We start from the raw sequence: 535,345 nt of genomic DNA, 5'->3' as shown, positions 1-535,345 counted from the left end.
AATCGAATATAGTAATTTTTCGCCATTTAAACATGTGCTGGTATGGTAAAACGGTACATAATTTTATTGTAAAATTGAATATTCCAATGACAGATTGGCTCATGGAAGTGATACACTATGGACTTTAAAGAAAATCTGGCATAACCTAAACAGAGCTGGAAAAGAGGACAATTAAAACAATACTAAAACTGTTATGTAACAGTCTTGACTTGTGATTTTATTGCTGCATTCCATATGAGCTCAATCGTAAATTGTCAGGATTTCCCAGATTAGAGTTTGAGTTGTATTTTCTAATTGGAAAGTTGGGAGAGCTTCATCAGCCCTAAGTTCAGAATCCATAATGGCTTACACAGTTTATTATCAATTATTGTTCTGTCCAACTTCTACTGTATCTGTGGACAGGTTTCCAGGTGTTAAGATATGCAAAGTTCTGCTGTGGAATCTGTGCTAAGCTAAAAGTTAAAATTCAAGGCAGTTGGATTTCAGTACCTCCTCTCTTTAGTGTCCATTCTATTGAAAACAAATTAGACTACATTAGCTGACTACTAAACTGAAACTGAACATGCCTCAGAAGGGAAATCAGGGCTTATTATTTTACTTTTGAAATGTGACAAAACCAAATAAAGGGAAGTGACCAGGGATCAATGAAACCAAAGGGTTGTTCTTAAAAGCTTAAATTTATAAAAGCAGGTAAAAAGTGCTTTTAAGCAGGTTTTAATCGGGCTTATTCATGTCTAGAAGCAATAGAAAGACTTATATCAGATCTGGTTAGGCTTATAATATTGCATATGACCACTTTTACCCCAACCAAAGGCACATATTTATTATTTACTGTATGCATCCAAGGACAACCTAAAATACTCAATATATACATTCTTTGGCACCACTTAAGATGTTTTGTGGCATATAAACCCCAAGTGTTTCTCTAAATTGTTGGTAAGTGTTAAACTGTGGTTCCACTTTTGAGACATGTTATATTTGTATATGTGCTCTGCAGATGCACCCATCTCTCAGCTTAGTCTCACTTCCTTCCAACACGACAAACAACACAAACAACTCCGCCAGCTTCTTCAGAAGGGAACATACTTAGCGTCTGAAATGCCAGTGACATTGATGCACAGATCATGCCCCGCCAACTCAGTTGCTACTAGCCAAGCATTAATATCTTGCGCTTAATTCCGCCGCATGTCAAAATGCTGACTAGCCAGTGAGAGATGAGCTTGGTACGAATTCAAGATTATTTTCCGTTGCCATACACCCTCGCCAAGCCAAAAAAAAAAAAGAAAAACTAGTTATAATTACTCATCTTGTTCTCACTTAATGAGATTCGTGCTTCAGATGCTCGACAGATCATTTGCTATTTTCCAAATAATTTGAATAATCATTATCAAATGTAATGATGTGACAGAAAACTTTGCTTTGTGCAGACTTTTTAATGAACTAAATTAATCTATCACTTAGAGGCAAGCCGATTAGAAATGATCATCATGTCTCTTCTCCTATCCCCTGCTAGAGAGTTTTCTTCACACCATCCGACTGATGTGCGTGTTAGGTGTGGAGTACTAAAGTTTGTTACTTCTGTCGTTACTCTGGAGTTTCATCTTTTCCAGGATTGGGTCCAAATGAGTCCTGGCTGTCGTACTGGAGATACACTTTGTTCTTTGCAAGTACGACAGTTGAACAGTTGTCAGATCCAGGAAATGTTTTTGAGCTTGTTCTGGAGTCCAGAAATTATAGTCAACACATTGGACATCCTTTTCTTTTGATTTTGTTTTTTTGGCTTTCACTTTTTAGTATCAAGTAACCCAACAAGCTGCCAATTACACTTCTACTGAACCATATTTCATGTGACTAGAGCTGCTAACTAGAGGATCTAGGATAGAGGATACTCGATGACAAAAAAATACCCCCCAGATAGTGTTTGAGATTGATATATGAGTTCAGATGTGGTGTGATTAGACACAAGAGGGCATATAATTGCCTCTGACATTGCCTTATACAATAATACAGTTTTCAGAGCACCTCTTGGTTAGTGTTTGCTGACTGTATACATGGCCCTATGATGTTCTTAAAGACATTTTACCCAGTTGGCCAGTTGACTTTGAGAGGGGGCATGACATCTAGGCTATTAAACAGCCACTTTCATCTTCAATTAAGGTATAAAAAAAACAGCCAAATACCCAATCCACTTATTAGGACTCCCACTATCACTAGTGATGCCCCAACACTAGAAGTGTGAAGACTAGCACATGCCTCCTCCGATACATGTGAAGTTGCCAGCGAACTCGGAAGAAAGTGCAACAACTCGGTTCTGATACATCGGCTCACAGATGCCTTATGCTGATCGACATCACCCTTTGGAGTGATGTGGGGAGAGAGCGCCATCTACCCTCCCAGAGAGAGCAAGACCAATTGTGCTCTCTCAGGGCTCCAGTAGCTGATGGCAAGATAAATGAACAGGATTTGAACCGGCCGGACCCCTCAGAGCCCCAAACCTGGACTTCTAAAGACTGGAACCATATTTTCTTTAGCTATAAATCCTCCAAATCATGTTTAGATTAAGACCTTTAACGAATTCAAGTATGGATGCTTTGTAGTGAGCGCTTCAATCCAGCCTTGGCTCTAGACAGACCACCTGCCCCAACTGCTGGTGTGGTGATCTAGGGAGCTATTGCAGATGATAAGATGGACATGTGGAGGACATCCTTCGGCCACACTTGTTGCCACTCATTTAATCATGCTTCCAACTCATGATCTTTTTCAGCAGTAGAGTGCTCACCAACACACAGCACACAAGAATTTTCCAGGTTTATCGCCAATCAGGCATTTATGAGGCCAGCTGGAGCGCCAGCTTTAGCAACCTACAAGTGTGCAGCCTTTTTCTAACCAACCCACTTTAGATCAGACAGGCATTTTTTTAATTTATTTGCTGATTAGTTGGATCAGGTGTGTGGTTTCCTTGCTCTTCTCTACTTGCAGGACATGGAACTCCACTATTGGGTTTGGGGAACCATTGGCAAGGATTTCAAATAAATGCTAGTTGCTCATTAATAGGCTTTAGTGGGAAGTCTCACTGGTTCAACAGCATGCCGGAGGGCAAATCTGTGGCCCTGACACACAGGGATATGCCAAAACGCCTGTTCAAACATGCCTACAAGTCCAGTATCTGTCAGTTTGTTTCTTCCAATACGGCGGGCGCTTTGGGATTTATGAAAGCACTACGTTTATAAAGACACTGCGGGAGCCACTGCGTGCCTGTAAATTAGACCGTTACGGGCATCTGTTTCACATTAGGGATTTTATTGCAGCCTTTCTGTTCACCATGAGCCCACACTGCGAGGAATGATAACAGAGGCAGCTCAGTTGTGCGGCACAGTATGGCCATACCGCAAATCTCTGAAGTAAAGTAACTTCCTTTGTGGTAAAGTGAATGCTGGTGCCTGCTGAGAGGTTATAATGTATAAATAGCAGTCGATGGGAGAACACTAATCATTAGCCTGTTATTTGCTAATTAGATTTGCGTCAAGGTATATCAAACAAGACCACTACAGTATATCTACATCTGAGTGTGTAATTAGCTCAGTGGAAGCCAAGTCATATAAGGAAGGAAGGGAGGTAGGAAGCTTGTACATAGATCTTTGGATGATTTCTTAATTAGAAGACCTTATGCACCAGGTTATAGGCTGTGGCTCATGTTTGAAATACTTTATAACTATATACATTGCATGGGCTTTAAATATTTTATGTATTTATGTAATTATGAAAAATATGACTTTTAATGGTTTTACACATTAGTATCTTTTCTACTTTGGTATTGTCCCCAATTCAGATATCCTCTGCCAAAAACCATGATCAGTTCATGAAGAATCATATCCTTATAGTAACTTCAGAAGGCACAGAATGTATCATTTAATTTCATGTCTTTCCTTTTTCTGCATTATTTAACAAATTATTTTGTAAATGAAAAGTTAACTTCAGTAATAAAGAGCCGTTGAATTCTGTTAGCATTTTTGTTTATTTCTTAAAACCTTATGTTTTAAACAAAAAATGAAGGTTGAAAGGGATCACATGTCTGAAAGTGAGTAATTTAATAATTATCATATAATTTCACGCCAATATTTTGTACAAAACATGACATTCTTCTTATTTGTGTCTATTTATGTCTAAGCGAATTTTATTCTAGCTTTTTAGTAGTGTCCATAAACTCCTGATCTAGGGTCTCTTTCTCTGAAACAAAGACAAACTAACTTTTTTTTTACTGTTCAGAACAATAGGTGCATCACTTTATAATAGAAAGAAAAACAATTTTTTTTTTCAGTCAATGTGACTGTGTATGCCTTTCTATGGTACTTTGTAGCTCACAGGATGAGCTCCCATCATGCTCTGTGGTTGCCTTTTTATCCTAGTTTTGGTTATTGGGGGGGGGGGATGTGGTTGTGTTTGTTTGTGTTATTTTTTTTTTAGTTTAGTTGTGGTAGTTACACTGCTGGAGTGTTGGGTTCTGGTTTTGGGTTTGCGGGTGGAAAAGGTCCCTGGTTCTGTTCGTCTATACAAAGCGTTTACCTAGATTGTATATTGTTTTTTTTGTGTTTTGTCCATTCTCCATTTTTATAATCTTTTACTACGGTTTTGCATTGCCCTTCTATACTGCCTAGATTGTTTTTGACCTGAAATGTCTCATTTTTTAGACATTCTCTAACCATTGGTATTTTTTAGTTTTATTTTTTTACAATGTTTTTGCATTGCCTGTATTGAGTAAAGTCATTTTATTGCATCCTTTCTTGTCTAATCCCTGCCTGGTCCCAAAAGTCTGGTCCAATATATATTTTAAGTGTTACATTCTGCTTTTAACTAAGAGTCTTTTTAGGTTATATATTAAAGTTAGACATGCAAAAACAGCAGACATTCTGACCTAGAGCAGAGAGACACACATATTTCTCTATGAATAAGGTCTACACTGGTAGGATACCATTTTTTATATATTATATATACCCCTGCACTTCACTCACTTAGTGCCGAGTATTAGATCTGGTTCTGTCATTCTGTACAGAGCAATTATCTTGTTGTGCATTGTTTATTCTGTGTTTTATCCATTCTCAATTATTGTATTACTTTCACTTTTTTGCCTTGCCCTTCTATACTGCCTACCTTGTTTTTGACCAGGATTGTCTCACCATTTTTCCTATATTCTCTGTCTTTCGTGTTTGTTTTTTATTTTATTTTCATCTTGCCTTTATTTAATAAAGCCCTTTTACTGTATCCTCGCTTGTCTAATCGCTGCCTGGACCTGCCAGTGTGGTCCAATAAATATTTCAAATATTATATTCAGCTTTTAACTAAGAGTCTTTGTAGGTTATGTAAGTTAGACATGCAAAAACAGCAGAATTCTTTGACCTAGAGCAGAGATATTCACATATTTCTCTTTGAACTGATTATAACTGGACAGGTTAGGCAGCGCATAGCAGTCTTATCCCGCCTAGACATTTTTTTTTTTTTTGCTCGAATTCAATTAAAGGCCACATGCTGTTCTCAGACGTCACTTGATTTGAACGGAAGCAATCACAGTTCCCAACAGACCAGCAAGCACGCTGGGTTCGTACATGACTCGCACAGCATAAACGGAGGAGGTGGTCGTGTGTAATTGAAACGACAGTTTACTGAATGATCCCCAGGTCTCGAGGAATGTGGTGAGGAAAAGAGGAGGCAAGTTTATCAGAATTAGAAGCAGACGAAAGCTTTAGAAAAAACACGAACACACACATATACACACATATATATATATACGTACACACAAAGCTTGTGAGTAAACTCATAACATATATGTGTGTATGTGAGCAAAGCTTCCATTGCAATATGTCTCACAGAGCTGGGCTCCTGAAAGACCTGCCCGTTTATCAACATCCTCATCAGTGGTGTCTCTTACTGGCGAGAATTAATTTAGCTGATAATGGCGGTCTCTCCTGAGGCTTCCCTCCATTTATGCGCGAAAGGTGGAATGCAGATACTGGCACCCTCCTGTTCTTCATTTTCTCTGTCTCGCTTTCTTCTGCGGTGAACACACTGAATGTGTCATGAGCAGCTGCTTTAACTGGAATGTGAAGTAGCAAACATCGCAAACCGGAATGTGAAGTAGCCAATATTATACAAATGCTAGGAATGTAAGTAACGTCTAAGCAACTAAAGCCCTGCATTCCAGCATAAGACATTACACCATCTGCGAAACATGGTGGTGGTAGTATCGTGATTTGGGCCTGTTTTGGGTCAAAACACCTTGCCATCATTGATGGAATAATGATTTCTGAATTATACCAAAGCGGTACTGGGATTTTAACTGGTACCGTGTCCTTTGGTCAGAGGAGACCAAGATAGAGCTTTTTGGTAACAAACACCCTACAATAAGTGGGTCTGGCGTAACACTAAGGAGGAGTGCACAGAATGACACCTCACGCCCACTGTTAAGTATTGGGGATGCCCGAAAGCTGAAGATGGGTCGTCACTGGGTCTTTCAGCAAGATAATGACCCTAAAATGTGGCCAAATCTACTCAAAAATGGTTGAGAAGATACAAAATCAAGCTCCTTTTATGGCCTTCTCAATCCCCAGACCTCAACCCAATAGAAAAGTTGTGGGGTGAGCTGAAGAGGAGAGGACATAAGAGAAGATCCAGGACTCTGGATGATTCAGAGAGTTTGTGTAAAGAGGAATGATTGAAAATCACTCTTTCTGTATTCTCCCATCTTGTAAAGAGTTCTAGGAGATGATTAAGTCAAGACTTGTTGGCAAAAGGATGTTGTATAAAGTACTAACAACAGGGGTGCCAATAAAATTGTGCCACACATGATTTAATTTAAAAGATTTAATTTAAAAGATTTAAATAAAGGCACTTGAATTAACGCTTTGATTTTTCTCTTTTTTGCATTGATGTCCTATATTGTATTTTTGAAAACACTTCTTAACCAGGGGCATGGCTGGATTACTGACTGGGCTAGTGGGGCCACCACCCAGGGGCCCTTGATGTTAGGGGGCCCTGGCCCAAAACATTATGCGATGCCTATCAACATTTATGATACAATATATATTTTTATTTCCGAGGGCGCTCATTTTAAGGATCCTCTGACTATTAGGTACTTTCACCACAGAGCCTCTTGGGGGCCCTAGCCATGCTTTTGGGGGTCCTAGTCATGCTTTTAGGCCCCTTATGAAAATGGATGAGGCATTGTGGCACTGCTCCGACTTAGACTTCTGGGTATTAGGGGTCCTAGGAAAGAAGGGGGCATATTTTTAGAGGACCCTGTTTATAAGTGGCCCTACAAGGGGCCCTGGAGAAGAGAAGGGCATACTATTAGAGAGCCATTGATCACGAGGGCCCCTGCTATGGGTCCCTTGACTTCATAGAAGTCGTTTACCATGGCTCCTTAACTTTCTAGGGACCTATATATTGCCACCATATTGGCAAAGCTACCATGTTTCATAACAGGCGTTTTGTTGCAAATATTTTTTTTTATATGTTTCAAAATTATTACATTCAATTTCTCACAAATTAATTTTAGCAATTTTGGAAGCTCTGGGCAACTCTTGATCAGGGGTGCCAATATATATGGAGGATGCTGTAAAACTTTACTCTTATATCTGCATTACTGTCAAAATGAGCTATTCATAGTAAGAAAAATGTTGACAAAGTGTGCCCAAACGTTTGCTAGCCATAATTTCTGTCATATTTTATTTATACAGTGTCAGGCCAAGGTTGGCTTAGGTTTGCATCGCATTGCGTTCCCTTTTTCCAGAAACCTCAACCACAGTTACAAGCTGAAATCTCGCTACATGATGTTCTGAAGACCACCGGATCAGACCACAGTCGAGAGCTGAAATTGTAGCTCTGCTTGTGGTCTTGTGTGAAGTCTGGCTAGAACTGCTTTAGAGCCCCCCTGGAGACGCAGAGCTTTTGAAGCAGGTTGAGCAGCGAAACCCGGCTCAAAACCGCACAGCGTCCCCCAGAGGGATCGCTGACGTTAGATGAAGATTGGCTAATTCCGCCAGTCCGCTCGGCTGCTATCTGAACGAGCTGCCTGTTTATATTTAAGCAACCTGAGGATCCAGAAGAGGCCTAGGCTAACTTGAAGAACAGAAGCCAGTGTTTCAGGGAAGTCCTGATTTTGTGCAGTTGAAGCAAGTTCTGTTCCAATCACAAAGCAGCTGTAGAGTGAAGGTACATCGCAAACAAGTCCAAGCTGGTTTGCTCTGATTATTTTTGTGACAGTTAGAAGGAACATCGGCAGCCCAAAGAAGAAGTAAGAACTTTTAGTTCCTCTTTCTTAGGGACAGATCATTCAAATAACAAATTTAATGGGTAAACATGCCGTCTGGGAGAGGCGGTGCTGACTGGGCCATTTCTGAAGAGCGCCAAAAAAAAAAAAAAAAAAAAAAAAAAAAAAACTGATGATACAGTGAATTCTACCTGTATTGGGGAACTGTCTCAAATAATCTCACATGGAGGGATGTTATTTCATTTTGTCCAGTCTGCACTTACAGAGTGCGCGGAAATTACAGCCTTCACAATTTTTCGCTGTTACATGGAGATTAAAAACATGCATAATGTTTTACAAATGGAAATTCTGGAGCTGTAACATATGCTCACTAGAAACATTAGCAATTACCATTAGGAAGCTGTGTGTTCTAGAAGGAGATTTCTGAATGTAACTAATGTAGTGGAACTAATGTAGTGGAACACTCTGTGATAAGATGCACAATAACTTCCTTTTTCAAGCAAACAAGGGAAATGTTTTAAAATGTAAACTTAAGTAAAGTTGTAATATACAGCACTGGAGCCCACCTAAAAATGAGGAGTTTCATTGATTTTACCAAATTGAAAAAATAATCCAGAATATAATTAAGAGGAAGATGGATGATCACAAGTCACCAAACCAAGCTGAACTGCTTGAATTTTTGCACCAGGAATGGAATAAAGTTATCCAAAAGCAGTGTGCAAGACTGGTGGAGGAGAACATGCCAAGATGCATGAAAACTGTGATTAAAAACAGGGTTATTGCATCAAATATTTATTTCTAAACTCTCAACTTTTTTATACATTACATTTTCTGAAAGACAGGGTCTATCTGGGTCTCTAAAAATAGCTGGGAAAAGGAAACAAATCACAGATATGCATCTGTATGATATTCATCTTTCCTTAGAAAGCTCAGGTAATTTTGGGGAAGTGTACTCTTCCTCAGTTTGTTGAATTTGATGTTTCCGTTGGGTTGGAATTCTCCGTGTTTCATTTTTATTACTTTTGGGATTTTTCTAAAATTCTAACCAGAATCCCCAATTATTCAATCTTATTAAAATACTTTATTTTCTTTGGTTTTTATTTACTCATGTTACTCATTCTTTGCAGTTGCAACAATGGTTCATTGTTATCTACTGAAAAAAGTATCCCTTGACACAATGGGTTAAAAAAAAATAATTAAAAAACAAATTCATATACTGATTAAGAACTTCATTAAAAAAATTAATTCTGTTCAAAAGAATCACTCAAAAAAAAAAAAAACTTCATAAAGCAAAACAAATTAATCAGCCTTTATTTGAACTTTAAGTATATTGAGGGTGAGCTAAAACATAGAATATCAAATGTCAGGCTAGAAATCTAATGTAAGGTAATTATTAATATAATAAAATGATACAAAAACAGTGTAATTTATAAATGAAACAATGGAAATATAAATGAAGAAAGCAGTAAAATAGTTTATTAAAATAGTTTATAAACAAAGGAAATGTAGAAGAGCTAGCTGACTAGATTTTAATACAGAACAAACTGAGGGGCATTTATACTGGAGAGACCAGGTGGAAACAATCAGCAACCCGGGGGAGCAAGAACACTGTAGTGTCACATGATCAGCAGAGTCTGGTATGAGTGCATGCTGGGAATTGAAGTCTGAGTAGTCCAGAGCAGGCAGACTGACAGCATCAGGAACACATATGCAATAAAAAATAAAATAAAAAAAAGGTTAGTTAAGTTAGTTAAGTTAAGAAAAAGGAAAAAATAAATAAGACTTGAGTTAGCCAAAAGTGACAGTGCAAAGAAAAATATCATTTAGACTAAAAGGAAGAAACCTTAAGAGGAACCAAGACTCAAAAGAGGAACCCACCTTCCTCTGATCGACGCAGAACAAGCACAACACAAATAACTGCACAGAAAAAGTGAGAAAATAAAGAGCTAAGGCTAGTGTGAGAGCAGACATGCTCAGTGTTGATTAAACAAGTTAAACCACCACCACCAGCATTCAAACAGTTATTTTAGTCACTGTGGTTCCTATAAAGCCCTTGACTTTAGTAAAAAAAAAAAACAAAAAAAAAACAAACTTGAAGATTCCCCCTTTTAAAGCATCTTTGAGCAAGAATTGCACTGCAGCATTCATTTTATTATTGGTCAGTGGAGAATCCCCTGCACCCTGCCAACAGTCTATTTTAACACATTCATCTGCATGGTTTAAATAGCAAAAATGTTTGTTAACACATCTACACTGATATGATGTGCATGATGGTCTAGAATCGAGGTGCGTTCAGGTAAGTTTCTGGCGTATATTGCTAGCTTGGCAGCGGAAACTACGGGTGCACCACTGACTGAAAACAACAGACGCCAACAGTAGATGTACATTGCTATGACAGCTTAAACAAGCAGGTCAGTTTCCTGCTGTGAAGGTAGCTACGCCATTGAAATAGCAATACACCAGAGTGCACCTGGCTCACACTGATTGGGCTTATTGCACATTATGCCCAAATTACCCCATACCTGTCAAATTTTAGATTAAAAAATAAGGGATATTTTCCTCTGTCCGCTTAAAGTTGTCCCACCAGCCCAACGTAGGTTCAGTATCCCTTACATTTTAAGACAGGTTTACAAAAAAAATCTAAAATAACGACATGTGAACCACTTACACACAATTAGATGATCAGAATTTGAAATGTTGCGGACATTCCTACATATGTCATTCTTTTAATACAGCCAAATTAAAAACACTTTTCCAAATATTTTTTTAAAAGTTAAGATTTCATGTCTTTTTGGCATAAATGCACTCTTTTTTATAATATATTTTTTATTTATTTAATGGATTTAAAATTGAACAAAGGGTGCACAAATTCTGCAAACTGAATCTTTTGATCACTCCACCCCTGATCAGTTTAGTTAATTTTTAACATTTCTAGTTCAAGCTGTATTTTTTTTTTTAAGGTTTAATCTGTGTGTTTTATTTCAGAGACGAGTATTTTTAAGCAGCTATCAGAAAAATCTCATCACAGTTTACATGATTAGCCTACCGTTCCCTTTCTTTTAGAAAAATCGCTGTATATCCAGATATGTTTTAACATCAGCTGCTCCGACTAGCTACCTGTGGCTTCCCCACACTGACCCTCCTTTGCAAGCTGATTGGCTGTTTCTTCTGAAAGGCGGGACTTTCTCCTTGAACCGGCTGCACGATTGGTTAAGAGACACAGAGCAGTCAGCTCCCTGTCTCCTCAATAATATATATATATATTTTTTTAATATAATACGGGAAATTTACGGGAAAATACTAATACGGGAGGACAGCGGGAAAGAGGAGTAAAATACGGTAGTTTCCCGGCCAAAACGGGAGACTTGACAGGTATGAATTACCCCCATGATTCGTTAAGAGAAGTCGTTTTGATAGCAAAGACCAACTAAAACACCTTAAACAAAGCTGTGCAGTCCACAGTTAACAGCTTTCCTACAAAGGTCACTAAATAAGGGCCATAACCTCTAAATTATAAAGCTGTATCCTATTCTATTCTATTCCATTCCATTCTGCACAATTGTGACACACTTTAGTTACCTTAACATCACTTTGGCAGCATGCACAATATTTAATTTAATCTTAGTATTTTACCAAGGGGACTTGATAATAGTTGACATAAAATTTCTAATTGCAAATTAATTCAAAAGTCCTTTAATAGCTGGTTTACTTTTTGGTGGCTGTGACGGAGCTATTCTCTGCCATTATATCTAAATAAGGACATTGTGCTTTAAAAAAAATACATTTTACATACATATTTTAGTTGGATAAAATAAGTATTAATTAACAGAAACTGTCTTGTGGCTTTGGGGGTCAACCACTAACATCTACACAAAAATAAAACTGTAATTAGAAGTATTACAATGCTTAATGTTTGCATATTTGATATTGGTACTGAATACAACTTTGTTTAGATACACTTCAGCAAACTATATATTAACTAATCAATCTTTGAATTAAGACAAACATACTTATCTGTGGTTGTTTGTTGTGGCAGGTGCTGTCCATGTCTTAACTCAGTGGGGAAACTATTGTGTTTGTTTGGGGGGACTTTTATTGTCCGGTTTCCCTCCAAAATGCCAGGAGGTGACATCACTACACTTCCTGTTTGGTGCTATTTAAGGCTGTGCAAGCCATACGGTTACGTTTTGTTTTAGAGCTGTTTGGGCCCATGGAATTATTGCGGTGTCATTTGTTTTGTTAAGCAACTTACAAATAGTAAATGTATGTGAAATACTATATATGTTTGATAGTGGAAAATAGTGATGGTTTGATGAAGCTTTAAAGCTTTTCAGCCAAGTGATTTAAGAAAAGGTTCATTTCTCAAGGCTCCATGTGCAGGCAAAACCCCCCCGGTTTGCCAAAACCTTTAGTTATTTCAACTGTTTGTGATAGTCTCCTGGAGGTTTTGCAACAGTGCCAGGATGTGAATAATCACTGCCAAGAAAATAAATAAAAATCCTGTAATTTGAGTTTGTGTTGTTCATTCGTTCGTCTAATCAGTTTGTGATGTGTGAATAATGATAGTAAAGGTCTCTTAGTACATTAAAACTTGTCAGTCTGTTTCAATAAATATAACAGGACATAAAATTTTAATGTTAAAACTGCTAGTGTTTTTGAAAGATAGAATAGTGATGAATATACAGCGCTGGAAAAAAATTAAAAGACCACTTCAGTTTCTCTGATTTTGCTATTTATAGGTATCAATTTGAGTACAATGAACATTGTTGATTTGTTCTATAAACAATGGACAACATTTCTCCCAAATTCCAAAAAAAATGTCATTTAGAGTGTTTATTTTGAAAAATAACAAAAAAGATGCAGAGCTTTTAGACCTCAAATAATGCAAAAAAAAACAAGTTCTTATTCATAAAGCTTTAAGAGTTCAGAAATCAACATTTGGTGGAATAATCCTTGGCATGTTCTCCTCCACCAGTCTTTCCCACTGTTTTTGGATAACTTTATGCCACTCCTGGTGCAAAAATTCAAGCAGTTCAGCTTGGTGACATCATCCCCCCCCTCCTTAAAAACATAAGCCTTGATATGTGCTTCGTTAAGCACTTCTGGATTTCTGGACACATGCCCCGACAATCCATCACTAGTGGAAAACAGCTAACACATTTAGTTATTATTATTTGTATATTTATTCATTTATATTTTGCACTTGAAAAAAAATGGACTTTCCCACCGGCAGGGGCTGCAGCATTCAAGGCAGAACGGAAAAATAAAGTAAAATAAAATCTAATCAAAGCTAATTTCAGCTCCACATCACAGAGAAATGAAGAAATGGACAATTAGAATTAATAATTTCTGAACCATCTCCCCTCTTTCTGAAGACATACAAACAATAAAGCCCTAAAGTTAACTAGTTAACCAGCAGCAGCTAGGTTACTGAACTTTTTAGAGCTCCTGATTACGTTTCTGGTGCTTGAAGGGTTGTCTCAATTCTTGGGGTGGAGGATTTCACCCCTTCCCCTTGGAACAGACTTAGGGTTTACCCCCAAAAACAAGGGGTAGGGGTAAGTGGTAGGGCCAAGGGCCAATGTGACATTCAGTGTTGGGCACTTTACTTTCTGCTTAGGCGGTTATCTCATACTCCCCTCCCTTGTGACTCACACACACATCACACACACACACCTGTGCCTTTGTCTGTATGCGCGAAGTAAAAAAAGTTAATTGAGCGGCTAAAAAATAACGTGCAGTAACGGGGTGTCGGAAATGGTAACGGCGTTATAGTGACAGTCAGAGTAATTAGTTAGATTACTCGTTACTGAAAAAAGTAACAGCGTTAGTAATGCTGTTATTCCCATCACTGGTGACATATTTGTGACATTAGCTGTAAAAAGTGCTGTACAAATCAATTTAATTTGATTTAATTTCCACTGGACCATCACTGTAAAGTTTTTGGTTTATGCATCAAACCTCACGGTCATTAAGAAACATGTCGCAGAATCAAACTTGAACTGAAATAAAATAAAATCCCATCTTCTCGAGGAGCGATGCACCTGTATGTTTAACTTGCAGGAGCAGACTTTTGACCTTATAAAAATGAAAAATTGATTCTTCATCGCTTGCAATTCGCGCCTGTCCGGACAAGCGTTTCTGAGATTAAACACGAACTGAATCCTGACTACTCTGTCAATTAAGCCCGTCGAGTCTGATCGACTCTGCGAGATATCCATCACGATGACAGTGGGGACATGCGGATTGGAGTGCCTAGGATGTCATCTCTGTGACTGTGGGTGGCACAGTTGTATCGTTTTGACTCTAACGGGCGGAAGAAAAAAAACCCTGTTAAACTCCTTCAGTTTCGCAGCGAAGCTTACGCCTGATGTCGCCGAGTCCCGGCTCCACCTCAAGATGGGAATTAATTGAGCGATTCTCATGGACGCCTTAGACTCGCCCAAGCTCCAGGTGGAAGAATCGATACCTGGAAAGCTCAAGCCTTTGAGTCGGTGACAGCTTGAGTCAACTGTTTCGTTGTTTCGTTTTTTTTTCCCTCTCTCTCTTTCTTTTCGTCTGTTTCTCTCTCTTGGCTTTCTCTTTCTCTCTGGTGACTGAGGGCCCTCTTTCAACTGCATTGACAGGGCAGAAACCCCTGTGATTTTAACAAGGTGGGAGCGCTCGCACCGAGACGAGTTGCGGGACTACTGGGTAGATGTGTTCAGGGAACACAGGCAGCAGGTGGGAAGAGAGAAAGAGAGAGAGAGAGTGAGAGAGAGAGAGTAAACGAGGGGGAGGAAGAAAGAGAGAGAGAGAGAGAGAATGCATTGGCCAGAAGTCTATTTCCTGACAGGCCAAGTTCTGCTGGGATGGCGTGCAGCCTGACAGCTTGTGCACACAGAGAGATACACTGTGTTTTTCTTGCCTCTCTCTTTCTTTAGACCCTCTCGCCATTCTCCATGTGCACTTGAATTCTAGTTTCTGGCAATGGCAGTTTATTTACTCAAGGTTGGAGAAGCCAAAAAAATATACAGTATAGTTGACTGAACTGATCTACTAATAAAAGTGGTGGTAGTTTTGGTCAGAAATTAAGCAGATTTGGTGTTTCATGTAATCAGATGTACAGTATACTGTATGAATAGTATATACTCCTAAAATGAACTTAAAAAAAAGATTCTGCACATGGTTGTTTGAGTGATGCCTCAAAAGAAACAAGGAAGTTTGGTACTCGAAAGATCCATGCTTGTATCAGAGATTAGAGATATCCCCTTTGATTTTGAGAAGAATCTTTACATGATGTGAAGGTTTTGCATGGCTTTAAAATGTCAGGTCAGTTCATTTCACACACATTTTTGGACAAGCTGGGAAATTCAAAACTGATACCTAAAGTGAAATAGGAATTTGATCTATTGTGAGAGTAATATTACAACATTTTACTCTTTACTATTTATTCTTGCAAACTTTTTTAGAATTGACTGCTTTTAGGTTTGAAGGTAGGTTTGAACATTTCCATAACATTGGTATTTTTTTTCTTTGCAATGCAAATAATTGTTTTGTCACCTATTTTAAGTTGACAAATATTTTAACTATGTCCTGGAACCTTTTAAAAACCTTGCTGAAACCCGCTAAACCCTAAACCAGGAGTCAGCAGTAGGCGGAGGTTGTTTAAACTGTAATGAATGATAATAAAAAAAATATATATATATTAAATAAAATGCTTCTCTGGCAAGCTTTTGTTCACATTTCTCCCTTTCGCGCTCGGCGTTTCCACCCATTCTTGGGCTCTCTATCTCCTTAAAAGTTTTTTTTTTACCGGCTGTGTCCCAATTCACTGTCCGGGGCAGCGATAAGGTATTGTACCGCGACCCTGACAACAAGGGTTTGATCCGATTCGTGAGGAGCGGTGTGTTTCTTTCTTTCTTTCTTTCTTTCTTTCTTTCTTTCTTTCTTTCTTTCTTGGGTTTACCTGCTTTGAGGTCAACTGTTCTGAATCGGGTTCAACAACCCTCAGGGCTGGGGAGCTACTAGTCTGTAGCACTCCATCCCATTACACTACAGAATTGTTTTTTTGTGGCCCGTCATGTAATGGCGTAAAAAATATCTTGCCCGCAGCTAAACTTAATTGCTGACCCCTGCCCTTAACCTTTTTTTTTCATGAATTGCTTCCATTAATTACTTTTCCATAAATGTGTTCATTTGAAGGAATGAAACGTACCAGTGCTGCTTAAAATGTTTCTATTTTTAAATGTTTCTGCCTCTTTCAGTGCCCACACAGGTTTAACTTTGCTATAGGCGAGGATTGTGATGGTACGCAGACACATCATAATATCAGCTCACATCAGCTCTCCTTTCTGCCCCACCTCTAAACCCATACATCACCCAGTGCCCCTCCCAAACTATTCCTACCATATAAGATTATATAAGATGCTTTATTTGCTAGGAAGGCACTCAGTTTGAAAGACGCTTCTTGGTAGGTCTACTAATCTTATTTACTGCATTTTCCTTGGGCAAACTAGCTTTCCTGGAGCTAAATTCTCGTCTACATTTTATCCATCTTTACTGTATTTTCCTTCGGATGACACTTTGGAATCCTCCAGCCAGGAAACAGTAAGCCAGTTAGACATCATGACCTCCCACCTAAAGCATTTCAGTGTAAAAGACTTTAACAGCAATATTCGATTCATTCTACTTTACGGCGCCAGTACAGAATGGAAGCAATTGCCTCGCTATTGTTTCAACAGTAATGTTTTTTTTATTTCCACGTATTCTCCAGTACAGGTCGCTGCACGTGTTTGTCTGTGGCCTGTTCATGTGACAAAGATGGCACCATCACCCAGAAGGCTAAGACGGTTTCTGCCTTGGCAGTGCTCAGCAGAAGTAGCACAGCATATCCCTTTCTGATCCATTTTCCATAACTGGCGAAATGTCAACACTGGGCTCTGCCATGCATCGGCGCCGAATGCTGAACACTGCTTCTCATCTGGCCTGGATAATGTTAACTCTGCAAAGCCTCTGTTTTCACCTTTTTACGATTGATTCCCAATTTTTGGGGGGGATTATTAGGAAAAAAAATTAATTACAGCAAATCTACCTTTTCATTGAATTGGCAGGTTGTCTTCATCCCTGCTCCTGGAGAACTATCTTCAAGCAGACTTTGGATCCAAAAGTAATGTGCACAATATGTGGTGAGCACAAGTTCCTAATAGTGAGCCCCAGATACTAAGTAGCAAGCACCAGGTACCAAGTGGAAGCCCTAGATCCTATGTGGGACAAGATATTAGGTGGTAAGCACCATTATCTACTGTATGTGCTGAGCACCAGATACTAAGTATTGAGCACAATATAGTCAATCTAGCAAGTGGGAATCACTAGATACTATGTGATGGGCATCAGTTTCTAGGAGGTGACCACTACATAAGATGTGGTGACCATCTTTTGATACCACATGATACTAAGTGGTCAGCACCAGATACTATGTGTTGAGCATAAAATAGAATTGGATTTAGTTGTTTGTGGACTTTTGTTCTGGCCTTCATTGTACTTCAGAAAAATGGGCACAATGTTATTTCTTTTAAGGTAAAAAAAAGGTACAAGATAATAAATAAAATGGTGAGCACTAGTTAATACGTGACCCAGTGAACAGTGTTTTCTTCCCTATTTTGTATCCAGCTACTGCCTGATAGAATCTGCTGCTCACCACTTACTATGTGTTACTCACCACAAATGATGTGGTGCTCACCACTTATTATCTGGTGCTACACATTTAGTGTGTGGTTTACATTACATAGTTCCCATATAGACACTGGTGCTCACCACTTACTATCTGGTATTTACCATGTGATCACAACATTTGTATCTCATGCTCAACACTTAAAAACTGGTGCTGGCTACTTAGTATGTAGGTCACACTATTACAAACTGGTGCTCACAACATAGTATCAGATAGTCACCACATGTATTCTGGTGCTCATCAAATATTCTCACCATTTAGTATCTGATTGAATAGTCCATTAAATTGAGGTGGTCTTCATCCCTGCTCCTGCAGAACTACCTTTAAGCAGACTTTGGATCCAAAAGTCATTTGCACATTATGTGGTGAGCACCAGTTCCTAATAGAAAGCCCCATAAACTAAGTAGCAGGCACCACCAGATACTATGTGGTTAGCACCAGATACTAAGTGAAAGCATTAGATACTATTTGGAAGCACTACATAGTGTGTGGTGAGCATCAGTCTCTAAGTGCTGACCACTGAATATGATGTGGTGGCCATCTTTTGATACTACATGACACTAAGTGGTTAGCACCAGATGCTAGTGGCCACCACTTAAAAACTGATGATCACTGCATAGTATTTGGTGCTTACCACTTACTATGATGTGCTCACCACTTAGTGTCTATCGGATCAACATGTAGTTTCTGGTGTTCATGACTTGGTATCTTGTGCTCCCCATTTAGTATATTGTGCTTCCACTTAGTATCTGGTGGTCACCACATATTATCTGTTGCTCTACACATAGTAGCTAATGCTCACAACATAATATCTAGTGCTTCCCATATAGACACTGGTGCTCACCACTTACTATCTGGTATTGATCATTTAGTATCTAATGATCACCACATCGTATCTCGTACTCACCATTTAGATACTGGTGGCCACAATATATTATCTGCTGCTCACCACATATTATCTGGTGCTCAACAAATACTATCTAGTGCTTCCACTTTTTTGTATTTGGTGCTAACTACTTAGTATCTCGTGCTTGGTACATAATAAATGGGTCACACTATTAGAAACTAGTGCTCACCCCATAGTATCTGGTGGTCACCACATATTATCTGGTGCTCAACACATAGTAGCTCATGCTCACCGCAAAAAGTATCTAGTGCTTCCACATAGTATCTGGTGCTAAACCATTAATATCTGGAGCTTGCTACTTGGTAGCTTGGGCTCACTATTAGACTCTAGTGGTCACAAAATAAAATAAAACAACTATTTATGTTATATTTTTTCTTATAAATAACAAATCATTACTAAGAAGTCTTAATTAATAGAGGAATATGCAGTTAAATGAGTTAATGTTTGGTGGGTAATTAAGTGGGGGCTTTAGATGAGAGAAAATATTAAAATCTGCAGAGAGAGAGAGAGAGAGAGAGATCCTCCAGGACCAGGATGCAGTAATCCTTGCTCAGCAGGCTCTGGAAAATGGCCGATTTTTCTGTCTATGCAAACTAAACCTCAGGCAGTCTATAGGAGGCTGAAATAAAACAAGGTTAGAAAAGCACATAATTCAGAGTATTGTGACTGCAGATGAAATGCAATAGCGTCGCAGTAGTAATTAACACTGTGCACAGCGTGTAACTGGAGGGTGGGTGTAGGCTAATGGCACCTCAGTGGCTGGGGACGAGGTCCCTGGGCAGGGAGGAGAGCGAGGAGCAGTAATTAAAACCAAGGGCCCCTCACAGTTCACTCCAGTCCTGTGTAAGGGTCTCTGACGGCTTCCATATGAAATGGTTTACGAGCGCGGGGGAGCGCGATTAATGACAGCCGGCGGGGGGGTGGGGGGGGCGATGACCGTCGGGAGAGGTACCTGTCAGGACCCCGCCGAGCGTTGCCCATTACACAAGAGCAACAACCCCCGGGTGGACGTCAGCACTGAGGAATGAGAGGAGGGGCTGGATGGGAGGAGGTGAAGTGGGAAAAGTATTATGATCCAGATCAGATTTATTGTTTCGGGTATTTATTTTATATTTTTGACTACAACCCTAAAATAGAAAAAAGTTTGGACAGTATGGAAAATACCAATAACTAAAACTGAAAACTAAAAGCACAGTGTTTCTTCCATTTCCTTTGATTTGATATGTATTTGATTGCAGACAGTAACAGACATCCCAAGTTGCAAAAAATAATTTTAGGGAGGTACCCTTGGACCTGGATGGATGGATGGACGGACGGATTGATGGATGGATGATGGATAAATATCAAATCAAATCAAATTTATTTGTATAGCGCTTTTTACAACTGGTGTTGGCACAAAGCAGCTTTACAGAAACATGATTACAGGACAAAGAATTAGGCAAAACATTAAACATAGATGATACATAATACAGAACCCCCAGTGAGCGCGGAGGCAAGGAAAAACTCCCCCAGAGCTGCAGGAGGAGGAAGAAACCTTGGGAGGACCAAGACTCACATTAAAGGGGGGACCATCCTACCACTGGTCAAATGGCTTTTAAATTAATTTTAAAAAGTCTTAAATACCTCAACATGCCTTTTGCAATCATTTAGTCTCCTGTGGGCAATGCTGAAATCACTATTACAAACTGTACAGAAGGCAAGACTTTCATTGTTTTGTTACTTTTAGCAGACATGGATATACTTTAGAGTAGTCAGATGAGAAATTAGTTTTAATAGGAGCCATGATGCTCCTTCTCTTGCTCACTGAAGCCCATTTAGAAGGGGGAAAAAAACACTGCCTGCCCACACTAAAAACTGATTGGCTGACTGATTGGGTTTGCAGAGAACAGGCCATCAGAACCCTCTCTGTTTTGCATGAGCTTCATAAATATGCACACAAGCGGAGCTCCTTTCTCTCTCTAATGGGAGCCGTTATTGATATGCGGTAGACTCCCGGGACTTACGGGAGACATGAGACGTCTGCAGTATGAACACAAGATGAGTCATTTTTTTTGACTGGTAAACTTAATTTTATGCTGTACATCCATTCCTTTAAATGTCAGGACTTACAACACACTTCAAAAAAGTTGGTCAGTTTATTGGTGATTATAATAAAGATTTGGTGTAAATCAAATCTATGCAAACATCCACAAAAGATTTATAGGTCCAGGGACATTTATGCGATTTTCAACAAAACAATGCAAAACTACTTGCTGCACACAAGCATGACTTTAAGCTCAATCGTACTTGGGATCTGCAACAGGACAATGATCTAACTGGCAAGACAACCTCAGAATGGCTCAAAAAAACTAAACTTAAAGAAAGAGACTGATAAGTGAAAAATAGAATGTAGCATAGGGGATCTTAAACTGGGTGAAGCAATGGAGTGCTAGATCTGAAGATCTGCCCAAAAGGGCATGGACAACTCATCCAGGAGGTCCAAAAAGAATGTAGAACAAGGTCAAAAGAACTGCATGTCTCACTTGCCTCAGTTAGGGTCAGTTTTCATAATTTAATAATAAGATTAATAAGATTAAATTAAAAGACTGAGAGGTTACATTACTCACAAATGGAGATAACATGGAATAGTGTTGAACCTGCGAAGGAGTGACCGATCTACCAAAATTACACTGAAAGGGCATGGTCAACTCATCCAGAAGGTCCCAAAAGAACCTGGAACAATGCCTCTGTTAGGGTCAATTTTCATAACTCAAAAGTAAGAAAAGGACTGGGTGAAAAAGGTATCCTTGGGGGTTTTTCAAGGCACAAATTACTGCTGTTTAAGACAAACACTTTTCACATAGGGTTAGGCTGGTTTCTATAGTTTTTTTTGTTTCCCTTAATAAATAAAAAGAGAATGTAGAATGCTGGATCTTTTAAAAAACATGAGGTGCAATGGGGTGCTGGGGGGGGGCCACAATAAATGATAGAACAATATAATGGCTAGCCCCACAATACTCTACATACAGTAGTTGCATAGTTGTCTGATATACAAAGTTTTGATGGAGGGTTGGATACCATGTTTATGAAACAGCGCAGGCTGGACCGAGGCCCTAAATAATTCAAACGCCTTCCACACTTCAGAAAAGGTGCCCCTCATGCCCAGCCAGTTTTCAAAGTGAGGGAAGCAGCCTTGTCAGCAGGGCCCATGGGTCGTCAGCTTACACCGCTGCCCGGTTCTCTCCTCTCAGCTGCTGCTTTCAAGCTCGGTTAGCGTGGCTCAGGCAACGGCAGGACTATCGCACCCTACAGATGACAGTCCGGCCTCACTTTGATCTGGAAACGCTGTGATAATCCGCGATTTGCGCCCCGTCCGCAACAGCAAGCCCGGTTCCATTTGAGCTACAGTCAGAGATGTTGGGATAGCAGGATAATAAAACACTGAAGGGAGGCTGCTGTGAAGTTTTGCAGGAAGAAAAGCCAGAAAACAACACTGTAATTGTCTAAATGTTTAGATTTCTTTTAGACATTTTTTCTTCTTTATAAGCACTGTACAAAAGTGCAGCACCATTAAGTTTGGCTCTGGTTAGGGTGTGATGGTGTTACTTGGGATATGGGCCACATAAAAGCGCCCATCTTTGAGAATGAAGGCGTATAAACAATAAACGAGATGTAAACAAGCCCGATTGTACAAATCCGAAGATAAACAGTGAGGGCTTTTCTTGTGTTCTTGGGAAATAAAATTGTAGACACAGTCTCGAAATGGGAATGTGCATTAGCTTAGCAAATAAATACAGAAGAAACTGTACAAAATAACGGTTGTTTTTCCATTTGGCCAGAGGTATGTAGACCCCTCACAGTCAAACACTACAGGTATGTTCTGTTCTTTGGTCATCCTAGCGTCAGGAGCTTCATGAAATGGGTTTCCATGGTCAAACAGCTGCACATGGATGAACACCAGGTAAAAAAAAAGCTACATGCAACTCTGCATAGTGCCAACAGTACATTTTGGAAGAGGGGAAATATTTGGGCTATTGCTTTTCATAGATTTTGTGTTTTGTAGCTTTGAACCTATGACATTGCTGTAAAAAAAACCTTGGGAGTTTGTGTAATAACAAAGTATGTGTATTACAGCGTAGATGACAAATCAGCATAGCAATAGAAAATATAGTGATCTTCAAAAAATAAGTTCATATTCATAATATGTTAAGAGTTCAGAAATCAGTATTTGGTGGAATAACCCTGGTTTTTAATCACAGTTTTCATGCACCTTGGCATGTTCTCCTCCACCAGTCTTACACACTGCTTTTGGATAATTTTATGCCACTCCTGGTGCAAAAATTCAATCAGTTCAGCTTGGTTTGATGGCTTGTGATCATCAATTTTCCTCTTGATTATATTCCAGAGGGTTTTCAATTTGGGAAAATCAAAGAAAATCATGACTTTTATGTGGTCTCTCATTTTTTTCCAGAGCTGTATTTGCCACAGTAGGACATAAGTTTAATTTGATATCTCCTATCTGACCATGTTTTTGAACATGAGGGTGGGAATCCCAGTCAATAGTTTCTACAGCCAATCCAGATAGAAACAAGGGCCAGGTGCATTTGTTGTCATCCAATTTTATGTTTGTCACTAGTTTATTTACTTACTCTAGAAAACTGAAGCTTAGATTTTGGACTAATTGGGTCCTGCTTATCACAAAAATGGCAATGGACATTTTTTTCATTTTTTTAAATGTTAAAATAAACTTCTGTCCCCATATGAGGACATTGATTTTAAATAGCAAAGAGGAATAAAAAAGGCACACCAAGCCAAATTCCAGGTCTCAGAAGGTTAAGGGTCAGTATTTAAGGATGATGCTTTGACCTTGAAGTAGTGTTGGTCCATTGGTGCTCAGCTAAACATAGTAACTGCCACTACTGGCCACATTTCATTGATGCCATTGCAGAACAAAGCGGACGTTTGCAATATTCCCTGTGAACTTTCCTGCCACTCCGTGTGATGTGCGAAGAAACCCGAGGGCACCAAGCATGTAAGGAGACGAGGCTTTGATGTTAAAGGTATGTGGTGGAAGCATAAAAAAAAGAAAAGAAGAAGAAGAAGAAGAGGCAGTCTTAAAGGAGGTGCACACGTTCACAAAAGCTGTTTCAAAGGATCTTCATCAGCCCGTGACGGAAGATGATGTACGTGGCTGATGTAAATCGATTTTTCTATTTACATGCAATTCTCCATGAATAATAAGCAGCGGCGGCGCACGCTCGGTGCCATGACCTTCCGTGTGTAGGTGGGCGTGTGCGCGAGTGTCCCTGCCGCCGCCTTCCCACACCTCCCAAACAAGCAGCAATAGCACAAGACATTAAGGGCCAAATCAAGCGTCGGCGGTGCTGTTTTAGTGCAAGCTTATTGAAGACACGCACTTGGAGCCGCTCGCTGATGATTTGCCGCTAGAAAAGGCAAGGACATGCATACATTAAACGCTGGTGACTCACTGAAGGTCATGAAGTTGACTGGGAGGATTTCATTTATGTTCCCTCGTTCTTTTTATTCTTCTCTGCTAATTTCTAATATGAATTTATTGTAGCTCCTCATATTAGACACAGCCCCAGCTTACCAAAAAAAAAAAAAGAAAATGAGTTGCACCCAGAAGAATCAACCAACAGTAATGAAACTTGGTGGGTAGTCATGCCAGACAGTTTTGGAATAGTGGTGGATCTATAGGATTACTGTATAAGTAAGGGGCCATCATCATGGGGGCCACAATATTTAAAGAGGGGCCAAGTTTTTGTCTAAAATTGTGTCTACAATGTATACATTTCGCCATTGAAACCATGTTCAAACACCTGATTGTGATTAAAAAAATATATATATATATATATATATATAAATATAATTAGCATTACTTTTTTAACATTTTAGCTTTTAATGTGTAAACCTAACTATGCACAATTTCTTTACCCCTATCCGGATGGGATTCGTTTCTTAGGGGGACTTCTGTAAAAAAAAATATTTCACACTTCTATTGAGTGATAAAAGTCTTGCATCCGGACTGCAACTGAAAAAAACAGGAGGACCAGTGAGTTTTCAGGCTTTCTCTATCACATGACCTCACGTTCAGTAGCTCCTCCATTTCCACTCGCTGTTGTGTTTTTACATGGATGTAATTACAGTGTGTTGCAGTGGACAAATAGTTATTTTATTAAACGTGAGGTGATGAAACTCAGAGATATGAGTCCGGACGGGACTAAAATTACCGGGGAACCACGGAGTTTAGCGAAAAACAGTAGGTAATTTAGCCTGTAATTTTCTCATTAACATGTTCAATCCGGATGGGAATTAAATCACAACAGGGGACCCCCTCATAAAAGAAAAATTACCCCAGGACCCTCTGAGAAACGAATCCCATCCGGATAGGGCTATGGTATGAAGTGAATTTTTTATTGGCAAAACTTTTGCACAAAAAAATAAAATCTGTAATCAAAATGTTAAGAACCAAAAGGACAAAAGGAAAAATTGCATGTTGCAAATTCAAAAGAGAAAAAATATATAGCATATTTATATTTTTAAATACACATGGTTATTTAAACATGGTTATTTGTCCTTTGCAGTTATTTAAAAAACATTTCAGTTTGGATTTTGTGTTTTTGTGAATTTTCCTGTTGAAGACTTTTGCTTCTAGAATATCTTGTTTGCTTCTACTTCAGAATTTTTGCTTCTGAGTTTCGGCACAGTTTTTATGGGTGGGCGGGGCTTAGAAGAAGGCGTTCCCCTTGGTCCAATCTTCATTGGTCAGCTGTGTTTTAGAAAATTTACAAAAACACAAAAATAAAAGCAAAGACTGGCAAAATCTAAACTGAAATCATTTTTTTTAAATAACCGCAAAGGATAATAAAGTAACCAAGTATATTTAAAAATTTATATTTGATATATATATATATATATATATATATATATATATATATATATATATATATATATATATATATGTTTACTTTTGAATTTTCAACATACAGTTTTTGTTCTTTTGATTCTTAGCATTTTGATTGCGATTTTTTTTTTTTTTTTTGTGTAAAACTTTTGACACAAACAAAATGTTTTCCATACTATGGCTGTTCTGGACAGGAATAAAATAACAGAGGACCCCCCCTCATTATAGCCATAAAAGAAAAAAAAATTACCCCAGGACCCCCTGAGAAACTAATCCCGTCTGGATTGGGTTTTTAGTGTACTTTTTTTAGGATAGTACTTTGTAGATTAAAAAATTAAATAAAATCTTTCCATGTTCTATCTACTCCACTTAATGTGCCTGCTTTTACCCTCTTCTCATCACTAAGACATTACAGCAGATGGTGACATCAATAAGCAAATGGTTAGCATAGCCGCGCTAGTGTCGTCCTTGCGCAAACATTAAAAACAAGCTAAATAATGAAGTGCAGAGACCACTGGAGGTTATATTTTTCGCTCAGCGAGGGGCTGAAGGTCAGTACTGCGTGATAGCTCTCGTGAATCTGCACTAGCTCACTAGCTTGCCTGTTCCGTTTCTGCTAGGGTTAAACCGGACGAGCGGAGAACTGCCCTGAGCTTGGCCCCAGGCCAACAAAACAGCCTTTTCACTGCTTGGCTTTACACCAACTCCACATGCCTCTGCCCCAAATATGCCGCTCACCGCTGAGCATCTATTATTGACAAACTCTGAAAGCTGCTTGTGTGGAAAGGGGATCTGTCCCTGGAGACGTGAACAGGAAATGATATCGCTCTATGATGCATGGAGCTTTGGAAATAAGGCTGTCTTGCACAAACACACACACACACACACCTTGGAAGGCTCATCTTAACCACTTGACTTTGCACAGTTTACTTTACCAGCATTGCTTTGCTTGTCTTTTTCAACCCCCCGAGCAAGAACTCAAAGTGTACACTTTCCATGGTCGAGAAACTCTTTCAACTCTTTGGTTGAAATTTGATATTTGGAACGATAGATATTCCCCGAACTAGTACTTTTGGTTTTCATTGTCTTGGTTTTCCATGCTATCTCAGCTTTTATGTGTTTTAAGGAAAGTAACACAAACCTTTTTTTTTGGTGAAAAAAACAAAACTTTTTGTGTACTGGAGAAAAAAAAATAAGAGCAGTGGGACAGGTCAGTACAGTCAGGAGCTGATTTTACCACTACGCAAACTGCGCAATTGCTTGGGGCCCCAGGTATCATGGGGCCACCTTCTGGCCAAAAGGTTGGCAAAAAAAAATAATAATAATAAAAGAAAAAAAAAATGAAGTTAAGCTAGGCGAGTTAGACTAAGGAAGCTTCGGCACAACCATAAAACGGCCTTATCCCAGCGGTGCCCAAAAAAGAAAGAAAATTAAGGAAAGAAAGTCCAGCACGGAAAGCTTGACAAAGCTCATCAATTTTTTCGCAGCAGCAAGAAATGAAAAGTCTGACGAGGTTGAGATACCTGAGTCAGCTAGGTTGTCAGAGTCAATATTGCATTTTGCTATACAAAAGAATCCATTTGATCAGTGCCCCCGGAAAAAAAAAAAAAAAAAAAAAAAACATTTCTTGCGGCCCCAGAACTTCCAAATCCGCCCCTGAGTACAGTGGATAATGTGAAACACAAATATAGACCATATACACAGTATTATAGACAGCAGAAAAATAAACACAATTACGCTGAACTGAGAACTAATATAGGAAAAAGAAAGAAAAAAATATACAAAAACTAACATACAGTGTAATTGTATTTTTCTTTTTTTTTTAAGAAGAAGCTAAAGTGTCATCGTTCATTTGGTAGCGCTTCAGTACCACAAACCTCAATATTGAATTGATATTAATAAAAATAATAAATATTAAAGTTCCATTCAACCTTCAAAAGTTAAATTTGGCATTTGTTTTTTTTTTTTTGCCTTGAGTTGAAGGTCTTGGGTTGCCTTTACAGTATGTTTTGAACTGATATTTAAATCAACACTGTATCTATAAACACAAGTGAAACACTGCATTCAAAAGTGCAGTCATACACTGCATGTCCATTCCATGATACTACCTCCACCATGCTTGAGAGATGATGCAGTATTTATAAAGCCCTTTATTTTCTTCTCCATACTCAAGAACATCTTGCTTTCTTTTATCAGTCTTTCAAAGAATCTTATGGATTTCAAGATGTTCTCTAGCCTTGCTGTTCTTGAGTGTTTCTAATGGTCTGCACTTGATGTAAAGCCTCTGAATTTACATTCGTGAATGCGGCTTCTGATTGGAGACTTTGACAATGATACTCTTATCTTCTGAGGAGTGCGCTTGATGAGAGCTCTTGATGTTGTGAAGAGGCTTTTTTTATACCCCAAAACAACGTATTTGCTTTAGTTAATTCCCTTGATCAACTCAAGCCATTTAAATCTGTTTTGTCCTATTTTCTGTTAAGTTTTTAATTGAAAAACCATCTACCAGACACCATTTAACCCTCTATTATTTTGCCTTTAGTGATGCTTTTTTCTCTTTCCTCCTTTGTTCCTCCTGTTTTTTTTTTTTTATTCCTGCTTTTGTTCTTCCAAATATCATGATGCCCTGATGTTGCCCCAACCCAGCTCTCCATACATACTGCTTTTTACTTTTTTATTTTTCTTTATTTGCTGTGCTATCTATTGTTGACCAGAGTTGGCAAGAATATATAGTAAAACATGCACATATATGACTAAAAAGCACCAAGAACATTTATTATTTGCACAAATGATGAGGTATTTTTAGTACAATTGGTACATTGGACTTCTGAGATGGTCTTTTCACAAAATAGCTGAATTTTGCTCCTTTTAAATTAAATTAAATTAAATTGAAGATGAGCTCATTGTCAATTATAATATACAGTACCAGTAAAGATATTTACAAAATAATGTAAATAATAATTACACATGCTTTTCTTCATAGTTTGAATGACTTTAGTATTAATCTACAATGCATATTTCTTTTATACCTGATGTCTGTACATTTTGGGATTTGGGGGAATTGGGGCCCTCTCTGGTGAGAATGGGTAATTGCACCAAAGCTTGCAGACGAATCATTTTAAACTGGGCGGGTGTGATGCGGTCTTCTTTCAGAGCGGATGAATTCGATTCCAGGTTATGTTCAGTCAGAGAGAAGAGAGAGAGAGAGCATACTCAGAAGTCAGAAACTTCACTCCTTTCTTTCTTTGTTTTTTTTTACTATGAGTGAAAGAGCTACTGAGCTCTGAGTTTCCTCTTCTGAAGTCCCCATTGCTCCACCAGCCACTCGTGTTCAGAAAAAAAACTGAGCCGGATCCTCTTTTAGAGGCTATATGTGTGACGTAAGTATGTAAAGAAGCGTGACGTGGCCAGAAGAACTCCCACGAAAAGTGACCCAACACCCCAGAATTTTTAGAATAAATATATTAGGCGTAGCAGGAAGGGTCATTTCAGAACACTGGTAGCATTAAACACAATATTTTGTCTCTTTTCCACTCAGAAATGCTTCTGCTTTCAGCTTAGAAACTAAATAATCTGGACTGCCACTTTAAATAGTAAAAAAAAAACTATTAGTTTAAGGTGTGCACCAGTGATGTCAATAACGCGTTAATTAGTCTGGCCTATGCAACTGTAGGGGAGGCGACAACAGGCCTATGCCTTGTCCTCCTAATGCGTATTCCGTCTTTCCGGTACTTTAGACTTAGGTGAGATACTAAAATAAACTAATCTGACTCCATTTTATAAATACCAACTAGGTAAATTACCAGTTAACTATTATCAGTAACAAACTTACTTGAGAAGTAGAATCAGTCTAATAAAACCAGGTCTGGATAAATAGTTCAGTGATAGGAGATATGGGCATAAAAGCTAGACAACAATACTACATAACACGTGAGAACAGCCTGGTACCTGGGTTGAGATGTTCAGCGGTTCAACTTAATCTAAATTAATAATTACAGAACATAACCCTCAAACTTCTTGTTCCCCTCAGCGGTTAAGAGCTTGGTACAGCACCCAGTGAAACTCACTATATAACTATGAAAGTCCAGAAACTCAAAGAATCTCAGACTACAGACCTCTTTGGCTCCTAGGCCTACTAGGAAAAAGACTCAACAAAGTAATTACTACAGATTAACAGTTAATGGTTTATTGTGACCTTAATTAACATATGTAACAATATAACAATATTCCTAAAGTAATCTAAAGACAGATCTAAAGATAACAGTTAAGAATAGTGCACAGTACATTTGAAATACAATGTTGTATGGTATATTTGAAGTGGTGGTTACATGCAGAGCATGGGAGGTCTCTTAGTTACAGACAAACTCCGAGACTATGTCTTTGTGCTTTCCTTAAATATCCAACCAGAACAATACACTTCATATTCACATGGAAATTAGAATTTGACACTATTTACCAACTATCACGACCATTTGTTCATCGTGGCCTTTGATCATCACGGGGCAATCCTAAACCCATCAGGAGCAGGAAGGGGAGTGTCTCTTCAGAATGGAGACATTTCTCCCAAAGTTCAGAGATGTTCTATTAAGGTTATCTTTAACATTTCTTCACTGAGACCATTGTACTTCTCGCACTGAGACCATTAAAATGATACCAAACATGAAGACATTAACATTTCATATTAACAAGATACATTTCAGATCCAGCATTTAGAAGATTCTTCACCTCAGTAGACATCTTCGAGCAAGAGGTGTCAACCGCCTTTTGGAAAGGCTTCAGACTTAACACAATGCCAAAGGTGAGGAGCGGAGGTGTGCAAAGACAATTAGGGTATCCCATGGAATAGCCTTACACAACACACACACACACCACACAGCGACACAAACGAATCCATGGAGGCAGGAAATATAGGCACTATTTTGAGCTAGTATCAGCTAAAGGTTCCAATACACTCTGTGCTGGCAACAAAGTGCCTAGAAGAAACAGAAGCTTCTGTTAATGAGGTACAACCATTGGTTTAGTCACCCCACTCCACTGTTTCACTCCTTAACATGTAAAAATTAAATATACACGATTTTGTTTGGTTTTGTAAAACCACTCCTTGCTGCCCTGCTGAGAACAACAGCTTCAATGTTCAGCTTTACAGTGTTAAATATGTCAGGTCAAGAAAGACTTTCTTTATTTTGTATTTTTTATAAAAAACAAGTATTTATGTTAAGTGAAATCAAGAAAGACCTTTTTTTTCAGGAAATACTTCAACTTTAAATGTCTAGAGATACATTGTTGCTGTTAAAAATGCATTTTCCAATAAAGGGAGTTTTGGCAAAACTGGTTATAATGTTTATGTTAAGGCGGCGGGAGGTGGTGTCTGCAGCTGCTGAAAGTAACTAATAAAGTAACTTGTAAAGTTAGTTACTTTTTAAAGGAGTAATCAGTAATCGGATAACTTTTTCAAAGTAACTATACCATCACTGGTGTGCACAAACATTTGACTGGTACTGTATGTTCGAAATGTATGTCAAAAAAAAGTATCACTTTTCACTGTTCTTGGTGGGAAGGCCGAGAGTTTGAGTGGGATGTTTGAACATTGGAGTTAGCATAACTCACTGCACTGACAGCAGGTGGTGAAGATGATCCAAGTCGTCTAAAATAAAAATTAATTACTGAATAAACATTAATGGCAAGTTTCCCAGATAGCTCCCACTTTGTCTGCGTATCTAATATCTACTTTTTGACACTGATTAATATCAGTCCTGAAATAAATTGCACTGTTTATCATGACTGCCCAGTGAACACTGTGTTCTAATACGAGTACAGCCTCAGTTCATGACTAAACAACAGACTCAAGAAACTCAATTAAAAGTGGAAGCTATGTATATACATTGTGTTATGCAAATCCAAGTTTACGTAATTTGAATGTTCTAAATAATTCTTGCACTTGTTCCACATTGTTCGAACGAACATAGAGCTGACATTAAATTCCAGAAGCAAAACGGAAAATGTGTTAAAAAAACTAATATAAAATCTTAATTAAATTGCCTAAAGCATTGCCTAAAGAGCTCTGCCGAACTCTTTGATTTATTAGTTTTTTGGGTCATGATTGGTTTGAGGGCAGGCTACATGTGCTAAGAGGCTATGTCCCATTACTCACATTTAGACCCTACTTACCAATCCCTACTTATAAATGTATGAGCTTTTGATGCATCCATATCAAATCCCAATTATCCATTCTCCACTGTGATTTTGACTTTACTTGCGTAAATTGAGGCATATATATATATATATATATATATATATATATATATATATATATATATATATATATATATATATATATATATACAGTGAGTCCAAGAAGTATTTGATCCCTTGCTGATTTTCTTTGTTTGCCCACTAATAAAGACACTATCCTTCTGCTCTTTTAATGGTAGATATATTCTAACATGGAGAGACAGAATATCAAGACAAAAATCCAGAATATAATTTTAAAGAATATATTTTAATTAATTTGTATTTCAATGAGGAAAATAAGTATTTGATCCCTCTTGCCAAACACACTCAATACTTAGTGGCAAAGCCTTTGTTTGCAAGCACAGCGGTGAGACGTTTGTTGTAGTTAACCACAAGTTTAGCACACACACCAGGGGGAATTTTAGCCCACTCTTCTTTGCAGATCCTCTCTAAATCATGAAGGTTGGTGGGCTGTCGCTTGGCAACTCTGACCTTCAGCTCCCTCCATAGATTTTCGATCGGATTGAGGTCTGGCGACTGGCTGGGCCACTCCATGACCTTAATGTGATTTTTCTTGAGCCAATCCTTTGTTGCCTTTGCTATATGTTTAGGGTCGTTATCATGTTGGAAGACCCTACCACGGCCCATTTTCAGATCCCTGGCAGAGGGGAGGAGGTTGTCCCTCAGGATTGTGCGGTACATGGCTCCATCCATCTTCCCAGTGATGCGGTGAAGTAGCCCTGTACCCTTGGCAGAGAAACACCCCCAAAACATTATGCTTCCACCTCCATGCTTGACGGTGGGCACAGTGTTCTTGGGGTCATAGGCAGCATTTTTCTTCCTCCACACATGGCGGGTGGAGTTGAGGCCAACCAAAAGGTCTGACCACAAAACCTTCTCCCAATAACTTGGTTCATCTTTCAAATGATCATTGGCATACTTGAGGCGCACCTCCACATGTGCTCTCTTCAGCAGGGGTACCTTTCGGGCACTGCAGGATGTGAATCCATTGTTGCGCAAAGTGTTGCCAATTGTTTCCTTGCAAACTGTGTATATATATATATATATATATATATATATATATATATATATATTTTTTTACATTTTACTGAGAGAGTTGGGATGGCAGGTTAATACAAAATTCAGAATTGAATTAAGAGTGACCCTAGATTCCAATTTAAATTCAAATTGCAATAGTAGAATTTGAATTCCAAGAAATAAAAAAAACATAATACATAATTAAAGTGTATTTAGAAATGAAGCACACTAAAACAAAAATTGCAATAACTTTTTAATTGTTGAAAATGATAGGACAGCACTTCATTTCCCAGAATGCATTGTTTCATTCAAATCCTCAAAATGGTTGTCCAGACATTTAGGCCATATTCAGTGTTGCAGGCAATATATTTACACCACCAACTGTTGACCATTAGATGCAGCAACGTTACACCTGTTCTTTGGAATTACATTTACCAAAACATCCTTTCTTTTGATTACTTTGAAATAAAGATATTGCTAATTATTCAACATGAAAATTGACACAAAAAAATATTTCCAGGTCTTTATAATGTTACAATATTATTTCAATTGTGTTGTCACATGTTATTATGTGAAATGTTATTACTGTTCTGTCACTACAACTTTATTGCCATGTTATTACAATGTTATTACATTTGTAGTGTTATTGTAATGTTAAGATTGAATGAGATTGTGGAGACTAGTAGTACAGGTTACAGATTAACAGAGGTGGACAAAGGGATAGGAAGGCTAAACTTGTTCCAAGTTGTTGTTTGAGATCAAGCACTGCAAGTCTGCTTGAAGTACCTAAAGTTAGTAAATAAATCAGTAAATAAATAAGTTAATTATTACATTACCTGATTTAATTGTATTTGCCATTTTTGCAATTTTACATTGCATTTCTTTATATTTTGAAATGTTTTATTATTTTGTTATTTATTTTTTTTTATTGCGTCTTATACTAATTTTTAATTGTACTTACTTACTTACACTCACACTTATATAGTGCCTTTTTGGCATCCAAGGCATATAAGGACGCTTACAATTACATTCAACACACATTTCACACACTGGTGAGAAGTTGCAGCCAATCTCACACAGCGTACTCTCAACCGAAAACAACCGTCAACTTGGAAAACTGCATCGAGCACTGAAGATATGGCCCAGAACCAGGGCCATTTTTTTAGGGTATCCATTTTTTCTGTGCAACTTAGAATGTCCAATTTACCTGATCTCTAAAGTTTCTTTAACTGTCTAAGGAAACCACATAGACATAGGTAGAACATGGAAACTCCAACCAGATAGGGACTTGAACCCAGAACCCCAGCACTGGGAGGTGAATGTGTGATTTTACATTTTTTATTTTATTTTTTTTATTTCTTTTCTAAATTTTACTGTTTTTTTTTTCAGTTCACCTGTCTGTATGTACAGCACATAGGTAAAATGTATTATATAAATACAAATATAAAACATTTAAAAAAATATGAAACGCCCATTGAGCAAGCCAAAGTGACAATAGGAAGAATAGTTTCCTAAGTAATAGAGAAAGAACCAAGGCTCCCAGGGGGACCCATCCTCCTTTGTGTCAGGGATTGCAGCTTGGAGGACGCAAGACGGACGTAAACGCAGGGTAATTTATTAACAAGAAAACAAATAATAAATTAAAACTTAACTCAAAACAAGATACATGAACAAACGGGACTACTAGAACAAACACAGAATAAACTACAAAACAGAAAACAATTAAACAGCAACCTATTGGAGTAGAACAGGTACAAGACCAGCCAACCACAAAATGAAACAGTGGGACTTTAAATATACAGATGGGGGAAAGAAAAAACACCTGGGATAGCTAATGGGAGCAGGAAGGACAGAAGTGGAGGAAAATATCGGCATGGACAGCCATGTGCTCAATAGGAAAACAAACAAAAGATGGGGAAAAAAACATGGAGGAAGCACAGAATAACAGAACATGCAACTATACAGTAGATCAGAAATTCTGAAATTAATTTATGATGTTTCTTTTCCCTCTGAAGATGTTAAATTACTCAGAACACACCGATTTTGGTTTGAATCCATACCTTCTTCCAAGTGAACAAAAAATACCAGAACCTGTGGCTGACAGGGGTTTCCTGTTGCCGAGACGTGGCATCATATTGATTGTATAAACATTTAATAGCTGGAATTTTTTGTCTGTAAAGGTTGCATTTGTTTTCAAAGGAATAATAAAACACACAGGTCAGAGAGCTAAGACTTTTAAAGACTTTAAAATATATATATATAAAGGCCATTCCACCGGTTGCAATCTTCTAACCAGCAGTAAGAGTTTGAAGGCCAGATTGAAATTCACAAATCTAAAAAAAAAAGAGCTACAAAGGACGTCCTCAGGGTAAAACATAAAAGATTTTAGACTGGCCAGATCAATCACCAGATCTTAACCCAATTAAACATGTTTCTTTCACTCCCTGAAAAAGAGACTGAGAGAAACTCCCTTAAGAGAAATCCCTCAAAAAAACAACAGCTCAAAGAATTTGTGCTGAAAAGCTGGAGAAACAAAACAACAAAAAATAAGCAACAGTTTGTAAATGTCAGTGGATCACCATGCATTGTTTTACTATGCAGTTTTTACTATGCATTAAGATTTAGGTTAAGATACTGTAAGCTTGTGATTGGCTTTAACTGTAAATTAAGGTGTAGTTTAAAGTTAAGGTGGAGGTTCAGTGAAGGTGGTGATTAGTTTATGATATTGGTTATGTTTAGGGTTATGAATAGTTTAAGGTGGAGCGACAGTTTTAGGTTTAGGTGTAGATTAAGGTGTAGAGTAAGATACAATTTAGGTGGAGATTAAGGTACAGTTTTAGGTAATGACATGGTTAGATTTTAATGTAGATTAAAGTATAGGTTAAGAATAGGTTTAGGTGTAGATTAAGGTGTAGAGTAAGATTAAATTTAGGTGGAGATTAAGGTATAGTTTCAGATGACTTTATGGTTTGTTGTGTGTAGATTAAGCAGTAGGTTAATTTAGGTGGAGATTAAGGTATAGTTCTAAATGACCTTATGGATTAGTTGTGTGTAGATTAAGGGGTAGGCTAAGATTAAGTTTTGGTTTAACATAATGTGAAGTTAAGATTAGGTTTTGGTTTAGTTTAAAGTGTAGGCTAAGATTAGGTTTTGGTTTAGTTTAAAGTGTAGGCTAAGATTGGGTTTTGGTTTAGTTTTAGGTGTAAGTTAAGGTGTATGTTAATATTAGGTTTTGGTTTAGTTTAAAGTGTAGGCTAAGATTAGGTTTTGGTTTAGTTTTAGGTGTAAGTTAAGGTGTATGTTAATATTAGGTTTTGGTTTAGTTTAAAGTGTAGGCTAAGATTGGGTTTTGGTTTAGTTTAAAGTGTAGGCTAAGATTAAAAAAAAATGGTTTAATATAATGTGAAGGTTAAGATTAAGTTTAATTGTAGATTAAGATGTAGACTAAGATTGAATTTAGCTGTAGATTAAGGTATATTTTCAGATGATCTTTTATTTAGGTTTTAGTGTAGATTAAGGTGTGGGTGAAGGTGATGGTAAACATTTGGTTAAGGTTTAGTTTAAGGTGTTGGCTGAGATTAGGCTAAGGTTTAGTTTAAGGTAAAGGTTAAAATTAGCTTCAGGTGTAGATTAAGGTGAGGAATAAGATTGAATTCAGCTGTAGATTAAAGTATATTTTCAGATGATGTTATTTTAACATTTTAGTGTAGATTATGGTGTGGGTTAAGATTATGTTTAGGTCTAGTTTAAGGTGTTTGTACGGTTAGGTTTTAAGGTGTGGGTTGAGATTATGTTTAGGTCTAGTTTAAGGTGTTTGTACAGTTAGGTTTTAAGGTGTGGGGTAAGATTGACTTAGATGTAGATTAAAGTATTATTTCAGATGATGTTATTTTTACATTTTAGTGTAGATTAAGGTGTGGGTTAAGATTATATTTAGGTCTAGTTTAAGGTGTTTGTACGGTTAGGTTTTTAGGTGTGGGGTAAGATTGAATGATGCAGAGTAAGGTATAATTTCAGATCTTGTTGAGTTTAGATTTATGTGTAAATTAAGGTATAGATTAAAGTGTAGTTTAAGGTTGAGTTTAGGTGTTGATTAGGGTGTCAGTTGACCTGTGGACTTATTTATTAGGACATTAAGATGGTTTCATAAGACTGTTATCAGACAATTACATTATTTATTAAGTGAATTTGTATGTAATTACTTTTTTAAACTGGGAATTCACTAAATAAAGAGTTGTCACTGACTGTTTTACCCCGATATGGAGGTGCCAGGACGTCTCAATAATCTAGATGTCATTCAGTCATTTCTCCACAGCATCATGAAGTGCCTGAAGGAGAGCCGCACTGCAGTAAACATAGATTAGCTGAGACAGTGCATGCAGTGACAGCTGTATACACAGACAGCGCCTTTGGCTGTACATTATAATTCACTACTCCATCCACCAGTGTGAGAGTAGCTGCTGCTATAGCTGCACTTAAATTATAGATCTGTAAAAAAAAAGAAGAAACCTGGAATGATACAATACAGATGCAAACTTCCCCTCGTGTTATTGGTGGTTGAGTAGAGACTGTAAACATGAAGACCTGTTCATCTTTAGAAGCAGCATGTAGCAAAGTATGTAGCAAAGTCCATATGAATTATGTAATACTTGTAAGAGAGAACAAGCCTGAAAGAAAAGGAGAAAAATCTGTAGTTTAGAATTTAAAATCTATACTTTGAATCTATACTACACAACACAGGAAACAACTGCAGGAAAAAAAGGATAAAGTTGGGCCATTGTAAAATGATGAAGTACTTGGTTACCGAGTTTTTTTGGGAGGTATGATTCGTTAATTCGTTCAAATTTGAGTTGACTCAAACTAAATATTATCAAGAATTCACACTGTTTATTAATGCTTCTTTATTGTTATCCAATGTTACATTTAAACTTGAGTCTGTATTGTACATTGTTGGGTTTTGATGTCCAACTAATTGAAATCCAGAGCCTCCTGCATTATGATCTGCTGTCTCTTAGCAAGGAGGCAGTTAGATTGTTGCACCACCCAAGAGCTGTGAAATAATGTTTAATTCTGTGTCTAAGAAAGAGCCAAAAAAGGTAAATTTACTCAGAGCTCAGTTTATAATGAACATTGTTGTTTTATTCTATAAACTACGGACAACATTTCTCCCAAATTTCGAATAAAAATGTTGTTATTTAGAGCATTTATTTACAGAAAATGGGAAAGAGTTTTTAGACCTCAAATTATGCAAAGAAAACAAGTTCATATCAATATTTAGTGGAGTAGCCCTGTTTTTTTTTATCACAGTTTTCATGCATCTTATCATGTTCTCCTCCACCAGTCTTACACACTGCTTTTGGATAACTTTATGCCACTCCTGGTGCACAAAAGTTCAAGCAGTTCAACTTGATTTGGTTTGATGGATTGTGATCAACCTTCTTCCTCTTGAATATATTCCAGAGGTTTTCATTTGGTAAAATCGAAGAAACTCATACTCAGAACAGATAAAACAAACTCACAAAATATATTAACAGCACTACAGCACATTTACTAAACATTTGACTTATTATGAGAGGGCAAAACACTTCTTAATTTCTTATAGAAGTAAGTAATTAAAGATATTATTTGATTCATCCATTTATCGTGAAATTGTAACATAATGTGACATTATTAAACAATGTATAACATTTACATAATGTCAAAAAATGTTAAAAACTGTAAAAATGAAAATACAAGGTTTTTGCGTTTTGCGTCATCAATGGATGATGGTATTTTATTTGTGTTGTTTTCTATGATACAGAGACTTAATATGCAGTAAGTCAATTTCTCACATCTAGGACTAGTACCTTGCTCTACATTACTGGTGATCTGAGACTTGAAATGCTACACTTCTTAACTAATGATGAGGCAAACAGGGATTTCTGCTTTCATATTTTATTAACCTTAAATTACACTCCACACAGTCCACAACAAGAGTCTTAACAGAGCAGTTTCTGAGAATTCTGGATTCCTAATCACTTATCCAATTTAGTTTTAGGACCACACAGACTTTAATAGCATCACATATTGTACAGTATTAAAAAAATCCCTGAAGTAAAACAATGAGAACAAGAGAACAAGATGAGACTACTGTACATACTGAAATAAATAAAAAAGCTCATGTTTAATATTATGAGTATTGACACAACGGTTGTAGTACTTGGGAGGTAACTCTGTTCTTTTTGTGCGCCATGAATTACTTACAAAAGAAAACAAATTCTCTATTTAAACCTAACAAATACAATTGTTATATATATATACAGTATATATATATATATATATATATATATATATATATATATATATATATATATATATATATATATATATAATTTTTTTTCCCACATATATAAGTGGTATGAAAAGTATTTTCCCCCTTTACAGATTTCTTGTGTTTTTGCATTTTTGTCATACTTACATTTTTCAGATTATCAAACTTTAATATCAGATAATATAACCTGAATAAATAATAAAAAAACACAATTTAAATTATAATTTCATTTATTAAGGGAAAAAAAATTCAAACCAATCTAGCCCCTTGTGAAGAAGTGTTTGCCCCCATGAATTAATTGTGATTAATCAGACTTTTTGGAAAGATGAGTTTAACTACAATCAGTCCTGATTACTGCCAGAGTTGAGTGAGTAGAAAGAGAAATGATACTTTAAAGGCTTGAGATTTAAGATGAAACATTCTTGTCACCATAAAATATAACCCAAAATCAGGTGTACATTAGACAACAAGCAGACATATTAGCATTAGCGCAACATTGACAGACATAACATAATTAAAGAAAAAAAACAGTTTTAGCATTATTACTGGTAGACATGAGGAAGCAGAAAGAAAAAAATTACGTATAGCCAAGACTCAGCTGCCAGAGCCCTGAGAGAGCACAATTGGTCTTGCTCTCTCTGGGTGGGTAGACAGCACTCTCTACCTTCATCAATCCTAGAGTGATGTTGATCAGCACAAGGCGTCTGTGAGCTGATGTATCAGAACCGAACTGCTGCACTTTCCTCCGAGTGCGCTGTGATGCTGCTCGGCAATGCTACATCAGCAGCAGTTTAAAAAGAGATGATGGCTGACTTCACATGTATCGGACGAGGCATGTGCTAGTCTTCACTCTCCTGGTGTTTTGGCATCACTAGTAATATAGGATATACAGCTGAGTATCAGCTAAAAGAAAAAAAAAAAACTTTATGCTCTCAAAACATAGATGTTGTATTTGTATGAATACAGATAAGTATAGACTGAAGGACATGAGGAGGCTTTTGGCATTCAGCCAGAAAGATGCAAAAATGCTGAGGTCTTCATGGAAGACCTTAATGAAAGGGTCATCAATCAAAACAATTAAAAACATTTTCAAAGAAACATCAAATCAAGCCTAATGCAGTTTGGAAACAATTAATTTACTTAAAAAATATAAAGGTAAATATCTGTTTCTATCTTGGCGTCGGAAAATACCCTGACAACAGTCAACAGCCAAAACTCAAATCAGTATTAAAGTGATTAAAAAACTAAACACAAAATAAGATCTACAGTATCTACACTAGAATAATGATCTTAAACACACATCAAAACCCAGAATGGACTAAGGCAAAAGGCACAAGCTGAAGGTTTTTCCATGGCTCCTATTCTAAAGACTTTATGAGCATTATTGAAAATCTGTTGATACATTTTAAAAGAAGAGTGCATGCAAGCTGACCCAGCAATTTTGAATGACTTTTTATTTTTTTGTTATTTTACCAAACATAAAACAGTTGGAAATTAAAACTTGCATGAAATGTGAAAAGGAAAAGTTAATCAGACATGTTTTATTGATTATCTCCTCAAGCTAAGACAGTAACAAACTTTTACAAGCCCCTGTACATTGACATGCAATATGTAAACTGATCATTAAGAGTTACCTTAAATGACGGCTTGGGAATGCTCACACCTGTATAAGTTGTGAGGTAGTATCTTGTAAGTCAAGTTGAACACTGGCCAGAATGCTAATGACAAAGTGTATTGTTGTGTATACACAGATCTGTTACTTACAGCATGTTGGCATATTGTTGGCATACCTGAAATTGCAGTAAGAATAAGGAAAAAGCAGTGTGTGTGTGTGGAGTGGGAAATAAAATCCACTTTTACAGAATACTTTCAGAGAAGAGTGGAAATTACTGCTGCTCCACTCTACTCACACACTCTGATTGAAACAAGCTGTCGAAAGTGCAAAGTCTCAACTTTAAATCAATACCACAGATGGGTTCATGGAAGTGGATATATTTGATTTTGAACATGGTCGTGTTTTTGCTTTTCAGGGAAGAAAATACATTCTTACCATTTGCGTAACATCAAAACAAACAGAAGCAGTCTGAATTTCAGATTTTACAAAGTAAAATCAAGATATAATGATTTTATAACACTTGAGTAAATAGCGTAGCCAAATGGATGTTCACTAAGCCTATGATTTAAAACATGGTAGCACTTAAAATATATATATATGCCATACACTCCAAAAGTGTTACTAGGGAAATACCCCACTTATCACCTCACACATAACTTCAATAGGATTGGAGAATAAAGTTGTTTAAATCAGAGATGTTCACAAGTTTTTTTTTGCTAGTCCGAGTCATTTTCCAAGTCTTTGAGGGATGAGACTTGGTCAAGTCTCAAGTCTTTAGGTACAAGTCCGAGTTCATTCTCAAGCCTTTGGTCACAAGTACAAGTCAAGTTTCAAGTCTTTGAGCGATGACACTTGGTCAAGTCTCAAGTCTTTATTCACGAATTCAAGTCAAGTTTCATGTCTTTGGTCACAAGTCCAAGACAAGTTTCAAGTCTTTGGTCACGAGTCTAAGGGAAGTCTCAAGTCTTTGGTCACAAGTCCAAGTCAATTCTCGAGTCTTTGGTCATGAGTCCAAGCCAATTCTCAAATCTTTAGTTACAAGTCCAAGTAATTTCTCAAGTCTTTGGGGGTTGAGACTTGGGCAACTGTCAAGTCTTTGGTCAAAAATCCAAATAAATTCTCAAGTCTTAGAGGGATGAACCTTGGTCAAGTTTGAGATCTTTGGTCCTGAGTCCAATCAAGTCTCAAATCTTTGGTCACAAGTCCAAGTCAGGTCTCAAGCCTTTGAGGGATGAGACATGGTCAAGACTCAAGTATGTGGTCAAGAGACTAAATCAAATCGCAAGTCTTTGGTCACAAGTCCAAGTCAATTCTAAAGACTTTGAGAGATAAAACTTGGTCAAGTCTCAAGTCTTTATTCGTGAGCCCAAGGCAAGTCTCAAGTCTTCGGTCATGAGTCCAAGTCAATTATCAAGTCTTTGGTCACAAGTCCAAGTCAATTTTAAAGCCTTTGAGAGATAAAATTGGTCAAGCCTTAAGTCTTTATTCATGAGCCCAAGGCAAGTCTCAAGTCTTTGGTCACAAGCCCAAGTCAACTCTCAAGTCTTTGTGGGGTAAGACTTGATCAAGTCTAAAGTCTTTGGTCACAAGTCCAAGTCAGGTCTCACGTCTTTGAGGGATGAGACTTGGTCAAATCTCAAGTCTTTGGTCACGAGTGCAAATCACATCTCAAGTCTTTGGTCACAAGTCTAAGTCAAGTCTCAAGTCTTTGGTCACAAGTCCAAGTCTGGTCTCAAGTCTTTTGTCACAAGACCAAGCCAATTCTTTGTTTAAAAATTGATTCTATAACTAAATGGTAAAAGGGAAAATGTGCTAACCAACTGTATGTAATGCCAAGATAACATACTTATTCTCACATATCCTCATTTCATTATAGAGCCTCGTCCCTCTTACTCATGAACATCCTCAGCTTTTAAGAGCCAGCAGAGGGTTGAAAAACAGCGCTGCATCTTCTCTCAAAGCAAGGACAGATCTTATGTAATGTGCTGCATGCCAGATGGGTCTTCGTGTACTGTAAGTTAATGAAAATTCCACAAATAGGTTTATTGCTCAGCAAGGGTTCTGATCGCGTCAGGTGTTGTAATTATTTTTCTGCCATATTGAAACAAGCCTTTCGTCCCGGGGAGAAATGTGGCCGTGGAAAAAGTGATGATACTTGCTGAAACATGGCGTGATTTAATTTTCGGCATCACTCAGGCTAGTCCTCTGGTGGCATGGCCTAATATATCATAATACCGTATATATATGTGGCATAATCAAATGTTGTCCCTTGAATGGTGAAGCTGTTTGGAGAAGGAAGCTGTTAAGTGTCAAGGACTGAAGCAATAACTTGAATGCATTGTGCACTATACTCTATATGAACTGTGAGAAGTCACACCAAGATATCCAAAGAGGATAACAGAGCTTAATAACACTAGAGAGGAAGTTTCAGACACATTGAATTTATTTTATTCAATAGTGAGTGCAATAGTATCTATGTGGCTTATCCTACACTCAAAGGCTGATAGTATGATAGAATTTGCACGTATTTGTCGATGTCCAGTGGAAAAAAAAACAAGTATCTTTATCTGTGTTGATTTTTATTTTACTACATCATTTCAACACACCAACTTTTTCTTAAACTGCCTCAAAATGTCTTGGTAAAAAGACCAATAGAAATTTCCAAAATCACCTAAAAATGAACTCTGTCACATTTCTTTCTGTCTCCCAAACTGATCCAGAATCCATTTTCCATGATGCAGTCATCACATAGCTATCACTTGCTCCCCGTCACCTGACTATAGATTGTTTTCACATGTTTGTCTGCCTATACATACCCTCTCCTTTGTTCAGTTAATTGCAGAGTTTTGACTAGCCGCCTTGCATTACTAGGATTTTTGCTGTTCTTGTTTGGTTTTTCATCAATTTTCACTCTGATTTTTGTCCTTGCCCTTGTTTGCTTAGTTGTACAGTCTTATATCTTTTAGTATGCATCTATTTTACATTTGTCCTAGTCTTGTATTAAAGCCTCTTTCATTTTTCTTTTTTAAATCTGCATGTGTCTGACTTCTGTTCAGCACTGACACTCTATTACATTGTCTCTCTCTATCCTGTGAAGTTGCTGATTTGGAGATACAGTACTTGTTTTACGTTAAACAGTAACTATTGTATTTAGGGGGAAAACAAATCATAACTTTTACACAAATATATTTTATATACTTTAAGTCAAACTACACGTTCTGTCCACTGGTGGGCAAGTTTTGCTAAATACACACAACCTGTCTGCCATGTACTCAAAGAAGAATTGAAAAAACAGTGTCACTACTGGTACCGTTCATCCTGCTTTTCTCTGTTATGGTGCTTTTAAGAAAAGGAATTATTGGGCAAAATTTTATACAATAAAAATTAAGTATTAAATATTCTACCATGGAAAGGTTTACATTTAGGTTAGGTAAGGTTAGGTTAGGTTAAAATAAGTATAGAATTAGATTTAGGTGTAAAAAACCTGAAACACTTACATTTGAAAAAAAAACAACAACAACTAAATAATTTGAAAAGGTTTTTTTGTTCTATAACAAGGTGAAATGTTAGAATGTCACTAGAGCCAAACTGCAAGAAAAAGTGGTGGACCTAATTATTATGCACTCCAATACCTGTCTGGTGTGTTTAATCCCCTAGATCTTTGGTAGATGTTGTTTTATTGGGGGCACTGTTTGACTACCCCCCCCCCCCCCCCCCCCCAATTGCTTTGGCCAAAAGGATAAAAATCTTACCTATTCTCCTCTGCATGGGAGAAGTTATGGATTTTAAACTTTGTATTCCAACAATCAAGTAATGCCAATTCAAAGAACTTAACATTTCCCAACGTTTTCCACTCAGATAAGACTCATTTACACTGCATTTTGTCACACTTCAATTTCTCCTGTACCTGTGTCTACCAGAAGCAATCTCCCATCTCTGGACTCCGTTGCCCAGAATGCACCACACATTGACATTACTATTTCACACTCTTACATGACGCATCCACTTACATGTCACAGATCACTATCACCTGAATATTGATCACATTCACCTGATACAGCCACTATAAATACCCCTTCACCACATACACACACTATGCCGAATATTTGTTCTGGTTCCGTCTGTCACTTACAAAGTGTATCTCTTGCCCCTGTTTTATGTAAGTTTTTTGCCTTGTTCTTTAATACTGGACTGCATTGACCTGGACTGTCTCACTGCCCTTGGCCCATGTTTTGACCCTCTGTATTTTTTTATCTGCGCTTGTCTCATCCATGCCTGATCCTGATACATTTCATTTTGAATTTAGCACTTTCAACATAAATGCATATTTATCTATTGGTTTATCATTATTAGTCTACTTAAACTTATCCTAATACTTCCATGCTTTTTTCATAAAACAAAAAAACGATTAAAGTACAGTTACTTTAAGACTGGTCCGCATGCATTTTGGTCAATTTAGTAGTAACTTTCTAAGTAAGTTTCTTAGCTGCCAACTTTCTGGGATCTGCTGCTTGCATCCAAGTTGCATCATGCAACACCAGCCTTACTGCTTTTCATTTGATCTCTCCGCTGACCCATTGTGTCTTCTCAAAACATATAAAAAACGGTTATGCAGCTGGGACAGCTTGAATACAAACCTGTGATTTCCTATGCATGAGACAGTGTGACCAAGAGTAGTGGTGCCACACAGCGTCTGGAAGATCTTAAAAATTCACTGCACAGAGCAGCTCAATTGCTGAAAATTATGGAATATAAAGATAGTTGCCCATCTGGCTTGTAAAACATGATGCTTTCAGTAGGACCAGGGAATGTAAGAGAGTCGTGGATATAAGTTAAATGCTGAAATCTAGATATTTTATTGCCAGTGTCAGGAACCAACATGTGGTGAAATGTTAATTCTGGCAGAATAGAATAAGAGATTTTTTTTAATTTAAAATATTAGTTTTGACATTGATAAATAGCAAAATCAAAGAAACTGATTCAGAAATGGAAGTGGTCTCTAATTTTTTTCCTGAGCTTTATATTGACAACATGTATGATAGATGAAAACCGGTGGAGTTGGGCCCAGAAGGACTACAAGACAGATGTCAAGCTAGATATTTTATTGCCAGTGTCAGGAACCAACATGTGGTGAATTTTTTTTTACTGTTTTCACCTGTTCACCTGCCTATATATATACCCTCTCCTTTGTTCAGTTCATTGCAGAGTTTTGACATGCCATCCTATCATCACTAGCATTTTTGTTGTTCTTGTTTGGTTTATCATGTATGACCTGCTACTCAATCTATTTTGCCTTTTTGTCCTAGTTTATTACATTGTCTGTCTATCCTGTAAAGTTGCTGTTTTGGAGATACAGTATTTGTTTTACGTTGAACCGCAATGCATACAAATATCTCCAAAACAGCAACTTTACAGGAGAAAGAAAAAAAATCTGAAATGGAAGCCAATGTAAAAAGAGTTAATTTTATTTTGAGTAAGTAAGTATTTCTATTGGTGTGTTCATTAAGAAATTTTGGCACAGTGTAAGGGACAGTTTTCAGTTCAAATCAAAGACTGTGTATAGCTGGACAGAGCATCGTCTCTCAAAAGTGAAGCCGCCACAGGTCGGGCGCCCCCTGCTGTTCGGTTTCAGAAGCTGTGTAACCCCACCCATCCCCATAGGTTTTAATGGCAAAACAGACAACTTTCAATCACATTTTTTTCCAATATACTGTAATTCTACCTCCATTATTTAAATGCAACAGCTAGTGTAACCTCTGCTTATATTGTTACATTTTTATATCCCCACAGAATTCATAGACTGTGTGAGCTCTGTGGAGGCAGGCCTCAGGGGTGGGTTTATTCAAATGAGTAGGCTGTCTCTGCACAGTCTTTCTCCCTCCTCTGGTCTCTACTGCGCAGACTCGGGTTTCAGGATCGCCAACATGGTGGAAGATTTTGGCTTCATTTCCATTGAATGAATGGGAACGGCGACACGGCGTCCATCTTTTTTTACACTCTCTGGTTCAAATATGTGGTAAACAAAAAAAATCAACAAAAATAGAGATACTTGTTTTTCTTTGGACAGCGAAGATATGAATGTCGGTTGGGTTCATTAAGAACACAATACCTGCTTTATTTTATCAATGGATTGGCTTGGAGCCACAGAAGTAGCAGAACAACACAGTGATCCTTATAGAGCTGAGCCTCAGCAGTTCTCCCACTTGCAGCCTGTTGTAGGACATTCAAACCGCTCTGTAGTTGAGCTCAGCAGCAGAATCCCACAGCACAACGAGATACTAGCACAGTTCAGGGATTAAAGCTCCCTTCTGGAGCCAGTTCCTCAAGAGTTATCCGATCAGCACTGCAGCTCACAGAGTTGCGGTTTCTGCTCTCCGATCCAGCTATTGCACTTGAAACGGGAACTTGGGTGTTTAATTGAATTCTACTGTCAAAATCCAACCGGGTAACCTTTGGCAAATTGGTCTTGGGAGAGTCAAAACATGTAGGCCTTCAGCTACATATATGCAGTACTGGGAGAGTAATTATAGTGGAAGGGCTTGAATACACTTAGGATACATGACGAATCGTATTGGGGATAGCCAGTGGTAGCTAGTTTATTGCAGTGTAGAAAAAGAGAGAGGAAGTTTCAAAGATTTATGGCCCAAATTTAGCCTATGAAAGTCACCCTTATGGCTGGCAATAACAAAAGCGTAGTACTGTATATAAAACAATATTACACCGTGGAAAATCAATGTTCAGAAATGTCCAAGGAATAAAGAAATGTACAACATAAAAAAAACGTATTCAGTGACTGAGCATTGCTGAGTTCAGACTTGACTATTGCTTTAGTCTGTGAGGCAGCACAGAGTCAAGACCAAGAATAGAACATTTAAACAGGACCTAGACTTTGCAGCAGTCAAGTCCAAGTCAAAACAGAGTGCAGGTAAATAGGTCATTACCCAACGTAAGCCTCTCTTTATTGGGATTTCTTCTGGAAGAAAATAGCATAGCATAAGATATTTATTTGACTCTTCTGCCTTATCTTTAAGAACCAGTGTGTATTATATATTTTACACATGAATTAAATCATTAGGATGTGTCATTCTTTCACCTGGGTAGATGGATGATCACAAGCCATCAACCCAAGCTGAGCTGCTTGAATTTTAAAGAAATAAGAAAAATAAAAATAAGAGACCTCTCAAAAATGATGAGTTTCTTTGATTTTACCAAATTAAAAACCTCTGGAATATAATCAAGAGGAAGATGGATGAACACAAGCCATCAAACATTTTTTGCACCAGGAGTGGCATAAAATTATCCAAAAGTAATGTGTAAGACTGTTGGAGGAGAACATGCCAAGTGGCATGAAAACTTGCTAAACATAAAACATACAAATAAAAACAGGGTTATTCCTCCAAATTTTGACTTCTGAACTCTTAAAATGTAATGAATATAAACTTGTTTTACATTATTTGAGGTCTGAAAACTCTAATTGGCTATTTTTATTTGGAATTTGGGAGAAATGTTGTCCGTAGTTTATAGAATAAAACAACAGTGTTCATTTTACTCAATCCTATACCTATAAATAGCAAAATCAAAGAAACTGATTCACAAATGAAAGTGAGCTGTATATTGACAACATGTATGATAGATGAAAACGGGTAGAGTTGGGCCCAGAAGGACTACAAGACAGCTGCCAAGCTGGCTTAGCCTTTACTAATACAGAATTTGCTGTGTTTCTTCCATGTGTAGATATGTTACCTAAGCCCTCTCATCCCACCTCTTATAAAAAAATGGGGGAGTCTCCCACATATGGATAGTGGCAACCTGACACAAATGATTTACAACACCCCTCAATTTTGGAGATGGAGTGAGTGAGTGTGTGAGAAAGAAGAAAAAAAGGGGTGAAGGATTAATTTAAAAGGGACACAGAAAGCATCATGATAGGTCTGAATTTGTGCTGAGTAGCTAAATAGATTGATTATGGGTCTCATTTGAGAATCCCGATTGGGTCCCACTGACAACGTTAAGAGCTAAAAGCTAACGGCTAACTGCTGTAACTCCCGAAGAAAGTATATGGCTAGAGCTGAGCTAAGCTAAGCTGCGGCCGTAAACGTGTTGCTGATGTGTTGCATCAGCATTCCCTCAACATCTTCTTTTTTTTTTTAAAGCATTTTTGCAGACTAGTCATTAAGAACAGCAGATCCAAGCCTGACCAATCCTTATTTGGACTTCAAACGCTGCGTTAGCACGCTGCAAGTGATCCGTTCTGTCATTTCAGGCATTAATGATAATGTTTAACACGGCTTAATACTGTACTATTGTGCAGTTCTGTTATGCACTTCAGATTTAAAAAAGAAAAATCAACACAATTTTACATCCACTAAAAATAATAAATCACTGTGGTGCATGAAACACGGCTCCTGGGTTCCTGTTTACCAAGCATAGGCCTTGAGCACCTAAGCTCCAGCACCAGGCAATCGGACCACATAAACGATAGCTCCTGCTGCGAGCAGTTTCTCCTGAAAAGAAGCGGGGTGGGAGGAAAGATGGATAATGTCTGGATTTTGGTGTTTGGAGGAAATCTGCCACTCCAGGAAAGCTCATAAGATTGGAATGGGCTTTTTTGGCAGTGGAGGAGCGCTTGTGACTATGATGGAACTCGAGCCCAGAGGCTTTGACTGACTTTTGCTGCCGTAGATCTTCTCTAAAAAAAAAAAATGTTTTGAAGCTTTTATTAGCGGTTCAGTGTTGTAATTATCATTAGATTTAAGCAGTTATATCTAAGAAATGTACGAGTCTTGTGCTGCCAAGAAAAATATGTAAGCCATTTATCTCAGCGGTAAGTATAAGCCATATCCATATACACAGATAGATCAAGAACAACATTATTATTACGGCACAATCATTTTTCTTTCTTTCTTTTTTTTTTCTTTTTTAAATCTCCACTGAGCCCATACAGTAGGAACACACTGCAGTCATATAATTACAGACTAGAGTCTGTAGAATCTGTTTCTCTGCAAATATTCACAAATATTTTTACAGGATCCAGCAACCACAGTGTGTGTTTTTGGGTTTTTTTTTTTTTGTTAGTAAAGTTTCTGTTGATTTGTAGGATTTCGCGGGAAGCTTTGGAAATGCTTCCAGAACAATCACAATGGACTGTTTATTTATATGGATTCAAAATTTTAGTGTTTTTGTTTGAGAAAAAAAAAAAAGGCTTACCGCCCAGATAAACAGCTTTACATATCAGTTTCTCGGATGACTAAGGCTTTTGCACATTGCGGTACATAAAAAAAGTATTGCCTGTTGTGGAAAGTGTAGAGATTAGGCAAGTAACTTCAATAAAACATAGCAAATTGTAAGCAACCAGGCTGTGGCTGGCTAACCTGCTAGGCCACTCCAGGCCACCAGATGGAGAGGTAGAGTCACCACAGCCTACAGCCTAATTAGGAGTAATCTGCAACACCTGGTCTCCTCCTATTTAAAGGAGGCCAACTCCTTTAGACCAACACTTTTCTCAGTCTTGAGTTTTCTCTATTGATTGCTAGCAAAATATCTCTGAAGTCTTCTACTCTTCTCTCCAAACTCTTATGGTTCCTCTGGTACCTCTACGTTTTGTAGTAAAGGAAAACAACAATCTTTTCCTAAGTATTTTGAGTTCATACCTCTCTGTGGTTATTATTTATAATTCCTGCCCCTTTGTTCCTTTTCCCACCCTTTCCTTTGTTTTGGGAAGCTCTCCCCTTCTGAAGTCTCCATTGCTCCACCAGCCATTCGCATCCAGTAAAACTAAGCCGGATCCTCTTTTAGAGGCTGTAAATGTGACGTAGTGATGTAAGTACATAAAGACACATGACGTGGTCAGAAGAACTCCCTCAAAAAGCTTCCCGACACCCAAGTTTTTAGAATGAATATATTAGACTTAACAGGGATGGTCGTTCCAGCACACTGGCACCATTAAACACAATATTGTATCCCTTCTCCACTCAGAAATGCTTCTGCTTTCAGTTTAGAAACAAAATTATACAGACTGCCACTTTAAACAAATTGCTCTTCTGTTCCTTAGTATTATTCATCCTCTCATTCTCGGTCAGTACTTCCAGACTGCCTTTATATATTTTAGCTTGATCTTTGTTCAGTTTAGTTTGTTCTCAATATATATCAGACTTGCTCGAGTGGCTGGATCACCTGTCGGGTATCGAGAGTTTTTAACTAACTGGGAAAATCTGCTTTTAGCTACAGTGCACCAGTGAGCTGGAATTCTCCACAGAAACTCTCTACCCTGAAGCTCAGCTGGGATCACTGAATCATTTTAAACTTTTAGTTTCTAATCACCATCAGAATGCCTCTGACTGTTTTAACTGAGTTTATCTTTTCTGTTGTTTTTTTATTTTGATTATTCTGATTTTTTATTTTGATTCTTATGATCTTTGTTCATTATTTATTTTATCATTTCTTATCACTCTTCTATTTTATCATTTACTTTTACTATTAATTTGTTCTTTATTTTTAACTTTACTTAAAAATTTAATTCAAATATTACTACTTGTGTGTTCATCTATATTAAGTGTATTTTTTTAAAAGGTGTATTTCTTTTATTTATTATTATATATGTTTTTTATTTCTAGTTTCTTATCTAATGTTTTCAATCCCTTTTATACTATAAATGATCGGCTGAGTTGTAAATCAGGGTCACCCTCAATGTAATCCTGAATAAAAATAAAGGATGATTGATTGATTCATTGACTGTTTTGTTTGTAACCCTGCACTTGGGTCCCATTCATTACAACTTAGCTTGTAGCTTGTTCAGTTTACATGAGTTACCATGTTACAAAATATTCTGTCTATATGGTAAATATGTTCTAAAGTGATTAATTAGTAGTGACTGAAGTGTATATATCTCTAAACTTTACAATGATTTGAAACAGTTCAGGGATTTTTTTTAAATTTCAAATTTTAAATGCAGTCGTTGTAATTCCCGCCCTTTTTTCAATGCATTTTCCATGATAGGTGTCACTAAAATGGGTTACCAAGTTTAAAGTTCCCTGCTAAGTTAGGCTAGTTTGAAAATCCAATATTAGGAAGAAATAACGTACCTGTTACGAAAACTACCCCTATCATTTGCAATTCTTCTAACACTAGGAAGATAAGGACTAGTGAATGCCTCCTTTGATACATATGAAGCCAGACACTGACTGATTTTGACCTGCTGCCAGTGCAGCTTCGCTAGATAGCCAATGGGGACCAAAGCGGACCAAAGAACTGGATCCCCAGCAATAATGTTTTGGTCAGCTGACAGCTGTGCAAACCAGCATCACAATAGGGGGTGAGGAAGTAAGAGTACGTAAGTGCCATATATGTAACCATGGAGAGATTAGACAATTCTGCTGTCTCGGACTCTGGCTGCTGATGGTCATTCTTGGCCCATAGAGCCAGTATTCTAATCTGTTGAACAGATCAGAGACCACCATAGAAGAGGACTCACAGTGCAGCAGGTTGGCAGCACCACAGATCTGACTCCCGTGGTAGCTCTTCAATAGGTGAATACCGCAAAGATGCTTCTGCAGTTGGCTGAGGAAGATTGTTATAACACTCTATTGCAACCTGAAGAGCCACAGGCTTTCCAAGCACTTATGAACAAAGTAAAAAAGGCCATTATAAAGGAAACGGTAGCCAAGAAAATCCCTTTGCCAGTGAAACACTCGGGAAATGAACAAAGGACCCTTAACAGTTGCACAAAAAGGATGAATAATAAATACTAACTGGTTAGTGCATTAGAGCTGATTAAAATGAAGGAAATTCTATCTGATTATGGATAGCTAACTACGTCTACTAAAGAGCATTAATACCAGCCCTCTTCAGAGAAGCTACTGTTATGTGGTAATAGATAGAGAGAAGAAAGAACATAGATAAAGAGAGAGATTTGTGGGAATGTTTTGCGAAAGCTAAGTGGCGTTCACTGGAAAAGTGTATTGGCCAGGTGGTGAAAAAAGCCTTTAATAAGTTGGTAAGAAAATTGAAGTCCCTCTTAACTCATATCACCAAATAAGCAGTTCTATCCAGATTTTCTTGGAGACCCACCACCCAAATAGTACCTGCTTTTTGGTGGTCCTGTTGGGTCCTGACCATTGAAGAACGTAGTGAAAGTAGGTGGCCATAATGTTATGCTTGCTCAGTGTATATTGTAGGGACACCTGAAGAGAAACAGGCAAGGAACCTCAGCCAGTAAGGAGAGTAAGGAGAAAGTCTTGGCTAGAGAGCAGAGAGTGAGGCTGCTGTGTTCGTAAGCCAAAGTAAATTTTATTTGAGTTGTTGGTTTGCTTTTGTTCAGTTCTGTTTGAACATAGCTCCACACCGCACCTGCACTCTGTGTGTGTGTGTGTGTGTTCTTGGCTTTGTGTTCGGTTTCTAAGCAATTGTGGCTCAGCCAGGTCCCCAGGGCTGACATTGCCATAGTCACTGTCATCTGCTTTGTAATGATTTCTTAACTACAAACAAGTCATTAATAATGTCACTGATTAAGTTCCATAAACATGTTTGACTAATATTGTTAAATGCTGATGAATGCGTCTTCTGCATTCTGTGTATTACAAGCATATGCAATTTTCTTACATCACTGTGGACTGCTGATCTGTGATGAGTTCCCCCAAATTAGTCAGTAACACTTTACTGCAGGGCTACATAAGGGCATTATAACTTAACACACTTAAACATTATAAATGCTTATTCCTGTATTTATGTGTGAGCTGTCAACTGTTAAAAAACAACATCTTTGATGTGTTTAAATAGCTGTTATGTTAAGTGAAACATAGTTTTGATGACATGTTAGGATGTTATTACAACTGACTTTGCAGATACCTGTGTCTGGGCTGAAGCTGTTGGGTGGGAAAGAGCCTGTGAATGATGCCTGTGAATGGGCTGAAGCCTGTGTCTGCGCAGAAGCCTGTGGATGGGCAGAAACCTGTGAATGGGCTGAAGCCTGTGTCTGCGCAGAACCCTGTGGATGGGCAGAAGCCTATGTCTGGGCAGAAGCTTGTGAATGGGTAGAAGCCTGTGAATGGGCAGAAGCCTGTGAATGGGCAGAAGCCTGTGGATGGGCAGAATAAGCATGTGGATAGGCAGAGACCTTTACTTGGGCAGAAGCTTGTGAATGGGCAGAAGCCTGTGTCTGAGCAGAATCCTGTGTCTGGGCAGAAGCTTGTGAATGGGCAGAAACCTGTGGATGGGTAGAATGGGCCTGTGAATGGGCAGAAGCCTGTGAATGGGCAGAAGCCTGTGTCTGGGCAGAAGCTTGTGAATGGGCAGAGGCCTGTGGATGGGCAGGAGCCTGTGTCTGGGCAGAAGCCTGTGTCTGGGCAGAAGCTTGTGAATGGGCAGAAGCCTGTGTCTGGGCAGAAGCCTGTGTCTGGGCAGAAGCTTGTGAATGGGCAGAAGCCTGTGGATGGGCAGAAGCCTGTGGATGGGCAGAAGCCTGTTGATTGGTTTGAAGCCTGTAGATGGGTAGAATTGGCCTGTGAATGGGCAGAAGCCTCCTGGTGAGTCGAAACCTGTGAATGGGTAGAAGTGTAATAAAAAAAAAAATCAAAAAGTCGTTTTTTAGGAACTGATAACTAATTCACAAACATTATAGTTAGAACTAGTTAATAATGTACTTAGTTATTAAACCTTTATGAAATGTATCCATGCTGTCTATACAGGAAATTACAATTACAAGACATACATACACTCACTTATTTACTGCAATATATTTGTATCACTATATTGCATAGTGTTAGCAAAACCAAGAATTTACATTCAGACCCTGACTGAGATAAATATGTTATAAACAGTTATAAACACAGATATGAAGATTCATGAACACTGTTTAGCCTGACTTGCACCATACTGCATAGTGGTAGCAAAACCAAGAATTTGTATTGAGACCCTAAATGTAAAACACTGTTATAAACAGTCATAAACTGTGTAAACACAGATATAAACATTTATAAACACCATACAACCTGAATGGCACCATATTGCACAGTGTGCAGTGTTAATATATCATTATTAATCTAGTCCAACTATGAAAGTCTGTCACTTTACTTGAATACAGGGTGTATTTATAAGTTAGAAACTTTTTTAGTCATAATGCATCTTGGTATTGATGTATAATATGTTATAAACACAGCTACTAATGCATTATGATCACAATTTATAATGCATAATAAACATGGCTAAGATGGGTCACACATTTATATAAATACGTAAAACTATGTGCATTATGATTGCATGTTCACAGACTGAGATGACATTCATAGAAAGCGTTATCGAACTCTGAATGTAATAAACATGGTTATAAACAGTTATAAACAGCTTACAACATATATGAACATTGTAAAACATTGTAAAGCCTAAATTGTTCCGTATTGAATCTGAATTAACACCCAGATTGGAAAGAAAGTTTTTTTTTTTTTTTTTTTTTTTTTTTAAAGATAGAAAGCAGTAACTTCAAACACACAGACTTTTATAAAGTACTGTAACAATTTATTACTAAACTCAATCAGCCCATTGTACATAATGATTTGGCTAACCTTAAAATGCTTCATAACAGAATTGATGTACTACCCTAAAAGAGTGATGTATTCAAGAGACCAAAGCTTTTTTTTTTTTAGGACTTTGGATTCAATCAAACTCTGCCCCCTAATGGTTACCCTCCTAGAGATGTAAAATTTGCATGAAGTTCTACTTCATCCAAAACATTATATATTTGTATATATACAGTGGTGTAAAAAAGGTTTTTTTTTATGTTTATCATACTTACATTTTTATGATTATTAAACAAACATTTTTTAAATGATGATTTAATTTATTCAGGGAAAAAAAGAAACAATCCAAACCAATCTAGCCATTTGTGAGGAAGTGTACACCTATATACAATTATAGTATACCAATTTAAAATAATCAGTTTCTCTGATTTTACTATTTATAGGTATATGTTTGAGTAAAATGAACATTGTGGTCTGTTTTATTTATTTATTTATTTATTTTCTTAAAACAATATATATTGTCAATTAGAGCATCTATTATCAGAAAATGAGAAAAAGTCAAAATAATGAATAAGGTAATGCAAAGAAAAAAAAGTACATGTTCATTTAGAAACAACAATGTGAAACTTTTAAGAGTTGAGAAATCAATATTTGGTGGAATTACCCTGTTTTTTACCCTGGTAAGAGCTTTCATGTGTCTTGGCATAAGGTCAACCAAAAGCAGTGTGAAAGACTGGTGGAGGGCATGCAGAGACACATAAAAGCTTTTGTTGCATCTTCACTGCATTTTTTTCTCATTTTCTGCAAATAAATGCTCTAATTTACAATATTTTTACTTAAAAAAATGGGAGAAATGTATTCTGTAGTTTATAGAATAAAACCACAATGTTAATTTTACTCAAACATATACCTATAAATAGTTAAATTAGAGAAACTGATTATTTTGAAGTGGTCTAATATTTTTTTTCCAGAGCTGTATATACTGTACATTGATGTCAGAATTTATAAGACTACATTCTGCTGCAAGACTAAATGCTTAAAAAAACTGCTTATGCTACGACATCTTTATGCTCATATTCATGTTAAAGATCTGAAAAAATGCATGAATGCATGTTTGAGGTTGATGCTTCTGTAGCTCAACGCATGAAGCTGCCAGTTATGACTGTCTCAAATAGCACTTTGTTAAACAACTATTAGTTTGGGTTTGTTTTAAGTGTAATTAAACAAAATAATAAAATATAATAAAGTAAAAAAAGTGAACTATTTCACACATAATAATTAGAACTTGTAACAATGTATTTAGTTAATAAACTTTTATGGAATCTATCCATGCTGTTTATACAGTAAATTACATTTACAAGACATACATACACTCACTAATTTACTGCAATGTATTTTTATCACTATATTGCACAGTAATGCAAAGAAAACAAGTTCATATTCATATAGAAAGAACAATGCTGACCTTTCAAGAGTTTAGAAATCAATACTTGGTGGAATGACCCTGATTTTTAAGCACAGCTTTCAGTTTATCTCAGCATAAGGTCACTCAAAAGCAGTGTGAAAGACTGGTGGAGAGCAGGCCGAGACACATGAAAGCTGCATCTTCACTGCAATTTGTTTTTTTTTTTTTCGTTAATTTGACCATTTCTCATTTTCTGCAAATAAATGCTCTATATTACAATATTTTTATATACAATTTGGGAGAAAAATCATCAGTACTTAGAGAAGAAAACCATAATGTTCATTTTACACAAACATAAATGTATAAATAGTTAAATTAGAGAAACTGATTCAAAAAAGTGGTCTAATAATTTTTCCATTGATTTCAGAATATAAACACTATATTCTGCTGCAAGACTAAATGCTTTAAAAAAACTGCTTATGCCAAAGCTTTTTTTTCTGCTCATATTCATGTGGACACGATAAAGGTCTAAAAAAAAAGCATGAAGAACAATGGTGGTGTTTGAGGTTGATGCTTCTGTAGCTCAACGCTTGAAGCTGCCAGTTAAGACTGTGTCTGAGATGATGAGCATTTTTAAAAGCCTGCTGTCTGTTCCTCCTGAATCATTTGGCTCTCAGCATGAAAAAAGAGCTACAAAAAGATCACGTGAAGCTTTCAGCAAGGCCGCCCTTGGTAATACACGGCCTCTGAGCCACCTCCCTCCTCAATTACAATCCCTTCTCCAGCACTAATGCACCAATAACACACCGGCCCCTTCTGGAGGCTGCCTGTCCCCTTCCAAATTCGCCTCTAATTACTGCCACTAATTGAGCTGTTAATTCATCCTTTGTCTTGATTAGATGTTTCTCAGCTGCTCCCGACGCCTGCTCTCCTCAGATCCAGGGACAGTTGGCAGGAGATGAGCACGGTTTCTGTCTTCACTCTTCATGATCAAGGCTTCAAACCACCGAGGCCCTCCGCCATCGCAGCTGCTCACAGTCACACCCCTGTGGTACGATTTTACACTTCATGCTCGACTTTAACTGACATTTCAAAAGTAAACTAGAAGTTTTCATACACTTTAAGACTTTTAATGTATTTAAATAGGCTGTAAAAAATGACCTTTAAATCGTAATTATTTTTTGTACTAAAAACTTGTGACAAGTGTTAAATACACTTGTCAGTTGCTTTGCACAATAATTCTACTTTAATTGAAAAATGTTCAGTTCAGTTAAAAATGTGCTCAATAGTTTTTTTTTTTTTTTTTTTTTACTAATTATGAATATTGCATATTGTATATAGTACTGATTAAAAATATTCACATAAAACTTAGAATGGTTAACAGTTAACACAAAGCAAATTTTAAGGTAACATTTAATTGTCACTGAAAAAATATAACTCAACACTGTTAATTTTGTAAACACAATAATATTATCTATATGCTAAATACTAACAGCTTCATTATATTACAATACAAACATATATAATTTTACACTTCATGCTTGACTTGAACTGGCATTACAAAAGTCTAAGTCTGTGAAGTCTAAGGTTTTAGAATAAAAGTGATGACTAAAAATAATATTATAAATAATATAAAGTAAAATAAAGTAGCGTTAAAGTTTAAATAAAATATTACAGTATTTTTCATGGGAATTTCGGATTTTTTTTTTTTTTTTATATATATACAGTATGTTTAGTTCTCCGAAATGTAGCAGAATGGTCATAATGTTGATATAGAATTCAGATACACATGATGATCCACTACAACGCATTCCACAGGCATTATAACAAAAAAACAGTATAATAAAAGTAAGATAACGTGTTGTTGTCTTGCTACTAATGCTGTATTAATGTTAGTTAATATAACCTTAATGTATATCTTTTTCTTTCTTTTTCATGCAAAGAAAAAAGGGTCTGTTGACCTGCAAATATAATACCTGCAGGATTGCTTCAGTTTAATTGGATGGAACTGAGGTGCTGCATTCTTAACTTAACAGTGTGTTCTGGATTGAATAATTCCAATAAAATGAAAAATGAAAAATCAATTCCAAAATTCACTTTACAAATGAGCACAATACTGCATGCTGGTTAGAGGGATGATAAGTGTCTGTTACTTTAATAGAAGTGGTGTAATTACAGCAGCAGGGGTGCTTAATTCTTTTTGATGCTGATCTAATATTTATGTGTATCAGTGTGCCATAAATAATTACATTTCTGATAGGCCTGAATCAGAAATGAATGCATTTTAGATAGCAGTTATGTAAGTGATGTTATTATTCTTTGCATACTTTATACGCTGTGGAGGGGTCTGAGATGACCTGCTTGAAAACTGTGTAGCTTTCCAGGAACTGAAAACAGAAGAGCAGCTTTAAAACTGAATATTCTATTCAAACTGTGTCTGATTTACTTAGTTCTTCAGAACTGAGACTGGAGCAGCATTAGCATTAGCCTCTAACCTAAGCTAAGCGCTAGCTCTTTTGCCGTTCAGATGTGAGTATTATCAGCCTGTAGCCTGCTGCTAACCCTGGCTAGCACTGCTGGAGCAGTATTAGCATTAGCCGCTAACCGTGCTAAGCACTAGCTCTTTCACCGTTCAGTGGTAAGTATTATCGGCCTATATCCTGCTGCTAACCCTGGCTATCACTACCACAGGAGCATTAGCATTAGCCGCTAACCGTGCTAAGTGTTAGCTCTTTCACTGTTCAGAGGTGAGTATTATCAGCCTCTAGTCTGCGTGTTTATTGTGTTTAAACAAATTATATCTAATAAATTAATATTGCCCTGGCTTACTGGAACACTCAAGGTTCCTCAGTATAGCGCTGTCGCTAGCTTTAGTGGAAATCTGGAAACCCAATAATATAATATAATATAATATAATATAGCTAATCATAATACTATAGCTAATCATCATCAGCATCCATCTTTTTTAAAGATTTTTTTCTAATTTTCTCCCCAAATTAGCTAGGCCACCTGTCCCACCTCAGCTGTTACTCACCTGTATATCCCCCATCACAAGTGACGCAACAACACAAGGAGGGTGAAGACTAGCACATGCCTCCTCCGACACATGTGAAGTCAGTCACCACCTCTTTCCAAGCTGCTGCTGATGCAGCATTGCCGAATAGCATCACAGCGCACTCAGAGGAAAGCGCAATAACTTGGTTCTGATACATCAGGTCACAGATGCCTTGTGCTGATCGACATCACCCTAGGAGTGATGAGGGGAAAGAGCACCATCTACCCACCCAGAGAGAGCAAGGCCAATTGTGCTCTCTCAGGGCTCCGGCAGTTGGTGGCAAACTGCATGACCGGGATTCGAACCAGCAAACTTTTTGGCTATTATATTGTGAGCACTACCACTTTAACATTGTTGTCAAATTTTTAGAACTTTATTCTTGAAATTGTTTGACTTTAATCACAAGATTTTATGACATAATTTTAAAATATTTTGACTTTATTCTTATAATATTATGATTTTATTTTTAGTTTTAACAGTGGCTGTAAAAAGCAAAACAACAAAACTTTTAGTGTCTAATGCCAAAAAGTGACATGATTTTAAGGTTCTCCATAAGCGTTATATAAGAAAAAAAAAGAAGCAACAGTGATTAATTCAGCACAGCACAGCTTTTTTCATTTTATATTCTATTATCCTCCAGCAAAAGCCTCTTTTGTTTTCCTTGGCACCAGAAAGCTATACAGGGGGGTCAGGATAGGGTCATTAAATTATCTGACCTTGGCTGCTATCTCTCTGTTTATCTTAAGAAGAATGAGAATAAATGAGGTCTTATAGAATAATTCTAATCAGGCTTTTCTTTCTGTATGGCAGCCTGTAACTCAAAATAGAACGATGTGAAAAAAGAAGACTGCACCAGGGTCAAGGTGAAAGATCATGAAATGACCATAAACGTTATAGTGGTGCATGTATTTCACCAAAAATTAATTTGCATACTGTGATTCAAAGCAGAAGATTTAACCGCTATTTAATAAAGACTGAAAAAAAGCTTTTATGCACTATATTAATGATTCTGGCATGAATGAGTATTACAGTTATTCAGTGTCTTTCTGATATCCAAGGATACTTCACAATTAACAGTCTAGACAATCATTTCACTTGTATTATTATACACTACCGTTCAAAAGTTTGGGGTCACTCAAACAATTTTGTGTTTTCCATGAAAAGTCACACTTATTCACCACCATACGTTGTGAAATGAATAGAAAATAGAGTCAAGACATTGACAAGGTTAGAAATAATGATTTGTATTTGAAATAACATTGTTTTTACATCAAACTTTGCTTTCATCAAAGAATCCTCCATTTGCAGCAATTACAGCATTGCACACCTTTGGCATTCTAGCTGTTAATTTGTTGAGGTAAGCTGGAGAAATTGCACCCCACGCTTCTAGAAGCAGCTCCCACAAGTTGGATTGGTTGGATGGGCACTTCTGGCATACCATACGGTCAAGCTGCTCCCACAACAGCTCAATAGGGTTCAGATCTGGTGACTGCGCTGGCCACTCCATTACCAATAGAATACCAGCTGCCTGCTTCTGCTGTAAATAGTTCTTGCACAATTTGGAGGTGTGTTTAGGGTCATTGTCCTGTTGTAGGACGAAATTGGCTCCGATCAGGCGCTGTCCACTGGGTATGGCGTGGCGTTGCAAAATGGAGTGATAGCCTTCCTTATTCAGAATCCCTTTTACCCTGTACATATCTCCCACCTTACCAGCACCAAAACAACCCCAGACCATCACATTACCTCCACCATGCTTAACAGATGGCGTCAGGCATTCTTCCAGCATCTTTTCATTTGTTCTGCGTCTCACAAACGTTCTTCTTTGTGATCCAAACACCTCAAACTTGGATTCATCCGTCCACAACACTTTTTTCCAGTCTTCCTCTATCCAATGTCTGTGTTCTTTTGCACATCTTAATCTTTTTCTTTTATTAGCCAGTCTCAGATATGGCTTTTTCTTTGCCACTCTGCCCTGAAGCCCAAAATCCCGCAGCCGCCTCTTCACTGTAGATGTTGACACTGGTGTTTTGCGGGTACTATTTAATGAAGATGCCAGTTGGGGACCTGTGAGGCGTCTGTTTCTCAAACTAGAGACTCTAATGTACTTATCTTCTTGCTTAGTTGTGCAACGCAGCCTCCCACTTCTTTTTCTACTCTGGTTAGAGCCTGTTTGTGCTGTCCTCTGAAGGGAGTAGTACACACCGTTGTAGGAAATCTTCAATTTCTTAGCAATTTCTCGCATGGAATAGCCTTCATGTAAGGGCTGGTGGCCGACTGAGGCGTCCTCCGGGGCATCGGAGGGCGTGCCAGGCCAGCGCCGAGGGTTAATTGGCTAATTACCAACACCTGCTATGAACACCTTAAAAGCAGAGCCAACCACCCACTCGGCGCTGGATCTTTGAAGCTCGTGAGAGCGAATCTATGCCCGTTTTTTTTTTCGAGTGAGCCTCGGCTCTTTTCTCTTTCTCTTCCTGCTGTCCCTTTGGAGAGAGTTTTGTTCAGCACCGCTGGCAAAACTCCTCCCGCAAAAGTATCTTCCTCTGTCCCTTTCCTCACTCTCGAGTCTGCTGGAGATTAAGCTGTGTGCTCTCTCCTGTGTGTCTGTGTGTGTGTGTGTGTGTATGTGAAGCAGCCGCGAGGCACGCTCACCTTCTCTCTCCCGCTGTTCCTCCCCTCTCTGGTGGAACAGCATATAATCCACAAGCACCCCAGTTCAGTTTTGTTTTGTTTGGAAGCCCTTTTGTTTAGTTAATCCTTCACCTCATCTCATAAGAGGTAGCCGTAGCTTCCACGGCGAGTCTTGTTTACAATTCTCCCCCTTTCTCTCACTCACGTTTTGTTTTCCGCCTGTTTTCCCTCTCCACCCGTTTTCGTTGCTCCGCCCCTTTCGGCGGAGGCTCTAAGGGCGAATAAAGCGGCCGCGTCCCAATCCGCTCGCTGGTTCAGCGGTTAGAGCATTGGGCTGCGGCCGTGACAGCCTGGGTTCGATCCCCGCGTGAAGCGGGGTTTAATAATAATTATATATACATAATATAATTATATAATATAATATAATATAATAATTATATAATATTATTATATATCCTATATATATATATATATATATATATATATATATATATATATATATATATATATATATATATATATATATATATTAACAATTATATATTTATTATTATTATTATTTTCATTTTTTTCTTGGGTTTACCTGCTTTGAGATCCACTGCTCTGCACTTGGGTTCTAAAACCTTCTGGGCTGGAGAGCTACTGCTCCCATCCCATTACACTTCATTTCTAAGAACAAGAATAGACTGTCGAGTTTCAGATGAAAGTTCTCTTTTTCTGGCCATTTTGAGCGTTTAATTGACCCCACAAATGTGATGCTCCAGAAACTCAATCTGCTCAAAGGAAGGTCAGTTTTGTAGCTTCTGTAATGAGCTAGACTGTTTTCAGGTGTGTGAACATGATTGCACAAGGGTTTTCTAATCATCAATTAGCCTTCTGAGCCAATGAGCAAACACATTGTACCATTAGAACACTGGAGTGATAGTTGCTGGAAATGGGCCTCTATACACCTATGTAGATATTGCACCAAAACCAGACATTTGCAGCTAGAACAGTCATTTACCACATTAGCAATGTACAGAGTGTATTTGTTTAAAGTTAGGACTAGTTTAAAGTTATCTTCATTGAAAAGTACAGTGCTTTTCCTTCAAAAATAAGGACGTTTCAATGTGACCCCAAACTTTTGAACGGTAGTGTATATATATATATATATATATATATATTTTTTTTTTTTTTTGAGTAACCAACTCACGTGGTCTTCATTTCATTTGGACTGCTGAAGGAAACCCATGTGAACACAGAGAGAACTTTAATCTAGGGAGAATTTTACCCAGGTAGGAAGCTGAGAAGTGGCAAAAGTGCCATTTATAGTTCATGCACAGAACATTTTACAATTATGCAATATATAAAATATATACTGTGCACCTTATAGATTTTTCGCACTTTAAGGTGCACAGTATTATAAGGCACACTATCAATGAACGTCTATTTTTTGCTCTATTTTCACACAGAAGTGCAACGGATTATAAGGCACATTTTAAGAGACACTAGTTAAATAAAGCTAAGCTAAGTAAACAAAGCTGTAATAAAAAAAAATACTTACTTAACAAACCCTGTTAATCTACATAGATGTCTCTCCTGAAAACTCTAAACTATTTAGGTGAGTAAAGCGTTTCTGTTTATTTACAGTAAACTTAGATTTCCTAATTTCTTCAGCACTAAAGCTGGAGCATTAGCATTAGCGGCTAACCGCCAGCTAATGCTGCCCCACAGCGCTAGACTGGCCAGAGCTATATTAGCTAGCAGTTTTTCCCACGTAGCTTGTTTTAACACTGTAAACACACAGTAAACACTGTAAACATACAGTCTGATATACTCATATTAGTGCTGGGTGGTATACCGGTTCATTCAGTATACTGCCTTAACACTAGAGGGCGCTGCCCTCTATATGCATTTTTGGCCATACTGCCCAGCACTAACATATATTATGACTTTATTCTTATTCTTTTATTTTATTTTATTTTAGCTTTAACGGTGGCCATAAAAAGTCATCGTAAATTCTGCTTCTTTTTTTTCAAAAAAAAACAACAAAAAACAATTAAATAAAATAAACTGAAAACTTTTAATGTCTGAGGTCAAAAAGTGACATGACTTTAATGTTCTTTGTTAGCATTATATATTTATTTATATATTTAAAAAAAAAAAACATATTTTCTTTCATGCCTGAACAATGTGAAGCACCACTGAACGGCGAAAGACCTGAAAGTGCGGTTAGGAGGTAATGCTTATACTGCTCTAGCAGTGCTAGCCGGGGTTAGCAGCAGGCTTTATGTGTGCCTTATAGTGCAAAAAATACGGCAATGTATAAAAGACATTAATCAACAGAGATGCTTTTATATATTTTTTTTTATGCTTACAATCCTCTAGCATCATTTGGCTCGACTCCAAATGATTAGCATGTACTTCTATTTAGATTTAACCTTTACAGAATTCTCTAGCCTTCAGTCCTTTAGCTCATGTTTTCTCCTCCCACATGTTACCAACTATAGCTCCCACACACTGCTTTATCTAAGAAGGATGTTAGATTTTTATTTATTTATTTTTTATCATAGACTAACTGCAAACAAGTACATATGAAAATCAAGAAAAACAAGGAACAAATCTTGTAGAGATTTCACTATTGATACTTTTTGTTTTTTGGAGGTAGAAATTAATTTGAAACTAAACTTTGTTAGATGGAACCAAAAGTTGTAGAACAACCTTACATCCACCTCCATCTCGACTCCTCCACACTTGTCCTACTTCTTTACTCACTATAGCTCCACAAAAGTGTTCTTATCATTCTGAGCATCAGTTTCCTGCCTTTCCACAAACTAACCGTCTATTCCCTAGCTGGAAGTTACAAGCTGTGCAGGGTTAGGATGGGGATGTTAGCTGAGCTAATTTAGCTTTAGCATTTGTTTGTTCAAAAGACTGACTGCATCTCTTGAATTGTGTGAATTGATTTGACTTGAGTAGCACTGCTGAGCAACACTTATGATTAGAAAAGCACTACTGATGTACAGGATATGTAATAGCTGACTAGAATAGCACTGCTAAAATAAATGCATGATTAGAATAGCACTGCTGAGGTAATTGTGCTTGTGCTTTGTTGGTATGTGTTCAATAAATAATCAGTAAATATTAGTAGTTGTAGTAGTAGTAGTAACTTTGTAATTCTCTTTTCCTTTAAAAAGCAAACAATAATAGATTTTGTTGATTTAATGTATTCAATAGGGAAAAAGTGGCAAAATAAAAACCTACAGCTAACAAATGTCCAGCTGTAAAACGCCCATCACCTACCATAAATATTCTTAGAATTATAAAATTATAATGTGTTCTCTTTAAACATTGAACTTTGTGACAGCAGTAATAGTAGTAGTTTTGTAATTGTTTTTTTTTTTATTTGAAAAACAAGCCAAAATACTTTTTGGTTATTTAACTTATAAAAAAGGGTAAAAAAGTGGAAAATAAAAACCTACAAAAATGTCCATTTGGTTTGGTTGGCTGCAGTTTAGACATCTCTAAAAAAAACTAGAATTCTTAAATCAGTACTCTACTTGTCACGTCTGGTGCTGTTAGCTCCTCTGTCCCTTCCACACCAAGCTCTAACGGAGGTTCTCAGGTTAACAACTACACTACCCAGAATGCACCACCCGCTGACATCACGCACTCACCTGATCACGTGACACCTCACCTGCTTCCACCAGGAAGCCCCGAATACTGATTACTGGCACTATAAAGGTGCACGCCAAACAGACTTCATCGCCGCGTATTGTAGGTTATCCTCATACAAAGCGTTACTTATCTCTTGTCTCAGTTTACTTTGTGTATGACCTTGCTTTTTGTTTCTCGACGCCGATTCTTGCCTCTGCCTTTGATATTGGATTGTTTGTGTATGACCTGGACTGTACTTTCACCACCGCCTCTTGGATTATCTCTGATACTGGATTGCTTGTGTATGAACTCTGGACTGTCTCTCGTTTATGGTATGGTTTTGTCTGCATTGCTCTGTCTACTGGTGATCAACCATATTTCTGTATCGACCCTGATTACATCTGTTTATTATTATAATAAACCTACTTTGTTTTTATCAGTATCTGCGCTTGTCTGCTATTCTGTTCTGACCATGACAGAATACGCGGCCGAACTAAATCAGATAGCAGATACTGAGGCTATTAGATCTGGTTTAGCCAACCAGGGGAGGCTACTCGGTCAGCACCAGCAAACGCTCGCTGGTGTGACCCAAGCTGTTTCTGAGCTAGCCCGCCAGCAAACCACGCAGCAGCAACAACTAGCTGAGCTGCTAGCTCACCTCAGAGGCGTAACTGAGCCTAGCCCTAGCCCGTTAGCTGCCCCCAGTATGCCTAACGCTAACTCTTCTGTGCCTGGATTTTCTGTCTCTAAACCGGAGTTGTTTGATGGGGATCCGGAAAAATGCAGCGGTTTTCTTTTACAATGCTCCGTGTTTTTCAGTAATTCACCGCCTACAACCGATAAAGCTAAGATCGGTTTCATTATCTCACGGCTTTCTGGTAAGGCACTCGAGTGGGCTACAGCTATTTGGGAAGACCTTTCTGGGGCTAGTTACACTGACTTTTTGGTTACTTTCCGCTCAGTTTTTGATCATTCGCGTTATGGACAGTCTAATGGAGAACTTTTGCTGGCTCTTAAGCAAGGTCAGAAGCCGGTGGCTTCCTACGCGCTGGAGTTTCGCACTCTCGCGGCTGGTAGTGGGTGGAATAACGCTGCTTTGTTCAACGTGTTTAGATGCGGACTTAATTCAGATGTACAGAGGGAATTAGCCTGCAGAGATGATTCCCTGACCCTGGATCAGCTCATTTCACTGTCGATCCGGTTGGATCAACTTCTCTCGCGCCGACCCGAGATCAGTCCTCGCACTCAACACACTCCTGTGTCTCTGCCCCGCGCTCCCACTCCAGAGAAAGCTGCGCTGCCTGCCCCAGAGCCCATGGATATCCAGAAAACCCGGCTAACTCCAGAGGAGCGGCAGCGTCGAATCCGGCTTCGCCTATGCCTTTATTGTGGAGAGGCCGGGCATTTCAAGGCTGAGTGTGGTCTCCTGACCCGACCTGTGAAAGCTCCAGCCCTGGGACAGCGCGTGGAGTGCTCTCCACGCGCTAACGTGGTACGTAAGCACAACACAATCCTTCGCTCTAAATGTTTTACTTTGCCTGTTAATATTATGTTACCTACTGGTATGCTCTCTGTCCCAGCGCTTGTAGATTCCGGGTCGGAGGGGAACTTCATCAGCCAGGACCTAGTTAAGGAGCATGGAGTGCCCACCAGAGAACTTCTACGTCCATTGGCCATCCATGCTGTTGATGGAAAGACTGTCCGCTCCAAGCCGGTTACCCTGCAGACTCTGCCCATCACTCTACAAGCCAGCGCCCTTCATTTTGAGGAACTACCACTTTTCGTGCTTCCCTGCACCGAGCATCCAGTTATCCTGGGCATGCCGTGGCTGAAGACTCACGATCCCACTGTCTCCTGGCGCGATGGGGATATCACGGTTTGGTCTGCTCACTGTCATGAACATTGTTTAGCTCTGGATAGTCTAGTTATTCAGTCTACTTCTGTAGAGAGTCCTGAAATTTCTGATCCCGTTGTTGTACCCCCTGAATATTCAGAGTTTTTAGAAGTGTTTAGCAAGGAAAACGCTACTAAATTACCTCCGCATCGATCTTATGATTGTGCCATCGACCTAGTGGAGGGTGCCACCCTACCCAAAGCTAGAGTCTACCCCCTTACACTCGATGAGGAAAAGGCTATGCATGATTATGTCACCGAAGCATTAGCCCAGGGTTTCATTCGGCCGTCGAAGTCCCCTGTCGGGTCTGGGTTTTTCTTTGTTAAGAAAAAGGACGGGGGACTGAGACCTTGTATTGATTATAGAGGTTTGAATGCCATAACAAAGAAATTTGCTTACCCTTTGCCCTTAATTCCTTGTGCTCTCGAGCAACTGCGTACGGCTGCTTACTTTACCAAGCTTGATCTGCGTAGTGCGTACAATTTGGTTCGCATTAGGGAGGGGGACGAGTGGAAAACAGCGTTTACCACCACCAATGGCCACTACGAATATTTAGTTATGAGCTATGGTCTCGCTAACGCCCCCGCAGTGTTTCAGTCATTTATGAATGATGTTTTTAGAGACATGATTGGCAAGTATGTTACGCTTTTTATAGATGACATATTAATCTATTCCTCAGACCTTGATTCCCACGTGCAGCACGTGCGCTCGGTTCTCCAGAGACTTTTGGAGAACAATCTATATGCTAAAGCCGAGAAATGCGAGTTCCACCTTCAGAGAGTCGCATTTCTCGGCTATGTTATCAGCTCCCAGGGAGTCCTTATGGATGACTCGAAGGTAGACGCCGTTACTAGCTGGCCTGTTCCCCAATCTATCAAAGATCTCCAACGTTTCTTAGGATTCGCCAATTTCTACAGGCGTTTCATACGCAACTTCAGTACCATAGCTGCCCCCCTTACAGCATTAACTAAGAATGCTACCAAAATTCTCAAGTGGTCCCCTGAAGCTGACCAAGCTTTCCAAGCGTTAAAAGCCGCCTTTGTCTCTGCCCCCATTCTCACACATCCTAATCCAGATTTACCCTTTGTTGTTGAAGTCGATGCTTCTAATACTGGCATCGGAGCAGTTCTCTCACAACGCAGCGGTTCACCGCCTAAGCTTCACCCCATAGCCTTTTTCTCAAAGAAAATGTCACCAGCGGAGCGTAATTATGGGATAGGGGATAGAGAGCTGCTGGCTGTAAAACTAGCTCTAGAGGAGTGGCGTCACTGGCTGGAAGGTGCTGCACATCCATTCACCGTTCTTACTGATCACAAGAACCTAGAGTATCTCCGTACTGCTAAACGTCTAAACCCCCGTCAAGCTCGTTGGTCATTGTTTTTCTCCCGTTTCAATTTTTCGATCTCGTTTCGTCCAGGTAACCGGAATACTAAAGCTGATGCCTTATCTCGTGTTTTCAGTGCCCCAGACGACACATGCCACGCTTCCGAACCCGAACACATTCTGCCACCCACTGTGAAAGTAGCAGCTATTAGATGGGAACTCGATGACCTTATTCAGCAGAGTCAAGCTAACACACAACCTCCGGAGGGTTGCCCTCCTCACAAGATTTACGTACCTGAGCAGTTTCGCGATCAGCTCATTGGCTGGGCACATGCTGCCCTTACGTCCGGTCATCCAGGCGTTACACGCACGCTACAACTAATCTCAGCTCGGTACTGGTGGGAAACCATGCGAGCTGACGTTCAAACTTTCGTGGTTTCATGTTCTATCTGCGCACAATGCAAAACACCCAAAACCCTTCCAGCCGGTAAGCTATGTCGTCTACCTGTTCCAGAACGACCATGGTCACATATTGCAGTAGATTTTGTTACCGATTTACCTGAATCTGAAGGTTACACTACTGTCCTTACTGTTGTAGACAGATTTTCTAGGGGTGTTAAGTTTATCCCTTTTCCTGCTCTTCCTACTGCTCTTCAGACCGCCCAAGCTATATACACACACATTTTCAGACATTATGGGGTCCCGGAGGACATTTTGTCAGATAGAGGTCCTCAATTTACTTCTAGGGTATGGAAATCGTTTTTTGAACATTTGGGTGTACACGTGAGTCTCACTTCTGGGTTTCATCCCACTAGTAATGGTCAATGTGAGAGGGTTAACCAAGAGTTGGGAAAGTTTTTAAGATTGTACTGTTTTAAGCATGCGTCAGAATGGTCTCAGTATTTAATTTGGGCTGAAATAGCTCAGAATTCCCTGATTAACTCCACGTCTGGTCTCACTCCATTCCAGTGCATTCTGGGTTACCAGCCTCCGTTAGCTCCGTGGACAGCATCATCCACTGAGATCCCCGCTGTCGACGACTGGATGAAGCGGAGTGAGCAGGTGTGGGAGGAGACGCATCAGCAAATCTCGGAGGTTTTACGGAAATATAAGGAGCAGTCCGACAGACACCGTGGTACCACCCCCCAATACCAACCCGGAGACAGGGTGTGGTTGTCGACCCGGGACTTGAGGTTTGAAGGGGCCTGTAGGAAACTGCTGCCTAAGTATATTGGCCCATTTAAAGTGTTGTCTCAGGTTAATGAGGTGACTTATAAGATCGAGTTGCCGGCTCAGTACAGGGTGCATAACTCGTTCCATGTTTCTCTGCTCAAGCCTCTTGTCCCAGGTCCGCTTGCTGAGGGTGTTCCAGATGACGTGCCGCCCGCGGCAGTGGAGGGGGAGGATTCGTCTACCTATGCGGTTCGAGAGGTGTTGGATTCACGCAGGCGTGGCGGTGTGCTCCAGTACCTCATAGACTGGGAGGGTTACGGCCCTGAGGAGCGTTGCTGGGTTGCCGCCGGTGACGTGCTGGATCCTGCTCTACTGGCTGAATTTCATGCCCGTCACCCTAGTAAGCCTGCTCCTCGACCCCGTGGGCGTCCCAAGCGCTCACTCTCTTCTTCGGCTCCGGTGCGTAGGGGTTCCCAGTCTCGCAACCCCCGCCTGCCCGTCACCTCTGAGGCTACGCCTGGTCCTCCCGCCGGTACTCCCTGCCCGTCGGGTGGGCGTCGTCGTGGTCGTCCCCGTTCCGGCTCCGTTCCGACTCCCTTGGGGGGAGGTACTGTCACGTCTGGTGCTGTTAGCTCCTCTGTCCCTTCCACACCAAGCTCTAACGGAGGTTCTCAGGTTAACAACTACACTACCCAGAATGCACCACCCGCTGACATCACGCACTCACCTGATCACGTGACACCTCACCTGCTTCCACCAGGAAGCCCCGAATACTGATTACTGGCACTATAAAGGTGCACGCCAAACAGACTTCATCGCCGCGTATTGTAGGTTATCCTCATACAAAGCGTTACTTATCTCTTGTCTCAGTTTACTTTGTGTATGACCTTGCTTTTTGTTTCTCGACGCCGATTCTTGCCTCTGCCTTTGATATTGGATTGTTTGTGTATGACCTGGACTGTACTTTCACCACCGCCTCTTGGATTATCTCTGATACTGGATTGCTTGTGTATGAACTCTGGACTGTCTCTCGTTTATGGTATGGTTTTGTCTGCATTGCTCTGTCTACTGGTGATCAACCATATTTCTGTATCGACCCTGATTACATCTGTTTATTATTATAATAAACCTACTTTGTTTTTATCAGTATCTGCGCTTGTCTGCTATTCTGTTCTGACCATGACACTACTCCAAAAAGTAAAATGTTATTGGCTATTATTCTCCAGTGAGCAAAGTGAATGCTCTCAGTCTTCAAGAACATTTCTTTCATAATGCAAAGGAGCCATTTAATGGTTCTTTAAAGAACTAAATCAAAGACACTTCTTAAGGAAAATTGCTTCTTCCTCTTTTTTTTTTTTTTTTACAAAAAAATGATTAACACAATCTGTAAGATGAAGTTTCCAGTGAGGAACAGCTTTATTATCTTCAAAAACCAGCTTAAACACTGACAACTATCAAGTCAAATTGTCAAACACTTTTCCAAAATCCAAAAAGAAATGGCAAATGAATTGCTGTCTGACTAACTAACAACTCTGATAAGTTGTATCCTTTGAATTACAGCACTGAAAAAAAATTAAGAGAGCAGTTTCTGAATCAGTTTCTCTGATTTTGCTATTAATAGGTATATGTTTGATTAAAATGAACATTGTTGATTTATAATATAAACTACAGACAATCTTTCCCCCAAATTCCAAACAAAAATTTTGTCATTTAGAGCATTGGCATTTATTAAAAAAAAAAAAGAAAAATGGCTGAAATAACAAAAAAGATGCAGAGCTTTCAGACCTTAAATAATGCAAAGAAAACAAGTTCATATTCATAAAGTTTTAAGAGTTCAGAAATCAATATGTGGTGGAATAACCCTGGTTTTTAATCACAGTTTTTAAGCATCTTGGCGTGTGCTCCTCCATCAGTCTTACACACTGCTTTTGGATAACTTTATGCCTTTACTCCTGGTACAAAAATTCAAGCAGTTCAGTTTGGTTTGATGGCTTGTGATCATCCATCTTCCTCTTGATTGTATTCCAGAGGTTTTCAATTTGGCAAAATCAAGGAAAAACATCATCACCAAGTGGTCTCTTGTTTTTTTCCAGAGCTGTATTATGTAGAATTCCTTAATGTCAGTTTTAGCAAAACATCACTGACTGAGCTGGACACCAATCATAGGCGTCATCATAGAACCTATGGGCGAGTTGTCAACCATGCATGGTGCAGCTTGATTTTAGGGCGTATCAGTGTGTCTTTGGTATTGTGAACATGCAGAAAATACACCTTGTTTGACTCAAAAAGGTCAAACAAAATTCACTTGCCATTACCTTTAGAAGCCAGGTGCGCTCTGACTTTGGCGGATTGCTATTTTTACGGCACAGCGCTTCTGTGCTTCTCAGCACAGGAAACTGTCTTGTGTGTTCATGCTGTGAAGGTATTTACAGAAACAGCAATGCTATTTTATTTTTTATGTTGATGTATAGCTGCATAGCTTGGATAAGTTTGGCTGTATGACAGTTGACTGTTGTCAGGGTTTAAATTAGTCAGTGGTGCACCAACACGCCCAAAATGTACCTGAACACACCTAACTTCCAGACCACCACCCCATCAGTTTAGATTTATTCCTAAACTCTGACACTATTTAAACAGTGCGAGTGTGAAGTAAAAAAAATGACTATTCACAGGGTGTATGGTAGCATCACGATACCACTTGTGCAGGGTGTAAGATAGGACTCTAAATATTGCTCTGTATACTATAAAGCTTAAATCTGTACCCTAAACCATGGGAATCTTTCATTTGATGGTTCCTTAAAGTATTTCATCAAATCCATGTAGTTAAAAGCTTGTGTTACATTGTTAACAATATATATATATATATATATACAGTACAGGCCAAAAGTTTGGACACACCTTCTCTTTCAATGCATTTTCTTTATTTTCATGACTATTTACATTGTAGATTCTCACTGAAGGGATCAAAACTATGAATGAACACATGTGGAGTTTAGCACTTAACAAAAAAGTGACCTGGCCTCCACAGTCACCGGACCTGAACCCAATCTAGATGGTTTGGGGTAAGCTGGACTGCAGAGTGAAGAAGGCAAAGGGGCAACAAGTGCTAAACAAACACCTCTGGGAACTCCTTGAAATCCTTCAAGACTGTTGGAAAAACATTTCAGGTGACCACCCCTTGAAGCTCATTGAGAGAATGATGCCAAGAGTGTACAAAGCAGTTATCAGAGCAAAGGGTGGCTATTTTGAAGAAGCTAGAATATATATATATATATATATATTTGTTAAGTACATAAAACTCCACATGTGTTCATTCATAGTTTTGATGCCTTCAGTGAGAATCTACAATGTAAACAGTCATGAAAATAAAGAAAACGCATTGAAAAAGAGAAGGTGTGTCCAAACTTTTGGCCTGTACTGTATATTTTTTGGATAAAGATCTCCAGTGAAAGTTAAACTAGTCTTTTATCCGAACCACTAAAGATTATACTGTCAAATATTTTAATATCTATTTAAAAGCCAGTAAAAATGGCAAATGTCTTGCTGTAAAATGAACTAACACTAATAACCTCCCATAAATATAACGTAAGCTTGAGTCGGTTTGAACTGCTTTGTGACAGTTTTAGCAGCACAAACAAAGTGTTCTCATAATTAATGCTATATAATGGCAATTAGACACACTGTGGTAATTTCATTAGCGCATAGCACTTTCCCAATAAAACGTGTAGCATTGATGTAGCATTTTTTGTTGACATGGCTGATATTTCTCCAGCTATTTTTTCCTTTTTAATTAGTCTCAAAATGTTCTGTTGTTCAGTACAGAGTGCACTTTTTTCCAAGTCATAATATATATATATATATCATTTTTCAGTCTTAATTTGCCAAAAACCAAACAAGCCACAATACGTTTTAAAGCGGAGTCATTAAAGCAGTGTACCTGGGGAGCACAGCATGGATAAACAGATTCTACTGGAGAAAAAAAAAAGACAGAGATAAACTATTTGTTTACATGCTGTGTGCACATGCACGGGAAAATAAAATGATCTCTGGAGAGCCACCATCAAAACAAAACCGAAAAAAAAGAAAAAAAAAAAGAAGAAACGCTGTAACTCCGGTGCCAGAGAATCAGCTGGGAGCACAGCAAATATTTTCCAGTTCAAAGACAGTTCAATTTGCGCATCCTAATTTGCAGTCCGTTTGGCCGCGGCGCAAATTTATAACCATGCTAAACATTACACTTAACTGCCGGGGTGGCTTTTATAATGAGCATTAAAGCATTGACTTTAAATACACAATTAGCTTTTATTTGTGTAATCGTGTGCAATTAATTTGCTGCATATTAAACAACTCACAAAACAATCAGAGCAAGCCATTAAGTTTAATTAACACTTTAACTCAGCTGTCACTGGGAATGGGAAATTTGTATGGCCCAAGACCAAACTGTAACATAGTTCAAGCATCCAAGCAGGTCATCCAAGATAAAGTTTCTCAAGTAATGAAACTGTAAAGCACACTGTTTAAATTACTACTCCTAAAAACTACGTATGTTATATACATTCCCTGTTCCCAAAAGGTTGTGACACTGTATAAGATGTAATTAAATGTAATTAAATGCAGAATGCAATGGTTTTTGTTCACAATAGAAGATGATAAAACATATATCATTTTGTCACATTCTCGTTCTGTTCCGTTTCTTTCCTTGTCTATCTCTCTGTTTTTCCTCCGTTCCTTTGTGCTCCCTCCCCCTGTGCTTTCCTTATCACATGGCTCTCTGTGTTGTTTTCTTTGTGTCCGACCCTGTGTTCAGTCTCCTCACCTGTGTTCATTTGTAGCTCTGCCCTCTCGTTACCTGTCCTCAGGTGTTTCCTTTTTTTTCCCTGTTACTTCCATGTGTGTATATATAGAGTCCCTTTGTTTCAGTGTCTCTTGTCGGTTCTTGTATGTGTTCTACGTCCGTCAGGTCGCTGTTTCTTTGTTTTTCTATCTGTAATTTATTTTGTGTTTATTCTAGTAGTCATATGTGTTCCTGTATCTTGTTTTGAGTTTAGTTTTGGTTTATTGATTGTTTTCTTGTTAATAAACTGTTCGCAAATTACTCCCTTGCTGTTCCTTTCTGACACATGTCATTTTCTAAAAAAAAAAAAAAAAAGCACTCATTTTTTAAAACTGTGTTCACAGCAGTGAATTCTGGAAGTTACTGAACCCGAGAGTTTCTTGCCTATTTTATATGTAGGACCACCTGAGGACCAGCATCCAGTGTTGATTATTGGCCTTGTTTATTGCCTCTGAATCTTTGGATGATATTATGTTTTGTAAATGGTGAATGATGCAGTTATTTCTCCTGTTGCAGCTGTTTTTATTATTACCACTTTAACTTTCGCCAGCCTTTTATTGGCTTGTCCCAGCTTTTTTAAGATTTGTTGCCGACATCAGGTTCTAAATGGTTATCATGTTTTTTTTATTTTTAAATAGTAAAATATCTCACTTTCAACTTCCATCTGATATGGGTTTTTTGTTCTACTTTGAATCAAATATTGGTCTAAGGCAGGTGTTCCCAACTGGTCTCAGCTTGGAACCCACATTTTCTCATGGTCATTATGTCGCTGCCTACTTTTATAGAATACAAACCAAACAAATTTATTTTTGAAAAAAAAAAAAGCTTTCAAAAACCCATTTTAACAATACATGGATAAAAAAAAAAAATAAGAGCATTTAAAAAAAAAAGAAACTGAAGAGAAACATGGCAACTATGTGTAAAAATTTACAACAATAAAATAAAAAAAAATAAAAGTCTTTTTTTTTTTATTTTAAAGATGAGTACAAGATCAGAATCAGCATTATTATTATTATTTTTTTATCGTATTTATTTTTTACAAGCTCAGAACGTGTCTGCGACCCACTTTTGGGTCCCAACCCACCAGTTGAGAATCAGTGTTCTATGGAATTGACAAAATATTGCATTTTGTTTTTGGTTACATTTTACCACAGACTGGGTAAAGACTTACCAATCAGATCAGGGTTCTGTTATTTCCCCGCTTCTTATTAACCTACATTTTTGTAGTCTACTATGTAGTGCAGGGTTCTTCAGTTCAGGTCCTGTACATATTGTAAAAATGATTTAATACTAAATTTTAATCTTATGCCAGGTGTCATCCGTTGTTGTTCTTGAAAGTCAGAGTCCAGAACATTTGTGCTGATTTAAAGCAAATCCTTAAACAGTATTTTTTTTCAGTGTCAGAACTGAATAATCTTGCCTTAAGGCCTTGTCTACCATGTAAAGCAAAATGCTCACACAGATGGGTAATGTCACTGCCCTCCATATGGCAGAATTAAGGAAGGACATTCTGTTGTACCTGTAGGAGGCTTGGGCAAAACTCTAGAATCCACCTGCTTCAATTACTGGATTAAACTGCAAGTCATTCTGTAAAAAGAATGGCTGCACTTGGCACATGAATAGAAGTCGAAAGACAAAAACTTCATATCTTACAAATGGAAACAAAATATTTTTTGAAAATGTTCTATTTCTACTGTATATAAGAATTCTCAAAAATCAATACAGGCGAAATGATTCTTGCAGTTTTTTTTTGTAATCATTTAGTAAAAATTGAAGCTGATAAAGCACAGGTGTAATTATAAAAGCTGTATATAGTGTGTTCTGAGCTGTTTTGAGGCAAATTGCAATTTGCGTGATACTGGATTTGTCACTAAATAAACTGCCCAAAATGACGCCATCCAAAAGTTTACCTAGCTATAGCCAACAAGTCTACAATACATTTTTAATACATTTTATTTTTGTTCTGTGCATTTTCATTGCATATTACAGACAACTCGTGTTGTCTGTAACCAGACATTCATTTTTTTGAAATCATTTTTATTATTTATTTCTTATTTCTCCCATTTTTCTCCCCAATTTAGCTTTAAGTCAATTGTCCCACCTGTTCATCTGTTAGTGAGCTGTATATCCACTATTACAGGTGCGGCTGCATTGTTTAAATAGCAACTATAGCTTGTTTATATTTTTTCGATATATATATTTATACGTGGTCTCAAAATAAGGTGTGTTCAGGTAAATTTCTGGTGTATTGCTATCTTCGCAATATGGATCACAACTAATAGTACAAAAGTGCAACAGTAATAAACATTGTTAAATGATTTAGAAATGTCTTAACAATTTCTTTTTTTTTTGACATAACTAATGTGAATAATGATTATTGATAATTAAGGTGTGAGGCAAACATTTGAAATGATTAATACCATAAATCTTATCTTAACATTGTTGTTTCTGTAAATGACCTGCTCACGGATCTTCACAGTGTGTGTACAAGCAGCTCAGTTTCCTCTGCTAAGAAACGCAGAAACGCTGCACCATTAGAATAGCAATCTGCCCAAGTCAGAGGACATTTGGCTCTTAAAGGGAATGGCAGGGGACACAATGGGATTCATTTATTGGATGCTATGCCCAAAACACCTCCATGATTAATTAATATAATGAACTAGTACATTCCATTTGTGCCTTTCGAGCTGCACAAGGTGTACTTTTCCCGACGTTATCATAGCAAAGACTTGCTAACACATCCTAAATCAAACTGTGCACCTTAATTCTTCAGCTCAGCACAACATTTCCTGTAACTGCTGGGTCCACTGTCACCACATTTCATCTTTTACCCCTTTTTAAAATCCACACTTGAACCACAAATGATCTTAAATGAACTCAAATGAACTTGGGCTTGGTTTACCTGACAGACACCAACCTATAATATATAATTGAGGTCACAGAACTTAATTTTTTACATTTTTATATATTCTGCAGCACTACTTAGCAGTATCACCCGGACAGCGCTTGTCTATTTAAAATCTATTTTTATACACGTCTATTATTTATTATCCGTTTTATAAAGGATTTTGTTCCCCTTAAGCTTTTTGTGATGGAACTTTTCCTTTCTATCTTTTATAACATGCCATAATATGTTTATAAAACATCTGTATGAACTGTCTCATGTCATGTTGCAATTATTAGCATAAGCTCATTATAAATCTTATTTTATATATTATTTTATTGCATTTTTTGTCAAGATTTATTTATTTTAGGTTTTACCCATTTTTTCCAATTTAGCCAGGCCAATTGTTCCACGCATTTAGCTGATATTCCCCATCACTGTATTTAGCTGTATCCCCATCACTAGATCTGCACATGGTTTACTTTTCCCGACATTATGATAGCAAAGACTTGCTAACACATCCTAAACCAAGCTGTGCACCCCAATTTCTTTAGCTCAGCACATTTCACCTTTCACCCCTTTTTCAAACCCATACTTGAACCACAAATGAGCTTAAATTAACTCAAATGAACTTGGGCTTGGTTTACCTGACAGACACCAACCTATACTATGAGAAAGGTCACAACTCTGCAGTGTGAAAGAACAGTGTTTCAGTGGCATTTCAGCAGCTTCTCCAACAGCCGTTTTAATTGGCCCGGGTTCCGTCCACAGCTGACAACCATTCCAGATTTCTGTGTCACGTTTTCTGCGACGTTCTCGGTTTTAACACTTTGAGGCAGTGGCCCAGTGGCCCAGCTTTTATTAATAAGTTTTTTTATTGATACAGTTTAGATTGCAACTCAGTTTATAAATACAAACTGTATACATAAAGTAGAATAAATGTAATATCGATAGCGGACAGAATTCTTTGCATTATTAAATGCTCTCTACAGTTTTGCATAGAATGTGCGAGGATCCTTTTTCATTCCCACTAGTTTTTAAAAGTAAAACAACAAAAGAATTAACAAAAATGCAGAAAAGGAAATCTCGGACCAGTTACAATGATTTATCTGTCTTCACAAAAACTGTGTCGAACCAGTTTAATATTTCCACAGGTTTTTTTTTTTTTTTTTTGCAGAGGGACATTAAAAAAAAAAAAAAACATCAGCTGAGCAACTCAAGTGGCAAAGTTTAGTCATTAGAACTCATTAGAAAATGTGATATTTATAAAAAAAGGAAAAAAAAAAGAAGAAAATCAACTCCATTAGGTTGAGGCCAGTTTTGCACTGTAATGGTCAACAGAATCAAATGATTATCAGATTATGAAGGATACACATACGTACTTATGTATGCACACAGGTCATGAATTTTGTACTAGATTTACTGTCTCCAATCCAAAGCAAACAAACAAATTCAAATAATAATACTTATTTTTTTGTGCTCCTCGTACATACCTGTATATACACAGCAAACCGAACCCACAATACAGTATGTAACTCCAGCTTTGGAAGCTACTGTGTGGCCACAAATCAAACAAAAACACACACACACACACACACACACACACTCATACCTGCACTCTCAAAATTAAAGGTTCCTACATGGTTCTCAGTTCATTTCTACAAAAAAAAAAATGTTGTAAATGATTTTTGTTTTACAACATTAATTAGACGGGAAGGATTTGTACGCAAAACTGTTTGTTAAAGTCAGCCTGAAAAAAATACATTTATAATAAATATTTTTGCACCAGGAGTGGCATAAAATGATCCAAAAGCAGTGTGTAAGACTGGTGGAGGAGAACACGCTAAGATGCATGAAAACTGTGATTAAAAACCAGGGTTACTCCACCATATATTGATTTCTCACTCTTAAAACTTTATAAATATGAACTTTTTTTTTTTTGCATTATTTGAGGTCTGAAAGAGAAATGTTGTCTGTAGTTTATAAAATAAAACAACAATGTTCATTTTACTCAAACATATACCTATAAATAGCAAAATCAGAGAAACTGATTATTTTTATGTGGTCTCTCTCTCTCTCTCTCTCTCTCTCTCTCTCTCTATATATATATATATATATATATATATATAGTGCAGTAATACTTAGCAGTGTTACCTGGACAGCGCATTTCTATTTAAAACCTATGTTTAAACCCGTCTATTATTTATTATCAGTTTTATGAAAGGTTTTATCTTTTATAATATAACATAATATATTTATAAAACTTCTATATGAACTTCTATATAAACTTAAAAATCTATTTTTTACATATGTATATATTTTTTAATATTTATTTTAATTTTTGTTAACACAGTCTCTTTTCCAACTGCTGTTGATGCAGCCTTACATCGCTCTCGGAGGAAAGCGCTGCGACTCGGTTCTGATACATCAGCTCACAGATGCCTTGTGCTGATCGACATCACTCTTTGGAGTGATGAGGGGAAAGAGGGAAAGAGTGCCATCTATCCACCCAGAGAGAGAGCAAAGCCAATTGTGCTCTCTCAGGGCTCCGGCAGCTGATGGCGAGCTGCATGACCGGGATACGAACCAGCGATCTCCCGATGATAGTAGCAGCACAGCTCATTATAAAAGGTTTCACAATACCTTACTTCTTACCATTAACATTAAATAATGTCACAAAATGAACTGGTACTGAACTTCTGGTTTCTAATTCATGCTGACTTTAAATATCAATGCTCTGAAAGAATCTGAAGAACCAGTTTTTTTTTACACCTTTAATTGAGAGAGTTTAACTGAAATGAAAAAAAGAAAAAACTCTGTCATGCTGAATCCTTTTCTGATCACTCCAAACTCTATTCTGCCTAAACATTTCATTTGCACACAAATTAAATGAATCCAATGCATAAATGCTTAAACACATAAATGAGAAGATAAATAATAGTGATAAAACATTGTGCCACTCTCAGTCATCATACAGCTCTGGAAAATATATATATATACAGTATATATATATACAGTATATATATATATATATATATATATATATATATATATATATATATATATATATATAAGAGATCACTTCAGTTTCTCTAATTTTGCTTTTTATAGGTATATGCTTAAGTAAAATGAACATTGTTGTTTGTATAAAATCTATAAATTACAGACAACATTTTTTCCAAATTCCAAATAAAAATATTGTAATTTAGAGCATTTATTTGCAGAAAATGAGAGGAATGCTGAAATAACAAAAAAAGATGCAGAGCTTTCTTTTTTTAAACACAGGTTTCATGCATCTTGGCATGTTCTCCTCTACCAGTCTTACACACTGATTTTGGATAACTTTTATGCCACTCCTGCTATTATTGTTCAAATGTTTGTAATGAAAGGTGCAATATATTGGATATATATTTGTCGCAGTATATTTTAGAAGAACAGAATATTGAAACTTTATTTTTATAGGTAGCCTATGTGTGAGGTCTTGTTAATCGAAACATGAGACAAAATGTCATAAGCATAATTTCTGGAGACCTCAAAATGGAAAACTGTTAGCAGGTTATTGAGAAATTGTGTTAAGCTTAGCTTAAATTGATTGGTGTCTGACTATGGTGAGTTTAAATGCTACACAAGCAATCATATTCCTAAAGTTTTAAGAGTTCAGAAATCAATATTTGGTGGAATAACCTTGGTTTGTAATCAAATCCTTGTTTTAATGCATTTTGGCATGTTCTTTTCCAGCAGTCTTACACACTGCTTTTGGATAACTTTGTGCCTTCACTCCTGGTGCAACTATTCAAGCAGTTCAGATTGGTTTGATGGCTTGTGATCATCCATCATCCTCTTGAGTATATTCCAGACATTTTCAATTAGGTAAAATCAAAGAAACTCATCAATTTTTAGCGGTCTCTTATTTTTCTTTTTCTTATATTTCCAGAGCTGTACGTTGCGTGTTCTCATCAGCAGGGAGGTAAATAAAGCAACAAAACAATAAAACAACTGCGTTAAAATGTTAGCAATGAAAACCTGATCAGGAAAACCCAGAACAAATGGAAAACACATGAGAATTCCAAATTTTAAACCCGAGAACAGAATCGAGTCACTGGGGCATCCTGTCAGTTCCCAGCTCGGCTTCAATTACCAGCGCTAGCTTCTCGTCTCGTCTCATGCAATAGGACCTCAAAATAATAGGCATAATAACAATAAGGAAACAAAACAGCAATTATCAGGCATTCTCTCTCTCTTTCATTCTCTCTCTCTCTCTTTCTCTCTCTCTCGCACACACTCTTGAACACGCCAGTGTATCAAGTTTTTAATTACTCCTGGAAATCAAAAGAGCAATTGAATTGTATTAAAGCCCTTCTGTGATGTGTTGTTCCCTAAAGATTGCTGTCACCTTGCGCTAGTCGCTACGTTTAGCATGTTAATAGGATGACGGTATTCACTCGGGGCTTCGGCGGCACTCTAACGCCATAATCAGAAGTGCCACTCTTCATTCCTTCATGCTGTTTACTTAGCAGCGCTTGGTAAAGAGAGATACAGTACAGTTCAGTCAGTACGTTGAGTTACGTTACATAAAATTATGTTGATTTAGGTCTTTTTTTTTTTTTTTTCATTTTATCCACAGGGTTCAGAGGGATTCTGTTTTAATTGCAATACAAACATCTCGAAACATGGCCTACTTGTTTGGTTCCTTCCTTATATCCTTATATATTTTAGCAGCTAATTAGTATTAGTATATTTACTGAATGTGAGCGTGCTGCTGTGCACCGTTCCATCTTCTGTATCTTCTGCTGCATGTGCTCCAGGGCTTTCCGCAACCTCCGCTGATACGATGCACATTTTTAGCACATTTTCTGTAGTGGTTACTGGCAGTCTCTAAATTGCCGTGATAAAAGTATACAACTTGTGAAGAGATGCAGGTTGGTGAAGATATTTTTCATATATTTTAATCAAATTATTATTTTCAATTCATTTTCTTTCTTCCAGCATAGAAACCTCAATGTTCTACTACATTTAATTCCATGACCATCATGTTGATGAGCTGAACTGACCATGCTCTGCATACTAATGCATCGTCTTTTGTACCAGCTGTTGGTAGGTTGGATGTGCTCTACTGAATGATGGCAAAAATCCCTTTGAAACTAAAGGAACTGATCTGTTTTAAGCGTATTTTTTTCTTTTATTGTTCATAATTATAACTTACAGCTAATGAAAACCCAAAAATCTGTGTCAAATCTGCAAAAATGTTATTATTATGTTATAAAACCAATTGGTACTTTTGGCAGTGTGGGCAGTCAGTGTGCCAAGTCCTGCTGGAAAATGAAATCTGCATCTGCATTAAAGTTGTCAGCAGAGGGAAGCATGAAGTGCTGTAAGATTTTCCTGGGAAAACAAAACTGCACTGACTTTAGGCTTGATAGAACACAGTGGACCAACACCAGCAGATGACAGACATGTCTCTCCAAACCATCACTGATCATCAGTTGTCTTATTTCTACCTGATCATTTTATTTTACCTCAGTCATTGATAAACAGAGGCAATAATTAAAAATTCTTTATCTTTTAAATATTAGAGATTTCTAGAGATTATATTTCTATGATTAGCCAATCCTGAGTGATGATTCGAATAAATTAGCAAGTTATGAATAACCTCAGCTTCCTGCTGCAGCTCCTTGTTTAACCACTAGAGCATTTTGAATGCAACTGGTTCCAAATGGGAAAGGGCATCTCACAATGCACAGAACATTGCAGAAGCCTTGCACGATAATGCATTATCACATTTGCCGTGCATCCTGCCCTGCCCTCGTTTTTTTTGGTTATTTTTATCTGATTATAAGTGAAGATGCAATATATTGGGCTTTATCGCAATATATTTCAGAACAACAGAATATTGCAATTTTTGTTTTTTTCTATATCAGGAAAATACTTATTATGTGCGAAGACAGGAGACAAAATAATCATAACAAGCATAATTCCTGGAAATCTGAAAATGGTTGACTGTAAGCAAGTTATTTAGAAATTGGGCTAAGCTTCATTTAACCCTTGTGTGGTGTTCATATTTTTTGTTACTCGTTTACTTTGTTACTTGTATTTAATCCAGCAAAATTAAGCAATTTTACATTAAAATGCTTTCCACATGCTTGCTTCACCTAAATTGCAAGCAATATAAACAGCTTACATGGTTAATATTTGCCCTTTACCTTTCTCATGTTACATTTCTTTTAAAAAGTGCTACTCTTTTTTTATTAGTTTTTTAATAAAATGTAAAATAAAATGAATTAAACTCAAGATATGAGTAAAACATTTGTTTAGTTTCAAATTTACAAATGAAGCAATGTTTATTAGCCCTTGGCCAAACATACTGTATATAATATAAATGTTAACCCACACAAGGGTTAAATTGATTGGTGTCTGACCATGCCGAGTGCAAATGGCACGCATGCGAAAAAATCAGCACTTTGGGAAAACTTCTAACAATGGAGAGCGATGGAGTGGTGCGTTTGCATTGTTCAACAAATGCTAAGAGTGTACCTATCACCTATCAAACATTCCAACATTTGTGGGAGAGGGCATGTCCTCTGAAGTCTGATGTATTTATGCGAGACCATTTTGAAGTTGTCATGTGATTTTTGCTACTGAAGTATTTTTGGTTTCTTATTTCACATAATAATATTGCATATTTCTTGTTTTCATCATTTTATTTTTTAATGACTGACATCCAGTAGTGGTCTATGAGAATTCTATGAGAAAATGATCATGTACGTTGATGACCTAGTTGTATACCCACCTATTGGGAATCATCAATGTTTCATACTCATTTAAGCTTAATTTGGTATTAGTAACGCAACTATTACCAAATACAAAATATGGTATTTGGACCAAAACGGATGCAATGTTATCCATTACAATTTCTTTTGACATTAGTTTTTTTTTTTTAAATACAAGATTCCAACCTTGCAAGAGCTGCTACAAAAAAAGGACACGTGTTCAGAGTAGAGCATGGAGAGACCAGACACAAGAAGGAAATGAAGAAACGAACAGCCAAAGAGCTACAAAAACGTTCAGTCATTCGGTGCAAAATATCGCAACCAATGATGCAAATGCGGAAATCGGGATTTTCTTTTTCCTCAGCTGATCTCGGCTCTGGGAACGAACTAAAGTTTGAAATATATATATATATATATATATATATATATATGTTTTCCATATATAAAAAGCCACGTGAAGGAACAAACGGGGTAGATTCTATCAATCAATCTAAAAATGAAAGTGTCGCACATTGTATGAGACATTGCGTGAGAGCTTTGCAGAAAAAAAAAAAAAAAAAGATCTTCTTTTAGGTTTTTAGGAGTTTTAGGATACTGAAAGTCATTCAGGCCCCCAGCTTTTTGGTTCATCGTTCTGGTTTGTTGTTTTATTTGTTTTATTGATTTATCGTAGAAGATCAAATAGATAAAAATACAGAAAACCTTGTGGTAGAACTTTTTTTTTCTTTCTTTTTTTTTTCCAACACACACCCACACTCAGACACACACAAACTTACTTACATACATACACACACACACACACTCTTTCCAAGAAGAATGCAAAGGCCGAATTCCCTCGAACTGACTGCCGCAATCAATGAAAAGCGATTGTGCGCAAAAAAACAAATTGAGACCAAACAACCTTGTTTTTTTTTTAGTCATTTTTTTCTTGTAATAATGATCCTCGTCAAGATTTCCTAACAAAATCTTTTTTTTTTTTGCAGCCGGGTTTGTTCGGGTCCTTTGCATTCTTGTACTTTTCTTGTATACAACTGAAAATTTCCGTCTTGAGGGCCGGAATCACACAGAAACAAAGCGAGTAATTGAAAATAAAAGTCTTCCTTTTTCAAAATAAAAGTCAGTGAGATGTGCTTCTTCTTGCCACGAGTGCATTGACATAAGGCACAGGCACTGTTCTCCTCTTTGAACAGAGTGGGGTGCATTTGGGGGTCAGTCCCGCTTGCGAGCACAGTTTTAAGAGTTCGGGTGATCACCTTCCGTCCGTCGGTCCGCTGTTGTTGGTGTGACATTCAATTATTGTTTCCGCGAGCTAACGGCGCTGTCGCGGGAGGGGGGGGTATGCCAACCAGTCAGTGATACAGGAATTCAGGGATGGGGATGATAAGAAAAAAAAGAGACCTAACGCAAGATACAGACGAGATGAGGCCTGAAAGAAAAACGCTAGAAGTTTAGAGTCTCTTCAGTTTTTTGTTATTTAATCTTGAAAAAAAAAAAAAAAAATCTAAAGAATTAGAATAAAACAGCTGTGGAAATCTGTGGACTGGACGAAAAAAAAAAGCGGTTGAGAAATGCAGGCGAACTGAGGTGTATTTCGAGGTGATCACCCAAAAGTTTCTGCCGTTAAAATGGCCCAGCAAAACAGGCTGCGACACTGAAGTGTCTCTTCACGGATCTCCACAAAGAAAGATTCAGTGATTCAAGTTCTTATCACATTGGGACTCTTCAGAGGATCAGGTTTGCAGTTCGTGTGGGTAAAAAGGGACAGTTGTGTGTGTGTGTGTGTGTGTGTGTGTGTATGTGTTAGTGTGTGTGTATGGCCGTTTGTGTGTGTATGTATGTGTGTGTGTGTGTGTGTTCAGGAGTTAAAGAGTGTCTAGAGGCAGACATTGTTGCTGATCTGGCATGTGGATCCTGTTCCAGCTTGTGATAAGAAGAGTTTCCCATTGGGGCAGACACACACCTCAAAGACAGTCTGTCTGGTTCCTGAGGGCGAGGCTTTCCCCTCGGGCAGACGCAGGAGCTTGATTTTCTTGGCATCCAGAGTGATCTAAAAAGAGAGAGAGCGAGAGAGAGAGAGAGAGAGAGAGCGAGAGAGAGAGAGAGAGAGAGAGAGAGAGAGAGAGAGAGAACGGAGGAGAACGTCAGCCTGAAATAACTCACAAAAATAAAAAATAAAAAAATTGAAGGAAACGTATGCAGTATGCAGCACATGTAACATTATACATACTTATTCCTGCATAGCATAGCATAGCAGCTGCAAAGATATATACTTATATATCTTACAAATACAGCTCTGGAAAAAAAAATACATAAATAAGAGACCACTTAAACATGATGAGTTTCTTACTTGATTTGACCAAATTGAAAAACTCTGGATTATAATAAAGAGAAAGATGGATGATCATCAAACCAAGCTGAACTGCTTGAACTGCTTTTGCACCAGTAGTTAAGGCATAAAGTCATCCAAAAGCAGTGTGCAAGACTGGTGGAGGAGAACATAGATGCCAAGATGCATGACATGACACTGTGATTAAAAAACAGATTTTAAAAATTGTTAATGAAGTTTATGTTTAATGTCTGTAGTTTATAGAATAAAACAACAATGCTCATTTTACTCAAACATATACCTATAAACAGCAAAATCAGAGAAACTGATTCAGAAACTGAAGTGGTCTCTTAACTTTTTCCAGAGCTGTATATTGTGCCGATTTTTTGAAATGCCAGAGAATTATAAAATGCAAAAGCAATGTAGCCCTTTGGATAAGATATTTTTTAATAATATGATTTGACGAAAACTTTTACTTCTTTGTGTATGCAGTAGATGCATTTTCTTTATCTGAAAGATACTGAAATTAAACTACACTTAAGAGTAGAATACTTATAATAAGTCTACTAACGATTATGTTCAAAATGTACATATTTTTTAAAACACTACCAGTCCACTACCACTAAAACACTACCATGTTTTGTAAGCAGCCAAAGAAAAGAAACCACTGAAAAAAAAATGATGAGTTTCTTTGATTTTACCAAATTGAAACCCTCTAGAATATAATCAAGAGGAAGATGGATGATCACAAGCCATCAAACCAAGCTGAACTGCTTGAATTTTTGCACCAGGAGTGAAAGCATAAAGTTATCCAAAAGCAATGTGTAAGACTGGTGGAGGAGAACATAGATGCCAAGATGCATGGCAACTGTGATTAAAAAACAGGAATTGTTTATGAAATTTATGTTTAATGTCTGTAGTTTATAGAATAAAACAACAATTCACTTTTTACTCAAACATATACCTATAAATAGCAAAATCAGAGAAACTCTTATTATTACTCTCTTATTTTTTTTCAGAGCTGTATATTGTGCCGATTTGTTAAAATGCCAGAGAATTATAAAATGCAAAAGCAATGTAGCCCTTTGGATATGATGTTTTTTAATAATATGTTTTTTTTTAGAATACTTATACTAAGTCTACTAACGATTATGTTCAAAATGTACATATTTTTTAAAACAATACCAGTCAATGTTTAGCAGTCAAAGAATACGAAACCACTGAAAAAATGATGAGTTTTACCAAATTAAAACCTCTAGAATATAATTAAGAGAAAAATGGATGATCACAAGCCATCAAACCAAGCTGAACTGTTATCCAAAGTTATCCAAAAGCAGTGTGTAAAACTGGTGGAGGAGAACATGCCAAGATGCATAAAAACTGAATGAATATAAACTTGTTTTCTGTGCATTATTTGTTATGTCAGCCATTTCTCTTTTTTCCTGCAAATAAATGCTCTAAATGACAATAATTGTCTTTGGAATGTGGGAGAAATGTTGTCTGTAGTTTATAGAATAAAACAGCAATGTTCATTTTACTCAAACATACTGTATACCTATAAATAGCAAAATCAGAGAAACTGGTTCTAAAAATGAAGTGCTCTCTTCAATTTTTCCAGAGCTGTATTTGTTTTATTAAGTGTTTATTAAGTATGTGGCTCGTCTTTGTTCAGCAGTCATCGTCGGGTAGCTCTTCTTTGTGTCGTCTAGCCTCTGGAACAGCGTTCGTCTGTCTGTCTGGGGCAAGATACTGTATTATGCACGTTTTGAGGCCGACGCTGCCAACATTGTTCCTCCAGTAGAGCACAAAATCATTCTATCTGACAAAGTCTCCACTCGGCTGGGCCCGAAAAAGTCAAAGCCAGTATATCCAACCAATTGAAACCATTTCGGTGACATAAGCGCCGCAGCCTGTCTCGCTTAGACACACTCTTAGCCCTTCACCCGGACCGTATCAGTCTCATTTCTCACTTCCTCTCCGGCGAGGGACTCCAGAGAGCGGCGTGCATTACGGCGGCCGGGTAGAGAGGACCCGTCAGAATATAAAAAGGTAAGAGGAGCCATTACTGACAGCCTGGGGGAAGCATTCCCATCAAATGACCTGGAACACTTTTTAAGCAGTGGTCTCAGCTGATTCTCCAGACATCTGCTATAGAGCAAATTTGAGTGAGAAAGAGGGAGCAGAGGGCTGGAGGGCTTTCTTTCTTTCTTTTTTTTTTTGGTTGGGGCTAATGTGCAAACCTCCAGACTAATTGTGCCGGAGCCTCTGAGGGACTCTCTCACACCATGCACCATGGTGGCGTCTCCTCCGGCAAATTAAGCACCAAGAGCGCAAATTTCACAGGGATAATGCAAGGAAGTGCAGGTTGTTAAGGGACTATAACCCCAGCCGCAGTGAGCCCTGATGCAAGTGCACTGCTCTAACCTGACCTTGGTCTTTCAGAAGCACTGGGGGCATAATAAACAGTAGATGGTACAGCGAGAACACCAACTCTTTACAGCCAGCCTGATGGTTCTGCTGGTTCTTCGTCAGCAGGATGTTCTGGTTTGTAAGGGCTGGCACCAAAAAAAAAAAAAAATCTTCACCTGGTATTTAACCAAGCAAATGATCTGGGGTTAAGGCTGCAGATTTTTTTTTTTTTACAATGCACTATACAATACACGCAGTACACCAAAAACACCGTACAGTACTCTTTTCACAGTGAAAATGTAGCAAATATGACAAATTAAATCACCCGATTACGTCTATGTGCCCTATTTCACACCTTGCACAAGGTATTGTCGCAATGCTCATTGCTATCTTACTCCCCACCCACAGTCTATTTTCATGAAGCCTTGCACCTGCTTCATTTAAATAGCAACAGTGCTTGTGAGTTTATCAGAGACTGTAAAAAAGATGGACGCCGTGTCGCCATTCCCATTCATTCAATGAAAATGAAGCCAAAATCTTCCGCCATGTTGGCGATCCTGAAACCCGAGTCTGCGCAGTAGAGACCAGAGGAGGGAGAAAGACTGTGGAGAGACAGCCTACTCATTTAACGTTTAAAAAAAAGAATTCTGCGGGGATATAACATTTTAACAATATAAGCAGAGGTTACACTAGCTGCTGCATTTAAATAATGGAGGTAGAATTACAGTATATTGGAAAAAAAATGCGAGTTTAAAGTTGTCTGTTTTGCCATTGAAACCTATGGGGATGGGTGGGGTTACACAGCTTTCTGAAACCGAACAGCAGGGGGCGCCCGACCTGTGGTGGCTTCACTTTTAAGAAACGATGCTCTGTCCAGCTATACACAGTCTATGATATATATCTACGCCGATGGCCGGGGCGGTCTTAAAAAAAGGTGTGTTCAGGTACATTTCTAGCTTGAACCTAGACAGGTGTCAACAGTCAGACGTTTATTGCTATCTTGGCAGTGAATTGTCACAGATGCATGCCCAATGCGCATATACTGTACACTGACTGTTTCGCACACATGGATATGCAATAGTGTATAAACCCATAGCACGTTCCTGTCAAAACAAAATATAGGTATTTTTTTATATTACTTATATTATATCTGCTCACGCACCTTCAAAGCGTAAAAAAACAACAACACACTGATGCCTACGTGTCTTTTATGCATTTGAAGCCAAGCAAAGTGTACTTTTCCCTTCATTACAATAGCAAAAACCCACTGACACTCCCTAAATCAAGCTGCATGGTTGGCTGTTGATGGCTCACGTATAGATTGCTGAAATAGGACCCTGTCTATGTTTGTGTTCACAAGACTCTGTACCTGGATTTCATTTTCCAGCAGGACTTGGCACACTGCACACACTGCCAAAAGCACCAATTGGTCTTATATAATATTCTAATTTTCTGAGAAACTGATTTTTGGGTTTTGATTGGGTGTAAGCTGTAATCATCAACTATAGAAGAAATAAACACTTTAAAAAATAGATCACCCTGTGTGAAAAAAAAAAAAACATCTGTGTAATATATAAGTTTCACACTTAGTAACAAATTAACCCTTTGACCCCTAGGCTGTTTTGGTGTGTTTTGTCTCGGTTTTTGTCAGTTCCTTTTTTTTAGGTTTTATAAAACAGTAATTATATCAGACAGACACATGCCCTGAGCTCTTTTACTCCAGAATCCATACGGCTGCTCAAAATTATAATCATTTAAAATGTAACAGGAAGCAGAATTGTTATATTTTCCTGGAACTGATCATATTTTGGTCAAAATTTCACCAAGCGCCTTTTTTCGGGGGGAAGAAGATCTCACTTTTTTAGGGTGTTTTTCTCAATGGGTTTCTTGTAGATTTAGCTTTAACGCACTGTGATGTTATAGCTATTTTTAGAAAGAATAAGCTCCGCCCTTTCTAACCATATATGGATTGTGTTTATTTGTGAAGGGATTCACAATTCACACAAGGTGCAATTTTGGATGGAAAATTCATCTGTAGGGTTCTAAGGGTTAAGAGTTTAATTGAGTGACCATGGTGGTCCTAATCACAGCATGATGCATGATAACGGCATAGGGAAAAAAACAATTCTACACTGTTTGTTACTGAGATGGACCGTGTTCTAAATAATTAGTCCATATTTTTGGCCCATATGGTGATAATCTTCTGATTTCTCAACTGCTTCAGACTCCGCGCTCCAAACCTGCTTGGTAAAAAGGTTATCAGTGCTTTCTGAAACGTTGGGTCACGGATATCATCTGTAATTGCCATTGATGTAGTGCAGCCTGCACATTAAGCTCAGGGCTGTATCTTCCTCCGCAGAAGAGGAAGGACCATATGGATGTGAGCGTAGCACTTGTCTGGATGGGAACCAGCGGCAGATGGGGATGTCAAAAATGTGGAGCGGATCAGCTCGTCCAACACGCCCATGGCGTCAACAGTATTAGGAGAGTAAATGAGTGTGTGTTTGGTGAGTCGGAAGAGAGAGAGAGAGAGAGAGAGAGAGAGAAAGGGGAGAGGACTGACGCAGAAGCGAGCGAGGGACAGGAGCTTACCTCGCCGTCTTTAGACTCCAGACGCAGGTCGCTTCTGCAGGTGGCCTGGATGTCGCCCGCCTCCGCCTGAATCTGGACGCCTTTAGGAGCCTCCATGTACAGTGCACGGGTGGGAGACTCCAGGCTGCGGAACAGAAGAAGTTCAAGAAAATTTGATCCAGAAAAGAACATCTTGTTCCCTCAGGATTATTTTCGAGGAAGCTTCATTAAAGAACCCTTTTTTTTAATGAATTTTGTGACTACCTGCTCGTTTCTACACTCACTCTCCATTTGGTTCAGCCCCGCTGAGCATATAGGACACTTTGTAGCTCTATAATTGCAGAATCTACTGCTTCTGTTTCTCTGCATACTTTAATATCCTCTTTTTACCTTGTTCTTCAAAGGCCAGGACCCCTCACAGGAGAGACCACCACAGGGCTGAACAGCTATTATTGTAGTGGTAGGGGTCATTCTCAGCAGTGCTGCTGGTGTTTTTAAACATTGTGTTTAAAAGTGTTTAAACACTTACTGTCCACCCATTTAGACAATACTACTACCTAAATGACCCACCTTATAGATAAAAAACGTCTCCTGAGATAGATAGAGCTCATCTGTTGCTGCAGAGATTGTCTTGGTCATCCTCTATAACACAAGAAAATCCATTTTTTTTTTTGTGGAATAAACTCCCTGAGAGTTAATATCAACTCATTTTAAGTGCACAGTATTGGAGTGACCATCGAATACACACAGGAGTTCAGGAGTTGAATCTCAACTGTTGTGTGAGTTAAAATAATTATCTCATCTAGAGTAAAATATGGCTCTCAGCTGAAGTTAATTTTACAATAAACTCCTTCACAGTTTTAACAATGAATACAAAAGAAAAGTGCTATTAAACTAATATATAAAAAAAAAACATTGCAACATTTTAAAACCACTTTTTCAATGCTGTCACTTGACAATGACAGCATTGTCACACTTTACAGTGCAGACGAAGGTAACTTGCTCTTATACACAGCAAAAATTAAAAAATTAACTCCCACAGAGTTGATTTTAACTCTTTTTCAGGGTTTATATAGGTCCACACTCTTTGGAGTTAAATCAGCACTTAAATAGTTAAACATTTAACACCTTGCCAGAGTTCCTTTTTAACTCACATTTGTATTTCTTTAACTTCCTAAGTTGTTACACTGACACTGGAAAATTATAAATGAGAAGAAGATTAGTCACTTAATATGATGTTTTATTATTTAATAATTATTCAGGACAGGTTAGCGTGTAATTTTTTCCATTCTAGTTTTTTAGAGCATTACCAACACTGCATCACAATTTACTGTACAAAGGATGGTAACTTGCTCTTATAGCCTACAATATATTGGCTAGACAAGCTACCATTAAACAAAATATAACACAATACTCAATGGAAGATTTCACACTGATGGTATGTTAGGATCTGGGGGACACACCCATTATGCAAATAATGTGTTTAACTGGGCGGAGTTTAATTAAATCACTGTGGAGTTGTCCAGTATTTATTGGGTTTAGTGGGATTAACACTGAAATATTCAACTCTGTCAAATAACTCCAACACTGAACACCATTTAACACTGAAAGCATTAAAATTACACTTTGAGAGTGAAAATAAACTCTCAGCTGTTTAACACTGAAATTTCAACTCTCCTGTTTTTGCTGTGTCGCCTAGAACATGTTGACTAGGCACATAACCATCATATGAAACATAATAGAATACCCATTGGAAGGCAGCCCCAGTGGGCAAGACTTCACACTGATGGTAAGTTAGGATTGGGGGACACGCCCACTTTTATTCAATGTTTATTCTTTTTTTCACTACATTGTATTATAAACACTCATTTAAAGTCATCCAGTCTATAAAGGTGTTAAACAAGCCAAAATACTCTGTAAAACATTCAGATAGGCTCAGATAGCATCTGAGGTGCTATCAACTTGCAGTTTCTGAGGCTGGTTACTTTGATGAACTTTTCTTGTGCAACAGAGGAAACTCTTGGTCTTGGTCCTCGAGCCTGATGAGAGCCAGTTTCATCATACGTTTTTTTTTTTTTTTAAAGATAATATAAGATAAGATACATAATTTTTGGTCCCCAATGGGACATTTTCCTTGGACTTCGCATAGAGACAACATTCTATGCATCAATTTTACATATCAGAAATATTGCATAAGCCTTGGACCTCGCTTATTTTACACATCCCCTCTAACACAGCACAGACTGTATTACACAACCCTGGACCTTACTTACATTACTTATATTGCACATAAATTTTGCCCTATTATTTAAGAACTTTATAGAAACTGGCACAAATATATTAATTTCTATATCTATTAATCTGTCATCTATGTATGCATCCTGTACCTTCTAGCCGAGGGGAGGAGTTGGTATTCATGGTAAAGCACATTAGATGGATCAGCCACTGTTTTCTGAGATCTTTTGAGCATGGACTGGTTATAGGTAGACTGGAGGGGGTTGTATTCTTTTTTCTCCTTTAACCTTTTTTGATGGTCTTTGCGACTGCACTTGAGGACATTTGAAAGTCTTGAAAGCTTGACCATCATTTTTTTAAATACATTTTTCTCTTTACTTAGTTGACCATTTTGTTTTGCCATATTATGGTTTAGAACATTACTGAAAACAAATTAAGAATCTAAAATATAAAACACATTCTGGTTTGTTTAACACCATAGGTACATTCAGGGGTTGGACAATGAAACTGAAACAACTGTCATTTCAGTGTGGGAGGTTTCATGGCTAAATTGGAGCAGCCTGGTGGCCAATCTTCATTAATTGCACATTATTGCACCAGTAAGAGCAGAGTGTGAAGGTTCAATTAGCAGGGTAGGGGCACAGTTTTGCTCAAAATATTGCAATGCACACAACATTATGGGTGACATACCAGAGTTCAAAAGAGGACAAATTGTTGGTGCACGTCTTGCTGGAGCATCTGTGACCAAGACAGCAAGTCTTTGTGTATCAAGAGCCACGGTATCCAGGGTAATGTTAGCATACCACCAAGAAGGACCAACCACATCCAACAGGATTAACTGTGGACGCTTTCAGAGGAAGCTGTCTGAAAGGGATGTTCGGGTGCTAACCTGGATTGTATCCAAAAAACATAAAACCACGGCAGAACAAATCACGGCAAAATTCAACTTTACTGTTTCCACCAGAACTGTGTGTCAGGACAATACATTTTTGTGGTCTAAAACCAGGCGTTTCAGTTTCATTGTGCAACCCCTTTAAGTAAATTAATAAAAAAAGAAAAAGGAACCAAAAAACCTCCCACATATATATATAAAAAAAATCTTCTTCCACATTTCTTTTCCTTTTTTTATTGTCCTCCAGCAAAAAAGTAAAGTGCTCTTGAAGATCATCTTCAAGTCTAAGTACCGTGTTGGAGTGGTATAAAAAATGGGTAATGGCAAGCGTTCAGCGAGCACTCCCATTTTTCCTGATATGCCAGAAAGATGAAATTAATTGCGCACTACACTATAACAAAAGTAGGACTGATGAGAAATCCTTTTTCCGCGTGCTTGAGGGAGCATGAGACACTGGAAGGAGAATGGTTCCCTGGAGACGATATCATTTACACCACCTTCCTGAGTGTAATTGAAGATGGTACATTTCCGAGCCTAGTTGGAGCATAAGATATTAGGAAAGAGATATTCTCTAATTGTGCCCCTGAACGTTGTGAGTGTCCCAGACAGACGCACACAAAAAAAAAAAAAAAGCTTTGTAAGCTTATTACTTTGTTTGGCAAGGTAGTTGGGGCTAAAGAGGTATTTCCGGTTGGTATTTCATCACTTTATCTTTATAAAGAAGCGGCGCCCTTATATACCCTTGTAGACACAGCGCTCACTTCAAAGTTCAGGAGCATTCTAGGGCAAGGAAACCTCTTACTTGACATTTTTTGTGCTTTTTGTGCTTTAAGGCCCCTCAAAAAAATCCTGTTGTTAACCTGCTTAACAAAGGCTAAATGCAGACTAATACAGTTTCGTTTTATAATGAAATCCCATAACTTCTGAGTCATGAAATAGAAGGATGTATAGTAAATTTCCGGTAACACTTTATAATAACTTTTATTAATATACCATTAACTAATGATTAATAACTGTAATTTTTCACATTTTTAGAAACTAAAAAGTTGCTATCACATTTGAAAAAAAAAAATGTATATGAATAAATGCATTTAATAAACATTTGCCCGGTTTAAAATTCGTATTTACTTTCTGATGAACTAATGATTTGCTAACATTTTTAATATAAATCTCCATGCTGATAAACAAGTGTCATATGTGAGCATTTAATTTAAGTTAATAATCAAATTCTGACAAACTACTGCTTTGTTCACATCTACTGATCATTAGTCAAAACTATATTAATGAAAGTTATTATAGTGTTACCTCAGGGGACAGTTTGGGAACCCCCAAACCTGTATAAGTAGTGAGGGGTTGTCTTGTGAGTGAAGTTAATCACTGGCCAGTGTGCTCATGGCAAGGCAAAGTATTGCAGTTCAAAGCTTAAGATTTCTTAAGATTTGGGCTTTGGGGGATTTAGGGCCCTCTCTGGTGAGAATGGGTGATTGCACCGAGCATGTGGAAGAATAATTTTAAATTAGGCGGGTGTGATGCCGTCTCCTTTCAGAGTGGATGAAATCCTAATCCAGGTTTTTACTATGAGTGTATGAGTACTACTGAGCTCTGAGTTTCCTCTTCTGAAGTCCCCAATGCTCCACCATCCGTTTGCGTTCAGTGAAACTGACCTGGATTCTTTTTTTAGAGGCTGTACATGTGATGTAAGTACGTAAAGATGCGTGACGTGGCCAGAAGAACTCCCGTATAAAAAGCTTCCCGACACCCCAGAGTTTTTAGAATGAATATATTAGGCTTAGCAGGGATGGTCGTGTGGTTCCAGCACACTGGCACCATTATAAACCCAATATTTTGTCCAGTATTGACTTAGAAATGCTTCTGCTTTCAGTTTAGAAACAAAATAATACTAGTAATACACATTTTGGTTTCTCAGTTTTACCAGAATCAAGCTGTCGGTTCTTCTACCCAACATTGTGTGGGCATTTAACATTCCTCCATCTACAGTGGACAGCACAATGGGTGGTAACGATTGTGTCCGTCAGCATCTGGCTTGAATTGTCCATGTGAACAGGCAATGAGTCACTATCAGTAATGTTTCACATTGTTTCCAACATTGTAAAATTACCAAGTTGTGTCAAAGTCATCCAGACTATGAAGGAACAAGGAATCAAGTAGTAAAGTTAAAATGGTTAAACAAACCAAAATACTGATGTTAACTTGTTACCAGTTTCTGAGGCTGGTTACTCTGATTATCTCATCCTGTACAACAAAGCTAACTATTGGGTTTCCTTTCCTAGAGAGTTTCTGATGAGAGTCAGTTTCATCATACTGTTTTTATTTGTTTTTGCAACTGCACTTGAGGATACTTACAAAATTCTTTGAATTTCTTCAGATTGACTGACCTTCATTTCTTAAAGTAAGATTTTTTTTCTGTACTTAGTTGAGTAGATATTGCCATAATATGGATTGCAACATCTGTCAGAAACTGCTGAGAGAAATGTCTTCAGAGGAAGTAAGAGAGTTAATATAAATGGATATATTTGGAGCTTAATTCACTTCTTTGTTTCTTTGGTTTTACTCTGGGCGAATGATCTCCTCAGCTCTGAGGTTCCACTTCTGAAGTCTCCAATGATCCACCAGCTGCTCGCGTTCAGTAAAACCAAGCCGGATCCTCTTTTAGAGGCTGTACATGTGACACAAGTAATTAAAGCGACCCGACACCCCAGTTTTTAGGATAAATATATTAGCCTTAGCAGGGATGTTCTCTTCAGCACACTGGTAGCATTAACCCTTTGAACCCTAGGCTTTAGGTTGTGGTGTGTTTTTTTCTTCTTTTTTGTCAGTTCCTCTTTCAGGTCTTATAACACAGTAATTATATCAGACAGACACATGCCCTGAGCTCTTTCACTCCAGAAGCCATATGGCTGCTCAAAAATATAATCATTTAAAATGTAAAAGGAAGCAGAATTGTTATATTTTTCTGGAACTGATCATGTTTTGGTCAAAATTTTACCAAGCGCTTGTTTATTTTTATTTTTTTTACTTAATTTTGAATGTATAGACTTTAAATATATTCACACCTAAGATATCTTTTCAAAAATGGTTAAACTAGAGTGTTTATGAGATGAAAGTGTAAGAATATTGATGATAGTTCATTACATGGTTTATTATTATTTTGACAAAATACATAGAGAAACAGCATCAGGTGGATTTATTTATCTTGATAATCACACCTCTAGGATACATGTAGATTACAAAAAACCACCTGACCCTCAGAGCAGCCTATGCCTTTTTTAGTATTTTGATCAGGATACACAAAGACAACTATATAATATACACAAATGTAAACTTTTTAGTCTAAATTAATAAAAATGTTTAGTGCAAAATAACTACTTAGTAAAAATGTGCAATAAGTAAAATAAAAACTATATAAAGTAGTGCACACCATACCCAGCTTTAGTTTGAGTAAAGCAGGTAGTTTCAGATTTTTTTTGTGGACACATTTGAGTCTTTATTTACTGATATTATTTGGTTTGAAACGTCATATAAATGTGTTTGAAGCACTAAAGTTAAATAATATTGGTTGGGGAAGGAGATCTCACTTTTTTAGGTGTTTTTTGCACTGGGATGTCATTGCTATTTTTAGAAAGAGTAAGCTCCGCCCTTTCTAACCATATATGGATTATGTTTATGGGTGAAGGGATTCCTGAGTAATAAAGCTGAGAACACAAGGTGCGATGTTAGGATTCTAAGGGTTAAACACAATATTTTGTCTCTTTTCCACTCAGAAATGCTTCTGCTTTCAGTTCAGAAACAAAATATCAATGTGGACTTCCACTTTAAATCATATTACTGTAGATATAGTTAACATATGGATGTAGCTAAAACGTAAGAGCTTGAGAAAAGATGAACATTACATCAACGTTACAGTACAGTCAATTAGATCATGCTACGCAGATCCCTCCTCCCACGCATCCCTAGCCATGCTTAGCCATGTTGCCATGTTGCCATTTTCAGTAGCAGCATTACTTCCAGCCACCCTGGTGCGATAAACAATCCTTTTACAGCCGCTTTTCACAATTATCAGTTTTCCAGACGAATATTTCCACCATATGCCAACATGTTACTCCGCAACCATCCTGCCTTCCGGCAACGTTCACAGTTTGTCGAAACCGAGCAATCTCAGCCTGCTGGCCATCTGAACAAACAACTGTCTTGACCACACTAAAGATTTCACATGATTACATCAGAATTAGATACAAACGGAGCTGACTTATTGATTTATTCATTTATTTTTTGGTTCGCAGCGAGCACAGATTCGCCATCCCATGCTGACAGATTCCATATGGGTGACAACACAGTAAAGCCGGTTCTTTTGGCGCGGTTTTACGACAGCAATTATAAGGAAGTTTGCTGCATTTTCGCGTCCAAAGTGTCTAAGCAGGTGTAGACGGATGTAAAAAAGCTAATAAGCAAGAAATTAACTGGGAAACATCTTGTTTGTACAAGAATTTGCGAAGTATGTGGCAAAAGACCCAGACCCCACAAACCCAGTGCGGCTAATGAGTCATTCAGTGAAGTAGCTGATTAGCATTCATTTTTAGATGAAGAGACTAAGGCGTCATGTAGAGTGTGTGTGTGTGTGTGTGTATGTATGCACGTGTATATGTGTGTGTGTGTGTGTGGTCTGATATACAAACGAGAAAAATAATAGGCAGCACGCAGAGATGTGTGGGAGTTCGTTAGGAAATTCCAACACATACAAAGACATACAAAAGCAACACAGCTGTTTTGTTTTATTTATTTTTTATTTGGAGGGTCAACAACATCAAAATCAGTGAATACATGAATCTGATTGGTTACATAGTCCGGTACCACTTTAAAATAAGACTACCTTTATAAAGGGTTTATAAATGGTTTAGTTTATTAATGGTTACTAAATAGGTTGTAAATGCCTTAAAAATCATTAATAATCAGTTATAACACATACGTAGAAATGTACGTAGACCTGTTGTTCGCCAAATAGTGAACCCACGGCCACATAACTGATTATTAATGATTTTTAAGACATTTACAACCTAATTAGTAACCATTAATAAACTAATTGTAAACCATTTATAAACCCTTTATAAAGGTAGTCTTAGTCTATTTTAAAGTGGTACCGATTGTCCTATGACATTTTTTCTAATAGACTCATTACTACACCCTTCTCAAAATCAGGAGAATGGTCACACAGACACGTGAGCAGAAGCCATTTTTAAAAGCTTTGATTGGTTAGAACAGCTGTCAGTCATATAAGAGTCCTGTAGCAACTGAAAAACACAGGCTAATGCATTAAATTAGTTGCTGTTTTTTATTTTTTAGTTAATTTATAAAATAAACGCTTACACTTACAATAATTATATTATATACTTCCTGATAAAAAAAAATATATATATATTATTTACATGCACTTTTTGTCACCCTTTCTCTGAAGGATAGAAGGGCCTTACTGCACACCACTGTGTTTTAGGTACACTTAAGTATACATAAATATATTTATATATATATATTTTTTTTTACCAGAGGGTGTTAGCGCTAAATAAGCTAAGCGCGCCGACAACTTTCTGCCTCGTCTTACAACAGGAGAGCTATCGCACAGTTTAAGGGATACAAACGGGAGCGAAATTAGCATCATTAGCTTGATCAAACATGAAAGCGGCCTTCATTATCCGAAAATCCGGCGCCCGTCCTTTTGAATTTCAAACGGCGCCGGCATCTGCTAGCTATCTGTATTCAGGGGGGGAAGGCGGAGCAACATTACACAGCGCTGTCAGGCAGTGAAATGAAGCAGATTACGGGGACGCGCTTTACTCCAGCAGCACCTGGGCCTACTTGGGAGAGCTGGGCGTTGACTAATCTGCTGCAGTGGTGGGGAAAAAGCACAATAATAAGTGGATATCAAACTGATCCCTTTTAAAGGTGTGGGACGGAGACGATAAAATCCACATCCTCAGCATCCAACCCCCACCGCATGCCCCCCGCAGCGAAAAACACACTGCACGAGGAACGAGTGTGATACAGAACGGGAGCTGCTGTGAGGCTCATATATATAAAAAGAGCTAGCTTTCAAGGGATTCATCAGTGACAAATGAATAGATACATAAATTCATATATTTTCCTATGTATGTGTGTATGTGAGTGTGTGTGTGTGTCTACCTATAATAGACTCTCCTTTTAGCTGAGATTGCTGCAAAACTGCAGCAACATGCAGCAATGTATGTGGTTTCATCTATTTTAGTGATCTACAAGCTCGATTTAAGGCGTGTCAGTGTATCGTTGCTATCGTAACGACGGGAAAAGTACACCTTGCTCAAATCGAAACACGCAAAAGGCATGCACTAATTCTCTTGATACGTCAAACAATCATGGGTGTGGTTTGGCTTTAGCATAATATAATCAAGAGGAAGATGGATGATCACAAGCCATCAAACCGAACTGAACTGCTTGAACTCAAGCCCCAGGATTAAAGGCATAAAGTTATCCAAAAGCAGTGTGTAAGACTGGTGGAGGAGAACATGCCTAAAACAACACAACAAAACTGTGATTAAAAAACAGGGTTATTCCACCAAATATCGATTTCTGAACTCTTAAAACTTGATGAACATGAACTCATTTTCTTTGAATTCTGAAAAGCTTTGCATGTTTTTTGTTATTTCAGCCATTTTTTTTTAATTTTCTGCAAATAAAAGCTCTAAATGACAATATTTTTATTTGGAATTTGCAAGAAATGTCCAGAGTTTATAGAATAAAACAACAATGTATATTTGGCTCAAACATTTACCTATAAATAGCAAAATCAGAGAAACTGATCCAGAAACTGAAGTGGTCATTTAATTTTCACTTGATTTAGGTTGTGTCACGGTATATTTGCTATCGTAACAACAGGAAAAGTACACTTTGCTCGACTCAAAACGCGCAATCAACATGTGCTAATTCTCTTAATACTTAATCATGGGTGTGTTTGGGGTGTAATGTTTATATATTCAGAATAAGCCAATGGGCGTGTCACTTGCCATTCCCTTTAAGAGCCAGGTGCACTCTGACTTTGGTGTATTGCTATTTTAGGGACGCAGCAAACTGGACGTGTCCAACACTTGACCTGCTTGTTCATTCAGTTTATTGTTGAAGTAAAAGTTTGCATAGCTGGCACATAAAAAGTAAGGGTGTACAGTATATGCGTTGGGGATGCGCCTATTGACAATCGACTGCCAAGATAGCAATGAACGTCTGACTGTTGACGTCAGTCTAGGTTGTATTCATTGACTGGTGCTCCCGTGTTTTCCGTTGCTAACAGCATGCTAAAACTTAAGCCACCATGCCGCCCAATATGTATATGTTAGTTTGTCACTATATCAGTACAGTACAACTAAACTTTTCTCTTTGCATATTGCAGATTAGAGATCAGGGGTCAGAGCACAGGGTCAGCTTCTCAGCGATATCTCAAGAGAAAGCAAGGTTAAGGTTCTTGCTCGAGCCACCAACAGTAGCAGCTTAGTGGGCACAGATATTGAACCCCACAACCTATTGAACCATGAACCAATCAATTGTGGCATCAGTTAAATAGTCACCTTTGAGCATGTCTGGAGGGTTTAAAACACGTAGCTCCTGTCTTACGTATGAAAATTAAAGGCATTAAAATGAGTCACCTGGAACGATGCCATACAAGAACTACTTAAGAACTTTGCAAAAGAAGTGACTGTTTATTTTAATCCACCATCACTCTCTTTTTTAATACTGTGATTACTCAGTGATACTGCCAAATTTATAAATAAGCAAAAAGAAATCAGCGTGAAAAAGTTTCAGTTTCTCAAATTTTTGACCTCTTTGGGCGGGCGAACACGAGTTGGAGGAAATTTCACACTTCAGTTGGCTTTTATTGTTGTTCTGATGAAGAAAATCAGTAATAAGCTCTATGATCTGGACTGTTGTGAATGTGTGCACTTGTCTGCTGAGAAACTATCACAGTGTTTCCTATAATAGGCATGGTGTGTTTTATACAATGATAAAAAGCCTGTAGCACAAAAAGAGCTAATTCCTCAATGTAATCCATTTTAGCACAGCCTACGTGAACATGCGCCGCTACTCTTGTGGCAGATTTTCATTAATTACAGGGTTTTTTGGTTAAGATTTTCCATTAAATTAAAATGTTTAGATGTAAGCAAGTCAATCAGAGTGGTTCGATGTAAAATAGAAGTTTCTTAAATAAAGTTATTACAAGAAACACTCCTGAATATGATGCTTGTGGCCTGATGATATGCCTAAACCCTTCTTAATGTAGGGTACCTCTTGGTGAGAGATGGCTAACTGCTAGACATGACTTTTGAACGAACTCTGAGACATTTTGTCTTTTTGACTAACTTTAAAAAGGGTTGCATCATTGGATTGAATTGAGATGACTTAACATAGCAATGAAAGGTCTGACCAATATATAATATAAATAGCTTACTTAAAATTAAATAATCCATAATGGAACTATGTTAAAATCGGCCCAATTCCTCTTTTAAAATGTACCTGTTAATATAGTTGAGAAACTCTACTTCTGTCTATTTCCTTCCTCCTCCCAAAATATTTTTTTATTTCATAACAACATCTGTGCAATGACTGTAGATGCAGTCTTCTGAGGAAGTTCAGGAGGATTATAAAATACTCCACTAAGCCATACCACTGTCTATTCTTACAGCTGCAGAAGATACAGCAACATGGAGACCAAAACCAGTCAGTTGTGAAACAGCTTCTTCCCTAAGGCTGTCAGGCTGCTGGAAAGTAAATACAAACTGAATTTACACACTGCACTTTAAATTGACTTACTCTACAGCCATATATAACTATATACATTTCTGTAGTTTATATATATGTAGCAGGAGGGGTTTTGTTTACCCCACCTACATTTCTTAATTTAATAATGGTGTGCGGGCGCTTTAAGGTGCTGGGCGGGATTTCTATCCCCTATATATAGATGGGGGACCCTTATTTGGTGTGCGCTTCCTGTCCCCCACTCCTCTCTCTCCCGGAGCGTCTCACTTCCGGTCCAGCGGCATTCAGCTTGGTTGATTTTAGCGCGGTTTTTGGCTCACTTCCAAAGAAGGTATTTGTGGCTACAGTAGTTTGTTATTATCTTACTGTGTGACTTGATTAACTCATTAGCACATTTTACTTGTAGATTTGAAGATTTTCGGCTGTTTTGCCGGCCCAGCAGCGTTGTATTGTGCTCTTGTGGGTCTAGTTTCACTTTCAGTTTTATAAGGTAGGTCTGCTCTGCTTGTTTTGTTAGTTTGAGCGTGATTTTAGAATTACAGCTGACTTGCTCTTTTGGATTGGGGGTAGGGATAGCGGCCGTGTGGCTGTGCTGTTGCCGTGCTGTAGCTGATCGTCTGCTGTGGCCATTTCCTGTGTCTGCCGTGCCATTTTCTGCTAGCTGCTGTTTGCTGCACCAGCTGTGATTGCCAGTGGTGTTGTCTGCTCTCTGCACTCTAACCCTGATTGTTTGGGGAAACTGCATGCTGTATGTAAGTATAATATTTTATTAATTCTCAAATTGGCTATTTTAAATGGTTTAATTAAAATTTGTGTATTTTATAGGTTTTCTCACCCAGACTGTGCTGATTGTGGCTGTTAGCTTCTCACAGTGCTGCTGTTTTGTTTCTCTATTTTAGTTGTTAATTTTCTTTTGTTATTTTCTGTCTTATTCATTCTTTGTTTTGGATTATTATTTCTTTGTTCAAATTTGGTTTCTGTTTTGCCTGAGTTTGTATTCTATTTTTATAATTTTGCTTTGCGTTATCAACCCTAACTATCTGTTGCTTCTTTTTGTTTTGTTTGGAATTGGGGTTGATTTCTTATTGACTGTTTTCATTTATGATTTGGTGTCTTGTCATTTATTAAGTATTTCTCATTTGTTTATATATTTGATTTCTTTATAATTTGAGTTTGAGTGTTGGTTAATTTGGTGGGATTATTTTATTTTGAAGATTAGTGCAGTCAGTCGACTGCACTTTCCTAATTTTTGTATTTTGGGTTTGGATTACTTTAATTTGGGTTAATTTTGGTTATTTGGACTTTCTTCTCTTTCTTCTGTTTAGCAGAACTGTGTGTGTGTGTGTTGTGGTGGTTGTACTGTGGTGTGGTAAAGAGGGGCTGCGAGAGACCAGGACTAAATAAGATAAGTGTTTTTCTCTTTTATATAGTTGTCGTAATTAATTGTGTAGTTTTAATTTGAAATATAGTTCTGGTAAAATTATTAGTGGTCTCTCCCCTCTACCATTTGCCATACTTAATTTTGTTTCTTTTTTTGGCTGGACAGGAGCTGTGGGCCAAAGCGACAGAGCTTGGGGTGTGGAGTACCTTTTCACCATTCTGTAGTGTAGAGCACTTGGTGTTTGAGATATGCAGTGCAGTCACGTGTGGTGTGTGTAGTGTAGGTGACCTCGTATCCTTTTTCTGCTCCTTTCTGCCGCGGTAAGCCCTCAGTCCAGTCCTGGCCTGAGTCTTAATATTAAGTTGTCTGTCCAGTGTTTGTGTGTGTGTGAGAATGTTTTAAAAATAATTGTTAATAAAATTGTGTTTAAATATTTGGAACTCCGTCTCTGGTCTCAAAGTGTTCTAGATCTGCGTGTCTTTAATTTTCTTGGCTTTAAGGGCCAGTTATATTTCCTAGGGGTGAAATTCCCTTAGGTGGCGTAGTCGTGCACTATTTACTATAAATATTTATTAGTATTCTTACTCTCTCTTGCCACATTTGGCGTAGTCGTGCACTATTTACTATAAATATTTATTAGTATTCTTACTCTCTCTTGCCACATTTGGCGTAGTCGGCAGGATTTCACTTTTAGAGATCCGGAGACGTGGTGTCCATTTTTGTAATAATTCTGTTTTGAAAAGTTATTTGTGATTTGGTGTTGAAGGTAGAGACAAAACAGCAGCATTTGTTTGAAGATTTGGATTGTTAACTAATTTGTTTTGAGTTTTGGTGCAGCTCACCCTTTGTTGGGATGGAGGACGAGATACAGCAGCTCAGAGATCTAGTTTTGCAGCTTAAGGCTGATAATGAGCGACTACTGCAGGAAAGGGCTGCTGCTTTACCTGGTCCTAATGTAGCTACTTCAGCTTCTCCTGTTATGGTAAGTAATGTTCCACCTGCCAGTGCTAGTGCTGTTACAGAGCGTTTTGTGGTTATTCCGCGAGATCGAAAGTGCCCGTTCTTTAATGGTAAGACTGGGATGGGTATAGTGGAATGGATAGAGGAGATACAGGCTTGTATGCGGGTCCGTCACCTTTCAATAGCTGATCAGGCTTTCTTTATTTTTGATCATTTGGAAGGGGAAGCAAGGGAAGAGATAAAATATCGCCCTAGTGTAGACCGAGGGGATCCAGCCAGAGTTCTAGCCATTTTAAAAGATCTTTACAGTAGCTCCCAGTCTTATGTTACGTTACAACAGGCCTTTTTCTCAAGAAAACAGCAGGAAGGAGAAACTTTACAGGAGTTTTCCTTGGCCTTAATGGGTTTAATGGAATCTGTACAGCAGCATGCTCCAGAGGGGATGCTCAATGTAAGTATTTTACTTCGGGATCAGTTTGTAGAGCATGTTTTAGATGGGGCTCTTCGTCGGGAGTTAAAGCAGTTTGTTCGCCGGCAGCCTACTGCTACCTTGTTGGAGGTACGTGGGGAAGCTATTCGATGGGAGAGGGAGGGGTTACCAGGAGGTGCTAGAGAGCGTAGTTTTTCTCTGCCATCTGCTTATGGTCTACAGTATGGTGTACAGGGAGGTTCCCGCCCAGCCCCTTCAGGTGTCTCTCAGTCATCCGAGTTTGGGGAGTTAAAGGAAATTTTGAAACGTCAGCAAGAGCAGCTTAACCAGTTAACTAAAACTGTTGCTTCTTTGCAGAGCCCCTCTTGGTCTATTCGTCCTTCTCATCAGGGACGTGTGATTTGCCGACGATGCCAACAGCCTGGTCATTTTGCGAGGGATTGTGATGGGGAACGTGTTTTTCCACAGCCTAGGGGTCCGCCGTCAAACGTGGGTAGGTCCTCTCACCCTTCACAGCAGTCGGAAAACTGAATCCCACTGAACTGCAGAGCCACAGTTCAGAGGGGGTGTCTTTAGGCTCAAGGGCAGGTGCTGTGTCTAGGCTTATATCTTCTTGTCCAGTCATTAATGTTTCGATTGCTGGTGTTATGGTTTCTTGTCTGTTAGATACTGGTTCCATGGTGTCTACAGTAACAGAGAGCTTCTTTTTGAAACAGTTTGAACCTTGGGGGCATGATAGGCTTCAGTCCTGTCATTGGTTACAGCTTCGGGCAGCTAATGGGCTGGATATCCCTTACATAGGTTATTTAGAGTTGGATGTTTTGCTGTGTAACAAGATTATGCCTCGTTGTGGGATCTTAGTCGTGAAGGATCCTCCTGGTGCCTCGTCTGAAGTCCCTGGTGTTTTGGGGATGAACGTCATTAGCCGGTGCTATCAAGAGCTGTTTGGATTACATGGTCCTTCTTTTTTTGAGTTGCCTTCAGTGGTGCAGGCTCCCAGTCCAGTTATTGATGCTTTGCAGCAGTGCCATCAGTCGGCCACCAAAGTTCCTAGAGACCCTGTGGGTACCGTAAAGGTTCGAGGAAGTCGGGTGTTGCGGATACCTGGTGGTGTGATAAAATTGGTTGCTAGCACTTGTCCAGAACTGTCTTTTGGTCGGTCTGCACTTTTTGAGCCTTTTGAGGCTGGCCTCCCTGCAGGTTTGTTGGTTTCTCCCTGTCTTGTTCAGGTTATCAGAGGCACGGTTTACGTTCCGGTAGTTAATGTGGGGACTACTGAAGTTCTTCTCCATCCGCATACCCGTTTGGGTTCTTTAAGTGCAGTCCAGGTTGTCAGCTTACCTTCTGGGGTTACTGAGGTTAGGTCCACCACTGCCACAGTGTCATCCCAAGTAGCTGTTAATTCTGCACAGGCTGGCGTAGAGAGTGTTGATTTGTCTGCTTTGCCTGATCAGGAACAGAAGGAGGTTAGATCCCTCTTACAGAAATATAGTTCCGTTTTCTCAGCTCATGAGGGTGATTTGGGTTGTACAAACCTAATCACACATGAAATCCCTTTGTTGGATAGCGTGCCAGTGCGGCAGAGGTATAGACGCATTCCGCCATCTGAGTACGAACTGGTAAAGGCACACATTGATCAGCTTCTTGAGGCTCAGGTTGTGAGGGAGAGTAGCAGTCCCTACGCGTCCCCTATCGTACTAGTTAAAAAGAAGGATGGTACCTTGCGTATGTGTGTGGATTATCGGTTGCTTAATAGCAAGACACGCAAGGATGCTTTTCCTCTGCCTCGCATTGAGGAGAGTTTGGACGCACTTTCTGGAGCTCGCTGGTTTTCAACCTTGGACCTTGCCAGTGGGTATAATCAGGTCCCAGTAGCAGAACAGGACAAGGCTAAGACTGCTTTTTGTACACCATTTGGCCTATTCGAGTGGAACCGTATGCCCTTTGGACTCTGCAACGCTCCAAGTACTTTCCAAAGGTTGATGCAACGGATGTTTGGGGATCAGCAGTATCAATCACTACTTTTGTATTTGGATGATATTATTGTGTTTTCATCCTCTGTTTCCCAGCATTTGCAGCGGCTGGAGGTTGTGCTTGGGCGCCTCCAAAAGGAGGGCTTGAAAGCTAAGCTAGAGAAATGTGTCTTTTTCCAACAGGAAGTGAGCTACCTGGGACATGTTATTTCCAGTAACGGAGTTTCTACTGATCCTGCTAAGATCGAGGCAGTAGCACAGTGGCAGCGTCCCGGCAACGTGTCAGAGCTGCGCTCCTTTTTAGGGTTTGCCAGTTATTACAGGCGCTTTGTGGAGGGATTTGCTCAATTAGCAGGCCCTTTGCATAAGTTGGTGGCTACACTCGTAGGCACCAAAAGTAAAAAGGGGTTAGGACAGGCTTTGGGGATGGCTTGGACCCCCCAATGTGAAAACAGTTTCGAGGCTTTAAAGGGTAAGTTGGTTTCCGCTCCAGTTCTGGCATATGCAGATTTCTCGCTTCCCTTCATCTTGGAGATCGATGCTAGCCATAGTGGCCTGGGGGCTGTGCTCTCGCAAGAACATGAAGGTGGTGTCCGGCCAGTGGCGTATGCCAGTCGAGGTCTTCGGCCCCCTGAGCGCAACATGGTCAACTATAGTTCCATGAAGTTGGAATTTCTTGCGCTCAAGTGGGCCATGACAGAAAAGTTTCGTGAGTACCTCTTGGGGCACAAGTGTGTGGTGTTTACGGACAATAATCCTTTGAGTTATCTTCAGTCGGCAAAACTAGGAGCGACGGAGCACCGATGGGCCGCGCAACTTGCAGCTTTTGATTTTCAAATAAAATATCGCTCAGGTCGCAGCAACAAGAATGCCGATGCATTGTCCCGCCAGCATCCGCCAGGCCCTGGTCTGGAAGAATACCTCCCAGGTACCTCACTTCCTGTGCCAATCCAACAGGCCTCCCAGGTGGACCCCTTGATATCTGCGACGCAGACCGTGGTCTCGGTGCTCCCAGGTAGTAGTTCTTTAGATATCCGTTCCTTGCAGGACGCAGACTCTGTTCTTAAAGAGGTTTTGTCTTTTTGGGAAAAACAGGTTCAGCCCTCCCCTGCAGAGAGACGTCAGATCTCAAGACCAGCCATGGCACTGTTGCGTCAGTGGGACAGGCTGGTCGAGAAAGGGGGAGTGTTATATCGCCGGATGTTCAGGTCAGATGGTGGGGAGGAAAATCTCCAACTAATTTTGCCTGCAGTCCTTAAGCCAGAAATATTACGAAACTTGCATCAGGAGCATGGCCATCAGGGCATTGAGAGGACAATGGAATTGGTAAGGCAACGTTGCTATTGGCCAGGGATGTCTGCGGACATTAAACAGTGGTGCCAAGAGTGTGAGCGATGCCAAGTCGCCAAGGATTCTGGACGGGTACCCCACAGTTTCATGGGTCATTTGCTAGCATCTAGGCCTAATGAGATCTTGGCCATTGATTTTACCATGTTGGAGCCATCCCGAAATGGGCTGGAAAACATTCTTGTCATGACTGATGTATTCAGTAAATATACCGTAGCAGTCCCCACTCGTGATCAGCGTGCCTCTACCGTGGCACAGGTTCTGCTTAAAGAATGGTTTTTCAAGTTTGGTGTTCCGAGTCGCATCCATTCTGATCAGGGGAGAAGTTTTGAGAGTTCTCTAATGCAGCAGTTCTGCCAATTATATGGGATTGAGAAGTCCCGGACAACCCCATACCATCCGGCTGGTAATGGGCAGTGCGAGCGCTTTAATAGAACATTGCATAATCTTCTACGAACTTTACCGACTTCTCGGAAGCTGGACTGGGCGGCCCATTTGCCACAGGCAATCTTCTGTTACAACACTACTCCTCACCAGGGTACTGGAGAGTCCCCATACTTCCTGATGTTTGGTCAGGAACCTAGACTCCCCATAGATTTCCTGCTGGGTCGGGTACAGGATCCCATACCTGGGGAGATCCAGGACTGGGTGGTGGAACATCAGGCTAGGCTTAAGTTGGCATTTGAGGGGGCCCGTGAGCGACTTTTGATAGCTGCTGGTCGCCGGAAAGAACGGCATGACCAGCATGTTCGCGAGTTGCCCTTACAGGAGGGTCAGTTGGTTTACCTGCGAGATAATACTGTTCGGGGTCGCCACAAAATTCATGACGTATGGAGTTCTGTTGTTTATCAAGTGCTGAGGGCTCCTGTTGGGGAAGGAGCAGTTTATACAGTTGCTCCAGTAAATGACCTATGTAAGGTAAAGCACGTCCATCGTGACATGTTAAAAGCCCAAGTCCAGAAAGAGGCTCCTGTTCCTCCTCCTAGGGTTTCTCCACCACAAGTCCCAGTAGCACCTTTGGATACCTCCAGTGATGAAGACCTTTGGTTATTGGTATCAGAAACCAGATCAACGGCTGTTCCAGTACCTGCCCTTAGTGCTTCAGGTCCTACAGGGCTTCCTATGGTGGTACCTGCAGGAGATGGTCAGATTTCAGATGCTCCTATTGTGCCCGAAAGAGCTCAGCCTTTGGACTCTTTGTTGCCTGTAGTGTCTCAGCCTTGTTCTAGCCAGTCATTGCGTCGTACTTCACGTTCTACGGCTGGTCAGCATTCTAATGTTTATCGTCTTCCACGTTCTGTAGGTGTGGAGAATATGGTTGAATCCCAAGGCCCGGTTTTGAATGCACACTCAGCTTTGTTTAGACCCTGGCGGTAGTCCCTTTTTGTTGCATTAATTTCATCGTCGGGACGACGATGCAAAATGGGGGGGTAGATTGTAGCAGGAGGGGTTTTGTTTACCCCACCTACATTTCTTAATTTAATAATGGTGTGCGGGCGCTTTAAGGTGCTGGGCGGGATTTCTATCCCCTATATATAGATGGGGGACCCTTATTTGGTGTGCGCTTCCTGTCCCCCACTCCTCTCTCTCCCGGAGCGTCTCACTTCCGGTCCAGCGGCATTCAGCTTGGTTGATTTTAGCGCGGTTTTTGGCTCACTTCCAAAGAAGGTATTTGTGGCTACAGTAGTTTGTTATTATCTTACTGTGTGACTTGATTAACTCATTAGCACATTTTACTTGTAGATTTGAAGATTTTCGGCTGTTTTGCCGGCCCAGCAGCGTTGTATTGTGCTCTTGTGGGTCTAGTTTCACTTTCAGTTTTATAAGGTAGGTCTGCTCTGCTTGTTTTGTTAGTTTGAGCGTGATTTTAGAATTACAGCTGACTTGCTCTTTTGGATTGGGGGTAGGGATAGCGGCCGTGTGGCTGTGCTGTTGCCGTGCTGTAGCTGATCGTCTGCTGTGGCCATTTCCTGTGTCTGCCGTGCCATTTTCTGCTAGCTGCTGTTTGCTGCACCAGCTGTGATTGCCAGTGGTGTTGTCTGCTCTCTGCACTCTAACCCTGATTGTTTGGGGAAACTGCATGCTGTATGTAAGTATAATATTTTATTAATTCTCAAATTGGCTATTTTAAATGGTTTAATTAAAATTTGTGTATTTTATAGGTTTTCTCACCCAGACTGTGCTGATTGTGGCTGTTAGCTTCTCACAGTGCTGCTGTTTTGTTTCTCTATTTTAGTTGTTAATTTTCTTTTGTTATTTTCTGTCTTATTCATTCTTTGTTTTGGATTATTATTTCTTTGTTCAAATTTGGTTTCTGTTTTGCCTGAGTTTGTATTCTATTTTTATAATTTTGCTTTGCGTTATCAACCCTAACTATCTGTTGCTTCTTTTTGTTTTGTTTGGAATTGGGGTTGATTTCTTATTGACTGTTTTCATTTATGATTTGGTGTCTTGTCATTTATTAAGTATTTCTCATTTGTTTATATATTTGATTTCTTTATAATTTGAGTTTGAGTGTTGGTTAATTTGGTGGGATTATTTTATTTTGAAGATTAGTGCAGTCAGTCGACTGCACTTTCCTAATTTTTGTATTTTGGGTTTGGATTACTTTAATTTGGGTTAATTTTGGTTATTTGGACTTTCTTCTCTTTCTTCTGTTTAGCAGAACTGTGTGTGTGTGTGTTGTGGTGGTTGTACTGTGGTGTGGTAAAGAGGGGCTGCGAGAGACCAGGACTAAATAAGATAAGTGTTTTTCTCTTTTATATAGTTGTCGTAATTAATTGTGTAGTTTTAATTTGAAATATAGTTCTGGTAAAATTATTAGTGGTCTCTCCCCTCTACCATTTGCCATACTTAATTTTGTTTCTTTTTTTGGCTGGACAGGAGCTGTGGGCCAAAGCGACAGAGCTTGGGGTGTGGAGTACCTTTTCACCATTCTGTAGTGTAGAGCACTTGGTGTTTGAGATATGCAGTGCAGTCACGTGTGGTGTGTGTAGTGTAGGTGACCTCGTATCCTTTTTCTGCTCCTTTCTGCCGCGGTAAGCCCTCAGTCCAGTCCTGGCCTGAGTCTTAATATTAAGTTGTCTGTCCAGTGTTTGTGTGTGTGTGAGAATGTTTTAAAAATAATTGTTAATAAAATTGTGTTTAAATATTTGGAACTCCGTCTCTGGTCTCAAAGTGTTCTAGATCTGCGTGTCTTTAATTTTCTTGGCTTTAAGGGCCAGTTATATTTCCTAGGGGTGAAATTCCCTTAGGTGGCGTAGTCGTGCACTATTTACTATAAATATTTATTAGTATTCTTACTCTCTCTTGCCACATTTGGCGTAGTCGTGCACTATTTACTATAAATATTTATTAGTATTCTTACTCTCTCTTGCCACATATACATGCCTGTGCACTTAACAGGTCAATAGTACACAGTACCAGTAAAGCGTTTTTTTACACACGTTAAATTCAGTATTTTTTTTTTCCGTTATTTTTAAACTATAAAGAAAAACAAAATATGTTATAGATTTTAGGTTCTTCAAAGTAGCACCTCTTGTTTAAATGCCAGCTTTGCACATCTTGGCTGGATTTTCTCAGTCAGTTTTATGAGGTAAAGTCACCTGGAATTTTAGGATTTCAGTTAACAGCTGTGCTAAACTTGTCAAGAGTAAATTTGAATTTGAAAAACTCTATGTGTTTGAGAGCATCAGTTGTGAAGCTGTAGAGTTACAGGTATACAGTGAATAATCTTATTTGAGTAATGTTCTAATTCATATTCTGGCAAGAATTTCTCAAGTACTGAGCAAAGAAAAAATGACTAAGAAATGAAGGTCAGTCAATCCTACAACCCTACAATCCTGAAACTGGCTCTTATCAGGACCGCCCTAAGAAAGGAAGACCAAGGGTTTCTCTGTTGCACATGATGGTAAGTTCATCAGAGATACCAGCATAAGAAACCACAGAGTATTTTGGTTTAATACTTTTAGGTTTACTACATGCTTCCTTATGAGTTTCTTTTTAGTCTGGATGACCTTCATTTATTCATTATTTAAAAAAAAAAAAAAAAAAAAACATTGAATGAGAAGGTGTGTCCAAACTTTGGACTGGTACTGTACTGTACTGGTCTAACTTCTATTAGCGATATATGCTATATGCTAAACTGTTTTTATTCTGATTTATGAAGTTTTTATTTTGATTCATGAAGTTTGTCCGCAGGCCAGATATTTTCCAAGTCATTACGTAATTACTGTCCAATGAAAAACATGTATCTCCAAAACAGCACCTTTACAGGAAAGAGATAAAACCTCCTTAACTTTCAATGCAAGTCAATGCAGGACTTGCAGGAGTATTGATTTCTGAATTCTTACAACTTGATGAACATGAACTCATTTTCTTTGAATTCTGAAAAGTTCTGCTTCTTTTTTGTTATTTTAGCCATTTTCTCATTTTCTGCAAATAAATGCTCTAAATGACAATATTTTTATTTGGAATTTGGGAGAAGTGTTTCCCGTAGTTTATAGAATAAAACCACAATGTATATTTTGCTCAAACATATACCTATGAATAGCAAAATCAGAGAAACTGATTCAGAAACTGAAGTGGTCTCTTAATTTTCACTTGATTTAGGTTGTTTCACGGTATATTTGCTATCGTAACAACGGGAAAAGTATCACCTTTACAGGAAAGAGATAAAACCCCCTTTATTTTTCGATGCAAGTCAATGCAAAATGTAATTTTGGAGAATTTCTATTGGTCCATTCATCAAGACATTCTGACACATTGTAAGGGATAGTTTGGTTGTTCAAGTTATGTAGAAAACTACACATTGACAACAATGGAGATTTAGAATAATTGTTTTTCATTGGACAGCAACGATATATTCATAAAATGTTGTGCAATATATTATCTGTTAATCAATATATTAACAGAAACATCAAGATAGCTAGCCAATCCGTGGAGCCCTGCAGATTAAACAGGACAAATCTCTCTCTCTCTGGAAGTCTCTGAAGGGATTGCCAGCACGATATAATAGATTTGTATAACCATATTCTTTTGTAAGTGAAATGAAGTAAGTGTGGGGAACCTTTTTAATGTTTAAAGAAATCTGAAGCCATGTGATATGAAATATTAATCTCTTTATAAAGGGATGAAGAGGACACGATCTGCATTCTCAATGACACGCCCCCCTATCCCTCACCACCCCCTTCCCTGCAGAGGCAGTTTCCATACGGAATAAGAGCGACTGTGTCGCTGTTACTAATACATAATGTCACAAAAGGAATCAGAGAGAATCAAAACACAAGTACGGGCATCCTCCCGACGTCGGTGCATGCGACAACCCCCGCTGAGATAAAACGTTAATCACATTTCACGCTTTCCCTTCAGAAAACACAGCCGCTACTCAAACACGCTGCAGATAATGGCGTAGGCCTAAGTCACGGCGGGAACAGGAAACGGCAACGGCTGCGAAAATTGCAGCACACTTTTACGGGACTTTATTTTGTCCTACGCCGTGCCTTTCTGACGACTTCTATCTGCATTGCCGATGACCTGAGAGGAGGGCTGGAGTCCGAGAGTGTTGTCAGTTTGACAGCCATGTACTCAATAACCTCAACATTCTCCACTGCCCAGAATATGATTGTATGTATTACCTTATATTATGCTGCAGTAAAATAATGGTGGAAAGTAGAAAGTATGGTTACTGGCTTCTCATAGCTGTAGGCAGGGCAGGTGCCCCCCACCCTATAAATTAAAAATAATAAGTCAATAAATTAAAAATTTAAAAATTTATAATAAGTCAAATTATGGTTTACGCAAAAACAAAGTGGCATTTGTCCTAAGTTTAACCTCCCATTACTCCCATAACTTACTGTTATTGAAAAACAATAAGATTTGCTGGTTCTATAGGACTCCAAAATCTGGTTTATGCAATACCTAATAGACATTTTCCTAGGTTTAACATCCCATTACTCTAAGTTGCTAAGGTAACATCACTTACAATATTCATGATTACTAGTATGGAATGTGTTCTTTGTGGAGTTAATGGTGACATTTAACTCATTTTTTGTTGGTTTTATAGCACTTCAAAATCTGGTTTAACTTCCCATTATTCCAAATTTCTACAGTAAAATAACCTAAAATGTATATCATTTACCATCTGCAGCTGAACATCTCCAAAACCAAGGAGATGTGCATAGACTTCAGGAGGTCCAGGCCCTCTGCTCAGCAGCCAATCTCCATCGAGGGGTCGATGTGGAGGTGGTCAAGTCCTACAGATACCTTGGTGTGCACCTGGACGATAGGCTGGACTGGTCAGTGAACACTGACTACCTCTACAGGAAGGCACAGAGCAGACTGTACTTCTTCAGAAGGCTCAGGTCTTTCAACATCTGCCAGAAACTGCTGCTGATGTTCTACCAGTCTGTGGTAGCCAGCATCCTCTTTTACACTGTAGTGTGTTGGGGAGGCAGCCTCAGCAAGAGGGACGCTGGACGACTGGACAGGCTGGTGAGGAAAGCTGGTTCTGTGCTGGGGTTAGAGCTGGAGTCCTTAACACCACTGGCAGAGAGGAGAGCCCTCAGCAAGCTGCTGAACATCATGGACAATGTCCACCACCCTCTGCACAGCACCATCACCAGGCAGAGGAGCTCATTCAGCGGCAGACTGCTGTCCCAGTCCTGCTCCACAGACAGACTCCGAAAATCTTTTGTCCCTCAGGCCATAAGACTGTTCAACTCCTCTCAGCACAGCAAACTGAAGACTCCTCTACCCTATTTTGCACTAGTAGTTCATTCACTAGTTCATTCATCTACTGTTTACGTATGTTTTGCACTGCTAAATTTAAATTATTATATAACTGTGTATTTGCACTTTCTGTATGGCTGAAATTAGTTATCCTCACTTTATGCACATCAACTGGTGTTCACTGTCTGTTTTGTTCAACTGCACTACCTCCATTCTACATTACACACACACTAAAGACTGTACTTTTACATTGTACATTAATTTTTTTATTTGATTGTATTTATATGTATCTTTATATCTTTATATTTTATATTTTTCATTTTGTAACTTTGTGTATTATACCTGCTGCTGTCTAGGATTTCCCCTCGGGCATCAATAAAATATCTATCTATCTATCTATCTATCTATCTATCTATCTATCTATCTATCTATCTATCTATCTATCCTCTGCAATCTTATATAATTACAATCAATACAAATATATTAACGTAAAATATAAAAAAATCAAGATGAAGGAATACAAGGAATACTATTTATTTCAGATTGCAAAACATGGAAGAAAAAAAACATGTAAAAAATCTTCAAAGAAAGTCCAGCTCCTTTCTCCAGCTGCTTTCCGTGTGGACTAATTCCAGCCTCAGGTAACTCTCTCTTCATGGTGCCAGTGGGCGAGTGAGTTGATTATTCGTGGTGCGTTTGTGCAGAGATAATGAAAGGACCCTAGGGTGAGTGTGACCTGCACACGGCACACAGTGTCCACCCAATTACTCCCATAAATACAGCTCGCAACAGGGCTCGGCGAGACGCGGCTGGCCCGTTTTCAACCTGGACTGGAGCAATGACCCCATTGCGGTGCCACCGGGGGCCGCTTCCAGACCTATTGCAGACGCAGCGTAGCTTTTAATGATTACATATCTCCCCCTGCCTCCGGGCCGGGAAAAGGTAGAGCGGCCATGGCTGTTGAGCAGTAAAGATAAGAGATGCTTCAGAAAGCAGAAAGCGCTCTCTCCAGCCTGCCTCCATTTGTTCTGTAAAACTCATTCTACAGCCAAATGTTTCATCCAGGGGCCTCTTCCCATTCCGCTTTCTCTTTCTTCTTCTCCTCCCTCTCATTTTATGGGCTCCGCTTTTTCAGTGGGTGGGTCAGTAAGTCGGTATCTGTCACACTCCATTGTCTTGGAACTTTAATAGTTTTTTTTTTTTGCTCTCAATTTCCCCTCCCTATTGCACCGAAACGCACTGAATAGAACAAAGGTGATGTTTGATGACAACATAGTATTAGCAAGAAACAGAAAAGTGGTGTGTGCGCTGTTCCAAATTGTTACCTGCCAAGGTTTCCAGCTCTTTTAGAAAAGAAAAAGAAAGAAAAAACAAAGAAATGTAATTTTTGATTCTGCTCGAGTGGAAATAATAGGACAGACAAGGTCGGAATCTCGAGTTCAGCTGTCCGATTGATATGGTCAGGTCTGCACCGAAAGAAAAACAGCATATCTGAGAGACAATTACGCGAGGGCGAGGAAAATGTCATCAGCGAACATTTATTTTCGGCTCCTTTCAAAAAACAATTGTTGATGATGGCAGATGATTCTCAAGCTCATACTGTACCATCAAATTGTCTGAGAGCAAGTCAACTCCAGTCAAGTCAAGTCAAGAATTAAGCTGGAACAAGGCAAGAAAGAGACAAACTCTGAGATAAAAAAAATGTTCTAGCTCATTAATCCAGCAAACATAATTTATAAGGTTCTACCTACCTAGGATAGTACCCAATATTGTCCATTTTAGCTAGCACCATTTCAGCACTGTGTGAATCCTGCAGTATTAAAACAAACACTAAACACTGACTCTGTTATCTTAGAAGTTTAACAGTCATTTTCTCTTTTTCTCTAGTCTTATTTACTCCCTATTATGAAATTCACAGAGACAAAAGGTGAACTATGATGTGAATACCTGGAAATAAAAGCTGGCATATTGATCTTTTGCTTCATATTCATCTTTTTTTTTTATTTCAAACCTAAATGTTTTTAGTCTACACCAGAAATAGTGGAATTGGCCTCACTGTTCGAATACATCTAGAGGGAACTGTATATCAGGTATTACAAATCTGCACTGACGAAAAAAAAAAACAAAAAAAAAAAAAACAGGATATCTGAGAAAATGACTTGAGGATGAGTGAAAAAAAAATCATAAGCAAATATTTTTGGCTCCTTTTAAAAAACATGTTGGAAATTGTTGACATTGACAGATGATTCACAGCTCACACTGTTCCATTAAATCCTCTGGGAGCAAGTCAAGTCCACTTTTTTGGTTGAGGATCTTATTTAGCGCGAAGATTCTTTGTCATTTTTAGGACATCAATACAGCTAACTATCCTTTCCACTGTAATTCTTTTAGAGTTAGATTTTCTTTACAATTCTAACAAAAGAAGAACTAATTCAGCTGAATCTAACTTTTGTCTGAGGCAAAACCCCTTTTTTAAGTCATTAACCCAGCAAACCTAATTGATAAAGTGCTAACTCCCTAGGATAGTACCCAATATTCTCCAGAAACATTAGCTAGCACCATTACAGCACTGTGTGAATCCTGCAGTATTAAAACAAACACTGAACACTCACTCTTTGTATCTTGGAACGTTAATAGTCTTTTTCTCTTTTTTTTCCACTTCCTATTATAAGATTCACAGAGAAGAAAGGTGAGGTATGATGCCAACATAGTATTAGCAAGGAATAAGAAAGTGGCATGTGTGATATTCCAAATTGTTTCCTGTCAAAGTTTTCAGTTTTTTTTAAACAAAAGAACAAGGAAACAGAAATGTAAACTTTGGATAGCAAATAGGATAGCACAAATCGATATCTTGTGTTCAGCAAGTCTGAACCAAAAGAAGAAAACAGCATATCTGAGAAAATGACTTAAAACCCATAAGCAAACATTTTTGGCTCCTTATAGAAAACACTTTGGAAATCGTTGACAATGACAGATGATTCACAGCTCACACTGTTCCATTAAATCCTCTGGGAGCAAGTCAAGTCCACCTTTTTGGTTGAGGATCTTATTTAGCGCGAAGATTCTTTGTCATTTTTAGGACATCAATACAGCTAACTATCCTTTCCACTGTAATTCTTTTAGAGTTAGATTTTCTTTACAATTCTAACAAAAGAAGAACTAATTCAGCTGAATCTAACTTTTGTCTGAGACAAAACCCTTTTTTAACCCATTAATCCGATTGATAAAGTGTTACCTCCCTACACTGAAAAAAATCTATTGGCAAAAACTAGATAGAGTTTATTTAAATTGAGACATAAATGCTTAAATTAAGCAAAAGCCTCAAAATGAGTGCAAAAGTAAGACTGAAATCTAGCAAAAATATTTTATTTTCTAGCTTACATTTCTACACTTGTATCAGAATACTTTGACTGGTGACTTTTTGTGTTAATTATGAGTTCAAATGACTTAAAATATGGTGAAAATTCGAAGTAAGACTGAATAAGATAATTATTTCTAAAATAATTATCTCTCCTGAGAGGAAATGTATTTGGGGCTTTGTTTTGGCGCCCCCTTCTAGTGCAGCGCGCCTATGCATCCCTATGCATACCCCCTTTTTGCGCCACTGATGACAACATAGTATTAGCAAGGAATAAGAAAGTGGCATGTGTGATATTCCAAATTTTTACCTGCCAAAATTGTCAGTTTTTCATTCGGAAATAATAGAACAGTGAGGGTTAAAATCTCACATTCAGATGTTCAATTCTTAGGGCAGGAATGCACCAAAAAAAAGAAAACAACATATTTGAGAAACAAATATTTCTGATTCCTTTAAAAAAAAAAAAAACACTCTGGAAATTGTTGACGATGACAGATCAGCTCATCCTCACCACCAAGTTTGAGCAAGTCAAGTCAACTCATTTAGTACAGAGCTGTTGTATCATATTTAGGACATTGAGACAACTAATAATATCTCTATAATTCTGACAAAAGGTAGTTTTACATGCAGATTTGTAAATTTTGCGATTTTGCCCTGTGATTCCTTGACAATCATTTAAAAAAAAGTATTATCGTAAGAAGGCATTTGTAACAAGTATTTTGTCTTGTTCTTTGGTGCATAAATATTGACTATGACTTTGGTTGGGACAAAAAAAATGCCCAGAAGAACACCTCTATAAAACTACTGTGCCTTGGAATGAAACACATCGATTTTTCTTTTATGGTGGGCTTGAGTAAAAAAAAAAAGAATAGCCCTGCTTTTATTGCCTGGGTTATGGCACCAAGACAGTGCACTCTAGCCCAGCATAGCGGAGCTTGTAAAGACTATAACAAGAAGAACCAGGCTTGGGTTGTAATGAAATACATGTAACAGCTTTCTATAAACAGGATATCAAAACAGGTTACAGTTACAGTGAAAACAAAAGATTAGAATTAGATTACAAGTACAGCAATGATTACATTACAGAAGCAGAAGTATCAAATAGACAGCTTAATTAAGGTTATAATCCAGAAATAAAGTAAATTCCAAATCCGTAATGATCTCAAAAATGATTAAATTGAGTTGAATTTTCTTGTTTAAAACAATTTATATCACTCTACCTAAACCACACTAACGCTGGACTATACAGTATATACAAACTAATATACAGTAAAAAAAAACAAAAAACATAGTAGAACCAATAGAACCTGTATTTCAGCTGAAGGTGAGACAAACTCAAGTCAAATACAGAGACAAAACTGGTCAAAATCTTAGTTTTGGAAACACTTAGTGAAACTAACATCTTAACCAGTTCTTATTTAAAGATTAAACACCAATCCTGCTGCAGGAGGATTAATCATTGACCCAACAGACATAATTTATATAGAGCAACCTCATTAAGACAGAATCCAATACCCTCCAGAAGTGTTAGCTAGCACTGTAGCTTTAAAACAAGCTATGAACAATGTTTTTTTTTTATTTTAACACATTAATTAATTCATCTGGAATAAGGCAACAAACATTTTTCAGTGCAATTGAGCCACTGACCTAGTCTTAGAGTCTCTGTAAAACACAGAATCCACCGGAGATCCTATGTGAACCTATGTGGGTTTTGTGGCTGAGCCGCAGTAGAGCCACTCAGGCAGTTGGAACAAAATCCCCGGGGTTGGATTTTTACTTTTAACTAGTGTAAACAGAACTGTTTTAAACATACACCTTCCAACCTATCTCAATTGTACTTTGCTGGTGGTGTTCCATAGTCTGCACAGATTAAACCCAATTTCGCAACTGAGCATTCAGACAATCAGTACTATTTATTGTTTGAATACTAAATGTTTTAGCACACACCTGGGCAAACAAAACACACTTGAAAATTCGGTACCACTTTAAAATAAGACTACCTTTATAAAGGGTTTATAAATGGTTTACAATTAGTTTATTAATGGTTACTAATTAGGTTGTAAATGCCTTAAAAGTCATTAATAATCAGTTATAACACACACGTAGAAAGGGCAACAATGACCTGTTGTTTGCCAAGTAGTGAACCCACAGCTATCTATATTGTTTCCCTTTCTACGTATGTGTTATAACCGATTATTAATGATTTTTAAGGCATTTACAACCTAATTAGTAACCATTAATAAACTAATTGTAAACTATTTATAAACCCTTTATAAAGGTAGTCTTATTTTAAAGTGGTACCGAAAATTCACATTTTTCCAATACTTTTGCTTGCAAGAAAATTGGGTGGGTTCGGATTAAATGTGCTTTTGGTTCATATACTTCTTTTAATGTCAAACTCACTGTTCCTATACATTTGAAGGGCACTGTGCACTGTATATCAGGGTTTACAATTGATCAAATGCAAGATAAAATAATAATACTTTGAATCTTGTGTTATTCTCTTCCTATGACATGGAATAACACTGAGATGATGAATAAGCAAGGCTGTTAGTCGCTGTGGGATTTATAATGGTCTGCACAGAGATTATACCTGGGTTTTGACGGATGGCTGTCAGTCGGTCGTCCTTGCGCCTCTCGCTGATGTGGATAGCCCGTGTCAAGCTGTCAGACTACTGGTGGCTCTACTTCTACTTGTGTTATCTCTGTCAGCAAAAGCAAGCACAGCGGCAGGGCCGGCATGCTGCGTGCCGCTATGTGTGTGTGTGTGAGTGAGTGTACATAAGCCTGTAGGTGTGTGTGTGTGTGTGTATGTTGGTGCGTGAGTGCGCTTGGTGCGGAGATGCTAATGCCCCCACAGGCCCCCACATTTATAGCTCATTATTCCCCGCTAAATGTGCATTCCCTGCCATATCTGACCCCCTCGCCAGCCTCCCTCCCACCGCTCGCCTATTGGCATCGCACTTCACGTGTTTGTTTTAGTTAATGAGAATCTCCCTTAATTAGATTTTGATGAGCATCCGGGCATTGATCAGGAAGAGAAGAGTGCTTGTCCAAGAGGAGGAGTTGCCAGCTACACAGACATTGATCTTCCCTCGTCTGTATCCACACAGCACTGCTTAATGCTCACATCCAGCTCCGGCCTTAAATGGGCTGTAAACTCTTTTCCTAATCTTTTTTTTTTTTTTTTTTTTTTTGCTGTTAGCTGTATAGAGTCCTGCATGAATTCACCATCAAATAACAAACACTGACCCTAAATCACTTAATCAGTAACTTTACTTTACTTAAAACAAAGTTCTAACTTTGCTAAAACGTGCTGTGATTCATGTTTTAGAGAGCAGAAAAAAAATTAGAGACAACATAAAAATGATGAGTTTCTGTGGTTTTACCAAAATTGAAAACCTCTGGAACATAATCAAGAGGAAATAGAATGATCACAAGCCATCAAACCAAGCTGAACTGATTACATTCCTTTTGCACCAGGAATGGCATAAAGTTATCCAAAAGCAGTGTGTAAGACTGGCGGAGGAGAACATGCCAAGATGCACGAAAATTTTGTGATAAAAAAAAAAAAAAACAGAATTATTCCACCAAATATTACACTGACCCTTAATCACTTAATCACTAACTTTACTTTCCCTAAAACAAAGTTCTAACTTTGCTAAAACGTGCTTTGAATATGTTTTAGAGAGCAGAAAAAAATAAGAGAGCACTTAAAAATTATGAGTCTCTGTGATTTTACCAAATTTGAAAACCTTTGGAACATAATCAAGAGAAACAAGAAGGATCACAAGCCATCAAACCAAGCTGAACTGCTTGAATTATTTATGCAACAAGAGTGGCATAAAGTTACCCAAACGCAGTGGGTAAGACTGGTGGAGGAGAACATGCCAAGATGCACGAAAACAGTGATAAAAAAAAAAAAAACAGAATTATTCCACCAAATATTACACTGACCCTTAATCACTTAATCACTAACTTTACTTTCCTTAAAACAAAGTTTAAACTTTGCTAAAACTTGCTGTGAATATGTTTAAGAGAGCATAAAAAAAATTAGAGACAACATAAAAATGATGAGTTTCTGTGATTTTACCAAAATTGAAAACCTCTGGAACATAATCAAGAGGAACAAGAAGGATCACAAGCCATCAAACCAAGCTGAACTGCTTACATTATTTTTGCACCAGGATTGGCATAAAGTTATCCAAAAGCAGTGGGTAAGACTGGCGGAGGAGAACATGCCAAGATGCATGAAAATTGTGATAAAAAAAAAAAAACAGAATTATTCCATCAAATATTACACTGACCCTTAATCACTTAATCACTAACTTTACTTTCCCTAAAACAAAGTTCTAACTTTGCTAAAATGTGCTGTGAATATGTTTTAGAGAGCAGAAAAAAATAAGAGAGCACTTAAACATTATGAGTTTCTATGATTTTACCAAATTTGAAAACCTCTGGAATATAATCAAGAGAAACATGAATGATCACAAGCCATCAAACCAAGCTGAACTGATTAAATTATTTTTGCACCAGGAGTAAAGGCATAAAGTTATCCAAAAGCAGTGGGTAAGACTGGTGGAGGAGAACATGCCAAGATGCATGAAAACTGTGATAAAAAAAAAACAGGGTTATTCCACCAAATATTGATTTCTGACCTCTTATGAAAACTTTATGAATATGAACTTGTTTTCTTTGCATTATTTGAGGTCTGAAAGCTCTGCATTTTTGTTTGTTATTTCAGCCATTTCTCATTTTCCTGCAAATAAATGCTCTCTAAGTAAATGGCAATATTTATATTTAGAATTTAGGAGAAATGTTGTCTGTAGTTTATAGAATGAAACAACAATGTTAATTTTACTAAAACATATACCTATAAATAGCAAAATCAGAGAAACTGATTCAGAAAATAAAGCAGATTCTTATTTTTTTTCAGAGCTGTATGTGTTACGTTGTAAATAAGTTTAACTTCTCAAATATGTAATACTTAAACATATTTAATCATATTTTAAAAAGCATATAACGCATTCTAAAGCATTATATAAGGTCATTACAGGCTTAAAGTGAGGTATATAATATAGTTTAATGACTGCCCCATAACTCACATATATCTACAGGGACATATATATACATATGCAAACATAGAATTATAGAGTGCAAATATGTGACTTTATAAAGACAGTTTTTTATATATAATTCCTTATAATATCTGTTTATAAGAACATTGCATGTTCTAATACTATAATAATAATAATAATAATAATAATAATAATAATAATAATAATAATAATAATAATAATGCACTGTTTGGTATTTATGAAACATACAAATAGTGTATTAGCCGTAAAACATTATGGCTATGTTTTTTTTTTAATGCATTATAAACAAGGCAATAAACATATAATGTGTTATACACTATCATAAATATTTATAATCATGTTTATAATGGCTTATGAATGCTTTATAATGCATCTTAAATTTTTTTGTTTATATATTATTGTCTATTAAACATGCATGCATTAAACAGCATGTTTGATAGCAATAACACAGGAATATGTAATACCATGGTAATAGCACAGTTGTAATAGCATGGTAATAGCATACGATAACTCCTGAACACACGTGGTACATAGGGAAAAAATGCATGCATATGCAATATATTATTAATATTAATAATATAATTGTACTATTACCATGTTATTACTCCTCTTATTAACATGCTATTACTTATTGTGTGTTTTTACTGCATTATTACTATTGTGCATATTACTGTTATTACTGTGTTATTATGATGCACGGTTACACTTTTATTGCCTTTTTTACAATGTTAACACTATGAAGCCCTTACCATTACTATTACAAATATGCTATTTTTTATGTTATTACTTATTATTATCAGTGTGTATTATTAAAATGTGTTATTACACGTTTATTACTATTATGCTATTATACTTATATATTTCTATGGTGTTAAAACCTGGTGCTTGTGATTATTGTAACTGTGCTATTACTATTACGTTAATGCAAGGTATTACAACTATCCTGTTACAACGATATTACTTATTACTGTATTATGACTGCATTATTACTACAATTTACTACTACTACTATTAATAGTGTGTTATTAATATGTTATAATGATGTGTTATTTACACTTGTATTCAATCTGGTTCTGTCCAACTTTTCTCTGATTGGATAGACAGCTGCCATACTCATTTGCATGAAGTTGCATAAACTCTGCAGAGCGTGTACGGTGTCGCCGTATGGTGAGGTTGCTCTGGGTGCAATGCAAATTGCTATGCACCATTGCATGAGACAGCTCTCTCCACTGAAATGAATGAGTTGTGTCAAGGCAAAATGACAAGTGGACACATGCAGTAAGAATTAAATCCTGCTGTTTTGGGATACAGGTCTTGAAACTGAAGCCCACACTACCCTGCGGCTCTCTGGACTTATCTACCTGCAACGTACTAATTTTCCAATCAGCGGAAAAAGCTCAAATCAGCACAAACGAAGCACAAAAGCTTCGATTTCCTGACGTGCAGCAGAAACAATGCCTCATTATTTACATCTCTTCCTGGCACTTAGATAAATCCCCTCATTCCTCGCTGTATAATACTTGCTAAAATAGCGAAACAGCGTGGCTACATAAATTGGGTGTAATTGGTCAAAGCTTTCAGAACAAATAATGGATGCTATTATCTGTGCCAGTGCACAGATAATACGAGGTGTTTTTTGTTTGTTTTTTTCTGTGGGAGCAGACTGGAGGAAACTGTGAATTTTAAACATTAACGCTATCTTAAAATAACACACTATCTATGTTGTCCAGGGATGTGGGGGAAGAAATTCTGCACCTTTAAAAAGTGCAGGGTTATTTAATAATTCACATTAAACTGTTTCTCTAAGAGTGTTTTAGAATTAAATAAGACAGAACTGACAGAACTGACAGAACTGAACATGTGCTGAGTGAAACATGAAAAGATGGATAACCCTAAAGTTAATCTGACGGACAGTTCTGGTGGAAACAGGAGAGTTGAGGTGCACATTGAATTCTGACGTGATTTGGGCAGCCGTGGTTTTATGTTTTTTTGGATACAATCCGGGTTAGCACCCGAACATCCCTTTCAGACAGCTTCCTCTTACAGTGTCCACAGTTAATCCTGTTGGATGTGGTTAGTCCTTCTTGGTGTTTATGCTGACATTACCCTGGATACCATGGCTCTTGATACATCACAAAGACTTGCTGTCTTGGTCACAGATGCGCCAGCAAGACGTGCACCAACAATTTGTCCTATTTTGAACTCTGGTGTGTCACCCATAATGTTGTGTGCTTTGCAATAATTTGAGCAAAACTGTGCTCTTAATCTGCTAACTGAACCTTCACACTCTGCTCTTACTGGTGCAAAGTGCAATTAATGAAGATTGGCCACCAGGCTGCTCCAATTTAGCCATGAAACCTCCCACACTAAAATGAAAGGTGTTTCAGTTTCATTGTTCAACCCCTGTAGGTAAAAGCTGTTGGGTTGAAGGCAGCTGCTGTCCATGGTGCTGAATTGAGTGCAGGGAGACACAAAGTCACTGGGTTGGTTAACTTAGTGGGTACTGTAGTGTATGACGGAACCATGATGATGCTGGAAGTCCATAAGTCCATATTATTAAAAAAAAATGCAAAACAAAGTCAGAATTAAGAAAATAAGCAAATTATAATATAAACTCAGTACAGTCTTACTGTCAGTCGTGTCACTGTCTGTCTGCTTGTCACGGACTCAAGTTCTCTCGAGAAAAACACCATTTCCCAGGATGCACCTGCGCTCAACCCTGCCGGATCACATGACTCATCGGCGTTCCTGCTCGCCATGCTTTTGAGATTGCTTACACCTGAACTCAGTTGTATAAATAACCCTTAATAATCTTTTTTATAGCTCTTCTACCTCACATTTCCTTTGTGTTTTTAACCATTTCTTTTCTGACCCTTTTTGCCTCCTCGACACCTCTCTTATGCCTAGTCCTTTGTTATTTATTATAGCTGTTTAGTTGCTGAACTATTTTTGTATTTTGGCTACTCCTTTTGCCTTGTTGTGGATTTCTCATGTATGACCACATTGCCTGCTCACTCTGGCATGTGTCATCGTTTATGCTGCCTTTTGGTTATTGACCCTGCCTGTCCCTGACTATTCTAAGGCTAATCGTCCCTGTCTAGTGAAAAACAAGACATCTCCATTTTTGTCGATTTTTAGTTTACTACATAATTTAAACACACAAACTTTCCCCCACACTGTGCCAGAATTTCTTGATAAATGGACCAATAGAAGCTCCTGAAAAATGACCTGAAATAAACTGTTTTTACATTAACTTCCATTAAGTTTTTTTTTTCTCTTTCTCTCCTGTAAAGTTGATGTTTTGGAGATACTTGCTTTTCATTTGTCAGTTTAAAAAAACCCTCATCACTAGTGATGCCACAACACAAGGAGAAGTGGTGAAGACTAGCACATGCCTCCTCCGATACATGTGAAGTCAACCACCATCTCTTTTTCAAACACTGCTGCTGATGCAGCATTACCAAGTAGCATCACAGCGCATTTGGAGGAAAGCGCAGCGATTCTGTTCCGATACATCAGCTCACAGATGCCTTGTGCTGATCAACATCACCCTTTGGAGTGATGAGGGAACAAAGTGCCATCTACCCACCCAGAGAGAGAGAGCAAGGCAACAGCAATTGTGCTCTCTCAGGGCTCCGACAGCTGATAGCAAGCTGCATGACTGGGATTCGAACCAGCAACTATTATGGTGTTATATGGTATTATATTGAGAAATGGGTCTCTAATATCTTCACAAATATCTCCTAAACATAGTAAATAAAGCTTTTTGTGCTATTTTGCATTGAAATTAAATGAATAAAATGAATAAAGACTTTTTGAAAAAACCTTGGTTAAGGGCAGCACTCAAATCACAACCATGTTAGATCTAAGTGCACTTTAAATACACTTCATTTCATTAAGTCAGGTCAATGATAAGTGAAAAGGACAATGTTTGGGCCTTGTTGACCTTTAACAGGGAAATTGCCTGTTCAGAGTGGAAGAGCGCTCTTACTTAATTTATTTTGCAGCTGTTTTACATTTTCTAAAGAAAAGTTCAGGAGTTTTATTGAGTTGAGCACAGCAGCCGTCTTCTGGCTACTTCTTGATTGATTGCGTTAAAAAGACTGGGGTCACTTTCTATAAACGACATCTTTATAAGGCCTTATAAACACATATATATAGCACATTAAAATGCATTTCAGACCTTATTAATGTCATTATAAATACATTTAACAAGATGCATAACACATTAAAGCACTTACCACATTATATTTATGTTTATTACACCTTATTAACTGTGATCATACTGCATTATAAGCTGTTATTACAATGAAACTTAGTCCCAGATAGACAAAGCTTTCAAAATCTGACAAATTCTGAATCGTTTTTGCTATTTTTGCTATTTACAGATATATGTTTGTGTAAAACGAACATTGTTATTTTATTCTATAAACTACATACAAAATTTCTCCCAAATTCCAAACAAAATATTGTCATTTAGAGCATTTATTTGCAGAAAATAAGAAATGGCTGAAATAACAAAAAAGATGCAGAGCTTTCAGACCTCAAATAATGCAAAGAAAACAAGTTCATATTCATAACATATTTGATGGAATAACCCTGGTTTTTAATCACAGTTTTCATGCATCTTGGCATGTTCTCCTCCATCAGTCTTACACACTGCTTTTGGATAACTTTATGCTTTCACTCCTGGTGCAAGAATTCAAGCAGTTCAGCTTGGTTTGATGGCTTGTGATCATCCATCTTCCTCTTGATTATATTGCAGAGGTTTTTAATTTGGTAAAATCAAAGACGCCCAATCTAGCTGATCAACAACTGAATTGCCACTAAATTGCCACTTAAATAGCACTGTTGAAGTAAATATATGACTAACATAGCACTGCTGAGTTAGCTAAATGAGTGACTACAGTAGCTAGCACTACTGAAGTAAATTCCTGATTGGAATAGTGTTGCTTAAAGGAGCACTCCAGTGTAAAATGGACTTTAGGTGGAGTAAAACAAGACAAAATGTACTTACTTTTGATGAACAGCACACCTCCGCTTTCCCACAGAGTTCCGAGATCCAGTTTGTCCAAGCTGTGTTTTTTTTAATAAGCTTCTTGTGCACTTTTTAAGTTATTAATGCCTTGTTTCAAATGTCAGGGCTCTCCGGATGCTAGCAAGAAGGTGTGGAGCTACTTTGGGTCTGGATAACAGTGGAAAAAGAGATTAATCGGGGCAAATTATGCCCCATATAACCCAGTCTGAAGGGTCTTTGGACAAACTGTTAAAATTTCTGGATCTCGGAACGCTGTGGGAGAGCGGAGGTGTGCTATTCATCAAAGGTAAGTACTTTTAATCATGTTTTACTCCACCAAATGTCCATTTTACACCAGAGTTCTCCTTTAAGGTGACTGTGTGATTAAGCAGCACTGTTGAAGTAAATATATGACTAATACAGCACTGCTGATGTAGCAGTAAATAAATGTAAGAAGTGACTACAGTAGCTAGCACTACTGAAGTAAATTCCTGATTGGAATAGTGTTGCTTAAGTAAATATAAATACTTTTTTATTGTTTTTTTTTTTCTGCTGGGATGTAAAAAATGTGTTCAACAAATATTTTAACTACATTGTAGTTTTGTTGAATTTTGTTGTTCAATGGTTACAAAAAAGTGGGAAAACACAAACAAGGCTGTATTTCCTGAAGTTTCCTCCTCCGTACTCCGGCACTCCTGAGCTTTTACCTTGTTTCGCCGAGCAGACAGGAGCTTTTGTGACTTGCCATCAACATGGCTTGCTATACATTTAACAGGCAGTAATCCAAATCATAGCCTCCCGTCCTCTCTGCTGACAGGCAAAGGCTTATGGAAATACTCAGTAATCTGCTGTCAAGTGAACAGCATACAAAAAAAAAGAAAAACTTAAATTTAGGGATGCCTGGAAATATCATGCTTTATTTCCCTTCCTTTGTGAAGCTCTACAGAGTATCGATATTTATGAATCTGATTTTACGCAGGGCATGTACAAAACAGGTGTCTTGTTCCAGTCAAACAGAGCAGCCCCTAGAACGTACAGCAGGTTGCAAATCTGCGCTTGTAGTGCTTTTTAAAAAACATCTTTGGTGGTAAAATTGCTCACTGTTTGAATCTCAACAGCTCAGCAGGCACTAAAAGGGAGTTTTCTTAGAAGAGTTTGGGGTATTGTAACTACTAGCATAAAAAGGAGGTAGAAGTAGCTCAGTTTGCCAGAACACCAGGGGACAAATTGTGATAGTATTCGTAGATTTCCTACTTAACTGATGTGTGCACACATTTCTAGTTTCGTCTGTACGGATATTTCCTGTTAGATTTATGCGAAACCACCCATTTGATGTTTTCCAGCCTAAATCAGAGAGCATTTGAGTGAGTGTAGACACTTACATGATTTACTTGGACCAAAAAAAAAAATTCTGTTGTCTTAACAATCTCAATATTGATGTGAAACTTGATTAATTAAGAGTTAAATTGGAGTTAAAAACATGAACTCGTTTTCCTCAGGCTAAGAAGTAGTTTGGTGTGTGAGATTACTGGAGAACTCTACCTCGCTCTGCCTCCAGTCTTATTATTTCACGTGTGTACAGTCTGTAGTGTAAAGTAGTGTTGTAGTACTCAAGTATGGTCTCAGTCTTGAGACCACTCTCATGACCATAAATATGTGGTCTCTGTCTCATGTCAAACTCAAGCTCATTTGGAATTAGTTTGTCTCTGTGTCAAAGTGAGGTGGACTTGGAATTTGTTGTTGAGACTGACCAAATCTGTGACTCAGACTCAACTACTAAAAGTTTCGGTCTTGTTTTGACTTGGATTCAACTACTAAAATTCTTGGTCTCGACTCAGACTCGAATACTAAAAGTCTTGTCTTTGACTTAGACTCGACTGCTAAATATTTTGGTCCTGACTCAGACTTGACTACTAAAAGTCTTGATCTTGACTTGAACTCGACTACTAATAATCTGGATCTTGACTCTGACTTGACTACTAAAATTCTTGGTCTTGACTCAACATGTCCCAGTCTCATTCTTGATTCGGACTCCATATGTTCCAGTCTCTGTCTTGACTTGGACTCGACTACTAATAGTCTTGGTTTTGGTCTTGACTCAGACTCAACTACTAAAAGTCTTGGTCTTGACTCAGACTCATGTACTAAAAGTCTTGGTCTTGACTCAACATGTCCCAGTCTCATTCTTGATTCGGACTCCATATGTTTCAGTCTCTGTCTTGACTTGGACTCGACTACTAAAAGGCTTGGTTTTGACTCTGACTCAACTAATAAAAGTCTTGGTCTTGACTCGGACTTGACAACTAAAAGGCTTGATCTTTACTCCACATGTCCCAGTCTTGGTCTTGACTCAAATGCTAAAAGTCTTGGTCTTTACTCAGACTTGACATGTCTTGGTATTGGTCTGGACTTGGACTCAGCAGTGGTCTTATCTACAACACTAGCGTAATGCACTCGGGTAATGCAATTTGCGGTTATTCAAACATTTTTGTCGTTAATGTGTAACTACACATGTATTACAGACACAAGTGGGAGCTCATTATCTTACCAGCCATTTTTTTTTCTTCTTCTTCACATCACCGAATCGCACTGTGAAGTTGCTGCCAATCCTCAGCCCTGACAGCCCACTCTCGCACGAATTAGCATTCAGCGCCGTGCAGCAACTGTAAGCATACTTTGGCCGCTATCAGCTGTTTTTCCAATGCTTCAATCACTTAATTCCACGAGGTGCTTAGTGTTAGCATGGCCCTCTGATAAGCTGATTAGAGTAGCGTTACCCTTTAAAGCCCCTTCTCCTTGCACAGTGCCTTTTTTTATATCCCCCCTGAGCGGTGAATAATGAAAGCTCTTACCGCAGCTCTTTGAAGGGCTCCGCTCGGACGTGTGGGGTCTCCACTGAGTTGCTGAACACGGCTCCCTCTGCCCCTGCAACCACAAAGCAGAACACGGAGCCTTAGCTGCGCTCGGCCAATGCACTAAAATCAATGGACATAATCTCTGAAGTTACAGCATCGACCGCAGGCGCCCGGCCTCGTCCCTATGGATCTCCGGCCAAAGTAAAACGATAACCTCACCTCCTCGTGCCAGCCTGCTCAACGGCGCTGAGCACTATTCCAAAATTTCCAGCGCTTGCAGAAGATAGCGTGTCGCAAGTTTATAGATATTTGAATTTACTGTGAAATACAGTATGACAGTATGATACATTGCATTGATGCATTGCATATACTATTTTTGATGGAGAAAAGTAAATGAGAGGTGAAAGTTACTTTACGAAACTTTCAAAATATTGCTAACTTCCCTACTTGTGCTTGAGTAAAAGCCTGGTACCCCTTCATATTTGCATATTGCGCAGCTGAATATAGGCCGTGTCTGTGTGTCTTTGGTATCGTGAGAATGTCGTGAGAATATACGTACAGTAGGGCCCCAAGAATGTAATTTTATTACTGTTTATGCCACACCCATATTTAAATTCTAAGCTAAGATAGAATGATAAGACTATGATTTATAAAAGTGAAAGTACTGTACATGTATCAATTACCATACATAATACCCTTAATATTTAACCATCACATATTTATAATGTATTGGTAAAGTGCTATATGTGGTGATTTGATGGGTTGACACTTATTTTTAAGGGAAATTAACAAAAGGGTTTAAAATGTCTGCAATAAAAGAACATTACGCCCCTCCGGAGTTACACCTTAAGCATCAAATGACAAAATAAACCACAGAAAACATGCGATTTATGACATTTTAAAATACTTGTACTACATTACCCTCCATGGCTGACACTTGGTCCATTCTTTTCGATTCTAAAACCAAAACCAGCACCAACAGTAGAGCTCTTAAGTGTTTTTAATTATCATGAGTTACTGCCTTAACCCGAATCAATGTGCATTAACATGTGCTATAGCTGCTCCAGTAAGAGTCTTAACAATCGAATTTCGCCTTTCCAATGAACAGTTCCTCACTGCAAACCCATTATCATTCCTACGCAGAAAGGAGACAGAAAGCAGTTTCCTTTTTTAATAGAATGCACTCCTCCAGCACCCTGGGGAGGCGCGGCGTAAGTTTTTGATGTATAATTCTTCTTTCCGCCGTGTGCTGCGAACTTTCCAGCGCAAGGTTGTTTTGGGGAGGGTGAAAAGAGGTCCAGCGTTCAATTCAATTAGAGCCCAAACACTGCTCGAGCACTTTCGTCTTGTATTTACAGTGCAGGTGCTTCCTTTAGGGACGCGCTTAAATCACCCACTGTCCGCAGAGCCTGAAATCCATGAGAAAAATATGCTAAGAGGGGCACGGCTGAGCTCAGGAGGGACGGATAAGTCTTGGCGCGATGGCCGGTCCAGGTGGGGCGGGCTCTGCTCTCCAGATGGAAATTTGTGGGGCGTGAGCAGGGATGCGGAACAAGGAGGCGGGTTCAGGCATGGCAGGATGGCTGCAGGGGGTGTGTGGAGGTATGGAGGGAAGACATGGAGGTGTGCAGCCAGGTGTGCTACTTTTACAAAGTTAAGGGTTGGGTTGCCAGATCTACACTGTTAAAAAAGAAACATTCTTGAAGGGCTGTTAGGAGTAAAGAGTTTTATGAATGAATGAATGAATGAAGTTCAACTTATATAGCGTCTTTCTAGAAACCCAAGGACACTTTACAATTTACACATTTTTACGTACAACCATTCACACTCAGCACTCATCCACACACTGGTGTGAAGCGGCAGCCAATAGCTCACAGCTTACTCTCAAACAGAAACAATCGTCCACCAGTAATGCACAGCGACACCAGTCCACCAGTAATCCGTATTAGGGCAAGAATGACTCAACAAGTAAATAAAAAAAATAATGCTTTACTCAATATAGGTCAGTCAATTAGAAAAAAATTGGAACTTTAAAAGCATCCTCAAGCGCAGTCACAAAGACCATGATGAAACTGGCTCTCATCAGGACCAGCCCCTAAAAGGTAAGACCAAGAGTTTTCTCTGTTACACAGAATAAGTTTATAATAGCTACCACTTAACTGCAAGTTAATAGCTTTACCCCAGATAAGAGCACCTAAATAGAGTATTTATATAGTTTCTTGGTTTGTTTAACATTTTTATTTTACTACATGGTTCCTTATGTGCGTCATAGTAGAAGATCCGTAGATACGCAGACCTTTGTACCAGGCCTACCGATACAAACCAGCACAGAAGCTACAGTATGAACACTGCATTTATAAGTCATATCACACTGTGAATTCGCTTTATACCAGAGGCGACAGCTTCCACTGTAAGCGATGTTTTAGCTTTACTAAATAAACAATGAAGACCCATTGTGTTTTAAATAAGCCGGGGACTCTTTGCTAACTAAACGGGAGAGAAAGGGAGCGACGTGAGCCTGGAGAAAGAGGAGCTTTTGTAATAGCAATTACAGTATATGAATAATAATAACCTGAGTGGATCAGTTTTAAAGAAACAATCACTATTTTGTTTTACCTTGTTTATTTCCCTGCATATTTGCACTATTTTTAGTCTGGATAGGATAAGGAAGTGTTGCTACAGTCATATGAAAAAGTTTGGGCACCCCTATTAATCTTAATCATTTTTTGTTCTAAATATTTGGGTGTTTGCAACAACCATTTCAGTTTTATATATCTAATAACTGATGAACAAAGTAATATTTCAGGATTTAAATGAGGTTTATTGTACAAACAGAAAATGTGCAATATGCATTAAACCAAAATTTGACCGGTGCAAAAGTATGGGCACCCTTATCATTTTATTGATTTGAATACTCCTAACTACTTTTTACTGACTTACTGAAGCACAAAATTGGTTTGTTTACCTCATTGAGCTTTGAACTTCATAGCCAGGTGTATCCAATCATGAGAAAAGGTATTTAAGGAGGCCAATTGCAAGTGAGAGTGGCATCATGGGCTCATCAAAACAACTCTCAAATGATCTAAAAACAAAGATTGTTCAACATGGTTGTTCAGGGGAAGGATACAAAAAGTTGTCTCAGAGATTTAACCTGTCAGTTTCCACTGTGAGGAACATAGTAAGGAAATGGAAGACCACAGGGACAGTTCTTGTTAAGCCCAGAAGTGTCAGGCCTAGAAAGATATCAGAAAGGCAGAGAAGAAGAATGGTGAGAACAGTCAAGGACAATCCACAGACCACCTCCAAAGAGCTGCAGCATCATCTTGCTGCAGATGGTGTCAATGTGCATCGGTCAACAATACAGCGCACTTTACACAAAGAGAAGCTGTATGAGAGAGTGATGCAAAAAAAGCCATTTCTGCAAGCACGCCACAAACAGAGTCGCCTGAGATATGCAAAAGCAAAAGCACACCTCAGGCGACTCTGTTTGTGGCGTGCTTGCAGAAATGGCAAATACCTCAAATTTGGACACAAGAATCAGAATAGCTTGATCAGTGTCTTTCTGTACTTATTTTGAGTAGCTAAGTCTCTCTTTTTTTTTTTAATCTGACTTAAGGGAAAGGTTTACTTTTTATCCAATCAGAACAAAGGGATCTAACGGCCACACTGCTACCTAGTGGGCTGGGTTTAAACACAACACCTAAAAAATGAACCACAATCTGACACCAATCTTTACATGTAAACTAAGAATTACAATAAATATATAAGTATAATATGTTTTTAAAAATCGATATAGCTTGCAAAAAATATATAGTGATACGATACAATAGCAATAATTGTTTCCACCCATAGTTGGATCCCAAACAGAACTTGGATTTGGAGTTTTCTTTCACAACAAACAACAAACACTGCAAAAAAAAAAAAAAAATCCACATCCTAAACGGTGGGCAATTTGTTAAAATGACCATCCTTTTTCTCTCAGTCCAATGAAGTCCGTCAATGGGCAAAAATGTCTTTGAGTTTGAGTCATAAATGCAATTCTAGCAGTCAATGATCTCTCACCAAGAGGTGCACTACCCAAAATTACCCTGTATTTAGTTTTTTAAAAATATGCCTGAGACTTAACTGCTTTATTTTGGTATCAACTCCACTTGATGTGTTTGGAGGAAGAAGAAGTTAAAAGTGCAACCCCATCATCTCAACTGTGAAGCATGGGGGCGGAAACATCATACTTTGGCGGGTTGCTTTTCTGCAAAGACAAGACAAGGACCACAACATTGTAGGGAGGATGGATTGGGACATGTATTGCAAGCTTTTGGCCAATAACCTCCTTCCCTCAGTGAGAGCATTGAAGATGGGTCATGGCTGGGTCTTCCAACATGACAATGACCTAAAACACACAGCCAGGCTCCTTAAGAAGCATTTGAAAGTCCTGGAGTGGCCAATAAAAAAATATATATCTTTGGAGGGAGCTGAAACTCAATGTTGCCCAGTGACAGCCCTGAACCTTAAAGATCTGGAGAACATCTAAGTGGAGAAGTGGGTCAAAATCTCCGCTGTAGTTTGTGCAAATGTGGTCAAGAACTACAGGAAATGTCTTCAAATATTAAGTTAATTATTTTATAAAGCATACAATGTGGTTTTCTGGATTTTCTCTCTCTCAAGGTTGAAGTGTACCTATGATAACAACAATTCCAGACCTCTCCATTCTTTAAAGGTGAAAAAAAAAACGTATGAAATACAGCGTATCAAATACATATTTTCACCACTGTAGGTTTTTATCATTCCTTAAACTGCTTCATAGGTTTGTGCACCACAAAAAAAATTGCACCACCACCACGACTAACAATTACCTCTAAGTATTTATTGTGTGGACACATTTGTGGACATGGTCCTAGCAGTAACTCACAACTGCGTGCGCTCTCGGCGGCAGAGTGAGCCAAGACCTTCAGTCAATTCAACAACCCTATCCCAGCCCCACAAACTAAAATCAATACGGTTATTACTAAGACAGTAAACACAAGAAACCAACAAGTCAGCTTTTGCTGGAGCCTCGATAGCGGAGTTAGGGGTTAGGGATTCGTCCACAGATACTCCGACGATACTCCGAGCGAAGCAGGGCTTTTGAGACTGTATATATACAGTTGTGGTCAAAAGTTTACATACACTTGTAAAAAAACATAATGTTATGGCTGTCTTGAGTTTTCAATAAGTTCTACAACTCTTATTTTTCTGTGATGGAGTGATCGGAACACATACATGTTTGTCACAAAAAACAGTCATAAAATTTGGTTCTTTCATAAATTTATTATGGGTCTGCTGAAAATGTCACCAAATCTGCTGGGTCAAAAATATACATACAGCAACATTAGTATTTGGTTACATGTCCCTTGGCCATTTTCACGGCATCTAGGCGCTTTTGGTAGCCATCCACAAGCTCCTGGCAAGCTTCAGGTCGAATGTTTGACCACTCTTCTTGACAGAATTGGTGCAGTTCAGCTAAATGTGATGGTTTTCTTGCATGAACCCGTTTCTTTAGCACTGTCCACATGTTCTCAATGGGGTTTAAGTCAGGACTTTGGGAAGGCCATTCTAAAACCTTAATTCTAGCCTGGTTTAGCCATTCCTTTACCACTTTTGATGTGTGTTTTGGGTCATTGTCTTGTTGGAACACCCAACTGCGCCCAAGACCCAACCTTCGGGCTGATGGTTTTAAGTTTTCCTGCAGAATTTGGAGGTAATCCTCCTTCTTCATTATCCCATTTACTTTCTGCAAAGAACCAGTTCCACTGGCAGCAAAACATCCCCAGAGCATAATACTACCACCACCATGCTTGACAGTAGGCATGGTGTTCCTGGGATTAAAGGCCTCACCTTTTCTCCTCCAAACATATTGCTGGGTGTTGTGGCCAAACAGCTCAATTTTTGTTTCGTCTGACCAGAGAACTTTCCTCCAGAAGGTTTTATCTTTGTCCATGTGATCAGCAGCAAACTTCAGCCGAGTCTTAAGGTGCCTTTTCTGGAGCAAGGGCTTCTTTCTTGCACGGCAGCCTCTCAGTCCATGGCGATGTAAAACACGCTTGACTGTGGAGACTGACACCTGTGTTCCATCAGCTTCCAAATCCTTGCAGACCTGCTTCTTGGTGATTCTTGGTTGACTCTTGACCATCCTGACCAATCTCCTCTCGGCAGCATGTGATAGCTTGCGTTTTCTTCCTGATCGTGGCAGTGACACAACTGTTCCATGCACTTTATACTTGCGTATAATTGTCTGCACAGTTGCTCTTGGGACCTGTAGCTGCTTTGAAATGGCTCCAAGTGACTTCCCTGACTTGTTCAAGTCAATAATTCGCTTTTTCAGATCCACACTGAGTTCCTTTGACTTTCCCATTGTAGCTTTTGTAGCTGAGTCTAATCACTGGGTCAAATGAGCCCTATTTAAATGGGCTCATGAGAAGTCAACAGCTGTAGTCAATCAGAATCACTTACAAGAAGTGAAGAGGCCATGACATGAAGCTAATTTGATTGACACAACTCGCTACATCACCAAAATTGACAAATTTTGTTGCTGTATGTATATTTTTGACCCAGCAGATTTGGTGACATTTTCAGCAGACCCATAATAAAATTATGAAAGAACCAAATTTTATGACTGTTTTTTGTGACAAACATGTATGTGTTCCGATCACTCTATCACAGAAAAATAAGAGTTGTAGAACTTATTGAAAACTCAAGACAGCCATAACATTATGTTTTTTTACAAGTGTATGTAAACTTTTGACCACAACTGTATATATAGAGTGTGTATCTGATACATTGGTGTGAATCTAGCCCGATAGCATCAGTCCTCCATAATAGAGAAAGCAGCAGGTTCTGTTCCATTGCAGATCTCAATCAGCAGTGCACAGTCTATGCTAGCAGCCAGCAATCTCATTCTGTACCCACCTCATCCACTGTAGACACCAGTAGACTACAGAACAGAAGTGATATATGCCCCCCCCACCTCTCCTTCCATCCATCTATCCCTCCCTCCCTTCCCCTTACTTAGAAAGCCCTCAGTCTGCCTTTCCAGGGCCTGGACTGCAAATAAAAGATCTCCAAATGGAAAATTCACAGTACCTTAGACCACCCTCAGACCTACACGGCAGCAAAGAGCCCCCTGGAGTAAATAACAAGCTTCCCTCAGCCAAAATATTTTGCCCTGCTCCAGCCGCACAATCCGAAGGTGAAGCAGCTCTCAGACAAGTTTATACTTATTTTTTTTTTTACTTAATAATTGTTTTTTTCCCGGGCTCGTTCTGTAGTCTTCAGCACTGCCACCTCTCATGAATGGCAAGCAGATTACAAAAAAACAGCCTGGTTTTCTTCTGAAACCACCTTACGAACCTAAAAGCTATACTAGTAGTTGTTCTTTGAGCACAGGCTCTCAACCGCTCTTCCAATCCTTCAGCTGAAGTGACTATTTGATTTGTAGAGCCACGATTCATAGAAGGGGCTCAGAAAGTTGGTGAAAAAAAAAAAAAAAAGAAAACCAGCTTGTTTTCCCGCGTCTGTTCCGAGGCATTGCTGTCAGGCCAAACTGCAAATGCGATATTTACCACGAGCTTAAGATTCCGAGCGAAGCCCCAGTCTCTGCCCAAGGATGAATAAAACAGTGGATCTCCATCTAGGATGCTAAAAAAGATGCTGCTGCATTTTTCCAAAGGTTAAAAGGATAAAATACTGATGGTGCAAGTGGCCTTCGGTGGGTCTTCAAGTGGTGTCTGGGTCTTTGACTTTTTTTCCCAGAGTTATTAAAGAGCAGACTCTGGCGGATGTGATAAAACAGCCTTACTTTACACTGCTAAGGAGAAATCTGGTGTGAAGTGGACTTGTATAAGTGACTAAAACAAGCTTTTGTCCAATAGCCTACCTTCGTTTGTTGCCAGGATTCTGAAATACAGCACTTTTTGCTGATGCTCCCAACAGACTCCCAAATGCTTGCAATAGACCAATGGTGTTGCCCATGGAAAGAAATCATGATTTATGGTTTTTGTACACCATTAACCAATAGCTCAAAGTAGCTCCACACTTCATTGGTCGAAGTCCGAGGGTCCTTTTCAGTCGACTTATCCTTACCATGACTTAATACGTACTGTGTCTAGACTTTCAAAGCTCTCAGTGCCTCGTTTTAAATGTCAGAGCACTCAGAAATCAACCAATGAAGTGTGGAGCTACTTTGAGCTATTTGTTGATGGTGTAAAGATAGTGATTTCTTTGCATGGGCACTGCTATGGCCCAATATACTGTAAGCCTGTACGATAAATCGGATAAATGCTCTGTATTTCAGAATGCTTGCAGGAATCTATTTCACAACAAATTTCTCCTTTAAAATACCAAATCAAACATGATGAAAGGAGAAAGTGGTGATATGTCTGGATGCTGCTTCAATGCTGTGTGTGTTGGTGGTGTTAAATGTTTAAAAATGTTTAAATCTTAACATTTTTCTTAAAGTCTTATGTGTGATGTGTGAAATGTTCAATCTGAGAAACCCCTAAAGTAACAATCTACAACTGATAGAGCTTAATCGTTTAAAAAGCTGTACTGCATTAATTAAGCCCCAGACAAATTTTGGTTGTTGGAACTATCTTCATTCTTTTAAATATTACAGCATATTTACAGGAGACAGTCACACCTTTCAGAAATTGTTACTTTCAGCAGATCCTAGATTACTCAAATATGTCTTCATCTGAGATATACAGCTCTGAAAAAATAAGAGGACACTTAAAATGATAAGCTTATTTAATTTTAGCAAATTGAAAACCTCTGGAATATAATCAATAGGAAGATGGATGATCACAAGCCATCAAACCAAACTGAACTGCTTGAACTTTTCAACCAGGAGCAAAGGCATAAAATCATCCAAAAGCAGTGTGTAAGACTGGTGGAGGAGAACATGCTAAGATGCATGAAAACTGTGATTAAAAACCAGGGTTATTCCATTAAATATTGATTTCTGAACTCTCATGAATATAAACTTGTTCTCTTTGCATTATTTGAGGTCTGAAAGCTCTGCATCTTTTTTGTTATTTCAGCCATTTCTCATTTTCTGCAAATGAATGGTCTAAATGACTATATTTTTATTTGTTGCTTGAAAGAAACATTTCTCACACAATTTTGGACGATTCCATGGGGCTTCAAGACTTTGACATCACCAAATTTTGTTGAATTGTTGAAGGCCACTTCTTGGTCCATCAGTAAAAGAAACAACAGCTCTCTATGTTTAATATTTGAGCTGACAGACACCTCTGCTGACCACAGGATGCCATTAACCCACACTTTAGAGAGTATAGCCAGTTGTAATCTCAGACTCCGGCTGCTGATGCCAAGGGGCCAGTTGTTCAAAGGTAATCTAATCGCATTTTGGTTATCGAATTGGATCAAATCTGGAAAACGGGTTGTTCAAAAGGGAAAGAAGCATTCTGAAATCGGATCAGATTATGTAATCCAATCCCAGTTTGTAAATGGATCAAACCTTCAGTTTCTGTTGTTCAAAATATTTCAGTAGGACTTGGATAACTTTGATCCAAAAAAACAGGATTACCATGATCCCAACAAGGGGTAGGATTTTAAGGTGGATTTCAGGAAGGAAATGTAGTAAAACTTTAAAATTAAAGTTTTAAAGTTAAAACTTTTTCATCCTTTATGAAATACTAATGGTGATGGCTATGACTATTAAACAAGAAACCCAAAGAGCGGAAGCACAGTTTCTCCTGGCAAAGGAACAAATAAATTTGACCAAACTGCAGCAAACCAGGGTGCAACTTTAAATCCGCCTCCTAAAAGCAGGGCTTGAAAATGCAGGTCTCTCTTTCTGAAGAACCCTGAATATCTTGTTAACTATTGGACATTTTTTATTTAATATGCTTTCAATATATCCACAATGTATTTGTTAATGTATATGTTTTTTATTTGTTGTGGCTCAAAAAGGGGGTCATAAAAGTTGTTTTATGTTGTTTATGATTTGTCTCAAAATAAACACTTAAAGTGACCCCATGTTGGTTCTTCTACCTGTTGTTTACATAGCTGGTAATCCAGATTAGGGAATCCTGAAAACTGTGTATCTGGATCAGGGTGATCCAATCCAATGTTGCTTTAAAAAAACGTCTTAAAAGTAAGACAGATCACCTGATCCTGGATAGCAAAAAATGGGATTACCAAATCTGGATAATTTTGATCTGGATTACATTTTTTGAACAACTGTCCCAAGGGAATCAAACAGGTGATCCTCGAATCATCAGCTCGTGTAACTTCATGCCAATAAATGGCTCAAAGTGGCTCAAAGTGCACAAAATTCCACTTCCTAACTGTAGAAGGAGCTCAGGAGCAAGAAATGCTAATTCTTGCATAACGCTGCTTTAACAAATGCTGTGAAATAACGTAATCTGTGAAAAAAACGTCTTGTGCTCTGCAGTTTCTGCTTGGGTTCAATGGATCTGCCAGCTCTGTGAAGCTGGCCCAATCACCCGGAAGATGAATGCAATTGTGGCACATGAATAGTTTAATTAACTCTTTTTTTCCTCTGCATGAAAGAGTTAACTAGGACCTCCTTTTCTGTCATACGCAATATAGCGAGGGTGATGGGGATCTATTGCATTGCTCTTTCATTTCTGGACTGAATATCCTGAATATCTCATATATACTGTATATATATAGTCCATGATGGAGATCTCTCTCTCTCTTTCTCTCTCTTTCTCTCTCTTTTCTTTTCTTCAAGCTCCTAGAGATATAGAAAAGGAGCAAGGGAAAAGGCAAAGCTGTAGCAGCAGGGTCTTCATACTGCCAATCTCTCTCTCTTTCTCTTTCTCCCTCTCTCTCTCTCTCTCTCTCTCCCTCTCTCTCTCATACTGTCTATAAAAGCACTTTGGCACTAGTGCTAGAGTTACAGTTCATAGATGCTAATCGTCGCCCCCGGGAGCGAAATGATTAAAGTGAATTTGTCTGGATTGCAGGATCCAGGGTCCTGGGAACACCGTTAAAGTGAAGGACAAGAATGGAGGCAATAGGGCGGGTTATAGAGGAGCTGGCCGTGTGTAACTGGCCTATTGCGAAACAAGGAGCAACCGCAGACGCTATAATCCACTAGCGCAAAGACCCCTAGCGTATCAATTTTCCGCGAACAATTTCTAATACGTAATAACTCCCACAGCGGCGGCGGCACATTGACGCCTCGCGGAATATTCCAGCGTTCTCCTGTCGGTCACGGATCACTTTACCACACTGTCTCGAGCAACCCCAGGTTTTAATTCCAGCACCAACAGCTCAATAAGCCACCTGTGGAGCGAGCAAATAAATCATTTCTTCCTCGCGCTCCCATTAAAAGCGGGCGCTCGGACCGACTTGTGTATTCCTCGGATAAATCTGACGGCCGATTCGCTCGAACTAAACTCGGCGGCGGCGCTCCCCCGCTGACACCCTGTAATGCGCCTGCGATAAATGTCCATAAACAGATGAACGCGCGATCGATAAAGCCATTGGAGTTTTTAGTTTAACTCGCGTGCGCCGGCCCGCCCTGAAATTATTTCATCAATGTGTTTCCATAACGTCGCCCGCGACCTCTCCCGAGCCGGCGGTCTCCACCTCTGATCAATCGGCCGAGTTATGGGCCGTGCAGCCGTATCTATCACCAGCGTTGCAGAGCCTCATAAAGATTCACCTAATGGCTTTCTCTGGAGGCTGGGCAGAGCCTTGATGGACAACAGTGGCCACCCCATGAATTTAAAAAAAACGGGGCCTACTTCCTCCTCCTGAGATAATGTTATGTTTATCTTTGCATAAACGCAGGGATTACACATACACAGTGCATCGCTGCAATGGCAGATTGCAGCATTCGTTGTGTTTTTTGTTGGCGGTTTCCTGATCCTGAATCTGATTGATGCTCCTGAGGCCTGCCATTGCCATGAATACATGAATGAAGTCAACGGCTAATGACGTCCCAGTCAAATGTCATAAATAAATGAGATACTGGGTCATAAACTAGACTGGGTCATAAGGAACATTGGTTTAAATGGTAATAGGGTAATAGGGTGTGGCGTGTTGGTGTGTGTTGTGTAATATGGTAACATGGGAACAACAAGCGATATGGCTGCTCCCTTCTGACATGCTCCCATGTTTCATGCATTATATATATATAAGACTTGTTGTGTTATAGTCACACACATAGTTATTTCTTTAAAGTGTGTGTGTGTGTGTATATGCAAGAGTCTACAGTACTTAGGAAAATGGTTGTGTATGCTCTTTGTTTCATTGTTTTAATATTAACAATACTAGTGCTTTTCAAAAAAAAATTAAATATCATTGAAAAATTACTTTTATTTCAGTATTTCAGCTCAAAATGTGAAACTCAAAACCCAAAAAATAGTGTCTCAAAAAATTAAAATATTATATAAGACCAGTTGGTACTTTTGGCAGTGTGGGCAGTGTGCCAAGTCCTGCTGGAAAATGAAATCTCCATAAAAGTTATCAGCAGAGAGACCAACACCAGCAGATGACATGGCTTTCCAAACCATCACTGATTGTTGAAACTTCACACTAGACACTGATGATCAGTGATGGTTTGGAGAGACATGTCATCTGCTGGTGTTGGTCCACTGTGTTCTATCAATATATCAAGTTCAAAGTCAGTGCAGTGTTTTCCCACAAAATCTCACAGCACTTCACGCTTCCCTCTGCTGACAACTTTTATGAAGATGCGGATTTCATTTTCCAGCAGGACTTGGCACACTGCCCACACTGCTGAAGGGTCCAACTGGTCTTAGTATATAATATTCTAATTTTTTTTTTTTTTTTTTTAATAGCGGTGGTGAGAAATATCGATATTAATAGTGTAGCTCAGATTACACCAAATAATTAGACACTCCACGTTTTTATGTAAAACAAATAATAAAAACTAAAAAATATTAACAGTCCAAAAAATATCAAAGTGTAGCACAAAATAAAAACAGTCATGGTAAATTTAATCCAATATTGCATGGCGTTGAATTACATAACTAGACACTTATGTTTTACCTTTTCTGAAATAGTAAATATGTAACACGCTAAAAAAATTATAGAACAGTATATTAAAATATATTTTATACCCATCGAAGTATACTAGAAATGTGCTACTTGCAAAAGACAGGAACAAGAAGCATATTTGTACTCTAATGTGAATAGATCACATATATTTAACATTAAATCTTAGTACATTTCTAATATACCTTGCGTAAATAGTGATACAGTTGTGATACTCATTAAATGTATTATAAAGTTACTGTAAGCATATTTAAAACATGGGGTTACATACTGTACATGAATTAGTATGTTTAAATGTTACTTAAGTATAATAACATAGTTCAATTTTAGTACAGTAAAGTACAATTAGCACAATTTAAGTAAGACTTTATGTACTATTTTTATACAATTAAAGTATAATAAGTAAAAAAAAAAGTGGTTCCATTTTAGCACTCTTTAAATATACAAATTAATAATAAAAAGGCTACAAGAACACTTTAGTGTGCTATAGCATGATGCTTAGTATACTTTATTCTACTTTTTTTCACTAGGGAATACCTAGCATCATCTTTTAATTTGAGATCTTCAGATTAAAAATATTATACGCAGCTCCTGCTGCATTTAAAAGTACAGTGTTTATAAAGCTGGCTAGTACTCAGGTTTGCAGCAGAGTTTAACTCGTGTCCAGAAAACAAAGTAATTATCATTATGAAAATGTATTGAGGTAATTTGCTTTAAATTATCATTGATTTTCTCTTGGAAACAATGGCCATCACTGCAATTAAGACACGGCTCCGTCAGTTCATCAGCCCAAGTGTGGATGGAGCTGGAACACGTTTCACTGAAATAAAGCTGGTCATTTTCTAAAGCAAAAGTGTCTGAATTCTAAATTAATTCTGAATACTCAATACTTAAATATTGATTTGATTGCACCTAGTTATAGTGTAATGGACGCGAGCACATTTACTCCAAGTTCTTTACTTGTTTGCCTGTTTGTTGTATTCATTAGTTTACGATCAGCTTGGTGCATATCGTATCTGTGTGAGGGGCATAGAATAAACTTTGTGTTGTTATTTTGCAGCAGTGAATGAACAGAAAACTTGCTTTAAGTGGTTTCTAACTTTCCTTCCTTTTTTATAACTTTCTGCACTCAGTTCAGCCAGTTTTACATCACCTTGCATGTTGTTGCTGAATATTATACCACAGTTAGTTCCAAACACTGCAATGTGATTGGCTGAGAGGCGTTTTTTCAGCCGGTAGCCACATTATCAGCCGGTAATGCACTGTAACCGAAGCTCTCCATGCATTACTCTTCAACATACAGGTAACCTAGCAGTGATGCAGCGCTTTCAAACCCAATACAAACCAAATGCAATGTCATTGTACACCATGCTCTGAAGCTTTTGTGCCTAATGGCATTTATTTCCTTGCATTACATTTATTTTAGACTTTATGTTGTTTTGAAACCAGTGCTTTTACACTTTTACTTAAAGAGTAAAAAGCTTGGGTTGATACTTTAGCTTCTTCAGAAGTATTTTAAACCCTAGTATCTATACTTTTACCTGAGTAATGAATGTCAATACTTATCACAGCTTTGCAAAATTAGCCCAAAAGAAGAACAGCAATGGTAAATGTAAACCAGTATTGTGCAGAACAGACCCCAAGCACCTAAGCATTACCTAACCAGCCTGGCCTAATATTTACCCTGCACTGGTATTGACTAATTTAAATATTTAAAATATTGCCAAAAGCAAGTTACACTAATCCATTTATCTCAGTAATATGTGTGATTTTACCTGAAAAAAGCACCACATATGATTTAAACAGATGCAAATAAACATACATACAGTAAAACGTGCCAAGGAATTCTCATTTTTAACTAAGTGTACTACCCCAAGCTGAAGAACAAAGTGTAGAGATTCCAGATTTCTCCTGGATGATTTCTCTCAGCCAGCATGTGTATATATATTTATATGTTCAGTTCCATCAGCAGCTCACATGATTTACCAAATTAACTTGTTTACCAAACCAGGTGTTGATTATTATGATAAGAACTAGAAAAAAACTCTATTAAACTCAGATGAGGAGGAGAGATTAGGAAATGTTTTAAGGAATCAGGCCTGTAAAAGCTCTACTTTTAGTAAAATTGCTGTTTGTATGTATTGTTATGCTAGTGTTTTACTGAGCTAATAAACACTTACTTTACAGATATATATATGTTTTTTTTTACAGTGTTGTAACAGTAAATTATTTAAAATTATATTTATTTGTTATTTAGTGGCTCATAGTTCACTAAAGGGACCAAGTAAAAGTGCTGTAAGAAGTGCTTCATTAATGGAGACATGCTGTACTTCTGTACGTGCTGAGAGCGTGAGAAAAATGGTGGCTCACGTACGTCCAAATAAAGCTTACAGTGTAGCCCTAGCCCAACATCTTGTTACATTAGATTAATGCCGGAAGACTCCATGTCATCCATTAGCTGCAATACGGGGCTGCTGCGTCAGACATGCGACGCTGCAGGTGGCCAGATGAGGGGAAATTGCAACTATCTGTCAGCAGCCGGCGGCGTGTAATTCCAGGCTAAAATCACAGCAACTTATGGGCGTGTCCCCAGAGAGCCTGTTACTGTGGAAGCGGCTCGACTCCAGCCTCTGTGTGGAAGAGCCTCATTGTCATACATGATGCACCGAGCGTCTAGGCGAGGTCAGTGGAGAGCGCACTCCGGCGAAGTGCATAAAAATAGTCTGTAAAGCGCCTGGGATCACACCGGAGGAAGCTTCTAAGTGGACGGTGAAAGCGGCCGAGGCGCCGAGAGACTTTATTAGCTCGGGTGGATGTGGGCGTGGGTGTAAGCAGTGAAGTAGCAGCATCGCATTAAGTTCTAAGGTGCTGACACCTCCCAACAGGATGCAGCGTTGTACCATCTGGACAGCACGTTCACTGCACTGAAGCCCAACCTAGCTACACACACACAACTACACACACACACACTCGCACATACACAAACGCACACCACGAGATGGAACAGACCATCCGTGGGCGAGATAACATCATCCGCGGCAATGAGACTATTAGTCACCATAACAGTGAGCAGAAAGCACTGACACGCTAACAATTACGGCCAGAGGTGTTTGAATGTGTGTGTTTGTGTGTGTGTGTGTGTGTGTGTGTGTGTGTGTGTGTGTGTGTGTTTATGTGTGTGTGGCGCTGAAAGGGCGTGTCCTTCGTACGACCTTTGCAAAGGAATCACTTCTCACGATCTCTAATGAAGCATGGATAAAGATGGCTTTACGATGTGCTCCGGTTAGTGAAGCAGTCGCACAATCATAGTGTTTGTTTTTGGTTTTTTGTTTTTACAGTTTTTGAAAAAAAATAAATAAAATAAAATACAGCTTTAAAGCAGCTGTCTGTAAGATTTTTTTCATTTTAAATTAAAAGCAGTATTATTCCTGACTTATAGGAGGGGACAAAATGTTCTAATTAACAGTATCAGTGTTCTATAATGACTAGACTAGACTGCAATGTCTTATTTATTCATTTAAAATAAAAAAAATAAAAAAACAGAGTGGTCTGGTAGGTTTGTTTTTGTCCATTTACATTGACAAGCATTGAAAGTGCTCTTTCATAGGATCACTGCAATTACACCCTCTCACCAGAGAGGTCTCCAAATCCTCAAATCTCCACGACTGTTACTTTAAACACACACACACACTATTGTATTATTTTTACCATATTTTTGGAGTATAAGGCGCACTTACATTTTTTTAACCTTCATAAAAATTGACAGGTAATCTTATAATTTGGAGTGCCTTACGTACCAGTAAATGTACCAGTCAGGTATTAAGGACCAGTGAAGCTGCTCCGCTGAAGAACAGCGTTCTAATTATTAGCATTTGCTAATCGCAGCACTAACTTTTTGACTCTTTCAGAGGTGAGTATATTGGACTGTATTCTGCGGGACTGTTTGCCGGGTTAAAACAAACTACGTGGGATGAACTTTTAGCTGATAGTGCCTCAGGTTACATAAACACTAATGTTTTCTCAGTACAGCGCTATTGGGGGCATTTACGTCCTGCTAGTGCTGTGGTTAGTGGCTGATCCTAATGCTGCTGCACCAAGCCTTAGAGCTGAAGAAATTTGAAACTGAAAACTCACTCTTAGACAAAATATTGGACATCTAAGCTCACTGTAAATAAACGGAAGCTCTTTACTCGCCCAAATAAACAGTTTTCAGGAGAGAAATCTGTGTAGATTAACATCCAGCACTCATTTGACTTTAAAATAATTAATTTTTTTTTTACTTAAAAAGAAAACATGGAGACACCCTTGCTCATTTCGATGTAAAAATCCTTACTAGTGTCGCTTAATGCACCTTATAATCCGGTGCACCTTGTGTATAAAAACTAGACTAGAAAAGAGGCATTCATTGATAGTGCGCCTTATAGTCCGAAAATTATGGTACACACAGTATAATTAATAATACTAATGTTATTAAGTGGATGTATGTCCAATTAGGAGTCATGCTGTGATCACCTTCTAAACAATAGAAGAAGAAAAAAGAACTGAAGTGTTGTGCCGAAATCTGACCCCTGACTCTTTCGTGAAGCAGTAAAGACACAGATTACAGATTACACTTCTGATTCCTGTATCTACTGTAACTGTAGATTAGTCAGAACATAATCTGTTGCACTTATTTTGCTGAATGCCACGTGTGCATAAAGGGAAGACAGATATTGATAGGAAGGGAGGAAGGATTTTGCACAGCACCTAAAAAACAACACGCTGGTGTCCAGTGCAAGCCCTTCTATAAACCAATCAGAAACAAGTACAGAGTGACATAGCCCACATAGTTTTGCAATTTCAACAGTAAAAGAAAGTGCACAGATACACTGACTATTGAAATAATATAATTCCTTTCCACATAATTAATTAAGCAATCTGTTCCCCTGTCCTACCTATCCATTCGTGCTTATCAACCGACTTTTCATAATTTATTTCAAGATGATGGTGACCTGAGAACTACCTCAAGGTACTGTACGTGTATGAACAGTTTTTTTTAATAAAATATCTGTGCACTTTTAAAGTTTTCACTGCCTCATTTTAAACATCAGAACTCACAGAATTCTACCAGTGAAATTTGGAGTTACTCTGAGCTTGTTTATGGTGTCAAAATAGAGATTTCTTTGCATGGACAACATTATGCCCCTATCATTTGCATTGTAAGCCTGTTGGGAGCATTAGCTAAAAGCACTGTATTTGGGAATGCTGGATGCGAACAGAGGTTTTGGCTATTGGACAAAAGCTTGTACTCATTATCATGTTTTATTACACCGTAAGTCTAAATTTCACAGCAGATTTCTCCTTTAACTGTGGAACCAAAACTTTAGGACTAAATCTCCTGTATACAATGGCAGAGTAACACCAACTTTAGTTCAGAGTTCTAATAGAGTAATAGATTTCTGTGCCTGTGTTTGTGCATTATATACAGTATTTGTGTTTGTTACCAGCTGTCCACACAAACACTAAGATTGTGAATATTTTACAGAAAGCAGAAAATGCTGTAATATCAGCAAATGATGGATGAAAGATCCACGTGCTTAAGAACGGAGACACCCCTACACTGCACCACCTGCACAGATCAGGTCTTTAGATTTATAAGCAGCTGCATAAGCTTTACATTTTATTCAGATTCAAGAGCTTATTTGGGAGGCTGCTGAACGGCTGTTTCTGCTGACCAGTTCATCATCAGTATTACTGTATATGTGAGGCTAAAGGCAGGGGGAGCGACAGGCCTTTTAAATTGTATTTATTCGACTTTTTGACTGAATACTTTTCTAAGTTTGTATTTTATGTTTCAAGTTTATGTTTGGTGCAATAATGAAAATTATTTGTGTTTTTAAAGATTGCAGTTTATGATCTATACACTGCTATTAAACATCAGAACACATTGTGGTAAATTCAATTAAGTGTGTGATGTCTAAAGCTACATAATTTTACTCATTAAGACCTATGTCATAAAAATAATGTCAGTCCGTCAGTCCTGTCGCTGACTGTCTGCCTGTCCTGGACTCTAAAGACTGAATTTCCCACAATGCAATGTCTCTAACAAAGCCGGATCATGTGACGCTACAGAGTTCCTGCACACCTGACTGTTCCTATTGCCATTTCCTGTTTCCCCTTGTATACATACCCCTCTGTTTCTGTTCCCCTGTCGAGTATTGCACTTTTTCCCTAGCACTTCTTCTCTACGTTTCTTTTGTGTTTTGCTATTTTGTTTCTTGTATACCTTGTATAAACCAAATAATCATCCAAATAATTGTATAAATCAATAATCAGTACAGGGAAACTGATTGAGAGTAAAGGCAGGGGGAGCGACAGGCCTTTTAAATTGTATTTATTTGACTTTTTGACTGAAAACTTTTCTAAGTTTGTATTTTATGTTTCAAGTTTATGTTTGGTGCAATAATAAAAATGATTTGTGTTATTATATTTCTTTTTAAAAAGACTCCAGTTTATGATCTATACACTGCTATTAAAAATTAATAAAATAAATAAAATGAAATTATTAGATGATTTGAAAATGTGAGTCAGAAACCCAGCAATAACATCAGTTACAACCCTCGCCTGACTCTATCTGTTCTGTATGTATGTTTGCGTACCGTATATGTGTGTGTTTGTTCAAGCATGTCCTTGATCTGGCCTTTGCACGGAATGGCTTGCACTTCACCGAATCGACCACAGGGCAGATAAAGATAGCTTTACGATGCCATCTTTACGACCTTCTCTACTACTAGCTTTAGTTAACGGTGCGAAGGCTAGGCTTCTCTAAGCCAGGGCTGATAGTAATCTGTGACTTCGGCATTCTCTGTAAGTCGGTGCAGTGCTTGGCCGGATTTATTTTCGCTCAGTTCTCTTTTTGTTGTAAATCTGCCACTAAACACAATGGTTATTGGTTGAACAATGGTATAAAACGCACTCCACAAATTCTTCCACATTTGACGATCAGCTCAGCTGCCAAGGACGCTGGACGTGGACCAAGCAGGCCCTAAAACAGCGGCGTATCGTTTATCACTTATCACTTTACAGCTTCATATGGTTTTGTCTCGTATAGTCTGTACATAAAGAGACGTAAAACACGGTGGCGGGTGGCTGTGCTCAGCTTGAGAATCTAATCTGGCGGGGGGTGACCAGTGGCCGGGAGATTTATTTCAGCATTGTGGAGAATCTCCAAGGAGAGGGCCTGCAGGTAAAGCAGTGGCTTACGCATAACTCACGGCCTTTTATGGACTCTTTATAATTGACTCGCTGTGGTCACCTGACAGGAAGCCAATGGTCACTCAGCACAGCACGTTCGCCATTCAGCCATGATAAAACCGTGAAATGTGGCATCCTTATTTCCTCCGTTAAGGAAATCTCCTGTTCCACATTTCACAGACTGTTAATCTTCTGAGCTCAAACAAAAGAACCTCAGCCGTGCTGCGCAGGAACAAAAGAGGGTATTAGGATACCACGGCTGGTACTGTATCTTATGGTGTGTTTGGACCTTTGTGCAGTGTTAACTGACTAATTTATACATTAAATAAAATATTATGATGAAATAAATTATAAATGTACAGCTAGAAAAAAGCCATATAGACATAGGTCTGACCATTGGGAGATCAAGTGTTTGTTGCCTGGAAAAAACACAACCCTCTGTGAGTGGGATCAGTCCCACATCACTCCCACATGCAAAGAGAACCAATTCTGCAAAGTAAAACCAGTCCCACAAGGAGATCTTATTCCGCAAGGAAAACTAGTTTCACATGCAAAGAGAACCAATTTTACAAGGAAACCAGTCTAATTTCGGCAAGGAGAACCAATTCTGCAAGAAAAAACAGTCCCACATGCATGAAGAACCAATTCCACAAGATACATTAGTCCCACGTGTGAAGAGAACCAATTTCGCAAGGAAAACCAGTCTCATTTGCAAGGAGAAACAATTCTGCAAGGACAACTAGTCGCAAATTCAAGGAGAACAAATTCCACAAGAAAAAAACAGTTCCACATGCAAGAATAACTAATTCCGCAAAAGAAAACTAGTCTTAAATGCAAGGAGAACCACTTCCGCATGGAAAACTAGTGTCACATGCAGGAGAACCAATTCTTCAAGGAAAACCAGTCCCACATTCAAATAGGACCAATTTCACAGGAAAAACCCATCTCAAGTGCAAGAAGAACCAATTCCACAAGAGAAACCAGTCTCAACTTCAAAAGGAAAACCAGTCTTACATACAAGGAGAACCAATTCCGCAAGGACGACCAGTCCCACATGCAAAGAGAACCAATTCTACATGGAAAACCCATCTCAAATGCGATGAGAACCAATTTCGCAAGTAAAACCAGTTCCACATGCAAGGACTACCAATTCCACAGGGAAAACCAGTCTCAAATACAAGGAGGGAAAACCAGTCCCACTTGCAAAGAGAATCAATTCCGCGATGAAAACTAGTCTCACGTGCAAAGAGAACCATTTCCGCAAGGAAAAACAGTCTCACGTAGAAGGAGAACCAATTTGGCTCAGAAAAACCAGTCCCACATGCAAACAGAACCAATTCTACAGGGAAAAACAGTTTCACATGCAACCTGAACCAATTCTGCACGGAAAACCAGTCTCATATGCAAGGAAAACCAATTCCACAAGAAAAACCAGTCCCACATGCAAAGAGAACTAATTCCACAAGGAAAACCAGTTTAAAATGCAAGAAGAACCAATGCCACAAGGGAAACCCGTCTTAATTCTGAGAGGGGAAACCAGACCCATGTGCAAAAGAATCAATTCCACAAGAAAAAACAGTGCCACATGCAAGGAGAACCAATTCTGCAAGGAAAATATGTTTCACATGCAACCAGAACCAATTCCACAAGAGAAACTAGTCTCAATTCTGCAAGGAAAACCAGTCCCAAATACAAAAAGAACCAATTCCACAAGGAAAACCAGTCTCAAGTTCAAGCAGAACCAATTCCGTACAGATTTTATTTGCACACACTAGAAACCCCAGGTGTAATGACTACCAAGACGCACTGGATTACAATCGAGTTAATGATGGGTAGATGGCTCTCCCTCTTCCTCATTACTCACAATGAGGGTAGCCAGAGCAGAAGTCTGTTAACAGAAGTCTCTTAACAACTGGAACTGGAAAACCACATTTACATGCACCAATATAGAACCAATTCCGCAAAGAAAATCAGTCCTGCATACATTGAGAACTAGAAAAATGATGCAAGTGATTTTGTTTACTTTTACACTAATTAGGAGACATAGCTAGAAAATTGACTAAATTGGGGGAAAACAAAGCTTTTTTTTTTTTTTCAAAAAAGGACGCCATCACTTTTTTAATAAGAAATTTCCGTCAATTTAATCGTCTTCCTCTATGGCTATTCTTGTGTATCAGGGTAGTGGTGGGTCTGGGGCCTACCCAGAATGATTGAAATACCTCTTGTACAGGATGAAACCCCAACCATGTATGTGCTATTTTGCGAATAATTACTTATTGAATACAGACAAAAAAACATACTTCTTGTATGTACACTCATTGGCAAAAGATAATGCAACCTAAATTTTTGCACAACTCAGAGGCTCAGATGCTACCTCTTGTGGGCAGTGTACCTCCTGGTGAGAGATCATTGACTATTAGACATACAATACCTCATATACAACACACTTGTAGACATTTTGCAGAGTCAACCGACTTTAAGAGGGGGTACCATTAGTTTGCAGTGGTGTCATACATGAGAAACCTGGACTGCTACGGATTGGAACTGTAGTGCCAATTAATCCAGGTTCAATTTGGGATGCGATTGCAGTCAGGTTTGAGTTTGGAGGCCTTGTTGTAAGACTTTCAATCCTGCTTTTGCTGTACAAAAGCAGGATTGATAATGCCTCAAGTGCTGGTGTGATAATCTGGAGTGCCATTGCATGCAAAAAGTTACCGCTATCATTTTACTTTCAAACTGTATATCATCTTATGGAGTTTTCATGGCATAAAATTTACCAGATGTGGAAAAAATTAATTGCTTTGACCCTTAGAACCCTACGGATGGATTTTCCGTCCAAAATCGCACCTTGTGTTCTTAGCTTATTTACTCAGGAACCCCTTCACAAATCAACATAATCCATATATGGTTAGAAATGGTGAAACTTACTCTTTCTAAAAATAGCGATGACATCCCAGTGCGGTAAAGCATCTACAAGAAACCCATTGAGAAAAACACCTAAAAAGTGAGATCTCCGTCCCCAACCAATATTATTTACCTTTAGTGCTTCAAACATGTTTATATGATGTTTCAAACCAAATAATATCAGTAAATAAAGACTCAAAAGTCTCCACAGAAAAAGTGTGAAACTACCTGCTTTACTCAAACTAAAGCTAGGTATGGTGTGCGCACTACTTTATATAGTTTTTATTTTACTTGCACATTTTTACTAAGTAGTTACTTTGCACATTATAAACATTTTTATTTATTTATTTAGACTAAAAGGTTATATAGTTACATTTTTGTATGTTATATAGTTTTCTTTGTGTGTCCTGATCAAAATACTGAAAGGTATAGGCTGCTCTGAGTGTCAGGTGTTTTTTAGTAATCTACATTCCTAGAGGTGTGATTATCAAGAAAAATAAATCCGCTCTACGTGTATTTTATCAAAGTGATAATTAATAAGCCATGTAATGAACTATCATCAATATTCTTATGTTTTTAACTCATAAACACTCTAGTCTAACCATTTTTGAAAATATATCTTCGGTGTGAATATATTTAAAGTCTTTACATTCAAAAATAAGTAAAAAAAAAAAACAGGTGTTTAGTAAAATTTTGACCAAACATGGCCAGTTCCAGGAATATAACAATTCCTCTTCCTTTTACATTTTAAATGATTATATTTTTGAGCAGCCGTATGGTTTCTGGAGTAAAAGAGATCAGGGCATGTGTCTGTCTGATATAATTACTGTGTTATAAGACCTGAAAGAGGAACTGACAAAAAAGGAGAAAAAACAGGTTAAATGCATCACGTAATTCCTGCAGACTTTTTTAGAAGTGCATTCATGGTAGGATTTTCCTGTTGCACAACGTCCCAAATGTATCCTATACGATTCAGAACCAGTAATGAAAATAGCTTGAAAATCATAATTTAGTGGAAAAATGCAAATCTGGCAACCATGCAAAAGAAGGAACCAACAATTGAAACAAGTCCAGTGTTTCTAGTTGCTGCTATTTTTGGCAGCAACTAGACTTTCCTTCATTGACTATTTTGACATACAGTAATTTTGGGATGGCTAACAACTCAGTAGCCCCGCCCCCTTCCAGTAGGTGTCCGAGATTTTAGGTATATTCTTAAAACCCTACAGAATCTTCAGTCAAAACGAAACATACCCTAGCAAATCGAGACCAGAAGAAGACCTTAATACAGTTGCACTGTCCATCACAACTCAACACGCTAATGACTATTTGAGTACACTGCCAGGAAAGCTGATGACACACACACTTACACACACTCACACACTCTCACACACACACAAACGAAGTGTAAGTATCAGTAAGCATCATCATTATTATCAAGTGTGGTATTCAGTTCAAATTAGCTTCCACTGCAGCGAGTCAATGGGATATAATTGAGGCTAATCAATGAGCTTTAATTATCATTAGCGCAAAAAAAAAAAAATCCCAACCGATAATTTTATTAGCCTGTAGACTGCTCCTGACTGTGAACATGCAGGAAAGAGAGAAAGAGAGAGAGAGAGGGAGAGAGAGAATGTGTGGAACATCCTCCATCCCATTTCTCCACTTCCCCTGTCACAGGCCATTTTAATTACCACAGTGGAACACTCTCCATTTCACAAATTTCATTAAAGCCCTCAACTGTCTTCCAGTATAATTCATTATATAGTCTCTTCTCAGCCATCTTGATGGGTGGCAGGGATTGGTGGGGGGGTGTAGGGTGGGGAGAATTGATGACTTGACTATGGCATACAAGACCTTCACACATAACGCTCATGAAAGGCATCGTCTTTATCTGCGTTCTACGGTTTTCTGCTACTGTTTCTTCTCAAACTGTGTATTCTTTTAAGCTAAATGAAAAAGCTAAAAGCTCTAAAAGCTGGCATAGATGTTTTATTTTATCATTTATTATTTTCTTGGGTCCCACTTTATAATACGTCTCCAAAAACCTGTGTCGTTACACATTAACAACCATGTAATAACAGTGTAACTACTGGTGAAATACACATTGTTACAGATTTATTACCAGAAGTGTCAAGTAATGAAGATCTAATGCTTTGTTATGTAATGTAAGAAGAAATTTTGGTTATCTATACTTTAATGGAGTAATTATTATTCATTTTTCATACAACTGAAAACACAATACCCAAACACAATACCACATAACATCACCTCTTCACCACAGTGAAAAACACCTCAGGAATCAACTATAAAATTAAATATACTTTAAGAATGTGCAAAGTAACTATAAGTTAGTATTAGTTATTTATTTCTGACACTTAGAAGGATTTATATTTATGTTCAGTACACTGAAAAAAATGATAAGTAAAATGTACTTAAAAGTTTTGCAACTTTCTGCATTTGCTTTTTTTAAGAAAATTTAATTTCATGTAAATTTAAGTAACTTCAACTCGATTTCAAGACTTAAATGTTACATAGAGTAAATAAGTGAACTGAACTTCAGTCAATCCTTTCTTTCAGTAAACTTTACTCAATTTATTTTTTGCTGAATCAATCATTTCTTTTAGTAAACTTTACTTAATTTATTTTTGCTGAATCAATCATTTATTTTAGCAATTCTTTACTTCATTTCTGCATACAATATTACCTAATTACAACTACATAATTTATACAATATTACTCAAATGATTTATTGTACATGATATATTATAATCCCCGAAGTATACTAAAAAGAATGTATTACATGCCATTTATGTGTTAAGACAGTGTAATATGTGTGTTTTAACTGAAAATATTTAAATTTCAGGAATTATAATATATTATGTATCATAAATTATTTGAGTAATATTGCTAATATGCTAACTGATTATTTGACAGATGCTCATTCTCACTCATTCTCTCTCACATCCTGCAGTTTTGTAAATAAAACAAAAATGAAAAAAGAAAAGCACTTTAACTGAACTTACATTTATTTTATTTCACTTCGCTATTATTTAATTGAAATTTACTTTTATATTTTTTAATATATGAAAAAACATCAAAGCATATTGCCACCACACTCTCGCATCTCGCACAACCTGTCAATTAAAAAAAAAAAAAGTGAAATACACAGATCTATAAAGCTATATGTTAGCGTTAAATTCTTATCACCAGGACACATTTATTAAAATATAAAATTGATTAATTCATTCATTAAAATCTCATCCTGCGCTCTAAAATACCACATGTACAGCATGGTGGAGAGCATGGCATTGCCTCGGACTAAAAAAAAAAAAAAAAGGCTACAGCTATAAAACTCAGTTCAGTTGAATACACTTAAGATGAGTAAGGATCTGTAGAGTTAATCAAATACTGTCAAATATAAACGACAGGTTTAGGTTTTTGTGTGCTGTTTCCATGATTTGAAAGTGAAACTAATGTCAGTTATTGGGTTTTTGCAAACCCAACTTTTACATCAATAATAAACAGAATAAAGAAAAAAATAACATTGCTGTTATTCGCCTTTAATGAGCTGCTGGTGTATCTTTACAGTGTGAACATGCAGGTCAGTATCCTCTGCTCTGAGACGCGCAAAAGCATTGCGCTGTTAAGATCCCAACGTGCCAAAGTCAGAGCTCACCTGGCTCTTAAAGAGAATGACGACTGATACTCTGATTGGTTTATTTCACGATTAATAAAGAGACTTACAGTATTTCATGCCTTTTGCACGTTTCAAACTGTGCAAGGCATAGTTTTTGCACCCTTGTGGTACCAAAGACACAGGACACGCCCCCTTAATCAGTCTGCGCAAATGAGTGCAAATGACCAGTGCGCTATAGATCACTAAAATATGGGCCATTGATTCTGATTTTGAATTTGGCATCAATTTTTTTTAAGAAATGGCTCTGGGCTCTAATGGGTTAGGATGCTAGTTGGTTGGCTCCAAGCTTAAAAGAAGCCTACACTTGAGTACACAGGCAAATTAACCCCAGATTGTTAAAATTAATGGAGAATGGAGGAGTGCAGTGCTGCAATATAGCGCTCTCCAGGGACAACATCAGGCAGGATCTCATAGCAGGGATTCAGAAACATCGACTCTTTTTTTTTTAAGGCATTGCTACACTCTCATCTTGTTTCTTTAAGCCGTTTCACAGCACTCGCTATTGCTTTTGTAGTTTTCTCATAAGAGCTTGGCTGGGTTCTCGCTGTTTTACTTCAGCAGCTTAGATAAACTTTTCTCGGTTGTTCTCGGTTGTATTGGAGACACTAATATCGAGCAGCGAGTCGAGGTCACTTCGAGACTTCTAATACAAAATCCGATTTCCCCGAGCTCACAATTACGCTCCTAGGTACCATAAACACGAGGGAGGCTGGTGATAAAATCTGCGGTTAGATTGTGTGTCGTCCAGCAGGTGTGTGTTTTTTTCTCTTTTTTTTTCTTTTTGATTTCATTCTAATTTCCCCCGAAACAACTTCCTACGGAGCGAAGTTGAATTGAAACTCAAATTGTAGCTCGCTGCGTCAGACCCATTCCACTTCCATTTTCCTAAGCTGTCATTTTTTTATATCGCAGCTTTATTGCGGCTATGAGCGGCGGACTGATACGGTAGCGCTTTTCTGATGAAGCTGTACTTATCTTGAAAGAGTTGCAAAACACTGTAATCAAGTGTCTCCAGCTGGGGATGATTCTGTTCCAAGTTGAGAGGAGGCCATAAATATGAGGAGAAAACGAAATATTTCAGCATTAGCTTCTTTTTTTTTTTTTTTTTTTTTTTTTCAACCTGCATATCTCCAGCGCTTCTTGCGGTAATGCGAATGAATAACGATAGATGCAAAAAGACGATACGAGCGGCTCATTCACGCCACTGATTAACCGATAATGGAACTATGGAGCGAGAAATGATTACAGCCTCCGCTGTTATCTCCTGAAGCTAATGCGTTTTCTATTTTTTTTAGGTTAAAAAAAAAAAAGAAAAAAGAAAACTCTAGGAAAAGTACTTCTCATGCAACAATTACCTATTAAATGTGACCCCACCGTGGACTGATCTTCTAGAACAAAGCACTGTAGCTTCCAAAAAAAAAAAATACAGTATTTCCTCCTTTAGTATTTTTTTAATTTAGCTGCTTAGTGAGGAAAACTGCTGGAGTGTGAAGAGTGAAGAGTGACAATCAATAAAAAAAATAATCCACTTGATCAAAACAATATACTGTGATTAACTGCGATGGATCACACTTGTTCTTCTTAAGTTTTTTGTATAGTGGATATTTAAATGTAAATTAAAAAGAATGAATGTAAGAAATTTAAAATGCAATAATATTTATATTAGTGGTGTCAATTAAAATACTAGTATATACTATATTTCCTTATTATAAACATCTCTGCTTGTTTGAAGGGATTGTAATTGGTTTCTATGGTCCGGATCAGTTAATACGTTTGTTTATTTGGAGCATTTTCTCACTCTGTTTGGTTTGGTTTCACACAGGCACAAACCTTAACTCACCAAAATGTGCACCAATAAACCCAATAAAGCACACAGCACATGCATTTCTGGCTTGGGAACAAAGAAAATCAGTATAGCGAGAGATTCTATGTTTCAACTCGTGTATATGTGCAGTGTGAAGCTGCTTAAACACAGAATGCTAAAAAAAATAGCTGCTGCGCTTTTAAACACAGTGTTTTCAATAGGACATGCAGCTCTCAGTGTAAACAGCCTGAAGCAGGAGAAATAGCATTTGTTCATAGCAGTACATTATCTGGGTAATATGTTATTAGATTCAACTGTGCCTTATCAGAAGTTTAGCTCAATAAAAAAAAAAAAGGATATTTGATTGCTGGGTCAGACTAAAACCAAAACAAGCGATCTGCTTCAGAAAAATAAATAAACTTAGTGGCAAAATTAATTAATTTATCATAATTAATCATAATTAATAACGATTCCAAATTAATTGCGTGCCTTAGTGCTTTAATGTGGATTGTTAATGTTAATTATTTGCTTTAAAAGAGGTAGGTAGCTTTAAATGTACAGTATATTGAGTTTCTCAAGTTCTTTTTCATAATACATTTAATCATTTTCTAGTATTTTACACAAAAAGTTCATCTTTCCTATTGGCTCCTTGCATATTTTTTCTTATTTGCATAATGAGTGCATCTCCCAAACTTTGCTCACCCTCAGTGTATAGTCGTGCCCACCAAGGCTACCTTCCCAGCTACAGTATATTCAGCTATATTTTATATTTCATATATAATAGTTGATTGACTGCCTGGCTACAATGTTATAGGCCATATGAGCAAGTTGCCATTTTTTTTTCCTGACTACAAAATGACTGCAAAACTTCTGTCTGACTTCTGGCTGAGAATGACGTGCCCATGTCTTACTGTTAACCTCTGTCCAGGTTAATTTTGATCATTGGCCCACCTGTGTTTTCCATTGCCAAGATAGCAATATGCCAAAAATCTACCTGAGCACATCTCGTTCTGAGAACATCACAACCATTAGTGTATACCATTAGATATATTCACAAGCACTGTTGTGAAAATATTCCAATCACTATGTATTGCATCTGGTCTTAACCATCAAAAAAAAATTATATAAGACTCTTCTTAAGAGTTTTCTGTGGAGACCCAGACTGCCCAGACTTTGACGCTTACTGCATAATACACAGCAAGCTGCCATCTGCTGCCTTCCAGAACAGAGGGACAGTGGTCAAGACTAGTCTACATCTCAGACGTTACCAACCAAACCCCCCCAAACAAACAAAAAAAAAAGGCAGGGAAAAACAGCCAGGATTTCCAAGCAGAGTATTTAGCAACAGCCTGAGAGGCAAAAAAAAAATATATATTTTTTTATGCCAAAAGGGTCAAAATGATGACCTGCCGAGATGCTTAAAGCGAGCTTAAAGCTATTTCAAAATTAAGCTCTTACTGCATATCAGCCAGAAACTGCAGGATATATACATATATATATATTTTTTATTATTATTATTATTTTTTTTTTTCAGTCATGAACTGATGCTTGTTCGGTCAGTTCAGAAACAAATAAAATAAAATATGAGCTAGAAGTGCTTCTGTCAAGCCCTGAACATCCAAAGAACATCTGATTCCCACCAAAACAAGATAAAATACAGTGGTACGAAAAAAGTTTGGACACCCCTGATCATTTTCATGATTTTCCTTTATAAATCATTGGTTGTTTGAATCAACAAATTCAATTAAATACATCATATAGCAGAAGAACACAGTGAATTGAAATGAAGTTTATAGGATTTACAGAAAGTGTGCAACAATTATTTAAACAAAATTAGGCAGGTGCATACATTTGGGCCCCCTTGTCATTTTATTGCTTTGAATATCCTTAGTACTTATTGGAACACAAAATTTGTTTGTTAAGCTTATTAACCCTTGATTTACATTTACACAGGTGAATTCAATTATGAGAAAGGGTTAAAGTGGCCAAATGCAAGTGTTTCTCCTCTTTGCATCTTCTCTGGAAAAAGAGTGGCAACACAAAACACTCTACTCTCAAATTACCTGAAAACAAAGATTGTTCAACATCATGGTTTAGTTTAGAGGAAGGATACAAAAAGCTCAAATCTCAAAGATTTCAACTGTCTGTTTCCACTGTGAGGAACATAGTGAGGAAATGGAAGATCACAGGCACAGTTCTAGTTATAGCTCGAAGTGGCAGAACAAGAAAAAGCTCAGATAATCAGAGGAGAAGGATGGTGAGAACAGTCATAGTCAACCAATAGACCTCCAGAGCTCCAAAGACCTACAACATCATCATCATCTTGGTGCAGATGGAGTCACTGTCACTGTGCATCGTTCAACTATTCACTATTCAGTGCACTTTGCACAAGAAGAGGCTGTATGGGAGAAGAGTAATGCAGAAAACGCCTTTTTGCTGAGCACACGCCACAAACAGAGTCGCTTCAGGTATGCTAAAGCTGAAACACATTTGGACAAGCCAGCTTCATTTTGGAATAAGGTGCTGTGTGTGGACTGATGAAGCTCAAAGTTATTTGGAGGATGGTATGCAAGGAGGAAAAAGAAAACACATCATTCCAAGACAAACACTTTACTGCTACCCACAGTAAAATTTGGTGGCGGTTCCATCACCATGCTGCGGGGCTGTGTGATCAGTGCAGGTACTGGGAATCTTGTTAAAGTTGAGGATTAATCGCATGGATTTCAGTCAATATCAGCAGATTCTTGAGAACAATGTTTAAGAATCAGTGATAAAGTTGAAGTTGAAGGGGCTGGATACTTCAACAAGACAACGACCCTGAACACTAAACGCTGCTCAAAATCTACTAAAGCATTTATACAGAGGAACAAATTTAACATTCTGGAATGATCATCTCAGATCATCTCAGTCCCCAGACCTGAATATTACTGAAAATCTGTGGTGTGGTTTAAAGAGGGCTGTTTATGCTCGTAAACCATCAAACCAGACTGAACTGGAGATGTTTTGTAAAGAAGAATGGTCCAAAATACCTTCAACCAGAAGCCAAACTCTCATTGGAAGCTGCAGTTTAGGAAGCTTTTAGAGGCTATTATTTCTGCAAAATGAGGCTCTACTAAATATTGATGTAATTTTTCTGTCTAATTTACTTTAAAATAAATATTGCACCCTTTCTGTAAATCCTATAAATTTCATTTATTTACTTCTCAAATATGTGTTTATTCACTGTGTTTGTCTGCTATATGATATACAGTATTTAAAGAAGCACTAGGTAGGATTTCCTTGATTTTTGATATTTTTAAAGAAGTAAAATTACAGCTTGAAACTCACTGCAGCGCTGCATTAAGGTGTAATAGGAGGAATAGTGGTGCTCTCGTGTCTGTGCCGGAGCTCCTCTGAGCTCAAACCAGACCAGTTTTCAGAGGCGGTCGCGACCAACGCTCACGAGAACTGCGACCTGCTTTCTGACCTTTAGTTCTAACAGTTCTACAAGGACTACTTGTTCATTCTTTACAAATTAACATACAGACACTCTGGCAGAGGCTGGAACGAGACCGAATATGTCTGTGAAAGCCAGAAAACGAGAAAGAGGAACTAATCCGCCTGAAACATTTATTACACTCTACAACTGTAGGGGGAGCCTACAGTTAATTGCTCTCAATCCTACCTAGGGGAGCTTTAACTGAAGTTGCTGATCTGAACAACCAATGATTTATACAGGCTCTGATGAGTGCCAGTTTCATCATAACTATTTTGATGGTCTTTGCGACTGCACTTGAAGATACTTTCAACATTCTTGATTTTGTTTTTTTCTTTACTTAGTTATTAGTTGAGTAGTCCTTGCCATAATATGGATTAGAACTTTACTGTATACCTGTAACTCTACCTCTTCATAACTTCACAACTGATGCTCTTAAACACATTAAGAAGCAAGAAATTGGAGTAATTAACTCTTGCCGAGTTCAGCACAGCTGTTAACTGAAAGCCGATCTGTTAGCCGATCATTCCTGGTGACTCTATCTCATAAAACTGACTGAGAAAATCCAGCCAAGGTGTGCAAAGCTGTAAGAACTAAATTATTTCATATGTTTTTTTTTTTTTACTTTTTTACTTCATAGTCTGGATGACTTCATCACTTTTAAATAATAAAAAAAAAACATTGATTTTAAGGTTTGTGCAATCTTTGGACATGTACTGTAAACAGAATATATATATATATATAAAAAAAAAATATATATATATATGTATATGTATATATATATATCAGAATGTTCACATGAAGATCCACCCTCAGTCAGCAAATTCATCAGTTATTCATACACACACACACACACACATACACACACACACACTCAAACCTTGTTACATGTTGCTTAGATTGATGGGTCTTTTAATTGCATTTTCCCCCGCGCCAACTCCCTCCACATATACAATAGTCTGCAGGGGTTGTTCCACGTCTTGTTTTGACAGCAATCAAATGTGTGTTTACCTCAATTGACCCAGCAAATTTCAATCTGCATTGCAAACATATTCCTTCCTGATTAACAAATCCACACGCCCCCCCCCCCCCCCCCCCCCCCCGAGATAAAACAGCCGCGTTACGTAAGAACGAACCTCCTATCTCTCTCTCCTAGTTACTTAACTCCAATTGAGGCAGGTTGCTAATAGCATTAGAGTAACAGGATTTGCTCAGCAATCTGGAATTCACATCCACTTTGGGCCGCACGGTCGACGGAAGCGCTTTCGTTTGAATTTCGCACAAAACTCGGCCAAAAAAAAAAAAAGCAAGATAGGGCTCTACTCGAATACTGGAGATGAATCCAAAGAGCAGCGCAGACTTCTAAGCATCTTACAAAGTGCCCGAGCCCATTGGTAAGCCGGAGTGAATGTAAGGTAATGAACTGTGGCTAAGAGCGAATCATCAGGGGGAATAAAAAAAAAAGAAAAATGGATGTAGAACAGGCCCAAGTAATCTTTTTTTAAAGGAAGTTGAGTGCTCCCCTCGAGAGCGGTGCTGTGCCATGATCAAATGCTACACAAAACAACCTTGAAAAGTCAAGGCTTTTTTATTTCCTAAAATAAATGGCTGGGAAAAAAGCCCATATAAATACTCAGAGCATGGGGGATTTTAAACTAATGGAGCTGGAAGCCTCTGCTTCCTGTTGCATGAAATACACTTTCCTCTCTCGGGCCAAAATGTGACAAAAAAAAAATGAAGGTCCTTTGCTCAAGTGGCCGTGCCGGAATTCTTCCGATGAATAAGCCACTCGTAACATTTATCAGCCACAATAGAGGTATTAGTTACGAGCGGATGTTGTGGAGAAGACCGGGAGAGTGGCGTCTACTCAAGAACACGAAGTTCTGAAGATCCTGCGCAACAGAAGAAACTCTTGGTCCTCCTTTCCTGGGGCGGTCCTGATGAGAGCCAGTTTCATCATTACGGTTTTTAATTATGCTTTGCATTGAATACACATGAGGATACTTTCAAAGTTCTTGATTTTTACTGAATTTAAGCCTCTCACAAAAACGATATTTTTGACTATATTGAGTATATAAACTATATTTTTTGATACATTTTTCCAGAAATAACAGTGAAAAAATTAGGTCAATTTTTACTACTGATTTAATAATAATAGCACAATCATGAATTTACATTCATTTAATCCATCCTGCTTCCACATCATTCCAATGTATATTTGTCATATTAAGGTTAAATCAACACTGAATTATGTTTAAACTTTTAATAAAGTATAGAAATAGAAATTACATTCCTATTTCTTTCTACATTCTACACACGTAAAAATGTATTATTCTTCAAAGTTTAAATAAAGGAATTGACTCTATCTAGAACTATGAGCATCTAATAAAACAACTGCATGTTAAAAAAAAATATATATATATATATATATATATATATATATATAAAGACAAGTTTGCTTAAAAACAATTTTCTAATTTGTTGTTGTTTAAAACAGAAACTCAGCTGTTTGGTCTTAAGTTTATTAGACAAAATTAATAAAAAAAACCCTAATTAAATAACATACATATTAGTGCTGACATGGTTAATGTGTTAACGCACACAGTTAATCTAAACATGATTCAGTGTACATATTTTTTTATTTATTTGTATTTATTTCATTTCACATTTTCTCCCATTTTTCTCCCAATTTAGCTAGGCTAATTGTCTCACTTATTCAGCTGCTACTCAGCTGTATACCCCCGTCACTAGTGATGCCACAACACCAGGAGGGTGAAGACTAGCGCATGCCTCCTCCGGTACATGTGAAGTCAGACTCTGACTCTTTTTGAACTGCTGTTGCATCACAGCGCACTCGGAGGAAAGCGCAGCGACTTGGTTCTGATACATCAGCTCACAGATGCCTTGTGCTGATCGACATCACCCTTTGGAGTGATGATGGGAAAAAGAGGCACCATCTACCCGCCCATAGAGAAAACTGTCTGCCTTTTATCTGTAATTGGTGGATTCTGCCTATTCTTTGTGTAATCCCAACTAACCATCTGCATTTTAATCACTTTCCAATGAAAAGCATGTTGCTCCAAAACATCAACTTTACAGAAGAGACAAAACCGTCTTTACTTTCAACGGAAGTAAAAATTAATTTTAGGACATTTAGGACATTTGTTGCCTCCTTAATGCTCACCCTCACACAGCAAGATCTTCCCAGGAATGTCTCAGATTGCAAAACTTTCTTGGCCTGGTTGCCAGATTTATAGACATTTTGCCTTCACTCAAAATGCGTTCTTTCACATGAATCCCATACTGTGTGCTGTATATCATCATTATATCCACATACATATACTGTTTCATTTAATTCCAGCATCTCCTTCTTGCTGTGTTATTTTCAGTTTATTCCTGGTGTGTATTTTCTCCACATTGTGCCGAACGATTCACTTTTACAGACTCATTAAATGTGTTTAAGGCAATAAAACACAAATTATAGCCAATTTAGCTATCGAGGTTTACTCTAATCTGTTCACATTATGAGTTAACTGTTTTTGTAAACTGTACAGATAGAGACCATATGAAAAAGCAAAGTGTGAAGAGGAAAGAAAACGTTATTGACAGCTTAGTGTCAGTGAAACTGTCTCATCGTGTTGCTCATCACACAATTTATCGTTCCGTTCTTCAACCTTTTTAAGCAGTGAGGAAGAAGACCGACAGGGATGTAACAAGCAGGTCTGATGTGTGATCAGGTTCCAGTACATCTGCATGCCTGGTTGCGGTGTTTTATAAACCTTTGGTCGTTGGAAGTGATTTTAATTGGGATTTGATGATTTAGATGGGTGGGCAGAAACTTTTTGGCTCTATACTGTTTATCATCATTTAATTTACACCTTTTAATTGTACACAAACAATAACCTGATTAAATATAAAATCAGTTTTTAAATGACAAATTGCAAAATAGCCTTAGACCATCACACTCTCACTGCCATGTTTAAGTTTCAGTATAACGTTCCTTTTGATGTTTTTGGGTGATTTTGACGTTTTTTTTATGACCTCCTGGATGAGCTGTCCATGCCCTTTTTTTTTTTAAGTAGAGGCACCCACCTGCCATAGTGGCATGAACTCAATAAGCAGATGAGCATAGTTGTTCTTTCAGACAATATGTGTCTTCCAAAGCTTAGAATGCAGTCCAGGTAGGACACATCCTAAATACAAGTAGTGCTGTGCGATATGACAATAAATATCATGGGGACGATAGAAAAGTGTCTATCGTGCTACTTATCTTCTATCGTCCCTATCGTTTCTTCAGTAATTTCATCAATTATTTATGCAGATATTTAAAGTAGGCTACAATAAAATGTGTTGGCGTGGTCACTTTGCATAAACTCGGTTTATATAAGTGATAATAAAGTAATCTTCGCAAAAAAAAAAGGCTTCATAATGTGGTTTTGCGACATGACGCTGCTTTACGTTATTTGACGGACACTTTAAAAAAATTATAATTGAGTTTATTTTGATAACTCAATTTAAATGATAAAAATTTTACATAAAAAAAATAGTTACTGCATCTACCTCATCTGTTTTCATTTGATACATATATATTGCTGCACTAAAAGGTAGTCATTCTCATTTGTGAAAGTTTGGTTTAATGTCACTTTGAAATAAAGTTGGAAAAAAAGTAAGCAATGATGTTATTTTGTCATATTTTTCGAAGAATAACTGAAAACATACTCAAATGTGGTATATCATGATATATATCGTTATCGTGAAAAATTCCATATTGTGATATATGATTGTTCCCATATCACCCAGCACTAGATACAACTGTCCTATGAAGACTCCTACTAAGGGATTATTGATCACACATGTGGAACAGTCTAACAAGGCTTTGTTTGCTTTCATCATTTATTTGAATATGATTTCAACATCTCTCTTTTTCTCTCGCAATGAGTTACCTTTTTAAGTTATTCATTCATTTATTTATTGGTAATTAAGTCAGTGAGTGTATTTTCTTACGTTGTAAAAATTCATTAAATGTTTTAGGAGCCATTTTCAAAAATGGCAGACACTAGATCAGCATACTTTATACACGGCTTTGTACACATAGCCTAGCACAGCAAAGCTAAATCTGGATCCCGAGGGAGCTTCTAAACTGCAAAGTTTATAGTTTTCACTGTCCAAACACATCTTCAACTAAGAACAGCACTTGTTAATTAGTTTACAAGTTGAATCCAGTCTGTTTGAGCAGGGCTGAAACTGCATGTGCAGCACTGAGAGCTCTCACAAACTGCAATAAACAGCAGTTTGGAAAGTCCTTTTGCTCAATAACAGTAATAACGGGACCCAGCTGCAACATTTGCCCAGAAGCTACGGATTTCAGTGCACTCCAAAAAACATGGTGAAGATCCTACAGTACCAGACATTACATTTACGACAATATACAGCACATCAGTTCCACTTGAAACTGGTTCAAGAATAATTTAGACCAATCTTTATTCTTGGAAAAATGTATAAATTAGACATTTTATTTTATTTTTATTGGCTTTATTGGCTTTGCTTAACATTAAAAAAAAAATGACAATCAGTCACAGCATGTTATTTTTCTCCATTGCTTGTAGGTCCTAGTCAGGGTTCAGCAATGGTCCCAAAGGTCTGGTGTCCAACATAGTCTGGTAATTCCTCTGTTTATATCATATCTGACCTTTACCATGCGTTGGTGTAGAAACTGGCTGGTTTGTGAGCATAATATTAACATACTGTACTTGTCTATGTGTTACTGTACATTTTAGCTTTTTTTATCCGATGCACAAGCACGTTTTAATATCAGAGAAAGATTAAAAGTAAATATAAAACCAAAGCAAAGTTTTTAAATGACAAACGGCAAAGCAGTCCCAAACCATCACACTACCATGCATGTGTGTGCCACTATTGGCTTGTTTGACCTTTTAATATGATGTTCCTTTTGATATTTTTGAAGTTTTTGATGATTTTTGTGTGTTTTTTGTGACCTCTTGGGTGAGCTGACCATGCCCTTTTTCATAAGTAGCAAGAACCAAATAAGCAGATGAAGGTAGTTGTTCTTTAAAACAATAGCTGTGTTCCAAAACCTAGAATTCTGATCCTAGATAGAACTTATATAGCTTGTTGGTCACACATGTGAAACAGTCTAGAAAGGCCTTGTTTGTTGGTGATGTCACATGTAACCATCCCATAAAGATATTGAGATGCATAACTGGTGCTTTTTAATTTGTCCACAGAAATAATTCCAATTAGTTTTAAAGAATTTAAAATTGAACTGTGCTGTAAAGGCTCAGTTTTTTTTTTTTTTTTTTTTTGCAGTGCTGTCTATATTTTTCCCTTCATGTAGGGAGTAGGTGTGCAGTGAATTGTGGGTAACTATGGGTCACAAATGAATAAAATTACACAAAGGGCAGCCAATCGCACACAGCATACTCTCAACCAGAAATGACTGTTCATCTGGAGGACTGCACCGGGCTCTGAGGAGATGACCCATCACAGAGTGCCAATCATATCTTGGCATACAGTCATGATACACACATAAACACACATACATCCTTACACCCACACACACACACCAGGACAATTTAGAATATCCAATTTATCCGACTCCAGGAAACTGGAGTCCACGGAGGAATCGCATGCATGCAGACCCATGGATCTCCACCCAGATAGGGGCTTGAACCCAAGACCCAAGCACTAGGAGGTGAATGTTCTAACCACTAAGCTACCATCGAAGATACACATTAGTTGGTGTGTTTTGGCAGGAACTGTTACTGGAACTGTCCTGGACCCTGTCCTATCAGGACTGGAGGCGGCCCAAGTCCTTCGCTTATCTGTTCATTACAACAAATTACACATTTTAATGCTTTTGCCAAATGAAAGCCTTATCACAAACTCTAGTTTCGTAAAGCCAGTGATGCCGCTGTTTCATTTTGACTGGGTCAAGGAGGCTGTGCAGATTAAATCACACTCCCCGAACTCATTTAATGACTTTAATGATCTTATCACTGTGCAGATTTGAACATCGTTGCCAAATCTTTTCGTCTGTAATCTCAGTGACTGATTTTTTTGTCTCATACTCTTGACTTTTCTCCACAGTTTGTCGAAAAAAAATTCATTACAACATCATGGGCCCTATTTGAGCAATCTGCCAGCCAAAATCATTACCACCCACAGTGTACAGTGCAGTGGGTGGTAACGATTTCGGCTGGCAGACTGCCTTCTATGACTTTTAATGCAATTAAATGTCCCATCCATCTACAGCACGCCCACTATCAGGCCTTGCCATGAGCACATTGACCAATGTTCAGTCTCACTGCTGTTCCATTGCTCTGGGAAAGTCTGTGTATTTTGTAGAACGGTTCAATTAGGTTCAGCGTGCAGCATTTCAGAAAGTGCACTTCGGGTCAAGCTGCCTGAATCATATCACATGAGAAATGTTAAAATGATTCACCATCAGATATAATGATGCACAGACCTGTGGCACTAGCCATGACCTTACAGTGAACCTTACATCACTTTGACTTTGTTCTATTGAATCAGGATAGCTGGGATGATGCAAGGTCTGCTTAATATTTTATAAAGAGGGCCAGATAAACAATGCTAGATCTACGTCTGGGTGGTGTGGAAGGTTGTAAGTGGTTGAACACCTGTGTGAGGTTTCAGTCGGAATTGAATTTCTCAATTTGTACATCATTTAGTCTCTTGTGCACATCACAGAAGACATTTCTCATTTTTTATACAAACAGCTAATTATTTTATACAATGTTCTGCTGTTTCCAAAAGTATCAATTGCTTCCCTCCTGCCAATTACAGTATTTTTATACTTAACTCTGTTGAGCTGGCTTACCTATCAGAACAGCCATTAGCCATTAGTTCACTGTACACATCCTTACATTTAAATTAGTTTGACTAGTTCTCTAGAGTCTGTAATTCAGATTGTATACATTTCTATTAGATTTCAATTAGATCCGATGAATTCTGTCCAATTTCCTGCAGTCACTCATAAACAGTAATGTGTAATTTTGAAGTGCTAAAACTTATTCATGATTCACAGCAAAAAGTGCAGAATTTTTAAATAATCATCAATTGGACACCAAAACAACATTATCACTAAGTAAATTCCAATAGAGTAAACCGAAAGACAACATGATTAATCATTTTGACGGACTTGTTCATAATCAATGACACAATAACTTAATGTCTTAATGTTTTAAGTGTGAAACAAAATTATTAAATATTCTTTGTTTGGTTCCTTTATCATATGTAGGAAACCCCCTTCAATACTAATCATTACAAACAAGCCTGGACATTCTTGGTATTATAAACATGGCTATACATACAATATAGGCATGTTTATTATGCATTGTGAATTTTGAGCATAACACATCATAAGCTGGGTTTATAATGTTGTTATGTTTATAAAAGGCCAATACCAAGAACTTAATCAAAGCTGCCTCAAGAAAGCATATTATGATAATAACTTTTAATCACTAATTAATTACACTTATGTTCAATGTTACAATCTTATAGTAATGTATAATGTATTATATTGTGTCGTTGTACACTCTAAGTAAAAAGTGACAGATGTCCATAATGGGACTATATTGTTAATTATAACAGATATATGATCATTTAACTCAGATGTGTAACTTATTACAAGCACAGTGTATTATGCATTATAATTACAATACATAATGTTTTAATTTGAAGCTTTTCCCCTAATTTGAGTCACCAAATTAAGCATCCAACCAAAAGTAATCTACAAAGTAGACAAGGATAAACTGGAAAATGAACTGCAAATCAGCTGAAATAATTACAAAATTATCTGGATCTAAGATACAAGCAAAATGAAACCATGTAATCTGCAAATTACAAAAAAAAAAACAGAATCAAAACATGTATTAATGTAAAAAAAAAAGAGAAAAGAAGATTGGTAATTGATCTGCTTGGTTGTTGAATGAATTCCAGTGGATATTCCTGTAGATAGGTCAATTCCTTACACTGGAAAAATTACACAGATTTAAAAAAGACTTAAACGTTCCAGTAAATGCAGCATTCTCTGCCTCTTGTTCCACTGTGTGTGTTTAAGTGTGTTCCTCCCTCCTTGCCTTTTTCCACTAATAACCATACATTATCATATACTGTGATATACTATGAAAACGAGCATCAGAAAGGAAGTAAAGCGTCATCTATAGGAGCTTCCAGGAGCTCCAGGCAATTCCTTATTCTACTCCGTCCACAAGCCAGTCCTGGAAAGAGTAGACAAAACACTGAAATATGTAGGACCGAGCTACCCCAAGACCAGGACCGAGAAGCGCTGTTCTGTGTTAAATTACCAGAGCAGTATCAGGTCAGACACTGTGTGCAGCGACAATAGAGAAGATGTGCTCGTCCATTCAGAAGCCCGTCTTTTCTTAGAGAGCAGCACAGAAAAGCGCTTTAAAAAGCAGGAGCAGCACCGTCTGTGTGATTAAGTCATAATGAACTCAAATAAAAATGTTCTCTGATAAGTCCGCTAATTTAATCCTATTCACTCACCCATGACTCGTAATCTCTCGGCCCCCACCACCACCTCGTGGTCATCGGCGGAGAACAACAGCTTGCCCGAGCTTGACTTCACCTCGAGCATCTTGCCCCGCGCGTGAACTCCATGGGAACCTGCGGAGAAAAGCCTTTTTAATTGCATTTCAGACTTTATCTCCCAAATATTAAATCCCCCTTTGACACGTTTCACATCTACTGACTCACGCCGATAATGGAAGACTTCTTTATGCGTGATTGAGGAAAAAGAGTTTATTAGAGTAAGAGAGAGAGATAAATAGAGAGAGAGAGCAGGAGAACGAAACAGAAAGCGAGAGAACAAGAAAAATACAGAATGAGAACAAGGGAGAGAGAAAGAACAAGAGATCATGTAAGAGAAAACAAGAGAAAGTGAGGAAACGGAAGTCAGAGCGAGAGAGAAAACAAAACAAAGTGAGAGAACGAGAGAGAGAAAAAGTAAAAACTAGAAAGAGAAAGAGAGAGAACCAGTGAGTGTGAGAAAAAGAGAATGAAGGAGAGAGAAAGAACAAGAGACAGAGTGTAAGAGAAAACAAGAGAAAGTGAGGGAATGGGAGCCCGAGCGAGAGAGCAAACAAGAGAAAGTGAGAGAACGGGAGTCAGAGCGAGAGAAAAAACAAAAGAAAGTGAGAGAACGGGAGTCAGAGCGAGGGAAAAAACAAGAGAAAGTGAGGGAACGGGAGTCAGAGCGAGGGAAAAAACAAGAGAAAGTGAGAGTACAAGAGAAAAAAAGAGAAAAATAGAAAAGAGAACAAGTGAGAAGGAAGAGAGTGAGAACAAGTGAAAATGAGAAAGAAAGAGAATAAGAGAGAACGAGTGAGAAGGAGAAAGAGATAAAGAGAAGAGAGAGACAGAACATGAGAGAGAAAACAAGAGAAAGTGAAAGAACGAGAGGGAGAGAAAGTATGGGAACAAGAGAGAAAACAAGTAAAAACAAGAAAAAGAGAGAGAGATAGGGAAAGAGCAAGAGAACAACTGAGAAAGAGATAGAAAAAAGGGGAGAGAGAGAGAGAGAGAGAGAACACAAGACGGAGTGAGAGAGAAAACAAGAGAAAGTGAGAGAATGCAAGGGAGTGAGAGAATGAGAGAACAAGTGAGAGCAAGAGAAAGAGAGAGAACAAGTGAGAAAGGGATAGTGAGAAGGAGAAAGAGAGAGAGAACAAGTGAGACAGAGCGAGAGAGAATGCAAGAGAAAGTGAGAGAACTGGATAGAGAGAACAAGTGAGAGCAAGAAAGAGAGAAGGTGAAAGAGGAGAGTGCGAGAGAATAAAAGAGATTATGTGAGAGCGAGAGGGGAGAGAGAGAGAGAAAGAGAGAGAATGAGAGAGAGAAAAAACAGCTAAACTTTCAAAACTTTCAAACTTAATTTTTAGTGACCAAAAAATTGCGTTTTCGTGTTAAACGGGAGGCAACACACATTTAAGGCTCTGCTTTTAACCCTCCTATTATCTTTGGGGTCAATTTGACCCCATTCAGTGTTTAAAGTCTCTGAAAAAATGGTTGACATAAGTTTTGTGATTCGTAATTATTGTCTTTTCTTCATTTAATGAGGACAATAAATAACAAAATCAAATGTTTCAAATGTTTAAAACTTTAAAGCCTGTTTTATCAAGGCTGTTTTGTTGGCATAAAACATAAGAAATATTAATATTTGACACACATTTGTGTGGTAATAATGTTGAGATCACTGTGACATTCAGTTTTATTATATTTCTCTAAATGTCCTTTTACTTTAGGCCCTGATTTAACAAAACATTAGTTATAATACTTGTACAATACTAATCAAACACTTACAGTAATGCCAGAACAGCTGATCATTTTCCACATAAACATGTAGTGTTTGTAGTAACTGGTAAGTAAACTTTGCTAACATGTTTAATGATCTGTAATTCTAATAATTTTCTGGAGGTTTAAATTGCTAGGATCGTACTGACCCAGTGAAGAAAGGGTGTTCATAAATTGGAGGATAGCAGGAGGGTTAAATATATCTGGATATTCATGTGTTCAGAAATTAAAGTGACACATGGGAAGTTATTATTAAGCAATAGAACACAGGAGGGAGTGTGTTATCACGAATAACATCCCGAGTGCCGTAGATCATCACAGCCGTGATGTTATTCGTGATAACACACGACCTCGAGTGTTCTATTGCTTTTATACAACAGTTTCTTTTTTTTTTTACAAAATGAATAAAGAAAATAAATCAAAGAACTTTAAGAAATTCAGTTTGAATATGCTTTAATATGGACTGAGCCTTCCGCCAAAAAGTAGTTCCACCACAACTGTAACAGAACTGAAACTTAACTACAAAACGGTGTATGGTTTATACAGACTAACACCAGGAAATTTAGCTTGAAAGCAAAATTGGGAATAAGCGAAGGTGGTAACATTAGGACTGTGAAATAACTCTAATACTCTTCTCTCCTGCTCTGTGGAGTCGTCTTCAGGTGAACGCTGCGCATTTTTGAGCATTTCTGCTTGTTTTGCTGGGTGGTGTTGGTTTTAGCTAGCCGGCTGGTCTGTGGTTAGGTTAGCGTAGCTTGCTTTAGCTCAGCATTAACTTAGCTTAGCTTAGCCTAGCCTGGCTGGTTACCGCTCTGGCTGTCAGACGGCATTAGCCGAGCGATTTTCTTTCCATTTTTTTCCACAAAAGACAGCCAGCGAAGCGGGCGAGCGTGCCGTGGTTAAGCGCTAGCCTGTGCTAAGCTAACGCTGCCGCTGATGCAGTTGATGATTCTAAGCTGTCCTGTGTATATTACTCGGCAACGCGTCGGCGGAGTGATACAAGGTCGGAACTAATTGTTGTATAACATGAAATACAACACTGTGTCCAGAGTGCATATTGAGGTGAGCATTGGATCTAAAACCTAGATAGTGCTGGGCATTCTAAGGTAAAACAACACATAGAGGAATAACTAGTGCAGTTTAATAACTAGTGCAGACCAGAACATTATGCTTGAAATTACTAAAACTGAAAACTAGAGGCTAAAACATTCAGAGAATATGTTTATTGTTATACTTATTATGTAAAAAATAATAAAAATGCAGGTATAATAACACGATGTGCGTGAGACTGCCCGCCGCATTTCAGGAAGGATCATTTCTATTAATATTTGGTGACTTATTGCTGTTAGCAGTGTTGCTAAAGTGGCAGTGATGGGTGCCAACACCTATCATGCCTGATTTCCAGTAATGCTGTTACTTAGGTAACTGTTCTGGACAGCTTAGTTAGGGGGAATAAAATGCTATTTTCTATATTCTGCTATTTTAAAAGGATTTTATGTTCTAATTTGATCACATTGAAAAAATGTGTCATACAATTTCTTTCTAAAATGTACCATAATCAAAGTAAATGTCACATTTTAGGCTATATATTTGCATTGCTAGAAGTAATACTGGCTTGACCAAGCCATTGTCTTCTCCTTTACAATCGCGGTCCAAAGGTAGAGACCCTTTTTCACTATTCACACTAACACCACAGCTAAATTATAACCTAAAAAATGCAAAAATACACAGACATATATACATACACCCAGAGGTGGAAAAAGTACTGAAAAATTGTAATTAAGTAAAAGTACCTTTACTTTGCTAAAATTCTACTCAAGTAAAAGTAAAAGTACCCATCTAAAAATCTACTCGAGTAAAAGTAAAAAGTACTCAATTTAAAATGTACTTTGAGTAAAAGTTACATAGTTACTCTTAATTATTTGATGTAAACAAAGTACAACAAATAATAAATTAAATAGTTTTTAATGAGCTATTAGTCCACATAATAATTTGGACCTTTCCGGCAGTATTTGTTCAGACCAAACCATAAAACAAGTGGCATAGGTTTCTATGATATTTTTTTTTCTTTACTATGAAATGTTTATGGTCATATATGTGACTATAAATTGTCATTTTATAGTTTTACAGTTCATTATTATTTTTTAACTTGCCATTGCTATGCTTTAACTGCTATTTACTTTTTTTTTATTTTCAGGCAGATTGTTTAATGATAAAAGTACTTACACCACATGCTTTCTCAGGTTTGATGTGAAAGTTTTGAAAGCTGACAGCTCTGTCCGGCGGGGCACATTTTGCATTGCATGAGGACGTTACTGAGTGCCTCAGTAATGGGGAATTTTCCAATGTAGCAAAGTAAATTACTTGTGTAAAAATGTACTTGAGTAAAAGTAAAATTACCTATTTTAAAAACTACTTTAAAATTATAAAATCTACTCAATTACAGTAACTTGAGTAAATGTAATTAATTACTTTTCACCTCTGCATACACCCTAAACAACTAAAGATAAACAGAAAAGCCCCTGTACCTTGAAACTCAACCAAACAGTCCACAAAAGTTCCTTTTTTTATCTTTTTTTATTTTTTACCTATTATTTGTCACCTACAGTATGCCCCAGCACTAAAAGAGGATCAAACAAGTCCCTCAGTTGGCCATATTTGACACCACAGCACCTTTTTTCATCAAAATAAAAATAATTCATGTTGTTGAAATGCCATTGACTATTCTATGCAACCAAAAGTAGGCCTGTTTTTACTTGTTTTTCAATCTTGCTGGAATTGACCTGCTCTTAGAATCGTTTGTTCAGAGTCAGAGCGAGAGAGACAACAAGATGAAGTGAGAGTACAAGAGTGAAACAGAGAGAACAAGTGAAAAGGAAGAGAGTGAGAACAAGTGAGAACGAGAAAGAAAGAGAATAAGAGAAGGAGTGAGAATGAGAAAGAGATAGAGAGAAGGAGAGAGAGACAGAGAGAGAGAGAACATGAGAGAGAGAACGAGAGAAAGTGAGACAACGAGAGAAAGAGAGAGAGAATATGAGAACAAGAGAGAAAACAAGTAAGAACAAGAAAGAGAGAGAAAAAGAGAGAGAACAAGTAAAGCGACAGAGAGAGAGAGAGAGAGCGAGAGCGAGAGCAAGAGCAAGAGAACAATTGAGGAAGAGATATAAAGAAGGGGAGAGAGCACAAGACAGTGAAAGAGAAAACGAGAGAAAGTGAGAGAATGCAAGAGAGTGAGAGACTGAGAGAACAAGTGAGAGCAAGAAAAAGAGAGAGAGAGACAGAGAGAGAGAGCAAAAGAACAAGTGAGAAAGAGATAGTGAGAAGGAGAGAGAAAGAATGTGAGACAGAGCGAGAGAGAAAACAAGAGAAAGTGAGAGTACACAAGTGAAAACGAGAAAAATAGAGAGAACAAGTGAGAAGGAAGAGAGTGAGAACAAGTGAGAACGAGAAAGAAAGAGAATAAGAGAAAATGAGTGAGAATGAGAAAGAAAGAGAATTAGAGAGAATGAGTGAGAATGAGAAAGAGATTAAGAGAAGAAGAGAGAGAGAACATGAGAGAGAAAACGAGAGAAAGTGAGAGAACGAGAGAGAGAGAGAGAGTATGAGAACAAGAGAGAGAAAAGTAAGAACAAGAAAGAGAGAAAGAGAGAGAACGAGTAAAGTGACAGAGAGAGAGAGAGATAAAGAGTGAGAGAGAGAACAAGAGAACAATTGAGAAAGAGATAGAAAGAAGGGGAAAGAGAGAGCACAAGACAGAGTGAGAGAGAAAACGAGAGAAAGTGAGAGAACGCAAGAGAGTGAGTGAACGAGAGAACAAGTGAGAGCAAGAAAAAACAGAGAGACAGAAAGAGAGAGCAAGAGAACAAGTGAGAAAGAGATAGTGAGAAGGAGAGAGAGAGAGAACGTGAGACAGAGCGAGAGAGAAAACAAGAGAAAGTGAGAGAACTGGAGAGAGAGAGCAAGTGAGAGCAAGAAAAAGAGAGAGAGAGAGCAAAAGAACAAGTGAGAAAGAGATAGTGAGAAGGAGATAGAAAGAGAACGTGAGACAGAGCGAGAGAGAAAACAAGAGAAAGTGAGAGAACTAGAAAGAGAGAGAACAAGTGAGAGCAAGAGAGAAAGAGAGAAGGTTCGTTTGTTCTCCCAATTGTAATTCTCGTTGTTCCCATTTAGGCACTAATGCACTATTACCTACTCCATACTGACCTGTGATTGGCTTGTTTACTGACCATTCAATTCAAATGCTCTCTTCACATTAAGTCATTTTTCCTGTTTTTCTACGTCTGTGAGCATCTGCTCTATTTGTTTCTGCTTGAGTTAATGGTTCGCCATGATGGAAAGTCCTTTAACTGGAGTAGAAAAGTGTTCACAGATGTATAAAATGTATAATGTATGAAATGATTAACTATTTACAAACTGCCATTTTACACAACTCTCTCAGGAGTGCTCTGTAATGTCTGATCAATGCTGACAATGCTATTTAATGCGAGTTCTCTTATGGTAGTGTAGAAAATCTGAAAAAGAAAAATGTCACTTATGTAAGCCAAGACATATCTGGCAATTTTTTTTTTCTGCACTAAAAAGCAGTGTTGCCAGAGTTTTACACAATACTACCAAAGCTACAGATACATCCAGACAAGAGCAACTCATGAATACTCTGATAATAGCTCAGTGAACATATATACATTCTACCATTACTCGTGTTTTTGGCAACGGTTTATTTGGACAGTACACTGTATATACTAGCATTTCACTTAAATTAAATTCTAAGGGTGTGACAACATCTTGTGGCACAAGATCTTGCAACATTTAAACGGCATGATATTTCTCACCAGGTGTAAATGTATGAAGTGGGACTTATGCAACAGGCAACATAACATGTTAGAAGCGCTGGTCTGCACGATTAAGCCACTTTTTGCAAGCATGCATGCCTACAGAACATTTTTGGGGGGATTGTGACAAGCCCAGGCCAGCTTCTGATGGTCTAGGTTGTTTTTTGATGGTCAAGATGGTTGAAACACTGGTCAGCCAGGAGAAGACATACCCTATACTGGTGGACCAGTTCAAGGTACACATTAGTGGACCAGTGTGGTCAAGCTTGTTAATAAGTTTACTCCTGGGCTAATTGGGTTCTAGGTGAGCATGTGTTCTAAGTGGGTTCCTACATGCGATTTTACTGGGACCACCTGGTCTGGGTTTCCCAAATAGGACCCATCATTACAGCCCACTTTAAACTGACATGGGTCCCACCTAGGCCTCATATCTAGTGTACAAGTAGCAAGCTACTTTATGTCAGTAATTCAGTTCAAAATGTGAAACTCATATATTACATAGACGTATCAAACACAGCTTGATCTATTTTCAACGTGTTTTTCTTTTGTTGTTGATGACTATAGCTTACAGCCAATGAAAAAAACAAAAAACTCTGAAAATTAGAATATTATATAGGACCAATTTCTTGCTTTTGGCAGTGTAAGCAGTCAGTGTGCCAAGTCCTGCTGGAAAATAAAATCCGCATCTCCATAAAAGTTGTCAGCAGAGGGAAGAGTGAAGTGCTGTAAGATTTTCTGGGAAAACAGTGCACTGACTTTAGACTTTAGACTTAAAACACAGTGGATCAACACCAGCAGATGACAGACATGTCTCTCCAAACCATCACTGATTGGTGGAAACTTCAGACTAGACCTCAAACAGTTTGGACTGTGTGTCTCTCCACTCTACCTCCAGACTCTGCTCCCTTGTTTTACAAATGAAATGTAAAATGAACTGATGATCAGTGATAGTTTGGAGAGTCATGTCATCTGCCCAGAAAATCTTACAACACTCGCAGATTCCCTCTGCTGACAACTTTAACTGGAGATGTGGATTTTTCCACATTTTCCAGCAGGATTTGGCACATTGCCCACACTGACAAAAGTACCAATTGGTCTTATATAATATTTTGAACTGAGTTACTAAAATATAGTAACTTTTCAATGATATTCAAACTTTTTGAGATGCAACTATATGCAGGATCCACATGAAAATCATGGACAAAGTTTTCTGGATCCAAGTTGGGCTGCCCATACAGACCCTGAAAAGCCAAGGTATCTGGGGTTTGACCATACTGGTTCTCCAGTTTCAGATTGCTCAGGTTGGTCAAGCTTGTAGACCAGGTAAACCACCAACCTCAACCTCAAACATACCCCAAGAAACATACCCAGGTGAACCAGCTTAATCAATTTGAGGTGTCTCTGCTGTTTTATTCAGCAGGGTAAATGTAGCTCTAAAGAACTATGGCGCAGGGCAATATCTTTCCTATTTCTGATTCATCTCGTCAGTTAATTTCCCAGCCTTTCACTCGCTAAATTGGGTGACCTGACATCGGCGAGCGCTATTGCCCCGCAGCTATTCACTTCTAAAACCCAGCATTAGCATTCAATGACCAACCCCATCCTGCTGGATTTCTTTTTTTCTTCCGTTTGTGATTTGGGTACCTTCTTTTTTAACATGACGTTAAAATTGTGGTCACTTAACTGGCCCATTTCAGGCTAAATTACTTTTCATTGATATACACCTCCGAGCTGGCACCATTACCCGAGACCACATAATACATGCATCCATGCACTTGCAATTAAAGTGCACTAATACTCTGTAATTAATACGTCTGTGGCCGTAGTTATGAGCTGTGATCCCGTGAGATATGAGAGCAAAACTCTGGCCATTCAAGAAGTCCTTCTTTATTAAACAGTAATACTGCCATCTGTCCCATAAAATCTAACATTTGCTGCATGACTTCATTTTCCCTCTTTTAACAGACTGGCCTAAATTGCCTGCCTGAGGTCAATATATATTTCATTCGACTAGATTTCTCGTCCCACAGGTTCAAAGAGCATGTGGCGGCTGTAGCGGTTTCAAAATCTTAAAACTAAAGGGTTCTAAAGGGTTCTAAAGAGTCTCTCAAGCCGTGGTTCTCAAACTCGTCCTCGAGGACCTCCAGATGGTCTATAGTTCTGATCCAACACAAAGAAATGGGGGCCATCTGGGGTTCTCCAGGGACTAGTTTGAGAAGATGAACAGAAGCATGGTATATAATGTACAGATAGTATAATATTTTTTTGGAACCATATATATGAGCAATATTCATGTGTAAAGCTGTAAAAAAAAAAATTGATAATTTAATATTAGTATAAAGTATAAAGTAAGTACTCTAGTAAAGTAGTAATCTAGACAAAATACAGTGCCTTAACTTTACAATTAAATTTAGTTTACTTTGGATTAGGGCTCAGTATTGACAATAATCTGGTGATATGATTTGTAGCACAATACATTGGGTTTTATTTTGCAATGTTTTAAACTAAATTTTAAGAAAAAAATCATACTTATTGAACTTTTCCACACACTCACACACTACAAACTTAAATGTATTTTATCGAGTTTTTTTTTTAGCAATAGACCAACACAAAGTAGCACATAATTGTCAAGTGGAATGAAAATGATATTTGTTTTTTTTTTTTTTTTTTTAATCAAATAAAAATCTGAAATGTGTGATGTGCAAAAGTATTCAGCCCCCTTTTACACTAAAATCCCTAGATAAAATCCAGTGCAAATCAACTGGCTTTAGAAGTCACTTCATAAGTTAAAAGAGTACAGAGTTACAGAGTGTGTAATTTAGTCTCAGTATCAGAAAAAATAATTTTCACACTACAGCAGGGATATTTCATTAGAATTCAGTATGGTCCGGACCGATTTTTAACTTGTGTTATGATTGAGTGCTATGTACTGTCAGGTTGTTTGGACTATAATGAAAAAAAAAAAAAAATATATATATATATATATATATATATATATATATATATATATATAAATGCCTCTCTGGACAGATTTTGTCTACATTACTCGTCTGTCTGTCTGACTTCATTTTCCGCTTGTTCTCGGGCTCCCTATCTCCTTATGAAGGCGTTTTTTACGTCCGCGTCCCAATTCACTAGCCGGAGCAGCGGGACCGCGACCCTGACAAAACGGGTTCGATCCCGCGTGAGGAGCAGTGTGTTTATTTATTTATTTTTTCCTTACCGCGTCTGCACAGATCTGATTGGCTGAAGAGAGCGTTTGGTGATCTTACCCCACACGTGATTGGTCTGTAAGTTTACTGCGCTGCAATAAAGCACGTATACATTTAAATACTTCTCAGTAGGTTTGGGTCCATATTGGACAACGTTTGGGTCCGGACCCGGACCGCGATCCGTCTATTAGTGACCTCTGCACTACAGGATTTATTCAAAGACAAGTCCAGATATTAAACCTGCTAGATATTTGCTGGGGGCTTGTGAAGTTTTTGTCTTTCAGCCATTCACACACAGAAACTGAGCCATTACCAGTTTGACAAACTAAGGTTTTTTGTCAGGAATTTCCTAAAAAGTCTGCAACTTAAAAAAAAGGGTAAAATCATAATGCATGCTACTACTCACAAAATATTCAAAATATAATTATTTCCTACCTTATGTTAAATAAATATTAGACGCTTTGCATGTGTCTGTACTAATAATGCTACTCAGGAAAGGAAAGACCATATGATATCTACATATCTACTCACCTGCAATTAGCTGTGAGACCAGCTGGTTCTTCCCATTGAGGATGTTGACTGAGACATTTTTAGATGACTGCAGGAAAAGTGGACTACCCTGAGGAAACAAGAAGATAATACTGATGATTAACAAATAATATGGTTCAACTTTTATATATAATATATAAAATTAAAAGACCACTTAATGGTGATGTTTTTCCTTGAAAACCTCTGGAATATAATCAAGAGGAAGATGGATGTTCACAAGCCATCAAACCAAACTGAACTGCCTGAATGTTTGCATCAGGAGTGGAAAAGCAGAGAAGTTATCCAAAAGCAGTGTGTAAGACTGGTGGAGGAGAACATGATGCCAAGATGCATAAAAACTGAGATAAAAAAAACAAGGTTATTCCACCAAATATTGATTTTTGACCTCTTAAAACTTAAAACGAATATAAACTTGTTTCTTTTGCTTTATTTAAGCTCTGCATTCTTTTTTGTTATTTCAGACGTTTCTCATTTACTGCAAATAAATGCTCTAAATGACAATATTTTCATTTGGAATTTGGGAGAAATGTTGTCTGTAGTTTATAGAATAAAACAATCATGTTCATTTTACTTCAACATATATCTATAAATAGCAAAATCAGAGAAACTGATTCAGAAACTGAACAGGTTTCTTTTTTGTCAGAGCTGTATAATTTTATATACACAAAAAACATATTATGCATATATATATATATATATATATATATATATATATATATATATATATATATATATATATATATATATATATATACTATATTACTTTAAACTCTACTTCATATATAGTGTATCATTTATCATTGTTTGTACAAAAACAAAAATGTAAAAAAAAAATATTAATTTCATTTCATTTTAAATATCTTTTTGCATCTACACTACCAGCCAAATGTGTAAAATGTGTAAAATGCTTCCAGTATAATTAAAATAATTGCATACACATAGTATATACACAGAACCATGATTTGAACACCAAACTGTGATATGAACACTAAGAATTCCATGATGTTCCAGTAGGTGATGTTCCTTTTCTAAGCAAATCTCAAACCCCACAAACTGTTTGTCATTCATGTTTTCAGATACTTAATTAATAAGTGATTCCAAACTTTTGATTGTGAAAGAAATAAGGACAGCTGATAATGTATAAATATCAATGTTCTTTAACAACTTTTTTTTTTTTACATTATTCATTTTCTGTCATGGTACAACCAGCAGTGGATTCCAGTAAATTCTTTATTTCTGAGTTTGTTAAAAAATTTACTCGAACAAAAGAAGGTCATCAAAGTTGCCAAACTGAGAGCATGAGCTGCATACGCATGACATTCACGTATTCTCTGCAGTTCGCTGATTTTTCCTGATTTTTCCTGGTATCAAGAACAATATCTCATGCCTGGACTGACTGATTCATTACAGACGGTCTTTATGTGTTAAAAACATGAGGTACAGTATCTCCTCCGTAATGTAAATTATACATGGAGACGTGTTGCTCTGGTTCTACTCGAGTGTAAAACTCTTCTTTACTGGGTGCAGCGGATCATTGTGAGAACATCTGGTGTGCCGGAAAATTAGGTCACAACCACAGAAACATGTCTAATGAGATCCGGGTTAGATTTGAAATAGAGAGAGCTAATTAGGTGAATTAAAGACATTTCTGATTCGCAGATGCGGACTCCCACTAGAAGCAGCGGGAGATGGATGCCAGCAAAGAAATGATACGTGTTTTTAGATGCGCAAAGTTTTGCTACATCTCATATTAAATAACTTTTTTTAAAATAAATCAAATCAGAAGTAATTAGCAGTGAAGCTGACTCTGTGTTATGATATTCTTGGACTTATCAAACGTGTGTGATTTTAAATGTGCAATATGGGCGATATGGTACTTGTTTTTCGAATCCTGGTCATGCAGCTTGCCATCAGCTGGAGCCGGAGCCCTGAGAGAGCACAATTGGGCTTGCTCTCTCTCTCTAGGTGGGTAGATGACGCTCTTTCACCTCATCACTTTAAAGGGTGATGTGGGTTAGCAAAAGGCGTCTGTGAGCTGATGTATCAGAACCGAGTCGCTGCGCTTTCCTCCAAACTCAGTAATGCTACATCAGCAGCAGTTCGAAAAAAGAGGTGGTTGCTGACGTTACATGTATCAGAGGAGGCATGTGCTAGTCCTCACCTTCCTTGTGTTGAAACATCACTAGTGATGGGGGATAAACAGCTGATTAGCAGCTAAATTAGAAAAAAGTAAGTAAAATAAAAAGATTATCTTTTGAGTTAATAAATATTCACACTAAAATATTTATACAGTATGTTGAGGTTTGAAGAATAACATAAAATTGTACCAAAAAGTGAATTTAAATGCTACAAAAGTTAGAAGTAAACTGTGAACTTTGGTTTAAAATGTTAAGTGGTAAGTAACTGGTAAGTAGCAATGGAAATTTTAAAAATTTTACATTTCGAAAGCCTCTGTCTGTAGTAAAACAGCATTAGAACAGGTGGTGTTACTGCACTCTTTACTGCAGCATTTACACACTTACACACACAGCACATTCACTCTTTTATCAACTAGAAAAAGACACAGAAACACAGTATTCTTTTACTGAAATTATGTGTTAGTTTTACGCCAGATTTAACGGGACACACACCTTCCAAAAGGTTTCACTTTTGTCACATCAATCCAAAGAATATTTACTCAATCTTACTGTGCTCCACTGAAGTCCCAAAGCCTTACAAACGATTTGTAACATTTTCCAGACTGATAAATGATCAACGATCAATGACTATGTTTTCTAATCTGTTTCTTAATTTCTTCAGATTGCAACATAATGTGTTGCTTTTCGAGATTTTCTTTACCTGCTTCATGTATTATACATGTATAACTTATTTTGCTAAATTCACCACATTCTCCAATTAAACAAAACTATGTTGTTATATATTATATTTAGTCATTTTGATACATTTTGATGTATTTTCTTGCATAAATATGTACTACAAATGACAAAAATGACTGCACATAATATTTAGCTAAATTACTATAAAAAAAACTGATGAATTTTATCTGCTACTGTAATATGGTTTTGGTTTTGCTAAAACATCTTTCATAAACTGAAATTAAATCAGAATGATTTCACAAAAAATGAGATATTCCTCGAGTGATTTCACTCCTGATTTATGCTGGATAACTTTCCTCCCTCTCAAAAGTCTACTTGTATTGCAAGTAAACACTAATAAGTCTTAAGGTGAATATATGAATAAATTAGCCTGCAGTTTAAAGGTTAAGTAAATGTGCAAATGTGGGCAGTGTGAGAAGTGTCAACTGCAGAAGATAGAAAGGTCAATATCCATGAAAAAAAAAAAAAAAACAGAACCTAAAATAAAAGACTATTAAAAAAAAAATAAATAAATCAGGAGCATTTTACTTACAAACCATAATTTGACAATTATGTATTTTTTTTCCCCACAGATTCTTTGCAATATTACATATTTGACTTATTTCTAATTCATACTGCATACGTTTTTTCTTCCGTCTTGGATTAAAAATATAGATTTAATCTTTTCAGACCCTGCGTCCATTGCAATGGACAACATCTGATTTCTTCTTTCTGCTGTATTCTTGTATTTAATACAGATTAAGGCCTAAATCTCTAAAAACAAAATTGACATTTACCAGCCAATCAAACAGCAGCTTAAAAAAATCATGTTAGGAGTTATTTGTGCTGCGTAGGCATGATTTGTGAAATAAAACAAGTAATATGAAAGTTATATAAAATAAAAACTAGCGATGTTAAACAAATGATTATGCTGCAATTAACATAAAAATACAAATATATATTTTTATGTTAATATAATATAATTATAAATATAAATATATAAACAAATATAAAGAAACACTTTTGCACATCACACATTTTAGAAAAAAAAAATATATATATATATAAATATATATTTTAAAAATGCATTACAGACATAAAATAGCTTTCTTCTTATATTTTACATCACTGGAATATAAATCAGGTCTAAAGGGGTTAAATAAAATTGATAAAAAGTTACTTTATTAAACTATAAATAACACCACATTTATACAAATATATATATATATATATATATATATTTTTTTTTTTTTTTTTTCATTTTTCCAAGATCAACTTTATGCAAGGTATTTTTTTATCTATAAAAAAAAGATATATACCAGCATTACATTACATTACAAACAATATATTCAAACAAATATTTCCTCTGTGTAAAAACAACACAATTTTACAAACTTCTGATTCATACTGGATGCATTCCGTGCGATCCAAGTAAACTGAGCGATGAAACAAAACAAAACCCCAAAGAAACCCCACTTTACATACTAATGCAATATGAATTCATAAATATGGGTCATATTTAGAGGTGTCCTGGGGAGCTGTTTACACGTGGTGAGAGCCAGATCACTACACGTGCTAAATTATGAATAACAGCAGCTAGGGATCTATTGCATAAATCATGTTCTTATGACTATAACATGCCTTGCGCTGGGAGAAATCCATGCCAGGAATATTTAATTCACCAAGGACATCAATGCATATGTAAGCTAAGACAATGTAGCAAAACTCAAGCAAACTTTTCTCGTTATCTTTTAATCCCATTTCCCCAGCTGCTTACAGTCCATTTTATATGTTCTCATTGCAGGTAAAAGTGGCTCAAATCTAATTTGTAATGTTTATTTTAGTTGTTTAGTTCTGTTTTGTCTTTTTTTTCCATTATGACTTATACCTGAAATGTATTTGAACAGTTTGCAGCAGAACTTGAAGTGAAATTCTGGTTTCATTTTTTTCCAGAATGATCACAGGATCTATACAGCATTCAAGCTCACTGTAAAAAAAACAGGCATTTTATTTAGCCATGGACCCTTTTTTTTAACCATGTTGAGTGTTTACCACGTTAGTGTTAGTTTGTGCTCAATGGCAAAACACGAACAAGCAGGTTCATTCATTTTCATGCTAGTGAATTCATTTTTTAAAGTTCTTATATCTTCCTAATCTTCTGAGGTGTCATGGACAGTAGGTACCATATCACCCACCCCTAATTATCACATTTTTTTAGCAAACGAAAAATCCACACTGTTCTCATTTCCCAGTATATATCTACTAGAGACAGATTATATCTATCCAGTATTATTAATTTTACATTAATCCTGGATATATGGAGATATTTAGAGTGCATTATTAGTATCATGACATTCTGGATCATTGACTTCTGTTACAAATCTGATAAAATTATTATTTTTTTAATATCTCAGTTAGCCATATCATATTGCATGCAACAATACAATTCTAAATAATTCTTCTAATTCAGTGTTTTGTCATATCGCCAAAAGTAGCGTTATCATGAAAAAAACATGGAATATTGTGATATTATTTTAGAGCCATATCGCCCACCCCTAAACAGTAATAGTTTTATCTAGAATTTAACAAAACGTGTTTAAAAACAAGGCTTGTTTACATTCTCTTTAATTCAGTTTTTTTGGGGGTTTTTTTTACAGAGAAATAAAATTTACTGACAACACAAAAAACATATAGAATGAAATACTCAACTCAATTTTTCACAATGTATGCTTATACTTTTGTCTCTTCTCAAAATATATCCCAAGCCATAACTCACACTATCTCTTTAACAGTGTTTCTAACAAAATGAACAACACATCTTAGAGTTTCTCTATGATGTATAAATTAACTGCTTCGTTTTTAAAACAGATGCATTACAAAGACTAGTACTGGTCACCATTATCTAATTAACCACCCACATTTAAATAAACAAAAGTATTTTTAAATGGCGGCGGTGACCTACTTTACTAACAAACTCAAAGATACACACAAATCACATATGCAAATTTATTAACACACTCTTACCACAAACATATATATTTTCAACTGGAATTTCATCCACATTTGACATAGATTTGTTCTTATGTGGTCCTAAAACAATGCTAGCTACGGCCATTGCACACTAGCTCACTCTGTGAGCAAGTCTGCTCCAGAAATACTTTAACCATTTACTGAGTTAACATTTATTTATAACCATTAAGCTAATATCGTTGACATAATATGGCTTTCCAGTGGCATTTCAAACAATATAAAACCCTATTTTGTTGGTTTCTTACCTGAATATAGGGAGTAAAAAAGACCACAGTAAACAGTGCTGTTTCCTCAGTGATAGTTTTATCTAGAATGAGGAAAACGCTGTGGTTGCCCCCTATTGTCTGAATCAAGGCATAGCCACACAATCACAAATCACTCTAGCAAGTACTATTAGCTGATTTCCAACTTATAAAACAGCTAGACTTAATGTTTATAAATTCTCTTGTTTCTGTAAATACCTTTTTTCTTCAGCATGACACCATAGTTTTTACTCTTTTCCTACATGAATTTGTAAACTAATTAAAATTTTTAGCTCAGCTTCTACCACAGATAATTGTTTTTAACATTCTGTTTTTAAACTAATATGAAACAAATCATGTATTATCGTTCTTTTTTAACTAGCCACATGGTAGTTGATGGTTCTATGCATGTTTCCTTATTGTGACGTCACAACAATAAGGGGTCCACCCCAACAGCTCATAGAAGCATATGATTTTTGACACCAATCTCTTTCAACTGATTCATTATTATTTTTATTTATTTTTTGCACATGGATACGTCCCTGATTTTAGCACTACATATTGAATTGGTCCAAACAGTCTTAGACTACGTTCACATTACAAGCCAAGTTGCTCAAATAAGTTTTTGTGCTCAGATTGGATTTGGCTATCTTGGCAGTTTACTTTTACACATGTAAGTGACCTGTATCTGTGTGTAATGTGAAAGAATCTGTCCCTGAAACGCCTCACATGCGCACATTGATACGTGTATAAATGTCCCCTTCTTCTCCAAAAACAAAAAAACAGCATGTTGTCAGACGATTCGTAGCAGCTCATATTTGGAGCATCTTTTGCTCAAGTGGTCTCAGGTCGAGGAGGTGAAAAAAGGCCAGGTGGCTTGCTTTTGCTGTTTTTACAGCTAAAGCTATAGCACAGCTGCACCAAGAGATGCACAAATTCTGATTTGACCGTTCACATTCATGTCGCATTTCCATGGATTGGATAAGTACCCGATTTAGGATCACATGTATGAAAGTGACTCAAATCTGATTTGAAAAAAAAATCTGATCTGAAACAAATTCAACAAAAAATCAGATTTGAGTCACTTCAGCCTGGTAATGTAAACGTAGCCTAAAAGTCTGTTTTTTTTTTCTTCGTTTCAAGGTTCCAAATCGGGTTTGCCTGAGTTGTTGCTCTTAAAATATCCTAAGAAATCAACGCTATATAAAAGAGCCCACAGAGAGCATCCTACAGGCTTACAGAGGCCCATCACCAGTTGACAGTTGTTTCTAATCTCGGCAGTCCATTGCTATTCCGTCCACTCGCTCTCCCTCCTTCAAGCTTTCACTGGCTCTCAGTGTCTGTGTTTCACTAGTGTTAGACAGATGAGATAAGGCCCGCGCCCCACACATTATCAAGCCATCCATCCGCCTCATGCTCAGCGCTATTATTACGGCTGGCCGGGGTGCGAGTGAGTTAGTGTCTGGCAGCCGTGGCTGATGTGTACTTACTGGTCTGGACTGGATTTCTTTGGCATACAGCGGCTGGAGGAACTCGGAGTCGCCCTCTAGTTTGAGTCCTCTCTCTGTGATTCGCAAGTGACCCATGCCATCCTAAAAAAAAAAAAAGGATAGAGAAAGAGAGAAAGAGAGAGAAAGAGATGGTGGTTATTGCAACGTCTATAGCAAAAGTCTAATATGAATACATTAATCATGTTATAATATGTGTCTCTCAATGCTGGGGGCTTTGGTTCAAGTCCCTATCTGTGTTCCAATTCCTCTCTGTGTTTGTGTGGGTTTAGTCCAGGGACTTTGGACTTTGTGAAAAGCAACACAAAACTCATTGTTTGAAAATTCCTACATCTCCCTAATTTGCTGACTTGCCGCAGACAGTAGGTATAGATCCCTCAGTCAGACAAAGTCCGCTGGCTAATCCCTCTGTGTACTCCCTTGTAAAAAAAAGGAAGTATACTTAAGAGCATTAAAAGTACGATTGAATTAGATAAAAAAAATACCTAAAGTGCATTTTCAGTTGAATATACTTAAAATAATGAAAATACACATTAAATATACTTTCTCTGTATTTTCATAAAATGTATTTTTAAGCCATGCTTTAAAATATACGTTGTAATGATAGAGAAAAAAAATATAGAGTGCCATTAAATACTGCTTAACCCTTTGAACCCTACAGACGGAATTCACGTCCAAAATCGCACCTTGTGTTCTCAGCTTAATTACTCAGGAATCCCTTCACACATCAACATAATCCATATATGGTTAGAAATAAATAATACAAATATTAAAAATATTACATCCAGTGCAGTAAAGCATCTGAAAGAAATCCATTGGGAAAAACACCTAAAAAAATAAGATCTCCTACAAAGTTATTTGTATTATTCTTTAATAATAACTCAATGTATTTGCTCAAAACACATAATCAGTTAAATCATTTATTTACATTCACTCTTCACTCTCTTCTAGAGTAAAAGAGTTCATGGCATGTGGCTTTCTGATATAATTACTGTGTCATAAGACCTGAAAGAGGAACTGACAAAAACGAAGAAAAAACAAACCAAAACAGGATAGGATTCTAATGGTTAATCCAGAGACTTTGCAATTTTGCTCCAAAAGTATGAAGATCACGTAAACAAAATCAATATTTGGTGGAATAACCCTGGTTTTTAATCACAGTTTACATGCATCTTGGCATGTTCTCCTCCACCAGTCTTACACACTGCTTTTGGATAACTTTACACCACTCCTGGTGCACAAACTCAAGCAGTTCAGCTTGGTTTGATGGCTTGTGATCATCCATCTTCCTCTTGGTTATACTCCATAGGTTTTTAATTTGGTAAAAATCAAAGAAACTCATAATTTTTATGTGTTTTCTTATTTTTTTTTTCCAGACAACAGACGCCCCTAAATAACCCCAACAATGAAAAAGGAGGGATCACTTAGCATGCTGGGAGCTCTAAACTCAGTATCAGCACAATATGTAGTGTTTCTTAAAAAAACATCCTACAAATAAACCCAGAAAAGCAAGAATATAATACTTTAAGCTTAAGAAAGAAAGTGAAAACTACAGTGACCAGCGATGCTCAGCCTTGGATTATGTTTGAAGGTATTTTTTGTGGCCATTCATCAGAAAAAGTTGTCAGTTTTTTAACAGTACTGTGCAGTTCTAAAGTTTGAATTGCATTGCACAGGCTGGAGGAGAATGTTTCAATCACAGTGTGCATTGCTCTGCATTTGAGGGATTTTGAAAAGGCATGGTCTGAATACCACCTTAGTCATCATTTTTACATCCATTTTGCTCTGCATTCCTTTCAATGAAAGTAATTAAAAGAAAGTCATCAAAAAGAAAAGTTAAAGCGTGTGGATGGAACCAGATCTCACAAAAAGATTCTGCGGGCAATAGAATTCGCAGAGTCATGATTGGTTTATATTGCACACTTTTTTTCTTTATTATTTAAAATGAACTACTGTATAAATCAAAATGCACAGAACTAGGAAAGTGAAAAGGGTTCTGTTTACACTTGAGAATAAAACGCACTTTTGAATTTGGATCATGTTTTAGATTTCACTGGTTGTTCTTATGAAAAGCCAAGTGTAAACTCTTCCAAGTGTAGACACTCCAAGTAAGGTCTAAAAAGTTGGGTGTATTTGTTTTAGCTAGAACCTTAATAGGAATGTGAGAACCGTGTGAGAACCACAGCACTGTAGAACCTTTAATGGTATCTAAACTCTCCAGGATTAGGAGAACTTTGATGAGAAACTAAAGTAAGAAAAGTAAAGAAAAGTTTTTTATGAAGGAACATAAATTGGTTCTTATCTGGATCTTATCTGTAAATGCATTTTAATGGCAAGTGTAAACAGAATCCAGTCAAAGCAAATCCAGATACTATATAGTTACAATAAACATGGTAAAGCATGGTAATCTCCTACGGCCCTATTTTACCGATCTTTAGATGAGTCACCAACCACACGCTACACAGCTTGATTTAGGACATGTAAGTGTGTCTTCGCTATCGTAACAACAGGTAAAGTATACGCATTGCACACCTCAAAACATATAAAAGGCATCTACTAATTTTCTTAATTAATCATGCTTGTATTTTGGGCGTAACATGAAAAGAAAAACAATCAGCGTGTTAACTTGCCATTACCTTTAAGAACCAGGTGTGCTCTGACTTTGGCACATTGCGGCATATCGCTGTTTCAGTGGCGCAGCTACCTGTACGTGTCCAACGCTTCTCAGCAGAGGAAACTGTGTATTGTTGATGTAAAAGTTTGCATAGCTGCCAACAGGCTCATGCTATGGGTTTGTGCACTCCTGCATGCCCATTAGTGCGTAACAATCTGAGATTTTTACGCTTTGGGGATCCGCCTGTGTTGTCAATTAACTGCCAAGATAGCAATGAACATCTGACTGTTGACATTTGCCTAGGTTCATTTCAGTCAGAGGTGCACCTGTGTTTTCTGTTGCCAAGATAGCAATATGGCAGAATTTTACTACAACACACCTCGTTTAGAGACCACCACACCCATCAGCGTAGATATATTCACAAGCACTGTTGCTATTTAATCGAATCAAGTGGATGTCACCGGGGAAAGGACACACACCAAATGACAAAATACTTTTTCGGGTATTTTATTCTGATAGATCCCACTCTAGGGATTTTTATGAAATATAAAAATGTATATGAATTATAAAACAATAGAAAATAAACAAACAAAATATGTCACTGGCTTCTTACAGACAATGAACCTCAAATATGAAATAAAAGCAAAATACAGACTATCAGCACTTTCACTGGCTGAGCAGAAATATTATTCTCAGTGCACAACAACACTGCACCACCTATCTTTGACTTACTGCAACTGCAGTGAACAGATTTATAGACTTTTATCAGAGCTTGTACTCAATTGTACTCAAAATAAAAAAAATAAAATGAATACACTGTAAAACCCTAGCTTAGAACACAGCACAGTATTTGGTAGTGGCACTCAATTTACTCAGCTTTACTCAACAAGACTTGAGCATTTCATCAAGAGAACTTGGACAAACAGCTTCTCTTATTTCATTAGGATGGCTCTGGATGGATCCTAAAATGGAGCACCACCATTCACTGCAGCTTGAGCCTCCTTCTCTACCATGCTCTTAGCTCCTCCCTTTCCTCTCTCAGGGTGACAACACTTCTGATTGTGTTTCTTAAAGTTACAGACACACATTTTAAAGGTGTATTCTCAATTCACCACCTGGCTACATGGAAGACATGAAAATAGATTGTTGGTGGTGTGTAAGATAGAGGGAGTTTGACAAAATATCATCTAAAATCTAAACTTTTTGCTACTTTTCTCTCAGTGAAAGTAAAACAGAATGATTGGCTTTTGTTGTTTTTTTTTTATGAAAAGAAGTAAATCAGATCTTATCTAGTCATTCTGGGATTGCATTTTAATGACAAGTGTAGACAGAATCCAGGCAAAGTTAATGTAAATCCAGATACAAAACACACGTTAACACCGGGGGCCCTATTGTACACCCTGCACAAGGTGTATCGCAATGCTCATTGCTATCTTACATCCTTGTAACCGTCTATTTTCACACCTTGCGCTCAAGCCATTAAAATAGCCTCAGAGTTTAGGAATATATCTACACTGATGGATGTGGTGGTCTGGAAGTGAGGTGTGTTCAGATAAATATTTGACGTGTTTTCATCATGATGGCGGATGACTGATTAAAACCCTGTCAACAGTCAACAGGCAGCAGCCTAATCCAGCTTTTACATCAACAATAAACCGGATAAAGTATAAAATAGCATTGCTGTTCAATTAAATAAGCTGCTGGCTTAAACATGCAGGTCAGTGTCCTCTGCTAAAATGCGCAAAAGCTCTGCACTGTTAAGATACACTGATTGGTTTATTTCATGTTACGCGCAAAACACACCCATGATTAGTTAAGAAAAGGCCCAAGAGCCCCAAAGAGAAAAGATCTACTAGTCTTTGAGGTTTAAAGAGTGCAAATACAAATGGTAGAAGTTAAAAAAAAATGTTTTATTTACAGGCTCCCAGTGGTCCAGCGGGATAAGCACTGCCACTATTATCAGAGTTTGAATCCTGTTCATGTAGCTTGCCATCGGCTACCGTAGCCCTGAGAAAGCACCATTGGCCTTGCTCTCTCTGGGTGGGTAGATGCCGCTTTTTCTCTCCCCACATCACTCCAAAGGGTGATGTCGATCAGCACAAGGCACCTATGAGCTGATGTATCGGAACCGAGTCGCTGCATTTTCCTCCGAGTGCGCTGTGATGCTACTCAGGCAATACTAAAGCATTCAGAAGCAGTTTAAAAAGAGGCAATAGCTGACTTCACATGTATCGGAGGAGGCATGTGCTAGTCTTCACCCTCCTAGTGATTGGGTAAAGTCCTAATGAGTGGGTTGAGTAATTGGTCTTGTAAATTGGGGAGACAATGGGGACAAAAAATGTTGAAATGAAAGTAAAAAATGGGAAAAAACACACCTCTTCACTTTTAATAATACTAATAAAAAGATTAATGAAAAAGTACAAAGCTAATCAGAAAGCAAGGCGATTTAAGAACTGAAAGGTGCTAACCGGAGGGAACAAGGTGTGATTAAAAACCAACGCAAGAGTGATTTCTGACTCTGACTGGCTAATAGGCTAAAAAGCTTCACAATTAGCCAGAAGATAAAAGCATCATTTGATATTAGAACAGTCAAGGCCCTTTACAGCAGCTGTGTGTGAGCTGGCTCTTTGTTTAGCGCAAGCTTTGATTCGCAGTTCAGGATAAACCGAGATAAACCAAATGCAGATCAAGACCTTACAATCCCACAGGACTGCATCCATTTAATCTATCCAAGACAAGCTTTTCACACTGCCCATTCCACCTCCCACCACAGCCACCACCACTATAATCTCAGACATCATATTTACACAAGATTTCACCTCATCAGAATGCAGCGCAGACTCGGTGTCTAGCTCTTTCTTCAGTTTTTCTTTAGAGCTTTAAGACTTAGAAATAAAGGGCCATTCCACCGAATGGGTGCCATTTCTGTCCCCAGGAAATTACATGTATAAATGTGCACACAAAATAACTTTAAAATACATTTTATTATTAAACATAGTGTCTTGTACTTTGACCTAATTGCAAAAAGTAAGATATGTAATAAAAAAAAAAACAAATTAAACATTTGTTACCTGTCCCCACTCTCTAACTATAAACGTTGCCATGAAATATATTTATTTAAATCTTTCCGAGATGTATTTTTTATTTTTTTGCATTGGTGTGTGAGTCCAAATTCCATCTATGCTTCAAAAATATATATATTTTTCATAATACATCCATAATATTTAAGTTAAAATACAAATTTTAGTTTTGTCCCTGAATTTCCTTTATTCCTGTTACTGTAACACATTACCCTGATCATCTGAAACATCTGGAACATTCTACAACAGGAAGTCACATTTCTACAACAGGAAGTAACATCAGCTGGTTCTTCTGAAGACCATGGGAAGACCAAAATTATTTTTTTTCTATATTTGATCTTATAGGAACTGTATGACTGAGGAGGTCAATCTCAACACTCTTTCCTGTTACCTAAATTAATTCTTAGAAGTTTTTTTTTTTAACAAATTTTGGGAAAATCACTAGAATGTTCTTAGTGTTTTTACTGCCCTCCTGTTTGTTTATCTCCTCCATGTGCTCTGCTGTGTGTTCTTTTGTGTCTCCTCCCCCGTCTAGTGCCTTCACGTGTGTTTTATTTGTAGCTGCGCCCCCTCGTTACCTTTCCCCAGGTGTTCCCTGTTTACTTTCCTGCCTTGTGTGTGTGTGTGTGTGTGTGTGTGTGTGTGTATTTCTAACTCTGTGTTTCCTGTTTCCTTGGTCGCTTTTTGTTTTATCGGTATGTGTTTACATCAGTTCAGGTTGTCAGGTAAGTTTCTGTTTTTGGTTTATTTTTTACAACCCTGACACCCTTTTCCCATTTAAAAAAAAATATATATTTTAAATAAATTTACCCTTTTCTAAACATAAATTACATTCCAATGTAAAACTGAAAGGAAAGCAATCTCTGTACTTTAAACCTTGGTCTTTCTTTGATAGATTTCTTTGATTGTAGTGAGGGTAAAATACAGTATAAGTGTAAGTTGGATTTTTCTGTACGTTCTAAATTATTCTTTTTTTTATGTTAGAAGCAGTTTAAAGGCAGCACACAGGCTGTATTACATACGTAGCAGTTCTCAGTGGATCAGAGAGCTATTTCCAGTATTATATTCATGCTGAACATTCTGTAGGCTCCCAGCTTTGAAGTCAGACTCCCAGAAGTCTCTGGAGAAGCGATAATCTCTGCCCATGGCGTGCCCCTACTTGTCGGCCAATCCGGATCCAACCGACAGTCTTTTCATCATCAGATTGACCGTTGCCTTTGAATCAAAGTGCCAGATTGACCCACGTGTCCGTTCCAACATATGTCTCTGCAAACACTTGTAGCGGTCAGAGGGGCCAGATTTCCGTCTGGAACGTTGCTAATTGGAGAGCGGCATCACCCTGGCATCATGGCAGGGCATTGCGAGGCAGTGTTTTGCAGTTTCTGAATACGTGCTATGTGAGTGAAGTGACTGAATGTAATGCTGCCTTCCATTTGTACACTCGGATGTAGAAAATTTGGAATGCTGCTATAGGCCAAAGAAAAAAAGTCCTACGACCCTATTTCAGCGATCTTTAGGCGAGCCGTCAAGCGCACACTGCACAGCTTGATTTAGGGCATGACAGTGTTTCTTTGCTATTGTAACAACAGGAAAAGTATGTCTTGTACAGCTTAAAACCTGTAAAAGGCATGTATTAATTCTCTTAAAGCTCCACTAAAGGTCGGAAAGCAGGTCGCAGTTCTCGCGAGAGTTGGTCGCGGCCGCCTCGGAAAACTTACAGAGTCTGGTTTGAGCTCAGAGGAGCCCGGCACAGACACGAGAGCACCGCTATTCCTCCTATTACACCTCAATGCAGCACTGCAGTGAGTTTCAAGCTGTAATTTTAACTTTTTTTAAAAAGATCAAAAAACATGGAAATCCTACCTAGTGGGGCTTCAACTAATCTTGCTTGTGTTTTGGGCGTAATGTTAAAAAAGAACCAGATGCGCTCAGACGTTTGGCACATTGCTATTTCAATGACGCAGCCACCTGAAAGTGTCCAGTGCTTCTCAACAAAGAAAACTGACATGGTAAAAACATGTGCACAGATCAAAGATTGATTCAGTAGTACTGCGTGTGTGAATGATTAAACCTCCTAGGACCTGGCGTCCACAATGTGTGGACATCACATTTTGGGTTGTCTAGACCACAACACTAAATTTTGCTCTACAAGGGCCTGGTGTCCTCTAATAAGGACATTATACTGTCAACTAGTGGTGGCAGAAGAGTTTAAATTAATGGCCGACAGGGGCCAGATATTTTTCAAGCCATTAAGTTTGTGGCGGGCCACAAAAAAAAAATCTGTTTTGGAAAATGAAGTGTAATGGGATGGAGTGCTACAGACCAGTAGCTCTCCAGCCCAGAGGGTTGTGGAACCCAATTGCAGAACAGTTGATCTCAAAGCAGGTGAACCCAAGAAGAAAGAAAGAAAACCAGACCCCTGTTGTAGGATATATGGATGTAATGCAAATGCAAAATATTGCATACTGGGTTGTTAATAATTGGTATGACTAGCAACGCTTGAACAACCTGAGACAAGGCAAGCGATTATGGTTGATACTGGAAAGTTGTGATAGTTGTCATCCCCAGCTCCCACACCTGACTACACTTCCGAGGTAAATGTAATGCAGCATAAGTTTGGCATGTGCTGCTTTAATGTGCAGGGGTAGGTATCTAGGGAACCGCCATTGATCGTGATAACGCCATGGCGTGTGTTTGGGGAATGTATATGTGTGTGTATATGTGTGTGTGTTAGAGAGAGAGCTTCGTTCTCACTGTGTGTTCACTACAAGCGATTGCCGGGGCTGCGAGGGAGGTTGGAGGCAAACCCCAGTGGGTTGTGACTCTTTTTTTTTGGGGGGAGTAGGTGCGGAAGTGAGCAAGCCATGCAATAGTAACAGCAATATTTGCAGCTTCTTCAAAGACCCAAACCAAACAGAATGGAGGGAATGTGGGAGAGGAGCAGAGAGGAGAGGAGAAGAAAGGAGCGTTGGGGGAAAAGAGAGAGAGGAGTGGCGTGCCATGAATAATTCAGGCGGGCACGCGGGCGGCTGACAGAGAGGCCTGGAAACTCTCAGGTGTGTCTGAGCGAAAGCTCCGTGCCACAGTTTACGCAGCATCAAGGAGTAAATTGATTTTCACTCACCACATCCCCACCGCCACTGTCACAGCGTGGGGAGTTCTGATATTTATTGCATGCCACTGAGTGTGTGTGTGTGTGTGTGTGTGTGTGTGTGTGTGTGTGTATGTGTGTGTATGTGTGTGTGAGTCTGTGTTTGCTTTGCACACCAGGGCACGTGCAAATGTGTCCACAGGCGAGCAAATTGCAAAGCTGAGTGAGGATGGAAGCAGTAGGTGGATGGAAGGTCTGCCAGAGTGGCACCCTTCTTTATCAGCAGATGTGACAGTCAGGGGGAGGAGCCACAAAAGGTTTTTTGAAGCGGGAGACAGGTGGAAGATCTTTTTTTTTTTTTAATGTTTAAATGGACCTTATCACTGAAGAGTCTGAATTTCATGATCATGATACAATCTAAAACAATGTACTTTTTTCCCATGTAAGTTTTCCCATTTTCTCCCCAATATACACGGCCAATTACCCAACCCACTGATCAGGATTCCCCCTATCACTAGTAATGCCCCAACACACCAGGAGGGTGAAGACCAGCACATGCTTCCTCCGATATGATGTGAAGTCAGCCACCGCTTCTTTTCGAGCTGCTGCTGATGCAGCATTACCAGCGGCTCGGTTCCGATACATCAGCTCACAGACGCCTGTGTTGTGGACATCACCCATGTGGGAAGAGGGCGCCATCTACCCACCCGGAGGGAGCAGGGCCAATTGTGCTCCCTCTGAGCTTGATGGCAAAGCTGCGTGAGCGGGGGTTCGAACCGGCGACCTCCCGCTCATAGTGACAGCGCTTTAGACCGCAGGACCACTCGGCGCCCCCTAAAACAATGTACTTTAATGTAGTATGGAAACATGTACATTTCATTAAATGTAAGATTCCCAAAAGAAAGCAACCTGGTGTCCATTATAAAAAACAGGTAGCTTTTGATAATATTTTAATTATATTACAATTCCAGAATTTCCGAAAGATAAACAAGATCTGGTCCTCCCCGACCATCTCCTTTAAGGGCGCTTTCACACCAGCACTCTTTGGTCTGCTTGAAACGAACTCTGGTCCATTTGTATCTTTAGTGCGGTTCAACTGAGCAGGTGTGAAAACAGTAATCGCACTCGAGTGCGAATAAAAAGAACTGGGTGGTCTCAGTCCGGTCCCACGCAAACTCTGGAGCGGTTCGCTTGTGATGAGAACGTGATCCGGTCTCTATATGACCCAGCTATTAAATATAGTCCATTTATTTCAGCTAAACTGCTGATAAGACGCAGTTTAAACTGATATATTAGCCAGATAACGCTAATTACCACAGCTATGAACAAACTCTGCGTTAACTTCTTACAGCTGCGTGACTCAGTTTACTATGTTTACATCTGCGCTGCATTTCTAAACTGCTTGAAAGCGTAGCTTTTCAGTGTTTCACCGTACAGATATACGCGCTGGAACACAGAATCTTCTCGCTATTTTTTTTTTTCGTATATTTATATTTACACCCACACCAGACAGCTCTGATTAATCAGAGGACACAGCCTGCTCACAGGGTTTATTGGTGCGCATTTTCGTGCATTTAGGTTTATGCCTGTGTGAAACCAAACCAAACAGAGTGGAAAACGCTCCAAGTAAACGAACCCATCAACTGATTCGGACCAGAAAAACGAACTACAGGTGTGAAAACCCCCTAAGATAAAACTTTGCCTGTTCAATTCAATCATGATCCCAACCACTATCTACGCCAGCAAGACCTGGAAGGTGTCGACCAGCATCAACACCAAGCTTGATGTCTTCCAGTAGTGGTGCCTTCGCCGGATCCTGAGAAAACACTACACTGACTACATCACCAACCTGGAGGTCTTTCGAAGGAGTGGCACGATCAAACTCCACAACAAAATCGCACATCGAAGACTCCAACTGGCTGGCCAGCCCAAGAGCACCAAAAGACCTCAAAGACTCCCCCACAACACCAGGCGAAGGACATTCCATCAAGATTTGAGGACATCTAACATATCTTTGGGAGAAGCCCAAGCCCGGGCAGAAGATCAGTGCCAGTTCCATCATAAAAATTGTGATGATCTTTGCAACTGCACTTGAGGATAATTTCAAAGTTCTTTATTTTTTTTTTGATTGATTGATTGATCTTCAGTCCTTAAAGTATTGTTTTTTCTTTAATTGCGTAATTAATCGTTAAGTTGTCTTTGCCATAATATGGATTAGAACATTACTCAAACAGAGCTATTCACTGTATACCAACTCTACATCTTCCCTTCTTCACAACTGATGCTTTCAAATTTAATTAACTCTTGACATTAGTTTACTTCAGCACAGCTGTTAACTGAAAGAAATTCCAGGAGACTCTACCTCATAAAGCTGACTGAGAAAATCCAGCCAAAATGCGCAAAACTGTCATCTAAGAAAGAGTTGTCTACTTTAAATAATCTAAAATATAAAACATATTCTGTTTTGTTAACACTTTTTTTGGTTTACTAAATAAATCCATATATTTTTCTACATAATTTGGACTTTGACGTCTGGTTTGTTCCAACTTTTGCTTGGTACTGTACAATTAATTAAAATTACTTTGTAGAAATCAGTTTTTTACTGATATTATAGAGGCTGAATACTTTGTATAGCCACTGTAAAGCCACACAGAACTTTCCAACTACTTTTGACTCTACTTTAAAAAAAAGGCTCTCTCACAATCTATCAATGCTATATTCTGCCTGAGTGACACAAGGGAAAAGTGCCATCGGATAAAGCATGTGAATCTTCCCCGGCATCCCAGTGTCAGTTTGAGCATGAGCCTGACATGCTCTGAATTCATGTGATACTCTACTGTATACCTAATGCGCATCCCCTTTGCTTCCAGCCATAAATCTCAGAGGCAGCATTCGCACCACGTTTCCGAGAAGAAGGGGCATACGTGGCAACCAAAAACAAACCTTGTCAACAGCCATGCAGGCTGCGAAAGCGCAGATCGCCTCAGTGACAGCGCACATTTGCATCGAAGCTACGAGGCAAACTCCTCCTCATCCTCTGTCTCCATGTTCAATGTGCTGTATCCTCGCAGGCCAGCGGCACTGACCCAGAACGGATGGCCACTCAGTACGTTACAGCAGCGTGAGTTGGGAGGGGAATCTCACCGTGAAATTTGCCTGATTCATAAATGTCGGTGTCAGGGGAGCATTTCTCTGAGGCAGCGTGAAGCCACGCCACCTGGGGAGAAATCATCCAGCCTCAGTAATTTGAGGCAATTTCTTTTTACCCAATATTAGAGAAAAAAGCGGAATGCTATTAGTCTGGTATGTCTCGTTTTGGACAGGCATTAAAAGGAGAGTCTTAACCAATGACGTCTCGTTTTGGACAGGCATCGAAGTGAGAGTCTGAACCAATGACGTCTAGTTTTGGACTGGCATCGAAGGTAGAGTCTTAACCTATGATGTCTCGCTTTGGATAGGCATTGAAGGGAGAGTGTGAACCAATGACGCCTCATTTTGAAAAGACATTGAAGGGAGAGCCTGAACGAATAATGTATAATTTTGGACAGGCATTGAAGGAAGAGTCTGAACTCTTCTCATATAGTTTTGGAAAGGAATTGAAGGTAGACTTTGAACAAATGATGTCTTGTTTTGGACAGGCATTGAAGTGAGAGTCTGAACCAATGACGTCTAGTTTTGGACTGGCATCGAAGGTAGAGTCTTAACCAATTATGTCTCGGTTTGGATAGGCATTGAAGAGAGAGTGTGAACCAATGACGCCTCATTTTGAAAAGACATTGGAAGGGAGAGCCTGAACGAAAAATGTATGATTTTGGACAGACATTGAAGGAAGAGTCTGAACTCTTCACATTCACAGTTTTGGAAAGGAATTGAAGGTAGACTTTGAACAAATTATGTCTTGTTTTGGACAGGCATTAAAAGGAGGGTCTTAACCAATGATGTCTCGGTTTGGACAGACTTTGAAGGCAGAGTCTGAAGCAATGATGTCTTATTTTGGAAAGGCATTAAAGGAAGAGTCTGAACCCTTTAAATCTAGTTTTAGAAAGGAATTGAAGGTACACTTTGAACCAATGACATCTCATTTTGAAAATGCATTTAAAGGAAGGGTCTAAACCACTTGCATCTAGTTTTGTAAAGGAATTAGTAAGACATTTTGAACCAATAATGTCTTGTTTGGAAAGGCATTCAAGGGAGAGTCTGAATTAATGATGTATCATTTTGGAAAGGCTTTGAAGGTAGAGTCTGAACCAATGATGTCTCTTTTTGGACAGACATTGAAAGGAGAGTGTGAACCAATGGTGTCTAGTTTTGGAAAGAAATTGAAGGTAGACTTTCAATCAATGATGTCTCGTTTTGGACTGACATTAAAGGGAGAGTCTGAACTAATGGTATCTCGTTTTGGAAAGGCATTGAAGGAATAGTCTGAACCAATTAAGTCTTGTTTTTGACATGCTTTGAAGGCAGAGTCTGTACCAATGACATCTTGTTTTGGACAGGCTTTGTAGGGAGAGTCTAAACCATTCCCATAGAGTTTTGGAAAGGAAATTAAGGTAGACTTTAAACCACTGATGTCTCATATTGGACAGGCATTAAAGAGTCTGATCCCTTCACATCTAGTCACAGTCTTAACCAATGACATCTTGTTTTTGACAGGCATTGAAAAGAGAGTCTGAAACAATGTCATCTCATTTTGAAAAGTCATTATATGGAGAGTCTGAACCAATGATGTCTCGTTTTGGAAGGTATTGAAGAAAGAGTCTGAATCTATGACACCTTGTTTTGAAGAGGAATTGAAGGGACAGTCTGAACCAATGACATCTTGTTTTTGACATACTTTGAAAGGGGAGTCTGAACCAATAGGCTCTCTTTCTAGACAGACATTGAAGGGAGAGTTTGAACTAATGACGTCTATCCTTTTGGACAGACACTGAAGGGAGAGTCTGAACCAGTTTGCTTCAATTATGTAAAACAAAAATGTAGTTTTACGGCACTGCTGTCTTATTTGTATCCTCTGTGTCTTACATTTAATAGAAAATGCAGGAAATGCTAACACAGCTGTCCACTTATCATAAAGAGATCATTTTTCTTTATGAAGAAAGGAAGAAAGTAAGGAATGATTAAGCCTAGGCATTTGGCTTCTCTCAGAGGAGCTGTTGATGTTTCCGCCAGAATGCATTCAGCCTGATTCTCGGGCACTGAGATTATGAGGCAGCATTCAAATTTAGCCAGGGATTACAAAATTAATTAGCATACCAATGTCTCAAAATCCCTCTCCATGTAATCTATCAGTGAGTGGGGTTGTGATGATAAATAATGCAAAAGCACAGCTTATCACTTAACTCAGGAAAATGCCTGTGGTATACTTCTGCATTTCTTTTTTCATAAAAGATGAATAAAGGAGGAAAAGTTTGTGTGTATTTATGATTCATTTTTTCAACCAGCAAAAAAGATAACATATAATTTGATAACATACTGTAGTGTATGACATATAGCAAATATTGTTTAGGGCAGTGATTCTCAAAAGTGAACAAAATAGCTCATTTGATTTTGTACTAGCCATTTATTGGGGAAAAAGAGACATAAAGAGTGTATTACTAATGTACTCTGAATGCAGATATATGCAGAGAAGTGAAATATATAATTTTGTGGCCTGTAGTAACTTTTATAGATGTAGTTGTCATGTAGATGTAGTTCTCATTGTCTTAAACAAAATAAATGCATGCATATGTATGTTTAAATGGGTTTTTAAAGGCTATTTTTAATAAATAAATTTGTTTGTAAATTTGGTTTGTATTCTATAAAAGTGGGTTGTGACTTAATGATCATAAGAAAATGTGGGTCCCAGGTGAGACCATGTTGAGAACCTCTGGTTTAGGATATCATGTGGAAATAATAGACCACTTTTAAAGTTAAATTACTGAAAACTAATGGTGCTTTCACACCTACCTTGTTTGGTCTAAACCTTAGAACTTTTGAGTTTGGTCCCAACCACAGTCTGAAGAAAATGACCATTGTCCAGACCAAATGATGTAGAAGATAAGGATGTTTTCACACATTAGCAGTGCTAGTGTGTTTGTTACATTTGCATACATTTAGCCTGATTAGTTCTGGTTTTACGCCGCAGTTTACGGGTCAGTCTACAGAACCCTCACTTATGTGGGTTGCATCACTCTATACTTGACATGGATTGGTTTGTACCATTTTGTCAGTTCAGCAAATTACCTTTTTAGGTGTTATGCTTAATCTGACTCCCTTAAAATGCTGGCAAATCCCACAGCAAAATGGGCATAACAGATTACCCTCAAATTCCTTTATTCCTGTTTATACATTTATAAATAAGAACTAATCTACAGTTACAGTAGATACAGGAGTCACAAGCTTAAGTATTGTGCAGATGAATGGGAGTTGAATTTCTGTGCAGTTACAGTTATTTTTCTTCTTCTCTTGTTATTAGATATTTGGACAGACTCAACTTCCAGTAATTTATTTATTTAGTCCATCTAGAACCATCTAGAAAACTGCTTTCACACTACAAACAAACCAGACCATGATTCAGTCAATCTGGGCTGAGATCACCTCTCTTGGTCAGTCCAAATTGTGGTCCTTTGGCCTGAATCATGGTTCATTGGATCAAACTAAAAGTCTGAAAGTCTGTAATCTGAACCAAACAAGATAGGTGTAAAAGCACTTTCCGTCTGGACCAACTAAACCATTTTTAGATTTGTTTGCCTTATGTAAACACTTTTTTGGATGTTTTGGACATTCAGACCCATTACAGGAAGTTGAGGCAAGCTATCATCGTCTTAACCTCTTCTTCTTAAACAATAGAAGACGAAAAGTATCAGTGGTGCACAGAAATCGGACTCCCCGTAGCGTGCAAGTATGTCATGCAGCAGCATAGACGCAATAAATTATGCTTAAGATTCCTGTATCTACTGTGACTGTAGATTCACCCTTATTTTCACTTTTATAAACAGAAATAAATGACAATTACCTCTGGGTAATTGGTTATGCTCATTCTGCTGTGACACCAGCAAACACTTGAAGGGAGTCAGATTATGAAAAAACAGCACCTTTCCAAACTGTCTAAATACTGCTCCCCGATAGACACCCTTCTACCAACTTTCTACAAATCAGTGTCAAGTATAAAAAAAATACATGAATAAACCGGACTAAATGTTCACCATGTCACAAACACAACAAACACATGAACCTTGCTTCAGTCTTTGAGACAGACTTTTTAGGAGTAAAAAAAACTCTTAAAATGTTTAGCCTGTAAACTGTGCAAGACAAAATAATACAGAAAAAATAGAAACTAACACCTAACCTAAAAGTTCATGAATGCATTTTTTCATCAATAAAGGACAATTCTATACTAAATGAAAAATAATCTAAAGATATTTGCTTTAAAACAACATATTTAGTGTAGTGGAGTGGATATTAAAGCTTTTGGACATAAGAAAAAGACTAAAAAACAAAAAAACATTTTTTTATCTACTTCATATTTGAATTAGCATGTCTGAAAAAGCACACAAAGCCAATTTCATCTGAATCTTACAGGTGATAGCTGGTAAGCTGTCGCAGCTGTGTGTGTATGTGTGTGTGTATGTGTACTCACACAAAAGGCTATTGGGAATATTGCATTCCACCTTTTGGGCTGTGCAATGCTCCAGATATCATCTCACTCCTAGAAATCAGTGGAGCCACTGCTAGATGATCCATCATGCCAAACGTGGCTTAACTCGGAGGTGTGAAGATAGAAGGCAGGGTGTGAAAGTTTGTAAAGCGATGGAGATGGAGTAGCGTCCGTCTTGTTTAATTAGCCAGGTGAATAAACACAAGAGAGCTGCTCACGCTCAGATAGACCCAGATAGACGAGCCGACGAGTCTGCCTTCGTTACTGCTTGCTTTTACCAGCCATCACTGTCAGCATTTATGGATTTCCTATTAAGTTCATATCAGTTCGGAGCGTGCTGAATGGCCCTGGGCCTCCTATAGGAATGCTGAGCTGAACAAACCCTGAACAGTGATTGATATGTGCTCTGTAAATGTAGGCACTGCAAACATACTGCATGTGCCGGAGCAAGAGTGGACATAAGTGGAGATCAAACTGTACCAAGTACTACCGTGGCCGAGAAGATCTTTCACAGCTTTAATGTGGATAGAGGTCGGGTTGTTCAAATACTCCACAAATGCAAACGTAAAAAAAAAAAAATGTTTTTTTTGCTGTAAATTGAAAGCAGTAATACTTCTAAATTGACTCAAAGTAATCTCCCACATGCTCTGTGGAAGAGGTCCCTCCAAATCCCCCAAATCTATGAACTGTCGCTTTAAAGGGTTGACTCTGGTTAAAAGTTAAAAAATAAAGTTAAACATCGCAAGATATAATTTAATCATTCATAAACATGATTTAACAAAGCTTCATTGTTTTGAGTTAGTCTATTGTCTATCTAAGTTGAATTTTAATTTAAAAAACAGAGTGGTATGGTAGGTCTTTTGGATTTATTTGCTCTCATTTCATGAATGAACAAATTGAACAAAACAATATACCAATAAATATACAATTTTTAGATAACTAAAAGTAATTTTCCAGTAGATAACTAAAAGTAATTTCCCCATAATTAGGCTGCTAATGCTGCTGATTCAATAACTACGCAGTCTTCTTTTGCTTATTTACACATCATTTAACCAAGAAAACAGAAAATTAAAACTTAAGAGAGTTGCCAGTCTGAAGGAGAGCATTTTGGATTGAAAGATTTCTTTTTTATTGCATGTTCGGTGCAATAACACATTCTCACCAGATAAATGGAAAAAAAATATTCAGACAATTGCTTTAACACAAGAGGAGAGCTGATGATATAAAAATGAGACTTTCGCTTTGACAGAATATCAGTGTTTTGGGCAGAATATCCTTGCTGAGCTAGGACTAAAAAAATTGCAATATCTGGGGCAAAATATCACAGTACAGTTGATGGTAGATTCTAAATACTAGCTGAAATTGGAGTCTCTCTTTTTACCTCAATCTGCAAAAATTTGGGTAGCTCCCTTATTGTGACCTTGGTACACAGCAGGATTAGCGAGCAGACTTCGTCTGACTGAGGGATCTGTACCTACTGTCCATGGCAATCAGCAGATGAGGGAGAGATAATTCAAAGATTTAAAGAATGAGTTTTGTGCTTCTATTGCAGTTAAGCATGAACTAGCTTATTTGTGTTTTGCCATTTAGCTACAAAAAGCTAACACTAACAATTGGTAAATGATAAGCATGTGCATGGTGTTGCTAACAACAGCTTATTTACATAAAAGTGACTGCGTTCTTACCAAGCTTGTTCTCAAAAAGAGACTGAAAGGGGCAAGAATAGAGCTGGTGAGAATTCTTTGCTTCAGGAACTTCAGTACACAGCAGGATTAGCGAGCAGACTTCGTCTGACTGAGGGATCTGTACCTATCATCGCAGTTAAGCATTAACTTGCTTGTTTGTGTTTTGCCATTTAGTACAGTACATGGCATGGCCAACAAGTGCGTATTTGACGGAGAGAGACCTAATGATATAAAAACTAGGCTTTTGCTTTATCCCTGCTGAGCTAGGACTAAAAAAAACTCTACAATATCTGGGCCAAAATATCACAGTACAGTCGATGGCAGATTCTAAATACTAGCTGAAGCCGGTGTCTCTCTGTATTACCTCAGTCTGGGGAGAAAAATAAGTCAGAGAGTGAAGCAGACATGGAGCTTCAGGGACATTCTCTCTGCAGGTGTGACTCGTCTCTGTGGTCTTCCCCAGATTGACAAGTGAGCATGTGGACATTGATTGGCAGGCCTGTCGACATGCTGCAGTGTCCTGCCCCTGTTTGGACGTGACCACTCAAGTGAAGGACAGCAGCTCATGACACACTCACTCCCTCGCTGCCACGTCTTCCCTCAGAGGATAACCAACTGACCAAACCCTGATCAGGTCCACCACGTCTGGAGGTCATACTGTCAGAAGACATTTACGACAAGCTTTCTGTTCTCCCACTGCATCTAGGACAGTCGATCAGTGTCCTATATATATATATATATATATATATATATATATATATATATAAATATATATAAATATATATATATAAAGCGTGGACGTGGAAAAATTATGACCTCACTGTCCACCTCATGCACAGCTTTATTGAATCTGGACAGAGGAAGACTGAATGGCCTTGTTTCCAGGGAACAACAGCGAATGAGAGTGCCTGTTCCAAGGTCTTAATAGATTCTGTAGCACAGAAATGAGCTTCTCCTATGCAGAGACAAATCCTTGTGTTTTTTAAAGTACTAGCGGGTCAGAGTCACCGCTCTTTTTTTGTTGTTGAGCTTTTACTTAACTTTTTCCAAGGCCAGAAAAGGGTTCCAAACATTTCACAGTTGTGTTTCAAGTTTATCTTTGGGTCTATGTCCAAAAATAGGATCATAACACTATATCCTATGTACTTTCACCTGCAACACAATATATAAAAATATGTCCTTAGTTTAAGCAGTTTGGTTTGAGGAATCAAATGCTTCTATGAGCCATTTGGGTGTCTCCCTTACTGTAACCACACAATAACGAAACATGCATGGAAAATATATATCCCTATATTTCTGTTATTTTCATTGAGAATCTCTGACAGTACACAGCAGGATTAGTAGACTTTGTAGACTTTGTCTGACAGAGGGATCTGTACCTACTGTCCACCTCATGCACAGCTTAATTGAGTCTGGACAGAGGAAGACTGAATGGCCTTGTTTCCAGGGAACAACAGCAAAAGAATGCATGGAGTATTCCTATATTTCTGTTATTTTCGTTAAGAATCTCTGACAGTACACAGCAGGATTAACAAATAGACTTTGTCTGACAGAGGGATCTGTAGGGATCTACTGTCCATGGCAAGTTAGCAGATGAGGGAGATCGCATCGCAGTTAAGCATGAACTAGCTTGTTTGTGTTTTGCCATTTGGCAAAAAAAAATCAAACACTATTAATTGGTAAACGCTAAGCTTATACATAGCGTGTCCAGCAACAGCTTATTTGCATAAAAGTGACAGAGCTCCTAAACAGCTCATTCTGAAAGGGACTGAAATGGGCAAGAACAGAGCTGGTGAAATTTATTTATGTGAAGAACTTCAGGAACATGTTTTGAGTATTGCAGAAGTTTTGAGACTTCTAACTTGAGAAAACCTTTTACTTTTTCTGGCCATAAAAGGTTTCCAAACACAATCTACATAGCATGGAGAATGTGGATGCTCCAGAAAAAAAGGTTTAAATATTCTAATTTTAATAATGGTATGGTTGCATATTGCCTTAGCATTTCGGGTGCATTTAGAGACGGGCCCTAAATAGAGATTTGTAGTAATTTTGGCCTGCACTCATTTATTTGTAGTTGTATTTTTTTTTTACTCTTACTTACTGCCATTCATGGTTGCCCATACCAAAGCCCAGGCTTCCTTGTTTGAAATTTATTGCTATGGTTTACAGTTATACTGATCAACACTCATCTGTTTGTAATTTTTTTTGCATTCGTCCTTCATCCCTTTCATTCCCATTTACTTCCATTTGTTTTTACTCATGGCCAAGTATAGAGTTACTGTGTCTCAATAGCCACTTAACCTAATTTACTCAATTAGGGCAGGTAATTCAACTTTAGTCCAAAGCTATATTGACCCACACTCTACTATTTGTTGTTTTTTCATCCCTTGTTCCTCCCATTTGCTTCCATTCATATTCACTCATGCCCCAGCATACTTTACTTTGACCAAGTGGCCACCAAACTTATTGTACTCCATTAGGGCAAGTCATTGAGCTATAGTATAGAGCTATATTGACCCACACTCTACTATTTGTTGGTTTTGCATCCTCCCATTTACTCCCATTTATTATCAGGTTGCTTCATCTATAGAGTTACAGTTTCCCAATAGCCATCAAACTTAATGTACACCATCAAAGCAGGTAATTCAGCTGTAGTCCACAGCGCTACTCAACCCACACTTTTCTATTTGTTGTTTTTTCATCATTCATTCCTCTTATTCACTCCCATTCTTCTTCTCTCTTGCCCCATCCTACTTTACTTTGTTCCAGTAGCCACCAAACTTATCGTACTCTATTAGGGCAGGTAATTGAGCTATGGCATACAGCTATACTGACCCACACACTTTTGTTGTATTTGTTGTATTTCAACCCCCTGTTCCTTTTCATCTTCACTCTCGCCCCAACTATATAGAGTTACTGTGTCCCGACAGCCACCAAATTTAATGTACACTATCAAGGCGGGTAATTGAGCTATACTTCACAGCTCTATAGGTATGCACTCTTTCATTTGTTGTTTTTCTTTTTCAACCCTGTCCCTCTCTTTTACCACCATTCATTTTTACTTATGCCCCATCTATAGAGTTACTATACTACTTATACTCCATCAGTGCAGGGAATACAGTTATAGTTCACAGCTATAGTGACCTGCATTGATCTGTTTATCATTTTCTTATCCCACGTTCCTTTTATTCACTCCTAATCATTTAAACTCATGCCCAGCCATAGAGTTACTGTGTCCCAATAGCCATAACAACTTTTTGTACTCCTTTAATGCGAAAAAAATAGGGCTGTAATCTACCATTCATTTTTATTCATGCCCCAGCCATAGAGTTACTATTTTCCTAGAACCACAATCTATCATTTCATTCATTCCATAGAGTCACTGTGTCCTGATTTCCACCAAACTTAATGTACTCATCAAGGCGGGTAATCCAGCTGTAATTGACTAAACCCGGATAAGTTGAATTTACATGAATTAAGTAATGGGTAATGAAAACTTAGGTTTACTTAACTTTTTTTAGCCAGTTTGCTCAAATTTCTTTAATTAATGGGGAATGAAAACTTGAGTTAGCATAATTTAAAATATCAAGTTATAACAACTAAAGGGGAAGTTGATTTATTTCTAAGGTAGCTCAGGGGGTATCACTACACACTGACGGTGAGTGTCAGAAACTGTTGGACACACCCAGTATGCAAATAGATTGTGACAGAAGCCAATGGAAAAGAAACTGCCAATGGCAACAGACTAAACTCAGTTATTATAAGTTGGTTCAACTCAAAGATCTCCGTTTGAATGTATTTATGTGCCCACAAATGTTCAACTAACTCAAAATAGTTGAGTATTGTTTAGAAATATCCAATTTTAAGCAAAACAGACTGAAATAATTTGAGTTCAAACAATGTATGTTTATAGTGTACTTTACTGACCCAGACTCTTTAATTTGTTGTGTCTGCATCCCTTGTTCCCCCCATTTAAAATCATATTCACAGTTACATTGCGTTTATGGAATTTATCTGACGCTCTTATCAAGACTGACTTACAAGGTTATATTTAGAATAGAGAGTTGGGCCAATGTAGTGTTATGAGTCTAGCCTAAGGACTCTCATTGGTGTAGCACAGAAGGAATTGAACCGTATTCTTCCAAATGATGTGATGGTTACCTCACTGGCAGGTAGTGGTGTTATCCACTGCGCCATTATCTAATCATTGCTTGAAGAAACAATTTGCTTGTTTGGGCTCAGGATGTTCTTGCCACTATGATCCATGAATCACTGGTTCGAATCCTGAGTTATGCCACATCACATCAGCAGCCAGAGCCTCAGAGAGCAAAACTTGCCTTGCTAGTGATGTGAGAAGGACTAAGGAGTGGTTGGGGTAATTGGACTTCCAAACTGGAGAGAACAAATTGGGTTGAAATTAGAGAAAATGAGTTATTATGAAAGATTTTGATTGTTAGCAATAGAAAACCGAATAAAAAGAAAAATTGCCTTAGAACCCACCTTGTGTTCTTAGCTTAATTACTCAGGAATTCCTTTACAAATCAACATAATCCATATATGATTAGAAAGGACAGAACTTACTCTTTCTAAAAATAGCCATGACATCCCAGTGCAGTAAAACATCTGCAAGAAACCCATTGAGAAAAACACCTAAAAAGTGAGATCTCCTTCCCCAACCAATATTATTTACCTTAAGTGCTTCAAACATGTTTATATGATGTTTCAAACCAAATAATATCAGTAAATAAAGACTCAAAAGTCTCCACAGAAAAAGTGTGAAACTACCTGCTTTACTCAAACTAAAGCTAGGTCTGCTGCACACTACTTTATATAGTTTTTATTTTACTTGCACATTTTTACTAAGTAGTTATTTTTCACTAAACATTTTTATTTATTTAGACTAAAAAAGTTTACATTTTTGTATATTATATAGTTTTCTTTGTGTATCCTGATTAAAATACTAAAAGGCATAGGCTGCTCTGAGTGTCAGGTGGTTTTTAGTATCTACATGTCTCCTAGAGGTGTGATTATCAAGAAAAATAAATCTGCCTGATGCTGTCTCTCCATGTATTTTGTCAAAATAATAATTAATAAGCCATGTAATGAACTATCATAAACATCTCATAACAGATTTCATCTCATTTACACTCTAGTCTAACTACTTTTAAAAATATATATCTTAGGTGTGAATATATTTAAAGTCTATACATATGAAAATAAGTTTAAAAAAAATAATAATAATAAACAGGCGCTTGGTAAAATTTTGACCAAAACATGATCAGTTCCAGGAAAATATAACAATTCTGCTTCCTTTTACATTTTAAATGATTATATTTTTGAGCAGCCATATGACTTCTGGAGTAAAAGAGCTCATGGCTCATGTGACTGTCTGTTATAATTACTGTGTTATAAGACCTGAAAAAAGAGGAACTGACAAAGACGAAGAAAAAAACACACCAAAACAGCCTAGAGTACAAAGGGTTAAACAGACTGCATAAATGATCATTGACTTATAAGGTCAAAATGTATGTCCACTACTGTGGGGGACAAAAAATGAACTTGCCAGGTCTCAGGAGGATATAAAATAGAGGATTTTGTACAGCATCTTATCTAGACACTGCAGGGAAATCTCTATTTGTTTGAAATATTCAGACTATTGAGTAGAAGAAAGAAGATGGAAGCTTTGATGAGAGGATAATCCATTCTGTCAGCACCACCTTCATAATCACGCTTTGTCATATACAGGATAAAAGGGTGTGAGGTAGTTAGATCACAGTGGCTGGTGTTAAAGGGCACAACTCATCAAAAAAACACTATTTTTTTGGCACTATTTCTTGTTCAGAGAGATTGATGAAGTATGTAATCACCAGTGCATCAGTATATGAAAGCTATGACAATAAAACAAAACAGCCCATTGCTTTCGTTATGTGAGAAAAAACAACAACAACCAATATATAAATGCACATTTCTAAGACTTAACAAGTAGGATCTGATTCATGTTGAATTTGTCTTGACCAGAAACGATCATTTTTGACAACAAACTTGAATTTTGATTCTTGAATAGTGGATCAAAGCAATGACCTCCACACTAATTGATTTTAACAGAACAAAAACTTAACGGTGTCCACATTTAATGCACTAAAATGATGTAATTTGAAGCTAATTAAAGAAATGGTTTGGAAAGGTTTTCTTAAGCTAGGGCAGCAAATACGCCAAAGGAGTTGTCCCCACCCTCATCTAGAAGGAGCTTTTACTGTGGCTTTTGGTTTGTATTGTAATCAAGAAGACACCCTATGAGTAAGTAAACAAGATTTCCTACTTCATTCAACCCTAAAACCAAATCTTTTAGACATGGGTCAGTCAGATAGCAACGAAGTAATGTACTTCAGTGTTTTTCTGTTACTGGCAACACTATACAGCTCTAAAAATAAGAGACCACTTAAAAATGATGAGTTTCTTTGATTTTACCAAATTAAAAACCTCTGGAATATAATCAGGAGGAAGATGGATGATCACAAGCCATCAAACCAAGCTGAACTGCTTGAATTTTTGCACCAGGAGCGGCATAAAGTTATCCAAAAGCAGTGTGTAAGACTGGTGGAGAAGAACATGCCAAGGTGCATGAAAACTGTGATTAAAAAACAGGCTTATTCCACCAAATATTGATTTCTGAACTTCATAAATTTGAACTTGTTTTCTTTGCTTTATTATTTGAGGTCTGAAATCTCTCCATATTTTTTGTTATGTCAGAAAGTAGTTTTTCATATTTAAAAGGATGAAGTGACTGATCTGCAAACAGAAATTTCTAGTGACGATCGGAACAACTCATGCCTGTTGGCACAAATGCAAACTATTAACACTAGGTTCTGATTGTTACAGTAAAAATGGCTATTCAGAATCTATATTACCCCTGTAAACTTTTAGCATTTTAAACATTTAAATATTCCTGAATGTATGAAATGTAATGTAGGTAAGGGCACTCTTCTTCATTGCATGTGGCAATGTTCAGAGCTTCAGATTTATCAAAAATGGATACTACATTTATTTCTTGTTTAATTGAATGTGATATGCCGATGGCTTGAGGCTTTGAAGAGTGGGCATTGGGTGTCAGGGTGGGGGGATGTTTTGTGGTTGTAAAAGGCTTGAAATTAATAAAGACATTTGTGAGAAACAAATTGTAACAATATATACACTGATTTATCCAAAGTATATAAAGAATATTTAAAACAAAAATTATTCCCAATTTATGTAATTTTTTTCAAAAAGGCAACTTTACCTCAAATGTGAAAGAAACCACAAGTCCAACAAAATGCATTAAAACAAACTACATGAGCAATCTCCGCCTAACATAAGGAAAAAAGTAAATACAGGAAGAAGGTTCTGTGTTAAGGACTCTAGAACACATTTCAGTGCAGTTTAGCATGAAGCAACATCAGAGATGGTTGTAATAATTATCTGCACAACAAATCAGGTTAAACTGCACCTGAACAGCTGGAGCACATTTGATAGTTGTGTCAGATCGAGGTTGAATCATGTTTTTTACCAGAGGTCTTTTGGAACTGGATTGAGATCTTCTACACCTGAGGGCAAACAAACTAGAGTCTGTTTTAACAGCTAAATAGTGAAACAACTTTGATGGAAGTCCTTAATGTACTTTAGAGGAGCTATTCAGAGGAGGTGTCAATTAAACTTTGATCAAACGACAAAGCGAAAAAAACGCAATCAGCAATCAATCTACTTTATTCAACCAAGAAAAAGACATGGGATAGAAACATGTAAATTTACAACAAAGGTTTATTCCACAATATGGCTTGGGAAATCTCACACCTGTATAAGTTGTGAGGTGTTACCTGGTCAGTGTGGTCCCATTTTGAATGGGACATTTGATTTGTGCAATCCCTCAATTCGTAGTGTACTGTGTACTGGAATATGTCATAGATATTATCACCCACAGTAGACAGTGCAGTAGGCAGATTAGAATCACGCACATATCCCACATTTCAGTACAGAACTCTTTAGCTCCAAGGGACATGGCAAAAGTCATGGGACACATTATTAGTAGTCATTCGTCAGGCTTATATTTGTCGTTGCTTTTGTGCAACAGTGACAAAAACAAGCTAAAGCAAATGGAAAGATCTCCATTTAATACACTACTCTTATTATTCACACTCTTTGCTCACTGCTCACAAACACACAAACAAAAACACAACAAGACATGCAGACATCAGTACGTCAGTCCACAGAGATACAGCGGCTTCACACGAACAGATGTATATATATATATATATTTTACAACGTTCGCTTTGTCGAGCCTCAAACTTTGCCACGAGCTTTCAGAGCATGAAAAATTCGAAGGCATTTGCTGACAGCTTGATAATCTCTGCACACCCGACCACATTCATAATGCTTGTGCCAGCGTTAGCGCTAATCCGTATAGATAAAAGCGTCCGGTGCGGGCTAGAGCAAGGCTCGCTCACCTTCGTTTTGATCCTCCTCTTTTAAATTATCGCGTATTTCCAACAGACATTATTTTTTAAACTCTAGCGGCTGGTGCACAACAAAGCTCAGCTACTTTCCTGCACTTTGGGTGCATTAGCTTTCCATTAGCTGCCGCAGATATTAGATGTCCTTTTGTTATTTAGGCAAGGATACATTCAAAAGCTAATTCAACCTTCATTACTGTTATCTTTGGCTAAACATGACAAGAAGGCCGGAATTTCCAGACTGAAGGATGAACACTCCTCTTGCCGTAGCTTTCAAGGTCTTTTCTCTGGAGGGAATATTGTGTATTGTTTACAATGTAATAAAAGGCACAGCATATTTTTCCACACAGGGTTCTGAGAGAATGAAAAAAAAAAAAAAAAGGGGGTGAGCATTTTTGTAAACAGGCCACAAGGAGTTATGTCGGTTCACAGCGAATAATGATGCTAATTAGAGGAAAAGAGATTATTTTGCTTTCAAAGCGATGAAGACATCTGAAGCGTCTTCTTGCATCTTCTGTCACACTGGAGAAACAAGCGAAGACCCTCTGAATATTCAGCATCAAGAGGAATATTTCAGACCCCCCCTAAATCCCACAACTTTGTAGCCTCTCCCATACAAAAATAGAAATAGAGCGAGCGATCTGGCCCCCAGAAAGTGGGAATGAGAATAAATAATACATCTCTAATCTAAAAGAGCTGAGAGTAAAAAGCAGTTGAAGAATTTGCCGGCAGTGCCCACCCATACAGAAACCTTTTTATTTTTTTTAGATAAGCAATGGCTGTTTGTAATACAAAAGCAACCTAAATGGAGATATACTGTATTTGATAAAATAAAATATTGTATTCTAAAGTTTTGGTTCAAAGAAGAACTGAAGAGACAAATAACAAAAACAACAAAAAAGACTAAACTGACTATTTGAACACTGAATTATCAAACTCAAGCTGAAATTAAGAGAGAAAATGCCAGGGTTGCCAGAGATGTCTACAGATTCAAAAGGTTGATAGTAGATCTAGCATTAATGCCAGCATTACATAAAGACTGGACTACTGCAATCTGCTGCTGTCAGGATGATCCAGCAGTGACTTACTGTACATTAATTTAAGCTATTTAAAAAAAAAAGCTGCAGCCAGGGGTCACAGATGGGCCAGGATAAGAAAAGCAGGATAAGAAAGGAATGGAGTAACAAAAACAGGAGGGTTTAATCCAAAAGCATGGTCAAAACATGGCAAGGCAATATCAGAGCCTAATGCAAAAAAGAAAAAAAAAATACGATTGTAAATGCAAAAAGGGTCCCACATAGAATAAACAATAAGAACAGGCTGGATAAAGGCTTTGTATAGACGGACAGAACCAAATCTAATACTCGGCCAGTTGTGAGCAAAGTGCAGGGGTTTATATAGTGAGGTAAACAGGTGAAATCAATGGAAACTTAACAATGGAGTTATTTGACAATTGTTTACTGTCAGATTTTGATTCTGGCCATGTAGCTGTGCCAGAACTAATAAATATGACACCAGCATCCTTACTAAAACTAGAAAATTTGACCTATCAGCACTGCACTGGCTTACAGTCAACTTCCACATAGACCATCAAATTCTTCTTGTTTCTAGTAGTATTGTCTGAGGAGTTTAGCAGGGGGCAGAGCCATCTCTTATAAATCCCCCCAACTCTGAAATAACCATCCCAAAAATGTTCGAGACTCTGAAACTGTCTCGATCTTTAAATCTTTTAGACTAAACACTTACTTGTTTAGTTTAGCTTTTGTTAATTTGTGTTTCCCCTTAAATAAAAGTTGCAACCTACTGACCATGATAAGTCAGGTTTGTGGACGATGGTGTGGGTGGATGCCAGTGTTTTTTGGTGACTCTGTGTCTATAGCCCTCTCCGGATGGTATTATTTTCTTAGGGGGACATCTGTGTAAAACATTTCACACTTCTACAGGAGAACCAGTGAGTTTTTTTGCCTTTCCCGGTCACATGACATCACGTTCAGTAGCTCCTCCAGTTCCATTCAGTGGATCTCCATAGAAAATGCGCACCCAAAGCGTAATTACGGTGCGTGGCAGTGGACAAATAGCTATTTTATTAAACGCGAGTTGAAGAAACTCAGAGATGTGCTTCTGGACGGGATTAAAATTACTGGAGGACCACGGAGATCAGCAAAAAACAGTAGGTAATTCAGCCTGTAATTTGCTCAGAGGACGCCTAAAAAAGCACACAGAGGACCCCCCATAAAAGACAAAAATTACCCTCAGGACCCTCTGAGAAACTAATCCCGTCCAGATAGGGCTTAGGTTACCTCCTAGCTCTCTGCCAGAGTAAATGTTCTTTTTCTTCTTCTGTTGTTACAATGATTAAACGATAGACTGCCTCAACTTACTGTTCAAAAGTTCCATCGAGGAAAGGATAACCAGCAAACCAGAAACTCATGTGCTCCTTGATGCCATTCATGAAGGCCCGACTTCACAACTTACAGGACTTAAAGTATCTGCTGCTAATATCTTGTTCTTAGACACAACAAAATGCATTCAGAGGTCTTGTGGAGTCCATCATTCATGCCTTGAATGGTGAAATCTGTTTTTTTAATATCACACAAGTAGTGCCAATGTTATGGAACAAGACTATACCCAGGAGAAGCCAGCCACTTACAGAGCCTATACATCCCCTGACCAAACATTCCACTCCTCTGCTTATCAGGGCAAGCCATGATGGGACCACACAGCATAGTGCTATCTTGCATGCACGAGCACGGACAGGCATGTGGAAAGCAATCGTGACACAGCCATCATCACTCCATATGCATGGACCCACTTAGAATCGAGAGCTCCAACAATTGCACCACTCGTCATGCCTGGTCCTCCACAGCTACTAATTGATGTCACCCTCTGTGCTAAGTGTTGCAGTTCCAGACATGGAGACATGGAGCCATGGAGACAATTTTTTTTTCATTATTTCTGTACTGGAGCAAAAAATATTGCCAAAAAAAGGTTGCTAATAGAAGTATCTGTGGAAATCTGACCATTTACACTTTAAACTAGGCAACAAACTACTAATTTATCTTAATAACCAGTAAGGGCATGGATAAAATTTTGATTTCAGAGGTGGGGGGAGCACAAATGGCTTTAGAACCGAGGGGGTGGCGGCCAATGACACGTTAGCAAGAAATGGCAAAGCCAGTCGATGAGCTTTGATATAGTGCGACATTGGTTTTCAACCGTAAAAACTGCAGAGGACCAAAACTGGCTTTTGACAACATGCAGGGGACCTGCCCCCCCCCACCCCCCTACAGTGCATGCATGTAAGGCCTGCACTGTAGAAACGTAGGTCCTTCCCAAGAGACAAGACAGTAACTGCCGATATAGTTTGCATTGCACATGCAAGATGGCAGAGTGCAGGAAGAAGGTGCTCAGAATTCTGGTGAAAACAACTGTCTGAACTTTTTTTTCTTTTATGCATCTAAATTGCTGCCAGTACAGTATGTTGACTCCCAACACCAAATTAAAGTTTTGAAGTCATATATTCTGTCTATATGCAAAGTGGCTCTGTCACAAGGGCACTCTGGATTGCATTAGGAGAGTAATTTTCTTTTTTTTTTTTACAGTAAAGAGCTCGGTGTTTAGGAGTTTCTTGAAGGTAGTGAGGGATGCATCTTGGCACATTCTCCTCCAACAGTCTTGCACACTGCTTTTGGATAACTTTATGCCTTTACTCCTGGTGCAAAAATGCAAGCAGTTCAGCTTGGTTTGATGGCTTGTGATCATCCATCTTCCTCTTGATTATATTCCAGAGGTTGTAATTTGGTAAAATCAAAGAAACTAATCAAGTTTAAGTGGTCTCTTATTTTTTTTTTCCAGAGCTATAGGTAGGAGAACAGTCTGGATTGCTTTATGTGAATGTTTGGTAAAGCTTAAAAAGGCCTGCAACTCTGGAATAACCACCCCAAATATGTTCAGGACTCAGACACTATCTTAATCTAGAGTCTAGACTAAAACCTACTTGTTTAGTTTAACTGTTAGTAATTGATGTTTCTCCTTAGATAAAAGTTGCAGATCCAGGGGTTTATAGACAAAGAAAATGTTGGTAAACTGAGATGCTGGTCAGTTGTCTAAATACAACCCACTGCCAATGACCATGACCAGGTTTGTGGATGGTGGAGTGGGTGGATGCCAGGGTTTTTAAGTGTCTCCATGTCTGTTACCTTCTGGCTCTCTGCCAGATTAAATGTTCTTTTTCTTCTTCTGTTTGGTAAAATGATAGAACTAAAGACTGCCTTAATTTACTGTAAGTTCAAACCATCTGGGTAAAGAAGAACCCTAGTTCCTGTCTTGGTTCCTTCTAAGGTTTCTTTCTCTTAATGAAAGAGTTTTTTTCTGTAAAGCTGCTTCATGACAACTTCTGTTGTCCATCCATCCATCCATCCATCCATCCATCCATTTTCTACCGCTTATCCGGGATCGGGGCATGGGGGCAGCAGCCTAAGCAGGGAAACCCAGACTTCCCTCACCCCAGCCACTTGGGCAAGTTCATCCGGGGGCATTCCGAGGCGTTCCCAGGCCAGACGAGAGACATAGTCCCTCCAGCGTGTCCTGGGTCTTCCCCTGGGCCTCCTCCCGGTGGGACGTTCCCGGAACACCTCACCAGGGAGGCGTCCAGGAGGCATTCTAGTCGGATGCCCAAGCCACCTCAACTGGCTCCTCTCGATGTGGAGAAGCAGCGGCTCTACTCTGAGTCCCTCCTGAATGACCGAGCTTCTCACCCTATCTCTAAGTGAGAGCCCAGACACCCTGTGGAGGAAACTCATTTCGGCCGCTTGTATCCGTGATCTCGTTCTTTCGTTCATGACCCAAAGCTCATGACCATAGATGAGGGTAGGAACGTAGATCGACCGGTAAATCGAGAGCTTTGCTTTCTGGCTCAGCTCTCTCTTCACCACGACGGATCTGTACAGCGCCCGCATCACTGCTGACGCAGCACAACTTCTGTTGTAAACAGCATTATATAAATAAAATTGAATTTAATTTTATTAAATAATCAGCAAACCAGGAACTTAGTCATGGACCCCATGATGCCATTCATGATAGCCCAACCAAACAAGGTAGGTTTGTTCCACCACTGGGGAACTCGATAGGAGAGCAGTCTGGATTGCATTGTGTGAACATTTGGCAAAGCTAGGCGGTGTTTACTCGAAGATTGCAGGGGCTTTGGGATGACATAAGCCTTTAGAAGCAATTTTGCAAGTAGGAGGGAGGCAGAACCAGGTCTTGGCAAAGCTTGTCGAGCTCCTTGAAAGCTGCAGAGTGGCAGCCAATAGTAAGCCAGTTGCTGTACAACTACACTGTGAACCCAGAAGCTGTTTGAACTCAAATAAATTAAGTCTGTTTTACATAAAATTGGAGATTTCTAAACAATACTCAACTATTTTGAGTTAGTTGAACATTCGTGGGCTCATATATACAACATTCAAACTGAGATCTTTGAGTTGATCAACTTATAATAGCTGAGTTTAGTCTGTTACCATCGGCAGCTTCATTTCCATTGGCTTCTGTCACAATCTATTTGCATACTGGGTGTGTCCAACAGTTTCCGACTAACACTCACCATCAGTGTGTAGTGATTCACCCGGGGCTACCTTAGGTAAACTTGTAGATCACCTATTATGATTAAATGCTTGGTCTCTGTGTTGTTGGCTGTAAAACAAGCATCATTTACTGAGCTGCAGTAACTTTTAATTCTTTACTGTTTTCTTTCATCTACTTTTCTATGAGTATTTAAAAAAAAAACTAAATACAAGTTCAGGAAAATATTAATTTTAAACATATAGGTATATGTATTTGTTAAGTTCATTGTACTTAAAAATTATATTACATGAACTTAAAATTTATTAGGTAATCGCTTACAACAAAAGTTTTGAGTTTAGTCAACTTATCAGGTTTTACAGTGTAGGCCTAGATATACATCCTTTCTCAGGCCAGGTCAGAATGTAGAAAGAAGAGAAGTGAAAAGAAACAGCATACTCCTTTCTGGCAAGGCATTACAAACGAGGGCAGATCTTGGCAGACGGCTTGTATTCTTGTATTGAGATCACAGCTACAAACCTTCGACTAGATCTTGTGCTGTGGTGCACAGCAACAAAAAGAGCTTAGAGAACTTTTATTTTCATCAGGGCCAATATGGTCAATATTCCAACTGATAACAAAACTAATTTATTGTACTAGATATTTATTTTCAGCTGCTTAACTTAAAATAACAAGAAATATTATAATAAAGATTTATTCCAATAAATGATGAGAAAAACACTTTTATTTAGGACTGTCACGTCCTGGCCTTGTCTCATGTCTCTGTGTGTTTTCCCCACGTGACCTGTGCTCCTCTGTGTCTCCTGTCTCAGTAGTTTTCCACCACGTGTCTCATTTGTAGCTCCGCCCCTTCACCAGGTGTTTCCACTTCTAGTGTGTTTCCTGTTCATATAAATAGACCCCCTGTGCCACTTTGTCTTCGTCGGTCTTTGCACTAACCCCTGTTGTTTTGTCGTTCTCGGGTTCTCTAGCCTTAGCCCTTGTCCATTGTTCTTTGTTTATCTTCTTGTTTTTTTTCTAGTTCATCCTTTCTTGTTTATTTCTCATTGATCTCTTGTTATTTTCCAGTCCCTCGTTCTTTTATTTGTTTTGTTTTCTCTCGTTTCATTTATTAGTTATTCCCTTGTAAATATATATTCCCTGTTTATTTATTATCATTATCTCCAGTTGGTTTAGTTTATGTTCTCGGGTTTGTTTTGTTTATTGGTTATCTGTTATCTGTGTATCTTTGTTTCGTGTTCCTCGTTCCTTGTTTCCTTGTTTATTTGTTATTTATTTAATTAATTATTTATTTCGCCCTACCTGCATTTACGTCCGCCTCCACGTCTTCCCTGCACCACACCATGACAAGGACACACAGTGAACACTATATACAAAAATGTCAACTTTTTAGTCTAAATAAATAAAAATGTTTTTACTGCAAAACGTGCAAGAAAAATAAAACACACATGCGCACACCATACCTAGCTTTAGTTTGAGTAACCCAGGTACTTTCACACTTTTTCTGTGGACACTTTTGAGTCTTTATTTACTGATATTATTTGGTTTAAAACATCATATAAATATGTTTGAAGCACTAAAAGTAAATAATATTGGTTGGGGAAAAGGCAAAAAAAAAGTGCATGTTTTTTTTTTGTTGCGGGGAAATTCCCTTTTTTCAATACTTTGAGGAATCAGTGGCAGTGATGACATCATAAAATTTATTCAGCGACCTGAAAGTGAATGAACATACATCTGATTATATGTTTTGAGCAAATAAATTATATGAGTTATAATGGAAGAATAAAACATGGAACTTTGAAGGCGATCTCACTTTTTTAGGTGTTTTTCTTAATACGTTTCTTGCCGATGCTTTAGCGTACTGGGATGTCGTAGAATGAGTTTTTAGAATGAGTAAGCTCCACCCTTTCTAATCGTATGTGGATTATGCTGATATGTAAAGGCATTTTTGTGTAATTAAGCTGAGAACACAAGGTGCGATTTTGGACGAAAAAATCCATCCGTAGAGTTCTAAGGGTTAAAACCTGATTAGGTTACAATCCAATCCAGATAAATATATTGTCACGTTAAGTGATCATCTATAAACCAGATCTTAAAGTGTAATAAACTGTTTATAATAAGTGAGTGCTTGTGGTAAAATTCAGTGAAGACAGACAGCAAGGCAGCATTTTTTTTTTCCATTTGCCTTTCATGTCTTTCACCCAGCACTTATACTTATACCCAAGTGGGTCATGAAGCACCGTTCCTTGGGGTTGTGCGTTCTTTTCCAGTAAATCAGCATTTAAATGAAGTGTTTTGCCAGCCTGAACGACTGGCGGGCTGCTCATGAAGACCTTATTGAAGCTGCTGTCTCCGTTTGTCTGCCCTTTTCCTTTAATCATTCCTGAACTTCTCATAAGCTGCTCGCGGGTTTGATTCGGGACAAGATATTCCCTGGTCGCATCTTCTCGGATGTTTAAATATGTATCGCAGTCCAGTTGTCACTAGACATCAGGTTTGATTTATTTACTCTTATATGCACAGCCACTGTTCCCTGGCGGATGCCCACCTGCGGTATGCGGGCCACGCCACTTCACGCCACCCCAACCGCACCCCCACTCGCCCATCCGCCCGCCCGCCTGCTCCTAACATGTAGGGGTTAACCATCACGTCTGCCGGGAGCCCTGCTTAGGCTTTGATCGCAGATTTCAAAGGCACTCTGACCTACCCTGGCTGCTTCTCCACTCTCGTTTTCTCCCTTTCATAATGCATAATCTTTTTCTTTCTTTTTCTTTTTTTTTTTCACGGACACAAACAAAGGCTTGATCAATGGAAGGGTATTCTTCAAGGAACAAAGGCGCTGTGCTTTGCCCTCCACATTTATGTTTGTCCACAGAGAGCAGAAGCGTGCCCAAGGCCCTGCCTGCTAATTGAAGCCCATGACAGAACAAAAGAACACCAGGGTTGCGTCAGCCTCCCAGAATTTGCAGAAGGGAGGGCATGAGAGCGCAGCATTTCTCGTAGTGACAGATCCAGAGAACCATACAGAAAAAAAAAATATATATATATATATATATATATATATATATACACAGTACAGGCCAAAAGTTTGTACACACCTTCTCATTCAATGCGTTTTCTTTATTTTCATGACTATTTACATTGTAGATTCTCACTGAAGGCATCAAAACTATGAATGAACACATGGAGTTTTATGTACTTAACAAAAAAGTGACCTGGCCTCCACAGTCACCGGACCTGAACCCAATCTAGATGGTTTGGGGTGAGCTGGACCACAGAGTGAAGAAGGCAAAGGGGCAACAAGTGCTAAACAAACACCTCTGGGAACTCCTTTTTTAAAGACTGTTGGAAAACCATTTCAGGTGACTCTATCTCTTGAAGCTCATTGAGAGAATGATGCCAAGAGTGTGTAAAGCAGTAATCAGAGCAAAGGGTTGCTATTTTAAATATATTTTTTTGTTGTTATTTCACTATTTTCGTTTTTTGTCAAGTGCATAAAACTCCACATGTGTTCATTCATAGTTTTGATGGCTTCAGTGAGAATCTACAATGTAAATAGTCATGAAAATAAAGAAAACGCATTGAAAAAGAGAAGGTGTGTCCAAACTTTTGGCCTGTACTGTATATACATATATATTCCACAGCTAATACAAAATACTGGCATGCCACTAGTATACTACTGTCTCATGACTTTTGCCATATCCCATTAGCTAAAGCTAAAGAACACTAAACAGACCTGTGGGATATACGTGTGGGGCCTCGTGCATTAAATATCCATGTGAATTTCTGCCAGAATAGCTTGATCGTTCGCACTGACAATTCTAGCCAGATGGTGCCGGTCACAATCATTACCATCCACTGCACTGTCTACTCAGGGTGATAATGTCTTCTATGACGTACAGTATACACATGGAGAACACATAACAGTGTCACAAACATTATTTATATCAGATGCATGCTCTGGAGAGATCAGACTCAATACAGACACAATATCACACTTGCTGTCATTTTTTTTAAACACAGAGCAACTGTTTCTGACACTGTGTCAAAAATTGATTAATGGATGGACCAATAGAAATTCTCCAAAATTACCTTAAATAAAAGATGCTGTTTTGAACGTGTTTTTTTCATTGGACAGTGAAAAATTGCTCTCTTTAATTTTAAATAAAATCTAAAAAACGTTTGGGAGTTAATTATCATGTGTTTTGGATTTCATTTTCAGTGAAATATTAAGGACACTAGCAAAGGATACTAAGGATACTAGCAAAATGCCCTTTTAAAATATAATTTGTTGGTTAGTAATTATTGTAATTCTTGTAATAATTGGATTTGTGTTGGTTTTATATTTCCAGACAACAGATCATGTATGTAGCTATGAACAAAAGAACAGTATAGTATATGTATGTGTAGTAATTTCTGACTCAAATATGAATATGTTTTAATTTATGACCAATTGTCATGCACAGAATCAGGGGCGAGTTTTAGGGGTGCTGAGCACCCAATGAACCGAGCCTCCCCACCCCCTTTTTTTAACAACGGCACCAACAAAAACTTTGGACTTTCTATGTGATCCCAGGAGGCTGTCAAATCAGAATCATATAGATAATAATAAGTCTTTGTGATGTATCAAGAGCCACGATATACAGGGTAATGTCAGCATACCACCAAGAAGGACCAACCACATCCAACAGGATTAACTGTGGACGCTGTAAGAGGAAGCTGTCTGAAAGGGATGTTCGGGTGCTAACCCTGATTGTATCAAAAAAAAATAAACTGTCTGTCAGAACAATAAATTATTGTGGTCTAAAACCAGGTGTTTCAGTTTCATTGTCCAACCCCTGTATTAGTATTATTATTAGATTTATTGCGTAAGTTAGGTAAAAGTTATCATCCAAAGTTGGGGGGCAATAGTTTTTAGACTATAAATTAAATACTATTAATTACTATTGATTAAATACTTAAAATGTAGGGGTGCTACAACTTAAATTAGCTCAGCTTCAGCATATTTCACAAAAAAAATATTGGAAATGGAATGTCCAATTTACTATCAGGCCTCATTTAAACTCTGGGCATATTGAACATCTATTTGCATGCCATGCATGCATTTGCATTACAGACCAGTCATCCATCATCAGGCTATATCATCAGTGAGAAGAAGCTAGTTCTCCTCTCCGTCTTCACTGAGCATGCTCCTGAGCCCAGAAACCTGGGAGTTCAATAAGAATCATGTTTTTCAACTTCTCCGACATCCTTTAATACCACCAGGCCCTATCTTCTTGGGAGGGCGCTTGGAGAAATGTAGCTTCATCTCGCTTTAATCAAATGCACACTGGGCTATTTGCTGCCAAGACCACAATCAGTTCCACTGCGCTCTCTCTCTCTCTCTCTCTCTCTCTCTCTCTCTCTCTCTCTCTCTCTTTCTCTCTCTTACACTGGTAGTAGAGTGAGGTTTGTTGAAGTACAACATAAAAAAGATGGGTGAGTTTGTACATTAGTACAACCCCCTTAAAAGTAAGGAGGCTATTCTCCTCAAAACTAACTCAAACGCAGCCATAGCTAAACCGCTGGCAACAATTGTGAGTACCCCCCTAACAAGTAAAAATGTGGCCACCTTAAATTTTCAGCACTGCCTTAATTCTCTGGGGTTGGAGTTCCCTTAGGCTTCACAGGTTGCCACTGGAATCCTCCTCCACTCCTCCAAGAGGACATCACAGAGCTACTACTTCTTTGCTCGTCTTCAGCAACCTGTTTGGTGATTGCCTTTCTTGTGAATTAGCTTCAGAAGAGGCTTGCTTCTAGGACAGTGCCATGAAGACACAGTTGCTGCCTTGTGTGGCTCTGCAGCAATGCTGGCACTACAACCGTGTCTATTATTTTTTTTAAGCCAATCTCTGGATATCTCCCTTAACACATGGACTCTTTAGAAGTTCTTTAGTCAACCCCAGGAAGGCATGTTCTGAGTGGAACCCATCCTGGAAAACTGTTCTATGAGCTTGGCCATCATGCTGTATCTCAGTTTTAGGGTGTTAGCCATCTTCTTATAGTCTAGGACATCTTTATATAGAGCACAGTTTTCTTGACATGAAGTGCCAGGTCTATCATCCAAAGTGTGCTGGTAAAAAAATTCCACATTTATATATTTTGCTGGTGGATTTAGAGCCCTTGTGCTCTTCTACCTTCCATGTGAGGATGCCCCAGAGGTGCTCAATTGAGTTTAGGTCTAGAGACAATACTTGGCCAGCCATCACCTTTACCTTCAGCTCCCTCAGCAAGGCAGTTTTCATCTTGGACTTGTGTTTGGTGTCTCTATTGTGATGGAAAACTGCCACTACTTCTTTGCACGTCTCCAGCAAACTGTTTTGCTATTTGCTGTTTGGCTTTCTTGTGTGTCAACTTCAGAAGAGGCCTTTTTTCTCTAGGACAGTGCCATCTAGACAGAGTTATTCAGTGTGTGGTGTGAACAATTGTGAAATTGTGAAAGATTCCACATCTATATATTTTCCTGGTGGATGTTAGAGCCCTTATGCTGCTCAACTTTCCTTTTGAGGATGCCCCAGATGTGCTTAGTTGGGTTTAGGTCTAGAGATAATACTTGGCCAGTCCATCACCTTTACCTTCAGCTGCAACTGGCAAAATCTCCAGAGCTGTAATCAGTCTAAATCATGGTAGATATCAGATGTATGGTGTTGCTTTAGGTTTACATTCAAAGCTCTTTCTCTTGGTCAGATCAGCCTAGATACAGACGCAATATCTCAGGCTAAATATTTAGCTTTAGAACACAGTTCCATGCCTGATTAAGATCCTAAAATGTACAGACTACGTAACTGTACAGAATCACGACTACAGCAGTAATAATCGCTTCTCACGTTCATCCCAGAGGTTCAGAGTGTTAATGGATGTGATAGTATTTGGGCCAGGTGTTAATAGAATGTGGTGGTCAGTGCTTTTTTTTATATTTGAGCTGGAGGGGAAAATAACATTAAGGGGAAAAGCCTGTTTGTCAGAATGGTCATAATAAGAGGGCAGGGGGGCATTGTTAGAATGGAACTGATTTTTGTTGAGGTCCCAGCACTGAAGCAGATATTAAAAAAAGCAGTAAAAGCCTCTTTACCGGGGAATTTTTACTCCCTCTATGGAGGCTTAAAAGAGTTGGAAAATCCGTTTTACCTGCAGCCATCCATGCAGACTGTTCAGTTCAGTACTGCCTTAGAGCTCTAAACATGCTCTGCTCTGCAGGTTTCATACAGTAAAAAAAACACATTTAATGAATACAGTGGTATGAAAGTTAAAGTTGTGCAAGGGTTGAATACTTTAACAAGACAACGACCCTAAACACTCCTCAAAATCTGCGGTACCACTTTAAAATAAAGCTCTTGTGTAAAGGGTTTATAAATAGTTTAGAAAAGAGTTTATTAATGTTATTAATTAGGTTATAAACCATTAATAAGCAGTTACAACACAAAAATAGTAAGGGCAACAGTGATTCCACATTTATTTATACTGTCAAAACCTTTTTCCATCCGTCATCATTAACATTTCTGATATTAACTTTATTCATTAAACTATAATAAGATATTAAATGACTAAACTGACTTTCTATATAATTAAATTAAACATTTTTATTATAAATATAACATAATATAACATAACACATACCATAATATAACAAATAATATTTATGTTATATTTTTCCGATGCTTTTGGCTGCTCAAAGCTAGTTTTTTGGACACCAGCTAGAGAGCTATATACACTAGTGCGTACACAGCTCTGGAAAAAGTTAATAAGAGTTAACATACAGCTTTAGACCACTTAAAAAATATTTAGTTTCTTTGATTTTACCACATTAAAAACCTCTGAAATATAATCGAGAGGGAGACGGATGATCACAAGCCATCAAACCGAGCTGAACTGCTTGAATTTTTGTACCAGGAGTGGCATAAAGTTATCAGTGAAAAAAGCAGTGTGTAAGACTGGTGGAGGAGAACATGCCGAGATGCATGAAAACTGTGATTTCTATGAAACTGTGTATTGATTTCTGAACTGATTTTTAAAACTTTATGAATATGAAGTTGTTTTCTTTGCATTATTTGAGATATTTATCTGAAAGCTCGGCATGTTTTTTGTTGTTGTTGTTGTTGTTTCAGCCATTTCTCATTTTCTGCAAAGAAATGCTTTAAATGATAATATTCTTAGTTGGAATTTGGGAGACATGTTGTCTGTAGTTTATAGAATAAATAAACACTGATTATTTTACTCAAACATAAACCTATAAATAGCAAAATAAGAGAAACTGATGCAGAAACTGAGATGGTCTCATCTACATGGTGGAAAACCCTAAATGCCAAAAAAAAAAATGTCTCTTTAATCAACTGCTTTCCTAAAACACCTAAAAACTCTTGAGAAACCCTCTACGGGCACGGTTGCATTTTTGACCACCCTTGCTGTGCAACTCCCCCCACCAACACCCTGCTTCTCCACTACTTTCAGCACAGCCTGATGCAAACTGCTGATTGTCATAACTAAGCAGATGGTGTGGCCTGCCAGTGCTTCCCCAGTGGGAATACATGTTTATTTTCACTGCAGCTGGTCCGCCATTATAACAAACATCCTTGACACTGGCAATCCCCTCCTTCTCACGCAGTCGCCGTAGCGGTGCGCCCAAAAAAAGCCCCTCGCGCGCCTGCTCATCGCCATTCAGCTCTTTCACAATGAATTATATTTGTCGAGGAGGGAGGGGGGTGGGGGAATCTGGTACATTTTCTTTTGCTCTCTGAGCCTGACCTTTCCAGGCTGCTGCTAAGTGGCGAGTTTGATAGTCGCCGGGTGCCTGCATCCTAAAAATCTGCGAATTAAGCAAGCAGCGAATCGAACAAGCTGGTGGCCCGGCTGTTTGGATGCAAAGCGGGTCAATTTAGGCAATATAAAGCCTCCAGTCTGCATGAGAAAACAATCATTCTGCTTGCAACAGTAAGTCAGCTTGGCCTGCCGCCTCCTTTTTTTTTGGGCGGTGCTCTACCTCCTACTGATCACGGCCAAAATCGCTCAAAGAACCAAAAAAAATATATATTTATTTTGTGATTGTACAAAGATGCCTTTGGTGAATATACAGTCACAGCTTGAAGTGTTAGAACAGAGAAATTTAACATTTTATAATACACATTTATTTCCTTTCTATGTATTAAAACAACACAAAAACACAGAGAACAAAGGCAAATTTAACACAAAGCTCTAGACCACTTAAAAATTATTTAGTTTTTTTGATTTTACCAAATTAAAAAACTCTGGAATATAATCAAAAGGAAGATGGATGATCACAAGCCATCAAATCATGCTGAACTGCTTGAATTTTTGTACCAGGAGTGAAAGCATAAAGTTATCCAAAAGCAGTGTGCAAGACTGATGGAGGAGAACATGATGCCAAGATGCTTGCTTTATTTGAGGTCTGAATGTTCTGCTTTTTTTTTGTTATTTTAGCCATTTCTCTGCAAATAAATGCTCTAAATGAGAATATTTTTATTTGGGATTTGTGGTCAAAAATGTTGTCCGTACTTTATAGAATAAAACAACAATGTTCATTTTACTCAAACATATACCTATAAATAGCAAAATCAGAGAAACTGATTCAGAAACTAAAGTGGTCTCTTAATTTTTTTCAGAGCTGTATTTGCAAACACAATTCCAAAAACAATTGGCTCCTCGTGGTTTATGGAAAACTGTAGATAAAGACTATTGATTTAAGCATGTGATGCTCATTTACACTCACATGTAACAAGAAACGTGTGCACAATATAAAAAAATCACACCTGAAACCAACATACAGAGAAAAGAGCACAGCATCTACAGTTAAATAGAGTGGATGTTCATAGATGTTTTTTTTATTTTATTTTGCTACCAAAGGATTTTGGGTTGCAATGTAGGGCCAAGTTCCAGAAAGCTGGGTTTTCCAGCAAGACAATGACCCCAAGTATACTTCAGAAAGCACCCATAAATGGATGGAAACAAAGTGCTGGAAAGGTCTAAAGTGGGCAGCAATGAATCCATATCTAAATCTCATTAAAAAAACATTTGAGTTAGGAGCTCTTTGATAGTTATAGGACGCAATTGCGATTGATTCCAGCCTTTTTTTTCAAAGGGTGTGCAACCAAATATTCAAATGATGGCTCTATTTTGGCTTTTTTGTCTGCATGCAAGGCATCTTGAAATTTTAAATGTAGGGCCAAAGTTTCAGAAAGCTGTGTTCTTGCCATAGGTCATGGGTCTTCCAGCAAGACAATGACCCCAAGCATACTTCAAAAAGCACCAAGAAATGGATGGAAACAAAGTGCTGGAGAGTTGTGTATTGGCCAGTAATGAATTCAGATCTAAATCTCATAAAAAAAAAAACAGTGGAGAGATCTTAAATTTTGCTGTTGGGAGAAGAACCCTTCAAATATGAGGGACCTGACGCAGTTAGCAAAAGAATAGTGGTCCAGAATTCTAATTCAGTTGAGTTAGAATCTCCTTGATAGTTATAGAAAGTGATTGTAATTGATTTCAGTTCTATTTTTTTGTCCAAAGACTGTGCAACCAAATATTGAAATTATGTCAATTATGGCTTTTGTCCTTCTTAACTGCATGCAAGGCATCATTAAATATTGTGGTTACTGAAGGATTTTGGGTAACAATGTAGGATCCAGTTCTTGCCATAGGTCATGGGTCTTCCAGCAAGACAATGACCCAAATATACTTCAAAAATCACCCAGAAATGGATGGAAACAAAGTGCTGAAGAGTTCTTCAGAGTCCATATCTTATATATTTTTTTGATTACCTCTAAAAAGACCTTAAAATTGATGTTGGGAGAAGAATCCTTCAAATATAAGAGACCCGGAGCAGTTTGCAACAGAATAGTATTCCAGAAGTTGTGTAGGAAGCTTCTTGATGGTTATAGGAAGCGATTGATTTTAGTTATTTTTTTTGTCCAAAGGATGTGCAACCAAATATTGAAATTATATAAATTTAGTCTTTTTTTTTCCTAAGAATTTTTTGGTGGTTGTTTTAATACACACAGAAAATACTTCTGTGTGTAGAGAAATACTTCCTTTTCTGGAGGAAAAAATAGGGGGTTACCAACACTCAGCAATGGCCATACCTGGTGTCTAGATATTGGATGTTCACAGTTTATTAGTTCACCTATTAGTAGCATGGTCAAAATAGAGAAATTAACCTAAACAGAATAATAGAATAAGCTAAATCTTGAATCCAGATTGTTTTGTGATTGTCTGGACAGTAAAAAGACATCATGTATTTTTACAAACCAGATTCAAACCACATCTGAAGGTGGTCTGAAATGTGATTACATGCTCTGGATGCTCAAATCACAAACGCAGCCCGTTTTTCCACAGATGTTGGCTGCCTTAAATAAGCGCCTTGACCGTTCAGACTGGGTCTAGGAGAGCCACAGAGTCTGTCAAACGTTCCCCGGCGCATTCTAAAATTGGCAAGCCACCTATCATCATCAAAGGTCCCCAGGACTACATGTTCCCACCAGCCAGTACTTTGTGGATGGGACTGTGCATCCCGCTGCACAGTGAGGCTGCATGGCTATGACTACAGTACAGAACACTGCAGTGTACGCCAGCCTCCTCCATCACTTCTCCATCCTTTCGCTCAGCTCAGCTGTATTATAATGAGGAGACAGGCCACTGGCCGTGTGTGAATGGAAAATCTCTTAGCTGTAATCACGGAGCCAGTTCAAGAATAAAGTTCCGCCTTTCAGGAGAAACAGCCAATCAGCTTGTTGGTTTTGTGGCGTGCGGAGGGCTGGTAGGGAACCCTTCTTGCAGTGGTTGCAGCGCTGAACCCCATGACTTTGGCTGACTCCACCCAGAGCTCAAATTTGAAAAGAGCTAAATAATGGGAGGGGTAGTTTTGGAGGACCACTGGGTGATGTATGGGTTTAGGAGCATGGCTGGGAGAGAGTTGATTGGGCTGAGCCGTGTGCCTCTAACAGCGGTGAGAACCAGATTGTTTGACATCACCAGGGGGGTGGTATTATTGATTGACTGATTTGCATAATGTGATGTGTCTGCATGTCAAAGTACATGGAGGCAGAAATTACCATGATAAAAGTGTTTTAACGTTTTTTTAAAGGTTAGGAAATGTTTATAAAAATGTTTAGCAGGACTGGTATGTTTCATTCCTTCAGAAGAACACATTTCAAGCTATTAATAAAAAAAGAAATATATGTTTTAGTATATGTATATGTTAGTATATGTTTTATTTATCCCTTTCTGTGTGTATTATTGTTTTTGCAATAAATTCTTATTTGCTTTGCAACAAAAAAAATACTTATTGAGAAGAAAAAAAAAACGGCAACAATTGTAAAATTAGCTAAATTAAAATGACATGACTCGTGTGTAGGTAAGGTAAAGGTTATCTGACTTTTTTTTTTTAATCGGATATAAAGAGTAATCGAGTTCATAGTGTTTTGATATGACAAAAAAAGCAATATTTTCATAACAAGCCAGCAATGTTCTCTACTGTATAAACCACCCTTCAGATCAGACCCCATCCATCACACATAAATCTGTGTTTAGCCTAGCGTGACCCGAGCCTAGCCGAGTAAGCAGCACCTGCTCCTTCCTCCAGCCTCCATATCGACTCGCAGCTGTAACTGATTAATAAAAAGAGAACAGATGACGTGCAGCGAGGTTCCTCCGTTCCTCCGTGGCTGATTTTCCGCTGATGTAAGCAGAGGAGAAACGGCTCCAACGCAATAAAAAAGTGAACCGCTCTGCCACCCTGTGCCAAGGCTGTGCGGGAGGGGGGGGGGGGGACTGTTTAGGTGGGGGGGGGGGAGGGGGATGCATCGCGACCCGCGAGAGGAAGAAATCATTTGGCACGCTAAGCAATAGTGCACTTGGGTTAATAGAATGCAGCGGCGTTTTCAACCTGCCGACAAACAAGCGCTGCCACAGTGGCGAGCTCATCACCATCCATAAGCTCGCCGTAATACAGTGCCGCCAGCTGCAGCACTCCATCTATGCCAATACGCCGCTCCACTCCTCCTTTAGGAGATAGCCAGAGAGGCTAATGAAATTACCAAGACATGGGCTACAGAGCACCTTTCTCATCTGCTGAGAGCCATGTGAGCACGAGTGAGCATTTACGAGAAACCAAGCTTCCGGAATATTCATGACTTGATGCTTCTCTTTTGCTAAAATCTCCAAAATGTCTCACTTTCTTCATGTTAGCTTCATGCTAGATGTTTGGGAACAACCCCTGAATTTCAATGGACTTTTAGATACATAAAATACCTGGTCTGATTCTGTGGTCATTTAGGATAGAAGCTCATCATCAGTGGTTTGTTTTCACACACAATAACTCTATCCAAACTCTATGCACAATTGATCAATTGTGCAATTCCATGCATCACTTTTCTGCAGGTAGGTTGTGCATGAATTTTCTGCTTCTTTTTTTTTTTCTTTGATGCAAACACATTTCAAGGGTGAGGAACATGACATGAAAGCTCCTCCAAACAAGGAGCAATTCTCACATGAGAATAAGGAACATAAAAAGTCAAAGTAGTGATGTTACAGACTGAACCAATCATGCGACCCCACACATGGCACTGGGGGCCGAAAGCTTCCATACCTTTTATTCAAAGCAAAACCAGTGATTGGTACTTTGGGCCTCTCCCAGGTTTAGAAACAGCTTTCACACACTTTCCTTGCCAAAATGCATGGAAAATTCTGATTAATTGCCATTTTACAACCTAGGTTGTGCCTTCCAAGCTGAAATTTGGTAATTCCATGTGTTTTGACTGGAACAACAGGAACATGTATGATCAAAATCAAATGCAACATATGCTAGGCTGGTTAAGAGCTTGTTAAATAGATGACTAGGTTTCAACCACATTAACCATCTAAGATCAGTGTAGACCAACCTGAATCTAGTATTCTTCGTTCCTGGTTCTGGCACCTGTTGGTGGAAACATGGCGAAACGGTTCAAAATTAGGTTTCCACATCAGTGGATTATTTTATGAATACAGTACTTTAATGTAGGATAGGAATGTTAAGGTATGATGTTCCAAAGATGCATTTATTAAATTATAGGGGCAACTAAACCAGTAAAATTTACTCCACCAACTGTTTTTTCTCCATTGTTTTTCCAGTTTGCCCGAAAATCAACAATTTCCCATGACAGAACAGTGAAACAGCAGGAAGATAGTGGACCGAACTGTTAGCCTCCCAGCTAAGTGCCATCATGAGATGAGTGCTATCTCATCGCCGTCCTTATCTTAACAAGCAAAGGCCCTTGGGGCAAAACTGACCCAGAAACCATTTCTTTCTGCTTAGGTCTTGTCTCATTGAGCCTTCACACTGACACAACACGAGTTCTGCCCAAAAGCCTCGGCGAGAGCAAGCTGTGCCAAGGGAGCAACTCTCACCAAACACACTACAGGATTCGAGTGCTCGCACTGCAGGCTTGTTTCAAGACAGAGCAAATTCAATTTTCCAGCCTGGACAAGAAGGGTGCGCTTTGTCATTGTTCTTTGATGGAGCAACGTTGAGGATTCGGGGGCAACAGATCGGTCCCTGCAGAGCGAGGATACACCTCCCAGAGGAGAGCCACCGGTCTGGGCAGAAGCTCGGCCAAGGCCCCAGGCTCCAGCCTTTTCACCCCCATTAGCAGCAGGCTCTCTGATGATCACTTAGCGGAGGGATAAGCCTGGCCTAAAGCCCAGATTTGGAGAACCTGCTTCCATACAATCCTCATACCTTTAGACTATTGTTTGTTCACAAAATAATACAGTACAGTAGTCCCAGGTAGTCCCAGTTACCTCAAGCCTCCACTGGGGTGTGCTGAAGGTGAGTACAGCTTTGGAGAAAAAAATTGGCGCTGTTGTATTAAAGCCTCACATCTCAGAAAAAAAAATGGTAAAATAAAAAAAATATATATATTCCAAGTAATTCCATGAATTTCTTAGTGATTAATCAAGTCATTTTAAAGAAAAAAAAAGATTTAAGACATTAAAAGTAAATTTTAATATGAAAACAATATTTTATTATAACCAACGAAGGTAATTTATTAAATCGATACCTTATACAGCTCTGGAAAAAAAATAAGAGACCACTTAAAAACAGATGAGTTGATTTTACCAAATTGAAGAAGACGGATGATCACAAGCCATCAAACCAAGCTGAACTGCTTGAATGTTTGCACCAGGAGTAAAGCAGCATAAAGTTATCCAAAAGCAAAAGCAGCGTGTAAGACTCATGGAGGAGAACATGCCAAGATGCAGAAAAACTGTCATTAACATCTTTTTATGGTTATTTCAGCCATTTTTCATTTTCTGCAAATAAATGCTCTAAATTACAATATTTCTGTTTGGAATTTGGGAGAAATGTTGTTCTTGTTGTTTATAGAATAAAATAACAAAGTTCATTGTATTCAAACATATACTTATAAATAGTCAAATCAGGGACACTGATTCAGAAAATGAATTGGTCTCTTTTTCTTTTTTTTCCAGAGCTGTAAATGTAATTGTAAGTAAGTTAGCCATCAAACCAAAGTGAACTGCTTCCGTATTTGCGTCAGGATAAAGTCATATAGTTATCCAAAAGCAGTGTGTAAGACTGGTGGAAGAGAACATGCCAAGATGCATGAAACCTGTGATTAAAACTTTTTTGTTGTTATTTCAGCCTTTTTCTCATTTTCTGCAAATAAATGCTCTAAATGACAATATTTTGTTTGGAATTTGGGAGAAATGTTGTTTATAGAATAAAATAACAAGGTTCATTGTACTCAAACATATACCTATAAATAGCAAAACCAGGGAAACTGATTCAGAAACTGAAGTGGTCTCTCAGATTTTTATCCATCAAACCAAGCCGAACTGCTTCAGTATTTGCACCAGAATAAAGGCATACAGTTATCCAAAAGCAGGGTGTAAGACTGGTGGAGGAGAACATGCCAAGATGCCAAGGTGCATGAAAACTGTGAGGGCTATCCCACCAAATATTGATTTCTGAACTCTTGAAACTTCATGAATATGAACTTCTTTTCTTTGCATTATTTGAGGTCTGAAAACTCTTATAAATGCCGTATAAATGCTTTAAATTACAATATTTTTATTTATAATTTGTGAGAAATGTTGTCTGTAGTATAAGACTGTAGAACAAAACAACAATGTTCATTTTAATCAAACATATACCGATAAATAGCAAAATCAGAGAAACAGATTCAGAAACTGAAGTGGTCTCTTTATTGAAAAATCAAACAAATCTAAAAATCACCTAGAAACATTGGTATTATCTGGAACAAGCGATGCTCTAAATAACTCTTGACTTGGTGTGTGGGCTGTCAGACTGCACACGGCGCTCTGAATCGTGGTAAGTTGAGACGGCTGCGAGTGCTATAGTTACAACCCTGCAATCGGTCACTAGGGCACGCAGTATGCTGTGTGCTGTTGCTATAGCAGAAACACATCAGCCTTTCGTTCATCATTCTGTTCTGCTATCCAGGAACTGCTGATCAATAACTTTCTATCTTGTACCTGAACCTTGACATAACACTGATGACTCATCGTGATTGAATGCCTGTAGCGAGAGGCTGAACATGAAATCTAAGCAGCAGAAACGTGGCCTACTGGACGGATTTGCCGGCTGTATCGACACGCACTGGGGAAAACGGTTTCAGATTTGCGGTGCTATTTTCAAGCTTGGTTCTGTTACGATTTATACGAAAATGGTGTTATTTACAGTGGCGTGCAACAGCATTCACACCCCTAGAACATTTTCACATTTTGTTATTTTACAACCACAAGCTTAAATTATTTATTTAAAGTCTTCAAGTCTTTTGGATTCTGTTTCTATCAGCTTTGAGCATCTAGAGACTGAGATTTGTGCCCATTCTTCTTTGCAATATAGCTCAAGCTCAGCCAGCTTGACAGCAATTTTCATGTCTTCCCACAGAAGCTCAATGGGATTTAGGTCAGGACTTTGACTGGGTCATTCTAACACATGAATATTCTTTGATCTAAACCATTCCGCTGTAGCTCTGGATGTAGTTTTAGTCTTGCTAGAAGGTGAATCTCCTTCCCAGTCTCAAGTCTTTTGCAGTTTCCAACTGTTTTTTTTTTTTTCAAGATTGCCCTGTATTTAGCTTCATACAACTTCCAAACAACTCTAACCAGCTTTCCTGTCCATGCTGAAGAAAAGCATCCACACAGCATGATGCTGCCACCACCATGTTTCACAGTGGGGATGATGTGTTCAGGGTGATGAGCAGTGTCTCTTTTCTTTTACTTTGTATTCAGGCCAAAAAGTTTGCGACGTCCCCTAAATGTCTTTTGATCTGAAGAAATCGCAAAACAGAAGAGAAAACCAGGTTATTGACATCTATTAGTCTGTAAAATGGTACAAAGCCATTTCTAAAGCTTTATAGTAGTATAGTAATATTTCTGGTTAGTCCAGCAGGTTAGCTTTTTAACAGAGCAAAAACTACAGTTAAGCCCCCACAGATATATTTTTTATTTTGCCCCCTGTGGCCAATTGAACCAATTGCTGGTTGCTGGTTTTGAGACCGTGCCAGAAGTAATAAGCATTGTAGACATGCGTTTACAGTTCTTTTACGAAGTTATGATGCTCACGGTCTGAGCCAAATGCCTATTTCTAACATTCGCAGCTCTCTTCAGACTAAAGCAGTGAACAGAACATTCCTAAATATATCCACCAACAGATCATCGATTGCTGATGCGTTTTACACTCGCAAGATTGAGGCAACACATGAACTACTGTTTGTAGCAAAGAAAAATTGATTTGAACACTTACTGAATACTGCAGTCACTGGAAAGTGCTGCTGAACGGTTCTGAAAATGCTGGCGCATTTCTTTTTTTTGAAACTGGTAGAATATGAGCCTCATTTCGCTCTATTGAGTATAATGGAGTGAATATGGCAGGGTGAGAGAGATTGAAAGCCGAGGAAATGAATGGGTTAGAGGCAGGCGCACCCGGCGGTTTGGCCAAAATCGTCTTAAGCAAACCCCCCACTGTCAAGTCAGGGAGGAAACGTCACGAGCACAATGAGCAAACCGCCGACAAAAATAGGTCTCCGCATGGACCCGGCAAACTGAATCATACAGTAAAGCTTTTTTCCTGCCTTTCTTTTTTATATGCTTTACTCCCAGCAGCCCCCTTTGAGAGGTATGAAGCGGAGAGTGGCACATTTTGCTGCTGGAGAGTTTCATGTGGTTGTCATCATACTTAAGTGCTGCTTCCCTTCAGTTTGGGTACACCTCCTTCTTCCTGTTCTGTGAACAGTAGAGTAAAATATAGCTTCGGTTGTTCCAGTTCCAGTTGTGGCGTCTCAATCCTGGTAAAACTCCTACATGTATAATACAGGGGTTGGACAATGAAACTGAAACACCTGGTTGTTTTAGACCACAATAATTTATTGTCCCGACGGACAGTTCTGGTGGAAACAGGAGAGTTGAGGTGCACATTGAATTCTGCGGTTATTTGGGCAGCCGTGGTTTTATGTTTTTTTGGATACAATCCGGGATAGCACCTGAACATCCCTTTCAGACAGCTTCCTCTTACAGCGTCCACAGTTAATCCTGTTGGATGTGGTTCGTCCTTCTTGGTGGATATGCTGACATTACCCTGGATACCGTGGCTCTTTATACATCACAAAGACTTGCTGTCTTGGTCACAGATGCTCCAGCAAGATGTTCACTGTCAATTAGTCCTCTTTTGAACTCTGGTATGTCACCCATAATGTTGTGTGCATTGCAATATTTTAAGCAAAACTGTGCTCTTACCCTGCTAATTGAACCTTCACACTCTGCTCTTACTGGTGCAATGTGCAATTAATGAAGATTGGCCACCAGGCTGCTCCAATTTAGCCATGAAACCTCCCACACTAAAATGACAGGTGTTTTAGTTTTATTGTCCAACCCCTGTACATTTCCAATTGACATTTCCAAGCTTCACACACAGATTTGTACATGTGTGTGAGATGTGGACGGCTTGAGAACACGCATAGCTGTATAAGTTGTGAGGTGGTATCTTGTGGCATGCCTGAATTTGCCTAATGGCAAAGCAACATGAGTTATTGGAGTTCCATTGAGGCTTGATGAATGAATGGGATATTACATTTTCAAAAGTCTGTAGGCACATTTAACCCTCAAACTTGCTCTTCCTTACCCTATTTGTCACACTTAAAATCCTTAAATATTCCCCAAACATTGTCAGTGCACTTTATAATCCAGTGTGCCTTATGTACGTACGAATTTTACCCGCCGAGTTTTAAGGAGCAGTACAATTACTCTGCTAAAGTACAGTGTTATACAGTTTAGTTTCTATCATTAGCCACTAACCCATTGGATACAGAACATTCCAAAAACTAAAGGGATCCAGTTTTTCTTTTTTGTATATCGGATTTGGATATTTACTTTCAGCCATATTGTGGAGTGTCTCGCTTGGCCCAAACATCTCAAACATCTTCTAGAACACTGCCGGCCTATTTCTCGTAAGGAAAGAAGGGAAGGATGGCAGGGTTTCCCTCTCTCTCTCTCTTTCTCTCTCTCATCATTCCCCACCTGCCAATTAACAGTGTTTACGCTTGTGTGGCAGACCAAAGCAATTAGCATTCTCCTCCAAGCATGATGAGGCACTCAACAAAGCACTTCACTTGTGCTTGAGAAACGAGGAGGAGGTGGCAGACAGGCAGGCAGGCTTCCATGCGTTTTGGAGGAAGTACCACGGCTTGTGGCGTTTGTCAATTACTGCATGAAAAGCAATTCCGCTAATAAAACAAGAGCACTAGCTGATCTGACAACAACACGCCTTTTCAATTTGTCTTTTTTGAACACTTCAGCCAAGGCAAACCTTCGCCGCTGTAGGGGTGTGCCATATCGTATCATATGATCTAATATGGTCAACATTTGATATTATACCTTGAAACACTCCTAATTATTGCTGTTTTTAGCAAAAGAAAAATTCACACTGTTCTCATTTCCCATGATATATCTACTAGACACTGATTATATCTGTCCAGTATCATTTATTTAACTTTAATCCTGGTTATATAAAGATATTATAGTGTTTGGTCATAGCGCCAAAAGTATCGCATTATCGCGAAAATTCCATGAAATATCGTGATATTATTTTAGGGCCATATCGCCCACCCTTACGCCGCAGCATCTGCAAATTGACAAGGCCGTTTAGCACCGCTACCTGTGGGGCACTCCAAAAAACGTTCGGGCTTCATGCTAAATCCCGTAACCAGGTCTGAAAAACCTCAGCCTACGAAGTGAAAAAACACAATAGCTGAAAAAACACAAGTAACAAAAAATAATGCAAAGAAAACAAGTTCATATTCTTAAAGTTTTAGGAGTTTTTTTAATCACACATCGTGGCACGTTCTCCTCCACCAGTCTTACACACTGCTTTTGGATACCTTTATGCTTTCACTCCTGGTGCAAAAATTCAAGCAGTTCAGCCTGGTTTGATGGCTTGTGATCATCCATCTTCCTCTTGATTATATTCCAGAGGTTTTTAATTTGGTGAAATTGAAGAAACTCATCATTTTTTTAAGTGGTCTCCTGGATATATGGAGATATTTGGAGTGCATTTTTAGTTTCATGACATTCTGGATCATTGACTTCTGTTACAAATCTGATAAAATTCTTGTATTTTTTATATATCTTAGTTAGGGGTGTGCCATATCATATCGTATGCAATAATAAAACTACATTTTTACCATGTTGCAGTAGTGTATAATTGAAAGATTTTTTTTTTTTCTGTGTTTTGTCATATCGCCAAAAGTATCGTGTTAATGCGAAAATACCATGAAATATCGTGATATTATTTTAGGACCATATCGCCCACCCTTATGGCGCAGCATCTGCAAATTGACAGGGCCGTTTAGCCCCACTAACCATGGGGCACTCCAAAAAACGTTTGGGCTCCATGCTAATTCCAGTAACCAGGTCTGAGAAACCTCAGCCTTGGAAGTGAGCGCCTTCGGGGACACTGCAGGAAAAAAAAGCGTCTCCCGGCACTGTCTTTTAGAAGCTCCACACACCAGCCTTTGAACTGACACTTATTGTCACCTCCCTGTGAGTTCAATTAATTCGGGTGTGAGGCTTGCTCTGGGCCTAGTGTGTGTTTCTGTGTGTGTGTGTGTGTGTGTGTGTGTGTGTAGAGCTAGCTGTGTGTTTGCGTGTGTTAGCATGAGCTGCTGACTTGAGTTCACACTTGACCCATGGCTTACACAAAGCCCTTGTGACAAGCTGCTAGTGCGATTCTTCCTCCGCCGCCTGGTTACTTGTGACATACATTTCCATAATGGCTTGTGAGGGTATCAAGGAGGTGGCGCTCCAACGAGAGCGGGCAGCGCGAGCTAACTATTCTCTTATCGATATAAATAGAGCTGCCAGAACCCAGGAATCTACTCGAGACCCTGCGCTAACATGACACCAGGCCTAATTGTTTATCTTGGAGAGCACTGCCTTCAACTGAACATCTCTGAAAGCTCTGGAACAAAAAAATAAATAAATAAATAAGAGACCACTTTAGTTTCTAAATCAGTTTCTCAGTTTCTCTATGTTTATTAATAAAATGAACAGACCAAGTTTCAGACAATATTGTCATTTAGAGCACTTCATTGCAGATAATGAGAAATGGCTGAAATAACCAAAAAAAATAAAAAATAAATACAGAGCTTACTGACATCAAATAATGCAAAGAAAGCAAGTTCATATTCATAAAGTTTTAAGAGTTCAGAAAAAAAAATTGGTGGAATAACCCTGGTTTTTAATCACAGTTTTTTTTTAAATCACACATTGTGGCATGTTCTCCTCCACCAGTCTTACACACTGCTTTTGGATTGTTTTATACTTTCACTCCTGGTGCAAAAATTCAAGCAGTTCAGTTTGGTTTGATGGCTTGTGATCATCCATCTTCCTCTTCATTATGTTCCAGAGGTTTTCAATTTGGTAAAATAAAAAACAACAAAAAAAATATCATCCTTTTTATTTTGTTTCTTATTTTTCTCGAGAGCTGTATAATATATAATATATAAGATATTGCTTTTGTTTCTTTGCTTACTTTGTTATTTTCTTTCAAAGTCAAACAAGGCCAAACTAAATATATCATTTGGTTTAAAGTGTAAATATTGGATACTAAACGTGGATTTTTACTTTTTATTTATTTTGCCACTTTTTCACCATTGAATACATTAAATTGCCCAAATCTGTTTTTAAAAAAGGCAATTGCTAAACTACAGTATAAAAAAATACAAAGCTTTGAACAAATTAACATTGCAGCAAAGCACATTACTACAGTGTTTCAACTACATATGTTTGACTTATTTAGTGATGGCCTATGCACAAACCTATGCACTAAACTATGTTACAAACCGAGCAAAGGGCTTTTAATTTGAAGTGATGGATGCAGACAACAGCTAATACTGCAGGGCTTAGAAGGGCTGATGCTAGTAAAAAAAAATAGCCTATGATCCAGCTGGATTCCAGCTGGAGTTGGTGACAGACTAAAGTCCCTGTTTAAGCTCATTCTACACATGATCCTGGGTCTATAGGGAGCCCTCCTGATGTCTTCTGATGTCTGATTGTCTTGGTGGCTTCATTTAGTTGTCATGATAGAGCAGGTCTCAAAATATACTTTATTAAATAAAGTATGAGACAAAGGGATGGTCAGAAAATGGAAGGACAGTACCGCTAAACAGCAGCAACAAAGAGATAATAAGAGATAATAAGGCAAGGCAATATTAGAGGGCAGGCAAAAATCAAAGTTGTTAAGGTCAAAGATCAAAAAACGAGCTAATAAACCTCATGGGTTATAGGGCTGAACCATGTGGCTAGTACTCAGGTGACCTGCTTCCTGGAAGTGTCATGTGCTGTGTCATATGATGGGGATTGGGTGTGATGTCAGTGTGTGGTGCATCCTGGGCAATGTAGTCCGGAGAGACAGGTGTGACAAGAGCTGCCCCTGCTAAAAGAAACCTCGAGGAAACTTGTAATTGTTTCAAGTCAATGTTCTGTATAATTGATTAGACCTGTTCTCTTATACAGTGTTTCATTTGCCATTTACAAATTGATCATTTCCATTGCCAAACGTTTCTGGCTGCCAAATGTCCGGTGCATCCCTAATGCTTCGTAAAATTCAGCACTAAATTGCAATTTAACAACAGAAAGTAGGAAAAAAAAAAAAAAAATCACGGCAATGACCTTTCTCTGAATGCTTTTTTTGGTTTTTTTTTGCTGTTGTTTTTCTTTATTACCTGTTTTCATTACCAAACAGTTTGTTCTTTGGATGGAATCCACAGAAGATTCATTCCTTTTTTTTATAGAACAATCCGCTGAAAGGTTCTTTAGAGTAAAAGCGGTTGTTCCGCCGCACCCTTCTGGCATCTTTATCGTTAAGAGTGTAGCTTTCCTTGTTAATTTGAAGTGTCATCCTAAGGTTGTCGCTGCCAAACATTGTGAAGCAAGAACCCAGCAGTGCCAAATCAATCGAGTGGGTGTTTCAGACCTGATGTAACTGACCACAGGGTTCAGGCTTGTCAAAATATACACTTTAGGATATTAAACATGCGCAATGAAACATGAATAACGAGCTACACTGCCAAATAGCCGTGTAGAGGAATCGAGCTCGACCGGAGCGTCCTGTTATCCCCGTTCCAAAAACAGAGTGTGAATATTACATCACGACCGGTCAGGCTGAAGGAAAAACAGAGATATATTCAGCCTTCTGCTCCAGCGCACATCCCAGGATGCCTCTTCCAGCCAGGCTACTGGTATTTCACAGTCTTCTGGCATCTGAGGAACATTAAATATTTCATCCTTTCTCCAGCCCTGACACGGCAGCCCACACTGAGGTGCTAGCGGGCAATTTTAGGTGACATAAATCTGAGCGAAACGTCCAGCTGCTCATCTGCATCTGTGCGTTCCAACAGACCTGATCTCCACGGCTCCCCTGTGCACCTGCTGCCCTTCATTCCGCCCTCCTTCCTCAGGAATCTGGTGGGTTTTCGTATTTCGTATTTAAAAAACGGGGGAAGATTCTAGACTAGTTGCTGCCTGGGAAGGCAGAGGAATGAGATGTACCTAGTCGACATAGCTTAACGAAGGACCGTCTCAATTCTAATTCTTGCAGGGTTCATACAGGTCACAAAAAAACCTGGAAAAGTCAAGGATAAAGCAAATGAACCTCCCTAGGTTTATACGGCTAAACCATGTGGCTAGTACTCAGGTGACCTGCTTCCTGGAAGTGTCATGTGCTGTGTCATGTGATCGGTCTTGAGTGTGATGTCAGTGTGTGTGGTGCATCCTGGGCAATGTTGTCCAGAGTGACAGGCGTGACATTGATATCTTGGAATCCAGTAAAGTGCTGCCCCTGCTGATTTTTTTTTTTTTAAACGAGGGAAGATTCTAGACGAGTTGCTGGGATTGCAGAGGAATAAGATGTGCGTAGTTGACATAGCTTGACAAGGTGAAGAACCGCCTTGATTCTAGCAGGGATTCTAGCAGGGATCGTACAGGTCATGAAAAACCTGGAAAAGTTTTGGAACAGTCATGGAGATTTGCAATCTATTAGCCTAATAGTGTTTTTTTTTTTTTTACTTATCGACAGAGAAAAGCTTTTTTTTATTAGCTAAAAAATACATCAGCTCAGAGTTTGTTCTAGCTGTAAAACAATTACTCGAGTAATTCGAGTTACTCGATTAAAAAAATTGATCGATTAATTTTCTGTGCCTTAAATAATCGTTTAATAAATTTTAAAACGCAGAGCACGAATTTTTGGAAGCAGGAGGAAGAGGCGGAGATTTTTGGAGCATTGGAGCGGTGAGCAATTCAATTGAACTTATAATAAATCATTAAGATTAACATTAATGTACCTTAATGATTTAACAACAATGAAATCTCTTATTTTCTGTTTTTTTCGATTACTCAATCAATTAAATTGATTTTTCAGTAGAGTACTCGATTACTAAAATAATTGATAGCTGCAGCCCTAGTTTGTTCAGTAATTTAGCCCTTCACAATGAAGCTCTCAAGATTTGACATGCATTTCATTATTAAAGATTGTGTCAACAATTTTTTTTTTATTATAGTTTTGATTATAGTTGCTTTTTTTATGTCTATGTTGTTTTCAAATATCACTCTTCCTCTTGGAACCAACTAACAAGATTGAAAAGATTGAATTTCCTTCAAACCCTTCAAAATCTGATATGTTGCCAAAATAAATAAAAAATGCTGTAGTTACCAGGCTAATAGCAAATCTCTGTATCTTTATATTTATAGAGGAGTAGTAAAGATTAGCAACCTGAAATTTAGGGCATTCCCTGGTGAAATAAAACGTATACTTAATTGTAATTAAAACAAATATATATATATATATATATATATATATATATATATATATATATATATAACAAGAATATGTTAAAATATATTAAAAGTACAATAATATTATGCTTTTATCAAACGTTTGAAAGTAAACTTTGATGATACTTGTAAAAAGTACAATATAGCGTGTTTTCAATAAATATACTACTATGAAGTTGTATATTGTATTTTGGATTATACTTTTGTACATTTTTAGCAAAGTGTGTTAAACACAACTGTTAGAGTAGTTTACTTAAGGTACGATGTATCATGTAACTTTTAGACTATTAGACTTTTATTAAGTACATTTAATTACTACATTGGTAAAATGTTTTATATATATATATATATATATATATATATATATATATATATATATATATATATATATATATTTAGGTATTACATTACTATAACAGTTAAAAGGATTTTTAAATTGTAACATGCTGAAAATTGTAGTACAGTATGTCAAAATATATTTTATTCCCAACGAAGCATACTTGAAGTGCGCTTTTTACAAAAGACAGGAACAAAAAAGTTCGGTGTGAGTGCATGCTGGGAAATGGAGTGAATCAGAGTCCAGAGCAGGCAGGCTGACAGCGTCAGGACTGACAAATTAACTTAAAAGTGTGAAACAAACCAAAATACTACTGTTTTTTTTTTTTTTTTTTTTGAGTTTTTGACATTTTTCATATATTTAATATATTTTATCCAATTAACTAGACTAGATGAATTATGATTATATTGTGGAATGAATTGTTGGCACTGATAATGTCCTCAATATGCTTACAAAAACATTACGATGCAATAAAATATTTCTATATTCCCAACCTCCATTGTGGAATTATGTGTGGCCATATAAAGTTTTTTTTTAGATGCCACTGAAATAGTGTTCACACTCTGCACAGAACACTTAATACAGGAATGAAATTCTTTCATGGGGAGAAAAAAAAGAAGAAGAAGATGCCTCCAGGCTTTTTTTGGTCACCATGTGCCGTCTGATGTGTCCTCATGAGGAAGGGTCGTGTTCCCGCAGACGCCAGATCGCGTCTAACTCTGGCCTCGCTGCCAATTTGTAATCCAAGACCAAGACCACCAGCGTGAGACATGTGTTCACATATAGCGCAAAACAGGGTGCCCAAGAAAACGTACCCTACAGTATACATGTGGCTTGCTCGGTCTGTTTCATGAGAGGTTCTGATTGGCTCATCCCACGCTTTCTGGTCCTTGTCTCATTGCTGCTGCAGATTATGTAGCTGGAAGGCAGGGATTCTTGCTAAACGCCTCATTTATTTCAGGCATCAAGACATTAGGCCTCATTCACCAGTATCTTTCACCAGTTTTTTTTTTTTTTTTTGAAGAAGAAATGTGCTCTTGAGAAAAGCTTATGTCAGATTTATGATGTGTTTGTTAACTGTAGAATTGTTCTTTTTTAGATTTTTTGTTAAAACTGTGTAATTGGGTTTTAAGTAATATTGTTATATTTGGCAGCAGTGTATAGGCCCTATTGTACACCCTGTGCGAGGTGCGTCTTGATGCTTGTTGCTATCTTACACCTCGCCAACAGTCTATTTTCACGCCTTGCGCCTGTTTTGGAATGTATTTATGCCAATGGGTGTGGTGATCTGGAAGTGAGCTGTGTTCAGGTAAATACTATCTGGTGTGTTTCTATCTTGGCTGTGGAAAATACAGGTGCGCCACTGACCGATTAAAACCCTATTTAATCAGTCAACTGTCAGCCACCCAATTCTGTCTTAGGCATGCCGGAACGTTGTGCACACTGAGCCCTTAGCACATGTATACCCCACTGATTTTAATTAAGAGAATTATTACATGCCTTTTGTTTGTGTTTTTTGCGTTCTCGCGATACCAAAGACACACAGAGACACCTTAAAAATAGGGGGCCCTAAAATAACAATATGCTAACAGTATGCTTCCAGGCATCTTTCATTTGTTTTTGTAAATACTTGTTCTTGGTTTCTGTACATATATCCACACGTGGAGGGCATGTAACATGTAGAAATTACTGTTTTTGATACATAAACCCAAACAAACCAATTATAAATGAACTACAAAGGGACTGCATATTGATATTTAGCATGATCAATATGTTATCTAGTCTTCAATGATTCATACGTAGCCATGGATAAAATTCATATGCACAGTTCTGATCTAGTGTTCTAATCTAATAAATATTTTATTCCAATTTAAGATGCAGTATGTGTGTGTTTTACAAGGGTTGACTATTGACTATTTTAACAACTTTACTGAAACAGAAACCTGTGGTACCTGTCCAACATTAGACACATAACATAAAGACCAAAAAGGCCAAAAACTACGATGAACTGAGCAGAATGGGGGAAGCTGGGAGATTTAACACAACTATGATGTTTCATTCCTTTCTTGAACATTGATTTCTTTTTTTCTTCTTCTATTTTTCATGATCTATCGCATTTCAAAACTCTGGAACTCTGTTTTGCCTGGAACATTCTTTTAAATCAATTCTTAAAGTTGTTTTTGGGCTGGAAATATTATTTTTTTGCCTATATTTTATCACAACGAAACAATTTGAAAAAAAAAAAAAAACAGGTTCTTATTGACTCTCAATCTTGTAAACATATATAAATATTAATAAATGACCTCTCTATAATCATTCCATCTACTGGGCTACTAGCGCCTGTGCCAAATGAGCAAATCTGCACAGCACACAATGCAAAGTGCCAACAAACCAGAAACAGAATAAAGAGTCTTCTGAAAAGCAGCTCAGCGAATGCGGAGTCTTACAAAAGGTTGAGCCACAATAGCATCAGAGAGTTGTAGAAGCATTAGAACAGCTGAAAATTTGACCCTTAAAATATTAAACGTAGCCTCCGCACGGGTTTTCCTGCAATTAATCAAAGACCCGTAGGCTCAGCAGCTCGGTAACTGCGCAGAGGGTGGGGAAGGAAGCGGGCCAGTGGGGCTGAGCGAATCAAGTTGGAGGCAGCTCCGCGCTAACGCAGGGAACGGATCGACCACTGTGAGCCAAATGAAAGCGGCATTCTGCCGAGCCACGGCCCGCAATTACGGAGCCATGATTGGCGAGTCCCTGCTGCGAGAGCGCCCATTATTTCCCTCGCACTTCCAGCGAGTCAAAGCATCAGCGCGATGGCAATGTTCTCCGAGTGTGGGGGGGGGGAAGGGGATAAAGGGGTGGGCCGAGGAGGTAAACAGCACTTACTATGGTGAAGTTCATGACCTTGAGGATCCAGATGGTGAGCGCGAGGTTGACCAGGATGAGGATCATGAGGAGGAGGACGAAGAAGTAAAGGCAACGTTTCCGCCAGCCGTAGATGCCCACTTTGTACACGTGCGGTTTCTCTGTGCTCTGGACATTGTTCCTATGAGTGCACTGTTCTTGGGTCATCTGCAAAAAAGAGAATAGAAAAAAACAAAACAAAAAAAAAAAACAAGGATACGTTAGTTCAGTGGTATTTAATTAGAATTCAGTTCGGTTCAGTCAGAAAAAAATTTTGTCAGGCCAAGGTCTGGACCGTCGCCATTTTTAACTTTCGCTCTGTAGTGATTCAGTGCTATATCCTGTATACTGAAGAAGCGTGTAATAGTGGCTCTGTCAGTGTTTTATCAACAACTGAAAGAAAAAAAAACAACAAATTACAAGTACTATTATTACACTATATATTTCAACATATATTAAAGCATATATATTGTTTTAAATAGGCCTGTCAACATCTGGGTCCGGACCTGGACCGCACTCCGCCTATTAGTGACCTCTGCATTAGATAACTCAACAAAATGACTCAGTGAACCTTTAATTACTAGTCTCATAAATCTCAAAAAAAGAGAATATCCTTGAAAAGTTACTTTTTTACATTTCAGAAATTCAGTTGAAAATGTAAAACTCATATATATATTATATGCTGTTGATATACAGTATTACACACATAGTGATTTGTCTATTTTAAGCCTTTATTTATTTTATTGTTGATGATTATATAGCTTACAGCCAATGGAAATCCAAAAATCAGTGTCTCAGGAACTGTAGAAAATATTATATAAGGCCTTTTTTTTGGCAGTGCGGGTAGTCATTGTGCCAAGTCCTGCTGGAAAATGAAATCTGCACAGATTTTTGGATTTTCATTGGCTGTAAGCCATAATCATCAACAACAACAACAACAAAATAGATCACTCTCTGTGTAATACATCTATATAATATATGAGTTTCACATTTTAAACTGAATTACTCAAAAAAAAAATAAACTTTTCAATGATATTCTAACTTTTTAAGATGGTAACTTTTTAAGATAGCTCGAGAAACTCAGCTGCTTAAAAATAAATAAATAAATTAATTAATTAATTAACAATTTAATTGATAAGACGGTGTACGAGATACTGTGTTACCCATTTTACCCCAATAAAACTGAGAGAAAACTAAGTGAAGGGCTGGAGGAAATAACGCAAAGTTCTCAAGTTTCTGCAAAGAGAAACACAGATTTAGAAATGCTCGTGGGCTTCCCCTGCAGTTGGGAAAGCCATTGAGCCACTACCGAAGGACACGCTTTTCACATGCATTTTACAAGCTCAACTGAAGATACAGAACCATCAGAAATATGTGGACTGTTGACTTAAGATTTTACACAAATATGTGGAAATTAGATTCTTAAACTCTAAACCCATAGTCATAGAGTCATAGTATGCAATATGGGTGACAGGATTTTACGCTAATATGACTTTTATAGCTACAAGCAGTTAAGCAGTTTCCAATCCCGCTTTATAATAACTGTGCAGTCACACATTAACTACTGCTGTGTTATGCACTGTATCTCAATCCTCTCATGATAAAATCTGAATTATTAGTCATTTTTAGTCATCTAAAACAATCACAGACCTAATTGCATATCAGACAAGGACTGTTTCAAAAATAGCACCAATATTCTCACCATTACAGGTCAGTGAAGCATCACCAACAATAACATCAACAATAAAAATGTGTATAGGACAAACTTACGGATGTATGGTTCTAGGAGAATGTCGGATAATTGAGTACTGTAATTTTTTTAATCCATAGAATTATAAACAGCTCACTCTGTATCACCCAGGTAACTTTTACTGTTGCACAACATGTCTATGGTGTTGGCAGGTGGCGTGAAAAAGACGTGATTTGCTGGCATGGACTGCAAAAAATGTAAAAAGATAGCAGGAAAAAATAGCAGGAGTTGAACAGAAGAGATAGGCCAGAGAAAATGACAGATAGTGTCCAAAGTTTGGGATCATTTCAAGCTGAAAAACTGAAACCTCTGAAACCCCTACAGTGTGTCTGTTCAATACCAAACCAGCCTTACAACAATAGCACAACTTCGAGACTTCACCATCACAGCAGCAGCAGCAATCTAGTCCAGAAAGCAGATATAAATCAAGGTTACATTGATACATAAATTAGTATGACTGCTAATGAAACAACTTGAGATAAAGCAAATTACTTGAAAAAAAAATAGTTAAAATAGTTATAAATGCTTGAGATGCTTGAGATACGAACCATAAACAACTTTACAAAAGCTTCCACAACAATTATGAATATTTCCGATTCCTGGAGAAAAAAAGGAAAGTGGTGTAAAGTGCATTTGGTAACACTTTCTATGAATGTCATCTTTATTAGACTCTATAACCACATTCATAACATATTATAATGCATTCATAAGGCATTATAAACTTGGCTATAAATGTTTATAAAAAAAAAATTATGACCTGTGATCATAATACATTATAAGCTGTGCTTATAATATATATGTTAAAATAGTATATCTCTGGCACTTTACTTAGAGCGCACAAAGACCTGTTATAATACATTAGAACTGACTATAATTAATATTATATTCAAGAGAAGAATAATTTATGAGTGGTTAAAAATATATTTATAGGATGATTGAGTGTGTGTTTATAAGTTGGAAGCTTTTTTAGTCATGATAAGTTTCTTGTTATTGATGTATAACATGTTATAAACACAGCTATTAATGCATTATAATCACAGTTCATGATGCATAATAAACATTGCTATAGTGAATTATACATTTTTATAAATATGTATAGCCACGTTTATAATGTCTTATGGATGCATTATAATGTGTTATGAGTATGTTTATAATGTCTTATAGAGATGACATTAAAAGAAAGTGTACCGTGGGTTTTCCAGTATCACATTAGAGCAACACAGTTCTAGAAAGTCAGGGGCTTGGCTTAATCTGTGCTGAGTGACAGTATGGGATATGTGATGCAGGATTTGACACAAATATGTCTCAAACTATGCAGTTTCTGGTGTGCTAAGACCAGATTGGAAAGGGAAGCACTAGCTTTACCCAATTACAGATCAACAGAGTTTACCAATTTACCAGTACCTCAGTTAAGACCAGATCCCAGTACAGGTCCATGGACCCTAACAATGATTTTAAGCTGTGTTATTTGAAGCTAAAATATCTACATAACGCTGCTTTAAACATCTGAAAAAAGTTGGGAAATGAGATGTACAGTATTAGTGTGAAAAACCCTAAATAACCTTCACAAAAGATTCCACACCAATTAAATATTATAGAGCAAACTAGCTTAGCACAACAGCACAATGTCATCGTATTAGCATCGTAGCAGACATATGCATTTCCAAATCAGTGGAGCATCAACATGTTAATTTAAGGTAGGAATGTTTGATGTAATGCTGCTTTAAATATTTGAACATTGAGCTGTATGAGCAACATTAGAATATCATTAAAAAGATACTTTATTTCAGTATCAAGTTTCAGTTCAAAATGTAAAACTCACGTATTATATATTGTAGATGTGTTACACACAGGGTGATCTATTTTAAGCGTTTATTTAATTTATTGTTAATGGTTATGGATTACAGCTAATCAAAAATCCAAAAATCAGTGTCTCAGAAAATTAGAATATTATATTATAAGACCAGTTGGTACGTTTAGCAGCGTGGGCAGTCAGTATGCCAAGTCCTGCTGGAAAATGAAATCCGCATCTTCTTAAAAGTTGTCAGCAGAGGGAAGCATGAAGTGCTGTAAGATTTTGTGGGAAAACAAAACTGCACTGACTTTAGACCTAATAGAACACAGTGGATCAACACCAGCAGATGACAGACATGTCTCTCCAAACCATCACTGATTGGCGGAAACTTCACACTAGACCTCAAGCAGCTTGGACTGTGTGTCTCTCCACTCTTTCTTCAGACTCTGGTCCTCTTAATTTCCAAATGGTTTCCAAATCTTGCAGCACTTCATACTTCCCTCTGGTGACATCTTTTCATTTGGCACCAAGTACCAATTGTTCTTATTTACTAGTATCTCAGTTGAGAAACTCTGGGCTAGGAAATCAAGTTCTTCACCACTTCTTGACTGTGCTGCTGTGCTGAGTGACGGTTCTCTTCAGGAATCCGATTAATTGACCAGTCCATCAGCTCCTGGAGATCTTCCTCACACTGTTTCCTGTTTCCCGCACTGCCAATGGTGGGATGGCAGCCATTCATGTTGATTCTAATCGTCTGGTTGAAAACAGCGGAAGGCGTTGTGGACTTCAAGTGCCATAATAATAACCTAATAACTCAAGGCCAAAATACAATTTACTGTCGATGGCTCTCGGAGGCCGGGGCTGCGGCGGCCGAGCCGATCGCATTTGACAACCGCGCATTCGGCGCTAACTGAAACAAATGACAGCGGACAGCTCCGCGAAAGCTCGGCGGCGAAAGAGAGCACAATGAAAAATTCAATGATTATTTCCCTTCTCCGTATCATTGCGTTTTACATCCCCGGCTCGGTCATTATCATACTTCAGACTGCATGATCGCTGCATTTTAAGCACACAATCTGTCACATTAAAGCGCATCACACCCAATTTCAAATGGATGGCACAGTATTGCGACTGCACCCCATTCCCAGCCGAGCTTCAGAGAAGTGCCGCAGGATAATGGAAACAGCTGGAGTGGGCTTGAGGTTCAGCGTTCTTTTATTCGGACGCTACTGTACATCATGTTCGTTTCCATGAAAGCGCTGCATTAATTACTTAATAAGTGCAGTGCCGTGCATGTAGTTTCTATAAAGAAGAATATGTTGTTTTACTGCTATTATATTAGACCGGCACTCATTATTAAAGCAGGGTTATATGAGAACTGTTGTTTTTTGCTCCTTGACTTCTTTAGAACTGAATAATTTGTGCTTTGGGGTTTTTAAGGTACTCTATGTAACTTTTAAATAAAATTTCTAATTCTATATATGTGGAAAAAATTATATAGTATATGTTTGATTTAAATGAACATCGTTGTTTTATCCTATAAACTACAGACAACATTTCTCCCAAATTCCAAATCTAAAATATAGTCATTTAGAACATTTATTTGCAGATAATGAGAAATGGCTGAAATGACCTCAAATAACGCAAAGAAAACAAAGAAAAGTGCATATTCATGAAGCTCTAAGAGTTCAGAAATCCATATTTGGTGGAATAAGCCTGGTTTTTAGTCACAGTTTTCATGCATCTTGCCATCTTGGTTCTCCTCCGCCAGTCTTACACACTGCTTTTGGATAACTTTATGCCTTTACTCCTGGAGCAAAATTTCAAGCAGTTCAGATTGGTGTGTTGGCTTAAGATTATCCATCTTCCTCTTAATTATATTCCAGAGGTTTTCAATTTGGTAAAATCTAAGAAACTCCTAATTTTTAAGTGGTTTCTTATTTCTTTTTTTCCCAGAGCTGTATATATATATATATATATATATATATTTGTTTAGACCTTTAAAAGTCCTATAAGATCTTCACTCTCATACTTAATGAACCCTTAGTGAACGATTACCAAAAAAAAAAATAAAAACAATAAGATGTTTTTATCTTATAGTAGTTAAATCTCTACACATCTGCTGCTGGTTCCTGAGTATCCCTTTGGGAACTACTTTTAAGGAACTAAAAGTGATTTTTCTGCTAACTAAAGCTTTAACACTCCTCATTTCTCAGCCTTTTAAAAGCAAGGTCTAAACAGCATTCTGTCTACTTTATGATACAACAAACAGATGCTCTTTTATATTAAAAAACTTGGCTTGGATAATGTATGTGAAACGAGGCTACAAAACCACATGGAAAATGTTGCCTCCACACCCTGGAAACTCTGAGTACAGGCATTTATTTTATGTGTTCTAGAGTGGCCGGAGTTGGCTGCATTCAGAGAAAGCTGAAGCCACATTGTCTGTATCTCAAAAACCCCAAACAACATGATGAAATTAAATGTAACACTAAATAACAATATTATAATTACAGCACAGTGTGTTTTTAATGATTTCTTACTCATTAAAACAAGGAGATAATTCCAAATAAATAGAATGTACAAATCTTGTACCTGTTTAGGCAGAATTTACAATAAATTACAGTAGGAACTTTGCAAAGCATTTTGTCGCTGTCCAAAGAAAAACACTAATCTCCAAAACAGCAACTTTACAGGAGAGAGAGAGAGAAAAAAAAAAAACAATGGAAGTCAATGTTAAAAGAGTTTACTTCAGGTCATTTTGAAGAGTTTCTATTGGTCCATTCATCAAGACATTTTGGAACAGTGTAAGGGACAGATTCTCTGTTCAAATTATGTAGTAAACTAAAAATCGACAAAAATGGATATAAGTGTTTTTCATTGGACAGCGACGATTTACTCTTTGATTTGTAAAGCTAAAAAACAAGAAATTCTGAAATATTCTGCATAATTCACAAAAATTGTTTTAGTTTTAGGTCCAACTGTTGTGTTTTGCATTGAAATATACCAGACACAACACATTTGGTAAATTTCGATTGCAAAAGATATTTGGAATAACTTACAACCTACTGCTATGTTAAATTGTAAGAAGCATAATATCGCTTACATGTCAATAAATATTATTATGTGTGTAAAACATGGTTGGCTTATCATGAATTATAACCTTTCGATCTAAATCTAATATTTGTTCACGTTTTAAAAACAAATGTACATTTTTGTTTTACTTAGTAAACACAACATTAAAAAGTGTCACGCCGAACAGATTTAGAGTTTAAATTAAGAACTGTATCTCTAAAAAATGAGCTTTATCTGCTGCCACTTGTCATACCATATATGTTATACCATCTGCATTATACAGTAATAACCAACATATTGATATATAATGAACAAAAGTAGAATTTGTTATTTATAAACATTGTCTGTAGCTCATTTAATACTAATTTATCCAATATTTTGTGCATAAAACATGGATGATATACATGTTTATGCAATCACGTAAAGGCAAAATCTGATATTTTACCCTTTAAAAATAAATTTACATGTTTGTTTTACTAAGTAAACCCAACAGAAATGTTGTCATATCAAACATAAATTTTCCTTTTTTTTTTTTATTTTAAAACGGCAAAATAACAAGAGGGTTAAACAAACTTGTCCTTTAGATAATTGATCATAACACTGATTCACAACTATTGTGAATTCATGGCTAATTTTTGACACCAAGTTTGTAAGAATCAGATTTAGAGTTTAAATTAAATGCAGTATCTCTGAATTTACCTTATCTACTGTTATGCATGTTATAACACCTGCATTATACAGTAATAACAATCATATTGATATATATATAATAAACTGTAGGAAATGATCTCAAGGGTTCCACACATGTTAAAGTGCTTCACACAGCTGCACACATGCGAGACAGCTATATCTCTCTTTACCTCCAGGCATTACATGTTTAAAAGAGCTGACAGCTTGAAGTAATGATTACTCAGAGCATTATTGACTGAACACCTTCAGCATAATGATTTTCACCTAGTCCTGCGCATGACTAATGATGCCACCTGAGCGCTGATTGACAGCTGAGTAGACTTTCCTACAGTGATAATTGCATGCAACGTCTACTGCCTTAGAAAGGGTGTGTAAGAATAATGAAAAATTAATATGTCTCTTATAGTTGTTTGCATAGACATTAAATATACCATGATTACAAGAAGCAGCTTGTATACAGCTCTGGAAAAAAATTAAGAGACCACTTCAGTTTCTAAATCAGTTTTTCTAATTTTGCTATTTATAGGTTTATGTTTGAGTAAAATGAACATTGTTCTTTTATTCTATAAACTACAGACAACATTTCTCCCAAACTTTAAATAGAAATATTGTCATTTAGAGCAATTATTTGCAGAAAATTGTAAATGGCTGAGAAAACAAAAAGATGCAGAGCTTTCAGACCTCAAGTAATGCAAAGAAAACAGGTTCATATTCATAAAATTTTAAGAGTATAGAAATCAAAATTTTGTGGATTAACCCTAGTTTTTAATCACAGTTTCCATGCATCTTGGCATGTTCTCCTCCACCAGTCTTACACACTGCTTTTGGATAACTTTATGCCACTCATGTTGTAAAAAAAAAAAAAATTCAAGCAGTTCAGATTGGTTTGATGGATTGTGATCATCTATCTTCCTCTTGATTATATTCCAGAGTTTTTTTTTAATTTGGTAAAATCAAAGAAACTCATCATTTTTAAGTGTCTCATTAAGTCTCATTTAATTCCCAGAGCTTTAGATTGAGCAATGTAATACAACTAATGCACGTCGGGGACTTTTTAAACCCTCACTGATGGTAAAAACAGTAGAGATTCCATACATGAAGACTATTTTCACAGATTTTTCTGTCTTTAATCGTTTTAGTTGTTTAATTATCTCTCATTACAACTCCCCAAACTACACAATGTGTTATAAATGAAACACCAGTCACTTTAAGATTATACACAACCAGCTGAAGACTTCAATTCTATCAACAAACCTTGTGTGAGTTTATTGCAAACTCTTACATCACAAGAGCAGTTGGGAGTACTGATAAAAAGTCTTATTTGTTCTTATATAACATTCAAATTTTCTGAGATACTGATGTTTGGGTTTTCAGTGGCTATAAGCCATAATCATCAACAATAAAATAAATAAATGCTTTAAATAGATCATCCTGTGTTTAATACATCTTCAACTCTGGTGAAAAAGTAAGAGACCACTTAAAATGATGAGTTTCTTTGATTTTACCAAATTAAAAACCTCTGGGATATAATCAAGAGGAAGATAGATTATCACCAGCCATCAAACCAAGCTGAACTGCTTGAATTTCTGCACCAGGAGTGAAAGCATAAAATTATCCAAAATCAGTGTGTAAGACTGATGGAGGAGAACATGCCAAGAATGTATGCATGAAAACAACTGTGATAAAAAAAAACAGGGTTATTCCACCAAATATTGATTTCTGTACTAATAAAACTTTTTACTTTTTTTTGCTATTTCAGCCATTTCTCAGTCATTTTCTGCAAATAAATGCTCTAAATGAGAATATTTTTACTAGGAGTTTGGAAGAAATGTTGTCTGTAGTTTATAGAATAAAACAACAGCGTTTTATTATTCATTTTATTCAAACATATAGCTATAAATAGCACAATCAGAGAAACTGATTACGAAACGTAAGAGGTCTCTTTTTTTTTCAGTTTTTTTTTCCAGAGCTGTATATAATGATAATGATATTCGGGTTTTTTAAGATGCACCTGTACATCATCAGGATCTCGTTTTACTAAACTTTTCAACATGTTTCATATAGTATTCAGGCTACTATTCATGATGAAGACAGCTTTGATTGCTCTAGAAGAAGATCAAGATCAAGACGAGGACTAAATAATGCGTTATCAACACCACAAAGTAGAGAAAATTCTTCAAAGATCTATATAGACTTTTTGCGATTGTTGGAAAACGCAAATCAGCCTCAAAATCGGTCCGATTATCCAGTAGCGTGGACCAGGCGTAGCGCAGCAGAGCCGAGATTTAGCGCAAATGAGGGTTTGTAGAATGACTAATGGGGCTCATTGAAGAAAAACAACATAATTCATTTGCTAATGGTTCTCTGTGGGGGAGAAAGGCAAACTCCGGCGTTCCACTTTTAACTGTGGGAGGATGAGTGCTCCTCACAGCTGAGTAACTTCCGCTCTCCAAAATAAAGCTACGTTCACTGAGAGCTGCCCGCGTAGCTACTGTTTTTCTTTTTTCTTTTTTTTTAACGTCCTTTCACATGAGAATTTACCCACTGAAAACAGCGGCGGAGAGCATCCGAAAAGCACGGGTTCGAGCCTAATGAGCCGAACGTACGCGGCCTCCGTATCTGAACTCGTACTTGTAGTATCATCCGAGCCCACTCGTGCAGGACAAATACACTGACAACCCAACCCCCGAACACAAACCAAGCACACAGGTTTAATAAGCAGTTATTTTCTGTGTTTTCCACCCAGAGGTTTCTGCCAGCACATGGCAGCACAAGCACAAACTTGATTACGCTCCCTGAAGTGCTGCGCCGAGAACGACGCCTGTGTAATATTAAACATGCTCTGAACAAGGCAGCTCATTCTTTTTAACTTTCATTTAACTACAGCAGATCGATGGATTAGTCAGCGCTGCTCGTCAAAGCCAGTGCTGAGGTGTACAGCTACAGCTGGAGTTTAAACTGTTACAATATTAGAACTACGAGCTTCAGCGCTACCACTGTTAACGAAAAGTGTATTGAGTATTTTAAGGTATACTAAACATGGAAAAGTACATACTGGAGTAGCCTGGTGGCCAATCTTCATTAACTGCACATTGCACCAGTAAGAGCATGAAGAGTGTGAAGGTTCAATTAGCAGGGTAAGAGCACAGTTTTGCTCAAAATATTGCAATGCACACAACATTATGGGTGACATACCAGAGTTCAAAAGAGGACAAATTGTTGGGGCACGTCTTGCTGGTGCATCTGTGACCAAGACAGCAAGTCTTTGTGATGTATCAAGAGCCACGGTATCCAGGGTAATGTCAGCATACCACCAAGAAGGACGAACCACATCCAACAGGATTAACTGTGGACGCTGTAAGAGGAAGCTGTCTGAAAGGGATGTTCGGGTGCTAACCCAGATTGTATCAAAAAAAAAAAACTCTCCAGTTTCCACCAGAACTGTCCGTCAGTTTATTGTGGTCTAAAAACAGGTGTTTCAGTTTCATTGTCCAACTGCTGTACTTAGATACATACTAAATGTACTATTTTGGAATAACTAAAGTATATTTCTATATTTCAGTTGTAATTAAGCTATATTTAAACATGAGATGAAAGCATTAATTTGTGCTTTTGAATGCATTTTTGGTACAACTTCTGTGAACTTAAGTAGATTTAAGTATGTATTTTTAAAACTCCTTTTTAATACACTTTAAGTAGGGCTGCAGAATATTGGAAAAATACTAATATTTCCACACATTTTAAAAGTTTAAACTTGCAGTTTAAAATTTAGCAATAGTGTTTCAATGTTAAATCCAGTTTAAATTAAGAATTAACGTTCAAAAAAAAAAAAGTGGCTTTTTTAGGGCCTGTTCCAAAGGTTTAGAAATTCTGTTTAAAAGTTTATAACTTCTATTTACTATTTGCTAATTTGCTGACAAAAGTTTTGCAATTGTAGTAAAAAAAATAGAATTACTGTTTTAAAGTTTAGAACAACTACTCATTGGGCACTGCTATTTAAAAGGTTTAAAATTACTTTAATTTCAATGTTTAGGATTACTTTATGAACATTTATGAGCACTTATTCCCAGTAGTAACTGTTAAGTTATATTTGTCTAGCTGGGAACATTATGTGAGAAATGTTCTAATAGCTTTACTTAAGTAATGCAACCCACTGTTATGTCACACGTTTTTCAGACCCTTCCTCAAAGACTATTTTTGTAACATTAACGGCTAATTTTCTTGGAACCGTTGTTATACCGTTCTCTGTTAGCATTGGAGTCAAAAGTCCCTTGATGCCTTCTCCAGCATTTGAAACATCCAAGGTGCTGAAGACGAGCACTTACTGTCTGAATCATCGCTGCCTCCAAAAACATGACTCACAGACTTCCATATAATTTGACTTTAATGGGAGCCTATCTGTTGGCATTTAATTACATGTTGATTTTAACCTTATTATGCTGAGTGTAATTCGTCTCCTTTACAATTCTCTGAGAGGGTAAAGCGAAATTGGTGGTGGAATTATTTGAGAAAAGCAGAGTCTCGGATAGCAATAATTCCTTTTCTTTTTTCTTTTTGTGCAGGCCTGTGTGTTAAAGTATTCAAACAGCACTGCAATGCAGAGGCTAGCCACGACTACAGTTCCTTCTGCAGCCTTAATGTTCTCCTGCTTCCTCAGTCACAGCAATAAACGGCAGCCTAAGTATGTGTTAATCATCTGGAAGCTCCATTACATTGCCACAAAGCATCCCCCGCCAAGAAGAAGAACAAGAAGAATAAGAAGTAGAAGAAAGAAGAAAAAATAAATAAATAAATAAAACAATAGCCCGACTTGCCTACAGCGTCAATAAAACAAAAAAAAAACATCCCTCCGAATTAAAGGCGATGAAAAAGCACAGGGTGGAAATGTAGAAAAATGAGAAAAGAAACAGAAAAGGGACTGGTTGTGTGAAGGCAGCTGTAATTAAGACGTTCCTGGGTGAGCGCGCCTAACTCTTGAGGCTGTCCCCGGACTGGACGAGGAGTGAGACGGGGGTAAAGGGCTCAGAAGAAGAGGGTTGCCAGAGCACATCAATTGGCGAGAGACAGGTCACACAAAGTTAAACCGCCACTCCACTAGTTCCTATGGGAGCAGCAAAGATGGCAAGTTACTCATCTGTGAACTGGAGCGTTCCTCTCTGTTCTGCCCTTGTCAGGATTCAACACATCAATTGTTCAGGCTGTACCGTAGTCGGGGGCCGGACACCAAACAAAGTCGCGGTGAAAAGATCGAGCGGCGAAAGATCAAGGGTTATCGATTGCAGAACTTGTACAGTTCACAATGTACTGTACTTCCTCACGCCCGAGCAATTGGGGTCCCACTTTAAGATAAAAGTCTCTAATAACTGTGTAATTACACGTTAACAATCAAGTAATAACACTGTAACTACAAAACTTCACAATGTACTGTACTTCCTCAAGCACAAGCAACAGGGATCCCACTTTACAATAAGTGTCTCTAATAACTATGTAATTACATGGTAACAACCACTTAATAACACTGTATCTACAAAACTTTACAATGTATTATACTTCCTCAAGCACAAGCAATAGAGGTCCCACTTTACAAAAAGTATCACTAATAACTCTGTAATTACATGCTAATAACCATTTAATAACATTGTAACTGCAAAACTTTACAATGTACTATACATTGTACACTTTACAATAAGTGTATCTAATAACAGTGTAATTACACGTTAACAACCATGTACTAACACTGTAACTGCAGAACTTCACAATGTACTGTACTTTCTCACGCCCTAGCAACAGGGGTCCCACTTTACAATAAGTGTCTCTAATAACTGTGTAATTACACATTAACAACCATGTAATAACACTGTAACTGCAGAACTTCACAATGTACTGTACTTTCTCACCCCAAGCAACAGGGGTCCCACTTTACAATAATTGTCTCTAATAACTGTGTAATTACACGTTAACAATCATGTAATAACACTCTAACTGCAGAACTTCACAATGCTCTGTACTTCCTCACAGCTCTGCAAACTTTAAAGAAATAGCAATTTTCCAAAGTCAGAGCAAACCTGACTCTTAGAGAGACCTGCAAGTGATACTTTCCCGGATGATTGGTTTATTGCATGTCATGCCAAAACACACCCATAATTAATTTAGAGAGCAACACAAAGCATACGTTTCCCATCATTATGATAGCAAAGACACACTGACACACCCTGCATAAGTCTGCATCCCAAGTAAGTTCTATATACTAATACTATAAGATACAGACTATACTTTTTTCATATTTTTCGGACTAACAGCAGAATTAAAATCCTTAACTTTTCCTAAAGGTCGACATGAATTCAGTGCATGAATTCTACCAGTCAGCTATTAAAGAGCAGTAAAGCCACTGTGCTGAAGTACAGTGTTATAAGGGTGAGTTTTCAGTGAAGTTTCTCCAGCACTAAGGCTGGGAGCAGCAGCATTAGCATTAGCCGGTGACCGCATAATGTTTTTTTTTTTATTTACTTAGGCACTTCCCCTGGCTTCCCTATTAGAAAGAAAACATGGTGACACTTTGCACCTTATGGATGAAAATAGACCAGGAAATAGACTGTAGGGTGTTGTTTTGCCGCTAACCTCAACAGTATGGATTCTCTTATCGTCCTTTTAAAACGAAACAAATACTTCTGAGTTCAGGTTCAGAGAAAAGCTAGCTTATTTGGTTCGATCACCCTTGGCTGGCTATCAGAGTCGAACTCCCTTTGCCAACTCTGGACCAAGCTTATATATTCAGGGGACGCACATACATAAGAAACACATGGAAACACACACACAAAAATCAGGTCGTTAGGTCACAAAGTAGTCTTCTTCGCACCAGCACTAAGTGTTGTCACACTATTGCTGTCATACTTCCTGGCTTGATGTAATGGGAGTCTGTGTGGACTGTGTGGACATCTGCTTTTTACTAGGCCTGAAATTCTAAATATCTTATATGAATAAACTGATAAAAGTATCAAAACTCCCAACAAGACATTTCATTGACAGTGCACCTTATAATCTGATGTGCCTTATAGTCCAAACAACATGGTACTAAATTATTAGTGCACTTTTGGCAAGTTGGGACACACAATATATGATAAATGATTTGTAAATATATGAACCTGATTTGTGCAGAGGAAGTGGGGAAGCATTGCATACATACTGTATGTCAGTGCAAGTTTTTTCTAGATGCCATTCTACTATAACTTTCATTTTTACAATTTATTGAAGGACAACATCTACTGTCTATTGTTGTCAAACTCAAAAACGAACCGTTTCTTTTTTTTTTTATTGTACTCAACGCTTCTCTAGTTTTGCGTTTTGCTAGTGTCCTTGTCGCTACTGGTAGCATTCTACGGTACACGCAGCCCTTTGCGTCAAACACAGGTAGTTCAGCTGTGAAAAAAGCTGGACCAGTATCTGCTCCTTTGTGCAAATTCGAACAGCAAGAGCACTGGCAGTGCTCTAGAAAAGTGATCCGAGTTCCTCCTGCTGCAGGACACTGCCTGACAGTATTCACTGAAAAAAGTTCAATACTATTCAAAACTAGACCCAAACAACTTCAGAGTCACTCCTTGTACCACAACTCACTCTCTCACTCTCAAAGTGAGCAATAAGTATGTTTCGGTCAACCTTGATAATTTACAGCTCTGATGGCGTATTGACATGTTGAGTACAGTCCTCCACCGCAGTGCTCCTTCTGTCCCGAAGTCAGACAGACAGTTTCCCCTCTAAAGAGTCTATAAACATTTCAACTAACGCGTGACATTGAGAACATAACAAATCATAACATTAGGGATCAAGCACTAAAACCTTATGACAGTTTTATACACAACACTGATACATTAATACAACTGAGACCCTCCTCAGAGATCGGGAGCAACAACAATCAAATTCCACTCAAAGTCAAAAGTAACCAAAAGTGTCTACACATTTTATGTAATCAGATATTTAAGTGTTTTAAAAGAGAAAAAAATTAAACTTTTCAACATATCATTCACTTTCCATTCCATTCAGTTCTTATACAGCACCAGTGAATTAATTTTTTTTTTTCCCAACATGGCAAATTAATACTGAAGTCTTCCAAACTATAAAGGAACACATAAGGAATTGCAAAGAAAACCTAAAAGTGAAACCAAAAACAATCCAAAATACTCCAAAAGAAGCATTTAGGTGCTTTTATCTGGGGTGCTGCTAACTTACGGTTGTTGGGAACTCTAATGAACTTTTCCTATGCAAAACAGAGGCAACACTTGGTCTTTCTTTCCTTGGGCAGTCCTGATGAGTGCCGGTTTCATCGCATATTTTCAATGCTGTCAAGTGTCAACTTAAGGATACTTTGAAAAGTTCTTAAAATTTTAGTACCTCAACGTTTTTTTTTCCTTTACTTATTTATGTATTTTTTTGCCATATTGTGGATTAGAACACTCAAATAGGGCTATTCCGATACATCAGCTCACAGATGCCTTGTTCTGATCGACATCATGCTAGAAGTGATGAGGGAGAAGAGTGCCATCTACCCACCCAGAGAGAGCAAGGTGAGAGCCAATTGTGCTCTCTCAGGGCTCCGGCAGCTGATGGCAAGCTGCATGACCAGGATTCGAATTAGCAATCTCCCGATGATAGTGGCATAGTGGCTATTTTTTTTGTTTATTTTGTGCGAATTTGTAAAAGATGCCTAAATTCAGTAATATTTACATTAATGCCTGTGTCATGTTAACCTGAGCGATTTTCATTTCTTGCCACAAATGCGTAATGGAATTTAGGTCAGGACTTTGACTGGGCCATTTTAACACATGAATGTTCTTTGATCTAAACCATTCCACTGTACAGTGGCTCTATAGTGCTGTAGGTTTAGGGTCATTGTCTTGCTGGAAGGTACATCCACGTCTCAGTTTCAAGTCTTTTACAGCCTCCAACAGGTTTTATTTTTATCAGGATTGCCCTGTATTTAGCTTCATCTGTGTTCCCATCAACTACAGGGGTTGGACAATGAATCTGAAACACCTGGTTTTAGACCACAATAATTTAATGTCCCGAAGGACAGTTCTGGTGGAAACAGGAGAGTTGAGGTGCACATTGAACTCTGCCGTGATTTGATCAGCCGTGGTTTTATGTTTTTTGGATACAATCCGGGTTAGAACCCGAACATCCCTTTCAGACAGCTTCCTCTTGCGTCCACAGTTAATCCTGTTGGATGTGGTTCATCCTTCTTGGTGGTATGCTGACATTACCCTGGATACCATAATGTTGTGTGCATTGCAATATTTTGAGCAAAACTGTGCTCTTACCCTGCTAATTGAACCTTCACACTCTTCTCTTACTGGTGCAATGTGCAAGTAATAAAGATTAGCCACCAGACTGCTCCAATTTAGCCATAAAACCTACCACACTAAAACGACGGGTGTTTCAGTAGTATCTGTGGTATCACTTCACAATTATGTACTACTTAATGTTGGTCACTTAAAATCTCAATAAAATACATTTACTTTGTTCCGATGTGAAAGAATTAGGGCTGGACCCGAATATTCGGGTATTCGGATATTCGTTCGTTGAGTAGGTATTCGGTTTTTAATTTTGGTATTCGGATATTCGTTCGTTGAGTAGGTATTCGGTTTTTAATTTTGGTATTCGGATATTCGTTTTTTTTCTCCTTTCCAGAGTTCCACCTCACTCTAACCACTTCTGTTTTCGCGGGTCCCGTCAGAATATCTTGCGCGTGGGACAGAACTGAACTGTTATTGGCTGGAGCGGGAGTTTAATCCAGACGATGCGGGAGCAAATTAATAAATAGTTAAGAAAACTGTAATAATTGTAAAAAAAAAAAAAACCTAAAGAAAACTCTCAACGCGCAGGATGGACCGACACACACACGCACACACCGATGGTGTTTGGACTGGGGTAAGGAACGGGACCACACTATTCAGCGCTGCTGTTTTAATAAATATATAAGTAAATTTGAAGCATTAAATGTAGTTTATTTAATTTATATTAGGAACGTGGGGCGGGAGCGGCAGAAATGTGTATGTGGCGGGCGGGCGCGGGATTAAAAGAAGCAATTTTTTTGCGGAGCGGTAACGAGACAGAAACGCGGGAGCGTGGAAGAGTGGGTTTAAAAATCAGTCTCGCGCAGACCTCTATTATACATGATAAAAAAAATGCAGGCTCTTCGAAACTGATTTATATAATAAAACGTAAGGGGTAATGTGGCAACAGTAGGGGCTAAATCGGTTACAAAAGCCTGGCCTACAAAAATGATGTCTGAACGAATTTCCTCTTATCTAATATAATTTAAAATGGTTTAAAAATATGAAATAATTTCTAAGCAAACGAAATATTTAATATTGAGCTTATAGCCCAAGTGCAAAAATACAAAATCAGTAATACGGCTATGCCCTGCACAATCCTTAAACCGAAATAGACCAAGTACAATAACGTCATTAACAATGACTTTCCTCTACTCTAATATAATTTAACATGGTTTAAAAATATAAAATAATTTCTAAACAAACGAAATATTTAATATTGAGCTTATAGCCCAAGTGCAAAAATACAAAATCAGTAATATGCCCTGCACAATCCTTTAACCGAAATAGACCAAGTACAGTTTACAATGACTGTCCTCTAATATAATTAACAATGTTTAAGAATATAAAATACTTCCTGAACAAACGTTTTTTTTTTTGTTTGTTTTTTTAAGCAAATAGCCTAAGTGTGAAAACACAAACAGCAATTTACTGGGCTGGCTTGCGCAGCGGAGAAACCGTGCAGCAGCCTCCTAGCCTGCTTACGCAGCGGATAAGCCGCGGTGTGGGGCAGCAGAAATTCCGGGATGAAAACACAAAGAAATCTGGGCTAAAAACACAGAAAAAATATGGGGTGAAAACACAAAAATATGGGGGATAAAAACACCAAAAATCCGGGGTGAATATGTCTCGTCGGTCAGAGCAAATTGAACATTTTTCAGTGGATTAAAGGGGCTGTGATTTGCTTTTTTTATATTTTTTTTTACCTCTTTTTTTAAAAACGAATATTCGAATATTCGCTTCGAATCAGTGCCGAATATCCGGAGCTCAAAAAACGCTATTCGGGCCAGCCCTAGAAAGAATATTGTCATATTGCCTTCCCCTATGTTTTTGTGTGTGTAAATGTTTAATAGTCACATAGCTGCAACCATATACAGTAATGCTAAGTCAGAGTTACCTTAACCTGAGCTACCAGTGTAGACAGTGGTGCTCAAAGTGTAACAGCCCCTCAAAGCAAAGCTGCTACACAGGTAAATAACGCCCTACAGCACTTTCACTGTAATTTATTCATAAAACACTTACCCGCAGCAAAGAGCCTTTTTACAGTTGCCCTGACTCAACATGCGGAAACTGAAAAAAAAAAAAAAAAAAGCAAAAAGCTCTGCTCCACCTTCCAGCTATTTTAGGGATGCTACCTGGCACACCGCGGCTCAGGATTTTCAGACTAAATCCTTCTATTATAACAAACGTCTCCCGTCCTCTTTGTTCTTGTGGCACATCTGGCAGGCTGGAGAGCTGAAGGTATTTTGGAAATGGGTGATGCTTTAGCGATGACTCCGGCAAAAAATATATAAATAAATATATAAATATATAAATAAATATGAAACAAACAAAACTGAGGATTGTCAAAAAGCCGCGGCATATGAAACACCTGCTCACGGCTTAGCCCGCTTCCCTGGTGCCGCGGCTGCATTGGTTTATTGGCAGTTCACTGGAAGAGCTCCAGGCTCACGCTGTCACATACAAGCCGCTCTTCCCGCTTACAACGGCTTGCAAAAGTATTCACACCCAATTGAACTTTTTCATTCACATTTTATCACGTCGCAACACATAGTAGTCCAACACAAAAATATAGCACCCCTTACTGTGCAGTGGAAAATTATAATCAAATAAAAATCTGAAAAATGTGACATGCAAAAGTTTTCATCCCCCCTATATCAATACTTAGTGGAGCCACTCTTTGCTGCAATGACAGTTTCATTCATCTAGAGACTGAGATTTTTGCCCACTCTTCTTTGCAAAATAGCTCAAGCTCAGCCAGGTTGAACAGAGAGCATCTGTGAACAGCAATTTCCATGTATAATAATGAAAAAAAAACAAGAGACCACTTAAAAATGATGAGTTTCTTAGATTTTACCAATTTCAAAACCTCAGCAATATAATCAAGAGGAAGGTGGATGATCACAAGCCATCAAACCAAACTGAACTACTCAAATATTTGAACCAGGAGTGGCGTAAAGTTATCCAAAAGCAGTGTGTAAGACTGGTGGAGGAGAACATGCCAAGATGCATAAAAAAAACAGGATTATTCCACCAAATATTGATTTCTGAACTCTTAAAACGTTATAATTATGAACTTGTTTTCTTTGCATTATTTGAGGTCTGAGAGCTCTGCATCTTTTTTGTTATTTCAGCCATTTCTCATTTTCTGCAAATAAATGCTTTAAATGACAATATATTGTTGTTTGTTGTTTTATAGAATAAAACAACAAAGTTTATTTTACTCAAAAATACACCTATTAATAGCAAAATCAGAGAAACTGATTCAGAAACTGAAATGGTATTTTGGTATAGACAAAGAAAAAGATAAGCTGAAGCGCTTATAGGAGTATTAGAATTGTGAATCTTTCCAACAGGTGTCTTTTTTGAAGCAGGGCAAAAATTTAAATATGAAAAAAAATATAAGTCAAGGGCACTCTGTTGGGAAAAAATGACTATAAAGCCTTTAATGTGTATATTGTAGGTATAATGGTATATAGTGATATACTGTATAGATTTTATTTGCCACATATATACACAATGACATATTCTGCTTTGCTTTTGTTTTGGCAAGGACATTAAAGGGTTAATCTAAACCAAATCACTTGTCTGAACATGTCATTTTTGCCCTGACCATCCTTGAAGGTATCATCTGCAGTAAAATAAGCAGTCCTGTTTAAAGTGCATTTGTCTGAGGTAAAGCAGGGATGGAGGATGGAGGTATTCTTGAACTCTGACCCCTTTGCTCGGCTTATTTATTTCCAAGCCACATCAGACGCCAGTGTCCAGCAATGTGATGACTTCCCGCTTCTATAATAACTGCAAGAGACATTCGGATTAGAATGTCTTCATGGGGTGAAAGAGGCAAAGCCTTGTTTACTGTGAGATATGGAAAGAGGAAAATATAGTGACCTCGTGCTCCCCGTCCTCCAGAGAGGACTATTGCAGAGCAGCAGTGGAATGAGAGTGTGTGGGTCATACATTTCTGCATGTACAAACAAGCAAGTTATTCCTGGGGTGAGAAGTAGAGTAATAAAAGAACAACCCCACAGTGCATGGGGAAATATAATGGTAAAAAAAAGGGTTCATGCTTAGACTCGAGGGTACAAGCATTTTAACAAGTGTTGGATGTTTGTATGGCATTCAGACTGAACTGGACACAAAGAGAAATGATGTTCTGTGAGGATAACAATTAAAAGGGCCCTTAATTTAAGCCCTGAGGAACTTTTTTTTTCTTAAATCTATACACAGCTCTGTAAAAAAATTAAGAGACCACTTCAGTTTCTGTATCAGTTTCTCTGATTTTGCTATTTATAGGTTTATGTTTGAGTAAAATGAACATTGTTGTTTTATTCTATAAACTACAGACAACATTTCTCCCAAATTCCAAATAAAAATATTGTCATTCAGAGCATTCATTTGCAGAAAATGAGAAATGTCAGAAAAAAAAACAAAATAGATACAGAGCTTTCAGACCTCAAATAATGCAAAGAAAACGAGATTATATTCATAAAGTTAAAAAAATCAATAATCACTGTTTTCATGCATCTTGGCATGTTCTCCTCCACCAGTCTTACACACTGCTTTTGGATAACTTTATACCACTCCTGGTGCAAAAAATCCAAGCAGTTCAGCTTGGTCAGAACATGGGCCCCTTTTTTTTTAGCAATCTATGGACAAGCCATCAACTGTGGATTGAGCAGCTTGTTTTAGGCCGTGTCAGACACACAAAGACACTTTGCTATCATAATGACAGGAAAAGTATGCACTGTGCAAGCTCGAAATGCACAAAAGACAAGTACTAATTCTATTAATTAATTATGGGTGTGTTTTAGAGTGTAACATGCAATAAACCAAGATGCACTTGCCATTACCTTTAAGAACCAGGTGTGCTCTGACTTCGGCACATTGCTATTTCAGGGGTGCAGCTACCTGTATTTGTTAAACTCTTCTCAGCAGTGGAAACTGACCTGCTCGTTCACGCTCATTCATTCTGTTTATTATTGATTTAAAAGTTTGCATAGCTGCCAACAGGAATGTGCTATTGGTTTGTTTACTACTGCATGTTCATATTTGTGTATCACTTACGGGTTGTGTCTGTTGACAATTCACTGCCAAGATAGCAATGAAAGTCTGACTGTTGATTTGACTGTCTAGGTTGTTTTCTTTTTAATTGGATTAGTTTTTTTCAGTGGTGCAACTGTGTTTTCTGTTGTGGAAATAGCAATAAGCAATATTTACCTGAAAACACCTTTTTTTCGAGACCACCTTGTCCATCAGTGTAGATTTATTGACAAGCCCCACATTGCTATTTAAACAACACAGGTGGAAGGTGCGAAGGAAGATTGTTGGTGGGGTGTAAGGTAGCAATGAACACCCCAACACAAGGTGTAAGATAGTACCCAAGGTTTTATGCTTTTTGCATCATTCCCTGTTTCCTAAATGTGAAATACAGGTACCCTCCCTCGTCTAAACCATGCAGAACACTTCCTGTAGTAATAAACAAATCTGACTCACAAAATCTCCTGCTGTACACCAGATGTACCAAAAGGCTACCCTGGATAATGTCCAGACCCTGATTCTCTGGATATTTTCCGGACTGCATGTGTGACAACAGCTCCCATGGTGCAATTCTTGTTATCAAACTTAATCGAATGTACCACACACAATGCCAGCATCAGAAGCTTTAAGCCTCCTTAATGCCCTCCCCACTGTGCATGAGCGCAAATGAAAGAACACTGCTACCATCTTAAGAAGCACCAGAGAACATCCAGCACTCTGTGTTTCCAAATTATCATACAGCCAATCTCTTCCTCTCGTTTTGTGTTTTCTACTCATACGTTCCACCTCTCTTCCATCTGGGCGGAGAGAACAGCAGTTCTCCAGCACTCTTGATGTTAAACAGATGAGGGGGTGCAGGCCTTTTGAAGTTGAGTGGCGTAACATACCGAGGCTCCCCGCAGTCGTATTTTGCTAGCAAACCTCAGACACGCCAGGCAAACAAACTCGGCTCGAAAGAAGAGCGTGATGCCACCCTGACAGGCTGTATGTGCGCAAGGTTGTGTGGATTAGGCACTTTGTAGCCTTGTTACAGTCAACAAAAAAGTGGGCAAAAAAAGTGTCTACATAGTGAAGAACATGATAAAAAAAGACGTATTCTTATTTTGTTTTATGTGGGGAGGGAGGGAGAGAAAAAGGAAACCGAGAATAGTTTTTTTTTTTTTTTTTTAAGTGTAGGCTTGCCTCTTTTTCTTTGTGGTAGGCTTGCGTTTGGAGTTCAACTTTTTTTTTCACCGGTTCAACTTTTTTTGTTCACAAACTTCTGAACTCCTCCACTAACCCACATTCTGGCAGAAGGTTGACAATGAACGCCTGTGGGAGTGAATCCAGGGATTCTCTTCCACACGTCTGCAGCTAACGGCAATGTTCAGGCCCAGGGCAGGGCAGCAATGGCTGCTTCTGAATCAGTGGCTACAGACAGGCAGTAAGCGTAACCCTTATAGACTTTCAGCTGTGTAGCTCGCTCACTTTCAAGCCCAGAAACCAGAGTATTTTAAAGAAACCTACAAGGACAGAGGAGAATAAGGAGAACTTGGAAAACTCCACCTAAATAGGGACTTAACCCAAAGACAACTAAAGTAGCTTACACACTTTCAATCTGAGAAGCCATAGTTTTTCTTCAAAAAACCTAAAAAGACACTAGAAAATATGTAAACTACACCTAGGTAGGGACTTGAACCAAAGACCCCAGCACTGAAAGACAAACATGCTAACTACAGAGTCACTCACTTGACAATGAACAATTGTGGGAGCGAATCCAAGGCTTCTATTCCACACGTCCACAGCTAACTGTAGTGTTTAGCCAGCTTAGAGAAGGGTAGTGATAGTTGCTTCTGAATCAGTGGCAACAGACAGACAGTAAGCATAACCCTTGTAAACTGCCGGATGTGTATCTCACTCACTTTCAAGCCCAGAAACCATATTTCTTTTAAGAAACCTACAAAGACACAGGGAAATTTGGAAACTACACCTAGAAACTACAACTACACCTTGAACCAAAAACCCTAGTACTGAGAGACAAACATGCTAGCCACTGTGTCACCCATTTGACAAGGAATGATTGTGGAAGCAAATCCAAGGCTTTTAGGCTTCTATTCCTCACGTATACAGCTAACAGTAGTGTTCAGGCAGCTCAGAGAAGGGTATTGATAGTTGCTTCTGAAGTAGCGGCCAAAAACAAATAGTATTGATAACCCTTGTAAAGCATTAGGTGTGTGGCTCAGTCACTTTCAAGCCCAGAAACCATAGTTCTTTAAAGAAACCTACAAAGACAAAAAGTAGAGAGAGAAAAGTATGGAAACTACACGTAGGTAGGGACTTGAACCAAAGACCCGTAAAAGAGACCCCAAAAAGGTATGCTTAAATAAACTCAAAAGACTGACCAGATTCATTAAGTAGATTTAGAACATAGAGAACTTTTTATGCAACCAGTGGTTCAACTTTTTTTGTTCAAGCCCTAAAAAAACCCAACACCAATCCACCTTCTAACAAATCGTTAAAAGTAGACATCTGTGGGAACAAACACCAGGCTTCTATTCCACACATCACATCGGCAGCTAATGGCAGCAACAGTTGCCCTATCCAGCAGATGCTTCTAAATCAGTGGCTACAGCCAGGCAGTAAGCACCACCCTGGTAACCCCCCGTAAAGCGTCAGCTGTGTAGCTCACTCACTCCAGCTCCACTCCACTCAAGCCAAGGACCAACCCCCCTCTCCCTCCCTCCCTTCACCACGTTTACTTCAAGGTCCTTGCCTTGCCTGCCCTTGCCCTTGCTATAAAAGTTCTAGTTGTCCGGACTCATCGCTATAACAGCACATCAACACCTTGGCACCTGCTTGTGCCATCAGCTGTCTGAGTCTTAAGGCACCTTGACTGTCCTTCCTAGCAGGCAGGAAAGAGCGCTTTACAAGTACGAGGCAAGTACAAGCAGAGCGCAACAGAGCAGAATCCCCCACCCAAGCTTCCTAACTCTGCAGTCTTTCCATAGCGAACCCCGTTTTACTTATTTATAGCAACACGGTTCCCAGAGGGCCAGTGTAATTGAAACCAAATGCAGAGCGGAAGCGATATGACGAAGTGGAGCAACAGCGGCGTCTGGCCTCTCAGAGAGCAAGAGAGAGAGAGACTGAGGGAGGGCGGAGAATACGAATATGAAGGCCTCTTGGAAAAAAAAGGAAAACAAAACAAGAACCTTTGTGCTGCAACTGTGTGAACTTCCTTGGCACGTGGCCTACAAGCAAGACCCACCTCCTGGCTTCGCATTAATAACCGCAGATCTTAACGTCGACTCAACGACTCAACACCTAAAACAAAAACAAATGCGCTGGAAGGCTTTGAAAGGAGGAAGACAGCAGGGATTGAGTCCATTGTGCTGCCAAAAAGCCACTTAAACAACAGCTGAGTGGAGCAGAACCAGCAAAAAACATCCATGAAAACAATGAGGCAGCATTATTGTTATTAACACAGCCTGGAGTCTGGACCAGGTTTCCTACTTCCAGCGCCAACGAACGACCGGGTAGTGCCAGCAAGCGAGTGAGAAGTCAGGGAGTCGGGGAGCAAAGAGCAAAGAGTTACAAGCCAGAAACTTACCATCCTGCTCTGTGCCGTCCCCCCGGCGTCCCCCAGCAGCGTCGCAAATGTCCAGGCAGTCGGGGTGTGTCAGGCAGAAAGAAAAAAAGCAGGACTGAGCAATGCTCCTGTAAATCACTGCATGAGGCCTTGCTCTTGCTCTCTCTCTCTTTCTGTCTCTCTCTCTCTTTCCTTCCTTCTCTCTCTCTCTCTCTTTCTGTCTCTCTGTCTTTGACGGACTCTGAGCAGTCACTCTAACCTCCCCCCCTTCTTCAGCAGCTTTCTTTTTTCTTTTTTTTGCAACAACAGACAGTCGGCCAAGTCCCTGCCCCGCGCCTGGAGGAATTTCCTGGACTCTCTGTGAGCGTAGTCCACTATCCGGAGGCTGACGTTCTCCAGCCTGGCCACCATGTGAGGGAAAGACAGAGAGAGAGAGAGGGGAAAAGAGAGAAAGACAGAGAGAGAGAGAGAGAGAGAGAGAGCAGCAGCTGGATTCCGCAGCTCTCCGCTATAGCGCCTCAGAGTTACAACCCCTCTGGTCCCCAGCCAGATTTAGAACTGGGAGACACATGTGGGCAAAGCAAAGGGAAGGGAAGGAGGGTGAGGGGCTTTTTTTGGTGACCCCCCTGCTAGAGAATGTCAGTGTGTGCGAATGTGTCTTTTCACGTGTGTGTGTGTGTGTGCGCGTGAGAGTGCGTGCGTATGTTTATGAGTCCCCCGAGCTCAGGGAATTGGAAAAACACATTCCCCCCTGCTCCTAATGCGCCTGCCAGCCCGACGGTACAGAGGAGAAAACGGCCACAAAGCCTTTTCCTACACAGCACTTTTCTTTTTTTTTTTTTTGGCTTTTTCTGCATGCAAGCATGAAGTCGTCAGCCCTAATGAATAACCGTAATCATTGTTTAGCCGCCTGCTCCGGGCTGCCTGTTTAAATGGCTCAGCTCGACTTGACGTTAGTGGGGAACACCAGGTTTGTGTGCATATATACGCTATATCTGTATGTGTGTATACAGACACACTCACAAACAGTGCTACGAATTTCTCATTTTGAGGAAAGTATTGGATTTCGTGGGAGGAAGTTAGCTTGAGGACTAATGCTGTGTTCTATTTATGCTGTGTTCCATTTTGGAATTTACAGTACAGAGCAGTTATATGAGCATTATAAGACATAAAGAAAATGTATAGACTTTGTGCAATACACCAGCAGCAAAACCACAGAAGCCACAGAAGCATGATGCTTCCACCACCATGCTTAACAGTTGGTAAGTACTTATCTATGAAGTTGGATTTCTCACCTCTACCTAAATAAATAAACAAATAAATACTTGATACCCCTATTAAGATTGTTTGTGTTCTAATTGTTGCAAACATCTCAACATGTCAATTGGTCCTTTCATCACAAAAAAAGAAAATAACAAAAATGGATATATATATATATAATATTTTGTATAATGATAACATTTACACAAGCTCATCATGGCCATGTCATCAAGTCAATACTAAACTTTCAGTAATTCATTGCTTACAAAAAATTCTTCCTTACTTTTTTGGATTTTTAAACAAAATAAAGACAAGAATGAATTAAAAAAACAAAACAAAATGTTGCAAAATTCTGTTTGGAAGTCTGCTCACTCCTCTGTGATTGTTTGAAACTCTGCTTAAGCATTATAAGGTAGTCCACCTCTGTCTTTTCTGATCTTGTTTCATGTTTATTTACCCTTCTCCTCCATGCCTAGTTTTTTTTCCCCCACGTGCTTCCCTGCACATATGCCCTCATGACTATCTGTAGCCCCGCCCCCTTGTTACCTGTTCCCAGGTGTTTCCTGTTTCGTGTCACCTTCCGTGTGTATATTTAGCCCTTTGTGTCTGTGCTCAGTTTGTTGGTTCTTGTACGTTGTACGTCACATCAGTCAGGTTGTTTCTGAGTTTCTTTGTTTCCAGTAATGTTTGTATCCATGCGTCTATGTTGTTTTGTTCTGCATCCTCTCCCCGCACACCCTGACATCCTCCTTTGTTATTTTATCCACTTTGTGTAATATACAGTACCAGCATCAAACAAACCACAGGAGCATGATGCTACAACCACCATGCTTAACAGTTGGAAAGTATTCATTTATAGGGTTGAATATCTTACCTCTACTTTGTATTTCCAAACACACCCCTGTACACATTGGACAAACAACTCAAACATTCCTCTAGTGCGCTTTCCCCATGCAGTCAGCTGAGATCTGGACTGAAGGTGTTGAATTTGGATCAGCTGCTTCTTTTTTAAAACATCAATCTCGCACTAGAGATTGCAAATTGTAACTCCAACTCATGGCTTTCAGCTCATGACAAACCTGTGGCTTAGTGATACTTAAGTAGTTTCTGTCTATCAAAACTTGAATAAATTTAGATACATTTCCACCTAGATAAGGGTGACTTTCAGGTTGGTTGTTAAAACTGAAGATCTTCAAGGCTGCAGTTGTTTAAAAATGGACTCAGGAGACATTCCTGACTTAGGAAATGTCAAACAATCCACAGAGAAACCACCACCTGTAGTCAATCAGTTAGGAGCACTTAGTTAAAAGACGTTTAAAAAAAGGTTTTTCAATGAAATATAGCTTGTTTATAGCTTGTATATTGCTAATAATATAGGCCAGGCAGATCTGTATGTGGAGGCACTAGCGTGGGGTACAATTTTCTATGATGCCAGGTCATCTTTTGCCTTCATTACAGGCACTTTGATAGCCAGAGATTACAATAATAAGGTTCTGCAATCAGTTTCGGCAACTTTTTCTGAACGCACATTTTTCTTGCTGCTGACATAGCATTGCCGAGTAGCATCACAGCGCTCTCGGAGGAAAGAGCAGCGACTTGGTTCTGATACATCAGCTCACAGATGCCTTGTGCTGATCGACATCACCCTTTGGAGTGACGTGAAGAGAGAGCGCCATCTACCCACCCAGAGAGAACAGAGAGATGACCGGGATTCTAATCAGACATAATTACTGTTACTTCACTACTTTATCTTCCTTGCGAATTGGCTAAAATCGCAATCCTTCTGAGTGCAACTTTTTTCCTTTTTTGTCATTTATTTGACAATGAGTGTGTATATATATATATATATATATATTATTCATTTGCATTAAGAAAATAGTGAGAGAGAGAAAGAAAGAGAGAGCGATAGAGAGGGAGAGAGCACTTGGCTTACTCAGGATATTCTGTTGTGTTGTCCTTGTTTTCTGAATATTTTTGTTATGGGTTGGAAAAACAACCAATTAGAGTCAGAATCTGGAATCGGGATTTACAGGAGGGCCACCATTTCCATGTAACCTTGTTGGAGGAGGGAATAAAATGAGCTGCTTATTCTAAACCTTCTACACCCTTATCTTTTTTTTTCCTTTCTTTCTTTTTTTTGTTAGCTCTGAGCCGTTGCTTTATTTATGTATCTAAACACCTGTATTATTCATGAGCTTGTAATTTGTGTGGGAGTTTAGTTTGAATACATGCTTTGTGTTTGCCTGGGTCCACCTGTGTCTACTCTAAACTCATTTTCTACATTACTTCGTTTGGCATTCCGAACTGCATTAATATGGAAGACTGTGCATGCAAGCTGTGCACGCCTCACCGAGATAACGATTGTCAGCATGTATGTTCTGTAGATAGATAGATAGATAGATAGATAGATAGATAGATAGATAGATAGATAGATAGATAGATAGATAGATAGATAGATAGATAGATAGATAGATAGATAGATTCTAAAGGTTTAAGAGTTCAGAAATCAATATTTGGTGAAATAACCTTGTTTTTCAATCACACTTTTCATGTATCTTGGCATGTTCTCCTCCACCATTCTTACACACTGCTTTTGGATAACTATACGCCACTCCTGGTGCTAAAAATTCAAGCAGTTCAGCTTGGTTTGATGGCTTGTGATCATCCATCTTACTCTTGGTTAAATTCCTGAGGTTTATAATTTGGTAAAATCAAATAAACTCAAGAAACTTTTTTTTTTTTTTTACAGAGCTGTATACTGTGCACTCCAGATTATAAGGCGCACTATTAAAGAACAAACATTTTCTGGTCTATTTTTATATATAAGGCACGCCGGGTTATAAGGCACATTAGTAAGGATGTCTATATCGAAGTGAGTAGGGGTGTCGCCACGTTTCCCTTCTAATGGGAAAGATGGGGAAGCACCTATGTTAACACAGCTGTAATTCTTAAAACCAAAAAAAATATATATATTTCAAAGTCAAAAGGGCGCTGAATGTTAATCTACACAGACTTCTCTCCTGAAAACTGTTTATTTGGTTGAGTAAATCATTTCATTTAATGACAGTAAGCTTAGATTTCCAATATTTTGTATAAGGGTAAGTTTTCACTGAGGTTTCACTCCAGCACTAAGGCTGGGTGCAGCAGCATTAGCATTAGCCGCTTATTAGGAGCTTGTTTTACCATGGAAAATGCACAGACTACAGTCCAATGTACTCGCCACTGAACAGTGAAAGAGCTAGCGCTAGATTAGCTATCTTAGAAATTACATGGAATGCTGTAATAACTGATTAGCAACATTTTAGCAATCATCTAGCAACTGTATACCAATCGCCTAGGACACCATATAAACCACCTATATAACCACAAAATAAACACACAACTATGTATAAGCAACTGCTTTCAACATCAATTACAATACCTCAGAAAACATTAAACAACTGTAGAACAACCACATCTGCCTATCAGCCTCAGAGCAACCACCAATCAATACCTTAGAAGCCACCTGGCTAAAGCTGTGCAATCACTATCCATTATCATAAGAAAAGCATCATCCCAGTTTTAAAGCATTGCTGCAGTGCACCTACTTTTGTAAACTCTGCAGTTCTGATATTTGTTTGCTCTGGCTGTCCGTTTGGCACCCAAACAACAAGTGCTGGTCGTTAATATGCATTAGTTCATTAAGATGCCAATTTTAATAGTCCATTACTTTGTACACAAGTACAAATTCCACGGCAGTTTGTAAAGAGAGATGGACTTAATTACCATGCCAACTACTTATTTTTGGCATAGTGTGATTACCGCTGAGTTTTATGAATCTGGTTCACTGTCCACCTCTACTCCAGCAAAATCTGCATAGGAATATTTAGGCTGTATTAGATGGATTATAACAAGACTCCATTAGGAACCTCTACAACTCTACTTCATGCCAAAACGTCGTGCTAGTTGCGATACACATGCGTTACACACTACTTTTGTATGTGTAAATTAGTCACAACTCTTCCTTATTAATTGCATTGAGTCTTCCTTCAACTACAGTACCAGTCAAAAGTTTGGACACACCTTAAAATTCAGTGATAAAATGTTATGCATTGTAGACTAATAGAAGGTAGAGTCGCCTGGAATGATCAGCTTTCAGTTAACAGCTGGGCTGAACCCATCAAGAGTTATTTGAGTTACTTGAATTTCTTGCCTCTTAATGTGTTTGAGAGCATCAGTTGTAAAGTTGTGAAGAGGTAGAGTTACAGGTGTCCAGTGAATAGCTCTATTTCAGTAATGTTATAATCCATATTATGGCAAGAACTACTCAACTACACTGTAAAACCTAACTGCATTTCTTACTAAACTAATTAAGTTAACATAACTCAAATATTACAGATATTACTTGGCATCACTGATGCTATAATAAAGTCAAACTAACTCCAAAGTGATTTGTCGTCTTCTTGCATAAATAGCTGCTCTTTAAAAAAGAGTTTGTTTTAAGTGTTGGATTTGAGTTAGCGTAACTTAAATAATTTAAGGCAATTGGTTTCCTCAAATGAAATGAGTTGATGTTGTTTGATAGGAAGTTTTTATAACTACAGCCTATTTATTTTATTTTAATAGTTGTAACTGAGTTAGCTCAACTTCATTTGCTGGAGAAAAAAACAGTGAATTTAAGTTGCATTAAGGTGTAATAAGGAAGACATACTTAATTTTAATTAAGAGTTGGCGCAAATGAAATGGGGATCTTTGAGTTAAACTTACTTATAATAACTTATTTTAGTCTGTTGTTATTAACAGCTTCTTTTTTATTGGTTGTGGCAAAATCTTTTTGTATACTGTGTGTGTCCCCCATTTTCTGAAACATTTTTCCGCAAAAAATACTTAAATAAACTAAATAAAATATCTAATATATAAGTCTTGATTTACTTAATTCTATATAACAATGATTCTGTGCATTATTCACATTCATTAAAAAAAATAATAATTCATGCTGAAATTGTTTGTGTTATTAAACTTAAATGGTTTAAGGCAATCGGTTTCCTCGAATTGTTAAAAAAAAGTTTTACAGCGTAAGTAAAGAAAACAAAATGCTTTAAGAAATTAAGATCAGTGAAACAGAAAAAATGTCAAGAACTTTAAACATCTCCTACAGTTCAGTCGCAAAAACCATCACAAATGTTATGATAGAACTGGCTCTCATCAGGACCACCCCAGAAAAAGGAAGAGCAAGATTTACTTCTGTTGCACAAGATAGGTTCATCAGAGTTACCCCAGATAAAAGACACCTAAATGCTTCCCTGGGTATTATGGTCTGTTTAACACTTTTGTCCGTTGAGCTACAGCTCTAGAAGGGTGGATGAAGGTGTGTTTTAACGGAGGACAGAAGACAGATAGAATTGAAGTGGACGTGCTACATAAGGAGATTCAGGGGAAGGGGAATAATCAATGCGCTCAGCAGAGAGCAGCTTTTATTAAGGATGATGGAATCTGTTCTGTCTCATTATGAAAGTGGCACCCGAGGGCCTGCTGTTTGTGTTATCGTGTCGCCCGCGGTCAGTAGACCACACGGGCTGCCTTCAGAAGTCGGAATCACAGCGTGACCCATATTTCCTAGCCGAGAGTTTGCCGGGTTGAGAGGGAAGAGTGACGATATATATCTCACAAGCCCAGAATCTTTCAGAAGCCGGTTAGGCATCAGGGTATCAATTGGCTAATACAGTGAGAAGAAGCCAAAGACAAATCATTTTGACATGGGATCTGTAGAGCGACCTTCTTCAGTCCCTTAGGACCTGTGGCTTGACATTTTGAAGATCCTGCCAGCAAATTGCGGGTGAAATATGGAGGACGTACGGGGACACCATCTACTTTTTTTTTTTCCTTTTGCACAGTGGGATCAAACAAGTGCACAAGAAGTGGGAGCATTGAGGACGTATCGGAAAAGTATTTGTCAAAAAGGAAAGGGATTGGGTTATGGAATAAAGCAATTTTGAATAAGAAGAAGATGCTCCTGACTATTGCTAAATTTAAAATATACAGCATGATCTTTGAGGGTGTTGTAAGAGATATGGCTACTTTTTGTGATTTTATTTTAAAACTTCTGTAAGAAAAAAAAAATACAGTATGTATTTTAAGTCAATTTATCAATTCGCTGCTTCGAATCCTGGTCATGCAGCTCGCCATCGGCTGCTGGAGCCCCGAAAGGGCACAGTTGGCCTTGCTCTCTAACCTTAAATCACCACAAAGGTGATGTTTATCAGCATGTGGCATCTGTGAGCTGATATATCAGAACCAAGTCGATGCTTTTTTTCATGCGATCTGTGATGCTACTCGTCAATGCATGTGCCTGTCTTCACCCTTCTGTTGTTGGGGCATCACTAGTGACAGGGGGAGTACATCTAAAAGAAAGGGGGGGTGGGGTTATTGGCATAGCTAAATTGGAGAGGAAAGTGGGATAAAAAATAGCAAAATTATGTTAAATATGCTTACCTAACGTTATATGCATCTGTTTTTTTTTTTCTCTTTTTTTTTCAACCAAATATCCGTTGACTTGATCTGAAAGAAATATTGTAAAACAAATGATTTACCTAACACTGGTCCGCATGGCAATGGCACGGCAACGATAATTACTCAAATTAGTCTGTCTTTGTTATCGCAAGGGCACAAAAAATATGACTTACTTCAGTCAGTGGCGCACCTGTGTTTTCCGCCACCACAACAGCAACACGAGATACATTTTCCTGAACACACCTCACCTCCAAATTTACCAGACCACACCCATCAGTGTAGACTGTTGATGGGGTGTAGGATAGCAATGATCCTCACGACGCACTTTGCACAGGGTGTACGATAGGGCCATAAGACCTTGTATTTGGGCAAGACTCCTAACTCTACATTCACCTAGAATTACTGTATGTAACATAATTCCAATGTAAGATGCTCTAGATAAGAGTATCAACCATATTATGCTGCAAATACTTATAATAGAAATAACCAGACAACCACCTCAATATAAAAAATGTATTAGACATAAGATGATTTCATTTGTCAGAATGTATCTCTTAGCTTTTTTTTAATTTTTTTTTTGAGGCAAATTATTCCGCAGATAGATGCAGGCTCAGCGCCGCCCAAGCTGGAGACCGCTTCCCATCTCCATCGGCTCTCGACAACTCTACGGGGAAGAAGCGCTATTACCATCTGTTAATCAAAGTCCCCAGCCACATCAATCATTCCAGTGTGCGGGGTTCCTCTTTTTATAGGGCGGACATATTGCTACTATTATGCAAAGCCTCTTTTCCAGGACACAGGCAGCGATTGTTCCTCGGAAGCTGTGAATGATCAAGATGACAGCGCTGGCCTGGCAAGGGCTGTCTATTCCGAGGGAGCCGTCGTCCGGAAAGAGAGGGAGAGCGAAGAAAGGAAGCCTATGAAAAATGTCCCCCCCCAGGCCCACAGTAAGAGTAGGGCCTATTAAATGTTCCTTGGCACTGTAAGCATTGTTTAACTGCTCAGTGAGTCAGAAATGAAAAGGCCTTTCTGTGTGGACCTGATTGTTTGCGAGGCGGCTGGTGAAGGATGGCTTTCCGAAGCGTTTGGAGGGTGCAGTTTGACTGGGAGGCGCGTACTGATGGTACGGATCTCACCTAATTTCACAGTATATGTTTGTTTCTATCAGAGACTGTAAAAAAGATGGACGCAGTGTCGCCGTTCCCATTCATTCAATGAAAATGAAGGCAAAATCTTCCGCCATGTTGGCGATCCTGATACCAGAGGAGGGAGAAAGACTGTGGAGAGACAGCCTACTCATTTAAATAACCCCGCCCCTGAGGGCTGCCTCCACAGAGCTATACACAGTCTATGGTCCCACCCATACAGTCACTGTTCCCACCCCGGCTAGGTGTAAACCAAGCCCTTTCACAATATCCACACCTTTTTGAATAGAGCTGAATAACATTTTAAAAAATGAATTCTGTGGGTAGATAAAAATTTGACAATATAAGCAGAGGTTACACTAGCTGTTGCATTTAAATAATGGAGGTAGAATTACAGTATATTGGAAAAAAACGTGATTGAAAGTTGTCTGTTTTGCCATTGCAACCTATGGGGATGGGTAGAGTTACACAGCTTTCTGAAACCGAACAGCAGGGGGCGCCCGACCTGTGGTGGCTTCACTTTTGAGAGACGATGCTCTGTCCAGCTATACACAGTCTATGGTTTATATTAATAAATCAGATCTATTGAGATGACTGTCCATAGTGTTGTATGCAATAAGTGATCAGACTGGATTTGCATGTCTGAACATCACAAACTTATCAAACAAGGTCGGTGTCAGTAACTAAACTTTGGCGCTCTTCGTAGGCTACGTTCATGCAGCTATCGTAAATCCTATTTTTTTCCTTGTATATATTACATCCAGATTAACTTTTAATAGTCTGCATAGTCAGAGAAAATGTAAAATATGATCTGTACACTCAATTTATTTTACAGATGCATTTCAGTCTGAATGCTCTGGATGCCTAAATTGGATTGTAATGCATAGTTTAATGTGCCACTCACAATGTGCCAAACACAACCTCATACAGAGTGATGGAAGTGTGGGGGTTCAAGAGTTAGAGCGCCAAGGGTTAGTTAGTAGTTACTGACACCATGGGTTACCATAGTAACCCATGCAGATGCATTGGTGATGTCCAGACATGCAAATCTGATCTGACCACTCTACTCTTCGACTATCAACCCAAATCCAGTTTCTGGATATACATCTACATTTGATTCTATGCAGTTTAAATTTTGATTGTCTGAAAAGCCAGAAACCGCAAGAGATAAAATGTTTGGAGATGTTGAGACATGTTGGAATTCTGAATTGTTCCAGTTGTTATTACCGTTAAGCTGTAAGTGCACTTTGGCTGCAGTTTGTTGTTTGGCACGTTGATATCTTAACCACTCAGCACTTTTGCGTGTCTCAGCAGAGGATACTGACCTGCACGTTGAAGGTTCACCAGCAGCTCATTTATTTTATTATTTATTCTGTTTATCCTCGTTGTGCTGCAGCATGTTTATACTGTATGTGTGTGTGTGTGTGTAACAAGCATGTGGTGCACGAGCGCTGAGCGTGCACTGAGATATGATTGGGTGGCTGACTGTTGACTGTTGTCAGGGTTTTAATCAGTCAGTGGCGCACGCCACGGCAGAAATTTACCTGAACACACCTCACTTCCAGAGCACCATGCCCATCATTGTAGATTTATTCCTAAACTCCGGCGCTATTTTAAGTTTGCGGACACAAGGTGTGAAAATAGACTGTTGCCAGGGTATAAGACCGCACGTTGCGCAGGGTGTACGATAGGCCCTAGGACACATCTGTGCAAATCTGATCCTTACCGCATTTTAAACCATATCCAAATGTGGTTTGGATCTGATTCCATGTGGTTTCTGGCTGTCCAGACTATCGAAGATCAATCTCAATTCAATCCAGATATGCCAAAAAGGAGATGTGGGCTAGCAGTCTGAACATAGACATACAAACATTCCAGGAGTGCACACGGTTTATCTTGCTAACATTTTATCTTACTTTCCACATATGTGATATTCCCATCAGTCCTGTGCGCACAGATTTTTTTTTTTTTTCGTACGGGAAAAAAATACGTCCTCTGTTATTCATGCCTGACACTGACTTCAACTTACTATCTCTCTCTCTCTTTCTCTCTCTCTCTCTCTCTCTGTGTCTCCCACATGCTCGCTCACACCAGTATCCTATCTCAACATCTGTTGGCTGTGAGCACGCAGAGGCATGTGGGGCCGGCTTAGCAGCATGTATCCGAGATGGGCCTATTGATCGGCGAACAAAAAGCAACTTTGGCATCAAACCCCGCTTGGCAGAAGCCAGACGAACCTGCCTATGTGCTCGTCAACTGCCACATCTACAAGCACTCAATAGGTAATTGAGGATGGGGGTCGGTGGGCTCGGGGAGGAGAGGCGGCGGCGAATGTGCGCCATTGCCGTGGTGCTGTAGCTACTTTGTTAACAGGCATCCTGGTGGCAGACAGGGACAGGCTAGCAATTATGCTCCTCCCGTGCCCCAGGTTCTCGACGGGGAGCTTGGCCGCGTACCCTGCTGACATGCACTAGCACTTTGCGGCGGGCACTTAGCAGCCAAGCAGGGTGTAGGTAGGTATTCACATTTATCGGGTGTGAATGAATACTGAAGGTTCAGTGCAGGTAAAAAAAAAAAAAAGAAAAAGAAAAGAAAAACAGGCCTGGGATGGGGGCCAAGCGTAGAGAGAAGGGGGATAAGAAAAGAATGCATGCGCTTTTGTGGATAAAAAATAAAATGTAAAACCACTTCAACAGATTTGCACAATTCCCCCTTCCACTCGAATAGGTGATCAGCCAAGACTGTGCAGGGTTCCAAACTGGCACAAGCAACAAAAAACACACAAAAAAACTCCAAGAAAACAAGAAGTGAATAGGTATTTTGTTCAATTTTGCTTTTTTATGGTAGACTCTAGAGCAGAGGTCTCAATCTACAGGACCATGGGCCATATCCTGCAAGTTAAATAAGGAAAAAAACTTCTTACAACCTCTCTTGTGTAACAAAAAAATAAAGCTTAAATTCAACCCACATTTATTTGGATTTCGGCCCCACTTTATAATAAGTGTCCCTAAGTACTATGTAGTTACATGGTAACAATCCATGTAACTACAGTGTAACTACTGATAAAGTACACATTGTTACAGATTAACTACAGAGGAACAGGTTATGTAATTACACATGTGTATTAAGGTTACAGCAGCGACTCGGTTCCGATACATCAGCTCACAGATGCCTTGTGCTGATCGACATCACCCTTTGGCGTAATGTGAGAAAAGAGCACCATCTACCCACTTAGAGAGAGAGCAAGGCCAGTTGTGCTCTCTCAGGGCTCCAGTAGTTGATAGCAAGCTACATCCCTCACACGAACTGTTCTCCCTCCTGCCTTCGGGAAGAAGGTACCGCAGCATCCGGTCCAGCACGACCAGATTCTGCAACAGCTTCTACCCCAAGCCATCAGACTCCTCAACTGCAGAGACTGAACTGATGGTTTTTCTGTACATGCGCACACACTCTTACCCCACTTACCCCAGAAAATGGAAGCACCAAAAACCCTACTACCTCACTGGACTCTATTGCACACTGTGTAATAGAGGTAATTTGCACACTGCATAATTTGCACACTGTCTTGTTATTTATTATTCTTTGTCTGTATTGTGTTGTATTGTCTGTCTGCACTTTTGTAGTGTTGCACTTATTGTTCTGTCTACACTGTGTTTATGTGCACCATGGTCCCTGGAGGAACGTTGTTTCGTTTCACTGTGTACTCTGTATATAGCTGAAATGACAATAAAAACCACTTTGACTTTGACTTGACTTTGACATAAACAGGATTCGAACCATTCACCGATCTCCAGGTCATAGTGGCAACGCCTTAGTCAGCTGGACCACTCGGAACCCCCGTATTTCTATATGTTTATCAGAGTTTTTATCTCGTACCTCTCTACCTGCTTTCCCCTCCTGACTACTTCACAAAATGTTCATGCCACTAGGCCTGTCACGATAAAAAAAATTTTGCGAACGATATTTTGTCCCAGAAATTATTGTGATAAACAATATTGTTGCCATTTTTAGACCATTAATGTGGCACTAATAAAATGATAACATAATATCATAACAAAGGAATTAGCACCTAGTTTTTGAATCGCACATAATTTTGCAAAGTGCGGAGGCAGGGGAACCGCCGGTCTCCCCCACACAATGATGTGCAGCCCCGGTCTGTCCCAGCTGGCCCGCGTTGAACCGGCATAAAGACCCTGCCTCAGCCTTCACTCGAGAGATACACTGATGGTGAAAGGAAGGCTGAGGCAACACGAACCTAAAACACTACATTTAAGCAACTAGAGTCACACTAGGCTGTTACTATTTTTCTTTATGTTAGTTTTTGATGTTGATGGAGGGCATTTTTCCTAAAAAAAGTAAGTTTTGAGTTGATTAACTGGGTCACTGCAGCCACACCCACAGTCACAAGATATGTAGGTGGATTTTTTTGTAAGTGCAAACACAATGGATGATGTCACGATTATTAAATAATTAAATTATTGAAGTCATGTCAATTCATTGAAGGATAAGTCGATAATGTACTTATTGTGACAGGCCTACATGCCACTGGTAGAATCCATAAGCTGTGCAGCATCTCAGGAACTGAAATATCAGTACCTGCAGGAAAGAGGCAGCTTTATATTAGCATCTTCTGCCTGCTTGACTCCTTGCACCACACCGTTCCAAGGTAAATTGAGCTTACCAGAAACGCTTTCTCAATTTAAACTTCATTACGTTAAATGATGTGCTCGACGCCCAGGCCTGTAAGCTATCATAACAACATCTGCTAAATAATTATGGGCTATTTGCTATGGAGCCGCCTCCTGATTTACAAACTGTAGATTCCCAAAGCATGTATGTTTGAAAATGATGATGTTACACTCATAGATGAAAATGTTCATTAAAGGTTAGAGAAGTGGGGCTGGGCCTGGAAGGTTGCCAGTTGGATGCCCTAAACCAGCAGAAGATGAAGTCAGAGAGGACTGGGCGCCCTTGAGCAACCTGTGGCAATAGCTATTGATGGGTTAAAGTGAACATGATTGGCTGTGCAATTCACAAATTACTGTATTTTTCACACTATAAGGTTCACTTACAATCTTATAATTTTCCTAAAAAAATCGTCATTGAGTCTTATGTATGAATTTTACCAGTCAGGTTGAGACTAGAGAAGTATTAGCGTTAGCCGCTAACCGTGCTAAGCGCTAACTCTTTCGCCGTTCATAGGTGAGTATTATCAACCTGTAGCCTGCTGCTAACCCTGGCTAGCACTGCCACGACGAGCAGCATTAGCATTAGCCTCTAACCGCGCTAAGTGCTAGCCCTTTCGTCATTCAGAGGCGAGTATGTCGGACTGTAGCCTGCATGTTTACTGTATTAAAAAAAGCTACGTGTGACGAACTGCCGGTTAATATCACCCTGGCTTTCTGAAAAACTTGGTTGGCTTTAGTGGAAATCTGAAAATCTAAGCTTACTGTAAATAAACCAAAGCGCTTTACTCAACTAAATAAACAGTTTTCACAAGAGAAATCCGTGTAGATTAACATCCAGTGCTCGACTGACTTCAAAATTAATTAACAAAAAATTTAGAAGGAAAACAAGGAGACACTCCTGTTCCTTACTAGTGTCGCATAACAGACCAGAAAATAGACCAGAAAATAGCCGTTTTTTGATATTGTGCCTTATAATCAGGTGAACATTATAATGCGCAAAAATACGACATAAAGCTGTATCATGGAAAGAAGAAGCCATGTCATAGTTCTTATCATTATCTAATATTTTAAGTTGGCTGAACGTAATATATTTAGCCAAGGTAATTGAAAGATGTATGCTAGACTTGCCAACTAAAAAAATGTGTTGAAATGAGTTGCTAAAACATTTTAAATTAGAGTAACAAACTCTAACAAAAGTGTTTGTTGTGCATGTCAACAGAAAAAAAACTTCTAAACTGAACAATTTTTATAAAAATATAGAAAATAAATATTCATTGGCCATATGTATATATATACACTAAATAAACTAAATTAGTTAAGTCCACAGAACTTGAAAAAAACTGTTGAGTTAGTTACATTTTTGTTGTGATTTAAGTTATCATCTAGCTTTGACTCAGTTAAGTTATGAATTCATAACATTTTAAGTTCAGTCAACTTAATTCAGTGACGTTTTCATCTAGCATTGACTCAGTTAAGTTGAATAAACTTAAAATTGTATGTATTTGCAACTTACAACCTGAGTCAAATCTAAATGATAACTCGACTGAATTAAGTTGAATGAACTTTAAATGTTATGTAGTCACAACTTAACTGAGTCAAAGCAAAATTATCACTTGATTGAGTTAAGTTGAGTTAATGAATATTTTTTTTACAGTGTACATTGATATCTACAAATACGAATTAGACAAAATAAAAAGAAATACTAGTTGACATCTCTTCAAATGTGTACTTCTGTCTCTTCATATTGACATCTGCATGTCATTCAGGATCCTGTATCTTCTTTAAACTTTACCTTACCCTCCCACACATGCTCACAAACACCTGCTTCACTTTAATCTTCTAATCGTCTTCTTTGTCGCCTGATTTAAACTCCAACTCTCAATCTACAGAGGATCACGAGGGAAAGGCTGAGTGGGTTTTTGTTTAACTCAGGCCCAGAGAACATTGAGTGGTGCACAAACAAGCGTCAACTCCCAATCGGAGATGTTTGATGCAAATGCTGAAGACAGGATGCCTGGGTAAACAGGCGAGGAGCACAATCACTCAAATCAAATCCACCTCAAAATGTCATCAGCTCAATACAGGCTTATCAGTAAGTGCCCGAAGAGGAGCGATTCCGATATCTGAAAGACAAGAGCTCGGTCTAAATCAGCACCGTGAATGTCACACTGTTATTTGGAAGACTTAGAGAAGACACTGGGGCAAAAGAGAAAGCACAAACAGATCCATACATTAAAGAGACGTGTCTAAAACTTCAAAACACTTCTCCAACTATATCTGCGAGACAAATAAGTTGTCTGGTGATTGCAGAAGAATGGTTAAAGTATGAATTATTATTTCACACTGTAGCTTATTGGAAGTCTGTCTGAAGTACAGAACATTTTGCTATTTATAGGTAAATGTTTGAGTAAAATGAACATTGTTGTTTTATTCTATAAACTACAGACAACATTTCTCCCAAATTCCAAATAAAAATATTGTCATTTAGAGCATTTATTTGCAGAAAATGAGAAACGAAAAAACAAAAAAAGACTGACAGCTTTTAGACCTCAAATAATTCAAAGAAAGCAAGTTCATATTCATGAAGATTTAAGAGTTCAGAAATCAATATTTGGTGGAATAATCCTGGTTTTGGCATGTTCTCCTCCACCAGTCTTACACACTGCTTTTGGATAACTCTATGCTTTCACTCCAGGTGCAAAAAATCAAGCAGTTCAGCTTGGTTTGATGGCTTGTGATCGCCCACCTTCCTCTTGATTATATTACAGAGGTTTTCAATTTGGTAAAATCAAAGAAACTCATCAATTTGAAGTGGTCTCCTATTTTTTTTCCAAAGCTGTATATATACTGTATAAATAAAACTTTATAATAGGTGTCCCAATGCGCACTTCATCAGTAGTTACACTGTAATTACATAGATTTTAACTGTGTAATGACAAAGTACTTGATATCATGTTATATATCATTATATCAATTCCTAATGTCGCTTATGTCCACTGGTTCCAATATTTTAATTCAAACTATTTACGTAAGTGCCTGGGGGGACAAAATTCTGCACAGTTTTGTAAAAGTGAAAAGTTGTGAATGATGAGTTTTTACACATATAAAAGATGGTAGCCTGGAGGGAACAACTACACACTGATGGTGAGTGAATAGGAGAGGGAGACACACCTACGGTGTACATTACTGATAGCAGGAGTGAGTGGGGAGAGTATGAGTTATAACACATTCCAAATTTCCAAATTACATTAACAATAAAACTTGGATTGAAAGGCCTAACTATTATAAACTCTAGATGAAATTAGAAAACTCAATTTGATGAGTTAAAAAAAGCTTAATAAAGAAAAGGATAAGCTGCACTCTAAAAAAGTGATTTTGTGTTTTTGTCAGGAGAATTAATATTATCAAGTTGAGTGAATTCACCTGTCAGTACAACTCAATAAAATGAGTTCAGAGAACTTCAACCTGAAAACTTGAATGGAAAAATGTTTGTTGAGTCAATAAAAAATGTGATGTTAACTTTAAACTTTTAGTATTCTAAATGTGTATGTTTGCTTGGAGCTACAGAATTCGCTTTTTAGAGAGTTCAGTCTTAAGCTCTCAGTATTAGCAGTTCTATAAAAAATATGCTAAATATGTTGAGAATAACTATATATATTTAATAATCTAAACTCTTTACGCCCGCAATACTTGACAAAAAAAAAAAAACTGTTGAGCTAGTTAATAATTATATATTTACAACTTGACTAAGTTAAATCAAAATGATGACTTCAATAAGTTGAGCCAATTAATATTTTTTTTCTATATGTTTATGTGTGTTTTTCTGTTGACATGCACAACACAGACTTCTGAGTTTGGTAATCTAACTAAAAATGTTTTAGCAACTAATTTCAACACATTTTTGTTAGTTGGCAAGTCTAGCATACATCTTTCAATTACCTTGGCTAAATATATTAAGTTCAGCCAACTTAAAATATTAGATAGTGATAAAAGAACTATGATAAATTCTATGTTGAAGTGATTCAATAATTGAAGATTAGTTAATACTTAGTTTTGTAAGTGCAGGGAACAAATGAGCCAAAAAGTTGTATTAACTTAAAAAAGGCCAGGAAATTAGTTGCTTAGTGATTTTAAGTTGGAGTGACATCTAATTTTTTACAGTGATGTCATAACAAACTGTTTGAACGGCCTACTGTCAAGTACCTAAGGGGGCGCTAGTAACCCCTTGAATCTGATTTAAGAGTGAATGGTTTAGGTCTCAATGCCGTAACTGGGAAGTGAGCGCTAATGCTAATGCTAACGCTAATGCTAAGGCCAAAACTAGAACAAAATAACACTAAAAAAAGAGACATTTCCAAGTCAGTGTACCATCAAAGTGTTTTTGAAGCTGATAATGACAGTAATAACTCTTGACTCTCTTCTTTCACTGGATCCTGACCATTCCACCACTTCATCACCTACTTCCTCAACTTTTCCCATCATCTCATCATCAATGCCCCCCACTGCCATCTATTTCCTGCAGCACAGCAGCACAATTACACGTGGCACCTGATTTCCTCCATCCATTCAGCCGCCATTCTCTTTATCTCCTCCATCCACGCTCTTTCAGGCATCATATCTTCCATTATCATTATCTGCACCAGCCGAGCACTACAGTATTCCACCCAGCCCCTCCGAGCGCTCCTGTAATTAGGCTCCATCACACTTTAGGAGAATCAATGCTTGATTGGAACGAGAGACGCGTCGGATCTCTCCGACTCCGGCACGGCCTTTAAAGGCGACAAATTACGCCACATGACGCCCAAACAGCGCTGAGATCTTCCTCTGATGGCTTTAATCACTCTCCACAAGACCCATACGTGTTTGTTGCACAGACAAAACATTGATTACCGCACTCCAAAAAAAAAAAAAAAAAAGAGAGAGAGAAAACGGTTCTACCTGTCTTCAGTCTTACGTAAACAACAGACAAGGGTTATTTACAGAGGAGACGACAGGAAGGTGGGTGGTGATTACCAGCTGAATGGGAATTACGCAGACAGTCTGCATATTTGCATGTACTGCATGACTGGAATCACTTTCTATTCACGTAAAAAAAAAAAAGTGCTTACGTCCGTAGTGAATTTTGCGAAAGTACTGATGCGTAGTTACTTTAGTTACTTTTGCAAACAGCCGAGACATGCAAACAATCAAACTTATAAATTTAAACTCATGAACTTGCTAAATTTTTACTAAACAGTTAAAAAAAACAAACAAAAAAAACAAATCAGACCTAAAACTATGTTTAGTAAAATGTGGCATGAAAAACAAGGGCAGGTTGCACCAGTTGAATAAAAGTGCAGACTTAGTAGATATACAGTACCCCGGAAAAGTTTGGACTCTAGTTCTTGCTCCAAGGACTGCATTTCCCAGGATGCACCTGTGTCTAACCTCCCGGACATGCTGGATCACGTGATGCTTTAGCGTTCCGGCTCACCTGACTTATGAAAATGATCGCCATTTTCTGTTTCCCCTTGTATAAATACCACCCTGTTTCCGTTTCCCTTTGCTGAGTATTGTACCTTAATCCTTAACTCTTCTATCCTGCGTTTCTTTTGTAGTTTTGCTACTTTGTTGCTGATCTTGTTTTGTTGCTTGTGTTTCATTTTTGAATTATCCTGTTTATGACCTGATGTCATGTCATGCCTGTTCATTGTGTTAAAAATATGAATATTCCTATATTTAAACCGTTGAGTATCATCACTATGGCACAGTCACCCATAAAATCATTGTTGGTGATAAATTGTGTCATAATAATTTCATTATTCTAGGCATAATGGGTATAAAAACAGGCTGATGATTATATGAACTAGTTGAATCTGTCTCTAAAATTGACTTACTTTTTTCTAATTACTGTATTTTTTAAAATACATTCTAATTATTTAATTCTAATTCAGCTGGGTGGGGAGAACTGTTAAACTAAGCTAAGTTAAGTAAACCAAACTGTAATTCTTAAAAAAACTAATCCTTTTAAAGTCAACTGAGCGCTGGATGTTAAAATTAAAGTGCTTTCATTTATTTACAGTAAGCTTAGATTTAGGTAAGCCAGGGTAATACTGGCTAGCAGTTTGTCCCATGTAGCTTGATTTAACACTGTAAACATGCAGGCTCCATGAAGATAATAATCACCTCTGAACAGAGGAGAAGCTAGCACAGCTTAGCGCATATAGCGGGTAATGCTAATACTGCTCCAGCAGTGCTAGCTGGGGTTAGCAGCAGGATATAGGCTGATAATACTAACCTCTGAATGGCGAAAGAGCTAGCACTTAGTGGCTAATGCTAATACTGCTGGAGAACTAGACTGAAACTCTTGTATAACTTCAGTAGATTGACTTTTCTGCTCCCTACAACCTGACTGGTAAAATTCATACATTATACGCCGCACTGATGTTTTTTGGAAAAAAAAATAAAGCATTTAAAGTGGGCCATGTAGTACTTTTGTGATTATTTAACAAAATTATGTGTAAAATACACAAAAACGCAAAAAAAAAAAAAAAATTACAAACGCCCCCCCCCCCCCCCCCCCCCCCATTAAACATGCTTCTGACACCCCTGGATCTAAGAGATAAAGAGATTTAAGAATACTCACATAAAAACATAAAAATAAAAATGGTCATCATAAAAACAAAGACCTTTAATTTTTGTAGATTTTATTGTATTTTTTCTCCATTTTCTCCCCAATTTACACGGCCAATTACTCAACCCACTCATTAGGACTCAATTACCCCTGTTACTAGTGATGCCCCAACATACCAGGAGTGTAAAGACTAGCACATGCCTCCTCTGATACATGTAAAGTCAGCCTCTGCCTCTTTTCCAACTGCTGCTGATGCAGCATTGCAGAGTAGCATCACAGCGCACTCGGAGGAAAGCACAGTGACTCGGTTCCGATACATCAGCTCACAGCCGCAGCCTTGTGTTGATCAACATCACCCTTTGGAGTGATGTGGGGAAAGAGAGCGCCATCTACCCACCCAGAGAGAGAGAGAGCAGGGCCAGTTGTGCTCTTTCTCAGGGCTCCGGTAGCCGCTGGCAAGCTACATGAACAGGATTCGAACCGGCGATCTTCTGATCATAGTGGCAGCGCTCGGAGCCCAGCCCCTTTATTTTTCATAGGGCAGATTTTGTCAGTTATGATAATTTTGGAATTAAGAGTTGTATTTGTCCGTCAGCATTATTCTACAGGGTGATGAAGCCTTAACTAACCTCAGCCTCTCCGGGCCACATGAAAACTGCAGCAGAAAGTTCAGCTTTCAGCGAATTTTTAATGTCCTCCGCTCCAGCCGAGTCCTCGTTTAGAGTGATTAGGCCCAATCTCGTGGCTCATCACTCTGATAAGAATCACTGGCTTCGCTTTCGAAAGACACCAAAGCGAAACACTTGCCTGCCATTAATTTATTCCCCCTACTTAAGTGCTGAGGCTTGCGGGCCGCACTCGCGCAAATATGGCCACGCACAGAGGCATTATGGATAATGTAGTACGGCAGACCTAATTAACAGAGGCCACACGGCTATAAATGTCAGAGTTATAGGCTTTCGGCTGTAACTCAGGGCAGCGTACAACAAAGAGCATGGCCAAAGTAAACGTTCTCAGTCAATATTACATCTTCTGCTTGAGCACAGCTCAAATTCACATAAAGGAAAATGTGATAAAAATCTGTGTATTTAAATATACACACTTCCAGAAGGAAGCAACTCTCAGGAATGAAACTTAGTGGGTAGCCACGCTAGACAGGAGCCATGCTAGAAATGACCAACGAGGTCTGAGATACTGTTGCGGAGAAGTTTAAAGCCAAATTTGGATACAAAAAAAGATTTCACAAGCTTTAAGCATCTTAAGGAGCACTGTCTCTTAATGTTAAGAGATCATATGTAAATGGAAAAAGTATCAAGCCACTGCAAATCGACTAAAACCCGGCCGTCCCTCTAAACTTTCAGCTCAAACAAGGAGAAACTGATCAAAGATGCAGCCAAGAGGCCCATGATCACTCTGGATGAACTGCAGAGATCTACAGCTGAGGTGGAAGAATCTGTCGACAGGACAACTTTAAGTCGTGCACTTCTCAAATCTGGCCTTTATGGAAGAGTGGCAAGAAGAAAGCCACTGTTGAAAGAAAGACATAAGAAGTATTTATCTTCCAACAAGACAATGATCCAAAACATAAAGCAAAATCTACAATGGAACGGTTCGCAAATAAACGTATCCAGGTGTTAGAACGGCCAAGTCAAAGTCCAGACCTGAATCCAATCGAGAATCTGTGGAAAGAGCTGAAAACTGCTGTTCACAAACCAACGCTCTCCATCCAACCTTACTGAGCTCCAGCTGTTTTGCAAGGAAGAATGGGCAAAAATTTCAGTCTCTCCATGTGCAAAACTGATAGTTAAAATACCCCAAGCGACTTACAGCTGTAATCGCAGCAAGAGGTGGCGCTACAAAGTATTAAGGCAAGGGGGGCGAATAATATAATAATATTGCATGCCCAACTTTTCAGTTTTTTATTTAAAAAAAAAGTTTAAAATATCCAATAAATTTTGTATTATAACATTATAAGCCTTGATAGTACATGTAAAAGAACAAGGTACATGTGAGTCTTTGTTCCTTCCAAGGTTTCTTCCTCCTCCAGCTCTGAGGGAGTTTTTTTTTGCCTCTGTTGCTCACTGAGGGTTTTATATGTTACGTTCATAAAATATGTTTTGTCTGGTTTCTCTTCCCTGCTTTCAAATTTTCTGCAAAGCTAAACATTAAATACATTTGATTTGGGGCGCCGAGTGGTACAGCGGTCTAAAGCGCTGCCACTATGATTGGGAGATTGTTGTGGTTCGAATCCAGGTCATGCAGCTTGCCATCAGCTGCCAGAGCCCTGAGAAAGCTCAATTGGCCTTTCTCTCTCTGAGTGGGCAGATGGCACTCTTTCCCCTCATCACTCCAAAAGGTGATGTCGATAAGCGAAAGGCGTCTGTGAGCTGGTGTATTGGAACTGAGTCGTGGCGTTTTCCTCCAAACGTACTGGGCACTCGGCAATGCTGGGATCAACACACCATTAGGAACTTCATGCTGAGACAACTTCTGGCATCCCATCCCATCTTAGTGTTCCATATTAGTCTACTTTTTTTAATAATTTATCATTCCTGGCAACTTTAATATACAGCATGTCTTTAAATAAAATTGCGATCTGACTGTTACTTCTGAGTGCAACTGTTTTTTTTTTTCTATTTTACATCAAAATAATCAGTTTTAAATGTTGTGAGTTTACAGACAGAATGGTGTTAATGTAGTGTACTCTATTCCTGTGAAAATGAGACACTCAAGACCGTTTTTTTCTCTCTTTTTTCGCACTAAAAGTGAACATTACCTCAGTAAATGCAGCCAAATGTTCAAGCAGCGCGTGAGTCCCTGCTGTGATGCTCTCACCAGTGTGGAATATGCTCGGTGTGTGTGTGTGTGTGTGTAGAAGGCATATTTTAAGCTCTAATATGACAGAGTTAACAGTATGGGGTTAAACATAGACCTGTTTCCTACTTCACATGGTGCGCCATATGCTTGAGAGCTTGTTTGGAGAATGTGGAGCCACAGTGTGTTGAGTGAGTGACAGTCTGGGGTGAATGTGAAGAGCGGGAACCACTATAGTTAAACACCACAGTTCTATTACCATAATACCCTGCCAGCACCATTCTTACTGTAGAAATGGAATAATAGCATGTTTCATTTTTCCTGATATTGATATTTATATTGATACTGATACGTTTACTGTACATGGATTATTGCACTTTCTAACTTGTTGAATAGCTAAAAACTGTTTGTAAAAATACCCTTCATTAAAATATGAGAATGGCATACAGTACTTACAATTTTCAGGTTATCAAGAAACCTTAAAATCAAGCAAATATAACCTGAGTAAATATAAAAAGCACTTTTGAGGAGTTTATTAGTTTAAAACCAATCTAGCCCTTTGTGAAAAAGTAATTTATCTATGATTAATCACAGTTTTATAGGAAAAAAGTCATTTCTAAGGCTTTGAGACTGCAGCAGACCACAGTGAGAGCTATTCTTTACAAACGGAGAAAACATGGAACACTGGTAAACTTTCCCAGGAGTGGCTGACCGATTAAAAATATTCCAAAAGGGCATGGACAACTCATCCAGGAGGTCACAAAAGAACCCAGAACAAAGTGCATTTTGTATTTACTCAAGTTATTTTCGTCAGATATTAAAGTTAGTTTGACAACCAGAAAGATATCAGGAGTGTATGAATATGTATGAATACTATATTAAAAAAAATATGTGTATAAGACATATTTATGGTATAGTAGTATGCCCTTTGACACTGTGCTGTGTACAGTTCAAATCATTATAATGAGATGAAGGCATTCAAAATAGCTCTCCTTGACCCCCTTAATGGCTTAATGTTTTTTTTTTTCTTGCAGGTAACACAGTCCAAAAGAAGAGGGCGGCATTGAACTCTGAAGGCTAATTTAGAAAAATAACTACATGGTGTATTGCTTCAAAAATTTGCTTCGACCATGCAGCTAAAAAATCACATCCTAAATCTGATTCAATCTAATGGTTTTTAATGCAATCAGCATATTTTGTATTAATTTCCACCTAAATTCCACAGTAAAATTGACATTTTAAAATTCTGTGACCAGACTTGTTACAGAATCAGCTCAGGTTTATGATCTTCTGACGCTATCCGACATTTCCTGCAATTACTGACACAATACTGAGTATCAAAATCATCTGTGTCTTCTCTCTTTAATAGCTGCTACATAAGAGGAAAAGAGAACAGGTCATACTGTGATATGAATCCGTAAGTGATACAGTATGAAGCTGACCTGGCTGGACGACTGTTACAATAATTGTTCTGCCCCTGCCATGATACCCATTGCGAAATGTTCATATATATTATATATATATTGCATGATTTATGGGTTTGATACCAACACAGCAAGGTCAATGTATGCGGACAGATAGCGGGCTGAACATTGCTATTCATCGTTATTGCAGGGAGTGAAGCTGTGCTGTGCAAACCTTCCATTTTCATCAGGAGCACAGGCTTTCTTTAGGGCTGATCCGTCACGGTTACTATCATAATCTCTCTGTGTGATTTATATAAATATATGTATATACTATATATATATATAAATAGTCTGTTTCCATTTATATTTGCCTAGGTGGGTGCCGGCAGTCTCCAGAGGCGTAGGGAAGGTGACAGGAAGCGCAGGAAGCAGAAAGCCCCTCAAGGTCGATTATTACTAATATAATTTCCTCCTGATTACTGTTAAACTCCAGCTCTCCCCGGCCTGTCCTTGAACCCCGAGCCGCCATTTACAAACCGTCGCAATACTAAACCACTCGCGCATCTGCGCTGCAACAAAAAGTAATCAGGGAAAAATCAATGCTATTCACTTTCGTTTTTACAATTCCAACACCCTCTTCCACCTCCCTCCATCTCTGCCCAAAAACAGAGGGCTTTCTCGCACTCATCTATTATATCTACCTGTCTGCAATTCCAAATTACACCCCCGATACAGATTCTCAGCGCAGGTTTCAGAGTTGTGACACTTATAATCAATAATACTTTTTGCTCCATTAATTGCTCTCATTTAAAAGGATCACGCTCTGCAATTTTATTTTTTATCCTCCTGAGATCCATATCTGACATTTGTCTTGGTTTTATTAACCAAAATCAGTTATATTTTATTATATTTGTATGCCAACATTTTTCAACCTTTCTCTGAATGGAAAAAAATAGTTTCTTATGTCTATAAGATTGTCTTATGCAAAATAACTTTGTTCTGTTTGGCTGCTTTGTACTGTACTCTGTGAAAAAGGGAACAATCAATAGATTATGTATCGTTATCGGACAATTTTCAGCCAAAATACCCAACATTTCTCAAAATTTCTTCGATCAGATCAGATCATAATTGGGGTTCCCCCTTGTCATTTCCGACATTCACATTTGCAGAATGTGATTTGTGTAATATTAAGACAAGAGAGATTGAAATCTTTAACACCACACCAATTGGATACCCCTCTTGAGAGTGCACCTTTCAGCCTATGAAGTGAGTAGGTACTGTATTTGCACAGTAACAGTGTTTGCAGAGCTAACAAACAAATACCCATGTCTTTTAAAGGAAGTTCATAAAAAAAAACATCAAACAAATACTGTATCTGTGTATTTATCTGACCCTTCCTAATTCAATTTTTCCAGATATAAAACATCATGTCTGAAAATAAGGTACCATAGCATATTACAATTGCTATTTTTTTCTCAAGATTGCTGAATAGAAATGAGCTGTATTTGGTTTGCTGTGTTTTTCACTTTAAACATAAAAAAATACTGTATTCTGCTTGGCCAAGAATGGCTAGATACAGATATATAAAAAAGTAAGGTAATTTGTGTAATGTGTAAAGTTAACACGTCTCATGAAAGAGAATTAAAAAATAACACCACAAAAACTGGATACCCCTCTTAAGAGTGCCCCTCTTTCAGTCCATTCAGTGAGGAGCTATTAGCGTAGCAGCACAGCAGAGCTAACAAACACCTACAGTATATTGACACAAAATATTCAACCATGCAAAGCACGTAACCACCACCAAACATACAGCAGCTGTAGCAGTTTCCAAAGCTGAAGAAAACTAAAATAATAAGAAAAAATATATATATCCTGTATGCAGCTTGGCCAAGAACACCAGAACAACTGGATACCCCTCTTAAGAGTGCCCCTCTTTTAACACATACAGTGAGAAGCTATTAGCATAGCAGCACAGCAGAGCTAACACACACTATATTCCCACAAAACATTAAACATTAACCACCACCAAACGTACAGCAGCTGTAGCAGTTTCCAAAGCTGAAGGGATATAAAATAATACAAGAAAATATACTCTATGCAGCTTGGCCAAGAACACCAGAAGAACAGGATACCCCTCTTAAGAGTGGCCCTCTTTCAACACATTTCAATAAAGAGTCCTTTCAAAATAAAGAAGCAAAATTTATTTTTTCCTCTGATTCTGGTTATACAAACAGATTTTTTCTAAAAGCTCTATTTACACTGATTTTTTTACTAAAAGACAAGTAAGTTGCATCTCTCTCATGTAAAGTTGCTGTTTTGGAAATACATACAGGTGCATCTGAAAAAAATAAGAATATCATTGAAAAGTTAAAATGATAGTATTTTATTTTTTTTCATTTTTGCAAAAATACATATCTTGTATGCAGCTTGGTCAAGAACACCAGAACAATTGGATACCCCTCTTAAGAGTGCCCCTCTTTCAACACATACAGTGAGTAGTGATTAACACAGCTAGATGGCTAGATGCAAATTGAAAAGTAAGTTTTGAAACTTCGAGAAAAAGAAAGCATTTCAATAAAGAGTCCTTTCGAAATAAAGAAGCACAAGTTTCTTTTTTCCTCTGATTCCTGTTATACGGCTCTCAAAGTTCCTGCCAGTAGGCGCCTTTCTGCTAGACACACAAACAAATAAAAGTAAATTACTGATAGCTCGTCTCCAGTAAATAGTACATTGTCGCCGCAAGTTAGATTGTTTGAGATTTCTTTCCCTGCTTTCTGCCAGACGCAGATTGAACGCTAGACTCAAGGGTGCCACTTTGGCAGCTTAATTCAGAAATCACTTCTCAGCCACTGAATGGACAGGAATTGGGCAGAATAGTGGCAGAAAGTGTCCCCTTCATTCCGCTTGCAGCGGAAGCTGCCATTATATTTTTGGTGGAGTGCCAGGCATTATGCACACATCAGTGCGGTTCAGGGAGAGTGTAAGAGAATTTGACTTGAGTGCATGTTTATTAAGAGTACTGGGAGTCTATGGAATCACAATGCATAATGTCAGTTTTGCATAAAATTTGCATTGTCCTGACTCGCGCAGCCAAAGTGCCATCTGCGAGTCTGCTTTGCTAATGCACCTCGAGATGTTCCCGCTGGACGGCAAGAGGCTGAGACACCTGACAGTCTGTCAGAGCAGCCCAGGTGCACTGAAAATATTTCAGCTTGGAAAGATCGTGTTTTTGATTGGCTGTGCTTCATGCGTAGTTCCTTGTTTAAATAGCAGTCTAAACTAAAACACTTCTTATAACTTCAGTGTGAATGAGAATAAAGAGATAAAGTGCTGTAATTGCTGTAAAATAGGGTGGGGTGAGGGCGCCAAGTGGTCCAGCGGTCTAAAGCGCTGTAAATATGTGCAGGAGGTCGCAGGTTCAAACCCCCGCTCACACAGCCTTGCCAATTGCCAGCTGCTGTTGCCCAGACGTAGCAAAATTGCACTCGCTCCCTCTGGGTGGGTAGAACAATTGGATACCCCTCTTAAGAGTGCATCTTTCAGCCCATAGAGTGAGTAGCTACTAACACAGCTAGATGTCTAGATACAGATTCAAAAGTAAGTTTTGAAACTTTAAGAAATATAAAGCATTTCAATAAAGAGGTCTTACAAAATAAAATGGTGTCTCTACTCACATCACTCCAAAGGGTGATGTCGCTCAGCACAAGGCGTCTGTGAGCTGATGTATCGGAACCGAGTCGCTGCACTTTCCTCCGAGAGCGCTGTGGTGCTACTCAGCAATGCTGCATCAGTTAGGGCATTACTTACATACTAAATGTTGGTGATATTTGATTTACTATCAAATTTTAACACACAAACTGTTTTTTTTTTTTTAATGAACCAATAGAATTTTTCTAAAAGCTCTATTTCCACTGATCTCTCTTGTATAAAGCTGCTGTATTGGAAATACATACAGGTGCATCTGAAAAAAATAGAATATTATTGAAAAGTTACTTTATTATAGTATTTTTCCAAAATTGAACTAAATGAAAGCTGAAGTAAATTAAATTGCCTAAATAAATATTAAAAAAGAAACTCAAACAAAACTACAAAAAAACATGTTAATATATAAAAATACATATTCTTTTAACATTACACATTTTTTACATTCCAGCAGACTTACTGACAAAGCCAAATACATTTACCTCAGTAGTGCAATTTCTGTCCTAAATTTACCTCAGCTTTCATTGAAACGTCAGTATCTGAGAAAATTAGAATATTATATAAGACCAATTGGTACTTTTGGCAGTGTGGACAGTGTGCCAAGTCCTGCTGGAAAATGAAATCCACATCTACATAAACATGGTCAGCAGAGGGAAGCATGAAGTGCTGTAAGATTTTCCAGGAACTTTCCAGACTTTGGACCTGATATTTAACACAGTGGATCGACACCAGCAGATGACATGACTCTTCAAACCATCACTGATCATCAGTAAATTTTACATTTCATTTGTAAATCAATGGAAGTCTGGAGGAAGAGTGGAGAGACACACAGTCCAAGCTGCTTGAGGTCTGGTGTGAAGTTTCTACAATCAGTGATGGTAATAATAAAGTGTTGAATTCCATATGCTACAGCATACTGGCTTTTCTCAGAGTTCCCAATAGACTGCTGCACAATGATTACTGTGCCCAATGGCAAGCCCTGAACAGGAAGCCTCCTGTCTTAGCTTAGCACAGTGAGCAGCAGAATGTGTGGAGCATACCTGAGCCCATCCAAGCCTTCTGTCTGATACAATTAATTAAACTATCTGCAGTGGCCAGACTGTAGAGCTGCTTTCACACCAGTCCAACTGCAAACGCAACAGAGTTTGGCACTACCTTTTTTGCACATGTAAGAGGTACAGCTAAGTCAGAGTGGTCCAATATTGATGTAATTACAGTCTGCAGAGTAGTGGGATAGGTGTGTGCTCATGCTGGCTATAACAAAATAGATCAAAATATAGTGATTCAACTGCATTGTTTTAAAAGAACTGGGAGCTGAATGGTGAGCTGAATCAGTCAGACTGGATTATAAAATATTAAAAACAATATTGTAGCTTAAAACAGTAATTTAAGAAGGTTTCTAAATAAATTAATTACTTAATTAATAGAATTTCTCATTAAATAAACTGTTATGAATTTAAAAAATAGAAAAGGTGTTTTTACTAGTGTTTAGTAAATGTTGTGGAGCTGTAATCCGCAAAAATGGATTGTATGGGTCATGTGATTCCATCCACTCTATCAAGCACAAGACTTTAATGCAACTTTTGCATTTTTCAAAAGCAAAGTAATAAAATCAACAATTTTTTTGCCATAAAGAAACCTAGCCTAAAGCTTTTTCTTCTAAGAAAAGGATTACAAAACACGACTCGTTAATATTAAAAAATATATTTATTTAACTCTGAAAATCAGCACCCCAGCAGACATACCAACAAAGCAAAAGTACATTTACTTCAGTAGTGCAATTTCTGTCCTAAATTTACCTCAGCAGTGATTTTCTTATCATGAATTTAAGGTTACCTCAGAAGTGCAATTTCAGTCCTAAGTTTACCTCAGCATTGCTTCTTTATTCACAAGTTAGTGAAATTTACACAGAAAATGGCAGACAGTCTTTTGCTAAAGAAACTTATGCTAAAGCTAAGTTAGTTCAACTAACATCACATTTACCTTTATTTATCTTTTTTTGTTAGCCCTGTATCTCTCAGCTGGAAAACAGATAGAGATAGCGTGATAACTGATGTTGAATTTTTTATTGACTATTTATTTATTTAATAGGTCTAATCGTTTTTTTCTGTCTTTTTGCTTATCCTGCAAAACACTGATTGTGATTTTCTTTTGCCATATTTGTTATATGATTTCGGTTGCATCCCAATTATTTGACTTTTAAACTAAAAAATAATCTGATCCTACTTAAAAATAAAAGCCATTAAAAACACATAAAAAAATGCAATAACAGTGTGAATACTAGTAAAGTACATATTAATAAAGATGTATTACTTTTATTCATACAGGTTATGTATGAATATTGAGTGAAATGTGTTTAGATGCATGTTTGTTCAACAGCTTTTATCTGGTATGTAATTAGGGCAGAATATATTCATATACTAGATCTAACACTTATACACTGATAAATAATTACATAACCCGTGCAACTGTATTTAATATGTAAGTATGTGTACTTCATTAGTAATTACACTGTTATTACATGGATTGTTAACATGTAACTACACGAGGCCCTTCCAATATTGGGACCAATACTTTCATGTACTCTTTGGCACCAAAGCTTTATTCCAAATCTACACCACAATACTACCACTGAAATTGGTGTTAATATAGTCTTGTGGTGTAGCTTTTAAAGGGCATTAAAATACAGGAAGTGAATCAAATCCCCCCTTATTTTTTTTTGTTTAGTTTTTTTTAAAGAGGCAATTATCTTATCTTCAATTTATCTTGTCTTTCTCTAGTAAAACATACAGTATGTGTCGTGGTGACACAGCAGATATATAGGATGACGATGACTTTGACTTTGGCCCTAACAGCTGCCAGACACGTGAGAGTGCGACAGCTCTAGGCATTGAGGCGTTGAGGGACTAGTCTCCTTGAGAGAAAACTCAGGAGCACACACTTCTTTCTTTTATTGATTTCCTTTTTTTTTTTTTTCTTTTTTTTTTTTAGTGTGTGTGTGTGTGTGTGAGTGCATTCGGCATGACGCCTCACACCCGGCACCTCGTTCTAAACTAACGCCCTTTATGGCCGCTGCGGATCTATCTGCATGTCACTCAGAAGGGGCCTTTTGCTTGAACTCAATTTGTTTTTCGGGAGGGTGGAGGGGGGGGGGGGGGTGGATGGAGAGAGCAGTAGCGAGCGCTGGAGACCGTCCACCAGCCTGACGCGCTACTCTTTAGGGGGAGGAAATGGCATCCGTTTTGCGCGAGGTGGCCGCCTCCCTCCAGACCGCGGCTCCGGCGAAGTAGCTCCGAGCCTGGCATGCTCACAATAGATAGCCTGACCTTACGGCGTATTGAAAAGCTTAATCTTGAAACACAGGGGCCGAGTGGATGAATCACAGCCTGTATATAAAGGTCAAATCGCTAGTTAATCCACTGACTGTGTTCCAGTGATGCTCTTAAAAATCACACACCTCTGAATCCCGAGTCTTTTGTGCTGAAGTCCCCTTTTCTATCAGCCAGGACTACCCAAGCACAGCCTTGTAATCACGTCTGGCCTTCTGCGGATAAAGGAAATACCTGTAGTAATAGTAGCGTTTAGCGCAGCTAGACTTACTTCATTCATTGAAGCAAAAAAAAAAAAAAAAACAGCTACTCAGAAGTGCTTATCTGTGTGTCTGACTAAAAAAAATGCTACCACTGGTTGCAAATAATAGAAAACAGCGCAGAAAAAAAAATACCCGCCAAACCACACACCCATACACACTAATAATGTACATTAAAGAATGTAATACAGGTGTATTACAGCAGGAAACATGTGTAGCCAGTTAACCCTTGTGTGGTGTTCATATTTTTGTTACTCGTTTACTTTGTTACTTGTATTTAATTCAGCAAAATTTTACATTAAAATGCTTTACACATGCTTGCTTCACCTAAATTGCAAGCAATATAAACAGCTTACATGGTTAATATTTGCCCTTTTCCTTTCTTATGTTACATTTCTTTCAAAAAGTGCTACACTTTTTTTTATTAGTTTTTTAATAAAATGTAAAATAAAATGAATTAAACTCAAGATATGAGTAGAAAATTTGTTTAGTTTCAAATTTACAAATGAAGCAATGTTTATTAGCCCTTGGCCAAACATACTGTATGTAATATAAATGTGTGTGTGTGGGGGGGGGGGGGGGGGGGCAGTATGTGTTTATCTAAAATGTGTTTTGATATATGTTTTTCACAAAACAATGAGCCAATGCCAATGAGTTTGATTTAGAAAAAATATTTTTTTGTATCATTTTTTTGAACACCACACAAGGGTTAAAGTAGAGTTACAGGTCTTCAGTAAAAAGCCCTATTTGAATAATGTTCATAATCCATATTATAGCAAGAACTAATCAACTAATTAAAGAATCAGAAGTCAGTCAAACTATTTCAAGGACTTTTAAAATACCCTCAAGTGCAGTTGCAAAGACCATCGAAATGTTAAGATGAAACTGGCAATCATCAGGAACACCCCAGACGGAAGACCAAGAGTTACCTGTATTGTACAGGATAATTCCATCAGTGTTACCTGCATCAGAAACCAAAAGTTAACATAAGTTACTAGATGAATCCCTATGCGTTCCTTCATAATCTGGAGTTGCATGAATTTGGGGGTGGAGCTTCTTAAGGAGCATTAAATAGGAAGTGAGTTGTTTTGCTGTTGATTTCACAGATTAACAATTGTTCCTCAAATCATATAATATAATATAATATAATATAATATAATATAATATAATATAGTATATAATTTGGTCACACATATAACTCAAAAAATAATACAAATAATACAAAAAATACACTAAAAATGTAATTAAGAACTACAATTTTGTTTTTGCTGTTGCACTCAAATATCTTAAATTAAATATCTTTCCTCAGAATCATATACAGCATCTTTAATTCTGAGTAAAATGAACTTGGGCAAATTGCCATCGTATTAATCTACCAATTAGCAAATATATTACAGACATTAAAGATATTATTAAACAACCAAATTAAAAATTATCATAATTTGGGTGTCAGTATTACATTTTTGTTTGCTATTGAGTTCAAATATAAGCAGTTTTTTTAAGGGTGATTTAAGGCATGATTTTAAGGGTTGGGTTTCTGAAGGACCATTAAAGAGGGAGTATGTTTGTTTTGCCGTTGATTTCGAAGATGACTTACTTACTTACAAACATAGTGCCTTTCTTTCATTCTCCTGAATCATATACAGCACCCTCAATTCTGAGAAAAAAAAAAAAAAAAAAAAAAAAAACTCAAGTTTTAAAATACCCTCAAGTGCAGTTGCAAAGACCATCAAAATGTTAAGATGAAACTGGCACTCATCAGGAACACCCCAGACAAGGAAGACCAAGAGTTACCTATGCTGTACAGGATAATTCCATCTGAAGGACCAAAACAAACATACCCCCTCTTTAATGGTCCTTCAGAAACAGTAATGGGCATCAAATTTAAAAACATACAGTATAATTAAACAATTAAATAATAAATGGTCAGACCAGTACTTGGGCATCAATGCTACTTGCTTGCTGTTGAGTTCAGTTCCTTTAAATCTGATGGCAACTTCCTTTAGCTTCATGTTTCCTAGACTAGATTGCTTCCAGTCAGGGTAGAAATGTTGGTGTTGCATCGCCATGCTGCATGATACTGGCATCCTATTGGTCCACAGATTAGCACAGGTACTACAGACATAAAAAAAACCCTTATGATTAAAGAACTAAACAATACATTATGACTTTTTGTACCTCCCCACTTTCTCACATTTGAAGTGTACTATTTTTGTACTATTTCTTCTGTACAATGGTTACAGATCCAGTTTCTTCTGACTGGGTTTAGGAGGGCAGCTAGCGCTAACAAGCTTTCCGGTGCAGGGTTTAGGAGCAGCTGGAGTCCGCCCCACAGTCCTGAGCTGTCCCGGAGAGCAGCCAAGCTGTCATCCATCCTTCTGCTGTGTTAACCAAAGCCTCAGAGTAATGTTGTCAAGCATGTGCTGGCCTGAACAAGACAGTAACGGCTGCCTGATGCTGTGCTGTTGGTTGATACCTCAATAACGGCTAGTGAAGCTAGGTCTCCGGCTGGGTTTCCTGTGTTTCCTGTGAACTGTGATGGAATCGTAATGAGTTTGTGGTAGAAAAACTTGAACAAGAGACTTGACTACACTGTAAAAAAAAATAACATAAAAAAAACAGTCAAATGACTGACAGCAGTGGCTGCCAAACAAAAACCCTAAAATTAATGTAAAACACTTTCATTCATAGGATGTTCAAAACCAGTTCTTTTACAGTTTTTCAGAGCATATTTACAATTAAATTTCCTCATTAAAGTCATTTCGATTGATGCACTACTTTTTTTTTTAGAGCATATCGTTGGTGCCCAATGAAAAACACTTATCTCCATTATTGTCGATTTTTAGTTTACTACATAATTTGAACAGACAAACTGTCCCTTTCACTGTGCCAAAATTTATTGAAGAACGGACCAATAGAAACTCCTCAAAATGACCTGAAATAAATATTTTTTACATTGACTTCCATGGAAACTTTACAAGGTTTTTTTCTCTCTCCTGTAAAGTTGCAATGTTTTGGAGATAAGTGTTTTTCATTGGACAGTGATGATATTTACAATTACATTCCTTCAATAAATGGATTTCGATTGACGTTCTGCAGTGAAAAACTTAAAAATAACAGTTTTTCAGAGCATATTTACGATTGAATTCCTTCAATAAATGGATTTCGATTGATTTTCTGCAGGGAAAAACTGGTATTTTACAGTTTTTCAGAGCATATTTACAATTAAAATCCTTCAATAAAGTGATTTTGATCGACTTTCTGCAGGGAAAAACTGTAAAATAACAGTTATTCAGAGCATATTTACAATTAAATTCCTTCAATAAAGTGATTTCGATTGATGTTCTGCAGGGAAAAACTGTAAAATAACAGTTATTCAGAGCATATTTACAATTAAATTCCTTCAATAAAGTGATTTCAATCAACATTTTACAGGGAAAGACTGATATTTTACTGTTTTTAGAGCATATTTACGATTAAATTCATTCAGTAAAGTGATTTCAATCGACGTTTTGCAGGGAAAGACGTTAAGAAGTTATTTTACAGTTTTCCAGAGCATATTTATGATTAAATTCCCGCAATAAAGTGATTACGATCGACGTTCTATCAACGTTTTTAACTAACATTCATGCATGTGCTCTCCAGTTCAATGTTCAACAGCCTTACTGGAGAAGAGGTGAGGTGATGAAGTGATGAAGACATCTTTAAGACGAAATGAAGGCATGTGCTACGTTTTATATTGGCATGGCCTGAAGATTGTTGGTGATTGTTACTTATCTGGAGTCTCACTTATGTGCGTTCCACATTAAGGCAAACTAGCGTGTGTGTGTGTGTGTGTGTGTGTCTCAGACAAGGCTGTGCGATTTCAGCTCTTTTTGCCCGGCTCTCTGGTGGCCTCATTAGCCGTCTCTCTGTTGGCTCTGTGGAGCGGCAGCTCCGGATCCGTGCCTGGGCTGACGCTGACAGTTGGAGCACCGTTCCAGGCTCCAGACAGACAGAAAAAAAGAGAAAAGAAAACACTCCCATTCCTTCAAATCTGCCTCGCTTCTACCCCCTGGTACATAAGGGAAGTACCCAACACCATCATGTCGTTCGTAATGCTTAAATTTGTTCTTCTTTAGGTGATTTTTAAGTCAGCTGATCAAAAAATATTGATTTGTACTCTAAATTATAGCAAACTAGTTGCCACAACTAACATTATTAAATGTCTTGATAAATCATTTGTGTTCCAAAATTGACAAATTGTAATTGGACTCTAGTTGAGGCCAAGCCAACTACTCTGCACTACTGCACATGCTCAGATTGACCTTTTAGTTCAACGGGGTCTACGGAACAATTCAGCAGGGTTTTTTTTTTTTTTTTTTACCTGATGTTGGTCATGCTATTTGCATATTGGGCGTGTCCTCCTACCTCTCACTCACCATCAGTGTATAGTCATTCCCCACAGACTGCTGCCTTCTCAAGGAATTTGCATATGTATTATATACTGTTAACCAGTGGCGTGCAGTTAGTATAGTGCGTACCCCTTCTGCAACACCCACCACCCTTTGACCTACACATAGATTTATATTAGAACTATATATTCTCTGTCTCGACTTAGTTATATGAGCTTAATGCACATAAACAGCCCAAAAATACAGCTACAAACGACAAAATCAATGCTTAATATTCCTACAAGTACAGCTGACCAACAAATATCAATCATTTTTATGCCTACAGTACACCAGTGCAGCCAAAACATTAAGTACACACAAAAACTCACCAGTCAGACGGACTATTATTGTGAATTAGTTTCACATTGAAGGGCAGCCTTTAAAAAAAGGCTTTTTAATACGATATGATACAATATTTGTCTCATTTTCCGTTGCAGTTCCATTATAGTTCGCTAACTATTGAACTAATCCAGCATGAGCTCCGTTTTACACTAAGCAACACCTAACGCCTTCAGCAGAACACAGAGAAGGGGTTAGACAGTCATGGCCCCGCCCCCGGAGTGAAAATCATGAATCTGATTGGTTAGATTGTCCTGCGACTTTGCTGACATACTCATTACTCATTACAGAAGCCATTTTAAAAAGCTTGGATTGGTTAGAACAGCTGTCAGTCAGATAAGAGACTAATGCTTTAAATTAGATGCTGTTTTTTATTTTAGTTCATTTTATAAAATATATGCTTATAGTTTACAATACCTATAATATATATTTCCTGATTAAATAGTATGTAATGATTTACATGCAACTATTGTCTCCCCTTCTCTGAAGGGTTCGAAGGGCCTCACTGCACACCACTGCTATTAACAGCCTGGCCTCAGTGTTGAAGGTTATATGCTGTTATATTCTGAGTCCAGCTGTTAACATTTGCATTATTTGCAATCTTATATAATTGACTACTAAAGACTAAATAAATTCCAATTTCCTAGTTGCTTTGTTAAATTAACCAAAATGTAAAGTTGCACCCACTAGATGATTAAAATAATGTACATCTTTTCATTGGCACAACTTATTTTTTTTGGTTGATCCTAAAGGATAGTCAGCAAAAATTATACAATGCACATTTCGTAAAGCTTAAATCAGGTGAACTAAAAACATAAATTAAACGTTTAAGTTGGTGAGAGTTGATATTTGAAGTTTTAATGCATATAAAAAGTATCTGAGTAAATATGAGTATCTATAGGTGATTAAATGAATGTACACCTTTTCATTGGCACAACTTATTTTTTTTTTAGTTGATCCTAAAGGATAGTCAGTGAAACTTATTCAATGCACATTTTGTAAAACTTAAATCAGGCCAGCTAAAAAGACAAATTAAATGTTTAAGTTGGTGAGAGTTAATATTTGAGGTTTCAATACATATTAAAAAATTAATCAGCTGGGCTAAAGATTTCTAGTTGGCAAACCGCATGTGGTTTTCTTCAAAACTTAAAAGTTTGAGTTGGCCTAAACACTCAAAAAGTCTACTGCAGTAAGTTGCCTTGAAATTTTGAGTTTTCTCAACTATTTTATTTTTACAGTGCAGCTCAAGAAGTCTGCCGAAACATCGCCCAAAACATCAGCCTAAAGATCACCGATAGCTGTTCGCTCTTAGCCCTATCAAGCCCAGGCACTTAAAGAAGCCTTGTTCTCCTCCTTATTGGTTTAATGAGGTCTCAGTGAACGCGGTCAAGAGTTCTCGCAGTGGAAGCCACTCGGGACGCCATGTTAAAACAACTCAAAACAAACAACCTCCAAACATAAGAACCTCAATTAAGCCTTCCCCATATCGCGCTCCTGTCAGAAACTAGCCACCCTATCGATCTGAAGAGCATCCGGATCCTCACAGTTAGTGCAAGTGGAGGCCATTAAACAAGCTGTTTTGTATGCCACCCCACAATACGCAGCAATGTCTCCTCATAATGAATCTCGCACTCGCTCTAATGTGCAGACGTCCCCGGGGAGGAACAAACGCGAATATCGACTGCGGCCACGGCTTCGGAAAAGAAGAGAGAACAGGTGAAGATCGCCCAGGGAAAGCACGGCACAAAGGAAAGCGTCCACTCTGACGAACAAGGTCATCAGTGCCCACAGAGTTAAAGAGCTCGGGAATCTTTTACGAGACGCTAATTGCGGCTAGTCGGCATTAGGCTGATGGACGAAATGACATTTCCGTGTTTGCAAGGGCGACCCTCGATTCAGGCAGAGCAAGGCAGAGAAAGATCATGAGTGTCTACCAAGACTATGGGTCCTGTTTTAGCGATCTATAGGTGAGCCGTCAACTGTGCATCGCACCGCAGCAGGATTTAGGAAGTTTCGTTGTGTCTTTGGTATGCAATCAGCACTTCACTTGCCATTCCCTTTAAGAGCCAGATGAGCTTTGACTTTGGCACGTTCGTATCCTAACAGTGCAACGCTTTGCGAGTCTCAGCAGAGTAAAATGACCTGGCCGTTCACACTGTGAAGGTTAAAGCTGGATTTGCATGCTGCCGCAAATTAAATACATCACACCCTCTTTATTAAACAATATATGATTATATATCTACTTTTACAATGTACGTTGTTTTAAAAACAAATTATACAATACTACAATTACTGTTTTCCTTAAAGGCCCAGGTAATTTACTGTTTTTGTACCATTTCCACTTATTAACTGGACCTTAAGAGATATGAAATGGCAAAAAATTTAAGGAGTTGTGGCGTTCTAAAAACTCGGACTGGTAGTGTATAGTTTGATACATTACCAAAAACAGCTCTGGAAAAAAATATATAGAGACCAGTCTCTGGTTTTGCTATTTATATGTTTGAGTAAAATGAACATTGTTGTTTTATTCTATAAACTATAGACAACATTTCTCCCAAATTCCAAATGAAAATATTCTGTCATTTAGAGCATTTATTTGCAGAAAATGAGAAATGGCTGAAAAAACAAAAAAAAAGATGCAAAGCTTTCAGACCTCAAACAACGCAAAGAAAACAAGTTCATATTTTAAGAGTTCAGAAATCAATATTTGGTGTTTTTTAATCACAGTTTGGTTTTTAATCACAGTTTTCATGCATCTTGGCATGTTCTCCTCCACCCATCTTACACACTGCTTTTGGATAACTTTATGCCACTCCTGGAGCAAAATTCCAGCAGTTCAGCTTGGTTTGATGGCTTCTGATCATCCATCTTCCTCTTGATTATATTCCAGAGATTTTCAATTTGGTAAAATCAAAGAAACTCATTATTTTCCAGAGCTGTATTTAAAAAGAAATCAGAGAACTGCATTAAAAAAGTACTTCCATATGATCTCTTCAATTAAACATTCACATTGTTTTTACTGAATTTGGAAAAATAGCCCATTTGTCTCAATTATTATCTGTCAGTGAGAAATATTTTGACATGCCAAAAAGTCATTGGACTGTAGTATGTAATTAAAGTGATCGGACGCCTGATTCACAATGTATATTTCAGTGTATCAGTTCACTTTGACATATGTAAATATGAGCAGCTCTACAGAAGTAACATTAAGCATATTGTCAGAATTGTAATCTGTTAATAACACGGATGATTAAGTTAATAGCTTCAATCCCAAGCTATTAGATTGTGTCATTTTTTTTTGTGCTGCATTTCAGAATCACTGTTTCCCTCCTGAAACAGCTGCAGCCGAGCCCACGTTTCAGCGTTTAGAGAGGTGATGAGAATTCATAGAGTCTGAGTCCAGTCTTACAGTTATAGCTGCTGTTGACTCATCAATTCCAGCACCCAACAGCTGAAAATAGGCAGGAGAATCATAAAGTCGGCCAGCTAGAAAAACAGCTGACACTGTCTGGAAGGAAGCCACAGTCTCCCACTTTCTCCGCAGAGTGTGTTAATGCTACAAATCTGTTTAAAATAGGCTTGAAATACATTTTAAATATAATGCTTTTTTTTTTTTGTGCGCTGTGTAACAACATTTTTCAAGTTTTACTTTAAATAAGAACATTATTACATATATCCTCCTGAGACCAGGATTTTAGCTTGGTGTGCATTTTTAATTTCTTCTATCTATTCAGTGGTACCTAACAGGTATAAAAAAATAATAAAGAAACGTAACTTTTTCTTTGTATAAAAAGCGTTTTTGCAAAAAAAAAAAAAAAAAAACTTGCGATTTGGGATCAGAAGGACCCAATAACTCCAAAAACTTTTTTTTTCTTTTTACGGAAAGTAAATAACCTAGTTTCAAACATAAAAATCTATGATTTTTTTACCTTGCTGTAGAAACTTTTGACTGGGATTCTCGCCATCTTGTTTTAATCACTTAACTATAATGTTGTCATGTGACCACTAAATAGTACGGGCAGTGTCTCCATATAAGGCTAAAGGGAACAAGGTTTTAAAAAATTAAGAATAATGGTGCAGAGAACCAGAAATAGAGCTGGGTCTCAAGAGGATATAAGACCAATGTTAATCTGTAAAATATGGGTGTTTTTTTATTTTATTTTTTTTAACCATGTATGCAGTTAATTATTTATATTTTTGTTATTTATATGATCTCTTTCTTTTTTATATTTAATTTAGATATTAGATATAGTGATTCAATATCAGTAAGGAGGGTGTAGCGTTTTATTTCGTTTTGTCCATTCTGTTATTTTATTTCTCAACCATATCCCTAGTCAATATGTGACAAGTTACAAGGATTGGAAGGTTGTACGTGGCTTATCTATCTATCTATCTATCTATCTATCTATCTATCTATCTATCTATCTATCTATCTATCTATCTATCTATCTATCTATCTATCTATCTATCTATCTATCTATCAGCTCTCATGTTAATGGCATCAAATACTTAAATACTGTGTTTCATTTATGCAGGTCCAAATAAACATAATGAGTAACATTCTGCATTGTAGATTAATACCAAAGTCATCCAAACTATTAAATAAAAAATATATATTTTTTATAGTCACTGTATTCCAACTCAACATCTTTACAACACAACTGATACTCTCAAACATATTAAATATTAAGAGGCAAGAAGTTAATAAGTTCAGCACAGCTGTTAACTTTTGAATAGAACCGTGCTTAGGCAGTAGCTAATGTCTTCAGAGTCCCCCAGAAAACACAAGTAAAGACAATAACACAGAGAAACGTATAAGGTCACTATGAACAATTCAAAATGCAGTCAACCATGTTTTCATCCATTGCCAATTGTCTCTAAAACTGTCCATCCTTTTACTGTCCACCAAGTAATTAAGCTGGAAAATACGATTTCTTATAAAGTATGATGTCTAATATATCTTATAAAGTACATACTGCATGATGTGCAATAGTCAAAAAAATTCAATCGCTTCATTAAAACACCTTTATTCTTAATAAACTCATTTCAATTCATATTAATGTTGTCCTGTAGCTATATTTGTGTACATTTCCTCTGGATGTGATGTGTAATATCCCTTATTTATGGTTCATCATTTATTTTGTTTTTATCATTTATTGTGTTGTTCGTGTTGTTTATGTACTTTTATCTTCAGTAAATCAGCTTTTATTAAGAGAGGGATCCCGAGGCTTGTGTTGGCTCTGTTGTCAGGGGAGATCATGAGTTTGATCCCTGGTGATGCCCCAATCATCCATGGCCAGGAGTCCAAGACAGTATAATTGGCCTTGCTTACTCAGGGGCAAGGGATGGCCCTCACTCCTCCATCCATCACTCGCTGCAGCACCGGCCGGCGCGGGCCTAAACTGCTAACTGTGAGCAAGAAAGTGAAAACTGTAGAATGTGTGAGAAAAAGAAACTTTGTATCTGAATGTATCTGAATGTAAAGTGAGCGAAATTATCGTTAACAAAGTTGAATCTTAATTATCGGGAGTGGGACACAAAAGTAAAAATGTAAAAAAAAAAACGATTGATCTGATCTACTGATCTTCTGCTCAACCAATATACACAAGATTTAGGATATACTATCTCCAAACAAGCCCCCGAGAACAAATATACTGTGTTGTTTTGATCTGCACTCATTTATTTGTAGTTTTCTTCTCATCCCATTTCCTCCCATTCAATCCCATTCATTTCATACACACCATTGAGATGCTATTGAGTTTCTGTGTCATGTGCTTCATCAGGACAGGTTCCAGGTTCCTGAGCTGTAGTTCACAGATATACTGACCTGCACTCGTCTATCTGTCATTTTTTCATCCCCCTTTTTGTTTTGTTCTTTTAGCTTTTTGTTTGTTTTAGCAACTATTCTGTGTTTCCTTCAGAAAAAAAAGATCCTTTCAATTTCTTCTTCGTTTTCCATTGTTTTATTTCTTCTGCAGGATTTCTTTACACGTAATTAGTCCTGCAGTTTTCAAGATATAAGAATTGATCCAGTATCATATTATCCCCCATTATATACTCTCCACTTTAAACATACTATTTTAGGACAGACTCTAGAGAACATATCATTGCTGTCCAATAAAAAAAAAAAGTATCTCCAAAACAGCAACTTTAAAGGAGAGAGAGAAAATTTTTTTTGAAGAGTTTCTATAGGTCCGTTCATCAAGAAATTTTAGCACAGTGTAAGGGAGAGTTTGTGTGTTCAAATTATGTAGTAAACTAAAAATCGACAAAAATGGAGATACTTGTTTTTCATTGGACAGCCTGTACCAAACACCTACTAAATAAATAAAATATTTTCTTTGTACAACAAACACCAAACAGCATGTGCTCCAGACATATACCTTGCAACACTCATCTGTTTCGTATTTTATCTTGATACCACTTGTTCCACTTATTTAGCTTCTCAACCATTCTTCATATGCACTTTTTTTAGTATTATACATTTACTAGTATTATACTATGATAATTACAGTATATACTCTATATTTAAGCAATAGTACACTCAAGGTTTGTGCTATTATGTGTAATATTGTGCCACAGCAGTGCCAATATTACACATTATAGCACGAACCTCGAGTGTATTATTGTGATTATACTACAGTTCTGTTATCACTGTTTATTGAAAGATTTTGAGTTAGGACAATCTGTTATAGAATACAGTTTGGTTAAAATAGTTCCATTGCTGATTTGTTTGTTGCTGTGCTGTTTGGCTTGTAAGCGCTGCACCGTTGCTTTGGTTACTTGTATGTAGTGGAGTAATACATGTAGAGCTTCGGTTACAGTGCATTACCGGCTGATAATGTCACTCATAGAAAGCCTCTCAGCCAATCATATTGCAGGGTCAGAATTAACTGTGGTATTGTTAATTTGTTCATTTATTTGTTCGTTGTATCTAAGTAAACCCATATGAAATCTATAATATAAACATAAAGATACTGTGCCAATACATACATAGATGACACCCTCATTTGGAGCTCACAATCATGGGTAGATCGTTGGCAAATTGGATTCCTGGTAGACATGGGCCATCTAGGACCCATATATCAGCCCCTCATTCCATCACTGGCCTTGGTGGGCATCCATATGTCGGGTCAACATGGAACCTGTGGACAAAATGTCCTGGTTTCCAGTTCTGCTACACATAGAGTGAAGTTCTTTTGGCAGCAGTTATGTTTTAAGTATTCCCAGAGCTCTCTCGCTTCCCCAAGTCATACAGTCTGGTCTCTCCTCCCACTTTGACAAGTTCTTGAGGACAAGTTCTGATCTAGCAAATCCCTATCCTGTGCTTCTGTGAGTCTAAATGGACAAGATAGAGCTCTGAAGATGAAGATGATGATGTTATCAGAGGAGACATTACCAGAAAGGACCATTATAATGCTGGATGAAGCCTTTAGAGATGTCTTACCACTGGAGGCTACAAGTTCCCCAGAGGTCTTGTGGGAATCGGGCACTGAAAACGAAGGAGGCAGCAGATGAAATCTCCCGAAATGTCACAGAGACACACCACATATTTTTTTCCCCCTTTCGCTGGGGTATATTGAGTGAGTCCGCTGTGCCGGCGGTGGCCGTGCACTCTCCGCGAGGTTAGGGTTAACTCTCGACCTGTGCAACGCACAATTAAAGGCACGTCAAAGGCAGAGAAGGCTTCAATTACGGGAGGTAAGGGCCTAAGATCCTTCCTGAGTACCTTTTTAATGGGCTTCGCAAAGCTCTCTCCCTCTCTCTCTCTCTTTCACTCGCTCTCTCTTTCATGTTCCCTCACTTTCAGTCCATGTGTGAGGCAGTCTCTGACTGATGATATAAAACGCAAAGCCATGCTTTTAATGCGGTGCGGAATATTGCAGGCCACCCACCCTCTTAAACGGGGGAGCCCTTAATGCACTGTAACACACCCAGTCTCTTTATTTGACTGGCGAGTGTGTGGAGGTGAAATATAATGCGGCTCTGATTTAGCTGGCTGCAGGTGATTAGGCTGGGACTAACCTTGCTCACGGATATTCAAGGGCAAAGGGCTCTATCGTACACCCGTTAAAATCGTGTCAGAGTTTTGGAATCTTTCTACACTGACGGGTTGGTGTGGTGGTCTGAAAGTGTGGTGTGTTCAGGTACATTTCTGGCGTGCGCCACTGAATTATTAAAACCCTGGCAACAGTCAGCCGCCCAATACCCAAAACACAATCATGTGTGCGATCACCCCTGATCGTCGCACACACCTATAGATGCAAATCAAGATTTTAAATCAACAATGAACAGGATAAAGAATAAAATTACATTGCTGTTGTTGTTCCCTAAAATGAGCTGCTGGCATATCTTTTTATCAGCGTGATAAAAGTGCCGCGCAGTTAAGATATCAACATGCCAAAGTCAGATCGTACCTAACTTAGTACATGGCTTTTGCGCATTTCGAGCCACATAAGCCGTATTTTTTGCAGCGACAAGATACTAAAGACACGCCGACACGCCCTAAATCTGGCTGCACGATGCACAATTGAACGTTCCACTATAGATCGCTAAAATAGGGTCCATAGGGTTGGTTTTCTAGACGTGGATTAAGCCTAGTCCGAATTCCAGATTCACAAACTCATTTTAGGGCAAATGTGTATGTGATTGCTTTTTGTGTTTTTATTAGTTATCTAATGTGAAAACTGCACATAAACGTATGAGGCATTGGTTGGTGCAAAATAATGTTCAGATGCTATTTAACAATCCTATTTACAACCCTATTAATCTGCCTTACAATGAATGTGATTGACATAGATTTTCCGGGGGAGGTTTTCCTGCCGTTTTAGGCATGCACGAGCTCATGCACAAACTCATTTAAGGGCAAATGTGTATGTGTGGGTTCTATAGGATGCATTTCTTAAGTATTTTAATTAGTTATCGGAGGTGAAAATGGTACACATGTGGCATTGGTTGGTGCAAAATAATGCTCAGATGCTATTTAACAATCCTATGTACAAGTCTCTTAATCTGCCTTACAACGAAATTGATTGACATTGATATTCCATTTTTTTTTTTTTTTGGCTGTTTTAAGATAATGCACAAACTCATTTAAGGGCAAATGTGTATGTGTGGGTTCTATAGGATGCACTTCTTAAGAATTTTTATTGGTTGTTTAATGTAAAAACTCTAAATATGTGGTGATGATTGGTGCAAAAAAATGTTTAGATGCTATTTTACAATCCTATTTACACCCCTGTCAATGTGCCTTACAATGAAAACATTGTTTTTCATGTTTTTCTGTTGTTTTAAGTTTTGGTTCATGTTTTAGCTATGCTGAAACTATCATTACGCAGTTTCCTATTTTAGGGCACCTTTAAGATTTGGAGGAAAACCACTGTGAATCTGGCAACCACATGCTGTTCAAATGTACAGTAATCTAGCAAAACAGTTATGGCCACTTCTTTGTTATCTGTTTGTTATCTGATCAGGCAGACTGGCTCTGTGTTCGACGTGAAGATGGACTCTCTGGTGACGGTGAAGAAGACAGACTACCAGACAAACTACTGTTCATTATGAATGATGCCAGTCATCCTCTGCACTCCTCTGCTCTTCCCCTGAATGCAGGAGCAATAGATTTAAAACCCCCTTTGTCCCTTAAGTCATCAGACTCATTTATCTATCTATCTTTTTTTTTAACTCCACTTGGAATATAGGAGCACGTTGCAGTTTTCTGATTACAGACTGTAGTTCTGTAGATCTGTTTCTCTGCATACTTTATTATTATTATTATCCTCCTCTTAACCTGTTCTTCAGTGGTGAGGACCCCATTGGAGAGACCACCAACAGATCAGCTGCTGTTATTATTTGGGTGGTCAATATCAATATCAATATTCATATTAATATCAGCACTGCATTGACATTGATATGATGGTGGTGTGTTAATGCATGGGTTATGCTGGTATGATTCGATCAGACACAGCAGTGCTGCTGGAGTTTTTGAACACATTTTTTATTATTTTTTTTTTTTTGCACACAAGAAGCTGTTGGTGGACTCAATTCTCCATTCAACTGTAACGTTGAGGTGTTCTAACCGGAGGGGATTATTTTCTCAGGGGATGCTGGGGGTAATTTTCTCTTTTATGAGGGGGTCCTCTGTGATTTTACTCCCATCTGGAACTTCCTCTGAGAAAATTACAGGCTGAATTACTTACTGTTTTTCACTATACTCCTGAACTGTAGTCCTCCAGTCATTTTATTCCTGTCCAGACTCAAATCTCTGAGTTTCTTGATCTCTCGCATTTAATAAAATAGCTATTTCTCCACTGCCACGCACTGTAATCACACTGTGGCCACACGTTTCCATGGAGATTCACATTAGAAAAAACACAACTGAAAGTGGAAATGGAGGAGCTACTGAACTTGTCATTTGTCATGTGACCGAGAAAACCTAAAACCTCACTGGTTCTCCTGTTTTTTTTTTTTTGTTTTTTTGTTTTTTCAATTTACCTCCAGATGCAAGAGTTTTATCACTTACTGAGTAGAAGTGTGAATTTATTTATTTATTTTATTTTTTTACAGATATCCCTCTGAAAAACTAATCCCGCCCAGATAGTGCTAAACACACAATCATTATGTCAGTGTCATTACTGCAGTATTGATAATGAGAATGACCCACCACCCCAATAGTTATAGCTGCTCTGTGGTGATTCCATGTGGGGGTCCTGGCCATTGAAGAACAGGGTAAGAGGGTAACAAAAAGAAAGAAGGACTACAGTCTTTAATCACTGAACTACAAAGTACTGGTACTTCTACTATATGGCCTGTAGGGCTGGGAAAAAAAAATGGGTGTCGGAAGAATGGGTGTCATAATGGTGAATATGTAATCCGCCGCAGAATCCAGAAACTAGTTTTGAATTTGTAGGTGATTCGACATTTTTCCCAAGTGCATTTCTCTTCTGCAGTTTCTCAAACTCACCTGTTTTCGCTACTTCTTTTGATAACTGACTTTCTGTAGGAGTTGAAATTAATTATACTTGTTCTGGCTGCAGTACAATGATATCTAGTGTGTCTTTTTTCTTGTTCATAGATTTGACAGAATGACAAGTTTTGTAATGGTCTTTGTTTCGAAGTGTTTGTACATTTCCATTAGGCTTTTTTTTTTTGCGACCGTACTGAATGGCAGCCACTGATCACAGGAAAACAACTGCAGACAATGGAGATCTCAGTGGACACACTGCTTGGTTATGCAAGGCTAGGCCAGCAATGCCCAGAATGCAGACGCTGCTGAAGGGAACGTAGCCAACGGCAAAGAACAGAGCAGGGCGGCAGTGGGTCACTCTACAGTGCACAGTGTGACCGCATTGGGTTGCTTGAGTCCGAGACGATGCATAACCACCATTCTTCGCCACCGCATTATATTAAAAAATCAATTTGGTACGAATCCATTCCCCATTTCTAATGGCTTTATGAAGAAACTCAGTGGGAATGTAAAAGTGGACAACAAGAAAATCGCTGAGAAATGAACTGATATTTCATTTGATTTCTCATAAATGCATTTATTGAAGCAATTGGTTTTATGCCCAGTATGCAGTAGCTCTCTATAAACCTTTTTTCCTTTCTATTCCAGGCACATAACGTGTGTGTGTGTGTGTGTGTGTGTGTGTGTGTGAGTTCGGATGTGTGTATTCAGATGTGTGTAAGTGTGTGAGTGTGTGAGCAGCGAAGAATTTGATTAGAAATTGAAAGCACTTAGGCCAGGCCCAGGCCGAAATTAAGAAACAAACTTAAACAAGATAATACCATCACAGAATGCCTGGCAGCAGCCGGCCAGCGCTTTCCGTCCTTTTTGGCAGTCGTGCAAGTTAAATGAAATTTAATCACCCTTTCCCAGCAAAGCGTGAGCCTTTCTCACTCATCACTCGCCCACCGTTGATGACAGAAGGTCCAAGTGCCTCTGAAATCAGCTTCAACCCTTCTCTTTTCAACCCTTCTCTCACCATCATGAAGACATTGCTTTTACTGTCTATCATGTAATACCTTGAACACTACAGGGGTTGGACAATGAAACTGAAACACCTGTCATTTTAGTGTGGGAGGTTTCATGGCTAAATTGGACCAGGCTGGTGTTTTACAGTGGGGATGGTGTGTTCACGGTGATAAGTAGTGTTAAGTAGTGTTCTCGCCACTCTTCCATAAAGGCCAGATTTGTGGAGCACACGATAGTTGTCCTGTCGACAAATTCTCCCACATGAGGAGATTTCTGGATCTGTGGATTTCTGCAGCTCCTCCAGAGTGACCATGGTCCTTTTGGCTGCTTCTCTCACCGGTGCTCTCCGTGCTCCATCTGTCAGTTTGGGTGTATGTCCATGTCTTGGTAGATTTGCAGTTGAAGAATCCTTTTTCTACATTTTCTATTTTTGGATGATCGATTAAACACTGCTCTTTGGGATGCTTAAAGCTTAGGAATATGTTTTCATAAGTAAAAAAGAGTAAACTCATTTTTTAGATTTTTAGTTTTAAAATAGTTTTTAAAACAATGTACTATTTTTATTTCACTTCACAATTATGTGCTACTTTGTGTTGGTTTATGACTTAAAATCTCTATATAAGTTTTTGGTCAAAATGTGAAACAGGGAAAGGGGTATGAATGCTTTTAAAAGCTCCTGTATTGAGGAGGTTGTCAACTCTTTATTTAGTGGGGTTCTTAATGTTAGAATTACAGTAGTATACTTGCACAAGTTTTGCACAAGAATAACTTGATCATTCTATTAGCAAAAAAAAAAAAACATTACTGAACTACAGAGGAGTCTTTATGAGTAAGACAATGGCAAAGCCAAGTGCAGAACTCACGACGCCAAGCTTCGTTTTCAGTGCACAATGCTGTGTCATCCCTCCAGGGCTTAAATGGTGCCAGAATAAGCTGGATCCCTGCTTGGATACAACACCTACAGTGGCATTCTGGTTCTGGGCAAGAGTTCTCTCACTTAACTTTTTCCAACATCTCAAACCTTGCTCACAATCGCTGAGGAAAGTCATCTTTTAGGAAAGTCAAGGTATATTTTAAGGTTTATAAACACCAGCTGTCTATCACTTTGATTCTCCAAATTAAAATAATTGATGCCCAGCACTAGAGCAAGTTTTTGGTCAACCATCATGACCAGCATCATAAGCTTTTTGAATAGCATTACCAAAACCAAATGCAATATATTCTATGATGTTCAAGAGCTGTTTGTGCAACTGGATTACCAGCAAATGGTATTTTCTTACCCAGCTACCAAAAATAAACCTTTTTCAGCACGGAATTTATTATGTAATTAATGTCAGTTAACAGACATTGTGGAGGCCACCCAAGCTGAAATATGGAAGACCAAGAAAACCCTTCAAAAAAAGGGCTCATAGGATTTCCAGTCATACTAATTAACACCCTTGTTTCACTGCAAAAGAAGCTTCAGGAAGGGTGGTAAATCAATGGTGGTGCACTATTCTGCTGTGCGAAAACACCTGCAGAATACAACCTTTTGCAAAGAATGGAAACAATTTCTGTTAAGTGTTTAAAAAAGAAATGTGTGGTAATCTGGAAGAGAAGTGTTTTCAGGTACATTTTTGGCATGTTTCTATCTTGGCGGTGGTAAATACAGGTGCGCAACTGACTGATTAAAACCCTGACAACAGTCACAATTCTATCTTAGCCCCTTAGCTTGTGTATACTCCCTCTCATTACACATACAAATAAATGCGCTGCAGCAAATCCAGCTTTTACACTAACAATACATTGAATAAAGAATAAAATATCATTGCTGTTTCCTTAAATTGGCTGCTGTCGTACCTTAACAGCATGAATGGGCAGGTCAGTTTTCTCTGCTGAGATACATAAGAGCGTCACGCTGTTAAGATGCGAACGTGCCAAAGTCAGAGCTCACCTGGCTCTTAAAGGGAATGACAACTAGCGAACAGATTTTTTTTTTTTTCAAGTTACGCCCAAAACACACCCATGATTAATTAAGAGAATTAATTCATGCATTTTGAGCAAGGAGCAAAGCCACAGCAATATGTACTAAATCCATCTATGTGATACACAACTGACCGGTGCACCATAGATCGCTAAAATAGGGCCCTATGAGCGCTTCTATATCTGTTAAGCATAGGGGTGGGTTTCTCATGGTTGGAGCTCATGATTTGTTGCAGAGAGTGGCACAGGGAACACAATAATGGTAGGATACTGGTAGAGTAATCGGTACAATCAATTCATGAAAGCAAATGTAACATGTATCATGACAAATCTCAATAACTAACCAAAAACAAGTCAATGCATTTATCTTTACCGATTAAAGGCCTGGATTTACTCTACTAATTTTATTTTAAACACCAAGTGCTGACTGTGATTCCCTTACAAAGGTAGCTTACACTGATGATGTTGTGACATTGAGCAACACACCAGGCTCATGACATCCATTTATCGCTTCCATTTAACAAGAGGCTTCGAGAATAGATTCACCTCATTACCGTTACCTTGTTAACGTCATTAACACATCCTGAGACCCGGTGTTATGGAGAAACCTATTAATGGCCTGCATGTGTAATGCACCCTTTCAACACACACACACACACACACACACACATAGACACCCCCCCCCCCCCCCCCGACCCGGTGACTGCCACCTCCCCCCAAAGATCCATCAACAAAATGAAGTACCTGCATCTCTGCTTAGTTTAATATGTGCACTTTCTACTTACACGTCTACTGTATGACTTCAATAGCTTCAATACACTAATAGAAGATAAAAAAAAAAACATTTTAAGCTCCATTTAAATTAGAATGTGTCCTATATTCTATATACAGGAGAACCATCTGTTGGAATTAAGGGGGAATGACTCTATTTAGTGGGTCACGCTACATGCAAATGACATAATTATTCTGCATTAGTGTGTTTTCTGCACGATACAGGTTTACAGTCTCGCTGCACCTGAGTCACATCATCATCTAATAATCATTATCTAAGTCCTTCAGGTGTTGATGCAGCAGGAACACCACACATTTGTGCAGCTCAAGGCACTGCCACTATGATCGTGAGATCGCTTGTTCGAATCCTGTTTATGCAGCTTGCCACCAGCTGCCGGAGCCCTGAGAGAGCACAATTGACCTCGCTCTTTCCCTTCTTCCCTCTTTCCCCTCATCACTCCTAGGGTGATGTCGATCAGCACATCTGAGGTGTTAGTGCACCTTTAAGTGAACAACAACTGCCTTAAACAATTTAAGTTAAATAGTTTACAGTAAAAGACAAGGCAAGACAAGCAACCGGTATAGGTATAGGTGTAGGTCTGTATCACCAGAACTATACTCGATTAAAAATGTGTGAGATGATCAGAAACGCTATCAATCCACCTCACCACAAAATCTGTAGGAAATATGTGAAAATTCAAGCTAAAAAGGAGACATTTTCAATGGACACCATTAGGAACCTCTACAACTCCAAATACGGTAGAAATAAGAATTTAAGAGTGAGAATCATAAAATCATAAATAAAAAAAAGATAAACTAATAAAAATGCAACTACAGATGAAAAAATACAACTAAACACACGAAAGAGTAATATATAAATAAGCAATAACTAAAAACAAGAAATAAAAAGAAACAATACAAGAAATGTGAAAAAATAAACAGCTAAAACAAACCAATAATTAAAAAAATAATAAGTTAACAAAAAATAATAAATAAAAAAAAACATAAAGACATACCAGAAGTTTATTGTTTATTGTTCATGTTGCCAAATAGATGGGATAATTCTGCATTAGCGCACGATGGACGCTGTGCCACAAATTCAGCATAAAACCTGTTTTTTTTTTTTCAAATGTAGTAATATCCTCTTACAGCTTTTAACTCTAAGGCTAGTACTTAATTAGCAATTATACCACAATACATACTTTAACTGGGGGTAATGACTACACACTGAAAGTGGATGTGGCGAAAGACACACCCAGTATGCAAATGCAATGAGCCAAGTATAATGCACAGCCTAAAGTTCACCATATTTCATTAAACAACAGGAAATTCAACTGAACTGGAAAATATATTAACATTTGACCTTAAGCAAATTAATATTCTGTTTTCTAAACACATATGGCTTAATTAGCTTAATTGCCGCCCAATTTCTGTATTATTTAAAAGTGAATTAATTCAATAAGCACAGCAAATACTAAAGGATGCCCATGCATTGAATTTACCTGGTGTTCAAGGCTATTATATAGCTGCAATGTATTAGACATTTAAGGGTAGGCCTAGCAGATGCTAAAAAAAAATGTTATTGATTCCAATGACTTTTAACATTCCCTTTTCTGGCTGTTCAGGTTGAATGAGAGGTAACATTTTAATTCGGCGATTTCTAAAACACGCTGGCATTTAGCTTATTTAAATTCTTTAACAAAGTCTGGGTCAAAACGGCCTATAATTAAGAATCCATGTGACCTTTTTAAACAATCAGCCTCAGTTTATATCGGATAGACTGAAACATTTCCAGCTGGAACTCGTTTAATTAATCATTCAGACATATTGTTTGTGATTTAACTGCTATAGAAAAAAAGCAACGGTTCCAGTCTGCTGCGACGAAAGGGCAAAAAAAAAAAACACACAAGCTGGAACTAAATAGTATGCACTTTAATTTTATTGAGTAAAGCTGTGTATTAACTGTGTACTATTTAATATTCTAATGGCTTTAAACACTGTGAAAAGAATAGAAAATAAATAATTTTGTCTTTTTTTTAAGTGTATCCAAAGGAAAATGTTCATTTCTTTTTTCTTTTCTTTTCTTTTCTTTTTGAAGGGAAATGAAGCAGATCTCTGTCAGTCCTGATGCTGTCAGTCTGCTTCCCAGAATGCACTCACACTGGACTTGCCTGACTCTGCTGATCACGTGACACTATCGCGTTCCTGCTCCCCCACTTTCTGATTGTTTCCACCTGATCTGTGTTGTATAAATATCCCTCTTTTATCTCTGTCCTTTGGCAAGTTTTGAATCTAGTTAGCTAGCTTTTTTGTTTTTGCCATTGTTACTGACCCGTTTTGTTTACTACTACCGATTCTTGCCTTGCCCACTGCTTAGCAACACCTTAGCAACCACCACAAACACCATAGCAACACCTTAGCAACCACCTAGCAACTGCTTAGCGACATCATAGCAACCATCACGGACACAATATTCACACCTTACCAACCACCAAGCAACTGTTTAACTACACCAAAGCAGCCACCATGAATACCATAGCAATGCCTTAACAACCACCTAGCAACTGCTTATCAACACCGTAGCAACTACCACAGACACCATAAAAACGCCTTAGCAACCCCCTAGCAACCACAGCAGATACCATAGCAACATCTTAGCAACAACATAGCAACCACCATAGTAAATGGTGGGAGCCATTTTAGTTGCGCAATCATCCTTCAGGACAGGCACTTTTCTAGTTATTATACAGTTATTATACAGTTATTATACAGCATAACAGTTATTATATAGCCAATTATTTCATTAGCTAACATCCCAGTTCCCGTCTAACGGAGCAATCAGTACTTCCAAATATGGTGAGGCCTAAATAACTACATAACTACAAAACTTTAATAGTTAAAAAGCTTTGGCAGCAGCAGTGTTGCGTAATCTCCGTTTGAGTGCACAGTCACTGATAGTTTGCACACACAGTCAGAGCATTCATTCTTGCCATAAGCATGTGGCCCAGGAGATTACGGTGGGGGGATGAGAGGAGAGGGGGGGGGGGGGGTCGGGGGATTTGGGGCGATTTTTCGTTAAATCATCGCCCTCTATTCACTCCTCCAAATCCCCTCTATCGTTTGGAGGCTTTCCACGTCAACCCAGGCAAAAAATGGCCTTTCAGATGACCTTTAGCAGTTTATTGACACTCTCATTGGCTTACATTGCTACTAGCCTGCAGTATATATGTGTGTGTGTGTTTGCGAGTGCATGGGATGCATGTGTATGTGTGTGTGTGCGCACCTGTATGAATGTCTAATATTTTCAAATCTGAATGCGCGTGCTAACTCGCATGGCGAATGCCAAAGCTGTCTGCTGAAACGAATTCCTTGGAACTGGAGGCGCAGTGTGTATGAGGCATCAGGCTTTATCAGCGCTTCAAAAAAAAAAAAAAAATCCAGCCTCGCAACCCCAGGGGTGGCTGCAGCCGGCTCTGTAGAATTTCAGCAGATAAATGTTTAAAACGCTGACGAAATGTTATTTGTTGACATTTACCCGCAGAAGGTCCCAGAAGCTTCAAGCTTGACAGGGTGCTACGTCGAGACGCTTAAAACGGTGCCAAGAACGGATGATATATACGTGCTGAAAAAAAAAGCTAAGCTCGCGCCAGACATGCTTTGAACAGCGCTGTTGCTTTTGTCTTCCGAATCGGCACTTGATTGGAAAAAGCCGGGCGGCGCACGCGGCGTCGCTACGGCGTGATCCGGAGTAACAAAAGGCAACACCTGTTCTCGGGGTTGAGAATGGGAGAATAATGCGGGTAATACATGGCTAGCATTTCAAGGATTTTCAGATTGGTTGCTGTTTGGCAGAAGCTCTAGCAGAGGCTCGGCTCGCGGGGCTCGGCTCTGCACATCAACATGGTATTTTTTTATCCTCGGCAGCCTCCCTCGGCAGCCGTCACTGGCCGGAGCTCTGAAGTTCGGAGGGTTCTGGCCCCCTCTCTGGAGTCTGTTCAGTCTGGAATCATTGATAGTGATTACCTGCAGCTGTCATATTGATTTTTAAGATTTATTAGAGGTAGACTCCCTCGCAGAGGTCCCCGGCCTCTCTGTCTGCCTGTAAGCAGTCATTTATTAAACGCTCGCTCCTTGACAGGCTTCGTCCGCCGGCCTCGTCCGATTCTGCCGACTTTTCTGTAGCGACTTCACAGCGCATTTGCTTCTCTCGGCTTCCGACCTTCACGCCAGACTCTGAGCTCACCTGACGCAAAGCATCTGGCAGTGGACAGTGATCAAAAGAACAACCATGCTGAAGATTTCAAGCTCTTCGGGAGCAGAAACAGACTCCAGACAGAAAGAAACCGGCATCTGTCAACGATCTGGAAAGATCACGATTACGCAAACCGAAAACGAACGAAAAAAAAAAAGATCTCCTACGAAAACTTCTACTACTACTTCTACATCAGCCTAGCATCAACTCTAACTGCCACAATATTTGTTGCATCTCTTAAGCAAAAGGAAGGTAGGATTAAGAGGAAAGTAGATAGGAAAATAGGCAAAAAGAAAAAAGAACATCAGCAAAAAAAAATGGATGCCGAAAAGAAAACCCGCGGTCACGTAAAGCTACCCGCGGTTTGCCTGCTGACAGCTTTGGGTTCAGCCAGCGCAAATGGCTGGCTGGCTCTGAGACAAGCTCAAGGCACACTCCATGGGCTACCGAGGTCCAGCTCCTTTTGTCAGCTGCAGGGGGTCAGATCTGAGCAGTTCCATTAACGGGATTAGCATTGATCCAGTAACGGCGCAAGTCAAAGACCAGCCGGGATCACAGTCCGTCTATTACTGATGTCAAGGCAAAATTACTGACAACATCAGGCTTCAGTCCCTTTGGTCAATTATATCCAGACATAAAAAATGGGTGACCGTAATAGAAAAGGACAAATGAGATAAAACTGTGGGCTGAAAGACACTGACATAGAAAAGAAATCTTGAAATAGAGATGTTTAAAGATGCTACAAAGGCAATTTTTCATAAGTTCCATAAAAATGTGTACAATCCTACATAAAAAAATCTATATTTTTGTATTTATTCATAATTTTCAATTTTTTCCCCCCAATTTAGCTAGGCCAATTGTCCCACCCATTCAGCTGCTAGTCAGCTGTTAGTCACACAAGGCTAGTGAAGACTAGCACATACCTGCTTCGACCCATGTGAAGTCAGCCACCGCCTCTTTTCCAACTGCTGCTGATGTAGCATTGCAGAGTAGCATCACAGTGCACATTTGGAGGAAAGCGCAGCGACTCAGTTCCAATACATCGGCTCACAGATGCTTGTGCTGATCGTCATCACACTAGGAGTGATGAGTTGAAAGAGCGTAATATACCCTCCCAGAGAGAGAACAAGGCAATTGTTCTTGTGCAGTTCTTTTTTCCATTCCAAAAGTGGTCCTTCTTCTTTCTATGGCAGTGCATAAAGAACCGTGTTCACAACTGTTTTACTCTGAAGTTGGATTAGTTTTCTTTCTTTTTTTCTTTAAGATTATTTGGGAACAAATTACAAACCCAGGTGCCAGTTTCCACTATTCAGCAAGGACGATCAGTTATTATCCTCGGTAGAAGGCTTCCTCTCTCTGTTTAACTGCTGATTTAACAACTTATTTATTCTGCAACACACATCGGTTTCATGGAGCATCGCATGATTAAACAGCTTCAGACTGCTGTAAGCACAGAACGAAGCATTCCGGCTCTCTTCGTTGCGCCGGCTATCTGTTTGTCTCTGTGGGCTTTTATTGGCTTGGGTAGCTTTGGCAGTCACTTTCAGCCTCTGTGTTCACTGATTGAATCAAAAAGTAGGCGAGGCCATCTCTCGCGTCGGGTCAAAGGCTTTCCCTTCAGTATTAATCACTGCCACGCCGGACGGAGAAAGAGCTGGTAAGTTTCAAAGTTAATCTTTGTAGTTAAAATGCCAACCTGTCATGACAGACCCTGTACTTGTGACAGGCAGATTTGTCACCGCGGCGGGTGGCCCGGTCCCTGACATAGTGATGAATTGTGGCATAGAAGGCCAGGGTGTTGGGGTGTGAGAACAGGGTGTCGCCATCTCTCTTTTTTGTATCCCTTTTCTTTTCTTTCCTTGCTTCGGTACCATCTCTCTCTTTCTCTCTTCCCCTTGCCTTGTCTTTATTAGTATGCCATTACGTGTCACCATCCTTTCCTCTGTGATCTGCCAGTGACATTTCCTCCCATGTGCTCTTAACTTTTGAGGGATGCCACCCATGCTTTGTTTTCCCCCCACACCGTGGCACTGGGAAAGGTGTGCAAACATGCTTGTTTTGATGCTTATGAAATGTGAAAATGTCAAAAGTCATCTAGGGGAAGAGTCAACAACAACAAAAAAAAAACCCTCGAAAAGCAGGCAAGCGCTAAAGGACCCACTTCAGACCTTTCAGACACCTGCCATCAAACAACCACCCTGGGATGAGTTCTGAAAAAGGAAAGAAAAAAAAGGGGAAAAAAAGGATGTGACATTGCTGTAAAACGAGTTCTGCTGCCTAAGACAATAAATTGAGCCAACGGGATTTGTTAGGCGAGACCCTTTCTGCAAACTGGAGTGTTTCTTCTCCTCGGCTAATTAGTTTCTGCTCTCCAACAGAGTCGCGTAGCACGCAGTCATTGACGCCGCGTGGACCTGAACGTGCCACGGAGAGGGAACCCTGCTGGGCCAACAAAGCTAACCACTGATCCGCCGCTCAGATAGGTCCTGTTCCGCAATCTGTCGGAGAGGTTGTTTGTTTCTCGGCGGAAGATTGCAAATAAAAAGAGGAGAATACTTCATCACGGCCCGTAATTGAATTGTCGCCCAGCTGATCTGAGCTCTGCAACCTTGAGCGGCTAATCATGGAATCATAGAAGGAGAGAACATCGCAGCAGATATCGGAGATGACTGCTGAATGCTGAAACTAGATAAAAACGCATTAGACACTCATTATACACTCATCATGAAAAAAAACAAAACAAAAAAAAACAGTTGTACCCAGAAGAAATCAACTGACAGGAATGAAACTTGGTGGGAAACTTGGTGGGAAGTTGTGCCAGACTGTCATGAAGAGACGTAGAATGGCAGCAGGTCATCTACAGTGATGAGTCCCTCTTTTGTCTTAAATATATATATATATATATATATATATATATATATATATATATATATATATATATATATATTTGGGGGCTCCAAGGTCAATGCCACACATCCAGAAGACCTGTCCAACAGGATAATACTCGTCCGCACAGTGCTGCCTTTTCAATAGCATAGTCTTGAAGACACAAATACTTAAAAAATAAAGCCTTTTCGACCAATCACATTTACGCACCCTCCAGTGACCACATATGGTCAACACCACATGTCCAACAGACCTGATTTCATGCCAGATCACCTTTGGTCTTCATTACAAGCATTTTGACCATCCATGTTTACGTACGTTAATGAGATCCTGCAACCATTGGTTCCTGCAACTCTTCTAAGTGAAGATTACTTTTAAAAATGCAGTATGTGTGGAGGCACCACATATGGTCAATGCCACAAGTCCAGAAGACCTGATATCATGGTGTGATGTGGCTACAATTTCGTACTACAGTGCCAGATCACCTTTGGTCTTCATTACAAGCATTTTGACCATCCATATTTACGTATGTTAATGAGGTCCTGCAACCAGTGGTCCTGCAACTCTCCTGAGAAAATATGTGTGGAGGCACCAAATATGGTCAACACCACACGTCCAGAAGACCTGATTTCATGGTATGGTCTGGGTGCCAAGGTCCTACCTCACTGTTCCAACAGAACAATGCTCATCTTCTTCTCGAAAGCATGCCTTGAAGACACAAACATTAAGCCATATTCAGCTGCATCGCCAGAGACCGAGACATCTGGAATGTTACATGTAACAATAAATTTTAACATGCATGGGGGCTCCATTCTTATTCACGCAATGTTCCTATAGTAACCTTCATCTTGCTTTTAAACATCACTGCAATCTGATGCTTCCTTCTAAACGCGACTATTTTTGTTGTTTTGCTTCTTTTTCTTTGACGATAAGTGTTTTTGATCACCTGAAAAGACTCTCTTATGTGCTGTCCTCAAAACAAAGTGATATCCTTACAGAACTCTCCACAGCCAATGGGCCGAGTAAAAGTGCTGCAGAATGGCTTACTTCAGCACCGAGAGAAGAACATCGCCGCAAAAAAAAAAGCTCATCGTACTCCCCTGTAGCCTGTGTTTTGATTTATTTCTTTATTTTTTCGGGTGGAAAAGTGGAATGAATGTGTATTGCATTGCGCTACTTTTCAGCTGACAGCACAAAACAAGGATCAGTGAATCGGTCTGACAACGGTTATGCTTTTTTCATGCTGTAAAATATTTAGTACTTCAGCACTACACTTCCACAGAAAGCTTGCTGAAGAAAAAAAAACAAAAAAAAAGAATAGGCCTTCATTGTGAGGTTTCTAATATGCCTTTTATGCTCTATGCCAGGGATGATATTCATCAAGAGGTCTCGGACACATTCAGATTCCCCCTATTATCTACAGTACTTCATTCAGCAGACTGCGTGCTAAATGTTTATAGCAGTGTTCGGATTCAGTGCTGCCACCTGTGTTGCCACCTAATGACAAGGGCTAATTGTGTTTGCATTTCATGCGCATGCATAATCTGTAGAAATCTGCATAATGCCAATGTGGACTGATTAAGGCTATGATGAGTTTCATAGATTCATCGGTGCTCCTCGCTTTCCATTTGCGACTATTTTCGTTTCACGATGAGAACAGTGACAATTTGCTGAATCGGTTTATTATATGTAACAGAAGCTGGTTGAGCACTTGTTTAGACTGCAGGAAGATTGGATTTGATTCTTGGTTGGTTGAGATTGGTGACAGTCTGCACTGATATTTGCTTTTAGTGATTAAATTGGATTTGTGTGTCCAGACATTATAAATGTATCTGGATTGTTTGTTTGTTTGTCTAACCAATGGACCCATTGTCACAATATAAGTAACGCAAAAGATGCATCTGTGCAGATACCCAATTTACATGGCCAATTACTCAACCCACTCATTAGTACTCCCCCTATCACTAGTGATGCCCCAACACCAGGAGCGTGAAGACCAGAACATGCCTCCAACACGTGAACTCGGCCACCGCCTCTTTTCAAACTGCTGCTGATGCGTCGCATCATTGCCTTGTGCTGATCGACATCACCCTTTTGAGTGATGTGGGAAAGAGAGCTCCATCTACCCTCCCAAAGAGAGCAAGACCAATTGTGCTCTCTCAGGGCTCTGATAGCCGATGGCAAGCTAGATGATCAGGATTCGAACCGGCAATCTCCTAATCATAGTGGCAGCATTAAGCCTGCTGGAACACTCGGAGCCCCAAGTAAATCCATGTTTGGCCATTTTTAGTTTTCTACATTTTTAGTTTTCAACACACAAACTCTTACCCTGAAACCCTTACACCATGTAAAAATGGTCTCTAATTTTTTTTCCAGAGCTGTATATCTGCATAAATCTGCGTTGCTGGGTTAAAATGAGATCAGCATCTAAAACTAATTGTTGGCCCTCTTCTAATCTTTGGACTTCCCCACACTCACTTTTTGGGGGATTTAAACACCTTTTTTAAACCTCCAAATGTGGTTTGGATAGGATTTGGAAAAATTTATTTCTTGTACAGGGGTTGGACATTGAAACTGAAACACTTGGTTTTAGACCACAATAATTTATTGTCCAGACGGACAGTTCTGGTGGAAACAGGAGAATTGAGGTGCACATTGAATTCTGCCGTGATTTGGGCAGCCGTGTTTTTTGGATACAATCCAGGTTAGCACCCGAACATCCCTTTCAGACAGCTTTCTCTTGCATCCACAGTTAATCCTGTTGGATGTGGTTGATCCTTCTTGGTGGTATGCTGACATTACTCTGGATACCGTGGCTCCTGATACATCACAAAGACTTGCTGTCTTGGTCACAGATGCGCCAGCAAGACGTGCACCAACAATTTGTCCTCTTTTGAACTCTGGTACGTCACCCATAATGTTGTGTGCATTGCAATATTTTGAGTAAAACTGTGCTCTTACCCTGCTAATTAAACCTTCACACTCTGCTCTTACTGGTGCAATTAATGTGCGATTAATGAAGATTGGCCACCAGGCTGCTCCAATTTAGCCTGTGTTTCAGTTTCATTGTCCAACCCCTGTAGATTCCATATGGTTTCTAGCTGTCTAGACTTTCAAAAATCAAGCTGGCTACAATCTAGAAACCCAGATACAATAAAATCAGATTTGTGCAGACAGTCTGAACACAACCTTAGAATTCAGGACTTGAAAAGTCTTGCAAATGTATTGTAAGTGGTAAATTCCACTCAGAGATCAGCTCCTCTGATGAATGACTTGAGCAGCAGGCCTGCATTACCATGACACATTCTCTCAGCTTGAGCCATAATCATCGCATATCTTAATGGCTCAACGGTACCGAGTTCCTTTGATGCGTTGAGTCACCGGTGCTGGAGGGAATCCGCAGAAGGGGAGTCAACACACGTCTCCAGCAATGTGTTCGTCTCTCCGAAGAGCTCTCCAAGCCCTCCCCTACCTCATATCTCCCCTTCCCCTTCCCAGACGGCGGCAAAAATAGAATCTGTCGCCTGCCGCTGACCTAATGGATTGGAAAACAAATAAACACGCTTGAAGTGAGGGGCGAATAAAAATGAATGAATGCGGCTGAGGACTGCGTTAATGAACCCGCCGGCACCGTGCTGCCGGGCCCCAACCGGCCATCCTTTTACAAGATCATTTTACAGCGCCGCTCGTGCTCAGAGGAGGCCATCTATGGAGGCGATTCGGGCTTTATTGTCTGAGAGGAACACATAACAGTGATTGGTCAAGGGAGGAACATGAAAGACGAAGAGTTCGTATTGTTTGCCGGTGTGTCTGGTATCTAGCCAGGCTTCTTTAAAGACGTGTAGTGGGCCAAAGAAGCTACGGTAATATAATAAACCACTACCATCAGGAGGAGGACAGCAAAGACTGGGAACGAGGAACCATGAATCTTATGTTGCTGTTTCATCATTTGCTGTAGAAAGAGCTAATCTGGCACCAATTATTATTTTCTTTCTGCTTGAAAAAAATAGCCTGATTTAGCTTTTGAATACGCCCACACTTTTTAAAATTTATTTTCTTCTTCTTGTTGAGAAAAAGATCACTTTACATGTTTACTTTTTTTTTTAATCTTTAAGAGCGTAAGAGATACTGAAACAGATACTGAAACACCCTCACTACTAAAAGCTGCTCGCTATTCCCAGTTGCCACACTGCTATCAATTCCTGAGCTTTAAAGCTTTTACAAAGATGGCAAAGTAGATAGAAATGAGTCTCCTTGGCGGCGCTTAATTCTCGGCTAAGAGGAAAATAACCAAAGTAATCCACATCCAAAGGTTTTTAAAACCTAGCCACACACAGAGGCAAAATTACTTTAAAAATATTAGATTTCCTGATACAGACAAATTACTGTGCACTTAATACCATTGGCTATATCAACATTCAGCTCTGGAAAACATTAAGAGACCACTTTCTGAATCAGTTTCTCTGATTTTGATATTTATAGCTATATATTTGAGTAAAATAAACATTTGTTGTTTTATTCTATAAACTACGGACAACATTTCTCTCAAATTCCACATATAAATATTGTCATTTAGAGCATTTATTTGAAAATAAGAATGCAGAGCTTTCAGTCCTCAAGTTCATATTCATAAAGTTTTAAGAGTTTATAAATCAATATTTGGTAGAATAACTCTGGTTTTTAATCACAGGTTTCATGCATCTTGGAATGTTCTCCTCCATCAGTCCTACACACTGCTTTTGGATAACTTTACACCACTCCTGGAAGCTGGAAGAGATGAAGTCTGACTTCACATGTATCAAAAAAAGACGTGCTCGTCTTCACCCTCCTAGTGTTGGGGGCATTATGAGGGATAAGGGTAGGGTCCTAATAAGTGGATTGAGTAATTGGCCTTCGAAATTGGGAAAAAAACAGGGGAAAATAACAAAAAGACAATCTTCAGAAAATGTAGGATCCCTCTTTAAAAAGGCACTAAACACTAAATCATATATATATATATATATATATATATATATATATATATATATATATACATATTTAATTAATAGCTGAAATGTATTCCTGTTTGAATTTTTTTTATAAACCTTCCAAATTGTAAAAAAAAAAAAAAAAAAAATATTGCGGTCATTACCGCCTCTGCAGCTCCCTCACAGGTTCAACTGTGCTGTAGGCAAAGATAAGGTTTCCGTGTCCTTTGGTACATAGATACTCACATTATGCAAATCAGTCAAGCAATAATACCACTTTCTGGTGATGTTCTAGTAACTGTCTGCGTCTCGTCGCTATCAGAGACACAGTACTCAGCCCAATCAGCTCTTACTTCTGCCACGACCCTAAACCCATACATCACCCAAACCACATTTTTTTTTTATTTTAAAACTTGTGCTTGTTTTTTTAAAGGGCTTTTGTTACCCTTTAAACACAAATGCAAAATGAGAAATAAGAATAAAAAAATATATATGTATATATATACATATATATATTTCTCACAATAACCTCTCATTGTGCCTCAAAGGGTTAATATACCACTCCAGTATGATTCTAGCACGTAGTTCGGATTTGGTGAGAAACTCTCGACTCGTCTAATGATGCCGGGGACCTGTCAATATTCCCCGCGGGTGGCCCCGGCCGCGGAGACAGATAAACGACAGCAGATGCAGCGCAGTAACATCTCTCTTAGGTGTCAGCCTTCCGTCTAATGGAAGCAGTTGAGGGAGGGTGGCTCTTAGTTACGTCTCCATGGGCTCTGGAAGCGGCAGAAGGGCCGGCGCACCTCTCAGTCCTCGTGTCTGAAAATGAACTCCGTGCGCTTGGAGCTCTTTGTAATCAATTAAATCGTAGGCAGTCACTTAGTCATTGTGGTTTTCTATTACCTGAAACCCGCCACTCCCTCCTGTTCACGCTCAACAATGACCTCCACTGCGGAGGTGTACGCTCAACCGCTGCCAACATCCGCTGCTTTGTTTCAGCTGTCAATCGCGCCGCCACTGCCTTCCCGTACAAGGCCTCCAGAGCCCGGGTTCTATCTCAGTGATTTTCCACGCCAAAGAGCTTCGCTGCAGGGTGCAGTCATGATTAACGGCACAGTCATGGAGGAAGCAGCCAAAAAACGTGTTTGACCTCTTTGCCCAGGCTATATGAGTGCTTACTTAAAAGGACAAGAAATATAGAACAAGAATTATACATCTAAACACCAATTAGACATACCATAGACATACCAGAATAAATTCTTAAGTTAATTTACTAGAATCTACAGTTACAAAATCCCCCCCAGATTATCTGATAAGTGGTTTCGAACAGGCTCCTCCAACAACATCTCAACAACTTCCAGAGTAAGCTTGATAGGAAAAAAAACAATTTTGATTTGACATCACATCAAACATTGGGGGCTCAGAATGGTCCAGCGGACTAAGTCGAAGGTTTAAATCCCAGGTAAAATCCCATCAGCAGCCAGAGTCTGAGAGATCACAATTAGCCTCGTTGGGTTATGCATCTCTCTGGGTTATTTAGGTGTTGTTGGTCAGCCCAGGCATCTGGTACAATCATGGAGGAAGCTATTTGAGTGCTTACTTAAAAAAAAAAGTATAATAAGAAGAAAAGAAAGACAAGAATTATACACCTAAACACCAATTAGACATACCATAGACATATTAGAATAAATTCTTAGCTTTTAAATTGGCCCCTAGTTTGGCCCCACCAAAGAACAGCTAGGTTCCAGGCTCCTCCAACAACATATCGACAACTACCAGAGTAAGCTTGACAGGAAAAAAAAATACTTATTCTTTCATCATATCTAACATTGGGGGCTCTGAGTGGTCCAGTGGACTAAGGCAAAGGTTCAAATTTCAGGCAAAATCCCATCAGCAGCCAGAGTCCGAGAGAGCACAATTAGCCTCTTTGAGTTATGTATCTCTCTGGGTTTTGTAGGTGATGTTGGTAAGCCCAGGCATCTATTAGCTGATGTATCAAAGCTGGAATGATGCTGCGCTTTCCTCCGAGTATGATGTGGATCAGACACAGTAATTCTGTATTAGTGACAGTTGGAAGCTGGAAAATGCAAGGTCTGACTTCTCTGATGTATCAGAGAAGTCCTGCACCAGCGTTCGCTGCTTTGTTTCAACTGTCAAACTTTTTGTGAATGCCTTCCCATACAAGAGCTCCAGAGCCCGAGTTTATCTCAGCTATTCTGCAAAAAAAGTTTTTTTATGGCAGATTTCCTGATACAGACAAATTACTAACCAGTAAATTAAAACATTAAAATAACAACTGTGCACTTAATGCAATTGGCTATACAGCTCTGTAAAAAAAAATCAGTTTCTGAATCAGTTTCTCTGATTTTGCTATTTATAGGTTTATGTTTGAGTTAAATGAACATTGCTGTTTTATTCTATAAACTACAGACAACATTTCTCCCAAATTCCAAATCTAAAATATTGTCATTTAGAGCATTTATTTGCAAAAGATCAGAAATGGCTGAAATAACAAAAAAAGATGCAGAGCTTTCAGACCTCAAAGTTCATATTCGTAAAGGTTTCAGAAATCAAAATTTGGTGGAATAACCCTGGTTTTCGTGCATCTTGGCATGTTCTCCTCCACCAGTCTTACACACTGCTTTTGGATAACTTTATGCCTTTACTCCTGGTGCAAAAATTCAAGCAGTTCAGTTTGGTTTAATTGGCTTGTGATCATCCATCTTCCTCTTGATTATATTCCAGAGGTTTTCAATTTGGTGAAATCTAAAAAACTCATCATTTTTAAGTGCTCTGTAAAAAAATGAAATAAAAATAAATTATTGAACACTACACTAGTAACACTGGTTACTGTTGCAAAATTAGAAGACTATTAGTTTTCGTTTTTTTTTTTTTTTGTGGGGGGGAGTTAAAGTGAAGCTTTAGCCCAATTTGTTTGGACAGCTTTCTGCTCCAATTCCCAATTCATTTCTAAACGGCAATCTGGAAAATCATACTAAGTTTACACGCACGGTAAAGAGGTTATATTTAGCTACTCTAAATGGTAATGAAGCCTGTACAGAGGGTCAGGGTGGCTTACAAACACTCATAATTGATTCATTAAAACTAAATCTTTCAAACAGAAACAGACAAAAAATCTCTAGCCCTCGATTGGTCCAGATTCTGAGGCACCTGTATTTAAGATATATGGCCCTGCCATCCTCTTCATAAGACGGAACAGAACTGAGAGGGAGAAAGAACCCGGATCATTACATGATCATTGAGGTGTATGATGATTCTGACTCCTCGAATCACCCCCCGCCGCTTTTCTGGAGATTATTCAGTCTTACAAAGGCGAATCCCCACACTCCCAGAATCCCGCAAATCTGATGAAGACAAATTACGCCGGACTTAATGCCGAACTCCTTCCTCTAGCAGTCCTCACTCTGGGCGCATAATAAAGTGTTTCGTTCTTTATGACACGCACTGAAAAATTGATGGATGGAGCTCTTTCATGCAAAGTATTGAGACAATTACATCGGCGGTACATCGCTGCCAAAAAAATTCCTTCAAAAGTTTCCTCCGAGGATCCGCAGACTCCTACTAAAGCAACTAAAGCAGGAGTTTGGGAGGAGTCAGGGCTTTCTAGAGCGCTATTTGAATAAGACGCATGGTGAACCTGAAGTTCCGGGCAGCGAGCTGCTCACCTTTTTGTTCACACGCCTCGGTGCGCTCTGTGAGCCTCAATGTCACCATCCCTCCCGAGTCAGCAAGCCCGGCGTTGAAGGTGAAGGTGCGATTTGACACAAAGAAGATGAATAGCTATAAGGACACTATTCATCCCTCAGTTAACTTTTACAGTACAGCTACAGGACAGAGACGTTAAATACACCTGTCAGGATACTGTAGTTACATTATTGACTTATTGTACAAAACATACTGTAAGGACATGACCTCAATAATTTGACCAACTCAACAAAGACACCCATGAAAAAATATTTATGTATTTATTTTTGCCAGATATTTCTTATTTTAGATATTTCATGTTTGGGATATTTTTTGTTCAGGGTATTTATTTATTTATTTATTTTTTTTTTTACCACTTCAATATAAGACAGCCTTTATAAAGGGTTTATGAATGGTTTATTAATGAGTTTATTAATGGCTATTATTTGGCTTGCAAATACTTAAAAAACACACTTATAAGCAGTTCATAAATATATATAACAACACATACATAGAAATGTCAACAGTGAGCTGAAAATTTTATGCTAATTTTATTCCACTCATTTATACTGTCAAACCTCAGATCTTCCTAAATACTGATCTTACTTTGTGTTTTCCATAAATCTGTAATATTAATATATTTGTAATTATGTTTAACTATTTACTATAAATTAAATGAATAAGTTGAATTAAATGACTAAGCAAACAACGGATCACTGTTGCCTTTTCAACTGATGTGTTGTAAATGTTAATCAATGATTTTGAAAGCATTTATAAACCCTTTATAAAAATAGTCTTATTTTAAAGTGGGACCATTTTTTATTATTGAAAAACAACATGTCAACAAGTATTTATAACCTAGTTAAGAAAGAATAATCATTAATAACCAATTGTTAATAATTATAACTTTATACACACTTTTTAAACCCTTTATAAATTTTGTATAGTCTTATTTTAAAGTGGTACCAAATATCATTCTCTGACAACATGTGTTATTATTTAAGCGCTAAATGTAATTGTCTTCGGCCTGTAGTTTATAGTAATGGCACAGTATTTTGCATAGGCATAAGGAATTGTCACAAATATATACAACTCTAAAACAAATTAAGAGACCACATCAGTTTCTAAATCAGTTTTTCAGATTTTGCTATTTATAGTTATAGTTATATGTTTGAGTAAAATGAACATTGTTGTTTAATTCTATACTAACTAACTAACTACAGACAACATTTCTCCCACATTCCAAATAAAAATATTGTCATTTAGAGCATTTATTTGCAGAAAATGAGAGAAATAGCTGAAAAAAAAAGATGCAGAGCTTTCAGACCTCAAATAATGTAAAGAAAACAAGTTCATATTCATAAAGTATTTGGTGGAATAACCTTGGTTGGTTTTTAATCACAGTTTTCATGCATCTTGGCATGTTCTCCTCCACCAGTCTTACACGCTGCTTTTGGATAACTTCATGCCACTCCTGGTGCAAACAGGATTCAAGGAGTTCAGCTTGGTTTGATGGCTAGTGATCATCTATATTCGTCTTGATTATATTCTAGAGGATTTTTCTTTTGGAAAATCAAAGAAGCTAATTTTTAAGTGGTCTCTTATTTTTATTATTATTATTTTTTTTTTACAGAAATAAAATAAAAAAATAAAAAAGGTTTGTACATTTTACAGTGACAAAACATGAAAAAAAAAATTAGGCAAGTGTTCCCAAAAGTGTACAGATACTGTAAGATAGACAAGTAGCAGTTGTATGGAATATGTGTCAGTGTCTAATGAAGTTTTTGTTTTGATACAGTATGGTGTCTCAGTTAGCCAGGCCCTGCACTGGGGTGCGTAGGGAGCGACAAGTCCCAGATTAATCAAGCCTAATGTGTGTGTGCGCATCAACAGCCTTGGCTGAAATCCAAACATTGTGCTATTTTTTACAATTGCTGGAAATAATCAGGCCTGGACCAGCTTGCAGACAAGTTTTTGATCTTCGCTACCAAACGGTTTCCCGTACCCGACTTCAGCCCTCGGAGCTTCTCAGGCGGGGAAGTGTCACGACTCTCAGCCGCACAACTTTGTCACTCTCTCGTCCCTGAAAAACTTTAACTTTAATGATCTCGACCCCGAGGCGGCAAGGAGGCAGAAGCCAAAGTGCATCAGACCGCTTTCATTAAACCTCGGCAGCCGGCTGAGCAGAAGTCTAATCAGAAGTGTTCAATGCAGTGCCATCCTGATTGACTTTTCAAATAATGTATAATTAAGCTTTCATTACCAATAATTGCTCTTTTACTTAATTAGGTATTTCCAGCATCAATCAGACGGGTGACGATGGGGAGCAGAAAGGAACCGGGAGACCTGGAGATGAAGGGCTGTGTGGTGCGTGAAAAAATAAAACAAAAAAGATAACGGGGCCGAGACGGTTTTTCGTTGCCTTCCACCCCGAGTTTGCACCTCACGGAAAAAAAAAATGCTGCGTTTTTACTTTTCAGCCTCTAATCCTGTTAGCGGCTGGAACTGGGACTCATTACGGCAACATTATCAGCCATTCCACACATATTCTGAACCTTTTGTGCCTCTTACAGAACTCAATTTCTGGTCTGATTTTTTTTTTTTTTTACATTTCCAGAGCAAGCCGTGTTTTTTTTCCCAAGAATTAGAACTGCAAATTACAGTTTATATTCACTTCAGAAGCTTCTAATTCGCTTTGGGGCGCATACGGAGGCAGCGTGGAACAATTGGGAAAAGCCCCGGGGTGTGTCTCAATACAGAGAGCGCGAAAAACTCGTAAGAAGCCTTGCGTAACTGCGTAAGAACCTTCATGCCAAGTCACCTTCAAGAGAACTAACTAGCAAGAACTAGTGTTTGAGATTTCACCGTTTCACCCCAATTAACTAGACCAATGTTCAGCGGGAAAGTAGCGAAGTAGCTTAAGTTGAACGTTTGGTGACAAAAATGAGATAGCAGAATGTTTACTTAAAACAAAGACATGAGAAATGTTTGAAATGAATGTAATGCTTTTTAGCCATAAAGAGGAAATACCTGCCATTATCAGTTTTAGAGTGGTTGTTTTGTTTCACAATTTTTTCTTTGACCAAAAAACAAAAACATATAAATTATTCCAGAGCAATATATATGTTTCTTTTTTTTTTTTTCTTTTTTTTTTTGAGAATTAGAACTGCAAATTACAGTTTGTATTCACTTCAAAAAAGCTTCACTTCATTTGATTTAGGGCACATACGGAGGCAGCGTGGAACCATTGGGAAAAGGCCCAGGGTGTGTCTCAATACAGAGAGTGCGAAAAACTCGTAACAAGTCTTACGTAACTGCTTAAGAACCCTTATGCCAAGTCACCTTCAAGAGAACTAACTAGCAAGATCTAGAGGATGGCAAAAAGTGTTTGAGATTTCACCGTTTCACCCCAATTAACTAGACCAATGTTCAGCGGGAAAGTAGCTTAAGTTGAACGTTTGGTGACAAAAATGAGACAGCAGAATGTTTACTTCCAACAAAGTTATGAGAAATGTTAAAAATGAATGCAATGTTTTTTAGCCATAAAGAGGAAATACCTGCCATTATCAGTTTTAGAGTAGTTGTTTTGTTTAAAGGTTTTTTTCTTTGTTCAGTGGCACTTATTTATGAATGTATGGTTGTTCAAAAAACAAAAACATATATATTATTCCAGAGCAAGCCATGTTTTTCTTCTTTTTTTTTCCTAAGAATTAGAACTGCAAATTACAGCTTGTGTTCACTTCAAAAGCTTCTAATTCGCTTTGGGGCGCATACGGAGGCAGCGTGGAACAATTGGGAAAAGCACCGGGGTGGGTCTCAATACAAAGTGCGCGAAAAAACTTGTAAGAAGCCTTGCGTAACTGCGTAAGAACCTTCGTGCCAAGTCACCTTCAAGAAAACTAACTAGCAAGATCTAGAGGATGGCAAAAAGTGTTTGAGATTTCACCGTTTCAACCCAATTAACTAGACCAGTGGAAAAGTAGTAAACAGAAGAAACTTAAGTTGAACGTTTGGTGACAAAAATGAGATCTTTACTTAAAACAAAGATATGAGAAATGTTATAAATGAATGCCATGCTTTTTAGCCATAAAGAGAAAAGTCAGTTTTAGAGTAGTTGTTATGTTTAACGATTTTTTTAGTGGCATTTATTTATAGTTGCCCAAAACAAAAGTTTCCAGAGCAAGTCGGCCTGCAGCCACGTGCCTACGACCACAGCACAGCAGTGCCAATATTACATGTTATAGCACTCCCTCTCTTGTATTATTGCTTAAATAAAACTTATTATATTATATTATATATAAAACTTTAGAGTCACTAAAATAGTGAAAATGGCACCAAATTGGCACCAAACTTGATAACATTAGCATCAAATTGGCACCAAACTTGATAAAATTATACATTAGCTTGCGGGAAAAATGCATTAAAGTTACAAGGGGTTCCTAAAATGTTCTTAAGAACTTACCCAACCTCATACTTAAGAATATTCCTAAAATTACTAGCATTTCCTAAAAATCTGTGCAAGGTAAAGCAAATCAAGGTTCCTCTTAAAAACAAATACAGTCATGCTAAATCTGTGCTCTGAAAATAAGTATAAAAGTATAAATACATTCAAATTCAGCCCTTTAAACATTTTACAGATTCCATTAAACTACCTGTTGTGTCCAAATTGTAATTCTAAAAAGCACTGTTTCCTATATTTTGCCTGATTTGTTCTTTCAGTAGAATAAAAGAAGTGATAAACTACAGATTAGTCAAAATCCAGACAATATTTATTATTTATTAGTCATTATAAACACATCTGTTTATATTCAGTAATAACCATAGACTGTATATAAAGATGGACGCCGTGTCGCCGTTCCCATTCATTCAATGAAAATGAAGCCAAAATCTTCCGCCATTTTGGCGATTCAGAGACCAGAGTCTGCGCAGTAGAGACCAGAGGAGGGAGAAAGGCTGTGGAGAGACCGCCTACTCATTTAAATAACCCCGCCCCTGAGGGCTGCCTCGCGGTCACAGACTGCAGAGCGGGGCGGAGCGGAGCTGACGGTCTGTTATTGGTCCCGCCCATAAGCAGCACTTTTACCATAACCACACCTTTTTTGAATAGAGCTGAATAACGTTTTTAAAAACGAGTTCTGTGGGGATATAAAAAATTGACAATATAAGCAGAGGTTACACTAGCTGTTGCATTTAAATAATGGAGGTAGAATTACAGTATATTAGAAAAAGACGTGATTGAAAGTTGTCTGTTTTGCCATTGAAACCTATGGGGATGGGTGGAGTTACACAGCTTTCTGCAGCCGAACAGCAGGGGGCGCCCGACCTGTGGTGGCTTCACTTTTAAGAGACGATGCTCTGTCCAGCTATATACAGTCTATGGTAATAACAATTTACACATAATCATTTTTCAGTTTTATAAATTATATAAATGTACCCAAACACAATTTCGAATACATTATAGATATTGTTTTCTGAAGTGGCACCAGCTTGTGAAGCTTGAGTCAGAACACAGGGTCAGTCATGCTGTGGTGGCCATGGAGCAGAAAGGGTCGGGGGCTTTGCTCAAGGGTCCAACATTGGCAGCTTAGCATCGAGGGTGTTGAACTAACAACCCTGTGATCAATAATCCAGTAACCCAGCCACATGCACATAAGCAAGATATGCTATAGTGACTCTCAAGGTCAGGTCTGGTGAGGAGGAGTGGGGTTGGAATATGAGAAAATTGCATTTGTTAATTTCTCAGTGAAGCTTCCATTTTTATATTTATGTCTGGTCAGTACATACATGATGAAGACCTCTGTTGTGTTAGTTAGGAGATTTAATATATCCATATATATATATTAATATATTTATCCATATATCAGCATAAATAAATATAATGTACCTTCTGAACTTAATGCTTTGATAACATTTAATAAAACCTAAAAAATAGTGTATTACTGTGAAGAATTGACACCAAACTTGATACAATTATTAATTAGTTGGGGAAAACAAATGCATTAAAGTTACAAGGGGTTCCTAAAAAAATGTTCATAAGAACTTCATAACCTCATAAATAAGAACATTCTTAAAAGGAATAGCATTTCCTAAAAAAAACTTTGCAAGTAACATAGTTCTTACGCTTCTTCGTAAAATTATGCCCCTTTTATAAATAGTAATGTATTACTAAACAGAAAACCAATTACCAAACAAAAATAAAATGAGATAAAAAAAGCATAGAAACAATGAATACACAGAAACTAGGAACTAAGAAAAACCATCAACCAAACAGACGTAAAGATGTAAAAAGAACAAGGACAAAGGAAACAGGAAACACAATGCTATAAATACACACACACACAAGGCGGAAAATGAAACAGGGAACACCTGGGGAAGGTAACGAGGGGACGGAGCCACAAATTACTATGTCCTCTATTGCTATGTCCTCTATTTGTGCATCTCCTCCTTCTTCTATAGTACTTCCTCTCTAGTCCTGTTTCTATTGACAAATCTTCTCTTTTCTCTAGGATTAGACGAGCTAGAGGTGTACATGCAGGTGGCTGCGCATTATAAATGGGAAAATTAGCAATGGTTGCTTGATCTTAAGGTTTAAATATGCGTTAAGTTAAGAAGTTGTGTCCACAAGCATCTGGACATTTTGTGGAAGTCCTCATCTAAACAGACTGCTGGGAAGGACAGCGGCTTTAAAAAGCCTAATAGATGTTCATTAGTCTGCTGTTTGGCACGCTGGCTAGAGCCGCATTGATCGCAATCAAATAAATTGCCGTCAGCGCGGTGCGGTGGCGCTACGCTGATGACTCGATGATGTAGATCTCTCAGCGGAAGGCGTTTTCAGCAGGACGTCGGGGTTCCAGCTGCAGGGCCCCGAGAGCGCGCAGCCTGGGCGGCATTATCTATTAAAGCAATTTGATGTTTTTTTTTTATGGAGGACAGCCCATTTCCATTCTCTCTTTATGACCCCTTTTTATTTCACTGTGGGGTGGGCTTAGGGTGCTTATAAATGGGGGGTAGAGTAGGAACCCGCCGGGCTGTCAGGGAATAAACAAGCAAAAGGACTTGCGTATGGGGGCCTGATTGCGGGGCGGAGGGCCACAGTGGGCTCGTAAGACCCTAAGAGAGAGCACCAAGGCCAGCTGAAGCCAGCAGAGAGATAGAAGATGTTAAAAATGTGTGTACTGAACTATCATCAATATTCTTATGCTTTTAACTCATAAACACTCTAGTCTAACAATGTTTTGAAAATATATCTTAGGTGTGAATATATTTAAAGTCTATACATTCAAAATTAAGTTAAAAAAACAGGCGCTTGGTAAAATTCCGTTCCAGAAAAATATAACAATTCCTCATCCTTTTACATTTTAAATGATTACATTTTTGAGCAGCCGTATGGCTTCTAGAGTAAAAGAGCTCATGGCTCATGTGTCTGTCTGATATAATTACTGTGTTATAAGACCTGAAAGAAGAGGAACTGACAAAAACAGAGAAAAAACTCACCAAAACAGGCTAGGGTTCAAAAGGGTTAAAAGACATGCAGCTGAATGTTAGTTGAGCATCATCAAATGGACCATCCAAGTAAAGAGTGAGAGATAGAGAGAGAGAAAAAGAGAGAGAGAAAGAGAGATAGAGTTAAAGAGTGACAGGTGAGGTTTAAAGCTGACTCCAGAACAGCCTGCCTGCAGCTGGAGGGGAAACCTCACCACGCTACACGTAGCAGCCGTCACTCGGGGTGGAAACGTCACACTCCGCGTTTGCCCTCTTTACGGAAGGAAGATCGTGTGTTCTAGTCTTCTCATGCAGGCGACAGGGGGGCTCACAAATTTCTTCATGACCATATGGTCCTCTTCCCCTTCCTGATCTCCAACTGAAAGCCTGACTGCGCTTGATAAACCACAAAGAAAGTGCTGGAAATCTGCTCGCTAGTCGCACTCTCCTGTGCACACACTTGTGCGGCATATGCTCGCACGCCCACGGAATGTGGAATCTGCAGGCAAACATACTTATTAGCTTTTATCAAATCGGTTTGATTAAAATGTGAAAATGTTCTGTTTGCACAGTCCCAGTTAAATAATTGGACAACTTAAATTCAGTGTTTTATTTTCATTATTTTTAAATGTTCTTTAATAAACTGTTGATTAATACTAAAGTCTTTGTATCAAACTATGAATAAAACTAATGAAATTATTTTGGAAACAAAAATCGCTAAACAATTTGATTTATAGGAATATCTCTTATCTTAGATGACAGCTCTGCTCATCTTGGCATTTTCTCAGTCAGCTTTATGAAGTAGTAATAACATTTAAGTAACATTCTAATCCATGATAAGAACTCCTCAAATAAGTAAGGAAAAACAGGTACCACTTTAAAATAAGACTACCTTTATAAAGGGTTTATAAATGGTTTACAATTAGTTTATTAATGGCTTCTAAATAGGTTGAAAATGCCTTAAAAATCATTAATAATCAGTTATAACACATACATAGAAAGGGCAACGATGACCTGTTGTTTGCCAAATAGTGAATCCACAGCCATCTATACTGTTGCCCTTTCTACGTATGTGTTATAACTGATTATTAATGATTTTTAACCCGTTTTCATTTTTCATCAAATGATACAAAAAAATATTTTTTCTAACTCAAACTCATTGGCATTGGCTAATTTTTTTGTGAAAAACATATATTATATTACATTTATATTACATACAACAAATGTTCTACTCATATCTTGATTTTAATTCATTTTTTTTTTTACATTTTATTAAAAAACTAATAAAAAAAGAGTAGCACTTTTTAAAAGAAATGTAACATAAGAAAGGTAAAGGGCAAATATTAACCATGTAAGCTGTTTATATTGCTTGCAATTTAGGTGAAGCAAGCATGTGTAAAGCATTTTAATGTAAAATTGCTTAATTTTGCTGAATTTAATACAAGTAACAAAGTAAACGAGTAACAAAAATATGAACACCACACAAGGGGTAAGGCATTTACAACCTAATTAGTAACCATATATAAACTAATTGTAAACCATTTATTAACCCTTTATAAAGGTAGTCTTATATTAAAGTGGTCCTGAAAATAATAATCTAAAAAAATGAAGGTCAATCAAACTGAAAATTTTCAAGAACTTAAAGAAAGTATCCTCCGTTAAAAACATTGTGATGAAACTGGCTCTCACCAGGACCACTCCAGGAAAGGAAGACCAAGAGTTTCATCTGTTGTACTGGATAAATTCATCAAAGTTACCCAGCCTCAGAAACCCAAAGTTACTAGCACCCCGTATAAGAGCCACTTAAATATGTCCCTTTACAGTCTGGATGACTTCTGTAATAATTTACAATATAAGAAGAAAATAAGAAGAAATTTCCAAACTTTTGACTGGTGCTGGTACTGTATTTTAAAGTGACAGTAAATACAATTGCTGTCCAATTAAAAACATGGACAGTTTCTCAGTGTTTCCTGTCGTATTTTGCGGCTAGCGCGAGCGCTTTAAACGAGAACAAACGCCACGGACCACGAGGTGCCGCATGCTGCAGCTGCTGTGCCGTATCCGACTCCCTGCTGAATCCGCACAGAATCGGCACAACACCGCCCGCTGTACAACTCCGGGAGTGAAAACAACGCTTATAAATAAATTAAACACGAAAATGAGGGTATTCTATCAGTAATTTCAGTTTTAGTTTTATGAACACACAATACAGGTCGAGTTAGTTATGTTTTTTCCTTTTAATTACCGTTAACACAAATGTCGCTATTTTGTTAGAATCAGAAAACAGATGCCTACATCTCGGACTATTTTCTGGAGCCCGACCCGACCCAGCCCGAGGAATGTGGTGGGAAATCTCGGCCTTTCGGGTTGGTCCTCGGGTCAGGTCGGGTTCGGGCAGAGAATCCAAGCTCTACTACAACCTCTACAGCTATGTCGAGATATCTGAATATACTGTATCTACACTGATGGTCTTGGTGGGCCCGAATAAAAGAATAAAATAACATTGCTGTTTCCTTAAATGAGCTGCTGGCGTACATTCACAGCGTGAACATGCTGCACTGTTAAGATACGAACGTGCCAAAGTCATAGCTCACCTGGCTTTTAAAGAGATTGACAAGTAACACACTGATTGGTTTCTTTCACGACACGCCCAAAACACCCCCCTGATTAATTAAGAAAATTAGTAAATGGCACATGCCTTTTGAGCTTTTATCATTTTTTTTCTTCCCGGTTGCCTGGTAATCTTCTTTCTGATTAGCATTGCTATGCGACACGTCCTCCTGTGTGCAGATATATTTTATTAATGACGCTCCTGTAGTTGTAGTACTTCATGACCTCAGTAAGTTCCAGTTTGTTATGAAGTTCCCAATGTGAGCAGCTGAAGAGTAAGCCTGTGCACCTACACAGCGCTGCATTTTAAGGTTAATAATGAAAAGCCCTTTGACTGCCCGACAAAGTCCAGGTTTTGAGGCTGTTAAAATATTGCACAGACCACTGAACTACGTTCCAGAGCCCCCCGAGCTGCTGCTTAACAATGAGGCTAGCAGTCATAGCTTATCAATAACACCTAACAGAGGAAAAAAGCCCCGGTATGCTCCAACAAGTGGGCCTGTTGATTGTTTATCTGGCCGGGCTTCTCCCCTCTCGGCCAGCTCTTAATGAGATACAGAGCAGAGCCCCCCAGAGCGTCCAGCTCTGCATTCAGAGCGAGGGAGAGCCCTCTCATTCTGCATGACCACCCAGCACTCCGGCCCACCCTCCACCACCTGCTTAGCATGCCAATGAGACCCCCACTATCTCTCGCTCTCTTTCTCTATCTCTCTCTATCCTCAACCTCTTTATCTCTCTATCTCCTCTATATTTCTCTATTCTTAATCACTCTCTATCTCTCTCTAACCTCAACCTCTTTCTCCCTCTCTATCTCCTCAATATTTCTTCATTCTCAATCTCTCTCTTCATCTCGCTCTATCTCCTCCATATTTCTCTATTCTCAATCACTCTCTTTACCTCTCTTTCTCTCCTCAACATCGTTCTCCCTCTCTATCTCTTTTATATCCTCAACCTCTATCTCCTCTATATTTCTCTATTCTCAATCACTCTTTTTATCTCTCTTTCTCTCCTCAACCTCTTTCTCCCTCTCTATCTCTTGTACAACCTCAACCTCTATCTCCTCTATATTTCTCTATTCTTAATCACTCTCTTTATCTCTCTTTCTCTCCTCAACCTCTTTCTCCCTCTCTATCTCCTGTATATCCTCAACCTCGATCTCCTCTATATTTCTCTATTCTCAATCACTCTCTTTATGTCTTGTTCTCTCTCTCTCTATCCTCAACATCTTTCTCCATCTCTATCTCTTCTATATCCTCAAACTCTATCTCCCTCTATATTTCTTTATTCTCAATCACTCTCTGTATCTCTCTCTATCCTCAACGTCTTTCTTTCTCTCTATCTTCTCTATATCCTCAACCTCTATCTCCTTCTATATTTCTCTATTCTTAATCACTCTCTTTATCTCTCTCTTTCTCCTCAACCTCTATCTCCCTCTCTATCACCTCTATATTTCTCTTTTCTCAATCACTCTCTTTATCTCTCTCTCTCCTCAACCCCCTTTTCTTTCTGTATCTCCTCTATATTTCTTTATTCTCAATCACTCTCTTTATCTCTCTCTCGCTTAATCCTCAACCTCTTTCTCCCTCTCTATCTCCTCTATAACCTCAACTTCTATCTCCTCTATATTTCTCTATTCTCAATCACTCTCTTTATCTCTCTTTCTCTCCTCAACCTCTTTCTCCCTCGCTATCTCCTCTATATCCTCAACTTCTATCTCCTCTATATTTCTCTATTCTCAGTCACACTCTTTATCTTTCTCTAGCCTCAACTTCTTTCTAGTATTCTAGAGTATTGTATAGTAGAGTTGAGTGGAGTATAGTAGAGTAGAGCAGAATAGAGTTGAGTAGAGCAGAATAGATTTGAGTAGAGTATAGTTAAGTAGAGTATAGTAGAGCAGGATAGAGTAGAGTTGAGTAGAGTAGAGCAGAATAGAGTAGAGTTGAGTAGAGTATAGTAGAGCAGAGTATAGTAGAGTTGAGTAGAGCAGAATAGAGTAGAGCAGAGTATAGTAGAGTTGAGTAGAGCAGAATAGAGTTGAGTAGAGTATAGTAGAGTTGAGTAGAGTTGAGTAGAGCAGAATAGAGTTGAGTAGAGTATAGTAGAGTATAGTAGAGCAGAGTATAGTATAGTAAAGTAGAGGAGTGTTAAGAAAGCATATGTCTCTACGGTTGACTTCATTTCTTTCACTATTTTCCTTTTCTTTTCTCTTTACTGCTCTGTTCTTCTTTTCCTTCCTCCTCCACTCGTGAGAGTGATCACTGTCAGTGAGTGAAAACTCAACGCTTGTAAAAATGATCGTACAATAAATATTATAGCTCAGATATGAACTGGAAACAAACGGTGCCTACTCAATTGTGAAAATGTGATATTGTAAATGTAATATAAATATGAATGAAATCTATATGAAATATTGATGCTGCAGTGCTGATTGTTTATGGTATGTGTGTGTGTGTGTGTAATGCTTTAAATTCCCCAGGTTTATTATATTATGAGGCTATTCAGTAACTACAGGGGAAATGTTGAGCTTAACTGACTGAAGGTAAAAGAGTGAAAGGAAATATTTAATCTTCATAATTGTCTTTACACTGTATATATCTAAATTATGCATGTATTAGTTGCTATATTCATCATAGTAGAGTCCTTAAAACCTTAAAACTTTTCAATGCATAACCTTGATAGAGTTTAATAACTTTGATTTAAAGATTATTATAAACAAATCTGTGGACATTTACTTTGGACATGCATTTCTGGACAAGCTGAGAAATACACAACTGTCACTAAAAGTAAAAGAACCTTGTTGACATTGTATAGTAATAATATAGTATTTTGCAATGTAGAATAATTAGGGCTGTCAATGTTAAATCACTAATGCACATGATTCATTCTGGATCAGTAACACTTTATTATTTTTAAATGCAAATTAACTACTCCACCAAGTTTGACCCTAACTTCCACTCTAATCTGCCCCGCTCACGCCCAATGCACAGTTTTTTGTTTTTTGTTTTCTGGAGCGCTTCATTGGGAAGAGAAAGTGATCTGATCTCGATCAGATCCAGCTATCAAATATACTTCTTTTTAATTGAGCAACACTGTGGATGATTCCCATAAAAACCTTTTAGTAAATGAGGTATGCAATCAAATAGAATTGCAGAAAACTGCAGAAATTCTTAAACTTTCTCCTAAAACAATTAAAAAAGGCCTTTTCACTGCTTATTATCCCGACATTTAGGAATGCCCAGAATAAAAATAAAAAAAAAACGAAAACAAAATCTGCAGGGATGCAAAGCACCATCTGTCTTTGAGTCTGGGGAGCAATAGTAAAGACACAATATAGGGATCGTAATTGAACTATTTTTGTAAATAATATGTTCAAGTATGGAGAACTTCTCAAAAGTCACCATATTAAAGTCGCCAACCGGTTAAATGAACGTTTTTTCCAATATAGTGACCTTCCATCACTTATAAGAACTCCTGTTTTTACTAAAAGAACCCTTCAGTGGATTCGTCCTTAGAAAATCAATGTGCTAAATACGATTTATCAAAATGAAGAACCTGCATTTCCAATACCTTTGAGTGGACGGTTCCTAAGAAAAGTTGCAAGAACTTCCAGAACCTCCTAAACTCCTAAAAGTTCCCAACAAGTTTTCTAGGAACTTTACCTTTAAGAATGTAAGAATATGAGAATCTTGTGGAAAGTATTTGTCTCTATTTTTGAATCATCACGGCTAATAATCCCTACATTTGGGAGATAAAAAAAAAGATAAAAAAAAAAATAATAATAATAATAAAAAAAATATATCTGCAGCGATCCAAAGCACCATCTGTCTTGGAGTCTGGGGATCAATAGTCAAGACACAATATATGGACCTTAATTTTTACTATTTTTGTAAATAAAGTGTTAAAGTATGGAAAACCTTTGAGTGGATAGCAAGAAAACCCTTCTGGTAAAGGAGATATACAGTCATAGTATCTCTAGAACCTCCTTAACTTCTAAGGATCCAGATTTCTAGGAAGTTAACAGTTAGAAGTGTAAGAATATGGGAATCTTGTGGAAAGTATTTGTCTCTATTTTTGAAGCCATCACTGCTTATTATCCCTACATTTGGGAATGCCCAGAATAAAAAAAACGCAAAACAAAAAAAAACAAAATCTGCAGGGATGCAAAGCACCATCTGTCTTGGAGTCTGGGGAGCAATAGTCAAGGCACAATGAGATCTACCATAACTATTTTCATTAAGTCATATTCCATTATTCCAGACAGCCACAGTTTGTCCTCGGAACGGCGGCGGTGCTGCGGCTCGGCGGGATTTACGCAAACAAACTACATTTACAAAACAAATTAGCATTAATCCAGCTAGTCACAATTGATTTGGCCCCGGGGGAGTTGAATGTCAGTGCAGATTTGATTCAGCAAGCTCCTCCGGTAGCGGAGCGTTTTCAGAAGTACGGCGCGGCCGCACGCACTCGATTAAGCCCATCTGAATGTACCTTTCGAAAAAGCGGCCCGACGGCACGGGCGAACTCATCACACCGAGCGTAACCTACATACCGCGTACCAAACACTCTCAACAACTGCTCAATACCCAGCAACCTAATTGTGTTTCTTTTGGGCGAGCACGTAAGCAATTACTGTATACGTTCCGTGCAAACCGCTCCGCTGATAAGATAATGTGCGCCGGTCGGCCGCCGAGCGAATGTAGATAAACGCGCGATACGGGAATGTTCCCATGTTGGGACTGGAATCGCATTATGCAAAAATCTGTTAAAAGGACTGTTGGCACAAACAACTTTCTTTCTTTTTTTTTTTTTTCTTTTTAAACGAACCATTCGAGTTGCATTCAGCGGGGCTGTGCTTGTATCAGCATTTCCACCGAGCGCATTATTATTTGGTCAACAAAATGTAAAAGTGCGCAGCATTTCAGGTTTAAAAAAAAAAAGGCAGGCGGAAAAATGTGCCACGGCTGCTTTTGATGCGCCTCCGCCGGAGTCAAGGGGAGGTCACGGCGTACAGACTCTTACAGCCCCCAAACCCCTTTAAATGAAGAGAAACCGCAGAAACGCTTCCCGGAACCTCCGAATGCTGCGTGGGATAAACTGCGGGCGACGAGGTTAGAGAAGAGGCCAGGTAGGAACGAGAGGTCTTCACCCGCACAAAGAGACAGATCGCCTCCGTCCTGTAAGGTGTGCGTAGGAGTCCGGTGTGTCTGACACCGAACGGAAACAGCATTTCAGGCGCGAGTGCTCGCCACTTTGTCTTACATCTCTCCAAAATGAGGACAGCAAATTTCATTTCCCTGACCTCTGCTCTGCTCCGGCCACTTCAGCAGTTACTGCATGGAGGTACCAGCGCTCTCCCGACTCCCGAACACAAGCAAGCAGTGATGCTACAGTGAACTCTAAGAACTCAACTCAAGGGTTTTATATGTACAAATGTGTGAAAACCTCTGGAATATAATCAAGAGGAAGATGGATGATCACAAGCCATCAAACCAAGCTGAACTGCTTGAATTTTTGCACCAGGAGTGGCATCCAAAAGTTATCCAAAAGCAGTGTGTAAGACTGGTGGAGGAGAACATGCCAAGATGCATGAAAACTGTGATTAAAAACCAGGGTTATTCCACCAATTACTGATTTCTGAACTCTTAAAACTTTATGAATATGAACTTGTTTTCTCTGCTTTATGTAAGGTCTGAAAGCTCTGTATCTTCTTTGTTATTTCAGCCATTTCTCATTTTTGGTTGTATTTTAAGATAAGTGCCTTTAGTAATGGTGTAGTTACACATTAACAATCATGTAATAACAGTGTAACTACTGGTGAAGTATGCATCGGTTCAGATTAATTACAATTGTACAGGTTATGTGACTATACATGTGTCTCAATGTCAATTTGTGACATTGACTTGTGACAATGACTTGTTTGTAATAGAACAATAAATAACATTTTAAACTAAAAATAGAACAACATTTTATGCGCCTATATGTTTTATAATTTGTGGCATTACTATAGATTTCACTCAATTTATATATAAAAAAGAACTTAGGCTGTGGATTTGCATGGCACTGTTGGAGCCGTAGTGGTTTAGGAATTTTGCTAACATTTGTTTTTTACTAAATCTGTCTCAAACAAACATATTCGTTGCAAAGATAAAGCTAACAAGCCTTGTGGAGGAAGCAGAGTACAGATTTTTTGTAACACCACTAACTGGATTCCCCTCTTAAGAGATCATCATTGCTTTGGAGTTCAACAGTGTTTTTAATGTGGTTGATTCCAAAAACTAAAGTACAGTATATCTCATATTGGGAAACAATGCACAATGTTACAGAAGCTCTGCATGATGATACATTGCCATTTTTGGTTAGGACCAGCTAATTAAGCTAAATCGGTAATATCCCTAAAAACAGTCATAATAATAAGGAATAATGTTCTTTCAGGAGCATCTGAATCTGAATGAGAATAATCAGATGGATATGATTAGGATATGAAACCGCAAACTGCTTCACGAATTTACTCTTTTTTTAATGACAGTTTTTTTATAGTCATTTTTCTACACACTCAAATAAAAAAGAGACATCATGTTCTGTCAGATATTAAGAAGTGATTATGAGTGATCGTGTTAAGTATGATTTTTAATCATTTATGCAGATAGTCATTGTGCGTGGGTTAAAATGCTTGATATTGGTTTTCATGTTCAGGTTGAGCTTATCGCTGTAATTCTTAATCCCTTCACCCTCCCGTATTCAAGCCGCCGGCTTCTGAATCCAATTCAACATACAATTGATTTGTTAAGTGGGCTTATGAGCCACACCTGGCCTCTCCTCTCGCCTTGTTTAGACATTGTGTTGAGCAACAATACGGCTAGGCAGTCATAGCCCACTAACCACAGCTAATAATGGCCCAGATGGTGACCACCATGGCTGGGGTTGCACTGTAATTACAAGCGGCATACAAAAAAAAAAAAAAGAAAACAACACACACACACAAACACAGCCACTCACTCTGTTTCTCCTCCACTCCGGCCTTGGATGACCCGCGAACGCTCTGCCGGGCTCGATGGGGCCACGCGTCTCTAATAGCCCACCTGTCCATCCGAGCGACCCTTCACGGCCCGGCCCAAGGCCTTGACGGCCTGCCATGCGGTAAAACACCGGCGCTGGCTGCTTCTGTCCGCTCAGGACCTTCATTAGCAAACTCTGAGAGTTGTTCTGAAAGTCAGCGAGTTCTCGGAAGCCTCTTCATGAGGGACTGGTGGCTGGAGGCGTGAACGGAGCTAAGCAAGCTAAGCTGCAAGAGAACAAACGCCTGGGACCGAGGCTTTCAAGCCCAGCAGGTTTCAGAAACAAGGGAGCCATTGGCAGTCAAGCCAAGCTCGGAATGCTAGGCCTCGGCCCACCCGCACAAGGGCACGGTCCGCGGTGGGCGATGGCTTCTGAGCAACACGGGCTCAAATCAACAAAGCCGTGGGCTCACATCTGCGGCTTTGTGAATAGCTGTTCTGTTTATGAAGCAGCACTGAGCTCACCAAGCCCTCCAAGTGGCTAATCGCTACCTAAACTAAAGTCCTGCTACTTGAGGGAAAGCTAAGCAAAGGTCACACATCCAGGAGTGGCATTCCAGGTTTTCCAGTTTTTTTGGAGGGAATATCAAACCATGAAAATTATGGCTTGCTGATTTCCTTGCTCTTAATCTCGAAGGCAACAGGTTGCACAAATCACAGCCCAGTTTTGTCTCTTTTGAGAGTGTTCCTGGTTGCCCTCACACTGTCCCAAGTTGATGTGTATCACCATAGTTTTTTAGCATGCTGGCTAATCTGTAAGGTTGTTGATATAACCTTGACAAAAGTGACTTTTTTTTTAAACAGATTCAACAATTTAGTCCTCATACAATTAGTCCATATATTTATTAACTTGTTTTTAAACCCACTGCTATGCCTAGAACAATGGAATTAATGACACCTTTTATATTTCATTTTGTAAATATCTTATACTTATACTTATACTTTTAAGGATATCCTACTATTACATAAGAGTAAATAATGCAAAACCTATTCCTGATATTTCATAGTTTAAGTGAAGATTAATTTATTATAGCCTAGGGTTCATTTTGAGGGTATATAGCTAAAGAATAAGGGTTTTGCAAAAGCTTAACAGTGGAGTGCTTTTGCATATCTCAGCATAGGAAACTAATCTGCGAGTTCATGTTTTGAAGGTGCGTCAGCAGCTGATTTAAGGAAACAGCAATGTTATTTTATTTCTTATTCTGTTTATTGTTGACGGCTGACTGTAGTCTAGGTTCATTTCAGTAAGTGGCGCACCTGTGTTTTCCACCGCCAACATAGCAATATGCCAAAAATTTACCTGAACACACCTCACTTTCAGACCATCGCATTCATCAGTGTAGATATATTCTTCAACTCTGATGCTATTCTAAGGCTGAAAATAGACGGGGTGTTAACGGGGGGAAGGATAGCAATGAGCATCGTGGCAGGCCTTGTGCAGGGAGTACAATAGGGTTCTTAAAGGCTGAACTGGTCTTATTAAAGGTTATAAGAAAGACTTTATGAACCTGAGGGAAGGAAAGGAAACAGTGCCAATCTTTGTCTATTCTGTGAACGCCATTACCATAAATAAGAGAACCCGTGACTTTAATGTACCATATCGCCCCGAGAGGAACTTCACACACTGGAATTAGATTCCCAGGCCAAAGAGTCCCCCGCATACATGTCACGAGATCCTCCTCGCGCCTTCATAGGGAGGACTGAGTGGATCTGCCAAGGCTTTGAAATATCATGAGCAGACTCTTCACAGCAGTAGCAGTATGTTTTTAGAGGATGACATTTGCAATAAAGTGAGGGACATCAAGCAGAAAATTAGCTGGCCTTATCCCGCCCAGAGTCAACGGCCTCTTCTGCGGAAGCACCGCACATTAGCAGCCGCGGAGCACGAGATTAGGATAGACCTGGATCGCCTTGACAGTTCCTCTACCTCGGATTCACTTTAACCTAATCTATTTGCAGAACACTTTCAGGCAAAACGGAATCATCTTTTCTACATGTTTATCTGTAATATTGCTGACTGCGCGAGGCCTTCGAAAGAAGCTCTAAGTACTGTGCAAACATCACGGTGAGGGCAATGAAACTCAGCTGTGGAAAAACAATAATAGTGAGGATTACCTGCAGAACGCGACACGCAGAGGCTGCAGTGTGACACGGCCAAATCGGATTCGAGGCGAACTCGGCAAACAGAACTGAGCTTCCTAAATCTTGTTTGATAGGTGAGCATTTGCCAATTTCTAAAAAAAAAACCTCTATAAGCCTTTTTTAGCAATCTATAGGTGAACCGTCACCCACTCAACTTGATTTAGGGCATTTCAGTGTGTCTTTGCTATCGTAACGACGGGAAAAGTACACCATGTGCGCTTCAAAAGCCCTGTACTCATTTTCTTAATTATTAAACAGCTATGTTTTGGGTGTAACATGCATTAAACATACCTAAATTATACCTGTATGTTTTCCATTCATAGCTGTAATGTGGTCATTTGAAGTAATGAAATATGGCTGGAGGCGTGAACGGAGCTAAGCTGCAAGAGAACAAATGCCTGGGACCGAGGATTTCAAGCCTAGCAGGTTGCAGAAACAAGGGAGTCATTGGCAGTCAAGCCAAGCTCGGAATGCGCTAGGAATGCGCTAAAAAAAAACTCTATAAGACTTTTTTAGCAATCTATAGGTGAACCGTCACACATTTAACTTGATTTAGGGCATTTCAGTATGTCTTTGCTATCGTAACGATGGGAAAAGTACAACATGTGCGCTTCAAAATGCGCAAAAGCCATGTACTAATTTTCTTAATTATTAAACAGCTATGTTTTAGGCTTAATATGCAATAAACATACCTAAATTATACCTGTATGTTTTCCATTTATAGCTGAAATGTGGTCATTTGAAGTAATGACATATACCAGTCCTGCTTAACATTTTTAAAAACATTTCTAAACGTTTAAAAAACGCTTTTCTTGTAGTAATTTCTACCTCTGCAGATTGCAGATCAATCAATCCATAATACCGCCACCCCTTGCTGACGTCCAACCATCTGGGTCTTACCGTTATCAGAGACACACTGCTGCTCCTGCAGCTCAGCCAATCAGCTCTCCCTCCTGCCCTGCCTCTAAACCTATGTTCTGTCTCATATTTGTAGAACACCATGGGCCCTATTGCACAGCCTGTGCAAGGCGTGTCACGATGCTCAGTGCTATCGTACACCACGTCAACAGTCAATTTTCGTCTGCGAGACGTGCAAAATACTATGCTGTTAAGATATCAACCCGCCAAAGTCAGAGCGCACCTGAATCTTTTAATAAATAAAATCTGGCACACTGATTGTTTTTTTTTTTTTTTCTCACGTTACACCCATCTATACAAAACACATCTATACAAAACACATTTTCGGCACCCTCACGACACACAGACATGCCCTAAATTAAGCTTAATGGTGTGGTACTGATCATTGCACTATAGATTGCTAAAATAGGGCCTTACATCTGTAATACTGCTGACTGTGCGAGGCCTTTGAAAGAAGCTGTAACTACAGTGCAAACATCCCAGGGAGAGCAAAAACAATAATAGCGAGGATTACCTGCAGAATGTCACATACAGAGGCTCCAGTATGACACGGCGAAATCCGCACGGATCCGCAGCCAACTCGGCAAACAGAAGTCTGAGCTTCCTGAGCCTTGTTTGATAGATGAGCGTTTGCCAAATTGGATTTAGATGTGTTCTCTATCTAAGGTGCTACAGATGCTCATTTGCATCAGAGTTCAATGAGGAGGCAATGGCATTCCGGGATGAAAGATTCCTCGACAATGACGCTCTGAACCGGCACTCTGTTAGGCTTTATGCACTCAGACACTGGAAAGCCACCTTTTCATAAGCGTCAGATTTTGCCACAAGGAAAAAGGACAAAGCGGATTGAGAGGTTCGAAGTTTGAATTAACCTCCTTCAGCCTTTGGCCTTCTTTTAATATCGGATGCTGCCTGACTGACACGCCGACAGAGACTGCATTAAAGCAGACGGGACAGAAGCCTTCAGTCAGCCCCGACGCTTCCGCCGGCATCAAGGAAAAGCATTCATAGTGGATCTTTACAAAGCGAAATAAAATACTTTTCTATGCAAAATTCTGCTTAACATTCAAAAAGGTTTAGAGAATAAACGATTAATAAGCAGTTATAGCAATAAAATAGCAATAAAAAAAGGGTAGCAGGCACTTGTTGCTTGACAACCACCTCAACATAGCTTGCTAGTGATTAATGAAAATACTATAATTTTATTGTGACTTATTTTTATCAACTGCAATTTACTTCTTTTTTTTTCACGCTTAAAATGTTGAATAACACCATTTAAGCAATGTTATAATCCATATTATGGCAAGAACTACTGGTACTAAACTAATTAAAGAAGAAATATAGGTTAATATATCTGTCAAATTTCTATAATTTCAAAATTATAAGTTCCGTTTCAAAGACCATCAAAAATGTTGTGATGAAACTGGCACTCATTAGGACCATCCCAGGAAAGGAAGACTGAGAGTCACCTCTGTTGCACAGGATATGTTTATCAGAGTTACCATCATTAGAAACCACAAGTTAACAGCAAGTTAACAGAGAATGTTGTCACTGTCCAATAAAAAAAAAAAAACTTTACAGGAGACAGAAAAAATAACTTCTAAACTTTTAATGGAAGTCAGTGTAAAAAAGAGTTTATTTCAGGTCATTTTGAAGAGTTTCTATTGGTCCATTCACCAAGAAATGTTGGCCCAGTGTAAGGGACAGTTGGTCTGTTTAAATTATGTAGTAAAAAAAATGGTGAAATATGAAGATACTTGTTTTTCATTGGACAGCAATGACACTAAAATAGTAAACTAAAACATAAAACAAAATATTCTGGTTTGTCTAACACTTTTTTTTTCTTTACTAAACATGTTTTTCTTCAAATTCTGGGTGAATTAGTTATTAATCTACAGTTATTAATTAATGCAGACTATTTATTATTTTTTAATAATGAAGAAAAACTGAATTTAATGTGCGTCCAGACTTTTGACTGGCACTGTATTAATATAAACACAACACAATGGAAATGAGAATACCAATGGAAATATAATATTTAAAGCTTTATTGTAAATTAAATAAATTCAAGCAACCAGTGTAAATCATGCAATGTAAACTGAATTTACAGCAAAGCAGCAATAATTCTCCACAATGTGAAGATATGAGACTTTTACCAACAGCACTTTAAGCTAAATCTCTGCCAGGCCACCCAGACACAGTTTAATCTAAATCGAGAGCCCAGGGGGGTGAAGTATTAATGCACCAAATCCCCTGCTGGATTTTATTTTGGTTTAAAAAGAGGTTATTGATACGCTATCTTATTTTCAGCTCTTGTTGATGTAGGCCCCGGGGTATTAAATTATTCATAGAGCGATAGCAAGCAATAAACATATCTCCTTTCTTATAATCCAGGTGGTACATAATGCACGTTACACATCGCCCATTTATTTCCCAGAAGAAACCAGTACAGGACCTGCCACTGCTTCCAAACTACAGTCTGATTCACAGCAGTGTTTATTGCATGGACCATCGAGTCACCAGTAAAGGAGAGCCTTGAGGGTGATCATAATGACCCCAGACTATTCCTACTGCCTAGTTTACCCCATTACCACACTGTCTGCATTCAGTCAGCCATATTAAATGAGCGCAATATTGATGGGTGTGGTGTTATTGATTTGAATTCACATAATGTCACTTTTACACAAAAACCATGTAACTTTGAAACAAACACTTCAGTTTCTGAATCAGTTTCTCTGATTTTGCTATTTATAGGTTTATGTTTGAGTAAAATGAACATCATTGTTTTATTCTATAAACTACAGACAACATTTCTCCCAAATTCCAAATAAAAATATTGTCATTTAGAGCATTTATCTGCAGAAAATGAGAAATTGCTGAAATAACAAAAAAGATGCAGAGCTTTCAGACCTCAAATAATGCAAATAAAACCAGTTCATATTCATAAAGTTTTAAGAGTTCAGAAATCAATGTTTGGTGGAATAACCCTGGTTTTTAGTCACAGTTTTCATGCATCTTGGCATGTTCTCCTCCACCAGACTTATCCTCTTACCTCGAGATGTATGAAAAACTGCTTCATATTTTTCTTTCTTTCTTTACAAAAAAAGGAAATGATCTAAATTCAGACATCAAAGACGTAACATTAATTGAAAACGTTCTTCCATCTACCGCCCACTGTTTCCTAAGACTTCAGTACTTGCAGTTACACAACGCTGTCATTAACTGTCACAATTAGATCTTCTCGCTAATCCTATGCACAGAGGCTTCAGCCAATTAAGGCGATGACTACGCTTATCAAAGAATCAGTTTGTGCTACACGCGCAATCAGAATCTAATTCAAATGTGTTTTGCATGGTGATTTGCTATATTTGGGGTTTTGTGGGGGCTTTACCTCCGGGCCATGGAGGAAAAAAAAAAAAAACAAAGAGCGCGAGTTAGTTTGTGCCAATTTAAAAAGTAGCTCGTCTCCACGACGGAAAAGGAAAGACAGGCAAGAAAACAAGCAAATGAAACGTGAAAAAAATAAATCCTGAATAGCTTCATTCAGCTGGAAAAGAAAGAAAGAAAGAAAGCTAGAAAGACTTCTTTCTGACAGCGAAGGTGAGCGTCTGGATGGTAAACAACATCTTTCACAATCTACGAGAGCTAACTCCAGACTCAGGGACGGGTGATAGACGGCGATGCAGAAAACACAAACACAACTAAATCACAGTGAAAGCAGTCAGATAACATTTCATTCTATCTATTCAGCGAATGCACGGATTAAAAGGTAAATTAAGAACTGCTTCATGCAACACGAGCCTGTGTGTTTTTTTTTTTTTTTTTTTTTACCGCAAGCGAATGAACAGCGAAGGATGATAAAGCACAAAGAGAGAGAAAAAAAACAAGATGCGTAAACAAGAATTCAGCATCAGCCTCGAAAGGCGAGATACACGCTTGTCTCTTGTGTCTTGTGTTTTTTTAGTTTTTCACAGATTGAATTTTAAGAACTTAATTAATTACGGCTCGTCTTCGGGCAGATAAATACAATCTGAACTGAACTAAACTGAACTCAAAAACATGTTTACCACAGAAAAAAAGGGCCTGACCAGCGTTCAGCGCGGGTCAGAGAGGATTTTACAGTCTATTGTTAGAAGTTGCAGGCAGTTAAGCTAGTTTGGTTATTTATGTACAGTATCTGACAGTATTGTTGTGCTCGAGCACTAAATAGAGTGCCGATTAACTGCTGGAGTGTTCATTTAATTTAAATATGGTTCAAGTAGAGCAGACGTGCTTCTGAAACAGTAAAAACACACTCTATATATGTATATATATTTTTTTCCTTTTCTAATTTTTACCATTTTCTCCCCAATTTCCACGGCCAATTACCCAACCCACTCATTAGGACTCCCTCTATTACTAGTAATGCCCCAACACACCAGGAGGGTAAAGACTAACACATGCCTCCTCCGATACATGTGAAGCCAGCCACCATGCAGCATTGCACAGAGGCTCGGTTCCTATACATCAGCTCACAGACGTTCTGTGCTGCGAACATCACCCTAGCAGCGATGTGGGGAGAGAGCGCCATCTACTCACCCAGAGGGAGCAGGGCCAATCGTGCTCCCTCTGAGCGCTGGCAGCTTGATGGCAAAGCTGCATGAGCGGGGGTTCGAACCTGCGACCTCCTGCTCATAGTGGCAGCGCTTTAGACCGCAGGATCACTCGGCGCCCCGTAAAAACACACTCTAAAAATGGTGGTGAGAAAGTTTCGTGTGTCATGTGAGCAACGTTTGAATTTGTCATTAAATAGTTATCACTTTTAAAGCCATTCTAGAATTGTGTGACCATTTCTTTTACAGCCCCCTTAAGTTCTAGATATTAACGGGTAATTGTGTGGTACAAACTCTGAAGTACTAGGTAATTCTTTTGGGGTCACAGGATGGTAAGTACCAGGACAGTCTTGCCTAATTACACTAAAATGAATGTCTCAAAGATTCTAGGTATTAAACGGGTACGTGGGAGAAACAAACTCAAAAGTACTAGATAATTATTTTGGTTAACAAGATGTTAAGAACAAGGAGTACACAGCCGGTACACAAAATAATGTAGAAACAAGATAATGGTACTTTAAGTCAGCATGAGTCCAACATTTGGACACAACTCTTTACATTTAATGTATTTTCATTCTTTCTCTGAATTTGGTTACATTATAAATGTAATATTAAAGCTATACAGGAACACATTTTTTATACTTTAGATTATTCTGAGTATCACATTTATCTTTGAGGACAGATCTGCACACTCTTGTTATTTTAATCTCAGTGTCTTCATGAGGTAGAGTCACCTGGAACAGTTTTCACAGCGTCTTGAAGGATTTTCTGGAGGTGCTGAACAATAGGTAGCTGCACACTGAAGAAGCTGTGAAGCTCCAGCTCATCCCAAATGGCCATCTCAGTTTACTATATAATTCCATATGTGTCCCTTAATTGTCTTTTTGTCTTTAATATTAATCTACAATGTGGAAAATAAATTAAATAAAAAATATAGAAAAGCATTGAATGTCTCTTTCACATTTACCTCTACCTGCACCACACACAGACATCACTCCCATTCACAATTACATGACGCTGCACATGGCACTACCCGGAAGCCATTCACCTGAATATTGATTTCACCTGTTACATGCACAATATATACACAATATTACTTAACTTACCCCCTGCTGAGCATTGACAGATTTATCCTCATACAAAGCATTTTGCCATTGCCACACCATTGGTATGTTTACTCATTCTTGCTGCTGTTTACTGGCATTGACCATGCTCATTTTGAATAATCTCTGTGCCCAACCCTTATTTAATAAAGTTTCCTAAACCGCATCTACACGTGTCTAAGTCCTTTTCAGCCATGACATAAAAGGTGTGTCCAAACTTTTACAGAAAATTGTATAAGAGAAGAAAGCTCCATAAATAATGCAGAGTCTCCCAGAGCAGGGGCCAAAAATAAACTGAATACAAACGAGGACCTTCAAGAAACTCCAGCAAATTAACAGCAGCAGATAGCCAGTCCTTCAGAGGAGCCTCCTCGAAAGCTGTGTGTTGTAGAATAAGCAGCGCCGGTGCCGAGCATGCAGCGAATCCAATCTAGTCTTAACGTGAAGTGGGATTTTTCCAGGTAAGCTTTTGCTGAAATCCTGTCTGCCGGATGCTGCCTGCTGCTCTTCTTCGCAGGGCTGACTGAGGTAGGCCGAGTGCATTTAAAATGAGGATCAAAGCCTTTCTGTCTGCGCAGTCACACCTCGTTTGAGTCCAACAGCCTGCCCGTGTCCACCTACGTCACACAGCCCGGCCTGAGCGGCACTTAATTAGACAAAACTCAGATCCATCTGTCTTATTAATCCTTTGACTTACACTGACCACCTTTCTGTTCATTGTATTGGAAACTCCATGATTGTTGAAGAAATTATCATCATGTTAAAAGCACGATTTAAAAAGGTATCTTTTAAAAAGGATGAAAAATAACAAATAGTCTGTAGTTCAGTACTACTAAAATCTGTCAGTAATTACTTTAGATAAGCATATATGTACTGCAAAACTACTATAAGTCAGTCCTGAACTGCTATGAATCAGCCAGCACATACTATATAATAATCACTAACTGCTACAAATGTGTATAATCAGTCTGTAACTACTATAAACCAGTAACCAAATATATAAAATTAGTAAAAATCAGTAAAATCTCTATACATCAGTCACTAGTTTCTATAACTGAATCAGTAACTACTAAATATAACTCAGTAACCATTACCAATTAGTCAGTAACTGCTCTACATCAGTCAGCATCTAAATCAGGCTTCTATATTCAGACACTAACTGCTCCTGATCAGTCTATAGCTACTATAAATCAGTATACAATTACTATAATTCAGTAAGTAGGTACTATATATTCAGTTGGTAACTGCTTTAATTAGTCTATAATAACTATTAGTCAATAACTGCTATTAATCAGTCAGTAGTGCTATACATCAGCCAGTAACTGCTAATAATCAGCCAGTAACTGCTATTAATCAGTCAGTAACTGCTATTAATCAGTCAGTAACTGTTATAGATGAGTCTATTACTGCTATAAATCAGTCAGTAACTGTTATAGATGAGTCTATTACTGCTATAAATCAGTCAGTAACTGTTATGTAATGTTATAGATGAGTGTATTACTGCTATAAATCACTCAGTAAATTATAGATGAGTCTGTTACTGCTATAAATCAGTCAGTAACTGTTATAAATCTCTCAGTAACTGCTATAAATCAGTCAGTAATGCTATAGATCAATCAATAACTGGTATTAATCAGTCAGTAACTGCTATAAATCAGTCAGTTATTGTTATAGATGAGTCTATTACTGCTATAAATCAGTCAGTTACTGTTATAGATGAGTCTATTTCTGCTATAAATCACTCAGTAACTTATAGATGAGTCTATTTCTGCTATAAATCAGTCAGTAACTGTTATAGATGAGTCTATTTCTGCTATAAATCAGTCAGTAACTTATAGATGAGTCTATTTCTGCTATAAATCAGTCAGTAACTTATAGATGAGTCTATTTCTGCTATAAATCAGTCAGTAACTTATAGATGAGTCTATTTCTGCTATAAATCAGTCAGTTACTGTTATAGATGAGTCTATTACTGCTATAAATCAGTCAGTAACTTATAGATGAGTCTATTACTGCTATAAATCAGTCAGTAACTGTTATAAATCTCTCAGTAACTGCTATAAATCAGTCAGTAACTGTTATAAATCAGTCAGTTATGCTATAAATCAATCAGTAACTGCTATAAATCAGTCAGTAACTGCTATAAATCAGTCAAAACTGTTATAATTCAATCAGTAACTGCTATAAATCAGTCAGTTATGCTATAAATCAGTCAGTAACTGCTATAAATCAGTCAAAACTGTTATAATTCAATCAGTAACTGCTATAAATCAGTCAGTTATGCTATAAATCAGTCAGTAACTGCTATAAATCAGTCAGTAACTGCTATAAAGCAGTCTATTACTGTTATAAATCTATCAGTAACTGCTATAGATTAGTCAGTAACTGTCATAAAGAAGTGTATTACTGCTTTAAATAAGTCAGTAACTGCTATGAATCAGTCAGTAACTGCTATTAATCAGTCTGTTGGTGCTCTAGATTAGTCAATAACCGCTATAAATCAGTCACTTACTGCTATGAATTAGTCTACTGCCACATATGAGTACATTATTTCTATAAGTCACTCAATAAATGCTATAAATCAGCCAGTGACTGCTATGAATTAGTCTACTGCTAAAAATTAGTCAGTAACTGCTAAAAATTAGTCAGTAACTGCTATGAAGTAGTCTACTACTCCTATAAATCAGTCAATAGCTGCTATAGATGGGTCTATTGCTGTTATAGGTCAGTCAGTATCGGCTATACATCAGTCAGTAACTTATAGATGAGTCTATTACTGCTATAAGTCAGTCAGTAACCGCTATTAATTTGTCGACTCCTATAAAACAGTCAGTACCTGCTATCAGTGAGTCGATTACTGCTGTTAATCAGTTGGTATCTGCTATGAATTAGTCTACTACTGCTTTAAATAAGATAGGAACTGCAAACATTATTTACTAACTGCTATAAACTGCTGTAAATCAGTCTATAATTACTATAAACAAGTCAGTACCTGATGTAAATGAATGGGCCAGTGACTGTCAAAATCAATCAGTAATCACTGCAAATTTGTCAGTAATCAGCCTATAACTACTATACATCACTTTTCACTTTTTACCATTTGTTTTGACATCAAGCATCAAGCTACATCTTCTGAAAAGCAAAACAACATGAGATTGGCATTCCTTCAAATTGTGAGCACAGCATAGACTCTCCTTAACATTAAATGTCACCATGCTGTTGTCATCAGCAGCAGTAGGCAAAAGTTCTAAAGGTTGTCTTCATCATTTTGGCGTCGACAGCAGAGGAGCACAGTCACATGGAGCACACCCACATACACACGGACACGGCAGACAATGGGCTGCTGTGTTCACGCCCCAGCTTTCCAAAACATTGTCAAAAGTTGTTTTCACAGTGCACATGCTTGTCTCTGAATAGCAGAGTCGCTTTAAATTCTGTCCGTGCGCTTCTTTTTTTTCTTTTTTCTTTAAAGTACAGCTTCAAAGATTTGTCTTCTCTCTCTCTCTCTCTCTCTCTCTCTCGCTACCTTTTTCTCAGAGTCTCCTCTCTACTTGTACAAGCAAACTTATCATCTTAAATTAAATTGCTGGGATAAAACGATTATACTCCCTGGTGTATTTCTTTTTTTTTTTTCCTTCTTTCCGCTGCACCTGGCACCCCGTTGGGCTTCATCTGAAAGTAGGCCTGGAATAGATGGGAACCCCAACTGCACAGTACTGAGGGAGGGAGGGAGGGAGACAGAATTTTATAAGGGACTTCTTATCGCTTGTTTATTTCTCCGGCCTCAGGGCAGAATAAGGTCCCCAGATAAGTCCAAACCTTACATATAGATACAACACACACACACAAACATGTTTTAGGTGACCGTATGGAAGCATGTAGTTTCATCGTCTAAGCTACAATTGAATTTAAATGGTGGAACTACTAATTATATCAATATCAATTGAGCAATCTACAAAAAAAATTATGTAACTTCTATGGTTGTTCCAAAACTTGGCAGCAATACAGCTCTGTAAAAAAATAAGAGACAACATCAATTTCTGAATCAGTTTCTCTGATTTTGCTATTTATAGGTTTATGTTTGAGTAAAATGAACATTGTTTTTTTAATTTTATAAACTACCGACAACATTTCTCCCAAACAAAAAAGGATGCGGAGCTTTCAGACTTTAAAAATGCAAAGAAAACTAATTCATATTCATAAAGTTTTAAGAGTTCAGAAATAAATATTTGGTAGAATAACCCTGGTTTTCACAGTTCTCATGCATCTTGGCATGTTCTCCTCCACCAGACTTACACACTGCTTTTGGATAACTTTATGCTTTCAATCCTGGTGCAAAAATTAAAGTGGTTCAGCTTGGTTTGATGGCTTTTGATCATCCATCTTCCTCTTTATTATATTCCAGAGGTTTTCATATCAATTCCAGAGGTAAAATCAAAGAAACTCATCCTTTTTAAGTTGTCTCTTATTTTTTACAGAGCTGTACATACAAGCAATCAGTGTGCCGCCGTCATTCCCTTTAAGAGGCAGGTGAGCTCTGACTTTGGCACGTTGATATCTTAACAGTGTTTTTAAATGTACAATAAGCTGTTATTAATACAGATCTGGACAAAAAACTGAGACCACTTAACAAAATGATGAGTTTCTTTGATTTTACCAAATTGAAAACCTCTGGAAAATAATCAAGAGGAAGATGAATGATCACAAGCCATCAAACCAAGCTGAACTGCTTGAATTTTTGCTCCAGGAGTGGTATAGAGTTATCCAAAAGCAGTGTGTAAGACTGGTGGAGGAGAACCAAGATGCCAAGATGCATGAAAACTGCATGTAATTAAAAACAGGGATATTCCACCAAATATTGATTTCTGAACTCTTAAAACTTTATGAATATGAATATGAACTTGTTTTTTTTTTTTTGCATTATTTGAGATCTGAAAGCTCTGCTCCTTTTTTTTATTTGTTTTGTTATTTCAGCCATTTCTCATTTTCTGCGAATAAATGCTCTAAATGGCAATATTTTTATTTAGAATTTGAGAGAAATGTTGTCAGTAGTTTATAGAATAAAACAACAATGATTATTTTACTCAAACATATACATATAAATAGCAAAATCAGAGAAACTGATTTAGAAACTGAAGTGGTCTCTTATTTTTTTTCCCAAAGCTGTGTATAGCTTTTTCCTGTAATTAAAACACCTGAACACTCACAGCAGAATCTTCAGCACGTTTAAAGCCTGAACAGACTCTTAATTCCCCTCTGTGAGTGTTAAAAATAACACTGAGAGAGTTGATTCAACACTGGCGGATTTGTGCATGACTAGGAGATCCTCAGGGCAGTAGGTTCTTTAATAAAAAAATAAATAAATAAAAAAAAACAGTCAACCGGCATTAAGAATATCTCCAGCGTTGCACCTTGAGTTAAGGATATCTCCAGCAGTCCTCACTGCTCTGAAAACATTCCATCTCTGATCCCAAGCCAGCAGTGTGGTCTCTCCTTCAAAGCTATGCCTTCACTTACTCCTGAGACAAAATGAAATATGAAGAATATCAGCTTCAGTGAGAGGAGAGGTAAGAGCCAAAATACCAACAAGCAGAAGTAGAAGTGGAAAACTCTCGGCTTGCAAACAGTTTTAGAAGAGCTTTCCATCGTGAAAATGTGGGATGACCCCTGAAGGAAGTGTTCTGCAGTTCAGAAATCAATATTTGGTGGAATAACTCTGGTTTTTAATCACAGTTTTCATGCATCTTGGCATGTTCTCCTCAACCAGTCTTACACACTGCTTTTGGGTAACTTTATGCCATTCCTGGTGCAAAAATAATCCAAACAGTTTAGCTTGGTTTGATGGCTTGTGATCATCCATCTTCCTCTAGATTATATTCCAGAGGTTTTCAATTCAATTCCAGAGATAAAATCAAAGAAACTCATCGATTTTAAGTGGTCTCTTATTTATTTACAGAGCTGTATATGGACAAACACAGTCATTTTGAAATAGTAGACCTATTTTAGGTATCTATAGCTCAGTGGTCAGTTAGATTTAGGGCATGTCCGTGTGTCTTTGGTATCGTTAGGGCGCAAAAAATACACCTTGTGTGCCTCAAATCGCGCAAAACCATAAACTAATTATTTTAATTAATCATGAGTGAGTGTGTTTGGGGCGTAACATGAAATCATTCCCTTTAATAGGCAGGCGTGCTCTGACTTTGGCACGTTGATATCTTAACAGCGTTAATCTTGATATCTTAACAGCAGCTCAGAAATCAATATTTGGTGGAATATCTCTGGTTTTTAGTCACAGTTTTCATGCATCTTGACATGATCTCCTCCACCAGTCTTACACACTACTTTTGGATAACTTTTTGCTTTCACTCCTGGTGCAAAAATTCAAGCAGTTCAGTTTGGTTTGATGGCTTGTGATCCTCCATCTTCCTCTTGATTATATTCCAGATGTTTTTCAGAAGAGCTTTCCATCGTGAAAACGTGGGATGGCCCCTGAAGGAAGTGTTCTACTGGCCAGGAGCTAAACACAGGCCCCCTGGCTCCGGGCGATCTTCTTAAATAGTGCCTGACACTGACAGAGTGGACCAGGTGGCGTCTGCTGAAATGGATGCCATTGTTGATTAATAAAGTGCCAGGGGTCTATTTCTCTCTCTCTCTCTCTCTCTCTCTCTCTCTCTCTCTCTCTCTCTCTTTCCTGCCCCTCAGCTCGCAGACACTGACCATCACAGGGGTCAGCCAAAATACTCCAGGCCAAAAGTGCCGCCACATTAGCCCCCTGCCCCTCCAGCGGCGCGGGCCAGGGCCAGTTTGAGGAGCTTTGGATGACGGCCCTGTTGGGGTTGTAGTCTGGCATTAGTGCCCAGCATGGTTTAGCTACAAATAATGATGGAAGGTGACTTTGCACGTCGTTTGGGGTAAATTGTCATTATGTCGCCGGGATTTGGGAGCTGTGACTGATTAGCACCACAGTTAATCCAGATTTTGCTTTTTTTCCCCCAAAATCTGGCAACATTTGGGGAGCTCCTCTGAGTAAATGTAAAGTTAAAGTGTCAAGAGCTGCAAACTGCAAACTGCACTAATCAAATGTTATTCATTATTTATTTACTGTATTTGAGAAAGCTGCAGTGTGTTTTTCACTGATATTCAAATGTTTAGTATAAGTATACTGCCTTATCACTTCTGTTTATCAGAACATTGTACATAATAATGTTATAATGCGCTATAACACAAGTAAGCTATAGTGCCACAGTTATAATGTCTCATACATATAATACAGCTTTGATACTAAAATGAAGTTTTTATAAAGGTAAATAACACATAATAAAACATCATCAAAGTCATTGAAACTTAAACCTCCTATTATCCCCAGTTGTACAAATATAATAGGATTATAATTTTAACATTTTAGCATGTTTATGTCATGTATTGACATATGTTTATGTTTGTTGAACTCTCAGTAATTCTCACAGTAATAATATGGTGTTGTTAGTTAAGGGCATAAAGAGATTTTTTTTTTTCAGGATTATAGAATTGCACATAATACACATCAACACACTTGTGGTATCCAACATGTATATTTGTTACTTGGATGTCCTCAGTAAAAATAAGAAAAGTCATTAAATATGAAGCAGAAAAATGTTGAAATGATGTCAGTCTTTTTTTTAGGAACGTTTATTATTGAACTACTGTATATTACAGAACATAAGGCACAGCATATATAAAGCATACTAGCAATGAATGTCTGAATTTCTGGTCTATTTTTATACATGCTAAGTAAACAAAACAAAACTGTAATTGTTAAAAAAAATCTTTTTTTTTTTTCAAAGTCAAACGAGTGCTGGATGTAAATCTACACAGATTTCTCTCCTGAAAACTGTTTATTTGGGTGAGTAAAGCACTTCCATTTATTTACAGTAAGCTTAGATTGCCAATATTTTAACATGGTTAGCAGCAGTGCTAGCTGCAGTTAGCAGCAGTGCTAGCCACAGTTGGCAGCAGTGCTAGCTGCAGTTAGCAGTACTTAGCACTAGCAAATGCTGCCCAACAGCATTGGACAGAGGAACCAGTGCGCATTCAGATAGCAGTTTGTCCCATGTAGCTTGTTTTAAACACTGCTAAATGTGGCTAGCACAAAACGGGCACATGTCACCCCGCTGCTCATTGAGCTCCATTGGCTACCAGTTGATGCTCACATCAAATTCAAAGCTCTTACAATCACCTACAAGGTGATGACAGAACAGCTCCTTCCTACCTGCACTGATCACTCCTGAAGGCTTACGTTACCTCCCGGCCGCTGCTCTCCTCCAGTGAACGTCGCCTCGCTTTACCAAACAAACATTCACACAAAGCAATCCAGACTGTTCTCATACAGAGTTCCCCAATGGTGGAACAAACTACCTTCCACTACCAGATCAGGAGAATCTCTCGCTATCTTTAATAAACTCCTGAAGACAGAGCTCTTCAAAGAGCACTTACTCTCCTAACACCTCTAACACACTTACTACTTCTAACCTCATTTCCTTCTTCCCCTCCTTCACTCCTCTATCCCATTATTTCCCTTTGACCTCCTTTAAGCCCTATCTAAAGATGTTTTTACCTTTAAACTTCTATTATTTTTGTACTTGACTATTGTAAGTCGCTTTGGACAAAAGCGTCTTCCAAATGTAATGTAATGTAATGTAATGCTGCTAACCGTGGCTAGCACTAAGCCCTGCTAACTTTAGCTAGTGCTGCTGCTAACCACGGCTAGCGCTGGTGCAGTTGAAAACATTGGAAATCTAAGCTTGCTGTAAATAAACAGAAGCACTTTATTCACCCAAATAAACAGTTTTCTGGAGAAAAATATTTGTAGATTAACATCATGGTGACACCCTTGTTCCTTACTATTGTAAAATTTAAAATGGTAAAATTGTTAAAATGTGCCCTATAATTATGTATGAAAATGGATTAAAAAAATAGACGCTCATTAATAGTACACCTTATAATACGGTGCATCTTATAGTCCATAAAATACTGTATGTTCTTTTTTTGAATTTTAGAAAATAATTTTTAAAAAATCCCTATAAACATAAAAAAAAAAACCTTAATACTCAACTATGCCTCTAGGTAAGGTAACAGTACATTTGTCCCCAAATGTTTAATGGTCAGGTCAATGTCACAACACTCGGGCGAATCCCGCCGTCTGCCAGGCCTGAGAATTCAAACAGCAGCTAAATTATTAAGACTCTGCATTATTACAGAAGCTGAGGGATTGTTATAGATACTACTGTACTGTGGTTCAAAGCAGGAGGGAGCGGCGACGTGACGCGACTCGCGATTCGTCTTCTAGACGCCTTCAGCTTTGTAAGGTAATGTCTTCTGCCTCCTGCTGAGCTTTTCCAACCTCTGCTTCCTCTGTGCTCACTAAATTGAAACAAGGTTTTAAACGCACAAGATTAGCATGCTCTCCGCTCGCAGAAAATTGCACATTTCCGCGCGCGGAGTCGCGGCTCGCGATTGGCTGCCTCGCCCCGGCGTGTGCGGCGCTGGAGATTAGTGCAGAGTCAACATTAGAAACCCATTCTGATTGGGCGGTCAGAAAAAAAACTCTCAGAAACACCTCTGAGGCACGTATCGATCTCGCTTCTCACAGGTCATCACTTGAATCAATCAAGGTTGATGGGCTTACTAAAATCCATAGCAATTTCAAAAGGGTCTATTACGTATATTCCCGATAAGAATACAGGCAGCCTTCCCGAAACCGATCCAAATTAATAAACTGTTTAAATGGCCTATAAAATCTTTACACTACTCACAGCCTGGGGTTGCTATCAGTATGCTGGTTGTTTTTTTTTTTGCGTTTTTTTTTTTCCCTCATGCACACTTGCCAAGCCACAGAGCATGGATCATGGATCATAAATCCATGAGCAGTTGGGACTCAATGAAAAAAAAAAAAAAAAAAACATGCCTGGATTCATATGTCAGCCTCCATGCTGCAAATCTCAGGCTTTGCAAACAGAGCCGGTGTGAGTCGGAGGAAAGTTCATTGAGGAGCAGCGAGCACAAAGTCGTTTCTCTGACTCCCGCTGTGAGCACTGGTGCAAACGGTTAATTGGAGACAGCAGGCGTGCATCTCCTGCAAGAGGAAGGAGGTTAGCAAATTCACCTTCAAAGGGCTTCTCTCCAGCAAGCCGCCGAAGATGTTAATCCATTAGTTGGCATTTGGGCGATGCAGGATGAAAACTCTAGCTTGCTTCTGCCAGCAGAGGAGAGGGAGGCTCTGGCTCTAATCTGCATTGTTCAGGGATGCTCAAACATAAATGCAGCACTGTGAGCCATAAGTCAAAGATCATGCATGATTTTGTCGCTGCAATGCAAAAAAAAAAACTTGTGTCGGTAACCCTTTATAATAACTTTCATTAAAATATAATCATTGACTAATGATTAATAACTATTGTTTTTTCACATTTCAAAGAACTAAAAAGTTGCTATCATATTTGTGAATACTGATAAACACATTGGCAACATTAACTGCAATTGATTTGTCAGGCTTAAATTTCTTCTTAGATTTTTTATTAATGTTCAAATTAATAATTTAATGCTTCGTTCACATCTACGTATCATTAGTTAAAAGTACAGGGGTTGGACAATGAAACTGAAACACCTGATTTTAGATCACAATAATTTATAATTTATTGTCTCGACGGACAGTTCTGGTGGAAACAGGAGAGTTGAGGTGCACACTGAATTCTGCCGTGATTTGGGCAGCCGTGGTTTTATGTTTTTTGGATACAATCCGGGTTAGCACCCGAACATCCCTTTCAGACAGCTCTCTTCCTCTTGCGTCCACAGTTAATCCTGTTGGATGTGGTTCATCCTTCTTGGTGGTATTCTGACATTACCCTGGATACCGTGGCTCTTGATACATCACAAAGACTTGCTGTCTTGGTCAAAGATGCGCCAGCAAGACGTGCACCAACAATTTGTCCTATTTTGAATTCTGGTATGTCCCCCATAATGTTGAGTGCATTGCAATATTTCGAGCAGAACTGTGCTTTTACCCTGCTAATTGAACCTTTACACTCTGCTCTTACTGCTGCAATGTGCAATTAATGAAGATTGAACACCAGGCTGCTCCAATTTAGCTATGAAACCTCCCACAGTAAAATGACAGGTGTTTCAGTTTCATTGTCCAACCCCTGTACATTAATGAAAGTTATTATAAAGGGTAGACCCTTGTGTCTTTTAATGTCACTTTCTTGTGCTGTGTCTCAAACACCGAAGCCTTACTTAGAAAGGGATTAGTTTTAACTACACTCTGAACGGTAGCATCACCACTTCCTCAAATAACTATATGTATCTTATAATAGTCTAATAAACACTGATGAGTGCCAGTTTCATCATAATGCTTTTAATGGTCTCTGCGACTGCGCTTGAGTTCTTGAAATGTTTCAGATTGACTTACCTTCATTTCTGAAAGTCATTCTTTCAAGTAATTCTTGCCATATATGGACTAGAACGTTACTCAAATAGGTCTATTCACTGCATACCTGTAACACTTCCTCTTCCCAACTTCCCAACTGATGCTCTCAAACACACATTAAGAGCACAAGAAATTCAAAAAATGATCTCTTGAAAAGTTCTAACTCGCCAAGCTTCTAATTACACACACCTTTTTTTTTACACAGTTATTATATATACCCCCCTGATTTTCTTTCTAGTTGCCTGGTATTGAATCTAGAATCTAGCTCTTCTACCTCGTGTTTCCTTCGTGTATTTGTTACCAATCCTATTTTGTATTTTTGACTACTCTTTTGCCTAGCCAATTTGACCTGTTTTGCAATTCTGTGTATGAGCCTTTTTGCTCGCTCCCTCTCTGGCATATTGTTATCTATCGCTGCCATTTTGGTTCTGACCTTGCCTGTCCCCGACCACCTCTGTCTAAAGTCTAATCACTTTATAAATAAACTGTGTGTTTGGCATCCACAAATGTCTGTTGTGTATCAGGCCAGCGTGACACACAACTTGCTTACATAACAGCAATCAGATCAATCAATTTCCCAAATTCTAATAAAGAAAAATCAGTGTTAAATGTTAGAGTGTGGAGGGTAGTGTGATTTTACTACAGGATGTCTAGAAAATGCATGACAAACTAGCACAGAACAGAAAATCACGGCATAAATTACTAAAATGGGAGTAGCTACTTGATTTACACACTGCTTTCAACCCCAAAAGCACTTGACAATATGTGTTTGTTAATTTTCTATGCAGTTACTGAACTGTATGTAAAATGTTGTCTCTGTATAAACAAGATGTTTACTGACAACTTTAGACCGATTAGAGCTTTATATTTTTTTATATTTGTGCAAATTCCTGTAATACTACTTTACCACATCAGTCCACATGATTCTATCTGTTTCAGTGACAGTTCTGTATCTCTCAGCTTGTCCAGAAATGCATGTGTAAAGTGTGTCCTTCTTATTCCTTCTTCCACAAGAAGTAAAAAATGCCCAGCTGCTTTAAGCACTTTAGATCCAGTTAATAACCAAAAATTATATCAGTACCCATACTGTATATATAGTAATCTAAAATGATAAATGATACAACCAAAAGAAAGTAGTAAAACATTAGCATTTTTTTTTTGTTCCAGTGGAAAAACACAAATAACTAAAACTGAAAAGTAATATAAACTGAAAAACACAAATTTTTAGGTAACAACTCATTGGTTTAAGGAAAAAAATAGAGAGAAAGAAAGAAAGAAAGAGAGAGAGTTTAATAGATTACAAATTGACCGTGAATAAAGATGAGCAGGAAACTGGACTGACACTGAAAACAAAATGAGAGGCAGGGAGTCAGCAGGCCTGCTAATAATATAATGAACAAGACAAAAAATTAACATTACATATCAGAAATGTAATCTGTCCAACAGAAATAAATTAAGATTTATTTTGAATGAGTGAAAAGCGATTTGATTGCACGGTGCTTTGTGTTTTGTAAACTCTGGCAGGCAGTATTTTTTTCTGGCACAGTGAACACTGTATGCAACCTGAATTTTTATTTTGGGATTAAAATATTTTATTGATTGTTTATTTGAAGCAGTTTTATACACAGATGTTTTTTCATTCTTCATACATTCTTTAGCACCTTTGAACACACTGTTCACCAAATGGTTATTGGCTTCTTTTGAACAAGATGTACCAGAGGTCTCAAGCATTTTACAAGCGTTTGATTTTTACTGTTGCCTTCAGTAACAGTGCTTCAGTTTTACTAAGTTTTGCTTCTAGTTTTTTAAAGCAACTACACAGAACTTTTTTTATTATTTTTCTGCTCTTACGCTGACATGCTATAGTAAGTAAGTCAAAGGGTAGCAGTATGTAAATTAATCGGGGAGTGGTATTGTTTTAATAAGCTTCTGCAATGTCACCAGATTTATTTCAATCCAGTGTTGCGTTATTTTTTTTTTAGATCTTGCAGCAGCATTGATGATGGTAGAGTCTGACCACTGCTCAAAGTCTTCTCCAGCACATCCCAAAGATTCTCAATGAGGTTAAGATCTGGATTCTGTGGTGAACTCTCTCAATCCATGTGTAAAAATGATGATCTCATGCTCCCTGAACCACTCTTTCATAATTCCAGCCCCATGAATCCTGGAATTGTCATCTTGGAATATGCCCGTGCCATCAGGGAAAAAAAAATCTATTGATGGAATAAGCTGGTCTATATTCAGTATATTCAGCTAGTCAGCTGACCTCATTCTTTCAACACATACTGTTGCTGAACCTAGACCTGATCAACAGATAATTTGTTCAGTTAAATGTCTGTCAGGGCCTTTAGTAATTATCCCAAAAATAGTCCTTGAAACTTGCTCTGTGTTTACTTTGTCTGTTTAAATCCAAATTTAGCCCAGGATGGAAGGCATCTTTGAACCACATTTTGTCCTACTATATCCCACCAAGTACCACAAAGTAACATCCTTTAGATGTTATTTTTGGAATCCATCTGTTTGTACCTTTAATGCTTTTTTTTTTTAGCCCAAATAAAAATTGAAACATTGAAAATCATTAGTGTTGTTTAGTCCATCTGATTTGGTCTAAACTTGCCCATGCTAGACGTCTTTTTTTTTTACCCTAGTCCAACACACCAAGCACCAGACATGTTTCAGGTCTGTCAAGGCCTCTAGAAATTACCCCCAAAATAGTCCTTGAAACTTGATCTGTGTTTAGTGTGTCTGTTTTGATCCAAATGTGAACCAGAATGGACATCATTTTTGGACCACATTTTGTCCTAACATAACCCACCAAGTACCAAACATCATTAAGACGTTGTTTTTGGAATAAACCTGTTCAGACAATTAATGTTTTTATTCAGCCCAAACATAATCTTTGAGAATTAGGTGTTTAGTGCATCTGATGTGGTCTAAATTTAGCCCATGTTAGACATCTTTTTTGGACTCCAGTCTTAACAAAACACACCTAGCAACAGACATCATTTGGACATTGTTTTTCAAAATGTATAAGGCCTCTAGTAATTAGCCCCAAAAATAGTCCTTAACAGACATCCTTTAGACGTTGTTTTTGGAATAAACCTGTTTGAACCATTAACGCTTTTATTTAGCCCAAACATACTCTTTGAAAATTAACGAAAATGTTAAGTCAAACTGATTTGGTCTAAAATTAGCCCATATTGGGCGTCTTTTTTGGACACCAGTCCTAATATAAAACACCAAGCACCAAACATCATTTAGACATTATTTTTGGAATAAACCTAAACTATTCAAAAATTAGACTGAGATTACTTCATCTGATTTGGTCTAAATTTAGCCCAGGTTAGACCTCTTTTTGGACCCCAGCTCTAACATAACACACCAAGCACCAAACATCTTTTGGACGTTGTTTTTCATATATAATAAATAACAAATAAACCTGTTTGGACCATTAAAGCTTGTATTTAGCCCAAACATACTCTTTGAAAGTTAGCAAAATGTTTAGTTCATCTGATTTGGTTTAAATGTAGCCTGTGTTGGACATCTTACATGTCAACATAACACACCAAGTACCAGACATCATTAAGATGTTGTTTTTTGGAATAAACCTGTTTGGACCATTAATGCTTTTATTTAACCTGAACATATTCTTTGAAAATTTGTAAAAAAATGTTTAGTCCAACTGATTTGGTCTAAAATCAGCCCATATTGGGCCTCTTTTTTGGACCCCAGTCCTAATATAAAACACCAAGTACCAAACATCATTTAGACATTGTTTTTGAAATAAACCCAAACATACTCTTCGAAAATTTGGCTATGTTTACTCCATCTGATTTGGAATAAACCTGGCCTCTAGTCATTATCCCCAAAAATAGTCCTTAACACCAGTACCAAACATAACTTAGACATTGTTTTTTGAATAAACCCAAACATACTCTTTGAAAATTAGGCTGTGTTTAGTCCATCTGATTTGATTTAAATTTAGCCCATGTTGGACGTCTTTTTTGGACCACATTTTGTTCTAACAAACATCATTTAGATGTTGTTTTCGGAATAAACCTGTTTGGACCATTAATGCTTTTATTTAGCCTGAAAATGTTTAGTCCAACTGATTTGGTTTAAATTTAAGCCCATGTTGGACATATTTTTTGGACCCCTGTAGTAACATAACACATCAAGCTCCAGACACCGTTTTTTTTTTTTTTTTTTTTTTTTTTTTTGTGGGATGGTGTGTGGGTGGAGACGGGGGCTAAATCTGATTGTTCCTTTGCTGTCTTTATTTGGCTCAAAAATACATGTTAATAAAAAGTCATGGAATGATAACTGATGATAACTTACAGAAAAGACAGGGAAAACAGACTCCACTATTTATAAGTATTTCTGGCGGATGCTGCTGTGCGTTCACGTTACATGAAGCCAGGCAGAAGCCGAATCAGCAACACCGAGCCGCACTTCACCCTGAGTAGCGTATTTATTAGACGTGCTTTCAGGCTACGCTTTCCAGCTATAAATGATGATGACAACAGCTCCGACGCTTCTGTACTTCAGAGACGTGTTCATTAGTATGCCTCAGATGCCGGGCCAGGAACACCTCACAGGGCGGAAAAAAAAAAAAATTCCATCCAGTGTTTTGTGAGGGAGACGGCCAGAGCCAGAAATCCATAACATCGCAAATAAAAGAGAACTTATTGGCATGCAGGCCCCTCTCTGCTCTCCGTCAACATTTTCCCAACTTTTCTGATCTCCAATCTACCAGGAGCCGCGCGGCCGAGCCGGCCGCAGAAGCTCCTCATCTTAGCGCTGAATACATTTTTGATTAAAAAGTGAAGTGAGAATTAATTCGGGCCTCAAAGATAGCATGAACGCCGCACATTTATAAATGTCACCGTGCTGCCCGTGTTGTCCTGTCTACCCGGTTTATCTCATTTCCAGAGTGAGGGCACAATAATAATTCCCCAGGAAAAAATCCACTGAGGCACAAAGTTCCACTGGTACCAAAGCAGCCAAATATGAGAAATATATATTTTAGCTGGAGCTAAAAAAGAGAGAGCTCTTTAAACATCTCCTACTGAGAGCTGAACAGACCAACAGCTATCATATTTCATTTGTATGGAGGCTATAAAAGTATATATTGCATATATTAGCTGACATAGTACCACCAATATACCATCATCAAGACTTCTAAACATAATTCCATAACATAATGGCACCAGTAAGCTTTAAAAATATATGTTCATGTCACAAGAAATGCTGCTATATGTTAATGTAGTATATAATATATATATTCTCTGCACTAATGCAACCCAAGCGGTACTAATCGAGTTAATGATTGAACACTGGAACAATGGAGTTCGAATCCCAGTCATGCAGCTTGCCAGCAGCTGCTGGAGCTAAATAGGTGGGGGAAATTGTGAGAAAACGGGAAAAGAAATTATTCAAAAAATATATGATTGAACACAATATATACAGCGCTGGAAAACACAACTCACCATGGTATGAAAACAAGCCTGTTTGGACCTTTAAAGCTTTTATTTAGCCCAAACTTTCTCTTCGAAATTTAGCCAGTGTTTAGCCCATCTGATTCGGTCTAAATTTTGCCCATGTTGGACGTCTTTTTGGACCCTATTTCGTCCTAACATAACTCACCAAGTACCAAACATCATTTAGACGTTGCTTTTGGAATAATAAACCTGTTTGGACCTTTAATGCTTTTATTTAGCCCAAACATGATTTGGTCTAAATTTAGCCCACATTGGACGTCTTTTTTTTTTTTATTCCAGTCCTAATGTAACACGCCAAAAAAAATTAAGAGACCACTTCAATTTCTGAATCAGTTTCTCTGATTTTGCTATTTATAGTTATATGTTTCAGTTAAATGAACATTGTTGTTTTATTCTATAAACTACAGACATTTCACAAACATTTCTCCCAAATTCCAAATAAAAATATTGTCAAAAAATGAGAAATGGCTGAAATAATGAAAACGATGCAGAGCTTTCAGACCTCAAATAATGCACAGAAAACAAGTTCATATTTATAAAGTTTTAAGAGTTCAAAAATCAATATTTCGTGGAATATTGTGTTTTTAATCACAGTTTTCATGCATCTTGACATGTTCTCCTCCACCAGTCTTACACACTGCTTTTGGATAACTTTATGCCTTTACTCGTGGTGCAAAAATTCAAGCAGTTCAGCTTGGTTTGTTGGCTTGTGATCATCCATCTTCCTTTTGATTATATTCCAGAGGTTTTCAATTGGGTAAAATCAAAAAACTTACTTTTTCCAGAGCTGTATGTAAAATATATAAGTATATAATAAAATCCCTGGATGCAGAGTTTGTAATGAACAGTTTAAATCCTTCTAAACATATTTGGCATCCTCTAATAGCGTCTGTAAACTAAAGTAAGGTAGAATTCTAATGTGCTGTTTACAACTCCGCCCACGTTGCAGCTAATCTGTATTTTCAGCCGCACTTTGTGACTAATTCCTCTATACCAGCAGAAAACAGGGATGTGGGTCATTAGTAATCCACACCACAGACAAGGTCAGCTAGCCTTTAGCGCAGCCTTTTCACCCTGAAGTTGTCCAGGGTCACCGCAATCTGCTCATGTTTACCTCCCACGAGCTCACGCGCGGTGCGGACACTGCTCCCCATAAATATTCACGTTTCCATGAGGCCACACGCGGCCGGGTGAGGCGGGGGGGGGTATTGATTGATTGGTGGAACAAATGCAAGGTGTTCAGAAACTATTGTTTCTTAATGTCTCCCAACTCGCACTGAAGAACAGACAGAGATATTCCTCCCCGCAGTTAATTGCTTGTCTGACAGAAAGGCTGGCAGTTCTCAGACAGCAATGTGGTGCCTCTGCTTTGATTGGCACCCGGGACCTGTCTGAAGACTTCCCTCACTGCACTGTTTAAATAGCTTCAGATTAGAGCTGGTCCGGAATACAAATTCTGCGTTATTCTCAGAAGCACACATGATGGGTTACATCTGTAGATGTGTTCTTGTCTTTCCAAAGATGTTTGTAGTTGTTTGTGTTCAGTGCAAACAAAAATTGGAAGTCCAACATTCTTTCTTCGTTAAATGTTCACGAAAGTCAGGGAATTATTCATGGTTGTGAATTGGGACTATCCCCACTTTTAGCATCTAAACTATTGGGTAGTGTACCTCCTGGTGAGAGACTGCTGACTGATAGACTTGCCTCTATAACACACCAAGGCCCAATCCCATTTCACCCCTTGGCCCTACCACTTACCACTACCCCCCTGTTTTGCACATGCACGCCAAGGGGTAGTGGTGTCCCGATTCTTGTTAGGCTGGAGGGGTAGGTTAGGGGAAGGTATAGGTCTTGTTAGTCCTTTAAACCAAGTGGTTTAATGAGAATCACTGGTAAGATGGCGGAAGAAGCAACCAAAGAAACCACAAATGTAACTTTTCCTTGTTAAAAGTGACGATAATCACTAGATTACCATAGTTTAATGTGTAGTATCAATGTGTTATTGACAAATTCTTCATAACAAGCTTTGCTAGAAGCTTGTCTCAGTAGCAAGCTGTCTAGCTAACTTTCCCATTCCACCTTAAATGGTGCACCAATGAAATAAAAGCTTATTTCAGGTCCCCATCAGAGGAGCCAGGAGTTAGGGAATATACAATAATAACTCATTTCTGCTCCATCTTCCCCATTTCTAAAGACATACCATAAAGCCCTAAAGTTAACTATTTAACCAGCAGCTAGCAGGGTATTGGGTGCTTGAAGGGTTGTCCCAATTCTTAGGGTGGAGGATTTCACCCCTTTCCCTTGTAACTCTGTTTCAAAGGGAAGGGTTACACTGGAAATGAAGGGGTAGGGGTAAGTTGTAGGGCCAAGGGGTGAAATAGGATTGGGCCCAAGAAAGTTTGCCCAGTTGACAGACTTTAAAAGGGGGCGCATCAATGGACTAGGAAAAGCAGGATGGCCAATTCAATGAATTCCCAACTATCTTTGTGGTCCATCAGCCAGCCAACATCTCTCTGTTTGCAGTGTTGTTGTTTTGAATGAGATACCTGGACTGAAAATATGGACTGAAAACATTTGCTTTTTTGGTGCATTCTTAGCAATTTAGAAGTCAAACTTTTGTTCTTTAAATGTTCACGAAAAGCAGGGAATTTCTCACTGTTGCGAAATTTGGAAATATACCCACTTCTAGCATGTAAATGATTTGTTGGTGTGGTGAGATTAAACACTGATTAGATAAGTAACCATTTTTGGGTAGTGTACCTCCTGGTGAGAGATTTCTAATTGCTAGACATGCCTCTTGGACACACTCCAAGACAGTTTGCCCAGTTGTCAGACTTTAAGAGGGGGCACATCATTGGATTACAAAAAGCAGGATGGTCAATTCAATGAATTCCTCACTATCCATGTGGTCCATCAGCCAGCCACCAGTGCCTTTGCTTGCAGTTTTGTTGTAAACAAGAAACCTAGACTGAAAACTTTTGCTCTGTTTCTGCAATCTTAAAAATTAGAAGTTTTATTTTTTTTCCTCTTTAAATGTTCAGGAAAAAGTCAGGAAAATTGAAATGCGGACAAATCTTCCTGCAAATATCTACAAAATAAATGGAATTCATGAGCCATTCACATTTTCCAATTGTATCCATAGCCCTTTCCTTCAGATCTGAGTCCCTGAATACCTGATGCTTATGGCTCCTCCCCTTTTAGTGACCTGGAAAAAACATCCTATTCAGTTCAAACTGTTTGCATAAAAGTTTTGTTACATTTTTAATATACATTTTAAGGGAAAAAAAGTAGGAGTTCAGTATAATTTTGTTTGCTGACTTTTCTTCTGTTTTGCTGGTAGGAATTCAGGACCATTTTTAAAATTTTGGTTTCTTTACTTTTAGGATTCTTTTGTGGCCTAACCCTAAACTCCCCCACCCCTGATTTCTCTCTGACAGAGAACTGAAGGTAGCTTCCAATGTTACTAATGAGGTGGAAGAAAAGCGCCATGCTATATTTAAACTACTTAAACTATGACTGAGATAATACAATGGTTATTGTATTATTATTACCATCTTGCTGCTGATTTCTCAAAACTCTCCATTGGAGGGCCACTTCAGGCTACCCCTGTTTCGTGACAAAATGTATCAGAATGTATCAGAATACCCCAGAATGACCCCTAGGAGGGGTAGGACCAAGTAGTAGAGGCAAGTGTCTACTGAAAATAATGGAATCAGTAAGAAGTAGACTCACTGAACAGGTAAAATTCTGTTAAATATGTATTTTTTTTCTCACAGTTCTTGTATATATTTTTGTGCAGTTAGCTGTGGGAACATTTCAAGTCTTTGGCTTTAGTACTGAGGTAAAAAAAAATGAAACTCACTCTCTCAAATCAAACCTGGAGTTCTAGAGGCTATCAATAGAAACTTCTTTGACTGTTTTGAAATTGAATGCCCTTCAAGATGGCAGAAGAGATCCCCCGAGGCTAAGTTCAGCAGTAAAGTGTAGGGGTGTTTTCTTTTTTCCCAATCGAAATGCAGGTAGATATAGATAGAGAGAGATAAACATAGAGCACTGGGATATTACCTAGAGAGTCTTAGAGTGCTGATACACTTCTAGGCTTTTAGACAGCTTTGGGCTGACTTCAGGTCAGACTCAGACGAGGTTCCGGTCAGCTTTGGCCAGGTCAGGCCAAGATCAGAGCAGGTTTATGGAGGTTTCAGGACAGATTTTCATAAATAACAAAAGGGTTTAGTTTCAGTTCAGTTCAGTTGATCAGTTATTTTTTTGAATTCACATACATTTCTATTTCTCTACCTCAACAATGTCAAAGTCATGAGCAAGATATTGAAAAATGCCCACTTCTTTTTTTTTTTACATCCAAATACAAATGCAAATACAAAATAAACGGTAACACTTTCTAGGAATGTCATCTCTATTAGACTCTATAACCACATTCATAACATATTATAATGCAATCATAAGGCATTATAAACATGGCTATTAATATTTATAAAAATGCATAACCCATTATAGCCATGTTTATAAAGCATTATGACTTGTGATCATAGTACATTATAAGCTGTGCTTATAATATATATGTTAAAATAGTGTGTATATATATATATATATATATATATATATATATATATATATATATATATATATATATATATATATATATATATATATATGTCGTTAATAATGTAGTCCCACAATGAAAGTCTGGCACTTTACTCAGAGCACACAAAGACCTGTTATAATACATTATAATTGACTATAATTAATATTATGTTCAAGACAAGAATAATTTTTCAGTGGTTGAAAATATATTTATAGGATTATTGAGGGTGTGTTTATAAGTAGCAGGGACTGAGTTTCTTGATATTGACGTATAACATGTTATAAACACAGCAATTAATGCATTATAATCACAGTTCATGATGCATAATAAACATGGCTATGATGAATTATATCCTTTTTTATGAATATGTATAGCCATGTGTATAATGCCTTATGAATGCATTATAATGTGTTATGAGAATGTTTATAGAGTCTTATAGAGATGACAGTTACAGCTCTGGAAAAAAATAAGAGACCACTTCAGATTCTGAATCAGTTTCTCTGATTTTGCTATTTGTAGGTAAATGTTTGAGTAAAAGGAACATGCCATGTGATCATCCATCTTCCTCTTGATTATATTCTAGAGGTTTTCAAAAAGAAACTCATCATTTTATGTGGTCTCTTATTTTTTTTCCAGACCTGTATGTCTCAGTCTGATCAGTCACTGGGTCTTCCACAGTAAGCTACCATCTATAAAGACTGTCAGATGATACTTTAGGTAGTGTACCTCTTGGTGAGAGATTGCTGACAGCTAGACATGCCTCAACTTCATATTTAAAAACATTTTGCCCAGTTGACAGACTTTGAAAGGGCCACTAAGGGAGGGAGGATGGACATTTCAATGAATTCATTGCTATCTAGGATATAAATCAGCCAGCCACCATTGCCTTTTATGAACACACTGAAAAAAAGTTTAGAAAAATTTAAAAAAATGGATATTTCCAATACAATACCCAACTATTTTAAATTAGGTGAATTTTTGTGTTGAAATAACTTAAAATAATTGTTTTTTGTCTGTTTCCATAAGTAGATTCTTCCATATTGAGTGTGTCCCCTAGTTTCTGACACTCACCATCAGTGTGCAGTCATTCCCCCCTCGGTACTTTAGGTAAACTTGTAGATAATATCATCTCTGCCCAGTAAAAAAAAAAAGTGTCTCCATTTTTGTCCATTTTTACTTTACTACATAATTTGAACAGGCAAATTGTCCTTTACACTGTGCCAAAATGTATTAATGAATGGACCAATTTTTAAAAAAATTCCCTGAAATAAACTCTTTTCACATTGACTTCCATTGAAAGTTTAGAAGCATTTTTGTTTCTTCTGTAAATTGGCTGCCCGTTGCCTCAGTGTTGTAGGCTGTAAGAGCAAGCATCCTTTTCTGAGCTTTGTTGGCTGTATGTTTTATAGTTTTCTTTATAGTGTCTCTAATTTCTGTCTAATTCTATGAGTATTTCAAATATGTAAGAGATGACTAAATACATATCTTATCATATCATATCTTATCATATTTTGTTCACCTGACCAAAACATTCAATGTAGAATTATTATCAATCAATCAATCAATCAATCAATCAATCAATCAATCAATCAATCAATCAATCAATCAATCAATCAATCAAGCTTTATTTTGAGTCGGAAATACATTGAGAGCAACCATTGAAATAACTAATTTTCAATGTAGCTGAGCATTTACAAAAACAGGGATTGAAATGACAATAAAAAATAAAAATAAAATAAATTTAATTATTTTAAAATAACAGTAAATTAAATAAAAAATAGATAAACAAGAGAATTAGAATAAAAAACAAATAATAATAATAATAATAATAATAATAATAATAATAATAATAATAATTATTATTATTATTATTATTATTATTATTATTATTATTATTATTATTATAAAGCTTGGTTTAATTGATAAAAAATTAAGATCAAAAGAAGATAAGACAAAAATTGTTAAAAATACCTAAAACTAACTTTTACATAAAACAATAAATATACAAATAAATAAATGAACTAAAATTTAATGAACAATAATAGTAATAATAATAAGGACAATCAAAATGAGTTCAAAAGCAATAATACAAAACTATAAAAAACAATAATAATAATAATAATAATAATAATAATAATAATAATAATAATAATAATAATAATAATAATAATAATAATAATAAAATAAGGAAAGACATAAAAAGGAGGCAATGATATTGATAAAAAATTACCGGTTTCCGCAAGTAATTTAAGTAAATTGAACATTATTCAGGCTTAGAGTTAAACATTTTCTTTCTGATGCTTTTTTGTTTTTTTTGTCATAGACTGTATTTTAGAACTAATAGAAATACAAAGAACAGCATTAACAATCAGCCCTTGTTTGAGTCATTTTCCATGCAAGAACAGTCACCTCACTCATATGATTTTAAGGGAAATAATATAAAAGAACAGAAATATTTGCCCTGGTTTTGTGGCTTGACTGCCACAGCTCTGCACACGCACCTGTGAAATATTGTTTCCACATGATATAAACATCTAGGTAATGAAAACATTTTAAATGGTTTCCTGTTGTGTGTGCCATTCTCCGGGGGAGAAAGAGAGATCCATAAAGATAACTGTAAAGTGATATTGAGCGCATTAGAATTGCTTTAAGCTCTCCTCTGTGTGCTGTAATTACAACAGAGTTTGCCGTGCATTGTGCCTCATATTTCACTGCTCTCCAATTAGATTGTTGTGCAGCTTGTCATCAACAGCTGTGAGCAGGTTACATAACAAGCATATGGCATTTTCCAACAGCGGAAAAGGAAAAATAAATAAATAAATAAATTTAAAAACGAGTAGGGTGTCGAGGACAGGAGAATATGTATTTATTCAGACACAAAAAGTGGGAGCTAGCAAATCTAGCAAATGAGCTGAACAAGTATGAGCTTTCAAATATGTTTGTTATATTTTTACAGACAGACACAGATCAACGACAAGACTGATTTGATATCCGTATCACAGACAATCATTTTGATTTGCATTTCTTTGTTGATAGTTAAAAAAAACAAACAAAAAAAAAACACTTGAAACACTGAAACACACTGTTTTCAAAGTGTTAAAGACACCAGGACTTTCCATTGGCTCCCATTAAAAAAAATAAAATACATGGACATAATAAATGCTACAAATAGGTTGTAATATTCTGGACGTTACTGTACTAAACACTACTGTACTATGTTTAAAGGACCCTGCCATGGTACAACAGAAAAAAATGCATTGGTAGTAAAATGTATAATACTGTACTATTACACCAATATGAGCTGTAATCTACTGAAGAGCTAGTAAAAATTTGCTATTCTGAAGAGCCATTACAGTTGTTCCGAACACCTAGTAAAATGGGATGTACTGGTGAGCCAATAATGCAAGTTATACTATAAAGCCAGCAAAATGTGCTGCACCAAAAACTAGAACAATGGGCAGTACTAAAGAAGTCATTAAAATGATCTGTACTGAAGAGCCAATAAAAGAAACACCACAGAGGAACCAGTAAAATGAGCTGCAGTCAATTGAAGACTCCACCAAAGTGAAGAGCCAGTAAAATCAGATGTGGTCTAGTGAAGGACCAGTAAATGAGCTGTAGTATATTTAAGAGCCAGTAAAATGAACTGTAGTCTACAGAAGAGCCAAAACAATTGGTATTAGTAGTTTACTGAGGAGCCAGTAAAATTATTTCTAGTCTACTGAAGAACCAGCAAAAATAGCTGTAGGCTACTGAAGAACCAGTAAAATGAATTTTAGTCTACTGAAGAGTCAGTAAAATGAGATATGTTCTAGTGAAGGACCAGTAATTGATCTGAAGATCGAGAAAATGAGCTGTAGTGTACTGAAGAGCCAGTAAAATTAGTTGTAGTCTACTGAAGAGCCAGCAAAATTAGCTGTAGTCCACAAAAGCACCAGTGAAATGACTGTAGTCTACTAAAGAGCCAATAAAATGAGCTGTAGTTTACTGAAGAACCAGTGAAATAAGCTGTAGTCAACCAAAGTGTTAGTAAAATGGGCTGTAGTGTACTGAAGAGCCAGTAAAATGATCTGTAGTCAATTAAAAAGTCAGTAAAATAAGCAAAAAGGTCTACTGAAGAGTAAGTAAATAGTTGAAGAGTCAATAAAATGATCTGTAGTCTACCGAAGAGCCATTAATTGCTCTATAGTCTACTAAAGAGCCAGTAATATGAGCTGTAGTCTATTGAAGAGCCAGAAAATTAGCTGTGGTCTACTGAAGAGCCAAAAAATTAACTATAGTCTGCTTAAGTACCAGTGAAATGACCTGTAGTCAACCAAAGAGCCAGTAAATGATCTCTAGCCTACTGTAGAGCCAAGGAAATTATTGTAGTCTAATGAAGAGCCAGGGAAATTATCTGTAGTCTTCCGAAGAGCCAGTAGTGTACTGAAGAGCCAGTAAAATAGGCTGTAGTGTACTGAAGAGCCAGTAAAATACACTGTAGTCTTCCGAAGAGCCAGTAAAATATACTGTAGTGTACTGAAGAGCCAGTAAAATATACTGTAGTGTAGTGAAGAGCCAGTAAAATAGGCTGTAGTGTACTGAAGAGCCAGTAAAATAGGCTGTAGTGTACTGAAGAGCCAGTAAAATATACTGTAGTGTAGTGAAGAGCCAGTAAAATATACTGTAGTGTACTGAAGAGCCAGTAAAATAGGCTGCAGTGTACTGAAGAGCCAATAAAATAGGCTGCAGTGTACTGAAGAGCCAATAAGCTACCGAAGAGCCAAGAAAATTATCTGTAGTCTACTGAAGAACCAGGGAAATTATCTGCAGTCTACTAAAGAGCCAGATAAATACACTGTAGTGTACTGAAGAGCCAGCAAAATACACTGTAGTGTGCTAAAGAGCCAGCAAAATACACTGTAGTGTGCTAAAGAGCCAGCAAAATACACTGTAGTGTACTGAAGAGCCAGTAAAATACTCTGTAGTGTACTGAAGAGCCAGTAAAATACTCTGTAGTGTACTGAAGAGCCAGCAAAATACACTGTAGTGTGCTAAAGAGCCAGTAAAATACACTGTAGTGTACTGAAGAGCCAGTAAAATACTCTGTAGTGTACTGAAGAGCCAGTAAAATACACTGTAGTGTACTGAAGAGCCAGTAAAATAGGCTGTAGTCTTCCGAAGAGCCAGTAAAATACTCTGTAGTGTACTGAAGAGCCAGTAAAATACACTGTAGTGTACTGAAGAGCCAGTAAAATACTCTGTAGTGTACTGAAGAGCCAGTAAAATACACTGTAGTGTACTGAAGAGCCAGCAAAATACTCTGTAGTGTACTGAAGAGCCAGTAAAATACACTGTAGTGTACTGAAGAGCCAGTAAAATACTCTGTAGTGTACTGAAGAGCCAGTAAAATACACTGTAGTGTACTGACGAGCCAGTAAAATAGGCTGTGGTCTCCTGAAGAGTGGTATAATTGGCTCTCGTCTACTGAAGAGCCACATAATACAATTAACGTGCTGTTAAAATCACATTTAATTTTTTTAAGGTCTAATTGGTAATTGCCAAATATTAGCCTGATATAGTTTTACATGGCAGATACATAGACACATGTCATCTAAACTTTATATTATAGTTGAATTTCAGGTTGCGGTTTAAGGTGTTAAACTTTATAACAGTCACTAAGGCATATGAAGTCCGGTTCATTATTAATCAGACCCACTGAATGGTATTAAAACATTCACTCAAGTGGAGAAGGGAAGATCTTAGCTTGGCTTTTTCAACTACATTTCAAATAAGATGAAAAATGCATTAATCAGGCTTTTCTTGTGAAGATATCAGCTCTCTCATGCAAATAACTTTAACTGGAGCCGGAGTCTCGATGCAGCAGGTCCTGCCCTTCTCTGATGGAGATCTTGTTAGGTCATTAACTCAAATAATTGATTATTTATGTGTGGCTCCGAGATGCCCTTGATAACTGCAATTACCGAGGCAGTGGTGGAGTGCTGAACACAGTCGGAATAAAGCAGGATCTTCGCCATTGTAATTGTGAATTTTCTATTAATATCATTACTGCAATGCTGAGACCTTGTATGTCCAAATGTTTGGAAGAAATCTTCTTAACGTTCAATAAAGGCAGTGTAAATACTCCCGATAGTTTTTCAGCTTTTCTATTTCTCTACTTATTAGGAAAACTTTGACACAAATTAAAGCACAACCAGCACAATAACTTGATTTCACCTGTTCACCTCACTATACATACCCCTTCACATCACTCACTGCCGAGTATTAGATTATTAGGTTCTGCCAGCCTTTACACAGCACTACTCTTGCCTATTCTTTTCTTTGTGTATGAGCATTTTTGTGCCTTGCCTATATATATATATATATATATATATATATATATATATATATATATATATATATATATATATATATATATATATATGTGTGTGTGTGTGTGTGTATATATATATATATATATATATATATATATATATATATATATATATATACAGCTCTGGAAAAAATGAGATCACTTAAAAATCATTTTCTTTTCTTGATTTGAGTTTCTTTGATTTTACCAAATTGAAAACCTCTTAAATCTATTAAATTAAGAGGAAGATGGATGATCACAAGCCATCAAACTAAGCTGAATTCAAGCACCAGGAGTGGCATACAGTTATCCAAAAGCAGTGTGTAAGACTGGTGGAGGAGAACATGCCAAGATGCATGAAAACTGTGATTAAAAACCAGGGTTATTCCACCAAATATTAATTTCTAAACTTTTTTGTTGTTTCAGACGTTTCTCATTTTCTGCAAATAAATGCTCTAAATTGCAATATTTTAATTTGGAATTTGAGAGAAATGTTGTCTGTAGTTCATAGAGTGGAACAAAAAATTTATTTTTACTCAATCATATATATATATAAAGAGCAAAATCAGAGAAACTGGTCTCATTTTTTTCCAGCTTTTTTAGTTATAATCCATATTGCATAATGCAGGAACTTGGGAGTTTCTAAGTACTGGTGTGTTACATCTTAAAAAATCTGCCTATGATGCATTATAATCACAATTTATAATGCTTAAAACACATGGATATAATGTGTGCATGCATATGTGAATTGTATTATGTTTATAAGGTCTTATGCATGCATTAAAATATAGCCAAAGCCTTATAACAATAGTTTTAGTGTTATAGAAAGTCTCTTGTTCTTTAGAGTAAATGTAAATGAGCTGTTTGTCAGTGTGTTATCCGTAACGCCGGTTCACAGGTTGGAAATGCAGAACACAAACTGTGCAGGATTTGTTTTATAAAGGTCATAACTCTCATGCTAATTCTCATTCAGTTAATGTTTACATCCCCTGCGCAGTTGACCCTCGGAGCATATGCCAGATCATAGGGCTCGTGTCATTTGGAATCAGCGGCAAGCTGGGCGAGACCGGGTGGCAGGAAGTAATTGCTCGCCGAGCGGAGTGCAAAGCTCAGGCTAGTGGATCATTTACATTGTCATCGACACTGCCACATTCAATCCCAACATATCCCATAATTCCAAGATAAAAGATGCTTGTGTCAGTGTAATGTGGCAATATGGGTAATATGACAAAGCTTTATTTTGTTAGGATACATTTTCACACATCACGTATTAATAATACGCTTTAATAAGATAGACGATGTCATCAGTGCTAAAAGAACACTAACCCAGGGCTCAAGATGGTCCAACAGACTAAGGCGCTGCACTATGACCAGAGGATCCCTGGTTTGAATATTGGGCCAGCTTGTAGCTTGCCATCAGCAGCCGGAGTCTGAGAGAGCACAATTGGCCTTGCTCTCTCTGGGTGGGTGGATGGATGGCACTCTCTCTAGTGTCTAGGTTGGGTAATTGGTCTTTCAACCCATAAGACCATTTGTAAAAAATATTGTTAGAATTAAAGTTAAATTGGTCCCACACTATAATATCCCTAAGTACTATGTAGTTACACGGTAACAATCCATGTAACTACAGTGTAACTACTGATGAACTACACATTGTTACAGAGTTATGTAATTACACATGTGTATTAAGGTCCATTTTGACTTGTGTAAGTACACATGTGTACCAGGGTGAATGGACTTACACAAGTGATAGAGTAAGTGTACTTACACATGTGTAACAACGTGTGTGTACTTACATACATGTAATAGTGTGTGTGATAAGTTGAGTATAAACTTATCCAACAGCTATTGTCTAGAATGTAATTAGGGCTAATTGAGTACACACACGTTGTTACACATGCGTAAGTACACTTCCCCTAGTACACATATGTAATTACATAACCTGTACCTCTGTAGTTAATCTGTAACAATGTGTACTTCATCAGTAGTTACACTGTAGTTACATGGATTGTTACCGTGGAACTACATAGTACTTAGGGACACTTATTATAAAGTGGGACCGTTAAATTAAATTATGTTATCGTCTAAAACATTGCAATAAATACTGCGCGTCATGAAATGCCTTTAAATATCATGACATAATATTTTTTGACATGTTGCCTAGTTCTGTCAGAATTATACTGTATCGACCAAAATTAAGAAACATATAGCGATATAAAATATGGTTTTATCGTTAAGCTCTAGTTGCACTTGAAAATTAGAATTAGAAATCCTGAGATAGAGTACTGACCTATCACAACATTTTTTTAAAACTTTGTAACAAGTGACCTCTATATTTCTATAGGACCATCCCCTGTACCTTCCTCATATACAACATAGTCCTATGTTAATAAAACAAATAGTAACATGTTCTTGTTTAGTTGCAGTATGTTACTGATTCCTTTTTGTTGATTTTGTTGGTTTTATCTGTAAAGTTAAAATAGAAAAAAAAAACTGAATTTTGGAGGAAACCTTCGGTTGAGGTTTTTGCTGCCCAAAGAGGGTCAATCAGTTTTTATATCCAAAGTTCACAAATCCATCCCCCCCCCCCCCCTCACTGTGAATGTTAACGTGTTGTGTTCAATAAAACCATGCAAACATGTATTTTTTTATGTGTGGTATTAGTTTAAGCAGACTGTGTTTGTCTATTGTTGTGACTTAGATGAAGATCAGAACACATTTAATGACCAATTTATGCAGAAATCCAAGTAAATCCCAAAGGGTTCACATACTTTTTCTTGCTACTGTACTCTTTGGGTCTGGACCTAGACCAGAGTCCATCTATTGGGTACCCCTCTACTTCCCATCTACCCATGTTCTTCAAAAAACTGCACCTTCCCAAGCTGCTAGTGAACTAAGCTAGTTTTTGTTTGGATTTGTGATTTAAAAAAAAAAAAAGTTAAAGCAGATATATAAAAAACCCTCACTTCTCTCAGTTCACTGCACGTCTCTTCAGCCTTCAGTTTGGTAACACAGTCAGATCCTTGCCTCTTTGCAAAGTCTGCACCCCGGCTTTTTCCCTGACAGCATTTGTTCTTTCTTACCAGCGTCTAATCTGTCAACCTTTTGCCAAAATATGTTTTCCTTCCTCCCTCGCGCAGCCAACAAACTTCCAATTAACTAAAGAGAGGCAAGAAAACGGCATCAATAAATCTGAAGCGGCCTGACAGCCCAACGTCTCGCGAGGTGGCATCCCAGATCCCTACTCCATCTTCCTGTGGTTGATCATTTTCCTTAACACTGTCCTCCCTTATCTTGCTTTGCTTATATTGCACACTCTCTCTCTTCCACACACACCTCCCCATCCCATCCCACCACCCCCCACCTGCTTCAGTTTGTTTTCTTTCACTTCCTCTACTGTCAGGGTCGAAGATGGATGCTCTGGCTTTGAAAACAAAGCCAAGGCTGACAGCCAGGAGATGAGAGCGCCTCTAATTATATGGCAGCTGGGTACTGGGGGAAAGGTAGGGGTTGGTGTGTTCATGTAAGCAGGGTGGCTGTACTTGACCCTCAACCCTGGCAGCGAGGGGGGGGGGGCGGAGTCCACCACAGTCAATAAAAACCATAGAACAACGTGATAGCAAATTCTTCAGTAGTGATTTCAGACCTATTTTAACTCGACACTTAAGAAATCGACACTTAAATGCGGGCACGGTCAATGTAATAGCTCAATTACGTAAAAAAAAAAAAAAAAGATAAAAAATGACTTCTACATTCAACTTACATTCTGAATAGATAGGGTAAGACCGCCATTTCTGCCTTTGACAGTATTTGTCAGTTGCGACGTCAATATATGAAAAGAAAAGAAAAGAAAAAAGAAAAAGAAAATGACACCAAGTCAAATTATGTATCTTGTACAATGAGATCGCTGGTTCGAATCCCGGTCATGCAGCTTGCCATCAGCTGCCGGAGCCCTGAGAGAGCATATTTGGCTTTGCTCTCTCTCTCTCTCTGGGTGTTTAGATGGCGCTCTTTCCCCACATCACTCCAAAGGGTGATGTCGATCAGCACAAGACATCTGTGAGCTGATGTATTGCAACTGAGTCGCTGCGCTTTCCTCCTCCATATCCTTCTGAGGAGGCATGTGTTGTGTTTTGGCATCACTAGTGAAGGAGGATATACAGCTGACTAGCAGCTGAATGGATGGGACAGTTGGCCCAGATAAATTGGGAGAAAAATGGGAGAAAAATTAGAAATAAATCTTTAAAAAATGATGTATTTTAATATCAGGATTCCTAAAAAATGTGGATATTGGCACAGTTCCAACTCTGACACGTCCATCCTGATGTTGAATAATGTTTTTATATACAGCTTTTGGATAAATACAATGGAATACAGTACAGTAAGTGTATTAACAAAAAAATTGTGGGCAAAAGTCTCCCATAGGAATGCACTAAAATGTGTCTGTAAACTTTTAATCAAACCAATCCATCTACAAAATTTGGCACAATTGTAGGACTAATAGCTGACCTTCATGTTGTATGCCCTTTCAGACTAACTTGGAATCTTAACCCATAGGAATTAATAGTAAAATGTTCAGAAATGTGACAATTTTACAGTGGAAAAAGATCAGAATGCCGCTAATTGCACTGTGAAACTTTGGTGAAGCATGAAGGACAATGCTCACTAGACCTATCTAACACTTCGTACACTGAGTCATATTTGTGTTAAATCCTTTTAATATCACTTTACTGTGTGCTTTACCTGAGTCGACAGGCTTATTTAACTTTCAGTTTTTGCGGTTCTGTCTATTCAATCTCCCTTCGCTTGCCCAGAAATGCATGTGTAAATCATGTCCTGGTGATATCACTCTAGATGATTCTTTTAACACAGTAAAGTTGCATTTAACTTACATAGAAAGATGATTAATTATAAACACACAATTATAAACAAACTTAGTGTAACTATATCAAGCAGGCTTTTCCTCCAATTAAAAAAAAAATATCTTAAAATGTTTAATCTTTTTCCACTGTTTTCTTTTTTTTCTAGCTCAGCTTATCGGTATTCACTTTCTAGTTGCTCCTGGGAGTGTGAACGCTCCACTATAACAGTGTGGTACTCTCTTAATCCCTCACAATCAGCTTCAGTGCTTTACTTCAGTCGACATGCTTATTTTGTTCTCCCTTCGCTTGCCCAGAAATGCATGTGTAAAGCATGTCCTGGTGATATCACTAGGTGATTCTTTTAACACAGTAAAGTTGCATTTAACTTACATAAAAAGATGATTAATTATAAATACATAAACAAATTTACTATTAATATATCAAGCAGGCTTTTTCTTCCCATTTAAAAAAAATAAAAAACATTCATCTTTAATTTTTAATATTTTTTCACTGTTTTTTTTTCTGGCTCAGCTTATCGGTATTCACCTTCTACTTGCTCCTGGGAGTGTGAACGCTCCGCTATGATTGTTCATTATTCCTAACAGTGTGGTACTCTCTTAATCCCTCACATTCAGCCTCACCAACCACACTCAAACGAGACCACTGCTGAACACTACCAAACCGAGATCAGTGCAGCCGTTCCCTCTTTCATGATTTAAGGCCAAACAGTCACTGTACTGCTGTACACTGAAATATTTATGAGTAAGTTGGTTTAAATGTTGTACCCCCCCCCCACTCCCTTTAACCTTCATTAGGTCACAGCAAGAAACATCGCAAAGAGACCAACAGCATAATTCAATTCACATAGGCTGTTTCCTACAAAAAAAGGACCTTCAGGACGGAGAGAACGGGCGAGAGAGAGCGGGAGAAGAGGAGAGAGAGAGAGATAGTCTGAAGGACAGGAAGAAAGATGAAGAGAAATCAAACAGGCTTAGGCCAGAAGCCAGGAAAACAGAAACGGGGGGCTGTGGAGGCACATCAAGGATAAAAGAGAAACATCATTTCCCAAATGTGACAACATAATTCAGGGAGGAAGCCTCCTCACACCCTCTGGGAGGGGGGCTGTCTGCTGTACACGTGGAGAAAGACCACCAGAACAAAGCTAAACACCCAACAACTCTCTGTTATATAGGTTATGTACACGCTTAGGCTATTCAGTATACACACATTCTCATAGCCGGAGAGGGTAGGCATAAGGATTCATAAACAAATAATAAAGTTAATAAAGGGTCCAGTGATCTAAAGCACTGCCAGTATGTTTAGGAGATCGCTGGTTCGAATCCCAGTCATGCATCTCGCCATCAGCTGCCAGAGCCCTGAGAGAGCACAATTGGCCTTGCTCTCTCTCGCTGGGTGGGTAGATGGCGCACTTTCCCCTCATTACTCTTTGGGTGATGTCGATCACTAGTGATGGGGATATGCAGCTGAATAGGTGGGACAATTGGCATTGCTAAATTGGGAGAAAAAAATTGAAGAAATGGGAGAAATAACACTTTATTTGAAGGGTACCAATATGGGGACTTCATAACACGTTCATAAGCGTATGAATAATGCATTTATAAAGCATTATTTATACACTTATGAACAGCCAATGCCATTACATGCAAAATAAATAAAAAAGTTCTAAAATAAGTTAAGTGATTTTGATATTTATATTTCAAACTTCTTAGACATGGTTGATGAGAGCGAAAAACATTGAAAAAGGTTGTTTAAGGCGTAAAAAAAAACAAAATGAGCTACTACTTTTTAACTGCTTTTTTTGCTTAATAAATGCATTATTCAATGCTCATAAAATGTCTTATAAAGCTGCAATTTAGGCAGCTTTTAACTAAACTGTAACCCTTTTTTTGAAGGGTACCTACATAAAGGCTTCATAACACATGTATAAGCAATACTTACACATGTATAAGCTTATGAACTAAACTGTAACCCTTTTTTTTTTTGAAGGGTACCTACATAAAGGCTTCATAACACATGTATAAGCAATACTTCAATTCATATTCATAACCATCTTATGCCATTACTCCTAAGATTAGATTTCATGAAATTAATTATTTGAATACTGTCCTGGTATCAAGACAGAGACCCTGTCTTTTGTTTGGACATACCATATACTTTAATATTTAACAAAATATATATTAAAGTATCTCAAATGGTTTACATAGGCCATTAAAGGGGACATGAAACACTTCAAGTATTTAGTTTAATTCACAAGATGTATTTTCACTCTAACAAATTTTATAAGTTTAACAGTTGTCAGTGAAGCGGAATTAAAATAATAAGCAATCTAAATGTCATTTTTTAAGTAAGGGCAGCGCCATCTTGTCCCAGCGCTGAAAGTGACGTCACGAGGTTGGTTCTCGCACGCCTCACTACTATGATCTATGAGAATACAGTAATTTAGCTCCTCAATAAATAATAAAATCCAAACCAAAACTCAATGCAGAGCGGGGGGGCACTTTTGTATTGTCCCTGTGTGTAGTAATACTGGGAGTAGTGAATTTTAATAGGGTGAGGAATGAGAAATATTTACTTTCACTTTCATACCTTCAGCGGGGCTCGCAGCGCTGAAGCGTGAGAATCCTCCGGTTAGCTGCAATGCTAGGGGTTAGTGGCGAGCACTTTCTAGACCAGGACTATGTGAAGGAGAGGGGTTTGAGTCAGGAGCATTAGCGCCGGATAAATAAGCTGAAGTCCGAGGCTTTTTTCCTCCATTTTTTATTTTTCCTCTGATCAGCTGGAATGTACAGACCGTCCGACTGATGGTAACGTTACTATGAGAGCAGCAGCTGTGAGCCGCACCAGCCAAACAACACGCCCACCCAGCAGAGCAGCGAGAGGTACCGTTACCGAAAATCTAGATAAAATGACAATTTAAAGATAACATAGCTAGCGTTAGCTACTTAGCTAGCTATCTTATTCTAGCTAGCCAACGCTAGCTAACTAGCTAACACTGACTAGATGAAGCTAAGTACCCAGTAAGCCTTCTAACTTCTAAACTGAACGGTTTATCAACCAAACAGCGCCTGGATGTTTCAATATCCACTTAAATCATGTTTGTTTCATTCAGTCTTAATGAACTCTGGACTTTGCATGTTAAATAGCTAAATGTATATAAAATAGCTGGTTAACTGGATGGTAGTACCTGCTGTGGACGCGCTGCAGGGTTCTGCACGGCTCCACGTAGAGAGAAAATAAACACTCCCAAAACGTCTCGCTCTCAGAAAAGCATCTGAAAAGTCCTGCTCAGGTTTATACAGGAAAGATCTCTGAGCAAATGCTCCATGTTAGCCTAGTTCAGCTTCGTCTTCATCCATAATCTCCACAAACAATACGCTCTTTTCCTCTAGCTATATGCCTGGGATCTTAAACCAACCAACCTCGTGACGTCACCAGCGCTGCACGGGCAACATGGCGGCGCCCTAGCTCAAACGTAATAAACATAAATATATTATAATTTAGTGTGTAAACATTTTATATAAAAGAAATCCCCCCCAAATAAATTCCATTATATTTAATACCTTAGACAACTTGTACAAACTGAAATGTTTCATGTCCCCTTTAAAGAACCATTGTTCTTATTATTAAAAAAATGAAAATACATCTACAAAGGGTTCTCCAAAGTAATAAACTTCTCAGTATAAGTTTATTCACATAGCTTCTCAATAGCATTGTTTTTGGCACCCTTACTGTAATCTAAAGTTCCAGCAGCCTTCATCCATCTGTCCATACATTATGTTAGAGCTAAACGTGGCCCAAAAAAGATGTCCATCCTGGGCTAAATTTGGACCAGAACAGACGGACCATTTTTCAATTATTGGGCTTTGTTATATTTTTATACATTTATATATGGTGATCCTGATGAGGGCCAGTTTTATCATAACACTTTTAAAGGTCTTCACGACTGCACTCGAGGATTCTTTCAAACTAGTAAAAGATATTTCAGGTTGACTGACCTTTATTTCTTAAAGTAATGTTTTTCTTTACTTAGTTGAGTAGTTTTATAAAGGCATAATATGGATTAAAACATTACTCAAATAGGGTTATTCACTGTATACCAACTCTGCCTCTTCACAACTTCACAACTGAAGCTCTCAAACTCATTCAGAGGCAAGAAATTCAAGTAATTAACTCTTGATAAGTTCAGCACAACTGTTAAGTGGGAGCTGATCATTCCAGGTGACTCTACCTCATAAAACTGACTGAGGAAATCCAGCCAAGATGAGTGAAGTTGTCATCTAAGCAAGAGGTGCTACTATATTCTGGTTTGACTAAATAATTACATTTTTTTTTTTTTTCTGCATAGTCTGATCTACAAGGAAGAATAGTTGAAAACAATGAAAAAACACTGAATTTAAGGTGTGTCCAAATTAGTGTCAATTAATAATTAGTTTAAATAATTAGTTGAGTACTGGTTGGTGTACCCTTACTGTAAAGAGGAACTGATTAGCCGTATTGAGCAAGAAAAACATGTTGTATGCCTAGTCCAGTAAGACATTGGTCTTGATTTGGTCATGATTTGCCAATGTCATGCCAGTTCAAACAATGCTCCTTAAGCCAATGTTGGGCCAATGTGTACTATGGCTATCTAGGAAAATGCCCCCTTTATGTTAGTCAGTTATTTTTTTTTACAGATTTACAAAGGAGACTATTATTTTTTTGACTACAACGTTATTAGTGGTGTGTTGGTGGCTTGTTGGGTAGATCACTGGGTTACTGCTGTGGTTATTGCTCTGTTGGGGCCCTTGAGTAAGGCCCTCAACCGTCTCTGCTTCAAGAACGTACTACTGTAGCTCTTGCTTTTAACCTGGGAGCAATGCAAAAAGGTACAATGAATTTGCAGTGTTTTAGTATACAGCTCTTGGAAACATTAAGAGACTACTTCAGTTTCTGAATCAGTTTCTCTAATTTTGCTATTTATAGGTATTTGTTTCAGTAAAAGGAAAATTTATATTTTATTCTATAAACTACAAACAATATTTCTGTTAAATTGCAAATAAAAATATTTATTTTAGTCATTTTGAGCATTTATTTGCAGATGCAAAATGAGAAATGGCTGAAATAACAAAACAGATGCAGAGCTTTTAGACTTTAAATAATAGTTTATATAGTTTAAAAAGTTTTCAGTAATCAATATTTGGTGGAATAACCCTGTTTTTATTTTATCACAGTTTTCATGCATCTTGGGATGTTCTCCTCCATTAGTCTTGCACACTGCTTTTGGATAACTTTATGCTTAAGCAGTTCAGCTTGGTTTAATGGCTTGTGATCATCCATCTTCCTCTTGATTATATTCCAGAGGTTTTTAGTTAGGTAAAATTAAGGAAAAACATATTTTTATTTTTCTTCCAAAGCTGCAATAATAAAAAGAAAACACAAAAAATATCAACACTGCTTTCAAGCTAAGCTCTCAAAAAGCACTATTGGCTTTGTGTTACGGTACCAAGGACCAAGCACAGGATACCTTGACAAGTGCAAAGTCAGACCAAGTAAAATCCATGACAATCCAATATGATCACATATAATAAAATGCCACAGCCTTCACCATTAGCCTTGCTCCCCTGCCCCCTTGATGTTTTATAGAGTTTTGGCAGGGCTATAAGAGTGACTGGGCAATTATTACCCAGCCCCTCAGTCTTCAAAAGCAAGCCAGAGTTGGTGACATACTGTTACAGCAGGCACTGGCCTCAGAGGGTGATCTGATAGCTCTGCTCTGGGCCCATGAAAAAAAAAAGCTCTTATTTGCAATAATCATTGCTCTTGGGGGGGATGTCAATCTTTTCTAATTGGACTCTAAAGGCTCCCACTCAATTTGTTGAGTCATAAATTCAGAACCAGTGACATGAGGAAAGAAAAGGAAATCTCCAGCCAAATTAGCAATCCTTCTACACGGCGCATAAAAGATGGGTTCATTTCAAATATTCTGCACTCGTTAATTTTTTTTTTTTCTAATCCTACATTCAATGTCTTCTCGTAGGTTACAAGAACACCACTGTGTGCAGTGTTATTGCTTCTCTGCTTTAAAGACAGCAATTCATATCTAATCAGATCTTTAAAGCTGCATTGTAGCTCCATGTATTAGAAGGATAACTATGGGGGAAGTTTGTATTGTCGCTGTCCAATGAGAAACAAGTATCTCCATTTTTGTCGATTTTTAGTTTAATACAGAATTTAAAAAGACAACCTGTCCCTTACGCTGTGCCAAAAACACTTAATAAATGATCCAATAGAAATACTTTAAAATGACCTGAAATAAACTCTTTTTACATTGACTTCGATTTAAAGTTTAGAAGGTCTCCTGTAAATTTGTTGTTTTGGAGATACTTTTTTTTTTCATTGGACAGATACGATATCAAAAAATCAGGTGCATCTCAAAAAATGATAATATAATTGAAAAGCTACTTTATTTCAGTAATACAGTTTGAAATGTAAAACTCATATAGATGTATTACACACAGAATTATCTATTGTAACCGTGCATTTCTTTTATTGTTAATAATTATGGCTTACAACCAATGAAAAAAAAAAATCAGTGTCTCAAAAAATTGAATATTACAAAAGACCAATTGGTACTTTTGGCAGTGTGGACAGTCAGTGTGCCAAGTCCTGCTGGAAAATGAAATCCACATCTCCATAAAAGTTGTCAGTAGATGGAAGCATGAAGCATGATGTAACACAGTGCATCAACAGCAGCAGATGACATGACTCCCCAAACCATCACTGATCATCAGTATATTTTGCATTCGATTTGAAAATCAAGGGACCAGAGACTGTAGGAAGAGTGGAGAGACACACAGTCCAAGTTTGAAGTTTCCACAATCCGTGATGGACATGCAGATTTCATTTTCCAGCAGGACTTGGCACACTGCCCACACTGCCAAAAATAACAATTGGAAACACTTAAAATAGATCACTCTTTTTGTGCAATAATTGTGCAACTTCTTCTAAACAATCTTTAAAGTTTACTGTGCAACTCAGTTGGGAACATATGTCTTATAATCAGCAGCTGCAAACCACAAAACTCCAACTCAAAAATAAGACTTTCAGAGTGCTTGTACTTATTTCAGAGACTCAACTTCCACACCCAGGACATACCCAGGAAGCCGAGCAAAAGACGGATGACCTTGGAACAGGATTTCCTCCAGTCCCCCCAGTCGCTCTTTGGGCCATTGTGCAGTCCTGTAGCTCTGGGGGGTTTGATTGTTTGGAATACCCTCAACACAAAAAAAGAGGAAACCTCATCTGGTGAGCCTGGTACCCAACATACCAGCAGAGAAAAAACTCAACAAAGCCCAATCCCAGACCCAATCAGAGCGCCTGAAAGAGGTGAAAAGGTCCACACAATGATCTCCTCACACAGTGCCTGGGTCAAAAGTTGTCCAGACAAGTGGTCCTCAAACTACTCATCAGTTTGAGGCTTCTCAGATTCAGGCCTCAATTTTTTTTGCTGGGATCTCGTTCCCAGTGATGGAGAGAAGTTTGTGGGGTTGGCCTGAAAGCAGTATTGATTGAGAGCAGTGGTTCTCAAACTGTGGCAAGAGTACTGCGGGTAGTATGTGAAGCTTCTGAAGGTGGTACACCAGCTGAGCTCAGACATTTGCTGAAAGCACTAAACTATAGAGGATACAAATATATCTCATTTCTAAAATTCTGTTTGCTAGTGCTTAGTGCATCGTTAGACCATGCATATTAGTTCACAATTCAGTTGTTAGCTCTCTGCTTCAGTAGAAACTTCAGTACTATAATTATTAACATCAGTTTATTAGGCCCTAGAATAGAACCCTGTGGAACTCCACTGGATATGTTAAAACAAATGGTAGCCAAGCAATTTACAGTTGCATCTGCATTAGGATTAATCGCTAAAATATTAGCCTAGGCACACTGCATGTTTTACTGTGAAATGATATGTCCTGAAAGTGTAAGAACCACTGATTTAAACAGATGATCTTTTGGAATTAAATGGTTGGGTGGGGAAGGATGGTTGTGGGTAAGCTAAAATGTATGTGGTGTGGTGGATGTGGATGTGGGTGGGATTTAGATGGGATAATAAAACACTGTCTGTTTACTGTACTGTACTTTTTTCAACTGTTATCTATACAACTTTTAATTAAAAAAACTTGATTGCAAAACACAGCGCACTCGGAGGAAAGCACAGCGACTCGGTTCCGATACCTCAGCTCAATGACGCCTTGTGTTGATTGACATCACGTTAGGAGTGATGAGGGGAGAGAGCACCATCTACCCACCCAGAGAGAGCAAGGCCAATTGTGCTCTCTCAGGGCTCCAGCAGCTGATGGCGAACTGCATGACCAGGATTTGGATTACTTGATGCCTAGAACATTAATACTTCTGGACAAATATGTGATAATGTATGCATAAAAGGACCTAAAGCAGGGGGGGCGCAATTAAGTTTGGCCGCGGGCCAGATATTTTTCAAGTCATTACGTGGCGGGCCACAAAAAAAGTTAATTCTGTTTTAGAAAAGGAAGTGTATTGGGATAGTGTGCTACAGACTAGTAGCTCTCCAGCCCAGAGGGTTGTTTAACCCAATTGCGAAACAGTTCAATTCAAAGCAGGTAAAGCCAAGAAGAAAGGAAAATATAAATAAAAAAACACACAGCTCCTCATGCGGGATCGAACCCATGTCGTCAGTGAATTGGGACACAGCCGGGAAAAAAAACGTCCTTATAAAGAGATAGGGAGCCCGAGAATGAGCCAAAAAAGGAGAAAGAGCAGAAACTAAAGTCACGCCAAGTGCGACAGAGAGACAGGGGAGGGATGTAAACAAAAGCTCACCAGAGAAGCATTTTATTATTATTTTTTTTTTTCATTATCGATCATTATAGTTCAAACAACCTCACAGGCCAGATGCTTCATGCTTATTGCCTCCTATTGCCAACTCCTGTCCTAGAGTATTATTATTATTACTACAGAAAGTACAGTAGGGACGGGAGGCAACTCCCACTGATTATACATTTTTAACTACACAGTAATTAGAGACGACAAGGGACCACAAAAACAATGAAATGAAATATGACGTCTGGACAAAAAAAATAAATAAAAATGAAACGATAAAAAAGCATGGGCATGTTCAGGTGTCCTTTTAGCACAGAATATCAATAATTCATGAAGCATCAATAATGCAGACATAAATACCATCCAAAAATGTTGCTGAAGATGCTTGAATTGTATCAGTAGCGTCCAGCGTTAGCAGAATCTGATGCGGTCCTCATTGTTTCTGACTGAAGTCATCATTTGCTGTGGAGGTCCTGGGGGTGGGGGGCACAGGGAGATCGGCCTTGGCTTCGGCGACGGTAAAGTAAAGTAAAGCCCCCCCTCCCCGTCCGCAGGCAGTGCCCGCCGATCCGACTTAAATGAATCTGTCGGCATAATTGTTCTGTGAGTGCGCCGCTCTGAGAGGAGACTACATTCCATTAGGCTGAGAAGGCCCTTGGGGGGAGCGGCAAGAGACAGCTAGATTGTGGGCTTGATGGGTGTGTAGGGTGTGTAGTGGTGATGGTGGAGGGGGGTGGAGAATGGGGGGGTCAAACCGTCTATGAGTGTGTGTGTTTATATACGTGTGGTGTGTTGTACATGTGCCTTTAGGGACGAAAAGACATGTAGCGCCGTACAATAGAAGCTAAATTTCAACTAGCATGGAAAGTGGATGCTAATTGTAGGACTGTAACGGTTGCTGCAAGAGCTGATCTCCATTCTCTTTGAGGAAAGGAGGAGGATGAATCACAGTGTTTTGTATCATGTATTGACGACATTTAGCACTGTTTCCGTGGATGACAATAAAGAAAAAGCGAGAGGTCGGGAAAAGCAATGCAACCTTAACTGTAGCTTTTCGTTCAGAGAAAATGAGCAAATGTAACATTTCCTAGAGATGCTGCAATTTTAGTAGATCAGCCATCAAAAAAAATAAGAACATCATTGAAATATGACTATACTTCAGCAATTCAGTTTAATTTTACCAAACTGAAAACCTCTGGAATATAATCAAGAGGAATATGGATGATCACAAGACATCAAACCAAGCTGAACTGCTTTAACTGCTTTGTGGCATAAAGTTATCCAAAAGTAGTGTGTAAGACTGGTGGAGGAGAACATGCCAAGATGCATGAAAACTGTAATTAAGAAACAAGGGTTATTACACCAAATATTGATCTCTGAACTCTTAAAACTTTATAAATATGAACTTGTTTCCTTTGCATTAGTTGAGGTCTGAAAGCTCTGCATCTTTTTTGTATTTTTCATCCATTTCTCATTTTCTACAAATACTGTAAATGCTGTAAATGACAATATTTGTATTTAGAATTTGGGAGAAATGTTGTCCGTAATTTAAAGAATCAAACGACAATGTTCATTGTACTCAAACATGTACCTATAAATAGCAAAATCAGAGAAACTGATTCAGAAACTGTAGTGTTGTCACGCCTGGCCCTGTTTCCTGTCTGTCCTCGTGCCTGTGTTGTCCCACGTGACCCGTGCCCCTGTGTTCTGCCTGTGATTTTCCATTACCTCATGTCTCATTTGTAGCTCCACCCCTTCCCCAGGTGTTTCCACTCCCAGTGTGTTTCCTGTTATGTTATAAAGACTTCCTCTGTTACTTGTCCTCGGTCGGTCTTTGCACTGTCCCCCGTTGTCTGTCTCTCTGCGTTTTTCTGTCTCTCTCTGCGTTTTCTTAGCCTCTCCGTGTTTCATTTGTCATTGCCCTAGGTCCTTGTTTAGTGTTTATCTCTGTTTGTTTCTAGTTCCCTAGTTTACTCCCTGTTTAGTTATTCTTATTATCTCTTGTTTGTTTTATTTATGTTCTCTAGTCTCCCTAGTTTATTTTGGTTTGTTTCGCTGTTCTTTGTTTATTTGTTTATTTATATTTATTTAATAAATTCACCTTACCTGTGTTTACGTCCGCCTCCTCGTCTCTCTGCCTGGGTCTAATCCTGACAAGTGTTCTCTTAATTTTTCCAGAGCTGTACATGCATTACACACAGAGTGATCTATTTTAAGTGTATATATTTTTTTATTTTTTGATGATTCTGGTTTACAGCAGATGAAAACCCAAAAATCAGTATCTCAGAAAATTAGAATATAATATAATTGGTACTTTTGGCAGTGTGGGCAGTGTTCCAAGTCCTGCTGGAAAATGAAATCTGCATCTCTATTAAAGTTGTCTGCAGCAGAAGGAAGCATGAAGTGCTGTAAGATATTTTCTGGAAATCAAAACTGATAGAACACATTGAATCAACACCAGCAGATGACAGACATGTCTCTCCAAACCATCACTGATCATCAGTAAATTTTACATTTCATTTGGAAATCAAGGGAGCAGAGTCTGGAGGAAGAGTGGAGAGACACACAGTCCAAGCTGCTTGAGGTCTAGTGTGAAGTTTTCACAATCAGTGATGGTTTGGAAAGTCATGTCTGTCATCTGCTGGTGTTGATCCACTGTGTTCTATCAAATCCAAAATCAGTGCAGTGTTATTCCAGAAAATGACAGCACTTACAGCACTTCATGCTTCCCTCTGTTGACAGCTTTTATAGAGATGCAGATTTCATTTTCTAGCAGTATTTGGCACACTGCCCACACTGCCAAAAGTATTAATTGGTCTTCTAAAATATTATAACTTTCTGTGACACTACTTTTTGGGTTTTCATAGGATGTGAGCCATAATCATCAACAATAAAATTCATTTTCTTTTAACTTGGTAGACCCAAGCCTAGATAGGCTTAACCCTGTGAAACTCCACGATTCACTGCATTTAGAAGACACAATAATCAATAATTGGCCAATTGAATGTTCTCAAGCTCCAGTGATAATCAAATTATATATGACCATTATTAGCGACAGCAGCTAGTGACCTTAAGTTATTCCGCACTACAAGCAATTCTGTTTGTTAAAGAATCAGATGAGACCTTTTTTTTACCTCAAATATTCAACATATTCAATATATTCAATGCAATATTTTTTCTGCTGCTACGGGCACAATACCAATACTTGGTATCAGATCGGCGCCATCTGTTTCTGTTTAGTTTTGCACGTTCAGCACTTCAGTTTGATGCAGCCCACATCACAAGTTATTGCATATGAGAAGCAAATCAATGCAGGCCACCTTGGAGTGTCTCTGAGCAAAGACAAGGGCTTATTTTATCACTTTCCACACTTCCTCTGTTCTTCAAATTGGAAAGCGGCTCCGCTACCTGAGTACTTCTGACTTCCATCAGCCGAGAGTGTTGTTAGGTCAACCTTGGTCTGACTTACGTTTGATTGAGTACCACTCTAATAGGCAAACAGAGGCAGGCTTCCGAGTCAGAGCCTCGCGTTAAAGAAACATATTAGCAATTAATTTTGCTACAGTTGTGTATTCCGCCAGAACTCATTTTTGTGAGTATATTTATAGATCTGCCTAGGCCAACATTTTTCCACGGTTGGAAGAAAGAAAAAAAAAATCAATCTCTCAGCAACAAATCTACTTTCAAGTGACAGACTCCAACAGGAGACGGAGTCTACCGGGAGCCCTAGGGGTTCAAGCAGAGCTGAAGCTTGATGTAAGAGACTCAACTGTGTAGGCAGTAGGAAAAACATACTTGAGAAGAACGTTAATGGACCCAGTAGATGTAGAAAAGCAAACAAGAAAGTCACTTTGCATCGAATTCAAAGTGCGGTGGCTTTTTGAAAAAAAAAAAAAAAGAAAAAAAAAGAAAAGAAGAACTCAATGTGCTAAAATGTAACAACAAGGCAAATTGATGTCTGTAGGGTTTTGTTTTGCCGCTAACCTCAACAGTATGGATTATCTAATCGTACTTAATTAAAAAAGACCAATACTTTTGAGTTCAGATCCAGAGAAAAGCAGGTTTTTGCGGTTCGATCACACTTGGCTGGCTGGCATGACGGCTTCAAACTGCTTACCAAACGTTGAACAGAAATATATATACACACACAAACATGTACGAAAACACACACACATATTAATATACATGATTTTACGCATACAAGAAAATGAAACAGTGCTCTTGATTATACACAAGGACATAGAAATACTTAAGAAGTTATTAAGTCCCTAAAAAGTCATTAGTTCTAAAAACTAGTCTTCTTCCCCGCAGGATATGACTGGTGTCCCCCCCAACAAACTGCTGTCTTACTTCCTGGCTTGATGTTATGTAATTCTGTGTGGGACATCTGAGTTTTACTGAGATTCAGTCCTCTCTACTATTTTCCTACTAAAGATCTTATATTGATCAAACTAATAAGTAACAAGTATCAAAACTCCCAACATGTTAATCTTTAATAATGTGAAATCTCAAACAGAATTTATTGATTTTCATTCTAAGTTGCAATTTCCCGCTGTAGTGTACCAGCATGCAACAGGAAAATCAACAAAACTCACATAGAAACTTACATATAAGTTCAAGAGCATTTAGGTCGATAAGTACAGTAAGACCTAATTGGCTGTTTATTTGGCTGTTGCCCCCTCCTAAGATGCACCCATGGTTGGAAAACCATAACTAAATTGCCTTCTTGAGTCAACTGGCTGCAATTCTTGTGGGACAAAATGTACTCTTTCCTGCAATAGTGATGATAATTATGATAAGGTGCCCTCTAGATCAAGACAATTTGTCAAGAAATTTGTCTTCATAATTGCTCATATATGGGTGCCCTTCTGCCCGTTTGCCAGGAGAAAAAGTTTAAATGCAGTCATGAAAATTGATTTTTTTTCACATCTTCCCTACACACCTTATAACAGTCACTGCCAATGTGACTAAAGCTCTATCTGGATGGGATTAGTTTCTCAGGGGGACATCTTTTAAATATATTTCGCACTTCTACTCAGTGATAAAACTCTTGCATCCGGACTGCATAAAAAAAAACAAGAGGACCAGTGAGATTTTTTTTTAGCATTCTCGGTCACATGACATCACGTTCAGTAGCTCCTCCGTTTCCACTCGCTGTTGTGTTTACGTGGATCTCCATAGAAACGAGCACTCAAAGTGTACGTAAATATGGTGCACGGCAGTGGAAAAATAGCTATTTTATTAAGCGCAAGGTGATGAAACTCAGAGATGTCCGTCCGGATGGGATTAAAATTACCAGAGGACCACAAAGTTCAGCAAAAAACAGTAGGTAAATCAGCCTGTAATTTTCTCAGAGGACGTCTGATGAAAACACCTGTTTAATCTGGACAGGAATAAAATCACAAAAGAGGACCTCAGGAACCCATAAGAACCGAATCCCATCCGGATAGGGCTTAAGGAGTAATTTTCTGGCCGATGAAATTGATTATATACAGTACAGTGTATACATATTACACTGGTATCTATGGAGTCTATGGGTAACAATACTAGTGCAATGCTAGTGTCTCCACAGATTGTATTCACTGTTTTGTACAGAGTACTTGAGTGGGCTCAGATGTTTGGATATTTGCAGCAGAGCCCAACATATCAAGTGTTCCATCATTTTGCACAGAAAAACAACAGGCTTGATATTGGAAAATAGAAAATAGATGGATGTTCCCTTCATCTAAAACCACGCTACAAGCTACAAGTTTTGGGTGTAATTCATTATTAAGATCCTAAATCTCTGCACCCAGCCATCCCTGAAAAATAGATTGGGGGGGAATAAGAAAATCTAATTCCGAAAGCTCATTAGTCAATGCGGCCAAGCATTCAACAGGTAAATATGACCATCATTCATACAGTCAATGTGATCCATAATCCATTTGCCTGCATTATCATACCAGAGGATGCTCCCTACGCCGATCCCCGGTGGAATCCATAAGTGTAAACATCCGATTATTCATTTATTTATGATATGCACACAATGCATGTGTTCTTCTGTCGGGCTCCTGGTGAATGCATGCTTTATATCCAATTTGAGGCCTGCAGGGCATGGGAATAAATTCCATAAATTTTAGCTTTCGCTTTCATGAAGTGCAACAGAGGAATTACAGCCAAATCAAATCACAGCTCGCGAGGTTAGTGAACGAGTGACTCATATAACAAGGTGACCCTAAGCCGGCCGCAGTGAATCCGGCTGCTCCGGGGCTATTGGAGCACTGCGCAGTCCCCTTCGGACTGAGCGACGAACCAGGCCTCGCGAGGAACAATATACAGCATATTTGTGAGCTTAACTATGCGCCGGCGGCTGCCGTGCCACATTTGTTCCTGCGGCGCAACCGGCGAGGCACGTCTGCAGATGGCAATCAAATAATGAATGCGCTTTCTCCCCCACAGCCATCACCACCAGCAACACCTTCCCTCCCATCCGCAGCATTCAGAGGCCCCTCGTCCGATCAGTCCGGCGACTGTCGGCCCGCCCTAAACATACAGACATCTCGGCGGCGCAGACGGAGGACGTTGACAAAGATTTCATTCTCCCGCGTGGAACTGCGGGACAGCTTTTTGCAAGATAAAGGAATGAAATAAATAAAAAGGCAAGGAAAAAAGCAGGTGATGGGACCGGGAGGTTTGCCGAAGCAAAGCAGGCTTTTTTCCCTGCCACTAGAAAGGGAGCGAGGGGGCTCTAATAGCGTTTGGACAGATGTGACAGAGCAAATGGAGTCCCTAGCTTTTCAGGGGAGGGCTTTTTGATGAAACTCTGTCAAACGCTATCCTTGCCAGCGCTTTTCTCCAGAGCCAGGCTCCACGTAGGACGGGACTCTGCATTAACCATAATGTCTCAATTTGGAGATGCTGTTGGGGCGGAAAGAACGATGAATGAAAAGTAAAGCACCCAAATGGCATCGGAGTTTGTGTGACAGTGCAAAGCGAGCAAATGCTAGGAAATGTTCAGCGTCTACTGTATGTTTCATTGACTATTTTTTTTAGTTTATTTATTCAACCAACTGTATGGCTTATGGATTAGGACAATGGTTTGTCTTAATATGGGGTCACTTATTTACAGTACTAAAGGATGTGGAAGAACAGTCTGAATAATTTATTTCCATGTACACCATGTATTTCCATACACCAGATACCTTACAATCAGACTCTTGGATTTTGGTGTCTATATTGGTGAAAGGAAGCATATAAAGAGTTTTTGAATACAACTACAAATGTCACAGGTCTGCTCAAACTGGCATTGTTTTTCTGTGTTGTGTTTGGATTTTGTGCGCATGCTTGCTTTGGTAATAACTTAAATACAATACAAAAAAATAAATAAATAAATAACATCCAACAATTAGAGAAGCTTTTGTAGACAGATATCAATGAGAAGCTATTCTTGCCAGCACTCTTCTTCAAACAACTGAGTTAACAAGGCCGTCATTAGTGACTAAATGTTGCTTCTCTTCATGGATTCCCAAGAAATTTTGTAAAACAGACATTTTAATCTCTGAATTGAGCATCCAGAGTGTTAAATCTGGGATTATCTGTAGAAAATTTCAGTCAATGTATGTCTTGGATCAGGACAAATCTTGAATCTTGATCTTATTTCAGCTTTAGTGCAAACTTTCAATCCAGCATCTAGAAGAACAGTGTGAAATAATTATTGCTAGTATAGTACATACCCCAATTTACCTACAAGCACCTGCAGTGGTTGATTGACTCTTGGATATTGGCATCTACTGTACATGTGGAAAAATAAATAATTAAAAGTAACCCAAGCTTCTAAAGCAACTACAAAGACTTCTCAAACTGGTTTAATTGCTTTCTGTTGTGTTTGGCATGTGTGTGCATGCTCACTTTGAAACTTCAACAAGACAAATTAAAGTACATCCAACAATAAGGTAAGATTTTTGTACACGGATAATGGAAATAAGACTCTTCATTAACCATAATGTCCAAGTCCCAGTTTGTAGATGCTGCTATTGGTGGAAAGAATGATGAAAATTAAAGTTCCTAAATGACCTAAGAGGGTCCAGAGCTACCAAAGACAAGAAACTGTGCAGTGACTGTGCAGTTTTTATAGGCTAATCATCATTATTCCAATCATCATATAGCCAATCTATGGGTTGAATTTAGACAATGGTTTGTCTTAATCTAAGGTCACTTATTTCAGCTTTAGTACAAACACTCACTTTAATACTAAGGACTCTTGGATATTGGCATCTACTGTAAATGGATGAAAGAAAGAATATGAAGACTATTTAAAAAGAACCCAAACAATTCCAAATTAAAGTACATCCAACAATGAAGTGCATTTTTTTTGCAAATGCTCTTCTCGAGGACATAATGGAACACTGCATAAACCATAATGTCCTAATTTTGAGATTTTTGAGGTTTTATTGGCTAATCAGCATTATTTATCCAGCCAATATATATAGTATCTTGGATTAGGACAAGACATTTTCTTTTTAATTCAAGCTCACAGATACCAGCTCTCATTCCCACAATTCTCCCACTCCACAACTCTAAGAATCTGGGAGAACAGTATGGAAAAATGTTTAGACTGCAAGCATATGATATATACGTTTCTCAGACTTTTCATGTGTTGAGATGATTGTTCACACTGTTTTTAGTAAGTTATCCAAAAGGATTTGCATGCCTAGACACCACAAAAGGCTACTGTAACAAGATGGCTATCGTCAATGACTAACTTTTGACGCTCTCCTTGGATTGTCGTTGTTTGTCCCACTTGGAGTAATGCAACTAACCCATTAAAAACATTGAGAAACATTTGAGAGGCCAAAGACATGTTTTTTTAGCTGTCCAGACCATCAAACATCAATCTGAGTACATTCTCAATGTACCAAAAATCGTCAAAATGGGCTAGCAGTCTTAACACAGCCTAACTGTCATCTGCGTACACCGGTTACCTTACAAGCACCTGCAGAAGTTGCTAGACTCTCAGATATTGGCATCTGTGTGGGCGAGAGGAAGAATATGATGAATATTTGAAAAGAACCCAAGCTTCTGAAGCAACTACAAACGACTCGGGTCTGCTCAAATGCCGGCCTACATACATTTAGCGACAATACAACGCAGGAGGCAGGTTGTACCTGATTAAACTTTCATCTGGCCCATTTTTTAGGTCATAAGAGCCAAGATGAGGAGAACCCCTATGAGTTCAATGACATCCTGAAGCCTCTGATCAAACCCATGCTACCACACAGCACAGATCAAAAGAAATCCACAGTGCCGAAGCTGTTTACTGTCAACAACTAAAAAAAAAACATCAGTCAGAGTCTTTACTTGTACTTCCTAATGCGATTATTACCTTATTAAAAGATTTTACACAACTGTTCAAGCTGAGTTATGCTGGATAGCTGAAATAGCTTCGATTTGGACCATGCTGGTTGACCAAAATGACTAGCGAAAGGAAAATGCAATGCCTTGTGAAACAAACACTACATTAGTGATTAGCTTGTTAACTGGGTAGCTTACCAGCATAGACTATGTGTTCACCTGGTGTGTTGATCAGCTTTTCAACCACCTTGATCATCAATCAAGACCAGCTTAGACCAATCAAAAAGCAAATAAAAGAAAAGGCTAGTCTTCAGATTGATTTTTCCATCCTAAACAAACATGACCACCTTCTTATCTTGTTGTGTAAGTCTGCTTTTGCTTTCTGTAGATGTCTGTTTTAGTCAGTGTAGTATGCCTACTAAGGGAAATTATAAATGGGAATCACAAGAGTGTGAACCAGTGTAGCGAACTGTGGTACATGATGTCTACATGGCATCCCCTTGAACGCTAGGTTAATTATTCAGCTATTAATCCATTAATGCACAAACATTTGGGAATTATGGAGTTCCACAGGGTTCTATGATAGGGCCTGTAAAAGGGTTGTTAATAAAGAATCGAGTATTACTGTTGAGAATAGTTGAGAACTAAAAGTAACGAACTGAAGTGTGGGCTTACATCCAGAGACTAGTTTAGAAAGTTACAGATGGAAATAAACTGTATAGATTCCAATATTTAATATTTTTTATATATAGTCACTGTCCAATGAAAAACATGTCTCTCCAAAACAGCAACTTTACAGGAAAGAGAAAAAAACCTTCTAAACCTTCAATGGAAGTCAATGTAAAAAGAGTTTATTTAAGCTCATTTTAAAGTTTTTCTATTTATCAGGACAATTGTATGCATGTGATTAAATAGCATTTTTTAGTTTGGATATATTCATGCTACTAATGCTGGCTAAATAATTGGGTTATGGCTAATTTAAGTCAATACTCAATCAATAGTTTTGAATCAAAACTTATCATGAAAAAACATATAGACAAATATATTATTTTAATATATATTTTAGAACGCCTGTAACAGCAGAGCATTGTACCATAATTAATTTTATAAGACAACGACAACTATTATTATTATTAGTATTGAAATTATACACAGTCATTCTTTCCCCCACTTTGCACCTTACCTTAGAGAAAAGACCTTTCTAGTTAATGTCCATATGGTAACTTTTTACTCAAACAATTTGCTTTGAGTACGATAAGCTTACTCAACAGTAACAGTGACGTAAATATACCCCGAAATCAAGGCAGTTTTGTGAGCAGCTTGTTATTCTCGTTTTCTCATTTTTAATGCATGGTGGTCTTGCAGCCTCAGATTACAAATTTATTTAAACACACACTGGATTCTTTGCCTCCTGGTGTCGGTTTGAACTCGGCAGCTCCTGACTTTATAGCCTGCCGTGCGTTCGCCCCAACACTTCAAAAGAAAGACTAACGATTGACGAATTGTCTCTATTTTTTTTTTTTTTCATTTTTATTTATTTAATTGTTTAATTTTTGTATATTTCCTTCACACTTCACTGTAAAGTCTGTGCTTTTAGCCTCTTCCTTTTCCTTTTTTTTTTTCTTCAGTGCACTTCAAATGCAAACTGGGAGCCACCAATTAAGCCTGGGCTTGTAGTATTCTAATTAGAGTGTAAAAATAATCCTCCTGTTTCCTTCCCCCTAGGACCATAGGAGATGATATGCACGCCTCCCACCCCAACAGGATTTATAAGCAATCACCAAAAAAAACGACTGTGGCAGTGTGAAAGAGAAAGTTCTGTTATTTAAGGAAAGCAGAACATTGCCCAGATAGCATGTCAATATGGTGCCTGTATGGGAACTAGAAAGATATTTCCATGGTTGCCATGTGGGCCCTGTATAGAGATGCCAGCGATTGACCATGTCAAGGTCAATAAAATGACTGGGAGTGGTTAAATATGGGCTACATTTGGGTAGAACTTTGGACATAAGGGCTCTAGATGGCCTATGTAACATTTAGATGGTCTAATGGTCTAAAAAAAAAAACTATTACCTCAGAGCCCATAATACCTGAAACCCACCTAACCCGAATTCCACATTTGTATACTCCACTTGATCAATTAATAAATGAATGAATTAAGTTACAATTCTTACACAATCTGTAATATACAATTAATCAAATCTCCCTGTTTCTAGACTGTGGAAGGAAACTCCACCCAGATATGGACTTGAACCCAAAACCTCAATACCAAGAAGCAAATGTTCTAATGACCAAGCACATACCACCCAATGATAATGCTAATTTTCCCATCTTTTTCAAACAAAATGTGGACCAGAGCCAAAAGGTGACACTTTCTCAAAGACAACACAGACTACACAGATACACCCCCTTCCCCCAAATCCCAATTACATCAGAGGTTTAAAAACCTCTACTTCCTTTTCTTCTTCCTGGCAGCAAAACTTTCTGCTCTCTCAGCTCCCAGGGCTAAGACTGAGAGTTTTGTCACTGCTTACTTGCCATATGGGAGACTATCTGCACCTAATTCCCTTCTCTCTGTCAATTGATTTCCTTCAAAACCGCCGAGGTATTTCTCTCTCCTTTCGGCCAGGCAGGCTGCCAGCTCGCCCTCGAGCTCCTCATTAGACTCTCCAGTGCAATCGAGTTCTTTAGGACCATCTCTTCTACCCCTCCCAACATCCTCCTCCCCCCTCCGCCCGCCTCCATCTCCGGCATTTCTCCGCCAGACGAATCCGTCACCAAGTCTAGAGCACTCGAAGTCTTGAATACAGCTTAAAGATGCAATTGCACTTTTCTACAATGACCTTTCTGCAAATGAGGATGGGGAGCTGCTAGACTGGTCGTTGGGTAAGGTACGAGCCTGGAATGAAGGAGAGAGTGAAAGAGAGAGGGGAGAGGTGGAAGGGAATGGAAGGTTTAGGGAGGAGAAAGTGATGAGAGGCCACAAACGTATTCACTTTCTCAAATCTACTCAGGCTTGGCATGTAATGAAGGAAAGAGATAGTAAGTGAAAGGCCAAGAGAAGGGCTAAGAGGGTTTTAGGAAGAAGAAGGTGATGAGGGTCTGCAAATGTATGTACTTACTCAAATATACTCTTATCTACACTTGGTCAGGAAAGTTGAGAAGCAGCTTGGGAGTGTAAAAAAGTAGCTTTCAAAAGTACCTTTTGATAAAGTCTGCTTCAAGTTCAAGTTCCATGGAAACCACTCAAAGAAAAAAAGACAAAACATCTTCTTGGAAACCTACGAGTTCAAAGCTGCCAGATCTTCTAAAAGAGATGAGTGGAGTAGGTCTGCCTAATGGATTAGATTTTTGGATTTATGCTTCGTTATGAGTCGTTAGCATATGTTGATGGTTGAGTAGAGAGTCAGTCATTGCTCTTCCTAGCAAATGAAGAAAAACAGAAAAAACAACACTGAACAAGCCTGGCCTCAAATAAACTGATTCGCTTCATTACTTTGCACCAGAATTGGTACTCTGTCAGACATCACCTGAGCCCACAGCTCCTGTGTAATATTTGAAAAGGCCTGTGGCTACAATCTTTGGAGGCACCATGTGGCTCAATTCAACAGTACACACATGGTGCTCAGAGGGGAGATGCATGGAAGTGTACACAAGTGCCACTTGCAGCTGGGCTGTACTGTATTTGTATTTGAGGAATGTGTCAACCAAGTACCAGGCAACTCGGCGCACCTTGGAGCTTTGTGTTCATTGTATTTATTTATTTTTTATTTTTTTTATTTGTTTGTTTTTAACAGTGCCTACTGAAACTTTACGGTCTTTTGAGGAGCCTTCTGAAAGAATCTCCGGAGCAAATGTCTCAACATGCTTGAGACATTTTGCATACAGATCTGTGTCAGGACATTCCCTCAGGACCTCTCAATAACATCACTTGAGCAAAGGGATCTTCTCACGATCGTGACACCACCAGCATGCAAATCATCCGGTGCATAATACACCAACAAGTTCCACAGTATGGGCAAAAGGAAGCTTTGCAGAAACGGTTCAATCGCATGTTTAGGTAAGGCTTGGTAAACTCTACGGACTACACACAAGGCGCTGGACCAGACTTCCATCGCCACATTACCAGAACGCTTGCGCTCCAGAATCGCAACCTGCCAAACACACCAACATTAAGATGAGAACTCTTACCTCTTTGTCAGATGCCGACAATCGCAGCCTTGAAGGGGTCAAAGCATGGAGCTGGAGAGCTGCCAGTGCCTCCTTATCTCTATGCCTGGCAAAGCTAGTGCCAAGCCCGCAGCAAGAAGGAAAAGGGGAAGTAGGAGAGGAGGAGAAGAGGAGGAAGGAAGAACGTCTACCAAAGTGGGGGATCTGCCTTCAGGGTGGGCTCCATGGGTCTCAGGAAAGAAGGGGCAGCCGGAGCCCCCTGTGGCTGGCTGGAAGCGAGAGTGGATCTGTGGGGCAGGAGAAGCTGGAGAGAGCAGCTGGGAAAGTGGCAGTAGTCCTGGCAGCTAGTAGTAGTAGTAGTACGGCAGCAGAGCAGGTAAGACTGAGCATCCTCCAGTGGGTGGGTGGTGTGGTGGTAGTGGGATGGGTGGGAAAAGGGGAGGTAAAAAAAGGTTTGGGGTGGCAGATCCACAGAGAGCGAAAGAGCGCCTGTAAAATCCTCAGCAACGGCGGCTCAACATTGCGCATCGTCCACGGGCAACCGCGACTCTCCTGCACTCCGCATCCTTCTGGCTGGCTTTATTTATCCCGGACTGAAGCGAAGAGAGCAGGCAGGAGAGAGGGAGCACGAGAGAGTGAGAGAGAGAGCGAGAGAGTGAGAGAGAGTGTGTGCACAAGAGAAAGAGAGAGAAGGAAGGAGAGGGAGGGAGAGCAGACGGGAGGGTGAAGGAACGAATGCAGACCGAGAGAGAGTGTGAGAGAGAGGAAAAAAAAGAGAGAGCAAGAGGGAAGAGAGGGAACACTCACACTGTCAGTGACTACATTAGAGGCGCTGAGTAGGTGGAGTTTTCTTTGCAGCAGAGACTACGATTTGAAGAAGAGAGAGAAGGAAAGAGAAAGAAAGAAAGAAATGCACGCAAAGACATTGGGTTAAGAGACACTGACCAAAAAAAAAAGGGGTTTTGGTTAAACCAAAAGAGGTTAATTGAAGGAGGCGACGGAAAGCAGATAAGAAGAGAAAGACACTCAATGAAGACTGATAAGATGAGACAGCACAGCTGCTTTGAAATTGGCAAATTATCTGCCCTAATTCTTTAATCTAAGGCTGAGGCATCTCGACGCACCCACGACTGAGCACACTGTGAAGTGTTGCACAGAGATTGAGTGCAATTCTTCAGCGCAAGGTTTCTTCTCCTGTGGAAGTTTCTGCCGATCCAAAACTTAGCCAAGCTAAAAAATGACACAGCTTTCTTTCACAATTCTTTGATTTGTAAACTTCGGGCAATATTTTGCTTGTTTTTATAGTTGACCTTTGTATGCTTTACATGATGAATGAACAAATAAAGTTATAATTCCTGTACAATTTATCTCCATGTTTCTGACCTGTGGGTGGAACTCCACCCAGATAGGAACTTGAACCCAAGACCCCAATGTTAAGAGGCAAATTTGCTAACCACCAAGCCACCCTACCGCCCAATGATAACAGATTTAGTGCAATTCTTTGGTGCAAGGTTTTTTTTTTACTATGGAAATTTCTACTGATCCAAAACTGAACATTCATACTATAGTGTATACTTTAGCCAAGTTAAAAACGTCCTGAACTCACAGCTTTCTTGCTTGTAGGATGCTACAACCACAGTTCGCTAATTTGTTAACTTCAGACAATAGTGAGCTTGTTGTTCATCGTTGACCTTTGTAGGCTTCACATGATTAAACAAATGGAGTTATAATTTCTATATAATTTATTTCTATGTTTCTGACCTGTGGGAGGAAACTCCACCCAGATAGGGACCCAAGGAACCCAAGACCCCAATGCTAAGAGGCAAACTTGCTAACCACCAAGCCACCTTACCGCCCAATGATAACAGATTTAGTGTAATTCTTTGGTGCAAGGTTTTTTTACTATGGAATTTTTTACTTATGTAAAACTGAACATTCATACTATAGTGTATACTTAAGCCAAGCTAAAAACTCACAGCTTTCTTTCTTGTAGGATGCTCCACCACAGTTCTCTGATTTATTAACTTCGGACAATAGTGATATTGTTGTTCATTGTTGACCTTTGTAGGCTTCACATGATTAAACAAATGAAGATATATATATATATATATATATATATATATATATATATATATATATATATATATATATATATATATATATATATATTGTGTACAATTTATCTCCATGTTTCTGACCTGTGGGAGGAAACTCCACCCAGGTAGGGACTTGAACCCAAAGTTCTTTTCTGATTTGTAAATGTTGTGCAATATTGAGCTTGTTGTTCATCATTGAGCTTTGTATGCTTTACATGATGAATGAAATGAATTCCTAGACAATTTATCTCCATGTTTCTGACCTGTGGAAGGAAACTCCACCCAGGTAGGGACTTGAACCCAAGACCCCAGTGCTAAGAGGCAAACAACCACAGTTCTTTGATTTATTAACTTCAGGCAATATTAGGCTTAATCTTCATTGTTGACCTTTATATTCTTTACATGATGATTGAAAAAATGAAGTTATAATTCTAATTATTAAAGCAATCTCCTTGTTTTTGGACTGTGGGAGAAAGCTCCACCCAGATAGGGACTTGAACCCATGACCCCAGTGCTAAGAGGCAATTGTGGCAACTACCAAGCCACCCTAGTGCCCAATGATAATTCCAGTTTTCGCTGGGTGTATTGATATTTCTGAAAACCGTTTTTTAAAAACTGATATTTTTCCTAAGCTCACAGCATTCTCATAGGATGCTACAAATACAGTTTTTTTATTCGTTAACTTCGGGCAATATTGAGCTTGTTGTTTAGGATGAAGAAATCGATAAATGACTAGCACTTCTAGCACACTGCGTACAGATGCTTAATTGCTTTGCTTTTCTAAAAAAAAAGGTTTTCTTCCGCTGATGAACTGAATTCTTACTTGCTTCAATGCTTCAGGGCCGCTGAGGGTTGGGCTTCAATAAAATATTTACCCAAGTTCCTTGAAGTGATAGTAACAGTGATAGTCATAAAAAAACATTTGAAAAAGAGTTGCTGTGGCATTTTTTTAATTTTTTTATTGGTTGTAGGGAGTTGCAATGGTGTTTCTTGCTGGTTGCTTTAGCATTGCTCATTGCTAGGTGGTTCATAAGGTGTTGCTAGGTGGATATTAAGGTGTTGCTGAAGTTGTTGGTTTTGCAATATCCCTTGAGTGGCACATCAAATGGATGTGACACAAACATTGATAGTTCAATAAAACTAGGAAAGGACTTGCTGTGTTGTTTTTTAAGTGGTTGTAGGTGGTTCCAATGGTGTTCCTAGTGGGTTGCTTTAGCATTTAAGGTGTTGCTAAATTAGAGCTGTTGGTTACTGATGTTTTGCAATATGACTGCTAAGGTGTTGCTATGCAAAAACAACATTAAATCTATTTTTTTAAGACATGCAATGTTGGGTTTTAATCAGAGTTTTATACCAGTTCCTTGGGTAGCACTTCAAATGGAAGTGATAGTAAGATAGTGGTTGTAGGTGGTTGCAATGGTGTTCCTAGTGGGTTGTTTGGCATTGCTAGGTGGTTGATAAGGTGTTGCTAAAGTAGAGCGGTTGGTTATTAAGGTTTTGCAATGTGACTGCTAAGGTGTTGCTAAGCAGTTGCAAAGGGTACCGGTTGGTTTTTAAGGTGTTGATATGTAGTTATAAATGGGAGTAAATAGTAGGAACAACTGATGAAAAAATGACATTTTATAAACATTTATTGTCTGTGGGGCAAATTAACCTGTAGGTCATGGGCTTGGCCAAAAATTAACGGAAGTGAATAGGAGGAACAAGGGATTTAAAAAAGACAAATTGATAAATAGACAAGTGTCCATATGTCTAAGTTAGTAAAGCTGTAGATTAGTGTTCAGTTACTTATTGTAAAGGAAAGAATGACGTTTGGTGCATTTTAGGAAACCGAAGCTCTATGACTTGGGCAGGTGTGAAAATGAATGAAAGTAAATTGTAACAATAAAGGATTAAAAAATAAAATGACGAGTAAACGAGTGCAGGTGAAAATGTTTTGTTTTTGGGGTCTGATTTTATGACAAAAATGCTGCAGAAGAAAAAAAAACAGAAGATAAAGAAGAAGATGAAGAAGCAGCAGCAGCAGAAGAAGAAGAAGAAGAATTTTAATCAGATAAAAATGTAGTCGTTTTGCGATATACATTCCATCCATAAAATAAATAAGAAATCAACCGAAACTGATTGAAGAGGCCTAATAAATCACTCTGTTTGCGAAGATAATCAATATTATTGGTCTCTGAGGAAATACAGATAAATCCCAGTACTGATTAAGGATGATTATAATTTTGTCTCACACACACAGCAACACACACAGCAACACACAGACACACACATATATTTTAGAGTCCTTTCATGTTTTTGCTAGAAGTTCCACTGCAATGCCAATTTTACAACTTCATGCAAATAATACTAAAAAATGATATTTTACATGAGGGACTGTTGGGCTTATGAGTACAATCACTCCTGTTTTGCTGAGTCTGAACGTTCTCTTCAAACCCAAAGCCTCACAGAGAGCCAGCTTTAGGACACATTCAAATGCATAAAGTTCACCTAGCGGACATGAGCTATTCTAGTGTTAGAGCCACACAGTGCAGTGTGAATTAAATCAGGGGACTGTGTGTGTATATATGTGTATGTGTGTGCGTGTGTGTGTGTGTGGTATAGTTATGTACCTCAGCAAGTCAAATATAATTTTCTATCATCAGCTGAACAGAGTGTGGAGAAGCTAGGCACAAACAGAAGTGCTAGACGGACAAAAGTAAACCTGTTGCCTGGCAGCCAAACCTGACCCTTAAAACCTGCAATACCTGCACTTTTTGACTTGTGAAATAGTTCATCTCTTTAAATATATATATTTTTATAGAGCTATTTAATAGACAGATAGACACACAAAGCTATGCTGTGCACTTTTTGACTTTGAAATAATTAAATTATATTTTTTGTAGCTATCAACATTTTCTTCTCTTTCCTTGGATTTTAGATAGATAGATAGATAGATAGATAGATAGATAGATAGATAGATAGATAGATAGATAGATAGATAGATAGATAGATAGATAGATAGATAGATAGATAGACCTCAAATAATGCAAAGAAAACAAGTTCATATTCATAAAGTGTAAAGAGTTCAGAAATCAATATTTGGTGGAATAACCCTGGTTGGTTTTTATCACAGTTTTCATGCATCTTGGCATGTTCTCCTCCACCAGTCTTACACACTGCTTTTGGATAACTTTATGCCACTCCTGGGGCTTGAGTTCAAGCAGTTCAGCTTGGTTTGATGGCTTGTGATCATTTATCTTCCTCTTGATTATATTTCAGAGGTTTTCAATTTGATAAAATCAAAGAAACTCATCATTTTTATGTGGTTCCTAATTCTTCATCAGTGATCACGGGACGCTGAATATTTCTGGTTGAATGTCGGTGGACTATTTTCAATTCAGCAGTGACAATGAGATGTTTAAAAACTCCAGCAGCACTGCTGCATCTGATCCACTAATACCAGCGCAACACACACTACACATTAAACAATAAAGATCAGGAAGAAAAGAGGATAATTATGCAGAAACAGAAGGACTACAAGTACAGTATCCACATATACAGTAGATATGATATACTAACCTTTTCTGTCCTTTCTTTCTTACTCCTCCACTAACTGTTTTGTATCCTGGTTACATAGTCCTGTGCCTACACAGAAACCTTAACCTTAACCTAAAATATATATTTTTTTCATCTCTTTTATTTCTCATATTTATATATACTTTTTCAAATAAAAGCTTTTTTATGTCTTCTATTTTATCTCAGAACATTGGAATGTTGCTGCTGCGTCAAAAAACTAATGTTTTTTTTTTAGGTAACATTTATATAATACTGTATAATACTGTTCTAACCAGAAAACAATGAATAATTAACTACATTAACACTACATTTAAATTTCTCAGATTAACTAGATTAAAACATTAACCACTGACTAATTACTCAGTGGGTGGTACTGAACTAATGATTAAGGTAATTCACAGTAAATTTAAACTCTTTTTAATATTGGGCATTAACTGACTACTATTCATTAGTTCCTGGACTGCACAAAAAAATCTCTTTTAAAGGCAATAAATCTGTTTTCTATGTTTAAGGAATACTGATCTTAATCAGTATTAACAGAATGTTTAAAGTAATTTTATTTAATTTTATACAATTAATTTTAACCCTTTCAGACCTGAATTATTTCCAGTGATAAAAAATAAAAATAAGAATTTTTATTTTTTTTGTTTGCAATGCATTTAAAAATAAGATTCAGTAAAGTAATAAATAAAATGATAAAAAAGGTTATTATTTGTATTTTTTAACATTGTATTTTTACTCTACACATATAACCTTTTGTTGTTGTTTTTTTAGTTTTTTTTTTTTTCTTTTGTTGATTTTTTTTTTCTTCCAATGTAGTGGGCAAGGCTTAACTGCTGTTTGATTGGCTGATAAACAAATTTTCTGAAGGACAGCCGGTCTTAATCTTAGTTGTGTGAAAGAATATCCAATAAAGAAGAAAACACATGATGCCCATTGGAATGCACTCAGGGTCTGACAATTACAATTAAGTCATTTTATGCAGTAATAAAATACACCAAAATTCATCAGGTTTTTCTGATGCTTGAGTCCAAATTTAAGCCAAAAAACACTAATTTTTGCTTGATATTGTTGCCCTTTCTAGGTATGTGTTATAACTGATTATTAATGATTTTTAAGGCATTTACAAACTAATTAGTAACTATTAATAAACTAATTGTAAACCATTTATAAACCCTTTATAAAGGTAGTCTTATTTTAAAGTGCTACCTAGATTTTTTCTAGTTTTTTTTTTCCAATTAACTTTTTGCAGTGTGCTCAGGTTCTTGCTTAATTACCTATTAACTATACTGCAAAAAAAATCCATTGGCAAAAACTACACAAAATATATGCAAATTAAGACAAATATATGTATATTAAGCAAAGAAAAATCTGCCAATGGAGTAAGCAAAATTTTCTTAGTAAGATTTCTTACAAAAAGCAATAGCAAAGTCTCAAAATGAGTAACACATAAATCAAGCAAAAAATCACTGTTTTTGGACACAAGAATCAGAATAACTTGATTGCTGCTTGATTTTGAGTTAAAATGACTTAAAATAAGGTACAAATTCTAAGTAAGATTGATTAAGATAATTATCTCTGAAATAAGCGAAATAATCTAACACTTACAATGCTTAGTAAGACAAAAAGTCTTATCAGAGAAGAAAATAAGATTTATTGCCTTAAATTTAGACAATTTCACTTGCTAAGATTTAGTTTTTTGCAGTGCATGAAACAGCGCTATGAATCGTTGCCAACTCTCATCAACACAAGGAGATACGTTTTCACAAAGTGGGTTGAAAGGAATAAAAATCTTTTACAGTCTTTCCCTCTTTCTCTCGCTTCACACAAACGCACACACACACACACACACACACACATATACACACACACACGTCCACATATCGTGGTAGGAGTGGGAGTTTGATTGAGCAATGCCCCTCTGATGGGGGTCATGTGGCTCTCTGTTCAGCGCACAGTGCTGGGCGTCCGGCTGAATGGAGGGACGTGTGATTGTGTCATTGTGAATGACCCAGAGGAACAGAAAGAAACAGGACATTAGTGTTAGAGGTCTCTAAAAGATCAGACCCACTCCACAACCGCTCCTGCTGAGTCAGAAGAGAGGCTACTTCTGTCAAACACCTTCTTTAACGTCCTAAACCATAGTAATCTAAAGGGTGTTGTTACAGTAAATACTAATCTGACTGATTTGTAAGTTCTGCAGTTATGTGAGCACCTGTGGAATATTACAATTTGATTAGAATTCAATAAAATTGGCACTTCTCTTCAGGTAGATCATTTCTGAGGACACTGAAACACTCTGGACACTCGATTAAACGTATCAGAAAACCCCCATGCCTTCTTTGATTCCATATTATTAAATACATTGGTAGTTTATCTGTGTTCTCGTACTATTTTTATTCCTGACATCAGATGCATCACAAATGATTTTCATTGTTTAACTACATTACCTCAATTACTGTAAACAGACACTACTATAAGAGTTATCTACTTTTATATTTATATCTAAATTTATACTTATTCTGTAATGTATAGGACAAAAGAGGGATTTAAAAAAAAGACAGGGGAAAGTCTTACAGGGGTAGTCAGAGACAGGAAGGGTCAATATCAAAATGGCAGTGATAACAAACAACATACCAGAGTGTGCATGCAAAAGGGTCAGATGGGATAAATCCAAAAGGCAGAAGGCAATGCAAAGAGGGGTAGGCAATAAATACAAAAAGGAGTCAGTAACACGAAAAAACAATCAAAAGAAACGCTTGGTAGAAAGTCTAGCAAGCTAAATTCAATACCCAGCAAGGAAACAAAGGAAACAGGGGGGTATATATATATATACAAGGCAGTGCAGGTGTGAGCAATCAGAAGCTCGGCGAACGAGAACGCCGCAGCTTCACATGATCAGGAGAGTCAGGGAAGTGTGGTGAGTGAGAATGCTGGGAAATGGAGTCTTTGTTCTGAAGTTCAGTGTCTTGATCAGGCAGACTGACAGTGTCTAAGTGAGTAAAGCTGTGGATTAGTGTTCAGTTACTTGTTGTGAAGGAGAGAATGATGATTGGTGGATTTTAGGATGCAGAAACTCTAGGACTTGGGCAGGTGTGAAAATGAATGGGAGTGGATTAGAAGAATAAAGGATGAAATCAAAATGTAGGTGAAAACAATTCATTTTTGGGGGTCTGTTATGACAAACATGCTGCAAAGGTTTAAAGAGAAGACAAAGAAGAAGAAACAGCAAAAAACAAAGAATTTATATTGGAATGCATCCATAAAAAATTAAGAAATCGACCAAAACTGATCAAACAGGCCAAGTAAATTACTTTGTTTCCAAAGATAATCTAGCTATCGATCTCTCAATTCTTTTGATGCTGAATGCAATCAAATCCTTACAGCAATGCTCCATTATCTAGTAGAAAGCCTTCTCTGAACAGTACAGACAGTGGCTTCTACTCTCTCTTTTTTTTTTAAGAGAAACAAAAGAAACCAATAAATGATCAGGTGCCTAATACATGTGTCCATATAGGGTATATTGTAATTCGACTTATAGAGTAGATATACACATATGAATAAATGAGGCGCAAAATTTGGGAACACCAGATAAACCACCTGAGACTCCACAAAAACTACTGTACCTGGGATGCCACACCACTGCAAGCTCCTAAAATAACATACAGAACTATTATACAATATTACAGCAACTGCTTGATACACCATATCAACCACCTTGCTACATGCCAAACCAGAGCAACGATTTACTGTTGCAACACCATAGCAAATACCTGGACTATCATAGCAATTGCTTAAAAAAACACTGTTAGCAACATAGCATAGCAACCGCCTGGAATATATTAGCAACCACTTCGCAACACCACTCTAAATATTTTTCTTTTTTTTTTTTTTTTTTGCATTTATGATGATGAATGGTGGTGATATTTGTAATGGCACAGACGCAGCAGTGCTGCTGGAGTTTTTAAACACGGTGTTCTCTTCATTAGACACAGCTGTGTCTGATCCATTTGTACCAGCAATTAGCAAATATTTCCACATTTCTAAATCATGATGATGATGAGGATGATGATGAATAATGTTGATATTTATGATGGCTATGATATATTCTAAATTTACATTTAATCAAAATCAGTAATATTGACAGTCCTTTCACAGATTGCATGTCTTTTTTAACCCTTTCAAACCTGAATTATCTCCAGTAACGGAACAAAAAAATTAATTTTGTAATGTATTTTCTGTCTGTAATGCACAGAAAGGAAGCCTCTAATATTCTACTTTAAAGCAATATAGCAAATAAAAATATTTCTTTATTTATTTTGCATTGGATCATATTGCTTTGGAAGCATGTGTGTAGCTAATATTTTATTTATGTCATATTGACCTTTTTATCTCATAAACCATCCCTAAACAGTAAAGAAAACATGACAAAGTGTTCTAAATCACATTAAATTAGCCAAAATTAGCTGTTACTTTATCTCAATGGCTCTAGTACTACAGTTTTCTCCTGTGTAGTGGACGGGACCAAGTTATTGTTTCATTGGTTTATAAACTATTCTGATGGACAACATCCATTAAATAATACATTTAAAAATAAAGAAAACACATGATGTCCATTGTATGGACGCAGGATGCAGGGTCTGAAAGGGTTTAAAAAAATCAGTAAACAGATAAAGCCTAGACTAATATCAACTGGGGTTCCTCATGCAGCCGAGCACACTGATAATGGTTCCAACTAAGGAGGCAATAAGTCAAGCCTATAATGCGAGCCGCCGTCACTCCACTCTCGCCCATCCAACTCGATTAAATTTTGCCCGTAATTCTTGGCTTCTACCCTGTAGGCCTCGTGACTGAAGCACAGACGCATAAATCACGTGGGCCTTGTCACATCTCCTAAAGACTTTCAGAGGAGAGAAAAAAAAGAAAAAAGAAAAGAGAGAAGAGAGAAGGTCCAGAAGACTTGACCTGCCTCTGTGTGAAGACGACCGTTTCTTATCGGGAACGATGGAAGCGCAGAGTGATGAAAGTTGGTGTCAATTTTTATTACGCTGCTACGGCGCAGATAAACAGCGGGTCTAATTTGGGATGAGATAAGTTCTCGGCCACTGGAGCTCGATACAGGCCGTGGCTTCAGACTGAATAATGCTCTAGTGCTGCTGGTGTTCATTTCACCTACTCGATAAGCGTACTCGCTCATTAAAGTGGGCCGTGAGCCGCTGAAGCACTATGGGAATGACATTGCTTGCGGTTGAAGTGCTGGTGAATCATCGCAGGACCCGACTGAAAGCCCATAACAGGCCAATAAATTCACAATCAAAGCGATTCAATGGCAATATAAATCTCACAGGCTCTGACACCAGGGTGGCAAATTATTCAAATGTACACAATACACTGCCATGAGATATTATCTCCTATAGCTGTGGACCAAAATCAAGCTCTTAGAAGTCCTACCCACTTTGGCTGTTTTCCAGAGTTGGAAAGTAACGAATTACATTTACTCATATTAGTGTAATTGAGTAGATTTTATGAGCAATTTGTAATTTTTTAAAGTAGTTTTTAAAATAGGTCATTTTACTTTTACTCAAGTTCATTTTGACAAAAGTAATTTACTTCGCTACATTGGAAAACTCCCAATTACTGAGTAAAAAATAAAAAGAAGGTGGGAAAAAAAAATAATTGTCTGAATAAAAAAAATAAAATTGAGTTTTGTTCTCCATGGCAGCGCAGCTGAACTTCTCCATGCAGTGGTTATTACGGTTACCGGACGAGACGCTGTGTGAATCAGCTGTGCTCGGGGGAACCGGTGTTCTGTCGAGTTATGCTACCCATCGACATGTGCTTCTTTACGGCACTGCGCAGCAGTTTTTTTGTATGTTTTCAATGATAATTTTGTATGTTTTTAATGATTATTCCTTAAGTTTTAATTGGGAACATTAAACAATTTGCTTAAATGTAAAAAAACAAACATGTAAAGAATAACAATGGCAAGTAAAAAAAAAAATAATGAACTATAAAACTATAAAAATACAGTTTATAGTCACCTATATAGTCACCACTTGTTCTTAAAAAATGTTTTATAGGGTGGTCTGAACAAATACTGCCTGAAAGGTCCAAATTATTATGTGGAGTAATAATTTATATATATATATATATATATATATATATATATATATATATATGTATATATTAATTAAAGCTCACCTTCCGTCGTTTTTTCTTTCATTTTAAAATGTCTAGTTGTGGTCTCTAGTATGAATGAATGACATGTGAGCCGTTTTTGTAAAAAAAAAGTGCTCAGGTGTCTCTGTATAGCTCTTTTTTAATGGACTGTTTTAGGGGTGTGTCCAAAATGACCGGATTCCAGCTTTGCTCATGAATATTCATACATGCAAACAGCATGCAAATATCTCTCCTCTGATTGGAGCACTGCGACGCCCCTCCGCCTCTCTGCCGCTCACTGCCTCCCACCTCCTAACTGATGAGCGGTGATGTTGCGTCGCTTCAGCTCCGCCTCTGGGAGTTTCTCGAGCCAAGGTGGGCTGGTCTGTGAGTTTCTGCCTACGTAGGCAGAAAGATAATTCAAAATTCACCCGTTTTTCGGAGGGGGGGAGGGGGGATTTCTTTGCTTAGCTCCTGCAGACAATGGGGGCTGCAAAACAGTTTAATGTGCAGGTGTACACATTCAACTCAGAGAGACCTACTGTATTCCACAAAAAACAAGAAAAATTGGATTTTCGCGGAAGGTGAGCTTTAATAATAATTAATTTATGATTTGTACTTTTTTACATCAAATAATTAAAAGTAACTATGTAACTTTTACTCAAAGTACATTTTAAATTTATTACTTTTTTACTTTTACTCGAGTAGATTTTTAAATAGGTACTTTTACTTTTACTTGAGTAGAATTTTAGCAAAGTAAAGGTACTTTTACTTAATAACAAATTGTCAGTACTTTTTCCACCTCTGGCGCTTTCACACCAGGTTAAAACGAACTCTGGTCCGTATGTAACTTTAGTGCGGGTGTGAAAGTGAGCAGGTGTGAAAACCGTAATCGCACTCAGGTGAGGATCAAAAGAACTGGACCACCTCCTCTAGCTGGTCTCGGTCTGGTCCCAAATGAACTCTGTAACGGTTCGCTTGTGGTGAGAACGTGATCCGGTCTCTATCCGACCAGCTATTAAATATTTTCTATTTATTTGAGCTAAACTGCTGATGAGACGCAGTTTAAACTGATATATTAGCCAGATAATGCTAATTACCACAGCTATGAACAAACGCTGTGTTCATGCACGCGTGGTCTGTGCTGCGTTCACTGCTCACAAGCCGCGTGACTCGGTTTACTATGTAAACATCTGCGCTGCTGCACGTCCAAACACTGTGTTTAAAAGCGCAACGTTTCAGTGTTCAGTGTTAAAGCACAGATATACGAGCTGGAACACAGAATCTTCTCGCTATTTTTACTTTTTTCGTATATGTATATTTACTCCCACACCAGACAGCTCTGACCAATCAGAGGACACAGCCTGCTCGTGTGGTTTATTGGTGCACATTTTGGTGCGTTTAGATTTATGCCTGTGTGAAACCAAACCAAACAAAGGGCGAAAATGCTTCTGGTAATCAAACTCATCAACTTATTTGCCAGAGAAATGAACTACAGGTGTGAAAACCCACTTAGACACTACTGATCTAACTGAAGTAATTCACTAATATCCTTCTTGTGATGTTACACTCTACAAGAACAGGAATCTGAAGCCTGAAGCCCCTCCTCATACATCATGCTTACAGTGGTATTACAAATATGTATAAGTATTTTTCCCACTTACAGATCTCTTTTGTTTTTGCATAAAATTTGCTTATTTGCATATTATATCCTACACTGCAATTCAGTCTCTTTTACTTTTATTTATTCATAGATTTTAATCTTGTTTTAGGTTTTCTTTTCTTTTTTATTATTTGTTTTATTTCTTTCATTATTTTATATAGTTTTATATTATTACTTTTTTAACTTATTTTAGTTTCTAATATTATTATTATTATTATTATTATTATTATTATTATTATTATTATTATTATTATTATTATTATTATTAGTTAGTTGTAAGTTAGTTTTAGCTTAATTTGTACAGTTTTTTTTATTCCATTAATGTTAGGCCCCTCCAGCCAAACAAACCCCCAGCATGCTCTTGAAGGCACTCTATGCCCAAATTAGGACTCCCTCTAATCAGAGCACACAGCCACCCAGCCCTGATTAGAGATCGGATTCACCTGGGGAGAGTGGTTTATAAGCACGCTGCTCCTCTCTGCTGCTCCCCGGGAATTGGTCGGGCTTATGGTCTGTGTTTCTTTGTGGTTCCAGCAGGTGTTCTATCGAATTATGCTACCCATCAAAACATGCTTCCTGAAAGCTCTGTGCATGCGCTGACCTACAATTTTTTAATATTTCTCATGTTTTTTTTATCATAAATATTTTTTTTGTGCATTAAACATTCTCCTGCCTAAGTATCCCTGGTTAATTTTTCATTTTGTTTGTTTGCCCAGTTAAATTTCTTAGTCCTGCCAGTTTTCTGTTTGCTATTTTTTAGCCTAGTGCTCCGTTTGTTTTTCTCCATTCCCAGTGCTACTTCCTGGTTATTTTTTATGGCTACTTCCTGGTTCTGTTGTTCTGGTAGTGTCTCTTATTTCCTGTTTTCTTGATCCCTGCTTCTTTTGTCCTAGTATAGTTTATTTTGCCCAACTATAGTGTCTTTCTTTATTTCCTTGATTATTGTTTATTTTGTAGTTTTGTTGTTTATTTTAATAAAGTTTACTTTAATTTTCGTTTTACATCCCAGCAGTGTCTCTTGTTTCCTCTCTCCCTGTTTACAGTCAGGCATGGCAATTAATCTCGTACCTTCTTTTTATTTTAATTTCTTACCAGCTAAAGCTCAAGTTTTATTTTTATCTATTTGTATCTTTTCACTGTCATTTTTAAATTTCTTTTAAATTTCTTTAAAAGATATCTTTAAAATATTTAAAATATCTTTTAAATGTTTAAATGCAGTTATCATTTTCATTAGCATGTCAATCCCTGTTGTTTTAAATGCTCAGCTACATTGAAAATCATTATCAAATTAAAAGTTAAAAAAGTAAAAATGATCAAAGTATGTCAAAATGGGGTGCTTTGAGTGCTTGTTTGTAAATTTGTATGTAGGCAGGTGTATGTGGATGTCTGAGATATTCTATGGATATTTTTTCTATTTGTTTTTTTTGTTTGTTTTTTTTACTCTTGATGGAGGGGTGTGTGCAAGTGTGTTGGGTTATTCATGGTGTTTTATTTTCTGTCTACATGTTCCTGTTCTTTGGAAAAAAGGAAAAAAACAATAAAAATATATTCACAAAAAAAAGTAAGTCAAAATAAAGGTTGATTGTCTGATTGATTTGATTTACCAAGTGTAAATGCATGTGGTCAAAATCCTGTCAGGATACTATTCAGATTCAAGTCACATACATTGACCAGATGTAAACAGGTCTCAGTGTTGTTTGTTGGTTGTTTGTGTCGGGCTGCTCTGGACAAAACCCCAGTTCCAAATTTCGATCCCTGTCCATTTCTCCACTCTGTAGTGCTGGGAAATGGCAGATTGATTGCCAAGGACTGTCAAAAAATAGATATTAGCCTCCTCAGATGGGAAAAGGAAGATGAAACGTGTTTCTTCTCTTAGAAGCATTTTGGAGAGATGGTTTGTTGTTATAGTTTTTTTTTTTCTGGCTGGCTGGCTTTAACTCAAACAAGCTACAATATTCTGTATGTTATTCCTGCCAGCCAGAGCCAGAAAGGTTGCCGTAGCACCCGAGAGGGGTAATGAGCATAATGACTGCAGTCGGGGTAGAGAGCGAAAACAAGACGTGTTTCATTAGGTCCTACTTTAGGTCAGCTACAACACAGTGTCATCAAGATGTCAAGACATGTCGCTATAAAACAGACCATACTGACCACAGCTATCAACACTGACTACGACAATCCGTCAGACGCTGAGAGCCCCGACGCAATCATCAGTTATTATGGTGCTGCGGGCGACACGGGTTCTTCTCACAGTAGTATTTATTTTCTGTCGCTGTCAGAACAAAAATAAAATCTCATAGTTCATGAGTTCAGACTCATTTTTTTATTTTTCACACTTTTATTTTTCACATTTGGAAATGCCAGCTGAATTCTGAAATGCTATGCCGTGTGAAATATTTTATGGAGCAAACAGAAGAAATGCAAATGTTCTGCAAAGATATCTAGACATCAAGATTTGCAAGATAATAAATGTATAATTTGCAAAATGGCAAATTAAAGGATGTACAGCTCTGGAAAAAAGAAAGAGACAACTTAAAAATGATGAATTTTCTTTGATTTTACCAAACTGAAAACCTCTGGAATATAATCAAGAGGAAGATGGGTGATCACAAGCCATCAAACCAAGCTGAACTGCTTGAATTTTTGCACCACGAGTAAAGGCATAAAGTTATCCAAAAACAAAAACAGTGTGTAAGACTGGTGGAGGAGAAGATGATGCCAAGATGCATGAAAACTGTGATTAAAAAAAAACAGGGTTATTCCACCAAATATTGATTTCTGAAATCTTAAAACTTTATGAATATGAACTTTTTCTTTGAAATTTCTTTGCATTATTTAAGTTCTGAAAGCTCTACATCTTTTTTTTTGTTATTTCAGTCATTTCTCATTTTCTGCAAATAAATGCTCTAAATGGCAATATTTTTATTTGGAATTTAGAAGACATTTTGTCTGTGTTTATAGAGAATAAACAACAATGTTCATTTTACTCAAACATATACCTATAAATAGCAAAATCAGAGAAACTTTTTCAGAAACTGAAGTGGTCTCTTAATTTTTTCCAGAGCTGTATGTTTGACATTTTATGCCTTAATATGACAGAAGACCACTTATTTCTATGTAAAGATGTAGTGAAGTAAAGTCCTTCTAAATGGGGAATAAAGTCATAGAGCATGTTTATGCTAACAGTAATGACTCCTAATGCTACATTCTTATACCTGTATGACCAATAACTCTTGAAAAGTTACTCTGTATAAAATATTATTACAGCAAAACTTTACTCAGCTTGCAGTGAAACTGTTTTATCTTATAGTATTTCCACATGTTTAGCATGTAGGAAAATCCAGGATTCTCCTCATCTTCAAAATGTAATTCAGATCTTCACCAGTAACAATAAAAGAAAGCTTAAATGTGTAAAATACTCCTAATAATCTCCGTGTTCATGTATTCAAAATGGCAGCTAGCTTCTTTTTCCTGGCTGAAGATTAAAGGGTTTAGCTATGAGTAGAGTCCCTGTGATTTGTCTCTATGGGACAGCTACTGGCAGAAAACCAACAATATCCACCAAGCAGGAGCCAAAATCCTACAGAGGCCGATAAACAGCTCAGCAGACTTCACCCGATACATTTACCCCAACCAGGTCTGTGCAGAACTGAAATGATCCAGTCTGGAGGAGATGTTTCTAATCTATTGGACAAAATGTGGAACAGCACTGAGATTGATTTCTGTTTTCTGATGTCAACATGTAAACCCCTAAAGCGCATCAAGGATCAATTGTGTGTTTTTTGTAAGCGATTCCAGGGTTGCCAGAGAATTTTCATGTAAGAAAATAAAAAAAGGCGGGAATGACATTGCTATCAACAACAAGGACACCATTTTTGAACCATTACTTTTGCCCCTTAAAACTTTTAAAAAATAACTTAAGACTTTAATTCTGACTGTTGAATCAAAGGTGCATTTTAAATTTTTACTTTAATATTTCATCACGACAGAGTAGACAACTTAAATTCACCTCGGCGGAATATGGCGACAAAATGAGTAAAACCCAGGGTGTAAATTATGGGGGGATTGGGGTGGTCTGACCCCCTCTAATTAATTTAATTTAATTTAATTAAATACCCCTGCACTATTCCATTACATTTCACTGCACATGATCTCTTTATTAAAAAACAATACACAAGAATTTACATTTTCAAAAAACAAATGCTGAATTTGTGTCAGAATTGCCCAAATTGCGAATAAAAATATTGTCATTTAGAGCATTTATTTGCAGAAAATGAGAAATGGCTGAAATAACAACAAAAAAAAGATGCAGAGCTTTCAGACCTCAAATAGAAGAAAACAAGAAAAAAGAAAACAAGTTTATATTCATAATGTTTTAAGAGAGAGATCAGAAATCAATATTTGGTGGAATAACCCTGGTTTTTAATCAAAGTTTTCTTGCATCTTGGCATGTTCTCCTCCACCAGTCTTACACACTGCTTTTGAATAACTTTATGCTGCTTTACTCCTGGTGCAAAAAGTCAAGCAGTTCAGCTTAATTTGATGGTTGTGATCATCCATCTTCCTCTTGATTATATTCCAGAGGTTTTCAATTTGTTAAAATCAAAGAAACTCATCATTTTTTTGTGGTTTCTTATTTTTATTTTTCCAGAGCTGTTATTTAATGAATTAAAATAATGTAGAAAAATCTGGTAAAAGCCAATCCAAACGTTTAAAACTGTATAAAATGTACAACAAATACTTTAAAGTGAAGATAAAGTTAAATTAAAGTAAATTAAATTGTACTCTATATTGGTAATAATGTGTTTATTCAGAGTTAATCTTGTAAGACAGTATTTGTATTGAATATACAGTAAACAACTAAAGCTGCAAACACAAAAGGCATGTTATGACGTTATACTGATACTGAAACAACCATTGAGCTTTTTATGTTGCAGACAATTCAACAATAACCATAATGAAAGAGTCCACCAGGGGCTGCTAAAGGGAATCCATCCCAGCCCACCCTAATCTCCCCTAATGCCAAGCCTGGGGCACGAGGCACTGAATGTACCGGCCCTCATTGGATTGGATTCCCTCCATCAACCAACCAAAAAATTACATATATATTTATGGTCTACTGTCACCGTATTCTTTTAATGGGTCACTTTTTCTATCTGCAAGGAGGAATATGACTGTCTCATAAACACTCAATGTGCCTCAAAAGAACACACTCACAGTTGTTTTCTCTCGCTCTAGGCCGTGTCATGATTCTTTCCCCTGGACCGACGCCAGAGAATCTGTTTTGTATTTTTGTGTCGGATTATATTATATTAATCCTATGCATCACCAGATACCAGCCAAGTCAGTGTGCTGCAGCAGAAGTAATGCACGACTGCTTCTGAACTGATGATTCTCGCCAATTCCCCCTAAAGACAAACCACCAGCAAAATGAAGCAAGCAGAATCTTAAACAAAAAAGAGGAAAACCATCAATCAACTGTCAGGAATGAACCTTGGTGGGTAGTCGTGCAAGACTGTCATGGAAGGACTGTGTCAAGATCAATGGTTTGTTGTCAGGTGTTGCAGAAGGTTTAGAAGATCTGGTGTCATTCGATGGGGTGCCAATTTGGATGATGCTAAACTGAGTTTGAGGTCCAGGAAACAGTGTCCCTACCTTTACCAAATGTACTGTAGACTCTATTCCAGTGTTCTATTTCAACAGGACAATGCTTGTTCACATAATGCTGCTGGTCTGTCGAGAGCTGGCCTTACAGACAAGGATGCTATGCACTGTGGTTTGTCCAATGCATCACCAGATACCAGCCAATTCCCCCTAAAGACAAACCACCAGCAACATTAAATAAGCAGAATAAAAAAAAGGGCTAAGGAAAAATGATTGAAGCCAGAAGGAATCAACTGTCAGGAATAAACATTGGTGGGTAGTCATGCAAATCTGTCGTAGAGTAACTCAGAAAAGTAGTGTATCATAGTGCTGTGCGATATGACGATAAATATCGTTTCTACAGTAATTTCATCAATTATTCATGCAAATATATAAACTAGGCTACAACGAAATGTATTGGCATGGTCACTTTGCATAAACTTGGTTTATATAAGTGATAATAAAGTAAGCTTCACAAAAAAAGCTTCTTAAAATGGTTTTGGGACATGACTCTGCTTTACAATATTAAACTCATGAGAGCTGAACAATGGAGACGCATTGTTCTTTTGAAAAAATTAGCTACTGCATCTACCTCATGTGTTTTTATTTGATACATATATTGCTGCACTAAAAGGTAGTAATTCTCATTTGTGAAAGTTTGGTTTAATGTCACTTTGAAATAAAGTTGGAAAAAAGTAAGCAATTATATTATTTTGTCACATTTTTTCGAAGAATAACTGAAAACATACTTAAATGTGGTATATCATGATATATATCGTTATTGTGATATTAAAAATTCCATATCGGGATATATGATTTTTCCCATATCGCCCAGCACTAGTGTGTCGTCTTCAGTGATAAGTCCTTGGCTTTATCTTGGTGGAGATGACCTGTGGAAACCACCAGCAATTTATGAGACATGCAGAATCTTAAAAAAGAGCTTAAGAAAAAATAGTGAACCCAGAGGGAATCAACTGCCTGGGATGAACCTTGGTGGGTAGCCGTGCAAGACAGTTGTGGAGTGACTCAGAAGGACAGTGTGTCATCTTCAGTGATGAGTCCTTGGCTTTTTGGAGATGAATCTGTGTGGAAACACCATGGACAGTGTCAAAATCAATGGTTTGCCGTCATGTGTTACAGAAGGTTCAGAAGCTCTGGTCACTGGTTGGTGCAGCTAATTCTGACGATGCCAAACTACCAGCCAGAATCTTTATTACAGGCACTTGCGTTAATGGGTTTGAGGTCCTGCAACCAGTGGTCCTGCAATTTTTTTTTTATGTACTGTACACTCTGGTATTCTGGTGCTCTGTTCCAACAGGACAATGCTTGTCCACATAGTTCTGCTGTATCGAGAGCATGCGTTTAAGACAGGGATAGCCAGAGCTAAGTATCTTATAAAATATCTTAAACACCATAGCAACCACCACAGATACAATAGCAACACCTTAGCAACCACCTAGTTACCACTGTAGCGAATGGTGAGAGCCATTTTAGCTGCGCAACCATCCTGCGTTTCCTTCAGGAAAGGCACTTTTCTAGTTTTATGTGATATTTTATGTTGTAAAATTGAAGAAAGGTTCTAAAACTTTGTTATACAGTGTACACCCAACGTTAGTGCACTCTAAAAAACAGAGGTACGATATGAGTACTTTTTTGTACTCGAAGGTACACTCTTTATAATTGTACCCTCAAAGGTACAATATTGGTCTTTACGGGGTCAGATTTGTTCCCTCTGAAGAACAAAGTAATTTCTAACAGCAATAAGTACAAATTTGTACCATTTAACCAGCCAAAGGGTACATTCAGTATTCTGCATCACTGTACTAATGAACAATATATAATTTAATTGCACATTTTTTATTTGAAAGCCAGACAATTTTGTATCATCAAGTTTTTGAGCCATATTTAGTTGATGATAATGTTTATAATCTTTATGATCTTTACTGCCACAAAAACCATGGGTACAAAAAAGGACTTTCACTGAAAGGTACTTTTTTGTGCCTCAATATAAGGTACAGCCCCAGCGACAAGCTTTGTACTCTTTTAAGTACAAATCTGTACTTATATTTCTTAGAGTGTGATGGTCTTATTCATTTTAGCGTTAGTGTTCTAGGGTTAATAAATAATAAGTATTACCAGTTTTTCCCATGTCAGTCTAAATGTTGTTTTGTTTAGTGATTCTGCTAACCTTTACCTTTTTTAAAAATAGCATAACAATCCGACACTACTTTATTTTTGAAACAATTTCTTTGAGGATGGGTTGAAATAAATCCAATGCATCACCAGATACCAGCCAAGTCAATATGTTGCAGCAGCAGGAATGCAAAACACACTTCTGAACCCACGATTCTCGCCAATTCCACCTACAGAGAAACCACCAGCAACACGAAACAAGCAGTATAATTGTACATACAAAAGCGTGTCATTATCATCAGGGCAAATATGCAGAGCCAAAGCAAGGAGGCGCGTCTATTTATAGCTGTAATTGTCGGGATTCTTCTCATTGCTCTGAAGCAGCTTCATAGCGGGTTGACTCCGGTAGGCGTGAAGCGGTGCACTTTGGAGGCGAAGCTCATCAATTCAACAGCGCTACAGTGCACACGCAATTCACCCGATATTATCCAGGAGAGAGAAATCAAAGGCATGTCCGAAGCTCTCTCTCTCTCTCTCTCTCTCTCTCTCTCTCCTTCTGTCTCTCACTCTCTCGCCCTCTGAAGTATTTCAGCTGTCGGAGTTGACACGACCACACCCCCCCCCAACACCCCACCACCCCCCGTTCCTCCATCTTTCCATTTATTCGCTCACACTCTGCATCGGATGAAGGGAGGGCTTTTGTAAAGATTTCACCGAACACCGAAGCCCACCACCCTCCTCTCACACAGATACACCACAATAGGCAACAGCCGGGATTGAAAATAGAAGAAAAGGCAGCAGCGTGGGTGGACTGAAAAAAGAAAAAAAAATCACAAAAATGCCATTTATTACTCACTTATGTAGTATTTATTCCTGGTCAATAATACAAAAAAAAACATGGGGGATCCATTTAAAGGAGCAATCAGCACTGTTGTGTTTATAAACCTGGCAACCTTAGGGGTGGAACTAGTGTTGTGGAATTAGCAGCAGGCAGAACCAGAGGCCAACACCCACACAGATGTCTATGAAATACCACACAGTTCTAGTAGTAAAATACTGGCTGAAGCTCTGCTAACAAGAGATAACATGGTTTAAACATGGCATGTTTCTTTCATATTTATCATTTACTACTGAAAATATAATCCGTATTGGTTCTTTAATAATGAAACTAACAATACAACACCTTTAACAATAAGACAAGATATAATTGTATGATTAAAGTCTATAAAAACAACTTTTACTTCAGAGCAGCCTTAATTCTGTGATTTTAAATACCAATTTCAATAAAGCAAAAAATAAGCCAAATAAAGATTTGGATTTTATTATGAAGTTTTATTTGAAACAAAAGTCGAGTGAAGAGTGAAGAGGATTTTATTCAAATATATATATATAAAAAAAACAAGAGCGCATAAAAAAAAAAAAACTTTATGGTGATAAAGATTTTTTTCTTGCAATGCCCAGCTGCCTTTGGTACCATAAACATGTAGTACCATGTTTTTTTAAGTTAAAATATATTTGTTTAAATCGTTTTTTAGAAACTTAGCTTTTTGTGTATGTAGCTTTTAAAAAAAGCCTATTTTTTTAAAGATGATATTGCCAAAAGCCGAGCATCTCCCTTTGTAAACAAGAAAAGCACACTTCAGATGCTGATCAGCCAGGAGAGAATGAGCCCGCTAACCTGTGTGGAAGTTTTATGCGAATGAGGATTATCCTGCATTACAAACAACGAGGGAAGCCACAGCGAGCCGAAGCCCGTCTGCGGGCGCAATCTGACACGCGTCTCCTTTAACAGGAGCTGGATATCTGATCGTGTCTAGTAGGAACTGCTGAGATACTTTCACATACAGAGCTTCAGAGATTTTTTTTAAGCTGGTGGGATTCTTCGGGGAGCCTGTGCGAGCGGGGCTTTGAAAATGAATCTCGGCCGGCTCCAGGAAAGCAAAGAAGTGAATTTGCTCAAACATATCTGAAGCTAAGCACGAGACAGTGGCGCGCTCCCGAGTGGCGCGCCGAGGAAGGGAGTAGGAAAATGACCTCAGCTAAAACATGTCAAATGACATCTCCCACGCTCGCTGTGTGTGCAAACACACTCCACCGCACGCCACTGCCAGCCTGTTTGAAGAAGCAGATAGCGCGCGCTGAACTCCATCTGTGATCTTTTGTTATTTACGGCATTGGAGGGCAGCGTGCTCTAATCACGAGTTCTGCGTATGTGCTTTCCAGCTAGATGCTCTGTCAGACATTAGATAAAGTACATAAAATAACTGTTGTGAGAAAATTGTATAGTAAAAAAAAAATGCTATTTACAGTATTGATCTTACGTTAAATTCATACATCAAGACATTCAGATATTCAGACACACGCAGATGCAAATTAAATACTTTATTGAATAAATTAGGTGTACAATGGGTGGTCAAAACAAGAAGGGTTAAGTCGAAGAAATACAAAAAACATGGTCATAAAAGGAAAGCTAACACAGGCAAGGAATAAATGCTTGGAGAACCTTCATTACTCTGTGAGAAGTAAGTGGAGTGCAGGTGTATATATAGGGAGGTGAACAGGTGTAATCAATATTCTGGTGATGAGCGTCATGGTAGTGGCATGTGCAGGGTCATGTGAATGTGAACAGAAGGCTGGAGTGATGTCAGTGTGAGGTGCATTCTGGGTATCATAGTCCGGAGGCTTGAGTGATGTCAGTGTGAGGTGCATTCTGGGTATTGTTGTCCGGAAGCTGGAGCGATTTCAGTGTTAGGTGCATTCTGGATATCGTGGAATAGACTATTGCAGGACGCCATTAGGAACCTCTACAAACCCATGTCTCCTAATCTAAATGTTCCATCATGTAATGTTTCTGGTAACTTCTGGATTAATTCTAGGGAGTGTCGTGATTGGCTGGAGGTAGGAACTGGCCTTTACTTGTTAGTCATGGTTTCACTGCCCATTTCTTGCAGTATGAAGTGAGAGAGTGAAAAGAGAGCGAGAGTGAAGGGGGAGGCAGAGAGAGGGATAGCTGTGTGTGATCTGCTCAGATCCAGAGGAGGGATCACAGTGGCCATTTGCAGCCAGTCAGAGGAGGAGGTATGAGGAGGTTTACCCTCAGCACTGCTGTAAACATCCAACAGCGGGGGATAAGGTCAGGTTTCCTAACATACATGAATTCATGCGCTCACAGAACAACAGCTGGCTCTCCAGAGTCAGGACCGGGGAGCTGGAATGCTAAGCACGGCTAAGGTCAGGGGAGCTGGCTGGTTAAATATTGCCCGTTGCTCCTCCCCGGTTCACGGTTCACTGGCCTTCCTGTCACCTCCGAACACCGCGGCTCTTTAGCACTCTAACACTGAGCTGCATTCTAAAGTCACTGAGTGAAACTCCGCCAGGTTAAAGGACATGTGAACCCTTTAAAATGGCAGTTAGCACTGGTTCAATTCCAGGTCTGGGTGACTAAATGCTGCGCTACACCAATAAGCAAGACTCCTAACACTACATTAGCCCACCTCTGTAATATGAGTATCCTCGTAAATTGGGCATCAGTAAGAGCATATAGAGGTATACTACATACTGCACAGAGGTGGAAAGTAACTAATTACATTTACTCACATTACTTTAATTGAGTAGATTTTATGAGTAATTTGTAATTTTTTTAGGTAGTTTTTAAAATAGGTAATTTTACTTTTACTCAAGTTCATTTTGACACAAGTAATTGACTTCGCTACATTGCAAAACTCCCCATTACTAAATAAAAAATAAAATGCTGGTGGGAAAAAAACTAATTGTCTGAATAAAAAAAAAGAGTTTTGTTCTCCATGGCAGCGCAGCTGAACTTCTCTATGCAGTGTTTATTACGGTTAGCGGGAGAGATGCTGTGTGAATCAGCTGTGCTCGGGGGAACCGGTGTTCTGTTGAGTTATGCTACCCATCAATATGTGCTTCTTTACGGCACTGTATGTTTTCAATTATAATTTTGTATGTTTTTAATGATAATTACTTAAGTTTTAATTGGGAACATTAAACAATCTGCTTAAATGTAAAAAAAAAACATGTAAATAGCAGTTAAAGCATATCAAAAAAATAATAATGAACTATAAAACTATAAAAATACAGTTTATAGTCACCTATATAGTCACCACTTGTTCTTAAAAAATGTTTTATGGGGTGGTCTGAACAAATACTGCCTGAAAGTTATTAGTTATATAAATTATTATGTGTAAAAATAGTTTATATATATATATATTAATTAATAATAATTAATTTATGATTTGTACTTTTTTACATCAAATAATTAAAAGTAACTATGTAACTTTTACTCAAAGTACATTTTTAATGTATTACTTTTTTACTTTTACTCGAGTAGATTTTTAGAGTGGAACTTTTACTTTTACTTGAGTAGAATTTTAGCAAAGTAAAGGTACTTTTACTTGATTACAATTTTTCAGTACTTTTTCCACCTCCGGAGACCACATAGTGAAATTAACCCGAATCTGTATGGATTTGTTTTTTTTTTTGAACATGGGAATTTGGGACACTATCACCTCCTGTGTACATGGAGCTTAATGGCTTAATATATTTAGAAAATGTGGTCTTCACATAAAATAAAACTTTTAAAGATTAATGTAAGCAAAACCAATTTTTTAAGATTTCTAAGAATTCACTAGATATACTGTATGTCAGGGAAAGGAGGGAAAATGTCATCTTCTATAAAATAAATAAAACAAAACATGTTACACATGACCAGCACAAAGCCCTGGAACAATATCACTCAGCTAGCCAACAATTTCCAGATCCTAGACAGCTCTACAATCTACAAGCGGTCAGTGAGTGGGTGTTCTTTCCCCTTCAAAACAGGGCCAATATTCACTGTCACTTTGTTCCTGTTCAAAGCACACACACACACACACACACACACACACACACACAGCCTCAGTGTTGCACCAGTCAATGCATCCCCCTCAAGTATTTGCCAAATGAGATCAGAGTCAGCCTAAACCGAGCCTCAAATGACCCTTGTTTTAATGTCCTTACAAACAGCGCCTGCTCTACACAGAGAAAAGGCTTATGAAATGGACTCTGAGCAGACTGAAAACAGAGGAGCGAAAGAAGGAAGAAAAAAAAAAAAAGCCTGCGTTCAGTTCCTTACCGTTTGATGTTTTTCTGTGTTAAATCCTCAGTCTTAGAGACGCTGGGTGAATCCAGAGCGTGTGTGACAGCCTATTTTTAGAGTTCCCTTCCTAAACCGTATATGGTGGTCTCCACCTCCGCATGCTAATTTGCCCAGCATAACAACAGAGTGAGGTCGAACTCAGCTGTCTGGAGTTATCACCATGCTTCAATGTGCAGCCAGACTCCCTGACTGGGCCACTCGGTTATTTAAAGGTCCTTATTATACAACAGGCCTTCTTCTATCCCTGCCAGTCTTCCCTCCTAATAACACAGCAAAAGCTGTCAGAACGCTCCCTGCAATTGACCCCAAAATGCACTTGCTATAAATTTGTTAAATACGCCGCGTAAGAAAATAAGATGCGTCATGTTTTTGGGACATGTTTTTACTGTCAGATTTTTTTGCTTAAAATTGAGCTACATTTATCCCTCTAGCCCTGTCAAACCAATGGTAAACCCTATCAAATCAACGCCTGGTCCTTACAACCCAATGTTCTGGCCTACCAAACTGTTTTATCCCTTTAAACAAACATTAACACCTATTAAAATAACGTTTAACATTTGACATCAAACCAGTGTTTAGTCCTGATAAACCAACATGTAGCACTATAAACCAATGTTTTATTCTGTCAAACCAACATTTAGCACTGTGAAACCAGTGTTTAACCCTATCATTCCTACATTTAGCCCTGTCAAACCAGTGTTTAACCCTATCATTCCTACATTTAGCCCTGTCAAACCAATGTTTAACCCTATCATTCCTACATTTAGCCCTGTCAAACCAATGTTTAACCCTATCATTCCTACATTTAGCCCTGTCAAACCAGTGTTTAACCCTATCATTCCTACATTTAGCCCTGTCAAACCAATGTTTAACCCTATCATTCCTACATTTAGCCCTGTCAAACCAATGTTTAACCCTATCATTCCTACATTTAGCCCTGTCAAACCAGTGTTTAACCCTATCATTCCTACATTTAGCCCTGTCAAACCAATGTTTAACCCTATCATTCCTACATTTAGCCCTGTCAAACCAGTGTTTAACCCTATCATTCCTACATTTAGCCCTGTCAAACCAATGTTTAACCCTATCATTCCTACATTTAGCCCTGTCAAACCAATGTTTAACCCTATCATTCCTACATTTAGCCCTGTCAAACCAGTGTTTAACCCTATCATTCCTACATTTAGCCCTGTCAAACCAGTGTTTAGTCCTGATAAACCAACACGTAGCACTATAAACCAATGTTTAATCCTGTCAAACCAACATTTAGCATTGTGAAACCAGTGTTTAACCCTATCATTCCTATGTTTAGCCCTGTCAAACCAGTGTTTAGCTCTGTCACACCAACATTTAGTCCTGTCAAACCAATGTTTAGCTCTGTGAAACCAACATTAAGCCCTGTCAAAACAATGTTTAGCCCTGTCAAACCAACATTAAGCCCTATCAAACCAGTGTTTAACCCTGTCAAATCATCATTTAGCCCTGTCAAACCAGTGTTTAGCCCTGTCAAACCTACATGTACCCCTGTGAAACCAGTGTTAATCCGTCAAATCAACATTTAGCCCTATCAAACCAAAGTTCAGCCTGGTACAACCAACAATTATCACTATGAAATTAGTGTTTAAACCTGTAAAACCAACATTTATCCCTGTCAAATCAATATTTAGCCCTATCAATATTTAGCCTGGTAAAATCAACATTTAGCACTACGAAATCAGTGTTTAACTCTGTCATACCAACATTTATCCCTGTCAAATTAGTCTTTAGCCTTGTAAAACCAACATTTAGCACGATGCAACCATTATTTAACCCTGCCATACATGCATTTAGCTCTGTCATTTAGCTCAGTGGTTTATCCTTTCAAACCAGTGGATAGCAACACCAAACCAATAGTTATCACTATCATGCTAGTGTTTATCCCTGTCAAATCAACATTTAGCCCTATCAAACAAGTGTTTAGAGCTGTCAAACCAGCATATAGCCCTATAACCCTGTCATACTTACATTTTACCAGTAGATTGCCAAGTCAATCCAGAATTTAGCCTTATCAAACCAGTGCCAATCCAGGATTTAGCCCTATCAAACCAGTGTCAATCCAGGATTTAGCCCTATCAAACCAGTGCAATCCAGGATTTAGCCTTATCAAACCAGTGTCAATCCAGGATTTAGCCCTATCAAACCAGTGTCAATCCAGGATTTAGCCCTATCAAACCAGTGTCAATCCAGGATTTAGCCCTATCAAACCAGTGTCAATCCAGGATTTAGCCCTATCAAACCAGTGTCAATCCAGGATTTAGCCCTATCAAACCAGTGTCAATCCAGGATTTAGCCCTATCAAACCAGTGTCAATCCAGGATTTAGCCCTATCAAACCAGTATTAATCTCTGTAAAATCAACATTTATCCATGTCAAACCAGCATTTACCACTTTCATTAAACCATGTCAATACAGCATTTAGGCTTATCAAAAGGTGATGAAACCATTATATCCCCTTAAATGAATGTAAATTCTATTAGTACCCAAATGTTCAGCAGTTACAGAAGTCATTAAGATTATAAAACAAAAGTATTCCCTTAAGTCTAGGTAGGATGTCCTTTAAAGGGAGAGTATAAGGCTTAGAAGGCTTTTGAAGGCTGCTGTAGTTTACATTACTAAGAACTGTTTCTTTTTAATAATAAACCTTTTTCATTTTGCTGATTTATTCCTTGGAGTTAAAGAACTTGACCTATTACGCTTGTGTGCATCACATCCCGAGGCTAATCATCCAATAACTACACGGAAATCAATGTTTTTTTCAACAATTGAGCTGTTATTAAGTTCTAATTAAAATCTTTACCCGCAGGCGTTGAGATGTTAAGGGGTTAAATCAAGAAAGTACATTTTTAAGTATTATAAACTATGAATAAATATGCTTGAATAGGCCGGGCCAACTTTAAAAAGGTTAAGTGTCATGGGAACATAATGGATTTGACCTTGAGGTCGTCACACCAGCATTTGCGTTACCACAAGCTGACCTTGTGAACTTTTTTTATTCATTGTTTATTATAAGTAGCACAGCAGTGATGCTTAAAGATCCCTGAGGGGGTGCTTGGTATTTTTAGTACTGGTATCAGCTATTGGTTTATAGGTTTTGTACTGTTAATCCTAGACAGATGCTTCCAGCACCAGGGAAAGGCTAGTCTAGTAGGTTTTTCAGGAATAATTCTAAATAAAAACATTACTACAAATATATAGGAATGTTAGTCTCACTTTAAAGCTCTTTTTTGAGTATTTTATACAGTTTTCTTTGATGTAAATGTATAAGTGTCTTCTTTGTCATGTCCGCAGTGTTGCTGTAATGAAGAGGAGGAGGCAGGATGCAAACGCAAGTCTTCATTTTCCATTATTTAAACTAACAAAAACTAAACACTAAAAAACAGAGGATAAACTAAAAGATGAAACGAACAAGCAAAAATAACAAACAAAGAAACAAACCACAAAAAGCAAACCTGAAACACTGAAGACAAAAAACACAGCGGGTCTGAGATTAAACAAAACAGATAAACTTGATCTGGACAGAGTAACAGGACAAGATCAGACAAAAAAAAGCGCGACAAACAACAAAGGAGCACATGAGGTATTTATACACAGGCACACACTAGGGACACCTGTGGAGGTAATGAGGGGGGCGGAGATACAAATGAGACAGGAGGGGTTACAGATGACAAGGCGGGGCTAAGGTGGAGACAAGACCAAAACACAACAGTAGCACATGGCTGGGAAACATGACAGGTAAACAATAAAGAACAGAGGACAGGAGCAGAAAGGAACCACAAAAAAGGAAAGACACTGGCCAGACACAGGCTAAGGTGTGACAGTTGCCTGATTATGCTGATTATAAGTAGTTGTGTGTTTAACTAAAGCAAATGTTTTGAAGATGTTTCTCATTAATAATCAAGCTGTATAAATGTGTTCAACATTTTTTTTTTGTGCCCACCCTGTCATCTTTGGATAAACTCTCTTTTATACTATGCATAAAACTATAACATCAGTGACATCACAACATTCATGCTGTTTTACACAGTCAATCCAAAGGCGACTTTCAATGGCTTTTTGAAATAAGAATTTATCTATGCTTGTCACAATAACAACATTTTCAGGACGATATATTGTCCCAGAAATTATTGAGATAAACAATAATATTGTCATTATAAAGAGACACTATTAAAAATGCTTTTTTTCCTGCTTCTGGGCTCCCAAAGGAGCTTTAAGACAATGTGCCACACTAATAATATACTAACTTAATATTATTACACCATTTTACAGGTAAACTAACTTTTTATTATTAAGAGCAGACATTGGGCTTCTAATATAACAATATTTTAATATCCTAAATAAATAAAACAAATAAAGTACATCCACCCTGGGACTCTGTGGGTTCTAAGAAAATGGCACTAAATACTAAAATAGACCTTTATAAAATAAGTAACAATGAATAGATTAAGGGAACATTTACATTCATTTAAATTAATTTGCATTAATTAAAACACATGGACACAAAGGCACTTGCAGATTCTTTTTTCTGATCTTAAATGTATATGGTATAAAACAAAAAATTAGCCCAAAAACACACGTGTCCATATGATTAACGACACTGATGTCTCAGCAGGCTAGAGCTCTTATGTCTATAAATGTATTTAATTTCATTTCATTTATTAAATTTTACAAGGCAGGACTCAACAGCTTAAACAATACTTTTAAGCAGTGAGACCTGAAATGTGTCAAATATTCAACAATCAGTATCAAAAACAGAAACAGTTAACTTCAGGGTGATTACCAGTGATTGCACGCACCTCAGCGAGTTCACATGCTCACACGCCACACATGGTATATTTCACACTTGGCAATCCATCAGCTGTATATTATAATGTACTCTCGTTGAGCCAATCAGAATATAGATCGCTCTGTTGTTAGGCAGACCTAGTCAAAGAGTGTGGAGTTTCAGCCAGAGTGTCAGGCGTGAAGAACTGTCCGATTCGAAAGTTCTGAAACACACGTCGGTAAACAACTGAAGGATAAAGCCGGCGACAAGGCCACCCCGCCCAGACACCCACCCCCCCAGTTTAACAACTGAAGAACGATGCGCACACCACTCCCCCCCCCCCCCCCCCCCGTTGAACAACTTAAGCACACTTTAAGGGAACAGCAATGTTATTTTATTCTTTGTTCTGTTTTTTGTTGAGTTAAAAGTCGGGTTTGCGCTCTGCTCTGGGTGCACCTATAGAAATGGACTCTGACAATTGATTGTGTCTGGGTTCATTTCAGTCAGTGGCACACCTGTGTTTTCCACCACCAACATAGCAACACTTAAAAAATGTGTTCTTTTTGACATATAATGTAAACTTACAAAAACAAACTTTTTAACACATTTTAACCTATTTTTATAATAATAGAGCAATTTTGGTGAAACTCATTAATAATATTATCTGTTAATTCCAGGTCCTGAAGGAACACTTCCAGACACACTTCTGGACACCTTTTGCAAGCGGACCAACACCAGATCATCTCTTTTTTTTTTATAGAGTGCTTATAATTAAAAATGTGATTCATTGTGATTCATTAGAGAATTCTGTTCAGTTTTTTTTTTCAATTAATTGATACAATTCATTGTATTTATTATGTATTCATTGAGTGTAGATAATAAAATAAAAAGGTCATTGCTGCATATTGCTGTTTTGTAATTAAATAAAATGTTTCTAATTATCTTAATTCATTTATAATTAAATGTAATATATTTCAATCCATGCTAGGTTTTATTTTTTGTCAGCGTGCACCACTTCTAATAGTAAAATATTCTATATATACTTATTAATATTACAAGTGATATTACATTATATTCCAAACTTGGGAGGCTTATCTGTACATTCTAGTTAATTCAGCAGCTGCTGTGGGCCAGGTCAGTGTTGGCAGTGCAGAGTTGCTGGCCCTCATCTCAGTATTACAACTCTGTAGCTGCAGGCAGAGGAGTAAAGCCTGGTGTCTATAATTCAATGAGCCAGGCTTCGCCTGCATGTTCCCTGCAGCCAGAACTGACAATTAAAAGCAGGGGGACAGTGTCTATCCAATACGACAGATATGAGGGGAAAACGATACCCCAGGCTCGGAAAGGAGGCGGGAAAAATAGATTGCACATGGCCCGTGTACAAATGAAATATGAGGATGTCTCACATTCCATTTGCCTTTCATGTTGGGGGGAAAAAAGGCTTTATGCATGAATTGGACCGGTTCCCACATGGACTGATGGAAGCTCCTCAGCCGTATGTAATGTATGGCGTGGGCACTTTCTTCGTTAATAGTGATCTGTAGTCGTTTTTTTTTTTTTTTTGGCTTTTTTTCTCTGCTTAAACTGCATTATTCTGCTTACTGCCTCATTTGAAAAGATGCATACTTGTATGTGTATCTCCACCTACACATAAGAAAAAAAATCAATATTGAATACATCAGCTTATACAGTGCCCTCCATAATTATTGGCACCCCTGGTTAAGATGTGTTCTTTAGCTTCTCATAAATTGAGTTTTGTTCAAAATAATATAGGACCACGATGGAAAAAAAGAGTAAAATACAACCTTTAACTCAAGTGAATTTATTCAGTAGGAAAAAAATCCCACATTAAGAAATAATTATTTAACATCAAATCATGTGTGCCACAATTATTAGCACCCCTGATGTTAATACTTTGTACAACCCCCTTTTGCCAACAAAACAGCACCTAATCTTCTCCTGTAATGTTTCACAAGATGGGAGAATACAGAAAGAGGGATCTTTGACCATTCCTCTTTGCACATTCTCTCTAAATCATCCAACGACCTGGGTCCTCTCCTCTGCACTCTCCTCTTCAGCTCACCCCACAGGTTTTCAATGGGGTTGAGGTCTGGGGACTGAGATGGCCATGGGAGGAGCTTGATTCTGTGTGCGGTGAACCATTTCTGTGTAGATTTGGCCACATGTTTAGGGTCATTATCTTGCTGAAAGACCCAGTGACGACCCATCTTCAGCTTTCGGGCAGAAGCCACCAGATTTTGTTTTAAAATGTCCTGGTATTTTAGAGCATTCATGATGCCATGCACCCTAACAAGGTTCCCAGGGCCTTTAGAAGAGAAACAGGCCCACAGCATCACTGATCCCCCGCCGTATTTCACAGTGGGCATGAGGTGCTTTTCTGCATACTCAGCTCTTGTGTTACGCCAGACCCACTTAGAGCATTTGTTGCCAAAAAGCTCTATCTTTGTTTCATCTGACCAAAGCACACGGTCCCAGTTGAAGTCCCAGTACCGCTTAGCAAACTCCAAACGTTTGCGTTTATGATTGTGAGTGAGAAATGGTTTCTTCCGTGCATGCCTCCCAAACAGCTTGTTGGCATGTAGATAGCGCCTGATGGTTGTTTTGGAGACTTTGTGACCCCAAGAAGCTACCATTTGTTGCAATTCTGTAACAGTGAGCTTTGGAGAACTTTTTATTTCTCTTATCATCCTCCTCACTGTGCGTGGTGGCAAAATAAACTTGCGTCCTCGTCCAGGCTTGTTTACCACTGTTCCAGTTGTTTTAAACTTCTTAATAATTCCTCTGACAGTAGATATGGACAGGTGTAGGCGAGTAGCGATTTTCTTGTAGCCATTGCCTGACTTGTGAAGGTCAACACACATCTGCCTCACTTGAATGGTATGTTCCTTTGTCTTTCCCATGTTGAAGATAAATGGCCTCTGTGTCACGTCATATTTATACCCCAGGGAAACAGGAAGTTGTGAATTACTAATTAAATGTTCCTACATACTCTGATCAACTTCGTGAACTACTGTTGAAGTGACAGAAATACTTTTATTAAATTTATTTCCTAAGAATTGTTAGGGGTGCCAATAATTGTGGAACAGGTGATTTTATGAAGAATAATTATTTCTTAGTCAGGGATTTTATTTCCCCCTTAAAATTTACTTGAGTTAAAGGTTGGACTTTACTTTTTTTTTCCCATCGTGGTCCTATATTATTTTGAACAAAACTCAATTTATGAGAAGCTAAAGAACACATCTTAACCAGGGGTGCCAATAATTATGGAGGGCACTGTATATACATATGTTCCATATGTAAATATGTGCTTACACTCATCATCCTACCAGAAAGAAGTGTTAGATTGCAGAGAAGTTCAGAAGGAAGATAAAGGTTACAAAGAAAAATAAATGACTTATGGGCAAGTCTTGGTCATATTTATATTTATTCTGCTACAGATACAGAAGTAGTGTGTATAGTACTTCCAGAGACAGGTGTAGAGGTTCCTAATGGATAATATCAAACTGTGATAATTAGTGGGCAATTCTTGGTCATATTTATTCTAATACACATACAGAAATAGTGTGTATAACACAACTAGAGAGAGTTGTAGAGGTTCCTAATGGATAATACAGTATCAAACTGCAATAATCAATTGGCAAGCTTTGGTCATATTTATTCTTATAAACATACAAAAAGTGTGTATAGCACAACTAGAGAGAGTTGTAGAGGTTCCTAATGGATAATATCAAACTGTGATAATTAGTGGGCAAGTCTTGGTCATATTCATTCTGATACACATACAGAAAGAGTGTGTATATCACTACTTGAGAGAGTTGTAGAGGTTCCTAATGGATAATATCAAGGTCAAGATGCAATGATGCTATTCTGAGACACTTTATTAGACACTGGCATGACTACCCACAAAGTTTCATTCCTGACAGTTAATTCTTAATTCTCCAATTTACAACACATATCAAAAATGTGGAAAAAGTCTGCAAAAAGTGGATTGGTTGGTCCCATATGACCCAATAGGTAATTATGTTATGTAATTTAATGTAATTTAATTAGTATGTGAGAGCAAATAGCCTGCACTATATTTTATTAAAACACTAAAAGAATGTTTACACAACTTTTTTTGCTTTTTAAATGGATTTAAATGGATCGTATGATCTAATTCTTTAAATTAATCATGGGCGTGTTTTGGACATACTGTAATGTGAAATAAACCGTGAGTCACTTGTCATTCCTTTTAAGAGCCAGGTGAGCTCTGACTTTGGCGCGCTCGTATCTTAATAGCACAACACTTTTGCGCATCTCAGCAAAGGATACTCACCTGTGCGTTCATGCTAAAAACTGTAAAGCTGATGTCCGTAAATTTTAGGGAAATTGAAGATTGCACTGAGCATGTGGATGAATCATTTTAAACTGGGCGGGTGTGATGCTGTCTACTTTCAGAGCGGATGAATCCGATTCCAGGTTATGTTCAGTCAAAGAAAGAATGCTTCACTCACACTTCATCTCTTTGTTTTTACTATGAGTAAATTAACTACTGAGGTCTGAGTTTCCCCTTCTGAAGTCTCCATTGCTCCACCAGCCACTCGCATTCAGTAAAACTGAGCCGGATCCTCTTTTAAAGGCTGTACGTGTGACGTAAGTAGGTAAGTACGTGTGACATGGCCAGAAGAACTCCTGCGAAAAGCTTCCTGACACCCCAAGAGTTTTTAGAATGAATATATTAGGCTTAGCAGGGATGGTCGTTCCAGCACACTGGTACCATTCAACACAATATATTGTCCCTTCTCCATTTAGAAATGCTTCTGCTTTCAGTTTAGAAACATAACAATACGGACTGCCACTTTAAGGAAACAGGAATGTTATTTTATTCTTTGTTCTGTTTTTTGTTTGAGTTAAAAGTCGGGTTTGAGCTCTGCTCTGGGTGCACCTATAGGAAGGGACTCTAACGACTGATTGTTGTCTGGGTTCATTTCAGTCAGTGGCGCACCTGTGTTTTCCACCACCAACATAGCAACACTTAAAAAATGTACCTGAACACACCACCTTCCAGACTACCACACCACGCCCATCAGCTTAGTTTTATTCCTAAAATCTAAAACTATTTTAACATTGAACATAGACTGTTGACGGGGTGTAAGATAAGGCCTTCTGTCTTTCTTTTCCATCTATCTTTCCATTTTAACCTGATCAGTAGTTACACATCCGCTCATTGGATGCGTGTCTGCATTAGCAGATGGTGTTTGTTTTGCTCAGGAGCCGTGTGTAGCATCTGCATGTGATTGCTCTGTTAACAAACAGCGCCAAATGCTTTGTCTGATAACGTCTTTCAGAACGGAAATTCACCAAAACAGGCATAAAAAATGTCTCCCCGGGGGCGATTACCTCTACGGTAATTCTTCTTTACTGCCACGTACATCTGTTAATGAGGACAATATGTCTAAATCTGGGTCCAGACAGTAAAATTTATTTCAGTCTCTCATCTTCTCCCCCCTTTATTTTTTCAACGCCGGCCTTCAAACACTGAAATAAAACAGCTGAAGTCCTGGAGAAGAGCCCGCGGCTCTGCTGATTCGGTTATTCTTCGCTGTCAGCTGTCAGGGCTACTGCGAGAACTGGAGGTGATATCAGGTGGGCTTTTGTCAACCAAGGATGCCTAACGAGGCCTCGGCCGTCAGGTTTGATTTCTGCGACGCGCGAACGCAACTGGCACGGCTTTCCGACTCCACGTCTTGTTTTCCTCGGCCCGGCTCCCCTCCGACGGCCATCCAGGGGCGAGAGACAGAGGGAAAAAATTAGATCCTCATCTTCCGGCGGAGCAGCAGAGCTGTTAATCATGCAGCCTGCTGTCGAGAGCGCGTCAAAAGACATCCATACCTGGCTCTCCCCAGTCTGAAGATAAACACGATATTAAAGGAGATTATGTTTATTACAGGTGTAGATAATCCAGGCTCAGATTTGCAGGGCTGTGACAGCGGCGTTGGCTTTTCGGGCATCTATGTATTTCACGCCTCATATTACCACAATCATTTATATGAGATGCTATCTGCTCTCAGGGATATTTGCTGCGGATTAGAATATGAAAAATGGAAGGCAGCAGGAAGCCGACACCAAGGCCCTTGTGTTTATAGCTCTGGCACTAAGGGAGGGAAAGAAAAATGAAAGTCACCGTGTTGACTCTATCCCTGTCGGCCATGTCACTTCTTAGCCTCCCGCCTTTTTTCTGCAGACAGCAAAAAAACAAGATAATAAAAAGCACAGGAAGCGACACAGGACTCCAGCACACAGTTGACTCAGTACACTCCACCAGTGGAACCGTAATTTACTGTGGACCCACGCTTTCAAATCAGTGTTTATTTTTAGAATTATGCCAATAAATCCAAAGCTTTATTTTTTATTGAAACACTTCAAAAGAACAAGCAGTCACACTCTACTACAGATTAAACCAAAAAAAAGGGTTACATCACTACATCTATATTCAGTCCTTATCATCTACAGTATTGAAAAAAAGATTCCATTTCCTTCAAAGACTGTGCATTCTTTCTTTCTGCAAAGTTTCTCAAAGTTAGAGTCAAACATTTCATTTGCTGACTCTCTTTAAATAGCATCGAAGTTTAGAAATAAACCTACAGTGATGAACGTGGTGATCTGGAAGTGAGGTGTGTTCAGGTAAACATCTGGCGTGTTTCTATATTGGTGGTGGGAAATACAGGTGCGCCACAGATCGATTAAAACCCTGACAACAGTCAACAGTCAGCCGTCCAATCCTATCTTAGCCATGCAGGAAAAAAATAACATTTCTTTTCCATTAAATGAGTTGCTGGGGTACCTTCACAGTGTGAATCTGCAGGTCAGTATCCTCTGCTGAGAAGCACAAAGAGCTGCACTGTTAAGATCCCAACGTGTCAAAGTCAGAGCGCACCAGCCTCTTAAAGGGCATGGCAAGTGGCACACTGATTGATTTTTTTTTACATTACACCCAAAACACACCCATGATTAAGAGGATTTAGATAATTACTACATGCCCTTTGTGCTTTTAAAGCCAAGAAAGTTGTATTTTTCGTGCACTCACAACACCAAAGACACACTGACACGCCCTAAATCAGGCTGTGTGATGTGCAATTGATCACTGTGCTATACATCGCAAAAATAGGGCCCAAGTTCCTTTTCCTATTGTTTTTTAAAGTACGGTGTCCCCCACGCTTTACTTCTTCATGGTGACTGCTCAGAATTACTCAAAAATATCAAAAAACGCAAAACAACAACCCTAAAACATCTATCTCACCACAAACTTACACCACATTACCTCAGAAAAAATCCTCCGTACACAATTCCTTAATAATTAATCAGATTTAAAAATTCAACTGCACCCCAATGCATCATGGGAAAGCTCTATGTCACAGTATCACATGACACTGTGTGGATCAGTGTGTGTTCCTATTTTATATATGAAAAGGTACACAGTAAATAGAAAGCCAGTGCCACAAAGAAACTAACCTAACCTAACTCACTAAAGAGCTCATGACAAACATGTGATTAAAAGTAGGACGGATATTGTAAAATAAGTAAACTTTTGTAAAAGAGATTAAAAAGTGAACAGAAAAAAAAAAATAAATTCCACCTATTTCCCTGAATACCCACTTTTTCCCATTAGATTTCCCTTGTGTTTTTGATTTCACATACTTTAGACAAGTACCAGTTTCCCAGTGTTCAGTAATGACTACAGAGCCAATAGACCAGTGCCTGGGAAACGGGGGTCTTTTAATATAGTTGGTTGAAATGTTTATGGAGAGTGAGATAGACCCATATAGTTTAAAAATCATTCTGTCCTTTTTAATAAACATCAACAAAAATCTTCACCAAAGGTGATACATCCTTATCTTATTAACTTTCTAAGCCATTTGCCTTTCTTTTTGTAGGTCACTTGATGTCATCCTGCGGTTAAAAACTAGAACTCTAAAATGTAATCAAGAGGAAGATGGATGGTCACAAGCCATGAAACAAAGTTAAACTGCTTGAATTTTTGCACCTGGAGTGGCATAAAGTTATCCAAAAGCAGTGTGTAAGACTGGCGGAGGAGAACATGCCAAGATGCATGAAAACTGTAATTAAAAAAACAGGGTTATTCCACCAAATATTGATTTCTGAACATTTGAAGTATTGTTGTTTCTAAAAGAATATGAGCAGTTTTTTTATTATTATTATTTGAGTGCTAAAATAGTTGCATTTTTTAACACTTTGATTATTTCTTATTTTCTGCAAATAAATGCTCTAAATAACGATATTTTTTTTTTTGGAATTCGGGAGGAATGTTGTCAGTAGTTTATAGAATAAAACAACAATGCTTATTTTACTCATATTAATATACATATTAATAATAAAATTAAATAAACTGGTCATGTGGACAGTGGACTGTTTTTTTCTGGAGCTGTATATTAGTCAATCTTAAAAATATATAAAAAATACATTTTACATTACGTTATTTTGTCACTATTTTGAACTTTACAGCAACTACTACAACACTTCTATGTAATGTTATTAAATCATGGGTGAAAATATCAGTGATAAATGCAATGACAACATATCATCAAAAGCACACAGTCTTCTTATGTTGAAGCTTAATGTTTATATTTTTGATGTTTGATATAACTGATGCATGATTTCACTTTCACAGTTCTCAGTGCCTCATTTTAAATATCAGGGCTCTCATAATTCTACCAGTGAAGTGTGCAGCGACTTTGAGCTATATGTTAATGGTGTAAAAATAGTAATTTCTTTGCATGGGAAACTCTATGCCCCTATCACTTGCATTGTAAGCCTGTTGGGAGCGTCGGCTAAAACCTCTGTATTTGGGAATGCTGGGGGTGAATGGAGGTGGGCTATTTGACAGAAGTTCCTACTCGTTACCATGTTTCACTACAACCCAAGTCCATTTCACACCAGATTTCTCCTTTAATATATTTTCACTCCGAAACATACTGCTAGTCTGCTAACTTCCAGATATCGACCATGCATGTCATTTTCAGAGTGTCATAATATGTTGTCATGCATATCAATAATTGCTTTCCAACAGTTTAGCGTTGCCTCATCCAAAGTTAATGGGCATGCAAATTGAGCCTAATAAACACTTCAAACTACTCATTAAAGCCTCATCTAACCGGAATGTAGCAAGACCATATTTTATTCATCCATGCACCAACAACATGGGCTAAATATGATGTTTATGAAGGTCTCACTTAAAGCAGCAGGAAGAACTGATTTAGTGATAGACAGCACAGAAAAAAGGAAGAAGGCCGAAAGTGATTAATTTTTCAAAAATACACAGATAATTAAAGCTCTGACTAGTCGCTGACTGAAAAAAAAAAACATGTTTAGGCCTTCGAATGTTATGTTAAATATAATTATGTACTGATAAACAGAATCACATGGTTGTTGGTCTTAATTAAATCCAGAATAAATGACATTTAACCTCTACTTACATTGTATATAAGCATTTTTCGCTGTATGTTGTTGCATTATTTTAATCTTCTCAAACAACCACCAGTGTGGAACACTTACTGATCTCATTCCTGCTTCTTAAAAACTCTTAAAAACAAGTACAACTCTCAAAACCCCCTTTTCTTCACAAAAATGTCTCATGGTCATCATCACCAGAATACTAATCTTTTTTACCTGTTTTCCATTTAGCATTCTGTGTTTCAACCCACAACCTGTTGAAAAGTATTGCCAACTCTCTTGTCGCATATAGGAAGTTCTCTTGTTTCTGACTTCCTGTGTTCCCGTGTTTCTCCATGTTGTTCCTTTTGTCTTGGTAGCTATGTTGTGTGATCATTTTGCGTTTTGACTTCTTTAATCTTTTTTTCATCTGTCATCTGCAAGCATATGGCCTTTATTTCAAATGTTACATGGTGGTTCATGGCAATTTTCCACACTGCTATAACTCTGGAAAAATTCACCCAAAATGCATTGCTTTGCATTAAATTAGTAATTCTTTGGACAGGTGTGTCCAGCCTTATCCACAGAGGGCATATAGTTGGCTAAAAGTTTTCATTCATTCCAGCCAAGCAAAAGTACATGTAATCTATCAGCACTCCTATTTCTCCCACAGTCAGCTCTACCTGTGGGAAGACAATCACCAGAATATTGATTACACCTGTGTACAGCTATATATATATATATATATATATATATATATATATATATATATATATACAAATATTAACATGCTACATTTACCAAATAAAATGTTTTTTTCTTTTTTTAACCTGTCAACTTTTGTTTTCTCCTACCACTTCTGGTAACCCACTCTACAAACCCCATAATCCACCTCTTCTACTTCAATCCACTTCTAAAGGACTCTAAAGTTACATGTCACCTGTGTTGGTATTTATACCTATTTTTTTGCCATGTATCTTTGCAAAGTATTGCCAACTCTACCGATTGCACACAGAGGCAAAGTCTTCTAGCCTATTTCTGTCTGTTCTACTTTTCTTCTGTTTGCTTTCTTTATTTATGATTTATTTTGCCTGGTATTTCTGGTTTTGTCTTTGTCTTTTTTGTCAGTTTTTATCTGATATGATCTACACGCATCTGGTCAGTCCATCGATCATTGCAGTTTTTCATATACCCACAAAAAGCATCATTTTGCTTTGCACTGTACAAGTGGGAAAATATTAATATGAAACTAATTGCATCCATTATCACACTGCTTTTTTTTATATCACCAGTGATGACTGCTATCTCTCTGTGTGTCAGAATCATTTTAATCATTTTGTTTACATTGTTGTTGTTGTCGTCGGCTTGTTAATTACACAGATACAAGTTCTTTTCCTGTTACTGAATCAGGACTTTTAAAAAAGTGTAATCTTCAAAAGTCAGATTAAAAAAGATGGTTAATTACAAAGAAAACGGGTTTCTAAATCTCTGAAGCCCGGATAAGTTAAATTTACCGGTTGCCTTAAAAAAGTTAACATGACATAATATAACTTAGAACATCAAGTTATTACAACTAAAGGGGAAGTTGATTTAACTTTTTTATTTTTGTTAAACTGTAAGACCGGATAAGTTGAGTTTACTTAACTTTTTCTAAGCTGCTGATTTTTAAGTAATGTGGAATAAAAAATTGAGTTAGCATAAATTAAAACATCAAGTTATTACAACTAAAGAGGAACTTGATTTATTTCTGAGGTAGCCCAGCGGGAATCACTACACACTGATGGTGAGTGTTTGTCAGAAACTGTTGGACACACCCAGTATGCAAATAGATTGTGACAGAAGCCAATGGAAAAGAAGCTGTTAATGACAACAGACAAAACTCAGTTATTATAAGTTGGTTTAACTTACAAAGATCTCAGTTAGAAAGTTGTATATATGAGCCCACAAATGTTTAACTAACTCAAAATAGTTGAGTTTTGTTTAGAAATACCCAATTTTATGCAAAACAGCCTTAAATCATTTGAGTTCAAACAGCCTATTGGTTTACAGTGTTGCTTTAATGTTGGGTCGCCCGTCTACCAACAACTTCCAGACTAAATGAGACTGAAATGCCACATCACAGCTTCACGCTGCGGCCGCTGGGCGTGGTTCTCCGAGCGTGCGGCGCTTGCCGTGTTGTTGTCTTAGTGTACTAAAGCTAGTAATATCCTGCGCTGATGCCCTCTGGATGAGCAATGTGCTCCCGGCTCTGGAGGAGGGCTGCCCCCACTCTGGATCCAGAGGGTCCTGCCGGGCGCTGTAATTTGTTTCACACCAAGTAATTAACCATCCTCAGTGAGAGCTGATCAATGGGATTCAGCAGCTGCTGAGCGTTCAGAGCCGCGGTCAGCCTGTAAATCATATACTACAATTCAAACCAGAGCCGCGGTCAGCCTGTAAATCATATACTACAATTCAAACAGTCTGAAATCACCTTTCCATATTAATAATAAATGTTGGCTTTCAGTATTAACTTATACAGTGTACACTGAAGCATTATTACCTACACAGCAGGCCAGATTCACACACTTACAAAAAAAAAGTTATCCAAGGGCTTTTTATTACAAAGGAAATGGTTCGATAGGATCACAGCATCTTTTTTGGTCAAATAAGGAGAAAATTCTACTGTAGATGTTTTTATGACTTTGATCTACACTGTAAAAATAATCCAACTCAATTCAAAAATGATTGCATAGCAAGTTTGAGCAAGTTGATTGAGACAAAAGCCTTAAGAATTACATATATTATTTTAAAAATGTTCTGCATTGTAGATTAACACCAAACTCATGCCTGTTTTGCCTAATCTTTATTTAAGTTTTTTTTTTTTTAAATGCTTGGCTACATTGAAAATGAGGGTTGCCCTCAATGTTCTTCCGATTCAAAATAAAGGTTAATTGATTGAGTACCACTTTTAAGTTACTACACGATTCCTTATGTGTTCCTTCATAGTCTGGATGTCTTCAGTATTCATGTACAATGTACAATGTGAAAATATTGAATTTGACTGGTACTGTTATGGATGGGTGTGGTGGTCTAGAAGTCAGGTGTGTTCAGGTAAATTTCCGGCGCGTTTCTATTTTGGCGGCAGAAAACACAGGTGCGCCACTGACTGAAATGAACCCAGACAACAATCAGTCGTCAGAGTCCATTCCTATAGGTGTGCCACATTTCTTCCTGTGCAAGGCATATTTTTTTTGCACCCTCACGATAACATAAGCCCTATCCGGATGGGACTAGTTTCTTAGTGGGTCCTGGGGTAATTTCCTCTTTTATAGGGGATCCTCTGTGATTTTATTCCCGTCCAGAACGATCGTGTACATGTGTTTTTTTCAGACATCCTCTGAGAAAATTACAGGATGAATTACATATTACTGTTCGCTGAACGTTTTCGTCCCATCCGGACACACATCTCTGAGTTTTGTCACCTCTTAATTAATAAAATAGCTATTTGTCCACTGATACACACAGTAATTACACTTTGGGTGCCCATTTCCTTGGAGATTCATGTAAAAACACAACAGCGAGTGGAAATGGAGGAGCTACTGAACATGATGTCACGTGACCGAGAAAGCAAAACAACTCACTGGTCTTTCTGTTTTTTTCAAGTCCAGATGCAAGAGTTTTGTCACTGAGTAGAAGTGTGAAATTAGCCCTAATCGCATTAGGGTTTAGTTTAATTGTTTAAACTCTGCTATACTCTATTGTTGTGAGATATATACAGTAGCATGCCTAATAAAAATGATCAGAAAGTCCAGATAAAAGATAGATGAATCTAATAAACTGGCAACTGTGTTTAAGTATTAAAAAACAGCGATTCCTAACTTTTGAAAGGTGGTGGAAAACTTTACAGTAGCGTACTCTGAGGAAGAGTTAATGAGTGGAAAGGAGGAGGAGGAGAGAGCAATAGAGAGAAACAGGGCACACTCAAGAGCACTTTCTGCTGTTCTGGTCGGCTGATTTTCTAACAGGACCTTCTTTGGCTGACACTGATTTTATTGGGGGGAGGGAGATGGGCCTGCTGTGCTCTGGCCCTCATTTCTGGCAATGCCCCATCAACGCTCTGCCTGGGGGAAAAAAAACCTAGCCTCAAACTTTCTCTCTCTGCTTCATAATGCATGATGAGCATAAATAAATCACGCATAAAAAACGAGAAACCCAGCGTCACACAAAAGAGCTCACTGTATTTATTAATTTATTTATTTATTTTTTGTTTTATTTTTTTATTTGCGTGATTACTGAGTGTTATAAATAAATCATACTCATATAGTCCTAGTAGATTTTTTTATTTATTTTTATTATTTTTTTTTTTTTTGCTATTGGATAAGTTGAATTTACTTAAAAAAAAAAATTGAGGAAACCGGTTGCCTTAAAAAAGTTCAGTAATGGTAGTAAAAACTTAAGTTAGCATAAATTAAAACATCAAGTTATTACAACTAAAGGGGAAGTTGATTTAACTTTTTTATTTTTGTTACACTGTAACACCGGATAAGTTGAGTTTACTTAACTTTTTTAAGGCAGCTGGTTTGCTCAATTTTTTGTTTTAAGTAAATGTGAACTGGAAGTCAAAAAACATTCTAACATCACTATTAACCAATGGAAAAGTGTATTAATTGATCATATATCCATGGAAAAAATTTTTGCTTTTGCCAAAAATAAAATCCCTGAATACAAATCAATCTGGACATCCATCATCATCTTCCTCCAACAGTAATCACCCCACAAAATCAACAAATCCACCATTAAAAAAAAACAGCTTAACCGAGATCCAATACCCAACCCAACACTACTGTCTTCCTAACAAATAATCTCCCTCTATTTGCACACACACACAAACACACACACACACAGACACCTACAAAAATACACAACAAAGTAACACTTATTATTTTGGAGATTCTTTTTTTTCCCATCAATATTTACTTTTGATGGTCCCATTACTTAATTACTAAATCACTCTCTACCAACTTTTAAGCTTATTTTCTATTTCCAACCATTTCAGTTTGATTATTATTTTTTTCTATTTTGTATTATTATTTTTTTTCTTTTTCCCCATTCCCATTACCTTCCTCTTTATATTTGTTTTCCCCACTTCTTTTTATTTTTCTTCCTTATCATTTGTGAATCTCATGTTTACTTATCTTCCTATCCTTCCTCAACCAATAAACAATAAAAATAAAGTTTTAAATAGTCCTCCGAAGTGGCGGGCAAAAAAAAAAAAAAAGGTAAATGGGAAATGAAAACTAGAGTTAGTATAAATTAAAACATCAACTTATTACAACTAAAGGGGAATTTGTTTCTAAGGTAGCACGGGGGGAATCACTACACACTGATGGTGAGTGTTAGTCAGAAACTGTTGGACACGCCCAGTATGCAAATAGATTGTGACAGAAGCCAATGGAAAAGAAGCTGTTAATGACAACATACTAAACTCATTTATTATAAGTTGGTTCTACTCAAAGATCTCAGTTTGAATGTTGTATAAATGTGCCCACAAATGTTCAGCTAACTCAAAATAGTTGAGTAAATGTTAAGAAATTTCCAATTTTATATAAAACAGACTTAAATCATTTTAGTTCAAACAACATATGCGTTTACAGTGCAGATGCTAAGCTAGCTAAAGCGGGAATCGCTCCGTATCAGTTACAGCACGAACCCGAGGCGGAATCGAGCCATGCTGAGGGATTAACTGCAAATAGCTGCCTCTGGACACTCAATGTCAAGAAAGATTTCAATCACCAGGCCTCCTGGGGGATCGCGCGGTGCGGCTGGATTCATGGGTTAGTGAGCAAAGTGGTTCAATCTAAGGTAGCCTTCAGTGGAACACAAAGCAACTTTGTCCTGCCTGGCCCAGGGCGAACAGGAGCGAGATCACCAACCCGGGGATCTGGCATCATGAAGTATGAACACCTCTGGAGAAAACAAACAGCTAAATAGGAAACGAGTGGACAAATGTGTGGACATAATATCTATACTGCTAAACAAATGGGAGAAAAAAAAGAAAAAAATGAGCCTTACATCATGTGTCAGCCATGACGCATTGCTCACTCCCTGTACCTGTGTGTCTAATTTCCTCTTTGTGTTTATACAGTATTTATGCCATAGCATATATTTCTTTACTATGTGCATGCTTACAGTATTTATGCAATGTCTCCTTGCGAAGTATTGCCAACCCTACAAGCTGCATGCCAAGCTGAATCTGCTCATCTGGAGAAACCAAACAGCTAAATGAGAAATAAATGTGTGCGTAAACATACTGTAATATCTATACTGATAAAAAATAAATAAATAAATAACCTCCTTGAATACTTTTATTCATTTCACCAGCACATATCAAATATGGAAATTGTACTTAAAATTGTGCAGCATTTTCAGAAAATACTCCTAAACATAAAATTGGAGGATATGATCCTTTTATTTGCAGGATCTGTAGAAAAAAACCCTATGCATAAGAGAACAAACAGACAGTGAATACTGGATGCAGGTGATCTTTGGGCCCTCGAGTGGCCCTGTAATAAAGACAGGCATGATTCTACCCTAGAAATCGCTGCATGGGATCAGGAACACTTTCAGAAATCCATGCCTGAGATCCACAAATGCATAAAGGCTAATCAAGCCAGTAATAAGTTATATGTCAAGATAATCCAGAAATGCTATTGTTTCTTTTTTTTTTTTTTTTTTTGGAAAACCCCATTTAAAAAAGGAACGAGGCAAAATGGATTGAGGAAAACTGTCATTTTTTTTTATCAATACATTGTTTTTTTTGTTGTTTTTTTTCCCTATTTTTCTCCCAATTTAGCTAGGTCAATTGTCCCACCCATTCCACTGGTACTCACTTCCCCCCATCACTTGTGATGTCTAGCACATGCCTCCTCCAACACATGTGAAGTCAGCCAACGCCTCTTTTTGAACTGCTGCTGATGCAGCATTGCAGAGTAGCACTCCGAGTAGCACTTGGACGAAAACACAGTGACTCAGTTCTGATACACCAGCTCACAGACGCCTTGTGCTGATCGACATCACCCTAGGAGTGATGAGGGGAAAGAGCACCATCTACCCACCCAGAGAGAGCAAGGCCAATTGTGCTCTCTCTGGACTCTCTCGGTAACCGATGGCAAGCTGCATGACCAGGATTTGAACCAGTGATCTCCCAATCACAGTGGCAGTGCTTAGACACTCATCAAGACAATGCTAAACCACATACTGCATCCCTCACAACAGCATGGCTTCGCAGTAAAAGAATCTGGTTGCACATTTTTTTTACTCAAATTTTTCAATCAAATGAGTGATTCAATTGATGCTTTTCATAAAATGGTAAAATGTCTCACTTTTAACATCTGATATGTGCCGTATGTTTATTAGCATACAAATTATGGGTCTAGACATTGTTATTTAAAGAAATACACGAATAAAATTCGTTATTTGTGGATCCAAAGGTGGTTTTGTTATAGAGAATCTCTCCAGAAAACCACTTGTAGCACTAATTTATGGGAGTGTAAAGCTACGTTCACATTACAACTATGCAAAGGAAAGAGGTCTGCATTGGCGTAAAACTAAAGCTTCAACCTGATCATAAAATAATATAAAAAAACATTTGAAAATGAACTCTAAACCTGAGCTGTAAATATTTAACTGCTCATATATACTTATTTCCTTCAAGGACTTAGAAACACTCGCTTTGGCATAAATTACAGCTTGCAAATGCTTTCTGCAGACCGCTAAGCGTCTCTCATTTCTCATTTTCTCAGTAGTAGTAGTAGCTTTTACCCCACTTTTCCTTGCAGGAGGCATCAAGTTCTGAGCTATTCTTGGGTACTCATAAATATACAGCTTGTTTAGGGGAAGGTAAGTACTGTTAGTACTGTTATAAAAGCTTCAATTTGCTGGATTTTGAGGTACACTATGTAAAAGGACTCTGGACTCCAATCCAATCCATGTGTGAAAATGATGATCTCATGCTCCCTGAACCACTCTTTCACAATTCCAGCTCCATGAATCCTAAAATTATCATCTTGGAATATGTCCATTTCATCAGGGAAGAAAAAATCTATCGATGGAATAACCTGGTCTATATTCAGTATATTCAGGTAGTCAGCTGACCTCATTCTTTCAGCACATACTGTTGCTGAACCTAGACCTGCAGACCAACTGCAGCATCAATACCAGATCATTTACTTAGTTAAATCCAAGCTGACCAAGCACACTGAAAAAAATGATGCGAAAAATTTACTTTAAAAAAACTTTTGCAACTGCATTTGCTTTTTTTTTTAAGTCAATTTAATTTAATGTAAATTTAAGTTACTTCCACTTGGTTTCAAGACTTAAATGTTACATAGAGTAAAGAAGTGAACTGAACTTCAGTCAATCCTTTCTTTTAGTAAACTTTACTTAATTTATTTTTGCAAAATCAATATTACCTAATTACAATTTCTTAATTTATACAATATTACTCAAATAATTTATGATACATAATATATTATAATTCCTGAAATTTAAATATTTTTTGTTAAAACACACATATTACACTGTCTCAACACATGGATGGCATGTAATACATTCTTTTTAGCATAATATTTTAGTAAACTAAAAAGAATGTATTACATGCCATCCATGTGTTGAGACAGTAAGACTTGGTCTGTTTACAAAATAAATATTTGAGATTATAAAAATATTTGAATGCGTGTTTTAACTAAAATGATCTATAATAATATTATATAAATTAAGTAATTGTAATTAGGTAATATTGTATGCAAAAATTAAGTAAAGGTTACTAAAAAAAGGATTGACTGAAGTTCAGTTCACTTATTGACTCTACATTAACGTGAAAGCTCTGTAGGCAGTAAGATCAGACTCAAAGTCATAGTTGCCTTCAGCAAATTTCCTTATCCTACTTAATGTTTTACCACCACGCAAGCAATGCATTTATAATGCATACAAATGTGTTTTCATTAAATTAGAATGGAATGTATTTCAGTAGGGATTATCATTAAAATTCAATCTCTAATGCACCAGAGTTCTGCGGGGCTTTAGGGTCCTTTAGGTTTAGGGTCCTTGCTTTCATGAACTTAGACTGTACAACCTAGAATCATACCATGTTGGGACAGTATGGAAAATGCATTTTAATAAAGCACGCTGTTGCAGACAGTGAATGAACTAAAGATATGTCTGGTCAGTTTCCTTTCATTTGTTAATATATATATATATATATACAACTCTGTAAAAAAATAAATAAGAGACCACTTCAGTTTCTAAATCAGTTTCTCTAATTTTGCTATTTATAGGTTTATGTTTGAGCAAAATTAACATTCTTGCTTTATTCTATAACTACAGACATTTCTCCCAAATTCCAAATATTCCCAAAAATATATCCCAAATATTGTCATTTAAAGCATGTATTTGCAGAAAATGAGAAATGGCTAAAAAAAAAAAAAAAGATACAGAGCTTTCTGCAGACCTAAGAGAACAGAAATCAATATTTGGTGGAATAAGCCTGTTTTTTTTCTTGGCATGTTCCCCTCCACCAGTCTTACACACTGCTTTTGGATAACTTTTTGTCCCTCCTGGTGCAAAATTTCAAGCAGTTCAGCTTGGTTTAATGGCTTGTGATCATCCATCTTCCTCTTGATTATATTCCAGAGGTCTTCTTTCCCTCTTATAATGTCATCTCTCTCTCTTTGTAGCGGTTAACATGTTTTTTCACTATGAAGAATGTGGCCAGTCATAAAACACCCCCTTTAAACGGCTCTCAAGAACATCCCAAAATATTTCAGATCATACAAAAACGAGGGGATGTATTTTAGCGTGAGCTGTCAATGTGCACCCCTCAGCTTGTTTTAGGTAATGTCAGTGTGTCTTTGCTGTTGTAACAACGGGAAAGGTACATGCTGCGTGGCTTGAAATAGTCAAAAGGTTATAGAACATTTTCCTTCTACACAATTATAGAAGTTTCTACTTGATATTTATTCCTTACTGTTCACACTGTTTTGGAATATTTTCAGCACCATGGACAGTGTTCTAAAATGTTCTCCCCATCATTCACACAGTTCTAGAACAGGGGTGTCCAAACTTTTTTTGTTGGGGGCCAGAAGGAGAAATATATATTTGAAGTCATGGGCCACAGACTCTGTAATAAAACAAATAATGAAATATACCACTTTAAATAATACTTTTTTCCTGATTACTTTCATTTACACACCATTTTACTTGACTGACTATCTTAATCTTTGACAGTGTTGTGTAAACTAAGATTTTTCAAATTGATGTTTCATTTCATGATGTCTCTTAATATTAAACTCCTTAATTACAGCAACTTTTAGACTCTTTGGCCCATTTTTCTGCGCTACAACTGCGCACTCTCTCCGCTTTTAGACTCTTTGGCCCGTTGTTCTGTGCTACAACAGAGCACTCTCTCCGCTTTTAGACTCTTTGGCCCGTTTTTCTGCGCTACAACTGCACAATCTCTCCGCTTTTAGACTCTTTGGCCCGTTTTTCTGCGCTACAGGTGAGCACCCTCTCCGCTTTTAGACTCTTTGGCCCGTTTTTCTGCGCTACAACTGCGCACCCTCTCCGCTTTTAGACTCTTCAGCCCGTTTTTCTGCGCTACAGGTGAGCACCCTCTCCGCTTTTAGAGTCTTTGGCCCGTTTTTCTGCGCTACAACAGAGCACTCTCTCCGCTTTTAGACTCTTTGGCCCGTTTTTCTGCGCTACAACTGAACACTCTTGCCACTTTTAGACTCTTTGGCCCGTTTTTCTGTGCTACAACTGCGCACTCTCTCCGCTTTTAGACTCTTTGGCCCGTTTTTCTGCGCTACAACTGTGCACTCTCTCCGCATTTAGACTCTTTGGCCCGTTTTTCTGCGCTACAACTGCGCACTCTCTCCGCTTTTAGACTCTTTGGCCTGTTTTTCTGAGCTACAACTGCGCACTCTCTCCGCTTTTAGACTCTTTGGCCCGTTTTTCTGCGCTACAACTGCGCACTCTCTCCGCTTTTAGACTCTTTGGCCCGTTTTTCTGCGCTACAACTGTGCACTCTCTCCGCATTTAGACTCTTTGGCCCGTTTTTCTGCGCTACAACTGTGCACCCTCTCCGCTTTTAGACTCTTTGGCCTGTTTTTCTGCACTACAGGTGAACACCCTCTCCGCTTTTAGAGTCTTTGGCCCGTTTTTCTGCGCTACAGGTGAGAACCCTCTCCGCTTTTAGACTCTTTGACCCGTTTTTCTGCGCTACAACTGCGCACCCTCTCCGCTTTTAGACTCTTCAGCCCGTTTTTCTGCGCTACAACTGCGCACTCTCTCTACTTTTAGACTCTTTGGCCCGTTTCTGACACCTAGCGTTCAAACTTTGAATCTCACATTATAAAAACCTGCTTAACAGCGGGCCAACTTTCATTCTATTTCTAAAATACCTCGCGGGACGCTCTAAAAAAGGAAACGAGCCGCAAATGGCCCGCGGGCCGTAGTTTGGACACCCCTGTTCTAGAATGTTTGCTCCAGTTAACAATGGTCCACCAGGTAAATATATGGATATATGATCACAGGATGCTGCCTACAGGGCACTGTTGGTGGACTATTTTTTATTTCAGCAGTGAAACTAAGGATGCTTTTACACCTGAAAGTCCAGACCGTGGTCTGATCCAAGGTTCGGACCAAACTGAAAAGTCAGAAAGTCCAGACCAAACGAGGCAGGTGTGAAAGCACCCTAAGATGTTTAAAAGCTCCAGCAATACTGCTGTGTCTAATCCATTCCCAGCCGTCTAGAATGCTTTCCTCAGAATTCAAACTGTTCTAGAATGATCTTCACATCATTTACACGGTTCTACAATGCTTTCCCACCTTTCAATGCTGGGAAGTGGTTTCTAGAACCGTTTCCTTTTACAAAGTTCTAGAATGTACTTAATCTTGGTCTTAATCTTGACTCGGGCTCAGTATTGTTCCAGTCTTGGTCCAAATGTAAAGGTGCACAGCCCTTCTAATGGATGCTTTACGCTACTTTAATTTTCCCCCAGCTGCTGACACAGATGTGCAAATATGTGTGCATAGACCCACAGCTTATCTAATAGAGTCTTGTAGAGATGTATTGCCAGTAGAACAGGACTCTCTAGAGAAGCAGATAACCATGAAGCTATTGGCATCTTATCTAATTACTAGGCAAGGGCCCAGCATTAAGTCATCTGTGGAACAGTGAAACTGTGTTCTTTAGAAAACGATGGTGCTCCATCCAATATTTGTTATTTTTTTGCTGAATGCAATCAAATCTGCACAAGAGTGCTACAAAACAATGAATAAACCAGTGCTTTCCCTTCATTTGTTTATATAGTGTGTGAGCAAAAACTACTGTCCAGACTGATTACAGGCCAAATTCAATAAAATATTTCTTTTGTATCATTTAATAGAAGGATATGTGATTCATTTGCTTTGACTGTTGTCGTTTAGAACATCTAACAGTCTCCTGCAAGCAAGCTAAAAGCTTCGGCCCTCTTCAACCCACACAGTCCCGTAGAGGCTAACTGAAATCCAGTATGTGCCACAGTCAATTTACAAATAAATACTTTTCCCCTGAAATAATACAGCAATCATGGTCATCAGGCCCATTCACTTTTACTGTGAAATAACTTCACCGCAGGCTATTTATTTCCAATAACTCAAGCTTCAGCAGCTCCAGAGCCTGACAGATTAGTGGGTGTCGCGTTTCACCCATTTCCAAACCCGTTCCAAAAGTTACTGTGTCATCACAACCAATGGATTGAGGAGGACTTGGTCTAAAACAACAGTTTTAACGAACATTTTAGAAAACACACCACACATGATTAAACTAAAACATTCAGGAACCATCTACAAATCATTTAATAGGAATGCATGTGTCACACACACTTACATACAGTACACTGTAAAAATAAATGAAGTCACTTAAACTTAAAACCATTAAGCTACTGATATTCTGTCCTTTTTTAAGTCAGTACAAGTTCAAAATATAGTTTGACCAGGCCTAAAGGAGGCCAAAGGGTAAAAGTGGGATAACGGAGGAAAGTAGGGGAAGAAGGAAATGAGGTTAAGAGTGGTTAGTTAGTTAGAGGTGTTAGGAGAGTAGGTGCTCTTTGAAGAGCTCTGTCTTCAGGAGTTTTTTAAGGTAGTGAGGGACGCCGCTCCTGTTCTGCGAGTAGAAGGTAGTTTGTTCATCCTGATTTGTGTGAATGTTTGGTAAAACGAGGCGACGTTCACTGGAGAAGCGCAGCGGCCGGGATGTAACATAGACCTTGTATTCAAATTTAATGTACTTAAATGTACTACCTGCTGTTCACACTATTCTAAAATATTCACTAATTTTTCCTGGGTGGCTCACTTTGTGTGGGAACTATTTGAAGGCCATGTCTGGCCCACTCAGAGTTCAGGTTTTGAGTTCTGACGGTTTGTATTATGTTAGCACAGATTAAATGTTTACAGCCTTTTTTGCAAAAAAATATTTCCTTGTTTTAACTGTACATATTACCTCATAAAACTGTTGACCTATAGATATGCTAAAGCTATGAATGAACAATAATGAACGATAATGTAAATATATTCATTTATATGTGTATGTGTGTCTGTGTGTGTGTGTTCCCCCACAAAGCTGCACTGCATCCACAGCATTTCAAAGAGTGCTGCTCTAGGGCTTGCTGAGTGAACGTCTGTCTTTCTGTCTGTCTGTTTGTCTGAGTACATCTGTTTTTCCAGCAGTGCTGGTGTCTAGATTAGGCATCCTAGTGTTAGCTTAGCTAACAGTGCTAACTCCCTCTGGTAAGATCCAGCAGCTGAAAACAGCGTGTGTGTGGAGCCAATTGTGTGTACTTAGTTGGAACCACACGATGATCTGGAGTAGCGCACAGAAGCCCTGTCGATTCAGAGCAGCATGAAGCGTTTCTAGTGATTCTTAGAGGTGACACCAATTCACTGTCTCTTCTCTGAGACAGATACTGATATTTATGTCTGCTTTAATGGCTTAGATACTGTTTATAAACCAACTCTTAACTTTTTATGACTCTCAAACTGAAAAATCCAGAAGCTAGTTTATAAAGGTCCCAGGTGGTTAAAAAAGCAACAAAAGTAAAGGCAGCTGGGGTCATTCAAACCTCTTAAATTCAAAGATAGATCAAGGTTCTTAAACATTACCACGCTGCAGATCTACCTATAGTGTAGGTAATGAAGCCCTTCAGGGGGTTCAGATTATCAAAGCAATGTATGTTAAATTTCCAAGGTGCTAGATCTCCAGCACTAGGTTTTAGAATCATTTCCTAAATTATACATCCAGTACTGCTGGGAGATTATGGGAGATTATGGGAGATTATCTTTGATTGTTTCACAAAAAATCTTATGTTCTTTTATAATCGATTACTTTCCTCACTACTAAAAATCAAACTGCAGATGACAAAGAAATGGTTGAGAACTTTAAGTTTATCTGTAAAAGAATATAATGGTGCTTGGTGTTCAGATGCTTTGGGTTGAGTCGATTTATGATTTGAGCGAATCAATGATTTTAAACATTGAGAGACTCAATGTGAGAAACTCACATACAGACGGACACTGGATTATACTACAGGACTCGGGTTTGTGACTGAAAATTGAGAAATAAAGCACTAAACGAGTCACAGAAGAAACTTTAAAGGAGAGATTGTTGTTTTCCACAGTTTATCACAGATTCCTCACTGGAGAGCGATAACGCTGCAGTTTTTAGAAGAGGTTAGGATGTAACGTTTGTGGATATTTTAGATTAAAGAATAAAAAGGTCTGTATGTAAACTTACTTTTGAAAATCGCATTAAAACTGTAATTCGAATAATGCCCAGCACTAACATCCAGTAATATGCTTAAGATATAATTTTAATGCTTTTATTTATCATGCAGTTTAAATTGTCTGTTATTTTTCTAAATCACAGCAGTTTCGAGAAACCGCAGAATTGAACAGAATATGATGAATGAAGCTATGAGTTTGGGTATATTTGAAGCAAATATTCATATTCATGCTCAGACTAGGAAATGCAAAGTTTCAGATAGAGGCATTAATGGGTTATGTTTTCGGGATTTGCCCGACATTTTTCAAATAAAGTGTTGGTGCTTAGAGCCAAATGTCTCTTTGTTTGTTTTGGACTATGGCCACCACTGAAGCAACCATCAGCTCTTGGCCTGGTTTGATTTTGGATGTGTAAATACTGCTCTGCTCCAACTTCTTCCATTTTTAACAGAGGTATTATGTCAACATTGCAAAGCTGTTGCAGTTTACAGACTAAGCGAAGGGGGTAGAGTGGGTTTAAGGACTGGGCATAAGGATATGGAGCTCTGGAAAAGAATAAGAGACCATTTACAAATGATTAGTTTTTTTTTTTTTTCAGGCTTAAGCCCAGAAGTGTCAGGCTAAGAACAATATCAGAAAGGCAGAGAAGAAGAATGGTGAGAACAGTCAAGGACAAGGCAAAAGTATACCTCAGGCGACTCTGTTTGTGGCGTGCTTGCAGAAATGGCTTCTTTCGCATCACTCTCCCATACAGCTTCTCCTTGTGCAAAGTGCGCTGTATTGTTGACCGATGCACATTGACACCATCTGCAGCAAGATGACGCTGCAGCTCTTTGGAGGTGGCCTGTGGATTGTCCTTGACTGTTCTCCCCATTCTTCTTCTCTGCCTTTCTGATATTTTTCTTGGTCTGACACTTCTGGGCTTAACAAGAACTGTCCCTGTGCTCTTCCATTTCCTTACTATGTTCCTCACAGTGGAAACTGACAGGTTAAATCTCTGAGACAACTTTTTGTATCCTTCCCCTGAACAACTATGTTGAACAATCTTTGTTTTAGATCATTTGAGAGTTGTTTTGATGAGCCCATGATGCCACTCTTCAGAGGAGATTCAAATAGGAGAACAACTTGCAATTGGCCACCTTAAATACCTTTTCTCATGATTGGATACACCTGGCTATGAAGTTCAAAGCTCAATGAGGTAAACAAACCAATTTTGTGTTTCAGTAAGTCAGTAAAAAGTAGTTAGGAGTATTCAAATCAATAAAATGATAAGGGTGCCCATACTTTTGCACCGGTCAAATTTTGGTTGAATGTATATTGCACATTTTCTGTTTGTGCAATAAACCTCATTTCAATCCTGGAATATTACTTTGTCCATCAGTTATTAGATAAATCAAACTGAAATGGCTGTTGCAAACACCCAAATATTTAGAACTAAAAATGATTAAGATTAAAAGGGGTGCCCAAACTTTTTAATATGACTGTATTGGCCTGTAGTCTGTTGATAACCCTGGCTAGCACTGCTGGAGCAGCATTAGCATTAGCTACTAACCACGCTAAGCGCTAGTGAGTATTATTGGCCTGTAGCTAATGCTAAGAGCTACATCTTTAATCGTTCAGATGTGAGTTGAGTTACGTGTTGACAGCCTGTAGCCTGCTGCCAACCCTGGTTAACACTGCTGGAGCAGCATTAGCATTAGCTGCTAATTGCTAGCTCTTTTGCTGTTCAGAGATCAGAGAGTATTAGCAGCCTATAACCTGCTACTAACCCCAGCTAGCACAGGTAAAGTGATAAATGGTAAGTCCTTGCTACAATGACTAAATAAAACAAGCTTTTTTCCCTTTGTTTCTGTTAGAAATGTGTGTTTTAATATATTCTGTCTCAAAACAGAAAGAACGAAAAGAAAGAAAAGAAAGAAAGCCTAATATTGGAATCAAATTCATGTTCAGTCATACAAAAGACCCAACGCGCCCAACGTGTTTCAAATATACAGTGACTACAGGGGTTTAGCTATTGGTTAGTGGGGAAAAAAGACATCTGTGTGAAAGACATCAGTAAATAGGGTTGGAGGCTGTGGTCAAAAGTGCATATTTAATTATGCTCCTACATTAGTCTGATATGTAAAGCAAAACAAAACAGCAGCTGTTCCTCAGGTGACTGAGAACGTCGGTGCAGAGCGTGATCAGACTGTCAGCAGGAGCAGGTTATTATTACAGAATAATAACCTTTATCTGTGCAGAACACAAACACACTAACACAAACTTATTCTGACTGATCACCTTTATCCTGTTATAGAGCATTTCTATCCTGAAGAGAGTAATCATGCCTCAATCCAGAGGGTATGATGGTTCACTGAATGGTGTGAGAGTTATGAAAATTATGTAAATTATAAACTATGGTCAGTTATCCACCACCACTACCATCAAAACTCCAAATAACAGAATATCCTTCAGAGAAACAGTGTTTAATCCCTCTAGTGCACTTCCAAAAAAAAAAAGAAATAGAATGTATGCCAAGGCAATGCAGAGTAGTTGCGCTCATTTTTGCACTCATGTTATTTGTGTAGAAAACAAAACAAAACAAATAAAAATAAAAAATATGGACAATAATTAGACTTTTAGTATATATATATATATATATATATGAGGTTCTGACAATCTGCCCAGATGTAAAATGAAAGGCAAACTTAACACTGAATATGTAGCTCGAATAATCGGAACATGGGACGAGTTAAGGCAATTACCAGAAGACAAGCCAGGTTTAAAAGCCAATAAGAAACAAGCAAAAAAGGTTTAGAGTAAAGACAGAAAAAAGAACAAAAAAAATTGGTAAGAGAAAGGCTTACTGCCCAACACTCAGTATGCAACTTAAAAGGTTGGCAATACTTCGCAAAGTCACATCACAAATAAACAGATATAAATACAAAGAGGGCAGATGTGTGAAATGACTAAAAAATGCAGAATTGAATAATCAATGTTTGAAATGCCTGTGATTGGCTGGAGGTGATCATATGACAGAAGGTTTAGGGAAAGCCCAAAGAGAGTCACAATATTATATTTACAGATATCAAAAACTGCCCATCATGCGTTTCCCCTCTGCAGCTGTCAACTAAAGATCTTCAAACTAGTAGAAACCAGCAAAGAATCAAAGTAAAAATCACGTAATGTTTCATCTTTACCTTTACCTTTAATTAATGTATTTAGTCATCTTTATGCCTCCTTCTTTTATTTCAGGGCAGGAATATGATATTCTGATTTTTTTTATTGGGCTGTAAGTGGAAAACATCAAATTACACCCTGGTACATCCTGTTTTTTTTTTTTTCCGTACTGAAAATCCCTATGAATGTTGACAGTAAGTGGTGAAGTGAATTAGCGGACAGACTATAAGCTGTGTTTTTTTAAGAAGTGGTGGGAAACATTTTTCACACCACCAACACTGAATTCCTGATTGAAATGTAAACCTAAGTTATTTAATTAGAGAGCCTTCCAAGATTCACGTCACCTGGGGGGTTTGAGTGTACAGGGAGTAAATTATTAAAATGAAGCTAGAGGGCACGGGGAGGCATTTTCCGCTCGGATGTTCAAACACACAAGCGCAAGCCAGACAGAGGTTTACTGGGCTAAACTTTGGGGAAAGTGGGTAAATTATACGCTTCACTTAAAGTAATTTCACAAGAAATATATAGAAGTGTTTGCTCAGGCTTTTTTAAACTTCAAACAGTGGCCACTTGGCTGCGTACTGTAGATATTCTGCTTTACTTATTTGATTCTCTTTAAACGTGAAGTTTTAAATTACAGTGTTGATCAGTTTCACTGTTTAGTTTACTATTTAGTTAAAATTATTGTGAAGAAAATTATTGAGGGAAAAATAATAATAAGATACTTATACGTCAGCCAGTAGCTTAAACTTTTACTCCACTTTATTAAAAATAAATTAAATTTACTTGTCACGTCTTTGCCCTGTTCCCTGACGTCTCCTTTCTGTGCTCTTCTGTTTGTTTACCTTTTCCCTGTTTATTTAAAGCTCCGCCCCCTTGTTACCTGTCCCCAGGTGTTTCCAGTTTTACTGTTTTGGTTCGTGTGTATTTATAATCCGTGTGTTTCCGTTCTCTTTAGGTCGGTTCTTGTACTTTTTACGTCGGTTCAGGTTGTGTATGTTCCCTACGTGTACCCAGAGTTCCAGTTTTGGTTTATTACTTTTTGATTGGTTTTCCTTGTTTAATGAATTCACTCGCATTTGCGCCCACTTCCGTGTCTCCTACCTGCTCAGTTTTTGGCTTGAGATGGTGGCTCAAGTTTCCAAAGAAACTCACAATTTTGAGTAATTTATTTATAAAAAATAATAATTAAAAAAATCACTATATTATCAGAGTTTAATGTGTAGTTATTTTTGTTAATGTTTGTATGGTCATTTTTTTCATAACTAGCATAAAAAAATGTTGGTAGTTTGTCTCAATAGTTGGCTAGCTGGTTAACTTCCCAGTTCCACCTTAAATGGTGCAACAGTGGGCAGAGGCTACAGCTTTTAAGGAGGAATATAAATATTAAACTAAATTAAAAAATTCAAGATAATAAAGCCTCATTTCAGCTTCCCATCACATAGGAATTAAGGAATGAAAAAATAATTGTTGCACACCCTGCCCTCTTTCTGACGACATAATGCCTTGAAGTTAACTGTAGTTAAGCAGCAGCTAGGTTGCTGAACTTTATAGCTTTAGTCCTGTGCTAGCCACGGTACAGTTTATCTGTATCTTAAAGGGTTGCTTGTTGTTGTTTTTTTCCAATTCTTAAGGGGTGGTTGATTTCACCCCTACACTCAGTTACACTTGAAAACAAGGGCTAGGGGAACCAAAAGGGATTGGAAAATGGGATTGAGCCAAATGTTAAGTTGGTGTAGACGTCAGTGGCTGCATGGACACCCTTAGTAAAACTGAATTCTAATTAGTGTAGACAATTAACCTAATGCGAAACTTAAGTGGGTGATGTCGGGCGTGATGCTACAATTACCTCATGACGGCTTAATAAAATGAAGCAATCATAACAACGCAACATTTCTTCTTTTTTTTCTTCGCCACGACAGGATGAAAGGTGGAATGTGTAAAAGACTATTACATGGGAAGCAGCATTGCTTTATCAGTGAAAGTAATAGGAGCTGTGTGCGAGGTTTTCAAGTCCCAAAATGAGCAATTCCCACTCAAGGAGCTGGATGAAAATGGCAGTTCCCTCAGCAACACTTACCCACAATGCCATTCCAACAGCTCATCTCTGCCAATAATCAACAGCTGGTTAGATTCAACTGTCGTAACGCATGTGTCGACACGGATTCTCATTCTCGGCAGCCAGAGGAACCAGGCCACCGTAACTCCAAACCAAACCGCTCGTCCCTCCAGTCCCTTCATAACAAGCATGCAAATCTTCAACAGCTCAGGAAAACAAATGGCTTTGGAATAATGCGAAAGAGGATAAACACGCCCAGTAGGACAATTGCGTTTGATTTGATTGAGGTGCCTCAATCCATTACGCCAAAACTAGCCAGCGCAACTGCTTCCTTGAGATTTCTTTCCAAACGGGTTGATGAAATCGTCGGCTAAAGCCGCGCAGAAGCAGACAACGAGAGCGTTAATCGGGAAATGGATATGACAGCTCCCTACGAGCGGCCTCTAGTCCACACATCACATTCACTTCCAAGAGTTTCCTTTTTTTTTTTTACACCAATGCTCTTTTTGGCGCCTCACTTAGCCTGAGAGAGAAGCTTAATGTGATATTCTGCCTGAAGATTTCTCTCTGTTCTGATGCATAATGCCATGTGGGAACATTCTGCTAGTTAACAGCCTGGTGTCTGACTAATGTAATCACAACCTTCGCAAACAGTCAGTTAGCTGCTGTCCAATTAGATTGAAAAAATTATAATAATAATAATATATATTTTACACAGGAGTAATGTGTCACATCCTTGCCCTGTTTCCTGTCTGTCTCTCTGTGTATCATGTGCTCTCTGTGTTTGTTTTTGTTTCCTCCAAGTGCCCCTATCTGTGTTCATTTGTAGCTCCGCCCCTTCGTTACCTGACCGCAGGTGTTTCTTGTTTCGTGTTAGTCCGTGTATTTAAACAGTCTCCCTGTTTCTGTCTTCCTCGTCCGGTGTTGTACGTTGTTATGTCTGTTAGGTTGTTGGTTTTCCTTGTACTCCTTGTTTCTGTGTTTTTGTGTATTTCTGGTTCTGGTTAGTATGTTTTCTTGTTTATCTTGTTTATTACAAGATAAATTACCTCTCATTTGCGTCCACTCTCTCCTTACTCTCCTTGCTTCCTGCTGCAACTGTGAAATGATGTGCCTCCATGCTTTTCTAGTTTGTGAGCAATTCTGTGTGCATAAAGTATTATAGTAAATCAATGTATTCTCTAAACAAAGAAGAAAAATGATATACAGTGGTATGAAAAAGTTTTCAAGATTTTTCTTTATAAATCATTGGTTGTTTGGATCAACAATTTCAGTTTAATATATCAGCAGATGAACACATCGATATGTAAAAAGTGAAATGAAGTTTGTAGGATTTACACAAAGTGTGCCATAATTCTTTAAACAGAATCAACAAATTAGGCAGGTAAATAAATAAACAGGGGTGCCCCAACTTTTTCATATCACTCTAAAAGAGCAATGTCAATACGTGATTAAGCAATAAGTGATAATATGAAATAATTCAGTAATCCAATTGTAAGTCCCGAGAATGTCAGCCTGCTTGCTCCTGATTCTAAATATGGACTGTATCGACTCTGGACACTGGACCATTCCCACTCACTGAGATACTGATTCCACACACCTGTTTTCCTGTGTATAAACAACCCTCAGTTCCTTCCTGTCCCTGCCGAGTATTGCATCCAGTTTACCAATTTGATACAACATGCTTTCTTGTTTTGTCTACCGTTACCAATCTGTTTTGTTTTTGACTTTCCCTTTTCCTTGTCTGTTATATTGATTGCCTAGTCTCCAACCACACCTTAGCCTGCTCTCTGATTTTTGGATTTTTCTTGTATGACCCTGGACTGCCTGACCATTCTTTCGTATGTTGTTTGCTGTTGTTAAATTTCTTTGATTTTACCAAATTGAAAAGGAAGATGGATGATGAGAAGCCATCAAACCAAGCTGAACTGCTTGACTTTTTGCACCAGAAGTGGCATAAAGTTATCCAAAAACAGTGTGTAAGACTGGTGGAGGAGATCAGGAGACATCTGTGACATTAAACATAACTGAGGAAGTATCCTCAGACATCAAAGATCAACATTGAAGTAAAAATTAATTTAATCTATTACCTATTAGTACCTATTAATGTGCATTTCTTAATTTCTCTGTGAAGGGGAGCTGAAATTAGCTTTGATTAGCTTTTATTTCATGTTGTTTTTCTGTTCCACCTCAAATGCTGCAGCCCCTGCCGTCTGTTGCACCATTTAAGGTGGAATGGGAATGTTAGCTAGCTAGATAGCTACTGAAACCAACTACTAGCGATCTTTTTTATGCTTGTTATGTTAATTTGGCCATAAAACATTGAAACTAGACATGAAACTGTGGTAATATAGTGCTAATTGTCACTTTTAACGGGGAAAATGTTACTATTTGTGGGTTTCTTACCAGTGATTCCAATACCCCTTCGTTTGAAGTGTGCAAAATATCCATTTGTAGGGCTAACAAGCCCCATCCCTTCCTTATATCCCTCCATTCTAACAAGAATCAGAGGGGTAGGGGTAAGGGGTGTAGAGCCAAGGGATGAAATGGGATTGGGCCAAAAATGCGTGTTTTGAATAATTGACTGCATTTGAGGATAAGGGGAAATTGATGCTAATTTAATATGTTTTAAAATGTCTTTATTTGCCCCTCCCTTACACTCAAAACATGTCCAAAGCTAGGAAATGGAGAATTAGCCTTCTGCTGCTGCACTGTAGGTCACGCGCACTGAGTATATCCGAGGATCTGATTACGTGCGAGTTGAACGATGAAGTGGCTTTTATTTTTTCCAGCAGGGTCTTACCATTTACAAATGTCACTGTCACGGAGCGACACGTCTTCATCCGCACGTCAGGTGAGCGGGGGGCCGTAAAGGTTAGCTGCCAATAGATGTAATGCATAAAATTCCCCCCACCACCCTAGACACACACAGTCATACACACACACACAAAAAGACTCATTCCAGCGGATTATAGCAGCCACCATGTAAATGTGATCTGCACACAGACCCCGGGCTTATCTTCAGGCTCCGAGATGAATCAGCGGTCACGTCATCAGCTAAAGTTTCAGGCTAAATTCCGATACGAGAACAGTCTTAAGGAATTGGAGATGAAGCGATAGGAAAGACTGCGTAGCGGACAAGAAACATGGCTCAGAAACGAGGGCTCATATCTGTAATGACGCAAAAGAACAGATGGGGTGAGCTCCACTCCCGTCAAGCAGAAAACAAAACCTATTTATACACAATGGATTAAAGTTAATGCACACAATATATCCATTGTTTACACACACAAGCTTTAGTCTTTTTTATTTTATTTCTCTAAAATTAAGGCTGAGAACAGGGGTTTTGCTTTATATCTATCTATCTATCTATCTATCTATCTATCTATCTATCTATCTATCTGTCTGTCTGTCTGTCTGTATTAACACAATAGTGTGATAAAAGAACAGTAATAACTTTGTAATAAGACTGTAATAAGATGGTAATAACACAGTAGTAATAACACGATAACTACATAATTGCAACAACATGGTATTTAAGCCATTATAATAGCACATTAGTACTATAACAAAATAATATTACAACAGTAACATACAATAGTAAGAAAATGGTAATAACACTAGTAATAACATTGGAATAAAGAACTATCTAACTAGCTATCTATTTAAGATTGTAATCAGATGACAGAAAATGTTTTTACTTTTCTAAATGGTATAAAAGTAATAACATTGTAATACCAAAATATCATTAACATGGCAATAACACAAAAGTAATAATAATGTAATAGCATGGTAACTACACCATTATAATTGCACTTAGGTAATAACAAGATAATGTCACAATAGTAATAACACAATAGTAACAACCAAAACATGCTGAAATGTTGAATTTGAAACAAAGGAATTACTTAATAATAACAAAATATTATTTTACATGGCAATTCTTCAGTAGTAACAATGTGAAAACAACACAACAGTAATTACAACGTAATAACATAGCAGTTACATAATTAAAATATGTGGTAATAAAAGGTGTAATATCGAAAATTAAATATGTTTAATAACATGATAATTACACATTATAATAAGAAGTAATGACATGGTATAGTAATGACACAAGTAATAACATTGCAATAACCTAATAGTAATAACATAGTCATTGATTATAGATATAATATATTTAAAGAGAATGTTGGACAATTGTGGGAAAAAAATAATCACTTCACATGCAAACCATCAACATCAATGCATCATAGCAATTACTGATAGATTGAAACATATGTATTCATTAATGATCATTATTAGTATTTAATATTATAACTATCCCCAAAAAAAACATTTTTCAGATGTAATGATGCAATGTACCTTAACAGTGTGCTACACATAAAAAAGCAAATATAATACTATACTTTAACACAGAATTGCTGTGTGCAATCATATTTATTTACATTTTTTTTTTTTGTATTTTGCAATTGAGCACAACATCTGTTAAATTGGCTTTAATTATAAATTATATTTACTCTTTTTATTTGTGTAATAACAGTGTTCACAGTGTGTACTGGTGTATTTGTGTAGAACAGCCTTGTGAGGTGTGGTCCTGATGATGGGTTTTAGTAAGCAGTGAAGTCTTCTCGCTGGCTGTGTGCTGGGAGGCTGATAAGACACGTAACTTGAGTTATCGTTGGTCATGGGATGGTGGGGTGAGGTTGGGGGGTTTGTCTCTTCTGACAGTTGTCTAGATCTTCTTTTGTTTGAGGCAGACCACCCTTCACCCTGAGATTCTGGTGGGATAAAAAGAACCTTTAGATTAACATAGACTCTACAACCAACATGTTGCCTTGGGTTGTGCCTCATTTAAAAAAGTGAACTGGGCTGAATCACTCACACTCACACTTATTAAGTCAATGTGAATGGGTGGAGCGAGCTAAACTGCTGTTTGATCAATAGCTGTTGGATGAAGGTTGAATTTGACACATTGAATTTGTGACGTTGCGAAAGCAGTTTATTATTTTTTAGCAAATATTCGTACCCATATGCTTCTTCTTCTTTTTTAATAATATTAAACCCAAAAACCCCAAAAACCCAAAACAGATTAATGTAGAAACCTTGTTGGCATGGTATTCTTGATTTTTTTATATATATATATTTATTTTTGCTCTTGGAGATGTCGCATTCTAAATTGAAGTCAAAAGGTTTCAGAGCTTTTTCTGTTGCAGCACCCAAACTCTGCGTATTTCTATTAGGGCATTTCCCACCATTATGGTTTTTAAGTCTAATCTAAAAATACTTGTAATCTCAATTCAATTAAATTAAATTTTGTTTATATAATGCTTTTTTCAACAAAAGTTGTCACAAAGCAGCTTTACAGAGAAAAACAGGCACCACAGAGAATTTTTATGGCGACACAGTGGCAAGAAAAAACTCCCTTTAACCCTTGTGTGGTGTTCATATGTTTGTTACTCGTTTACTTTTGTTACTTGTATTTAATTCAGCAAAATTTTACATTAAAATGCTTTACACATGCTTGCTTCACCTAAATTGCAAGCAATATAAACAGCTTACATGGTTAATATTTGCCCTTTACCTTTCTTATGTTACATTTCTTTCAAAAAGTGCTACTCTTTTTTTTAATTAGTTTTTTTAATAAAATGTAAAAGAAAATGAATTAAACTCAAGATATGAGTAGAAAATTTGTTTAGTTTCAAATTTACAAATGAAGCAATGTTTATTAGCCCTTAGCCAAACAGACTGGGGGGGGGGGGGGGGGGGGGGTGTACAGTGTGTGTTTATTGAAAATGTGTTTTGATATATGTTTTTCACCAAAAATGAGCCAATGCCAGTGAGTTTGAGTTATAAAAAATATTTTTTTAGTATCATTTGATGAAAAATGAAAACGGGTCCCACAAACCCGAACACCACACAAGAGTTAAGAAGAAAGAAACCTTGGTAGGAACCAAGACTAATACAAGGACCCATCCTACTCGGGTTGACCTGCTCAGTACAAACAAATAACACACAACAAACAAAAAACAAAACAAAACAGTACAGAGAATTAATGTGAGCTATAGCTAATGTAACCGGTACTAAATTATGAATATAAAAATGTGATGGGCACAAACTCTAGAGCTATGGCTAATACAGAAACAGATACTGAGTGTGTTAATGTTAATCAGTGCAGGGTTGCAGAGCTGGAGTACAACACAGCGGGCATTGGAGAGCCAGGCTGGGAACATCAGGAACAAGGCATCTCCATACATGTAAAAGAGATAGAGAAAACAGAAAGGAAAGAAAGAGAAAAAAACAGAAGTTAGAAAGGTTGTGTACTAATTTTGATGATTAGAAGGACAGGGCTGATTCCTGAAAGCTGGAACCACGAATGGACACATCCAGGCAGACCGGCCGTGAGAGAGATAGAGAAAGAGAGAGAGAGAGAGAAAACAGAGAGGGGAGGGAAGAAAAAAAGGGTTAGAATTTTTTTATAAAACTCTGCTGGAGTGGGATGGGCACTTGGAGGCAGCAGCTCGGGACATGGGGAGAGAAAGAGAAAGCAGATGATTAGGGCAGGGTTTATATTTGCTGTGAGAGGAATAGTTAGAAAGGCAACAGTAAGAGAAAAATTACAGAAATTGTGATGAGACATTATTCAAAAGCTTGAGCAAATATAAATGTTTTGAGTCTAGATTTAAAGATTGAAAGTGTGTCTGAGTCCCGTATATTAATAGGGAGGTTATTCCAAAGTTGGGGAGCTTTATAAAAGAAAGATCTTCCTCCTGCATAGTTATTTTCTAATACGTGGGACTAATAACAGGCCAGCGTCTTGGGAGCGGAGGGAGCATGGCGGATTGTAAGGTGTAATCTCAGGCCTTTCAATGTTTTTATTTATTCACTTCTAATAACTTATCTGTATGTCCGGGGTAAATCTGAATTTTGGATGCTGATGCTACTTTTATTTACTTATCTTATATCTTATTTGTTGTTTAGTATTATATACATGTTATTGTTCGAACTCCTGCTATGTACAGCGCTTTGGTTGACCCTTGTGGTTTTTTTTTTAAATGTGCTTTAGAAATAAATTTGACTAAATGTGTAGGATGGTGTTACTCCAAGTGGACTCCAGGACCAAGAGCCACTGCTCTCTGTAGCATCGCTCTACAGAAGCCTTGGTGACACCTTCATTTCTAAGAGTGTCAAAATATGACTGGCAACGCTTCACATCCATTACCATATCTTAGAGGTCTGCTCTGACACTCCTGACTGACTTCCTTCCACTTCTCTCTCTCTCTCTCTCCCTCTCTCTCTCTCTCTCTTTCACTCTTGTTAGGAAGTAGAGATGGTCTCTCAGGGGTGCGCCAGACAGACGGAGTCAGAAATCACATTAACCTCTGAATGCTTAAAACCAATGTCCCATTGTTAATTTGTGCTAATTTGTTCCCAATTAGTCCTACATCATTTTTTCCCTCCGTTCCTCAGCCCGTCGCCTCTTTCCCTCTCTCATTTCATCCGGTAATTCGGCACTAGTGGACACCTACAATTCCCCATCCTTATAAGATATAACAGGTTCCGGCTGCTGAGCCTGTATTACTATCTTGTCTTATTCCACATTTGCACTTCTCGGCAGATTTCTTATCTCGCTCTACTGTGTAACAGGATCTCATCCTCTCCCAGGGCTTTAAGGTTCCGATCTGTTTCATTTGTCTGGTCTATAGCAGTAACGCAAATGCGTGGATAATAGGAGTGCAGATGTGTTCTTATGTTTTTCTATATACTGCATATATATATATATGAGCTAAAAAACAGAGGAGCTTATAGTAGGTCTGAACTCAGTATTCACATTTATTTGACATCTGCAGTACTGTTCAGAAGTTTAAATTCAGTACAAGTAGAGGGATTTATTTAGATTTGTAAAGCATTAATACTTTATCTAAGAAAAATGTACTCTAAAAAGTGATTTTGTGTTTTAAACTTAAAAATACTTGTTGAGCCACTGAAACAATATGATTTTAACCAATTTTTAGTATACTACAGGTTTCAATGCATTTTCTACAGTGTTGGTTTATACAGCTTTCCCATAAGGCTCCTGGCATCAAATATTTGCATATTGGGTGTGGCCTCTCCTTTACCGTCTTTGTTTTGTCTGTTGCTCAATTTTACGTTATCCTACTTTTTATTTTATTTTTATATTTTTATATTATTTATCCTATTTTTTTTTCTTTTCTTCTTCTTTTTCTCTATTCTTCAGTTTTAATTTATGTTTGAATCTGTTTCTTATTGTATTGTGTTGTTGCTGCTGGATGCCTAAATTTCCTTCGGGATAAATAAAGTATCTATCTATCTATCTATCTATCTATCTATCTATCTATCTATCTATCTATCTATCTATCTATCTATCTATCATGCGTTCGTGTAGTATATGTGCGGGTTACCTCATGGTTGTTAACTCATAAAGTGACATATACTGAACTTGCTGGATGCATCACTACAGGACAGTGTGTGAATGTGTTTATTTATTTGACCTTATTTACAGAATGTAGAGTGCTAAAGATAAAACTAGCTACTTTTAAAAACAAGTGTTTATTTCTTATTGTTTCTTTAGATCTGTTCCAACCATTGTAACTATTCAAATTCCTAAATGAAATGTTTCAGGCTGTATAGAACTTGTGTTAATGTCAGTCACATAAGTCTTGCAGTAATGCAGGTATGACCAGCTGGACCCAGACAGCATATAATTACAACACAAAGATGGTGAGTAAGGGAGAGGCCACACCTAATATGCAAATATATGGTGCCAGGAGCTTATGGGAAAGCAGTATGAACCAACACTGTAGAAAAAGCATTGACACGTGTAGTACTAAAACTAAAAGTTGGTTGAAATCACATTTTTTCATTTGCTCAAAAACATTTTTTTCAAGTTTTTAGGTTAAAGTTCTCTAAACTCTGAATTTTATTGACTTGTACTGACAGGTAAGTTCAGTCAACTAAAACACAAAAAAATCACTCAAAAATAAAGCCTTGTGTCAAACAAAAAAAATGCAATGGTTGTGTGTAGCAGTGTGTAAGACTGGCGGAGGAGAACATTCTAAGATGCATGAAATCTGTAATAAAAAGCAGGGTTATTCCATCAAATATTGATTTCTGAATTCTTAAACCTTTAGAAATATAATTTTGTTTTTTGTTTTTTGCATTATTTGAGTTCGGAAAGATCTGCATCTTCTTTTTAAATTTCAGCTATTTATCATTTTCTGCAAATAAATGATCTAATTGACAACATTTTTATTTGGAGATGTTGTCTGTTGTTTATAGAATAAAACAACAACATTGGTTTTACTCAAACGTATAAACACAAAAAAAAAACTGATTCTGAAACTGATTGTTCCAGAGCTGTATATGTTGGTTAACTCAATCAATACGTATAATACATTAATGCATGACTTGGATAAGGTATCTTTGGGCAACAGACAACACAAAGATGGTAAGTAAGGGAAAGGCCACACCCAATATGCAAATATACAGTACAAGGAGTCTTACGGGAAAGCTGTATGATCCAACAATGTAGAAAGAGCCTTGACACGTGTAGTAAAATAAAAGTTGGTTGAAATCACATATTTTCCATTGGCTCAAAAGGCATTTTTAAGTTTTCAGGTTGAAGTTCTCTGAACTCTGAATTTTATTGAGTTGCACTGGCCGGTAAGTTCACTCAGCTTGATAATATTAGTTCTTATTTCTGACTTAAACACAAAGGTAACACTTTACTTGGATGGTCCATTTGATGGCCTCTTTGATGTTCAACTGACATTCAACTAACATTCAACTACATGTCTATTAAATGCAAATGAACTAAAATGTGAAAGTAAACGATTCTCTATTGAATATAACCCTACATTCCACTCTAACCCAAACACTTATCTTAATATTTTAGGATTGGGTTTAGAGTTAGATTTTAAGCTTAGGTTAAGGTTAGGGTAAGGGTTAGGAGTAGGGTTAGATTTTAGGGTTGATTAAGGGTTAAGGTTAGGGTTAGGTGTAGGGTTAGATTTTAGGGTTGATTTAGGGTTAAGGTTAGGGTTAGGTGAAGGGTTAGATTTTAGGGTTGATTAAGGGTTAAGGTTAGGGTTAGATTCTATTTTAAATAATTTACATTCAACATAGGGTTAAGTTTAATTTAATGGACATTCAATTCAGTGTTAGTTGAATGTCATTTGAGCATCAACAAGGGCATAAAATGGACCATCCAAGTAAAGTGTTACCAACACTAAAAAACATCACTTTTTATAGTGTATATGAGAAAATTTCACAGAGAAGCGGGCTTTCTGACATTCTGAACAGAAGCAGTATTGTCCCTGTCAAATATGTGTGTAAACTCCCTGCATGAAAAGCTGCAAATCACACAAGATTAACCACTTAACATGCAGTCGAGCTGCTCTTTAGCTCTTGAGGATTTGACACATGGGCTATGTAATATGTAGTTAAAACACATTCACCATATGGATCTTAATGAATATTCATTATAATGGCTCCATGCTGCAAGTGTTCACTCCATACGATGGTCATTTATGCAGCAAATGACTGCATCTCCAATGTGGTAATTATGGTGAAAAAAGGCGTTCAGCCATTTCCAGTAAAATTGACTTCCCTATCATTAACTGGCGATCTCCTGACCCAATCAGCGGCTGTCCTGAAATGGCCGTAGACTGTGTAGACTCTCTTAGGGTCTGTTAGGTTGGACTTTAAAGCGTAAAGTGTGAGTGTTGACTTTAATTGTACTTACAAATGTTTGTCACGATCCTTGGAAAGGCATCTTTTCTCCGCAACACGTTCCTCCAGCATATTCCAGCGAGCATCAATAATTAACAGCACATCTGATTCCAGCCTTGCACAGCGGGGATGTGTCTGCATCATGCCAGACAACCGAAACAGAGAGAAACAGAACAGAGAGAGAGAAAGAAAGACAAAGAAAGAAAAGGGAGAGAGAGAAAAAGAGAGGTCTTCATCAGTAATCCACATGCATAATGCATGCCATAATGTTGTCATGAAAAAGCTCCAGGAGCCCCAATAAAACTTCACGATCTGCGAAGCAGCTTTACAACATACAGAGCAGCGTACAAAGAGTTTCACTTTCAATAGTTGTTTTTTTTAGAGGATCAGCTGGTTCAGATGGTCACTGTTTAAACTGAGATTAAAATCAGGTCAGAATTGACTATACTTCTGCAATGTCAAAAAAACATTCATTTTTCCACAAGATTGGAACATTTGTATTGTAGTGTATTGATGATGGGAGATTTAGAGCACTGAACCAAATCTTCCCCAGCACATCCCAAAGATTCTCAATGGGGTTTAGGTCTGGACTCGATGTGGAAATGATGCTCTCATGCTCCCTGAACTCTGCACTTTCTCACAATCAGAGCCCCATGAATCCTGGAACTGTCATCTTGGAATATACCCGTGCCATCAGAGAAGAAAAAAAAAATCCATTGATGGAATAACCTGGTCTATATTCAGTATATTCAGGTAGTCAGCTGACCTCATTCTTTGGGCACATACTGTTGCTGAACCTAGACCTGACCAACTAAAATCTGGACTCATCAGACCACATGGCCTTCTTCCATTGCTCTCTGAAATGTGATTTAGTGTTTTAGTCAGAAGAACTAATATTATCAAATTGAGTGAACTTACTGGCCAGAACAACTCAATAAAATAGGTTCAGAGAACTTTAACCTGAAAACTTAGAAATGTTTGTTGAGCCAATAAAAAAAATGTGATTGGAATCAACTGTTACTAGTATACTACACGTGTCAATGCTCTTTCCACAGTTTTGGATCATACAGCTTTCCCATAGGCTCCTGGCACCACATATTTGCATATTGGGTTTGGCCTCTTCCTTACTTACCATCTTTGTGGTTTCGGTTGTCCCAAGCTGCCTTATCCTAGTCATGAATTAGTGTGATATATTTGTTGGTTGCCAGGTCTAAGTGTTGTAGGCTGTGAAAGCAAGTTGGCTTTATTCTGTGTTGCTAGAGTTCACAGTATGTTGGATTTGCCCTACAAATTTACAATTTCAAAGCAAAATAAAATAATGACCTGCCTGAGTTAAATAGTTATTAGTAATAGTAATTAATTTTTTTTTTCAGTGTAGAGTCCAGTTTTTAGGGTCCCAGGCAAATTGAATGTGGTTTTTTTTTGGGTAGCCTCTCTGATAAATGATATTCTTAAGGCTACGAATCTGTTTAGTCCCAATTTCCCAAGACCCTAGGATGAATCAGTTAAATCTGTAAGGTCCTGGCCCTGTTTCCTGTCTGTCCTAGTGCCTGTGTTGTCCCACGTGACCCGTGCCCCTGTGTTCTGCCTGTGTTTTTCCACTCACCTGTGTTCTTTTGTAACTCCGTCCCTTCGTCCCAGGTGTTTCATGTTTCCTGTGTGTGTGCACCTCTATTTAAGGTCCGTGTTCCATTTCCCCGGTGTCGATCCTTGTACGTTTAACGTCTGTCAGTGTTCCATGTGTTCCCCAGTTTCCCCAGCCTTGTTTTCAGTTTATTCCATGTTTATTTTGTATTTGTTGTCTGTTTTGTAATAAATCCCGTTTATGTTTGCATTTGCGTCCGCCTCCTCGTCCTCCCTGCACCCGCATCCTGACAAAATCAGGTTAAATAACTTTAAATTGTGGCTGGAACATAATCACCCATACAGGAATTTTCCAATAAGAGGCTCTTAGTTAAATCCAGGTGGAGACCTTTTCTGGCCAGGCAGTGTATAATTTTATGCTTTTTATTTTACAGCTGTTGTAGCTGGACGTCTCAGGCATATCAGCAGGCCCCATAAATGACAATGTCTTACAGTCAGTGATTTTTCTAAAGTAGTCCCTGAGAGCTGTTGTGTCTTCTTGTCTCTTGTGGACTCCTCTTTGGGTGTTCTTGGAAGGCTGTTGTTTCTTGAAATAAAACTCAGTGCACACTGCCCTCTTAACTGGAATAAAATATTTATTTCAAGCAGAAGCAAAGTGTGGGAGAGAGCGTGTCAATTCTCGGTGTCCCAGGTTTTCTCTCTCTCTCCCAGTCTTGTGGTCTAAACCGTTTAAATAGTCCCTCACAGTCACTCCTATAGCTCTCATACCTAAAGAATTCCAACCACCCTATTTACAGCTTTACCATATATGTAAATATGACCTTTTGAGAAGCGGCATGTTGTTTACCTGAAACCACATGTGACATGCCAATCATGTATAGAAATGGACTTCTCAGAAATAGTTTAGCTGGACACATATCTGGAACTTATCTGGGCTAAAGGCCTCTAAAACAAGAAGTGACAAACATCCATAGTACAGAATACACCTCAGAGCCTTCTTATAGAATAGCAGTAGAAGCACTTTTTTGGCTGCCTTTTTGTGGCAATGCCCAAAATCTAACCAGACCACACCTGTAATTATTTACACATTGTACATATTGTCCAAAACAGCAATTTTACTGGTTATAGATTGACTTTCAATGGAAGTCAATGTAAACAGTTTCAGGTACATTCATCGAGAAATATTGACACAGTGTAAGGGACAATGTGTGTGTTCAAATTATGTAGTAAATAAAAAAAAAATTACAAACACAGAGATTCTTGGAGATGTTGTTTTTTTATTTAACAGCAATAATATTATAATTATTAGGTTTTTGATGTAGTATAGTTCCCATAGAAAACATATTGCCTTTATACCTAATTGGTCATACCAAAAGAGACACGATTATACACAATGATGAAACTGAAACAAAATCTGCAATTTTTGGAGGATCTGAATCAGTTGGTGCACATTTACTTTTTCATTTACTTAATTATAAGTGGAGCGTTTACACCTGTCAGAACATACCAAACTTAAGCAAAATACAAAGCAAGCACTCTTGTTTTTCAAAATACTGTTTAATGTCGAGCTATTGGAAAGGCCTTTGTTTTACATCTTAGCCACTTAATTTGGCAGAAAAGTAAAAAAAAAAATCTCAATTTTTTTTTATTGTGTTACACAAAAAGCATATTTGAAAGATAGTCAGGTGACAACAACGGTTAAGAACCTCATCATGAAAACAGGCATCCACAGCCGCTCTGTCTGGCTGTAAACCACCTGTAAAACATGAACGCTTTGTCTCAATATCTGCGCAGTCAAAACCGGGGCGTGACTCTCTCTATTTTTCTCATCTAAAGTGGGAGGATGTGCGCCGGATTCCCGTCCGCGGTCAGCAGGGTTGAGCGAGCCGCAACAATGAGGGATCACCGCGGCGGAGTGTAATGTGATGAGTTGGCTCTTATCACAGCTCCAAAATGTTAAGGGAAAAAAGGAAACTCATTTCAAACGTCCGTAATTAAATGACACAGCTGACTTGATAGTCTTTGGACCATCCGAGATTTGAATAATATAAATTAATGAGGAAAATCTCACTTCAGTTCTGCAGCGGAGAGTCCCGGTGCTTTGAAATCGCAACAACGCCTTCCTGTCAAAGTGGGAATTTGTGCTCAGTGCTAGGCTTTAAGAGCGAGAGATGTGAATGGATTGTGATTAAAGTGCTGAGTTTAAAGAGGGATTTAATACACAGAGAAAAAGAAAGGAAACAAGAGTCTTGATGACACTGAAATATCCTATTCTCAAAGAGCTACTGTATGTTTGACGAACTTTTAAGTTACTTTTATGTGGAACTAATTTAAGAACGGCCGTACCTTATCCTGGACTGGTTATTTGTTTCCCAAAAATAATACAGCAACCCCTCATGTCCACTCAAAATTTTCTACATCAGACAAGCTTTCATGGTTGGCCCGTCTGGTTTCACTTCCTACCACTCCAGCATCGCTCTTCCTTTCTCCACTGGAGTAAGGAACTTAAGCCACTTAAGCACTGTGTCTTCAGTTCAGCCCTAAACTGAAGGACTGCACTTCTAAAGCTTTGGATAGAGTATACAACCTTTAAAGTGGTAGAAGATTGTAAACAGACTGAGGGTCCCATTGTAGTGTTCGAAAGCGCACCGGTCAATTGTGTATCACACAGCTTGATTTAGGGTGTCTTTTTGTATCACTAGGTGGCACAAAAAATGTGCCTTACATGGCTCAAAAAGCGCAAAAGGCATGTACTAACTCTCTTAATTGACTATGGGTGTGTTTTGGGCGTAAGATGAAATAAACTAATCAGAGACGGGTGCACTCTGACTTTGGCATGTTCGTATCTTAACAGCGCAATGCAGTTTAATTTTTTATTGTGTTTATTGTTGAGTAAAACGTCAGGCATGTGCAGCGTAATGGCGCATGGCCCAACTATGAGAATGCACTGTGACGATTGACTGTTGTCTAGGTTTCTTTCAGTCAGTGGCGCAGTCATGTGTTTTCCGTCGCCAAAAAAGAAACACGCCAGAAACTTCAGCTCACTTCCAGACCACCACACCCATCACCGTAGCTTTATTCGAAAATTCTAACGTTATTTTAACAGTGCTGGAGCAAGGTGTAAAAAAATTGATTGTTGACTGGGTGTAAGATAGCAAAGAGCATCGTGACATGTCTTGCGCAAGGTCTAAGATAGGACCTTGAGTATCTTACTTGGAGTATAAGTAAATATTGATATTGTATCATATCATATTGCGATATTTAGATTTGTAATACTATATAGATTTTCAAAAACAGAGTATTGACTTTTAATTTTAAGTTTACTTGTTAAGATTAGTGTCAGACAGTATTTAAAAAAGAAATCTGGCGTGAAATGGACTTGGGGTGAGGTGAAACATGATAATGTGTATAAACTTTTGTCAAATAGCACATCTGGATCTGGCCCCAGCATTCCAAAAGTGTGGGTAGTGCACTATAGACTCCTGTAAAGCAGTCCAAGCATTTTTTTCTCTTTTCTCTTTTCTCTTAATTTTTACTTTTACTTTTATACTTTAAGTAGTTTTGAAAGCAGTACTTTTACACTTTTACTTGAGTAAAAAGCTTGAGTTGATACTTCAGCTTCTACGAAAGTATTACTAAACTCCAGTATCTATACTTCTACCTGGGTAACCAATGTAAAAACTTCCCTAACAGCCTCTGGCCTCTTAGATCTCTCTTCTTAATGTACATTCCAGCATATAGTTTCAGTTTATTTGCTGAAAAAATATCACAATGGAAAAAGATAAAAAGCACAAAGTGCTTAATGTGCCATTGTGTAAGCATATGCAAATGAATTCCATATGTTAAAAACATGAATTCACAGAAGTGCATCCTCTGTAGAAAATGCGAATCAACAAAACATCTAATTTGGCCAGAGGAGCCCAAACTTTCTGTATATGAATTTAAAATAAGGCTTTATGCCTTTAACTTCCATTATACTCGCACTGTTAATCAGCCTGCAGGGTCTCACTGTTCTGATTGACTTTATTTTTTTTTACTTGCTCCTCCTGTTGATGCTCACTCAGAAAGACTGTAGAAAGAATCAAGATCAAGTTCTACCACCCAGATTCAGTTAATGCTCAAAATGAAAACCCAAAAATCAGTGTCTCAGAAAATTAGAGTATTACTTATATAAAACCAATTGGTACTTTTGGCAGTGTGGGCAGTCAGTGTGCCAAGTCCTGCTGGAAAATGAAATCTGCATTTCTATAAAAGTTGTCAGCAGCAGAGGGAAGCATGAAATGCTGTTAGGTTTTCCAGAAAATCACTGCACCGACTTTGGACTTGATAATAAAACACAGTGGATCAACACCAGCAGATGACAGACATGACTCTCCAAACCATCACTGATCATCAGTAAATGTTTCATTTCATTTATAAATCAAGGAACCTGAGTCTGGAGGAAGAGTGGAGAGACACACAGTCCAAGCTGCTTGAGGTCTAGTGTGATGTTTCCACAATCAGTGATGGTTTGGAGAGACATGTCTGTCATCTGCTGGTGTTGATCCACTGTGTTTTATTATCAAGTCTAAAGTCATTGCAGTTTTTTTCTCAGAAAATCTTACAGCACTTCATGCTTCCCTCTGCTGACAACTTTTATGGAGATGCAGATTTCATTTTCCAGCAGGACTTGGCACACTGCCCACACTGCCAAAAGTAACAATTGGTCTTATATAATATTCTACTTTTCTGAGACACTGATTTTTGGGTTTTCATTGGCTGTAAGCCATAATAACAAAACAATAAAGGAAATAAACGCTTAAAATAGATCTCTCTGTGATGTATTCAGCAATAAAAAAAATAATTTTACATTTTAAAGTAACTCTTAAATGATATTCTAATGTTTTGAGATGCACTAGTATTATTTGATTTATTTTTATTTATTTATTTTTTTAATTTTCCTAGTTCGGAACATGCCATCAGCTTGTGATTACTGGGAGGAAACTGAAGAGAAGGAAGAGAACTCTTTTTGAACATTTTGGGCTGGAGTTTCAGCAGCTTCTACTTGTCTTGGGAAACCAATTCTCCCTCCCTAATAAGTGAAGTCAGAACAGAGAGTTGACAGAGTTAAAGGAAGAAGATTAGATGGTAGTAGATTTGGTAGATGGTATCTTTTTACGATTTTATAGGATGTTAGATTAAAAGGTGAGGCTTCAGGTATGTTCCTACTCTAAAATGTTGTGATATTTTATAACACCACACGTCTTTAGCCTAAAACTTAAAGTGTAAAGGCGGTTTTGTTTTGTTTCTAATTTCCCCCGACACATAAGCTAATCTCTGGGCTGCTTATATCTCACTTTTCTGGACGTTTGCTCTGTTTGCAATGCAAAATATTTGGCCTTGGGAGCCTCAGGGAGGAGTTCTGGTTCAGTTGTTGACAGGCTGGGTAGAAAGAGCCTCATCGCAAGACTTCTCAGCCGTTCAGTCTTTATTAACCGAACTGACAGCGCTTTCCATTTCATGCACGACTGAAACGGAATAGTACTGCTGTACTGATTCATCAAAGGCCGTTGCGACGCATTGTGACTTTCTTTTATTTCTTCTCTAAATGTTGGCCTCCGTCTTCAGCAACAGATGCCTGTCAAGGGAAGCCAATTTCGCTTCATCATCTCATTTCAATATCTATTTGCATAATCTGGTCACTCGAGACTCAGGCCCTTATGATAATTATCCTAGCCAAAGTCATTAGCATTAATCTACTCTAGAATACAATTTGCATGAAGTCACCTCCTTCTACTCATACCATTGCGCAGCAGATTCAGTTCTTCAGTTCAGAATTGTATTTGACGCTTTGGGAACTGGGACTACCAAACCTGAGATTAGAACTTTATTAGAAACACCTGACTTGTAGTTCCACTCACTTGCCACATTATAAGGTCCCCCATTGTTGTCAGCTATATGACAGTAACTATTGTAGGAATACTGTATATACGTAAATAGCAATATACGTGAATCAGTTGGCTTTGTACAGGGGTTGGACAATGAAACTAAAACACCTGTCATTTTAGTGTGAGAGGTTTCATGGCTAAATTGGAGCAGCCTGGTGGCCAATCTTCATTAATTGCACATTATTGCACCAGTAAGAGCAGAGTGTGAAGGTTCAGTTAGCAGGGTAAGAGCACAGTTTTGCTCAAAATATTGCAATGCACACAACATTATGTGTGACATACCAGAGTTCAAAAGAGGACAAATTGTTGGTGCACGTCTTGTTGGTGCATCTGTGACCAAGACATTAAGAGTCACGGTATACAGGTTAATTTCAGCATACCACCAAGAAGAATGAACCACATCCAACAGGATTAACTGTGGACGCTGTAAGAGGAAGCTGTCTGAAAGGGATGTTCGGGTGCTAACCCGGATTGTATCCAAAAAACACAAAACCACGGCTGCTCAAATCACGGCAGAATTCACTGTGCACCTGAACTCTCCTGTTTCCACCAGAACTGTCTGTCAGAACAATAAATTATTGTGGTCTAAAACCAGGTGTTTCAGTTTCATTGTCCAACCCCTGTATGTAAAAATGCAGATGAAACAGTTTTTTTTTTCAACATTTCGTAGACTATATTTTACTTTCAATGGAAAATCGCCATTCAAAATGCTGTTTAGTCAAAGACTAGGCTTAATCCCTGTCTGAGAAACCGCTTTAAAGACTTGTACTGTACTGTAGTACTGAGTGAGTACATGTTTGGTACTACATAGTTAGCATAGACTTAGTTTTATGATTTTTACCATTTATCAACCATCTTAAATGTTGTTGTCCCAAGTCTTGCAGCATCTGGACTCTTACAGAATTTGCCCATAGCACCCAAATCGGTGGGACCAAGCTGGTAGCAGTAGGGAAGGGCAGAAAAAAGACAAAAGCATTGTCCTGATGAGTGCCAATTCCATCATAACATGTGATAGTCTTTGTGACTGCACTTAATGATGCTTTCAAAGTTCTTGTTCTTTTTTTTTTTTTTTTTCAGATTGACTAACCTTCATGTCATGTTATAGTACATGTTATATGTATGAGGTACATGTGATCTTTGGTTGCTCCCAAGGTTTTTTTTTCTCTCCAGTTATGAGGAAGTTTTTTTTTTTCTTGCCTCTGTTGCTCACTGGAGGTTCATTTCTGTAAAGATGCTTTGAGTAAACATCATTTGTAAAAATGCTATATAAATGCAAAAAATATATATTTGATTTGTTTGGCAATACAGTCACAACCCATAGGGTCCCTGTTTAATACAGTATCTGTGTCAACACTCCAGTATAGAGGACATTTTCCCATTATATGAAACCATAACACTTTACTTGGATGGTCCATTTTATGGCCTTGTTGATGCTCAACTGACATTCAACTAACACTGAATTGAAGGTCCATTAAATTTAACTTAACCCTATGTTGAATGTAAATGATTCAAAATAGAACATAACCGTACACCTAACCCTAACCTTAACCCTTAATCAACCATGAAATTTAACCCTACACCTAACCCTAACCTTAACCCTTAATCAACCATAAAATCTAACCCTTCACCTAACCCTAACCTTAACCTTAAATCAACCCTAAAATCGAACCCTACTCCTAACCCTTACCTTAACCTTAACCTAAGCTTAAAATCTAACCCTAAACCCAATCCCAAACTATTAAGATAAGCGTTTGGGTTAGAGTTGAATGTAGGGTTATATTTAATAGACAATCATTTACTTTCACCATTTACGTCGTTTGCATTTAATAGACATGTAGTTGAAAGTTAGTTGAATGTCAGTTGTGCATCAAAGAGGCCATCAAATGGACCATCCAAGGAAAGGGTTACCTATGAAACATACTATGTTGAGGGTTAATTTTGAAAACAGGAGGAAATGATGAAAACAGCTTCTAAATTTCTGCTTTGTTCTTCTTTTTTCTCCTGTTTGCTAATTCCTCAAACGAAAACAACACTGCAATGCCTAAATTGAGAAGCAAGGCCTAATGAAAAGCAGTTATTCCCTTGTTCCTTGCATAACAAGTCCAAACAAAGCATGTTTGACATTGTTAGCATGTGAAATCAATTGCTCTTTCCTCCTGAGGATTTGTGCTGTATGTAACATGAAGCAAATATGTTTTCAGCATATGGATCATAATGAATTCTCATGGTCCTGGAGGGCAGTAACGGCTGCAATGCAGCACAAGTTGAGAAGCAGAGAAAGGCTCGACATGATGGTCATTTTGCGCGACAAATGACTGCATTTGAAATGTGATAATTAAGGTGTGAAAAACCTTCCAGCCGTTTCCATTTAATTCAGCTTCCCTATCATTAACTTACGATCTCCTGACCAAGACAATGGCCTGCCATTGTTTGTAGACTGGGCTTATAGAAGCAGATTTTTTTTCTGGAGTGGTTTGCTTGTGGTGAGAACATGATCTGTTCTCAATCTGATCTAGCTATCAAATATACTTCTTATTAAAAAAGCAAAGTTGCTGATAATGCGCAGTTTAATCCAATATACAGTATTAGCCAGATAATATACTGCTATGAACAAATGCTGTCTCTGCTGCTCCATGCTGTTTACACACTAAGAGGGCAGTATGTGCAGCATTCACTGCTCACATCTGCACTGCACCTCCCATTGAAAACCCTATGTTTAAAAGCGCAATAGCAAATTTTCAGCTGTCTGTGTTAAAGCAGCTTCACACTGCACAGATATACACGCTGGATTCACTTTCTTGCTCCTGCGCCAGACAGCTCTGACCAATCAGAGGAGACAACTTTCTTGCATGGATTATTGGTGCGCATTTTGTTGCGTTTAGGTTCATGCCTGTGTGAAACTGCTCTTTTAAACTCCGAAAATTAATTAATTATTCTAATTCAGAAATCCTTTTAACCAAGCTGAAATGTTTACAATAAAGTAAAAAAAAATTGCCTATCCAATCTGCCATGCATTCTTTATTTCAGTGTCCTACATTGGTTTTATCTCAACTTAAACATGCAAATATATCGTCACTGTTCTATGAAAAAAAAAGTATCTCCGTTTGTGTCGATTTTCGGTTTGCTATATAACTTGAACACACAAACTGTCCTTTACACTGTGTCAAAATTCCTTAATGAATGGACCAATAGAAACTTTTCAAAATTATCTGAAATATTTTTTTTTTACATTGACTTCCATTAAAAGTTAAAAAGGTTTTATCTCTCTCCTGTAAAGTTGCTGTTTTGGAAATACATGTTTTTCATTGGACAGCGACGATATACTAGTATTTAAATTAACAGTAGTGAAAAAAAAAAGCATTTTATATTTCTTACATTCATTTTTTTATTTAAAAAGTTGCAACTTAAGACGAACAAGTGTGATTAATCACAGTTAACCACAGAATATTTGAAGAGTTTGGTTCCAAAACACTATAAATCCATTTTTATCAATTTGAGTAAAAAAGGGTTTTCTTTAGCAAGAAAGTGGTAGGCTGAAAACCACCATTTTCTGTTTCAAACTATCAAATACCATACTAAGGTTAAAATAACACAACGAATATCAAATCAAGATTTTAATATTTAAAGATTTATTTTTTTAAATAATTATTTTTTTCGCAAAACGCAATAAATCCATGCCATGTTTTTTTTTTCAAAATGTCTTATATATCCTTTGGCATCAACAGAATTTTTTTTTTTACTGAAAATGTGCAAAATACAATAATAAATAACAATAAATTGTAGTGTTATTGTACTGTTGTAATCTGAATATAATAGTTTGACCATTGGGCCTAAAAACACAAATTGCAAAACATTTCTTTTCGAAAAAGTGCAAAATTTCATTAACGAACAACATTAAGACTATAAAATCCCCAAAATCACGTTACATTCATGTGCTGTGGTGTAGTGTAGTGTAGTGTGGTGTAGTATAGTGTGTATTCCCCCTCCTGAATGCTTCATTTTCTTTACCTTTTCACGTACATGAGACTCTTTTGATGGCTTTCTCTTTTTTTTCAATAACTGCTACATGAACAGGCTCCTCTATACCATCAAAACCGCTCATTTTCGCGGACTTTGAGAGTGAAAAACGAAAGTGAAAGTAGGCTTCACGAAATGCCGGCCGGCTCAACAGGGCGCGTGTTATAATGTTTACATTAGATAGCTCGTGGAATGCTGCACTGTGATTGGATGAGGGGAGCTGTGGCGTTCTGCGGGAAATCAAGACTGGCGTTTGTTGCATTTTGGAAAGAAAGAGAGAAAGCAGGGCAGTATTACACGGCGGATGTGGCGTTTTGATGAAAATTGAATATTGGCTTTTCAAGAGTGGTCACATAACATTCTGATTCTGGCTCTAACTCATTTTTTTTAAGAACGGCGTTTATCGCGTTTTGGAATCAAACTCTTCATTTATATTATTGATTAATTTGATTACAGTTTTTAATTGATTGACACCACTAGTTTAAATAGGTGGTTAATTAATTGAAAAACACATGTACACACACTACAAGAAATTAATTATAAATATTAATTGCTATCACATTAATTGAATGATCTAATCTCATCTAATAAGAGTGTTTTGACCCCTAGCGATTCTCAGCCTAAGAGAAAGGTCCTGCTCAGGAGCTCTGATTCTGCTCAGCACCACACTGATTTATTTGGAAGGTCGGTGAGCTCAGGGTTGAATCTAATCTGTGAGATTTTACAGTGTTTCAGATTCATTAAGTGAGAGAACCCCCCATTCTTCAACGCCTGCCAGAGCGTTCTGATTGGCTGATTATTTAAATGCGCTTCTACATCCTGCCCGGTTCTTCTGAAGGCCTGGCCGGGGCTCTCTCGGAGGTTGAGAGGGATGGGCAGCCCTGCATGACACGTAAGAAGGGTCTTTTGTTTGCATAATGCACGGCTGTCCGTGATGATAAGGAGACTGTTTTTCTCAGATAACCTCCGAGATCAGCTGGAGTGGTGTGGTGCGCTCCAGCAGCCGAAGGGAGCAACACCGAGCGGAGGAGCGATCCAGATCATTTTCCGCATGGTGACACCTAACACGTACTCATTCAGCTCTCAACGTGCTGAAGCTTAGAGCCAGCCTGCCTGTTCATGCATTTGTTTATTCCACGGCTGAGCCAATCGCACTGTCCTCAGCACACACACACACACTCACGCATGCATAGGAAAACAGTCGTGCACCTGCACACACTTGCACACACACACAATCACCTTTCCCCTTATTACACACTATTTTGGCACCTCAATTTTCAAAGAGCAGAGAAATAACATGACCTCTTCAGCAAACTATGAAATTATTGAAAAAAAAAACAATGTTAATTATTTATTTTGTTAAATATTTACTTTTGGGATCCTTTTGGGATCTGTGTTTGCAATAAATTTGTGTTTTCTAATCAGCACTTGTCGCCCCTTGTCCTGGCCCTGCTGACAGGAACTAACATGTGTGTGTTTTTCTCAAACGTCCTCTAAAAAAAATGTTACAGTTCGAATTACCTACTGTTTCTCGCTGAACTCCGTGGTCCTCTGGTAATTTTAGTCCCTTCTGGACTGACATCTCTGAGTTTCGTCACCTCTCGTTTAATAAAATAGCTATATGTCCACTGCCACGCAGCGTAATTACACTTTGGGTGCGCGTTTCCACCGGAGATCCACGTTAAACACAACAGCGAGTGGAAATGGAGGAGTTACTGAACGCGATGTCATGTGATCGAGACAGCCAAAAAACTCACTGGTCCTCCTGTTTTTTTTTTTGCAAAAGGGCACCTGGATGTTCCACAGCAGTACTGGCAAAATATACTGTGCACAGATGAAACCAAAATTGAGTTATTTGGAAGGAACACACAATGCGATATGTAGAGAAAAAAGGTACAGCACACCATCATCAAAACCTCATCTCAACTGAAATATGAAATATGGTGGAGTGGGCATCATGGTTTGGCGCTGCTTTGCTGCCTTAGGGCCTGGGCGGATTGCCGCCATCAATGGAAAAATGAATTCCCAAGTTAACCAAGACATTTTGCAGGAAATCCTAACACCATCTGTCTGCCAACTGAAGCTCAACAGAGGATGGAACTCTGTGGTCCTCCAGTAATTTCAGTCCTGTCTGGACTTACATCTCTGGAGAGTTTTGTCTCCTTGTGTTTAATAAAATACCTATTTGTCCACTGCTACGCACCTGTAATTACACTTTGGGGGCACGTTGCCACTGGAGATCCATGTTAAACACAACGGCGAGCGGAAATGGAGGAGCTACTGAACGCGATGTCACTGGCGATGTGACCGAGAAAGCCAAAATTCACTCACAACTCACTGGTCCTCAAGCTTTTTCAATCACAGCCCTGATGCAAGAGTTTTATCACTGAGTAGAAGTGTGAAATATTTTAGGGCTTTAGACAATTTTTTTTCATGCACCTTAAATGCTTAAATGTATTCAGACATTCAAAATCTGCAGGAACTCCTTCAAAAGGCAAGGAGTTACATTTGTTTACACTTTGCTTCCCGCCGTATAACCCATTTAACAGCGATGCGGTGTCAGAGCTTGTTTTCTGGGTCACTGAAGTTCCTGCGGGGTGCTAGTGCATCTTTTCTAATGCTTAATTATTTTGGCGTCAAACAGGTATTTAGCGGAGCGAGACAAACAAGCCATGCTGGTTGGGAGCTTTAAATTTATTTTTATTGTATTTTATGTGGGAGTAAGGAATCATAAGGTGCGTGGCGGCCGATGCCGTATGAATTATTAAGAAGCGTTGAGCTTGCAGCCGTGTTTCACTTTGTACACGGCGATTTGACGTTGCGGACCCAGACACAATAGAGGAGTTCCTAATTTATTGAGGCCGTCCTCGACGCTGGAGCCGGAGCGATAATTTAGATGGGCTGGAGTCACGGCGAGATAAGCGCCTGGCTGAATGATATCAGCATAAATACAAAGGCGGCCATGCTGCGCTGGGGACGGAGGAAAGTGCTTTCAGCTCGCCGCCGCACGGCTAATTCCGTTCCGTAAGACTCCGAGTGAACACCTAACCGTGTTTTATGGCTCTTTGTTGAATTTCAGGGCCGGGTTTGCAAAGCTTGAACTACTTTAGTACTTCAGTTACAGAATTAGCTGCTTATGTGCGAGTGGCTGCAGCTAATGTATATATATATATATACAGTATACGGAACATGGCTGTATTTACTGAAAGGCGTGCAGGCTGTGGATGTGGAGGATATAATATGATGGAGGAGCGCACAATGACTGAACTGGAAAAAAAAAAAAAAAAAGCATGTAGCAGGTCTATACATTCATTTCCCCCCTTGGGGTGGGTTGAAAAGAAAGTGAGAAAAAAAAATGAAAGAAATAAAGAGAAAGAGAAAGAAAAACTGCTGAGCTGTTATGGTTCTGGTCTGCAGATATGCCACCCAGCACCTTTGCATGAAACAGGATTTCTGAGGCAGGAATTTAAGAGGGACTACAGCATGGAAAGCTGCATTTACAGTACACTGCTTCTTCGAAATAGCCTGATATTATATTATATATATATAGAAATATTGCACACACAATGCACGCAAGGTTTTTATTGCCTTTCACATTCATACAGTATATAGCCTGATTGGAATTTGCCATGTTCATGAATTTACAATCTATGGCAACCTATTGCAGTTACGTACAACATTAGCCAGCCATGTACAGCGTTTTTCTGCAATGCTACTCTCTAGTACTCAGCTAACAGAGAATGTTACAAGAACGTTTGGCAACATTTTGAAAGGGTTTAGAAAGGTTAGCCTGTAACGTATTGGAAATATTCTCCCAGGAACTTTCTGAAAACAAGTGGAATAATAAGGGTAAAATGGTTTGCATCTCACAATGTTATAAGAACTATGTGTTTCTCACATAGCGTTTCCAATTCAAGACGAATGCTAACATTATTGAAACTGTAGAAGTACAAACACCCAATTGAAACATTGATACAAGTAACCATAAAATGATGTTGCCAGAATTTTTGAAAACTTTGAATACAAACAGGTATCACTTTATTTAGATGGTCCATTGTCGTTGCCTCATAGATGCTCAACTAACATTCAACTTACATTACACTAAATGTTTATTAAATGTAACTGAACTGAAAGTAAGGTGAAAGTAAATGATTTTCTATTGAATGGAACTCTACACCCAACTCTAACCCAAACTCTAATCTTAACATTTCAGGGCTAGGTTTAGGGTTAAATTGTAAATCTTGGTTAAGGTTTACATTATGGTTTAGGGTTGATTTATGGTTGAGGAAAGGGTTAAATGTAGGGTGAGGTTCTGTAAAGAATTATTTACATTTAACTTGGAGTTCAGTTACATTTAACCCTAGAACACTAACGTTAAAATTTGTAACACCATCCATCACTAGCATTGAGTATACACTGTATGACAAGTTTTGGAACCCCCTCTTTAATTTTACAACATAAAACCTCAAATAAAATAAAATACAAAAAGGTACCATGGATGACCCTATAAAAAAGCAGAAACATTATTGGAAGCAGGTAATCCTTAACAGGTACTTGGTCTTTGATCCATCCATTCCTGGGACATGTGAGCGCCTGATTGAAACACACAAACACTAACATCAGGTAAAGTACAACCATAAAATAGAATATGTTTATCTCCTTTCACTAATGTCAAAAGAAAATCACCTGAACACATGCCTCCTGAAAAAACATAGATGGGAGGAGGGAATCAACCATAACAATAATGACATTAATGAACGCCCTGAAGCTGCCCAAAGTCCCAAGCAACTCAGACAGCAGCAACACAATAAAAAATCACATGAAAAAATTGTGTGGGTGAACATCACCCCACGTTAGCGTTCTAGGGTTAATAAACATGTTAGTTGAGCATCTTGAGGCATTGATAATGAACCATCACATACATGGGCATGGTAGTGGGGGGAAAAGTGGACCTGACTACCCAGGGCCCGAGTAGGGAGAGGGGCCCATGAAAATCCTGATTTTTTTTTTCGCTCACTTTCCTTTGTTTACTGGCATGGATAGGGGCCCATTAACATAGAGGGTGTACAGGGCCCAGAATTTGCTGCTACGCCCCTGATCACATATAAAGTGTTACCTAAAAATGTTGTAATAACAATTAGAAAATGTGACAGATTGAAAATTCTAAGAATGTTAACTGTAACATTCAGAAAACGTTTAAAAAACGTTTTTATTTTATTGTATTTATAGTCCGTGTACTTTGGTGCGTGGACACTCTCGACGTTATCAGAGTCACACTGCTGCAGCTCAGCCAATCAGCTCTCCCTCCTTCCCTGCCTCTAAACCCATACATCACCCAGTGCCCCTCCAAAACTACCCCTCTCATTTTTTAGCATTTTTCAAATTTGAGCTGAGGATGCAGTCAGCAAAAATAAGGGGCTTTAGTTACCCTTTAAAAATGACTCCAGTAAGCTTCAAAGGAAGCCTGGGACTTTTTAATTACTATAAATATATATATATATATATATATATAAGCCTTTAGGCATAGGTGAGATACATCAGTAGTGAGTCAGGATTACTGAAATTTCAACAGCAGTGATTACATAACATTTAAGTGGTTCCAAGTGGGTGTGTGTGTGTATGTATGTTATACATGCTGATTTGATGCTGATGCTAAACATTTCATATAAAAACAAAACGTACACTTATTCTAATCAAGAAAAAGAAATAAAAATCATGTCACACATTCGTAATATCATAATATTCATGTCCATGATGAGTGTAAGTAAACTTCGGCCCACAACTGCATCTCCTTTTGGTTCAGATTTACACAAAAAAGACAAACGCAATTAATCATGTTTAACAGAACAAGATTATGTGATTAATCACAATTCATTTTAATATTCATTTGACAGCCCAAGTAATTACACAATTACAACTGAACACTACAGCAAAACAAAGCCAATGACTCTCCAATGGTTATGAGCAGAAGAGCTTCCAAGATTTCTGTGAACAGATAGTCTTAGTCTACCTCTAGTTAACTGCCTTTGGCTGCCTTCAAGTCCACCTCAGAATTTCTTACTTACGACTTTGGAGCTCGTAAGTGTAGCATGATTGGTGTCCAAATTAAGAAACACCAAATTAAGAAAAATAGGTTAGCAGTAGGGTTTCACTCTTTGCATGTTTTTTTTTTTTTGTTTTTTTTCACATTTTCACATGTGTGGATGAATGTGAACCATAAAAAAAGACCATTGTGTACAGTAATCAATGTTTCTTTACAGACCCATGAAATGAAACATATGGAATAGACCAGGACGTGTTTTCTATTTTAGATTCTTCAAAGTAGCACCTCTTGCTTAGATAGACACAGTTTTGCACATCTTGGTTGGATTTTCTTAGTCAGCTTCATGACGTAGGATCACCTGGGATTTCAAGTTTTCAGTTAACAGCTGTGCTCAACTTGTCGAGAGTTAATTACTTGAATTTCTTGTCCTTTTAATGTGTTTGAGAGCTTTAGTTGTAAACTTGTGAAGAGGCAGAGTTACAGGTATACAACGAAAAGCCCTATTTGAGTAATGTTATCTAATTTATATTATGACAAGAACTATGAACTTTGAAAGTATCCTCAAGTATAGTTGCAAACGGATGAAACTGGCTCTCATCAGGACCACCGCAGGAAAGGAAGACCAAAAGAGTTCCCTTTTTTTTGCACAGGATAAGTTAATCAGTTCATCAGAGTTACCAGCCTCAAAACATTTTTTCAAAACATTTTTTTTTTCAAATGTTTTTTTGCACATAACACTAATTCAGATCTGTTTTTTTTTTTATCAGAATAGAGTATAAACAAGCCAAAGAAAAAGTTTATTAGCCAATGAAACAATAGCTTAGCCCCGCCCACTGCACTGGAAAAAAAAAACAAGCACTAGAGCCAAAGAGGCGAATTTAAAAAAAAGCTTAATTTTACTAATTGAATGTTATTTGGATCACTTTTTTCATGTTTATTTTAGTGTTTAGGGATGGCTTGTGACCAAAAAGGTCAATATCAAATCGAAAATAAAAAATTCAAGCACAGACTTTCCACTCTTCCATAAGGGCCAGATTTGTGGAGTTCCTGATGGTTGTCCTGTCGACAGATTCTCCCACCTGAGCGAGCTGTGGATTTCTGCAGCTCCTCCAGAGTGACCATAGGCCTCTTGGCTGCTTCTCTAATCAGTGCTCTCCTTGCTTGATCTGTCAGTTTGGGTGAACAGCCATGTCTTGGTAGGTTTGCAGGTGTAGAATACTTTTTCTAATTTTGCATAATAGATGGAACAGTGCTCCTACGGATGCCAAAAGCTTGGGATATGTTTTTTTTTTTTACTTTTAAACTTCATCCCCACAACTTTATCTCTGAACTCTCTGGTGAGTTCCTTGTTCTTCATGATGCTGTTTGTTCACTAGTGTTCTCTCTAACAAACCACTGAGGTTGATACAGAACAGCTGTATTTATACTAAGAACTAAATTACACACAGCTGGACTCTCTTAATGTATTCAGTGACTTCTAAAGGCGATTTGCTGCACTGGATTTTATTTAGGTGGTTTATTTAGAGGGTTCATCGCATTTTTCAGATTTTTTTTTTTACAAAAGAAAAATTAAAACAATGTATCATTTGCATTTCACTTCAAATCTACGTGCTGCTTTGTGTTGGTTTATCACTTAAAATCTCTATAAAATACATTTTTTTTTTGTTGTTGTTTGTGGTTGTAAAGTGACAAAATGTGTTACGTGTTTCTTTATAGTCTGGATGACTAGTATTTATTTACAATAAAGAAAAAAAAAAAGAAACCTATTGAACGACCAGGTTCTGATATTACACACTAAGAAAAGTAAGTACAGATTTGTACTTAAAAGAGTACAAAGCTTGTCGCTGGGGCTGTACCTTATATTGAGGTACAAAAAAGTACCTTTCAGTGAAAGTCCTTTTTTGTACCCATGGTTTTTGTGCCAATAAAGATGATAAAGATTATAAACATTATCATCAACTAAATATGGCTCAAAAATTTGATGATCCAATTTTTTCTGGCTTTCAAATGAAAAATGTGCAATTAAAATATTTATTGTTAATTAGTACAGTGATACAGAATACTGAATGTACCCTTTGGCTGGTTAAATGGTACAAATTTGTACTTATTGCTGTTAGAAATTACTTTGTTCTTCAGAGGGAACCAATCTGACCCTGTAAAGACCAATATTGTACCTTTGAGGGTACAATTATAAAGAGTGTACCTTTGAGTACAAAAAGTACTCATATCGTACCTCTGTTTTTTAGAGTGTTTGTGTTCATGTGTTCAAGTGCATTTGCCTCATAAAAAATATATTTTTAACATAACATGCATGCTGCAATATACTGTACCTTTCTAAGTTATAGTAAGTAAGTAATACATAGAGGTTTCATGATGTTTCCAGTATGGCTTTTCATGTTGCTGTGTTACTGTGCCAGTTATGAAAAGAGGAGGCTGTAAACACAAGTATATTCTCTCAGGCCTGGCTTTCTCTCTTTCTCTTTCTCTTTTTTTTGCTGTTGCTGGCAGCAAATAAATTCATGTTCCTGGCTGCATGTCTTCTGCACCAGCAGAATTCATTAATCAGTCATGGCAACGCGCAGGCAGCGCTCTCATACGCTTCAACACCTCACCTCATTCTGCACGCCATACGCTTTGCTGCTGGGACCGGCATGCTCATTCGGAAGCTTCTGGGGTACGTCCCACTGATCCTGGCTCTGTCGTTCACGCCGCAACTCAAGGAGGATGTGCTAAGGAGGCCCTAGTGAGCTCATGGGTGAGTGCTTAGTCTACAGTAATTAAGAACTGGATAACTGTGAGGGAAACTCGTCTAGCGGCGTTTGAGAGAGTTTGAGCTTCGCCTTTTAATATTTAATCAAAACCATTCAAATCATAAGTATTTGTTTTGCACTTGTTGTAGCTGAGGATGTTGCAAAGCAGCGGTAGAGAAATCTGCTAATACAATAAAGCATCAAACACTGAAACAAGAGCAAAAGTTTGGAGGAACCAAGACTCAATCAATCAGGTTTTCTGGATGTTTATAGAATTTGTTTTTTAGTTTTTATCTATCGTTTTTTTTAAACGTTTTATGATGTTCTATACTAAAACCCTCACTCACTGCTGCTGTTCTGCTGTTTTTGCCCTTTTTTCCTTTTATTTGATGTAAAAGTTCCATAATTGATGAATTCTGGTCAGAATGAGTCGCATTGCCACAAATTGGAAATGTATCAGATTTCATTAGCACATATTCAGGTGACCTAAATCAGATAGGAAAATGAATGTCTTTGATTATGTTTTTCTTTAAAGGTTCTGGAAATGACGCTGCAATGTCCTACTTCTGAAACTCTCACTCACTGCTGACATCCATTTTTCCTTCTGCTTCATATTTGACCATCTCCATACTGTTTTTTTTTTTCCTTTAATTTGATGTAAATGTTTCATAAGAGGTTCAGAATCAGAGTCGCACTGCCTCAAATAGGGATTTAATTAACACATATTCACAGATGTGAAAATGAATACTTTTACTTTAATTTGACATAAAAGTTTCATAATATATGAATTCTGATCAGACTCATTCGCATTGCCTTAATTTGACAATGTATCATGTGAACCACTGCTTCTTTTCGAGCTTTTCGAGGAAAGCGCTGCGACTTGGTTCCAATACATCAGCTCACAGACACCCTGTGCTGCAGATATCACCCTTTAGTGATGTGGGGAGAGAGCGCCATCTACTCACCCGGAGGAAGAAGGGCCAATTTTGCTCCCTTTGAGCGCCGGCAGCTTGATGGCAAAGCTGCATGAGCTGGGGTTCGAACCGGTAGTTTGTTGTTAGAGGTGTTAGGAGAGTAAGTGCTCTTTGCAGAGCTCTGTCTTCATGAGTTTATTAAAGATAGTGAGGGACGCTCCTGATCTGGTAGTGGAAGGTGGTTTGTTTCACCACTGGGGAACCATTGATGTAACGTGCACATTAAAGATGAATTCCAATTAGTCATATTGCTGAAAGCTGAAGATGTATCACATTTCATTACCACATATTCAGGTGGCCCAAATCGAGAATGAAAATAAACATTTTTATTTTTTTTTAGGCTGCACTGTTAACATCCTTTCGGAATTGACACTAATGTTTTTGATGTTCATGACGCTCAAAATACCTTTTAATTACTAATCACATCAGATAAATCATTCTGTGTGTGTGTGTGTGTGTGCATCAAGTTTGAGAACATTGTAGAAATTGTATATATATTATGTGCTGTGTTCTCTTTCTGAATCTCTTATGGAACATGCAGATACAGGCGACATGCTGGAGAGCTAGATATCAGCCGAAGGGTAAAACCGGGGCTGTAATCTGTTTATGACTGAGCGAACATGTTACCGCAGTGCTTTTTGATCTTAATGTCATGGTGAATCTGGTGGCGCGTTTTATGAATCTAGCCCACAGACTTCTCACAGAGATCTTACAGAAAGCAGATTTTGCCCTTGGTCACAGTTCATTACTATAATATGTGAAATGTGTTGAATGTCAGTTGCAGTATTTATTTCTGTTTTTATACTGAGCTTGGATTGAATGTTTTTTAGAAGTCTTAGCTAGCAGAATTAGCTATCTGAGGAAACCCAGTGAACCCTGCAGGTATAAAACATTATCTTTGGTAGGAAGAATGTTTGACAAGACACTAATTTAACGAGTTTTCCTGTTGGTTTGAATTGTTTTCACACAAGGTAAATCCAAGCTCAAGAACATTGTCTCTGCTTAGTGACAAAAAAGTAAAAAAGTAAATACAGGAAGAAGGTCCTGTGTTCTGGACTAGTGTGGAATACGATACAGTTTAATATATATTTTTTGTGTTTTTTTACCTCGATATTCCAACACTAAAACCCTCACTCACTGCCATTGTCCATTTTCCTTTCAACTCACATCTATTTTTATTTTCTCCACATTGTTTTTTTCCCTTGTATTTGACATAAAAGTTACATCTAAGATTTTTTTTTGTTTTTTTATCATTTTATTTCAAATTTCCCCATTTTCTCCCAATTAACACAATTACCCAACCCACTCATTAGGACTCCTAATCACCCCTATCACCAGCGATGCCTCGACAACAGGAGGGTGAAGACTAGCACATGCCTCCTCCGATACATGTGAAGTCAGCCACCGCCTCTTTTCAAACTGCTGCTGATGCAACATTACTGTGGAGCATCACAGCGCACTCGAAGGACTCAGTTCCGATACATCAGCTCACAGATGCATTGTGCTGATCGACATCACCCTTTGGAGTGATGAGGGGAGAAAGCGCCAACTATCCACCCGGAGACAGAGAGAGCAAGACAAATTGTGTTCTCTCACAGGGCTCTGGTAATATATAAGCTGATGGCAAACTACATGAACAGGATTCGAACCGGCGATCTCCTGATCATAGTGGTGCTTATGAGCGCTTAGCCCGCTGGACCACTTGTAGCCCCATTGCTGCGTATGTTTTATGTGTCATTATGAGTTCATTACAACATTTTGAAGTGGTCCGTATTGGAAATTAACATTTCAGATTCAATGCTGTGTGAACGTAGCCTCCTTCTATAAGTACAAACATTAGGAACTACCCTTCTTTTGCAGAGTTTTGGTAGAAGCATTATAGTTTGCAGTATGTCAGTAAACATTTAAGCTGTTAGCTCGACTTCCAGGCATTTCCCGTCTATTCAGAAGTGATCATTGTGTGTCTGAGTGTGGTATGCCCAGAAAAGTACATCAGTTTTACCGGGGCATTCAGCCACAGGTACACTTGAGGATTTCCATTGTCAGTCTTCAGAGTAGTGTGACCCTGCCCAGCACTTTTGTTGTGTAAGGCACAATATAAAAGGTATGGATGTGAGGTGCACTTCATCTTCTCCTGTAAACTCAGTTCATGTTCTGATTCACAGTGCCCTGTTGTTACTCGGCCTGACACATCGCTTTGTCAAACCGGGCCTGCCACTAGACAAGCCACACAGAAATGAATGGCTCGCGGTGGGAAAGCAGGAGATGGCAGATGTTTGGCTGAAAGAGAGTCCACATTAAACCAGCGGTTCTACTGCCTTTTGGCTGTTTACCAGTCTGATATAAAGCAGGTTAATGTTTTTTATGTGTAACTTTCCTTACAACTTACTTCGGTTAATGTTATTTTTTTTATTGAAGTGATAGTCCATACGTTTTTGGCAAGAATATGTCAATCAGTCAATCAACCTTTATTTAAACTCAGAAGAAAGGGACTGTCAAAGTAAATTAATAAGTAAATAAAAAGCGTTTTAATAAGATGGGCCATTCCACCGAACCGATGCCATTTCTGTCCCCAGGTTGTTACATGTATAAACGTGCACCCAAAATAACTTTAAAATATATTTTATTACTAAGCATAGTGTCTTGTACATTGACCTGATTTTTTTTTTTTTTTGCCTTTTTTCCCATCTATGCATTCAAAATATTTTTTTCATAATAAATCCATAACATTTAATTATTAAAATGCACATTTTAGTTGTGTCCCCATCTGAAACATCTGGAACATTCTACAACAGGAAGTCACATATCTACAACAGGAAGTGACATCAGTTGGTTCTTCTGAAGATCATGGGAAGACCAAAATTAAGTTCCCTCATTTGTTTTTACTGTATATTTGATCTTATAGGAACTGTATGACTGAGAAGGTCAATCTCAACACTCAGTCCTGTTACCTAAATTAATTCTCAAATCATATTTGTTTATTTTCAGGATACAATTTTTAGGAAAATCACTAGAATGTGCTCAGTGTCCTCATGCTATTAGCATAAGCGGCATTTAGCTATTCATCATGTTTTTTTTTTGCTAATTCTATGCTAAAAACTAATTCCTGTTACTTTAATTCCTGTTACTCAAAACATAAAAATTAACAGGAATGAGTGCCAGTAACAGGAATGAGTGCCATTAACAGGAGTGATTTCTTTGTCATAAATATCAATTATTTGAACATGCAGTCATGCACCATTTCTTTAAAATAAAAACTTTCTTGAGAGAAAATCAAAAGGAATTAGTGGGCTTGCTTTTAAACATGCTTTGTAAATGTCACATGAGTTTTGTAATTATCTTTGGCTGAGAAACCTTAAGTAAAAAAAATTGGTAGAGCTGCCTGAGTTTGACCAGTACATGTTTTGAATAGTTAAATATATGTGGTATTAGATACAAAGTTGAAAAAAATATAAAACAAAAACTTTAATTTGGTATATATTTATAACAAGCAAATGGCGTCCATTTGGTGGAATGACCCACATATTGATTTGTGACTTGACTTGGACTCTAGATTTAGAGCCTAGAGATTAGTGACTTTTGTGTTTCATGATTTTTGATACTTTTGAAACTACATGAAATCAGATTTTTGCTAATTGGATCCAAACCGCTTTTAGAAGTTATTGAAATGCAATCGCAACAAGATTTGTTTCTTAGTCCATATGTTTTTGGCAAGAATATGTAGTATGTAGATGTAATGAGCATGTTGAAGAGTATTTTTGAAACGTGCATTGTGGTGGGGTCTACTTTCAGATTGGATGAATCTGGATATTCCAGTGAATATTCTACTGAAGTCTTGTTCTACTTCTTTACTTCTTTGGTTTAACAATACAGGGATGAGCAGATTAAGACATGAAAGGTTTGCTTTTCTGAGATCTCCATGTTCTCACTCCATTTGGAATCATAAATTGGGTTTCCCAAAACAGAAATTAACCTGATTTGGGGTTGTACTTATTGATTCGAGAGTTGACTTGGACTCTAGATTTAGAGCTTAGAGACTTGTCATTTCACATAAACTGGTATTCTGTGACTTGTGAACATCTGTGCCTTGCTGTCGCTGTGATTTTTTTAAATGCTTCAAATTGGAGCCTGAGTTACAGCCCTCGAGTGAGAGATGAAAATGATTTAAAATAACACACTGTGACTTTAACAAACAGAAGGAAACTTAGGAAGAACATTTTAGCTGGAATAGGAAAATGAGACCAGAAAGATACTCTACCGGGACCTGATTTTGTGCTAGTGGCTGAGTCAATTCTTTCTTAAAATTTGAAATAGCAATTTATATGACTTTTTAATAACGTAGAAAGAAGAAAATGTCCAAAACGCATTTCAAGGCATAGATATTAGAAGACATTTAGATTTTTTTTTATTTGGTTTTGTACAATACTAACATTGTGTTAAGTGAAGCATTCAGCAATAGAAAAACAGAAAACACAAAGCGGGAATATGATAAAAAAAAAAAAAAACATTCCTTAAAAACAACCAAATGCACTCCTTAGACCTTAATAAAAATGGTGTGGGTGTGATCTTAATCCTCTAAAAGATGTGCGTGATTGACAGCCATCTACCAGTGACAAACAAAAGTGTGTTTATGTTAACATGGCATCTCAAACACCCTTAATTAGCATTGTATCTTTAGGGTTTACTGAGGTTCTGATATCTGTTTAATAGAGTTACCAGTTCGAGAATTGCTTCTGAGGTTCTGCAGATCTACAAAGGGGTTCCACAAGGCTCAGTCTTGGGCCCTTTATTATTGACCTTGCACACAAATAGCCTTGGATAGAATATTTCAAACACAGTTTTCTTTTTTATTCTTATAATATGGTCATGGTATGGTGCTGCTTGTCTCAAAGATCTCATTCCATTTTTTTTTCATTCATTTTAAAATGTCTAATTGTGGTCTCTAGTATTAATTAATGAATGTCATGTGAGCTGTTTTTTTGTAAAAAAAAAAAAAAAAAAAAAAAATCTGGTATAATGGTGCCTTAGTCCGGTGGAGGAGTGGGGCGGAGGGGAAAAACAATAGGATTTTGGCTCTTGCTCATGAATATTCATACATGCAAACCTATCGCCTCTGATTGGCTAACAGCACTGCGACACCAGGAGACAGCGAGGCGAACAACAGTTTGAAATGTTTTAAAATCAAGACATTTTTACACTTATAACAGTCTTTGCAATGTCATATGTTACTTCACATCATGTGTAATGCCCTGCTAAGTGCAGTTCAGCCACCAACCTAGTCTTAGAGTTTCTGTAAAACCCCAAATCCAATGGAGATCCTATTTAAACCTATAGCTACGTACACACAGAGGTGGGTAGTCCAGGTCCGGGAAGTAAAAATACACCTCGGGTTTTGTTGGCTGAGCCGCAGCAGAGTCTTAGAGTCTCTGACAGTTGGGACAAAACCCCGGGGTGGATTTTTACTTTTTTTACTACTGTCTTAAACATACACCTACCTATCTAAATTGTACTTTGCTGGTGGTGTTCCATAGACAAATTCTAACTTCTAAGAATTCCAAGAATTTGTTCCTCAGCTTTGAATTACTGGGCAAAGCATAAAATACTGATGTGTTATTTGCACAAATAACACAGGAACAAACTTCTGCCATGCTGTTCCTAGTGCAGTTAGCTCCTATCTTCAGCGTTGCATATGGGTGGTCATGAGCCAATGAGGGGTCCATGAATACTAATTCACGGGTTGACATAGACATGGGTGCTTTTCCTAATCGACTCGTTTTTCTGAACATTTTCTTTTACTAGCTACTGCAGACAATGGAGGTTGAGGAATATTTTCACAGGCAGCATTCATATAGAACTTAAGAGAGACCTATTGTATTTTAAAAAGAATTAGAATGACACGCTTAACATTGTAACTGGCCAAGGGTATGCTGGAGTAAACCTGACCCACCTTTTAAGGACCATTCTACAAAAGGAGGAAAGCAATAGTGGTCAAATATAGCAGACTTTTACAGTATGGGACTTAGAGAAGATGTTCATGAGACATACTTTGTACATTTACATTGTGGGCTGTGAGGAAAGATAATTTAATAATTAGAAATAAACCTCAGCTTTAGGTTCCTAGAGGCTTTGAAGAATCTCATTTTGGTTGATTCCTCTGGACATTTAGGACTGTACATGGTCTTCACATGCAATTTACACTCACTCCACAGACACCCTCAGTCTCTGTGAACTACATGAAAGGCCTGGTCTCTCGTACACATTATTTTTCATTCACTTTTATAATCTGCCTAAACCCCCATAAGACCCAAAGCTGTTCTTTACATTTAAAACCAGTGAGATTACATTCCATACCTCTTAATGACATTCCGTCAATGGCGCCACACGGCTGCCATACCAATGAGCTTAATACGTTTCCGAGTGCCGCGGAAGATAAAAGCATTATCAGGCACAGGGTGGAGAAGGAGACGTTTTTTTTTTTAAAAAGGAACGCATAGACAAGATTCAAGGTTGTACGAGAGCCTGCAACAATTAGGCGCCATCCGCTCAAGTTCTTCCTCTCTGCTTAACTTTCAGAGCGGTAAGTAAACCGATCTGATAAAGGTGTCTGTAATAAATGTACCGGAATGTCATTTGCTTGCAGCAACAGTCGGTGTGTCATAAGTGAATGTACTCAGTGAACTGAGATAACGCCAGAGCTCGGCAAACATGAGTCTCAAACAATGCAGCACAGCAACACTTCACTCACTACTTAGAACTACATAAAGGTCTTATTACCTAATGACTTGCATGTCATAATGTTATTTTGCACCTGGTCCGATCAGATCTGATCTTTATATTTGTAGAAATATAAATAATGCAGCTACACGCAGCTACATGCAGTTCAGGTAAGATGCGATGTGTGTTTAGTAACTGTTTATATTGCTCTCATCATATAAACTCACTGAAAATACATTGATTTTACCGGACAACATAAGTTTTTGAACTATGTATGGGTTGGACAATGACACTGAAACACCTGTCATTTTAGTGTGGGGGAGGTTTCATGGCTAAATTGGAGCAGCCTGGTGGCCAATCTTCATTAATTGCACATTATTGCACCAGTAAGAGCATGAAGAGTGTGAAGGTTCAATTAGCAGGGTAAGAGCACAGTTTTGCTCAAAATATTGCAATGCACACAGCATTACAGATGATGTACCAGAGTTCAAAAGAGAACAAATTGTTGGCGCACGTCTTGCTGGCGTATCTGTGACCAAGACAGCAAGTCTTTGTGATGTATCAAGAGCCACGGTATCCAGGGTAATGTTAGCATACCACCAAGAAGGACGAACCACATCCAAAAGGATTGACTGTGGACGCTGTAAGAGGAAGCTGTCTGAAAGGGATGTTCGGGTGCTAAACCGGATTGTATCCAAAAAACATAAAACCACGGCTGCCCAAATCACGGCAGGATTCAATGTGCACCTCAACTTTCCTGTTTCCACCAGAACTGTAGGTCGAGACAATAAATTATTGTTGTCTAAAACCAGGTGTTTCAGTTTCATTGTCCAACCCCTGTAGAACCACAACATTTTACAGGATGTTAAAATCCATAGTCACAGTGTGTGCTTGTTCTTTCTAAGTAATCAGATGGTCATTGTCCAATCAGCAGTTAGTTTAAAGTGTTTTTCCCCCATAGGGTTCCATTCAGGATTCAACACTCAACATTTAACACTTTCTCTCCCACAGTTTTTGAGCTAGAACCACAAAACACCAGAATGTGGTAGAACTTTTACTATTTTATGTTGTTATTACTTTGCTATGGTGTTGCTACGTGGTTGCTAGTTCGTTGCTATGGTATTCTGGATGTTTGCTTTGATGTAAACATCACTGTTTGGCCAAACATGTACCGGATTAAGTTGTTTGTGCTTCTTTGAAAGATCCATCCAAAGGTTTTCGTACAATATTCATTCAAACACAAATTGTGCTACCCGAGGAATCTACATAAAAGTGTCAATAAACTTTCTAAACATATTTTTAAACATTTTTCTAACTTTTTGAAGTTTTGAACCAATCCAGTATACGTATTTTTGGAAAATGATCTCCTACCATAGGAATAAATGGTAGAAAAAAAAACACAATTTCTCTCCACTGCCCTGCCCTACTGTGTCTATATGAACTAGCTTTTGAATAAACCCACTTTTGGTCAAATTTCTATTTTATTTTTTTTAATCATTTCTCTATTTACTTTTGTTTACAGCATTCTTAGTCGTTACGATTAAGTGATGTAAATTAATAATTAGTTAAAACATTCTGCATTCTACCTTCATGGCTGAAGTTTATGAAGTCATGGCTGATAAGTGTGTTATTCTCAAACAATCTCTTGATTTTGCTGCATACACTGGCTTGCTCAAAAGAAGCTTCAACACGGATACAGTAGCCGTGAAGCCACTGTAAGATATCACAGGAGATCTTTCACTGTGATGATAGATTATATCCAGTATTATTACGGTGTCATGTTGCCACTACCTGTATTACTGTCATGACAGATTGTATCATCTTCACGCCCACTACTGAGCCAGCACAGGAGGTCAAACTGCGACCTCGATTTGCACTCTCATTTTCCACCTATGGGAGAAGTTCTCCATCCCTCATTTTACATCATCTGTATCAAGCTCATGGCACTTATATATTGTGTGTTGATGAAAAATATGCCTTTTTTAGTGTATCAATGAAAATTGCACAGAAAAAAAATAATCTGAATGTTCTTTTTTTAGTACTGAATCATAGAATCACAATAAAAGCTGGTACTGGATTTTAAAAGTCTGGAAATGTGTTCTTGGAAATCTTCAACACATTAATTTACCGCATTTCATGTACTATAAGGCGCATTTAACATGTTTTTCTTTAATTTTCCTAAAAATAATCAATACGTCTTATAATCCGCTATACCTCATGTATGAATGAATGAATGAAGTTCAACTTATAAAGCGCCTTCCTAGAAACCCAAGGACGCTTTACACACAAACACATTACACATTAACACTCATCCACACACCGGTGAGAAGCGGCAGCCAATAGCGCACAACGTACTCTCAACCAGAAACGACCGTCCACCTGGAGGACTGCATCGGGCACTACAGCAATTACCCAGGACAGAGTGCCAATCCATATCTGGGCACAGTCATACACACGCATTTACACACACAACTTACATACATACCACACACTTTTTACACATGCACATCAGATCAATTTTAGAGTATTCAATTTTTCTGGACAATTTAGAGTATCCAATTTTACCTGATGTCCATGTTTTTGGACTGTGGGAGGAAACCGGAGTCCCTGGAGGCAACCCACGCAGACACGGGGAGTACATGGAAACTCCACCCAGATAGGGACTTGAACCCAAGACCCCAGTGCTGGGAGGCGAACGTGCTAACCACTAAGCCACCGTGCCGCCCATGAATGTATGGATGAATTCTACCAGGCAGGTATTAAGGAGCCGTAAAGCCACTCTGCTAAAATACACAGATATATGGGGTGAGTTTTCAGTGAAGTTTCTCCAGCATTAAGGCTGAGTGCAGCGGCATTAGCATTAGCTGCTAACCGTTTCATCGTTCAGAGTCTGTAGTCTGCGTGTTTACTGTGGTAAAACAAACAAGCTACATGGGACAAACCTGGCTAGCGCTGCTATCCATGGCTGGCTATAGTTGCTAACCGCAGGTGGCTAACGCTGCAATCCATTGCCGCCAAGCGCTACTAACCGTGGCTGGCTAGCCCTGCTATCTATGGCTGGCTGGCACTGCTATCCATGGCTGGCTAGCCTTGCTATCCATGGCTGGCTAGCGCTGCTAACCAGGGCTGGATAGCCCTGCTACCCATGGCTGGCTAGTGCTGCTAACCACAGCTGGCTAAGCGCTTGGCTAGTGCTAGTGGTTTCAGTGAAGTTTATCCAGCATTAAGGCTGAATGCAGTGGCATTAGCATTAGCTGCTAACAATTTCATCGTTCAGAGATGAATATATCGGACTGTAGTCTGCGTGTTTACTGTGGAAAAACAAACAAGCTACAGGGGACAAACCTGGCTGGCACTGCTATCCATGGCTGGCTATAGCTGCTAACCGCAGCTGGTTAGCGCTGCTATCCATTGCCGCCTAGCACTGCTAACCGCCTAGCGCTACTAACCGTGGCTGGCTAGCCCTGCTATCCATGGCTGGCTATCACTGCTATCCATGGCTGGCTATAGCTGCTAACCAGGGCTGGCAAGCACTGCTAATCCTGGCTGGTTAGCCTTGCTACCCATGGCTGGCTAGTGCTGCTAACCAGGGCTGGCAAGCGCTGCTATCCACGGCTGGCTAAGTGCTTGGCTAGTGCCCTGGGTCAGAAGAACTCCCAGTGTTCCTTAGTGTATCACTATCTGGTGGCATTTAGTAGCATTAACTGAAGCTAGCTAGCGCTGCTGTCCATGACTGGCTAGTGCTACTAACTTGGGTTGGCTAGCGATGCTAACCGGGACTGGCTAGTGCTGCTACCTGTGGCTGGCTAGCACTGCTAACCTTGACATTCAATACATATAAAGAGACCAGGTGTAAATGGGGTCAAAGCTGAGAAGCTTGTAAATGTGTCACAAACTACCACTTTAAACAAGAAAGCAAATAAATCAGAATACAAATCACAAGCCAGTATTATTCTATCATACGCTGAGTGAACAAAACAATAATAAGTGTTTATTGATCCAAACTGCACTCTGAATGAACTTGCAGGCACAACCAAGAAAAGAAAACAGCTGTAACAATTGTTTATTTTTTTGCAGGCTATTTATTTAATGGAGCTTATTTTATATAGCGGGAGAAAAAAAAAAAACAATGGGAAATATAAAGTAAACTGACAGATGTGATGTGACAGCACACCAGCACATAAATACAAATGTACACATAGTCTTTGGTAAGTAATTTGGTAAAATATTGGAACAAGTTAAATAGGAGAGAGCTATTATTCACAAATGGAGATTACATGGAACACTGGTGAACCTTCCCAACAGTTTCTGGCCGACCAACAAGGGCATGGACAACTCATCCAGGAGGTCAGAAAACAACCCAGAACAACATCCAAAAAACTGCTGACTAAAAAGGACACAAAGGCCCATCTCACATCTCATCAGTGTTACTTTGGGTAACACTTTCTATGAAACAGGTATTATAAATCATTATAAATGCATTCATAAAGCTTCACAAACCAGTATGCATTGTTAATAAATGGTATCCTGTTCAAAGTACAAACTGGTAATTCTTGTATTTTTCTGTTTAGACATTAATCATTATCGTGCTGTAAGGAACATTTATGAAGCTTTATAATCACTTTACCTAAAGTCTGTGAAAAGTGCTTATAAGTGTTCATTAGATGTTATGTGCATTTACAGAACAATTTTTATTATAACTTAAAGAAGTTAGAGGGAAGGCACCGCTGTGGATCTTGATAAAGCATTATGTGAATGAACATCTATTAAGCTTTATAAAACAGATCTCACCAATGATGTTAAAAACAGCAAAGGTAAATATATTATAATGCATTATATATCGCTTTGTAATATAAAGCTTCATATAATGGTTTTATAAGGTTTTATGTTTGAGATTATAAACATTTATGTATAGTTAGTAAGGCTTATGTCAAGTGTTATAAAGATTTATGAATAGTTTATGAAGCTTTATGAATGCATTTATAATGCTTTATAGATACCTGATTCAAAGAAAGTGTTACCTAAAGTTCTTGTCTGAACAGATTTACAGTGTTGTGAAAAAGTATTTGCCTTTTTTTTTTTTTTTTTTGCTTTTTTTTGTCTGATAACTGATATTTTTCCAAACAAACAAACAAACTTTTTGATATCAAACAAATGTTTATATCGGACAATTTTTTTAATTTAGGTTTGAGATGAGATGTGAGATAGGCCTTTGTGTTTTTTTAAGTCAGCGGTTTTTTTTTGGCCTTGAAACATTCCTATGGATGTCAAGTGTTATAAAGCATTATGAATGCTTTATGAAGCTTTATGAATGCATTTATAATGCTTTATAGATACCTGATTCATGGAAAGTGTAACTGTGGGCCAAATCCCACAGCATTTGTTTTAAAATACAGGTTCGGAAAAAACTGCAAGTACTTAAAATACATGAAAGAGAAACAGAAAAGTATTATTTTCTTTCCCTTTCAAATGCAAACCATTATAAATTCATAGAGCCAGTTTTAAAACAAGCTTTCTACAGGGGATGACTGTTTAACAGCTCAGCATCCTCAAAGAGATCCGGGCTCGCTTCACCTCCACTCCGTCCGTCTCTCGCTCCCGTTCACCCATACATTCACACGCTTGATCCAGGGACCTTGAAGTACAAAGTGGAGAGTGGCCTAGATCCCCGTCGATGAGGAGTGAAGGGAAAAGCCGCAGCGTTCTTCCTTTCATATTAATACGGGACAAAGAAGACGCTCTTTGATCTGAGGAGGAAGGTCAACCTGTTTAAAGCAAAATTTAAAAACACTTCACTTCGCCCCAGGAAAATCTGCGCCGCTGTGCTTGAGCTGAGGAAGAAGGGGAAACGTTATGTCCTGTGTGGGTTTCAGCTGAGTTAGCTTTGGTTTTCGCACGTTAAAAGCCTCAAAGATGTCTTCTCTTTCATTCTGCGCCCCAGGTAGCTAAGGCACACATTGGAAACCGAAGAGAATGTTAATTTAATGTTGAACATATCTGCATATTCAACAATGGATTCGAGTAGATTTTTTTTGGAGGAGATTTTGGTTTCTGGTTTCTGGTGCTGCCACCAGTGCTGCATCACTTCCAATTTCTACCCAACAGAAGAACTTGAACTTGTTAAGAACTTGTCTGTAATCCATTCGATGCATTTACCCAAATTAACTTGGGTACTCAGATCATGGGAAAGCTCAAAGTTCACAACATGAGTCAGAAAATAATCTGTTTTGGGTTTTTTTGCTCTGCAACCGGTCAGTTAACTCACAGAATTAGACACAGCAAATATCAGGTCAAACCTAAACTTCTTGTCATGTCAAGTTGCAAAAAACACACATACATCAGCTCAGGGTCATTTCAAGGCATTTGGGGGCCTCTGTCTTGGTCAAAAATTGAAGAAAGTTATAGAAAATAATGTTGGATCAGGTGTAGTTCAAACAGCAAAGCAATGGTATAAAACACACTATAACCACCATATTTACTGAAATGTTGTTTGACCTTATCTCTTAGTCACTGTGTGGAACTGAGTTCAGACAAAGCGCAGCTACAAATATAACCATATAAAACTCAGTTCAGTTAAATAAACTGAGTAAAATGAGTAATTAAGGAATGTTAATGTAATCAAATAGTATCAAATATAAAGGATGGGTTGACTTTATAGTGTGCTGTTTCCATGATTTGAAAGTGAAACTAATGTTCTCCCTTCTATTGTTAAACACAGTGAACAGCTGGTATATATGGATACTGCTGATATGTTCCAGTCTGGTTAAATTCTACTGTCAGCAACTATCGAGTGGCAACACATTGAGGGGGATTCTGATAACAATATGGCCAGCTCTGGGCCCCAGGCAATTGCTTGGTTTGCCTATCCTGTTGCATAGAGCCTTCATCAGCTAGAAGATGAAGATTGTTTGTATGCATGTACAGACTGAGAAATCCACAAACTTTAGTTAAAAGTTTTTTTTCTTCTTAATCTGATTTTTAGACCTTTCTCTGATCTATGAAATCAAAGTATGCTGTTTACACAACTACTTGAGTAATCAGTAATCAGTAGGTCTATGTCAGGCCTCAAGACTCTGAGATGCAAGCGAGAGCCAAGCCTCAAACCTCTAGGGCACAAGTTTGAGCCAAGCCAAACCTCAAATCTCTGGGGTGAAAGTCTGAATTTGGATTTTTTCTTAGGCAAATTCAGGTCAAGTACCGTATTTTTCGGACTATAAGGCGCACCGTATTATAAGACGCACTATCAAAGAACGCCTATTTTCTGCTATTTTTCCATACATAGGGCGCATCGCATTATAAGGCGCGTTAAGTGACACTAGAAAGGGTGCCTATATCAAAGTGAACAGGGGTGGCGCCATGTTTCCCTTCCCTCACCGGGGGTGGTCTCTTGCCGGTGGAGCGTCTCAGTATATATAAATCTAGCTCTTTCAAAGTCAAACGAGTGCTGGATATTAATCTACACAGATTCCTCTCCTGAAAACTGTTTATTTGGGTGAGTAACGTGCTTCAGTTTATTTACAGTAAGCTTAGATTTCCAGATGTCCACTAAGGCTTGCTGCACCAGCGTTAGCATAGCTATCCGCTAGCACGCTAGCTAGTCACCTAAACTAGTAAAGTTAACCCAAACTTAAACGACAGCGTTACACTGAGTAATCCTGCGTGTTCTGGTAAGACAGTGAGATATTAGCTAGCGATTCGTCCCCCGTAGCTTGTTTTAACACTGTAAACAAGCAGATTACAGGCTGATAAAACTCACCTCTGAGAGAGTTAGCGCTTAGCATCTAGCTAATGCTAGCCAGGCAAAGTAGCACAGACTTACAGGCCTATAACTCACCTCTGAACGGTGAACGCTTAGCGATTAGCATCTAACTCTAATAATACTGCTCCAGCAGTATTAAAAGTGCTAAATTTAGAAAATACTGATCTCTGAACAGTGAAAAAGCTAGCTAGCTAAGCGGTTAGCATCTAGCTAATGCTATTGCTGCTCTGCACGGAGTGTGTGTTTACTGCTCCTTACACCTGACGGGTAAAATTTAGATAATACTGATCTCTGAACAGTGAATAAGCTAGCTAATGCTATTTGCTGCTCCAGCCTCGGAGCGGCACGGCTCTGCACGGAGTGTGTGTTTACTGCTCCTTACACCTGACGGGTAAAATTTAGATAATACTGATCTCTGAACAGTGAATAAGCTAGCTAATGCTATTTGCTGCTCCAGCCTCGGAGCTGCATGGCTCTGGACTCTGTATAGCACTGAAACTCTGTATAACGCTGCACGGAGTGTGTGTTTACTGCTCCTTACAACCTGACGAGTAAAATTTAGATAATACTGATCTCAGTGAATAAGCTAGCTAGCTTAGCGGTTAGCATCTAGCTAATGCTATTGCTGCTCAGCCTCGGAGCTGCACGGCTCTGGACTCTGTATAGCACTGAAACTCTCTATAACGCTGCACGGAGTGTGTGTTTACTGCTCCTTACAACCTGACGAGTAAAATCCATACAAAAGGCGCACCGTATTATAAGACGCACTGTCAATTTTTGTGAAAATTAAAAGTTTTTAAGTGCGCCTTATAGTCCGAAAAATACGGTATTTAGTCTGTGTGGAATGTGAAGGCAATTCATATCTCTGGAA

General features: G+C 38.1%; 1 protein-coding gene and 1 long non-coding RNA gene across 5 annotated transcripts; both read right to left on the bottom strand.

Annotated features, from left to right (window-relative positions):
* Nucleotides 1-9,717: 9,717 nt before the first annotated feature.
* On the bottom strand, nt 9,718-13,033 carry LOC125782462 (uncharacterized). Its single transcript, XR_007425145.1, has 2 exons — nt 12,274-13,033; nt 9,718-9,950 (listed from the first exon to the last, which is right to left on the bottom strand). It is a non-coding gene; the product is annotated as an uncharacterized LOC125782462 (long non-coding RNA).
* Nucleotides 13,034-86,586: 73,553 nt separating this feature from the next.
* Nucleotides 86,587-453,768, bottom strand: sgcd (sarcoglycan, delta (dystrophin-associated glycoprotein)). Of its 4 annotated transcripts, none has more exons than XM_049466602.1 (8): nt 453,663-453,768; nt 253,989-254,174; nt 193,190-193,291; nt 185,555-185,642; nt 175,177-175,296; nt 133,459-133,531; nt 92,417-92,540; nt 86,587-87,136 (listed from the first exon to the last, which is right to left on the bottom strand). In XM_049466602.1, exons 2-8 carry the CDS (start codon nt 254,172-254,174, stop codon nt 86,963-86,965), a joined length of 867 nt encoding a protein of 288 aa, XP_049322559.1. In that variant the 5' UTR covers nt 453,663-453,768; the 3' UTR covers nt 86,587-86,962. The 4 variants fall into 4 exon arrangements, with proteins under 4 accessions (XP_049322559.1, XP_049322560.1, XP_049322561.1 ...); XM_049466603.1 differs by lacking the exon at nt 453,663-453,768 and adding an exon at nt 427,301-428,040; XM_049466604.1 differs by lacking the exon at nt 453,663-453,768 and adding an exon at nt 310,825-310,906.
* Nucleotides 453,769-535,345: the final 81,577 nt, after the last annotated feature.

This window comes from Astyanax mexicanus, chromosome 17, assembly GCF_023375975.1.
Source record: "Astyanax mexicanus isolate ESR-SI-001 chromosome 17, AstMex3_surface, whole genome shotgun sequence".
In the NCBI taxonomy this organism is placed as follows: Eukaryota; Metazoa; Chordata; class Actinopteri; order Characiformes; family Acestrorhamphidae; genus Astyanax; species Astyanax mexicanus.
Note: the sequence above shows the minus strand (reverse complement) of the source record. Positions and strands in the feature narration are given on the sequence as shown.

Excerpts from the sequence above, each read along its gene's own strand:
- sgcd (XM_049466601.1), bottom strand. Across the intron at positions 133,532-175,176 it reads CGAGAGATTACGAGTCATGG|GGGCAGAGGGAGCCGTGTTC; the intron begins GTGAGTGAATAG and ends TTGTGGTTGCAG. Across the intron at positions 92,541-133,458 it reads GAGCCCTTCAAAGAGCTGCG|CCTGGAGTCTCCCACCCGTG; the intron begins GTAAGAGCTTTC and ends TCTGTTCCGCAG.